General features: G+C 40.5%; 3 protein-coding genes across 3 annotated transcripts; 2 read left to right on the top strand and 1 right to left on the bottom strand.

Moving 5' to 3' along the window:
- The first annotated feature begins 17,873 nt into the window (after window positions 1-17,873).
- On the top strand, window positions 17,874-176,396 carry LOC117270389 (regulator of G-protein signaling 6-like). Its single transcript, XM_033647975.2, has 18 exons — window positions 17,874-18,008; window positions 31,710-32,043; window positions 130,879-130,975; window positions 134,169-134,219; window positions 136,425-136,531; window positions 140,630-140,681; window positions 144,863-144,927; window positions 145,168-145,244; window positions 148,426-148,507; window positions 149,787-149,861; window positions 150,236-150,337; window positions 150,831-150,892; window positions 156,697-156,810; window positions 158,410-158,535; window positions 166,230-166,416; window positions 172,071-172,160; window positions 172,893-172,946; window positions 175,158-176,396. Exons 2-18 carry the CDS (start codon window positions 31,834-31,836, stop codon window positions 175,206-175,208), a joined length of 1,602 nt encoding a protein of 533 aa, XP_033503866.1. The 5' UTR covers window positions 17,874-18,008; window positions 31,710-31,833; the 3' UTR covers window positions 175,209-176,396.
- An 11,023-nt stretch (window positions 176,397-187,419) lies between these two features.
- On the bottom strand, window positions 187,420-520,273 carry lama2 (laminin, alpha 2). The gene is made up of 74 exons (XM_078173904.1): window positions 520,092-520,273; window positions 452,531-452,701; window positions 449,354-449,466; window positions 428,764-428,815; window positions 426,415-426,605; window positions 417,249-417,428; window positions 414,396-414,485; window positions 404,739-404,856; window positions 401,179-401,357; window positions 400,985-401,084; window positions 400,473-400,530; window positions 395,204-395,306; window positions 394,865-395,005; window positions 389,994-390,155; window positions 365,840-365,944; window positions 360,786-360,997; window positions 359,972-360,083; window positions 358,949-359,062; window positions 353,176-353,303; window positions 347,267-347,353; window positions 333,672-333,883; window positions 322,941-323,047; window positions 320,085-320,357; window positions 319,263-319,443; window positions 315,704-315,840; window positions 310,100-310,231; window positions 309,406-309,510; window positions 303,144-303,287; window positions 294,234-294,410; window positions 293,782-293,967; window positions 293,395-293,513; window positions 292,992-293,109; window positions 289,309-289,461; window positions 281,537-281,661; window positions 280,412-280,498; window positions 279,876-279,931; window positions 274,219-274,361; window positions 272,575-272,673; window positions 269,431-269,542; window positions 264,019-264,181; window positions 256,613-256,691; window positions 256,390-256,521; window positions 251,566-251,682; window positions 251,116-251,279; window positions 248,952-249,090; window positions 247,641-247,743; window positions 247,286-247,402; window positions 245,331-245,513; window positions 243,483-243,637; window positions 242,619-242,762; window positions 238,550-238,683; window positions 234,780-234,939; window positions 234,567-234,691; window positions 234,236-234,398; window positions 232,762-232,906; window positions 232,036-232,174; window positions 231,611-231,622; window positions 230,718-230,838; window positions 227,235-227,390; window positions 224,026-224,079; window positions 212,580-212,731; window positions 212,271-212,447; window positions 208,684-208,873; window positions 205,017-205,103; window positions 198,329-198,441; window positions 196,714-196,807; window positions 194,477-194,572; window positions 193,966-194,046; window positions 193,383-193,460; window positions 193,136-193,214; window positions 192,830-192,961; window positions 191,392-191,522; window positions 190,952-191,171; window positions 187,420-190,396 (listed from the first exon to the last, which is right to left on the bottom strand). The coding sequence occupies exons 1-74, from the start codon at window positions 520,156-520,158 to the stop codon at window positions 190,236-190,238; spliced, it is 9,645 nt and encodes a 3,214-aa protein (XP_078030030.1). The 5' UTR covers window positions 520,159-520,273; the 3' UTR covers window positions 187,420-190,235.
- A 1,865-nt stretch (window positions 520,274-522,138) lies between these two features.
- Window positions 522,139-545,460, top strand: LOC117271278 (vesicular inhibitory amino acid transporter-like). The gene is made up of 9 exons (XM_078174137.1): window positions 522,139-522,143; window positions 522,898-523,077; window positions 523,250-523,904; window positions 537,762-537,898; window positions 539,819-539,939; window positions 540,092-540,294; window positions 541,846-542,083; window positions 542,382-542,544; window positions 545,180-545,460. Exons 1-9 carry the CDS (start codon window positions 522,139-522,141, stop codon window positions 545,458-545,460), a joined length of 1,983 nt encoding a protein of 660 aa, XP_078030263.1.
- The last annotated feature ends 31,256 nt before the right edge of the window (window positions 545,461-576,716 follow it).

Genomic DNA, 576,716 nt, shown 5'->3' with positions numbered 1-576,716 from the left:
GATACAGTAACATTTTTCACATGTCGGCAGCCCATCCCTGCAAATAGCTCATTCAGGATGATAGTAAACACTACACAGCGAGCCACAAGAGCAGTAGGTTTAACAGTGGGGTGTAACCATTAATGTGATACAGTGTAATCAACATTCACACATGGACTGGGGTTCATATGATCGACTCTACAATATGTGACGTCCGTCACAGTAACGTCCGTAGCGCTCGGAAATAATACAAAAAATAAGACCAGGATGACAATTGTTGCTAATATGTCATCTTTCTAAAAGTTAGCTTTGCTTAGAAAGTTTGGCTGACATTGCTTTCCAAATGCATGTTTTATGACAACTTTTCCTAAAAAGCGTTATGGACGTTCCATGAGTTGTCCCATAAACGGACATCATAACAGCACATTCCACCGGCCAATGGAAAGACACAAAGTACATAACTGATTTACATATTGATACAACAGCCCTTCCTGATAAAAAGTGAGGTTAGAAGACATCTGTAGGTGATTTTTTTTGCCATTCTGGCTATTCAGAAAGTCATACAATTTTGTTCACTGAAAAATACATTTTTACATTATTGTGTCTCCTCATTGTAGTGAGGAAAAACATGTATTTGCATAAATATTGTGATCAAATGTATTTTGTACTTCAAAATATAGACCTTGATGATACATTTTAAATGGGTTTTGTTATAAATATGGCTACTTTATTTTTTCATGGTGAGGTTGACATTTTATGGAATTGCCCAATAGCTGAAACCTGGTGCTTGCTGTTTGTTCTTTAAGTTATTCAGAGGACAAAAAGAGTAGGTTAAAAAGCCTAAAAAATAATTCAGTTGTTAATCCATTGTTAATATAAGTAAATGAAAATTGAAATCAAACTTTACAATAATTACAATAAACATAACTAAATGTTTTTGTACCTCAGCAATCAATCAGGGCTCAACTTTAACATTTAAAACTAGTTTCCCAGGCTGGCAACCCGGCATCAGCTTTTGATTGTCAAAACTACTAATATGATTGCCTTATTAGTCACCTTTCGGCTATTTTGAGTAATTAAGATAAAAATGTACACTTTGTATGCAAATGCAGCTCATTTTAAGAGACTATATTGATGCAGAATTAACAAGAGGACTTTGGACATATCACACCTTTTATCTTGTGTTTCTAGAGTTATGTGTTTTTGCAGACACGTAAGAAATTGTCTGCTTGCCTGCTTATGATGTAACAGAACCCAGAGCACACAGTTAAAATGGAGCAGCCCTACAGAAAGGTGCCACTGAACGTGGGGAAAAAAAAACATCCTAAATTTCCAGGATGCATGACATAACAAGGTATTTTTCACAACTTTAAAACAGCTTCACAGTTTACACAACTACCCACAGAAACCACCTTCAACCATTACTATGTGAACACAGCACTGTCAGCTGCTGGATGTTGGAGTATTTCTGTTTGGAAACCTCACAAACTGCATGAAATACAGTAGAAACAGCAGCAGCCTGGATAATCATACAAAGGTGGAAAGTCACAGGTTGAACTCCTTCAACTGACCTGAAATCATGTGTGGAAAAAACAGTAGGCTAAATACACTGCTGACACACAGCAGCTGACAGAAAGAGGAGGTCATATCATACAGAGAAATATTTTAGTAAATATTTTTTTATTGTGACCACAACAAAGGGATGCTAAACATTAATGACAGTGCTGAGCTTTCATGTTTCATCAGATGTCAAAACCACCATCAAGCACATCAGTTTTAGTTAGCATGGTGGTTTAAAAACATGAACACAAAGGGCAACAAGGGCGGATATGCACTGCTGCCATTACAAACTGAGTACAGCAATTAGCTGACAATTAGCCTGATCGGCCACCATCAGTAATCAATACACACCTGTAAACCAACTATTAATCAAACCAATAAATAACAGCAGTCAATTTCAGAAAACCATGTCATAATTAAGCAGTTACTACCCAGTGTTTCTGTAGTGGTGTCAAAACATTAAAAATATACAAATAGCGGTTTGAATTAAACTAATGGTCCCTGCGCTCTCCGGGGGAAATATCACGCCAAATTCCCTTTAAGATGTATGACATATTAACAATTCCTTACGTGTCCGCAATAACACATGAATGTAGAAACACAAAATAAAATGTGTTATGCAGCCAAAGTCCCCTTGTTGATTCGGCATTAATATAGTCTAGTAAAATGAGCTCCATTTGCGTGCAAACTGTACATTTTGGATTTTGTCGGCTCAACTCGCTAAACCAGCCTCCATTGGTTTGGTGCGCTATTTTAGTGGGAGAAGACCGTGGGGATGAGGCGAGTCTTTGTAAAATAAAGATTTATCACCAGTGCTGGCTGGTGGATCATATACACGCCGAATTAAACACGACATTATAACACTGTTAATACACAGCCTGTTATGTGTGTGTAAAGGGTTGTTTTTTTTTTTATCCGGCCGTTAATTAGTAATTACTCACTTTGCTGCTTTCCGTTTGGTGCTGGGAGAGAGCGAAAAACTTCTGATAATATTTAACATGTTTGATTTTATCCAGACGTCAAGATGAGAGTGACTTATAAAAAGTTGGACTGAGTTTCATGACCACAATAACATTATTCAGCGAGTCAGGTGGCGGAGCATAACGTTACAACTCTATAGCGAGCGGCTGCTTAATGTTACTGTAAACACATAACATTATTGTTGTGAACAAAAACAAATAAATAATCTAAAGACTCACAGAGGTTTTGTGTTTCAGCCTTTATTTACACTGCCTTGTCTGGACAGGGCTGTATGAAGATCAGTGTAATAGTATGTAAACTAGGTTGATTTAATATAAGGTTAGCTAAAACACTCACTGCAACACTAACGTTAGCTTAGTACAAATTAGCAAGTTGGCTGCCGTGATTGCCCAGTGTCTATAGTCTTTATTAAATACACAATACTTCGATATTGAACACGTCGGGTATTTTATTAACATGTCTTTACATGATAGATTATCTAGATAACTGTACTCACCAAGAAGCTTCTTTACTAGCTCCGTCTGTCATCAGCTAAAAATATTTGAAAAAGCCCGCCATCCGCGGTAGCGAGGTCAGGGAGGGAAAAGGTACAATAGAGGAGGGGGGGCGCCATTTTACATACAGCGCTCTGTTCAGTAGCAGGTACAGCGAGTCCTCACAAGATGGCGCCCCTGTCCTAAGCATTTAACATAGCGTGACGTCAACTGAGCACGTCCCAAACTCAGATGCATGGCCACAGTTCCTGCACATTAAAGATGGAGCATTGAATATTCCAGCAAAAACTAGGAAGAAAACTAAAGAAAAATCTGTTTCCTTTTTATGCCATGAGAAATATTGATATTTGACTTAGAAAATTTAAATAATTTATTTTGAAATTATTATTATTATTATTATTATTATTATTATTATTTTCATTAATATGATAAAATAATTCATATTTTTGTAGTGAATGTTTCATGAAATAAGGTACAATTATCACAGTAGAAGTCTTAAATAAAAAATTTAAAAAACTAAAATGATTGCAGTGGCATGACACTATTCTGTTGTTGTAGTTGATTGCCCTCAATATTTGATGTTATTTCTGCTCTGAGATTACTTTGTTCACGCCACTGTGTGGCTATTTGAGTTTTTGTGACCTTCCTGTCATCTTGAACCAACATGGCCACTCTACTCTTACCTCTCATGCTTCTGCACTCCAGATCTGCGGCTTTTTCACAGTATTCATAGGCCACACCCTGCCATTGTCCACTCTGCCACTGAGAAGAAAAGTGTGTACACTTGTGTAAACTCACCACAAAACAGAATTAAATGAATAAAATCGCCTTTTTCTCTCCTCTCACAATTATGTACAGTTTCCATGGCCTGCAATAACAGGGGGGGTCTTTTCAAGAGCTTGATAACGAGGCAATAATCTGATATCCTTCCCTTTGTCCTGTAATAGTTTTAACCTTCTGTGTCTGAATTTTTGCATTATTTTCTTGCCTTATTTTGGATTTTAAATTTCCATTCATTCTTTCTTCATCATCTTTAAGCCTGAACTGATCTGCTGATCAGCTGATGTGTGACAAGGCAAGCAGCTAGAACTGAGACTGTTATTTTCATAGATGTATTGTTTTAATTAGAATCTAGTATTGTCGACAATGCCATCCAGAGGAATTTCATGCCCACAAGTTATTAGGTCTAACCACTTCAAGACTCAAAGGGACACAAATGTTTGAAAGCACTCTGACAGAGATGTTATTCCAAAAATACATTTTATTACATGTTTATCTCTTTTCTTTAAAATAGCAGATAAGGTCATACTGTCTTTTTAAAACATGGTCATCCACACCCACCCAAAATCATTTAAACCGAAGAAACCAGAAGAAAATCATCACAAAACAAAATATATAAATTTTGCAAATTAACAAACCAAAAAGCAACCCAATAAAACCACTTAAATCAACTTCAGTAAAAAGACAAATACAAACACACACTGCTCATATTCCCATTGTCTTAAAAAGACAGTTTCAAGTGCGGACAGAACCACGAAACAAAACTAATCATTCTCCCCAAAAACTAATTGAAGAAACAAGAAAAGTAAAAACATTTCAGAGACAGCAGAGCGAATAGACGCAGAAGCAAAAAACATGGACACAGAGCTGCTGATGGCCATTTTTGTACCCTAAGTGCAACAGCTGTGTTGGGAAGAATGATATTTTCATTATCAATGTTACCACTATTGTTTAAATTAATGTATAACTACAATTACAGCTTTGCAGTTTAACGCCTCCATTAACTAGTTGCACTTACAGTTTACATAAATGTCTATTACAACATGGATGTTTCACACACATCTACCCTTGGCAGCACAGAGGATACAATCAGCTCAGTTTCAAGATGGACACCCAAGATCAGTGTCACCAATTCAGTATCTGACCAAATGTCTCATCCTCTGTTTCTGAGATATCATGTTTAGCACTGGCCAGTGGTGTTTTTTCATAACATTATGATGTCACTGTAAAGTTGACCTTTAACCTTTGGGTATAAAATGTAATCACCTCATCATTTATCCTAGTAGACATCTATGTGAAATTTTGTCAGAGATAGGGTATGAATTCTTGAGTTATGGCCAAAAACACGGGTTGTGAGGTCACAATGACCTCGGAATTTGACCTTCAACCACGAAATTGTAATCCGTTGATTCTTGAGTTGAAGTAGACGTTTGTACCAAATTTTAGGAAACTCCCACAGGGCCCTCTAGAGATACTAGCCATTTCTCTCATACTCAAGTTCAGCAGTTCTGACTTGTGGACTTGGCAAGTCCACGCGAGAGTCCGGGAGGACGGGAGGACAGTCATTTCTGCTTTTGGAACAGCAGCGAACTTGATGTCACCACCTCCGCTCGCCTTGGCTGAGTATTGTGTGTGTACTGTGTTGTATACATGCATTTAGAATAAAACAATATAAACACAGCCCAGCCCTGCGTCTTTTCATTGTCACTGTAAGAAATTAATGTGTATATGTTTTTAACATTTCAACATAACTGACACACAAAAACATATAAATAGCCAAAATATTTTCATAAAATTTCTTTTAAAACCTTTTCCCCGCAGCTGGCTTCTGATTATATTTAATCTATATCCAATTCCCGCACCTGGCCTCTGATTATTATCAAAGGTCAGGTGCAGGGGGAAAGTTTGTGGAGAGTTGGTGGTCATTGTGATCATGAGCATTGGCGAGATGGAAATCAAAAATCAGTAACGGACATGGATCGGAGAAGGCGTCTTGGTGCAGTTATTGCAGCAGGATTTCTGTACCTGCAGGCTGAGGAGGAGGCTGCCCAGCTGAGGAGGCAGATCCCAGAAAGACAGCGGAGAATGAGGCGGAGGATGAGGATGAGACGTGCTATGCTTGCATGTCTCTATTGTTTGATATGTTTGTCCAGTTGTGGACAGAGTACCCAGGAAAGGTAGTAATATCACAACAAAGAACAAAAACTCAGTCACAAGTAAAGGTGCTGCAAATCTGACTTGACTAATTAAAGTATATGGGTATTGTCAGCAAAATGTAGGCCTGCTTAAAATGAAAAGTTAAAAGAACTCATTGTGCAGAGTGACCCAATTTCAAGTGTTGTAATCATCATACATGAATGAGTATTAATTGATCAATTTACACGTAGGCTACATGTAAGCAGTGTTGTCATGGTAGAACTAATTTCACTAGTATACTAGTCTAATCTATAACTACGCACATCAACTAGTAAATATGAAACTTACAACATATAAAACAAACTATCTGAAAAGTAACTATAGCTATCAAATAAATGTAGTTTGAGTAGAATGTACAGTATTTCCCACAAAAAGGAAATACCCAAAGTACATACATCAAATTTGTACTTGAGTAAATATATTTAGTTACTGTCCATCATTGCATTTGTCTCATCATTATGCTTTCTGTCTACATTTTTATGGAGACTTGACAGTTTACTTGGTACACCTAGAAAAAAAACAAAAGCAGTTTAATATTGTATTAAGTCTAACATTTTATTGAAGTGTTGAGTTGTAGATTGTGGTGCTGTTGAACTGTACTGGATTATACTGACAGCAGTTTCTCATTTAGTCTGTCCTCACCAATATAAATGGATCAAACAGGTCAGATGTTAAGAGGAAAATTTTATTCAGCCACACTTCAGACATCAGGTATACAGTTCATATCAGATAATCAATATTTAAAATGCTGTTGAATAAATACTACAATAAATACAATTAATCTTTAAATACAATAAATAAATTACAATAAATTCTTAAATTAAAATCATTATTGAATGGTAAAAACAAATAAGCAAAAGAATACATACAAAGAACAATTAGATTAATAATGTTACAACATTTAATAATATAATAATATATCTTATATACTGAGACTGAATATTGCCCATTAGACATACCCCAAACGAATTACATTTCATATTTAACCACTACGGAGATATCAGTGACAAATTTCAAAAGGACTATCCGAGAGAGGCTGCTCTTGGTCGGGCAGCCTGAGCGCTCATACACACGTTCATTATCTATGAGCACTGAAACCGCTGTCATCTAGCAGGACCTTACATTCAAGTGGGCTCTATATTAATACATCAACCACGGGTCTGAAGTTTAAACTACGCATGAAAACACTACATTCCGTGACAAAACAACAGTAACGTATCGGTAATTATGGCTTAAAGTTGTGTGCCTTTCCCTCACTTGCCATTTTCCGATGATTCTTGCGAAATGCATGCTGGGATAACAGGCTGTCTGAAGTCCACACAAGTTTGCTCCGATGCATCCCCGGTGAAAGGGGTGTGGCAAGAACACATCCGGGCATTTGGACTGAACTTGGCTAGATGTGAACTTTGAACTGGAACAGTACTTGGGGTGTGACTAATGACGTGTCACAAGTCCACAAGAACACAAGTCCACACAAGAACGCATATTGAGAAACAGCTATTGTGTTCATGGGAATAAGATGAATGCAAAGTCACAGTCACCTTGACCTTTCACCATAAAAATCTAATCAGTTCATTGAGGAGTCCAAGTGAATGTTAGTGCCAAATTTGAAGAAATTACCTCAAGGTGTTGTTGAGATATCATGTTCATGAGAATGAGACTGATGCAAGGTCACAGTGACCTTGACCTTTGACCACAAAAATATAACCAGTTAATCATGGATTAACATTTTTGCCGAATTTGTCAACTTTTTCCTCTTAAAAAGTCCCAAGAAGGAGAATGTTTTAATGTGTGTGCCCCAATCACTGGGAATATCAAGAACACATCTGACCCAGAAACACTGAGAGGAGTGGGTTGAAAGCAACCACACAGATTCGACTAACCGTCATCAGTGTGCCAGAATAATTTGACAGATGCTTCAAATTCAGACAAAACTGAAGTTATTGTTCTTGGCCCCAAACAACTCAGAGACTCTTTATCTGATGACAGTTTCTCTAGATGGCATTGCTCTGGCCTCTAGCACTACCGTAAGAAACCTTCTCATTTAAAACAAACCTCACGGACTGCATTTTTTCATCTGCATAATATTGTGAAAATTAGGCCTATCCTGACCCAAAAAGATGCAGAAAAAATGGTCCACGCTTTTGTTACCTCAAGGCTGCATTACTGTAACTCTCTATTATCAGGTAGCTCTAGTAAATCCTTAAAAACTCTCCGGCTAATTCAGAATGCAGCAGCACGTGTACCAACAGGAACTAATTTCTCCTGTTTTAGCTTCTCTGCACTGGCTTCCTGTAAAATCCAGAACTGAATTTAAAATCCTACTGTTAACTTATAAAGCTCTAAATGGTCAGGCTCCGTCATATCTTAGAGAGCTCATAGTGCCATATCATCCCACCAGAACACTGCACTCTGAGAATGCAGGGTTACTCGTGGTCCCTCCTCTCCTGTGGAATCATCTTCCTGTTGCAGTCCGGGAGGCAGACACCATCTCCACATTTAAGACTAGACTTAAGACTTTCCTCTTTGATAAAGCTTATAGTTAGGGCTGGCTCAGGCTTGGCATGTACCAGCCCCTAGTTAGGCTGACTTAGGCCTAGTCTGCCGGGGGACCCCCTATAATACACCGGGCACCTTCTCTACTTCTCTCTCTCTCTCGTGTCCTGTTACTGCATCTTGCTAACTCTGCCATACTGCATGTCACTAACTCGGCTTCTTCTCTGGAGCCTTTGTGCTCCACTGTCTCTCAGATTAACTCATATCGCAGCGGTGTCTGGATGGTGTGACGTGTGTGGTTGTGCTGCTGCCGTGGTCCTGCCAGATGCCTCCTGCTGCTGCTGTTATCATTAGTCATACTTCTACTGTTATTATACACATATGATTATTGTCACATATGTATACTATCAGACATATATACTTTCAACATATTGTACCACAACAGCTAATAATTATAATTAGAATATCATTACTTTCATTAATGTTGTTGTAAGCTACTGTCATTACCGTCTGTCCTGCATCTCTCTCTGTCTCTCTCTCTGTCCCATTGTGACATACGGATTACTGTTAATTTATCATGTTGATCTGTTCTGTACGTCATCTATTGCACGTCTGTCCATCCTGGAAGAGGGATCCCTCCTCAGTTGCTTTTTCTGAGGTTTCTACCATTTTTTTCCCCCGTTAAAGGGTTTTTTTGGGGAGTTTTTCCTTATCTGCTGTGAGGGTCATAAGGACAGAGGGATGTCGTATGCTGTAAAGTCCTGTGAGGCAAACTGTGATTTGTGATATTGGGCTTTATAAATAAAACTGATTGGCTGATTGATTTAAAAGGTCTGCACATGGTGGCATTGTTATACATCTTTAGAGATTCCTGTTACCTGACATATTTCTGTCAGACTGAAAGTGTTCTGTCCATAAGAAGGTTGTCAGCTTTTATTCTAATGCGGTTTCATATCCATTTCATCTCTGCTGCCATATGACAGGAAAAAAAGAATGAAACATTTTTTGTTTACTGGCAGCATGTGGTCATCTCTCTTTCTTTTCCTCTTGTGTCATGTGTGAAACCTTGATGCTTTTATCCCACACTCTCCAGCAGCCCACACAACGCCTTCATGTCTCTGTGCGGCTCTCAGCTCTTATCAGGCACTCAAGAAGAGAGTCAGAGAAAGTAGAGGTGTTTTGTTCTTCAGAGGCAGAGCTTTGTTGTTCGCTGTCATTCCAGATGCAAACAGTCCCCTTCGTGCTGGCGATCTGTCGATTTACACAAAACCTGTCAGTCTGCGCCATTGTCTGTAATGGCTGTGTGTATTCAGCAGACTGTCCCTCTGACACAGACACATCTTTGGCATCTCTGCTATTTTTATTTTTGATCACAGATTCTTTTAATAAGCATTGTGAGAAGCTTGAATAAGTCCATTAACCAAGACTTTCTGTAGGTGCACGCCTGTTAACTTTTAATCTGATAAAATTGCCACAAAAATGTTTTAATTTGGTAGAAAAGTAAAGTTGAGGAGACAAGCACCCAAAACTCGTGTTAGCCACCTCTTCATTTGCTAAATAGAGATCACCTTTCTGACATGCAAACTCCATCTACCTACTCAGCCTACTCCTGCACTATATCCCTTAGATTTAGGTCATGAGCTTTCTTTTGCAGGGCCTCTGAACTAACAGTTCTGTTCCTTGCAGTGAAAGGAGCTAGTTGAGATGATTTGGGTGTATGATAACGATGCCCCCTGGATGCCTGTGGAGGCACATCCAAGTTGATGGATTTCCCTTGGGCAGACCCAGAACACACTTGAAGGATTATGCATTTCATCTGGCCTGGAAATGCCTTTGGATCCTGCAGCAGGAGCTAGAAGATGAAGCCAGAGAGAAGGGCATCTGGGCTACTTTACTTGCCCTGTTACGGTATTCACACCACCCAGACCCAGATAAGCTGCAAAAATGGATGAAGGAATGCTGAATATTAGTTTTTATCTTCATATAAATGTTCTCAGGCTCAGGTGGAATCAGGTCTGTGCGGATATGCTCTAGAGCTGAGCCACACAACTTAAGTCAGTTAAGTTAATGGGCCACATTCAAAAACAGTGCGTACATACAAATCTGAGCTGCAACTGTGCAAAGGCACATTTAACATATGAATCCAGGATTCATTCATATTTTCTTATCTGAATTTGTTCGTACTTTGCAAACAAAAAGGCCCAGCTGTCTTAAGCCCAGTATACACTGTGCAGTTTTGGGCTGTCCCAGGCAAAAGATGACCAACATGAAAGAAAGTGGCAATATCTTTCGTCGTAGCTATAAAATGGTGGTCCTACATCGTACAGTTAGAGATGGCCGTTCTAAAGGTTTTGCGATCAAAGACAGCCTGGGATAAAATTCACACAGTGTCATCTCACTATGTGGCTGCTGTTACAACCTCTGTCTACTAACTAACCAATAATAATGCAGCATGAAATGATGCACCAGCACTAAACCCAAACAAACAGATGGATAGCAGCTTGCCATGGAAGCAAACACGCTAAAAGCAATGCTCTTATCATGATCATGTAAAGAAGGACGAAGCGTGGAAGGAAATGGCAGTGGAATTGCAGCTGCCAGGTGAGAAACCTAGCAACTAGCAAACACACACACAAACACACCACAGTATATAGTGCCCACAAGACTTTAGGTTATTTAATGATGTGACCCTCTATGTTGTGCCTCACAGTTGGAGAAGTAAAACCCATGCAACATCATTGTGCACTCAGTATGGGAAGGTATGTCATCTGCGATTCAGCAGGCGCTGTCATCGTACAGTCTGCATACGTCAAACTTGATGTTATACCCAAGTTTATTAGATCAATGTCGCACGGTGTAGCTGCACTATAAGATTGCTAAAATTGCACAGTCTGTAGGAGACTGTGGAGAATTTAAAGAAACACTTTTTAACTAAATCAACACACTCCAGCCTTGACACATATCAACGTTTGGTCATGGACTTTCCACGTCCAGATACAACATGCAAGGTACACTGGGTGCTTTGTTTGTTGACGATCCAGGACGCCGTGTCAAGTTCTGCCTGTTACATGCATTGTCTTCTTTCAAAATACACTTCCGTTTTCACAGGAAATTTATATATTTATATACAGTCTCTCTCAAAATAAACAGACATTGGTACAACACCGCAAATTGACGTTTTGTGTCCTCCAACAACTAATGCATGTGGTTAGGTTTAGTAAAAAAAAAACAGGGTTTGACTTTATAATCATACAGGAAGCAAACACCGCTCTCCCACGTGAAAGTAGGTGGTTGGTTGACCCATCCACCACCACTCCCACCCACCCTAACCAGACTTTTGCCATCTTAACTTTTGTCCATGTCCCACCACGTTTCCCCCTAACCCCACCGAGCGACCAGCCACATATCATGCCAACGTGAAAGGACAGCTTTTTTCATCAATGTCTGACGCCGCACGTCACTGCCCAAGCATTGGATTTTGACGTCTTCAGAGTGAGACCGGGTTGACAATTCAGTTGTTGCTGGATTTTGTTAGGAACATGTCCCTACTGTCCTGCCAACTTCTACACCCTTGTGTTTTGCTTTCTTAATAATATATATAATATATATCCTAGTATATAATATTTTGTTATACCTCTTTAAACAGTCACAGTTTATGTGGCTCTTTGCCTCAACTGCTGCAAAGGATGCTAACAGACAGATCCACGTCACGCTAACATGAGTAAGCATGTGTGAACGCATGTCATGAGACGTAGCAATGAAAAAACACCGTGTGGGGCAACTTCCGGCAACTTCCACCAAACCCCCCCCCCCCCCCCCCACCCCCCCCCACACACACACACACACACACACACACACACACACACGCACGCACGCACACACGCGCAAACACACACACACAAATACACACATCCCAGTGGGACCTTCTCTTCCTGTTTACTGTTGCTGAATAATTCAGTTGGTCCAGAGTGGAGGCTATAGTTTTCCATCCACAAGTACACGTGTGTGTGTGTGTGTGTGTGTGTGTGTGTGTGTGCCAATCTGTCAGGCCAGAGTGGTCCATTAGTATCAATGTTGTTTTTGATGACAGTTAGCTGGTAAGTGCACGTATTGATTTGTGAGCATATTGACATCTATTTTTCCATTTGCACACTAAATGGCAGATGAAAGTGAGAATGCAAATAAAAAGAGAGAGGGACAACTGGCTTTTGAAGCATGCTGTCCCCTCACTCTCTGTCCCAGTAATTTTCTGTTGAATTAGGCCAGCAAATATTTTTAGTCTCCATCAGAGACAGAATCTGCTGCCTGAATTACTGTAAACACAGTGTGTTGACATGCTTAATGTGAGATGTGTTCACATCCACACACAGTGAGAGACTGTAACCCCCCCTGACTACAGTAAGCACCCAGTTTCCTCCCGCAGTCCATCATTGCATCAGATGCTTTGATGTACCTCAGTGCTCGGCCAAAAGTCCCCATCAGCTCAGAGTTTATCTGCCAGGTCCGTGGCTCCCTGGTTTAGAGCTGTTAGACCTGTTTCTGTTCAGGGTGAGGAATTAGCAGAGATTACACCAAGCGAGAAAAAAGGGGAAGGGGTAAATGTGGGGAAAGGTTTTAAGAGGAAAAAAATGTTGAGCAGTTTACCGGCATCGCAGGATGATGAGAGTCCAGAATGTTTACCCTTTACTGAATATTACAAAGCTTGTGAGTGCATTTGCCTCAATGATCTGTGCTTTTCTCTTTTAATTTGAGATACAAAACCACAAAAGTATGGAAGCTGAGGAGTGATAACAGGTTCATTTTGAAATTATCTCAAACAAACCACCTTTCTTTCTCTTGAGTTAATTGAATAATGAACTTGTTATCTTGAGAAAACCACTTTGCTCTCTTGAAATAATTAACTCACAAATGCATTCATGTTTCATCATACAACTCCTAAACAAGGTAGTAAATGAAAAATTGCTTTAAACTTTGTGCTAACAAAGTGTGTATGAGTTCACCACCTACCTTTGCGTGACTCAGTACTCCAGCATTCCTATCCATCTGTTGTGTGTTAGATGTTATTTAGTTTAATTAAGAAATACAACAACAAGATAATGAGAAGGATAAAAGCTTTACTTTCTAAAAAGTTTGGAGGTGACCCCATTAATTAGATAGATTAATAGGGATAGAGCCTTACAGATAGCAGCTAATTTGACATCCAGCCTAAGGAGCTGTTGACAATGCCATTAGTAGGAGTGAAAATGGTTGGTTGTTTAGACTGTTAAACTGCTCTTCAGCTACAATTAGTGGATGATACTAAAGTCTGCAAACAAATCCCAGTGAAATCACTGGATAATTGAGGTGGAGCCCACAGAGATGACAAAAATGTCTTCCTGCTCTAATTTGTGCTAAAAGTTACATGTGACAAAATGCAAAAATATAACTCCTAAATGTTCTCGCAGTTACCCTCCATTTCCATGTGAAGCCACCAGCGTGTGGTGTCATGTAATACATTTAAGAAGCTTTAAATGTGTTCATGGTTGCTTTTGATTCTTTCAACTAATATAGCTCAGCCTAAGTTAAATCAGGAAGACTTTCTTTATGCTATATCCATTCACAGTTCTCTCATTCCCACCAGTACCAAAAGAGAAACTGCAATTTGAATCCCATTTCTTGCATTTCCACATAATTAACTCCATAAAATGTGGGAAATAATTAAGTTGATTAAGCTGGTGTTTTTCTTGTTGTTTTGTTTGTTTTTGGGAAGTTGCATGGATGCTTCAAAATTTTTGCTAAATTTAGGCTCTTATGTCTATTTCGCAAGTCTTACTGGTCTTTTAGTGGTTGGCTTTGGACACTGGTGGCGTGTGGCTGTCAGTCTCCCACCAGGATGTGGAAATCAGCTCATGCTGACCTCTGCTAGTTAGCTGCTAGTTAGCCAGGTCGAGGTCTTCAAATAAAAACATCAGAAAACATTGAGGAAAAGACAGAGAAGATGGGCACCAGCTGAACTAGTGACCTGCTAGCCACTGTACCAGCGTTGGAAATAATCCGTACAACCTCCATGCCACAGTGGGGTATCAGCAACTGTAATATCTTTCGATTCACCGAAAGCTTGGCCAATTCTTGGACAGCACCATTCAACCAGGAGACTTTTTTTTCTAAAAGCTGATCAAACAGAGCAGAGGACTCAGGTGAGAGAAAGAGCAACACATTCTCACTCCGACCTCATCACATTTCGACTTTTTGTCATGGACCTTCCACATCCACAAACAACGTGCAAGGTACCCTGGGTGCATTGGTTGTTGACGTTCTGGGACAACGTATCAAGTTCTGCCTGTTACATGCATTGTCTTCCTCCAAGATACACTTCCATTTTCACAGGAAATTTAATGTTTACATACAGTCTCTTTCAAAATAAATGCATTATGTCAGTACAACACTGCGAATTGAACTTTTTTTTTCCTTCAACACCAAACCGACATGGTTAGATTTAAGAAAAAAGAACAGGATTTAGCTTTAGAATCTCATGGGACCGAAACACCGCTCTCTCAGGTGAAAGTCGGTGTTTGTTTGACCCATCCAGCACTGTTCCCTCCCGCCCTGGTCGGACTTAACTATCTTCCATGTCCCGCTGCCTTATCCCCTGACGCTACCGGGCACTGTTAAACTAACTCCAATGTTAAAGGATGCCTTTTTTCATTCAGTCACTGCCCAAGCAACAGATTTTGACAACTTCGGAGTGAGCCAACAATGTGAGAAGAAGCAAAAAAGGACTAAATCACAGCACACAAGTTAAAGGAGCTGATGGGATCCCATTTCACTGGAGTTGTATCTTGTATATTCCATGGGACAAATGATTGACTGACTGACTGACTGACTGATCTATTGATGCAAAATTCTGCTAGCAAAGCACTAAATATAGTAGGCTAAATATGCTACTCCTCTGTGTGTATTGGAGTATATCAGGGGCAGAAACTGACGGCTGGCCAAACAGTCGTGTATTAGGCATAATTTTGCAGTCAAAGAAATATCGACTCTGAATATTTGAAATAGTTTCAATACTCTTTTTCCACAGTATTGATATGTTGGCACCAGCTGGGCTTAATCATAGCAGAGTATGTATACATACCTTAAAGCATGTCTGGAGGGGCCCTTTCAAAATCATTATTATCTGTAATCCTGACAAAGGCCGCTTGTTACAAGGAAATACATTCAGTGACCCCTATAGTGTTTCCCCCAGGGCTGCTAAACAAATCAGACACCAGGATTTAAAAAAAATAAATGAACTATCTCAACTGCAATAGGAAGTAAAACATGATTTGATCTAATAATATAGTCACATAACTTTCTGTCAAATTAATCTTAGCAGTTGCATGTTACAAATCAATCTCTCTCTGATGCTGTTCGGCTCATCAGAGGCAGGCTATAGCCCAGCACCTGCTACTAGATCTGTATGCTCACCTTTTTCCTCTAATAACTTAAGAGCCAGATGTTCAGGAGGTTTTTTTTTTGGTACCAGGAGCCAAATTATTCGCAGAGGTCTCTTCTTCTTCAAAACAAAAGGCCCTGGTGGTTTAAAATGTTACAAACACAGAATAAAGCTGCTTCACACTAAAAATCTGTGTTTTTCTGATGCTGTTTTGCTTGTTGCGGAGGGGCTGCTAACTATGGTGGCTGACACGAAAATGTGACCAGCCCTATCTAGCGCCAGTGTTTGGTTTGTCTGTTCTGGGCTACTGTAGAAACAGCAGTGTCACAGCTCAAGTTTCTTAGGTTATGTTTTTTTATTTCATTCATTCATGTTGTTTCCTGTTTTACTTTGAAAGTCACATTTCTCGTTTCAGATCCCTTCACTTCCTGCCCCTGTGTGTGTTCCCGCCCTGATGAGCCTCACCTGTGTCCCATTATCCTTCCCCTCACCAGAGTATTTAGCGTGTGTCTTGTTTTCTCTCAGTGCCAGTTCGTCTTAGCTTCTTGTTTAGTATGCCAGCCTTTTCTTGTTTTTTTGGATTTAGCCTGTTGATTGACTCTTCCTCATCCCTATTGGATTTGTTTGCCTCCACTGATAGCCCTTCAGCGTACTGAACCTTTTGACCAGTAAAGACTGTGTTATTTTATAAGAACTGTCTCCAGAGTCATGCGTTTGAGCCCACTCTCACCTGATTTACCAGTTGTTAGAAGGGGTACAACATGTCAGACTCTGTTGATGAGGACTGCTCCTTACAAACAGCTCATTCAAAGGTAACAAAAACAGGACAATTCTTATTTTCAGGTGATTATACACTAAAGAAAACACATGCATTACATTATATTACATTTCTGCTAATATACCCCCCTTAGGAAGAATAGTTGCTGTAAACTAAACTAAACTGTGCATCATATATCCTCCTGAAACCTGAACTTTTGTTTGGTATCCATTTTTGATTTCTCCTAGCTTTTCGGGATCAGTGGGTCCTGATAAGTATAAAAAAAGCTAAACACTGTCAGCAGTAACAAAGTCCCAGTATCCTCAAACATGACGATAATAATGTCCCAATGCCTTCAAACGAGTAGCCTACTTTCTAATGAACAGTGTCTTAGCTTTTTACCATTGCTAAAATGAGTCAAATTGCATATCAATGCCATATCAAACTAGTTATTAAACATGAATAAACTGATTTCAACTATTAAATCTTATCAGGTTTTGTACCTTTTCCATTTTTATGTCAAGATCGACTACAGACTGACTTGGCAGAGGCTGCCATCTTGTTTTTACATGGATTAGTGTAATGTGGTTTTACTACCACTAGATGGCACAAAAAATGTCCACAAATGAGAACAACAGGTCTAAGTGATGCAAAATGAAGTACAAGGTCCGGTGATGTCCTCATATGAGGACACAGGGTCTCAGGAGGATATGTCTACGACCTGGTGCCCTTCCTGCAAATCCAAAAAGGAGGAAAATAGAGGATTTAATAGTGTGTGGACAGATTCATTTGCTTTCACCACCGACACTGCAAAGTTAAAGTACATAATAATTATAAATAGCCCACTGCAGAGTAACCACCTCGTACTAAATCATATTAAGAGCTCATTAAGACCTATTCATAATGTTGATGTGCTAATTTAGATTTATTAAGCTTTTACCTTTATTCAAATATATTTTGCGGCTCCAGACTGATTTTTTTTTTCTTTTTTTAGGCCAATAATGGCTCTTTTAATAGTAAAGGTTGCGGACCCCTGCCCTGATATGTTAATCTGGCCATTGTGAGACCGCATAATGTGACTGTGTGAGTGGAGTTTTGTCCTCACAATGATAGTAATGCAAGAATAAATACACACACACACACACACACACACACACACACACACACAAACCAGGAACAACTGCATATTAGTGGAAGAGAGAGCAGCAGCTGCTTCTGATCCCACAGCTTCTCTCACTCTGTCTCTCCATCTCTCCATCCCTCCCTCCCTCCTCCAGTGTGCAGCTCTGGTGGGTCGGTGAAGCCGCTTTTTGGCTTCGGAGCTCCAAGCGAGAGAGCAGCCAGCGCTGAGGTAAGGAAGCAGGGTGGAGGGGTGAAGAAGCTACAGATAAAGAGAGGTGGTGGATGAATGAATAAATGAAGAGTAGCTTTAAGAATATGTGCAAGAGAAGACTGGTTTGTGCTGGGCTGTGCGCTTTAACGCGTCCCATGATGTTCATACTGTCAGTGCTGCGATGTTAATGTAAGTGGAGTGAAGACCTGGTCGGATGTTGGTACAGTACTGCACACAGCGGAGATGGACGTGTGTGTGTGTGTGTGTGTGTGTGTGTGTGTGTGTGTGTGTGAGCGAGCGCGCGCGGTGGTGTGTGATGATGTTAATCCCGCCTGTGATTAAAAGGAGCGTGCACTTGGCTGCTTAGTTAAGTGACACTCGAAGGACACTAAATCCGAAATGAATTTTTGTGTGTGTCAGTGTGTGTTTGAGAGACACACTGAGGTGTGTACTGGTCAGTATCTCAGTGTTCACCATGTCTGTGCGTTTTGAGGTGTTTGGTGAAAAGGTGCATGTTGCTGTCTGCAGCTGGACCCGTGAAAAGCGACCACAAGTGTGTGTGTGTGTGTGTGTGTGTGTGTGTGTGTGTGTGTGTCTAAATTAGGCTGCAGCGCTGCTGGCTGTGTGTGTGCGTGTGTGTGTTTGGGAAGTGGAGGTTCTGTGAGGATACAGAGACCACAGACAGCTGTTGGAGACAGAGATATATTTGGTTTATGTTCTTATGTAGATGTGCATCACCACCATCCATCAAAACTAAACTCTGCAAACTTGTATCATGTTGTTTATTTGAGCCTCATGCTGCTGATCATTAGTTATGATTACTCTGTGGGGCTGATTATATTGGATAGTAACATGTTGTAATTAATGTATGGGCTGTCATGTCCTGTTCTGTCTGACTGGACTCAGACGTTATGGTCAAAAGTATGGGGACACCCCTGCTTAGTTGTGTGCTTTTAGTCTGCGTCTGTCTGTCATGGTTTGGGCTATAGTGCATTTAGTTCCTTTTAAGGCAGGTGTGTCCGAAGTCCAGCCCAGGGACCAATTATGGCCCTTGGACCAATTTATATGGCCTGTGGCTTGTCTTTAAAAAGTATACTGTATGTGGCCTGCCACACAATATTGGTTAGTCCAATGTAGTCTCACTCTGGTGTTGTTGAAATCCGGGGCTTGGGCAGTGACTTCTGGCGTCAGACACTGACGGAAAAAGCCATCCTTCCACATTGGCATGATACTCGGCTGGTTGCCCTTATTGCATAATGGCCCCACCATCAGGGGAAATGCATTTGGACAGCAGCAAAAGTTAAGGCAGCAGAGGTCTGAGTAGGGTGGGCAGGAGGGCTGGTGGATGGGTCCAACAACCACCGACTTTCAGCCCTGAGGCCAGTGTTTGCTTCCCATCAGATTTTTTCTTTCTTTTTTCCTAAACCTAACCACGTGAGTTTGATGTTGAAGTAAAAAAACGTCAATTTGACTGAATGAAAACGGGACATTTCCTTTGAAAAACAGAAGTAGGCTATTCCTTGCACATTCTATCTTGACGTGGAAAGTCCATGAGCAAACCTCGATATGTGATGAGGTTGGAGTGAGAATGTGATAACCCGTATGAGTGAGAAGCAGCAGCCCCCCAGTTGTTTTCATCACCCAGTCTCACTCCAAAATCATTGAAATCCCGTGCTTAGTCAGTGACTTCTGGTGTCAGATACTGACGAAAAAAGACGCCCTTTTACATTGGCATGATACGCAGCGATAATTTCAAGGCTGGTGTCTGCCTCCTGTAAGATTGTACAGCCAAACCCAAAACCATGTGTGTATGTGTCTGCAAAATGTAACCATGTGCGTTTGTTATTACAGACAAGACATTCAAAAACAATTTTGAAAGAGAGATTTTGAAAGAATACAATGCATTTAACAGGCATGGTGTCCCAGGACGTCAACAACCAACGCACCCAGGGTACCTTTCATGTTCTATTTGGACGTGAAAAGTCCATGAGCAAATGTTGATATGTGACGAGGTCGGAGTGAGAATGTGTTGGTTTTCACATGATCTATTCTGGCCACCTTTCAAAAAAGTCTGGATAGCAACTGTTTCGGAAAGGTTCTTTAATGCTTTCAACATGGCAACATACACACACATGCACAAAGCAAGATCCATAAAGATATAGTTTTCTCAGTTTCTCAGAACTTGCCTGGCCTGCACAGAGCCTTTACCTCAACCCCATCTCATACCTTTAAAACTGACTGGAACGCAGACTGCAAGCAGGGAGGGCTGAATGGGAACAAATCCCTGCAGCAAGGTCCCAAAACCTGGTGGTAAGAATGAAACTAGGCTGTCCAGAGCAAACCAGTGCTCATGGTTTTAAAGTGAGATGCTCATATGCGGGTGTAATATTCAGGTATCCACATACATCATTAGTACTGTACTCAATTCCTGTTTTATTTCTATAGCCCAATATCACAAATCCCAATTTGCCTCAGAGGGCTTTACAACATACAACACCCTCTGTCATTGGACCCTCACAGCGAATAAGGAACCTTTGACTTAATTGTCTAAATATGAGAATAAATGTGACACTAAAATGATTTGGCTTTACATCTACAAAAATCATCTAACATAGTTTGATTAATCACACAAAATGAACATTAATGTAGCACAGAGATTTTAGAGTCACATGTTATATTGTCAGGCAGCACAGTAGTGCAATGGTTAGCATTGCTGCCTCACAGAAAGTGGGTTGTGGGCTCAAACCGGCTGCCTGGTTAGGGCCCTTCTGAGTGGAAATTGCATGTTCTCCCCATGTCAGTGTGGGTTTACTCTGGCTTCCCCCCACAGCCTTGAGTCATGCAGGTTAGGTACATTGGTGACTTTAAATTGCCTGTGTGTGTCAATGGTTTTCCACCAGATGGGCTGACAGATAATGGATGGATGGACATCACAGTTTTATTTCCAGTTTTGCAACAGAACCTTTATCATTATGCTACCCTGGACATAAAAGATGGCTGCCTGCTTAATTCACTTGTTCTTTATTTTACACTCACCTCCCAGCGTAAAACATCCAGACAGCCTCATCTAGTCTTGCCTGGAGCATAGAGCGTAGAGGATGGGTGGGTGAGGAAAACTCGGGGTGTGTGTTGCGCTGCGGAGGGTAAATGATACTAGAGACTTAACAGTGAGACGTCTCGCTCTGCATCTACATCCTGCCATCACAGCATGAGATGAGAAGGAAGATGTGTAAACAGTTTCATTTATAATAATAATAATCTTCCTAAGAATAAATGTCATGTTTTTCTTTCAGTAGTCACTTGATTTCCTAAAATTGTGTATGAAACTGGATTGTTTCTGGAAGAAATCCTTTTTGTGCAGTGTAGTGAAGGTTCATTGCTTTCTCACTAGTTTACCTGGTGTGTCCATACCAACTGAAGACAAACTGAGGAATCTCTTATGAAGAGTGTTGCTGAATCTTTATTATTCTTTTGTAAAGCAGAAGAATAACACTGAATTGCACACTGATGAAGGCATCAGCTAAAATGTTTGTGTTAGCTACTCATTTACATTACAAAAGAATAAAGAGAGCAAATGTGATCATTTAGAGACATGTTTTGAGCTAACCAGATTACTTTTTATTATACATGTGTTTTTAACACATATTTAAAGGTCTAGTGTGCAGGATTTAGGGGCATCTATTGGCAGAAATGATATAAATTATTCATAACTGTGATCTCATTAGTTTATAATCACCTGAAAATAAGAATCTTTTCATTTTTGTTACCTTAACGTGGATTGATACTTGTGTGTCAGCTCTTTGCAGAGCCTACGCCGTAGACTACGCAGATGGCCTACGCCGCTATGAGCATTTATACCTGTGCGGTGGTGTGTCTGTGTCACTCTGCAATTACACCTCCAAAACACTAGTCAGTGGTGTTTCTGTGAAGTTTAGCTGATTCAAAACACACCCAAAACACACATTAAACATGGCTTAATAGTGATAATTTTGAACACAAGTACACAAATCAGCTTCACTACAACTCAGAACATTCACAGATAAAGCGCTTGTCTTCTGCTGGACACATTTTCCCCTCATATACAACATGCTAATGTTTTTAGCACAAGCCTATGGCATTTTACATTGTACAAGTTAGCCTAGCAGCTAGCAGAGATTTCCTCTACTCATATGATGCCAGGGAGAACAGCATCATTTAACAAAGGTAACGATACGAAATTCGGCTCCATTACAACTCACAAGGTTCACTGACAAAACAACTGTCTTATACTAAACACGTTTTCCAAACAAATACAACATGCTAACGTTATTAGCACAGGCTTATGGCATTTTACATTGTATAAATTAGCCTAGCAACTAGCAGAGATTTCCTCTACTCATATGAGGCCAGGATAAATCACTCACAAGACTTAAAATTTTGTCATCTGGTGCCACCAGGTTAGCATAAATCAGTTTATGGTCAACTGTTTTTGAGAAACTTTTATTGACTTTCCTCTTGAGTATGAGTATATAGTGGTGAAATGGAAATACCTAAAAATTACACTTCACTCATACTTAAGTAAGAGTAGATACTCTCATCAGAGCTTATGGGCATTACATTCTGAAAATGTAGGCCTACAGAATCTTTTGATTTTGTCATAAAATCAATACTGATTTCCTTAGTTGTTGAGAAGAGAGTCAGAGTTCATCTAGACAATCAGTTAAAACAGTTTTTGATTTAATTTTTCTCCTATATTATACCCCAGATTGGTGATGTTTTTCTCATGTGTCCTCTTTATTCCTGTCAGCCTGTTTACCAGCCAGTATCAGTAAACATCTGGGATTTTTATGCATCCTCACGTTCATCTATTTTTAGAAAGACAGATTAGCTATTACATCAGATGTGTTTGCATTTTTCTGTCAAGGTGACCACACCTGACAACTCAATTTCTTTAAAGCAGATAGGATGATTACAGCACCTCAGACAGAGAGGGTGAGAGGCCTTCTCTGAATCACTAAATCACTGTGTGATTTAGGCCGATCAGACGAGTGTATTCAACCTGAACATTTCATTTATATGCAAAATCGAGAGTCGGAGTCAAATTTTCGAGGTATTGATTCTAGGCCAGCCAGGCTCCATATGATCCCAGGAGCAGGAAGGATGGAGCAATGGGACTGTGAACTTGAACATTACTGGGCAACATATCAGGCATTTCTATTCATTCTGAGTTGGAATACCTGTTAAGCAGATGGTACGCCGATAATGAAGACAGCAGGCTGAAAGTCATTGATTCGAAAATGCATTCTACTCTTCTCCCATTAGGATTCTCAAACACATGCTGCATGTTCTTGTCTTCACACAGAGCGGCCCTCCGAGGCTCAAATGTGCACACTGTGTTTGCATGTTCTCTCACAAACTCTGATACGCACAAACAGCTGGCTGATGTGAGTATTGATCTAAAGAGAGCCAGTTGACATGGCTCTAAATGCCTGTGCCAATAGCAAAGACATATACACACACACACAATGTGCATCCACACAGAAACAAGCAATGTTTTACTTAGAGTTCACAGCCAGCCAGCATTAGAAGTTAGTTCTGAAAACTGGAGCACATTGTGTTTGCAGCCATCCATAAGTTAAATATTGATTTAGTCATGTGCAACAACTGTGAACTCAAATGATAACACAGTGTCATGACGAATGACTGTAATAATGTGCATGTGGGGGGGAAACATGCAGTTTAAAGGAATAGTTCTGTCTTTTTGAAAACCTTTGTCTCTCAGTGTTAGCTGGCAAACTTGTAACTTCCTCGAACCTCAGAAACTGTTTTTTTTTTCATCACTGTTTGTGTCCAGATTAAACAAATGACATTAAACATGTTAATCTGTGATCTTTAGATGTGCTGGTAGGCAGCCCTCTGAACTGTGGGCAGAGCCAGGCAGGGGCGATTGCTTTGAGACAACAAGGGGAGGGTGAACTTCCCCTAAAATTTCATAGAAGAAATGATCAAATATGCACTATTGAATTTATATTAGAATAAGAATTTACATTGCATTAAACGTGTGTTAGGATGCGTTTAACATCATATGATGTTCAAACGTCAGCTGTGTATCACCAGTTTTCAAATGTTACCTCCCTGTTATACATTCTCCCGTCAGCATGGTGGACGCAGAGCCTCCAAGCATTCCTATGAGACAGGGCTGAGCAGGTTTTTTTCATGCAGCAAAGTGAGACGGTCATTGGATAAATGCGACAAAATCGTCACTTTCAGTGAAGCTCAGCTTCCCTGGGACCTAATGGAGTGGTAGGCGGGACGCGGGAGAGGATGCTCGTGTATGCATGATGATTGGAGGAATTGTCTAAAAGGCTGAACCCCTTTGTGATTGACAGCGCCTCGCATTTCGAGCTCAGCCCCATACAGGTATTTGTAAGTGGAGTCTTTTGACAGAGTGCTGTCCAGAGTTCCTTATTTCCATAAGCCATATAGCTCATTTTCACCGTTTTTACAGTACAGTTCAGGTGTTTAAACCCATCTGAAAATCTCTGAGGTGTGTTTTGCTGTGGTTCTATGGCATGAGTGTGATTGAAAACAGCTTCCTCTTTAACTCCGTTCGGATGCCGGCGTCCGCGCTCCCTCCCTCCTCTGTTAAATGGGATCTCACAGGCGCACTACATCATCAAACCATGTGATGTTTGGTATCACTGGATTCAGGGAGCTCTTGGTTTCCTGAATCCGGCATCGTTTTTCTTTTATTCCTTATGGTTTTCGCACCAGAGCAGCTTAAATACACGAAGTCCAAAATCGCAATGAGTGGTGACAAGCCATGTCATGCCGTTTTTCGAGGGGAAAACTTAAAGGATTACTCGCGATCTCATGTCGAGCCGTCAATGGATATGTAGCTGGTTTATAAAAGGTGAAATCTCACTCCTACCACTATTTTTGGCTGAGATATACCGCCTAGAAAGTAGGATCACAACTTTCATGTTTCATATGGCTTTATTTGGTGATATTTTATGGTGTTTCTGTCATAAACAACATCAGCTATCATAATCACGTCTGATTTCAATAAGGTACAATGTTTGAAGCTGGCTGAGTGTTGTTTGATCACTGATAGTTCTGTTTTGAAGCGGAGTGAGCGTTCTGTCATTTGGAGCTCCGCTTGGATCTTTTCATGGAAAAAACACTGTAGAATGGTCATACTTTGAGCAATCTTCTTCAAATTTGACACAAATGTTCATTGATAGTGTGCCTACAGCCCCACAGTGTCATCAAATCTTCAACTTTTTACTGACTTCAGAGGCCCATTACTCTGTCTCTGTATCACCTAGAGTGTTTCTGACACTTTCACAAGAAACTTCAGAGAGTTTGTTTTCTGGCAAGACCTCATGCATGCATGTAGTCAGAGCGGTTCAGAGGCTACAGTCATTTTAATTTGGGTATGTCATTTTAGGCGTTTTCGCTACAAAATGGGGGTGGAGTGCAAGAGGTTAAGTTACTGCCTCGCTACAACATGACAAATTTTATGATGTAAACTTAAAGTGAGCTTCCCCTGTTCTGAAAGACCAGCAGCCGCCACTGGAGCCAGGCTATCTTATATGTTTTGTTGCCAAGAGTGTATTAATACCACTCTAATGTCTGTATGACACATATGAAGCAACAGCCAGCAGCCCATTAAAGGTGTGTGTAAGAATTATGGAGATTTAGTGGTGTCTAGCAGTCAGGATTGCAGATTGCAACCAGCTGAAACTTCTCCTGATTAAATTTCCTAAAGTGTTCATTAGGGTGACCATATTTTGATTTCCAAAAAAGAGGACACTTGGCCGGCCACGACATAGCCTACTTAAATGATACTCGCAGTTTACTCAAAGATGCCTTATAATTTTAATATATTTAAAATTTATATGTATGGATAGAAAATTCAGTTATATTACAAAATAATATCTCTCAAAGACAGAAATTCAGATAGGCCCCAACAGGGGACACATACACACACTAGATTGTGGTGATCCGAGTCCGACGGTACCCGACGGGTCGGGCTAGGTTTGGTCAAAAATGTAGCTATAAATTGTATTCGGGCTCGGGTTGGATTCGGTCAGCTTTCAGTGAAAATGTAGTGTAAAAATAAATAAAATCCTATTGTCTGTCCTGTTTATTGCTTGGGCACTGTTATTTACGTGACAACACCTAAACATAACACACACACACACACACACACACACACACACACACACACATTGGCTGTTTGTTTCTGCCTCTCCCCTCGCTGGAAGTCTCGGACCTCCAGCCGCCCCCTCCGCCTTGATTAAATGCTGAAAATAAAATAAAAGAGGGAGACAGGTTTTTCCTATTTTATCTTATTTTGTTTTATTTCTCCCTCTCCTCTCGCTGGAAACGTCAGACCTCCTGCCTCCCGCTCCCGTCTCAAACACGGAGGTCTCCCTCTATGCTGAGCACCCACGGCGCACGCCCGGCCTGTTAAATAGCCAGTAACTGTAACAACTGTGTGACACAAAGTCAGTGCTTTGGTCATTAAATAATGTCGGGCTCAGTTCGGGTTTGGACAGACATATGCGGCCTGTGCCGCACTCTAACACACACACACAAAAACACACGGAAAACCGGACATTATCATCAGTTTATAAAAAAAAAACCCGGACGCCGCAGACAAGACGTGAAAAGTGGACATGTCCAGGCAAACCAGGACGTTTGGTCAGCCTAGGAGATTTTTACCAGGAGCAGAATTATCCACAGAGGTCTTATCCTCTCCAAAACAAACCAACCTGGTGATTAAAACAGTTAAAAGCACTGAATAAAGCAGTTTCAATAATAATAAATCAGTTTTTCTCCAATGCTGTTTGGCATGTCAGAGTTGTACCATTAGTCTAGCTAGCCTACTGCTAATGTGTGTTCACCTTTTTATCTCTGATAAGTTAAGATCCAAACGATCACCAGGAGTTGAATTATCCACAGAGGTCTCCTTTGGTGATTTAATCAGCCAAAAACGTTGAATAAAGCAGTTTCACATTTAAAAAGTTGCATTTTTCTGATGCTGAGGGGCTTCCAACTATGATGGTTGATGCAAAAATGCAACTGGCCCTATAGAGCCAGTGTTTGGTTTGTCCAGCCTGGGCTACTGTAAAAACATGGTGATGCAACATGGCAGTCTCCATAAATAAGGCCCCCCTCCCTGTGTAGATCATTCATAGGTAACAAAAACACAATAATTCTTACTTTCAGGTGAATACATAATAATAAAAAAATACTTATTATATTGCATTCCATTTCCAAACCAAAGGTCTCACTCAATGTACACAGAAGGAGAGACACAATAGCTGTTTTTTTTTTGCAAATTGCAAAAGCAAAACAAACAAACCAAAAAATAAAAAATACAGAGTATGTGAAGGTTATACTTTCCTTGATGACTTTCCATATCATTTGTGCTGCACTGTCTGCCTTATGTATTTACTTTTTGTCTCCTGGTTGCTTTGTGTATCAATTTACACTTTTTTCATATTTTGGTATTTCTGGAACTTCCTGTATTTGGACTTCAGAACTACAAAGGTGAACTGCATTTCCCATGAGCACTTGCATGACAAAGCACAGGTGTGGTCTATTTGATGTTGTTAAATGTTCTGGGATTCCTTTTGTCAAACATTTGCCAGATTAAGGTCCAGGGAGTTTGCGGAGCCTTCTTCCCTCAACACTTAAATGTTTTGGCCTTCTGGCACCACAGCTTTTCATTGTGAGTGTGCTAATCTGTTTCTTCAACCTGTGAGGGTATGGAGGAGGATTTTAAGTTTTGATTATGGCTTTAACTTAACTTCCTTATCAGTTTTTTCTGAGATAAAACAGGTTGCCGAAAGACCTGAATGTTTAGTTGAAACAAGGTTTGCCACGCATCATCTAACAACATGCAGCCAAATCTGGTATGTCTCAGCTTAAAGACAAGAGACTTTCCAAGGGAGAAAAAAGGACTGGAGCACACTGATCAATTTACAGCTTGTAACAGTGCAAACAGACTAACATCACTGTTTCAACATCACTGTGTCCTCATCACAGTAAAAATGAATAAATAAAAATGACTCTGATGAGAAAGAGACAGTGGTGTTGAAACTTAATTTGCTTGCACTATCAGAGGCTGTTTATTGATCAGTGTGCTCCAGTCCTTCCATCTCCCTTAGAAAACTTGAATCGAGAGGTAGGGGGAAAAAAAATCGATGCAGCATAGTATCGTGATATTTTGTGTGGCTGTATCGTATTGTCACACAGTGCTAAGTATAGGGTATTTTTTATCATATGAATAGTTAATATTATAAATACAAATTAAACTTTAGGTAGCCTACTAGATAATATAATCAATTGCTTTTGCAGTCCACTAGATACATTTTGCCGGTGAAAAAATGGCTGAAGTGAGATGAACAGACTGAAAATTTTATCTTATTAGATAAAACAGATGTTCACAAAGTTTTCCTTTGGAGACATAATTTACAGTTGTAAAAAGGTAATAAATTGCAATATACATTATCACAATACCCAGCATATTTAAAATCGCAATAATATTGTATCATGATTGAAATATTGGGTGGCACGGTGGTGTGGTGGTTAGCACTGTCGCCTCACAGCCAGAGGGTTCCTGGTTCAATCCCGAGTGTGAGAGCCCGTCTGTGCGGAGTTTGCATGTTCTCCCCTTGTCAGCGTGGGTTTTCTCTGGGTACTCCAGCTTCCTCCCACAGTCGAAAGACATGCAGGTTAATTGGTGACTCTAAATTGTCCGTAGGTGTGAATGTGAGTGTGAATGGTTGTCTGTCTCTATGTGTCAGCCCTGTGATAGTCTGGTCTCTTGCCCAATGTCAGCTGGGATAGGCTCCAGCCCCGCCGCGACCCTCAAGAGGATAAGCGGTTAGAAAATGTATGGATGGACTGAAATATCGTGATAATGTAGTTTTGTGGATCACCCTCTTTTTTGTTTCCATTTGCCCCAAAGGAAGTTGACAGCATTGACAAATCATTTTAAAAGCAATACAATTGTAGCATATACGTTGAAAATATATATATTGTATAAATGGACATGTAATTGATTTTAGAGACAATGCAGTCAATTACTTTTTGATGCACCTGCAACTTAAAGAAGCCTTTGCAGTTCGTAAACAATAACAGAGCTGACACTGGATAAAACCTGTGTTTCCTTTGGTTTTCATTTAAAGTTGGCAGCATTTTTATTCTATTTTAGTCAAATAAGGAATTGCCTTAAATTTTTATACATTTTTTTCCCAATAGAACCTTACTCTGCACATTCATTGCGTTTTATTCAGCCAGTAAGGAAACCAGCTGGCTGGAGATGAATGTGCTTTGATGAGGAAGTGAAAGGCAGCTTCGTCTTCCATTTAGGATGGGCTGAATAGAGAGAGAACTGGTCCCAGTTATGGCTGGAGTGTAATACGCTGGGACAGTGACGCTAGTTAAGTCTGACAAGGAGAGAGATATGGAGGGATGCAGAGGGGCAGAGTCCAGAGTGAGGAGGAGAAACAGATCATCTTTGTCTCCTGTGTTTTCCCTTTTACTCTCCTCTTCCTGCTGCATACTGCCAGTTATTCTCTTTTCCTCTCTGTATACTCTCCTCCTTAGATGTTGCTGTCCTTCTGCTCACTTTGCCTCGGCTCATCTGTCCATAGGCGTCAATATTGTGACAGCCTTCAGACCAGCAGAAAAGAGCCGGCCTGAGTTATGGGATGCCAGCAGTGTGGGTTTGTGAATCATGGGTGTCATACATTATTTTACTGGGCTCTGTTCTGCCCTGACAAAACATAGCAAAATGTTTATTTAAATGGAGACAATGGTGCGTTAAACACCCTGTTGCATTACTTTAAGGTCCAGTGTATAAGATTTAGGGGGGATTTAATGGTATCTAGTGGTGAGGACTGCAGATTGCAGCCAGCTGAAACGTTCTCGAGTTAGAAATCCTTCAGTGTTTATTGTTCAGGAGGATTCTACCAGTAGCTGAGTTATCTGCAGAGGTCCCTTCCTCTCCAAAACAAACAGACCCAGTGATTTAAACCATGAAAAACACTGATTAAAGCAGGTTCATGTTGAAAAAAATCTGAGTTTACCAGCTCATTCTCACTCCAGCCGTTTGTTCATGGACTTTCCACGTTCACATACAACATGCAAGGTGCCCTGGCTGTGTTGGTTGTTGACCGTGTCGAGATCTGACTGTTACATGCATTGTCTCTTTCAAGATACACTTCCGTTTTCACAGGAAGTTTACCATTTATATACAGTCTCTTTCAAAATAAAAGCACTACGTTGATACAACGCTGAGGTTGGGTTTAGGAAAAAAGAACAGGCTTTGGCTTTATAATCTTACAAACACCGCTCTCCCAAGTGAAAGGTAGTGGTTGTTGGACCCATCCAACCTGACTGGACTTTCGCGGCCTTAAATTTCGTTCTTGTCCTGCTGTGTTTCCCACTGTGCCACCAGACACCATGACTGGCCATGTATCATGCCGATGTTAAAGGACAGCTTTTTCGTCAGCGTCTAACTCCCGAAGTCACTGCCCAAGTGCCGGATTTCAACTTCGGTGAGACCAGATTGGTTTTTCTGATGCTGCTTGTCACAGAGATGCTGCTATGGTGGCAGATGAAAAACCGCAAATGGCCCTTAGCGAGACAGTGTTTGGTTTGTCTGATCTGGGCTTCTGCTGAAACACGGAGGTGCAAAATGGCGATCTCTGCAGACAAGGACTCGCTCCCTATGTAGATATAAACAGCTCATTTTAAGGTAAACCCTCATTTTCAGGTGATAATACAGTAAAGAAAACAGATTTATTACATTATATTTCATTTTTGCCAGTCTATCCCCTTGATCCCACACACTGGACCTTTAATGTGCACTGCCTCTTAATATGGCAGGGGCTTCACTGGCATGGGAAGCATACTCGCCAAAGCAAAAGTGGAACAAAAACAAAAATTGTGTGTACAGTAAGTAGGGATTTGATAGACATTTACAGTATTTACATATGGACACGTTGCTACTGATTTGGTAACACCTCTGACACACCCACATAACAATTAAAAACATACGTTAAAGCCTTTGGCACAACAATTCAAGAAACATGTGGTTCAACCCCGAAAGTGTAGCAAAATGATGCACACTGTTTTCAGATTCCCAGGTGCTCCTATCAGTGGTTATTCAGTTATGTTATACTGGGCTGAGATGGATGTTTAGTCAGAAATATACATCTACAGTTTTGTTTCTGCAATTGTGAGCATTTGATTTGAGTAATTCATGCTTTCTTTTTGCATTTGTCTTAGTCTATACATATACATTCAGAAAACATCATTCATTGTAAAAAGTTAAGTAAAGAAATACATTCCTGGTTCTTTTCTGTAGAACAAGTGTTTACAAGTCGTGATACACTATCTTTAATGGTGAATAAGCCTGTAATGCTCCTCTAACAGCTTATGAATAATTGAGATGAGGAAAGAAGCCTCAGGGGTGAAAAAGAGCAAAACTTAAACATGATGTCTTCTGTTCTCCTGTAACTTCAATCTCATGTGACAGTGGAGCGGGAGGGATAGCAGAGGAGAGATAGCTGAGGAAACTAGGAGAATTTATGATGCCTTCATTTCATCCATCCTGTGCCTGCTGACAGAAGACAAGAAAGAAAGGCAGAGAGATGGGAGACTGGAGCCCAGTGGTGAGTTGTGCTGTCTAATTCATCTCTCTGTCTCTCCCTACAGCAGCTTCTAGACACTGAGGAGAGAGCAAAGGAGGGCATAAAGGAGGAGGAAGAGAAATACTGCCGCAGATAAAGAAGAGGATAACTCAATACTGGAGGAGAAGACTGAAAGGGAGACTGTAGTGATGGCTGAGGCGCAGCAGCAGCAGCAGCAGCAGCAGGAGGAGGAGGAGGAGGAGCAGCAGCCGAGCACTGTGGAGGCGACGGAGACTGACGAAGGGTCCGAGGAACCGAAGGAGAGCGTGCGGACGACCCCACGACCACTGCTGTCCATGAGGTCCATGAGCAGCGTGGACCCAGATGACGACTCCCCCAACATGATCGTCTACAGAAAGGTAGGAGAAAAAACTGATGAATTGGTTAAACATTTGTGACGTCGTGTTGCTGCTGGGAGTTCACAGAGCCTGGAATATTGTTGGCCTCAGTGATCTGGAGTTGTTCTTGGTCACTTTATTTTTCCACACAGAGACTGGGATTAGCTACAATGCCGTAATTATTTGAGTCCAAGGTTTAACTTTTAAAGAGGTAAACTTGTTGTTGGTGCTTCAGACTCAAGGGAGAGGCTTTAAATCCACAGTAACACACTCAGGCAATGCAAAGTCCTCTCAAAGTGCTGTTATGTAGAACAGTTTGTGTTCTCCAGTCTTTTTCGAGCCGTGGCACCCTTGCATAGTGATTTTCTGGTGTACTTTTCAGCTAAAATGTCTCCATGGATATCTGTAAGAATTGATTTTAACAAGCTGACAAGAAAACGAATAACAAATGTAAAACATACAACATATATGAGTAAAACATGCAAGTTTTTTGTTTCGGTGCAGATTTACAGATAAATATTAAACTTAAAGGGGACGTTCACCCTCAAATAATAAATACATATGTTTCCTTTTACCTGTAGTGCTTTTTATCAGCGAAGATCATTTTGGTGTGAGTTGCAGAGTGTTGGAGATATAGGCCATAGAGACGTCTGCCTTCTCTCCAATATAATGGTACTAGATGGCACTCAGCTTGTGGTGCTCAAAGTACCAAAAAATACATTTTGAAAAACTCAACAGCAATGACCTGGTTACTTAAGATAATCCACAGACCTTGAGCAGTTTCATGTAGGAACTATTTTCTTCTACTAAACTACACCCACCAACCGTTTGCACAGAAGGAATTATGTATCTAGTGTTACCTCACCTAGCACCACTGAGCTAGCTAATGTTACAGCTCAGCTAGGGAGGACACTATTAATGTTAACATCTCGTGCTGTCATGAGCATGAGCCTCTTGTCCATGTGTCAATGCACGCTTTCTTCTGTGCGGTGATACTGTTGGTGGTGATATGGTTTTCTTTTTTCTGGTGCTTTGAACACCACAAGCAGAGTGTCATCTAGTTCCATTATATTTGAGAGAAGTCAGACATCTCTATGGCCTATATCTTTAACACTCTGCAACTCACACCAAAACAATCTAGACTGATAAATAGCACTACAGGTAAGAGGAAAAATATGAGTTTTTGATTTTGGGGTGAACTACCCCTTTAAACCAAAACCAAAAAAAGAAGACATTACCAATGGTTTTATATTTTTCAGTTTAAACATGAAATTAGCTTACATTTTAAATTCAATGATGAAAAACATGCACATAGGACAAAATATATTCACTCAGTTTTTATTATTCACTTGAAATATTCAATGGGTATTTTTGGAAAGGGGGGTGGGGTTCCCAAGAGGTCACTACTCCCACTTTGGCTGGTTCCTACTCTATGGCGACACCACATTTTCCCTTTGAGTTGTTGGGTCAGATCTGCTGGATTGCCTTATGGCACAGAACAGGAAGTGAGCCACACTGTTGTTGTTCCAGAGCAGTTTCTAAACAAATGGTGAAAGTAGTGAAAGATGGATTTCAGAACAAAGCTAACAACATGTTGTTCTGATCAGTAAAGGCCAGCTTATTATATTTTTATACAGAGGGATTTAGGAAACACGCAGCAGAATCTCTTTGTGACCAGCAGTGGGATTTCTGAGCAATGTGGGCCACATTGTGAGATAAGGAACACTAGCAGTGGTCTCAGGTAGACAAAAGGTCTGCCTCATTAACTACCAGGACAGAAGAAACTGCACCACATCGCTGGCATGTTTTCACATCACAGTTAATTAGGCAATGATAAATTCGTGTTTAAAATGTTACACAGGAGCAAATATAGGAGCTGGGATTTGGTTTCTGTGTGGTAAGCATCCCTCCTGCTAAGGTGCTGTTTGTGACCCTGACCTTTGACCTCACAGTGAGCAGGGAAAGAGAATATACTGTTTCTCCTGTGGGAATCAATATAGACAGCGTTGTTTATCTGCAACTGAATGAAAGGTGAGAAATGAATCTGTTCCAGAGGCAACCTCCCTCCCTCTAAAATGATCCAGGCTTGTGAATAAAAACAGGGACATGTGAATATAGACATCATCCCCCCGCAGTGTTTTATCATGATAGATGAACTGTATGAGGGAGAGAGTCGGGGTCTGCCCTGTGAGTCACTGCTGCAAAAATACGCATTGTGCAGGGAAGATGAGACGGGACACAGACTGAAACATCATGACAGAATGTTAAGACACATTTAGGATAATCTGAAAATGTTTAACTGTTACAGTCCGCCGTATAGCCTGTCTGTAATTAAATAACTACATAGAGACTAATGATAATAATGCACATTTTGTGGCATGTTGAGGAAGTCAAAATCATCTTTTTTAGCAGCCTACTGTTTAGGATGCAACACAGCGACCGCATCCACAGCACTGTTAGTCAGCACAATAAAGATAGAGCTGCCTCAGGTAGAGCCTCCTGGTGGGATTTGTACTTCAGCAATACAAACCAAAATGTAAAGGGGACCTGTTATGCTAATGTTCAGGTTCATACTTACATATTTTTGTCTACCATAACATGTTTACATGCTTTAATGGTCAACATTTTTCCTCATACTGTCTGTGCTGGAACACAGTATTCACCCTCTGTCAGAAACACTCCATTTTAGTGTCTTAGTCTTTAAGCCCCCTTCCCGAAAAGGCCAATCTGCTCTGATTGGTCAGCGTTTCCAGGTCCTCCCCATCTACTCTCATTGCAGCTGGGGAATGACTGTAACAGAGTATGGCGGCACTTACAGTGAAAATCGACAAAAAAGTTTCTAAAACAAAATCTTTACCAGACATGTTGCAGCAAACCAGGGAGGAATTAACAACACTGGCAACTACTACTACTACTGACTACATTTTTGTTTGACGTTAGCATTTAACTACATGCTAACTACATGTGGGGTGACTGTAGCTCAGAGTTAGAGTGGGTCATCCACCAATCGGAAGATCGACAATTCAATCCCTGACTCATTCAGTCCGCATGTATCCTTGGCCAAGGTACTGAACCCCAAATTGCTCCTGATGGCTGTTTCATCCATGTGTGAGTGCGTGTGAATGGTTACTGAGTAGCAGGTGGTACCATGCATGGTAGCTTCGGTCACCATTGTGTGAATGTGTGAATGGGTGAATGCGACAGGTAGTGTAAAAGCGCTTTGAGTGGTCGGCAGAATAGAAAAGTCTTTTACAAGTGTACTATTCACCATGTCACAGAGTGCATGATGTAAACACTTGCAGTGGCGTACCTGGAGGAGATGACCATATAAAGGAATCCACCATGGACTGATGACAGCTTGTCTTGAAAAGTAGAAAAAAACAAAAACAAACAGGGATTACTTTGTCACACATTGACCTCATTATTTGAAACTTTGGCCATGTTTAAGATGGGCATCTGTCATAACACTGTATATGTGACAGAAAAATAAGGAAAAGTGCAGTAGGTCCCATTTAAGTCAAGGTCAGAGTTGAATTCAAATCACTGGACCAGAGTAACTGGGGTAGATATGCTCGTGACATATTTGTAAAAGCTAATGCAGTGTTGTAAAACTACAGGATGTGACATCATTTTCCCCAAATATGAGCTTTGTGTGTTTGTTTTGTAATGTGTTTGCTTTTGTTTGTCTATCTTTGTAAGAGTCATTTTTGTTTTATGACCTTGAGTTTGAAGACATATTTGGAAAGTGTGGACACTCAGACCATCCTCATCTCTTTTAAGGGTTGGTAAATAGGTGGTTCTAGGTGGGAATAAAATGGTTACTGATTTCATGATAAATGTGATAATTAATTACAGTTAATTATTACAGTTAATATTACAGTTTCAAATTTTAATTATCATTGAAACTGTGTTTGATTACCACTCTTTGAAATACTGTCCTCCATCATCCTCATCATCACTCTCCCAGACACAGGAGTGCAGGCGTGGCATGCAACATGGGTTGGTTGTACTATTCCCCTGTTTACAGAGTGGGCGTGCAGCAAACCCAGTAATGCAGCTGGTTCCTTGTCCTCATCTACAGGGACACAGAGACTTGAGCAGGCATTTCAAAGACAGGCTATCCTTAATGTTAAGGCACATTTGCTATGGTTTCATATACTTCCGAAAGGTATTGGCTATGTTATTACTTTAATGTTAATGCAAATAAAAAGTGCTGCTGATTTTATTTGTGGTTTTCAGTATAAAACTTGGTGAAATGATTCCAGTGTGTGTATCAGTACTCTTTGGACATTTTCAGTGCATTTTAACAGTATCTGGTAACCTTGGTAAAAATCCTTCATACTTTTAATTTGAAATTTTCAGACCTTTTCATTTCTTATTTGTGGGTTTTGGTTGGGTTTGGTTTGGTTGTGATTTGATAATGGTTTCATGCACAGCGGTGCAGTGGTTATTATTGTTGCCTCACAGCAAGAGGGTTCCTGGTTCGTATCCAGGGTAGGGGAGCCCCTCTGTGCAGAGTTTGCATGTTCTCCCTGCGTCAGCATGGGTTTTCTCCAGGTACTCCGGCTTCCTCCCACAGTCCAAAGACATGCAGGTTAATTGGTGACTAAATTCCCTGTAGGTGTGAATGTGAGCGTGAATGGTTGTCTGTCTCTATATGTCAGCCCTGTGATAGTCTGGTGACCTGTCCAGGGTGAACCCAGCTCCAGCTCCCCTGCTCCCCCCAGCTCCTGTTTATGATAAGGTTTAAGGTTGAAGTGAGGGTTGGTATTAGGCAACCTGGTGTATCGATGTCTGCATTATGACTCCATGTGTCTGACACACACATTCACCAACCTTTGTTGTTGACAGTTCATGCACCGGACAGAGAACTCATTTTAATGTGATGTCGAAGAATTAGAGAGAAATTAACAGACCGAAAGTGTGTTTTAATCCTTCTTTCAATGGACCACAGTTATCTATCTGCAGTAGCATTTCCACAGTGAACACAAAAAAAAGATGAAAAAGGAACAATTAAATATTGCTGGCACCAAATATATGCTGCTGGTGACATCACCGTAGACCAGTAGTATATCAGACTCTGAAAATTTGTATGTGGTGAAAGAGGCTGGAGGTGCAGCAGGAATTGCAGGACACCATCAACCACTGTCGCTTTTGATAAATGAGTTCCTGATGCAGGGTTGAGAGGGGGGGTTAGGGAGCAAGAAGAAGAGTGTGGAAGGGAAATTAGGTAGAGAGAGAGAAAGACACACGGGGGGGATTCTGAATCAGTACAGTAAGAGAGGAGCAGACGGATGTTGCGGCTGTGAGAGATCTCAACGTATCTGCAAACACATGGCTACTACACACAGGAAAAGGTTACTTCAGGTGAAACAGCAGCTGAAATGTGATGTAGTAACACTTGCAGATCTTACAGAGATATACAGTCACCTTAGACAAGAATATGTTCTGGGTCATGATTCATGATGTTGAATGTAGCCTGTTCTCTGTTCTGCTTCATGTAGGATTTCAGCATCAATAAATCACTGTCAGACTTCACAATTAAGACACATGGGACATGCCGGTATTATTTAGATTTGAGGAGCATTCTTTGGACATGAAGACAAAGCATTGAGAATATATGTCTCAGCTGGGCTTTTTACCACAGTTTGCAACACATGGCCAACTCAGTGTGTTGTATACAAACCAACTGGTCAACAGTTTGTAAGGCTGTGGGGTGTTGCAGTGTTGTACTGACGACGTGTGTTTATTTTGAAAGAGACTGTATGTAAATGTTAAATTTCCTGTGAAAACAGAAGTGTATTTTGAAAGAAGACAATGCATGTAACAGGCAGAACTTGACACGATGTCCCAGAACGTCAAAAACCAACGCACCCAGGGTATCTTGCATGTTGTATCTTTATGTGGAAAGTCCATGGCCAAGCGTCGATATGTGACGAGGTCGGAGTGAGAATGTGTTGTATTGTTGACATTGTTACTTAGGTTACAGCCCTCCGTCCGTCCGTCCATCCATCCATCCATCCATCCATCCATCCATCTGTCCCATTCTCTTGAATGCAATATCTCAAGCATGTCTTGAGGGAATCCTTAAAAATTGGCATTAATGTCACCTTGGACTCAGCGATGGAGTGATTAGATTTTGTGGTCAAAGGTTGAGGTCAGTGTGACCTTGTCTGTCTCATTCTTGTGAACCCGATATCTCAAAAACACCTTGAGGAAAAAGTGCATTTTGACTCTGAAATAAACCGATTAGAATTTAGTTGAGGGTCAAAGGTCACTGTGACCTCTGTTACTCAAGAATTTGACAAAACGCCTTACAAATGTCTAATAGGGTAAAGAGTCAACTTCATCGTGACATCGTAATGTTCTGCTAAAACACTTTTCTGGCCATAGTTCAACGTCATATCTCAGAAGAGAAGGCATTTGGTCAGAAATGGATGTAAACTGTAACTGCAACTTCACTGGTGCGCGGAGACAAACAAACACGGGACAGTAATTCTAGTTTTTTATTGGGTGATGATGTAATAAAATGTAATGACAAGTATTTGAATCTTCAATTGAAAATCTGAATCAAAGCTTTGAATATAAAAAACTAATTTACTACAGTGCTAGAAGAAAGAAAGAAAGAAAGAAAGAGATGTGAAGAGGTTTCAGATATTGGCATATTTTATTGCCCAAAGTATCTGCCCATTTTTTCTAGCCGGGGCATTGTGTGAGAGGCAGCATGCATTGTGGACATGTCGCAAGTTACCTAAATCACTATTTTTAAGCTCTTTTATTTGCAACCACTGCTTAAGCTGACAATTGTCCTGAAAGGAAATGGATAAATTGTTCCCCCAAAAATGGGGAGAAAAAGCAGGAGAGATGTTTAAACATGATAAACCTAGATGAGTGGGTGAACGTGACTGACATTAATCAGTTGGTCCAGTCAGGAAAAACTGCATTTCTAAAAAATAAAAAAATAACTCAAACACAATAACAAAACTTTTTAGGAAAATTAATTGCCTTCATAAAGTAACTTTAATTACATTTTTAAGCTGTTATTATTGCTCAGATTATTCTTAAATTAATGTAGGTACTGCTGCTGTTATGGTACACATCTGGAACTGATGTCTAATGGCTCTTATTCAGCAGCTGCCAAACATGCTGAAATGTCTATTTATCAGTGAAATCAATCACATAACTGTATTATGGATGACAGTATAAACTGTATCCCACTGCGATCCGGTGACTTATAACAGAGACAAATTTGAGTTTTCATTTTTTGCCTTCTACAAGACAAACAGCCTGTTCCAGTGCAATCAAGCTATAGCAACCCACTGGGAGCTGTCAGGAGAAGATGTCCACATCCAGCAGGATAACAACAACAATGCAGTACAGAAAACGGAAAATAAACACACAATGAGATCTGACAAGTGTCAGATGAGTTTTACTGAAGGCAAGTTTTTAAAATGTCACAGTAAAATGTTTTTGATCTTTGACTGGGAAAAGGAAAAATGTTTGGGACTTCCTGAGGTGTCACTGCCGTTTACTGTGAGCTAATGTCGGATATATTTGAAATTGCAGATGATGCTTTCAATAAGAGTGAAGAGTTGTGCACAATTGCAGCTGCAAAATTGCATTGCTGAGCTCCTTGAGTTTTTTTTCACTCTATGCACCTCATGTTTTGAGCGCCCTGAACACCTTGACCTCTAGTTTTGCAGACTGGGCGAGGCGGATAATAATTAAATAAATAAAATAAATTGAGTGTTGAAATAATTTGTTTTGGGTGATTTTTTTGTAGCCTATATTTAATGTGATTTAGTAAATTTACACCATAAATGTGTGAATGGATGTACAGGGAAATACTCTTTCTCTCTCGCAGTCTCACTCTGTTTCTCTTCTTTTGACTTTTCTAAGATGACAGATGCTGAATATATACTCCCTATCTGATGCTGTGGCTGTGTGTGGTTGGCTGAGAGGGATGTGAACTCATTAGTTTGCAACTGTGTTAATCAAATCAGGTTGGGTTTCCATTACGCGTGCCAAACGGTGCCAATCCCCTTTGATCTGGCATCAGATGTGACGGGACAGTCGATATAGAGATACATTTCTGTGCTGATTGCAGATAGTTGCATTGAATAGTGGATTTTTGGCTATTTATTGCATTGTTAATGTGCCTGATATTCTGGAAACCTGCCGTTGAGGTTTTGCGCACTGTCCGCCGGTCAGCCAAACTTCCTCTACAGCGCCTGCGCTCCACCTGCGCTGACAGTAGACCTGGTTTCAGCTGGCGAGCTTTTAGCGCACCTTTGGCGAAGCCTTTTGGCACGAAACTGTCACTGCGCCAAGCTGGATCTGTCCACACCTCCTCCTGCTGCGCCGCCACACCCATCTCAGCGCACCTCGATCTGCCAAACTACCAAACTGAGTGCGCCTCGGGTTGCGCTGCTCGAAACTAGCTCTGTGCAGGGTTCACCACCCTGCGCCACCCTGTGCTGTGCCAGGAAACTAGAGGCCCTTGAGTTTACCGCTCACCAACAGGCCAAATTTGACCGACAGCCACGTCTGCTGTTTTATTTATTTTTCTTAAAATTTAACTTGAATTCAAATTTCATCATTGTCTTGTGTGAAGGACTGGCAATTAAGAATTTCATTGTAGGGTGCAAACCGCTGCACTTTTTACTGTGCATATGACAATACATTTCTTAAATCTTGAATCTGGTACACTACAGTGAATCCTTAATAACACTTAGTGTCACTTTTTTCAAAGTGCTAAAGTATTAAAAACTCAGCTTCTCTGCATTCAAACAATATTTGGTCATCATCTGAGCCACTAATTCACAGCATTTGCTTTTACATGAAAGGTTGCTGTCTTATGAAATATGGATGTCCTGGACGGCGGTCTCATTAGTCTTTCTGGATGAGTCATCAATCATTCACAAGCATGAGGGCGGAGGAAAATACAAATCGTGATTCATAGTTTACAAACATTTGGGAGACAAAGTAGCGACCTCCACTTGAAAATACTGTTGTTTTAAAAGGTATCTATGCATATCTTAAAACTGATTCTTAAACCCTGGCTTTTGGCTGCTGCTGGGTCAGTTTGAGTGATAAGAGGGTTACTGATGTAAGATGGAGCTTGAGAGCTGATTCTGGGTCAGTGCTTGAAGAGTAATTAGGATGAGAGGTGATGCCTCTGGTCCACAGAGAGCCAGTCGTCTCCTTGAACAATGGTGTATGGCTCTATGTCTCTTTTTCACTTTCCTCCTCCTCCTTTTCATCATCTTCTTCACCCTTCCTTTTATTAACTTTAGTGGTTATGGCTGTCTGTTCTATGTAAATCTACACTATTATATCTTATTTTAACTATCTTATTTTTCATATTCTATTCTGTCTCACTTTATTCGAATCATTTCCATTCTATTCTGTGTATATCTATTCTATTTTTCTTCATTCTGTTCTGTCTAGTTTTATGTTTATTCTATCTGAGATAAGGGAACATTGTGTGTCTCATACATCAACACAGCCCATACATACAATATAGTGTGTTCATGTGTATCAGACCCTCCCCACTAGATTCTTCTTCTTTGTCACCATCCATTGCGCACACACACTCTCACACACACACACACACACACACACACTCTGAAGATAATGTTAAGGTGAGAGTCAATACTGTTGACAAGAGTGGAGGGTGTTGACTCACCTTTTCACCAGCATGTATTCATACCTGTCAGCCAGCATCTGCTCAGAAACTGTGTGTGCTTGTTTGTTTGTGTGTGTTAAAGAAAGGGAGTGGGAAAAATAGGATGCAGGGTATTTGTGTATGCTGACTGTGTGTGTTTCCTGTGTGTATCCCAGTGTATTGCACCTTTTTTCATTATCCTCTGGTCTCCCCAGTTCTACAGTAGCAGCTGTTGAACTGCAGCCCTGTTTACTCAACAAGCTGTTTATACAGATCCCTGTTCCCATATTCCTCTGAGCTGCCGGAACATGCCCTGAAAGAGAGCTCCGAGGTTGGAAAGCCACAGTGAGAGGGTTGTTGGATGCTGCCGACGCCGTATGAGTTCACTGCTGCACAAATCTGAACCTTCTCAGAAGCGTTGTTTTTGGGATTTGGTGCCACAATGAACAATATTTGTGCCAGTGTGCCATGACAGTATTTGAGTATCCATTCATCCATGTTCACCAGAGAGTCCAGTTTGTCTGTCTCTTCCAAAACAAGCCAAATGAGCTTTTTAAAACAAAGGATTTGTTTAAATATTTTCTGAACTGTCAACCCTACGGTAATGTTCAGGCACCCAGCTGGTTAATCCTGGTTAGATTATTAGAAAAGTTATGGTTACGGCATGGTTAGAGAAAGATTGTCTTCACGTTTAAAAGCAGCCATCTCAGAAGTTGAAGTCAGACACTGTACAAAAAAAATCATCCATCAAGTTTTGTCTAAGTACTTCACATGTTAAATACCCAGGTAGAGGTAGGCGTGGCTTTGTTGTCACCACAAAGTTGTCAGAGTACAAAAATAGGTTTGTTTTAATGTAAAGGTTTGAACAAAAGGCATGTTTTATTCATTCTGTGGGTGAGGGTAGTCTCAAAAGCTACGTTCAGATTGCAGGTAAATCAGGTTTGTTTCTCAAATTAGATCTTTCAGATATAATTTTTTGTCCGCAGATTGTCCACACTGTTTGCAGGTGAGCAGATCAGATTTCTGTGTCCAGACAGCGCCAACCTATCTGTATGAGTTATAACATGGAGGTATGAGACATTGAGGATAACAACAGTAAACAATCACAGAGGACATTCAGTGTCAGATTAATCATTATGGATTAAAGTTCAAAGCTGGATTACAATACTCCTGAAAGGGATACGATCACACCAGAGCCCTTGTTGGAACTGTTTGATGCTTAAAGTTATCTTCCGAGCAAAATTAAGTCAGTCTCTCTTATGCTGCATACCAGAGGTTTTTAACGTTAGTAACGTTACGCCGTCAACGACATCGTCAACCCCACAGTTAACCTCTGTAGTGTCCAGTGTGTCAGATTTTTCTCATCTGTCCTGTTCAGTGCTTGGTGATGAGACAGACTTGCACACAAAGCTCAGCTGGAAAACCTCCACTTAAAGACACTTTGAAATAGGGATGTCTGGATCCATTTTTTTTTGCCCCTGATCCCAATCTGAGTCCCATTTTGAATGATATTCATACCAAGGCACGATCCAATACTTCTTTTCTCCTAGATAATACAGCTGCACAGTGCACACTTCAAGCACAGTAAACTTATTTAAATCAAATGTACCTGCTTGAAAAGCTCTGCAATGCCTTAAGAAAAAAAAATCTCTGCATCCAAGCTGCTCCTTAATGTTTATTCATTATTTAATTTTTTTACAAAATAAGTAAATAGATATAACATTACAATCTCTCCCTTTAATCTTTATGGCCTTGTCGCTGTCTCGAGGGAATGTCTCTGTCCCTTTAAGACAGTAGCATATTCTCCAGTGTTTGTTGCTTGTTGTTGAATGGTATTTCATTCAGTGTTAATGTTCGTCATCTGTACATATTTTGAACAGATTAGGCTACTTTATAACAAGTCCCTTATGTGCTTTTTACTCTTGGGACTCTTGTTGCACTTGCAGTTGTGTGGTGAGCGCGGTTGTCGTCCCTTCTGCATCGCTATCTATCTCTATTTCTCCTCCGCCTGTGGGTAAACACCACGCACCATGAACACACGAGACTGACACACTGAGCTGAAATTAAATTAGTGCTCATAATTTTGGTAAAAAAAATAAACCCACGAGTTAACAGTCTCACACTGCATTTTAGCTGTTGGTTATGGCGTGTTGTGTTTTGCCGCAGTCTGGGCTCTTGCACACATGTGAGCTCAGCTGAGTGGAGGAGAAAAGGAGAGCGGTGAGTTGGAGACGGCTGCACTCCGTGTGGCTCTTTTGTGAATGAAAACACCTGTGTGACAGCTGGCATAAAATGAAGAATAGGCTCCTTTATATAACTCAGTATACCCAATCAAGATCAGTTAAGAATGTCTTGATTGGCCCAGATCCCGATCTTTAAGACCAGATTGGGACATCCCCTTTTTGAAACCTGATCTAAGCATCCAGACTCAGACGTATCTGTAGAAATCCAATCACATCTCAAACCACCTCCAAATATGGTTGTGATCCAGCTGCAAAAATTACATTTCATGTGTTTGTTTGCCGTCCAGACTTTATTAAATTAATCTGGATACAATCTAAATATGCCAAAAAAACTGATTTGGGCTGGCAGTCTAAACAATGGCAAGTTGCAGTCTCTCAACCAACCATCAGTCTGGTTCTTCCCATGTTTGACTATCCCCATCTGGAAAAAAGCCAGAGGCCAAAACATCTTCCGTGGTCTCAGTGATGTGTTCATTGGTTTGGGAGAGTGCACCACCTGCCTCCTTCCTAGTGCTGTAGGCGGCTGCTATGAAACCGTTGTGAGCATATTTCTGCTCCTGTTGGGTTAACCCTTGATTTCTGTGACAGTGTGACCTTTGCTCCAGTGCCACCCACATTTCTGACCCCATAATCACTAAAGCTTGAAGAGGAGCCGAATGCTGTTTGTTTCATCCCTCAGTTATATTTAGTGATGTGCAATGAACAGGCTCAGAAGCTACAGGAGAGAGTTCTTGTTATTAAAGTACACCATTACACATTTTCAGCACAGTTTGATATCAGGGATTCGTATTTATTTGTTAGTACAGTGAAATAAATCAGAATTTGACATAGTCGCCTAATAAAGAAATCTAATTAGTGTTATAATTTTAGTCTCAATCCTAATACTGAAAACCCTGGAGAAAATATTGATCATGTCAATCATTTCCCCATTAGGTCCACAACTAATGGTCTACATTTACTCTGTTTACAACAAGTAATGGATTGGATCAATGCAATCCATAAAAAAATCTATAAATTCTCATCCTCCAGTTTCATTTGTTGTCTTGAAATGTTATTTTCTCTTGCAGTGTGAAAATCCTGCAAAATATTTTTAGATAATCTAAACAAAAATGAGACTTTATGTCTAAATATAAAATTATTTAAAGGCTATTTATTGTACACAAATATCAGAGGCAGATCTAGGGCCTCATTGATTACTATTGCGTACAAAGTACAAAAAAGAGTTTAAAATGTGCCTACGCCAGTTTCAGGCTAACTGATGAAATTAACATTGATGAGTGTAGAAATCCAAGATAACATCAAACAGCATTAAATAAGAACAGTACAGTGCGTTTTCAATAATCTCCTCTAATACTGTGCAGATATCACCAAGTACCATTTTAGTTTTTAGATGCACTCACTGGCCACTATTGGGTACATCTGTTCAACTGCTTGTTAACACAAATAGCTAATCAGCCAATCACATGGCAGCAACTCAATGCATTTAGGCATGTAGACATGGTCAAGACGACGTGATGAAGCTCAAACTGAGCATCAGGATGAGGAAGAAAGGTGATTTAAGTGACTTTGAACGTGGCATGGTTGTTTGTGGCAGACGTATCAAAGCGAATCGTGACCAATATTTAAATTAAAATGCATTTGCAGAAATGCTTTTTCATTTTAAGAATGTGGCTGCATTATTTGACTCACAAATAAAATTAATAATCAATCAACCTATTTGCATTTGCATTTTCTTCTTCAAGACTGCTCCTTTTATGCCATAATCAAAAAAAAAACAAAGAGGACATTGCTATTTCATTTTTGTGGTCTGCCCTGCAAAATAGTGACCATAATTCGAAAATGAGTTGGCAATCTGAGCGGCGCAGGAGAGTGATGTCAGTAGCCGCTCTTGTTCAGCTCCGTGCTGACCGTGCTATACCCATCTAATACGGTAGGGGGCGGTGTGCACATTTGATATATGGATGCATCACAGATCATGGTGCTCCCTGAGATTGTGCTTTCTAAACATTGTAATTTCCCAAAACTGAATAAATACCACACATAGCAACACAAAACTGCTTTGCTAGCTCAATCATGTTGTAACTAAGATATCTGCTGGAAAAAATTTTTTTAATGGACTGATCATTGAGTTACGGACTTAATACGTCTGCTGACTTGACAGTCATTTAAGCTAGTAGCAGGTGCCGTGTCTCTCAGTGTTGCAGCCAATTTAGATTTGTGTATGTGTGTTTGTGTGAGAAAAAGCATTTCTGCAAATGCATTTTAATTTAAATATTGGTCACGATTCGCTTCGATACAGACAGGCTGGTCTTACAGAGGGTGGTCCAGGAAAGAGAAAACATCCAGTGAGCAGCAGTTCGCTGGGTGAAAATGCCTTGTTGATGCCAGAGGTCAGAGGAGAATGGCCAGACTGGTTCAAGATGATAGAAAGGCAACATTAACTCAGATAACCACTGGTTACAACCAAGGTCTGCAGAAGACCATCTCTGAACCAACAACACATCGAACCTTGAAGCAGATGGGCTACAGCAGCAGAAGACCACACCAGGTGCCACTCCTGTCAGCTAACAACAGGAAACTGAGGCTACAATTCACACAGGCTCACCAAAACTGGACAATAGACGATTGGAAAAACGTTGCCTGGTCTGATGAGTCTGGATTTCTGCTGCAACATTCAGATGGTAGGGTCAGAGTTTGGTGTAAACAACATGAAAGCATGGATCCATCCTGCACTGAAAAGCATGTGGATCTCTGCATCAGGAATATTCGTTTTCTTGGTTTTCCTCTTGGTTGTTGCCATAATTTACTGTTAAAAAAAACCCCACTGGCTCATGTCTGTGCATCCGCATTAATGAAGTGCTTTGCATTGACAATTTACTGTTGAATATGGACGTGTCAAGAGCGGGATATGAGGCTGGTCCACGTGCAGACAATTCCAAGTTGATTTGGGATTTATGAAAGAAAATTGCATACTAGCAGACGTACGCACGGTTTTATAAATCATAATATTTTTTGAGGTACGTACATTTCCTTATTTGTACCTACGCAAACATTTAGTATGGATTCTCCACACAGTTTTATAAATGACGCCCCAGATCTCTTGCGTCTTCTGGGCTGTTTAAGTTTGTCCGTCTACAAAAACAACCAAAGTTTATTTACTGAAACTTCAATGCTGCAGCAGGCCTTCAGCTGTTAACACCAAGATTCAAACTACAAAGTCTGTGAAAATTATTCTTTTCACGCCTCTCTTTGAAGAGCCGCAGAGCATCTGTAAGAACTTTTTTGTTGTTGGAGACACAGTTCTCACCATCTGGGCAGTGTGCCTTTGTTTGGCCGTTTTCATGTTGCAAATACCCGACCAAAGTCCAGAACACTTCAAAGTAGTCCTGAGGGGGAAGAAGGGAGTCTTTATGGATTAATATGCATTTTTTTCAGCTACATATTGTTTTTCATGTCAGCTGCTCGTTCTTTGAAGTCTACAGGGCGACTTTGAAGACCTTCAGAGGGTAAAAGCTTTTCTCTTGCAAACATGGCTGCAAGAATTTACACACATGTACAGAGAAAAAAGGGTTCCCCTTAGAGCAAAGGAATCTTCTGATGTGTTTCAACAGAACGCCAGAAAATAAGAATCACAATTCAAAGAAGAACCATTGCTGTGTAATTGTTTCGAGAACATTTCCTAAGTGGTCCATGCAGCAATAAAAACAATTCAGTGTGATTTAATGTCGCTATTTAGCCTTGATTTATTAATTGTTTTGTTTAGTGTTAACATGAAATGCAGGCTGCACAAGGTGATGACTTATTTTATGCCTCTGAGCTCCTGAGCCCCTTTACGAACCATAAAATTCCAGTCATGCCTAGTCACTGCGATCCGGCGCATATTTATTAGGCAATTTTACATGGCAAAGATATTCATTGGTGAGCAAGAACATGAATCATAGCTCGCTGAACCCCCTACACAGCTTCCTGCTGAACTCTGATGGCATCAGTATCCAAGCAGATACTGCGGATCAGGATTGTTAATTTGATCACGTAGGAACATCTTTATTCATTTTTTTAGCAGGAAACCGCTGAATAGATTTTCATTCTTGAGGCTCGCTGTAGTGCCTGCTGGAGATTTTTCCATTTCACTCGGTCAAAACATTTGTCTGGTGTGCTGTTGCTTTTTAGAAGAAATGATGTGGAGCAAAAGTAGGGTCATATATATTCACTTGCAAAATAACACTGAATGATACAAGGCAGCATCTGCTAAACTCTCATAATGTGAAAACTCTGATGTGTCTAATGTGTGTGTGCATCAGTGTTGTAGTAAAAAAAAAAAAAAAAATCAATGTTTCCTAGGTTTATAAGCTAGCATTGTGTGCATGTATAGACCGACACTTAAAGTTGCTTTTTGTGCTTTTGTATAAGTGAATGCAAGATGTTTTCATGTATGTGTCTGCCTGCCTGCGTGTGTGTGTGTGCTGCTTGTCACTTAGTGAATGACTAAGCACATCTAATCACAGCGCAGCCGCCTGCAGATATCTGAGGAGAGCTCATCAAAACAGAGCAGGTAGAGAGCAGCAGGCTAATCAAATCAAGGTGATGGGGAGACGCTAATTGGGGGCGTTTAAATTGCAAATTTTTATGACAGGATGATCACTTCTATCACACATTTATTATTTATTTTGCTGTTTTTCAGTGGGTCTTTGCTCTAGTTTGATGATGTGATCCTGAAATATGAACAGGGCTGGGCTCTGAGGCTAAAATTGTTATCATGATGAAAATTTTTGCGTGAGTTGATATCGATTATTATCACAACAAATGTCGAATCATCATTTTATTTAAAATGTAGTTATTATGCTCCCGAGTTAAAGTTGAAGAAGCTGTACAGTTTATTATTTACCGTCAGTGGAGCAAACATTTCATAAATCTGATTATATCTGTAGATTGTACATAATGTCAGTTAATTAAACAATAAATTGACAAATTTTAATTCTGGTAAGGAGCATGTCAGACTCTTTGTGCAGACAGTTTAAAACATTTTGTAAGCATTTCAGCTGACTGTAAACAAAATAGACAAAACTAAAATCCCAACGGTCAGTACTTTCTGTATAATTTTTACACCCACAGTATGTAATTTCTGCCGTTTCTCAAAACAGTAACAACAGATGGACTGTGATGACGTCCTGAAGTAATGTAGGGTCATTTGTTGCTGATGAAAGTCTATCAGACATGACTGAGGCAGACATCATGTTTACAAACGAGGAAATATATTTAAGTTTTATTCACGTTACCTTTAGTGGCATTATGTTATATCATTCTGATGACACTGCAGGTTAGTCCGTCATGTTAACTTGCTAACTTACCGTTAGCATAAGAAGAGCCAACTGCCTATTCAACAACTGTAGCTAACATCATGTGGTGAATTTAGCCATGCAGTAGTGCATGTTCTGTTATCTGTGGTCAAAACAGTCATGCTAAAAGTGATTTTATGAGCGTGTTGGATGTAGTTGTAATGCCAGCCATCCATTCATTTTCATAACCGCTTATCCTCTTGGAGGTGGCGGGGGGGGGGGGGGGGGGGGGGGGGGGCTGGAGCCTATCCCAGCTGACATTGGGTGAGAGGCAGGGTACACCCTGGACAGGTCACCAGACTATCACAGGGCTGACACATAGAGACAGACAACCATTCACACTCACATTCACACCTACGGACAATTTAGAGTCGCCAATTAACCTGCATGTCTTTGGACTGTGGGAGGAAGCTGGAGTACCCAGAGAAATCCCACACTGACACGGGACAAACATGCAAACTCCGCACGGAAAGGCTCCCTCCCGGGATCAAACCAGGAACCCTCTTGCTGTGAGGTGACAGTGCTAACCACCACACCACTGTGCCGTTATTGTTTGCATTGGTGGTTGGTCTCCTCCTCCTCCTCTTCTTCTACTACTACTACTTGTTCCCATTCTTCTAATTCTGAATAATAGTGGGTGGCAACTGGTGTTTAGGGTGCATTGCGGCCCCCCTTTACGGGCCTATGGGTGGTTGAATTATATCCCGGATTTATTGAACATTTATTTTATCTTTATTGAGAAGGATTATAGCGAGATAATTACTGTCATCGTTTTATCACCCAGTCAGGGTTGAATATGAACTTTTTTTTTGTCTCCCTGTCACTGTTGCTGGCGATTTCAAAAAAATAGATCACTCAATAGATAACCGTTAATTTCATTGTCTGGTGAATAAAGCAAATCAAGCAGCCACTTGCATATTTTACTAATATTTGGCTTACATTACACCCTGCCCTAAATATGAAGGCACAGTTTTTAGCATTGGTGACTGCTTTAGCTACTGATCGGGTTTTTGAGTGAACTTGTGTTGCTACAACAAGCAATCCCAAGCCAACGCTGTTTATATGTACATCTGAAAAATTCAAGGGAAGTGATTTTAACATTGAGCCAAGCCTCATTGCCACAATCTACATCAATACTTAAAGCAGTAATCGTTGGTTTCTTTGGCTACTTTGGGACAGCCAAGCAATCTGAAAACACAACACTGACATATTATCACTTTATAGGGATTTTCAACCCAATCACCAGAATACATTTTCAACACAGATTCTGAAAGAAAAACTATTCCATGAAACAGCGGGGAATAGTGTTATACACATGCAGGGACTCATATGCACTAACATGTATGCACAGCCAGATCGTCTGACAAAACAAAGAACAGAGAAGCTCAGATTACAACACACACAGAGGGAGCGTGACTTCATTTGCTGCTTAGGAAACCACTACTTCACTTTGTCTTTACATAGCAAATAGTTGTTTGCTGCTATACTAATGCTTTGAGTGTTGCTTACAGCTCCTGTAAACAGCTGTTTATTTAATTTTCTACGCTATATTCAGATGTGTTTTATTGCATTTCTCTTCCTTTTCACAATAAAAATTACCTTTGGGAGTTAAAACACAACAGAATGCTGTTTTAAATATTCACTACACCAAAGCACTAAGGCTGTGTACCTTAATTTCAAATATCTGCTTGTACTCTAGTGTATTCACATGCTGGTGAGAGACTCCAACATCTGTTATGTTGACTGCTGTCACATCAAACCTGGAAGAAATTACCAAGCAGAGAGTTTGTGAAAACTTCGTATTGAAGGTGGTTGTTGTTGTGTAATTCACCTATGCACTCATGCAACAAATTTGAATCTCTTTCAGTGGAGAAAATTAGAAGCAGTCTCATTTTGGTCTAATTAATCCTCAGGGATCTGATTCTTTTTAGTTCATTAAAAGTGATAGATCAGTTAAAGATGGGGGTCTGGCCAGTATTTACTGCAGAATCTGGTGCTGGCAGTGATAAGTGGCAGCAGTCTTTCCCTAGGAGGGAATATTCCCCGGGCCTCCAGAAATAATGACATCCTGAGTCCCCACTGAGTTCCTGTATCACTCAGTTCTAATCCAAACTAATCCTCCTCAGTGTACACTTACAGCTGCACTCATTCAATATGGTATTTATGGTTTGAATGACTAACTGGCACAATGAATGAATCTTTGATTTTTTTAACAGATCTAAGACACAGAATGAGTATTACTGTGTTTAATCCTTGCTAAAGTCAGGCTTAAACCAGTTGAAGTTGATCCTTCGTTGCTTCCCAGTGATTAAAAAGATTGATTCGAGAATAAGGCACAGTCCACAGGTTGGCTTATCTTCGATTTCCACTCAGTGGTTCGAGTGAAGCAAGCCACTGAAGACTGCTGTGTGTCAGTTTATAGCCAAATATCAAACCACCAGAACTCAAGAGGGAATATGAACAACTTTACAAGCAGATGCACTTGAATGAGTCTGATCTGAACCAGTTTCAGAGTTCCTTGTAAACCCATTCACTTGTTTACTTCAATCTGACAGCAAAGAGCCAGTTGGTTTCGCAGATCTATTGAGGCATCAGTGTATTTGTCATGCTCTGTTTCTGTCGGACAGCAGGTGTCAGAGGAACCCACCCGGACCTGCTCCTCTGTCAACACTTTGGATTTTCACCTGTTCGTATGAATGTAAAGTGACTGCAACCAATCTGTAGGTGCATTTGGGAATTTGCAAGCAGGCGTGAATATGCAGGGTGTGTGTGTGTGTGTTTGTGTGTGTGCAGTGGTTGGGCAGCACATCAGTGAATTCCCCTGGCTGTGTTTAAACTGACAGTGATACTATACGCTACGAGTGGATAAATATTCATGTGTTTGGCACAGGCACGACTTGAAATCAGTGGTGCCTGACTGCATTTAATAAAGCATTATATATACAGTACATGTACTTACTTGAGAAATAACATTTTACACTACTTTATACTTAAGGACAAAACACACCGGCGTCAAATGCCATGCGTCAAAACATACGCCCCTATTTTTTCTCTGTAAAACCGTACATTGGTGGCAGCTACACGTGCTTCAGCGATTCTGGACGCACCACCCTGCTACATTTTACACCACTCAGGGCAGTAGTCACCATATACATTGAGGGGAACACGTCCCCCCCAATGGTCAGGTATGCCCCAAATGACCCCCCCCCCCCCCCAATATATAACTGAATCTGAAAAACAACAACAAAAAACTTTTTTTTTTTCATTGCTATTCTACTGCAGCCTTGTAGCCCAGGTTCTGCTGTTTAATTTGATGTGCAACATCATTATATTCTTCGTGATCAGTGCATTGTTTCAAACTGTGTTTGCAAAGTCGTTCTCTGAGTCCCCCAGTTGGGGGACTTTTGGGTTTCCAACAATTTGGACAACCCAATAATAGAAGACGAGTGCTCATTCTTTGTCAAAATTCTTTGTCAAAATATGTTAAAATCACGTTTTTAACAGGGAATTATTCAAAATTTTCCCAGGGGAGAAATCCCCGAACGCCCAGGTAAAACATTGTTCCCACTTCAGGGCTAAAGCCCTGGATGTTTCAACTTCTCAATGCCCCTGGTTCCCCCCAATGTTGACTCCATGGCTATAGCCTTGACGCCACTGTCCTATCTCCAGCCTCGCCGCCCCTAGAATTAAATGCATTTTCCCCCCGCTTGGTCTCTGGTTGTAAAAACCAGCTCCTGTAGCAGCTCCTTTTCTCTGCTCCTGTGGCAGCTCGACTCCTTTCCTCACTGTGGATGCATAAAGAGAACTCTGTTGCTGTTGCTGTGTCTTCTGTGTGACAAAGACTGGATGAGGAGAGACTCGTTGTTGAGGTGGAGAAATATCCCAAGCAAAATGACCCACAATCCTGTCATTATAAAGACAGTGGCCAAAAAGATATTGCCTGGTGAGTCATAGCTCTGGAGATCGGCTCTTCAGGTGAAAGATGAAGTTTTGAAGTTTAATTAGGGCTGTCCACACATGATTTTAGGCTAACGCAGAGGTGGAAGAGGTACAGATCTGTCAATAAAAGTAGCGATTACTTTGGGTGTTCATCTGTTGACCAGCTGCAGTGCAACACGTCTGCTGTGTGCTAAAACACATTGTGCTGCGGCGGCACAATGGTGTTTTCAGCATTATACTCCACTACATTTCATTCCCCCACATTTATTTGAAAGTGGTAGTTCCAGCAACGAAAGTGTTGTAGGTTGGCTACCAGGCTACATTTCAATAATTTCTCACCACAACTTGATGTCATGGCCACAGACGAAAGGACGCTACTTGAACTAAAATAATTTAAGAATACCTTTTGTCATGACATCTCTTTGTTTTGAGCAAGATATTGTCAAAAGAGTTTGTAATTGTTAACAAGCTCTCAAGATAGCCAGGGGTGTAGCACCAGATTCTGGGCACTGTGCATAAGCAGTCTGTGGATCCCATGCCCTTCCTCTCTTAAGCACCTTTTGAACATTTTTCTTTGCTTTTTCTTTCCTTTCTTCCTTTTCTTTTTTGGAACCCTGATTTCCTGTTCTTGGGGAAAGACATGACCTGTCTGGCTGCATTTAAAGATGAAACTAGTGCAAGGATGAACTGACCCATTTTCTTCTGCCTGTGAGGGGTGGGAAAAGAAATATTTTGCATATTGTATATTTTTTAATGCAAAGTTCAGTCTTTCAACCAATTAATTCAGCCAGTTTTAATTTAGTTATGGCATAAATTACATAGAAAAAAACCCAAACTTCTTACTCCAGGCTTTTCATGGGCTCCCCTCCCATTGGGACCCTGGATAAACAGTCCCACTTTCCCTCCCACTCTGATGCCCCTGATGATAGCCTCAATGTAATGTTATCTGATCATGTCAAAGATCCTCACCAACGATACCACAAAAAATTGAAATAGTGACACCTTGCGTCAAACACTGCCTCACGCTGTTCAGGATTGACTGGCTCTCTGTAGTTGGTCTTCTGTTTCCTCATAGAGGGGGCAACCATCTGTAGAAATGCCTCAAACTGTCCAACCCTCATCCTAAAGTAACCCCTAAAGCACCCATGGTACATTTTTACTCAGGTGATGATAGTCCTCTACTCTGCTTCATCTGCTGTAATAATGGCTGTACCCAAAGTGTTCTCCTTTTTGAGTCACAAAAATATATTAGAAATTCATTGCTGCTTGAAGAGTCCATGACAACAATGAAGGTGACTGTGTGGCGGTGCAACCAATTAATTTTCATTGAAATGCGTGGAATATTTGTATCGGCCTTGGTGTAAAAAGTTGAACATGAAAAATGTTTTAGAAAAAAAAGCATTTTCATTCTGTTTCTTCATTTCAACCCTAGAGTAAAAAGGTTTTTGAGTGTTATGTAGTGTTGTATATTTCAGCACAAAGGAAACAATTGGAGAAAAGTCCAAAATTAATCTAAAGTTGTTCAGCAAAACTTTTCTTTTCTTCTCTGACACCCCATTAATCCTCTTACCAAGGGCGTAGGTTTTGTTTCAACATTGCTGGGGACACATGAAAGAGACATTTGGGGATCCTACGTCATAATTTTGAGCATCAAATGCTGAACCTTTTTGCATTCTGTTGAATTTTTTATGCAGCAATTAGTGCCTTTTCTGCTTTAATTTACAGTTTATGGTGTAAATGTCTTAAATTTTTGTCAAAATAAAAGCCCACTACTAATTAAACGTGTTTATCCCCCACCCCGAAATCCACAGCTATGCATCCCCAAACCCCTCAGATTCCTCTTCTGACCCTGAATGCAGAACTTTTCGTTTTAATGGAGTATTTTACACTGGTGTGCAACATTTAAGAGAAGTAATTCTTCAACTGCTGGTGAAAATACAAAGTCTGTGGTTTCATACGTAGGCCTGACACAATGTTCTCACAGTATGACAGCAAAAATTTGCATTGAAACGGCCAGAGGACGCTTCTGAAGTCACATCAAAGATATGTTGTTTCACAGAGAAATGTCGTGTTAATTTTCTATTTTGATGCTATATTTACACACAGCTTTAAACCTCACGTTTATTATTAACCCAAAGATATTAATAGTTGTGCAGCCAGGGATTAAACACAGGGATGTATAATTGGCGACAAAAACAATCTGTAGTCAAAGCATAAAAGTTATATAAATGAAAAATCATACAAATATTCTAAATGCTATATTATTCATGTTAGTTTAAAGGAGAGGGAGTGTGTTTTAGTGTGTATGATTGTGTAAACTGTATGAGAGATGTATTGATGATGCAGATGTTGACATCAAATAATGAGCAGGGGCAACAACACTGAATACGCAGGCAGTTTTGTTGTTTATCTGGGTTTTGTAGCACCACGACTCTTTGTTGCTCACACAGTGGTCTTGTTCCGGGAGCAAATTGTTTAATCCCTAATTAATCTCGCAGATAGTCATAGTATAATAGGGATTAACATTTTGTTTTGTTAGGGAAACAATGACACAGGCGTTTTCTGGGTTGTAATCAGACGTAGCGCAACCTCCTCTCGCTCGTCAAATTTTGGCAGAAATTAGAAAGGACTGCACATCAAAGGACCGCAGCTACATAAAGAGCATTTGAGCTGCAACACACACACACACACACACACACACACCCTACATTCAGACACAATTATGAAAAAGGGAGTGTGAGTAAGAGAAACAGCAGAGTTGTACAAAGTGGAAGTGAATATATTTAGAAAGGTGTTAATATTTGGACAGGAGGTCGAGCTCAGCAGTGAATAAATACACCTGCAGCCATTATTGTGCTAATGCACTGTCGAGCTGCTTCGGCCCAATGTGGTGACACCTGTTCTGTTTATTGGAAGCAGCCCACCAAGCAGACAGCGCTAAAAAATAATGAGGCAGCACAGTCCATTCAAAGCAAGTCTCTCTTATCATCCTCCAGCTGGGACGGGATGGTCCTGTCCACAGAGGTGCCAAAATATTAAATATGTTTCAAATAAATAATAGAGGCGTTATATACAGGATGTGGACATCAATAAATCATCTCCACATTCATTTTGAGGCATTGTTAGAAATATTGGGACCAAACAAACAGCGATAAAAGCTCCTCCTGTCTCTTTTACTGCTTCAACTTTTTATATTTATGCAGTAGGAAATTAGCTGGAGTTCTTTTCTAAGTTGTTAGATATCACAGAGGAAGTCACAATCAATCAATCCCCTTTTACAGCCTGGGTCAGTTGTTGGTGTTTAAAGGGAAAGTTCACCCCTAAATCACAAATACATATTTTTCGAAATTGTTTTGATGTGAGTTAACAAATGCTGGTGATATTGGCCGTAGAGATGTCTGCCTTCTGTTGAGTATAATGGAACTAGGTGGCACTTGGCTTGTGGCCAAAAAACGCTAACCCCCAAAACAAAGTTGACTAAACAGCACGACAGCAATGTGTCTTTCCAGAATCGTGACCGGTTACTCAAGATAATCCAAAGACCAGTAGATGCATGCTTCCTTCTGCATGATGATTCTGTCGGTGGGTGTAGCTTGGTAGAAAGAAAATAGATCCTACATGAAACTACTTTATCTTTTAATAAAAAACTTACATTTTATGCTCTTGATGTCAAATTTTTCCAGTGTTAAAAATTATAGTAAATAGTAACATATTTTTAAAGTTATAAATTCCAGTATCATGACAACACTACGATCTTGTGTCAGGAATTGTAATAGTTTATAGGAATTGTTGTAGGCTATTTTATTTTGGTAAATACGGCATTAATGACATCCTGTGTGGGAAAAATCGAATGATCATGTTGACTAGTCTTACGAGGCTTTCACATCAGGGACCCAGACCTGGATCTGAGATCTCTTGACCCCAAAGTCAAGTTTGTTTGATTCATGTTAACACTGTGTACCATACCCAGGCATGGTATACCAATATGTGCCCAAGTGCACTGGAAAAGATCAATCAATCAATCAGTTTTATGTATAAAGCCCAATATCACAAATCACAATTTGCCTCACAGGGCTTTACAGCATACGACATCCCTCTGTCCTTAAGACCCTCACAGCGGATAAGGAAAAACTCCCCAAAAAAAAACCCTTTAATGGGGAAAAAAAACGGTAGAAACCTCAGGAAGAGCAACTGAGGAGGGATCCCTCTTCCAGGACGGACAGACGTGCAATAGATGTCGTACAGAACAGATCAGCATAATAAATTAACAGTAATCCGCATGACACAATGAGACAGAGAGAGAGAGAGAGAGAGAGAGAGAGAGAGAGAGAGCGAGAGAGAGTTGCAGGACAGACGGTAATGACAGTAGCTTACAACAACATTAATGAAAGTAATGATTTTATAATAATATTATAATTATAATTCTGGTTATTGTGGTACAATATGTTGAAAGTATATATAAATGTCTGATAGTATACATGTGTGACAATAATCATATGTGTATAATAACAGTAGAAGTATGACTAATGATAACAGCAGCAGGCATTTGGCAGGACCACAGCAGCAGCACAACCACACACGTCACGCTGTCCAGGCACCGCTGTGATAGAAGTTAAGTGGAGCACAAAGGCTCCAGAGAAGAAGCCAACATGCTAACTCGGCCATACTGCATGTCAGAAGTGACATGCAGTATGGCCGAGTTAGCAAGATGTAGTAACAGGACACGAGAGAGAGAGAGAGAGAGCGAGAGAGAGAGAGAGAGAGAGAGAGAGAGAGAGAGAGAGGGTGCCCTGTGTATTATAGGAGGTCCCCTGGCAGATTAGGCCTGAGCTGGCCCTAACTATAAGCTTTATCAAAGAGGAAAGTCTTAAGTCTAGTCTTAAATGTGGAGATGGTGTCTGAAGATGATTCCACAGGAGAGGAGCCTGATAGCTGAAGGCTCTGGCTCCTGATCTACTTTTGGAGACTTTAGGGACCACGAGTAACCCTGCGTTCTCAGAGCGCAGTGTTCTGGTGGGATAATATGGCACTATGAGCTCACTAAGATATGACGGAGCTTGACCATTTAGAGCTTTATAAGTTAACAGTAGGATTTTAAATTCAATTCTGGATTTTACAGGGAGCCAGTGCAGAGAAGCTAAAACAGGAGAAATATGATCTCGTTTCTTAGTTCCTGTTAGTACACGTGCTGCTGCATTCTGAATTAGCTGGAGAGTTTTTAAGGACTTACTAGAGCTACCTGATAATAGAGAGTTACAGTAATCCAGCCTAGAGGTAACAAAAGCGTGGACCAATTTTTCTGCATCTTTTCGGGTCAGGATAGGCCTAATTTTCACAATATTACGCAGATGAAAAAATGCAGTTCATGAGGTTTGTTTTAAATGAGAATTAAAAGACAAATCTTGATCAAGTGTTACTCCGAGGTTTCTTACGGTAGTGCTAGAGGCCAGAGCAATGCCATCTAGAGAAACTATGTCATCAGATAAAGAGTCTCTGAGTTGTTTCGGGCCAAGAACAATAACTTCAGTTTTGTCTGAATTTAACATCAGGAAATTGGTGCTCATCCAGGTTTTTATGTCTTTAAGGCACTGTGTATCATCCGCATAACAATGGAAATTTACAGAGTGATTTCTAATGATGTAACCTAAAGGAAGCATATATAGAGTAAGGTAAATAAGATTTAAACCAGCTTAGTTTTAGGCCAATTAAGTGTTCCAGTCTCTGTAGCAGAATTTGATGGTCAATAGTGTCAAACGCTGCACTAAGATCTAATAAAACAAGTACGGAGACGAGTCCTTTGTCTGAAGCAATCAGAAGATCATTTGTAATTTTAACTAGTGCTGTCTCAGTGCTATGATGCACTCTAAATCCTGACTGAAATTCCTCAAATAAATTATTATCATGGAGAAAATCACACAGCTGGTCTGTGAAAAGATGACTTAGGTCCCAAGTGCTGTTCATGTGTACTCCAGTACGGTTTGTATCTGATGTGAAAACCAAATGTACCAAAACAGAGAAGTGGACTGCCATTTAATGCGACAAGGAGTTTTTAGCTGGTTATGAAACAGTCTCAATTTAATTCCGATGCCTCAATATCAAACAGCAGTGCAGCCCATTGCTGGCAGATCTGGCTTTGCTGCTGCCTTTGACTTGCAGTTGGAGCTCTGGCGGGAGGTTAAGAACTCCATGCCTTACAGCAGCAGCTCCTCCTCCTCTGGGCCGGAGCACAGCTTCTCATTGCTGATAATGGCACTCAGGGCAGCAGTGTTTGTCTGCGTTGTAATCCGGCACGGTACGGATCGACCATACCTAATACCTAAAATCAGGGGCGAAAATCCCATTTCATAGTTGGGGGGGGGACAATAAACAGTAAAATTTTAGAGAATATTTCCAGGGGGGGACAAGGAAAAAAAGTTGTAGCCTGTCTTTTATACAGCATCTTTTACAGCAATTTGACGCTATAATCTTCTCTCTATGTCTCCAACAGGCCGGCATAGGACCTTTCTTAGCACTGGCTGAGTCCACCTGCACATGTCCAGATTTAAAACAAAATGATTGAAATCAAATTAACATGTACACATCGACAACACTCAGGTGCGCCGTGCTGTCCAAGGTGCTGAGTGTGTCTGGAGCAGAGCAGGTCTCTGTCTCCCCGTGCGCAGTAGTGTGAATATTTATGCTATTAAGTAAAGGGAGAAAACATGTCTCTCATTGTTTAATAGCAGCAAAACAATAAGGCTTCATTCATCAAAGACCGAAACTCGATCTCTCTCTCTCTCCCTCTTTTTTCTCTGGCTCAGGTGTGTGGAATGGATCCTTCATCTCTGGCTGGCTGCAGGAGCAAACCGCTTTTTTTTTTCCTTTTTCTTTTTTTTTTTACCAGCAGTGAGATCATAACTTTAAAAAATGTTTGAAAGAAAAGTAACCAAAGAAATGTGTAATACTGAATATTTCGTTTGTTTACAAGGTATTTTGAATTTTGAAACCTGTTTTATTGACCTGTTCGTAATAAATTACTTTTTTGGACTTTAAACATTTATCTCAGCATTGCAAGTTATTGATAACGAGAGAGTCAAGACTCAAGCCAGCAGCAGCCACACGTAGAAAAGTGGATATACAGTGAATGTCTATACTTGTTAATGGTTTAACAACTAAACATTTCCTGCAATTAAACTGGTAAACTGGTTTATAAACAGTGTGCTGTGAGATCTGCCGCTGCGCACCTCACAACCGTGTGTAATAGTCGCGCGTAATGACCGCTCCTTGTCAGTTAAACTGCACGTCTCTCATGTTTGTCTCACTGACAGGTGGAGAGCCTACAGACAGGTACCCATTAGCTACGAGCTGCTCCACCACTGACTGCTCTTGTCCTGTCCTCTCCCTCTTCTTTCTCTCCTGTCCTCTCTGACTATCACTAAACTCTGAGCTTAATCATTAGCTTTTACCTTAGCAGCACTCGTAATTTTGAACAATGCAGGAGAAATCTTGCAGACAGTTTATATTATCAGCCTGGGCCTGGGGCTTGTTGTAACAGTAAATGGGATGTGTTGTAACTTGTGTAAGTTAAACTGTGTCTGTGTAAGTATACATCTTACCCCGCGATGCGCGATGTGGGCAGCCGGGTCCAGCCACACACTGCTGATGCTGCCAAGTACTAAGGCTGCTAGCCCCGCCCGTTGGAAAGAGTGTGGGATATACCACTACTAGGAATGGGAGGGGGGGGACTAAATCTTTTAAGATTTAAATATCACATTATTGCGCGATTATAATGAGCACCGCTTACATTGTGCTTTCAATAAATACTACTGCATTGTTCAAAAATTATTAATTGTGTCTCAAATTATTCTGGGGGGGCGGGGGCAGCTTTACTGGAGAGGGGGTTATGTCCCCCCTGGGATTTCCGCCCCTGCCTAAAATACCCTTAGCTGTTTCAATTAATATTCAATCAGTGACACATTAACATGTAAAATGGCACATACTGCGATACTTTGGGTTGATTATCTGTTTGCAAAACCTACAGAAAAGACAACTCTAACAAAGGCCAGTGCTTGTTGTCAACATACTGTTTTGAATAGTAAATTCCGTTTCTGTACGAGCAAGTTGTAACTTAGTTTTAGTTGATTATTTGCTTCTGTTTGACAAGGTTAGTTCACGCCAATGCAGGACTGAATTTAAAGGTTAGTGGACCACGGCAACATTGGTAGTCACTCAATTGGTAGTCAGAGAATGTCACATACAGCACGAAGCGGATGCAGTATGGATCTCTGCCTGTGTTTCGGGTGAAGTGGATGAGATGTAATGGGGCTTTACTCGAGTGTCTGAGGGAGCTCGGGGATCGGCAGGAACCGAGGTAGCAGAGGTTGCAACGCCAAGTGGCAGGTTATGACTAATGAATGTGAACCTTTGTCAGGCACGCTCCCCATGTATCCCCGGGTCCATTAGGGAACTTGGATGGATACACGGAAAACACACACACACACACACACACACACACGCACACACACACAGTAAGGGAAAAGGCAACCCACACTTAACTGATGGATGATACGGAAGTAGGACCACACATCGTTTTTCCATTAGTGTCTCCTCTCATTCTGCTCCGTCTCTTATTCTGCCCGAACCAATCAATCTTTAGCTGCACGCCTTTCTTCTCCTCACTTTTAACATTTGTTGTTGCTTTTCTGCTTTACCCAGCTTTGTGTCTTCTGTGTCTGACAAATGTGTTCATATACAGAAGGAAACACACACACATTTTCCAGTGCAGCCAATCTGCTTCATTCTCTCTCCTCATTAGTTAATTTCCTCTCATTGACATGACACTGACACACCTCTTACATTAATCAGGGCCAAAGGTGGCACAAATATCGATTACGAGAGAACAATATTGACCTATCAGGAGCAGGTCAGATTCCTGCAGTGTAACTCTTCATTTAGTATTGTTAGCCATTTACATGCAACCCAATTGCCAGAATAAAAGATTGCACTGTATGTTTTGGGAAACATGAACATGTTACATTCAGGGAACAAAATGAGCACCCTCACACAGAAAGTGCTTGGTACATTAGTCACTCACACAAAAAACACAACCGTAATCTCATGAACACGTGTCTTCAGGGGAAAGTCCCAGGGGGAAATGTCTGTGTTTTTGTGACCCTTCCACCACCCCAACTTGCTTCCTTACAAAACAGCTTGGGATTTACTCCCATCAGTGCATTTGTCACATGATCGAAGCCTTTAAAAATATGTGGGATATGTACAAAATTGGGTACCTTACTTTTAATAGGAAAAAACAAACGGTTTGTGAGAACAGCCTGACTTACCCTTCCTTTTTTCTCTTTTGGAAAAATCCAGAAAAACTGAGTTGTCTTTTCACCACCTGGACCTGTGCACTTTGCCATTTCTCCTTACTCTTCGTGCTGTGTCACTCACCTTAATGTCAGTTGTTTGTTGGTTTCGAACAGTGGTCTGCTGCTGTCTGCTGTCTAGGTGTCATGGCATGGCAAACCTCAGTTCATATAATTGTAAGTTGAACTACACGTCACTTTAGAAATGTTTATGTGGGAAACATACAAATGTGATACATTCATTGTTTGCACAAATGTACAATGCCAACATTTTATTCTGGCGACTGGGCTGTAGCGTGAGTGGTCACATCCAGAATTTTATCACATTCGTAAATCACTACAGCATTTATTTTTCAGCAGCATTATTTTTATAAAACACAGAACACTATCAAGATGGAATTTGCAGCAAACATGCTTGAATTCTTTACAGCACAAAAGCGAATTTCTTCATTGTGAGACTCAAGGGAGTCTTATTGTGAGCAAGGTAATAAGAGCGAGTAGCCACCTTTAGTTCGTGAAAGGAAACAAAGGGTTGTGTGTGAATTTTTGAAAACCATTCATCACAAGAAAACCACTAGTGTGAGATTGAGGTCATCAGTCATCTCAACCACAGTCTTATGTGTTGCATTTAAAAAGAGTACATTTCTCATATATAGATGAAACAATATTTGTTTACGTACTACTGGTTTGCTTTGCCAAATAGCCTATATTTTGAAGGAACAATAAAAAATGTATTGACATAAATTGCTGTGGGGTCTTATACTGCTCATTGACAGAATACAATAAAACACTGGAAAAACATTTGTGGGCTCACTGGCAATGTTTTCTCCAGTCCCAGATGTTTGACATTTTTAATAATTAAGAGAATCTGAAAGGAGGAGGTTGAGGTTTGCAGAGTTTGCATGTTCTCCCCGTGTCAGCGCGGGTTTTCTCCAGGTACTCCAGCTTCCTCCCACAGTCCAAAGACATGCAGGTTAACAGGCGACTCTAAATTGGCCGTAGGTGTGAATGTGAGTGTGAATGGTTGTCTGTCTCTATGTGTCAGCCCTGTGATAGTCTGGCGACCTGTCCAGGGTGTACCCTGCCTCTCGCCAAGTGTCAGCTGGGATAGGCTCTAGTCCCCCTACAACCCCCACAGTTCAGGGAAGTTTTCCACAGTCCATTTACATATGCTACCTACATTGTTCATGCAAAGCTGGTTGAAAATTGGTAAAGTACCCCTTTAAGGTACCTGTTCACAATGACCTTTTACAAATGAACCAACCAGAGTAAACATGAAGTTAACAGACTGATGGGTAGCTTGTTAATTGGACAGTTTTGGAGTTTGTCATCCTGCATCAGCAAGACCTGTGTGTGGAAATCAAAATTCATTGACTAACAGAAGTATATGCAGCACTGTGATGCTTCTGAAGTGTATATGTTCTCATGTGTCACAAAGAGCTCCGGAAGAAGCATCATATTATTATCTGCATATTATGATGAATAATAACTTAGGTCTTGTACAATAATGATTCAGGGCTAATTGCTGTGAGATCGCTGTTTGCACATTTTCTAATAGACTTGATGAACCTACAAAGTATATGGAGTCAGATACAAGTGTAACAGCTTTAACAGCTTTTTAATCAATGAATATACTCATGGTGATGTGAATACCTGTTACTGTGGTTCCCAAATGATTTGCATAATACATGGCCTTATATGGATCAATTACAAGATCACTTCCTGGACAGATTTCACAATCAGCAGATGGATTCATTAGTAGTGGAAGCCGACCTTTTCAATCGCTTTCGAATGGGTTGTTTGATCCGCTTCAGAGTTTGATTGACAGCTTTCACACCTGCCCAAAGCACCCTTACTATTGGTTACTTTAGTGTAATGTATTTAAGATGTTTTTAGTGGAAATAATTTTATTAATCATGATAGGCAATGGATGTTTTAGTTAGCTGGTAGCATAATGTCACCTGAGTCTTTGCCGTCTTTAGCCTACATCAAACTTTGTTGGCAAATACTTGATATTTGTGCAGTAAGGTGTGATTTGATGTCCTTCTTTTTGAAACGTTGAATAAACTAAACAATTAAAATGTTAATTATGCCTTTGTTGCCAAGGGTAGATTGTGTCGGGGTAACAAAGTATTTTGCAGATACATTCAGAGGGAACATTCTGGCCGATGGCAGTGAACAAGTTGAAGCTGGGTGATATTATGTTCCCCACAAAAAGTACTTGTTGTGTATGAACATAATTATTCAGAAGTCAGGTTTTCTCTGATTTAATTTTTCTCCCTAACCAACCATTTTTACTTCTACTGCACTTTCATCTCTCTTCCCCTCTCTGTAGACCATATGTGTCTCTTATTGTAAGATTTTGTCTCAGTGCTGGCAGAGAATAATACTTCAGTAAAGTGAGAAGTAGGCCAGACTGTGTCTCAGCTCCACTGGGAACGGAGCCAAGGGAAACTCAGCAGCTGAGTGCATGTGCAGTTATTGGGGTTAAAACAACTCTCTAGCCTCATCTCAAGTTTGACCGATCTAGATAAAGACATCCGATACCCCGGAGTGCAAGGAGTGGATGAGCTGTAGCCTGATTAGCTCAGAACTGGTGAATGACAGATTAGAGGGAATAGATCAAATGGTAATGGCATTATTCCACTTTTACAGACGCTTCCTGCTGAGGTAAAACAGAATATCCTCATAAAATAACAACCAGGGAGCTCTGCAAGTTATCCTTCCAATGGGAATCAGTTTAGAAATAAAGGCGCCCCCAGGGTGCATAAAAAGAGAGCAGAATCAAAGCAGGTGGCGGCTGAGGTTGGGGATGCTCCTGCCAACACAAGCAGCAAAACACTTTTCAGAAAAAGCGAGTAGAGAGTTCTGTAAAGTGGCCAAAACACTGCAGTTAGGTGTGCTGAGTGAAGTCGGCTTACCCTTGTGACTTGAGATGCAGTTACAGTACACTCAGATATTCCTTTCACTTCAGTTAACACGCATGTGCAGGATGTATCTACATCTGTCTTTGCTTTTATATCAGTGTTCACTTGTAGAAAAGTTTGACTGGCCTAGTCTGACCTAAATATACTTGTGCTGCTGAGGTCACATGTCCTCTCGACTAAGAAAAAAATCAGTGTTGAAGGAGGAAGTTTATAGGATATAAACCAACAGAGAAGCTGCATGGTTTGTGGTAAACCAGTCATAAAGTATTAAGAGTGTCTTAATGTTGGGAGACCTCACTTCCCTAGCAGAATATCAAAGTCTACTATGCACAGAACAAAGTAACTCCGGGTGTACAAGTGGTCATATGACTGCAAATTTAAAAGACATCTCATTATTTGGGTGCCACTAAAAACATTGCTAAAACCAAAAGACTTGGGGGGTTCAGCAATGTCTTTGTTGGGTGAGACAATCACTTGTTTTATACCATGTTGAGTGTCATAATGAAGGACTACCCACCGCCTAGTTAAATATCATCTCTGTCATGTAATTTTGATTCATGTTGCTGATGCTTTCAGATGGAAGATTGGGGTTGGTCCCTGGTACCTCCCTCCTGTTAGCCTCTGTCCATCACACCACACCTGAAATATGGCAAGCTACCACTCAAAGGTTCTAACGTGTAATCTATGTCCCCTTGCCAATTTGACTCCACGATCACACAGTGACCCTCTCTTTGTTTCCCGCATTAAGCAAAGTGAAGCCACCCCTCATTCAGCTGGTTCAGCTGTTATCAGGCCATTAAATGGCCATTATTATTGTGTAAAAGCATCATAAATATGGGTTAGAAGGGGCCCGCTACACTTACTATAAGGTCAGGAGGAGGCCATTATCAGGCCATGAAATGGCTGTTTACGTTTACTGTTAGACCGCGACCTTTCATTAAGGTAATAATTATGATGGAAGGAAATGAGGACGTCAGGTGACGTAGTATAAACAGCAAGAGGAAGTGGGAGGTGGCGGAGGGGTTGAACGATCACAACACTTTCACCCAGGGTAGCGGGGTGTTTGAGCCCTGTGTGAAACGAAAGGTCTGTGGGGTTTAAATCAACCAAAGACTGTTCTTTTACCTGACATACTGTGATGTCTTTTTTTAAACTTAACCACATAATTTTGTGCCTTAACTAATGAAAGTGAAAGTAAAACATTATGAAATGGTTTCACATTGTTGGAAATGCAAATGTCAATTTAATGGCCTGATAATGGCCTTTGAACCTAATAGTAGGTGTGGCAGACCCCTTCTAACCCATATACTAAAAACCACCAACAAGGGCCATTTAATAGACTGATGACATTCTAATTTGGTGCCTCGTTACACATTGCTCATATCTATGAGTTGTGAGCAGTTAGAGTAGGGATGTCAAACTCATTTTGGTTCATGGGCCACATACTGCCCAATTTGTTCTCAAGCAGGTCGGACCGCAGTGGCGTGAGGTAGTTACCACGGGCCCCAGTGCACGCCTGTGACTAATTATAATGCACACACACCACTGGAAACTGTTTATAAAAAAGCCAAATGAATTGCTACTTTTTCCTCGTGTTAGTTTCGCTCTTGTCTTTTCTTACTGGCGTTTTTATGTTAAAAAGGCATGACTGCTCGCTGGGCTTGTAGATATGCTCAGCTTGTCAGTCTTGACAGATTTTGTGCCTAAACTAGCTGCCATATCCTAACTCAATATCATTATAAGTATTCTTTGTTTATTCAGAGAACTGTATTGTGGAAAGGGTGGAAAGCCTCTGAGTCAGCAGTTTCCATGAAGTAGCTCCTTACTGTTGAACTCACTCCTGAAACCTGACACCTCTTAGCCTGTAGAAGTGTGTCAGTGTTGGGTGTGCAAAGTCGTCCAGTGGGCCAGATTAATAATGACAACAATAATGACATCGAGAATGGTCCATAACATACCACATAAAAACAGACAATCCTCTATGTACAGAAATATCATATAATGATTACAATATATATAAAAAAGACAAAAAAAAATATGCAAGTTTATAAAAAAAGGCATAATTCTCCCCTTGGCGGGTGGGTTCTGGTCCACAGGCCGTATGTTGGATGCTTCTGAGTTGAAGAAATTTGCCCCTGTCACATTTTATTTAAATGTTTGTTTCAGATATCAATTTATTATGCTATGATATAGAAGCAAGAGTTTTTATGTGAGATTTTTTTTTTTTTTTTTTTTTTAATTTCCAAACTTAAAAATAGATGTATCTTGTGGGTCTCATCACTTAGGTTGGCAACTATTGACTTAGACTGTTTGTTAGCAGATGCAATGTAACCAGCTTTCATTGAAACCCTAACCCTCAGGGAAGCAGTTTCTCTGTGAGGCAGGTTTAATTACAGACTTTACAGACTGTTGTGTAAACTCATCCACCACCACACTCAAATGAGCTCTCTAGTTGTATGTATGAGATACTAAAAAGATGTGGTCTGAGAGGAGCATGAATGATATCTGAAGTATCAACAAAGTTTAAGCTGAAGGCCAGTATTGTAAAGCCCTGTATATTTGAGCTCATGTGAGGCTTTGCAGGTTAAGCTTTTATACATGCTGTATCGTCTCTATTTGTTTCCCTCTCCAACACACACACACACAAGCTGCCACACTCCTTCCTCCACACACTCTGCTGGTTGATAAACACATTGGCAGGACTGACGCCAACCCTCTCTCGCTCAGCGACAGAAGGTTATAATACGTTTAATGGCTTTCATTTGACTTTGTTCCCGTCAGCTGAATTGTGATGCTGACCTTCTAGCAGGAGCTCAAGTTGTGGTGAAATTGTGTGCCGTACCTGAGGTTTTATGATGGAATGGCAGCTTTTAGGCGTGCATATAAAAGAGAAGGAGACACAAAGGAAGATAAAAAAAAAAACTTCACTTTATGCAGGGGAGTCTTAATTTAATAGAAAAATTTCAATCCTCCTCCTCCAGTCTACATTTCATTTAGTTGCATTCACACCTGACAATGTTCACATTAAAAAACACATTAAAATCTAATTTATTTTCTTGTCTGAGACACTTTATTAGATAAGCTGTCTGCCAGCTCCACGAACGTGATTATCTTAACAGTCCTTTTGTGATAACAATGTTCCAATCTGAGATGTCACATGTGGATGCGTGCTTCCACAGTTAAGTGTTATTCTATTATTCTGTTAGTGCAGTGAAGTGACAGTGCGGAAAATGAATTCTTTCAGGACGGGGACGCTATGTAATAAAACTTAATACAATTTAAAAAAACAGCCATGACAAAAAGCAGCAACTTCCCAGAACTATTATATTCTTTTATTATTAACAGCCAAGCTTAACGCATGTCAGTATGTTTTGTTTTGCAGACACTCTTTCTTCTACAAATCCATGATTGACTGGTTAGAATCTGGTATGGAGCACAACTGAATATAGTGCTTTAAAGAAACCCAACCCATGCAAGCACTTACTGTATATACATGTAGAATTTAGCGTATATTATATGATACCATATGTAGTATGTTTACTGGTGATATTATGTAAAAGAAGGATATCTTAGGGTGCTTTCACACCTGCCCTGTTTGGTTCAGTCAAACTCAATCAAACTCAAGTTCATTTGCCCCCCGAGTGCGGTTCGTTTGGGCAGGTGTGAACAAAGCAATCACACTCAGGTGCGCACCAAATCAACCGGACCGAGACCTTCTTGAAGAGGTGGTCTCGGTTTGGTTACAAATGAACTCTGGTGGGGCGTCAGTAGCGTAGTGGATAGTGCTGGCGCCCCATGTACAGAGGCATTGCCTTGCTGCAGCGGCCGCGGGTTTGAATCTGGCTCGCGGCCCTTTGCTGCATGTCAGTCCCCACTCTCTCTGTCTCCCCATTTCACCTTCTGTCCTGTCATTAAATGCAAAAAAGCCAACAAAAATAATCTTTAAAAAAAACAAACAAACAAACTCTGGTGCGGTTCATTTGTGGTGAGAACGTGTTCCGACCTCGATCTGAACCAACTGCAGTCACATGACACATTGTTTGGGTTAAACATGAGCATGTTACAGTCCTGGAGGATTATTAATGTGCACCTCCTCCTGTACTGCCTTAATATGCACATACAGCACATCCAATGCATCAAAACATTGTTTTCTAGTTGGAGCCGCGCCTCGTTTTCAAACTGTATGGTTTGACTAAAATGAACAATGACAGCAATATAGTCCACGATGAGCAGCGCTAAAATCAACCTGCGTAGTTGTCCCTCCATTGTGACATTAGAAAGTGTCACATTTATCTTGCAAGTGTACTCTTCTTCAACATTTTGTTTACTTCCTGGATTTTTCCCACATGGAAACTCTGACCAATCAAGAGCAGCTTTCTCACACAAGGCATTTGATCTGGTCCACTTGTAAATGCTGTCGTGAGAACACGAACCAACTCGAGGCAATTATGCAACTGTGTAACAAAATGAGTCCTAGATACAGACCAAAGCAAGACAACTCTAGGTCTGAAAGCACCCTTAACTGTGTATTTTATTCCATAGATTAAATATGAGGACTCTGTGGACCCATTGGTTTTTCACCATGTTGTAGTCAAATGTGTCTCTTTAGCCTCTTTCCCATGACACAAAACCCCATTAACACCCACTAACATCTTGCTTTTGGGAAAGGTTACAGTGGGCATTCACTTCTGGGGCAAATGACTCTGCAGTAGTCATGAGTGTTTATCGACTCCAACTTTGATTGGCAATGATGGAAATATGACACGTGGGTGGTTGAACTACTTTTAGCCCTTTTGCCGGTCCATTGAGAATACTGGCCACCAAAAACTGCCATCAGTCTTCATCCAAGTAGTGCTTAAACTTTACTACTAACTAAAATTTAGGCAGCACAGAGTTTGAGGGAGAGACTGAAGTAAGAGATTTAAAGAATAAGTAACCAGAGAAAATTTCCATTTTCACTGGCCTTCATGCTGCTCTCTATTGTTTGCTAACCTTTTTTTCTGGCCTGTCCATGACTTTCTAAACACATTTTATTGCAGTAACACAGAAATGGTATCACTGTACCAGAAATACAACTATTAGGAAGAATGTTTGTTCACATATTGAACCCATTAACCCAAACATCACTTACCAAATCCCACTCCACCCCATTCCCACCAGTCCAGAGTGCAACAGGGTATGGCTTACTTTCTCAGATACAGAGCCTAAACATGTGTTCATATACCCCAGTATTCAGATGTATCTGTCCAAAGTGATTTGTATTGGTTTTGGAAGGCACAGACAACTGACATTGTCCTGCTAATAGTGTCGTCAGATTGGGGAACGCTTCTGTGTGTCATTCTGTAGAGCGCATGGACAATGAAACGTATTTTGTCATTTATGTGGAGGACTTGCTGGTGTCTTAATATGTCGAGAACTGATTTGGATGAGCAGGCTGTCAGTTTGTTTTGGCCCCATTTGTTATTTATCTGCTTAGAAATGATCCACATAATAAAAAAGAGAGGGAACAGGGTTCATTCTTTCTCTCTTTCTTTTTTTTGTTTTTATTGCCTCAGATTTGCTTTGTTGATTCAAACACTGAAGCAAGAATGGAAATACTCCTCCTACTGCAAGACGTGTCTCTGAGGGGATGAATGCATAAAGACACCTGCACTTTCACACTACTGTATGGTATGCAGATTCTCTCTGGGTTTTTTTTAAGTAATTTATACACACCTGTACTCATGTACCTCAAATCTAGTTCAGTGCTCCTGGTTCCTGATATGAAACAAGACACCTACATTTCAGAATCTTTAGAAAAATGAAAATACTGGGATCAAAAACCTGTATCACAGCATCTAACTAACATTCAGTTAAGATGTGATTAAAATGTGGTCAAGAACTTAATATAATGAGCTCTGAAATATGATTTTAAAGCCTTTCCGTGATGCAAAATGGTTTGTAGTAGCTTGTCAAAGGTTACTTCATGAATAGCTCAAAGCAGTTTGTGGTGATAATGCCATTTATTTATTCAAACTGGCCAACTCAAGCCCTTTTTAAAAAAAACTGAATTCAAAGCAGACCTCTTAAAAAAATGCCTCCACAGACAGGTACTGAATGGAGGCATGTCATTTGATAGTTTTCCAATTTTACTCCAGCATATAAAACAGTGGAGGCTTATAAAGAGCTCCAGAGTGAGAGTAGGAACTCCCGAAATCTTCCTGTACACACCCTAAACTGTCTGAATAAGAACTGCTCAAACATGAAGATCTCAGTGCTGAGAAAACTGCACACAGTTTGACTTGAACAGTCAGTTACCTTTGCCGTTATACTGTATATTGTCACTCAACATTTTTATGTACTTTTAAAAATTTGGCCTTGAGATTATTTTGTTAACGGTCATGCAGACAGAACACCCGCCTTCTCCTCTCCTCTGCTCTCTCTCTTCCTGTCAGTGTAGCAGTATCTCTTCAAGCCACTGCACATCAGCTTCCTGCTTCACTCTGTGTCGTGACCACTGAAGTGAGTCAGCACAGCAGGGAGATAGAGGGGTTATACTGCATGTGTGGATTTTATTTATTTATCATATTTCTGAGGATGTCCTCACAATGACTTTGCAGCTGTTTGGACAGGTGGTACTTCAGGTAGAGGTGAAAAAGTTCGAAGATTTTAGACTAAATGTTTGGTGAGAGAGGGGATCCACTGGGATATTCAGTTTAAATTACAGTGATGGAAACTTGACTGATGATTAAGACTGAAGACAAGGGAAAGAAAATGTCGGGACAGAAGAAACTGAGGGAGAGAAAAAAAGAGGTAATGAATGAAAGACAGAAATAGGAGGCCAAAAGTGTGAACTTATTTGGCATAGTCAGCCAAATGGCAGTTAGAAAGCAGAAGTTTAACATCGGCATTATACACGGCTGGCCAGAGTTATAGTTTAATGGCGCTTGGCGGCGTCAGGAGGAAACGCGGTGGGACGAGAACAAAAGTTAAGGTGGTGAAAGTCCGAGTAGGGCAGGAGGATGGGGTGTTGGATGTGTCTGACAAAAACTGACTTTCACTTGGAAGAACGGTGTTCGCGTCGTGCAAGATTATAAAGCAAAACCCTGTTCTTTTTTTCTAAACCTGACAACGTGTTTTTGTTGCCTAAACCCAATCACGTGTGTTAGTTGTTGGAGCAAAAAAGACGTCAATTCGTATTCTGAAAGAAGACAATACATAACAAGCAGAACTTGACACGGCGTTCCAGAACGTCAACAACCAACGCACCCAGGGTACCTTTCACATTGAATCTGGACGTGGAAAGTCCATGACCAAATGATAGAGTGTAAATGTGTTGTAAAAACACCCATGTTCAGTTAAAAAGCACTGTCAGTGCTACAGATGCTGCTAGGAAACGCCCTGACATGTCGGTTAAAATCACCCAGGTTTGGTTCCACAAATGCTACTTGGAAACCCTGAGATGTGCCACTAAGAATGCCCAGGTTCTGTAACAAACACCCACATTTAGTGCCACAAATGGCACTGGCAAAGGCTGCAAGGTACCACTAAAAACACCCAGGTTTCAGAACCACAAATGTTACTGGGATACATTGTGATATATCCTCCTAAGACCCGAACTTGTGTTTGGTATGCATTTTCAGTTTTTCCTAGCCATTTGAGATTTGTAGGACCTGATAAGTGTAAAAAACTAAACATTGTCAACAATAATAAATAAATAAAGTCCCAATATCCTCAAACAAGACAACAATAAAGCCCTAATGTCCTCAAAGGAGACGATAATGAAGTCCCACTGTCCTTCAACGAGCTGATGAAAAATGTCTGCCAACGAGTACTTTCTAATTAACAGTGTCTTAGTTTGCTACTGTTGGTAAAATTGGTCAAATTTGTTGCCATATCAAACTACAAACATTATTAATCATAGATTTTCAAGTTTTAACCATGAAATGTGATCATGTTTTGGACCTTGTCCACGTTTGTGTCGGGATCAGCTGCAGACTGACTTGGCAGAGATGGCTGCCATCTTGTTTTCACATGGATTAGTGTATTGCGGTCTATTGTACCAGCACTACATGGCACAAAAAAGTGTCCACAAACGAGGACAACAGGTCTAAGTTAAGTAGAATGACGTATACTTTGGAGTAAACCCAAAATGTGATGGCCACATATGAGGACACAGGGTCTCAGGAGGATATCGGAAATGCTGTGAAGAGTCACGATTGTTTGTTGGTCTGGAACAGTGGTCCGCAACTTGGGCAGCCATCTTCCCTATGTGTCATGCCATCCACCATCCCCTCCACCTCCCAATGTCAAAATTAGCTCATAAACTATGTCACTTTAGTAACGCTGATGTGCTACATATGAAACATACAAATGTAATGTATCTATGGTTTGCAGAAACGGTCAATACCAACATTTTCTTCGTGCGACTGGGCTGATCAGCGATATCGTGTCATCATGCCAGAATAACAGAAGTGAAGAAGAGGCCTTGGAGAATAGCTTAGCAACAACAAAAACAAGTGTGGAGGATGATGAATCAAAGACTGGGATCCAGATAAATGTGTCAGGATAGGTAGACAGCAGCTATTTTCCCCACATGGCATTTCCCCTAATTCCAGAAAGAGAAGATGGAGGAGGTGTTTACACAATCCAGATAAGTATAGATTTTATAGATCTCTGCATCTTTGCCTCCTCTATCAATAGAGCCCATTAAGATGTAGACATCAAGCCATCCATCAAAGAAGAAGCTTCCTGCTCTATCAGGCTGATCTATTATGGCATGACGCTTGTTCAATTATATGAACCCATCTCTCTCTTTATGTATCTCTCTCCTTCTTTTTCCATTTCAATCTGCTTCCTCGTTTGTTTGTTTTTCTCTTCACAGATCCATCACTCTCGCGCTCTCTCTTTCCCCTACAAATCATATACACACACAGAGGAGTCTACAATTTCCTTAATTCACCTCCTGTGTAATCCTTTCTTTATCTTTTCTCCCTTTGGGCAAACTGCTGTTGCTTTGTAGTGAATCTGCTAATTTGCTGCTTCAGTTTAAAAACATCCTCCTAATCTTTGCATTGTTCCGGCCGCTGGAGACATATTGCTCCTTTTTTCATTCTTTGTGGAAGTTCCTGTTTTGAAACAAAGATTTGTAAAACAAATCATAAAAACCTTTTTGTGAAGCTGCTGGTGAAACTCTACTCTCTCTCCCAAAACAAACATTTCAGTATTGTTTTTTCACTGCTGAGCTTTTCCTTCTTAATTCTTCAGTGGCTCCATTGATTAAACACTTCGCTCTCATTCTTCTCCTCGAACACCCACGGCCACAACCATGAGGGATAATTCAGTGTGCAGCTGCCCTGCAATGACTGAATGAGGATTTATTTGCAGTGAAATAACACAGAGGCTTAGTTGGATTTAGGGGATGCCAAAATCCAGATCATCTTCCCTTTAAAGTTTGGACTCTGAGAGGCATTGATCCATGAGATTGGCCTGTGCTGGCCGGTGTTAATATTTCATAAGGTTGAAGGTGATGCAGGGATTCAGATGGTTAGATTGACAGACAAAGCTCACTGAGAGCGAGTGATCAATATCCATCAGGGACGAGCCGTAATCAGAAGTGTTGGGAGGAGAAGGCCTGGCAGCAACCAAGAGGCGGCTGAAAGACGTGCAGCAGTGAAGACCGGCTGTCGATCAGCAGGGTGTGAGCAGGGGAGGCACTTCTGTATCTCTGGCTCTTTACACATCACTAAGCAGCAACCTCTGGGGTTAAGAAATGAAGCCATAAGTGCCAAAAATTGCAGCTCTTTAAATGGCCACTTGAGGCTGACTCACTTTTGGAGTCAGCCTCATAGGCCCCCATATTTCAATGCCCAACTTACAGCATAAATAAATGTTTACAGCCTTGTATGAAAAAAGATTTTGGTCTCTATAGCTTATTTCCCTGTTTGTGACAACAGCACAGGGGTTGAATTTTATATGACTCACCGGTTTAAAGGAACAGCATGTGAGATATAGGGACATTTAGTGGCATCTAGTGGTGAGGATTACAGATTGCAATTAGCTGAAACTTTTCCTGGTTCCAATTCCTTCAGGGTTCAGTGTTCATTGACTTGTTTTAGCAGGAACCAGATTATCCACAGAGGTCTCGTCCTCTCCAAAACAAACAGACCAGGTGATTAAAACTGGTAAAAACACTGATTAAAGCAGTTTCATGTTACAAATCAGTGTTTCTCAGATGCTGTTCAGCATGTCGGGGACTGGCCACTAGCCCAGCACCTGCTTATGTGTGCTCACCTTTTTTTTCTGATAACTTAATATCCAGACTTTCAGGAGGTTTTTACTGGGAGCTGAATTATCCGCAGAGGTCTCTTTTTCTCCAAAACAAATGGACCCTGTGATTTAAACCTGTTAAAAATACTGAATAAAGGAGTTTAACTTAAAAAAAAAAAAAAAAAAAGCGTTTTTCCACCGCTGCGGCTAGAGCCAGTATTTGGTTTGTCCATTCTAGGCTACTGTAGAAACATGGCAGTGCCACATGGTGACCAGTGTTGGGCAAGTTACTCTCAAAATACTACTTACCTTCATTTGACCGTAATAAGTTACTTTATAATATTACTCTCCGTGTAGAGCATTAAGTTACATATTACACTACTGTTAGTAGTAGTGGTTACTTTCACCAAAGTGACCTGAGAAGAATGAATAGGCATTTTAAATGGATGTGAGTCATGTTGTTTCACAGCAGGTAATCAAAGCACAGAGGCTCCAGTTTGTTACAGGTCATTTCAAATCCAGTGCTGCGCTATGGTGACCCATTCATATGTTGACATACAGTGGTTACCACTTTGTATTAAAATCCCCTGCTTTTATTAATAATTACATGATTATATAGAACAATTAGATAGCCTAGACTTTCCTTAAAATAAATGAATAGCCTCAGACACAGGGAGAGTCAGGCAAAGGAGTAAAGTCTGATAATTACGAGATATGGATAAATATTTGTGGGCGTATGATATGAAACACAATAAACAAATATTGGGGTTAGCACAACAAACAGAATGGTGCGATCAAGTCATTATGACGATCGCAAATTAATACACTGGAGCTGGAAGACCCACCTGCCAGTTCCTGGTGGCCGGTTTGCTACAGCAACGTCTCATGCCGACAGTCAGATCCACCTCCCACAATTCCACGGCTCCACCCTCTCCAAATATGGTCACTTCTGGCTCCAAAAATCCAAGAGGGCAACGACCAAAATGCAAAACTTGTGGCTTCATAACAGGGACACCAAAACCAATGGGTGATTGTAACACAAGTACAAACCTCTATAAGCAGTCAGAAGAGTTTTGACAATTCAAGCCCTTACTTTAAAGTTTTACTTTGCTTTCATGTTCAGTTTCAGCTTCTCTTTTTGAATTTGTTGAAGACTCTTTTTTGATAGAGACTTTCGACAAACCTCAGTAGAGCTTGGTGTTGCAATTACAAAACTAATACCAATACAGTACTTCATTAATTTGTACTGGCTTGTTTTGTTCTGTACCTTAAAGCTATTGAGTACCAATAACCCGTCCTACACTTTGACGCAAGAGATGTTCTTTCAACTGAGAGAAGTTTGTTGATATTTGTTTGTCCAGTTGCTCATTATTAGTTGGCCCTCTCAGAAAAGATGTCTCTGTGCGGCTGACTCAGCCAAACATGTTGAGCCTCTGGGTTCGTTGGGAGTATTAAAGTGTTCGCTCAGCCAGAGTTGCACTTGTTAGTGTTTAGGCTTACTCCAATAGTTGCCAATGTGCTGTCACCAAAGCAAAAAACAACAAGTCTTTCTGTTAAGCAATGAATAATTTATAAGAATGAGGTCCTTGGAGTCTGACTCCTCCATGAAAAATAAAGTTGATAAACTGGAGAGGAGGGTCATCAGGATAGTAAAAGCTGCTGCTTGGAGCTTGTGGGACTCAGTTTTCTTTAGTTCACATGATGGTTTCTCTGCTTCAGGAAGCTTTAACTCACATTTTGGTGCTTTGGCTCGATAGTGAAGATGTGTTACTTTGTTTTCATGATGGGGGCAGTGTTCTCTGGTCACTGCAGGCTCTTAGTAATGAAACCAGATTCTCTTTGAATAATCTTTAATCAACACCAACAGGTCAAGACATTAAAACACCCAACTTGTCTCCCTCTGGGCTCACGTCAGGATTCTCAACTCTTATTGCTGCAGACTTTACTCTGTTACATTTACAACTGTCACCCGTAAAACAACAGCAGAGAGGAACTAAAGTTACTCTGAAGCAAGGGGACATGCATCAGCAAATGACTCTTTGTTGTTTCCAATATTTATGTGTCATATTTAAAAGGGATACTTTGCTGATTTTCAACCAGTGTTTTATGATAACAGTGTGGGTAGTATTTTTAATTGAACTGTTGTAAACTAACCCCCATCTTACCAGTGCCCAGATGTCCCTGCTCATTTTTCACCTCAAATACATAGGGTGTTGCTAAACAAGTCGTCCAGCAGGTTGTCGCTGTGGAGCTGTTGCTTTAACTACAGACTGTACTCCCTCATTTTTGTATGCCCATCACCATAGACACAAAGACTATAGAAGCATTTCTCTCTTAAACTCAGACTAAGCTGTGAAACTAGGCAGTAACTCTGTCATTGTATTGCCTTTATCTCCTTTACAATATCTTCAGAAACATACTTAAGTGGGATGCCCAGTAGTTCACCTGATAGAGCAGGCACCCCATGTGCAAAGGATGTGTCCCTGCCACAGTGTCCCTGGTTTGATTCCAACCTGTGGCCCCTTGCTGCATGTCATCCTCTCTCGTGTCCTCTTTTACACTTAAGATGTCCTATCAAATAAAGGCAAAATCCCTAAATAATCTTAAAAAAAAAGAAACTTACAAATATTTTACTGTACTGTTTGGCTGTAATATGAGAATCAGTGAACAGGAAGTTGACGCCACACTGTTTCCTGTATTGTTAAAACGCAGGCTGAAAACACATAGATCAAACAGTAAAACTAAGCAGTGTTGATAGAATATGAGATTCTGTTACTGCGTCGCCTATTTGTCACCTAAAATGTTTTCAGAAACATATGTTCACTTAATGTTTAACAGTAATTCAAAATCGTGTGTTACCAGCAGCCATATTATTTCCTGTGTCAAAACAACCAGGCTCTTACTAGGTTACCCATCAGCGGAACCATTTCTTGGTTGACTGTGGCGCAGTGCATTCTGGCAGTCGAAGGTTTTCTACCTCTTGAGCTAAAGCAAATGCCACAGCTCTTTTCCTCTGTTTCCACCGGTCATGTAGCACCAATTTCAAAAGTATTTCCGTCTTTCTACTGCATAGACAGTGCAGCTCTGAAAAGACTATCTTTCCAGTAGTGAAATACTTGTGCTTGTGCTGTAACGGAAAATGAAAAAAATGTCATGTGTCCAGTAAGTAAGGCTTACTGGACTTAAGATTGTAGTTTGCAAGGATCAGGTACCAGACAGCAAAAGAGCACTCAAAAGTTTCTCTTAAGCCCAGTTCAGACCTATGATTCATGATGAGATGGGACCGTTTTAGAAGGTTACAGAGAAAAGTTGTGGAGGTGTGAACGGGCCAGTCTGAACTTGACGGTGGTTGACTTGAAGGTGGTTGATGGTGTCACCTGCAACTCTGCTGGTCAAATCACCGGTGGCTGGTTTAAGAACGTAAACACGTCGCCTGTTTTAACAGCCAGTTAGCTTGTAGTGAAGCTGCCTTGTCAAGTCAAAATGACTGCAGACGACGTGTTCACTTACTGAGGCAGGTGATCTGACCCCACTGGGCCCTCTGTTTTCCGTCCGTTAAAAGGTGTTTCCTGTCACTTAAGCTGCTGTTTCCTGCTATTTAGATAACCAATTCTGGGAACAATTGCTTCTCCTCACCTATCCAGATTTGGTCAGAGTCATGTCAGGTCATCTACACTATAAAGTACAGAGAGTTGTTGCATAGAGATGATACACCGTTTCATCTAGTTGCATTTGTGTGAACTGGCAGGTGTTTAGAACGTTGCAGAATTGCGTATTGCAAGTTGCCTGTTTCACCTTGTCTCATCGCAAATCTTTGGTCTGAACTGGGCATTAAAGCAGTTATATCTTGCTTCTGTTACACTGCTTACTCCGAGGAAGTTCTCTACTAGAAGGAAAAAATTTAGCATGCTTTAACCCTCTCCAAAGATATGGCAGGCCTGTCCGGTGCTCTTAAAGTAGGGCAATCTTATATCAGGGGAGACTTCAGAGATGAGGTCCAAAGTATATTGGAGCACACAGACTAGAGGCAACAAACTTTATGAAAAAGACTAACATCAGATGTATTTTGACTTTAATGAAGGCGCATGTAGCGTCTTTTCAATAAAGCTTGTTGCCTCTAGTCTGTGTGCTCCAGCAGACTTTGGACCTGATCTCTGAGGTCTCTCCTGATAAAAGCTCTCTACTACACTATGCTCTAAGGTTTCCTAATACCCATCTTACTGTGAACAACAACAAACAACCTATAGCTTATTCTCGGCTCCCACTACCTTCTTATCCAGGATGGGTGGCCCTTATTACGTTCTAGTTCCCATCAATTTGCCTCCCATGACGAATTCATGCATCATGCATCTATTCTTTGAGCCATTAACGAAGAGAAAACATTCAGGCATGGTCGTGTGCTGCTCTTTAAAACCCTGCGAGGCATGACAGGATTCGTAGAAAGCGGACTGCCACAGTGATTTGTCTGGGGTATTAGCTTGGAGAGAATCAATGGTGAATAATGGGTGAATCCATCCAGCTTTTTATCGCAATTGACATGTACTCTTGACAAATGAAGTAATCCTATTAGATTGTTACACCTCGCAACATCTGCGTGTGGGTAAAGGTTGCATGCCTGTGTAGACGCATGCACAGTAGTTGAATGTGTGTGTGTGTGTGTGTGTGTGTGTGTGTGTGTGTGTGTGTGTGTGTGTGTGTACTTTGTTTCAAGGCCTTTTCCTGTGGCACTGATGGTAAATAGACCTGTCATTTCCTTTTAAGCACAGCCTGGATGTTTTGCTGTAATGAGACTGTCAATTTCCCTTTTGCCCACGAGAACTGCGCCCTCCCATCCTGCTCCGAGCCCCACGGGTCACCGCTAGAGAGAGATTGTGTAGACATCCTAATGAGAAGGTCTGTTTCATTGTTACTGATACCATTTGGGAACTGCAAGCTCACTCATTCCTCTGCCTCAGAGGAAGGCTGTTTTCAAGTCGAGCACAAATGCGGCTTGTCAGAGAGGCAGGCGACATGCCAGAGGGAGACGAATACAAAGCACAGGGCAGGTCAGAAAGTAGGAGACGAGACATTTTACTGTGCGGGAGATGGGAGCGTTTATTTGATAAACGATGCCATTTAGGTTAGGTGATGGTGACTACCTTGAAGGGAAATTTCAGTTTATTTCAACCTGTCTCCTATCGTCCAAAATTTGTTTCAAGTGACTAGTGCCGTTAGCCTAGATACAGCCGGGGCGCATAGTAGCATCCGACCTGTTAAAACGTAAGTGAACGGGCATCCCTTCAAGTGCAAAGTTAGTCCACTAAACAAGCTTTTTTTCCACAAAGACCGCCTCATATCGTTAGGATAAATGTCAGAGAACATATAGAAAACAACATGTAAACGTGTTGTCTTACCTTACAACATCTTACCGGTGTGGTGCCATATTTGTTTACCATCTAGCTCTGCTTTCCAAAGCATGGCCGAAATATCGCGAGAACAAGCAACGATCTCATACCATGCCTGAAATCTCACGAGCTCTAGATAAAGCCCAGCTGGATGCTACTCCAGGTGGAGGTGTCTCGTCCTCGGTCACATCCAGACCTTGAAAATAAGGCTGCAACCGGTCCCATTCCTTGCAATAGAAGCATTCCTCTTCTGTGGGCACTGGGGCACAGCATTCACAGGTACACCACCAATCTCCAGAGCTATGCAGCCTTGCAGCAGCCATTCCTCCTCTCTCGTCTTCTACCTGTTGTGCCTCTCTCTCTCTCCTCCTCCGTTCTTCAATTTCACAAAGCTCTTCGTCAGTGTATTCTGGCTCAAATAAATAAGGGCGGCCATCAAACTCTGCAAAATCAAATTCCTCCTCCACAAAGTCGAAGTCTGGCAAAAAGTCAGCCATTATTCTATAAATCTTTCATAAAATAAATGAATGAACTTTTCAGGCTACTGTCGGGTTCTGCCTTCCAGCTGTTGCTGCTTGTTTTGTGAGATTTCAGGCACGGTATGAGATCGCTGCTTGTTCTCGCGATATTTCGGCCATGCTTTGGAAAGCAGAGCTAAATGGTAAACAAACATGGCACCACACCGGTAAGACTTTTACATGTCATTTTCTATATGTTCTCTGACATTTATCCTAATGATATGAGGCGGTCTTTGTGGAGAAAAAGCTTGTTTGGTGGACTAACTTTGCACTTGAAGGTATGCCCGTTCACTTACGTTTTCACAGGTCTGACGCTACTATGCGCCCCGGCTGTATCTAGGCTAACGGCTAACATGCTAACTATTATTTTTATGTCACTAGTCACTTAGGGTTGCCACCTTGGATTTGTGAAAAAAAGGGACACTCGACCAAATGTTTGAGGCGGAGGGCTCGGCCATTATTACTAGTTCAGACTGACCAATGAACATGAAATTCGGACATAGGAGACCAGATTTGCCATCATTTCATGTTCTTCTATGTGCTTGTATTTTATATTAATTTTTATTTCAATGAAAAAAACAAATCCATGTTACTAAATTCTTACATTTTTACATGTATCTCACCATAGCAAGTTGGAAGTTGACATATTCTACCATATATGAAGAGGGGAGACTCTCTGGAATCTGGCAATATAAGAACCATGATGCTGGGACATTCTGTCACTTCACAGCTGTCCAAAACATGTGGTTTGTGCCAGGCAGACATGATTGACAGTATTTTTTCATTATTGCAAGAAATTCCATTGACTCATTCACAAGTCAAAAATGTGTTTTATCTGAAAGAAACATGCAATATTTACATCTAAGATCATAGAAAAATAGTCAACCAAGTGCAATGATGTCCTCCAAGATAATATTTGCCACTTTGATTGCAGTAAAAAAAAAAAAAAATTGGGCATTGGGGGGGGGGGGGGGGGGGGGGCACGTGTCCCCCTCAATGTATATGGTGACTACGGCCCTGTCAGCATGCATAATTAGGCTGCAGTTGTCTGGGTGCGCAAAGGTGAAGTGGCTGGTCTTGTCATACAAAGTTTGATGAAGTGTCAACTGGACAATATGGAGATATTTGCATCTTGAAAGCCGGACTACAAATGTGGATAGACAGGGAGAAACACGCGCAAGCCTAAGACGTGGTAAGATACGATATTCCTCACTATATGAAGTGACTGATAACAAGATATGTATAATGGGTTGTAAAGAAATTCGACAGGATTTTATTTGGTAGTCAATTAGTCTGGATTTATTGATGGGATGACAGTACAATGATGTGTGTGGTATCATAGGAAAGCTCTGCTCCTGCGCTTTCATGTCATATGCGTGGCATTTCTGTGCGAGCCTGCATTCGCGAGTAATCCATCCTAGAATAATGTGTGTGCAGAGCTGTATGAAAGCTTTGTTATACATCATTTAAGTGTAACTTCATCATTTTTTTCGCTGTGAAAACATTCGGAAAGCTACGATTCCGCTGTTTCACGTGATATGCGTGGTTTCTCGCTATGACGCACGGTCGCGGAGAAAAACCATAGAGAACAGGTGTGAATTTGGACGCACTATGCGTCATTCTGGATTGACTCCTTGGCCTGCTGCTGCTGCATTTTCTCCAAAAAACGGGACAAATTGTGTCCCGGGAGAGATTTTTTTTTCCCGGGACAGCTGATGAAAAAAGAGAACAATTCTGGGAAAAACGGGACGGGTGGCAACTCTATAGTCACTTGAAACAAATTTAGGACGACAGGAGACAGGTTGAAATAAACTGAAATTTCCCTTTAACGAGCAGAGAGATCTGAAGTAAATTACTTGCCCTTGTAGTTTAGAGAGGATTTCTCCTCATGTAATGAGCTGATGTGACATTAACAGTATTGGGTACTCAAGTTCAAACTCCCAGCAGCACCTAAAAACAATAGAAAAAGGAGAATTGCAAAATAGAAATCTGCATGATACAGTAGGTGTAGGTGACTCAGACTGTGCTGTGTGCAAATCGATTGTCCTTATTTATTCTTCCCACTAATTCATAAGTGCCACAGAACAAATGTTTTAGGTATCTGATAATACGCTACATAACGATCTGCGCTGTGCAGTCTGGTTCCCAGGTAGAGTCACATCCAATCTGCCTATTAGAGGTGGAAAATAGCAGAAAGAAAGCTATTCATAATCTTTGACATTACCCGATAATTTGCTTAAATTGCATCTGGTGGAAATGCACTTACATTCCGTCTTGTGGCTCAGAGAGCGCTCCAGAGAGCTGTTTAAATAATTGGAGCTCTTACTCCTACATAGATACGCTTTGCTATGTCTCCGGCTGCATACACACACATTGCTCTGAGTCACGGTAAACTCCCTCTTTGAATTACAGTATGAAAAATGAAAGGAGGAATGAGTGCAAATGCATGGGGGTATTCTAAAAACTGGGATATTTTACAGCTGTTTCACCATCAGTTTGTTTAAAATGAATCGCTGAGACTGGTTCTGACATGACATACAGTGCCCTCCAAAAGTATTGGAACAGTCAGTCCAATTCGTTTACTTTTGTTGTAGACTGAAAACATTTGGGTTTGACATCAAAAGATGAATATGAGACAAGAGATCAACATTTCAGCTTTTATTTCCAGGTATTTACATCTGGATCTGATACACAACTTAGAAGATAGCATTATTTGTAATGGAACACAAACTTTTTAGGTGAGCAAAAGTATTGGAACATATAAACTTAAAATAGATTAAAGTGAATGAGACTTAATATTTAGTTGCAAATCCTTTGCTTTCAATAACTGCATCAAGCCTGTGACCCACTGACATCACCAAACTTTTGCATTCTTCTTTTGTGATGCTTTTCCAGGCTTTCACCGCAGCCTCTTTCAGTTGTTGTTTGTTTTGGGGGGTTACTCCCTTCAGTCTCCTCTTCAGCAGGTAAAATGCATGCTCTATTGGGTTTAAGTCTGGAGACTGACTTGGCCAGTCTAAAACCTTCCACTTCTTGTCCCTGATGAACTCCTTTGTTGTTTTGGCAGTGTGTTTTGGGTCGTTATCTTGCTGCATGATGAAGGATCTCCCAATCAGTTTGGTTGCATCTTTCTTTAAATTAGCAGACAAAATGTTTCTGTAGACTTCTGAGTTCATTTTGCTGCTGCCATCATGTGTTACATCATCAATGAAGATGAAAGAGCCCGTCCCAGAAGAAGCCATGCAAGCCCAAGCCATGACCTTACCTCCACCGCGTTTCACAGATGAGCTTGTATGTTTGGGATCATGAGCAGATCCTTTCTTTCTCCAAACTTTCGCCTTACCATCACTTTGGAAAAAGTTAATCTTTTTCTCATCAGTCCATAAAACTTTTTCCCAGAATTTTTGAGGCTCATCTCTGTACCTTTTGGCAAATTCCAGCCTCCTATTCCTATTCTTCTTGCTAATGAGTGGTTTGCATCTTCTGGTGTAGCCTCTGTACTTTTGTTCATGAAGTCTTCTGCGAACAGTAGATTGTGATACCTTCACTCCTGCCCTCTGGAGGTTGTTGCTGATGTCACTAACAGTTGTTTTAGGGTCTTTCTTTACAGCTCTCACAATGTTTCTGTCATCAACTGCTGATGTTTTCCTTGGTGTACCTGTTCGACGTCTGTTGCTTAGTACACCAGTGGTTTCTTTCTTCTTCAGGACATTCCAAATGGTTGTACTGGCTATGGCCAATGTTTGTGCAATGGCTCTGATTGATTGTCCATCTTCTCTCAGATTCACAATTGCTTCTTTTTCACCCATAGACAGCTCTCTGGTTTTCATGTTGGTTCCACCTCTAAATGCAGTCTGCACAGGCAAAACCTATCGTACCCAATCTGAAACTGAGCTCAGACATCCAGTGCTATTTATTGTTTGAATAATCAATGTAATTGGGAGACACCTGGGCAACAAAACACACCTGTCAGTCACATGTTCCAATACTTTTGCTGTCATGAAAAATGGGTGGGTTCAAACAAAAGGTGCTATCTTCTAAGTTGTGTATCAGATCCAGATGTAAATACCTGGAAATAAAAGCTGAAACGTTGATCTCTTGTCCCATATTCATCTTTTGATGTCAAACCCAAATATTTTCAGTCTACAACAAAAATAAAGGAATTGGCCTCACTGTTCCAATACTTTTGGAGGGCACTGTAACTTGTCCTCATGACAGAAAATGGCTTAAATGCTTTTTTTGGGGGGTGCTGGAAAGCAGCAACTCAGAGGAATGGACGTTTACTGAGAGAAAATGATGTTGATGTTTACTTGCTGGGTGCTTTGCTGGAGGGTTTCACACCTTCACTTCCACCTAACCTCGCTTAAGTGCCATTGACCTGAAGCACTTAACCTCAAGCTGCTCCAGGGGCAACGCACTGCAGGCAACCCTGAGCTCTGACCTCTCTGAAGAAATTGCAATTGCGTAGGAGGCAGTACATGTTTCTGCCTCAGAGGGATATTTGAGAGACAAATCTCAATCATTTTGCCTGAATTGCCTGGTAAAGTATTTTTTAATAATGTATTTCTATGTTTATTAGATTTGGTGGAATTGCTGTGAAAAGGGGGCTCAATAAGAATCAATCTTCTTTTATTTCAGCATTCAATACCTAAGCTCTGCTAATGAGGTATTACCATATTAGCTCCCCAGATGATGAAATATCATCTCCAGTGCATTTCAAGGATCTCTCATCATATTTCCCCTCACAGCTGTCAAATAATTGCTAATTTCATTCCTGTGAGTCAGAGAGCATTTCATACACTGGGCTCAAATGTGGTTTTCCGTCATGTTGCATATCGATGAGCGTTTATTTTCTCCAAGTTAAATAGGGGTTGTGAGATTTGACAGATTCTTATTTAGTGGTATTTTGAATGAGTTAAGTAGTTGTGAATGTTTATTAAAGTGTTTATAAAACACTTTCCATCCTTCCTTCACTACAGGTTCTGTATTTGTAGGATTCAGTAGGGGTGGACAACACCACAGATTTTTTTTTTGGTCCAGTACTAAGTGATACCAAGGCTTTAATCAGCAATATTGATACAGAGGCTCCTCTGTGCACATACACACAAGGGCAGAATGCAAAGAGTACATGCATTAAGAAGGAGATGCATGTTTTTTTCCAGTATTGCTCCTATTGATGCTAGTATTAATATGCAAAACAGGATTTAGTATCATTCATTAATTTTCTGTAACCGCTTATCCTCTTGAGGGTTGTGGGGGGGCTGGAGCCTATCCCAGCTGACAGTGGGTGAGAGGCGGGGTACACCCTGGACAGGTCATCAGACTATCACAGGGCTGACACACAGAGACAGACAACCAGAGTCATCAGTTAACCTGCATGTCTTTGGACTGTGGGAGGAAGCCGGAGTACCTGGAGAAAACCCACGCTGACAAGGGAGAACATGCAAACTCAGAAACACAGAAGGGCTCCCCCATCCCGGGGTTTAAACCGGGAACCTTTTTGCTTTGAGGCAACAATGCTAATCACTGCTCCACCGTGCCACCTGAAGGATTTCATATCAGTCGTATTGATATTTGGGGTATTGGTCCACCCACTCTTAGAATTCAGATTCTACTAAAGGCAGATTCCATATAATTAAAGCTGGAGTAGGCAGAAATCCAAAACGGTAAAAAAGTAAAAATACACCCTCCTCCTGCAGCTCTCCCCTCTTTGTCCTAAGCCCCTCACAGCAGACATCCATGGTCATATGCACAAGTTTCATACAGTAACTCAGTGTTTCCCATACATTGATTTATTGGATCCTATTTTATTGTACATTCGCACGCAGCTCATTCACGCAGCCTCTTCTTGCTCTGCTCTCTCTCTGTTTATCATACTCTGTTTATTATACCCTACAGTCCCTCTGCCTCACTCTCTACTCCTGTGGTATGCTTCCCTGGGAGTAAAGCGAGCACTAGCTCAGGAGATGATTGGCGGCTGTAGCGGCTCAAATTTGGCCAGTGCAAACCCGTCAGGCAAAGTGTGTCACTGGCTGGCGGCCAGTGGCAGGGCTGGGTCTATCCTGTGTAACAGCAGCAACAGAAAGTTTGCTGATCCAATGGGGAGTCTGTGGGGTGGTCATCTCCAGAGCTGCTGCTCCCTTTTCTTCCAGAGAAGTAGTCTATAGCAGCAGGGAGACAGGCAGAGGACACACTGTGATTTGAGGTTCTAGTTAATTTAGCTACGCCCACAAAATGTGAACATGAAGCCGCAGCTATGAGTCTTAGGTTCTGGGTAACAGAAGGCTAAATTATTTGCAACATTTTCTCCATCTCTGAAACACTTTGGCGATATTGACACGTTTTACTTTGTTTGTTGTCAGACTCTCTTTAAGACTTTCTTTTTGATAAGTCTGTTTTTTTTGGGGGTTGCTTTGCAGTGTAGGCAGAGGTTGCCAATGCTGGAATGACAACTTTCTCTGCTGGATTCTCTGCCATTGAATCAGGCTTTCACCAAAGGGATGTGCACGCAAGTCTGTATTTGTAGAACAGCCAATAGGAACGTCCTCTCTCTAAAATGACCGGTGATTAGTCAAAGTCTCTTGTCATGGACTGGTTTTTCTAAAGCCTAAAAACAGAGCCAAGAGGAGGTGCTGAAGTCAAGTTTTGTGTCAGTCGGTTTGAATTACAATGTGCTCAAAGCTTATTATGGGAGTTTTGCCCAATGATGCTAAATTTCAACTGCCTACCACAGCTTCAATTCATTGACAACAAATTACAGTAAGTGGTGAAAAGACTGAGTACCAGACCAAGGAAATAATCTGCACATAACCCCCTGTAAAATCATGACTTGTTGTTTTTACGCTTTGGTTTCTGACGTATGCCCAAAAATTTTGAACTGTTCCTTTATATTGAGATTTCACATGCTGCATGTTTTTTTATTAGGTTTACTGTAGGTGTTATTAACTATCACAAAACATCTTTACTGTGCTGCTGCTGTCGTCACCTGAAAGCCACTACTTAGTATTTCAGTTGCACAAATGATTTTGTCATTGGTGCGTAAATGATATTCCAGTGTGAACTTCATAGCAGTCATACTAAAAACAGTAGGGGCCAATCGTCAAGAACAGAAATGTCATTTTGGAAACTCACAGCGAAGCGAGGCAGAGCAGGGACGGAGAGATGTTGCTTTGAGTCTTGAATATTATTAGCTCTTCATGTTCGCCCACTCTTAGTGATGTAGATGAAGACTGTGAAGTGTTTTTTTTAATTATTATTATTGTAGGTTAAAGGCACCGGGCAGGAAGCTAAAAATTGTAGCATTTCATTCAGTTTTCTATGACAGCATCAATCAGCCTACTGCAGCAATATCACTTTGGCAAGGTTATTGTGCAAAGCAAATATACAAAGCCATTGAGGTTAATGGTTATTGACAAGGCACACTGGGTTAATGAAAAACAATATATTCTGTTTATCTAACAATTTATCATTAATTTTATAGGGGCTTCACAGATGGCTTTACAGCCGTCAGTCCTTTCAAACCAAAGCAATTATGTCAGATTGTGGATGTGCTCGAATTGATGTGAAAAGTTGTCTGCGTGTCACTGGGCCATTAATGACAATCAGTCAAGACAATGAAGACCTCTGGCTGTGGTCAGCCCGGTGAGAAGCAGCAGAGGTCAGTCAAGGATGAAACAGGTGGCCATTCAGTGGAAGGCTTAATTAAAGTGGAAATAGAGACGCTTTTCTGTGCCCCATAATGACCATCATTTTAATAGCGGGGTGTTGATTGAGTTCGTGATCAATTAAAGCGACAAAAATTCCCCACAGCAAGTCACCTGCAGTGCCAGAGATTGTAAATCATCTGTGGAAGCTGAAAAATCTTGTTTGTTGGACAAAGGAGCAACTGACAAAACACTATTAACACTGCAATATTAATCATGGTAATATATTGTAACTTTTAAACGCATATTGAGAGTCTCAGAAACTTATAATACAATGAGAAACTTTAATTCACACAGGTCACTGATACAGGACCAAAACAAATACACACCCAAACTTCTTTTTGACCATATACATTAATTTTCATTAGTCTGACTGCACAGAGATAAACCTAATGTGCAGTGAGTTAGTGAGTCAGTCAATCATCTCATAAAAATGTGTGATCAGATCACACAGTATCTTTGCATTTTCATATGGTTTCTGTGTCTGATAAGGTCTCAGACAGTCTTGAATTCTTGCTGTGACTTGTGATTTGCTTTTAATGTGTATAGAAGCCGCTGGTTCAGTGGTGCAGTGGTTAGCATTGTCGCGTCTGTGTGGAGTTTGCATGTTTCTCCTCGTGTCAGGGTGGGTTTTCTCCGGTTACTCCGGCTTTCTCCCACAGTCCAGGCTAGGTTAATTTGGTGACCCTAAATTACCTGTAGGTGTGAATGTGAGCATGAATGGTTGTCTGTCCCTGCGATGGTCAGGCAGCCTGTCCAGGATGTACCCTGCCTCTCGCCCAATTTCAGCTGGGATGGGCTTCAGGCCCCCTGCGACCACCAACAGGATAAGTGGTTACAGAATGAAGGAATGTATAGAAGCCTGTTCAGGAGTGGCCTCAGGAACATGACAAACAGCTCAAGCTATCGATCTGGCCTCTAAATTCCCCAGATCTAACTCCAGTGTAGCGTCTGTGGGGCATGCCAGTACCCCAGCACCAAATCAAGTCCACAGTACAACCTCTGACTTGTTGAGACATGAACACAAGACCTTTGGTCTATATATGGAGACAAGGTTGATGCCTTCAGCTCCTTCTCAAGTACCTTTGGCCATTCTTGAGCAGTTTTTGCAATGTTGCATGGCACACTGTCATGCTTGGGGTCACTGCTATCGGGGAGTGTTGTAGCCAAGAGGAGGCACACTTCGTCTGCAGCCGTGGTTGCATGTTTGGTAACATGTCAAGTGGCATCCACACGAATACTGAAACCCAAGGTTTCCCAGCATAACATTATATTGTAACAAGATGATCAATGTTGTTCTCTTCAGACAGTGGTTTTAATGCTGTGGCTGTGTTGTATACAGGGGTGATTTATTTTGCATAATGCCTCTGGCCCCAGGGTTATAGTCAAATGGTCACAAGTTCACGGAAAAAAGAAAAGAAGTGTGGAAGAGTGCCATCCTAAGGTCAGCATCATATTATATGTTGTTGTCAGACTAGGTGAGAGTGAGCAACAAAGAGTCTTTTTTTGGGATGTTGTGGTGCATCCCAGGGGCTGTGTTGGCTGTCATCTGCTCCAAGCCCGTCTCACTCCGAAGTCGTCGAAAATCTGGCGCTTTGGCAGTGACTTCTGGTGTCAGACACCGACGAAAAAAGCCTTCCTCTAACGTCGGCATGATACGCTTCCGATCACTGTTATAGTTTATCGACGCCTAGCGGCATGAGGAGGAAATGCAGCAGGATATCAATGAAAGTTAAAGTGGAAAAGTCCGAGTAGGGTGGACAGGAGGGGTGGTGGGATTGGTCCAACAACCGACTTTCACCTGGGAGGCTGGTGCATAAGATCATAAAGCCAAACCCTGTTCATTTTTTTCCCAAACCTAACCATGTGCTGTTGTTGCCCTGTTGTGCCGACGTAGTGCGTTTATTTTGAAAGAGACTGTATGTAAACGGTAAATTTCCTGTGAAAATATAAGTGTATTTTGAAAGAAGACAATACGTGTAACTGGCAGAACTTCACAGGGTGTCCCAGAACGTCAACAATCAACACACCCAGGGTACCTTTCACGTCGTATCTTGGTGTGGAAAGTCCATGACCAAACATCAATATATGACAAGGTTGAAGTGAGAATGTGTTGTCCGTTTTGGCACACTACGCAAGATAAAACAAGCACTTGGACTGAATATCATGTAGTTGATCCTAGCATAAGAATTCTAGAAATTAACTAACTCTGTATGCAAACATTAAGCAGATATGAACAGAGGCTTCTTTTCAGTATCTGTTGACACAAGTACAATGTTATTATTTTGTGTGCCGTATTTTGTTGTTGATGGTGCTTCTATTTCTGCTTTGTGGCTTCACTTTAAAATCTAAAGTCAACCAACCACTGTCATCACAAACATATATCTGTCTATCTAATAAATCCCTTCACCTCCAGGCTAAGAAAAGTATCTCTCTGCCAGAGTGTCTAACTTCTTTTTAGAGAGGCAAATTATTGAGCCGTGGGTTGCGCAATTATCTGACAATAATAGAGCACCTTTTGTAAAAAAATAGCCAGTCACGCACTCTGCGTCGTCATTAATGGTTGAAGCCCAGACAATACAATGAAGCCTTTGACAGGCCATTTCAGCACATCTACAATCAGACATCATTGCCTGGCTCTAAAAAAAAAAAAAACCTGCCATGATTTAGCACACACTTCCCCTTTGGTGTGTTTTATCTCACTTTAGCCGCTGCTTGCTGTGATGGAGATGGAGTGGCCCCATCTTATTTCTTTTATTTTTCCTCACTGAGAAGCCAGCAGTAATTGGTATCTTGAGATTTTGACAAGGAAACAAAAAGGCAAAAATTCACCGTCTGCCATCACACTCACTTGCTCGCGAAGCAGCCGGGGATTGAAAGTGGTTCTGAAAAACTCAATTTGACTTCAATCTGCACGCACGCACATGGACTGTGAATTTTAACAGGCATAAATGACAGAAAAAAGGATGTGAGAAGAGGAGGTCACTCTTACTTGAACGTTGTTCACAGCAAAGTTTTAGATCCTTGAAACGATAGCAAGTAATTGGTTTGTATAATTGGAAACAGCTACATTGCTGTATGGTGATCATAATGGTGTTAAAATTAGTCTGACACATTAGTCTGAGTGACTGTCTATCTGCACATGCTAATTGGCACTCAGTGAATAAAATGCAGGGTGGCCCTGAGAGCTCAGCACAGTGCAAGATAAGATAACACATGCAAATAGAAACAACACAAACAAATTGAGAAAAGTCTTCACCAACTTGACGGCATACAAATACGTCAATATGATGACAGATAGCATTTAGAAAAAGTGCTGTAGGTAGAAAAGCTTTCAGCACAATGGAAACTGTTTCCAGGGGACATTAAAAAGTGATGCACACAGCTGGGACATGCTTGTTGTTTATGAAGTTACTGAAGTCAGCTATCTGTCGTTGTGATCACTGACTAATAAGCAAAAGGCTACGTTAGCAGCGTATACATGCAATAATATGTAAATAATGGTAAATAAGACAAACCCCATAATTTTAGGTTATTTTCTAACACCACTGAAAGATAACCAACTCCACTAACATCAGAATCATTATGAGGCAACTACTGGCGCTGTGTGCAGGCTCACAGGGAGTGCAGCGGGCTTTGAAGTCAATATTCATGGTGGCCAAACAGTGATACTGCAACTTAGAGGGTCGTCACATCATGCCCTGTGGCCCCATGAGACTTTTCTTATTGACTTACATGGCAAAAGAGATGTCTGTAAATCGGTGGATGCATTTTTGTGTCACAATCCCGCAAAATGACTCATTCTACTATCAGGATTTTATCCATTCATTCCTGATAACATTTTGGGAGTCTAGAAGAACCGCATGATTGAATAATTTTATCCCCATTCAAGTTAGCGGAGTGCTAAACCAGAAGTTAGCCATTCAGCTGGCGGAAGTCAGACGCTTGGCGGCACTCGGTTGTGCTCAACCACTGTAAGTCTCTAGTACACCTGCTTTTTGGCCGCACAGTGCGGAAGTAGTGCCTATAATCCCCAGATCGCCTCCAATGCTGTACCCACTTCTCCTAATACAGCCACAGCTGTGTGTCACACACCGTCATTTTGCGAAGTAGGACATGCTCCTGGATTAACATCCCACATCGAGTTCCTGGACCAAGATTGCAATCAACCAATCACAGCCCTCTGACATCATCAGTGTGCTGCTCCTGTACTTTCAAAATTTGTTTGTGCTTCTTCTGAGCTAAGCTAGTTCTCTAAATTGAAGTTAGTACAATGAAACAATATCCTCAGTAACACTTAACAAAAACCTTGTAGGCTACTGCAGGGTTAGCGAGTCAGCTTGCTAACTGGGTTGGCTATGCTAACAAGTAAGCTTTTACTAACAGAGAGTAAGTATAATACCATATTTTCAGCTATTAACACTGATAGCTCTGTTGTCACTGTTGCCATTTTTAGCATTGTTAGTGCTGTTAGCACCACTATTTGCATGGGTAGCACTGCTAGCCACCATTTTGGCTCAGCCATCTCCGTGTTTGTTTTTGTTGTCAGAGGTAAGGGCCACGTGCAGGCATTCCCAGTCTGAATACGGTATAGCACCTTTAACTTTCTCCTTAGCGTTCCCGTCTGTCAAATGCTTCCTGGCAGAACTTGAGATCAAATTACAGAGCATCTCATCATCCTGGCTGAGTGTTTAGAGAGCTGTAATGTGCAAACATAATTATCTTCCTGCCATTGGGTTGTGTATGCCTTCATGGTATGTATCTATAACTACTCTCCCTTCTGGCTCTATTGATGCATCAGTCCTCTAATGGCCACCATCACCCTTGTTTAATTGCTTCTGTAATGCTCACTGTAGAAATACCAACCCCCACCAAAAGCCACAGTGTGTGTGCGATCAGTAGAGACAGGGCCATTTTTCAAAAGGAGCTACTTCATCTGTGGGGTGGACAGCAGTCTAATTAACCCAGAGGACCAAACAACACCTTCAGACTTTATGGCCTTGTGATCTATCATGCTTTACTGGCTGTAACATTTGCCTACTAATCAGCGGTCTGGTAGAATAGTTCTAAGTACACCACAAACTTTTATCATTATGTTTTATGTTGACATAACTTGATCTTGTTACTGTTTTTACACCCAAAACTTTGGTCAAGAAAGAGTTTGCTTGTGGTCATAATGGCATGACATTTGAATACTCAACCAATTAATGTTTTTGCTAATCCCAAAGCATTTTCCTATTGATGCTAAGCAGAATAAAAATCTATATCTAAAGGGCAGATTGTTCTGTGCATATAATGCTACTCAGTGGTATGATGAGCTTTTAGCACCCATATGAAAAATTCAAAGATTTTGAAGATTGACTCACATGGACCCTTTGGATAAAGGTGGAAATAGCCCTGTCTTTTAGTTTGTTTGTTTTTTGTTTGTTTTTTCAACTTTGTTTAATTCAGGTAATAATATAAGCTCATAATGTTTATCCTACAATGCTGTTCTCTAAAGAAATCTAATATTATTGAGTAAATGCTCTTCTATTGGCCTAATATTCACCTCAAGGTATTGAAGATCACATTAAATTGGCGTTGTTGATCCTTGTTTTGCAATTAAAGCAGCCTATAGATTATTATTATAGTATGGATTCAAATGTAGCACTGGTCTGTGAAGTATACTCCCACAGCCCTTGTAAGGTGGGGACAGTGCTGGGCAGGTTACTCTAACAATGTCATATATTACTCATTACTAGTTACTCTTTTCAAAAGTAATAATATTACTTTACTCCCTGTTTACAGTAATTTTTTTTACAATACTCGATATATTACTTTTTTACCTCTTCAATTCAGTCTTCACTTGCTGTGACCAGTATTTTCCCAAAGATCTGGAAAGTCACAAAAATGGAAAGTCACTTGTGGAGCAAGATTTCATCCACAACACATCAAGCCACAAGCTTCATTACTTCTCTGTAGCTGCAGATGTCCATCATTAAAATCCACTTTTGGTTGTTTAGCCAGTGTAGGGCTGCAGCCGACCTCCCTGGCAGAGGAGGGCTTTTCTTTGGTGGGGTGTATTTCATGGATTGTCACATTGTTGTGCTGTTGGTAGTAGTAGGTACTGCAGACCAGAGGTTTAAGGATGTGTTTTTTGCAGTAGAAAGGGTTTTGGTGACCACCTGCAGCAACAGTGTTCCTGTCATCTTTCCTCCTAACAAAATCAAAGTAACGGGAATATTTCCAGCTGCTAAGGTAGTGTTTCCATCTTCCTAATTAGTTTGCTGCTTTGTGACGTATCTGCGCAGTGTGACAATTATGAAAATGAGTTCACTGATGTGACTGTTGTATTTTAAGTCAATAGTGATGTGATAACAAAAGTAATGTTGTAACAAGTTGTTTGGTTTTGGGGTAACTGTATGAAATCTTAATAGTAATTAGTTACACTACTCCTTGTTGGAAAAAGTGATATTATTACTTTATATTATTATTATTACTGAAAAGCGGTACTGCCCAACACTGTGCAGGGGCCCCCACCTGTTAACAACTGCTATTACATACTGTAGGATGATCATCATGATAGGATGCATTTTCAGAGCCAATACATAAAACAGTTATATTAAAAAATCTTTGCTGGTGCCAAGTTCTTCCCAAGTTATATACGGAAGAGCCAGTCAGGAAGATTTGGAGGTTGACAACGAGGTCCATGAGGACGAAACAGACCTACCTGATTGTAAAGACAGCGATCAACAGGACGAATAGGAAATATTACAGATGAGGCTGACACCCTGGTAGTGTTAGCACCAGATGAGAGAGAGGCATAGCAAATTTATTTATGTAGCACATTTCACACCTAAAGGCAACCCAAAGTGCTGAACAGTTCAGTCAAGTCCAAGTTTTTTGTAGCCCCGTTCCAAAGCATGGCTCAAAGGGCTATATGAATAGAGATTTCAATTGAATTTCAATTTCAGTTTGATCTATAAAGTCCAATATCACCAATCACAATTAGCCTCAGAGGGCTTTGAAGCATATTACATCCCTCAGTCCTTAGACCCTCACAGAGAATAAGGAAAAACTCCCCAAAAATAACCCTTTAATGGGGAAAAAAGACCACCGTGTGCCCTGCAGCTTCACTATCAGGTGACGGAGAGCCTGGCATCCCAACAGCTTCAGGGTCAGGTGAAAGAGGGACACCATCCTCCCTGCAACTTCAGCATCAGGCAAACAGTAACTCTGTGAACTCTCTAAAACAAACAAACAAAAGCAGGTTTCAAGAATTCTTTTCCTCAGCAGCTATTATGTTTTTCCCCCAATGGCATACAGATTGTTACGCATTCCATTAAAAAAAGTAGTGCATATAACTGCTGTAAACAGGGGAAAAGTCTCCCAGGAAACGCATAACCACAGACCCTGCTAGGTTTGGGCGAATCGCCAAATGTTTATAACATGTGGCTCCGCCCCTGGCAAAACCAAACTACCACCATGCAAATCCAAACAAACAAAAAAAGATATACACACACACACACGCTCACACACACACACACACACACACACACACACGCTCACACAGCCACCATCTGTGCTCAAATTGCTACATTAGAGGCCATTTTAACAAGCAGAGAAGTAATACAGCTACACGATTCCTGCTGGTTATTAAGCATGTGCAGCAGGGGTACATTTTGGGCCCTGTGCTGACCACCATGAATCACATTGTCCTCTCTATGCATAATTGATAAACACACCTTTGAAAGGCCCTGTGTGCTCAGCCAATTTACCCTGTATAAATCCACACATCGTGTTGAAGCAGCCAAAAGAAACTGACAGTGGTTTTGATCTATGATTCCTGCTCTGTTCATCGTAACCACTGTCTTCCATCTGAGTAAAAGACGTACTGCAAAGTGACAGGGTGCAAAGGATTGAGCGTGTTTTTGTTAGTCTAATTCAAGGAAAGACAAAGCTTCCAGTAAGGGTTGAGAGATAAGACTGAACCCAAAGCAAATATTGACTCCTCACATTTCAGTTCAGCAGCAGCCTTGACAGCAAATCTTTGAGTTTCTGTAACTCAAGTCAGTTTTTTAGCCTAACAGGCTTTCCTCTTCTCACATCCACTCAGCTCCAGCCATCGTATAAAACCAGCTGAGGGAATGAATCACTGAATACAAAGACACATCAAGAGACAAATTTGGCTTTTGTGTATCAGTGAATATGTTTTATCTGAAAAGAATTTACACAAGCTCGCCATGTTAGACATATTTAAATTTTCACCCTCTGTGACTACATTATGCTGAAACGTTGCTTTGGATTTCTGGCTGGTTGGCAGCAGAGACGAACGACTCTGACTCTTACATTTGATCCGCACAAGCTGGGCTGCCACACGCTACTTTCCATGCGAGGCATTTTAATGGCTTCAAACAAGCCGTACCAGCGGCACTCTCAGCGGAGTGTGATTTCATGTTGATGTCACTGCCCCGTACGCGCTTTATCGCCTCGTTAACAGGGCCAAAGGTTCCGTTTTCTGACATTAGCTGAATCACAATGGCCTTTAACAGTCCTGAGAAGTGACTAGGGGTCTCCCACTGCTCGACTTTATCACTTTGACACTTCTAAATATCATCACAGACTAATGGGCCCCCTGTGCAGTGGCCAAATGATAGTTGTGAAGCTGTTGTGTGCAGGCATATATCGGAATAATATGCCTTTCAGGATTGTTCATGTTGTCAGGGAGTCCTTTGAAACAACACTGAGATGTCTGAAACCTTTTGCAGCAGAACAGCATGTGTGTGCATGCATGCTTTCTCCTCATGCATGTGAGTCTTTGCACGCAAGAGTAAATTATTGATAGTCTGAGTGAAGTTACTCTCCATCTGCTGAGATGTGTTCAATATTGCGTCTAATCCCCCGATCCTGGGAACTGAGGTGAACATGATTTTTTTGCTGCTTTTTGGCAACATTACCAAGTCTCTCTTTTTATGATTCATCCTCTTTTCACCTCCACACTTCACTTCTGAGTCTTTTCCCCATTTTTGTTTTAAATCAAGCACATTTTCATTCATGCCTTTACTTTATTTTGACGCCGTCCTGCTGTCAGAAAGTGCTTTACACAGCAACAAATGGACAATGTGTGTGTATATCTGTGTCAGAGACACTGGAAGTGTGTGTGTGTGTGTGTGTGTGTGTTATCTCCCCCCTGGCTGCCCTAAGGAATAACTGTCCAGAGTGCTCCTTGTGCTTGGTAATGGCATGCTGCTATCTCCCTCCACGCTGCGCTGAAAAGAAATGACTTTCCAACACTGTGGCTTTCCTTGACTGCTCAAGCCAGATTCGGCAGCAATGAATGGAGCCTCATCTTCTGCTCTTGACATTCCAGCCAATCTCTGTTTTCATTAAAAGTAACTTTTTTTTATGGCATTTCTGCTTTATTTGATAGTCGCAGCAATAGAGACAGGAACAGATGGAGCAAAAGGTAGCGCACAGGTTAATTCACAACCCCTCAGCCGCACCGTGAATATGTAAATCACTGAATTTTATTTTTCAGCCCGTCTGCCATATCCTCCCTAAACTTACCGGCTCTTTTGGTAATGACTTTTCAAATTTGACGAGTGGTGTAGAGGCGGTTTTCCAGTGCAGTTTGAGCACAGTATAATGAGTACATTATCGCCTCACCACAGTTAATTCCAGCATAACTTGTTTATGAGTGGCCAGGGGCTTGACTGGCCCTCGGTGAAGCTGAGCTAAAGTGATACTGCAGTCTGAACTGCTGCTTCATTGGAGCCGGAGAGCTTTCAAAAAATGGCCTCTTGTCTGGTGCTTTTCAAGTCAAAATGAACCATCACGATGAGCTCTTTCTCTCCCTGATATACACTTCCTGTCTGGCTGTGTTGCGCATCCCTAAGCCCCACTCACTTGTTGGTTTGAGTGCTCTCTCTGCCGTGTGTTTTCTCCGTCATTCTTTGTCAGAGCGTGCACTTGTGTGCTCTCCTGCCCGAGGGCTCTCAAGAATGGCGAAAAAGCAGTGGCAGCTCGGGACCCTATAATCTACACGGTGGCAAAACCAATGGGCATATTCATCTTTTGGGTCTGACAGAGAAAAAGGATATGGCTCTGAGATGGGGCCAGGATGAATAGGCCTGTGCTGGACCCCGGGAGGATACAGAAGGCTGGAGGAGCGATGTCTGGCTGCTCCGCTATCTATCAGGCCAGCAGCTCCCGGGGGGCCATCACAGCAATCGATGGCTCTCCTCGATGCGGGGCTGAAATATGGGGGTTTCTCCACAGAGCTGGAGGAAACCTGTGCTGTTGTTGTTGTTGTTGCACTTTGAATACCAACAACAATAAATGGATTGCCTCTTGGTTCATTTGTCCCGTGCCTTCTCTCATCCCGGCCAGATAAAGCTGTCTACTCTCTGTTTGGTTAAAGGCACCTCTTTGTCACTATGCAGCAAATCACCAGAGCATTTCATAGTTCACACCTTGAAATGAAAAGCTGTAACTAAATGCATAATTAAACTGTTGAGTTATTCACTGGGACTGTTTTGAGGTGAGTGTTTAATGGCCTCAGTTTGATTATGGTTAGAAGTAAGACACCTACGCTCCTACAAATAGGCAGCACCAGACCATCTTGGTTTAAATGAATAGAGCTGCTGAGGCGGTAGATCCTGAGCTGACAGCAACATTGATAAATTGCTCCCCCTACTCTGATCTATGGCCCAGAGGAATCCCAGCCTTTGCACTGGGATGTCCTGTGACTTGGGGAGAACCTCCAGAGACACGAGCCCTGCGGGGGAACGATGCGTAAGGGCCATTTTAGGTAATGTAGATCGAAATATTGATGGAATAACCTAATGGGGCGACATTTATACCTTAAAGGGAAAGGTTAAAGAGTTATTGATCCATGATTTGGACATTTGCTTTGCATTCTGTTATATGTATTGGTTAGGGTCTCGCTCTCATACGAAGTGCTTTACATAATTTCAGGCAATTCAAGAGTCAGCATCGAAGTGAATCCTAAAATTAACTGGTAATTTGTCAGTAATTATTCAGAATAGATACAGGTAAAATAAACAGCATATTCTGTTTGGATATTCTGAATAAGGCCTTATTTAAAATGTAGCATTTCCCGAATAAGATGTGTTGGATATGCCAGTATTATTTGGGTTTAGGAGAATTCTTTAGATATGTATACCGTGCCATATCTGTTGGGGTTTTTGCCACAGTTATCCACACATGACCTCTTGCCTGTTTATGGTCAGCTGTGCGTGTTGCAAGGCTGTGGGGTCATGCCCAAAAGAAAAGCCCACATTTCTGGTCAGACTTAGAAACAAGCATATTTCTAAATATTATAAAAGACATCCTGTTAGAGGTGTTCCATGCATGTCCAACTGGTAGGAGTCCCCAGGGTAGACCCAGAACAGGATCAAGGGATTATATTATATATTATATTATATCTCATCTTGCCTGGGAACGCCTTGGGATCCCCCAGGAGGAGCTGGAAAGTGTAGCTGGGAAGAGGGACGTCTGGAGTGTTTTGCTCAGCCTGCTGCCCTCAAGACCCAGCCCTGCATAAATGGCTTCTTTGGTGGCAATTTTCTTTTTTCTGTAGACATCTTCTCATTTTTTACTTTGGTGTTTTTAAGCTGCTTGTTTTCTGCAACAGTTCCTGCAAATATATCACTTTACAATCCAATGAACTGTTTTCTAGAGAAGGGTATATCTTACTATATATATATATATATATATACATACACATATAAACTCTGTCTGTGTGTCTGTTCCACGTTTTTTCTCCTCACCGACTTGGTCAATCCATGTGAAATTTGGCACAGTGGTCGAGGGTCATGGGAGGATGCGAATGAAGCAATATTACATCAATTGGCCAAAGGGGGGCGCTATAGCAACCGATTGAAATTGCAAACTTTGAATAGGCACATCTCATGCCCTGTATGTCGTAGAGACATGAAACTTTGCACAGAGATGCCTCTCCTCATGAGGAACAAATTTGCCTCAAGAACCCATAACTTTCGGTTATATAGATTTTCCGCCATTTTGAATTGTTTGAAAAACACTTCAAATCGATCTCTTCCTAGGAAGTTTGAGTGATCTGCATGAAACTCGGTGAACATAATCTAGGGACCAATATCTAAAGTTCCCTCTTGGCAAAAGTTGGAAAACTTACTAAAACTGAGCTTTTTTCCCTATATTTGACAAGACAGTGAAGCATGGCAGAAAGGATGGGAGAGAGAGAGCGAGGAAGACAAAAGAACGAAAGCCAGATTCCAACCCCCACCGCTGCAACAAGAGCTGGCCACACCTTTCCCATGTGAACTACCAGTGTGGCCCACTTTTGAGTCAATACAACATATAAACACTTTAACTATCTGCCTTTCAACGTGCTACCTCAACTACTAATGTACGGTTTTAGCCCACTAACTATCCCACTATTGGCAATGGTACTTCTGTACTTTCAATAAAGCAATCATACTATCAAATTCACAAAAACTGAATACATTGCTCTTATTAATGGGTTCAGTTGACTATTTAATCTGCAATTTCCTATGACCTGTATCCCAAACACACACCATGTGAAACTGTACGTGGGCAACTGTGCACTCAATGGGTATGGACTAGTGTTATTCTGAATACATTCCTTTAAGATGTTAACGTCTGTAATGACAATATTAAATGTCTATTTTGGTTTGAGCAGTTTGAGCAGCACTTTATTGTACGGAGCAGCTTTCATGATAAACACAATATTGCACTTGGTCAGTAAATAAGCATCAATGCAGGGTGTTATAATCCACTTCCACACTTTGGTAGTTACTTTAGGACAGCACTCAATGTGGTGGACCGTCTACTTAAACACAGAAACATGGTGGAAGTGGTTAGGGAGAGGGGTGGGGGATGAAGGCCTTTAGTCTTGTTCAATGACCCTAATGTGACAACAGTTACCTTTTAACAAGCACTCCTAAAGGGCAAAACTGACGGAGATACCAGACAGATAAAAGCCTCTCTGTGGAATAACTGCAATATCCAATATTTTCTAGCTCTTTGGTTGAAGCTTTAATATGAATCCAGTTGTTTTAACATGTTTATGAATCAGTGCTATTTTCTTAAAAGCCTTTTTCAGCCTGTTTCAAGTCACTGACTCAGAGAAATTCCTGAAGGAGGTGACGCTGTATGTAAAAATTAAGCAAATTTTTCATCAAGATGAAAAAGGTTGTCAAACTAACCTCAAACTGCCAAACAGTCCGGACTATCAGTTTGATAGATGTGGAGAAATAAAGCTATGAGCATTTGAGATTTTCAGACCAAACATGGGAGGAAATCACTTACTCAGACCCTTAACATCTGTTTTATATGGTCATAGGCTTCAAACCAATAATCACACAGTCTGAAACCATGTGAATAAATATGTTCTCTGCAGTCACTGATCGTAATGACAGTACTTACATTTACTTGAGTACTGTGCGTAAGTACAGTTTTGAGGTCCTTGTACTTTACTTGACTATTTTCATTTCTGGCGACTTTATACTTCCACTCCACTGCATTTCTGAGTTATACTTTTATTTAATAACTTTTGTAAGAAGTCACTTTGCAGACTCAGATTATTGATACAAAATATAATCCAATGGAATGTATTGATCCCTGGGGGGGTATTTGCAAGCCTACCAGTAAGTACATGCATTTAAAATGAATCCCACCTGTTCCAGCTGCAACATTAAAGTGATGAACACATTAATGCATCAGTAGTAACAATCCAGTCTCAGTTCAAAATTGTCAAAAAATGCTGCTTGGTCATTGATTTCTGCGTCAGACGCCAACGAAAAACAGGCATCCTTTCAGGGCGGTGTGATACACCGTCGGGTGGTGTCAGTAATAACCCCACCAGACAACAACGTAATTTAAGGACCTGGAAAGTCCTTGGGACAGGCAGGAGGGGTGGTGGATGGGTCCAACAAAATTGGACTTTCACTCAGGAGGTCAGTGTTTGCCAAACCATGAGTTTTTTTCACACTTTAATTGACACAATGTCCTAGAATGTCAACAACAGGATATCTAGCACGCCATATGTGGACTTGAAAGTCCACTGATCAAGCAGTGATATGTGATGAGTTGGGAGTGAAAATGTGTTCGTGAAAAACATAGACCGAGAGACACAGATGGCAATATTTGATGTGACCCATAGAGGTCTGGGTCTCTCCTGAGCCCAGACACATGCTTTGACCTTCTCATCATTGCTAGGAAGTCGTCTCGTTCTGTACAACTGGAAGTCTAACCTGCTCCCTCTGTTTGGCCACTGGGTCCAGATACACCACTCAAGGATCAGTCAATGAATTCCATAAATTATGGTGACCATAATACTGTCTATACTTCAAGCATTATTCTGACATGGGGCACTTTTGACATGGAGTACTTTTACTTTTGGCCAATACTTTTATTTAAGTAAAAATTAGAATTCAGGACTTTTACTTGTTACAGAGAATTTTCACATCAATAAAACTATTTTTACTAAAGTAAAATATCTGAAAATATCTTCCTCCATCACTGACTATATAACTTTATTATAACAGTATATTATTTTACTTTATTGTAACTGCAGTTTATTTAATAATTTTGTTTATTAGTAGTCTACTGTACTTTAGAGGAGATTTCAAAATATCACAATATATTTTGCGTATCACGATAAAGCTTAAAAATGTTGCATATTATTTGTAAACCATATGGCCCAGCCCTCTCTGACATTAAAAGAGCGTTCATTAATATTTTTAAACTATTATTTCTCTCTTATGTGAGAAGTGTCCACCTTTTTTATTAAGTTTTGGCTATTCTTATATAATACAGAACAGCTTCAAAAGACTGAGTCAGTAAATTTAACAGTGATAAAGACCTAAATCTAAATGATGTGTGTGTCTGACCAATGCAAAAGCATAATAGGAGATCTTGAAAATCAGCTGATAAAAGACTAGTTTCAGATGCTGTATTATTATAATAATTATTATATAATTCCTCCGTGTGCAAATTTAAAACTGCAAATCATGAATCTGAGATTAAATTAAAAATATAAATCAATTACAGACACGTCTTGAGGGCATTCAGGCTATGTGCATTAAAGAATTACAGCTCAGAGATTGAATCTCTTCTCTGGTGACCCTAAACGCCTCACAGCTCTGCTTCATTAGAACAGAGCAGAGCTGAAAACTGGCACTCGCACAAATCAGAGTCTGTACACAAAGGACCAAAGGTATGCAGCGTATGTTTGAATAGACTTATCTTTTTCTCAAGATCCACAGCAGAGACATAATGTGAAAGATAAGGCTGAAGCTCCTCAGAAAACACTTCACTGCATCTGAGTATTATCGAACAGATGGTGTATAGACAGGTCGTTCACACCAGCTGTTTTGCTGCAGCGTCTTCAGTATATTTCCTTCTTGTGAGAGATGGCCAAGGAGCCATGAATATGTCTCTGAATAATACTTTAATCTTACAATCTTCACTGATTCTTGTACATATTTGTCAGTGTTTGAACAAATGCCTGAACAAGAGATACTGCATGGATAAAACATGAGAGGGGAGAAGAGAGATAAGTAGAGGGAAAGAGCCAGAGTGATTTTCCTTCACATCTATTGAAGTCCCAGACAGAACCGGGCCTTTGGCGTCTTTCTCACATCTCAGTCCTCCTTGTTGCACTAAGAATCGGCCTATGAACTGCTCCCAAGGGTGAGGGTAAGGGGACTTGGAGTCAAGGCCATCGACGCCCAACATATCCCCGTCTTTAATCCTGCAAATGAGCTCTGATCAGGCTCAGTCTGCATCACATCCCACAGAACAGAGCCTGGCTGTCCATCCCTGACTGCTCAGCCACCCACTAATCAATGGGAATGTGAAATGATTAGTTGTTGAACTTTCTGTGTGAGATGTTGTTGCCTTTTTCTTCCCAATTTAAGGGCTCTCTGCTCTATCTGCAGAAATAACTTAACAACCATTATGTGCACCCACACATCCTTTCTCTTACCTTAAGCTACTACTTATAAATTTCAGTCCAGTTGCCAGAAAAAAGTGTTGGAATTGTACGTCTCTGCAAACGATGGATACGTTACATTTGTACGTTACATACGCATCAACATTTCTAAAGTGATATAGTTCAGAATTGCCAGAAAAGCATGCTGGCTTGGATGCTGCAAAATGCGACCATATGCATTAGGACATCCTGTTTTGCATGCTGCATTTGGCATACAATGTACTGGGCAGAGGTGTGAACTCAAGTCACTTGTCTTGTATTCTAGTCAGACTGGAGTTACAAATGTAATGACTTTTGACTTCAAATCTGAAAAAAAAAACGTATCTACAATGAACTGTGACTTCGCATGGACTTTAGCCTTTTGACTTGAAAACACTTCCTCCAAGCCCAAAGGTTTAAAAGTAGGCTATGTTATTTAATGATTCAGTTGTGCAAATCACAAACTTGACAAATGCGTCCATTTCCTGAATCAACTAACATCACTTCTGTTCATTCACAGCAAGCTGACTCTTAATTCACCACATCCACTTTGTCAGAAACCAATCAGACAGCATACAGTCAAGTTTCAGGAGAGAACCATGACGAACTAATATCGCTCTACTTAGTGCCAGTCGGAAAAAAATTGATACCAAAGATAACTGCATTTGCAGTGGTCAAGAAAAAATTCAGAATGTTCATTCATTCATTCATTTTCCATAACCGCTTATCCTGTTAGCGGTTATGGAAAATGAATGAATGAAAATGAATGAATTGTCCGTAGGTGTGAATGGTTGGCTGACACATAGAAACAGACAACCATTCACACCTACAGACAATTTAGAATCAACCTAACCTGCATGTCTTTATGGACCTGCACTTGTATAGCGCCTTTCTCAAAGTGCTTTTTACACTACGATTCACATTCACCCATTCACACACACATTCATTCACTGGTGGCTGAGGCTACCATACAAGGTGCCACCTGCTAAGTTTTTAACACACTCACATGCTGATGGAATGGCCATCGGAAGCAATCTGGGGTTCAGTAGCTTGCTCAAGGATACTTCGACATGCTGGCTGGAGAAGCCGGGGATCACACCACTGATTAGTGGATGACCTGCTCTACCCTCTGAGTTCAAACCAGGAACCCTCTTGCTGTGAGGCTACAATGCTATGCCACTATTGTGCTGCCTGTTACACAGATTTTGCAGGTTGAAAATTACAGAGACACAACAGCTCCCAATAAACTTGTTTTAACAAATAAATACAAATGTTGAAAAGCAGTTGTGACTTTTGGAATTTTCATATTATTGCTGTGTTGTTAAAATAGCAATACATTGGTGACTTGTTTAGGACTCGAAACTCAAAATGTAGGACTTGAGACATACTTGCGACTTGCAAAACAATTATCAGAAACTGGGGAGGTATTAAGAGGAATATTGGATTCCGTAACGCTAGCTTTTTAGGGCATTAGCTAGCGTTAGCTTTGATAGCTAAACAAACTGGAGAAAACCACTCAAGTGTCGTCCTCCTTTCTAAGATTGGCACAGTAATCAACCACAAAGCTTCCTGTGAAATCATCCATCCACTGAGTGAGAGCATACAGGTCGGCCAGTCTGGTCCCGCTGGTCAGTGTTTACTTATTCAAGTAACACTTGCGGTCCCAGAGAGTGAGTGACCTTATTGGTCGAAGAAACTGAGCGTTAGGCCTATATTTCTACATGAATTAACGAACGGTTAAGTTTATCACGCATTCACTCCATTCTGCACTTGGAATGAGTATTTCTGAATCCACCGCTCACATCATCTTCCTACACTGTCTAAAACAAGCCAACAAAACTTGTTAGCTAGCGCTGGCTAATGTCAGTGGAGGATTGTTTTGCCTTCAGCTAAGTCCCGGCCACCTAAAAAAAAAAAAAAAGTTATACTATTTTCTAACAGTAAAAGGGTCTATAGTTTTGCATCTTGAGGCACAGTTGGAATGAGAGATACACAACTGGAGAGTCCTCCGTCAAAACGCACACATTTCCAATCCTTGAAGTGTTAGGTAAGATAAAAAGATTTTAATGAGGGCCGTTCCACAGACACCCACATACCCGTCCCTATTCACTCCGACGGTGCAGCAGGAGAGCAGTAAATTGTAAGCTAATGGATTTCTCTGACAAATTAAGAATGAAGTTGAAATGGGCACGGTCTCATCTACAGAATGAAAGGAAAAGCCAAGTGCCTTTTCCCTCGCTGCTTTTATTTGAATTATTTTTATTTAAAGCTCTTTCTCTTTTGATGCACTTTCACTATTTCACACACAGCTCAAACCCCTCAAAGGAAATTTTCAAAAGGCAATCGCCAGCGTTATTTACCTCAAGCATCTGCAGTTTAGGAAACACCAAGTACGTGATACTGGCGGTGTTGTTGTGTGTGTTACTGGGTTGCAATAATCAACAAGTAGTTTTGCTCTGGGAAAGAGGACAGATGACGAGGGACACGCTGAGCTCAGAGCTTCTCTAGTGGAGAAATGTGAATTTCCTCTGTAGTCAGGATCATTTTAATTTGCATCTGTGGGGACAAAATGATACAGAGAGCTTTAGAATACATTTTAATCTCTCTGGAATATCTGAGTGTTGTTCTCAGCGGTGGTGATGATGGTGAGGATAATGATAATAAAAATGGCCGTTTTTATCTCCTCAGTGTTTCATGAGGGAAACGCGGGATAAGTTGTTAGTTGATATCACAGTAATAACATTTGCTGCAGGCACGCTGGGCTCCCATGGGTGAACAGGAAGAATAAAAAATAATCAGCCTCCTCCTGTGATGATTACTCACTCTCTGCCAGGTATGGATGTGTCTGGCTTTGAGACGGGAGGTCAGCTCTGTTGGTGTCCCTCGCTGGGAGCAATGAAAACTTGTCTGGATTGATTATTGCCCAGGGAGTGTTTGGCCTCAGCTCACATCCTGCTGTCTGCGGCTGCTCGGCTCTCTGCCAGGCTGGAAACTCAATCACCAAGTTTTTATGAGAACTTTGACCTCTTAACATTTTCTGACAGAAATTCCCTGCTACCTCTTTGTCTTTACAGATAGAAAAGTTAGGCTAGGCTGGGTACATGGCGTCGGAAATGCTGATGACACTGGTGTATTGTACAGTAGTAGCTTCAGAAACTGTATCAATGCAAAAACTAAAACTCTGACAGTAAATTCATATCTGCCACTAGTAAAATGTAACTCAGTGCATTTCTTCTACCACTGTTAAAGTTGAGATACTTATATTTGAGTATGCTAATCCTATGCCACTTTCTTCTTCTACTCCATTGCATTTCAGAGGGAAATATTGTACTTTTTACTCCACTTTACTTGTTAGATAACTTTACCAATTAGGATTTTTGCACATGAATCCTATGAAAATATACAAGTGTAGATGAAAATGATTAGTTGATCGATTAGAAAATTGATTGGCAACTATTTTGATAATCTTCTGTTATTTTTTATTAAAAAATATTTCATGGTTCCAGCTTCAAAATTATTAGGATTTGCTGCTTTCAGTTGTAATTATTTATTTATTTTTTTAATATTTTGATTTATTAAATTTATTTTAAACATTTATACATGAGTACTTTTACTTGTAATACTTACATACTGTTAGGAAGAAGATGTACTTAATTAATCCCCAAGGGGAAATTCAATCTTCATATAAACACAGGCTATAAATACACACACATGCACTAACAGGACCTATGTATGCATTAAAGGGAGAGTGAGGGAGCTGCCATGGACAGGCGCCCCAAACAGCTGGGGGTTCAGTGCCTCGCTCAGGGGCACCTTGGCAGTGCCCAGGAGGCAAACTGGCACCTGTCCAGCTACCAGTCCGTGCTCCATATTTGGTCTGGTAGGGGGGACTTGAACCGGTGACCCTCTGGTTCCCAAGCTAAATCCCAATGAGCTACTGCTGCCCACATACTTTCACTTTAGTAACATTTTCAAAGCACTTTTATGAATACCTTTACAGTCTGGTGTAACTACAGTGAGAAATCAGAATATGTCCTCCATCACTGATTGCTGCATTAAGTACTATGCTCAAGAGAAAATTTTGTGCACTTGTACTTAGAATGTTTTTATTCCTTAGTACTTCATACTTTACACTTAGATAAATTTGATATCTTAAGTTATGCCTTACTTCACCGTTGAGAGCTTTGCACACAAAACTTATGAAATGCTTATAAAATGTGATGCTTTATTAAAAACTAACTATAACAAAGGCGCAGATGAGTGGAGCTGAAATAATTAGTTAAGTATCTTGCCAGAAAATTATTTGGCAGCTATTTTGGTAATTTTAATTTGTTTTTCTTGCAAGAATGCCAAACTTTTAAATGTGAGGATATGCTGCTTTTCCTCTTGATTATTGTAATTATTGAGATAATTTGTAATACTTACGAGATTTTGACTTTTGGTTGGAAAAAACAAGCATTGTGAAGGTGTCACTTTGGGCAATTGTGATGACATTTCTCACTATTTTATGAATTTTTGCAAACTAAAAAATCTGTTGATTAATTTAAGGTCTGATATATCAGATTCTGTGGCATGTAGCTGCGAGGTTACTGAACTGAAACTTCTCTTGTATGCCATGTGTGTAGGAGAATTACTGTGGCTGACACAAAGATGCAAAAACGAGAATGGCCCTGTCTAGAGCTAGTGTTTGGTTTGTCCATTATGGGCTACCGTAGAACAACATGGCGGACTCTGTGTGAGAGATCTGCTCTGTATGTAGCTCATTCATTACAGTATGGCTTACTGTATAGGGTAATGCAGCATAACTGCACTGCCTGCACTGTCCATATTTACGCCCCCTGATTACATTTACTTTTACTTAAGATAAGGCTCTAAATACTTCTGCTGCTGTCCTACAGTACAACATATTTTGCTCATATTCATCCAGAGAAAGTTTTGAGTGAGAAAGTAGCTTTCAGTGCTCACTGATCTTGTGTCTTAATTTCTCTTTACCTGTAGGATAGAGCTTTTATTGTAGTGTGGCAGTAAAAATTCACAGTGCCGTGGAGTTGTTTCATCAAGAACAACTAACAGTTGACAATTGATATGACAATAAAAATAGAGGTTTCACAGGAGAAACCACACGTGTAACACATTCAAGTAGACACACAGGTTAATTACATCACATTAAATCCAACATGAAAACAGAGTTTACAGTGTGCTCCGAAGAACTCTCCATGATAGAGAAACAAGTTGTTAAAAATGGGTTTGAACAAAGTAACCACAGAACATCACTTGTTCCATTCACACACACTCCAGCTGGTGATTGGCAATGTCCTTCAAGAGACGAGGGCAATCAACAGAGCATTAGCCAAATCCACAGTCTTACAGCAGCCCTCCACAACAGCGTCCACCTCCCACAACCAGATGAGAATTATTTTCAGCATAAAAGAAACAACCAAGAAAGGACTTCAAAAGCTCTCCTGAGGAGTGGCTAAAAATAAACCATGACACTTTGAATGAAGCAGCTGTTTGTCCTTCTGGGACTCAGACAACAGGGACAAATTTCCAGTGGCAATGAGTGTCCTTTCCACGCTCTGTCTCCAGAATTTTATTAGTACTCATATTACTTGACACCAGGCTTCATCAGGCCAAAACTTTCATTTGTCCAGTTGGTTGGTTTATGATCAAATACCTGCAGAACTAATGACACTCCCATCAGCCTCAGCTGTACTTTCTGTTGAGTGCAAACTGGCAAATGTTAACTCGCTAACAAGCTAAATACATATGGTGAATTAAGTATGGTTACCTTCCAAACAGCATGTTAGCATTGTCATTGTGAGCATGTTAGCATGCGGGTACTAGCATTTAGCTCAAAGCACCACTGTGCCTTTGTACAGCCTCACAGAGCTGGTAGCATGGCTGTAGACACTGGCACTGCAGTAGTGAAACACTGGTTAGGAACATTTCTTCTACATAGCAATTTTTTTCCGTTGAAAAGATGTTTAAAGAAAAAAGTTTTTTCGCAGACTATTTGTAGATGTTGATTAAATGTTCACATTTAGACTATATTTCTCTGGGATCTGCAGTAGTGAGACTTTTCCTCCTCTACAGCGTGCAAATAACAGTCTGTTGTCATTTTGGATCCTAACTAAGAAATCACATTCAAATTTGTCAGTTGAAAGCCAACATTGCAAATCCCATGGTCTAAATGTAACTGTTCAGTCAACATCTTCAAATAGTCTGTGGAAAACGTTCACTTTTGAACCTTTTCTGAACGTCTTTTCACCAGCACTGTTTAAAACGCCTTTTAAACCTCAGAATGCTCAAACTGAAATATTAAACTGTACAAGTGGTTCTAGCTTTAGGATGACAACAACAGCAGCATACAAGTTACATACTTAGTCATACCAACACATTCACAGCTTCAACTTAAAAGATAGAGAAGAGCCTGTGACACATGCTACAATACTTTTGTATTTATTAAGCAACAATTTCAATATAACATGGAAAATATTCTTTAAATACAATTACAATGAAATACAATGAAAAAGAAAGATACTTAATCAATCCAGCATCCCTCTGGTTTGTCTCTCTGGTTGTAGGAATAAAGCTGATGTGGTGGAAACCTGTAAATACAACAAGTATTAAGAAGTGATATATTTTCACTGAGGAAAGGGTGAAGGTCCATCAAGAGTTTGAGATAAATGTAATTTTTGTAAACGTTTTGATCCTCTTGTTTCCACATCACTTTGCTGTAACATTATTAACTCGCTTTATGTGAAGTATTTTTGAAGCAAAAATGCCTAAAAATTCAATGTTACAGGCTACTGCAATGGTCCATAAAGACAATCACATGAGCAAGCCAACATTACACTCACACACATGTGGTGAAAAGAGTCTGGCAGCATGTTTATGTTTACTTTTGGTCCTCACCGCAGCATGCTACAAGCTAGCTTAGCACAACAGCAGCCTGGGCTGCATCAGGAGCGGAATAAAATAAAACTAATAGTGCTAATTTCTGGTTTGCTTTATTGAAATATAGTAGCACATGTACTTACAAAGTATGTAGGTAGCATGAAGACTCATGTTTATTCCGTCAGCTCCTTCTCCTCAGTCTGCAGGCCCTGGTGGGCCATAAGACGTCCATACATCTGAGCTAGTTGAAGCTGAAACGGTAACATACTTGCGCAATAACGTCTTGCATCTGAGACGTTCAGACCAAATATTACCCTGTTGTCAACTGGAATTCAACGTTGAAATCCCTGTTAGTGCTGGGTATAGACATATAGAAGTCATGATTAATTTATCAGTGATACTATTTCATTCAGCCACTTGTGTTGAATGTGAACAGTGGTTGTGGATGAGTAGCCTACATCTTAAGTACACTCTGCCACTGAGGTATGACTTTAGATTATCTTTTCATTGGGTATTGGTTGTAGAAGAAGCAATATGATTTTTTTCAGATGCACAAAGTAGATGACTTTCATGTTATGGTCCAGGATCCTGACCGGCCTCATAAATTGCTCAGGGAAGGCTTCGGCTGTCAGGCGGAGATGCACCGGCAGTCAGCTGTGTCAAAGCCATCCTGTCGTCATTACACTTCCATTAACAGTCACATCACCCTGCTGCCAGACGCACTGGGCTAAAACCAGTTCGACTCATCATCACTGTCTCAAAGCCATCGTCTCTGACCTTCAGACAAAAACCCGTGTGCTGCAGGCAGACGGCTTCAGCGTCTCCACAGTCATTACACCCACTCTGGGTGATGGCAATTCATCGTGTGTGTGTGTGTGCTGTGTCTTAATGTGTGACTGATGCCCACGCACACACACACATACATTTAAGAACTACATTTAATAAATCTGATGAAATTAATTTGACCTTTGCCAGGTTGGCATGGTGATTCTGATCCTGAGTAAGGAAACATGTTCTTATCCAGCATGAGATATTAGGTTTAATATGGGATTACCCAAGTTCTCTTATTGCAGCAGTTTTATGGAACTGCGTGTTGGTGAACTGTACGTGCCCAGACTTTATTAAACAATTTCCATCACAGAGAAGATTCATTATCAGATTCTTAGTATCGCACACTTGAGCAGAAGGTCGGCATATCATAGTTACCCTCCTCATGTTACTGAGAACATGTGCAATAGATATATTTCCTTTTTATAGCAAAGAGCTCACTGAGGATATGTAGATCAGGGAAATATAATACAGTGTGAGAAAAGGAAGTCAAACATGGTAGCGCCACTGGTACAATTATTTCCGCTCCATTTTTGCATGGAACAAGGACGATGTATATTGTTCCACGATGTGGGGAGTTGCTTCTGGAAGAACTTTCTATATAGACGGTATGGACCAAACAATAACTTTGTAAGTGTGACTGAGCAGTTGTTGATTCAACTTGATATCAAAGGTTTATTAAAAATAGTTTCTCAACTCAATTTGTTTCATATTATAATAACTAATTATTCAACTTAAGTTCAGTTGCCTATCTTCTTTCAATGAGCTCTATCCGATATTCAGAGCACATCTGTTATTCAGAGGTTGTCTGCAAGCTATCAATATGGAGGCGGCTGAGCTGGCAGCTAGCAGCTTACAGCGCAAACAGGGCTTAGAACAGAAACAGTGCTGACAGAGCTTATGGTGCTAACCTTTGAGAGAACTGGAGGGCAGGCGCTATGCTTCCGTGACAATGCCCATCTAGATATCAGCGGTCATTGATGTTCAGTGCAGAGTGGTGACGATTAACTAGCTAGTGGGATATACACACATGCACGCACAGCCGGACCATCAATTATGGGATCAATAAAGGTGTATCTTATCTTACCTTATCTTACCTCAACAGCCCACAGAGAAGCTTGAATTACAACACTCAGAGAGGGAGTGTGACTTCATCCTTTGCTCAGGACGCCATTACCCCACGACATCTCTACATAGCAGATAGTAGTTTGCTGCTTTATTTATGCTCTGAATATTGTATAGAGCTCCTTAAAAGAATACTTCACCTCTAAAATCAACCTGATTTAGAAGTCGTCGAAATCCAGCACATGGGCAGTGACTGCGGCATCAGACACTGACCAAAAAAACTTTCCTTTAACGTCGGCATGACACACAGCCGGTTGCCGTTATAGTTTAACAGCGCTCAGCCACTTCAGGGGGAAACGCAGTGGGACAAGAAGGAAAGTTACAGTGGTGAAAATCCGTTTAGGGCTGGTGGAAGTGGTGGTGGATGTGTCCGACCTTCACCCGGGAGAGCGTTGTTCACTTCCCGAAAGATTATAAAGCCAAACCCTGTTCTTTTTTTCTAAACCCAACCAGAGACTGTATGTAAACTGTAAATTTCTTGTGAAAACGAAGTGTATTTTGACAGAAGACAATCCATGTAACAGGCAGAACTTGACACGGTGTCCCAGAATGTCAACAACCAACAAACAGGGTACCTGTCATGTCGTATGTGGATGTGAAAAGTCCATGACCAAACGTCAATATGTGACGAGGTTGGAGTGAGAATGTGTTGGCAAAATGGCGATATATATTTATCACTTCTTAACCGTATGTTTGTTTGAATTTGTGAAGAGTACTTTTTCTTGCATACCTCCACAGCAATCAGAGAATCAAAGAAAGGCAAACATTCTTCATTGATTAAAGTAGGCCTAATCATTGTCGGCATTTAACAAGAGCAAAACTATATCATCAAACATCCCTTTACAGACTCTCACACATGTATTTTTGCTAAAATGCTACAATATAAAACACTTCTAACTATGAGTAGTGTACCCTGAACATGCCAGTGAGCTCAGCGTGCCCAGGTATGCTACTCAGCTGTGCATCAGACTGTTTGACTGACATGTTTTGAATTGTAATGTGTTCACGAAAATGCATGTGTTTGGGAAGAACCAAGCATACAACTGGATTATACTGTAAAAATTGTTTGTTATGCTGTTGTTAAACATGGTCCCCGTTTACTTTAGTCCATGTAGACTGCTTGCCTTTTTTGGATTCTTCGTTCACTGTTGAGGCATGCGAGACAAACAGAGTTTTCTTCACCTATTTAAAGTAACACATGGTGACCTCCACATGTAATTCTGCTTTTGTGTGAGAGCTGATGTAGCTGGGTTTTTGTGTTGTCGTGTTGCTTGGACCCCAATCATCATACAATGTTTTTATTGTTCGACATCAGAAGAGTTTCTGGGGTAATTTCTATGCAAATACTTAACTTATACTACAAACTCACAGTAGGTGTAGTGTTGAAATCTAACAACCAGCAGATTGACTCTGTGGAGAGTTTCATTTCCGCCTCCTCAAAGATGCTTAAGTTAAAGGTTTTTTTATACTTGGACAACTCAGGCGGCATAAAGTTCAACCCTTGCATAATATCTGCTGATGCTTATAAAATGAGCTGCCTTCCATTTAAAGTAATCATAAAGAAGTCATACAGTGGTTATCGCAGAGTGCTATCTCCCAAGGCTAATAGGTCCAAATGACATAGAGAGAGAGAAATAAAAACAATATACAGTGTTATGTGAGACACAGGGCGGGCTTTAATGCCTGTGCTGCTCCCTGTAGTGCATCTCAGTGCATTCCCCATCAGAGCACTTTCACATTTCACAGCAGGACTGCTGGAATACATTGACAGGCACTCACTCCCCAGTGTTTGGCCAAGAAATTTCTCACCTCTAACTTCTGTGTGTATTTATTAGCTGTTGATAAATTGTTGCTGGGAATCTTTATGAAAAGACGATAATGAATTTTGGTGTAAAAATCCCTTAAACACCTGTGAAAGAGGGAGTGAAACCGCTTAAGGGGTCAAGTCCACAGAACTCTCATCAATAAACTGAGTGCAGGATTGTTTGTTTTTGTCACCACTACTTCTCCTTTTCATTATGATAGCCCTGCACAAAAATCTATGTCTTTGCCTGCTTTATAATTTTATATTTTAGTGCCTCACAGCAAGTGGAGTAATATAAAGTTGTTCACAAAGTTAACACCATGTTAATGCTTATTATTCTCTCTGAATGTAGTCCAGAGCTTCAGGGACTAAAATGTTCCACCACCAAGATCACCCTAGTTCACCAATTTACAACTGAAAAAGTGATTTTATGTAACACAAAGAGGCTTTGGGGGAATCTGGCTTTATCTTTTTAACTACTTTCGCAAAGTTTATTGGATGATATCACAGCTATAGTTATGGTATTTATTAGGGCTGCCCCGGACTAAGAGTTTTCCTCGTCTACCAATAATCGTCATTTAGGGCCATTAGTCAGCTAGTCGCCGCATCTTTACGATATTAATTTGATTATTAAATTATATATTTTGGGCGGGGCAACACAATGGTTTGAGTTGAAGGTGTGAGAAAGTATCAGTAACATTGTTAACACTGTGCTACATTACAGAGAAATACAAACCGTACTAATAAACCTTCATTAATATAGGCCTATAATTTATCTACAAGTGCACGTCACACACTGAGCGAGCCGCCTGTTAATGACGCCGTGGGCAAAGCAGTAATGATTGTGCTAAGTGGCTAATGGGCATGTAGCTACTTCCATGTTTCAGATGATACGTCATGTTTGTAGTCGACCAATGAAGATGAGTTTACGCATCACCTTGGGTTCGTCCTTCACCTTCTCAAAATGATCCCACACTTTGGATTTCCTGCCCGACATGTTATTAACTAGCCTGTGGAATAACCGCAGGTACCAGCCCTGGAAATTAACCTGACTCCTGTCTGACTGCTGAGCGTGGCCACTTCCTGTGTCTGTCCTTTCAAATTAAAATCCCACATGGTGCAGTCATATAGGTTTTGATTTATTTTGACAAGATGCAGCTCCTAATAGAGTTTCACGTTGTTGTTTTTTTTCTGCAGGCTAAGCGACCTGTGAAATCTTGCCAACTAATGACCTTTCTGGTCGACTTACGTTGGGTCGACTATTAGGGGGCAGTACTGATAAGATGTTTTATTCTACGACACAATATCAGTCAAGTATGTAGTCAGTACAATATATTCATTGGCTGGACTGTTATAGGAAGGTAATCATATTATAATACACTACCATATTAAAATATATTACACTGGAAATATAATAATGATAGCAGACTCACAATGTTCTTTTAATATACATTCATGATTCCTCCAAATACATTTCATAAAGTTCACGATGATCCTGTTACTGAAAATGTAATTTGGGAGAAACCCAGACACGGATTTATTCTCAGAGGATTCAGAGTATAAATAAAATTGCCATTCTACCATCCTTCACAGCAATATGAAGTGTGAGTACAGGATAGATGGATACAATAAAAATGCAAAAAAGAGAGTTATCCCCGGAATGACCCCTGGCAGTCTAATCTAAAACTCCTCGCCAGATTGTGATCCGCCCTACAGAGAGCCATGAGATATCTGCAGCGGTGCAGCAGCTGTGTGATTCAGGCACTGCAGGGGAGGAAAGGTGCCCTACTGAAAGGAGAGACTGGTCTTAAAAGGAGCCGTTTCCAGAGATGACACATACAGTATGCATATGCCCACGCACACAGTTAAGTGTATACATACCACCTTCCACACACCACTCGCCCCACTGTTGCCTCTAAACATACAGAACTACAGATACACAATGCTTCAAGGCAGTGCAGTGTAGCTGAAATGAAATATGACCATAGGAGCTGATGAAGACATTTAAGAATTAGCAGAACGGAACATCTCAGTAATATAGTAAAAAGAAGTTCTCGTCCACATGTTGCTTTGTATAATGACCTTACAGATCACCGCTGTCTACAAGGTTGCCTCCATTAAAAGGTGCATTATTACGACCTCCTACAAGGGTGTAGCACCAAATTTTGTTCCCTGTGTATGAGCAGTCTCTGTGGGCCCTTCTCTCTTGATCCATGTCTCTCTCATGCATCTTTTGAATTTTTTCCTCGTACAAATTCAGTTTGCTTTCTTTCTGTCTTTTTTTTTTTAAAACTCAATTTCCCATTCCTGGGAAAGACATGACCGTGTGCGCTGTAGCTGCATTTAGAGACAAAACTAAGTACAGTGGCAGGCCAAACCATTTTTTGCACCTGTGAGGGGTGACAGGGACCTCAGAGAGCTTCTGCTATTTTCTTTGGACAAAATTCAACCAGTTTATTCAGCTAATTTTAACTGAGTTATGGTACTGACTACTTAGAAATTTAGAAAAAAAGCAAACACACCAAACTCTCTATTCCAGGCTCTTCATGGCCCCCCTGTGTAATCAGTTCCACTTTTTTGGCCCCTGACCTCCTCCATTGATGCTCAGTGTCCACTGCAGTGGACAGTGGCACAGATGTGTTTTCAGACACAGAAAGATATGTACAAGAGAAATATTATTCAGATTTGGATAAAAGTATTCCTAACATCTTATTCAATTCAGTTTTTTTATTTCCCTGAGAAGAAAATGATTTAACAGCTATTCCTGAGGTACTTGCATAGATGTATGATATTATCTAGATACAAGACCCCAAGATGACGCCTGTTAGTTCCAATGTAGACTCACAAGTCAGCCTTTAGACGCTTTGCTTAACTAAAGACTGATGACTTTCTCCCTGATTTTGTGTTTAGATGGGCTGATATGATTTCAGAGTTGATTTCAAAAACTCCCTATGTTGCAGAACCAATAGTAAATCCGCAGGGCGGTCCTTCGGTGGCTCGCTGAGCTCTTGTGCTCGTAAACACAGTCCCACTAGAAACACGTGTAGCAGTACAAAATGGCTCAAGTCGCTGTAAGTGCTTCATTTCCACAATCTTGTGGACTGAGCACACGTTTGATAAAAAGTTAAATCTCTCGGCATCCATTTTCAAGCTCTCTGTTTGTTTGTTTCCTTGCTGATGAGAAAAGGGGGAGCGCACATTTCCGGGAGGGCGTGTCCTTTTCAAAAATGCAAGAGGCGTTGCTTTGTTGCTGGCCGTTTTCGCCGGTGTGTTAAACACACTTTAGAAAGGAGTGTCCCCAGACTGTCAGAAGGCGGAGATCTCTGATTGTCTGGTGGCGAGACTAGTTCCAATGAAGTTGGGTTACAGGTTTACCTCTGGGATATGTGACCCACTGAATATGTGCAGTAGTGTTTCTCCCGCTAGCCTCGCCCAGGAGTTCCCGCTCGGCTTATAGACTTAACATTGTGAGGACTTTGCAGATTTTTTACATTGCTTTTCTCAACTCGATGGAAGTTTTACAAATATAAAACCTCCATGGATCAAAAATTCATAACTGAAAGAGTCATAATTAACCTTGATTGCAGTTCGAGGTGTCCTGTCAACAGTTACAATGATGGTTTTTGGGCAGCAGGGGATTTTTTCCCGCTGCAATACTGCAAGTGACCACTGGGAAAAAATGGACTCAAGGCTGTGCGGCATTCCTGGCGGCCTGGGTTGGTGCTTTTCCTCCTCCCTCAGCCATTTAAGATTTATGATACAATATCTCAAACTGAAGAAGAGATACAAGGAAAACAGTAAAATAGAACTGGAGATGACACTTTAGAGAGTAACCACCTGGTAGCTGGGACATGGTACTACAACCCAAATGGTTCAAATTGACTTCCAAATATCAAAACTTTTGTTTGTCATAAAGTATACATGCAGCAGATCATTGAAAAAAGTCTACCAGAGAGACATTTGACCAAATATTTTTGGGATATTGGTGGTTTCATGCCATATGTTTGTTTTGGTTGGACAAATAGCTTTTGAGAGGGAGTATTGTTGCTGTTTTTATAGATTTAACATTCATGATACTGATTCTGAACTCAATGATTCATGTTTTCCTGTGTGTGTTAGAGCTGTTTCAGGCCATGTTAGCAGCAGGCTATGAAATCTCAATATGCTGAGGTTGTTTCCAAGACAGATTTGTTTGCCAGAGAGCTTCACACAAAATTTGCACTATTCCAGGATGAGAGTTGCCAAAGTGACATTCATATATTTTTTTAAGCTGCTGTCACATACAGTACAGCATCTTATACCATTATAGCATACATATAGTACAAAGTGCACAATTCACTATTTGAAGTACAGTAACTATAGTTCTTAGATTGCTTGACAACAAACATGTTGATTCTGTTGTGTATTGCCACTTTCATTACTGCATTCTCAAACATCTTAATTGAGCTGTTTGATATTTGGATAACTCTGCAGCAACATGATACTCAACCCCGTGTGCCAACAACGTTTCTGCCTTATCGCCACATTACTGGAGCCTCTACTCATGAAATGAGCTGCTTTCCATTTCAAGGGATTATAATTAAGTTATTTTTAGTGAGCTATCAAATGTTGGGAGAGTTTGTGGGGAAACTTTGTGATGATATAAAACACAGCATACTGGCCTTCTGGGACGTGTGGATAATGAGTCTCCTCAGACATATTGTGTCAGATTTTAAAACAGCTCTGAGATAAACAGGCTATATGAAGAATATGTGTATGACATTGACCTAAAATGCAGATTAAATTTCTTTGAGTCTATTTAAGTGCAGAAGTTGAGCCAAAATGTGGCTTCCTGTCACTGGATCTGTGATTTCATCTTTGGCTTACTTTTAACCACTTACAGTATTTCGAGGGCATCCAATGAGCTTGATGAACATTAAAGGGACAGTTCACCCTCAAATCAAATATACATATTTTTCCTCAAACATGTAGTGCTATTTATCAGTCCAGATAGTTTTGGTGTGAGTTGGAGATATCGGCCGTATAGATGACTGACTTCTCTTCAGCTAGATGGCACTTGGCTTTTGGTGCTTAAAGCACCAAAAAAAAAAGGACAAACAAACAAACAAAAAAACATCATTAATTTGCTCACAACAAGGTTTACCAAATTGATTTACCAGGTCATGGTTTCTGGAAAGAAGCTGTTGAGTTGTTCAAATATATTTTTGGCGCTTTGAGCACCACAAGCTAAGTGCCATCTAGTGTCATTATATTTTAGGAAGAATCAGTGGCCCTACATGTCGAACTATGATGCTCTTGTACCCCTCCAGCATCAGTTTTTGATGCTCAGGGACAGCATGTCAATTACCACTCCTTACGTGCGTCTTGTCTTTTCAAAATAAACCTTTGCTTTCACAGGATGTGCAGTTTCTCCTTATTCAATTCATACAGTCTCTTTTCAAAAATAAACTTAAAAAAAAAACTCTTAGGTTTAGGCAACAAGAGACTGTGGTAAGGTTTAGAAAGACGAACATCATAGTTTGGCCTATAGTAAGAAGTATGTTATTTACATAATGTAACTGGTGTCACTGGTGCAGTATGCTACACATACTAGCATACTATTTTGTTATTAAAATAACTAGATTGACTTTTGGTCTCTCAGGTGAAAATCCATCCACCTCCACTCTCACCCACCCCTTTCAGACTTTCAGTGTGTACTACAGCAGTTGCTTATCATGTCAGAAATTTCAGCCGCCCCATGAGTCTCATAACACCGCTAAAGGGTGCCTTTAGTGCCTTAGCCCTTATTGTCGCTCATAACACATCATTGATTGATAAGTAAAATTTCATGTTGCCTACCTAGAACGTCTGAGGTTATATATCACAGTAAAACCCCTCTAGAGCTGGCAGGGATTCAGTGTAATGAAAGTGTGCCACAGTCAATGGACTTGAATCTGGATCACAGGAGATCTGTTCAACTATATCAGAAAACAATTTAGAGATAATATGTATTTAAAAAACTGTAAATTGTATCAAGCGTAACACATCTGCATAAGCTTTACATTCCGGCGTTTTCCCAAAGCCTCAGCAGCAGTGTCGTGTGTACCTGCAGCACTCCTGGTGAAGTCAGAGTGCAGCCTGGCTTAACGTTGATTACAGTTCATTGCAAATACAACCCAGCCCACATATTCTGTGGTCTGATGAAACACTAAATATTATAAGCCCGTACTTATATCGTGGCCATCAGCGTGTTCTCTCACTCTTCCTCTCCCATCTCCTTTTCCTTTTGTTGTCACTTGACTTTCTGTCCGAGTGTTCCTTGTCAGCGCGGAAGTGCCACTTAAAGCACAGAGGAACATGTTGCAATCAGTGTGGTGTCTCAGCACTTGATTGTGAAGGATCTTGTGGAGGTAATATGCAGATGTGCTGAAGCAGCTCTGGAAGGAGCTAAATCAGCGAATGGTCTTGTGTGAGTAGTCTGATCACATACTTCCCCAGAAATCTAAACTAATCAGTTCTACTCTGCTCATGTGCAAGAATTATACACCCAATTTTGAACCATACAGCTGGTAAAAAATAGACTGCACTTACAGTATTAATGTTGTTTGGTTCATGATACATTTTGATACTTAAGAATCACCTGAAGCTTCAATGCATTGTGATGCAATTATCATTGACAGAACAGTAATAATAATATTCTGAAAGCTGTGCTCTCTAAGATGTGTAAACTGTCTCACACTCAAAGTTGTGCTTGTATAAACGGCTACAATATTCAGCCCTTGCATCGCCAACTTGAATGCCCGTCATTTGAGTGTTGTTCTCCAGCTGGCCGTCAGCCATCCTGTTATCACTCTGGCAGCATGTTAAACTGTCACTGTGTGGAAGGCTTGGAGCTGCATGGTTCAGAAGACATCATTTCCTTTTTCTCTCTCTCTCTCTCTCTCTCAAAGTATGTTAGCCAGGTATCTCTGCGCAGACATCCTCAGGGCCATGGCTGACATTTTCTCTCTCAGCAGGATGTATAGCTGCTTCATTATAGCCACAGTGATGGCCTCGTCGGCCTCTCTCACAGATGTCTCTCTGGGTAAAGAAGGTAATTGCAGCCGTTTAAGGGTCAGAAATTCAAAAGGGGGTTGTTTTTTATTTGAAATGAAGTGTACATTTGTTGACCTCCTCTGTGTTTGTGGTATGCATGCCAGGTTGTGGGTCCAGCTTACAGTTATTGTGGCCTCTTACCATGGGTCCACATGAACGTTAGCCCACTTTCATTCTAATAACCTCTTGTGTAACATGCTGTTCTTTGATTTGTCTGGTGTGACAGCACGAATCAGGGACTCATTTTGTTACAAAGTTGCATAATTGCCTAGAGTTGGTTCATGTTCTCACGGCAGCATTTACAAGCAGACCAGATAAAATGCCTTGCATGAAAAAACTGCTCTTGATTGGTCAGAAAAATCCAGGAAGTAAACAAAACGTAGAAGAAGAGTACACTTGCAAGATAAATGTGACACTTTCTAATGTCACAATGGAGGGACAACTACGCAGGTTGATTTTAGCGCTGCTCATCGTGGACTATATTGCTGTCATTGTTCATTTTAGTCAAATCATACAGTTTGAAAATGAGGCGCGGCTCCAACTAGAAAACAATGTTTTGATGCACTGGATGTGCTGAATGTGCATATTAAGGCAGTACAGGAGGAGGTGCACATTAATAATCCTCCAGGACTGTAACATGCTCATGTTTAACCCAAACAATGTGTCATGTGACTGCAGTTGGTTCAGATCGTGGTGGGAACACAAACGAACCGCACCAGAGTTCATTTGGAACCGGACAGAGACCACCTCTTCAAGAAGGTCTCGGTCTGGTTGTTTTGGTGCGCACCCGAGTGCGATTGCTGGGTTTACACCTGCCCAAACGCACTGCACCAAGGTTGGCAAACAAACTTGAGTACGATTGAACCGAACCAAACAGGGCGGGTATGAAAGCACCCTTAGTCATGAGGTATGGAAACCTAAACCCAGTGTCTGCACAATATCATTATGTTAACGCTTACACAACATTTAATTCTAATGTTGTTAGATGTTTAAAATAACCCTCAACTGGGTTTTCATTCTAACCAAAATTTACCACCTGTCAGACGCTTCACTCTCTATCAGATGCTTCTTTCAGTCTTGCATAGGAGTCCAGTTAAGATGATACCCACTCAAACAATAAACAGATTGCTGAGAGACAGAGACAACGGCATCAGCACCACTGGTGAGGCTGTCCTGTTGCCCAGCGGGATCATTAAACCACAATCAACAGCAGCATAGTCCTCATCACACCATAATCCAGCTGTCTGTTGAGCTGGTTGCCAGCCCACTAGCTGCTCCATGCTACACACATGGTGGTAACACTGTAATCAGGCGGCCCACAGCCCCACAGGGCGTTAAATAGAGTGGCTCGCAATAAGTCTGATGAAATCTGCTCCCACTGGGTTGCACTCAGAGCGACACAGAAACACAAACACTCAAACACGCTCATACAACCCAAAACAGGGGAACACATACAGTCAGATACCTTGTGAGGCTTTGAAGTGATGCTCCTTTAGTTGCTTTTGATTGTGTCTCAGTTCCTGCTAAGTGACTGTTACTGTGGTGATCCACTCCCCAGGGATGTGATGTATTTTTGCCTCAGATATTTTGGTCTTTAAGTATGAGTCTCTTGTATTTGTTCAACCATAGTGGCTATCACCGATGATGCTAACTGGTATGAGTAATAATCCAATATATGCTTACATAAATCTGTCTGTTTGTACTCACAAGTGTGACTAATCTAATGCAACTATGACTCAACTTGTTGTATCTGTGTAAAGGGAAACATCCTCTGATACACAGGAAGGGATGCATTTTTAAATCCAGGGTAGGCAGTTTAATTTTGGCTTCCTTGGACAAAAATCCCATAATAAACTTTGAGTTTATTGTAATACAAGTGGTCTGAAAGAAATCTAAACTTCTGCACCTCCTCTTGGGTCTTTTTTAGTTTTTAGAAAATCTAGGCTGTGACTAGAGACTAGAGAGATGTTGCTAATAGTTTAGCCTTTTGCTAACCGGAGCCAAAGGCTCATAGCTACAGGTTCAAGTTCACATTTAGGTAAGTTAGCGGCAGCGTCAAATCACAGTGTGTTCTCTGCCTCACTCCCCGTCGCTACAGACCACCTTGCTGAGAGGAGAGTGGGCAGCAGCCATGGAGGTGGCCACAGCAACTTGAATCCAGCCAGCGCAAACCCCAGTGCAAGGAGACCAGACAGTCCGACTCCCTGCCAGATTACCAAACTTTCTGTTGCTGCTGTTACACAGGTGACACCCAGCCCTTCCGCTGGCCACCAACCCACTGTGACACCTGTGGCTGTAGGGTTTATGTGGCCAACAGCTGCAGAATAAAGGTCAGTCTCCTGAGCTGCTGCTTGCTCTCCTCGTGGAAAAGCACTCCACAGTGGCAGGGGGCGAGGTGGAGGGACGGTGGGATGGCTAGCTAGTTCTTGTCTTCTTTTGGGTGTGATAAACAGAGGGTTGGGGTGAATGATCTTTACACAACTGTACAATAAATTGATCCGTGTATCAGAAACCCTGGGTCATTGTATGAAGCACGTAAATATACTCATAGTCATCTGGTGGGAGGGACTTAGGACAGCGAGCTGCAGGGACTTTTTCCAAATTCTGCCTAAATTCCTTTTCCAGATTTCTTTCAATCCCAGCTTCAATGATCCTACTTTCTACTAGATTATAAAATAGCAGCATTTTGTGATCAGCCATACAGGCGGCAATTTTGGTGTCTCTTTCTGAAAATCTGGGGTCGACAGCAGTTGTAAAGTGTAATAAACCTGTTGTGAATGCCCATTTTGATTGGTGGGGCAGGAGTGAATTGTTCATGACAGCGGAAGCCATTAAAGTCATTTGAGCAGCTGTTGCTACGGACCATCAAGGTCTTGTTAGAATGGTATTATTATATTGATTCTGATGTGTAGCCCAAAGTTGCCTGTGCCCTTGCTTGTGGCAGATGGCCAGGATCTGTTTCTCTCAACAAGAGAGAGGAACAGTGTGACAGCAGTCTGATGGCCAGAGAGGTAAAAGCTCAAGCCTTGTCAGTTTGAATCTTGGCTGGGAACATCCTGTCTTGGGAGGTGAATAAGATGTGCTCTTTGAGCTTTACTTTTCTTTAGTATTTGCTCTAATTGTGTCCCTGAGCAGTGCACTTAACTGGCAACAAGAGCACTTGGGCTAAAATGTTGACTCTGTATACACCATTACCCCAGACTTAAACATGTACAGTTATTCATTTTTTTGCAAGAAGACACTCATGATACTGGATCTTTAAGTAAAAAGCAGAGGAGGGAAACAACCAGGCTGTCCAAAACTGAACACAAACAGAAATGTATAGGTGTCGAGTTAATGAGGAGTTACACGCTCTAATTATTTCTTGGCCTGGCACAGTGAGTTGTTATGAAGTCTTGTTGTTACTGCAGAGACTCCAGGAAGTCCTTGGCCCTGCCAAAAATAGTTGTAAAACCACCAGTTGTTTCTTTTATATAGAGGTGCTGGTAGGCAATGTTTTTAAAAAGAGGCAGGCTGTTTCCCCCTGTTTACAGTCTTTGCACTAAACTTATTGTGTGCTGGCTCAGAATTCATGCCTAAAGAAGTGTCTCACTGCTTGAAAGATGGTCTTTTCATAAAACTAGGCTGTCTTTGCAGTAAAAAGACGCAAATACTTTCGAAATTGGTGCTACATGACCAAGGAAAACAGAGACAAGGTGAGAGTGACTGTCTGTGGCCACCACATGTAAAACCATTCCCTTTTTGTCTTGCTTTTGTCTCTCCATTGCATCTCTTGTCATTTTCATTTGCTACAAAGCAGGTGAAACTGGTTCAGAATCACTTGTGCTTCCTAAATGGACAGATTAAAGGGATAGTGCACCCAAAAATGAAAATTCAGCCATTATCTACTCACCCATATGCTGAGGGAGGCTCAGGTGAAGTTTTAGAGTCCTCACATCCCTTGCGGAGATCCCGGGGAGAGGGGGTAGCAACATAACTCCACCTAATGCAGGCTGACAGCGCCTCAGATTGAAACGTCCAAAAACACATAATTGAAACCACAAAATATCTCCATACTGCTCGTCCGTAGTGATCCAAGTGTCCTGAAGCCCCGACATAAAAAGTTGTGGGGCAAGCGCGCACACGTGAGCGCAGTGTACAGGGAGACAGTTAGAGCTGCAGGCTACAATAAGGCTAAAAACAGATTTCAAATGACAACTTTTTATGTCGGGGCTTCAGGACACTTGGATCACTATGGACGAGCAGTATGGAGATATTTTGTGGTTTCAATTATGTGTTTTTGGACGTTTCAATCTGAGGCGCTGTCAGCCTGCATTAGGTGGAGTTGTGCTGCTACCCACTCTCCCCTGGGATCTCCACAAGGGATGTGAGGACTCTAAAACTTCACCTGAGCCTCCCTCGGCATATGGGTGAGTAGATAATGGCTGAATTTTCATTTTTGGGTGCACTATCTCTTTAATATCCCTGAAGTTTAACTGACTTAGAGTTATACTGTGCTGATTAAGTGCTCCCTTAACTTTTTTGAACGTTGTTTGTAGATTTTTCACAGTGTTGAACTAGTGGCAAAAACACAAGATGTTAATGTTGAGCTGTATAACATCTCAAGGTCGATAGGAGATGGAGATGCAACAAGCACAACCCTGGAGCTTGTTTGCTCAGGGCTTTTGCTTAGTACTTAATCCCCTTCTTTGTCGATGCTTGTGTCCATTGTTGTAAGTGTTGATGGACTGTAAAATACCAAGGACAACAGTGTGTTGTATTTTCTAAATATATTAGACGGCTAACAATAAACCCAACCAAACAACCGATCGTGATATTTTCAAGAAACTACTGATGGTCATGCTGTGGGAGCTGGTGTGCAGAAAAAAACAGCATATTGAACCAGCTGTGTTGCACAAAATAAATACCAATATATGATGCTTTGCTCCTTTGTCCCTTTGTCCTTTTGTTCTTCTGAAGCAGCTGAATTTCTCTCCTGCAGCACAGTTACCACCGTCTCTAAACTCCCTCACCGTGCATTTCCTCCCTGAGGTGACCTGTAAATAATCACATGTTCTCAGTCAAATTATCGAGCTTCTAAAGACGGAGGAGATTGAACAATATGCTTTTCTGTATTCCAGGACATATGATGATAATACAGGCTAGTCATAGAAGGGAAAATTACACAAGCAAAGCAAAATGGTTTTGAGCGTAATTGTCACAATGTATGATCACAGAGATCTCGGAAGATCTGTACAGTTCAGGATGTGTCATATGTTCTGTCTATTTAAAGCACTGTACATTAAGTAGAATCTGTATGAGTCTGTTGTGGAAGTAATCATGTAAGCTTTGACCCAGCGTGGGTGCCTGTGAGAATTGCTCACTGAAAGCTGCTGCGCACATTTTAAAGATAAAGCTAAAAGGGTCAGAAAAATGTTCACAACATGCATGTGAATGTGTGTGTTCAGTACAGCACACTGTATGTACTAGAAACACAGGAAGTTGAAGTGTTTTGTCCTCAGAGCTAGAACTCTGTGCATGCCTGACTGTGAGTGTGCACACATCTTTTGTACTGTGTCTTTGTTTATGCTCTTCTCCACTGTGATTGCTTTAATGGTCCAGGTGTAAATAAACATATGTAGCCACCTCTCTCTTTCTCTCTCTCTCGTTCGCCTCAGGATTTGATTTAGAGTTTATATATAGCTGCTGAGTTGTGTGGTTGTTTTGCGTTAGCTGTCTCCAAAGCGACCAAACTTCTCACTTCCCACTCTCTGACGCCAACAAAAAAGCATCTGTGCAGAGAGAGGGGTGTCAATACTGCAATGAACACAACAGATCTGACTACTACAGTGTAAAGTGGGCAATGTGTTTCATTTAACATCTGTACAGTTATAATAATAGCCTGAAGGCACGTGCTGTACCTGCTGAACCCCATCTCCTGCTCAGATCACATGATTTCATGTGACTCAGTACTGAGATTTTCCTCAGCCTTCATGCTGTTGTAGCAGCTTTTGTAGATGTTATCACCATGTGTAACAATATGTTGTGATTTAAGTATAGTTACTGAATGTAAAGGTGTTATGAAATAGGATCATTATTTCCTCAATGAGTGCCTCTAAAACAAGATGCTGGGTCAGGACATTAGAGATCAGTATTGGGGGAAACCAATGAGAAGTTTGATTTGAGAGGACAGGCAGAAAAAGTGGACTCAAATTTGATTTAATTTGTTTTGTTTCCAAGTTTCACCAACTACAGCAGCATGATCTCACTGATAATTGTAATGTAACATCAGGATTCCATGGTTAAATCAATCAAATGCCCTGGTACACCAGAAACTCTCAGAGCTTTGTGTCTGTTTGTGCTTAAATGAAAGACTTCCTGTTTTTAACCCCCACCCAAACCAATGGCAAGAAAAAATGTTGACATGACACTTTTCTCCAAACCACAATGGATACATTGAAACTTTACATTTCAACAGTACTTAAGTTAATGTGTGGTTATGTTAGGAAAATCATGTTTCACCTTAATCAACTTTTGGGGGGGCTCAGTCTTGACTAGAAAAGCTGTAATGTCTCGGTACAAACACATATTGAGTTCAGGCAGGACACAATGTCAAACTCAGCTGATAGATCACATGATTCCTTTCTATGCAACCAATCAGTGAATCTCATTCAGGGCGCCCTATTTAAACTGCTCTGGTCTGCCTACTGTTGCTGCTTCCTCTGCAACCCGCCTCCACCCCAGCTCCTCCTTTTCATGCTGTTTCTAACTTATCAATGTCATTTCTGTTTGTCATTGATGCTGCTCTGTTATGTTCCTGGGGGTCTTTGCTGCTGCTCTCCCTGCCTTCGGCTTTCCATGTAGGTGCATGGAAGGGCAGGGAGGTGTGCTCTCTCTGCCTCAGGCTTTTCTTGTTTGCATGTGGAAGGGCAGAGAGGTGTGCTCTCTCTGCCTTGAGGCTTTCCACATAGGCGCATGGAATACCGCCAAATGTAGTATTTCTGACTGAACTGCTTTTTATGCCATTATCTCCACTGGAAAGAAACAGTGGTGGGTCTCTCCAAAACGCCCACATTTGGTGCCTAAAAAGCCCCTGAAAACAGCAATAATTTCAGATTTTGAGGCCAGTTTTGTTATTTGTTGTTCTTGAACAGTGGTCTGCAGCTTCCCAGGCATCTCGCCCAGGTGAAGAACAACCTAACGTACAATGCCAACATTTTCTTCTGGCAACTGAGTTGCTAATTTCCAACCCATTTGCCAGAATACATGTTGGCATTATATGTCCCTGCAAACCATGGATATGTCACATTTGTGTGTTATTATGTAACGCATATGCTGAAACTTGATTTTTTTTTTTTTTTTTTACAATTCAGCAACACTGTGGTTAATGTTGGTTATGTTAAAGCACAAAAAACACTTGGTTATGACTAGGAAAAGATCATGTTTTGGCTTAAAACACATGCCTCTGGTGCACAGTTGCGATCGCTACAGCTGCTGATGTCTTGCTTAAAAACAGTTCTAAAAAGTTCTTTAGAAATTAGGAAAAATGCAGGCTACAAATATGCACCATTTCAAGCAAAAAATTTAATATTCAAATGCAGACCTTGACAGAGGCAGATCCAGGAAATGAGACACATCGCACATCTAAAATGCAGAGTAGAAACTGGCAGATTAAAACTAATGCGGTGATGGTTTATTGATATGCTGAATATAGCATATTTAATGAGTCCTTGAAGTATGACTAGCCTCAAATGGATGGTATTAAAGTTTCAATCTTAACCACCCTGTTTTAATCGTATCTCCTTTTCCCTGTCTGTCTCTGTCTATCTTTCTGTCCTCTTTGCCTGCTTCCCTTCCTCTGCAGATTGAAGAGATTGTCACTAACATTCAGGATGAGACGGAGGGTGTGCCCATCAGAACTGTCAAAAGTTTCATGACCAAAATCCCCAGTGTTGTTACAGGTAAGAAGCAGAGGGAGGAAGAGATGTCAAAGACTATGTGGAAGATTATGTTACTAGAATGATGCATATGTTTATCTTTGTATGTCCACCTATGTGATTAAGGTTTGGTTTGTCCAGGAAACTTTGATGAAATTATTCGGAAACTATGGGCATGTAAAATGCAAACTGATTTCCTAGCAGCAACACCAGGACTGATGTCAATTACTTGCATTCAGTTGTGGGTTTTGCAACAAGCCTAATGGTGATGGCCGTGAATAGTGATGGCAGTAGTGTTGGAACATCCACAAGCTAGAGCTCCAGCAGCTGAGTCACACCCTTACATATCTATATATACAGGATCCATATTAATATGTGTTGTGGCTGCATTTCATTCTGCTCCTGTTGAGGCTGCTGCTCAGTTTCTTCAGCAGTGGCTTGCCGGAGTGTAACCGAGTAGCTGGAGGGAAAGTGGGAGGACAACATATGATTAAATGTTTGGAAAAGAAAGTGTGAGAGTGGAAACGGAATGAGTAATGCTGTCCTCCTACTGTCAAGGTGCCCTTAAGCAAGGCAATCAACCTCCGACTGCTTCAGTAGAGCTGCGACTGTAGGTGTCAAAGTGTGGAACTGCGCTGATGTGAGTCACCGGGGAAACATGCACACAAACATTTCCAATAGAAAAATAAACACATTATTAGCCAGTTGTACCTGTCAGGTGGGGATTAAAGTCAGCCACCTTGGCTGCCGGCTGTTGTTGCTTCGATTGATAATCTAAATAAATCTGGAGCCGCGGTGGGAGGTGTGACACACCCCCAAACAAATGATGAAAACAAAGAAAAGCTATTAACATTCTTCTTTTCTTCTCTCTCAGTCCTCGCACTTATGGAAAATACATTACTCCAATATGCCATAAGCAGAGCATATCAATAAACACAATTACTACAGCAGCGGCTGAGACGTTTGCAGCTGAGTGCCAAGGGGCTCGGAAACTAATGAATGATGAAGAATTAAACACCGCCTCCCTCAGGACTCAGAGAAAGCAGAGGGGAAGCACTGATGAGATCATTCCCTATCTCCACCGCAAAATAAGAAAGCTTTTTAGTATCTTTGCTTATCATAAAGAGACTTTTCTTGGTTGTTATATCTGTTTCAAGACAAGTACTTGAGATGAAGTAGTCAGAAAGTTTATTATTTCTTCATTCGAACTTTCGTTTTTTAATTATTCAATTTAACTAGCAGATATAATTCTTTTAGTTTAAAGCCAGCAAATTGTCCTTTATTTCACATCATTTTGAGTACAGTTAATTATGCACCTTCTTGCTGTTAACTTAATTTAATTCATCTTGTCTTATTCCCTTGAGACTCAATTTATATATTTACATATAGCCCCAAAATGTGGCTAAAAACAGAGGGGATGAAAGAAAACTCACTCAAGCATAATGCATCTGATATAATGATATTATTGTGTCAGAATCGCAGTCTGGCCCCTGGACGCAGACTGGCCAATCATAACGTAGCATCGGGCCGGCTCAGACCAGGGTCCAACAACAACACAGCTGTGCTCCATTGACTCTAATGCAGTTGTTTCAGATTTCCTTCATTTTCAGGCTGGTTTTGTGGATTTGGAGCTAAATGTTGTGCCTGGGGCACGTCGTGTATTAATGATACTCGTTACCTGGAGAGGTTGGAAAAAGATATACGTTTCTTCCCTGTTCCAAAACCAAAATCAAACCCTGAAAAGTGTAGGGTTAGCTAGCTAGCTACTGAAGATATAGCCTACTGAATGTATACACATGCTGCTTTTGCTTTTTAATGATTATAACAGTTAAGAAAAAGATATGGATAGGATATATCCTTCAAACACAGACTGTAGACCCCTCTGTCTGCTTCTCTTTGGAATCACTGTTTCATTTTTCCAAAAATATGATAATATTTCTTCAGGGGATGCAGTTAGTTACGATGTGAGCTCCATGCTTACTTGGACAGCTTTACAGACCAACGCAAAGGGATGGGGTTTAGCAAAAGGTCAATTATGATAATTTTATTCATGGAAAAAAAATCTGCTCGTACTCTTACTCGTCGTCCTCCGCCAGGTCCACGTCGTGGGGGCAGCAGCCTCAGCAAAGAAGCCCAGACAGTCCTCTCCCCAGCCACTTCCGTCAGCTCTTCCGAGGGAACCCCGAGGCGTTCCCAGGCTAGCTGGGCAATGTAATCCCTCCAGTGTGTCCTGGGGCGGCCCCGAGGTCTCCTCCCGGTTGGACATGCCCAAAACACCTCCCATGGGAGGTGTCCGGAAGGCATCCTTACCAGATGCCCGAACCACCTCAACTGGCTCCTCTAGATGTGGAGGAGCAGCAGCTCTACTCCAAGTCCCTCCCCGATGTCCGAGCTCCTCACCCTATCTCTAAGGCTGAGCCCAGCCACCCTGCGGAGGAAACTCATTTTGGCCTCTTGTACTTGCGATCTCATTCTTTCGGTCACTACCCAGAGCTCGTGACCATAGGTGAGGGCTGGAATGTAGATCGACCGGTAAATCTAGAGCTTCGCTTTCTGGCTAAGCTCCCTTTTCACCACAACGGACCAATTAAGCACCTGCATCACTGCTGACGCTGCCCCAATCTGCCTGTCAATCTCCTGCTCCATCCTACCCCCACTCGTGAACAAGATCCCGAGATACTTAAACTCCTCCACCTGAGGTATGACCTCCCCCCGACCTGGATTGGGCAATCCACCCTTTTCCGGCTGAGGATCATGGCCTCAGACTTGGAGGTGCTGATTCTCATCCCAGCCGCTTCACACTCGGCTGCAAAAAATCTGCTCATTTTCCTAAATTAACAAGATAATCTTGTAATTTCAAATTTTTCTGAATTATCAAGATTATTATCTCATTACTTTGAAAGCAAGTGTTGTGGAGTAAAGAGACTCAAAACAGGATGGACATTTGAGGGGTTACTCGCAAGAAAGCCAAAGAATTGGTACATCATGACAAATTACCGTTAAGTGTCTGACACACGCTTTCCAGTACACACATTAAAAGGTGTTTGTTTCAGACAAACACCTTTTTTTTGTCAAGCAACGATAATATGCTTCTGTGCTTTTCTACTGCCTTTCTCACTTTTTTCCCAGACTATTTCTGCTATGTAAATCGTACCTCATGTTTACCAGACGTATGACCGAACACTGTATATTTGTCTTTCTGTCTGCCCTGGCTCAGGTACTGATATTGTACAGTGGCTGATGAAGAATCTGTCAATGGAAGATCCAGGTAAGTTTTGAAAAATTTTACCAGACTGTACTGTGCTGAATATAATGACTGTGTTAAGGGCACCAGGCCTCCCATGACATCAGGAATCCTGCAGAACTACAGGGCACTATTTACTGAAAGTCATACAAATACGGTAACTATGATACACATAAACTTACTGGATGCAGCTTCTCCCAGTTGACATTATTACAGATATAAACGACCAGTAATGGGATGCCCGGGTAGCTCACCATGTAGAGTGCCTGCCACTGAGGCTGGGTCCTTGCCATGGCGGCCTGGGTTCAGCCCAAAGTAAGGATATGTTCAGAGACCTGGATACAGCCTTAAAGGCGGGACTCTGTTTGTTCCTGTGAAAGTTGCTCAGAAAGAAAGCTCTAGTTCCATGGTATGAAATTACTTGGATGATCTGCACTATTATTATGTATGCATGTATGTGTGTGTGTGTGCGTGTGTGTGGCTCTTTTGTCACTCTCACTCTCTGTTTAGACACAGGTAACAAATATATGGAATCATGGGATGCCTTTTTGTGTCATTTATCAGATAATGTCAGATAATTTAAAATATATTTAATATACACTTGATATCGATTAGACCAGATGCTAAAGCTATTGCTCGAGATTGCGAGCCAGCCTGGGCACTCAGTGCCCCACAGAAAACAGTGGAGACAGTGCTCCACAGAAAATTGGCACGCTTCATGGCGCTCCTGTGTGCAGTGTGAACCTGGCATTAGAGACTTCCGCTGTCCGAGCCAGCTTTTATCTCTGTCAGTGACAACAACATGACACCTCATGAGAGCTGCTTTCCTCCATACACACACAAAGCGCACATCACCGACCGAATGGATCAAATCCTGATATTGGAATGAGTCATTTTGCAGGGATTGTGACACTCAAAAATGTATCAACAGATTAACAAATGTCCCTTTCCCAATGTAAGTCCATGGGAAAAAAGTCTTTTTGGGCCCAATGGCACCATGTGATGGACCTGGGAGTTGCTTCACCACTGTTAAGCCACCACAAAAAATCACTTCAAAGCCCAGCTCACCTCCTGGCCTACAGCCCATTGCTGCAGGTCCTTCCCTCTCTCTCCCCTATAATATCTGCCTCTCACTATGACAGTGCCAAAACACAATCATCAACAACAAAAGCAGATAACCATTAAGATCAAAGTCTGAGGTGTCCTTTATGTAGCTGTGTTACTGTACAACAGGTGTTTTCAGTTCCAGTCCTCAAGCACCAGAGCCCTGCTTTTGTTCCTCCTGAGCAGGTAATAAGTGCCTGGTCTCAGGTGGGTACTGGACAGGTGTGGCTCATTAACTACCAGCGAGGAACAAAGAGCTGCCAAGCTTTGGCCTCCAAGACTGGAACTGAAACCCCCTTTTATATGTGTGAAATACAGGGGAACATACAGTATGGTAGCTTGACAACAGGAGCTTGTCACAGCAGTCCAGTCTGTGAAAGGTCAGACACAGTGTGTGGTGGACACTGCAGATCTGTCATAGGAAAAATCTTTAAGGTTTTACCTTTTCAGAAGCATAAATACTGACATGTTTGAAAGAGATAGAGGATATTTACAGTTACATTTCACCAAGAAAATAAAAGTTTTCCACAAGCTAGTACTGGTGAATACTGAGTAAAAACATGACAAGGAGCAGCAAATGAAGAAAACTAGAGTTTTAACAAAAGTCCCGGCTAGTTTTTGCTGTGGATTTGTTGTGTAGTTGACCCGACCTGAAGGCATGTGGTGGGAGAGCAGTGTTTACTGTCGGTGCAATAACCTACAGCCTGGACACTGAGTCAATCATTGAGTCATCCATGTCCAGCCAAAATACCACAGGGCTGAATCATATAGCTGAAATCCAATTTGAATTCAAAGGGACACGACATGCTGCTTATATATATGGTACACTGTGATAAAAAGTTTAGCTGCACCTACAGTATTGTGTGACCTTTAATGACACAAAATTGTATGTGTGTGGCTTTTCTCCAAATCCATAACTTGAAGATTATTTTTACATTTGGCAGCTTCCTCGTGGTATTATATTTATATCTTGTTCTAAAATGACACTTTCACAAAGGTCTATCATGATTTCATTGTCCCTACCACTGAGATTATTTCATTCAAGTAGATATTACATCACAGATAATACGTGAAGTGCTGAAGAGCCCGCAGTGATCAGTACTCCTTGTTCTCCTCCTGTCTCAGCTGAGGCCATGCACATCGGGAGTCTCATCGCAGCTCAGGGGTACTTCTTCCCTATATCAGACCACGTCCTCTCCCTCAAAGATGACGGCACTTTCTACCGCTTTCAGGTGAGCAGAGCGTCAAGTGATGATAAAGACACAGAGGAGGCTGAAGGAGAAGTGGAGAGGTCTCAATAGAGCATGTTCACGTTATATTTAGATAATTCAAGAGTGCAATGAAGTGAGTTCTAAGAAAATATGCTGTTAATGTCTTGGGTTCATGTTAAAGGTTTATGGCTACAGTGTCTGTTGAGTATCCTGAGATTACTAATTGACTCTTTGTTGAACATCTCTTGTGTCACCTGATACTGAGCTGAGTATCAGATGTTGCCAACAAGGCTAACACATTGATTTTAAAACAATGTTATAATTACCACTACATGTATGAGGCCAAAGAGAACTGAGAGGGTATCTTGTTCAGCATTTTGGCGATTCAGTGTATGTTTATAGGATAAAAGAAGACAAGACTTACTTTACAGCAGTGGTTTGTGAAAAACACACCTTATTTTGAAGTATAGTGAATTTCCAGCACAGAGCTTTTATTTTGAAGTGCCATTTCCTGCTGTAGAGTGAGTGAATTACAGATAGCTACTTGACAGAAGCAGCAAACTAGGTGGAGACATGGCTAAACACAAGTATGACACTGAATGTATTAAACTGTGTGACCTTGAACTAATGACTAAGGACAAATCTGGACCCCGTGGCTGGACCAGTTGGGAACCACTGCTTTACAGTTAATGCACAATATTAATATATTACAGATCCTCAATGTATGAAATCAACAAAAAGGACACTGTCATGGTTGTGACAGGAAGAACTACTGTGGCAACATTCCTAATTTAAGGAAATACTGACATACCTGTATAAGGGAAAAACATTGTTTTTGACAGTGACTTCATAATGTGCCGATATGTTCAACTTTACACAAGCGTCTTTGATAATAATGCCATCATAATAACACAGCCACATACAGGTATTGTCTGGGGTTTTAACGAGTCATGTGAGCTTCTTTTCCCCCTGTAGTAACAAGATAATCAGTGATTCCAGACCTTTCTCTACTGCTGACACAGCACTGTGGAGATGGGTCTGGCTATGCAAGACTAGGCTGCAACTAACACTTATTGTCATTGTTGATTAATCACGTAATTATTTTCTTGATTAATCAATTAGTTTGGTCTATGAAACGTCAGAAAATTGGGAAAAATGTCAATCAGTGTTTTCCAAGCCCTAGATGATGTCCTCAGATTTGTCCACGACCGAAAAATATTCAGTTTACTATCATAGTAAAAAAGAGAAGAAGAAAATATTCACACGTGAGACACTGGAATCAGATCATTTGGACTTTTTTTTTTTTTCTTAAAAAATTACCCAAACTGATAAATTGATTATCAAATTAGTTGGCAATTCATTTATCCTCCTGAGACCTGCACTTTTTTTGTGGTATGCATTTTTAATTTTTCCTCACTAGTTGGGATCAGTTGGGCCTGCAAAGTATAAAAAACTTAACATTGTCCACGATAATTAAGTCCCAATGTCCTCAAACGAGACGATAAGAAAGTCCAAGTGTCTTCAACCAAGTAGGCTACTGACTAATTAACAGAGTCTAAGCCTGTTACTGTTGCTATAGTCTCTATACTCTACATTCAGTGAATGTAGAGTCTGTAGGCAAACCCCGGAGATCTTGCCTCCGGAAGAAGAGCGGAAGAGCCCTGGTTTCCATTGTAGGCTGTTTTGTAGTCCGCGTGATATTGACCAATCACGTTTGAGCCGGCTGCAGTTGCTGCCAGTTGTTAAACGGTCCGTGCGGTGAACTAACAAGGCGGAACATAATTGGCGTCACTGCAAACTCTGAATCCATCGCAATGGTTCAGCATATTTACTTACATAAAAACGGAAGTCGGAAACGGAAATTCGCCTCCTCCGCCTAAATCAAACCAGAATGCCAAAAAATCGGGGGTATGCTGTTGCTACAATTGGTCAAATTTGTTGCCATATCAATCTACAAACATTATTCAACATAAAATTAAGCTACAAATTTCAAGCATAAAGTTTGATCAAGTTTTGGACTTTGTCCATTGTGTCAGGATCAGCTGCAGACTGACTTGGCAGAGATGGCGGCCATCTTGTTTTTACATGGATTGGTGTATTGTGCTCTTACTGCCACTAGATGGCACAAAAAGTGTCCATGAACGAGGACAACAGGTCTAAGTTAAGTAGAATGAAGTATAGGGTGAAGTAAACCCACACAAAAAAATCCACATTTTCAGGAGCCCCACTTAACTGGAATGCAACTTTAGGAAGTGTTTATTTTTGTAGATTTTTTTTTTTTTTTTTTTTTTATAAATCTGTTTATTGTACAGGTCAGCGAAAAGCAGAAAGAGCAGCAGCATGAGTAAATAAGAACAATACAAATGTTCAGATGCCAATCAGAAAATAAAGACAATGAAGATTGAAAATTGTCATTGAGCCTTTGTTAAAAGAGAAAATAAAATGAGATCAAAATAAAAGGGAAAAATGTACATTCTGTCTTTACTTCGAACCTTGTTTACATTCTGTCTTTTATGTTTTTTACCTTTTAACAACCCACCCCCCGCCCTCACTATGTCTGGGCCACAAATAATAGTAAAAAAGTGACTATTTTTGTAGATATTTAAAAAAAAAAAAACAGATCTTCTAATAATGGCTCTTAATCAAAATGGATTACAATCATTTTTTTCTCCAATAAATTCAAATTGCCCCATGCCTTTTGTAGCAGACCTAAGCTCAAACTAATCCAGTCTTCATCCTGCATTAGTGTGAGAGATAAGTCCAGTGAGGTTAATCTGATCGCGGGTGTGCTTACTTTTCATAAAGACCTTTATCAGCTGTTGAAGATTACTCGCTCTGTAATGGAATTACTACACACCAATCTTGATCCCGACGACAAAAGGCCCTGTCCACGATCTACAGCCTCCTCAGTACTATGCTGTGATCCTGTGTGACCCGATTAAAAATAAATGGTGATCTGTTAAAATATTCATCAAGCAAGCGAGGGAAGCAGGTCTGGGTTTGGGGCTGAGTAGGCGGCTACCAAAAGCCTGACAGAGAGACACAGTGTAGTAGAGTAGTGCACTGGAATTAGAGTCTCATCAAGGGACAGAAACGAGAGAGAAGCGTGCTGACATTTTACTCCTCCTTCACCATTCGCAGATAAGACGGTGGCATTAAAGTCACAGATTAATTATCCCAGACTGTTTTATCCAGAATTTCCTAATTAAAAATAGGAAACAATGTTTTCACATTCCTCAGTGGGGAACGGCGAGGCAGCACGTGGCGAGATTAGAATGATCTCTGTGTAGCATCTTCCTTCCTATTCACTGAGTCTTGTTGGAGGGCTCAGTCTCCACCCGAGCTGGAAGAGCAGTTTAATTAAACCAGACGGCAGTGCGCATTACCGTGCTGTGACCTTGGTTCTCCTCCTTCAAAGTGAAGTGGAAGAAAAGACAAGAAGAGGAGGAGGAGGAGGAGGAGGAGAAGGAGGAGGAGGAGGAGGAGGGCCGTTCGCCATTGTAGCAAAGCTTCATAAAGATAATCACCATTCATTAGCATTTCATTTTCTCGGCAAATTAAGTGCAAGGCAAAGAAAAACACGGAGCAGGAAAACCAAAACAATTAACACCATCTAAATCTCTCTTCGCTGAAACAACTGAAGATGGTTTTAAAACTGATTCAAAACCCTGCCAGCTATGTCAAATAACAATCCTATCAGCATCTGTGCTTCGCCTGCTGGCTTTATTATTCTGCTTTGCCGTTGTTTATTTTGCAGCTTTCATCGCTGCTCGTTTTTATTGTGTTGCTGCAGCACTCCCACGCCTCTGCAACATCCCAGGATGCCTCTTACTCTGTGAAAAGTTTTAGGAGTCAGCTGTTCTGAATTGGTTCAATACTGATAATAAAAAAAATATTGTGATTGCTCACATATTGGTGCAGGGCAATCATGTGCACAGCTGTGTCTCTGAGGCACAAACAACTTCCCCGTAAAGGTCAACGTCATCACTCCAGATTTTGTCGGAAAGTTTCGAAAGGACGCGTTTGTCTTCATAGTTTTGACTCTCCGTCCTTGAAATACTAACCACTGGTTGATCCACGTCTCTTGTCTGTCAACTTTTCCCTTTGTTCTCTCATCAGGCACCGTATTTCTGGCCGTCCAACTGCTGGGAGCCTGAGAACACAGACTATGGTAAGAGCCGTAATTTGTGACAACTTCTCCTTATAGTATGTTCTCTTGTGTATTTTAAGGAGCAATGCTTGGTCATCAAATTGGCCCTAGGTGTCCCTCCAGACCCCCTTGTATTATGTTCAACAGAGGCCACTGTATTGCTTTTTGACACCTAGTTTTAGATAAATGAAAAGACCACACACACCTGCCTTTACTTACTGGATTAAAGACGCTTTGTGCTATTTTAAGTTTGAGAAAATTCAGTACTCTTTAAGGGGCTCCAGAAAGACCTTTAATTAAGTATGGAACCCTTTTTTTAAAGGTCCAGTGTGAAGGATTTAGGAGCTATATTGACATAAATGGAATATAGCCTTGTTGCATAGCCATGTTTCTACAGTAGCCCAGAGTGGGCAAACACTGGCTCCAGATAGAGCCATACATGTTTCTGCGATTTCATGTTGGCCACCGTAGTTAGAAGCTCATCCGTAATGTGAAGTATTCAGTGTTTTTACCGGATTTTATCACCTGGGGCCTCATGTACTTGCGTGGATTTCCTACTGAAACATGGCGTACGCTTAAATCCGTCGTACGCACAAAAATATCCAGATGTATGAATCTGTGCGTACACATGAATCCAAGCTTTCCTTTGTACATCCCAATCAACGTGGAATTGAGCGCACATGTTGGAGTACCCAGCCCCCTCCCTGTCCACACCCCCAACCTGCAACTGAGATTCCCCTCTCTGCACGATCAGAAAACTAAAACAAAAGAATGAATAAGACAGGAAAAAAAGAAAATCTGAGATCCACAAGATCCACATTGATCGAATGAAAATGCTTCCTGTTGACAAAAACAAATTCATCCTGCGATGGCGCTTTTATAATGTGTGTGCAGTCGTTAGCTCCGCTAACATTAGGAAAACCTCACTGCAAATTGTGCTTTAATGTTGGCCCGTTCAGCTGCATATGGGAATTTGATATACCTGGCTGGCATGCGAATAATTCCGTCCCACACAGCTGGCATGACTCGGCTCAGGGTCTACTGGCACAGTCCCGATCGGTTGGCCAGCTCCCTCTGGAATGCCTGTGTTGCTAGGAGTCCCGGTGTGGTCAGCACCTGTATGGATACAGGCAGCGCATGGCTTCTCGCCGTATCGCCTTCTAAGGTCGGCTGCAACTCTGCACACAGTTCCAGGAGGATTGCCCTCGGGAACCAATGCGGCAAATACTGCTAAAACAGCCATTGTTGTTAACAGTATTTTTGGCACCACTTTGCGCATGCTTTTATATCCACTCATCTTATTGCAAACACGTGGGTGTGTTAATTGTTCATGTGTCTCTGATGTGCACATCACTCTGAGGACTAATTGTTTTCACATTTATTTATTATAACAGTTTCCCAGCATCACCTCTAAGTGTCGCCAAAGGATCAACAGCTGTAGAAACGTGTGTACGCCAGCCATGAAGTTGGCGTGAGGCACCGCACATTTCCACGGTCATTTCAGTCTTAATACATCTGAACTTTGCCGTGGAAAAGGACATACACCACGTTTTTGTGCGAACGCACCATTTGTACATGAAGCCCCAGGTCTGTTTGTTTTCGAGAGGAAGAGACCTCTGTGGATAATTCATCTCCACGTAAAAACCTCCTGATCAATAAACACTAAAGGAATTCTAACCAGGAGACGTTTTAGCTGGTTGCAATCTGCAGTTCTCCATTAGATACCACCAAATCTCCCTAAATCTTTGTCACTTCACCTTTAACCATATAAAAGAGAAAATCCAATAGTTATCCAGTAGTTAATGTAGTGTTTTTGTTATTTTTTCAAAATAATTACTACTATTTTCTGTTTTTTTTTGTTTGTTTGTTTTTGTGTGTAGGCCTACATTATATGTCACTAAATATATCATACAGTATTGTACCATACCAGTTGTCAGAAATTACAATCCATTATCTCAGGATAGTGTTTAGCACACAGTACCATTGCATTACTCAAAAAGACAATAATACAATATTTAAGGGAGTGCTAATCAAGATGTTGATCAGAATGTCTAAACTGTAATATTTTACAGGTGTTTTGATTTCTATCATTCTCCAGTTATGAGCAACTTTCCTGTCACGCTGGAAAATGTTTGTGCTTCACTCAGTCTTTAAATGGAATTCACAGCAAGTGTTAATGAGGCCGATGCAGAGGGTGTTCTACCTTTATCAAACCAGCAGAATATAATTAACCATACATAATTGTAAGATTTACTCTTCTGTGTTTAGACTGAATCTAGAGATACATTTTTCTACTTTACATGTACAGGTTTGATAGTGATTAATAGGTGACACAAACCAAAAGATATTTCATAGGGCTAGACCAATATGTTTACTTGCATATAACTATCTTATCTGTAAAAACAAGTCGATATCAACCAGTCATTTGGTTGGTATCTGATATGTGATATGTGATGATACGATACGATACGATACGATACAATGCGATGTGATGTGGTACGGTGCAATACGATATGATATGGGCATCTACTTGATCACAACCATAAAAACTGTGCTGCAAACTTAACATTCAGTTCCAGTATTAATTTAACTGCATCATTATATTTTTGTCTCTTTTCACTCAGAGGCTGAATACATAGCAGAATTAGTTTTTAATAAAGGTCTAGTGGTTCATCGTGCCGAAGAGCTTCTAACAATAAAATTAATTCTGGGTTTCAGTGAAGAGTTGTAGCGACCCATCTTGACCTGAATTCTGCTTCAGAGGTTTTTACTGGCAAAAATAAAGTCTGTTGAAACACGAAGATGATTTGAATATAGTGAAAACCACTCATAGTGATCATGTCTGTCTAGGTCAAACTGATTACAATAAGTGGATGATTATTATAACTGAATTTTATTGACTGTTTCAAAATACAGTACAGCTGTTTCACTTCAGGGGCGTTATGTAACCAGGCTCTATCAATCCATTTGACAAGGGTGGCTACAGCCACAGGTGCTTTCCCCATATGCATTAATTTCCTGTCTCCATCACTAACAGCTATAAGCTTCAAGGAGACGTTTTTCATTGGGAGGGAATGACTTTGACTAGGACATGAATGTTAGCAAATGAAGAGGAACCAACTTCTCAGAAACTGAGGAGAGAGAGTGAAGGAAAGAAGGGGCTTGCTGTATTATAGGAGTATAGTATACTCCTATACTATTATAGGAGTATTATAGGCAGACTAGGCCTAAGTCAGCCTAACTAGGGGCTGGTCCAGGGCAAGCCTGAGCCAGCCCTAACAATAAGCTTTATCAAAAAGGAAGTCTTAATTCTAGTCTTAAACGTGGAGACGGTGTCTGCCTCCCGGACCAAAACAGGAAGATGATTCCACAGAAGGAAAGCGTGATAGCTGAAGGCTCTGGCTCATGTCTCAGCATGTATTAAATGTTGACAGTGACAATGATAACAGATCTACAAGTATCCTGACTTGAAAAGCAATTCATAAGAAAACCTGACCTTACAGTGTAAACACACTTGTATCAGGTTATACTTGAATATAGATACTGAGACGTACTGTAGAAGGGCTGGGCAGTATATTGATATCAATATCATGTTATGAGACTTGATACCGTCTTAGATCTTGTATATCATTATATTGAAAGTGTTGTCTTTTCCTGATTATAAAGGCTGAATTACAGTAAAGTGATGTCATTTTCTGAGCTTACCAGACTGTTGTAGCTGTTCTATTGTGTGCTTTTACCCACTGAGCTTTTATAGTTACATTAATAATGAGTAATTATCATCATGTAAATCACCAATACAATATAGTCACAGTATTGATATTGAGGTATTTGGTCAAAAACATTGAGCTATATGATTCTTTTCCATATCACCCAGCCCTACACTTTCGCTTTAGTTGTACCCTCCGCTGTAAAGGGCCCAGTAAACAGGGTTAGTCAAACACTGCTCCACTTCCTGCCCTTCATCCTGTCACAGAGGCAGCCATGGCTGGAGTTTAGGGCTCAGCACCTCTGCACACACCAGCTCATAATCCTAAAGCAACAGATAGGTGGGCACGCAGCCTCCGAAACTGCTTGTACTCTCATACCATGTGAGGTGAGGAGAGGTGAGGCAGGTACATATGGGATGAGAGATGCATGCCTGAAGGAGAACATGTAAACTGATAAATCCCAGTCTTCGATTTTCTCTGTTCCTGCCGCAGCTATTTACCTGTGCAAGCGGACCATGCAGAACAAGACCAGGCTGGAGCTGGCTGATTATGAGGCGGTGAGTGATGGATTGTTCCTCTATAGACAGATCAATACGTAGCATTGATCTGCGTGTCAAGCTTGGGGCAGAATAACACAACATCATAAAGGTCAGATTTGTGTGTGTGTGATAGTATGGGATCTTAATTGCATCACAGACACTTTAAAACTGTGGGATGTCTTTGGATTTATTTGATAAAGCTTTAATATTACTTTTTGATTATAACATGTCCCAGTGTCTCTGTCTTCTCTCCAACAGGAGAACCTAGCCAGGCTGCAGAGAGCCTTTGCCAGGAAGTGGGAGTTTATCTACATGCAGGCTGAGGCCCAGGTCAAGTAAGTGTGCTTTGTTACCACAGCAACTCATGGAACCACAATACACACGGTAGTGTCACTTACACCTAAGGTAAAAGATAAACAATACAACATAACAATGTGTGACATGTCGTATTACAAGTCATGAGTGTTTCTGACTGACTCCATTAACCCTCACGTTATGGGATTTCTCAAAACATTACCTGTCGAGTGTTGTCGGGGCACCGCGGGTCAGCTGCTTTTTGTTTCTGAAGTTTCTCAGGTAGACGACATGATGGATAAATTTTTAAACCAGCAATGATGGACAGCATGCTGTTAGGACATATAGAGACTAGAAACTGGAGACAGAAGAGGGATGGAATACAAAAAGATGGATGTCTGCCCTTACCAAAGCCCTCTGTGATTAATTTATAGATATACACTGAATCCAAGGGCGAACTTTATAAAGTGAGAACAGTATTTTCAACACGATCCCAAGATCTTTACACACAGCACAAAACATTTGGGCCCCTGTTCTTCACACCATTGTGTGCACCTGCAACTTACAATTTAACCACTACACACTCACTATAACTCTGCAATATATTCGACAATGCTTTACACATGAAGAACAAACCTATAACTGCAGATATCTCACATCCGTAACACTCTGAGTTTGAGCTGCTCCCGTCTGGCCATCGATTCAGGGTCTCAGGAACCAGCCAGAGCAAACATATGAAGTCCTTTACTCCTCATTTGTTATTCTCATGTACCAATCCGGTCTCACTCGAGGTCATTGCAGCATCAGACACTGATGGAAAAAGACGCCGTCATAGTTCAATGGCCTTCAGCAGCATCGGGGGAAACGCGGTGGGATGAGAATTAAAGTTATGGCGGCAAAGCTCTCAGTAAGATTATAAAGCCAAACCCTGTTCTTTTTTCCTAAACCTAACCGCATGTGTTAGTTGTTGAAGGGAAAACAACGTCAACTTACGGTGTTATTTTGAAAGAGACTGTGTGTAAATGGTAAATTTCCTGTGAAAACCTAGGTGTATTTTGAAAGAAGACAATGCATATAACAGGCAGAACTTGACACCGTGTCCTAGAACTTCAACATCCAACACACCCAGGATAACTTGCACGTTATATCTGGTCATGGAAAGTCCATGACCAAACGTTGATAAGTGACGAGGTTTGAGTGAGAATGTGTTGCATGTACGTTTCTTAATTTTCTTCCCACATTTCATCTCTCCCGTCATGTATGCCAGCAAGCTGAAATCATGTTTGGATAGAGTTTTAATCTGATATGTTTCATAAACGTTGGGAAGAAATGTTTTTATGCCTCTATGCCAGTGATGGCTGTAGCCGGAGGCAATATGTTTTTGGATTGTATGTCTGACTGTCTCATCCTTGCGAGCGAGATATCTCAAGAATGCCTCAAGGGAATTTTTTCAGATTTGGCACAAATTTCCATTTGGACTCAAGGATGAACTGGTTAGAACTGATTAGATTTGATAGTCAGAGGTCTTATTTTTATGCATGTGATACCTCAAGAACAGCTTGAGGGAATTTCTTAAAATTTGACACAAACATCCACTTAGACTGAAGAATAAACTGATTCAAATTCTGTGGTTGAGGGTCAAAGGACAAGGTCACTGTGACCTCACAAAATATGTTTTTGGCCATAACTCAAGAATTCATAGACTACTGCAGACAAAGGTTCACACAAATGTCTAAGAGGATAAAATCATGACGTGATGACATTTTATATCCAAAAGGTCAACTTCACGGTGACATTATAAGTTTCTGCAGAAAACACTTTTTTACTCAACATTATAACTCAGGAATAGAAGGGGAGACATTTGATCCAATACTAAAATGATGACACCAATCTTGAGTGCCCACCTTGAAATTATGCTGATTGTAAAGATCCTCTGTGCTGCTGGGGGAAAGATGTGTGTGAGGCATCCATGTTTTCATAGACATGGATGTAAACTATAAGAGAAACTCGGGGGTGTACTGTGGGGTGGTAATTCTAGTTTTATTACAAGTACTTAAAAAAAGACATGGAAAAGTTTTTAAATTTTGTCCTTGAAAATGTGTAGGAACAACAAGGGGAGGTTGACAGTATGGTCTATTTAATCTAATCTTAGACATTATGCATGAAGCTCCTTTTGATGATTTCTTTCTTTCTTTCTTTCTTTCTTTCTTTCTTTCTTTCTTTCTTTCTGTGTGACCAACATTTCGAAAAAGCTGGTGGTCACAAAGAACTATGTTCTTTTGTCCAGAGAACATGATTTTGATATTGTTTTATCTATTTTTTAGCGGGCTTTTGGAGGTTCTCTTTATGAATAACTGTCATTATGAGCTTGATAAAGATGGAATATGTCACAAAGCAGTTTCACTAGATTGCATTAGATTGTGTAGGTGTACCTAATAAAGTGGCCAGGGAGTATTCAGATACTGTACTTTAGTTTGAAAAAAAAGTTACAAATAAAAGTCCTGCATTTATATTTCTTCCCAAGTACAAGTTAGCATCACTCAGAACTAAAAGTAATCTTTAAATGTTTTCTGCAAGAGATAAATCACTACATATCTTGGTTTATTATTATTGATGCTTATATTATAAGATCTTATGTTTCTATGTAAAATATTGATCTGAAAGTAACTAGCTGTGTATGATGTATATATAGCTATCTAATGAAGTATGAAGGACATGTAGTAGCAATTTTAGGTACTTTTAAGTACTTGAGTAAATTTAGTTATTTTCTACTATTGATTTAATTGTGGTAGCACATTTAACAGTTTCATCCATTCTATTAAAATCTGTGAAGCCTACCTTTCCAAGGCACTTGCGTATCACAACAGCACCAAATGATCAGCCTTGTCCAAATAAATGATGTCCTTGCTGTAGATTTGTCCACAGAGCAAACCACAGTGTCAGAGTGCAACCGCAGCTCCTGTAGTGACAAGAGTACACATCAGTGGCTGTGAACAGAGCACACACACACAGTGGAGATGGTGCACAGACGGGTGCTGGAACCATGCCAAACCTTTGAGCACAGGAGCTTCAATATTGTTAAAAACTGATGGACATATAGACTTTATAATCTTCTGAATCTATCTCTCTCCCCTTCTTATCTCTCCATCCTGGTTCAACTGCTACATCTAACGCTGATGCCAGGAGAGCTGTATTTCTCACACTGACTGATCTCATCTGCAGGATCGACAGGAAAAAGGATAAAACCGAGAGGAAGATCCTTGACAGCCAGGAGAGAGCCTTCTGGGACGTCCATAGACCTGTGGTAAGCCTCTGTCCCTGCGTGTGAGAGTGTAGCCACCGGCCTCGTCTTCCATTCAGTCCATCCATCTTCCATCTCTTTTCTATCTTTCCACAGCTTATGCTTTGGGTTAATTTAGAGTCCCACTCTCCTCAAAAATGTGTTTCTCTTATGTTTACGTCCCCTATAATGTCTGAACTTGACCGGTTTTGCTGGAGCGCACTGGAATGACGATAAGCACTTGAAGATCCATTCATTACCAAAGTGCATGTCATGCAAGAGAGCCAATTAACACAAGTGGAATGGTCAGAGTTGTTACGTTGACATTGCAGTGTGCCTTCAGTAACGATCAAGAAAAGGTTCCACCTTAAATTTGCCAATAGCTGTCAGCATTATCCTTTGAGGGGCACAGTTAATAAAGGGTGCTTTCAGACCTAGAGTTGTCTTGCTTTGGTCTGAATCAGCGACTAATTTTGTTCCAAAGTTGCATAATTGCCTAGAGTTGGTTCATGTTCTCACGGCAGCATTTACAAGTAGATCAGATCAAATGCCTTGCGTGAGAAAGCTGCTCTTGATTGGTCAGAATTTCCATGTGGGAAAAATCCAGGAAGTAACCAAAACGTTGAAGAAGAGTTCACTTGCAAGATAAATGTGACACTTTCTAATGTCACAATGGAGGGACAACTACGCAGGTTGATTTTAGCGCTGGTCATCGAGGACTATATTGCTGTCATTGTTCATTTTAGTCAAACCATACAGTTTGAAAACGAGGCGCGGCTCCAACTAGAAAACAATGTTTTGATGCATTGGATGTGCTGAATGTGCATATTAAGGCAGTACAGGAGGAGGTGCACATTAATAATCCTCCAGGACTGTAACATGCTCATGTTTAACCCAAACAATGTGTCATGTGACTGCAGTTGGTTCAGATCGAGGTCGGAACACGTTCTCACCACAAACGAACCGCACCAGAGTTCATTTGTAACCGGACCGAGACCACCTCTTCAAGAAGGTCTCGGTCTGGTTGTTTTGGTGCACACCTGAGTGTGATTGCTGGGTTCAATCCTGCCCAAACGCATTGCACTAAGGGGGCAAACAAACTTGAGTTCGATTGAACTGAACCAAACAGGGCAGGTGTGAAAGCACTCTACATTACTCTACTAGATTGTACAGATGTGTGACGTATCCATGTTTTCACAGACATGGATGTAAACTGTAAGAGAAACTTGACTGGTGCCGCAAGGCACAAAACCGCTGGGCAGTAATTCTAGTTTGTCTTGTTTTTTATGTGTTTTTTATCCAGCCTGGATGTGTCAACACGACAGAGATGGACATCAGGAAATGTAGACGCATGAAGAACCCTCACAGAGTTAAGAAGGTATACGCTCTGATTACAACAGTGTGACGCTAAGCCTTTTGTTATGACATTTGAAAGTCCTGAAGGTATAAATGTACACATAGAAAAACACTGTAAATTCATTAAAATACTGATGACTTTAATTTCAGTAGATATAAGGTTACAAATAACTAAATCATATCAGCACTGTTCCTTAATGAGTTTTACATTGATGTAAGCAATCATCTTTGAATTACTGAAATTCAACCCTTTAATTTTACAACACAGTGCACTGTCGCTTTCTTGTCAGCTGTTTCCATGCTTTATTTGCACTGTGAGGAAAACAACAAGTACAAATTGTTATCTCTCTATTACCTCTCCCACTTCTCCTCTCTCATCATGTTGGAATGGCCCAGTCAGTGTACGGCTTGGCGGAGGAGGGAACACAGTCTCAGAGTCCCATACATACTCCCTCGCATCACTGCAGGAAAGGCACCAAGGAGGATGTGGAGAAAGAGGTAAGAGTCTGTCCGTGCAGAACTTGCCAATATAATCAACTCGCTCAAACAAAGCGTCAATATTTGTGCTGCGCTGTATCATGTTTACTCCACCAGTGTTTGAGTTCATTTCCACAGAAGCATTGCAGAGGAGATTGACAGCCTCTCCACTGCATTTCACACTTTGTAGTATAGGGTCAGATTTAGCAGGAACTCTGCTTTATTGCTTTCTAGAACAATGGAAGATTGATTTTTACCACAAAACAAGAACACAACTGGTGCAGCTGGCCTATGGAAAAATAGTAGAAGCACTAACGTTGCTAGAGAGGCTGCCAATCAACTCAAACATGGTTTTGTTTGGTCCTTATGATAAAGCCAAGATGTCGTTTTCTGCATTTGGACAATCATACACTTTTTTTTTTTAAAGAATTCGAGGAAGTTATTTAACTGTCATGTTTGCTGTTCTCATACAAAACCAGCATGAACAACTGACTGCTGTCACCTCCCCTTTCAGATCTTATTCCTGAACACCCAGCTAGACCGTCACCGTATGAAGATGTCTAAGGTTGCTGAAAGGTACTGCACTAAAAATGCTGCACATCACGAAGAGCATGTCTAATATTTATCTCTTCAATCCACACATCGTGTTGGCTGAGAAAGACACACCAGCTTCTCATAAAGAGGCTGCCTGCCTGCTTTCACATCTGCTCTGCTCTCTCTGACCATCTCTAATCAGACAAACCAGTGCTCTGCTGACTTCCCTTTTATCAGATCTGTATCAGGGCAGGGGCAGATGGAGATGAACCTGCGGTGTTTTCAGTCTGACATTTGGAAGCAGAGTTAATACGAAAAGAGCCTTAATTCCACAGCATCTGTGCAGTGACTGTTTGTGTTGATGGATGAACTGGGTTACAGGTTTAGTAGGTTGTGGTTTCTCCCTGGATTTCCCTGCTTCCCCCCATTGGGTTGGCAATGTGGAATCGGGGTCCAAGAGAAAGACACTGGCCATGGAGCAAAGAAAAATAAAGGCTGCCTTTGTAACAGTATCAACAGTTGGTGGATCCAAATGCACCAGACTAAACTCAAGCGGGGTGAAACAAGGTAAAGTACATGGGAAGTCTGTCCAAAAATCAAGTAAAAAAAAAAACATCAAAGATAGGTCTGTTCACCACAAGGAGAAACGGCTGGGTTGCTTGACATGGAGGTACAAAGACAAACTGGCACAGAAGAGGGAACACACAAAAACACCAGGGAGGGCAGGATAATGAGGGATAGGTGAAACTAATCAGGGTGGAGGAGATGATCAAACATGGAGAAAAACACACAGACAGGAAGTAAAACAAGACGTGACTTGTGAGGAGAGTGACTACAAAATAAACCAGGAAACTACAAACAAAACCTAGAACCATGACAGCCTTAACTGACCTTACTTTGTAATGGGGTCCAGCAACCAGATCCACAAAGGCTGTTTGGGCTTATCAAGTAATTTCTTTCTGTAGTCCAAAAATTTTACTTTATCAGAAAAAGGTGAAAACGTGAAATATTACAGCCTGCTGTCTTTGGAAATCCATTCGTTCTAAAGAATAGAAATGAGAGTCTGTATTTCTATGTTGCTGCGCTAGGAAAATTGCAAGTGAAATACTTAAAAGTTCACTGTGTTGGATTTGGGGGGATATATTGACAGACAATAAATATCATAAGTTTGTTTTCTTTAGTGTATAATCACCTGAAAATAAGAATCATTGTGTTTTCATTACCTTAGAATGAGCCGTTTATATCGGCAGTGCCAGCCCGTGACAAAGGCAGTATAGGTGAATGCTAAGGGCACTGTCATCCATAGAGGGCGCCAAAATGGTACAAGAAAAAAAAATCCAAATGTTTATCTTTTACTATTTTTTACTAATACTATTACTAATATTATTTTGAAATATGACATAAGGTCACAACAACATAACAACATAGCAACATAGCAAAGCCTACTTACTAACAGAGAGGCCCTTTTTTTCTGGGTTCCTGCTGCCCCCCTGCCTCCCCCTCCAGCGGTCCTTACACTTTACCTGCTCTCTTGGGGAGATGGGCGAGTTATCGGACATCATGTGAACCCCGAAACACCAAAATGTTATCATGTCAAAGCAACAAAAACTCTCTGGTGCCCACTCAACTACCACTACACTACTGAGAGGAGTGGATGTGGAGATTAACACACCGCCTAGGGCACCAAAAATGTTAGGGCCGCCACTGTTGCACTGCCATGTTTCCACAGTAGCTCAGTGTAGACAAACCAAACACTGGCTCCAAGTAAGGCCATTCATGTTTTCGCATTGGCCCACTATAGTTAGTAGCCCCTCCATAGCGACAGCATTGGAAAAAGACTGATATTTTTAACGTGAAACTGTTGTATGCAGTGTTTTTACCTGTTTATATCACCATGGTTTCTGTTGGAGAGAACGAGACCTCTGTGAATAACCTCCTGAACAATGAACACTGAAGGAATTCTAACCAGGAGAAGTTTCAGCTGGTTGCAATCTGCAGTCCTGACCACTAGATGCCACTAAATCTCCCTAAATCGTAAACACTGTTCCTTTGAAGTACTTGAATCATTAGTCGATTTGCTTTAGAAAGACGTTTTACTGTACTGGCAGATTTTTCATTTGTTCAAATACAATTTCAAGATAAAGTAAAGACAACAATGGCCCTCATTCATCAACCTCTCTTAAGATAAAGTGTTTTCTTAAAACCCACTTACACAGTTTTCAAGAAGATTCTGACATTCATCAGTGTTTTCTTATCTGGGATCTGTTCTCAGGAATAAACTCTTCCGCACATTTTGAACTGACATGTTTGTGAAAATTAATGGTTATTGTGTTTTCTTCAAATCTACTGTTGTATAATGTCATATGTTTTATATTAGAATTAAATTTGTACCTATACGAATAGGATCAACTGGCCTGTGCTATCGACTTACGAGGACAATAGGATTCATCATGACAGGAACACAAACTTGAAGCCTCAAAGCAAACACTGTAAGCTTCACAAACATTAGATTTATTGCAGGGATTTTGTTTTGCACTGTGCAGGCATTCTTTGTATTTTGTCCACCTTCTCCATAGTGCAAGAGAGACATGAAGCGTTATTGATGTATATGTGTTTGTATATGTGTTATAGCACCTATTATAGTACCTGCCCCCCTCTATGTGGTAGACACTCTGCTGTGTTTATTTGCCTGACAGTCCCATCCTGTGCTCAGTCAGTCGGGACAGCCATTACCTCCCAGCAGAGCAGAAAAATGTGATTACTGCTCCGCTGCTCTGCCTCTCTGACCCTTTAACCTCCTGACTCCTCATACGGAGCCGAGTTTAATTGGTGCTCCACAGAGCGAAAAGTTTGAGGCGTTAACCCAAACAGTGCAGGAAACAACATGTCAAACAACATCAGTCATGTTGGGCGATAACATTCAAAACGATTACTTTCATAAAGTTATTTTTTATTCACCTCACATTAGGAATAATTTGTCAGATATGATCACGTTTTGGGTCAGTGAGCCTCTGATATCCCCGTAGGCTGGAATGTTCTCCATCAGTGATCCAGCTTCTCCTCAGGCTCAACAGTATGTACAATGAAGCTCATGTGTATATGTCAAGGTAAAAATATGAATCAGACACATTCAAGCTCAAGTACAGATTCATATAAACAACTTAGGATTGCAAAAATCTTGATTTAACAGTATCCTTCACTTCCCCAATAATTAAAAAACAAACAAACACTGTTTTCTTACAAACGTGGCTGACAGTAAGACAGGAGGAAATGCAAGGCACATTTAAGTCTATTAATCACATTGTTAAAGTACATAAACTGTGTATAAACTCTTTAAATTAAACACAAGATGTTATATTACTTATACATGTCAAAAAATCATGTTAAATATTTAGAGCTTTCCCCAGGATTTTTTTTTTTTTTTTTTTTCCCCAAATATCCATCTATTGGTATAAATGGTGAATCTGAATGTCACCAGAAAAATGAACTGGTAAATAGTGTTGTAATTTGATTCTCCAATGATACAATGAGCTTATAATGCATAGAATATTCATCTCAAGAGGTTTTTAACATATTGTTTTTTGGAGATACTTAAGATACATTGCTATGAATAAACATTTATGAAAAATAAATATTATAAATATAAATTGTTCAAAATAGAAAGCATCATTTCCACTAGTACATGATTTCTGCATTAAAGGAAATGACCACTTTAGAATGAAAATGCAGACAGTACTTACTGACCCTCATGCCGACAAGAAGTCCAGTGTAGTTTTTTAATCCACAAAACTCGTTCGGGGTATCAGAGGATAACAGCTAGCCGGAATAACAGCTACACTTGAAATGCACGGAACCCACATTTTGAAAATGTAATAAAACTCCGCTAATGCATTTCAAAAACGTCAGAACGGCTCGTTCTGACATAATTTACTCCACTTTTATAGCATCATTTGTCACAGTTGTCAGTTAGCCTGCCCTGCAGGAGCGAGTTACATAAATTACGTCTTTTCAAGTCAATTTTGCATGCCGCGGCTTCAGGGCACTTGGATTACGACGGACGAGTTTTATTACATTTTCAAAATGTGGGTTCCATGCACTTCAAATGTAGCTGTTATGCCGGCTAGCTGTTATCCTCCGATAACCCGAATGACTTTTGTGGATTAAAAAACTACACTGGAGTTCTTGTTGGCATGAGGGTCAGTAAGTACTGTCTGTATTTTCATTCTGTAGTGGCCATTTCCTTTAAGATTTTCCATCCATCTGAATAAACAGAAAAAGTAACATGTAATAAAGTACCATAATCCAAAAACTTTTTTGCTAATGATTCCTGAGTGCATTTAGAGTAGAAATCCACCATAACAGTATTTTTTCCTGTGTTTGGAACATAAATGTGTTGTGAACGGGTTAAGAGTACAGGCTGTATTGAGTTCAGCTCAGGCTGCCTCTGTCCATGGTCCTGATTCTCTTCTCGCCTTGAGTTGTTGCATGCTGTGTTCTGGATACATGTGAGAGGACTTAACAAACATTGTCTCTTCTGTTTGGTCTAATCATCACATGCATGCTCTGCTCTATACTGCCTGACATCCTCTATTTGACTGACTGATTTATTTAAGTTTCTTGGTGAGCTAGTTTGTTAGTTTCTATTGCTAACAGGATGACCTTGGGTGACATTTGATAGTTTACAGGCTCTACAGACCTGATTCATAGTCTTTGGGTGTCTCTATAGCTCCTCAGTAGTAACATAAAGCCCCGCTTACGATATCTTCCTAACAGCTAATAACTCTGACTCAGCTTTATTTACATAGCACCTTTCATACAAACATGCAGCTGAAGTGCTTTAATAAGAGGTCTGACCAAAGTATCAACATTTATGTTTTATTCAGAGTTCATATTCTTTAGTGCAATACCATGTAAATGAAAGTTCATCATTATTAGTAGTTACAATTTAGTTTAAATACAAAAATAACACTAAAAGAAGAAGGAAACTAAACTATAAGGCCTATTATAACAATCACCTTACCTTTAAAGCCTCGTTATGAGTTGAATTCCAAAGCTACAGTGATTACTTAAACTTGGTTAAAGAGGAGTAGACAAAATTAGGGACCTGACTCCAGCTCCCTACTGACACCAGCAGAAGAACGTACTAAAAGTAACTTAAATAGGCTCAAACATTATTTATATATATATATAGTATTCCCCTCTCCAAATGAAAATATAGGAGACAAAAAATTAAAAGAGGTATTTGTAAGAATGTCCACCTAGTCCAACTTAAGACAATATTTTGCTCTTCTTTTATACAACTTGAAGCTGTTTACCATGAACTGGCATTCTCAGGTGATTTATAATCTCATAAGGTTTTTGTTACAAAGCTTGAAAATCCTCAAATGTGTTATAACTGCAGTAAATTACTGTATGCACAGTTTGTTATGGAGGGATGTTATGTGGCCAAGAAGGTGTAGAAAAAAAACACACACTGAAAAAGATTCTTGAGTTATAGTTTATAGTGTGAGCTGTAAAACATTTTCAGAGTCCTTCTGCTGGTGTTGATTCACTTTCTGCTTGGCTGCATCTCCCAGTTGTTGTTTATCTTAGACTATCAAAGAGAGGTAGGAGGTTCACATCTGAGCTTGTGATCAGAACAGATGCTCCTGCTTAACGATTTGTTTTTTTTAATTCACTCATTAACTTCTGAAAGCTTTCAAGTCACAGTTATATCAGGTAAACAGAGGGAATATTGATCTCATTGAACAAATTGTCAGAATATTAAACTTTGTCCTTAAACTTTTGGCCAACGATTGAATCAGCCTCTCTTGTGCTCTGTCCCCTGTGTTGTGTCTGTGTGTCAGTCTGATAAGTTACACTGAGCAGTACATGGATTATGACCCGTTTGTGACGGCGCAGGAACCGCCCAACCCGTGGACCAGCGACGACCCCTCCCTCTGGGATCTGGAGGCCAGCAGGTACGAAACCAGAAAGTATAGCAGTGTCACTGTCACAGCCAGTGAACATTTCCTCTTCATTTCTTTTTCTTTTTTCAAGCCCTTGCTTGGACCTCACTCATCTTCAATCTCACACGCATGTAAAGTTTCGTTGCTGTATTTCACACAGTTGGAAAGTTATTGCCTCAACAAAGTCTGTCCACACGCTCTCTGTAAGTAGCTGTCTGTAAGTCACTCACTCTACAGCAGGAAACAGCCCTTCAAAATAAAAGCCCTGTGTCAATAATTCACTGTACTTGAAAATGTATGTGTTTTTTACAAACTTGACATGTTTCCAAGTCACTTGAGGTCTAATCAGAATGGACCTGCAACCCACTTTTGGACCCAACCCACCAGTTGGGAACCACTGAGTTAAAGTCAGGGTGTATTTCCGGAAAACAAAGTGAGCTCACCAGACTTCTGTGGCCTGTTCCTCATCTCTACTTGAGGCAAGCACCTCAAGGCTTCGTTAGCTGCCATGAATCTCCAACCACACTGTTCAATTGAGTTGCACTGTGGGTAATGTAGGTGGCAGGTTTTGGCAAGGAGGAAGAAAGTGTGGTATAAAAAAAGATGATATCTCTCCCTCTGCTTCATCAATTGTAATCCTTTTTCACAACAACAACAACACAGCTGTCCATCGTTCTTTTTGAATTACAGCAGATGTGAATGATGAAATTTGCCTGACGTGAGCAATGAATGAACAATGAAAAGGGAAAGGGAAAAAAGGGAAAAAAGGGAAACTAAATAAGACTTTTAGTGAATTCTTAAAAAGCCAGTGCAAAAAATCCTGCTTGTTTAATTCTAAGATTATCTTTTATACAAATCTGAAAAAAATAAAACGCTGTATAAATAGCATCTGGAGCTGAGGAACAATAAAAGGGATCAGTGCTGCAGAGTGAGGAGTAATTTGACAGCAGCTCTGAGTGGTATTTACAGGTAATTACTCTGAGTGATTGCCCATTTTTTGCAGTGAAGGAAACACGGAGGTCATTCTGCTTACTCCATCAATCCCAATCAAATAATCCAACTCTGTTTATGTGTTACAGTCACATATTGGACAATGTCAAATTATCGATCATCCTCTGAAATGTTCGCAGAGATATGGAGGTAATGAACTAAAGCATTGTCTCTCAGAGAGGGCGTTCGCAGCTCCAAAGAAGTTACACTCTGCTCTGCACTCCTGGCCTGCTCTGAATTATGCAGGAATTAATTAGAGAAGACGTATAATCATTGTGCCTAATGTAGTTTAATAATTTAGCTGAATTGATTAATTGCAGAATAGGAGAAAATGTATTCCCTGCAGAGATTAAAATTGATTGATGATGATGACAGATGGCATAATGCGCAGCTTTCCCGACACTAATCTCACATCAGCATCAGGCCTTTTAGATGACTGATTGCATTTTAGGTTTTAATGTCTTCTTATGGCTTCCTCTGTATTCATGTCAGCCCTCGCGATGCTGAGTATTTCTCCACCATTTCCCTGTAATTTAATCTCTCCTAATCTCTGTCTAATCTTGACCTCCCTGCTGAAGCGTCAGGTGGATGCTTCATACTGCCTCCTTCTGTGTCTCCCAGTAAGGAGCCCAGTCAACAGCGGGTGAAGAAGTGGGGTTTCTCTCTGGAGGAGGCCCTGAAGGACCCGGCGGGACAGGAGCTCTTCCTGAAGTTCCTGGAGTCAGAGTTCAGCTCAGAAAACCTGCGGTGAGCACAGGAGATGCTTCAATAATCATCTCCAACCGTCTTATGTCCTGGTGTTTTTTTGCCAGTGAATGAAAACTTTTACATTTGCTGTTGTAAACATGCTGCGCTCCAGGGAGAGAGAAAAATCATGTGGTGCATGCTGGTGGTCCATTTTACATTTCAGTTGTATTTCTAAGGAAAAGTTTCTTCTGCTTTGGACAAAATCATCCTGCTGACATGTGGTTCTGTGTAAATCTGAAGCTGTTCAGCAGCACCTTTTGTGCATCTTCTCTTGTGACATTGTGAGGAGAGTATAACAGTTAGTCAAAAGCTTTCACTGCTCTGAAAATAGCCAGAAAACACAGATTTCTCTTTGGTATGCCTTTTGTTCCAACCTACCATTTCAACCCACTTGCATGCTGTAAACACAGGAAGAAAAAAAATCACAAATGAAAGATTTTCCTCACAGAAACACAATATTCCAGAGTAGGAAAAGGATCCTGTCGGGCTGAATTGTCACGCAGACTATCTTTGCACTTGGAAATATAATTACCCTGTGAGTTGTGCTCAGTAAGATATATCCGTAACTGATTTCTTTTAAATGATATTCTCCCTAAGAACACATTTGCATGGTCGAAAAACAGTGGAAAAAAGCGGGTTATATGAAAAGATCAAATAAAACAAAACTGATGCATGTGGAGAAACTAGGTAGAAAAGACCAAGAGAGAATGTGAAGCTGATGTCACGCTGTGTTTAGTTTTTGGGACAGGGACACTATCCTGGGAGGAACACACTGTGTTTACTGTGCCTGCTACAGTGGTCAAGCGACGGTGTTTGGACAAACTAATCATGATAAACATTACAGATCCGTTTGAACTGGCAGCCCAAGGCTGGACTATAGACCACAATGCTCTGCCTCCACTCACAAAGATATTGTAAACTGGTTTGCACACACTTTGGTGACAGAGATAACAGTGCATGTACCTCATAAGATGGAGCCTTCCTCCTATGTGTGTGTGTGTGTGTGTGTGTGTGTGTGTGTGTGTGTGTGTGTGTAGAATGGAATCCAAATTAAATGACAATTAAATGTAGCTCAATATCAGATTACTTGTGGTGCAAAAAATAAAATTTAAGGTATTCGTTTGACATTTTGGCAGTACACACATACATTCCCAATACAACTCTCATATCTGAAAAGGAAATTTGTGTTTGGTAGATCATTTCTTTGTTGTAACGATGCCTTTTGGCAATATATCTTATACCGTTGGAAAGCCTGTTTATTTTCCTTTGAAATGGTGCCACATTTGTAAAGAACATGCATTTGTGGGATGAGCAGCAGAGCTGAGTATGTGGGTTGCACCCTTGAAAAATTTGCCAAATCTTCTCTGCCAATGCCAAACAGCTTTTTTTTAGCTGTTGACTCTTGTTTGGTGTTTTTTGGTGGATTGGATGATTGAAGTCTGAAGAAACAAGACATATCGGCATGAGTAGTGAGGACTTGTCTGGGATCTCCCTTGCTAAGCTAGCTATGGATTTTGATCGAAAAAAGTCTTGGAGGATGATAGAGAAGTTAACAGTGTGTGGACATACTTGTTTGCTTTTACTGCTAACCCTGCAAAGTTTAATTACCCAACAGTCATATATAGCCCACTGCAGAGTAGCCACCTTGTAGTAAAATGTTAATAAACGCTCATTTGCACTTATTGGTAATGTTGATGGGCAAATTTAGACTTTTTGTTACCTTCATTAGAAGGCTCAAATATGTTTTGCGGCTCCAGGCAGATTATTTGAGAGTTTTTTGGCCAAGAATGGCTCTTTTGATAGTAAAGGTTGCTGACCCTTTCTCAAAGGGCCCAGACACAGCAAACCAACATCAAAGGAATAGTGGCAATGAAGGCCAACTGTTGCATTGCCTAACATCACTTTTGTCTCTGCCAAAAAGTTGCACTTGGACATACTCAAAGTCTAAAACCAACGCCCACCTAGTACATATGTTCTGCGCCTGGATGAGAGGAAATAACTCTCTGTACCAACAGGTGGTGGTCGTCTGTATTCATCATTCAAAAAGGGGAGCCAGAAGACTGACAGGATGGATTCAAGATGCTAGTCAGCCAGTTAGCACATAAGCAACACAACCCAATGTTGAAAGAACACATGATACTGCTTTGCACTAGTCAGCAGCAACACACAAAATCACAAACCAATGCTGCAGAGGAGTAGCCTGGTGAGACCCTCCCAGCATTCTGTTTTGCTGTCTCAGTCAGTCTGGCCCTGCTGCAACCCCAAACACTTTCAGTGGGCGGAAGAACTCACCTTGACAGACAAACTCCTTTAGTCAATCAGCGTAACAAAACACCGGATAACTTCTTCATCACCAACGGAGCCAGTTGATAAATTAAGATTTTGCCAAATTCATTCTGAAGAACGATGAAAACACCTCTCCCTTGAGAAACTCCATGAGTGTATAATCTTGTACTTATCATTATTTCTGCTGTGTTTACTCTTCTTGGGAGCGACAGACGCCATCACTATTCTGCAAGCTGCAGCCTGCATTTTACATCATCAACTGCAACGCAATCCCTGACTCGCTGCTTACCTTGTCAGCTGCGATGTGGATCCCTGATTGGCTGATTGAATTTTAATTTCTGAAGAGTATTTAGGTTGGCAGTGAGCCCAGACTGATGCAGAGAGCTCACGTCATCAGGTTGGTCCCATCAGGCTAGCAAAAGAAGTCAAAAGTTAAAAATAATCTTACCTAATATAGCAAATTTGTTTCGATCTCACACCCTCTTGACCTTTGTAGTTTGTTTATTTTTCTCAATCACGTATCTCTTCTTATGGACTAAGCTGATCTGTGAGTGATTTCACCCACGGATGGGCTCCACTGGCTCGGACGCCAGAGCAGACAATGGCCGACTAGCGCCAGTGGTGCAGGACACATCGTAAAAACAAGGCTGACAGATGCTCACAGAGGCCCAACATTGACTGATGGTGATGATGTGTCAGTGCCCTAACAGAAAGATACAATACAGTCCCTGCCTGTGTTAGACCTTGTTTGAAATACAGTCTGATGCGCTGATCAATAACACGTACTCCATGACATCTGACATTTCCAGCTTGAATCAGCTGGTACAGTTGTCAAGACGCCATCCATGCACACTGACCTGGCACTCCTGATCTCTGATAAACATTAAAAGGAACAAGAGGAAACGACCTTTTGTTTTCTAATGATAACAGCTTGATTATTTCATTATCTCCAGATAACAAAGCTTTTTCTCTCATGATAACAAAATAATTACCTCTTGATCTTGTAGTTAATGAAGCACAAAGCACTGATCTGCTGATATTCCCACTAATATCCTTAAAGCTAGCTGCTGCTAGTGCCGTACATCTGGGTAGTCATTTTGAAAAACTGCATGGGGTTTGTTATGATAGTGACATTTGGACCTGTCGTCATCCTTCTGTTCATCCTTAGACCGTCCTCCTCCTTACGTTACAGTTAAAAATCAAACGCTGCTCCTCAGTATGAGATAACCCCCCCCAGACAACACAAACTCACACACACGCATACACATCCAGGCCCCCCAAGCACCAAAACCTAGCACACACGTAGCAAATCCCTCATGTAACATCAAAGAAGGGGGAAGCACCTTGCAGCTGGTAGAGATGACCAGTCTCTCTAAGTGTGTGTGCACTAATGTGAAAGTGTGTCTCACTGGGGTTGTTGATTTCACAGGATTGTCTCCTATTGATTCACAGTACAAATATTAAATTAATCCTTCATTTCCACACACAGATTCATGCACTCACATCGTGTTCAGGCCTTTATGCAGCAGAGCAGCAATAAGCGAGTGTGTCTGTGATGCGAATGTGTGAGATGAGGATGAGTGAGCGTCTTAAAAAGCCAGAGAGAAAGAAGGAGAGACATGTTAGGAATCACAGTCTGGGAGCGAACTGTGAGAGATAACGGGGAGGTTGCTGATACCTGTGAGCTACACAGGAGAGGAGAGGCGATAACACACATACACACACATGAGCAGGAGAGAGTCGGAGCACACACCCTTATCACCACTCACCTCTTGGCTATCCCACCAGCCTCCTCGCCTCTCTCCCTCCCCCTCTCTTATTCCTCTTCTCTGGACATTTAATTGCTTTTGCCTTTATGAAGGAGCTTTTGGAGGAGCGCTACTGAGGGGGAGGGTGACAGTGAGTGAGAAGGAGATAGAGAGGAGCAAACCCCAGAGTGTTTCTCTCTACAGTATATTATTATATCTCTGAAGCAGTCCACAGATCAATATAGATACAAAGTAATATTGGAGGCAGTCAGCATGCAGCTCTCTGCTGCCTCTGGTGTTTAACACAGTTCACGTCCTGCTTCCCTGCATATCTGTCTATTGTGGTGTTTAAAATACACAGACTCAGTGGTGTAGTTGAGGTATACCCACTGGACTTACCCATCCCTCTCAGATTCTGTTCATGAATGTAACATAGATAAAAAACAGTCCATAAGTCAAATCTACAAATAACTCATAATCTTTCAGCTTTGGACTCTTTTATGTTAATATTGGAGAGCAGATATTGGACAAGGTGTGACATAAAGCTATTCAAAAATATATTCATATTCTGTTTGTCTGAGACACATTGTTATTTAATATAAGATTGTACATCGACTCAACTGGTCCAGAGCTTGGTAGGCTATAGCAGTGATATTGATCCTACATGCGACAGGTGTGAACAGTCTTCAGCCACTTTATGTCACATGTTCTGGTCATGTCCGAAACTATTTCAATTCTGGGATTTAATATTTAAAACTTTTTCAGTAATGTTTGGACAGTTGGTCACCCCATCTATGTCCATGGCAGTATTTGGAGTAACTTCTCTATATGTTAACTTCAGTATAGCCCAAGCAGACATTGTTTCTTTCTGCTCAGTTCTGGCCAGAAGGCTCATCCTGTGTAAATAGAAGGCTTCTTTACCTCCAACATATGGGCACTGGATCATTATGTATCATTTATAACTGGAGAAAATCTGTTGTTTTAACTCAATCAAACTTAATTTATATAGCACTTTTCATACAAAAAGAATGCAACACAAAGTGTTTCACACAATAAAAACAATAACCCAGAGGCCAGATAAAAACTCAAACATTTTTAGAGCTGTCAAAAAAAAGTTAATAAATAAAAATGTATAAATACATTTAAAAATAAAATAAATAAAATAATAATAATAATAATAATAATAATAATAATAATAATAATAATAATAATAATGATCATGTGGCAAATACGGAATCTGAATTTTTTTAAATAAGAGTTTAGTTAAGTTAATTCATTTGTCATAATTTTTCCCTTTTTTTAATTTTTATTTATTCATTAATTCATTCATTTCTGTAGCCGCTTTTCCTGTTGAAAGTCGTGGGGGGCTGGAGCCTATCCCAGCTGACACTGGGTGAGAGGCAGGGTACACCCTGGACAGGTCGCCAGACTATCACAGGGCTGACACATAGAGACAGACAACCATTCACACTCACATTCACACCTATGGACAATTCCTGCATGTCTTTGGACTGTGGGAGAAAGCTGGAGTACCTGGAGAAAACCCAGACTGACATGGGGAGAGAAGGGCTCCCTCCTGGGTTCGAACCAGGACATTTTTTAAAATTCTTATTTATTTATTTGTTTATATATTTTCTTTCTTTCTTGTCTATCACATTTCCTTTGACTGGTCTGGCTTCCTCTGTCCATTCCTGGGTTGATGGGTGCGTGGGGTTCTGTGTTTGTTAATACTCTGTATATCTTTATTGAATTACCAATAAAAATACCTTGTTTGAAAAAAGCCACTGGACTGTTAGGAGGGTTTATCCACTTCCTCCTTGGTAACTCACCCATGTCCCTGACAGTACAGCCACCTCATCATCAACCACTACACCACTACACAGAATGACAACGATACCAAAGAATATAAAGTGCAGGAAGAGGCAGAAAACCCGGTGTATTGTCTGAATCTGTTGTATTATACTGGTATTTACCAGTGTTGTCAGTTTTCTAAAATTAAGGCCTTCAAATGTAAAAAGGGGCTATATTGGAGCTCCTTTTTTCACAGGTTTCACACTTCATGTCTTTGAAGAGTTAACTGTTTTTATACCGCCCGATAGAGTTTCAGGCTCTCAGAGCTCTCTCTGCCTACGCTGGAGGGGTAATGCATTCACTTGAGAAATAATATTTGCTCTGTTTGTCCTAATTAACAAGATTGTTATCTCAGAATTCTGAGTTTTCATGAAAAAAGCACTGCTCTTTGTTTTTGTGTTTTTACAATTTAATTACACGACAAAGAGCAAATACACACACACCACACAAACACAACACAGTACAGTACAAATCCAAAACACAAAGAAAGTTTGCCAGGGATTACAGACTAAAATACATCAATATAATATCCTCACTTAGGAAATTATATCACCGTTCCATCTTGAGAGGGTTTCTGCCTTCTGCTTAAAAGCTTTCCTATTCATTGTACTGGCTTATCTATAATATGCTAAACAGCTCTAAAACTACATTATATGCATCTTGTTTACATATTCTTTGATGACCATCTAAACCAGTGGTTCCCAACTGGTCCAGTGAGAGGGTCCAGATTTCTTCTTAGTTGTTAGTTTAAGGTCCACACAGTTTAATACATTCAGCGTCATACTTGCATATGGCCATGTTGTCGAGCTGGTTTGCTGTCTCTGTCAAGTAGCTGTCTGTTAGTCATTCACTCGACAGCAGGAAATGGCACTTCAAAATAAAAGCTCTGTGCCAGAAATTCACACATTCTTTTAAATCCCAGTCTTAATAAAATGTAACAGTTGAGTTGTATAAAAATCCATCCCACATGCAGTGTCTTGAACAGAGAAATTATCAATAGAGACCAAAACCATTTTTTGCACCAAGCTGTAAACGTGTACTTCTGCTGTAAAGATTGGAATTTTTTACATGGGAGTCTCTGGAGCTAGCCTCGAGTGGCCGTTCAAAGAACTGCACTTTTTGGCACTTGAGTGTTGGCTTCATTTCTCAGCCCTGGGATATGCTGCTTGGCAGCTGTCTGTTTGACAATTTCACATGTGCCAAGAAATTCACACTCGCTTTCTGGGAGCTCTTAAGGAAAGACTATTTTCAGCAGAAACAATTGAAATGACCCACCTTACTCTCAGATTTGTGGATAATTCTTCAGAAAAAAATGTCTTTTACTCAATCTGAAACTAAGAACCTTTTTCTGTTGTTTGAAAGAGCTTTTCCCTCACAGAAAAGTTACCACTGAGAAATCAATTCTACACATTGTTTTGTATGCAGATCAGGTTGTTTAGACATTCTTTAAAGATATACTATGCAGGATATTTTCCTGCAGAGACTTTCCCTGTATTTTCTTATTTCCTTGTTATTTTCTGTGTTTGGGATGCTCATGGGCGTGTAGCCCCACAGCACTAAGATGAGGTTGGGGCTTTATAAAAAGGTAGCAACCAGTTGCTAGACCATAAGCAGCACATATCCAAGAGACACAACTCCTGAAAAAATGTAAATTTAGTGAGAAACTAAGTAAATGTGAAACGAGTAAATCTGGGGTTGGCTTTTACTTTCACTTGGCTGGCGAGCATGTTAAAAACAGCAAATGACAATCCTGCACAGCATACCTTTGAGTCAAGTGATTATCTGAGGTGTATTTTATTTGTATTCCAGGTTCTGGTTGGCGGTGCAGGACCTGAAGAGGATGCCCCAGCAGGAAGTGGCACAGAGGGCGCAGGACATTTGGGCAGAGTTCCTGGCGGAGGGAGCGCCCAGCTCTATCAACCTGGACTCCCACAGCTATGAACGCACGAGCCAGAACCTGAAAGACCCTGGACGATACAGCTATGAGGACGCACAGGTGACTAAGGACAAGATACAGGGGGAAAGAATAGTTATGCAGAGTACAGTGAGTTCTGGTAAATTTATCCCATCCTTTCTAACAAGTTAATAAAATCAAAGCTAGATTTGGAGATCAGTCATCAAAGCAGTCACACATTCTCATTTCACAGGTCTCCTCTGTAGTGCAATAACAATAATATGGAAGTATTCCTCATTTTGCTGTGCACCCACAGGGACTCTGGTTTTAACATTTTAATGAAACACTTCACAGTAAAATCAAGGACAAAGTGACTAAAATCCCTTTAAGACCTCATTAACTTGCTCACCCACACGCGTAAATAATACCCTTAACTGCCATTTTTAAATTACATTTAAAAGAGAGAGCCAGAAAATAATCAATATACTTAATATGCAATGCAGAGTCCCTTTTTTTTCTTTTGGTGATGCAAAAGCCAAACCTCCATTTATTCCCACCTGTCAGCTGAAAGGTTAACCCGTCTGTCTGCACTGAAATTCAATAATACACTTGCTGCCTTTCAATGTACAGAGAGGACTGGCTAAAGATAGATAGAGTGCTTTGTTAACCTTGGACAGAGATTTTATTTATTTTGGTACAGCAGCAAAAAAATCCCAACAACTATACAATACTAATATATGATATACAACACTTATCAGCAATAACTCAAATAAGTGGGGTACGTTCTACTGTACACGTGTGGATATGGTGCAAGCATAAACAGTTGTAGTGCAGTTATGGATCAGATCATTTAAAGGTGTTGAAAGGTGCATGTGGCCAGGGGGAAAAGTGTTTCAATCCTAAGGCCTATATATATACAGTACAGGCCAAAAGTTTGGACACACCTTCTCATTCAATGCGTTTTCTTTATTTTCAACACATGTGGAGTTATGTACTTAACAAAAAAAGGTGAAATAACTGAAAACATGTTTTATATTCTAGTTTCTTCAAAATAGCCACCCTTTGCTCTGATTACTGCTTTGCACACTCTTGGCATTCTCTCCATGAGCTTCAAGAGGTAGTCACCTGAAATGGTTTCCACTTCACAGGTGTGCCTTATCAGGGTTAATTAGTGGAATTTCTTGCTTTATCAATGGGGTTGGGACCATCAGTTGTGTTGTGCAGAAGTCAGGTTAATACACAGCCGACAGCCCTATTGGACAACTGTTAAAATTCATATTATGGCAAGAACCAATCAGCTAACTAAAGAAAAACGAGTGGCCATCATTACTTTAAGAAATGAAGGTCAGTCAGTCCGGAAAATTGCAAAAACTTTAAATGTGTCCCCAAGTGGAGTCGCAAAAACCATCAAGCGCTACAACCAAACTGGCACACATGAGGACCGACCCAGGAAAGGAAGACCAAGAGTCACCTCTGCTTCTGAGGATAAGTTCATCCGAGTCACCAGCCTCAGAAATCGCAAGTTAACAGCAGCTCAGATCAGAGACCAGATGAATGCCACACAGAGTTCTAGCAGCAGACCCATCTCTAGAACAACTGTTAAGAGGAGACTGCGCCAATCAGGCCTTCATGGTCAAATAGCTGCTAGGAAACCACTGCTAAGGAGAGGCAACAAGCAGAAGAGATTTGTTTGGGCCAAGAAACACAAGGAATGGACATTAGACCAGTGGAAATCTGTGCTTTGGTCTGATGAGTCCAAATTTGAGATCTTTGGTTCCAACCGCCGTGTCTTTGTGAGACGCAGAAAAGGTGAACGGATGGATTCCACATGCCTGGTTCCCACTGTGAAGCATGGAGGAGGAGGTGTGATGGTGTGGGGGCGTTTTGCTGGTGACACTGTTGGGGATTTATTCAAAATTGAAGGCACACTGAACCAGCATGGCTACCACAGCATCCTGCAGCGACATGCCATCCCATCCGGTTTGCGTTTAGTTGGACCATCATTTATTTTTCAACAGGACAATGACCCCAAACACACCTCCAGGCTGTGTAAGGGCTATTTGACCAAGAAGGAGAGTGATGGAGTGCTGCGGCAGATGACCTGGCCTCCACAGTCACCGGACCTGAACCCAATCGAGATGGTTTGGGGTGAGCTGGACCGCAGAGTGAAGGCAAAGGGGCCAACAAGTGCTAAACACCTCTGGGAACTCCTTCAAGACTGTTGGAAAACCATTTCAGGTGACTACCTCTTGAAGCTCATGGAGAGAATGCCAAGAGTGTGCAAAGCAGTAATCAGAGCAAAGGGTGGCTATTTTGAAGAAACTAGAATATAAAACATGTTTTCAGTTATTTCACCTTTTTTTGTTAAGTACATAACTCCACATGTGTTCATTCATAGTTTTGATGCCTTCAGTGAGAATCTACAATGTAAATAGTCATGAAAATAAAGAAAACGCATTGAATGAGAAGGTGTTTTGGCCTGTACTGTGTGTATATATATATATATATATATATATATATATATATGTGAATTGTTTAAAGTCATCAACTGATAAAAACTGTTATACACACAGAAACCTTTCACACTGGTATTCACTGCATTTTGTCTTGCATTACAAGACAAAATGCAAAGACATATTTGTTCCCTTGCTTCTCTCCTTGGCTGTTGCCACTCAGCATATTTATTGCTATTATGCCTCCTGGATAAACTAACATTACTTTCTCTTTGTCATCAAAGACGTCAATAAGAACATCATTTCCATAGCCTATATTTCCACTTGTTTTCCTACTGGTAGGGCGATACCACCAAATTTGTTTTCAGTCTGATACAGAGTAATACAGGGCAAAAATCATCAATATTGATACTAATACGATACTTTTTATTATTAAAAGTGGCAATTTTTTAAGCCTATGTAGGGTAATTTACTTAAGTACCAGCTAATGATGATCAACTACTGTCTGAACCCATAACATTAACCAATACTGAATATTCATTTTGACTAAAATATTAATTTTACAAGGCTACTGGGATAAGATCAGGTAAGATTTTAAAAGAGTTGCAGCAGTGTCAAGCATAAATGGAAAGTAAAAGAGTAAAAAGAGTTTCGGGCTAAAGTGAACAGATACATTTTTAGCTTTCTTGTAAAAAATATTTAGCGAGCTAGCTGCCCTGATATCTGTGTGTTCATAGCTTTGGGCCGTAATTGACAAAGGTCTGACCGGCCTGATGTGCTCTCTCCTCTTGGTTCTGGTTAATATCAGTTAAAATTGGTTATAGTAGTCAAGTTGTCTTGAATTAAAGGCATGAATCAGTTTCTCTGCATCTTTTTATTATTTAGAAATGCTCGTACCTTGGCGATGTTTCTGAGATGGAAAAATTATGTTTTTGTCAGCTTGTTAATGTGGGACTTGAAGCTTGGATCTGAATCAAGGATCACACCAAGACATGTCACCTCGTATTTAATCCAGGGAGTTAAATTCCCCAGATTATTATGCAGCATTTCTCTTTTTGTTTTCAGGCCAACAAGCAGGATTTCAGTTTTGCCTTCATTTAACTTTCAGAAATGATTGCTCATTTATTGCTAGAAGACAGGTAGTAATGGAGTTTATGGCTTCAGCATGGACCAAGGCAGCTCCTTTGTGCATCTCCAAAGGCATTTGTTGTGCAAATGCCTTTGGTCCATTCAGTGGAATTTTTGACTCAGAGGGGACTGGCTGAACAGGGAGTTTGCAGCTGACAGAAGAAATCCTTGTCACAGTGGAGCTGGATCAGTCTCTCACTGAAAGCGCTCCTCTGTTTGACCAAGAGGTTGTTAAAAGGTATTTTTTCATGATGCAACAGTTTGTGCATTGTCTTCTTCTCCACCACCTCCTCTAATGGCCTCAGGGTAGTTCCCAGAACAGAGCTGACCTTCCTGATCACATTGTTCAGTTTGTTTTGGCTGCAGGCGCTGATGCCACTCACCCAACGTGATGTAGCAAACAAACAGATGGATAAAAGAACATTAAAGGACCTGAGTCTCCACAGGAAGTAGGGTTTGCTCTGCTAAAGGAGGGACTCTGCACACTTAATGCTCCCTGATCACACTAAGTTTATAGTTCAAAATGTAAAAAGAGATGGCACAGAAGTTGAATACAACAGAGAGAAGGAGGTTACATCCTTTCATCTCAGTTTACATCTTATCCTTTATAACATAATGACCAGATGACCATCATATTTACAAGGCATTCAACTGTCCTCACCTTCTATTATCACCATTAATATCTCCATCCAACAAACTCTCCATCTGATACCATGAAACAGCACTGAACAACTGGTCTTCAACAAAAGATAGCAGATCATCCATCCACTGAGTGAGAGCATACGGGTCGGCCAGTTTGGTCTCGTTGGTCAGTGTTTACTTACTCAAGTTACACTCACGGTCCCGGAGAGTGAGTGACCTGGCATGGTGCATTTGTAGATTAATTCTGATGCTCTACACTAAAATGAGAGCCCTGTTGGTCAAAGACAGAGTGTTGATATTGCGCACTCTGAGAGTACGGTGCTCTGGACGGTACATTCAGACAGCGCTCTGAATTTACGAGTGGTCCAGTTTGTGCCAAAGCGCACTCCGGCACTCGGAATGAGTATTACTGAACACACCTCTGGCATCATCTTCCTCCATTGTTGAAAACACGCCAACAGAACTTGCTAGCTAGCACTAGCTAAACTAAGCTAGCTACTCCAACTAAGCCCCGCCCACCAAAAAACATCATACTGTTACTACTATACATTCGCCTTTACATAGTCAGCAGCCTGTTAGCTTCGCTTAGCTTTAAGACTGGAAACAGGGGGAAACAGCTGGCCTGGCTCCATCTGAAGGTTACACATCCACCTACCAACACCTTTAAAGGTCATTAACCAACATGTAATCCCTGGTTTGTTTAATCTGTACAAAAACTCAAAATTCATATTTACTGCCGGTCTAGTTCTTGCCCAATATGTTGATGATCTAATACTATGGATGCAAAGTGAAAACACTGATATGTATTGTCATCCTGGCACGTCTGTGTCACCATTCCAGTCCAAGCACACCTTCTTCCTGTACATTCACACATTACTTTATATCTACCAGTCATTTTCTGTGGAATAGGTTGTCTCAGCTGCTCACATATACTGTAGCCTCCTATAGGCATACCCTCTCATTGAGGTCAGAGTATAGAAGGGAGTATACAGTAACAACAAAGCTCAGATCTTCCACCTCCTCTCACACTGCAGGGAACTACTCTATGTGCAGTTCAGAATGGGTATATCACCCTTTTAATGTATATCTCATCAGGTGATCAGTGTCAGTGCTGCCTCTTCAGAAGCTCTATCACATACTGTTGTCTGCCTCATTTGTCTTTCTTACACGCTTCACCAATATCAGCTAATGGGTTTATATTGTGGAGTGATTTCTGGAGAATACGCCTCGCTGGGAGATAGATAAGGTTGGTGGAGAGAAGTGCTGAGGGTTGGGTGGTGTCTGTCAAATGTGTTCTCCTGTTACACGCTTAAAAGGGAAGAGTTAAAAAAAAAAAAGATTTCTCCTGTCAGCAAGTTGGCAATTTGCTTCAACCATTTTTCTCCCTCAGTGACTGCCTCGTTTAGTTCAACCTGAATTTGCAAGTTTTGTACATCATTAGCACGGAGCCATTTATATACAAGTCCTGGCAAACATTTAGACCCATGTGTCACCTCTCTCCTTCTCTTTCTGCCTCTTACTCTCTGCCTCCAGGACCACATTTATAAGCTGATGAAAAGTGACAGCTATACACGCTTCCTGCGCTCCAACGTGTACCAGGACCTGCTGATGGCGAGGAAGAAAGTAAGTGTGTGTCTGTTTGTCATCATTGCACAGGTCAGTTCCTGTGTGCACATTATGTATAAACTAACTATGACTCACCAGCGATGGAAGAAGTACTTACGTGAAAGTGCCACGTAATACATATCCAACTCCCTCCCTTCATCCCTATACCTCCTCTTGGCCACTCAGGCCATTCAGCCAAGGTCTTTTATTCACACCCTGCTCCTTTTGCAAATCCAACAGTGATTGGTCATTTTTATTACATTTTGTATGACATAGTGTAGTTTTTATGTGCCATCTTTGTACATAGCGTTGCCAATGCATGAACTGAGGTTTCCTTACCAAGGTTGCTTTGTAAAGGGGCGTCATGAGATTTCCTAAAGTGTTGATTCACCCAAACTGAAAAGAGTAATTCTCACTTACCATACTTAGTGGTATCTAGCTGTGAGGCATGGAAGGTGATTAGAGTTAGAGGTGCTGAGAGAGTGCCACTGGATATGTTAACACACTAAACGCTGCACAGCATTCACACATTTCTGCATGAATTAAATTGCATTTACAAGTTCTAATAACTACTTAAGAATGTAAATTTATGATTGCAATCTGTGATTTTAGTGAACTGTTCCTTTAATGTGAACAAATGTGTTAAAGTGTGTGAGATGCATGCAGATATATTAGCTTTGAACACTGAAATGTTGAAGCTCTTCCCTTTTCCTTTTTTTTTTTTTTTTTGTTGTTGTTTTAATTCTGCAGCCTGAAACAGAGCAGGGGCGACGCACCTCCCTGGAGAAGTTCACTCGCAGTGTGGTGAGTGTCCCGCTGCCTCTGCTTTTAACTCTTTAACTGCATTTATTACAGCACAGCAAGAGTTTTGCCACACGCCACTGCTGCATCATATCCCAGCAAAAAATAAAAATAAAAAAATATTACAGGGACTCCATTTTCAGGAGCAAAACTAAATCAGTTATTACAACTACTGTATGAAAAATTGCCCCCCCCACCCCCCCCAAAACCATGAATTAAGAAGAAGAGATGCAAAATTAAACGTGTAAAAGGAGGTTTTAGGATATAAAAGCCATTCCTGTGCTCTTTGCTATTGGCGTTACTCATGTAGCCTCTTTGTGAGTCTTGTTTGCTGTCTATGTTTGTTTGGGTTTATGAAACAGTGATAGATATTATCTCTTTCAAACCAGCAGCTGGAGTCTTTGGTGTACACAGAACTGCAATCATAACAAACCAAATAATGCATCTCTCCATAGAGGCACTATGAGCATGACAGATTAAAGTTGTAATATCACTGGATTTAAAGGGACAGCTCACCCCCAAATCAAAAATAGATATTGTTCCTTTTACCTGTAGTGCTATTTATCAGTCTAGATTGTTTTGGTGTGAGCTGCAGAGTGTTGGAGATATCAGCTGTAGAGATGTCTGCCTTCTCTCCAATATAATGGAACTACGTAGATGGCACTTGGCTTGTGATGCTTAAATCCCCCAAAAAGTACGTTTGAAAAACTCAACAGCAATGTTTCTTTCCAGAAATCATGACCTGGTTACTGAAGATAATCCACAGACCTTGTTGTGAGCAGTTTCATGTAGGAACTATTTTCTTTGTATTAAACTACACCTGCCAACTGTAACAGTGTGTTCACACCGGGCGCGAGTAAAATATTCGCCTCACTCTACTCGCGCGAGTTTCACCGCTGGAGTATTTGTTTGTTTGTCATTCACGCGAGTAACAGTGTGTTCACACCACTAGAAAATCAGACAAGTATGCCGGCCGGAAAGCAAGCTACATCGGTTGTGCTAACTGGGGCTAATTCTAGTGCTAACTTTGTTGATAGAAACGTACAGCCGATAGCTGGAATCAATTTTCAGAACTTACCAGGCAGACCGACCTCCTCACTCACTTTCCTCCACGCCAGGTCTTTCTTGGTCCGAAGCTTATAATCTGGGGACGTAACGTCATAAAGCTCCGGGTGGCCACAAACAGCTATTATTAGCTTGTCCTCCATTTTCGGAACAACGCGGGGCAGTTGTTGACCATTGAGGTCCACATCCAGATGTGGCAGAGAAGTGTGTGAGGGCTACCTGCGTTCTCCATAACCCAGACACCTGCAATGAGGGCGAGCATCCCAGTCGTCGTCGGTGAAGTGGAGCCTGCATTGAATATTAGCACCAAAATAAATATCCATCTGTCTCCGGTGAGTTTTTGGCGTGTGAAAATCAATAAATGTTCACTGTATCCGGCAAGTCACATGTCGCCTCAATGAATGTTGTTTACTACAACAGCAGCAGCACGTCAGTGACGTCAGTGACGACAGGAAAATCTCAACGCTGATAGGCTGCCCCGACACAGCATCAAGCGAATATTTCGCTCGAGTTCAATATTTTGAACTTGGGCGAAGAGGCGAATGACGCGAATTTCGCGTGTTTGCTCCATTTGCGTCATTCGCGCCGCTGGCACAAATTTGCGTCTATTCGCGTCTTTACATTGACTTTGTGTGTAATCTTATCACGCGAAAAATTCCCCTCGCGCCCAGTGTGAACACACTGTAACACAGTGCAGAAAGAGGCGTGCATTGACTTATGAACAAGAGGCATCCTCTCTGGCTGAGCTGTAATGTTAGCTAGCTCAGTGGCTGGAGGTGAGCCAGCAGTTTTGAGTAGATGCACGCTTCCTTCTGCATAGTTACATGGTTGACAGGTGTAATTCTGTATTTTCTGATTATATTTGTTAATATATAGTTTTCTTTTTTGGGTGAACTGTCTCTTTAATCTAATCTACCTAGCTTGTAGTCCACAGTGCTATTTCCTAGTTGCGTCATTCATTTACTGACAATCATTTGTTGTCTGCTAACCATCCATCACTACTTTGAGCTTCCATACATATTTTGCTGCCTTACTTTTCTTTCACTTCTCCTCCCACTCTGCTCTTTTTGAGTCCTGTGGAAAGCTTTTACCTTGATGGCATTTTGATGGCTGTCACCCTCCCCTCCCCATCTCTCTTCTTCCTACCAGGGCAAGTCACTGACAGGCAAGCGGCTGACGGGCCTCATGCAGTCGTCCTGACAAGGCCCGGATGAAGAGTAGGAAGAACCATGCCCAGAAGAGCTGCTTACTCCCAGGGAGCAGGAGGATAAGGACTCTGGGGTGTTTGGGTGTGGCTGTGAGAGGCGGGTGAGGGCGTCAAACAAGCCCAGACCGCCGGACTGGACCGCCAACACATTTGAAACTCACCTCAGATCAGTTCAAGCGGACTGACAGCATGCAATAAGTCACCAGACCTGACACCAGGACAGTGCTGTCACAGTGTAGAGGATAAACAACGCTACTCTTCTTAGGAGGTTTCTACTCAAAATCCTGCCCCACGCCAGGCTTTGTTGTTTCTCTCTTGTTTTTCTCTACTATCTACACTCATGTTAATATGGTAGCTGAGGACGCTATCGCTTTACTTTCAGTGATATAAACATGGAATGCTTGAATGCAAACGAGACTTAGATTAATGCTGTAGCTAGCTGTTTTATCTCATGTCATTCACTAGGATGATATAAAGGGAAAGAAGGATGAGGAGTAAACATCTGCACTCTTGAGCTGAATTTGTGCTCAATCTTCACACTGATGGTGGTCAGACGTCCTGCTTTAATGGTGGCACAGGTGGATTAGTACACTGACTTTTTAGTTAATGAGCTTTTTGATCAATCTGCTGATGTGGGATGACACAAGATTAACGACCTCTGGGTGTACAGTCGTTGTTTAACTGGTTACACTGTGCATTTACATCCAAACTAATGCCTGTGTTTTTATGCTTATTAAAACTACAGATGGCAATTTCACCTGTACACACCTTAACCTGCTCTGGTACAATAAAGCAGGTAAAAAGGAAGGGTTTTTTTTTTTGGTTTTTGTCGTGTCACAGTACTGGCAAACTATTCTGTTCTCTATCTATTTGTCAGATTATCTCCCATGATCTTAGAAAACAATCACAGATTATCACTGCCACTGTCTGTTTCTAACAAGCACTTCTCCCCCAACCCTTGTAACAACCGCACTGAACAGACAGAGGTGTAATGTTGTCGTCACTAAAAGGTAAGGAGAGGTGTTCGACTTTATATGAGTGGGTTGATATAATATTAGGCTTTATTCTATCTTCTGAACATTCCACTTCAGGCAGCCACAAGATTTTAGTGGGCTGACCTCTAACCATTCTTCACCGTATGTAAAGAGGACCATGATAATAAAAGAGGAATGCACAATAAAGTGAGGGATTTTGCCTGTTATTTCATCATTGTGTCGATTTAATTCCTCTATAATCTGCAGAGAAATTCACCTGTACATCACATGAAATGAAGAAATGTCAGTTTCTAGACAAAGCCTGAGGTAATGGAGCTAAACATCAGCTTTTTAACTGTAAATGCAGTTCCATCTAACAAGTACATCTTTTCTTTTTGTGGTCACATGCCACCCTCTAGTGGGTCAAGAATGTCAGTGCTGGGAAATGTCTGTCTTAATTTTACAGGATTTATGCAGGAATCCTGAAATTAAAATTTAATATCTTCATTAGCGGTTTTAAAGACCTCATCATCACTATGAGTTCTAACTGGTTACATCAGTGACACACTTTTAATTACATTTACTACACACTGATTGTAAGATACCACAACTACACAGCCTGAGCTTGTGATAACTCATTGGATCACTGTATGAATGCAACATGACTCATATAGATGGGCTGCGAACAAAGCATAACAAATTGAATTCAGTGACTAACCCAATGCAAGGCGTCACTAGTAAAACTTATGTGAGCGTTGGGGGGGGGGGGGGGGGGGGGGGGGGGTATATATGTGATCGTATACAATATTAAAAAAAATTGTAGTGTAGCACTTTAAAAAAACAAAAGGAAACTATGTCATAAAATTGTCATACTTTAGCATGTCAAAATAATGTCATAGTATAGCATGTCATAAATTTCACAGTATAGCATGTCAAAAAAGTCATAGTAAATTGGACCATGAAATTGACATAGTATAGTATATCGTACAAAATCATGAAAATATGCCATGGTATAGCATGTCGTCCAAAATCATGAAAAAAGTCATAGTATAGCATGTCGTCCAAAATCATGATTAAATGTCATAGTATAGTATGTCGTCCAAAATCATGAAAAAATGTCATAGTATAGTATGTCGTCCAAAATCATGAAAAAAAGTCATAGTATGGTATGTCGTGCAAAATCATGAAAAATGTCACAGTATAGGACGTCACCCAAAATGAAGAAAAAATGTCATGATGTCCAAAATCATGAAAAAAGTGCACAGTATAGTATGTTGTCAAAAATCATGAAAAAATGTCATTGTACAGTATGTCACCCAAAATCATAAAAAAAAGTCATAGTATACTATGTTGTCCAAAATTATGAAAAAATGCCATAGTATAGTATGTTGTTTAAAATCAGGAAAAATGTCATAGTATGGTATGTTATCCAAAATCATGAAAAAATGTCATAGTATAGCATGTCGTCCAAAATCATGAAAAGAGTCATAGTATAGTACGTCACCCAAAATCATGAAAAACTGCCATGTTGTCCAAAATCATGAAAAAAAGTCATAGCATAGTATGTTGTCCAAAATCATGAAAAAAAGTCATAGCATAGTATGTCGTCCAAAATCATGAAAAAATGTCATAGTATAGTATGTTGTCCAAAATCATGAAAAAATGTCATAGTATAGCATGTCGTCCAAAATCATGAAAAAAAGTCATAGTATGGTATGTCGTGCAAAATCATGAAAAATGTCACAGTATAGTACACCACCCAAAATCAAGAAAAAATGTCATGTCGTCCAAAATCATGAAAAATATCATAGTATAGTATGTTGTCCAAAATCATGAAAAAATGTCATAGTATAGCATGTCGTCCAAAATCATGAAAAATGTCATAGTATAGTAAGTTGTCCAAAATCATGAAAAAAAGTCATAGCATAGTATGTTGTCCAAAATGATGAAAAAATGCCATAGTATAGCATGTCGTCCAAAATCATGAAAAAAGTCGTAGTATACTATGTTGTCGAAAATCATGAAAAATGTCACAGTATAATTCGTCACCCAAAATCATGAAAAAATGCCATGTTGTCCAAAATCATGAAAAAATGTCATAGTATAGTATGTCGTCCAAAATCATGAAAAAATGTCATAGTATAGTATGTTGTCCAAAATCATGAAAAAAAGTCATAGTATAGTATGTCATCCAAAATCATAAAAAAGAGTCATAGTATAGTATGTTGTCCAAAATCATAAAAAAGTCATAGTATAGTATGTCGTCCAAAATCATGAAAAAATGTCATAGTATAGTATGTTGTCCAAAATCATGAAAAAAAGTAATAGTATAGTATGTCGTCCAAAATCATAAAAAAGAGTCATAGTATAGCATGTCGTCCAAAATCATGAAAAAAGTCGTAGTATACTATGTTGTCGAAAATCATGAAAAACGTCACAGTATAATTCGTCACCCAAAATCATGAAAAAATGCCATGTTGTCCAAAATCATGAAAAAATGTCATAGTATAGTATGTCATCCAAAATCATAAAAAAGAGTCATAGTATAGTATGTTGTCCAAAATCATAAAAAAGTCATAGTATAGTATGTCATCCAAAATCATAAAAAAGAGTCATAGTATAGTATGTTGTCCAAAATCATAAAAAAGTCATAGTATAGTATGTCATCCAAAATCATAAAAAAGAGTCATAGTATAGTATGTTGTCCAAAATCATAAAAAAGTCATACTATAGTATGTCGTCCAAAATCATGAAAAAATGTCATAGTATAGTATGTTGTCCAAAATCATGAAAAAAAGTAATAGTATAGTATGTCGTCCAAAATCATGAAAAAAGTCGTAGTATACTATGTTGTCGAAAATCATGAAAAATGTCACAGTATAATTCGTCACCCAAAATCATGAAAAAATGCCATGTTGTCCAAAATCATGAAAAAATGTCATAGTATAGTATGTTGTCCAAAATCATGAAAAAAAGTCATAGTATAATATAGTATGTCATCCAAAATCATAAAAAAGAGTCATAGTATAGTATGTTGTCCAAAATCATAAAAAAGTCATAGTATAGTATGTCGTCCAAAATCATGAAAAAATGTCATAGTATAGTATGTTGTCCAAAATCATAAAAAAGAGTCATAGTATAGTATAGTATGTCATCCAAAATCATAAAAAAGAGTCATAGTATAGTATGTTGTCCAAAATCATGAAAAAAGTCATAGTATAGTATGTCATCCAAAATCATAAAAAAACGTCATAGTATAGTATGTCATCCAAAATCATAAAAAAGAGTCATAGTATAGTATGTCGTCCAAATCATGAAAAAAGTCATAGTATGGTATGTCGTGCAAAATCATGAAAAATGTCACAGTATCGGACGTCACCCAAAATTAAGAAAAAATGTCATGACGTCCAAAATCATGAAAAAGTGCACAGTATGTCGCCCAAAATCATGAAAAAAAGTCATAGCATAGTATGTTGTCCAAAATGATGAAAAAATGACGTAGTATAGCATGTTGTCCAAAATCATGAAAAAAGTCGTAGTATACTATGTCGTCGAAAATCATGAAAAATGTCACAGTATAATTCGTCACCCAAAATCATGAAAAAATGCCATGTCATCTAAAATCATGAAAGAATGTCATAGTATAGTGTGTTGTCCAAAATCATAAAAAAAAGTCATAGTATAGTATGTCGTCCAAAATCATGGAAAAATGTTATAGTATAGTATGTCGTCCAAAATCATGAGAAACGTCATAGTATAGTATGTCGTCCAAAATCATGAAAAAACGTCATAGTATAGTGTGTTGTCCAAAAACATGAAAAAAACGTCATAGTATTGTATGTCGTCTAAAATCATGAAAAAAAGTCATAGTATAGTATGTCGTTCAAAATCATGAAAAAAAGTCATAGTACAGTATGTCGTTCAAAATCATGAAAAAAAAGTCGTAGTATACTATGTCGTCGAAAATCATGAAAAATGTCACAGTATAATTCGTCACCCAAAATCATGAAAAAATGCCATGTCATCCAAAATCATGAAAGAATGTCATAGTATAGTGTGTTGTCCAAAATCATAAAAAAAAGTCATAGTATAGTATGTCGTCCAAAATCATGGAAAAAAAGTCATAGTATAGTATGTCGTCCAAAATCATGAGAAACGTCATAGTATAGTATGTCGTCCAAAATCATGAAAAAACGTCATAGTATAGTGTGTTGTCCAAAAACATGAAAAAAACGTCATAGTATTGTATGTCGTCTAAAATCATGAAAAAAAGTCATAGTACAGTATGTCGTTCAAAATCATGAAAAAAAAGTCATTGTATAGTATGTCGTCCAAAATCATGAAAAAAACGTCATAGTATAGTGTGTTGTCCAAAACCATGAAAAAAATGTCATAGTATAGTATGTCGTCCAAAATGATGAAAAAAAGTCATAGTATAGTATGTCGTCCAAAAACATGAAAAAAACGTCATAGTATAGTGTATTGTCCAAAACCATGAAAAAAACGTCATAGTATAGTATGTCGTCGAAAATCATGAAAAATGTCATAGTATAATTCGTCACCCAAAATCATGAAAAAATGCCATGTCGTCCAAAATCATAAAAAAAAGTCACAGTATAGTATGTTGTCCAAAAACATGAAAAAAAAGTCATAGTATAGTATGTCGTCCAAAATCATGGAAAAATGTTATAGTATAGTATGTCGTCCAAAATCATGGAAAAAAAGTCATAGTATAACATGTCGTCCAAAACCATGGAAAAAAAGTCATAGTATAGCATGTCGTCCAAAATCATGAAAAAACGTCATAGTATAGTATGTTGTATAAAAACATGAAAAAAAAGTAATAGTATTGTATGTCGTCCAAATGTCATGAAAAATGTCATAGTATAGTATGTCGTCCAAAATCATGAAAAAAAGTCATAGTATCGTATGTCGTCCAAAATCATGAAAAAAAAGTCATAGTATAGTATGTCGTTTAAAATCAGGGGAAAATGTCATAGTATAGTATGTCGTCCAAAATCATGGAAGAAAAGTCATAGTATAGCATGTCGTCCAAAACCATGGAAAAATGTCATAGTATAGTATGTCGTCCAAAATCATGAAAAAAAGTCATAGTATAGTATATCGTTCCAAATCATGAAAAAAGTCATAGTATAGTATGTCGTCCAAAATCATGAAAAAAACGTCATAGTATAGTGTGTTGTCAACAACCATGAAAAAAACGTCATAGTATAGTATGTCCTCCAAATGTCATGAAAAATGTCATAGTATAGTATGTCGTCCAAAATCATGAAAAAAACGTCATAGTATCGTATGTCGTCCAAAATCATGAAAAAAAAGTCATAGTATAGTATGTCGTTTAAAATCAGGGGAAAATGTCATAGTATAGTATGTCGTCCAAAATCATGGAAGAAAAGTCATAGTATAGCATGTCGTCCAAAACCATGGAAAAATGTCATAGTATAGTATATCGTTCCAAATCATGAAAAAAGTCATAGTATAGTATGTCGTCCAAAATCATGAAAAAAAGGTCATTGTATAGTATGTCGTCCAAAATCATGAAAAAAAGGTCATAGTATAGTGTGTTGTCCACAAACATGAAAAAAACGTCATAGTATAGTATGTCGTCCAAAATGATGAAAAAAAGTCATAGTATTGTATGTCGTCCAAAATCATGAAAAAAATGTCATAGTATAGTGTGTTGTCCACAACCATGAAAAAAACTTCATAGTGTAGTATGTCGTCCAAAATCATGAGAAAACGTCATAGTATAGTGTGTTGTCCAAAACCATGAAAAAAACGTCATAGTATAGTATGTCGTCCAAAACCATGGAAAAATGTCATAGTAGTATGTCGTCCAAAATCATGAAAAAAAGTCATAGTATAGCATGTTGTCCAAAATCATAGAAAAAAACGTCATAGTATAGTGTGTTGTCCACAACCATGAAAAAAACGTCATAGTATAGTATGTCGTCCAAAATCATGAAAAAAAGTCATAGTATAAGCATGTTGTCCAAAATCACAGAAAAAAACGTCATAGTATAGTGTGTTGTCCAAAAACATGAAAAAAATGTCATAGTATAGTATGTCGTCCAAAATCATGAGAAAACGTCATAGTATAGTGTGTTGTCCAAAATCATGAAAAAAAGGTCATTGTATAGTATGTCGTCCAAAATCATGAAAAAAACGTCATAGTATAGTGTGTTGTCCACAAACATGAAAAAAACGTCATAGTATAGTATGTCGTCCAAAATGATGAAAAAAAGTCATAGTATTGTATGTCATCCAAAATCATGAAAAAAATGTCATAGTATAGTGTGTTGTCCACAACCATGAAAAAAACTTTTTAGTGTAGTATGTCGTCCAAAACCATGGAAAAATGTCATAGTAGTATGTCGTCCAAAATCATGAGAAAACGTCATAGTATAGTGTGTTGTCCAATACCATGAAAAAAACGTCATAGTATAGCATGTCGTCCAAAATCATGAAAAAAACGTCATAGTATAGTATGTCGTCCAAAACCATGGAAAAATGTCATAGTAGTATGTCGTCCAAAATCATGAAAAAAAGTCATAGTATAGCATGTTGTCCAAAATCATAGAAAAAAACGTCATAGTATAGTGTGTTGTCCACAACCATGAAAAAAACGTCATAGTATAGTATGTCGTCCAAAATCATGAAAAAAAGTCATAGTATAAGCATGTTGTCCAAAATCACAGAAAAAAACGTCATAGTATAGTGTGTTGTCCAAAAACATGAAAAAAATGTCATAGTATAGTATGTCGTCCAAAATCATGAGAAAACGTCATAGTATAGTGTGTTGTCCAAAATCATGAAAAAAAGGTCATTGTATAGTATGTCGTCCAAAATCATGAAAAAAACGTCATAGTATAGTGTGTTGTCCACAAACATGAAAAAAACGTCATAGTATAGTATGTCGTCCAAAATGATGAAAAAAAGTCATAGTATTGTATGTCGTCCAAAATCATGAAAAAAATGTCATAGTATAGTGTGTTGTCCACAACCATGAAAAAAACTTTTTAGTGTAGTATGTCGTCCAAAACCATGGAAAAATGTCATAGTAGTATGTCGTCCAAAATCATGAAAAAATGTTGTCCAAAATCATGAAAAGAAGTCATAGTATAATATGTCTTCCAAAATCATGAAAAAAACGTCAAAATCATGAAAAAATGTCATAGTATAGTATATTGTTCAAAATCATGAAAAAAGTCATAGTAAAGCATGTCGTCCAAAATCATGAAAAAAACGTCATAGTATAGTGTGTTGTCCAAAACCATGAAAAAAACGTCATAGTATAGTATGTCGTCCAAAACCATGGAAAAATGTCATAGTAGTATGTCGTCCAAAATCATGAGAAAACGTCATAGTATAGTGTGTTGTCCAATACCATGAAAAAAACGTCATAGTATAGTATGTCGTCCAAAATCATGAAAAAAACGTCATAGTATAGTGTGTTGTCCAAAACCATGAAAAAAAGGTCATAGTATAGTATGTCGTCCAAAATCATAAAAAAAGTCATAGTATAGTATGTCGTTCAAAATCATGAAAAACGTCATAGTATAGTATGTCGTCCAAAATCATGAGAAAACGTCATAGTATAGTGTGTTTTCCACAACCATGGAAAAATGTCATAGTATAGTATGTCGTCCAAAATCATGAAAAAAAGTCATAGTACAGTATGTCATACAAAATTATGAAAAAAAGTCATAGTATAGTATGTCGTCCAAAATCATGAAAAAATGTCCAAAATCATGAAAAGAAGTCATAGTATAATATGTCTTCCAAAATCATGAAAAAAAGTCATAGTATAAGCATGTTGTCCAAAATCATAGAAAAAAACGTCATAGTATAGTGTGTTGTCCACAACCATGAAAAAAACGTCATAGTATAGTATGTCGTCCAAAATCATGAGGAAACGTCATAGTATAGTGTGTTGTCCAATACCATGAAAAAAACGTCATAGTATAGCATGTCGTCCAAAATCATGAAAAAAACGTCATAGTATAGTGTGTTGTCCAAAACCATGAAAAAAAGGTCATAGTATAGTATGTCGTCCAAAATCATAAAAAAAAGTCATAGTATAGTATGTCGTTCAAAATCATGAAAAACGTCATAGTATAGTATGTTGTCCAAAATCATGAGAAAACGTCATAGTATAGTGTGTTTTCCACAACCATGGAAAAATGTCATAGTATAGTATGTCGTCCAAAATCATGAAAAAAAGTCATAGTACAGTATGTCATACAAAATTATGAAAAAAAGTCATAGTATAGTATGTCGTCCAAAATCATGAAAAAATGTTGTCCAAAATCATGAAAAGAAGTCATAGTATAATATGTCTTCCAAAATCATGAAAAAAACGTCAAAATCATGAAAAAATGTCATAGTATAGTATATTGTTCAAAATCATGAAAAAAGTCATAGTAAAGCATGTCGTCCAAAATCATGAAAAAAACGTCATAGTATAGTGTGTTGTCCAAAACCATGAAAAAAACGTCATAGTATAGTATGTCATCCAAAATCATGAAAAAACGTCAGTATAATGTGTTGTCCAAAAACATGAAAAAAACGTCATAGTACAGTATGTCGTCCAAAACCATGAAAAAAAAGTCATAGTATAGTGTGTTGTCCAAAATCATAAAAAAAAGTTATAGTATAGTATGTCGTCCAAAATCGTGAAAAAATGTCATAGTATAGTATGTCGTCCAAAATCATGAAAAAAAACGTCATAGTATAGTATGTCGTCCAAAATCATGAAAAGAAGTCATAGTATAGTATGTCGTCCAAAATCATGAAAAAAACGTCATAGTACAGTGTTTTGTCCAAAATCATGAAAAAAACATCATAGTATAGTATGTCGTCCAAAACCATGAAAAAAATGTCATAGTATAGTATGTCGTCCAAAATCATGAAAAAAGTCATAGTATAGTATGTCGTCTGAAATCATGAAAAAAGTCATAGTATAGTGTGTTGTCCAATACCATGAAAAAAACGTCATAGTATAGCATGTCGTCCAAAATCATGAAAAAAACGTCATAGTATAGTGTGTTGTCCAAAACCATGAAAAAAAGGTCATAGTATAGTATGTCGTCCAAAATCATAAAAAAAAGTCATAGTATAGTATGTCGTTCAAAATCATGAAAAACGTCATAGTATAGTATGTTGTCCAAAATCATGAGAAAACGTCATAGTATAGTGTGTTTTCCACAACCATGGAAAAATGTCATAGTATAGTATGTCGTCCAAAATCATGAAAAAAAGTCATAGTACAGTATGTCATACAAAATTATGAAAAAAAGTCATAGTATAGTATGTCGTCCAAAATCATGAAAAAATGTTGTCCAAAATCATGAAAAGAAGTCATAGTATAATATGTCTTCCAAAATCATGAAAAAAACGTCAAAATCATGAAAAAATGTCATAGTATAGTATATTGTTCAAAATCATGAAAAAAGTCATAGTAAAGCATGTCGTCCAAAATCATGAAAAAAACGTCATAGTATAGTGTGTTGTCCAAAAACATGAAAAAAACGTCATAGTACAGTATGTCGTCCAAAACCATGAAAAAAAAGTCATAGTATAGTGTGTTGTCCAAAATCATAAAAAAAAAGTTATAGTATAGTATGTCGTCCAAAATCGTGAAAAAATGTCATAGTATAGTATGTCGTCCAAAATCGTGAAAAAACGTCATAGTATAGTATGTCGTCCAAAATCATGAAAAAAAACGTCATAGTATAGTATGTCGTCCAAAATCATGAAAAGAAGTCATAGTATAGTATGTCGTCCAAAATCATGAAAAAAACGTCATAGTACAGTGTTTTGTCCAAAATCATGAAAAAAACGTCATAGTATAGTGTGTTGTCCAAAACCATGAAAAAAACGTCATAGTATAGTATGTCATCCAAAATCATGAAAAAACGTCATAGTATAATGTGTTGTCCAAAAACATGAAAAAAACGTCATAGTACAGTATGTCGTCCAAAACCATGAAAAAAAAGTCATAGTATAGTGTGTTGTCCAAAATCATAAAAAAAAGTTATAGTATAGTATGTCGTCCAAAATCGTGAAAAAATGTCATAGTATAGTATGTCGTCCAAAATCATGAAAAAAAACGTCATAGTATAGTATGTCGTCCAAAATCATGAAAAAAAGTCATAGTATAGTATGTCGTCCAAAATCGTGAAAAAACGTCATAGTATAGTATGTCGTCCAAAATCATGAAAAAAAACGTCATAGTATAGTATGTCGTCCAAAATCATGAAAAGAAGTCATAGTATAGTATGTCGTCCAAAATCATGAAAAAAACGTCATAGTACAGTGTTTTGTCCAAAATCATGAAAAAAACATCATAGTATAGTATGTCGTCCAAAACCATGAAAAAAATGTCATAGTATAGTGTGTCGTCTGAAATCATGAAAAAAGTCATAGTATAGTGAGTTGTCCAAAATCATGAAAAAAGTCATAGTACAGCATGTCATTAAATTGTCATAGTTTAGCACGTTAAGGAAACGTCATCGTGTAGCATGTCAAATGTCATACTCTACTTACCTGTTGTTAGGGATGAGGGACGGATGGATGTCGGTTGTTGTAAAGCCCTCTGGGGTAAATTGTAATATGTGATATTGAGCTGTATAAATAAATTTAAAATGCATTGAAAAAATTAATGTTTTAGAAAACAGTGTTTTAGATTTTTAAAAAATACTTTAAGGCCTGTAATTGTCAATGAATTGATTTAACAACTTTTACTGCTCTTTAAGACCCCCTGTCTTTATTCTTGCCTCTTGGTTACTGTGACAAAGCATACAGAATAAATGTTATTTCAAATCAAGATGGCAAGCACATATAAATGCTTAATTTAACCAGAATAATTAGCAATTTAATATAGAAATCTTTAATTATATGGTCTAAAACTTGAATCACTGTAAGCTACTGGACACTGTGTTAATCAGCCTGAAGCAGCAGTGGACACTAATCGGATTATACTCAAGAGTATTTTCATTTGGTGGATGCAGGCAGTCTTATCAGCTGTGAAGTGCTGTACCACCACCTAGTGGAGATAAAGTAAACAGCAGCAGTAGATGTTTTTCCAGGTGTCTTCTGAATCATTTTCTTCTTTATTTATACTGAAAAATCAGACAAATATTTTATTTTAAAAATATTCTTCATTTGTATCAATGAATGAGTGCACAGTGTGTGTCCTGACACATGCTGCAGGTTCAGAGGAGACTTCTCTTTATTTCCAAGAATACAGTTCAACATTATCACATTCAGCAGTTTAAAAGAAGGACAGGACAATCTGAGTGATGCTTTCAAGAATATATTTCAGAAACAGCTGCTGAAGAATTTTCAGCCACACCATGCAGAACATACACCATCATTAGTGTCCTACAGAAACCTTGTACCTCCAGTTTGGTGTCACAACTGTATCAAAAGCAACACAAGCTCCAGCTTGAATGAAAATTTCCTGTACATCAAATCAATTGATGAAGTGTGGAATGTCAAAGGGATGTTGCACCCCCCAAAAAGTAAAAACTGCTCTCATCATCTGGTCAACATTGTGTCTATTAAAACATCAGTAAAGTCAGCATGTAGATAAAGCAAAGTTTGTACTGTATTTAGTACAACAATTTTACTACTTATATTCACGTTTGGGGTTAATCAAGACGACTCATTTAATTGCTTTGATAACGAGATAGTGGACATTTGAACCAAAGCTCTTGTGGCTTTATAACCATTTAATAAGAGTATCATTTTTAGATGTATTGAGATCACTGTCCACATCAGTTGCTTTACAGTGGGCTGAAAAGAAGTCCAACTTCATATGTTGTTTTGAGGATGAGAAGGTAATCACTAACAAATTATTCCTTAACAAAAAAAGCATACAAATGATTCAGACTTTGTCGACAAATTCTCAGGGAACAAGGTTTATGAAGGACAAATGTAGAAAACTCACGCTAACATATATATATTGTCATTTTTATTATTTTTCCGGAGAAGTTTGTGTAACAAGGGTAAAATAAACTAACTGGAGGACTGGACATACCCTGTTCTACCTCGTCAAGAGGAACTTTCCTGTTAAACTACGCTGACTTATTGTTCACATGATCACGCATATCCAAAAATAATGTTAGCTTGAATACTGTGAGCACCTGTGACCACAGCACAGGTCTGAATACTAGCTTCCATTGTGTAAACTTAGTGGACTAATCATGAAACACATTTTAAAATACTTTCAGTCCTCCATTAGTAGCCATATTTATTTTGACGTACACTGAACATAACGTGAAGGCCTCGTACCGACAATGTTAGAGGGAACTTTTATAGGTTAAGAAAATGTTTTTGACCGGATAACTTCACCTTATATATCCTGAAACAGGAAAGTTTACATGTGTCTTTCTCTGGATACTGTGTTTGCTGTTTAGTAAGTTACCACAGGTAAGTATATGCTACACACTGAGGTTATAGTCAGTGACCACACCTGACAGCAAAATTAATTTAAACAAAATGGATGAAAGTGTTATTTTATTTTGTGATTGAGGCAGAAAGAATCTGACCATTTGTTGTATAGACACTGTGTTTCACAAGGACTCACCTGTTCACAAACAGTTTTTCTTTGACTAATTTAGCAAGATGACAACATTGAGACCTGGTTGGCTCTTCATCAGCTACTTGGGGCATCAAGTTCACTCAAGTGTGTGTCATCTTTGAGCCTCAGATACAATATGGAAGCCTGTAAACCAACACTGTGTACATCACAAAAACCATATTCAAAGTGAAGATCTGAAACAAATTAATACTAAATTGCTGGAAAAGCAATCAAAAAAAATATATCACTCTGATCCGATACTTGTATTATTATAATCTCCTTTTCCTAGTTACAAGCCATTTGACGATATTACTCTGATACATTTTGTATTCTGAGTGAGTCGCTGTTGGAGATGTACACCAATTCTGTGGTTGAGGACACATCTGAGTTCACCTGATGTCTCAGAGGGGAGTACCATGAAGCAAGATGAGTTGGTCAGAGAGGTATGTTGAGCATGAAGAGTTTTTCATGCCGTGAAGGTGGCTCCTTTTTAACCTGGCTAGATCTCCATGGTAACTTAAGGTAAGGTAAGGTAAGGTAAGGTAAAACTTTAAGCTGTACAGCTAACCTGTGTCTGGGGCAGTTTAGAAAAAGCGTCTCTCACGCATTCTCCTTTGAAGATAGCATCACTCTTTTGTCAGCTGTTAATCTATGAAACCATTTCATACCTTTACTGTCTCAAATTGTGTTTCTATGTTTGATCCTGATTTGCTGAAGTCTGTTAAACATTGCTGGTATATTACTGATATACCATATATATAATACTGATAAAACACACCAATTAGAAGATTAATGAGTCTATATTTTTATCACAGATAATATTCAGTGAAATATTTTACTTTGATTTGGCCAAAAGCTAAAATTATTTCCACGTATCCTTTATAATGGGACAGTGTCAGTATATCTTGAGTACAACACTGGAATCAGCTGCATAAAGGTTAAAGTTTCAGAGCTGTAAAATGTGCTGCTGTCATGTTAGAAATCAAGTAGTAAAAGTAAATATAACTTGAGAATTCACAAGTTAAGTATTTTCTGCCAACACTCTTCTCATCTTAATCAACAGTATTACTTTTTACTGTTATAATTTTAAAATATTCTTCAAAGGGGAAAGTAGGCGGTGCACAATCGATCAAGAGTCATGAGACGCCCTGAGAATGTCTTGTTTTATGTTAAGGCTCAAAGAGGCTTTAGAGTGTGTTACACCAGCTAAAACAAAGTCTGGCCCTGTTAAACCTGCGTCATGGTACACCTCTCTAAGCTGGAAACAAGCGAGTCCTTGTGAAACACATATCTGCGTTTTGGCTCAACAACTGGACAAAAGCAGATGTGCATGTTTTACACACTGATGTATAAACACTGTGCCCAGTGCAGGTTCAGAGACCAGGATTTGGAGGAGGTACTGCATTACAGAAACAACAAAGTGGAAGCTCCGGTACTGATTAGGCAGCGACAGCGGGACAGGAGAGAGGCTGGACTCCTTTAATCTCTAGAGCCTTGTTGAAGTGCACGTCCATGGTCTTAGCAGCCTTGGTGATCTTCAGGTTCCTCATGCAACCTCCGAAGGAAGTGCTGGTAGAGAGAGCTGCCTGTCGGACTCCATCTGAAGGAGAAATAAAGGAATGACATCACACTGCTCAGTGCATTATTGCATGTGTGAAAATATACAAGTGAATTTAATGTGTTTTCTACAACAGGCTCCCCTGCATAGCAACATATCTATTTTATTTTAATTACATAACAGTTAACAGATGTTTTACTTTAAAGGGAGAGTTCACACCAAAATCAGAAACACATATTATAAGTCTTACATGTAGTGCTATTTATCAGTCTAGATTGTTTTAGTGTGAGTTGCTGAGAGTTGGAGATATCGGCCTTATTGATGTCTGCCTTCTCTCTAATATAATGGAACTAGATGGCACTCAGCTTGTGGTGCTCAAAGTACACACAAAGTACTACACCCTCCAACTGTATCACAGCACAGAAGGAATCGTGCATCTACTCATGGATGGGAGGCTCGTGTCATTGTGACAGCAGGCAAATTACATTAAAACAGTCTTGGTTGATTCATAGCACTACAGGTAAGACGTAAAAGGTACATTTTTGATTTGGGGATGAACTGTCCCTTTAAAGATCGTGTGTGAGAAGGCAGTCATACCAGGATATCCTCCGACATAGATGGGGTCGTTGGTGTCACATGTGTTGGAGCGTGGGTTAGGACTCTCTGCTTGGCTCAGCTTCTCATCGACCACCAGCTCCACCCTGTGGCGGAGTTTTCTAGCAATGACAGAGTGCCACTGGCCGTCGCAGAAGCCATCACCCTCAGGCATGTGCTCTGCTGTGATTCGTCCAGCTCCATTGTCAACATGGAAGAGCAGCTAGGGGGAGGGAAAGGGAAATGGGAAAAATGTGAATTGAAAATGCATGTATTAAAAACTAGTTTATTTTTTCAGTCATCAATCTATAGCTATCCATTAATGTATGTTCACATATATGTAAGTACCTGTATTACTCTGTGATACTGTACGCAATTTTTTAGCACACACTGTGCTATACAGTACCTAGTTAGTACCTATTCCTATAACTATTGTTATGTACCTTGCCCTCGACGATCTCTATTCCCAATCCATCGTTGGCTTGGTTACTGACGCCCAAAAGCACGCCGTTGGTTCTGCTGGTTCTGAACTCTAATGCTATGGACACATCCAGACCCACTCTGTAAGAGGCGACTGGAGAGACAAAGAGATCATTAATCACCTATAACAACAACAAGTGCTTTGTTCCTGAGCAAGATACAGCTACTCTAGGTTCATAAGTCACTACTGGGTGGTTGTTACATAGCTGCTAGTTCAGGGGTTCTTAATGTGCCAATTTAGGGAGCCATCATATGATTGAGACCGCACAGGTCAAGGCCACACATATAACAAAATATCTATTATCTTACTTTTATATTACTGTCGAGTTGCCCACAGAAGTTACTAACTTAAGCAAACACCACAAGCATGGATGACAAAATGTAATTCTTGCAGTTTGACACAGCAGCCGAGCAGTGTATTAAATGTAAGCTACTGAAAACATTGAGACATACTGCAGATTATTAAAATATAATGCATGGATTTCATGTAATGTTCAGGGGCCACACAAAGTGTTTCTGAGGGCCACCATTTTTTATCTATACTATCAGCTTTTTATGTTTTTGAACCTGCTTAATTATGACCTTTTTATGACATACTATACTATAGCTTTTCGACTTTATTTTCGATGACTTCTTTATAACACACTATACTATTTCTTTTTTAATTTCTATGACTTTATGGCATACTGTACAATTAAACTTTTATGACATACTATATTATGACCATTTTTTAAAAAACCTTTTTTATGACATACTGTACTATGACTTTTTCTTTTACTTTTTATGATGTTTTCTGTGATTACCTCTGCCAAAGAGGTTATGTTTTCGCCAGCGTTGGTCTGTTTGTCTGTTTTTCTGCAAAATAACTCAAAAAGTTCTGAATGGATTTTGATGAAATTTTCAGGAGAGGTTGATAATGGGACAAGGAACAGACGCTAAAATTTTAGTGATCGGTTGAAGCGTTGAAAGTGGATAAAATAATAAAATGGCGGGAAATCCGAGCTGCTTGGCGGAGGTCTGCGCTCTCTGGGTGCTCTAGTTTTTTTATGGCATACTCTTCTATCACTTTTTCAGACTTTTTCCATTACATACTATATTATGAATTTGTGTGGCAAACTATAACTTTAATGTTTTAACATACTTTATGACTTATATACTATGACTTTTTTGGACATTTTTTATGACATACTACACTATGGCTGTTTTACTGACTTTTTATGGCATACTATACTTTGTTTTATGACATACCCACCTCTAAGACATAGAGAAGGATGCTCCTAGATAAATCACAACCACATACAGTATCTCACCCCATGACAGACTGACAAGATTTCATACCTCATTTTTAGAACTGACCCACAATTTACATGATGTAAGTGACATGTCAGTGTCTTATCTCACCTGCTTTCAGGAAGCCAGTTCCGTCAAAATAGGTGCCTGTCTCAGTAGCAACAAAGCATCTTCCCACCATGTGACTGGAGGTGGGCGTGGCCATGTCCAATTTAAAATCTTCAATGACAGCCTCAGCACCACCTAGACAAAGACGAGGGGAAGGGTTACTCAACTGGAGACAAAATCCCAAAACCTATTCTAGCATTAAGAAATATTAAATATAAACAACAGGCATATGACAATTCTAATCTGGGTAGATACAGGTGTAAAACATGTGACACATGCACAATCCTTAACACAATACAATATTATTACCTGTAGCTCCTGCCTTCGTGCTCACAGGACCTCCCACCATCTTTAAGTCACGGATACATCCATTAATACTGTAGAGAATCTAGGAAGAGAAAAAGAGAGAATTTTTAGTTTAAGTCTAACAAACTCATTCAAAAACACCAATCAATCAACAATCCTGCAAATCATGTCGACTGATATTCACTTTCAGTATTTGTACGTGTGTGTGTGTGCGTGTGTGTGTGTGTGTGTGTGTGTGTGTTTCATTTACCGGTCCTATCCTCTTGGTGGTGTAGTTTGGTGGTAATCCACCAACATAAAGCAATCCCACCACGTCTAACAGGTCAGCCTGGTAAGAAGAGGAGAAATTATTAATGCAACAAAAGACAATCTGTTTAACACTGATCTGAGGTCGATGACTGGATCATTTGTCTTTATTTTTTCTGAAGGATATACTAAGCAGGATTTTCCTTAAAAACAATGACTGATACAAAGTAATCCCTCTTAATCATCACTAATGATAAACAAGGAGTGTATGGCAGTGTGTTTATCTGCAGAGACTCTGCCCTCTGCCTGGATTTTCTTAGTTTCTTTTTATTTTGCCTTGTTTGGGATGTTCCTGGGCATGAGGTGAATCACCATGGGGACACAGCTCGTTCCAAAATTAAAGTGAAGCTGGGGTTGACTTTCATTTTAGCTGGCAATACTGTTTGTAAACAGCAGCCGATAATTCCTGTATAGTATAACTTTAAGGGAAATATTTTCTTCTTACTAATCTGCCAAGTAACTCCTTGTATGTGCAGTTATGTAGTATATTTTTATATGAGAAAAGTAGTTAGAGTAGAAAAAATTACCTTCTTTGGACTAATCATCTGTTTACTATATCGCCCATCGACTGTAAGTAGACCTCTCTGTTTGCTACGACTCACACGGATCTGAGAGGAAAAGAAAGAATGAGAGGAGGGTTAGAAAGACATGGGGGAAGGAGGAGATGGACAGACACTGAGCTGGAATCATAGAGACAAATAGACATGTGCAGTCCTTCCACAGTATCAGCAGAGATCATATGTTGTCCTGGATGTAAGAAAAGATAAATGTTGCCATCAGGTGTTTGTCACTTGAAATTGAGATTTAGTGTTCATTAACAGTGCAACAAAGTGCCTAATTCTTCTAGAAAATTGGGACTTCCTGTGATAAATGAGTCTCCGGGATCTAATGTTCTGGATGGCAGAGAGCAAGGAAAGTGTGAAACACAGTATAAAATAAAGACAGAATCTAAATCACATATTATTGTGTAGCAAATGAATGAATAAATAAATTAATGAGTGAATAAGCATAAATGAAAGACTGAAAGAACTGTCCTACCTTGTGCCAGTTCCCATCATTGATAGAGAAGGGAACACAGCCGGATATGTTCCCATGACCGAGATCATAACCCAGACAGACCTGTCCGTCCTTGATCTACAGACAGAGACAGACCGAGGGTCATGATGGAAGGATGACAAGCTGACATGGTTAACAAGAGCCATAGACTGTATAAAAGAAGTGGACGTAGCCACTGTGACATCACTCATTGTTTTATGGACAACCATTTCAAAGCCTCAAGTTTGGCATTTTCACTTTCTTGGTCTTTTTGGTGCCCTAGGTGACAATATTTGAACTAAAGAGTGGAGTTGTTGAGGATACGCATCGCTACACCTCTATCCTGACTGAGAGGTCACTGTGATAGTCACTTGTCATTCACAAGGTAGCCATGCCCAAAAGCATACCCTGCTTTATCATGCATTTTACCCATAATTTACAAAATAAACACCATGCTGTATTGAAGGAGACATGAAACTAGTGACTGACATAAACTCATTAAGAAAATGTTTACTGAGGTCATTCCTCTGATGCCGGCAAACTCAACATACTCCTCCTACTTGACTGGACTCCTTCCTCGAAACCCCTCTCAACATCACCGGCACTGCTGGCACTCTCCTGGCTCAATTCCTATCTCTCCGACAGATATCAGGTCATCAGCATAAACCATTGCAAATCCCCCACTTCTCCCTTCTGCCAAGGTGTTCCCCAAGGTTCAGTTCTCGGCCCCCTCCTCTTCGTCCTGTACATTCTCCCCCTCAGTCAAATCATCCGTCATCATGGACTTCAGTTTCACTGCTTTGCCAATAACATTCAGCTCCACATCTCCACCAAAGCCATCACTCCTGCCACTCACTCTACCCTCACCAACTGCATCACCGAAATAAAATCCTGGCTGCAAACCAATTTCCTCAAACTTAACTGTGACAAATCAGATGTCATCATCATCAGTCCCAAATCTCTTATCAAATCCACCCATAACTTCTCTCTTCCCATCGATGGCTCCACTGTGTTCTCCTCACCCCTTGTCTGTAACTGTGGTGTCATTTTCTATCAAACCCTCTCCTTTGACCAACATATTAAACACATCAACAAAATAGCCCTCTTCCATCTCAAAAACATTGCCCGCCTCCGCCCATCCTTCCCCTTTTCAGACTAGACCACTGCGACAGTCTCCTCTATGGTTCATCATCCAAAACTCTCAAGAAACTTCAGCATATCCAGAACTCAGCTGCTCGCCTTCTCACACACTCCCGCATCGGTGACCCATCCTTCATAACCTCCACTGGCACCCCATCCTCCAGCATATCCACTTCAAACTCCTCATCATCACTTACAAAGCTCTCCACAACCTGGCTCCCCCCTACCTGTCTGAGGTCCTCCACCGGTACACTCCCTCCCGCACTCCTGTCCCCCTGCACCAGGACTAACCACCACACCAAGGGGGACAGGGCCTTTTGCACTGCTGCTCCCATCCTCTGGAACTCACTATCTGAGGACATCTGAGACTACCCCTCACTCTCCACCTTCAAGAAACCCCCCAAAACACACCTTTCCAAAACTGCCTACAACCTCTAAAATCAGTGTACTTTGCCCTTTCTGCATTATTTCCCTCTCTACCTCCCTATGGATTATTTCATCTTCTTTTTTTCCCTCCGATTGCTGTCCTGAAATGCGCTATATAAATCCAATATATTATCATTATTATGACTCAAGTGAGAAGCAGAGTAATTTTCTCTTAGACTTTGATACAACCAGACTTCTTTTTGCAGCCAGTGGAGTCGCCCCCTGCTGGCCGTTAGAAAGAATACAGGTTTAAGGCACTTCTGCATGAGCCTCAATCTACAAACTATGAGAGGCTATGTCTGCTTTTATACAGTCTATGATATTACCCTCTTTGATGACCTTGGTGAAATAGAAAAACAAATTTATCCTCTGTACAGTCTCAATACACAGATAGAAAACAGAAGAGAGAGATTATCCAAATCCAAACATTATGATTTATTTTTCTGTTTTTTCATTAAGTAGTCATAACTTGTACTTTGTGAGCAGCTGGGCCAGAGTTTGCAACTGTTTTATGGTACAAAAAGAAATGGGCATTGTTCTTCCTCCTCAGAGCTGAGACTTATTTCAGTGAGAAGAGGTGAGAGTCAGAGACTGTGTTTCAAGAGACAAAGAAGCACCTTGTGTTACAGGAAAAAACAACTATTGGAACAATAGGCAGAGCAGTAGGTGGATACCTGTATGGAAACAAAGTCTGCATGGTTAATTCTTGCCATGTAGAGGACGAGACCAGACTCCTCCCTTGTTCTCAGCTCAAACTCCAATATAAGCCTGAAACACACATGTAATAAGTAAATCAGTTTTAGATCATGTATATCTTTGTGATGCTTTGCATTGTTTATCAGGCTCCTGGGAAAGAACAATAATGGATTCTCACAGCATATCAACATAAATAACAATTTCCTGCAAAGGTAATAATGCAGTAAACAAAACTGTAATAAACTTATTCAAGCACGCAAGTTTAATTTCTCAACCAAATTTAATATAACAAATCAAATTATTTGTATTCAGTAAGGCGTAGTATGGGATATTACGGTAAACAGCAGGGAAGATAAATTGAAGTTTTAAGTGAGTTTTCATGTTTTCCAGCACTGACATTTTGATGTAGACGGCAGGATGACTCACTGCTTAGAGAACATGTCCAGCAAATGAATGTTACGAGTCTGATCCCCAAAATACCTAAAATCTGTAAGCAACATGTTTTTCCTTTTTTCAGCTCATCCCTTAACAAAACCATTAGATCAGATGACAGACCACATCACACCTGTACTGGCGTCCCTGGAATGGCTGCCGGTCAAGTACAGGTCTGAGTTTAAGGTCCTACTGTTTGTTTTTAGAGCCTTACATGGCCTGGCTCCCAAGTACATTTCTGAGGTCCTCTGCCCCCGTTCCAACCCAAGATCTCTCAGATCCTCAGACCAGTTGCCTCTGGCAGTCCCGTGATCGAGATTAAGGGGGAAGGGCGATCGTGCATTCGCAGTAGTTGCCCCAAAGCTTTGGAATAGGTTACCCTTTTCAATGAAGTGCTTCCCCTCTGTAGATATGTTTAAATCTAAGCTGAAGACCTAGGGTTTCTAAGGTCTTTGATTGTCTTTAAGGTGTCTGTTTTCTTTCATATTTTACTTTCAGATTTTGTTATTCTGTGCTTTATTTATTTCTTTTACTTGTTTTTTTGTGCATGTTTTTATGTTATTTCTCTTACGCTTTGCTGTTATCATGTTTTGTAATTTTACTTATTTTATTTTACTGTACATCCTGTTTTATGTTTTGTCCTATAAGACATTTGTGCAAAATTTTGACATAATTAGCATGATAATTCTTGAAACATGTTTTGTGAAGTCAAGTGACCTTTGGCCACCATTATCTAATCAGTTCATCAGAGTTCAAGCTCAGGTTCGTTCACTTTCACCACAAACACTGCAAAGTTAAAGAACCAAATAATTATAAAAAGCTCACTTCAGAGTGGCCATGTTGTGTTAAAACATAAATGAATGCTCATTTAGACCTGTTGGTTAATTTAGACTCAATATGCTGTGTTACCTTCATTATAGGGCTCAAGTGTGTGGGTTTTTGTTTTGTTTTTTTGCGGCTCTAGACATTTTATTTTTATTTTTGTTTTGGCCAAAAGTCACTCTTTTGACACTAAAGGTTGCAGACCCCTGATTTAGAGGAACACTGTCATCGCTACTTAGCATCAGTGTTTCTCAAAAAGCTCAGTCTGTTATCCGTGGTAGGCACTGCATAACTTGCAAAACAACACACTTATATTGACGATTTATTTTGAATACATACCTCTCTCTGACTTTGGTGTCATCAAAGGCAAAGCTCATGTGACTGTTCCTGGTCAGTCCAAACTGATAAGCCTTCTCGAGCGCTGTCGGGGCCACAGCTGATGCACATGAATCCTGGAGATTGGACATAACATGTCAATTACACTGACAGGGTTTCACCACACTGTTCCTATTGCCTCTTGTCAACAGACACCTTTACACCTGAGCAGAACACACGTCAATCACACTAATAGGGTTTCTGCTTCTGATCTGCAGGGACCTAAAGGGAGGGTCAGTCACTGGTCAGGTCATCAAACAGTTCTTTATATAAAACAGGTCAAAGAAAAGTTTACAGAAGAATAAATCCATGTAGATTTATAAGTGAGGCCCTGGATGCGCAATCACAAAACAGTGTATTTTTATAGTGCAAATTTACCATATGGGATATTTCAGATAGTCTCAGCAAGTTGCAGCATATGGCCTATTAAAATGTGTTTAATTGCAGTCATCTTTCATCACTGTTTTGTTTTCCTCATTATCATTTCAAATCAGTGACTGCCAAGGTGGATTTGGCTGACACTGTTCTCAAATCAGTGGACCCTCCCACAGTTTGATCAGCATAAATCCTGCACATATTCTCTCTCCATCTGAACCAGACATCACACACTACAGTCTGATTTCCATTTGATTTGTGCTTCACTTTGGCAGCAGGGTAAACAAAGTATTAGATGAGTATTACTGTGCCCTTTGTCATGTTACAGGCTGCAGTTCAACCAGTGGCCACAGGGTGTCAGTGTTGCAATACAAGTAAAGGCACCCAATTTATGACTTTTTTTTTTTACTCCCTTTCTACCACAGTTCTTTCTTCTCTCATCCACTTGCCTCTTCGTCATCCCTCCTCTCACTCTTATATCGTTTTCTCCTTGTCCAAGTCTTCCTCTCGTCCTATTCCATGTCTTCCTCCTGTCCTCCCATCTGCTACTACTTTATTTTGCTTTACACTCATACTCTCATATCCCCTTTCTTCTCTCTCTCACATTTTCCTTCCTGTCCTGTTCACTTCGCCTCTCATTATTTACTTCTCTTGCTACTACTCTGCTTTATTCTCCCAACAACTCCTCTTCCTTCATCCTCCTCTCCTCTGCATCCTTTCATTTCTTCCTCTTCCTCTCCCGTCAGCTCAACTTTCTTTTGCTCTTCTTTAAAATTATTTGTCCTCTCCCCCTCTTGTCTTCCATCTTTTTGTTTCCTACTCCCTTCCTTCCTTTTCTCTACTTCTACTCTTCTCCTCTTTGCTTTTATCACCACTCTGTTTGAAGGCTTGTCTGAACTGGTTTTTAATTCTTCATCTATCCAACTTTATCTGCTCTTCAGTTCTCCTGCATAGTGTTCCCTCTCCACTTCCCATCCTCTACTGTCCTGTCCTTGCCTCCTTTCCCATCTTTCCTACCCCTTCCCTTTCTTTCACTTTCCTCCCGCCACCCACCTCTAATGTCATATCCTGCTCCACTCAGTTTCTCTTACCTTTTTCTTCTGCTGTATTCTCTCTACTCCTCTTCCTCCACCTCTCCTGATCTTGTTGACTCCTATCCTGTTGTGTCCTCTACTCCCATTTGTTACTTGTTCTCCACAACCTGTCTCTAATCCCCTCCTCTCGTTCACTCCTTTTCTATACACCACTGTTGCCTTATTTTCTTTTTCTCCACATATCTTGCTCTTCTGGCTTTTTTCCACCTGGCCATATTCAGTGCTGTCATGCTTGAGATCTGTTTTGGTCTTGAGACAACATTTTGAGGGTCTCATCTCAGACATGACTACAATTTTACCTGGACTTGTCTCAGTCTCAGACAAAGAGGACTCAGGATTTTATTCAAGATTGGTCAAGACCACAACTGCATCACTAAACTGCCTGTGCAAAAGAGGAGTGTTCGTACAGCTTCGTAGCATTTGCATTTGTTTGTTTATAGAAAACAAAGGAAAAGTCCCAGACATAAAAATCACCTCTGCAGCGCCTTTTGATTAGTTTATCCACACGTTTCTCATGATACTATTATACATACACACACATAAATATATATGGCAGTAAAAAGAGTTTAATGAAGAGGATTATTTGGGTGTTTTTATGGTAATGTGGATTTTTCAGATCAATGGGCCAGTTCCACTTCTTATTGTCAGTGTATCTTGCAGTGTGGAACTCGCACTGGTCTGGTCTTGATTTTGACTTGGACTCAAAATCTGAAGTCTTGAGCCACTTTTACACTGCCCTTTCAAGGCGGGAATATTGGGTGGTCATGCTGCCTTGATGTTCGGTATGTAAGGTACGATCGTGGGGCTGGGGGACAGAGTCTTCTCCTCTTTAAGTCAGGAATGGAGATAGTAGCAGACCCAAAACTAGTTCTGTGTAAAAAGTAAAGCCAGAAAGACTTGACCATGGGTGGAACGAGTGTAATGTTTTGATTACATATTATGTTGGCAACTCACCCCAAGAGATTTTAAAGCAGCTGTTAGTAGTTGGCGGCTAACTCAAAGAAGAATAAAAGTGGCCGTAAATGTCCGCAAATTGGGAAAACAAAGAGATTCGGGAGCTCCTTACCCTCCAAACAGAGGACGACATCAGCCACCATATAACAGCGATGGCAAATGATTGTTATTTACATGTTAATGCCATTGTTTTTGTTGAGAAAGCACTGCTGACACGTATGTTACATGTCACACTAGAGGCCGATGCTGACGGACCTGTCATGCCTCTTTCGATTGCTGGATGCCATGACACAGTGTATAATCACACACTGAAGCAGACTGATGCTGCTGTCATTTGGGTTTATGTAAAAATGCAAAGGAGGCATAGAGAAGGGATTTTGTAGCCGCTTAAAGTGTGATCTCTGTTTAAAAAGGGCTTTGGTGTTGTCTCAGTTTTGATACATCCTGGTCTTGGTCATGACTTGCTCTCGGTTTTCGTGGCCTTGACTACAACACTGTCCCATCTAATCATCTCCTTCATCTTTTTCCTCCTGCCCCATCGCCTCATCTCAACTCTTTTCCTGTCTCCTTTCATATCTTTATGTCCATCGCCTCTACCTTCGCCTGCTTCTTCACCTGTCTATTTCTTCTGTTGCCTGCTCATGCCTACAATGGAAGGCATTCCTAGACCTTCACCTTTTTTATCTCCTCCTCTCCTCAACTTTCCTCACCTGTTCTGCACTCCTTCACCATCTCCACTCTCACTTCTTGCTCCACTGTTTGTCTCTACCTGTCCTCACCTCATTCTGTTTCCCTTCCTTCTATCTGTTCTTACTATCTCCCCTCCTCTCTTGAATACATCTCCTCTTAAGTAACAAATCTGCTTTGCCATACCTCCAGTGTCAGTGTGAGACAAAGTTGGAGCGAAAGGGAGAGCATCTTAGACGACCGAACATGTGTGTGTGTGTGTGTGTGTGTCTTAATCTCCTCTCCTCTCTTGTTCTCTTTCAAGTGAAGACATTCCCCACACCGTGACCTTGCTTTGTTACAGCTGACACTCACCTCTTATCGCGCTCTGTCCTCATATCCGCTCCTCCTCCTCAACCTCCCTCTTTTTTTTCCCTCTTTCTCATTCTCTCCCTATCTAACAAAAGGGAGATGTCACTTGCTCAGAAGCTCTTTCCTTCCCTCTCCTTTCATTCTTCTCCAGCTTCCTCTCCTCCGTCTTTCCATTAAGCCAACAAAAGGCGGGCGCCGCTCTGTTCAGAAAGACTCTCCCTCTCTCTCTCTCCTTCCTCCTCTTCCTCCATGGCTGCACCTTTTCTCTCCACTCACATCCCCTCTCTGTCTTCAGTCCCCTTTTATCCTCCTCTGCTTCCCTCCCTTTCTCTCATCCCCTCTGCATCTTTCCATTAAGCTAACAATAGGAAGACCGTCTTCCATTCAGAATGGTTGGAGGTCACACCAATAGAATCTGAAGTCATTTAGACAGGATTCTGTATAAGTGTGTGTGTGTGTGTGTGTGTGTGTGTGTGTGTGTGTGTGTGAAAGACGTTGCCATCACTTTTGAGAGATCAGAAGTCCTCACTCTGCTCATTGTAGTTTTCAGGGGAGCTTCTCTTTTGGCCTCTGGTAGTAATTAGCTTTAGCTACAAGTGTCTCACTGCTCAACTCATGACCAACTTAAAGTGCATCATTCCTTAAGCATATGTCAGTGGTCATTATATTGCTTAATAGAGTTCAAACTTAAGTCTTGAATTTAAACTAGAAAAGCTTTAGGCAACTTCAACTTCAACTGCAGATCCAATAGCTTTACAACTGCACTAAGAGCCTAAAGAGGCAGATATCTCTAAGCTCCATCTGCCAAAATAAGACTAAGTATGTTGCTATGTAAACTAATCACCTGAAAAGAAATAGCTATGTGAGTCAGCAACTGCATGGCCTGTTACAACACCTCACTACGAGAGTGTCAAGCGAAAAAGGCTCTCCCCTCTCTCAATAACTAATATCAAGGACTTGCTTAGGCAAAGCACTTAACCTCCAGCTGCTCAACAAGAGCTGGTCAGTGGCCACCAGTGGAAGACTGTGTTTGCACAAAGCAGCTCAGTGCAAATGTGAAGTGGGTCGATGAAGAAAGCTTTGCTCGCTTTGAGTTTCCGAGTGAAAATAGGTTAAAACAGAAAATAAATATGTGCGAAAATACACTTTGGGTGGAAGACAGTGAGCTCTGTGCGTGTGGCTACCATATTTTAAAATCCTAGATCAACTGCAAAAAGACATGAAGGAAGTAGAGAAAGCAAGTGAGCAAGTTTTCAGTTACAGTGGTTGATTGCTAATAACCATATACACAAGTGTGTGTGTTTCAAAGGGTAAGTCTGATGATATTCTGTGTTTTTCTTAGTGTAAACAAAACCTATTAAAATACTAAAACCAACACTGATCCAACTAAGTTTTGTTTATGTACCCAAAGCCTCATAAAGCCATGTCTCTGGCCCATGGCTCTCCACTGTTGATCAAAAACTATTTAAAGACAGTGCATCTGCCACAACACTGAGTGACAAGTGCCTTTATTACCATGAATGTGGGTTTTGCACTTAAGTCTTAAGTCAAACCAATGCACACCCTCCTGCTGCAGCAAATGTAGTGCATCAAAGCAGTTAACCCTTTTAAACCTGAGGAAATTGGCCTGATCCCTTTAAAGAACACACAAAAAAGGCAACAAGCAACTTCACAAGAAATAACCCAAAAATTAGCACAAAATTTGAAAAAATTACAGGAAAATTTCTTGAATAATAATAATGAAAAAAAATCAAAACAAAAAAAAGAAGTGCTGGAGAGATTTTTTTTTTCTAAAACATAATTGTAATTATTTTAAATGTATTTTCCTGGCCATTTTTTTCTTTTTGAAAAAAATAAATATATATATATATATATATATATATATATATATATATATATATATATAATTTTTATTTTTTTTTTCCAAAAAGAAAATAATGGCCAGGAATATATATATATATATATATATATATATATATATATGTGTGTGTGTGTGTGTATATATATATTTTTTTTACTGTTTTCTTGCAATTTACAGGAAATTTTTAGCCAAATCACTCGTTGGCTTTTGCACGAAAGAAATCAAACCAATTTGCTCACGTTTCAAAGGTTTAAATGCTTGTAAAAGGCATCTGAATGTAGCACAAGATAACTGCTGTCTATCCATGTTTCAAAGGGTTAAAATAGTCCCCAACAAATACACTATTTAACCCTGTTAGAGTAAAATTTGTTGAAAATCTACAGTATTTGGCTGTTCCTTTATTGATTTGTGTATATTTTGACATTTTCATGACCAATTTTTAAATATTTGCAACTTCAGAAGGGACCAATAGGCTTGTGCCTAAGTGCCAGTGGCTTAAATATAGACAGTGTGCTTGCAATGGGGCCTGTGGGGTGGAGCGGGCCCTCCAACAATGGGTTAGGCAGAGAATGGGCCCTTGTGAGTGTTTCAGAATGTCAGCCTGTATTAAAAAAAGAACTCACATTAAATCAAAATTAGAATTTTTATTTTCATACACTTTGAAAACTATTAAAAAATACTATTCAATTAAATAAATAGACTTGTACTGTATAAGTGTGTACTTCATCTACAACTAAATACTAGCATGAACTGGGCCTGTAGTAACTTCCTTATGCCACCACTCAGTGCCACAGGCAAGGAAGGAAGTTAGTAGAGCTGTTGGTTTTGTTAATAATCACAAAAATATAGAGTATCACCAGCCTTATCCTTCAAAGATCTCCTATGCAGATTTCCCTAAAAACAATATTTAGACTCAGAACTAATCCCTCTCAATTATCACTTATGAGTCATTAGAAGTGTGTGGCGGTTTATTTTTCTGCAGAGACTCTGCCCTCTGCCTGTACTTTACCACTTCCCTCTTATTTCCTGTGCTTGGGAAGTTTATGGGCCCCCACAAGGCTCAGGTGAGGTTGGAACTTTATAAAAAGAAAGCGACCAAGTGCCAGAATCTGAAAGCAGAAGGCATCCAAAAAAGCTCAAAATATGGCGAGGCTAAATGCCAAACGATAATGAATCTGTGGTCGGCTTTTAATATCACTTTTGCTGCAAGCCTATTAACAAAGAGTAACCAACAATCTTGCATAGTACACCTTTAAACAGTGTTAACTGTATGCGAGTGTGTTTGTGTGTGTGTGTGTGTGTGTGTGTGTGTGTGTGTGTGTATGTATACCACTTCAGCGCTGGGCTCCTGTTTAGCAGTGGGCGGGGCAGCAGCAGCAGTAGGTGTGGCGGCAGGTGCAGCAGGGGGCGTGGCCTCCTGCAGGTCAGCAGTCAGGGAGTGGGAAGGAAGGGGATTAGTGGCAGCCAAAGAGCCAGAATGATGTCAGTGTTTATGACAAGCACACAGCCATCCAATCAGCTACAGGAAAGCAAAGATGTTATAAACATGAAAGGCCAAAGAGGTTAATGAAGTAACAGAGAAACTTTGAGACTCCAGCTCCGATGAACTGAAGCATAATTACTGTAAGAACGTTGTACACTATTTAATAAATGTGGTTCTCTCACCTTGTCAGATTCAGACCATGTTAGATTTTGTTACCTCTACACCAAAATAGTAAAGGTCTGTTTCCAGTCACTACAGAAAGAACTGGCGCTGCGAATCTCTCCTATGTTATACACTGCTAATGCTGAATTTCAGTGTGAATGAGGGGCATTAGAGAGCCGTGATGTAAAAGGCTAATTAGAGGCAGTTGTCATGATGTCATCAACTACAACACCAAGTATATAAGAATTACACAGTGAAAAACAGGATTCAGGATTTCATTCTTTAAGAGGCTCACTGGAGCCTGTAAGGTGCCTCTTTTCGAGCCTCTTCAACCTCTAAATTGGTGCTCACATCTATCTCAAGAATCAGAGGTACAGAATATGCTGTGACAGAAAAGTGGGAGATAAAGAAGTCTCTTTATTCAAGCCCATGCTGAGACTGTTGTTGACTGTCAACTGTGATTCAACTTATGATTACTTTTTCGGTCTAACAATATTCTCTTGCTGTTGATGAAAAATGCATGTTGCAACCTCTGTGCAGAGCTCTGTCACATGGTGCAGCAGCACAACAACACAAAAAGTATTAATTAGGGTAAGGTGAAACATCAATTATACTCAGTGTATCATATATTGATACACGCAGGATGTATAAAATGACTTTATTGTGAAAATCGGGGAAAAATGATCACATCATTTTTTAAAGCCACTGGCATTGGGCTCATTGGAGGGGGTGAGAGGCAGGTGAGGCGTGCGTTTTTGTATCCTCAGGACTCTAGATTGTGGCTACTGCTACCATGATTTGCAAATATTATTAATATATGAACTGGAGAGCTGTTAATTTGTTTCCCGCTCATAGTGAAAAAATCCTCACATTTAAAGGTGCCACTGTAACGGTTTGTCTTTTAACGTGTTTAATGACAGTGTCACTGGCAGAGGTGTGTGTGTTTGTATCTGCAGGCCTACAGAATGTGCAGATTTAGTCGCATTTTGTGACCATGGAGCACCAGTGCAACTTGCAAATAGTATAAATATATGAACTGGAGAGCTGTTAGTTTGTTTCACAGTGAGTAAATCATCATCACACGTGTTTTTGTATCTGCAGGGATCCAGACTATGGCTCTTAAGTCACATTTTGCAACCCTGGAGCACCAGTGTGGCTTGCAAATAGTATTAATATATGAACTGGGGAGCTGTTCGTTTATTTCATATTGAATAAATCATCATATTTAACAGTGCACAGGTAACAGTTCAACTTCTAACAAGTTTAAGGATAGTGTGAGCAAGTGAGGCATGTTTTTGTATCAGCAGGGCTCCAGACTGCAACTATTTAGGTGCATTAAGTGACCATGGAGCACCAGTGTGACTTGCAGGTATTTCAAATATATGAACCTAAGAGCTGTTAGTTTGTTTCTTGCCCACAGTAAATAAGTTCTCTTGTTAAACAGCACCGTAGCAACAGTTTATCTTTTAACGAGTTTCATGATAGCGTCACTGGGTGAGGCGTGTTTTTTTTTTGTATTTGCAGGGCTCCAGACTGTGCCTATTTTGTGGCATTTTGCAACCATAAAGCACCAATGCCACTTACAAATAGTATTAATATATGAACTGGAGAGCTATTGGATTGGTTCACGCCCACAGTAAATAAATTGTCATGTTTAACAGCCCTGCAGCAACATTTCAGTATTGACAGCACTTTGGGCCCGAAACAAGCTGGCTGCTTTAGAATAAAGCACCGGTGATTCCACTATGAATCATTTCATTATAACACAACTTTATTTAACTTCATTATAACTACACTTTATTTATCAGAATAATATTTAGCTTTATTAAAATAGTGCTAATTATACTTAATTATAACCGTGCTCTATTTAACTTTATAATAACTGTACTTTAGCTCCTTTATGTAACAGCAGCTACTTTATTTGAATGATTGTAACTGTAGTTTATTAACTACTACTGGTTAAAAACAAGAATGAATTTGGTCTTTGCAAACAGAAAATGTACCTGTTTATCTGCATACAGAGCAGGGCAGTGAGACCCAAACATAAGTGATCACATGAGACGTGGATATGCTTTCTAATGTCAAGTATGAACAAACAGACTTGAAACTGTCCACTTGTAACTGGATCACCCAAGACACAGTTAATACCAGGAGTAAACAGGTTCAGTGGTTCTCTGTAAGCTGCAAACAGTGATGTTGGTGGAGGAAAGGTAATATCCTCTAAAGACTTTCATCGTTTTTAAAAATATCTCCCATTTTCCTCTGAAGTCTGGTGAAGCTTGTATAGATTATTTAGCTGTTCCAAGAGTCAACAAGATCAACATAAACAAAACACCCAACAAGACATGAATTATAACGATAATTACTCACTGAAATAAGATGAAAACTTACCTTCAGCCTTGGTTATAATATAGAGCTATGGCTTCTCTCACCCTGTAGTCTACTCTGTATCATAAAGCAGATGAACTTACAGCCCATAAAGCAACAGACCACAGGGTTATAGAGAAGCTGGGACAGCTCTTTGGCTCTGTGCTTCATGATCAATGTCCTTTTAGAGGTGTAGTTTACCAGGTAACTGGGTAACTGATAAACTATGACTGCTGTAAGGCTCATAATATATTAAATATATGAAATATATATTGCCTATCCTAACGCTAAGGGCATGATGTGAATGACTCACTACCTACCAGCCTCTTAGCATAGTAGCTAAGTGTTAGCTGAGAGTGCTTTGGCTCCCGTGGGCTCATAAAACATAAATGGCATGCACAGTTAGCGTAGCGTAGCGCCGTGACTCCGCACCGTATGACAGGCTGCCAGAGGTGGAGTTTAGTGGCTCAAGGCTAAAGGGACTATAAAGAAGAGTTAATGGACTGTACAACTGCTATGTGATGAAGCGCTAAGCTAACAGGGCGAGGCCATGGCTGCATTTCAACAGAGAGAAATAGGCGTGTATTTGTGTGAGTATGTGTGAATAACAGTCAGAAAAAAAAAAAAAAAAAAACAATAATATGGTGGAGAAGGATGTGCGCTTCAGTAACTGTGTGTGCATGCTGGTGTATGTGCTTCCTTTTACTGCAATGCATCTCCATATGTGTATCATATGTGCAATATGTGTGCTTTCTCTGTGTAGGTACATGTGCCAATAGCACCTAAACAAAAGTATTGGCCATCATATAACTGTAAATAAAAACCCTCTGGTTTAATAAGTATTCCTTACTTAACTACATATTTCATTTATTTTTAAAACCTGAAAACCTTCTGTTGAAAAATATAATGATGAACGTTATGCCCATTAGAGTTAAATAGTCCAAATGCGTGTGTGTGTTTTCCCACGTTAATTTGAGCCACTTACAGCAGGAAGACCTGGAGGTGGTGTAGTGGTGGCTGGGGTCAGTGGAGGAGTGAGTGGCTTCAAGTCCTCCTTTTCCTTCTCGGGCTCCTCTACATCTGGCAGAAGAGGTAGAGGCGGCTCAGGGGCGAGGTTGGGGCACTGTCCGATTTCAGCATTCTCAAAGGACACGGGCAGGGAGAAATCTGAGAGACTGAGAGATGGACGGACAGTTACATTTTCTTGACTGATTAACTGACACAGACAGGAGCAGACGCGTCAGAATGAGCTAAAATTACAGAGAGCTGTTTCTGTGTTTGGACTAATCGCTACAGGAAGAGGATTTTCGGCTTCCTTTAAGAGCACGAACTTCACTGAGGGGCTCTACTTGTGTCTACTTAACCTTGTTGCACACAGTAAAGTTGTTCATCACATGTACAGACAAAGGGATGCATGATATGTATCGGGCCAATAAATTGTCGGCCAATAATGGGACATTTTAATAACTATGCATTATCGCGATAATAAAAACTATAACTGATAAATAGCACAGACATTACAAAGCTAGACTGCTTTCGTAGACTTAACATGGGCAGCATCTACACATTCGACACAGTGGGTGGTGGTACATGTACCTTTAAACTTGGTTTTAGAGTCGCCCATAAACACAGAGAAGAAGAACATCAACAACTGAAGCATGCTGTCTAGAGTGGACGCCTTTCACAGTTCTAGAGGAAGACAACAGGATTGCACCAAGGATCTAATCTCCTGCCGAACAGCTTAGACACAGTGCTGAAGGACCGTCTCCAGAGTGTTAGCAGAAGCTAATTAGCAGCAGCAGCTTACATCCAACACCAAGCTTTTAGAAGGCTCGACCCTGTTGTTAAACTTATTCATAACCGCTAGCTATGTAATGCTACAGTTAGCAACCTCTCTGGCTGCGTGTGTGTGAGACACAGCCGCTTGTTTGTCTGAGTTCCATGTTAACGTGTGAGTTGAATCAACAGCGCATTGCTATTGTACTTGGTAGATGTAGGCTAGTGTATCATGGGATGGTGAGACAGCACCTGGGTATGTTTATAAAAATGGAATATTAAATCATCCATATTTTCTAACTACATCTTAGCCCTTTTTCCCCTCAGTTATACACAAACTACAGGCTATACACTTCTTTTCAATATACAAACATGTGAAATTATCGGTTATCGTATTGGCCGTGAGAAGCAGGTCATTATCAGTTATCTGTATCGGTTGAAAAAATCAAATGCATCCCTAAGACAAATCTTGAAAGGCCTAAACACACCAAACCAACATCAGAAAACTACTGGCGACAAAAGAACGACTGTTGAGATTCCTCACTTTGCTTGTGTCTCAGCCAAAAAGTTGCACTTGAACACACCACAAAGACTACAGCCGATGGCCAACTAGCACGTACGTTCTGCGCCTGCATGAGAGGAAATAAGTCTCGACACCAGCAGGCTGCCATAGTCTGTATTTATCATTAAAAAAGGGAAACCAGAAGTCAGGCACGACAGATTCAAGAGGCTATTGAGACAATTAGCACATCAACAACACAACCTGATGTTGAAAGAACAGAGGATCTACCATGCACTTGCCCACAACACAAACAATTACGCGCACACAGCAAAAACTAGGATGATGGTTGACTAACAACTGGCTGCTGGCTTTGTGTGTCATGGCCCCAACACTGAATCCTCAGACCGAACTGACTATCGTAATTAGTGGCTTTCAGCTGTGGCAATTCGTGCCATCCAGAGCATATCTGGATATCTTCGTGTTTCCTTACACTTTGTATTTAGTATTTTACACTGCGTCTACAATTTGTTTTGTGTGTCTTAACACATATTTGCTAGATCAAGAGTCAGGGCCACAGTGCACTCACTGACAAGGTTCCTATTACCATGGTGTGATTATGTATTAGCACTAGGAAAAGGAAGTATAGTAGGAGTTATTCAGGAATAGCACCCAAACAATATACGTAAGGTAGCTTCTATCATGATGGGTGCTTCAAGAACAGCCACAGAAAATACACACAAAAAACAATAAAGACTCACTGACGGGCAGACAGATGTATATCAAATAGAAATTACAGTGGCAGGGTGAGAGGGTTGAAATGAGGTGAGCGATAGACAAACAGACACAAACATAAACACACAAAGATGAGAGAGGAGTGTAATTTGAGTTATGAGTATGTTTATGATGTTGGACAGCTCTATTACTGCTGTTCAGGCAGAAAGAGGCGCTGGCTTTATCATCATCATCATCAACAGCATTATTGTGACCTCTTGCAATCACATTAACGACGCTTTAACCCAACAGTATATGAGGTCAAAATGAGGGCCTGTCGTCCACTGCCAGAAAACATTATTGGATAAACATTAGGACAGTGAGGGAAAGCTGCACAGTCTTAAGCATGAGCATTAATACAGTGCATTTAAGGTGAACAGTTCAAGTTTACAGAGGTAAAGTAAGTTGGTCAGTTTTGCCTGTGTCAGTGTTTCAACATGGTGGAAGGCAGGGCAGAGAAATATCCAAAATCAAAAGCTGACTCTGTTCTTTTGCTCGGTATTTATCTTGTCATGTCAAAACCATATTATTCTGTGGATGGATCAAAAGCAAAGAAATGGTTTCAGTTATTTTAAAGACATTTTCATCTGATCAGATCATAACATAGAACGTGATTGGTTCTGATGGAAAAACAAACTCATGGCAAAAAAGATCAGTCACTAGTTTTTGGTGTGATTCAGCTAAAAGAAGTTTGAAGACACGGAGGAAAGAAGTGGATGTTAATGGTTAATTGAAAAATAAAACTTACTTTGAAATGGCCACTGCAACAATACACACTCACAGTTTTTCAGGTCACCGTACTATGACGTACTGCTAAGTGTTAGGAGCTTTTACAAAAACCTCTCTACTCTGTTCAAACACTGATACTTCAAAAAGACCAAAGCATGATCATGCCCCCAGAACACACTCTACATTTCAATTTAATAAGAAGAATAAGACCAAGTGCACCACTCCAAATTACTCAGCTATATTTCAGATTCAAGAAAAAGCTCATTTTAGCTCTGGGTTTCAGTTCATAGACATCTGACTGAATATACAGGTCCAATCCCATGTCTTATTTTTACCCCTGCACCTAATTTTCGAACGTCCCTTTGCCCCTCAGAAAAAAGTTACAAGGGGTAGTGGTTGGAATCTTCCCCTACAATATGGGACAAGCTTTCAAGACCATAATACGTCATCAGAAGACATCAATGGTGTTTACATAGAAGTAGAATCGAATGGCAACAATGGTATTATCACGATGACATTTGCCATTTATCTGATGGAGATAGGAAAGCGTGGATGCTTGCGATTTGTGCACATCGTAAGTTTCACACTATCAACTGTTGTCATGAGTCCTCAAGAGCAAAGCACTTTTGTTTGGAGGGCCATGTAGCTCCAACACTTTGCTTTACCCCTCTATCCCAACAAGAAGGGATACCCTAGAGACACTCTAACCCTTGACGTGAACGCACAAAATGGAAGGGTAAGTGGTAGAGGCAAGGGGTGTAATGAGACTGAGCCATAGACGAGATGATACGTACACAGCGTTGACCATGAGATTCCATATACATCCCTGGAATGGGACGTTGGCTCTGTTGGACGTCTGCTCTACTTCTGCGGGAATACCACCAAGGAAGATGCGCTGCAGGCTCACTGGCTGGTCGTTGGGAAGCGCTGCCTCCCTTTTGGGTTCCTCATCCACCTGAACTGCGAAAGATCTGAGGAAATGCGCCCACAGAGACAGGCACACAGGAAGTGTTAAATTGATCATGCAGTGTAAAAGTCTTCAAGAGAAAACAGATTATGTTGCCCAGGTATGGACATAAACTGAATAGACACACAACACCAACCTGCCAGGAAGCCTCTCTATGCGCAGTGAGTGCTCTCTCCCATCATGCAGTATGCCATGCTCAGGTCGCCTGATGACACGACGTGGACTGTGGTGGCCGGTGAACACCAAGACCTCTAGAGAACCTTTGTTCAGCATGACTGAGAGGTAGGGCTGCAGGAGTAGGAGATAAACTTTATTAGCTGTGGAAATCTGAGCATCCGTACTGCTCTCAGGACACAGAGCCGGAGAGAGGAGATGAAATGAAGAAGCTCAGGTTGATTTACGAGAGAAGGGCTTTGAATTTCACAATACTTATACAGTGTATATACCATCTAAAAAGCCAATTCGTCCAAAAAATACTGACTGAAAAGGCTAGTGTGAGGGAGCTATTATACTGTATGTAGACTATTATATACTGAACAGTTTGATGTTGAGCAAAAGTTATTATAACCATCTGCACCGATGTAATGAAAGCCCCATGTCAGTGTGGGTGTGTTTATTTCTAATATAACCTTTATTTAACCAAGAAAACCTTCAAGAGATTAAAAAAAAAGCTATTTTCAAGAGTCTCCTGGCCAAGGTAGGCAGTAATAACAGTGTTACTTATCACAAACACGAAACTGATAACATAAAATATCTCACAAGGTCAGAAGTAAACAGAACTGCAATTATAAAATCATGAATAAAAATGGCAATAAGAATCAGAGTAAGGATCGCTTCCTGGGAATAACCTAAAGTGGAATTGTAAAAAAAAAACTATCTAAAAGCTGGGAGTGAATGCTCATTCTTGACGGTAGTAGTTTGGCAAAACAGAGAAAAATAATAATCATTTTCAAGAGCTTTCAGCTGTCTTCACTAATGTGGATTGAATGTCTAGAAAAAGCTTGGACATAAAAACATAAATAAATAAGATCAATTCAATTCTATGAAGTAATAAAACAATATGACTACAATACATTCAGATTTAAAACATGGGGCCATATTCACAAATATTCTGAGAACACTCTCAGAGAGCTCTTAACTTTGCCTAAAAATTTCTAACAAGGAGTCCTAGCTTAGGTGGTTCTCAGCGCAACTCTGAGCAAGTAAGGGACAGAAACTTCTTCTTTAGCGAGGAGGTGTGTTCAACCCCGCTGCCAGGTATGATGCATTTTTTAAAAGATATGATTGGTTGTCACAGAACCTGCAAAGTGTAGACATCCAGCTGAAATAAAATAACCTGTGTCGTAATATGAGACAGTGAAATCTCTATTTGTTTGTATGATCACTCTGCTGATGGAAGATTGAGACAGACCCAAGTCATACTGCTGCACTGTTGCATTTGTCCAGTTGCCAATTATCTTGTGTTGTTATCACTTTCATTTCTGGCGTTATACCAGTTTCGGGTTGGTTGGGAGATGTGAGCGCATCTCTGATGAGATCGACCATAAACATAATCCCTGCACCATCTAATCTGTGGTGTTTTATTTACTCAATGTCATCCAGGGTTTGAAGAATATTTCTCCCACCCCTTTGTATTTCCACCATTTTCTCCAGTGGTTTCCAACTAGTGGGTCGGGTTCCAGAAGTGGGTCATGGGTCCACTTCCACTGAGTGCAAGTGACTCGCAAACGTGTTCAATTTGTAAAAAACAGACTTCATTTAAGTACATTTAGTTTCCGGCACAAAGCTTTTATTTTGAAGTGTTGTTTCCTGCTGTAGAGTGAATGAACAACAAGTATGACACTAAATCTATACTGAACCAAACTCCTCCCAAAGTGGACCAACAGAAAAGGAACTCAGTTCTTTTTCAGTTCACATTGTCAGTTCTATTTCTGGTCAACTTCAGCTCTGATGGGGCCTCAGTCCTCTTTCCGTTCACACTACATATAATATACAGTACAGGCCAAAAGTTTGGACACACCTTCTCATTCAATGCGTTTTCTTTATTTTCATGACTATTTACATTGTAGATTCTCACTGAAGGCATCAAAACTATGAATGAACACATGTGGAGTTATGTACTTAACAAAAAAAGGTGAAATAACTGAAAACATGTTTTATATTCTAGTTTCTTCAAAATAGCCACCCTTTGCTCTGATTACTGCTTTGCACACTCTTGGCATTCTCTCCATGAGCTTCAAGAGGTAGTCACCTGAAATGGTTTTCCAACAGTCTTGAAGGAGTTCCCAAAGGTGTTTAGCACTTGTTGGCCCCTTTGCCTTCACTCTGCGGTCCAGCTCACCCCAAACCATCTCGATTGGGTTCAGGTCCGGTGACTGTGGAGGCCAGGTCATCTGCTGCAGCACTCCATCACTCTCCTTCTTGGTCAAATAGCCCTTACACAGCCTGGAGGTGTGTTTGGGGTCATTGTCCTGTTGAAAAATAAATGATGGTCCAACTAAACGCAAACCGGATGGGATGGCATGTCGCTGCAGGATGCTGTGGTAGCCATGCTGGTTCAGTGTGCCTTCAATTTTGAATAAATCCCCAACAGTGTCACCAGCAAAACGCCCCCACACCATCACACCTCCTCCTCCATGCTTCACAGTGGGAACCAGGCATGTGGAATCCATCCGTTCACCTTTTCTGCGTCTCACAAAGACACGGCGGTTGGAACCAAAGATCTCAAATTTGGACTCATCAGACCAAAGCACAGATTTCCACTGGTCTAATGTCCATTCCTTGTGTTTCTTGGCCCAAACAAATCTCTTCTGCTTGTTGCCTCTCCTTAGCAGTGGTTTCCTAGCAGCTATTTGACCATGAAGGCCTGATTGGCGCAGTCTCCTCTTAACAGTTGTGCTAGAGATGGGTCTGCTGCTAGAACTCTGTGTGGCATTCATCTGGTCTCTGATCTGAGCTGCTGTTAACTTGCGATTTCTGAGGCTGGTGACTCGGATGAACTTATCCTCAGAAGCAGAGGTGACTCTTGGTCTTCCTTTCCTGGGTCGGTCCTCATGTGTGCCAGTTTCATTGTAGCGCTTGATGGTTTTTGCGACTCCACTTGGGGACACATTTAAAGTTTTTGCAATTTTCCGGACTGACTGACCTTCATTTCTTAAAGTAATGATGGCCACTCGTTTTTCTTTAGTTAGCTGATTGGTTCTTGCCATAATATGAATTTTAACAGTTGTCCAATAGGGCTGTCGGCTGTGTATTAACCTGACTTCTGCACAACACAACTGATGGTCCCAACCCCATTGATAAAGCAAGAAATTCCACTAATTAACCCTGATAAGGCACACCTGTGAAGTGGAAACCATTTCAGGTGACTACCTCTTGAAGCTCATGGAGAGAATGCCAAGAGTATGCAAAGCAGTAATCAGAGCAAAGGGTGGCTATTTTGAAGAAACTAGAATATAAAACATGTTTTCAGTTATTTCACCTTTTTTTGTTAAGTACATAACTCCACATGTGTTCATTCATAGTTTTGATGCCTTCAGTGAGAATCTACAATGTAAATAGTCATGAAAATAAAGAAAATGCATTGAATGAGAAGGTGTGTCCAAACTTTTGGCCTGTACTGTATATTGACATAGTTTTGTTTTACTTGGAGGAAAACCTTAGCGTTTCTGTGCTGTAGACTGTTGCTGTTTGATGTATTCTACATTCCACATCTGGAGACGTGCAGTATCTTCTGTGGCCCAAACATCTCCCCGTTCTGCGTCCCTGCAAGTGTTACAGGCTGACGTGGTTTCATCTGTTTTTTCAAGCTTCCCAGTGCAACAGCATGTGATCTAGAGGGGTAATACAATGATGAAGAGCAAAGCGAACCAGGAGCGCTTTGTGTTGACTGCAGACTTGAAGCGAACCAAACTCAGAAAACATTCGCTTCAGAAGGGTCTGAGTTCTCTTGGAGTGTTCACATATGCGGAAAAAATGCTGAGTCACCGCTCTGAGTCCATTTAGACGGCTGGAAAGGACAAAGTGTGAAATGTAAATATATGTAACTGCATGGACCTTGAACTAATGACTAAGGGGAAATCTGGACCTCGTGGCTGGACCAGATGGAAACCACTGGTTTAAGACGCTTAAGGCCCTTAAAGTCCTCCTCCCTACTATTAACAGTTTTTTACCTTAGGAGCTCTCTTAAGGGCTAACATGCTTTGTGAATAACCTTTATCTTTTTTTTTTTTTTTAAGATATTTTTGGGCATTTTTAAGCCTTTAATTGATAGGACAGATGAGTGTGAAGGGGGAGAGCGAGAGAGAGAGAGGGAGTGACATGCAGCAAAGGGCCACAGGCTGGAGTCGAACCCGTGCCGCTGCGGCAACAGCCTTGTACATGGGGCGCCTGCTCTACCACTAAGCCACCGACGCCCCAAATAACCTTTATCTCAACCAGTATCTAGTCTTAACTGTAAGAGGAAATTCTTAGAAAACATCAGGATTCAAAGAACTTTCTTAGAATTTCATCACTAGGAGCAACTCTTTGTACTCAGAAGCTTTGTGAATATGGCTGCAGGTGTTCTTGAATAGAAAGTTGTCAGTGGTAGTTGCTCCCTGCATACATTTTTTGAAATAAGTATCTAAATAATCAAAGTTCAGCTGATTTTTTTACAATGTAATTCATCACATTATAAATAATATGTGGCCAATTCGGATTAAACTTGTCCACCTCCTGCATGTCACAATTCTCTACATGTTTGTTGGTAAGAGGAGAAGAGGAGAAAGGAAGGACGGGGGAAAAAACAGACAGATAAGAATTGAAGGGAAGAGAAAAGACAAACAGGAGGGAGGAGAAACTGGGGATTAAATAGCGGAGAAAAGTCAAAGGCGAAAGGGGAGATGAGTAGGGAGAGGTGCAGGGGTATATAGAGAGAAACTGTGGGGAAAATAAGAGAGGTAGGAGAGGAGTGGAGAGGAGAGCGGAGAGGAAAGGATAACAAGAGATGAGAGGAACAGAGAGGAGAGGATAATAGGGGGAAGAGATGAGAGGGCAGAGAGCAAAACAGCGAGCGAGATAGAGACAGGGGGAGAGAGAAAGAGAGAGACAGACAGAGAGGTGCTAGAGAGCAGTGGTGCAGGGTCAGGCTAATTTGAATTTTAATTCACTGTGTGCCAGAGGGCGAAGTGGGAGACAATTTACCACCTGAAAATGGAATTTCAATTTGAGGTCGGGGACAAATTGAACTGAGATGTAGCTACAACATGCCTCTCGCTGCGCCGCCTCGCACACACACACTCACACACGCTCACACAGATACAAAGGCACGCACACACACAGGTGCACAGACGCAGACACATGTCACACATACAGACAAAGGCAGACTATCACAGATGAACTCACACACACACATGAATTCAAACACTGCGGGAAATGTACACACATACAGACACGTAGACATACAATCAGGAAACCAAATATGGAACAGAGTGCAGAGCTAACACACGTGCAAAGACCGACATGTTCACACGAAAATCACATGTAAAAAACACACGTAAAAAACATCTCACGCAAAACCACCTTCAATATTTTAAATCTTTCAGCTTTTGAAGTTCATACAAGTATGATTATATTTTGGCTCTGGGTTTCATGCTCCAGTGTTGCCATACAACTGGAATCAGTGCAGAATACAGACAGGGCAAAGCTGGGTTTGTCTTGTTTGTTCAATATTAATGAATCAATCTAATCTAATGTCTTCATTTTAAAACTGTTTGGTATCATCAAACCTCAGAGCTAACACGATGTTTCTTGTACACTTTTGTTTTGGGATTGCATTTTTCAATTTAGCACAACAAACAGAGCCAGAGGATTTGTTCAGACTCAGCAGCCGTGTATAACATCATTCATAATAGGAAGTAGCATTTTAAATTTGCCAGTATACTTTTGAGGGAGGTTGGTTTGATGTACTGCACATTAACACTGATATCAGGTTTTGTTATTGTTGTTGTTTTTCTTGCAAGCCTCCATGGTGAACAAAGAATCAAAAAACGGAAAATTCTTGATGAATTGAAGTCATAGGGGGCTGCGTTTTACAACATAAAAAACATATCAAAACATCCATTTACAAACTCAAACACAACCTGTGCAGTGTAATCCCAGTCACACATATCCAGTCATATGCTCAGAACTTCCCAAACAGACAGCCCTTTCTGATGGGGAACTGAACCAAGAGTGAAACGTATCTATTCTCTAGACTCCCTTAATAGAAAACAATGCTTTAACCACGCTTAACACAGGAGCTGCTGGTCTACGACTGCCTTGGTCATTTTTTGTTTGTGTATTTGTGTGACTGTGGTGATTCCAAACTAATTCTTTAAAACAGCAGTCTGTAAACAGATGCTTTAATATATACTGCACAAAAAAAATTAAGGGAACGCTTAATTCACACATCAGATCTTGTTGAATTAATTATTCAAGTTGAAAGTCTTTCCTGATGTACACTGTATAATTTGTTGAAAACAAAATGACGTAACAACGATCAATGGACACCAAAACCATCAGGGGCGAATTCAAATTCTTCAATCTTCAATCACACCGAAAATCAAAGTAAAAAATTGAAATTACAGGCTGATCCAACTTGTGTGAATGTTATCACAGCAACTGATAATGTGACTCAGTAGTGTGTATGCACTCCTGACAACGTCTGGGCATGCTCCTGATGAGTCGGCAGATGGTGTCCTGAGGGATCTCCTCTCAGACCTAGATCAGGGCATCAGTGAGCTCCTGGACAGTCTGTGGCCGTACTTAGTGGTGTTGGATGCACCGATATAGAGGGCTGCATTGGGATTGGGTCCCGCCAGGTTCCGTGGGACCCAACCCAAATCTTGCGGGAGCGGGCGGTTTGAACTTTGCTGTGGGCGGGAACGGGCGGCTGAAAAAAACACTGCCGGCTCGGGATGTAGCCTATAGTGACAGGATGGAGTTAACAAATGAAAGAAAAAAAGAAGAAGCTCAAACAAGGTCTGAAGGCGCACTGAGTGCGCTCAAAGCTGGCGCGTTTAATCTTCAGTATCCCCGCATCCAGTGCGCCTTCAGAGCGGGCCTTTAGTGTCTGTGGACGTATCTTGGAAGAGAGACGCACGGGATTGGGACCACAGTCGGTCAGCAACATTCTCTTCCTCCACAGCAATATTATGGCCAAGTGATTAATTTGTTAAATTCATTCATTTCATTCGTTAACTTTGTTTATTTTATGTTATTTATTAGTGTTATTTGAGCCACTCACAGCCTACTCTCGTTGCTATTTGTTAATTACATAAAGAGGCGTGATGATGCCTGTGTTATTGAGCATAGGCTTTATCTTTATTTCATTAATGTTTCTTATTCAGGTCTCTCTTAGAAAAGAGACCTTAACCTCAATCACTGCGTGATTATATAAAGGTAGAAATATAAGTAAAATACAGAGGAGGAGAATAGAATATGAAACAGCCTTTATTTCATTAAAAACTAAATGAAAACAACGAGATAAGAGCGCTATTCCTGACCAGTGCGTCAAAAGACATGCAGGCCAGGGAAATGAAACAAACAACCCCATGAATCTCTTTATGAACAGCCTATAAAATGACGTGTTTTCTCCTGTGGGACGGGAGGATACACAAAATCAATGCATCTCTATTATTGTGCGGCAGTTTTGCGGGAGCGGGTGGGAGTGGACATACACATTGTGGGAGCGGGCGGGAGTGTAACACACACGTTGCGGTTGCGGGCGGTAATGGTCAGAAATTCAGCGGGAATGGGCAGGAGCGGGATGAAGAAAACAGTCCCGCGCAGGGCTCTAAACCGATACATAAAGTCCCATAGGTGATCAATTGGATTTAGGTCAGGGAAACTAGAGGGACAGTCATTGACATCAATGCCTTCATCACCCAGAAACCGCCTCCACGCTCTGGCCACATGAGGCCGGGCATTGTCCTGCACCAGGAGGAACCCAGGGCCCACTGACAGTCGCTATGACATAGAGGTCTGTTTGACCCTCCAAGGACATGTCTTCCCAGACCATCACTGACCCATTACCAAACCGGTGATGCTGGATGATGTTACAGGCAGCATAACTTCACCATGACTGCTCCAGACTCTTTCCTGCCCATCACATGTGCTCAGTGTGAACCCGCTCTCATCTGGGAGGAGAACCAGGCACCAATGGCGGACCTGTCGACTCTGGTATTCTCTGGTGAATGCCATTCGAGCGACACGGTGCTGGGCCGTGAGCACAGGTCCCGATAAAGGACGTCGAGCCTTTATGCCACCCTCATGGAGTCTGTTTCTGACAGTTCAGTCAGAAACATGCACACCAGTAACCTGTTGGAGGTCATTTCATAGGGCTCTGGCAGTGCACATGTAAAACCATTCCCTTTTTGGGGGTTGTCTTGCTTTTGTCTCTCCATTGCACCTGTTGCACCTTCCATTTGCACCACAGCAGGTGAAGCTGACTCACAATCAGTTGTGATTCCTAAATGGACAGACTGATATCCCTGAAGTTTAACGGACTGTGACCATTAAGTGTTCCCTTAATTTGTTTGTGCAGTGTAATTTTGCTGTCCTTAAACACAATCCCCTATGAATTTTCTCCGTTTTTGGCTTCTTCGTGCACTGGCAACATGAAAAAAAGAATCCTCCCAAATTCAACATAACACTGGCTGAGTAGCTGATATGCAAGTGGACATTTGGGGGGAGAGTGTTCCTTTAATCCCACAGTCAGCTTACCTGCAAAAAAAAAAAAAAAAAAGAATAATAGTAACTTGAAAAATTGCCAGTCTTTTATTTACAAACTTTTACAAGCATCTAAAGCTCCTCAATAAAATACTGTAGCTGAAGAGGCATTTTAACTACAAACAAAACAAATTCTTTGTATCTTGACATAAACAGAAAACCAGAGGTGCTTTTTTTCTGAGGGCATGGGGAGTCTCCAGTCTCCATTTTGTATGTTGTGATATTCCCCAGAAATCTATTGTTGATGTTGTTGTTGTGTGTGCAGTGCTCATATCCAACATCACAGCCGTTCATCTACTTCGCTGTTCATTCTTCTATCACACCAAACAGTCTGATGCTGAATACCTTGGGCTCTAGTTTCGCAGACCGGGCGCAGCGGAGGCGCAGTGCACCTGCGCTTCGCCAACTGGGTGTGGCCAGGCGGATTTTGTAAGTTTGGCACACCGTGCGCCTGGTGCAGCTACTCCTCTATCCCTCCTCCATCCCTCCTACCGGCGCAAGTTGGAAAGAAGGAGGAGAGAAGGCGTGGAGTGGGTTTTACACAGCCCATTCACATCACACCAATCAAATGAGCCCCTCTCCTCGCCCTTAAATGTGCCGCGCGAAGGCGTAATGAGAGTTTACTCAATTCGCCATGGCAGAAGAGAGCAGCAGCGTCAGACAACCAAACTTCTCCCAGGAGGAAACTGATGTTTTGGTCCGGGAGGTCCAAGCTCCCAGTGTCCGTATATACGGAACTGCGAGCAGACCTCCGTGGGCTGATGAGGCAAAGGTAGCCTGGGAGGAGGTCACCACAATTGTAAATCAATGTTGCGTTTCTCTCATGTGCGCGCTCTCTCTCTTTCTCTCTCGCAGTCTCACTCTGTTTCTTTTCTTTTGACTTTTCTAAGATGACAGATGCTGAATATATATTCCCTATCTGATGCTGTGGCTGTGTGTGGTTGGCTGAGAGGAATGTGAACTCATTAGTTTGCAGCTGTGTTAATCAAATCAGGTTGGGTTTCCATTACGCGTGTCAAACGTGCCAAACGGTGCCAATCCCCTTTGATCTGACATCAGATGTGACGGGACAGTCGATATAGAGATACATTTATGTGCTGATTGCAGATAGTTGCATTGAATAGTGGTTTTGTGGGTATTTATTGCATTGTTAATGTGCCTGATATTCTGGAAACCTGCCTGTGAGGTTTTGGTGACGTGTGCGCACTGTCCGCCGGTCAGCCAAACTTCGGCTTACACCGGCTGCGCTCCCCCTGCGCTGACAGTAGACCTGGTTTCAGATGGCGAGCTTTTAGCACACCTTTGGCGAAGCCTTTTGGCACGAAACTGTCACTGCGCCAAGCTGGATCTGTCAACACCTCCCCCTGCTGCGCCGCCACACCCATCTCAGCGCACCTCGGTCTGCTAAACTACCAAACTGAGCGAGCCTCCGGTTGCGCTGCTCGAAACTAGCTCTGCGCGGGGTTCGCCACCCTGCGCCACCCTGCGCTGCGCCGGGAAACTAGAGCCCCTTGTATTTTGTGAAAGGTCTAGGTGGACATGTATTTTTTTAACTTCTGTCCTCCCTTTTGACTTTGCCTTTCTCTCTCCATCTCGTGCTCTCTGTCTTCTCACTACACTCTCTTTCATCTCCCCTTATTCTGCTCCGAGCTTTTTCCTTTTCATCTCTCCTCTCTGTGACCATTCTCTCTTTCTGTCGACGATCAACTCTCCCCATCTTTTCATTTTTCTCCTTCCCTCTGTTATCCTCCCTACTTGTATCATTTCTCTTCTTCTCCAGCTCCGCTCTTTCCCCTCTCTCCTTCCTTTCACCTCTAAATCTCTCTCCTCCATCCCTCCATCCTTTGTCTCCTGTCCCCTTCTCTCTTTCCCGTCTCTCTCTGTCCCTCTCTAAAACATCCATTAGTCAGGGCCAAGTTGAGTTGATGGTGTTTTTAACCTCGCTTAACCTTTCTCCACACACACACACACACACACACACACACACACACACACACACACACGGCCTGCCTGCCAGCGTAGTTAGTAAAAATAGATTTATGCGCCCAACAACCAGTGATGATGGATAAGCTAGAGGTAACCCTCTGTCCTCTCACTCACACACACACATTCACGTACACACACACACACACACACACACATGTACACTTTCAATTTTACATTCATGTGAGCAACGCCCTCCTAATGAGATACGCACACACACATTATGCTAAAACATGCATGCTCGCACACAAACAACCACACGTGCTGAACACAGACACTAATACAGTGTGTACAGCTGCAAATATGAATACATGTGCACATACACGATAGTTACACAACACATACATGTCATTTCCAGCAGAGATAAAGGAGTGGATTTGTTTATTTATCAGTGATTAGGATGAAAGTGGGCAGTATCAGTACGGACTTCAAGCGCCTGTGTATGTTAGTGTGTGAGCATGTGTGTGTGTGTGTGTGTGTGTGTGTGTGTGTGTATGTGTGTGTGTTGGCAGTGAGTGAAAGCGTTTTTAGCCGTAAGACAATCTAATCAGCATGGCTGCCAACAAATTCAAATCTCATTAATATGCACTTATGGAAACTTCATTCACTTACAAGAGGAGTGCTTGTGTGCACGGAAGTGTGTGTGTGCTTGCGTGGTCAGCTAAAAGCTAAGATAGCTACTGTATGTATCTGTCAGTAGGCATTTGTGTGTGTTTTGGACAATCCAATTAGCCCAGATGCCAAAAAATGCAAATCTCATTAATATGCACTTATGAAACAGTCATTCACTTAAGGAAAGGTGCGCAGCCTTTTGGTTGAGTATGAGCGCGTCAGTGTGTTGAACTCACCTCTACAGACTGTCTGCGTCTCCTCTTGGTGCTGAGGGCATTTGAGTTTCGGGCCTGTGGTGGGAAGATTTTCAAAAAAATGTAGTTTAGTTAATTTGATTTAGAAAGAAGAAATGAAAACATGGTTGCACCAGATTTGGAGAAAGGCAAATTTCCATCTGTAGTCCTACACATAAGTAGGCGCAATAACTAAGAATAAAATTCAAGGTGCAACGCAGACTACAGTAAATCCATATGTCTGACATAATAAAAGCAGTATGTACACACTGCATTGTACAGAATAACTTTCTAAAAAAAGGAGTTGATACATTACTAGTTTTTTTTAAGGTTGATTAAGTTTGGGTTACCGAGTCTTTACAGGAGTCAAACTAACACAAACTGTTTCTTTTTGTGCTGAACGTCTGCTGATAACATTACACATTTAGTGAATACATAGAGCCAGTGCAGACTGAAGGAGTCATTATCTTTTACAGTGATTTATATATGTTTTATCTGATTCCCTACCACATAATTATAGTTTACAGTCATAGCATACGTTTTTTGCTGTTCCTTTACAATCTCTGCAAACAGAAAATAACACCTCTGTGAGCAAAAAGATGTCACTCCAACTGCGACTTCCAAACAGAGCTCTCAATTAAACCTCATGAAGGGAATGAAAATTGTTTTCAACAGATTTTATTGTTAAGTTATTTGTTTGTTAAGATCTTCCTGGAGCTGTCTTATCTCCCCGCAAGATTCCTTTTATTGTTTTGCAGCTGTGTAGCTCCCCTATTTACTCTGTGCATTGCATTGTGGGACAGCCGTGTACATCAACAGCACCCTCAAAAGTCAAGCTAATTTAGTGCTCTGTTCTTGAGTATATAGATTTGGTCAGTCTTTGTTTTACAGGTCAACAGTTTTTGAAGAATACCCAGGGTGTTAGTTTTGTACACTTCCAAACAATCAGTTTCAATTAATTCTACTGTAACCAGACTCAGAGAGTCTATTAGTCAGTGCAGATCAGCTGAACATATGAGGCATACTGTGATGGCCGTGCCCACAGCCACCAAAAGGTGGAATGATTCCCATTCTCACCCACACCATTACCACATGTTCAGTTACCTTTAATTTTCAGTCACTTAAAATACACACAACACCAGTTTTTCTAAGTTTAAAATCTATTAGCACTTTGACATCACACTGTTTTCTAGGTGAAGCACGCACATTAGTGATGTTACGCTCAAGCCAGTTTGCTCGACACAGTGTCGATCTTTTGAAGCGCAAGTGTTCCGAGGCAGTGTTTCAATCCCTGCTTCGGCACGGCAACAATCACGTGACTACCGGGAGCGAGGCCTCGTTATAGGCAGTCTTGAGGCTTTTCCAGGTCTTCCGCTTAGATGCAGTTCTGACACACAGCCAGCAGATGTCACTCTTCTGACTGTATGAAATGCTTTGAAGCAGTGTGTCATTCTTGAAGCAGGTGTGTCAAAGTGGTTCAATGCTTCATGAAGCTTCGATTTCACCATCACTAACGCACATTTAGTTAACATTATTTTGTCATTTTGCTATTTGCTTTTGTAAGTTATTAAATCGTTTTGTCTTTGAGTTACCTGAAGTCACTTCCTGGTTGGAGTTGGGCAAAAGATGGGCTGAGGGCGGAGCCTGGTTTTATGCAGAAGGCCATCCCACGGAACGAACTAAGAGTTGTGACATCATGGGGGGGATTATGGGTTCCTTTGAGTTCATCTTAAGTATTGCCTATGTAAGTTCTCCCCTTTGTGTTTAATTTGGTCTGATCAGTGAGTATATATGTTGCCCCACTGATTCATTGTGTTAGGTCTGTTTGAGTAGTTACTGCGTAGTTTTGTTTTGTTTTGTTTTGTTTTGTTTTGTTTTATTTTGCTTTGCTTTGCTTTGCCTTATTTGTCAGTAGAGTGATGTTTTGTTGACCTCCTTTAAGGGTTCTATCACTCAAATTCTGTTATCTTTAGTCATTCGCTTTGCAAAATGTATTTTTTAGGAAAATGAACCCACCTTTTCTGAACTTTAAACCTGTGTTTTTTTGTGCTTTGACAGCTTGGTCTACAACACACACAACTAAACACATTTAAAGAACTCAAGGCTACTTTGAGAGCACAGAGAGCACTTGGGTTCGGCCAAGGCCAAATGCCCTGTCTCACAATGTTAACAACAGCAAAAAAGAATTCGTGTAACTGTGAGTCAGATCCACTCCAAAATTGAATGGTTTATTCCTTGGCTCATGTTACACACTTCTGCCAAGTTTCATGATAATCAGGCCAGAAGTTTTTCCATAATTCTGCAAACGAACAAACTAACCGAACGGAAAACAGAACCTCCTCCTTGGCAGAAGTAATAAAGTATCCAATAAGAAATTAGGTAACCCTTTATTGGGAGAGTTTGCCTACAGACAACATTTCAACAGCATATTAGTCAAGATTCAACAATTTAACCATTTCACTTTGTCTGAAGATGTTAATTTATAGAGTGCATGTTTTTATAATAAATTAGTTGAACTTTGAAATTCATGCAACCTATGCTGCATTGGTTGTGAGAATAGTTCAACAGAATTATTCTGAGAATAGTGAACTGTCACATTAATCTATACATAATCTGTTAATCAGCTACAGCAGTGGTTCCCAACTGGTCCAGCCACGTCTGGATTTCTCCTTTGTCATTAGTTCAAGGTCCACACAGTTTAATACATTCAGCATCATACTTGCATTTGACCATGTTGTTGAGCTGGTTTGCTGTCTCTGTTAAGTAGCTGTCTGTTTGTCACTTCCTCTACGGCAGGAAACAGCACTTTAAAAGAAAAGTTCTGTGCCAGAAATTCACTCGACTTCAAAATAAAGTTTTTTTTTGTTTTTTTTTTAACAAACTTACAACATGTGCGTGAGTCTCTTGCGCTCCATTCAAAATGGACCCTCGACCCATTTTTGGGCCGTGACCCACCAGTTGGGAACCACTCATCTACAGAATAAAGTGAAACAGCTAAATTGTTGAATCTCCACTAATGAATTATTGTTGTTATTTGGTTATAAACTGAGCTTTTCCTTAAGGAAATTCCTACTTCCTGTAAAATTAGTAACAAATCACAAAGTTCTTTCTAAGAAACTTCCTAGAAATTATTAGGAACTTACAGACCTGTCAAATAAAGCACTGGATAAGGAAGTGAGTCACAGCTTAAATGTACAAAGATGAAATTGAACCTGCTGGCCGATTGGTGAAGCTCCGCCCACTGCCAACAATATCATCCCAGTGTCTGCCAGAGTGCTGAAGGACAGGCTGATCTCCGTGCCGACCGCCAGCGAAAGGCCACCCAGCTCCATGTATCCGGGCTTAGAGAAACTGACTGTGTACAGGTTCTGTGAGACAGACATGAAATAGCTGCAGTCAATGTACATTAGGGTGGGGGAAAAGAATCGATACAGCATAGTATCATAATATTTTGTGTGGCAATAATGTATCAATACAAGAAATCCAAGTATCGTTTCTTTTATTATATAGCTTATTGATATTGTGCCTAAAAATTTAACTGTGGTAGAATACTAGACTAACAAAGTCCACTAGAACCATTTTGCTGCAATAAAAATGGTGACATTAGATGAACAGACTGTTAGATACTATTAGATTTAACAAATGTTGACAGAGTTTTTCTTTGTGGACACAATTTGCAGTTGGAAAAAAAAAAATTATAATCACAATGTATAGCAATATATGTTGTCACAATACTCAGCACATCGCAAAAACACAATAATATTGATTCCCACCTGATCCCCTGATGTTATCGTATGTTAATATACCTCAATGACTGGATAAATTAGTCTTAAATATTACAAATCATAGTCAGATGGAAAAGTAAAAGAAAGATCTGAAAAGCAAAAGTAGTGAAAAAAATAGTTTGGTTGATGAAAAGTACATGATCAGACTAAATTCCTGCTGACGCTTAAGTCAAGGTTTTACTCTCAAAAAGAGACAACTTTCAGACGCATGCTGCTTTACAAAAACTATCAAATGTGTCCTCATCCACTTCTCATTACTTGGACTGCAAAGTGGAAATATTCACTCACATACACACTCACACAGAAACCCTCATCCTTGTAGCATAGCAGAGTGGCTGTGAAGGAAGAAAAAAAGATAAGGGGAACAGAAGGACTTTCCCTCTACATACATTCAACCCTGGGCCTTTATAATCCTCCATACAGTCTTTATATACTCTGCGCGCATGGCTGAATGTTTGTTCAAATGAAAAGCACCAGTGTATAGAAATCTCGGTGAATGCTTTCTATGGCTTTAAAATCTCTAAAGTAGATTCAATGCACAAGTATATGTGTTTGTGTAAGTTAACATGAATGACACAAACAGAAAAGGCGATTGAGGAAGTGTGTGTGTGTGTTCAGAGTGTATAGATTCATTGTAAATAGAATAGAAAATAAAAAAGCCATAAGAGAGTTTGAGCTGATAATTACATTTTCCAACCTTCACTCGCTCACACTTTCTCTGTTTTTCTATTTTATGTTTGACAGAAAGAAACCTTCACTTCCTGAATACAGTAAGGTATGTAAGACACAGAGTGAATAGAGTCAGAGGAAGAGGTCAATCAGGTTATAAATGTCATGACCAAAACTCATTTATACTGTACATTCGTTTTCCATGTACGCCTCACTCACCTTCTATCCACGGACAGTCTGACATGTTTAAACACATATACACATGTGATAAATCACTTATATGTTAGTATGTTACCCTGTAAGTGGACGATCTCCTATACAGAGAGGTTTTGGCATATCTATATTTTGCAAATACTGTACTGCAGATGGTTAATTTTACATATGTGCCATACTCTTCTAACTCTATTGAGAAGTATTTCGCTGATAAGATCATTCATCAAACTTGGCTGTCTATGCAGTATAAAGATGAAAAGGAGCTGTGGCCTTCCCATTTGCTCAAGAGGTAGAAAACCTACAACTGCCAAAATGCACTGTGCCGCACTGGACCAATAACACTCCCACTGGTGGGTGATGTAACGTGAGCTTGTCCGTTTTGACACAGGTAACAATGTGGTAGCCGACTGGTGACAAACAAACTTGAATTACAGTTAAAAGGTAAGCTAAAATGACATTTTATGTGAGAAATGGGCAACTCAGTACAGGAAACAGTGTGGCGCCCACTTCCTGTTCACAAATTTACATATTACAGCTAAACAGTGCACTAAAATATGTTTCTGAAGAGATTTTAGGTGAGAAATGGGCAACTCAGTACAGGAAACAGTATGGCACTCCTGCTGGTTTACGTTGTAATGGGAGCTTGTTGGTTTTGGACATAGATAACAATATGGTAGCCGGTTGGTAATAAATGATAAATGGACCTGTACTTGTATAGCGCCTTTCTAGTCATCTGTCCAAAGCGCTTTTTACACTTCCGAGTCACATTCATCCATTCACACACACATTCACACACTGGTGGCCTAGGCTACCATACAAGGTGCCACCTGCTCCTCAGTTTTAACACACTCACACACCAATAGAACAGCTATCAGGAGCAATTTAGGGTTCAGTATCTTGCTCAAGGATACTTTGACATGTAGAGTGGAGGAGCCCGGGCTCAGACTGCTAAACAATCTCGAATTACAGTTCAAGGGTAAGCTAAAATGTTTCTGAAAACATTTTGGGTGAGCAACAGGCAGTTACTTCCTGTTCCCAAATTTTCGTATTACAGCCAAACAGTGCACTAAAATATGTTTCTGGAGACATTTTAGGTGAGAAAGAGGCAATGCAGTGACAGAATCTTGGTTTATATGTGATCAGCAATGCCTACTTTTACTTTTTGATCGGAGTTTGAGAGAAGGGGAGAGGTAGGCGGGTCTCTCTCTTGATCGATTTCTATACTCTTTGTGTCTGTGGTGGCGGACATACCAAAATGCAATAAATAAAATGTTGCCTTTCATGACACAATAAATAACTAAATAATAAAATAATACTAATATAACAAAAAAATAAATATTCAGTGAATAAAATTCTATGTAAAAAGTAGATGTGTGTGGCTAGACGGACAGGAGCCACACTGAATAGGCTATTTGAAAGAGGTGAGTTTTGAGGCGGAATTTGAAAGTGGAGAGAGAGTTGATGCTACGAATGTCCGGTGGGAGGGAGCTCCAGAGGCAGGGGGCAGAGCGCCTGAAAGCTCTAGACCCCATAGTGGTCAGGCGGGCTGGCTGGACAGTGAGGTGGATGGAAAAGGAAGACCTGAGAGTGCAGGTGGGGGTGTGGATATGTTAGAGTTGGGAGAGGTACAAAGGAGCTAGGTTGTGGATGGCCTTGAAGGTGAGGAGTAGGATCTTGAAGTCAGTGCTGTATTTAACTGGAATTTGTAGTCTGAGCAACAGCTGTAGAGCCAGCTAAAATCATTTCAATCATCATTTCAGCTGAGAGACGAGCAGGAAGATGTGGGCGCCGGTGAGATTGAGGGAAGTTTAACATACTTCATTTACACATATTACCCACATTGCTATGATAAATTGCTGGTTAAAAATCGGCTTAGCACCCTTTAAAATATGAACTAGTGAGAAACATTAAAGAAATGTTACAGTGCATCTTCAGTATGTCTATAAATGCAAGTAGACAGTCACATCTCTGTAATATAATCTGACTGTTTTGAGAGTTTAAATACACTGTAGAGCCATAAAACCTTACCTCTACATTACATCCTTTAGTGACTCCTGTATAATCTGAACTGCTGAGGAGATTATAAGGAGTCCTGGAGACCTCAATCTCCCGAAGACAGCCAGCATACCGCTTCAGCGTGACCTCTGACCTATAAAGAAATGATGATAGTTTTAATAAAGAGCATATACAGCTGAAAACAATTCAAACTCCATGGAATTTCCTGTCTCTCAGCAGTGTAGTATAATTTCAAAAAAGCTGAATTACTGCAGCAGTGAAGCTATTGCATCATGTATCCAGAAGCAGAGTGACGGTTGGACGTCAAAAACAAGAAGAACCTGAATATGCCGTTTGTCCATATCTATATATTTGATTTGTTATATAATTAGTTTTTGCATCAATTTTTGCTCAGGTTACAGTATTATTCACAAGGGAAGGAAAATAACACATAATGTTGGGCTGTGATCACACTGAACATGCTATTAGCAGTTTGATGCACCTCTGTAATCGTTCTCAGTGATTTAGGGTTTTATTTTTGTAACTCAGCAAAAACTGTTGCTTGCAGTGCTACAAAGAACAAATCGGTAGAGACACTTAGCTCTGCGTCTGAAACACAATTTGAATCTGATTACGGCAATGATGCCCGTGATGCAGGGTCATAAATGTGAGGAATTCCACCTAAATGTTGCTGAACAGACAAACGTCAAATTCAGATTAATAAAGACAGAGAAAGTGATTTCCAGCCGCTGTGTGGAGGAGCAGGAGCCCTCAGGGGGATCAGCCAAGATACAAACAAACACACACACATTCATTGTGGGCTGTACAGCATCATCAGCATGGCTAGCCTCATGCAGAGGGCAATATATGATAAATATTTACTATATGTCTGATTATGAGATGTGTTTATTTATTTATTTATTTACCTGGCTGTCATGCTGTTAAGACAAAATGTGATATTAAAGCATTAGCACACTTCACACAACACAGTGTCAACTAATGACTCATGTACACTGGATTCTGGCACATGATTCAATGACAAGACTGGTAGGCGAAAAAAGTTGTAACTGACTGTGAAGAGGCTGATTGTTTTTGGTCAACAACTAAATCAGGGTGATAAAACAGTCTCAGCAGCTTAATTTTACAGCAATAAAGTGTCTACAGAAGTTTTTACATCATGAAATGTCATTAAATATAATAAGTAAGACTAATTTCCATTGTCTACAAAATTTTAAAGATCCTTCCTTCACTTTTAATGCAAAACACATCACTCTTTATTAAATACTGCTGATATATGATGGCCTTCTTTACAATAAATTCATGCTAAAATGTTAAAACTTTGAGTGTGCACCTGTAGTTTCCAATAGTTGGCAGCCCTCCAAAGTAGATCTTCTGGTTTTCCCTGAGGTTCAGACCAGTAGCTGAACCCTGAGACGTGGCTGCTATCTTCTCCTCGGCACCGCTGTCGATGTCCACTACGCTCACCGTGGCTTCGTAAACAGTTAAAGAGACATGAATATAAACAGGCAGGCAGAGATAATGTACTTTGAAAGTGAAATCTATTTTAAAAACATAATATTTGTGGATTTTAAATGCTACTTGAAATTGTCTATTGTGTATAGAAGTTATGAGAATGTTTATTCATGTGCATCAGTATTTCTTGAAGAGATATCCATCTTAATGGGACTACCTGTTTAGGCAAAGATAAATATGTAAAGTCCTATGTAATCTAGATTATTATAATGTAAACTGGTTTAGTACAATTTGGTTTTGTAGTTTATTTCAGATCAACAGTAAGATTTCTTTCACATGGATCCAGGCAGACAGTGGATTGCAAACCTGATTTCATTTTAGTGGATGAGAGTAGGACAGTAAAGTTAGGTGAGGCCAGCAGAGAATACCAGCTACCGTAACTGTAGATGGCACTAAAATATTTAACTTTTTGACATCCTCATGCGTGTTTTGATGTTTTGGTTTTCCCGTGCAGTCTAGAAGGTGATGTCCACCTGCCTGGATCCATGTGAATACAACATTAGCCTAATATTTTCCTGATGTAGACTCTTGTTGTTGTGCGTACCTTGTTTCTTGTTCCGTGACATGGTGAGAGACTTCCAGCGCCCATCATTGTGGCGGTTAGCTGATAGGGCACTGCCAACTCCTGAACCAAGGTCAAAGTTCACCTTCACCTTCCCCTCTGACAGCTCCAGGGACATAAAGTCTTTCTACAGAAACAACCAAGAAGACAGTGTTGTGAGGTACTGACAAGTAAAATCCAATAACAATCCAATAACAGTATTGTGCAGCGATATAGGTTAAAAGGTTGATTTACATGTTACATTCCTCCCTGTCAAACTCTATTAGGAGCTCCACCTTTTCAAAATAAATCAAACCATATATGACTGGACCATGTGGGAATTTAATTTGAAAGGACAGACACAGGAAAAGGCCACGCTCAGCAGTCAGACAGGAGTCAGGTTAATTTCCAGGGCTGGTACCTGTGGTTATTCCACAGGCTAGTTAATAACATGTCGGGCAGGAAATCCAAAGTGTGGGATCATTTTGAGAAGGTGAAGGATGAACCCAAGGTGATATGTAAACTCATCTTCACTGGTCGACTACAAACATGACGTATCATCTGAAACATGGAAGTAGCTACATGCCCATTAGCCACTTAGCACAATCATTACTGCTTTGCCAACAGCGTCATTAACAGGCGGCTCGCTCAGTGTGTGACGTGCACTTGTAGATAAAATATCGGCCTATATTAATGAAGGTTCATTAGTACAGTTTGTATTTCTCTGTAATGTAGCACAGTGTCAACAATGTTACTGATACTATTCTTTCTCACACCTTCAACTCAAACCATTGTGTTGCCCTGCCCAAAATATATCATTTAACAATTAAATCAATATCGTAAACACGCGGGCTACTAGTTGACTAATGGCCCTAAATGACAGCTATTGGTCGACTAGGAACATTTCTAGTCGGGGCAGTCTGATTAGAACTGAGGCAAAAAAACAGATTGTAGCCTGCACAGTCTTTGATTACAGACTTGCCTCAGTTTCACCCACCGCTTTACATGTGTGTTAAAAACCTTGAGTTCTGACATTTTTTAATTTTGAGATGATAGTGCATTCCACAGTTGTATACCTCTTACTGAAACACTCAAGAGAGAATTGTAACTCTTGCTCCACAAGTGCTCCATGCACAAACTGTCCATTTTCTAAATATCTCATCAGAGTGACAGAGACGCTAAACAATCCTGCCTGTTCTTTACTGCTCTGAAAATGTAGGCGAGCAACACCGTTCCGTGGACAATCAATGAGATTCAGATGCTCCTCTGCATCGTCGGTGAAGAGGAAAAAGAGCAAGAATGATAACAACCCTATTTTTATTTAAGGTCACTGTCTGTGGTGGAAACGCAAACCATATCCAGGTATTAGGTGCATGTCTGTAAGGGTTACGCACAGGTTCCATACCAAAAGTGTTTGGTGGAAACGTGGCTTTACATGGGTTAGAATCTTTAGGGTTTCACTTCGTTGCATACATACCATATCATCAGTTGCCAAATACATGAGCAGGGATTCAGAGGAAAACGTGCGGAACTTGAAGGTCACGGTGGACACATTGGGGTTCCACCTGGTGGGTCGTCCCACTGCGGCGTAGCCCTCGCCATCCAGCTGAACTATCCCTTCACCATCTGAACGCTGGGGGCTAAAAACACAGATAAGAAATAGGCCATTTTACTTTTTTTTAACTGTGAAAGAAGTTTAAAATGTCACAAAAATAAACTGAAAAGTAGTGAAGATGATGAAGTGGCCTTTTGGAATATTAAAAAGTATATAAGTAATGTGAAAACTTTGTGAATAAGTGTTTGCGTACCTGACAACACATCCCTTACAGTCTCCCTGTCTCTCTCTGTAGTTCCACAGTCCAATAGGTTTACCATCCAAGAAGGTCTCCCCCATGCAGCCTGTGAATGTCGTTGATCGTACTGCGTCTGCTTTCTGAAACATGGAAGAGGGAAAGAATGAGAAAAAGAAAGACAGGTTTCCTGATGTTGTTTCACACAGGCCCAAAGCGACAGACAGCTACCTTGACAGTGCCGAGTATTCCTCCCACAAACAGGTAGGCGTTCTGGTCGACGTCCAAGATGGTGTAAGTTGTGGGCGAGTTGGCACTGGCTGGGGTCGGCATCATACCAGCCATAGAGCCTTCCAGAGGATATACTGATATGGTGCCATTCAGCCCATTACTGGAGACAGAGAGAAGGAGAGAAGGAGAGGGAAAGTGTGAGGGTCTGATGTTATTTTGTTTGCCTTTCTGTTTTTCCTGGAAGACATTTGCAATGACTGAAGGCGCTGGAGCCACTTGGAATCAGTTTTTATGAACTCTTGGTGGTAAAGATGAATGATAGAAACACGGAGTGCAACCAGTTTGTAGCAGTGGAACCTCTGAGCTGTAAAGTGAAATTAATCTCCCACCTCGGAGTTTGTTTTCAAAGCAGGAACAGCATTTCTGCGTCGTGTAGGGGAACATTTTTATGACTTATAGTCCGTGTAATCCCATTGGAAAACACATTTGGGAAATCTCTCAGATGGTAATGCATGGCGCAGGTGGGACGTCTGCTTGGTGTGAATGGGTCTCGTATTGGATGGTCTGTATACAGCGTCGCTTTACCTCTCACTAGAAAACTAGATCTACTAGATTACACAGTATCTATGTAATGATGTGCCACATGCTGTCAGGGCTGCAAACTCTTGATTTCCCAAGCGAAACGACATGTTTTCCTCCACGGCATGAGTGAAATGATGTCCTGTGGTTGTTGTGTTGTGTGTGCTGACACTATTGGTTGTTGCTGGTTAGATTAAGTTGTAGTGGGAGTACTGTAAATAAAGTATTTTATACAGAACATCAGTACCACAACATGATGATACAGAAGCAAAGTATGACACATGTCTAATAAAATTTATGTTTTACATTTGAAATGTAGATTCTCTCTGTCAAGACAATATTGTAGTGTATCTTAGTTTTTAAGAAAGAGAGGGGAGTAACGATCCATCAGTCTGGATCGATGTATTGATTAAATGATGAACGACCCAGTGTCATCGATGCAAAGTGAAAACATCAATCCATATTGTCATCATTAGGGTACGCCTTCATTTTGAAAGTCTATGTCACAGTCAAACAGCAGCAGGCAGACGGCAAGCAGCCAAGAGAAAGATAATGAGGATAACATTATTTACTCGGGAGATAGGTACTGTATGAGAAATATTTGGGATTTTGGAGAAAATAAGGGTTTAACAGACAGAGCACATGCCACACATGAACAATGCCGTTATGAGATAAGACATAACGTATCTGTCTGGGCGGGCATCTCACTCCGCTAACTTCTCATGACAGCAACGTTAGCTAATCTGTTTCAACAATGTTCAGCTGAATAAATGTGCATGCTGGCTGAAATTCAAATGTGCTGTTAATCCATGTTTAATGACATTTTGCCTTCAGGGCTTTAAGCCAGATAGACCTGAAGTTTTAGGGAAAAGATGATGGTTTGGGTTGAAATGAAAAGGTTTCTACCAGAAAGCACTTTCTGGCAGAAAGCTCCTAAGGTTAACTAATCCCATGTGCTGTTTTATGTGTTAGTGGAGTCAGTTTAAAGTAAACGGTTACATTACATTATTTCTGTGTTGTTTTTATCTTTGCCAAAAGCAAAAAAAAGAAAGGGGTGGCAGCTTCTGCTGTAACCAGTTGTGTTAAATGGGCATATGAAATTGTCTCATATCAATCACAGGCCCCACAATCGCATCAAATCAAAATCGTATTGTAGATTTCATAGACAGCATCCAGATGAGATTTCATAAAATACCTTATTGTTGTCTAAAGAATCAATATAATATTGTATTGTGATGAAGCTGATGATTTACACCCTCACTACTTTGGGTAATAACACTGAAGATTATGATTTAAATAAATGCCTGTTAAGTTGCTATGTGTCATGAAATGAGGTGACACAATGGGGATTGAGCCTATGTCACACTGATGAAAGTACTGCAATATTTTATGTGTGCAGTATTATGTGTGCAGCTTGCGCACAAGACCAGCAAAAGCACGTGAACACACATGAACGCGGTGCCCACGTCTCACGGTCTCACGCAAGCGCGCACACGTGAACGCAGTGCACAGAGAGGCAGTTAGAGCTGCAGGCTACAATGAGGCTAAAAACAGAGTTCAAATGACGTTTTTCCAAACAACTTTTTATGTCAGGGCTTCAGGACACTTGGATCACTACGGACGAGAGAGAGTATGGAGATATTTTGTGGTTTCAGTTATGTGTTTTTGGACATTTGAATCTGGGGCGCCGTCAGCCTGCATTAGGTGGAGTTATGTTGCTACCTACTCTCCCCTTGGATCTCCGCAAGTGATGTGAGGACTCTAAAACTTCACCTGAGTCTCCATCGGCATATGGGTGAGTAGATAATGGCTGAATTTTCATTTTTGGTTGCAGTATTCCTTTAATGCTAATGCAAATCCAACATTACCTACTGCTGTTGCTTCAAATTAAAAGCATGTAACGAGTGAAACACAAGTTGACTTTTATTATGAAGTAGTCACAGGAAATGTTTTTCAGTGAGCCTTGCACTTACCGCTATCGTTCATTAAAAAATGTGTCTACAAAACAAGACAATGGTCATTTTCAGCATTTGTTGACAGTGGTTGAGTTTGAAATGAGGGATGCAATTAATTATCGGCCGGTAATAGGACACTAATTATTATGCATCATTCCAATAATTAAAATTATAACCAATAAATAGCTCAGATAATACAAGACACTACATTTTAGCCTTTCCTACCTTCAGGTGTACATAAACTACAGGTTATACACTCTTTTTTTGAAATACAAAAATGTGAAATTATCAGTTATTGTATCGGTTATCTGCCATGAGGAGCAGGTCATTATTGGTTATTGGTATCAGTTAAAAATGTCCATATTGGTGGATCACTATTTTAAATATTACACGATCAAATCAGCAATTAAACAAAAACCAGCAGCCTTTTGAAGAGCCGCGGGCGACAGGCTGCACAGCTCAAATGTATTAGTAATGTAACCACCACCTTTCACTGTGTCCTGCTGTGTGCAGCGTAAAATCAGATCACAGTTACTAACAGAATGATGGAAAAAGGACAATTATTGCCTGACTACTTTATTAAATAAAAAATAGTTTTGCTCCCCCCCAGAGTCTGTGACCTGTGGTATGAAACCACATTTGCTGTTACCACAGTAACTACAGGCCTCTCCAAAATAACCAGGACATTTTTTTTTTTGCGACTACAACTTAAAAAAGCTCACAATAATGATACAAACAAATAATAAATAATAAATATTTCAAGCGCAGAGTATTTGGGTTTTTGAATCACCATGTTTTGTTTAAATGTAAAATCTAACATACATATTGTCCATAAATACTGTACTGTGTGTCTGCATCTAACTAATAGGTTGCTGATGTTTATCATTGAGTGGACATGGAGATCCAGTAAGTGCTTCACATTTCCATGTCAGTGTATCTGTCCATTTGCTCTGCAATGGATCTCCTTTGTGATGCCACTCTCTAACATTGTAAGTTCAATTTGAGGATGCATGTATTGCATATGTATGTATGTCTGAATATAATGTAAGTGCACAAGCTGTGTGTCATTACTATGCTCCTCAAGGTTCCTTCTCTTCCAAGGTGAAACGTAAGATGTGACTATTCTTTGTACTGCAGCCAACATCCATGTTGGCATTGGAAGCCAGTTTGTTTGAGAAACACTGTAAACATGTCAGAGAAACAAAGCATGCGCGTTTGTGTGTGCAAATGTCTCACCGAGATGCCTCTATTCTGTGCCAGTTCCCATCATGGATGGTGTGATGAGGATATTCGACCCTCCCCACACCTGAACCCACGTCCCAAAGGAAATAGACCTTCCCCTTACGCATCTCCAAGGCCAGGAAATCAACCTGAAACACACAGAAGAAATGAATGTACCGTAGATAACCTGTTTTTGAAATGTGACACTGTGCTCTGTATTGCTTGAGATAAATCATCATGTCAACAAAAAACTGAAGAGAATAAATAAGGAGAGAAGGAAGAGTGAGATAAATGAAGATACACAGAGAAGGCCAACCTATTGATGTTATTTAGGTTTGATGTATTTTATCCAGGAGAAATAATTTAATTTTAAACCTTATACTTTAGTTAAACACGTAATCCTGTAAAGGGCCAGTGTATTTACAGTAGAGCCGCATCATGAAGTCAGTTAAGAAAATGAAATTAATTTGCAATTTTTTTGATAATCAAATCATCATTTTAATATTTTCTTTAAGCAAAAAAGCCAAACATTCACTGGTTGAATGCTTCTTAATGCCTGGTTCACACTACACGACATTTTTGTCACTATGTCAGATTATGGAACTATGGAGTCGTAAAATTGTGCCGTGACTTGGCCGACAGACTACACGCTGGTCCACGACCAATCATCGCTGGTTGTCTTTCACATTGTGTGTGATGTCATCAGGTTATTCTTGTCCTATTTTTATTATTATTACTATTATTTCAGTCACTGTGTCTGTTTATGTGACAGCTGAAATGTTGTTGTAGTAATGTAAAAAAGTGCCAGCAGATGGCAGGAACTATGTTTGAAGTGCTGGATGCAAACTATGCAAGTCACTGAATCCTCCACAACAAGTTCCTACAAGTGTTTCACAATAAAAGCCCATTTAGAAAATGAAGGGTTCTCTCAGCCGAGGTTATAAGGGGCTTTATATTTGAAACAGATACAGGAAGTGTTGAGTTTGAACACGATGCATTAACTATGACAGGGCAAACGGGGGCAGAAAAAAAGTTAAAAATATAAAAGTACAGAAAGAATAACAAATCATAGCCTGTTTATAATGTAGTCTGTTTCAAATGAAGCTGGGAGCCTCTGCAGTTGTGGTGAGTAAAAGCCCCGCCACTGCTTTTTAATTTTATCCCTTTATATCCTCCATTATATAGAAATAACACTCTTTGCTAGCTTGATGCTGCCAGCATTTTACCTCTTTACATCCCTAGAGTAAATACCAAAAAGGACACAGTGTTGTTACCATACAGTTGCCCACGGCAGCACATGTACGCCAGTGCATGTATTAAATGTGTACCGCATAAACGTTGCAAAGCAATAAAGTGGGGGGTCTCATGAGAGACAAATTAAATGTCCTTACTTAAGGTCCCAAAAGTGTAAAGCCAGGGGAGTTATCCTTGAAATGTGATGGGAATGATGACAATGGTGATGGAAAACCTTGGAGGACATGCCTCAACTAATCAAACACTGTATGATGGTGGTAATGTCAGCAATGTAACCAGAAATTGAGTTGAGAGGAGAAGCTGGTGAAAGTAGCTTTGTCAGCAGTGGATTTACCTTTTACCCTTAACTAAGGTTTTATTTAGTTGCCTCCAGGCCTTTCAGTCTGACGTTAATGTGTATTTTGAAAGACTGCATGGTTATCTGATCGCAGATAAAACAGGTCAAGCTCAGGTTTAAACTCGGGCAAGATACGCATACTGATCATCTGGACTCACAAAGCTCAACCAGATGTCGTCAGATAAACATCTGGCCATCAGCTGTGAATACAGTGTGTATCTAACTAAGCAGATAATAAACTTTCATTCACTTTGCTGTTCAGCAGAGTTTTGCTTGTTGGAAATTGCATTTGCTCCTAAAATGACAGAACACAGAAGTTATGCAACACGGTTGGTGGTGATGCAAAAAGATGATGATTAATAAGTACCCACATTCTCAATTTATTACTTATTATAGAGAACCTTATAGAGTATTTATCATGCAGGGAATAGTGAATGAGCGCACAGCGGTGCGGCTTCACACCCATTCCTGCTCTATTCTGAGGGTACAAAGGCTTAAGTTTTCTCCATCTGTCTCTATAAGTGGATTTTCACAGGATCTTGCTGTATTTTGATTAATGGCTGTATTACTTATGTATGAGCCAAAAAAATTAATAAGAATTTTGAGCATATGCTCTCATCTGGATGCTGTCTCTGGTGCACACACACATACACACACAGCATTATTATTCATATAGTATTATGCACAATTAGAGATTATTAGGGAGTCACATTTGAAGACACAAATGACACACATATACACACACACAGCTACACACACTTATCTTTCTAGTCTCTCCAGGGTAATGGCGATTATTCATTAGCACAGATCACAGGGCAGCATCGTTATTATTCAACTAGCATTACACACTATTAGTGAGATGGTAGAGGTGCGCGCTCGCTCACACACACACACACACACACACACACACACACAGAGCATTACTATTCATACAGAATTCTTCACTATTAGAGAATATTAGTGAGCGACACACACACAAACACACACGTGCATGCGAGTTCAAGACTTCACAGTCAGATGAAGCAAAGCAGTGATTTCTTGGGGGAAATCAGAATAAAGCAGATAGCAACATAAACTTGTTGTTAATTGCTTCTGCTCCTAAGGACACACACACATATTCATAAGCACGCACCCACACACATGCACACACAGGGATTATCAGTGATACCTTAAAACAGCAGGTTGCTATGTTTATAGGGGTGTTAGTGAGTAAGTGTCAAGAAGTATTAATTATTCTCATATTAGACAAATCACTCTGGGAGTGTGTGTAGTCCATGTGTGTGTGTCTGAGAAAGAGGAGTGCAAGTGTGCATGTATACTTCTGTGCGCGTGTGTGCGTGCCCTTAGAAAGCAGGCATTTTCAAGTATGATAAATGCTACACAATATATAGCCCCTCAACATTGTATTAAATATGATTAATGATTTAATATGAAACATTTAAAAAAATGTGAAAATGTCAACTGGATTTTCTGTTTGGTTCACAATAATACCAGAGCCATATACGGACAAAATTCAGCCATTTTTTTCTCAGGGAGCCACAAAGACATATTAGTTACCAAACACACGTAATGAGTGCTTATATACAACAATTCATTCGTTTTTTTTTTTCAAATACAACTCTGAATGATTCCTTTAGGTTGCTGCATACATGATGTATCACAGTTGAGGACCAACTCCTGGCAGTCCCCTGCCTTGTGAGAACATTTTTGAAATTTTGGCCAGATGAAATGAAAAAACAAACAAACAAACAAAAAACAACAACAACAAACAAACTAGAAAACTGCCTCATAGTTGTGCGCCTCCATTAACAAGTCAAATTGCAGTTCCAGTTTACATCCCTCTCTGTAGCCATGACAGTTGACAATGCTTCAAATATGGGTGAAGTGGGCGCCCAAGATTTGTGTCACCACTATTCAGTATCTGACCAAATCTCTCTCCTGTTCCTGATTAATGATGTTGAATAATGGCCAGAAAAGTGTTTTTATGATGTCACAGTGAAGGTGACCTTTGACCTTTTGGATATTAAATGTCATCATTTAGATATTTGTGTGAAATAGTGTCATTATTACTGTATGAATTCTTGAGTTTTGGCCAAAAACATATTTTGTGCGGTGACAGTGACCTTGACCGTTGACCAGCAAATTCTAATCAGTTCATCTCTGAGTCCAGGTGGACGTTTGTGCCAAATTTGAGGAAACTAATGGCAATCTTGAAATATCATGTTCAAGAGAATGGGACGGACTGACGGATGGACGGACAACCCAAAAACATAATGCATAAAAACGGTAGTCATATTGCTTCTCTGGCTGAAGCTAAGGTTATAATAGGCCTCTTGAAAAGATCTATGATTCAGTGACAATGAGCATACCATTGCAAAGACAAGATGTATCTATAACTGTAGTTTTGACAGTGATATATGTCTTTCTGGACAGTTTAGCGTATTTGATGTAATCTGTGCTTTATGCTCAGTAAGTAAGTTCAACACTACTTACATATTTGGCTGATCCCAGGTAGAAGAGCAGGTTATCAGGTGTGGTGGTTTTAACGTGGAGGATGATGGTGTTGTACCTCCCTTTCCTGATGTCGGGGCGGTAACTACGGAGACAGTCACCACCTGATGACACTGACACTTTGATCTGGAAAGAGGAAGAAAGAGCATAAATGTGCAGAACTTCCGTCTTGCTCTTTGAGTTTGGATTTATTTTATATGTAGTGAAACAAAACTATTTCAAAACCGGGTTAAAGGTCCAGTGTGTAGGATTTAGGAGGATATATATTGGCAGAAAGGAATATAATTTAATAAGTATGGCTTCTTTAATGTACAATAACCTGAAAAAAAGAGCTGTTGTGTTTTCGTTAGCTTAGAATGAGCTGTTTACATCTACAAAGGGAATAAGTCCTTGTCCACAGAGATCACCATGTTGCACTGCCATGTTTCTACCGTAGCCCGGAACAGACAAACCAAATAGAGACTCTTGACAGGCCAGTTACGTTTTTTTGTCGGCCACTGTAGTTAGGCTCTCCGCAATGAGTTTCGGAAAAACACTGCTTTATTAGTGTTTTTTTTTTTTTTTACCAGTTTAAATCACCTGGTAAGTTTGTTTTGGAGTGGAGAAGACCTCTGCAGATAATTCATCTGCCAATAAAAACCTCCTAAAAGTGTGAATCTTGAGTTACCAGGAAAAAAAAAATGAGCACAAATCAACAAGTACAAGGCTAGCAGCCAAACAGCATTAGACAAACACTGATTCGTAACTTGAAACTGCTTTATTCAGTGTTTTTCAATGCTGTAAACAGCTTAATAGAAATATTGTCTTTTTATGGAATAAGGCCAAAAAAATGTGTCAACAACTTACTGAGTTAGCTTGTTTCCTGGCTTGGTTGATCAGCTCCTTGATTTGCGAGATGTTACGCCTCAAATTGTCCTGCAGCTTTTTGATTGGCTGCAGCTTCTCCAACAGCCTGTCGGCTTCATCCTCCAAATCCTTCACTTTAGCTCCTGCAGCGTGGACTGAAGGCGGAGAGATAAAGTACAGTAGTGATAGAGAACAGTGCGGTAGTGGTTATCGTCAGCACTGTACAGTATATTATAGCGGAGAGAATGTGGAGAGCTAGCGTGTAAAGAGTGAGGAAAGGATGACAAATGATGGCAGCTGAGGAAATCACCGATATTACTCAAAGAAGGAGGAGAAAGAAGGAGAAAGAGCGGGAGAGATGGAGAAGCCAGTGAGAGCCGAGCAATTAGTGTAGCTCAGCATTCAAAGAGAACATTTTTACATTATTGACTATTATACATTGTACAGGCTTGAAACTGAAAATAAGAATAAAAAAGAAAGAGCAAGATAGAAATAAAAAGACAGAGCTCCATGCTTTGCAGAGCGCAGAGCTCTCATGCTCGAGCGGAGCAGAGCAGAGCGGAACAGAGGCATTATTAGAAGCAGCTACTGTTGACTGTATAGCTATTAAAGAGGCTCATAAAACTAATGGGTGGTGCTCCAATACTGTTGTTGAAATCAGATCATTTTCACATAGTTGCTATTGATTTCGCTCAAAACAGCACATAAACACAATGCTGCTGATGATACAGTGTTTAAGTGGTAATTGAAAATGTCCCAACAAATTATTTCAGGATGGAAAGCCGATAAATGCCTACAAGTCTGTACTCTCATCATTATTGGGTAATTACAACATGGTATTGGTGCACCACGTATAATAATACTTATACTTATAATTGAAATATACATACTGATGGCTGTGGGGGTTGAGAAAAAGAGAGACAGAGAGAAAAAAATATCAGGTTTTGGTTAAATTCATCATTTATGTGGCTTAATTGCTCCAAAAAGTAAAAAAAATGACAGACATCATTTTAGAAATCTTTAAACTGGCACTGAGTTTCGAGGTTCTCTTATCTCGGTTTCTGAAACTAGAAGCTTTAGGAGGTAAATCACAAAACTAAATGAATAAAGTATGAATAGAAAACAATTTTTTTTTGTCACACAAAAGCAGCTCAGTAGCAGAAACATTTTTTTCAGAGAGCACTCATAGTTCTAAGTAATCAGTTAATCAAAAAGAAATCTTTATCAATACTAAACAAGCTCACAAATGTTTCCAGGAACATCCAAAACACAATATTTTCCTGCTAATTTTACTACTACAGAATGGTGCAAGGATGATGTTTTGTAGGCAAACCTGAAAGTTAGCGTCACCCTAGTTCCCTCGACAAATGCTATTTTGTCTGGATTTTATGACAAATTAAGCTCTGTGGCAAACAAACACTCATCATACTAGGTAAGTAATTTTCAAAAATTAAGTATTAATGAAATTACTAGAAAAAAAAGCTGACATTAGATTAAAATGAACCACACTGCGGTAGCATGAGTTTAACGTCTTCAACACAAAGAGGCTGTTTGGTGTAATGACATTCTGTACCTCCATTTAGCTTCTTGTCAGCAACAGCCTTTTTTAAGACATGTAAAAGATTCCAAATTCATGACATTTTTTATTTTGTAGGACAAAACATGAAAACATCCTTTTCGTTGTGTTAACCACAGACCTTATATCAGGCATCTAACAAAAACCCATTCAAAAAAATACACTGACTTCCAGACAAGGGAATTGGAAGTCAAAAGTGCTGACTCATTTCTGTGTTTTCGGACATAATCCTGCACGACTCTATTACTAGACTATGTTACTGTGAACCTTACTGTTTTTCTCTGGGTCCTGGATCATCTGATTGGCTACATTAACAGTGTCCTCCAAGTCACTGTAGTTCCTCTGAAGGCCGTACAGTTGCAGGTTCAACTCCCCAAGGCGCTCCAGGACGTCTATGGCCGTGGCGTTAGCATCTGCTGCTACAGCCTTAGTGGCTGCTAGCTTAGCTGCTGTGTCTGTGAATGCAGAATGTAAAAAAAAGATAAATAAAAGCTACACAAATTACATACATTACTCAGTTTTATAGCATACGTAATATGATATGATTTATAAATACTTCTCTCTGAACTTTAAATATTGCCCCATTGTACATCAAAAACTGACGAGCTGCTTATATTTGGAATTTTTGAAAATGAAATGTTTTTAGTAAGAGAACCCCACAAATGCAAAACTTTGAGGGGAAAGTTTCACTACCTTTTTAAAGACGCAGTTTCATTGCCATTAGTTGAAACAGATTTTGTATAAAAGCCTCTTAATACAAAATGGTGAAGTGCATTAATTGTGTGTATATTAGCTGCCAAAACAGTATACTATACAGACAAGTACATATTTTATATGTTTAAGTTTATGATATTAGCACATGCTGTGGGTCTAACTGTATCTTCAGTTTTGGTTTGTTGTAATCTATGCACATCAGACTATTTTGCCTAACACAATAAACAAAACTATATTGCTGACTACTAAAACACTGCCCACACTGGGACCTTGTAGTACTGAATGTGCACAGAGGTCAATAATGGCGTGTTCCATTTGCACTGGGGAGTCAGAATTCTGAGTTTCCTTTAGTTTCCTCCTTAAGTCAGATTTCTGACTCGGAATGTAGGGGAACCACGACCTCAAAATCCAAGATGCTGCTCCACGGATCAACAGCAGGCCCCCAGGAAGTGCGGCCCTAAAAAGACTTTTCCTCATTGACTTAAATGGCGAAAGAGATGCCCCTGCAAAATGACTGGTTCACCATCAGCATTTAATCCATTTGGTCAGATGACATTTGGAAAGTCTAAAAGAGCTGCAAGATAAAACCAGATGTTAGCTGTTCAGCCAGCAGAAGTAAGACACTCTGCTGTGGTGGCTCTCTCGTGTGCCTGCTCTATGGGCCGCACAGCACAGAAATAGTGCCAATAATCCCTTGGTCACTGGGGTAATTTTATACGCGGCAGTTGAACCATTTTGGCTTATGCGCCACTTGACGACATTCGGAGAAATGAACGAGGCCCCATGTTCTTCACTGTATTTGAGTTCTCTTCATATATCCACGATCAACTGTAGTCAAAGCTGTAGTAATATACTGTTTATTAGCACTTACAATATACTGTATAATGTGCTGTTACAAGTGAGACTGCTAACAATGGCTAACCTGGCTAGAGCTGGTGATGCTGCGACTGCTAATGGTATTCTAACTTGTTAAACTAAAACATAGTCAAATCACAGTCATTCCAAGCTCTGACTTCTGAGGTTGTTTCTGATTGAAACTGTGAACCCATCACACCAATAGATAATAATTGCAGAACATCAGCCCTGATGAAAGATCTGATTTTGCCACCAGGTTGAGTAGATCTCGTCAGAAAATCAGACTGATAGCTGTTCAGTCTCGAGCATTCTGACCACAACGTGTTTACTCACTCACAGGGATTTAAATTGGAATTAAATATGTTGTGTTAACCTCTGGGTTCATTCCATTTACAATTTGTAGTAGCTGTATTTAACACTTCTCTGCGTGTTGATCCAAATGCAACCATGTGCATCACTGTGGTTCAACAACCCCGCTATCACTGCAGTGCATTTCTGTGTGTCTGTGTATCTGAGAGTACTGACATGTGTCAAGTTGAGTTTACCAGAGCAACTGACCTCTATCGGCACAGTGATATTGATCCACTCTCTCTTTATCTCACTCCCACGCACACACACACACACTCATATACACACTGTGTGTTTTGTGCAGCCATACCGTTGGGGATAGCGTTGAGCGTTGCCATGGTTCCGTTGACAGCTTTCAGCAGGTCTTTGGTTTTGTCTCTCGCTGCTTTAACTCTGCCCTTCAGCCCGGCCACGCCATCGGCATTTTCTACACAAACACACACACGATGATAGTTTGATTTGAAGCCAAGGCTGCCTACTAATAAAAATACTTCCCTCGCCTCCCTAATGGGAAGAGTGACTGACAGGTAGTCTAGAGAGGCGAAATGAAGAGCGACATTGATAGCGGTAAGAATGTTTTAAATTAATAAAACTTTAGAGACTACAGCTTCTTGTACAAGAATAAGTTGCTGCTCATACTGTCTATAGCATACACTCATGGTTACCTTTGACATCATTCTGAAGTTGTTTAGCTTGGTTTAGCAGTCTGTTGCTCTTCTGAAGGGCACCTTCAGCTGCTTCCTTTACTGGGGCCTCTGGATCTAAAGCCTAGACACACACGCACACACACACACACACACACACACACACGCATACAAAGAGAGCAACAGCGCAAAATCCGTGACTTTGCATGCCTACACAAAAAATGCTTCCAGAATAATTTAGATCCCACACATGAATTTAAAAAATATGTTTCGTCATACATAAAAAGGTGCAATAATCTGCATGCTACCTTTCTGTAAGATCAAAGCACCACTACTTTGCATTGCTAAATGGTATTCTAGGAAATGCATTCAGCCGAATTAACTTCTCACATTCATTCTCCTCCTTCAACCCTTTCTTTCTTTATGTCTCTGCCTCCTTTCACTGTCATTTTATCCCTTTCTCCTTTTGCCCTTTACCTCGTTCTTGCCAAAGGAAAAGAAACATAGAGGTGAAAAATGCAAACGAGAAATGGAGTCGAAAAAGAAAAGGCAGGAAAAAAAAAGAGCACAAATAAATGAACTGGCACACAGGACAAGAAAAAGGAACAGAGAGCAAAAGAAACTATTATAGAATAAAGGGGGGAAAGAAAATCAAACGGGAGCAATGTAACCAAGACAAAAGCAAACAAATGGGAAATGAACAAAAAGGTGTTTGAAACAAGAACAGGGGAAAAGAGAGAGAGGGAATGCAGGAAAAAAATGAATAAATTAAGAAATAAAAGAAGTGAAGAGAGAGAGGAAAAATGGAGATTTCAGGTGTGTGTGGTCACGATAATGAAAGAAGGAGAGGGGAGAAAAAAAGATGGAAGAAGAGGGACAGAGAAGTGCTTTGATCTCTCAGCCATGACTAATGGAGAGCCTGAGCTTACATTACTGTTACTGCATGCGAGACACACAAACACACACACACACACACACACACACACCATCTCTTGTGCTGCGGATACACTTTCATAGTGTGGATAGCTAGAATGCTTGTACTCAGTATTTACAGTATGTGTGCAGTACCTGAACAGAAGTATAAATAAACATGTACAGTTCAGCTTTTCGTTGTTCACAATCGTGCAATAAATAAAGTATTGGAAAACATGGAAAGTGAGACTAATCAGACACAGGATGTTTTCCTCATAATGAATTGATAACATAATAAAAGTAATGGGATATTTCGTTAAACCCTGAAGGAAGCAGTTGGACTAAATAAGAAATTGCTGCTTTGAATTTAGTCAATGGTCGTGCGTGTGTCTTTGTGTGTTGGTGTACGTGTCCACTTACCAGCGCCAGCGCCTCACTTGCCCTCTGTTTGGCTGCCTTCGCCTCTTTCTCCGCTGCATCCACATTTGCTTTAATGTTGCTATAGGCCTTGAAGGCAGCTGTTGCGTTGAAGGAGAGGTTTTTTGCTTCGGCTAAAATACTGTGAGGACAAAAGAGAGAAACAGATCTCACTTTGATATTTCTCTTTTGATATGTTGTACACACATTTTCTTAAAGGGGACCTATTGTGCTCATTTTTAGGTTCATACTTGTATTTTGGGTTTCAACTAGAACATGTTTACATGCTTTAATGTTAAATAAACACTTAATACTCCTCATACTGTCTGTGCTGAAACACCTGTATTCACGCTCTGACTGAAATGCTATGCTTGGTGTCTGTCTCTTTAAGGCCCCCTCTTGAAAAAGCCCTTTATTGTGATAGTGAGAATGAAAGGGGGAAGAGAGAGGGGAGACTGCAGCAAAAGGCCATAGGTCAGACTGGAACCCAGGCTGCTGCAATAAGGACTCAGCCTTAATGGTATGGGCACTACCCAGTGGACTACTTGGGTGCCCCATTAGAGCATCCACAACTGCAACAAAGGTTCTGAACCAAAATCTTCACAACTGGACATGTTCTAGCAGGAAAATGATCCAAAACCAGGAAGAAATGATAACATCAGCGACCAAGAAAACATGATGTTAGTATGAGAGTACATGTGGCAGTGTACTTGCAGCCAGGGAATGAAGGTAATAGCGGGAATTGCAGTAAAGGTTTCTAAACCAAAATCTTAACACATGTTCCAGCTAAAATGTGATCCAAAATCGGGGAGAAATTAACAACGAAGGCAACCAAGATTACATGTCAACCACAAACACAGTGCGGTGGTTTTTAGGGTGGCAATATCAATTATTCTATTCGTGTAATTCTTGTATTTAAAATAGGGCTGTCAGTGTTAACGTGCTAATCGCAATGTGATTAATGGTCCAACATTACGCGTTCATTTTATTTATTTCTGCCACCACCTGTCTTTCAGAGGCTATAGATGTCTGAGTATTAAAGCTAAAGTGATTATACTAGTATCGTAGTAGAAGACCAGAGGAATCTAGTGGTACTAACCATGTTATGATAGCTGAACTAGGACAAAATAATACTCCAAATTGCCTTAATTTTGCCGAGGGATAAACAGCATGGCCATTTTCACAGAGGTCCCTTGACCTCTCATCTAGAGATCTGAATCTCATCTGAATCAAAATGGTATCTGTGGGTGCCCATGAGTCTCCCCTTTACAGACATGTCCACTTTATGTTAGTCTCATGCAGCTTTGGGCACAAACTATATACTTTTTTGCATCCAGTGTTTATTACATATTTATGACTTGTAAAACTTGACACAGTGCTGAGCTGCATCTCAAATTAATCTTCAGATTTCCAGCTTTCAGGTGACAAATACCACTTCTATGTGGCATATAATGCTGACCTGCTATCACCCCCAAAAGATCCCCTGTACCCCACAGAAAAGACAAAAATAGGTCTACAGTATATGGGTCTCAGAGGGTTGTTTGCATGCTGCTATTTTGTCTCTTGGACCACACTGTTGTAACAGTGCAGCACTGATCTGAAATAAATAAATAATTAAATAAAGAGAGGGGGAAGATCAAGATCAAGATCAAGATCATAAGATAAATTTCTTTGCATTCATGTAATTACCAATCTTGATTTTTCAACTGTTTTGAAATGTAAAATAATGGAATTTAAAACCTGCAATTAAAGAAAAAGTGAATTTTAAAAACTAATCCTTTGACAGCCCTAATTTAAAATGTCATTATTTTTGTGTCATAGATCAATCAATTAGTATTTGGCCATCGCACATTTCAGGAGCTTGAAATAATACAAGTGTTTTTGATCAATGGTCCAAATTACCAGAAGAAATTTAATCAAGCACACTCACATTAAAGAGGCAAAAACAAACCTGAAAAAACAAGTCTTTTCAGTTGAGAAACTAACCAGCTAATGTTTGACAGTATTATTTGATAAATAACAAATACAATGAATTGATTATCACAATTATTATAGACTAATTGATGGTAAATCCACAATTCGTTTGATTAATCATCTCCTAGTTCCAGCCCTATCTAAAGTAGATTTACCTGGTGTTAACATATATAAATGTGCAGTGATGTGTTACCTGTCCAAAATGGCAGCAGATTCGTTCAGCTGCTTGGCGTGTTCCTCTGCATCATGTACGTGACTATCCAGGCCGCCGTCACTTAAACCATCAGTGAGGTGAGTCACTCTGTCATCCAGCTGGTCATGAAGAGGACCCAGCTCTCGTCCCATCCCCTCCAAGTCCTACAGACAGAAAACAGAGGCTCTGCTCGCTTTGCTTGACGGACGCATTCAAATCACTCTCTGTTTGCATCCTTTCTAATTGTTTAGGTAGTAATTCTGTATTTAATGGCAATGAAATTATTTAAATCAAAGAAAGATTACAGCAAACAGACAAAGACAAAACACAGAGAGATATTCTTCAACTCATACGAACTCCACTCTCCCAATGCGAGAAGACACAAATCTCGGACAGACTAATCAACAGCAGACTGCATTCACAGGTTTTCTGCTAGCTTGACTATTTCACCTCTATCTCCTTGTTGATGTTATCAGAAAGCTGGTTTGCTTCATCCAGTAGACGTTCTCCTTCTCCAAGGACCTCCTGTGCTTCCTGTTTCAGCCCGCTCACAGCGGAGCGCTTCCTCTGTAAAAAAACAAACAAAAAAAAAAACCCACAATCGATTGCTGAAAAAGATTCTGATTTACCAATGTATGGACATCAGGGCTGCAAGTAACTGCTATTTTCATTCCTGATTATTTTGCTGATGCTCATCTTGGTTCCTCACATTAAATTTCTAGGGGTCATAGCAAATGAAAAACTATGTTGGAAATATCATTTTGAACTTGTCTGTAAAAAGAACATGAAGTTAATTGGTATCTTAAGTATAGTTCATTCACTGGTTGATCATCCCTATATATATATAACATTTTACTACAGCTTATTTTACCCTCGTATTATGTATTGTAATACTGCTTGGGCTGCCACATGTCCCACTTATCTCAATACGATCTTTCTAACTCAAAAGAATTTAGAGAATGATTACCTTTGCTAAAAAATGTGAATTATCTGCTTCTCTCTTTAGAAAATATCAACTTTTATCAGTTTTTAATGTGAACATATACCAGACTTGTGTATTCATGTGTAAATACGTACATCTCACTCTTGACTTGCTGAGCGCTTTTCAGAACTTTTTTAGGTGTTCCTCAGACATTCCCTCATATTCCACAAGACTCTATGGACTTTTATCTTCCATATTGTCTGACATTAATCAATGTTCATGTTGAAATACAGAGGACCATCTCTTCGGAACAGCCTTCCTCCATCTCTACATCACATTATCAATGTTCGAAAAACATCTGAAAAGGACTCTTTTCGCCAGGTGTCCACTGGATCCGTCGCGTGCACGATTCGGCTGCGGCGCGGACTCTGTCCTGTGCCGGGCGACAATGTCCACTGGACGCGCCGCGCACGCAAGCGGCTGGAATTGGCGGATCGCATTATCATAATGTCACGTGATAATCTGCGGAAACCCTGGAGATATAAAGACATCAACAAACAAAGAAAAGATTTCTCTGCCTGCCGGACATTGACCAATGTAGGCCATTTCGTGATCCAGAGTTTTGATGGGTGTTTTATTTTGAAAATTGACCGGATACTCTTGTCTTTTCTGCGCCTGACTTCCTGTTTGACTCATTTGGTCTGTGCAAACTGACGCACTGTCGCACGGCGTCCGTCAAAAATAGACCCGGTGCATACTTTTAGCCGGGCGGAGCAGCAAGCTGCTTCTAGGCCTCGGCTAAGACGCGCCGCGGCACTTCTAGTGGAACAGCTTACATTTGACTTGAATGGCAGCGATTAGCTCCAGCACCCGCGCCTCGGCCGGATCGCGCATGCGACTGATCCAGTGGACATCCAGCTTTATTAAATTTACTTTAAATTTACTTTTTTAATTTACTTTCTAAAATTAAATTCATAAATTCAATTTTTGGTCTATAAAATATCAGGTAAAAGAAAAAAAACCCATTGAAATGTCCGACAGCTCCAAGTGATGTCATCAAATTGCTTGTTTTGTTTGACCAACGTTCCAAAACCTCAAGATCGTTAATTTGTTTTGACAAAGAAATGAAGAAGATCAAAATGCTTGAGAAGATGGAAAATGTCAAACGATTATTAAAAGAGCTGCCAATTATTTTACTGTTGATTTCATAATCGATTAATTATTTCAGCTCTGATGAGCAAACATCCTTGGTAAATGCTTTGTAACAACACAAGAACATTTCTGAGATGATGTGTTGGATTGTATATTTAACCTACAAGTCTCATGGACAAAGATTCTCTTCTACTGGAACTATATGTCGATATGGTCAGAACAGTCCTTGAGTATTTTCAGTCAATAAGTATAAATAAAAACATATATATATATATATATATATATATATATATATATATTTATAATCTGTAATGCACAGATACCTGGATGCACACCAGCAGTATAGGAGAGCCTGTGTTTGAGTCTGTGAGGCTTTTACAGTATTTTTTGGTCGGTTTGTTTATGTCAAATCTAAATTGAATCTGTGGTTCCCATAATATTGACAGACAGCGCAATCACTCAGAAAGATTATTATTTTCTGTACTGATTAGCTCTAAAAACCTCCTTATGGTAAAAAAGATTTCCAGTTATTGAAAATCACAAAAGCAGTTAGAGGACACATGGGACACACAATTAGTGATTTGATGAAATAAGTATGAACTCTGTACAACCCCAGTGTGTATAGAGTGCATATTCCACTTTCTTCACTGAATAAAGCTTTTCTGTAGAGAAGAAAAGACTGCAGGGTCAGGGAGGCACAAAGACAGATGTAAAGACAGAGAAAGATGGAGAGTACACTGTATGTGTGTGTGATCGCTGCAGAACGTTTCCTCCAGGACATGTATAATAATCATCTCTATAAATGCTTGTTGTTTTGCTCTATTAGAAATCTGTGCTGCCTGTGAGCTTTCCTTGATGATGAATCATATGCAAAAGGGTTGAAAGGAAAATAAGAACACGTAGCGAGATGAATAGATGCTTAGCTGCTCCAATCTTTACGATTCTTTAGGAGTTATAGGCTTTAATTTTTTATAAGTTTGAGACAACCCGAAAAGTTTAGATACTATTATTCAACTAAAATGGAAGAAGTCTGTCTGTGTGTTTGTCCTTCACTTTCTCAACAACCCTTCATCCAATTAACTTCACACCTGGTGGCGGTATTGCTGAGCACCCAAGGACGTGCAGTGTTGAGGGCGACCTCTTGAGATCTATGGGACATATTTATTAGTAGTGCGTTACTACTACCAGCAGTGCAAACTGTGCAGTGTATTAAGAAAGGAACCCTATTAACTGTTGCAATGCCAAACAGCATGCTGAGTACACCTTGCTCGCCATCGCTCACTATATTATTCCCTGGAAAGCGGACAAGATCAAGCAGCAGCAAAGGGATTAGGATTAGGATTTTCTATAAAACAGGGTGTTTGTGGTCAAAACTCAAAGCTAATCAGCTCATTGATCAGGTGACAACCAGAAGTTTCCCATAAAGCCCTGGGTCTTACGGTAGATGGAGAGCAGCTGCAGCCCCTGGTGCAACCAACAACTGTTGCTGCCTTGATCTTGTGAGGTTATCATTGGCCATGTGTGCATGACATCAGAGCAAGTCGGGATCATGTAGGACACAGATCTAACTGGCCTGCATTGTCAGCTATTACTGGTGATTGATTCTGCGCCGGACTGGCTCATCTCGTACAAGCCTATAAAGGCCCCGTTTTTCACCAAACACTTTCGGTATGGTACCTTTGGAACCAAAAGTAAACCTTCAGACATGGTACCTAGACCCTAGCCTTTCCACTGCAAACAGTACTCTTAAATGTGGACAGGGTCGTTGTCGCTCACTGCTCTGGCCAGCACTCACTGTACTCTGCACCTCGTTTATCGTCCACAGAACCAGGCTGCATGCCGACATTTTCAGAACAAATTAAAACAGGCTGCAGTGAGAGTCTCTCTCCATGGGATATTTAAAAATAGTGAGTTTGTGCATCTAGCCCTTCTAAGGCATGCTCTGGGTTTTAGTGTTGCCCACAGCATATGTGCTGATTGATTCACGTCGTCACCTCATACATTTAGTGACATTACAATTTAACGTTCCAAATTAAAAATCCCGGCAGTCGGCCTCAATACCAGTCAAAAGTCAGCCCTGAGCAGAGTGACTGTCCACTACAGACCAATCAACGGACTGCAGCGTTCACAGCCCCACCTTTTAGTACCAGATCTGTGTGCTAGGTATCCCAACAGAGGGGGGACCAAAAAATGGGGATGGTACGGAACGGTTCCATTGGTACCATCCACAACTTTTCACATTGGAAACAGAAAAAAAGTGTACTGAACTGAACTGAACCGCACTGCTCGGTGGAAACGGGGCTTTAATTGCTACTCCGCCTTACGGCATGCTGGGTACAGCTCCATCTATGTCACTCCCTACAGTACATTCATCAATAGATAAAGAAAGAGAGACCAGAGGTGTTAAATTGTAGCGAACTCAAAACATCTCAAGTATGAGCTTTTGGAGTAAATGCCTGAAATAGCCTGGTCCCAAATAGCTAGGTAATAGCAATGACTAGTGATTCAAAAAAGGCTGGGTATAAAGGGTTAAGAGGAAGTTTATTCATCTGATCGACTTCATACTTGTCGGTTGTATTGCTGAGAACCTGAGGAAGTGGAGTGTCAAGTGAGAAGCTGTTTAGATGAGCGGTTCTTAAGAAAGCTGCAAGCAGCACTACCACAGGCCGAGCAATCAGCCCATTATGACAGGCAGGTTTTGAATGGGCACTACACTAGCGTGTAAAATCACACATACAATGGGCTCAGTACCCCCCACAACAGTAATCCATCACTTCACTGTTGTCACTCATTTGAAACTAAGGTGATACAAGTCAGCCAACTCACATGGATTCTATTAACACAACAATGTAGAGTACAGACACAACCTTTTGTTCACAACCTGATAATTATTTAGTTTCATCTCAAAAACTGGTGATAGGGTCATGTGTAGAACCCACCAGTGCTGACTGTCAGTGTTCCTGTCATTCTTTTATCTATCTATCCTTTGCTTGTCATAGTAAAAAAAAACACGACAGAATTTAATTAGTGTGCTTGAATAGTGGTTCATTGTTCTCGTGATTTTAAATGAGTGATCGTGAGTACAGAAATGATTCAGCATTCAAGCTTTCTGACTGAGTTTGTGCATGTTAAACTTGTGTGTGGGAGTGTGTGTGTGTGTGTGTGTGTGTGGCTGTGTATGAGTTTGTGTGAATGTGCACCTCCAGGGCTGTGAGGTTAGCCTGGTTTTGTTCAGCCAGTGAGCCAGCCTGCCTCGTCTTTCCCTGGGCGGAGTGGAGGAGATCCTGGGCCTCCTGGAGCTTCCCTGCATGGTCTGAGAGCTTCTCTTTTATCTGTGGGAGCAGACGGGGGGGAGCATTAAGTTAACATCATTAATTTAAGGACATCGAAGACAAAAGAGTAAAGATTAGAAGTTATAATTACCTCTGCTTTCAGGTCCTCTGTGGCCTGATGGGGGTCACCAAATAATCTCTTCACCTTCTGATACAACTCCTCTGCAAGCCTGGAAGAGGAAGCAATATTTACATTTTTATTTTGGTCATTTAACACAGTTGTATTCATGCTTTACAAAAGAGTAACCGTGGAATAAGTTGGATACGTGAATGCAACAATTCAGAGGAGAGGAGAGTTATTGTGATGCATGACAGAGCTTCTGCTTGTGTGAAGACAATAATCACTCCATATGACTGAATGTTGAAATACCAGAATGAAATTGCCGATTTTCCTCTATTGATGCTTCAGGCAAAGTTGGATTAAATTGTGGCTGCGTAAAACATTTCAAATATTGTCACATTAATGTGTGGGTGTGTTTGCATGTGACTGGGCGGACGGGTGAAGGAATATGTGCGAATGTGCACTGCAGTATGGCATGCTGTATCAATAAGACCAACAGGTAAAACCAGCGGAGACCTGTGCCGCATCAGGTTGTGTGTCTGAGGAAGAAATTCTGAGGCGTATCTTTGCATTGTGTCCTTCAATTTCATGCAACAGATACTTAGACCTGACAATATGGTAAATGGTAAATGGACTTGCACGTGTGTAGCTCTTTTCTAGTTGCTTTCACATTCACTCATTCACACACGGATTCATACACTGGTGTCAGAGGCTACCCCACAAGCTGCCACCCCCTACTCAGGTTTTTAAACATTTATATATGAGCACACACTGATGCCATCGGTAGCAATGTGGGGTTCAGTATTTTGCCCAAGGATACTTTGACATGTGCACTGGAAGAGTCAGGAATGAAACCGCTAACCTTCCTGTTAGTGGATGACCTGCTGGATCTCCTGAGCCACAGCCAGCCCATATAACTTATATCAAACCATGGTCTGGGTGAATACTCGATTCTGATTGGCTGCAGGGTGTCCGTTAAAAACTAATGGACACCGGGGTGTTGGTGGCTTAGTGGATAGAGCAGGCGCCCTATGTACAGGGCTGTTGCCGCAGCGGCCCAGGTTCGACTCCAGCCTGTGGCCCTTTGCTGCATGTCGTTCTCTCTCTCTCCCCCATTCATGCTTAGCTGTCCTGTCAATTAAAAGCAAAAATGCCCAAAAAATATCTTTAAAAAAATATACAAACTAATGGACACCTACTAAGTAGTACCGGTGAAACTGTCTGTTTCTGTTAACAGAAAGGAGTTAACAATTAATCTGTTAACAATTAATTTCCAGCACTGAGAGTCTTCCTTCAGTGCCTCGTCCTCTGGACACCAAAGGAAGGAGACTGTCACACACCCTGCAGGTACTACATTGCCCCTCTGAACCTAAGCAATCATTTCACATCCCGTCCAATATTCAGCTTGCAACTTCAGGCTGTGGCCAACAGTATCATTACACATGGCAGATTGTTTGTTCCAGAAAATCTTGAAAATCATACTGTCAATTTATATTTACTGTTTGTCAACTGTATGCAATGCTATTGACTTTGAATCTTGCTAGCGTATCCTCCTGAGACCCTGTGTCCTCATATGAGGACATTACATTTTGGGTTTACTTGACCTTATACTTCATTCTACTTAACATAGACCTGTTGTCCTCGTTCGTGGACACATTTTTGTCTCACCTAGTGGCAGTAAGAGCACAATACACTAATCCAGGTAAAAACAAGATGGCAGCCATCTCTGCCAAGTCAGTCTGCAGCTGATCCCGACACAAAAGTGGACAAGGAGCAAAACCTGATCAGATTTTATGGGTGAAACTTGTTTATTTATGATTAATAATGTTGTAGTTTGATACGGCAACAAATTTGACCAACTTTAGCAACAGTAATAAGATAAGACACTGTTAAGTAGGAAGTACTTTTTGGAGACCTTGGGACTTTATTATCGTTAATGATGTTTAGTCTTTTAAAACTAATCGGGTCCTATTGATCCCACAAAGCTTGGAGAAATTAAAAATGCAAACCAAACAAAAGTTCAGGTCTCAGGAGGATAACATTAGCTTTCTGGCTACTAGCTGGGCTAATGGGTTCCATGAGCTGGGCGGACTAGAATATCTCCCGTCGCTGGGTCATATCTAAGGTTTGTCCTGTTTACTGGAGTAGTGAATAAGGTTTCCTCTGCATGAGAAGCTCATGGGGTGGCAATGATTGTTCCAGGTTTTAGGTAAACCTGCAGGTGTTACCAAGGAAACAGAGATTTGGTCTGTGAAAAACGTATGTGATTTTGACTGCAAAAAGCACAACAATATGAATGAATATGCTTACTTTTTATTTCTTTGGTGAGTGACTTTGAAGTGTCCATTATCACTTTTTAATGGCATTCACAGAGGAAATCGTCCCAAGTGCCTCCACGTTGGCCGTTAAAAAGTGGTAATGGACATCTTGTTGGGCATTATCCCTTAGTTATATACCTTTTCGGAGAGTACAGACATGACGAAAACAAACTTCTAACAGTCTTCAGGTTTCATTAAAAGGGCATTCATCAATTATTTACAGCTTTGTTAGTGCAGTCAGCCAACTTTTTTTTTATTTACTGTGTAGATTTGGCGATCAAACATTCACAACTGCCATGTATGACTGGCCAGCAATGTTGAGGTGAGAATGTTGGCATGGTTTGAGCCAATTCCTTTCATCCATCCATTTTCATCCACTTATCTGAGGCCGGATCGCAGGGGGCAGTAAGCTAAGCAGAGCACCCCAAACATCCCTCTCCCCAGCAACACTTTCCAGCTCCTTCTGGGGGACCCCAAGGCGTTCCCAGGCCAGATGAGATATGTAATCCCTCCAGCGTGTTCTGTGTCTGCCCCGGGGCCTCCTACCAGTGGGACGTGCCTGAAATACCTTCAGCGGGTGGCTCCCAGGAGGCATCCTGATCAGATGCCCGAACTACCTCAACTGACCCTGTTTGACATGAACGAGCAGCGGCTCTACTCCGAGCTCCCTCCGGATGTTCGAGCTTTCTTTTTTCATTCTTCACACAACTGTTTTATGTCACTATGGCTTCAAAAATGCGTGCTGTTATCCTGGAGTAACACAATTATTACGTCTCGCCCCTGTCTATGACAATAGGCCTTTCGCAGCACCTTCAGACATGGTCAGATGACATGACACATAAGCTAGTTCTTTGCTTGCATAACCAGGTCCTAAAGTACACTGTCATAGTAAAAAAAAAAAAAAAACGTATGGCAGATATATGTATGTAAGTATGCCATGTGACTGTAGCTTCAGACTTAAGTTGACTGTTCTAACTATCTTGCAGGCTTCTCTTCAACTGATCCACCCATCAAGCTTTGCAATACAGCCTTTAGTTTACTCCAGGTTTTCTAATTATACTTTGCTTTGACATGCATTTTTACAAAGCTTTCTCATTTTGGAAGTATTTAAAACAGTTTAATAACCATATGTTTACCATAGCATCCCTTAATGAGCCTTATTTTTTACCTTCAGCATTAATTAAGACAACAACGTACCAGTGTCCTCCAGCTGACATCACTCAGAGGACAATTTCACACAGTTTTGGGGATACATGCAAGGTAATTTTTGGGTTTGATGAATCTTTAATGAACCCTCTGGGGAACAGCGCGAAGAAAACAGTATAAAACTAAGTAAAAACAAAAGGGAGGGGTGTTTAACTATTATTCAAGCCACTATTACATTACAATATAAATTAATACAGCATATGAATGAGTTTTTGCAGTCTGAACGCATACTGAATATAGATCAAATATGGAAAAAATAAAAGTCATATATCTGTGCTAGCTTTTGTTTATGTTGTTGAAGTATCCTTTCAACATTTGTTGATGCTTGTGTTTTTCTCAGCTGCTCTGGTTGAAATCTCCTCTCAGGGTTCAGTCAAATAATCAACCGCAGACTGACAGACAAGTCATTCAGTGGCAGTGGCAATTTCTCTTTGTCTCCCTACTCTATCCCACAACAACTCTCCGTCCATCTGTCAGTTGTTCTCCTGTCTCTCTGTGGCTTTCCTTCTCACTACACCTTCTCTGTATGTCTCTCTCTGTTTCTACCCCCACGGCGATACAGTACTTTTAATTAACTCATCGACCTCGTCAACATTTACTGCTGAAAGAGAGACAGACAGAGAGGGAGAAGAGAGGGATCAAGAGAGTAGATTACTAATTCCACCAAGTGCCTTGAGAAGGAGAAAGTGAGAGCGAAAACAGTGAGAGACACTTTGTTAGAACATCAGCAGAAAGTCATGGCTCTAGGATATTTAGTAATCGAGTATCTGCTCAGCGGAAGGTGTTTACTCCTGATGTCTCCTGTGTCAACCGAAAGAAGGAAAGAAATCAAAGAATGAAAAAGAAATGAAAGGACCAGTGCTTCTGCATGAACTAACCTCTTTACTGTACTATAAATCATATATAATCTACATTACAGCTAACCATTTTGCAAACAATGGTGTGTGTTTTTTCTATCACTAAAGGCATCCATTGAGTTCCACTCATTTCTATAAGATATGAAAAATGAATTTGACTCTACCTAAAAGAGTCTTGAAATTACTATCACAGTTATAATCAAGTATGCATTCAGTGTTGTTGGATAAACCGATTCATCAGCCAAACATCAGTACTAGCTAATATTCACCTTGTTGACTCCCATTTGCCTGTTGACAAGTAAAATGAAATTCACCGACAGCAGTAGTCGATGTTTTCCTGTTGTGTCACATCAATTTTGCACAGGCCAAGCTTGAGACTAACAGCATCTCGTCGCCCCAGCGGTAACACAAAAAGTGTTTAGAATGAACAGAGGATGCCTCACTATCGACACATCAGGGGACTCACCATTTTTCCCCTGATAATGCCATGGATGTATTATGAGACCTGGATACAGCCTTGGAGGTGGGTCACCATTCATTCCTGGGGGCAGCAGGCCGAGCAAAGAACCCATAATGTCCCTCTCCCCAGCAATGCTCTCCAGCTCCTCCTAGGTGACCCCAAGGCGTTCCCAGGACAGATGAGATATGTAATCCCTCCAGTGTGTTCTGGGTCTGCCCCGGGGCCTCATACCAGTGGGACGTGCCCAGAACACCTCTAACAGGAGGCGCCCAGAAGGCATCCTGATCAGATGCCTGAACCACCTCAGCTGGTTCCTTTCGATGCAAAGGAGCAGCGACTCTACTCTGAACTCTCTCTGGATGTCTGTGCTCCTCACCCTATCTCTAAGGCTGAGTCCAGCCACCCCACAGAGGAAACTGGCTGCCTGTATCCGCGATCTCATTCTTTCAGTCACTACCCAGAGCTCATGACCATAAGTGAGGGCTGGGACATAAAGCTCCGCCGTCCAGCTCAGCCCTCTCTTCATCACTGCAGAAGCAGCACCAAAGCGACGATCCATCTCATGCTCAATTCTACCCTCACTTGTGACCAAGTCCCCGAGAGACTTGTACTCCTTCGCCTGAAGCAGTAACTCTCTCTCAACCCAGAAGGGACAGTCCAGCTATTTCTGGCAGAGAACCATGGCCTCAGATTTGGAGGTGCTGACTCTCATCCTGACCGCTTCACACTCAGCTGCAAATCGCCCCAGTGCATGATGGAGGTCATGGTGTGATGAAGTCAACAGAACCACATCATCTGCAAAAGGCAGAGACACTCCTCCCCATAGTAACAGTTGCTAGCGTACTGGGGTTTGCCAAACATCACCCCAGGCTGTGTTCTCCTAGGCTCGTTGTCACAGTGAAACGCAGAGCTTTCTAGCTGGCAAACACGGATAAATCAGTGATTTATATTATTTTAACATGGTTAACAAGTGTGCTTGGGGTGTCTGCAACAGTGACTCGAGATATCCAGACAAATTCTCCGAGCAGTTTTTATTCAACTCCCAAAACCTAAGGGAAATCATGAGAAATGTCTCCTTTGGATTTGACTCTACGGACGACCACAACGGCAGTTCAACACATCGACTATCAATAAGCATACTTACATATGCTCTAAGGTAAGAGAAGCAATGTGGTTTTCATATTTTATAATAGGTGATGTGATCCAACAATGTTACGCTAGCTACAGACTGTTGTTAGCTCACTATGCTAACCTGCTGGGCAGGCCTCAGACAGGCCCGGCTCGTATTAAAGGATCAACTCAATTTGAATTACGAGAAGGTTAAATCTCCCGGTATTTTCCATTGTTTCCTATGGGAATGAACCCCCGCAAGACTAGTTTTGTCGAACCCAGCAATAGTAACCAAGGTGGACGGGACCATGCGCGGGTCTTGACAAAGGGTGAGTTCTGATGTTTTTTTTTTTTGTTTTTTTTTTACAATAAAGATTCCTCTGTTTCCTTGGCACATGAGGGGGAAGAAATAACAACAAAAACAAAACAGAATTAAAAACAAAAAAAAATCGTTATTAAATGAGAATTCACAATCCCTCATTAGATTCACAATATGAGGTAACACAGTGCATACTTTCTAAATAATTCTGCACTTGAACAGCTTTAAAGGCAACTTTACCGTGACTGACAAAAACCCCAAGTATGATGTTTCCTTGGATATATTACACAGCTCAAGTTTCATAAGCCTGCTGTCTAATTATAGGATGTAAATAAATTAACAGAAATCACTGGTTGCATGGAATGCTAGGAAAAGTGCACCCTAATATCTAAAAATGTTCAACATTAAAAATGCTCTTTGTATTTATTTACATAGGTGACATACTGCCATTTTCATGAGTTTAACATTTTGCTAGTGTAAAATTTCTAAAGTATGCAGGTAAGATTTTTTACATATTGATTTATTAGGGTGAATTTAATGCATATTCCACCTCTCTCCTCTCGTCTCTCTCTTTCTCATTGTGCAAGTTCAGCAAAAGAAAATGTCTAGTGGGGAAAAACCCTGCAGAACAACAAGCAAGAAGATGGAAAAGTGGGATTGAATCCCAGCAGGGCCAAAGGCAATCCAAGACACACAAGGTGAATGCATTAGCATACAAGTGTGAGTAAAACAAAACATGAAACAGAAAAAACAAAACAACAGGCAGGTGAAAACAAGTGTGATTTCCATGCAAATGGAAGAATGGAGGTTTTGGTCATATTCACCAACAAGACTTAAAAAGGAAACAGAAACAACTCTGAAGACAAAAAACTCAGAAGCTCTAAAAAGCACAAAACATTAACACCAAAGAAAGTGCTCAAAAGCAAAGATGCTCAGTTACTGCCTGTCTCCAAACACTATTCTTGGCACATTTTCACTCCATTTGTCAAGAAATTTACACCTTTTGTCTGCTCAAAAATGTGTGTGTGCACTCTGAGACAAAGACTGGTATGTTCGCAAAGTTTTCTTAAAATCTGTCTTTCTCTTGTGTGTGGGAGAAAGATACATGACCTGTGTGTGTGTGTGTGTGTGTGTGTTTATATGTATGCGTTCGTGTGTGTCCATACTCCATCTCCTCCTCGGCGATGCTCTTCTTCCCTCCCAGCTGTCGTTTTCTCATCTCGGCTAGCATGGCCTGGATCTCCTCTTTCATCTCCTTCAGGCTTTTGTCTGGAGTTCCATCTCTCCGCGAGAGAGTCTGGTTCAAGTCGGCGGCCTTTGACTGGAGGTCTGGACACACAGACACACAGAAAGACTGCTATGAGGGGGCAGAGGAACCTCAAAATGAGCTGGCAGATACACAGCCCTGACATATTATCACCTTATAGAGCTGTTATGGTTTACTTTATCGCCAAACATTCCAAAAGTCCAATATTCACTTTCTGTTTTGTTTTTATTTTTTACTCCTTTTTGACTCCTGAGAAAAAGCTTCTGAGTCTGCAGCTGCTGGAGGATCAACTTTCTATCTGAGCTAGTTGCTAACTTTGTCTGTCTGCTGTTTGGTGCTGTGCAAGTGGTGTACAGTGGGTTTTTAATTAAGGTATCGATTAAAAACTGAGATAATTCGAACCAGGAGGAAGACTTCAGTTGGGAGAGATGTTTCTGAGTTCTGCGAGGAAGACAGTTAATGGAGTTTCCTCCTTCGCCCAATGAAAATTTGTTGCAAGTTATTGTCTGCATGTTTAATGTCTGGGGCTGTACTTGACTGTCAGTCTAATCAGATCCGGCCATTAAATACAAATATTCAATGATTCTTTTTTTTTTCCATATAAAGTTTAAAAGTTTGAACGGGGGTCTGCAGGACATTCAGTGTAAGAGCAACATTAATGTAATAATAAACAAGCTAATGGCGCTAACAATGGATCAGAAATGTGCAACAACATTTTTTGCTGTCACTAGATATCAAACAAAAGCCAGGGACTGTGTCAAATTAAGTGGCAGCAAGAAAGGCTCGACCCTGTGTAACCACATAAAAAGTCCATGTTACAATTTACCCCACGTTAGGTCATGCCCCTCACTCCCCTACCTTAAGGGTACTGAGTACAGATACCCAGCTCTAATTTTTGGAGGGTTTTGGCAGGAGTTGGGCTCGACAAACATGGCTGAGGAGAGTGGTGAGAGTGAAGCATAAAGGAAAAACAAAGACTAAAACGATGAGCTTAAAGAGGTTTAACATGTTTGAATAACAGAGGCAAAAACTTGGACTCAAAGTAAATTGATTAAAACAACAATCTAACCTAAAATAAGTTGGGTTTTTTTCTAAGAAATCATCTCCACACATAGAAATGAACAGTGTGTGGAGATATGTTAATAGTAAACACAGACAGAGCTCAGTCCTGATGGACATTCTGTCTGTGGGCGCTGCTGTCATGTCTCAGCTTTATGACTCAAACAGAAAGACAGACAAATCACACCGTTTGATCTTCACTCATTTAAACACAGACACACACTGAGTGTCAGACACACACACACACACACACACACACACAGAGAATGTTTTAACACCATTCAAAGCCAGTGATTTTGGCAGGCTTCATGTTTGCCCTGCTTTTATCAAATTAAAGGCAGTGAAATCTCAAACCAATCAATGATGAAACTGCACTAAAACACTCCAAGGCTCATTTGAATAAAACTGCTGGAACTTAATGAGGAGTGTGCGTGAGTTTGTGTGTGTGAGCGTGTGTGTTTGGGCAAGAGCAAAACAGAGGAGGGTAAAGAGGTGTGTTGTGCGATTCCATGTGTACGCAGCAAGCTGTTTGTGTGTGTGTGTGCTGCAGTGATGGCGTGTTCCTCTCTCATCTGAAATGTAAACGTGATATGATTAAAGCAAGTTGAAACTTGAAAGAGTGTGTGTGAGTGTCTGTAGGTGTGTGTGTCTGTGTGGGCCTGCGTGTGTGTGTGTGTGTGTGTGTGTGTGTGTGTGTGTGTGTGGTTGTGGCAATGCAGCATTTCCTATCATTTGAAATGTAAACATGATGTGATTAGAGCCAAGACCAAACTAAAGCCATCATGCTAATGAACAGCTGTACTGCATGTGTGTGTGTGTGTGTGCGCCGCATTTGTGTGTGTGTGTGTGTGTGTGTGTGTGTGTGTTTGTGTGTCACAGCCATATAATTACATAGTGGGATTTAAAAGCCAATTAAACACTTAAAACGTGGATGGAATCATATTATGGTATCTGGTAAACATGGGCACACACACACACACACACACACACGCAGACTCAGAGGAAAGTGTGTACAGTATTTTCTTGCCTCGTTATGTGTGTGTCTGTGTATGGATGTGTGTGTGTGCACAGTTGTACGAGTGTGTGCACATCTGCATCAGTGTTTGTGTATGTGGTGTGTTTGTGATAGCCAATAATTAAGTCTCTAATTGCTACTCTCAATCATACAGTGAGCCATAGCACACTCTCTTTTACACACACACACACACACACACACCCATAATCACACTGTGATTAGGCAGAGGGCCAGAGAGCTAGGAGCAACAACAAGGAGAGGACAGTTTCATCACAGCCAGTCAAAAAGCGTCGGTTTGGTAACTTTCATTTCATCCCAGAAGCCATAAAAATTTCATAACAGTAATCAAAATGACTAATTATTTAAACTGCACAGTTTACATGGAGGACATTTGTTCTGGTTTAATAACAGTGCAGGGTGGGGGAGTTACTTAAAAGTGTATTTATACCTGCTAAATCCTACTCGGACTTGACTACAGCTGTCCGGGGTTAAGAGATTTAAAATTGGAAACAGACTAGACTTCTCATACATGTTAATGTTACAGTCCTGACAGTCTGAACGGACCACATATGGAAAGACTGAGTAAAAAAAGAGGACAACACACCTCACAACAGGTGCTGTAGACTACAGCCGCTTCCCCACTTTAGCACTCCCCTAACTTGAACGGGGATAAAATGATTTAATTGTTTAAAAGTCTTGGGACGTTCAAAAAATGTATCTACTAATTTACAGATATCTATTTCACAGTATAAGTCTATGGAAAAAAGCCTGGGACCAATGGCATCACATGATAGCTCAGAATTTGTAATTCCAAGTTTATCTACTACAAAAATTGGCTTCAAAGCCCAGCCCTGCCACTTCCTGGGGGCCTGGGCTTTGGACGCGCTAATTTTAGCCCCGTTAAATAACGTCTGTTGCTGTCCAAGATCTGTAACATCAGAAATGTGGACTTTCACACAGTAAAGTCTAACTCCTATGTACAAAAAGAAATTAAACTATGGTTAAAATGAATTTGATCTGATGATTGTGGCAATTAAGACCTCACAAATTCAAATTTAATACTTCTAAGGCCTGATATTTATAAACACTGAATTTGAGACATTTTAAGTATGTTTAAGGACCTGCAGCCACACTGGATGTGGAAAAGAGGGACTAACTTGGGTTGTACAAAAGAAAGATGTGTGTCTTTTTTTTAATGTGGTGAGCCTTGGCAGCAACCAAAGAAGAGCTCAACAAACCCCAGCACAAACGGTCAGAGTGACCTGCAAGGTGGCACTCCTGGCCGGGGATGGTGAAAAGACGGCTTGAACAGAAGGTCTGCACAACTCTTGTCCACTGACAAAATTAGTTCGCACATGGAGGGACACCGATGGCCTGGAATGACTGCACAAAGCACTGAAACCCCCTCTAGACTTCATAGATACCCTTTTCCAGTGGAGCGTACGTGAGGGCTGTGACTGTGATGTCGCAGGAGAAAAAAACACATCACAAGCTGGTCACACGGCTATTGATGCAGGGGCTGAGGGAGGAGATGCTGCAGCTGCACTGGCAAAAAGATACCCGAGCTAAAATGAACAACTATCTGCCAGTTACACATGCAGAGAGAGAGCAAGACAAGTCCTTTGTAAGAAGCCACCTGAGTGAACCATCTGGACTGTAACACTACCTGTGAGATAATGTTTTACATCAGTGGGGACACAGCACACAGCTGTAGGGCTGCAATGAACCCTGGAGCTGTGGGAAAACAATGTTTGTAATGTTTGTGGTTTGTGACTAAACAAAACCCCAAAAGCATAAAGAACTTCAATGCATGCTGAAATGTGCAAACACCATTTAACTCTTGCAGTCTCTCTGTTACTTGCTAACTAGCTGCTAACAAAATAAATCAATCTGATCCTCTGCACCCTGTTATCTTGGTGGGTGACTCTTTATCACCATGGTCAGTGATGCTGCAGCCTGCTGGATTCGTATTTATTGTTCAGGCAACACTTTGCACCAGCAGCTGGCACCAAGCGCCAGCAGCTGGCCGCCGGCCCACAAGCCATTGTGTCTGAGCTAAGTTTTCCATTAGAGAGCTAACAAGGGGGCAGAAAGATGTTTTGGTCGTTACACTTTGAAGATGCCTAATAGAATTTAGAAAAGAAAAGGCTGTAATGCAATCAAGGTCTCTGCTTTTTGTCTATTTTGGGTGGTAACACTAACATCAGTCTTGACATTAAAGAGACCTTTTTTATCCTTGGATTTCTCTCAGGGCTGTGTATTGGCAAGAATGTGGTGATACCATTTGTATCACGATACAGGGGTTATGATTCAGTATATTGGGATATATTGTGATTCTGTAAGCAAGCCGATATATTGCAATTTAAAAAAAAAAATCAAAAAAAAAAAAAAAAATCACATGATTCCTTTCCATGCAACCAATTGGCAAATGTCATTCAGGGCGCCCTATTTAAACTGCTCTGGTCTGCCTACTGTTGCTGCTTCCACTGCAAGCCGCTTTGCAACCCGCCTCCACCCCAGCTCTCTCTGTCTCAGGCTTTCCTCGCAGGCCCGTGCAAGAGGCTTTCTGCATAGACCTAGGAAAGTCAGAGAGGCCCCAGAACAGAGCCATACCGTCAAATGTAATAAAGTGTTCCTGACTGAACTGTAGTTCCTGGGCAGAGACATTACACAATAAAACACCATACAAAAAACTGGCAAGACAATAGATAACAACTATCCTGAAACAAACAACAGAAGAATAATACTAGATTCCCACCAGGGAGCATACCATCAGCACTTGCAACACCACTGAGAACATCATTATGACTGTTTCATAGGCCTGTGTTCTCTGCATTTAGGCTAGTGATATGTTGTTATGTGGGAGTGAAAGAGTCAAATGGCTTAAGATAGATTACACTGAAGCATCTAGCAGTCAGGGGATCCACTCTCACTCTCTCTGGTGATGCTACATCTGCATTTAACTGCTGCTTTTTAATATATTCTGTCTGTGTAATTATTCATTTCATTTATCTTATTTTTTCATCTTTTCATATCCTTATCTATATCCCACTGTCCTCTAATGCAATAAGCTAAATTTCCCACATGGCTCCCTTACATTTATTATAATGTAATATAATGCAATGTCCTCTAATAACAGACGAAACTGGTGAGACAGTAGACAGATAAATCCAGAAATCCCAGTTGGCAGGATATGGAGGCAGTTAATGGAGGAGAGGTGGTGTTCGTCTCTGCTACCTTGAGCTCCCAGCAGCGTGTCCCTGATGAACTGCTCCAGGTCCTCGGCTCGTTTATGAATCCTGTCAGCATCATCCTCAACCTGCTCTCCGTCAGCAGACACCTTCGTAGCCTACACACACACACACAAACACACACACACAAGTTATACAATAATAATAAACAAGTGTTAAATAAGTGAACATACTGACTTCTGTGTAACGGAGGAAAGGAAAAGACGGAGATCTTACAGTAGATGTAAAGGAATGACAGAAGATGATGGCAATATGTACACACACACACACACACACACACACACGCACGTACACACAATCAATATCCAGTCCAGTCTGTCACGCTCTGCTTTCCTTGTCTACATGTGCACTCACATGCCACCACACACACACAGATGGATGAATTATTGACATTAAAAGAAAACACAAAGTCACACATTAACCCACACTCACTCACACACACACACACACACACACAGAGGACCAGGAAGGCGAGAGATGGATGAATCCTTGACAGACATGAAAACACCAGACACACACACACACACAGAAAGAAAGAGCAGGTAATTATTGTTGTGATTTGACAAGACCATGCTATATCATTTTCGCTGGTGTGTGTGTGTGTGTGTGTGTGTGTGTGTGAGTGAGTGGGTGTGTGCGGTTGGGGTGTGGGTGATAGCATCGCTGTCAACAAATGTCAAGGCCCCTGTCCCTAAAAGGGTGTAGCTTGACAGCGTGAATGTGAGTGTTATTTTTCCTCACTTGGAGGTAGACCCCCTCCGCTCACGTTTTTCTATTTTGGTTCACTCCTCTTAGAGATGCAACTGTGACTCTGAAGATGGTGAACAAAAACAAAACATTTATATAGATTTCTGTATTCTGTACAAGGGTGAAGACATAGAAATGCTTTTGGGTGAACATGTTTGATGGAAAAACATTAAAAAAATTATTTGAAAAGCAGGCATTGATTCCTGAATTGGTCTACTGAGACACGGGCCAAGAGACCTAGGGACCCCTAATAGCCTCTGTCAGAGGTGACGTAACATTTGTGGTTGAAAATTCATAAGTTTGAGTCAATACTGGGGAAGACCTAATCAGGATTTATAATCCAATCTTGAGCTACATCAAAATCATTTCTTATTTTGTTATTCTACTAATATCTATTCAGGGACCCTGAAAGGTACAGCTTCACTTTGTTGGTGCCAATTTTATTAAAAACATGTTTTGAAATATGCAGCAATTAAGTACGATATAAATTTGTTTGTATAGCGCATGAATAAGAGGGCAAACAAGTAAACTTTACAGAGCACAAACTTTATCCCAATCCTGAAGCCATGTCCTGAAGATGATCCCCATGCCACAACCCAGCTTTAAGACTTTTATGATATCAGTTTTGTGTCTACATGTTGCATGTTCCTGAATGCATTTTTGTGTTATCAAACTACCACAATGCAAACCTGGGCTCCAGAGGTAATGCAGAAGGAACAGAGGGGTTAATCCAGGTATGGCGCCCAGGGTTCCATCGTGTCAAAATCTGTTGATTGCTAAAGTGATTAACTAAGGGAGCTTTCAGACCCAGAGTCATCTTGCTTTGGTCTGAATCAGGGACTTATTTTGTCACAAAGTTGCATAACTGCCTAGAGTTGGTTCATGTTCTCACGGCAACATTTACAAGCGGACCAGATCAAATGCCTTGCACGAGAAAGCTGCTCTTGATTGGTCAGAATTTCCATGTGGGAAAAATCCAGGAAGTAAACAAAACGTTGAAGAAGAGTACACTTGCAAGATAAATGTGACACTTTCTAATGTCACAATGGAGGGACAACTACGCAGGTTGATTTTAGCGCTGCTCATCGTGGACTATATTGCTGTCATTGTTCATTTTAGTCAAACCATACAGTTTGAAAACGAGGCGCGGCTCCAACTAGAAAACAATGTTTTGATGCATTGGATGTGCTGAATGTGCATATTAAGGCAGTACAGGAGGAGGTGCACATTAATAATCCTCCAGGACTGTAACATGCTCATGTTTAACCCAAACAATGTGTCATGTGACTGCAGCTGGTTCAGATCAAGAGTTTGTTTGTAACCAGACCGAGACCACCTCTTCATGAAGGTCTCTCTGTTTTGGTGCACGCCTGAGGGCAACTGCCACACCTGCCAAAACGAACCGCACCGAAACAAACTTGAATTCAACTGAACCGAACCAAACAGGGCAGGTGTGAAAGCACCCTAAGGTTTCTGTTTTACAATGTGTTACTGATCCCCTGTAGAAATCTGTCTCTATGTGTTAAAGCCATTTTTGTGTTGATTGCAAATTATATTCCCACAGTTTTTTAAAACTTATTTAGGTGGATGTAAATGTTTTCTTTTGACTCAGATGATGAGCTGTTGTGACAGAAGGAAGGGGTGGGAGTCTTGTTTTTTTCTTCAAAAAACATGTAGGAAACATAAAGAATAGGGCATCGGTACAGTCTTAGAGCTCACGCTAGACTTGAAAAGGTTTTGTAAATTTTATTCAAAGTGAGAACGAAACTACCAAATGGAGGCAACACAATCAGCGACTGCACTGTTGTGAACTGGCTTGAAAGAGTTAAAAAACCAGGCCATGACACTATGTGTTACATTAAAGCCCATCTTGGACTAATATCCTGGTACACTGCACGTATTTTCTACACTGTGAACTTTTGTACATCTCCTGCTCAAAAGATTTGCAATATAGTTTCCTTCCTTTCTTGTATGCACCAAACACAAAGTTGAACTCCTTGTAAGTGAAAACCTGCTTGGCAATGAACCTTAACCTAAATCTGAAAGTCTCTGACACTTGATCAACATGTTAGAGAGGTGGTTAAATAGGTTTTGGTTCTGCTTTTACATCAATCAGCATGCTGCATCTGGCTACTGGGTAGACTGTTTTTTGTGTTGTCTCTATTGTAATGCGCAGCTTGTTGCAGAAGTGACAGGATTTGTGTCTTTTCTGTTCTTTGTACATAAGTTTTGCCCTTATGATCTCCCTCCCTTCCACGGTCTTTAGTTGCTCCATCTCGTTATTTTAGAGCCAGACAGAGAAGGACGGATAAAGCGAGAGAGGGGAAGACAGACAATGACAGAGACTTAAGTCGAGTCAGAAGAAAAACAAAAGTGTCTGTACCCTGCTGTGTAGTTGGTCCATCTCAACGACCAGTGATCCCAGGTTGGAGTCGGCCAGTTGCAGTAATCTCTCCGGAGCTTTCTGTGGTGACAGCATGTGCTGCAGGTGAGAAACAGAGAGATGAAGGAATTACATAGAGGAATGTCTGACACATTGTGGCCCAGGGCTAGGCTTTTGAACTGCCTGGCTCTGTGCTGTAGAGCCAAAGAGAAGAGGATGAGCCAGGGAGGGCAGCAGGTAGGTAAGGAAGAAAGAAATAATTAAACAGAAGACATATCCAACATATAAAACTCAATATATTTGAAATACGTCACAGTAAACATGATAATAACGGTAATGCAACCACGGTTATTACCTTCTCATTGCAATCCATTTGTAACATAGTAAGTGTTAATCAATTTTAACAGCATTGTGTTGTGACAGATGATGATTTGTTTAGAAGGAGGAGAAAAGTCCTGACATTTTAAAAACACTTGAAAACAAGCTCACAACGAGATGCTAATAACAGTGTTTGTCTGAATAGTGCAGGTTGAGTGAGCTGAATGAAGAGTGTGCCATCTCACTGTATCATCAAGTAGGGATGGATGATATGGCCAAAATCTTAATGCTAAATTTGTGTCACAGTAATACTATATTTCACCATACATTAATTGTTGTGTCAGTTAAACTCAGAAATAGACTTAAATAACCATACTGTGATTCATCGCATTTGATTATTGTCTTCTTCCATACAAAGGAACCAAAATTCCCGACTAGTGGTTGTATGCCTCTGTGCACTAGTCAAGTTTCTCTTACAGTTTACATCCACGTCTGTGAAAACATGGAGGCTTCACACACAGAAGATCTATACAATCAACACAGTCTCGAGGTGGACACCCAACATGCGTGTCACCAATCCAGTATCTGACCAAATGTCTCCCCTTCTGTTCCTGAGATATGACGTCAGATCATGGCTAGAGAAGTGTTTTATGCAGAGCAATATGATGTCACAGTGAAGCTGACCTTTGAGCTTTTAGATATCTATTGACATCATTTCATCATTATACGCTATTGGACATTTTTGTGAGGTTTGTCATAATTAGCGTAAGAATTATGAGTGATAGCCAAAAACATGTTTCGTGAGGTCACAGTGACCTTGACCTTTGATCATCAAATTCTAATCAGTTTATTTCCAAGTCCAAGTGGCAATTTGTGCCAAATTTGAAGAAATTCCCTTAAGGTTTTCTGTACCAATCGTGTTCACACTGACCTTGACCTTTGACCACCAAATTACAATCAGTTCAATGTTAAGTCCAAGGGAATGTTTGTTCCAAATTTGAAGAAATTCCCCAAAGGTTTTCCGAAGACATTGCTCTCATGAGAATAAGACGGATGCAAGGTCTCATTGACCTTGACCTTTGACCACCTACATCTAATCAGTTCATTGTTAAGCTCAAGTGAATGTTTGTGCCAAATATGAAGAAATTCTCTCAAGATCTTCTTGAGGTATCCTGTTCACAAGAATGAGACCGACAACCCAAAAACACAATGACAGGGCTGTCTTCCATTTCCACGGTAGAGGCACTGTAACACAAACTCTGGAGTGTAGTTACTCTTTTAAAAATGATTAAAACATCTTTTCAGTCAGGCAGAGAAAGATCATACCTTGAGTTCCTCTGTCATGTTCTCGAAGCGGTACAACACCTTGTAAGGTGGCGGAAGGGGCGTGGTCAGAGTCACCTCAGTGATGATGCGATACAGGCGGTCCATATCACTGATCAACAGACCCGAGCACTCATCATCACAGGCTGGAGGAAGAAATATAAAAACACAGTTAGACACAGCTAGAGTGTAATGAGGCCAACTAAATCTATTAGAAAGGGTTACAGACGGTTGGCGTGAGTATGTGTGTGTGTGTGTGTGTGTGTGTGTTGACACTTCCGCAGTTTGACTTGGCAGATAGAAATGAGAGGAAGAAAATGAGAGGAGAAGAAAGAAAGGAAGTCAGAAGTGTGTATTTTTACTTCTGAATGTGTGTTTCTGTGTCTTATTTGTGAGTCTGTAAACACATCAGTGTGTGATCGTAGTGACTGCTTGTGTTTTGTGTTTAAGTGACTCTGGCATCAAAAAGACAGGGCTGCCGATGCATGAAATTCAGCACAGAGAGGCAAAAAGCACCTATTATGAGCACACACTGCAGGCTAAAAACACAGGAGCCAATGCACAAACACACCAGGGAATTCACTCAGACACACGCATTCGCATTTTTCTTTATCGTGTGTGTGTGAATTTCTCTTCCTTTCCATAGCCCGAGGCTGATTTATTGCAGAAATTAAAATTTCTGACAAGGGAAATCAAAGATGAATTAAGTAAAATAAAAACTGTTTTTACTCTATCAATCTCTGACAAAAGCAGAACACTCAAATACACTAAAGCATTCATGCAGTCAGGTGCACACACACATACACACACACACAGACACACACACACACACACACAAACGCAGGTACAGTAAATGTACAGCACATTGAGTGAGGAGTAAACAGCTGTACATCAAATCCAAGCCATTCACGAATCCCTGTGACAAAGGATCGTAATCACTAACTTCCACACAGCGTGAAAACATCCTGTGCTACAAGGTGTGATTACACACAAAAGCCTCACTTCCATCACTGTCTGCTCTCTGTGCTGCTGGGTGGATGCCTGCCTCTACAATGTTGGCAAGACAGGCCAGAGATTCTCAAATTAGCTTCTTTCTGTCTCCTCTTCTAAGGAGTTTACACAAGATGGAGTGCATTTGGCTACCTTGAAGTTTGCTTGAAGAATTACTGAGTCTTTGTTGGGAAGATTCAGCGGTACACTCACCAAGTTTATTCTACTGTGTCAAAATTCGTCCATGTGAAAATTTGATAGTGAAACACATTACTGTCAAAACCAAGTACATTACAAAAATGTCATTTTAATGTCACCATAAACCATCTAGTGGCTTTTAGATGCTTAAGTTCTCAGTGTGCCACATGTCATAATATACTGTGTAATATACAAGAAAACCAATTCTAAAAGCTGGGGTTCAATATTATAGGATGACTGGTCAATAAAATGGCTTCACTTACAAGGTAAACTATGGCTCAACAGTCTGCTTGGTAGAAATTAAGTGACTTTAAAGAAACACTCCACCCTCTGGTGACCTTTAGTGTACCAACTACCCACACCGTGTTGCCTTGTAGTTGTGAAGAAAACTCTTTTTTCTAGAGTGCCTCCACAGCGAACGAAGAATCAAAAAGCAGAGGAAATACTTGATGACCTTAAGTCATGTGCGACCATGTTTAACAAGAGCAAAACTATATCAAAACATACGTTTATAAACTCTCACACAACTTGTGCAATATAATCCAAGTCGCCCCTTTTTTTCTAAGGAATTAAACGTAAAGTGAAACTTATCTACGTTCTCTTCAAAGCCAGACTCCATTGACAAAAACAGTAATTTTACCTCGCTGAACATGGGAGCTGCTGGTCTACCGCTGCCTCAGTCAGTTAGTTTGTTTTTGTTTTTGGGTGATTTTGCTGAATCTAAACTAACCCCATTAAACACCAAAGTCACACAAGTAACACAAACAAACTAACTGATTAAAGCTGTGGTGGACCAGCAGCCCCGCCTCTGTTCAGCAAGGTAAAATTACTGTTTTTGTCAATGGAGTCTGGCTTTGAAGAGAGTTCACTTACCTGTCGGAAAGGGCTGTCTGTTTGGGAAGTACTGAGTATACGAATGAATAAATGAGACTTGGATTATACTGTGAGAGTTTGTAAATGGATGTTGTGATAAAGTTTTGCTGTTGTTGAACATGGTCGGCTGTGACTTCAACTCATTAAGAATTTTCTCTGTTTTTGGATTCTTCGTTCACAGTAGGCATGTGAGAAAAACAAGCTTTCTTCATGAGTTCAAGGTAACACAGGGTGAGTAACTGATAAACACATGGTCACTTGAGGAGTGATGTATTCCTTTAAAATGGATTTGCAGTTTGGATAGCTCAAATGAATATACCACTCTGTTATCTTTAATCTGATTGCAGGAAGTGACACTATCTATTGTTTCATGATAAGAAGCAGAGAGGAAAACACAAGAATGATCGCATAACTGTAAGACTTGGCTTAAAATATCACCTCAATCGTTGAAAGCTACACTAGCTGCTGGAGTGGTGGCCACAGAACTCTAATCAAATACAAAGTCATTAGACTCATAGTGAGAGCTGTAACAGATTGAGCTGCAGTGCCGCTCATGGCACTGTAATGTATATTTTTCTGTTCAATGATGCACATCATCAGAGTTTTACTTCACAGTATGAACAATGTATAGAATATTATGATTTATTATATAGCTAGAAGACCAAAGTAAACCCCAGTGAGTGTTGAGGATTATTTTATGCTCAGTTTAGTGTATGCATGCTTCACACTGGAAATTCAAACACGCATGCACAAATGACAAGTGCAATACTACACACCTGTGACTGTGTTTCTTAGACCAGGGGTGTCAAACTCATTTTAGTTCAGCCCAATTTGATCTCAGATGGGTCAGACCGATAAAACCATCGAACAGCAAGTGACAACAGCTCCAATATTTTCCCTTTTTTGTAATAAGAATTGCATTCTGTGGATGTCTCAGTTATTTCACATTCAGTCAGTCTACTTCTCACTGTCATTACATGTACATTTAATCATATATTTCTTGATACAGATTCTTTTGAACTGAAGCTTGACAACATTTTGCACAATGTTCAATATCTTTAAACACAGTCACAGTAAGTATTCATTGTTATATCAGAGAACTGTATTCTGGTGGAAAAGCCCCTGAAGCAGAATTTTACATGAAGTATGCATTGTTTAACTTGCTCCTGAACCCTGGCACCTCTTAGTGTAGTCATCTGGTGGGCTGGATTGGACTCTTGGCCCATGGGCTGTATGTCTGACACCCCTACCTTAGACAGTGACTTACGGTTTAATCTTGCATCTAGAAAATGATCTTACATATTAAATCACAGTGTCACAACATTATTTTTCTTGCCTTAGTGCCTGGCATAATTCAGACATATCACATTCCAGCTCTATTTAAACATAGTTCCAGCTAACTGACGCATATGAAGGAACAGATGGAACACAGGGACAAAATTAAGAAACAAAAGTGATGGTTACATAGAGAGCCACAGAAAACAAATTTGCTTATATGTTACATTATGTTGAAGGTTATTCACAGAAGACTACTAATTTCATGATTTTTCTAGGCCTGGAAAATGTGATCATGGGATTCCATGACTTTTCTAGGTTTTCCGAGAATGTGGGAACCCTGTATTTAGCGTCTAATTTTGACAGTGGGAGGTTAAATCTGCCTTTAAGTTGTGTATAGAAATTCCATTTTACTGAAGATAAATATTGAGTAATATCTTGGGGGGCTGGAGCCTTTCCCAGCTGACATTGGCCGTGAGGCAGGGTACACCCTGGACAGGTCACCAGACTATCACAGGGCTGACACATAGAGACAGACAACCATTCACACTCACATTCACACCTAGGGACAATTTAGAGTCACCAATTAACCTGCATGTGTTTGGACTGTGGGAGGAAGCTAGAGTACCCAGAAAAAACCCAGGCTGACACGGGGAGAACATGTACACTCCACATGGAGGGGCTCCCACATCCTGGGGTTTGAAACCCGCACCCTGGATTCGAACTGGGAACCCTTTTGCTAACCACTGCACAACCGTGCTGCCAGACTAACAATGTACGTAAGTTAAATTATATTTATAATGTGTTTAAGAAGCACAGCATGGCAGATGCTGTGTCCAGAACTGGTGATTTTACTGATCAGATTTTTGATCTACTACTATTTAAACCTAGCTTTTGTATCTCATTGTGCTCCAGAAATTAAATTATAATAAACTAAATATATAAAAATCCCTGTACACATTGTGTACAATGGCTTATTGCGATAATGTTTCTTTCTGTTTGAAAGCAGATGTGTCTCGCTATTTCCTGAGGTCATAATACTCACTGTGTGTTTCACCCTGAAAGAAATAATTACAATTTGATCATAAACTCTCCTGCTGATGAAGGCAACATACAATAATGCAACCCATGACATCACGTGTTGAAAATTTAGCTGCATATCAATGCAAATGATGTAACGCAACAGATGTGGCTGAGATATCAGCATTTCCCTCATTCAACACTGCCGACTCCCAGAGTGTTCGCTTGCGTCTGATAGGATGGGAGAAAGGGCTGAGCAGAGGCAGACTGTAGAGCGCAATCACTCTTCAACAAGTGAACAGCGTTCTGATCGCTCCACTCCGTGTAAACCATCAGGACTTGTGATTATAGTCTGGACGTGGAGGCGACCGGTTTGGTGTCAGGGTGCACTGCAGCACTCACACTGCCAATTTATGAACACACGCTTTGTGTCTGAACACATAAAGACCTGAGCAAGCAATTTCCTCTCTGACCTGACAGCAGCAATTTCACATCAGCCTCTATCTCACAACCTTTCCTGCTATATTCTCGTACCTCTAGACATGCTAATGGCACCGAATTGGCCCTGCCATTATGGTCATATTAAGTTTAAATTAGCTCCAAATTACATTGAAATTATTTTCTAAATGACTTGAATCTGACTTCTGCCACAATCCCCTGTCTCCCATGGCAACCGGAGAAAAGGGCTTTGACTTCTCATTTGCATTTCATTGCCAAAATAATGCAAAAACCACAACATCAGGTGACACTGCCGTGTGGTGGGCCACTGGAGGAAACACAATAGAGGGAAATAGAAGAGAGAGAATGTCTGTACGTTTCAAGAAGCTAAAGTCACTTTCAAAACTACCAAATGTGCTTTTTTGCTAACGTGGTAAAGTTAAGTTCTGAGGTCCTTTTGTGTCAGCTTCTGTTGTTGGAGACTAATCAAAGAGGCCTTTATAATCGGCTCCAATTAATTTTCTATTTCAATTATTGGCACTAAAACTCATGTTCTCATAATTCAGACCAAATGTCCAATAAAACCTGCACCTGTTGGCTGTTTATTTCATAACTATAATTTAAGCTCTTACTATTTCAACCTGCACACACCCTGAATGAAGAGAAGGCAAAAAGGGGAAAGAAAACACCAATGATAGATTAAATAAAAAGTTGTGTGTTAGTCTTACAGATGATCCCAGCTGGTCCACACACATGCCTGTCCATGCACTGGTCACACGACCTCCCTGATGCCCCGACCCTGCAACGGCATTGGCCCGTGACAGGGTCACATGGTCCAGGCAGCGCCCCCCACAAGGAACACTTACACTCCTCGCAGCGGCCGCCCGGCATCCGCGGGTTACCATGGTAACCAGTAGAACACCTGGATGGGGGGATCATGGAAAGAAGGAAAGAATCAGCTACTGTTTTTGTTTGTAGTTAGAAGTTTCCGTGACTAGATATTATATACACCGGATATTACCTCGGCCCCATCACCAATTTTTTTTTCTAGGATGGCAAAGGCATGACCCGCCCTACTCTCCTTCTGATTGGCTAGAACTCCTTGCCGTTGTTGGTTGGACTGGTTGGGTTTAGGTATAAGGAGTGAGATAAGTTAGGGTAAGAATATCAGGAAAAGCCAATAAAAGGCAGAGTAGGGAAGAGGTCATGCCTGTGCCATGCTTGGAAAAAAACCTTGTGTCCCCACCAGATGTACTGTCCCAATGTCCTGGGTACTTGATTCATTCCATGTCCCGTATTAAAATCTCATGACCCCTAAGCTAATCTTGTTTTCAATAATTATAGGAAGATTATGATTTTCTGTGTGTGTGTGTGTGTGTGTGTGTGTGTGTGTGTAGCTCACCTCTCACAGTATTTGCCCTCATATCCCTCAGGACAGGCGGTACATCGGTAGTCATCGTATCCCTCTGTTACACAGGTTGGACTGAAACTGACACCAAAAAAAGACTTGAAAATACTTTCAGTGAATATATAATACTTATTTTGATATGTTTACAGTCTGATGATGAGAAATAACACATATACATAATCATTAGGCTTGGGCTATATCACAGTATACCAGGGTATTTAGAAATCATAACAGTATGATTTTTTTGTACTGTTGAAAATACAGACATTCCTCTTCATATTAAACTCATTTGGAGAGGCTGTATTATGGATGTAATGTATGTAGTTCACATTACGCGACACCAGAGGTCAGTCTGGTGGAACAGGCAGCTGAGCTGACAGATATGGGGACTGGGAGTGTTGGGGATAACCTTACAGGACTGTAAACAACTGGCTAGAGACAACAGCAGAGAGAGACTGCAAGGGAAACAAAGCATATTTTCACATCTAACTGTGAATTAAGGGCTTGTTTTGAACAAACAACAGTTGGTCATTGTTGGAAAATTGGACTAACTAACTAAACAAGACTAAACAAGATGGTTTGGTGAATTTTATTTTGTTTCTGTCATGTTTGAATAAACTGTGTTTAACGATGACTTAGGGCAATTCAGATAGTCTTAGAGAGAATTTTAAATTCAGAAGGTGTATGGTTGTGTTTCTCTTCTCTCTAAAACAGGTATAACAATATTACATTTCTTGACATTTTGTGAGATTGTATTGTTTATTTATTAGAAAGAAAAAGCTGAGAGAACACCAGAAGCACCGTCCACCAATACCCTCATATACCATACAACCCCATGAAATTTCCAGAACGTATGTCTCAGAAAATCAAGCAAATGGACTTGTGGTTGAAACGTAGCAGCAATACAGCTGTCAACATAGAAAAGAGGGGAAAAAGCAAAAATACTTGTGTTTTAATGGGATTTACCATTTACCATTTTATTGTACCTTTGTGTATCTTTCTAAAATGTTTTGTACTGGTCAAAGGGTACTTGGCTGAAAAATATTTCAAGGGTATATAATTGAAAAATGTTTGGGAAACACTGTTACAGAGAATGACAGACAAACACAGAAAGTTTACTTGTTCTCTGGGTTACTGAGCGGACAGGCGCAGGGTTTGCAGTCGTCATGGAAACCTCGGACCACACCGTAGAATCCCGGAGCGCAGCGCTCACACCGATCACCCTCTGTGTTGTCTTGACAGTTCTACACACACAAACACACACACACACGCAGGCATGAAATTAATGTTATATATGTGGAGATGCCGCATCGACTTGTTTTCATTCTGTAACCCAACCTGACTCTCGCCCTGGTGTGTAGGTGGTACATTTCCCATCATCCTCCAGCCAGCGTGAGTTCTCGGTGTGTGTGGTTAGTTTTAAAAGAAGAATTTGAGCGTGTGAGCAAAGACAGCTGTAACACAATTACAGAGAACTCTTTCTGCTTATCCAGAAAGCTTTCATCTTTTAAAAAAAAAGGCACACTAATTTTCAAATTAAATTAACAGCAGTTAAGCTACACTTTTATCTGTGTGTTGTATTTGAATATCACCACTGGCGCAGTGAAAATGAGACGCCAGATTTGTTTGAGTGAGAGAGAAAAAAAGAGAGGTTGGAGGAAATTAGTATCACTCTTAAGCTGTGTACAATCCCTTGTATGTGTCTACTCGTCTCAAGTCGACAATGAGTAATTGAAAAGACGACAGACGGGGTCACCCATCATCCCCTCCTTGATTACTGACAAAGTGGCATTGGGGAGGCTTGTTTTTTGGCAAGTGAGATAATTATCCTGGCACCAGTGGTTGATTTATACCGAGACTAGATGACGAGTATGAAAAAGAGAAATAATGGCGTACTGATATTATTACCCGCTGTCAGCTCACTTCACAATTTTGGATAATAGTAGCACTTTTGATAACTGGTGTGCTTTGCTGTAAGGTGGTAAACTCCAAATGTTTGACAACACGTTGACAGAAAGGTCATTTCAGTTTAAATCTCTTCTAAATCAGGAGCTGCCTGTCCTCTTAGATTTGTTTTTCTACCGAGACAAAGACATGAAAACAAACATCAGATGACTTTTATTTTCCTGGGAAAAAAGTTGATTGAGCAGTCGCCGCCGTCTTTACATGCATACAGATTCACACATCCAGACTGTCACTGGGAAGTACCCAGTGTGATCGCAGCTGCTTCTGCGGTGCTGAGCATCTCTACTGGAGCAGCGGGGAAGTCATTACTCATTTCTTTTCACCACCCACAGTTTCTGAGCCATTCTCGGGGCCTTCGCACACACACGTGCGCGCACACACACACATAAAAATACCTAGCATGGACAATTTCTGATAGGAAATGTAGCCGTCCACACACAGTAATAAATGGTTTTTGAGCCCAGTCCCACTCCTGTATGATGAGGTGCTGTGAGACCGTGCACAGCAGCGGCTGGCTAGCTGTTAGCTGACAGGTGCGATCTCACACGTCAAAGAGTTTAATAAGCTTCCTTCCTCAAGAGCGGGCCATCTGAAATACTCATTTACTTGTGTACTACTCACTCACCTGTTGTTATGAGGGGAGCCACGAGGGTACAATGACACGCACAATCATAAATATATCCAAAATATTTTCATATCCAGAGTTGTTTGTGTTTATTTTCAGCTCTTTACTTATTATACGGACTAACACACACACACACACATACACACACAACACAATACCTATTCATATTTGTATTCTGACAGATACTATGCCAAAAAACAGTGTGTTTATATAAATATGCAGTGCATTTCCACAATGTACACGCTCCATACACAAAAACACACACCAACGCCCACAGATGCAACACACACCCACACACAGTCTGTGCACTCAATCATACAAACACACCCAATGTAAACGCACACAAATTCATTACATACTGTACACAAACACGCGGCCCCCTCCCCTTCATCTCCCCAGGGTTTGGTCTTATGTGTTTCGCCTTGTTTGTTGAAAACACTAACTTCAATCAGTGCAACAGGAAGTTGCCTTCTAACGAGGCAAGTCATTTCCATTAACTTCCTGTGTTCCTCGTTACCACTAATTACCACAGAAACAAACTCGTTTAGCATTTTCAATTTAGCCCGCTCGGTTAGAAAAATGCTAATGACGCCGTTATGGAGAGCGAGATGGAAACGGGCGAGGGAAAAATGTCTGGGAGGCAGAGAGAGACAGAAATCAAACAGAGGAGAAGACGGAGGGGAGAGGTAGAGAAAAAAGGAAGAGAAACAAATTGGCAAAACTAGAGAAATTAAGGAGAGGTGGGTAAGAAAGAGGGAGGTGTAGGGGAAAATTGGGGCAAAGAAAAATGAGAGAACAGACAGAGGACAAAGAGAATGGCGGGGTGATGAAAGGAGAAAAAGGATGAGTAAATACATAATTGAGGATGAGAGGGGAAAGAATTTAGAAGATGAGAAGGGGCAGATTAAAAGAAACAAGAAAATTAGAATGAGAAACAATATAAAGAAGGAGAGCTGATAAAACAGAGGAGGAAACAAAAGGAACAAAACAATAAAAATAATGAGAAAGCAGAGAACGTTAGAGAGGAAACATATTGGAGCACAACTCTTCTGGTGTGCAGCGACATACTGAGTGACTTTAAATCCTACTACAGCCAACATTTGTCTGTCACAACTGTGTTGGTGCCAAATTAGGTCTATCATACAGTCGATCTCATGGAACATGAAAGGACTTGCGGTTTATATACATACCTTCAAACATATTCCTTTAAAAGGTACAGTGTTTAGAATTAAGGGGAATATATTAGCAGAAATGGTATATAATATTTACATGTATATTTTTTAGCTGCTAAATAAATTTTAGTTTAGCTAAAGTATAGCTTATAATCACCTAAAAATAAGAACCACTGTGTTTTAGTTACCTTAGACTGAGCCGTTTATATCTACATATGGAGCAGGACTCCTTGACAGACTCCACCATGTTGTTCAACAGTAGCCCAGAATGGACAATCCAAACGCTGGCTCTAGATAGGGCCATTTGTGTTTTCGCATTGGTCATCATAATTCTACTACACCCTTGACACAGAGGAGAAGTTTCAGATCTGCAAACTCTCTGCCAGATGCCACCAAATCCTAAACACTAGACCTTTAACCCTTTGAAACCTGGAGAGACATCACTTTTCTTGTGCTGCTTTCAGACACCTTTCACAAGTATTTAAACCTTTAAACCCTGAGCAAATTGGTGCAATTTCTTTCAAAAACAAGGGGAAAAAGACAATGAGCAACTTGGTAAGATATGTCCCACAAATTGCAAAAAAATAAGAGATTTAGAAATCCATTAAAAAAAAAAAACAACAAGAAAAAAAGCTAGGGATAATTATATGTAAAATTATGGTACGGAATTATTAGCACTTTTTCCAGGTAATTTCATTCTGTGTTTGTTTTTAACTTTCTTCTTTTTTTCTGACTTATGTTTTTGAAATCATGTTTCTAATTAAGCCAATTTGCTCAGGTTCCAAAGGATTAAGAATAAGATTTAATTCAAGGTGTTTCCATCATGCTGCACATAGTGCTTCACAATACGAGCAAAACAGCAACAGCCTGGCCAGTCACATCATTGCCGAGTCACCACTGAAGTGCTGCACAAGCTTTTGTTGACGTAGTTATGTTGTTATGGGTGTGTGTGTATCTGCTACTTGCAACAAAGCACACTGATTGAACATTATCTGAAGTTTGAATATGGTCAAAATATATCTATACTTTATATCAATGTCTGTGCCCCATTAAATATCACATTTTGCCGCCTCATTGCATCCCTCTGTGTCCCACAGTAAACGGAAAGCTAGCATTCCGTCAGCTACCTAAGCTAACTAACAGTACCACAGATATTAACAAAATCCCATGGTTAGTTGTGGTCCCTTCCCTGCGTCACTGACTGGACCGCTGAAAAAAGATGGAGGCCAGCTCAACTTTGATTTTTCACACCTGTCATGCAGTACAAGTGTAACGCATCAGTTTGGAGCTATATGTCATCGGCTTCCACTGAAAATGACTTGTAGCCAGGTCATCAGAAGTGGGCTGGATTTTGAAGCCAATTTCACACGGCCATTGTCGAAGAGGCGTCTGTAAATCAGTGGATACGTGTTTTGAGTGTCACAACCCCCACAAAGTGACTTGTTTCACTATCAGGACAGGATCCATTCTGTCCAATAACATTTGGAAATCTAAACGAGCCACATGATTAAATAATTTTATCCCCCATTCATGTTAGCGGATGGCTGAATCGGAAGGTAGCTAGCTCAGCCTGGAAAAGTTAGCCACTGGTCTGGTGAAGTCTCTAGCGCGCTTGCTCATATATGGGCCCAATGATGCATAACATCGGGGAAATTTTACACCCTGGAATTCAAAATATTTTGGCCTCATGCGCCACCAATTAACTTTCATAGGAAAGAACAACGCCCGCCTCCAACACTGTATCCAGTTCGCTTTTTACCACAATGCTTGTAGCCTGTTGGTGAAGGTTCTCAGTCATCCAGGTCATGGTAATCTTAAGTGCTATATCATAGGCAACTGGACTTGTTCGAGTTTCTTGAAGACGTTTCACCTCTCATCCAAGAGGCTTCTTCAGTTCTTATGGACTGGTGTGGAGTCACAGGCTTTAAACTCTGTGTGGGTGTGGATGCTTACAAAGTCATTGTGGTCACCTGGCCATCATGTGTGTTGTTAGGGTTAGATGGGTCCAGGTGTGAATAGATGTCAAGTCCTCTGCGGAGGGATAAGTGGTGTCGTAGGCCACCTGTTGTAGCAGGTTGCTGTGTGGCTCGTCCTGTGAACTCAGCATTAGATTAAATATTTTATGACTGAACTACTTTTTGGATATCAAAGGAATAAAATCTTCCATTAAGCTGGGGACGGTAACATGATGGTTACATTCCTAATTAAATTAATCAGAGTGAAAATGACGGAAAACCATTTTACATAATTGCTTTTAGCTGTCCTGTTTATGTGCTCTTCAGTCAGTAATCAGAGAGTCACACTCTGTCACGACCAAACACCATCCAGCACTTCACCTCGAGAAAGCCTCTCACTAAAAACTGAGCTCCACTGGACGCTTGGTGGTACTATGGCTTGACAGCCAGAAGAGTAGTAATAGTGCTGCAATTATTTAATGAAAGAATGCGAGCCACCTGCACTACCTGCCATGTTTCATGTCTTCCAGAAAAATACTGAACATTATGTGCAAAAGAAAGTATCTATTTTCTGAAAAGGCTCCGTGAGAACGCAGCTGCCAGCATCTTTCACAGTTTGTTTACTAGTGTTTACACCTATTTATCTTACTGGTTATTCAGTGCAGCAGTGCTCTGGTCACACCAAGACACATAATTAAATCAGCTGTCCAAAATGAGTCTCAGCTGATGGATTTTTCTAACAGTATGAACATATTTCACTGTGGTCATACAATCATGGCTAAAACAGTGACAGTCTGCCAGGGTTTTACAGATTTTACAGATTAAATCTGACGATGACATGTTCACAGCATGTGACCAACTGCTCCCTGAAACCAAAGTTCTCACATGGGGACTTGTGAAATGTAGACAGCAGACAAATCGGATTTGTTACTCAAATCAGATCTATGAGACTGACTGTCCAGATTTATGTGTCCAGACATCTCCAACCTATCTGCATTGGTTGCTGTGGTAACAACATAGGCATTAGTAACTAGGTAGCTATAATGGTGACACAGCCTACTCAAGTGGAAGCATGACAAATGGACTTTCTAGTCTTTCCTGTATTGAAGCCTCCCCACTAAGTGCAGCCAGATAATTTATTTTAGCGTCTGTCTACGCATTGTTGCTCTCCATACTGTCCTCCATAGTGCTCTGCTTGTGGCAGCATGACTTTTATTCAGCATTTCCATCACTCTGGATTTGATATCGTCTTTGTCGTGTCGCGAGTGAAGCAAAAGATAAAAAGACACTTGAAATCCAATTTGAGCAGCCAGAGCGGCCGGACTAAGACAATCTGGATGGGCCAAATACAGATTTGGGATGGAAGTCTGATCAAGGCCTAACAGCTAACCACTGGATGGTGCATATTACTAGTTGGATTTACGAAAGACATGCAAGCAGAGTATCTTGCAAACACAAAATGAACCCGAAAGAGGAGCATACCAAGGCTTTGGTATTTTGCTTCCTTACACTAAATCTTAGTTTCTCAAAGTGCAGCCCATGAGCCTAGAGCGACTGTCAGAAACATTTTTTGTGGTTGCTGAACATGACATGAATTATATCTGGATCATCTGTGGTCCCTTCAATACTTTCCCTTCCAATAGCTCACGTTTAATACACTACTTAGCTACTGTACCCCCTAACAAACATCTGTCAGGTTAGGTATTAGGGGTGGGTGATATGGTCCTAAAATAGTATCACAATGTCTCAGGGTATTTTACGATAACAATATTCTTGACATATGACAGATTAGTGAAATTTTTTCTTTATCAATTTAAGAACATAGAATTGCAACAAAATAAGCGATATAGTTTTACAGTATGCCTTCAAATATTTAGTAAAAACTAAAATGATCTCTCATTTCTTTAGTTTGTGAGCAACAACAGTAACTCAGAGTGAGATTCAGATTCTGTATACAATATTAATAGTTCAACAAAATAAAATCTATTACAAATTACACATTTAAACAGCTCCCAAATACAAAACATGTCCCCTGGGATTTATATATATAAATCAACAGGTGATGTCCTTCTTTTAGCTAAATCCTAAATGATTGAGTTACCATAGTTTTATGACCAAATCACTTGACGACACTGACTCCTGTGTGAACACAGCATAGAGGAGAGGGAGCGACGCTGTGCTGCTGCCAGAGGAGCCGCTGAATGAGTTCCCTCTGAGTGGTAACTTGCTGAAAGAGTCTGAGAAGTCCGGGGCTGTTCATAAAACATTCAGGACGCCACAGTTTATTCCACACTACTGAAACTGCACCTCTTTTTGGAACCACTAGGGAGTCACTAGTAATTTAGCTTTTGTTGTTGACATCAATTTGTCAACAAGCCAAAATATCCCAAGTATCATGATATGAAGTTTTCATATGATGTTAAAAAATATAACAGTATTATCGTGAACATGGTGATATGGCACACCCCCTATTAGGTATGACAACTCGTACAATGCCACTTGGCAACAGTGGCACCCTGTGAGTGTCATGGGAATTGCATTCTGACATCAATGCTAGGCTGCTAGCTAAAATTAGCAATTTCTGTGGGCAACTCTGGAAGTGAGCTGTTTTATTTGTCCACTTCCCCTCTGCAGCCCTCAGTCATACACTGGCTCCCTCAGTTAGAACTCAGTCATCAAAACTTTGACAACTAGATAAAAAAAATGAAGACCTCACACTGAAAACTGCAGGAGCTTATTTCTGAACAGTTAGAAAATCAACAGTTTCATATGGTCGCAGCTGGAATGTGCTGCTCAGTAATGGTGCTCACCTGAAACTAACTGCTGAATACATTTCGTGTTAAACTGTTCGGGTCAGACTTCTTTGCCTTAATGTGTTGTAATTGTATACGCTTGTGATGAGATCATCTTCTCCCCTCACTGGAAAAGTAAGGATGTAGCTTTGGGTCAGATCCAGAGGAGAGGAAATTACACAAAATATGAATAAGCACGGGGTCGTTAATTATTGCAGGGCTAATTACAGTACCTGACATTCCCCCCCAACACACACTTCATTCACTCTCTCACCTCGCTCTCTTCTCCAGGAGATACCTGGCATATGGCTGTAAGACGGTCTCCAGTGGCGGAACACACACACACACACACACACACACACACACACACACACACACTTACCTGGCATATGGATGTCTCAGGGTCACAGGTGGAAGAGTGCCCACTGCATTGGCATTGAACACAGCTGCCCATGCCGACAGCGGTGGGCACTCTGGACGCTGGAGCAGATGCCTGGGAACCGGCGCGAAGACGGTAGAAGCCTGCAGCACACTCCTGCACAGAGAGACAGACAGACAGGCAGACAAACAGACAGGCAGACAGAGACAGAAAGATAATGAGAGTACTGATTTATTTATTTTTATTTCATTTTTTGAAAGAACACAGAAACACAGAAATACAAGACACAATTTTGATCGTATGTGTTCCCACAGTAATTACGCACCATGCCTGATATTTGAACACACACACACACACACACACTAGACAACTATACACATGGACCCATATAATTATCCCTAATTGTTATTTCTCAAGGCAACTGTTGACCACTCTCTCTTTCACACACATACACACAATTAAGAGTTACTCCCTTCAGTAACTTTTGATCGCACACATGCACACACCCACTCAGCGCAGCACACACACACACACACACACACACACACACACACACACACACACACACACACACGCAAACATGCAAGGTACCTCTCTCTCCCTCTCTCTCCCCTGTTCAGTAATAATTAATGGAGTCCATTTAAAGAGCCATCTGTTCCCTCTGCTAGCACTAAACGCCCGTTTAAAAATACTTTATTAACAACGACGGCAGCTACAAATAGAATGGCCATCTGTCAGCCAAGACCTCTATGACCTGAACATTTCAAGTTTAGCTACCGCTTGCTATTTGGCTTCCATTTGGCAGTTTTTCAACAGTATCTGTAGCTTCTAAATTATGTACACGGCTAAATTTTTTTCCCCGGCAATATACATGTCTGCTCCTCTGCACTCCAAGTAGCAAACGCCAAAGTGAAACAGAGGTTGAAAAATATAGTTAAAAGTTTGCTGGCAACTCATGTGTTCCTTTGAGATTAACACAATAATACCTAAATGACTCTCAGGCGCCACCATCCAGCGGAATTGCCCAGAACTGTTGCCTCCGTGTATCATAAGCTGCCTCTCCAAAATCCTCATTAAAGTAAAGATTGAGTCACTGCTATATGCTTTCTGTGGCTTAAGAGAAGGAGCTGGACGCAGCTGAAAGTCAATTGCTTTGACAAAATCACAACTGAGTGGAGGAGACGCTCAGTGAAGCTTAATCCTAGCTAAGCAAAGCAAAAAAAAAAAAAAATTAAAAAAAAAACAAAAAACACGAGAGTCTGAAAGGCGTCGCAGAGGCTTAAAACTCTGAACTAAATGTAAATTGGAAACTTGTGAGATACTATTGAGAGCCGAGTGTGACCTCCATGTTTACACTGTGAAGGGAGCAGACAAAAAGCATTCATTCCTCCGAGTGCTGAGAGAGAGAGAGAGAGAGAGAAAGAGGGGGCGCTGTAATTAATGTTTGTAGTGTTAGATAGTTTTGAACTTGTGTCAATATGAACCCTTTTTCTTTTCGTCTTCTGCAATATTCTCACTACTCAGTTCCTCTGTATTTTCTTATTGTAATGTCTTTGATATATTATATGTTCCACCCTTTATGTATTGTGCTTTTTGCTGCAACACTTTAATCTCATATATTTATTACAAATGCTGTAGGTGAGTTACAGAAACATCTCAGATCCATTTTCACATTGATATTTACTTTGCATGTCTCCAAGGTGGTGGGACAAAAGGGCTCAGATGAAAAACATTCAATAAAATATTCAGATCTAGGCAATAGAATGGTGATATGGGTGTGAGGTCAGAGTAGATAATTACAGTGAGTCAGGAAAAGTGTTTCATCAAAACAGCATTGTCTAAACATTGCTGGGGAGGGGGGTCGGGGCGGTCTGCCAGAACATTTTTGAGCATCACACACTTTTTTGTCCCGCATACTAGTGAATTTTTATGCACCAATTTATGATAGAAATGTCTTTCTGTAAAGAAAAACACAAAACTCAGGCGGCAGGTGGCAATTTAAGATATAAGAACGTAATGTAATGTAATGTAATGGAGTAAAGGTCTCAGGCAGTCGGTTTTGCTTTCAAATATTTATTCTCCTCCGGCACATGTGAGGCATAATATGCTCTACAGTCTTTTTTTGTTTGGGGATGTAACCTCTTTAAAGATGCAATTGGTAACTTTTTTGAAATAACTGACGTGAGACAGATAATCTGTGAAAAAAAATCATGTCCTTCCTCCTCTCCTACTGCCTCTAATGGCATCCGCTAGAATCAGACCACAACAGTCAGCATCAACCAGAGCTGAGGAGTCTTTAATGCAGTCGTCAGTCATTGCCAATTGTCAACTGCTCCACAAACTGCAGTCAAACTGTCAAACAAGGCGGCGCTGATCCAATATGAATCAAGATTCTGTTATTACATTGCCTGTTTTGCACCTCAAATGTTTTCAGAAACGTATTTTAGTGTACTGTTTAGCTGTAAAATGAGACAATTGGACCAGCTGGTGGGTGGTGCTTGGCACTACTGTTTAACTGTATCCAACATGGTGGCCAGATCAAAAACCTTCTCATTTCACAGCTAAACAGTACACTAAATTATGTTTCTGAAAACATTTAAGGGGAAAAAAAGGCAATGCATTAACAGAATTGTGCGTTAGAGACTCTTCTGCTGCAGTAATGCCATTAGAAATGCTACAAGGCAATAGAGTAGGTGCAGGAGTATATTTTTTTTCACAGATTATCTGTCTCATTTAGTGCTGTGTGAATAAAGTGACAGTTTCAGCAAATATGAAAAAAGTAACTTTGTTGAAAAGTTACCAACGGTAGCTTTCACTATCTGCATGTGGGACTTATTCACATCAATGAAACATTAATTCATTTTAATTAATTTTTCAACCCCTGGACTTTAATAGCTCGTAAGTGTTTTCATGTTCACAGAGAGAAAGACAATGAAAAACTTGGACAAAAGAAACTGTGTGAACTGTGTCCTGCAGGATTTACAGTTGTTTTAGAATATTGTGCACATAAACCTCTCTCAAAGTGTTTTTATTTGTGAGTTAACGTTTCTTGGTGGATGCTATTTTTCAGAACGTTTTTCAACAAATTATGCTTTAAAAAAGTGATGGGGACAAAACTGGCCATTTCAAAAAGTCATGGGGACATGTCCCCAGCGCCCCTAGTGTAAATGACACCAATGTATGACTCCCAGTTTTCACTACTACACTAAATGATGATTTTATCATAGGGAAACTTTTAGCTTATCAAAGATTTTGTTTTTGGTGTGTATGTTGCAATCAGAAATTGCAGTGCAGAAAAGCTATGGGTTGGGTTTTGTTTTTTCAGAGACAGTGTTTTCATTACATTGTTTATCCACTAGAGAGCACTGATAGGTTATTTTCGCAATTTTAAAATATTTGGCTCAGTACTACCTACTGTATATTTCTTTCAGTTCTCCTTTTTAGCAACATTTGCACTCGTACAGCACTGACAGTTCTTCAAAAGAAAATAACTGAGGGAAATTTAAAGCACAGTTACTTGAAAATGCTATGGAACCACATTAAGGTATGCTGACTACTACAACTTATTCTGTGTCAGAATTCTTACAGGAAGACCTTTTAGAAAAGTGGACATATTGTAGTTAAAATCTCTTCACGTATGTGCAAGTCATGCATGTGTGCATGCATATGTTAAATTGAGCACCTACCTCACAGGAAAGTCCAGAGTATCCGATTGGACAATCACACTTTTCTATCTGATGTGCTTTCTCACTCTCTCTGGTTGGTCTGCCTTCCTCGGCCACTGTTAGACTGATTTCCGAAATACTGGGAGAGAGAAAAGTCAATCAATTAAATGCATTAATACAACACAGTCATACGATTGCAAAGGTTTTCTTTTATGTTTGTAATAGCACTCATGTGTCTGGATACATCATATATCCATACAACAACAAATTCATTACGCACTGAGATACAAATACAAAGAGAGGTTTTCCCCACAGGTTATCCTTTAATCAGTGGTCCAATTTCCTGTTTAATAGTGGACCACACTGTGTGGAGGTGCATGCCACTGTGTGTGTGTGTGTGTGTGTGTGTGTGTGTGTGTTTTACCGGCTGTGTCTCATCAAGTTGCCATGTGATGCCTTAATTAGGATGTAGTCCACATAGAACAAAATATCCATGAAGTCCTCTCGAGTCATGGACCTGCCATCTGCGTACTTCCACTCATGCTGTGTACACACACACACACACACACACACACACACATTAAACACATTGACAAATCAATTTCACCACTGTCGTCTATTACCAGTGTAACAGACCCTGTTTGTATTGATCCAAAGAGCTCGCCAAAAATAAGTGCAATCAATATTCTGCTTAGGTCTATTATTTTTGTAGTTGGTGTTTAATAGAACACGTTCTCCCTGAAACTCATAACTCAAATATTACTTCTATTATTTTTCCAATATTTCACTTTCATCCACAGCCTCAATCCACCTCTGTCATGTCGATCTCATGGCGGGTGAGCTGACCAATCTGGAGTCCAGGTATGTGGCGTGTCATCACAATGTTGCGGTTTGGACCACCCTTAATGATGACCTGAGGCTCGTAGGAGGAAGGACCAGTTTCATCTCTGGCCTCGTAGTACACGGCGTACTTCAACTTCCCACCATATGCTGTGATCTGAGGAAAGATGAGAGCTGATTGAAGACATCACTGAGACTGTGATGATTTTATAGTTTTCCCCGTTCCGACAAAGCCTTTATCTGCCGATACCAACATTAGTGTACATCTCTATGATTGTCAGAGAACTAACTTTCTGTAGAAAACAACTGAACACTGTATTTTCTTGTTTTCTAAAAGTGAAGTGGCACAGTACAAAATCATATATGTTACAATATAACAAACAAAGAAAGTAAAATAAAAATGAACCCAATGAGCTTTCCTACCATAGAGCCTCTGAACTGCTCCGGCAGTCTCCAGTAGTAGGGTTCAGAGAGAGTTGAGGTGACCAGCTCTGTGTGAGCGAGGATCTCAGGGTGCTGGAAGCTCACTCCTCTCCTCGTCTCCATAGTGTTGGATTTATCCACCAGGGGGAGCACCGTCTGCTCAGGCTTCAGCGTTAACTAAGACACACAATGATGATGAGAATATTAATGCGATGCTAAGTTGATCTTTGTTGAACTGAATACTTCTTGTTGAAGAGAATATCTTGATTACCTGGAACGTGTTCATACTGTGTATCATGCTGGGCCTACATACTGTATATACTATTATCAGCAGAGACTTTGCCTCTGCCAGCATTTTCTTATTTTCTTTTAATTTTGTGTACCCAGAACATTCCTAGGTACAGTGTGCAGGTGAGGTCGGGACTTTACAAAAATGTGGCGCCCAGTTGCCACACCATAAACACCACATAACCAAGAGGAAGCTATGAAAATACTGACCCAGTGCCAAAAAAGAGCAAATACAGCAAGGTGAAATGCAAATCTGGGGTTCACTTTCACTTTCACTGACAATACTGTTTACAGTAACCGATTATCCGATTATCGTGCATGATATACCTTCAAATGGCAACTAATGTTCCGTCCTTAGTGAAAGAAAACGTAAACAAGATCTTGTTAAATTAGCATTGCAGGGTTTGGTATTTCGTAATTAACTCAGATATTGTAAATTTGGGTGTGGTATGCTTTTTAAGAAACAGTCTTCTCTCATTATGTAGTATATGACACAAACTGAGCCAGTTACAGCAACTGCATATGCACTCACTGGCCACTTTATTAGGTACACCTGTTCAACTGCTCATTAACGCAAAGAGCTAATCAGCAAATCCCATGCCAGCAACTCAATTCATTTATGCATGTAGACATGGTCAAGACGACCTGCTGAAGTTCAAACTGAGCATCAGAATGGGGAACAAAGGTGATGTAAGTGATTTTGAACATGGAATGGTTGTTGGTGCCAGACAAGTTGGTCTGAGTATCTGTAGGGTTTACAGAGGATGGTCCAAAAAAGAGAAAACATCCAGTGAGCAGCAGTTCTCTGAGTGAAAATGCCTTGTTGATGCCAGAGGTCAGAGGAGAATGGCCAGACTGGTTCAAGATGATAGAAAGGCAACAGTAACTCAAATAACCACTCGTTACAACCAAGGTCTGCAGAAGACCATCTCTGAACCAACAACACGTGGAACCTTGAAGCAGATGGGCTACAGCAGCAGAAGACCACACCAGGTGCCACTCCTGTCAGCTAACACCAGGAAACTGAGGCTACACTTCACACAGGCTCACCAAAACTGGACAATAGAAGATTGGAAAAACGTTGCCTGGTCTGATGAGTCTGGATTTCTGCTGCAACATTCAGATGGTAGGGTCAGAATTTGGCGTCAACAACATGAAAGCATGGATCCATCCTGCCTTGTATCAACGGTTCAGGCTGGTGGTGGTGGTGTAATGGTGTAGGGGATTCTTGGCACACTTTGGGCCCCTTAGTACCAACTGAGCATGGTTTAAACACCACAGCCTACCTGAGTATTGTTGCTGACCGTGTCCATCCCTTTATGACCACAGTGTACCCATCTTCTGATGGCTACTTCCAGCAGGATAACGCACCATGTCACAAAGCTCAAATCATCTCAAACTGGTTTCTTGAACATGACAATGAGTTCACTGTACTCCAATGGCCTCCACAGTCACCAGATCTCAATCCAATAGAGCACCTTTGGGATGTGGTGGAACGGGTGATTCACATCATGGATGTGCAGCTGACAAATCTGCAGCAACTGTGTGATGCTATCATGTCAATATGGACCAAAATCTCTGAGGAATGTTTCCAGCACCTTGTTGAATCTATGCCACAAAGAATTAAGGCAGTTCTAAAGGCGAAGGGGGTCCAACCTGGTGCAAGCAAGGTGTACCTAATAAAGTGGCCGGTGAGTGAGCAAGTGGCACAATCCTAAATAAACCCACATAAATTACATTGCATTCTAAAACACAGACCTGTAAATCATGAGTTCGGTAGTCATGTGTGTACTTTCAGTGTCTTCCTTTTCTCTTTGAGTCGCACAATCTCCTCATTTCCTCACCTCCTAATGACGATGACTCAAACAATGCTCACCATTCTTTTGGCAGACTTCGATTTCAAATGCTTTTTGTCTGAGACTCCGATCTTGTTACAGAAAATTTCAGTATCTTTGGTTTCTTTCCTTGTTTCATCTGTGGGCACAGAAGATTGTGGAACATCTTCACTAATGAGGATGGATCTATTCAGCTCTAAAAATTGGCCAAACAAAGGCAACTTCTAATGCGAACATCTGACAAGAACAGGACCAGATGCATTCTTGTCCACAAAACACTGTCAGACAGCATGTTTTGCAATAACAAACATTCTGTGGGAACCTTCCTGTATAAGAGCCGAATGAATATGAACAGGTATACCTATAGGAATTCTAGTGAAGTCTGCTATTTTATAGACAACGATCTTTACTCTTCAGCTGAATCTGATGGCATTTAGTAGCAATCCTGCTGCTGGAGTCACAGTACGTCTTGCGTAACAAAACACCTTCACTCCTTCGGCCTCAGTCGAGTCACACCTGAACAGTTTAATGTGTGATTATGCATCTTATGTACCCCGGCAAAAGTGTGACATTTGAGATATTAACGGCATGAAAAACAAAAACAGCTTTTTTTGATATTTTGCACTGTTTTCAGTGCAGCAGAAGTGGCTCTCCTGCCATAAATGTTTTACTGATTGTCTTCTTTCAGTAAGAATAAGACCCAGTATTTTCTAATAGAGGTATTGTGAATAAGAAAATCATCAAGTCTGTAATTTTTCCTGCTGATTGTGTTGTGACTTTGCAAATAATTTTTCCATTCTGAATATAACTTGAAACTGGTGTTGTCAGTCTGTCAGTAATAACTCAAATATGACTGACATGCCAGAGAGAAAGACACAGTCTGGAGAAAATGTAGCTTTCTTTCTTTCTCATTCTCTCAGACTCCCACTTTATATGTTGATATTTCAATATTACTTGAATAATATCAGGGTTTATTATTGACTGTGGGTTGTGGTTGAGTGGACTAATTTAAAATAGATTCATCTGCTGGAGCTTGGATCTCTGCCTCTCTCTGTCGCTGTAGTCCTCCAGTGCTGACATGTTGATGCTGTGTGGGTAATATGTGACACATAATAGAAGAGTGCTTTTGGAAAGAACTATGAAGTTACTGTCCTGCAGTTTGGACACGCTATCAATACTGGCTGCATTCGCACATGGGATATTGTTAATTTCTGTCTCAGTGTTACTTCAAATGAATTCAAAAAAATTAAATTGAGAGTGTGTCATCTCAAATCTAAATTTGAGATGTTCAGTAGAAATACTTGGACATTAATCCAAACCAAAGGAAATTATTTAGGGAGGATATAACTTTTCACCTTCCTGCCTGGTAAGGTCACCTAACCTGTACATCTAAGAATAAACTCTCTAGGACTGTGTAGTTGGCAGCCCACAAAAGTCCTTGACCTAACTCTTTACAGGAAGCAATTTTGCAAATCCTTGGATAGCGAAGGAATTACCCACCCTACTCTCCCTATGACTGGTTAGAACTCATTGCCTTCAGTGGTTCCCAACTGGTGGGTTGCGGTCTAAAAGTGGGTGGCGGGTCCATTCTTTATGGGCGGCAATTGAGTTTTTAAAGTGCAGTGACTTTCCCGTACAGAGCTTTAATTTTGAAGTGCAGTTTCCTGCTGCAGAGTGAGCGATTAATGGACAACTACTTGACAGAGACAGCAAACTAGCTTGACAACATGGTCAAACGCAAGTATGACGCTGAACATATTAAGCTTGAACTAATGACTAAGGAGAACTCTGGACCATAGGGCTGGGCCAGTTGGGAACCACTGGTTTAGGCAAGAGGGGTGGGATTGGTTAGGGTTAGGATAAGAATGTCAGCCAATCAGAGGCAGAGTAAAGCAGGCCATTTCTTCGCTATACTAGGATGTGAAGATTTGCTTACAGGAAGGACAAGAAAGAAAGCAAGGAATGTCATAGCAAATAGCTCCCATCCTGTTTTCATTCAGATTGAGCTCTTGAGCTCTGTGAGGAGCTACAGAGTCCCTCTGGCAATTAAAAATGTATCTAGGAAGTCCTTAATTGTAAGTGCCATCAATACTCCTACTACTTGTTTATTCAAACCAGTATGAATATTACTTGTTTTAAAAGATAATATATCAATTGTGAATCATTTGATCGAGCTCTGACAGACAGCACATCAGAGAGAGAGTGAGTTACAGCACTCAAGGATTACAGCACCAGGCACACTGACACAACACCACTTTATCCAGTTAAAACAATACTCAGAACTTGGATGTATTTTTCATGACAAACCTTTTTGATTCTTTTGATCAGTGGACCCTTACGGACTAAAGGAATATGAATAACTTACCGGATAATTGAGGAATGGACACATAAATTGAGGTCCGAAGACCTTCAATGAAAAAAAAAAATTACCTGCTTGGCAATCAGACCAGGACTCTAATTGAGACAGGCCTTTATTAGTCAAGATGTGTAGCCACACCAAGCTAGGGACTGGGCATTTAATTGGGACTAGGCTTTTAACTGAAGTTTTACTTTATAGTTCAGGGTTTGTACACATTTCCTAATGTGTGCACAGCATGCCATCACTAATAACAATGAATTCAGCTGATAATTGATTCCTGATCTATTTCAACTATTTACAAAATCCTTAGACAGATAATACAAAACATAGTTGGCCTCATCTCTCTCTGTTAAAGTCACGGCTTTCTGTTATTTAGGTAAGTGTCTGTTACTTAAATGTTTGTCAGACATGAGTGGTGCTTAATGGAAACGACCAAATTGCAACTGCGTGCACATCACATGGTGGATATCTGGGGACTGATACAAATTCAAGAGTTCATATACTTGTGTTTTAACAGTTATTGATTTTCAGGTATAAGTAGCCATTTTGCCTGCTCAGGTCTTTGTTCTTAACGTTTCCTTTATTTCCTCAGCTCAGCAGCTCTAATAATGTTGTTAGAGAGTGCTGCAATTTGTGCAGGGCAAAACCCCACTGTTCTTTAAGAGGAGCATCCTCTTGAAGGTATTTTCCTTTTTCTTCTCTTATCATTTCTTTCATCTTATCTCAGTTCTTTAAAGATTTTTACTTTATTTTATTAGTGCAGATCTTTGCAGCAGTATTTAACCACCAGTCGTCCAATCACACGCACAGTTCTCCCGTCAGAGATAAATATCACAAAAATGGCTCTGTGTGTGTGTGTGTGTGTGTGTGTGTGTGTGTGTGTGTGTGTATGGCAGGATATGTGTGTGTGTGTGTCTCTTCCCTTAGCTCTGTGTAATCCCCTGTAGTGTGAGTTTTTGTGTGTGTTTGTGTATGTAAAAGGCATGTGTACTGTGTTTGTATAGTGTATGTGTATGGTGTCTAGATATGGTGAGAGTGTGTATGTGTGTGTGTGTCCCACTCCACTCAGTGTAATCTCACGATTCAGTGGTTCAGAGAAAATCTCCCTCTTTCCAATAAACTCTCCATTTTTTCTGTCTTTCTCTCTCCGTCCGGTTCTCTCTCTCTCTCTCTCTCTCTCTCTGTCAACAATAAATGAAGTGAATGTTTGTCGTTCAAATGAAGCCTCTCGCCACACTCCATCAGAAAACTCCACGGTTACCACGGAAACAGCAGTTTATCGCCGATGGCAACCGTTTCTGAGATGAAGGGCCTTTATTAAAAACAGGCTGCCACTCAACAATCGATTGCTAACTTGCCGGCTGACTGTGTGATGGTGTGTGCAACGCTGGCGTACCTCTGTTTCTGACTTACAGCTGCTGTCTGTGATGCTCGGCCTCAGGTTTGTAATATAATGTATGGAAGCAAGCCAACACTGAGCTGGGCTAGGATGGAAGATGAAGCCTAATGACGTCAACGGTCACCCGAATTACCCTCAAGTTTTCATATATCCAGGAGAATATCTCAATATCTACCAGATGAATTTGCCCACACTTTTGTATAGACATTTATGGTTCCCAACAATGTGGTGTTTTTACTTTAGCACCACCATGAGACTGACATTTCTAATTTTAAGTGAAATGCCTCAACAGCTATTGGATAGCTTACTGACAATTTGTACAGACATTCACATCCACCTCTGGATAACCTGTAATAATTTTTTTGATGCCCAGAATATTTCATCTAATTGACTGATTGATATAATTTGATAAATTAAAAGACAGGACAAATGTGCATACTGTGCTAAAATTCATCAGGATATCACAATAAAGTCTAGGTAGGCAGGAATAGGGACTGACATCCATATGCTACTAAAAAAGTTTATCTCAGGTACGTCGGTACAATGGACAAGCAAGAAAGGACGTGGACAGACACAAAAAAGGTTTAAAGGCTCCCCCAGATGTGTAGAGGAATGTGCCTTAGATTTGTGTTTTAGATTGGCTTGTTTCAGATAAGATAGACCAATCAGGCAATGAGAGTCTTGAATACACTGAAAACACCATTTAGTTGGAATTTTAATTTGCCATCGGCCGCAGCTTTACTTTGTGTTTAGTGCAAATTAGCAAATAATGAAAGTAAAAAATTAAAGCCATCAAGAGAGCAGGACCAGCAAAGCTCATCAAATGGGCTGGTGGAATGTCAACTACCAGGATTCTCCATATTCTCCTTTGAGCCTCTTTTTTTAACAAGTTGGCAAAGTGGCACCATTAAAACTATCCCCAATTATCTATTAGCAGTTCCTGTTTGCAAAGTCCCCACTGATGTAAAGACAATGAGACTTACTGAATCCTCTTTTTTCGCTTATTTCTAAGAAAATCTGTGGACTTTTATTCCCTATAGACATCTGAGACATAATATCTTTGGAAAGTTTAAGTAACACTGAGTGACATCAATGTTTTTGCTGCCAGTGTTTGAGTCCTGTGGCATGTTCACACTGGACACAGAGGCGCTACGATATGTCAACTGTCAAGCAAGCAGTCGCCTGGCTGTTCACACCAGAAGCGTATATCTGTGCGTCAGTCAGCAAGTGATTCTGCTCCTCTGACTTTTACTAATCACAAGCATAGCTGTGTGTGTGTGTGTGTGTGTGCGTGCGTGCGTGCGTGTGTGTCTCTCTTTACTTATCTTTTGCTCTCTGTTTAGACAGAGAATATGTGGAATACGTGAGCATGGAAAACATATTCCATAATTCATAAGGATCAGATCATTTATGTAATATATCCTTTATATATACATTCATAACAGAATATCTGTGTGTTTTCTTTGCAGATTCATTCGCACCTCACAAGCTGGCAGCAGAGCTTGGCATTGCAACTCATACAGTGTCAACAGCCGAATCGGTTAACATGGCCGCCGAACATAACTGAGCAGCTCTTTATGGAAAATCAACTTGCTTCACTTCGCTCCCATGTCTTGTTTAAAACCAAAGCAAAAGCAGAAACGTGGTCCAAGTATGCAAACACAGAAGCTTCAAGATTCACCTGAAAATCATAACAACAAAAGTGCAAGATGCGGTATGACTTTTGACCCCAGGGTGCACCATAGCATGAAACAACAAGAGACCCCTTCTGTTTGGTTTCACTTCTGTTCAGAACAACGACTGACCAGTTTGACGAAGCTCTCGCTGACAATGTCTGTATACATCTTCATTTTTTTTTTTTTTTGACACCACGACACATTGTCACACACATCCCGCTGTCTCGTTTCCTCTCTCTCTTCCTTCTTGTCCACAGTTTGTCCACAGACGCTGTATTTGTTTACTACTGTAGTTATGGAAACACTCTGATTAGCTGCATATCGCCAGCTTGAGGACTGATGCTTGTTACAACCGCAAGAGCGTAGGAGCATGTGTAAGGTATGTTCAGCTGGTTTGGGTGTATGGAACCAGCTGGGCCAGGCATTGTCATTTGCGTTCACATACTTGCGTGTACAATGTTTTTGCCTCAAGAAAAAGTACAACGTTAACTCAAATACACCTCACGTTTCTCCCTCTGCACCTCCCCTTCTAACTCTCCCACAGCGCCCCGAGGAGGCCACTGAGAACACTACATAGAATGGTATGTAGTTATTACAATTTCCTATTTGAATAATTACACCAAATTTCTTTCCAGTGTTAAATTGTGATTATGCAAGAGACAATCTAAAACACAGCACACCTATCTCATCTCTGTAAGCATCAGCACACCCTCTCTTTCTTGTTAATATTTGTAACCTGGCTGCAAAAAACTACCGGGCATCACTGATCTTCTACTGGCCGGAAATCAAGTGGGATCTATTAACTTTAAATATTTGAGCAAGCTTCCAATTATCCATAGATAATGATTAATGAAGAACATGAAGCTTACAACATTGGCATAATGCAGAGTCAGTTGTAGGCAGCCAGCTGTCAAATGTGTTGTCTCAGCAAGGAAGCTGGCACACACAGTGTGTACGGCGAGGACAGCTTACAGGCAACTGCTGGTCAGATCCACGGATAACACATTAGAGGCGAGAGAGCTGCAGACCAGAAACTACTCTATAAACTTATTATACACTGAATATAATCAGCAGAGTTTGGGACAAGATGGGGCAATATTTCATCCATCACTTCAGTTAATTAACACATTTAATGGAACATCTTTATTTAGGGAGTCTAAATGAAGTTTCCCCAATAGTTGTTTTGCGGCACTGACTCACTCTCAGTCCAAAGTCTCAACACAACACTTAGCTGTTGCTCTAAAATTCAAGTGCGAACTGTTTAAAATATAAATGTGGCCAAAGACTAAGGTGTTGTTTAGGCTCACTCAAAGCCAAAAACTTAAACACAGGAAAGAAATGATGTCTACTCACCCACATCCTGATGAGCCCCTGTGCCTCTGTGCAGGAGTGTGTCAGTCCGTAACAGTAACAGTTGCTGCAGCCAAGCGGGTTTCGTTCCGACAACCCAAACGTGTCTGGCTTACAGCGGTCGCAGTTGTGTCCCTCCACATTTGCCTTAAATAACAAACACAGGCAAACACACACAGGTGAGCAACATGTTAACATTAATTCAGTAACACATTCTGTTTCAGTGGACAGCATGAGGTGGAGAACAGAAGTCATGTGACAACACTGAAAGCAGCTAATTCCACTCAACTGATAAGTGACTCTAAAATTATTAGTAGCTTCAACATTCGGTCATGCAGACAAATTATATTCATCATTCCTCGAACGTGCACTGACTTTGGTTAAAGTGCTTTTAAAGTTTTGCACATTCATCTTGGGTGGAATACAGAGTCACCTTAAACTAGATAATTTCATATGCACGGGAGATTATAAAAACAGGATTAAGGACTATTTCACCACTGAATGCACACATCCTGGTACTGAACACTGCTGCTTCATTATTCAGTGTGATTTGGTGTTTGTTTTTAGTCTGTTGTTTGCCCTTTTATATGAATATTTTTGTGCTTCTGTTTGGGCCAGGAGTCCTTGTAAAAGAGACTGTGAATCTCAATGGGAATATTCCTAAAAGGTTCAAATACAGGCTAATAACTAGAATTACAGCTTTGCAGTTGTATGCCTCTGCAAACCACGCACTCAAGATTAGTGCTACCAATTCAGTATCTGACCAAATGACCTTTGACCTTTTGGATATAAAATGTTAGTGCTTCATCATTTGATCCTATTAAACATTTCAGTGAAATTTGTCATAATTATTGGATGAATTCTTTACTTGAGGCCAATGTTTTGAGACATCACAGTAACCTTTGACCACCAAATTCTAATCAATTCATTCTTGAGTCCAAGTGTGAGTTATCACGTTCACAAGAATGGGACGAACTGACAACCTGAAAACAATAATGCCTTTGCCCATGGCTATCATTACTGCAGAGGCTTAAAGCCCAGTTCAGAAGACGAGTTGAAACAGGCAACTACTTGTAATGCGTCATTCTGCAACATTCCAAACACCTGCTAGTTCACACCAATGCAACTAGATGAGATGGTGTATCATCTCTATGCAACAACTCTCTGTACTTCTGTTCTGATTTCCAGCTTTTCAGGCTTGTTTTGTGGCTGAATATAATTTGCAGCTTCTTAAAATATGAATGAGGAGATGAGACAGCCAGTTTACACCGCTGCAACTTTTCTCTGCAACATTCTCAAACATATTCATCTAAACTAAAATTAATCTGAAAACAATATAATGCAATGACTTGGGCCAGTTATGAGAAACAAAAAGGGACTTTGGAAAGCCTCATATCCTTCTTTTTTACAAACCTTTATACAATTATTAACAACGTTAATACTTTGCTGATACAACAGGAACACTTCTATCCTATCAGTGAGCTCCTACAGCTGTGCTTTTTAGGATTTAATACCTTGCATCAGGACGTTTCAGCAAATACAGAGTACAAGCCAAGTCCTCTAGCTGAAAAAGTGTCTCTCTAATAGGGCTGCAACTAACGATTATTTTCATTGTCGACTAATCTGTCAATTATTTCTTTGATTAGTCGACTAATCATTTTATGGAAAAATGTGTTAAAATGTTGAAAAATGTCGGTCTGTCTCTCCCAAACCCCAAAATGATGTCATCTAATGTCTTGTTTCGTACTCACGCCAAAGGGTTTTAGTTCACCATCATGGGAGAGTGTGTAAAGCTGCCAATATTTGAACATAAGAAGCTGCAATAAGAGTATTTTGGGGTACTTTTATAGTACTTTTCTCTGAAACATGAACCAAACCGATTAGTCAACCACTAAAATAGTCACCAATTTTTTATAATAGTTGATTAGTCATCGATCAGTCGACTAATCGTTGCTGCCCTACTCTCTAACCTTTAGAAAACCATTTAAACATCATTGGGATTCTGTCTATATTATAATAATTGGTTCCTACTTAAACTTGTACCATGTCACATATTTCAGCTATTAAAATATACCCATCCAATGCTACACAGAAAATGCATTTTTCCCTTGTATGCATTGGGGCAGAAAAATATCTCACTGCACTGCATTGTTTACATTTGGAGTAAATAAGGTGAGAGCTGACTGGTCTAAAACGGGATTGTGGACAGGTCTGTATATTAAGTCTTCTCTCTGCTTAGAAAAGGCTCACAGTGCTGTCAACAAAACGTCATCCAATTAATGTTGAGCTCTGTCAAAAAGTCCTGCAGGTTAGTGGGGAAGGACCGAGAACAGAGGGTCGAGGTATAGTGAGGGAACCTAAAACCTCAACTTTAGTGCTCCACATTATTAGCATCTATTACATCAGAGGGAGGTCAATATGCTTTTACTTATATGCTAATTACTCAATAACCAAATTGTTCTATCAATCAACATTTCAATACAAGACCTAAACATTAAGGCCAAATTTTGATTGCTGGCATCTTGAATGTGGCGTCTTTTATTTCAGAGAAAGCTGATGTTACTAAAGGATATGCATCACACTCTTCCATAGACGGCAACGTTAAGACAGACAGATAGACAGGTAACCACCTTAACAAGTCACAGACGGGAGAAATAACTGATGAACAGAGAGACAGGTGACAGATCGAACGGGTGTTTGAGTGACAGACCGTCAACCTCCTACCTGTTCTGAGTGAAGATGATACCCAGTGATCTGAAGCCTCATTACAGGCCATGAATCAGGTGTGTAAGCATGAGTGTGTGTGTGTGTGTGTGTGTGCATGCAAAATTTTGTTTTAGCATTTGTCGCTGTCTATGTGGGATAATGTGATCAGCGAGTGACAGCAGAGATGAAAAGTGTCTGCAGTCTGGGGGTGCCATGTATTCAATAAGTGTATGTATTCATGTGTGTGTGTGTGTGTGTGTGTGAGGGAGAGAGCTGTGACAGAGAGGTATTGATGAGAGGCGTGTGTGTGAGATATATGATCAAGTTGTCACAGTGAGGATGAGAGGTGTGAAATATATGCTTTATATGTGTGTATATACGTAGGTGAGTATGTGTGTTTATGTGTGTGGGTCTATCTTTTTTTTTACTTTGCAAATTAAATAGGGATTTATTGTGTGTGTCAGTGTGTGTGTGCATCACGACTGTCACGAACGAGTTAGAAGAGAGGAGGTGACATCCCATCCACACACTTTCTTATTTAATTTCATTTCATTATAGAGGGAAAAATGCACATGTATGAACGTGTGCATCTATATATCTAGCTAACTGTGCCGGCAGCATTTGGAGGAAGTCACACAGAGATGCCCGTCTCCCTCAGTTCTGTGACATTTACTGAAATGACTACACACTTGCACACATGCACACATGTATTATAAAACACACATGCACTGACTTGACATATACAGATAAAGAGACCTGTGCAGGTTTTAAATCTGCGTTGACATTTGAAACCAAACATCATCTCCTGGTAGGATTCAAAACCATCAAAAGCATTTTTTCCTTACTTTGTCACACATTCATTCACTCTGACTTTAGGATGATTTTCTTTAAGTAAAAGTTGCTGAGCAGAATGTCAGTGGTCACTGGATGCGTGAAGTAAGAATAAGCTTTACAGACTGCACACATTGCACTGAACCCATTAGCAAATAATGTGGACCGTTCAGATGGTAATGTGACCATTTAAAGCAGCTGTTAAAGGGAAACTTCAGTATTTTTTAATCTGGTCCCTATTTTCTAATGTCTCTGTGTTTAAGTGGCTAATAGGCACAATGATTTTTGAAACTGGTCCAGTATTGAGAGAGACCGCTTCAGCTACAGCAGAAAAACATCCTGCAAAGTAATCCCTACAGGAAACTGTGTACCATCAAATTATCATTTTAAGTGTCTGACAACATTATAACCCTTTTTGAACAGGAATTGTGTAAACAGTGACGTGGGAGGGAAGCCGCGGCTACTCAGGAGGCGATTCTCTCGTAAATCGACCCGTTCTTCACCGTCCCCGTCATCTGACGGTTAATGGCCTCTTCGTTTGCGAGGGCAAGGAGGGCGCACAATTCCTTGTCTCCCCAGTTGCTCATCTTTACAGTGTCTGTCAGGTTTGCGTTTCCCTCTTGCTACTAGCTGCTCGCTAATTCCTGCTATCAGCTGTTTCCTGTTTATCCACTGCCAGTGGCTCGCACGTGCGACGTCATCAACAGCTCCTCCCGCAGGTCTTCAACAGCCCCTCCCATTGCAGAAGGCCGCCTTGGTCTTTTTAAACTAAAAGGGTTCCGCCAATATGACTACCCTACGAGGCTGAAAATTGGGCACCTGGGATCAACTCGCCATTCCAGCTCTGTGTGTCTAAATGCTCGCAGCTTGCCAGCAAAATGGCCCAACATTCGCGGAAAATCTGGCAGTGTAAAAGGGGCTAGTGAAAAGGACCCTGCAGAGAAATTAAATGTTTTTCTTTAACTTTCACTAGTTCTGGTCAGACAGATGTCATCAGCCATTACCTAGGCTACTTTTCCAACTTTTATTTTGGCAGCAGAAACAGTCTGGCATTACTTTTGAGTGTTTTATGTGACATATTCAGAGTAGTTTCATTATCATCCAACTTAATAGCAAAAAAAACCTCAACCTACATTGATTTTATATATACTTATACCTACCTTACACATATGGCCTTGTAAATCACTTGTACTTGTAAATCATTTCTGGTGTTTCTATTATCTGTTTCAAGCTTACAGGCTATTGTTTGTATTTCACACTAATGGAATTTAGTGTCCCATATACAAAACATTCCCACAGATATATACTGTTAGGGTTTCATTCCATACCATATTAAGCAGCCGACTTCATTCATGGTTCTGAGATGATGCTCGTAATTAACGAGTCGTCTCTTTCACACAAACATGCTTGTGGCTGGATAGGAAAACCCAAAGCTGGCTGAGCAAGTTGATAACCAGCTTCATGATACCGGTTATCCAGACAGCCAATGTCTGGGTTAGTCAAGCCAGATAACGAAAAACATATCATGGGTAAGATGAACTGGCTTAGAAGTCAAGGCCTTATAGATCAAGTGAAAGGTAAAGAAAATCATTTCAGCCATTGCAGCCTGTTCGACCACTGTGGCTGTCTCAATACTGGACCAATTTAAGCCTTTGAAACCTGGAGCGACATCACTTTTCTTGTGCAGCTTTCAGATGCCTTCTGCAAGTATTTAAACCTTTGACCCTTGAGCAAATAGGTGCGATTTTTTTTTTTAGAAATATGGGGGAACAAGGCAATGAGCAACTTGGTAAGAATATCCTACAACTACAATAAAATAATTATAGAATAATAGATTCAGAAAATTACTTTAAAAAAAATAGGGAAAAAGAAAAAAGCTATGGAAACTATATGTATAAATATTATTTTTGAATTATTTTACAAAACATTATAATTTTTTTAGCACGCTTTCCAGGTCATTTCCTTGTTTTTTTTTTGTTTTTTTTTTTTACTTTTTTTTAAACTAATTTTCTTGATTTAAATTTTCTCATTCTTGCTAATTTTTGGATCATTGCCTTCTTCCCATGTTTTTAAAAGAAGCCAATTTGCTCAAGTTTCAATGGGTTAAAAAACAGATGTCTCCATTAGTCACTTTGAGACACAAAAAATGGGAAAACAGGGTTCAGGTTGAAAAATACAAGAGTTTCCTTTTAAGTACTGTGTGATGCTACAACAGCATGATCTGATTTTGGTGTAAAGTTTTGCAGAAGTTCAAAATGTTTCCTGCACAGCTGCCTTCTTTTTCAAGTTGGAAACAAAGACAAGTGACAGTTTTTTCAGTCATGTGTAAAAGTGTCTCATGTCGAAGGAGAGACCTGTCATTAATCGTTTGACCTACTTGAACTGACATTGGATTTAAGAAAATTCTGACAGTCTTTCCAGGCAACAAATTAAAATTGCGGGTTGGCACGGAGAGACTAACACAGACCTGTTCACTTCAGGATTTCTTTATCCATCTATCAAGGTTATTCTCTGTTTGAAACAAAGATGAACTCGAAACATTACACTTGTTCTATTAATGAGGCATCCAAGCTGATTATTACTGGTGCTGCTTGTTCGACTTTTTCTTCCTTGTGAAAGCTTAAATAACCACTATGCAATGCGTTGACAGAGAAGTGAAAAACACGAAGGCTTGAATTCTTCTTTAACATCATGTGAGTAGATCACATAGTGAGTGTGTATGCCGTACCTTGCAGCTGCACTTTCCCGTTCGATCTGCGCAGGCACACACTTCTCTCTCCAAGTCACAGGTCTGGCTGTCCGATCCTGAGACGTTACACTCGCACTGGGTGCACTGTGGGAAATGCGGATGAAGACAATGCCAAGCTGCTGTTATCAACAATATAACAGGCTGAGAGAGGAGCTACCAGAGTGTGTCCTGGCTTTATGCTTCACCAAACCATTAAACTTCACTCCAAAATGAAAATGTTGCCATTATCTTCTCACTGCCATGCTGGTCCAAACATCAGTGAAGTTCAGACAAACAGCAAACACAGAGCTGTCCTGTAATTTTACTTTTTGACTGAAGCTACTGAGCACCAGAAAGTTTTAAAAAAGACCACGAAATTCCTCTGAACACTGACAGGATCACTAAGTTCTTTTTATTCTCCTACTGTGCTATTCATGAAAATATTCAGTTCCTCTACCTTGAATTCAGCTATGCATTTATTATGCTCATAAAATCCATTATAATGTCATTGTCATGTCTACAAAAATCTCCCTCCCCATCTTTGTATAATGACACAAACTCTCAACCCCCAATGACTAAACCCTATCAGAGATTTTTTCCCACGCCTCCTCTCATATCTCAATAAAATGAAAAAACCCCCCTTTGTGATGATAACAGTAATATTTGCAGTGTTGATATCATTTGGATCGTTCACCTGAGGAAAGTCTCTGTATCCCAGTTGACATTCGTTGCACTTCTCTCCTCTGAAGGAGTCGCGGCACATGCAGCAGCCTGTGTTAACGTTACACTGCTGGGTCACTGAGCCGATCACGCTGCAACCGCACGGCTACAAGCACAGACACAGAAATGAAGACAGAGATTATTTCTGTTGCTGTTATTAGTCTTTGTGTCTTAGAAGAAGCTTTGTTCAGACATTAGAACATCAAACAGAAAGTTTTTTTCATCAAGTATAATGCAAATATTTGTTCTGTTGCACACAGTCAACATTTCCAAGGCACGCAACAGAATACTGTCAAATCAGTGTGGAATTTTATTTGACTTCTTTGAGGTGCAAGATGAGTAATGTTAATGTTCAAAGAGTGTCTAAAGATTGAACATGTGGAGTTTTGTGTACAGTATGCATAACTGGAGTGAACTCACTTTAAAAACTCAACCTGTTAACACTAAAGTTCAGGAGCATCATAACGTTCTTACTGAAAAGCTGACCAACACTGGGTGTCATTACAATTGACCCTTCGCTAAGTCCCAGCCCTGGACACAGACTGGCCAAAAAAAGTGTAGGGTTAGCCAGCTAGCTACTGAAGATATAGCCTACTGAATGTATACACATGCTGCTTTTGCTTTTTAATGATTGTAACACTGAAACAAAGGCTGACCCTGCTGTACAGGAACCAGTGAAGGGAAGCAGGGAAACTTTGCTGATATTGAACCAGCTCTGTGTCATCACAGTGTGTGCAGATGAACGGTGTTTGACTTCCCCTGGAGATCCCTGCCCATCCAGCGGCGGAGGTCTGGGTGCTGGCAGCAGCAAAGGGGTGAAGCCAAACACCGTTCATCTGCACACACTGTGATGCCACACAGCTGGTTCAATATCAGCAAAGTTTCTCTTTATATTCATTGTCTTGTGTGTCGATCAGCAGTGATGTGGTGGTTCACTTTTACACTGTGATCTGTAGCCTATAGTTCGGCTTTAGCTTCTAACTATCTTTGTCTTTTTAACCTGTTGTTGCTGCTGAGTCAGTTTGACATCCTGGATATATCCTTCAAACACAGACTGTAGACCCCTCTGTCTGCTTCTCTCTGGAATCACTGTTTTGTTCTTCTAAAATATGATATTGATGAAAACACCATAAAAACAGACAACTTTCATATGTGCTGCAAGAAAAGCTGCACAATCATAAGCTCAACAGTTGTAAATGTGTCATATCCTGATGAAGACTTGTATAGTCGAAACGCGTTGATATCCCCATTTTATTAAAGGCTTTTTACACTACCCCAGAGTGCCTCAGACTCTTAGTTTGGACTACCTTTTGTTACATTTTGATATCTCTGTTTACGAATAGGACAGTCCTTCTTCTTTTTCATACATCAGTTGTAAATGTGTGTCTGGTTAAATGAAAACAACTGCGGTAGTCAGTGTTAATTAACTTTTTCCAGAGTTTATATGAGAGGGTTAAGCCGGCAAAGAGTTAACAATGACTGGTGATTTTAAACTCTTTAACCCTTTGAAACCTGGAGTAACATCATATTTCTTGTGCTGCTTTCAGGCGCTTTTCGCTAGTATTAAAACCTTTCAACCTTCAGCGATTTCTTTCAAAAACATGATTTAGAAAATTATTCTTTTTCAAAAACTAGAGAAAAAAGGAAAAGCTAGAGAAAAATTATATTTTTAATTTTTATTATTATTACATTTTAGAATTATGTTATAGAATTATTATAAATCTAAGCACTCTTTTCAGGTCATTTTTCATGTTTGTTTTTAAGTTTTGCTTTCTTTCTTTTATTTTTCATTTATTTTTTACAAATTTTCTGGTTCTTAATTTTCTCTTTTTACTAATTTCTTGCTAATTTTTGGGGTCATTATTTCTTTTGTTGCTCAAATGGTTAACAGAGGCAATAGTCTTTCACTGTCAATATGATTAAGTGTTGATTTTGACATTTTGTGGCTATGGCTTTTTGTCAAGTGTTAAACATTAACCTCTTTGTAACCTTAAATGACTTAAATGTTTCATACTTCAAGAAGTACTTCACCCCCCAAATGAACACCCCTCAAATCTGTGAAGAATCCAGAGTGAACAAAGAATCCAAAAAAGGAGACAATTCTTGATGAACTGAAGTCATAGGGGATAACAACAGCAAAAATATCAAAACGTCCATCTACAAACACTCACACAACTTGTGCAGTATAATCCAAGTCTCGTTTATCCAATCAGCCAGCCCCTTTTGACGGGAAACTGAACTGAAAGTAAAATTTATGTATGCTATGGTGAATCCGAACTAACCCTTTAAAACACCAAAGTCACACAATAACACAAACAAACTGATCAAGGCCAGGGTAGACCAGCAGTCTTCCTGTGTTCAGCAAGGTTAACTCACTGTTTTTGTGAATGAAGGTTGGCTTTGAAAAGAGAATAGATAAGAATCACTTTTAGTTCAGTTTTAAATACGAATACCTTTGGTGAAAACGCATGTGTTTGAGAAGGACTGAAAATAAGCCTGGATAAATGAAACTTGGATTATACTGCATGAGATGTGTGAGAGTTCGTAAACAGATGTTTTGATATAGCTTTGCTGTTGTTAAAGGTGTACCCCTCTTACTGGAAATCATCAAGAATTTTCTCAGCTTTTGGATTCTTCCTTTCCCGTAAAGGCATGCATGATGATTTTGTGGGTGAAGTATCCCTTTAAGAATATGCTGTGTGTACGTATTTTGCTCAGTTCTGGCTTGTTATTTCTTTTGCTGTACTTCACTGACTGTTCTGTTCCTATGTTTTTACTTTGTTCTGTTGTCTTTGGTACCTTTTTATGTTTGTTTTGAACCACTAAGATGCGTTTCATCCCTCTTTGTTGTCCCGATGTACCCTTTCTGGATCAATCGGCTGTTAAACTGAGACTTACAGTACTTTCATGTTCAAGCCTCTAATTGCTAATAGTCTATTGCTACCTCTAATAGTTTACTGTTATTGCTACCTCGCGGCCCTTTGGTGAGATGGTTTCAGAGCAGAACAATTACTTTACAAACACTTTGAACAAAGTCGTGTTGCAAAACACAGAAGTAGAGGAAATGGGAGCGATAAGAGTCACAGAAAGAAAGGTGATAAAGAGGAGGGAATACAGAGAGAAGACTGTGTAAACAAGCGCTGTGATAATAAGAGAACAGTATGGGAGGAGAGAGAGCGGAGAGCACACAGGAAGGAGCGGAACATAAGAGAGGGAATGAAGATGAAATGGAGCTAAGACGGAGAGAAAACTGAACAGCAAAGATGATAGTGAAGAAAACAACTAAATGGTAACCAGCTGGAATACAAAAAGGCAAACTAGATAAAGACTCATGCATGTTTAAACTTGACCAAGTGTTTTTCTTTTATTATATTACCTTTACTGTGCTCTTATTGAGTTCAATTTATGTGAGAATTTATTCCGTGTCTATGTTGATTAATACACAGAGCAGTGGTTCCTAATCTCTTCCTTAAAGAACACTTTTTCTACCATTGATTGAACTGACACACCCAGATCAAGTGACATGTTTTATGGATGTTTCATATTATATTTAATGCATAGCTCTAAGAGTACAGAGTAACTGATAAAATGTACATTACCACAAATAGTGAACACAATAACTGTAGGAAATGTGTGTAAAATGATCAATGTGGATGAATTCTGAGCAGATTATCTCCTGTGAATATATCACATCAAAGATGATTCATTCATTCATTTTCCGTAACCGCTTAAACTGTCAGGGGTTGTTGGGGGCCTGGAGGGGTGGGGTACACCCTGGACAGGTCACCAGACTATCACAGGGCTGACACATAGACACAGACAACCATTCACACTCACATTCACACCTACGGACAATTTAGAGTCACCAATTAACCTGCATGTCTTTGGACTGTGGGAGGAAGCTGGAGTACCCAGAGAAAACCCACGCTGACAAGGTGTGTGAAGTCCTGTCTAAAATTCTGTGCAGTTTCTGACTACTCAGAGTTGTAACTGGATTTCACTCAAATGTTAATGCGACTTTTTCCTCTTCTTCCTTCTTTTATGTTGAAGGTGCAGTTATTCAGTTTAGCAGTTCACTTCGGATAATTTCAGTTCAGCTATTTATCAATTTAGGTGAACAACCGGCTGCCTCTCTGCTTTTGTCGATGTCTCCAGTTGCACAGGTCCAGTGTAAGTTTCAAACCAGGCCACCACCAGCCTCTCACTGTAGTGGCGTCTGCACCGGCAGTGTTTCTTGTCTCTTCCCCTCTAAGGCTGTGTGCCGCTCTTAAAGGTTTGGGTTGCACACGGGGCGATGGAAGTGGACTCTCATGCTTATTTATCTTGCTTTATCTCATATAATATCATTCAACACAGTTTGAACACAGTTTGATGTGACCAGGGGAGAACATGCAAACTCCACACAGAGTTCCCCCACCACCCAAGAGTTCGAACCAGGAACCCTCTTGCTGTGAGGCGACAATGCTAACCACTGCACCAACATGCCAAAGATGAGTTTTTGACAAATTCAGTGTTTTGGTCTCCCTGATTCTTGGTCATTGTTCTATTAGCTCTTTGTTGTTTTAATTAAGTGTTCTAATGCAAGATGAGGATGTTTAGCAGCGGGTGAAGACTCTGTGAGTACAGCTTGTGTTCAGGTCTTCACCGTGCTCTTATCCTGTGAGATTTGTTTAGGTTTATATCTTGAATCATAATCTTAATTTTATAAATAACAACTTACAATTTAAAAAAGTTTCCTTACTCCACTTAAAAAACTAAGAAAATTTTGCGACCCCCGGTGAATGAAGGTTTGGCGTCTGGACTTCCAGGTTGGGAACCAGTGATACAGAGCATTTTTCTAGTAGCAATATCCTCCTGAGACCCTGTGTCCTCATATGAGGACATCGCATTTTGGGTTTACTTGACCTTATACTTCATTCTACTTAACTTAGACCTGTTGTCCTCGTTCGTGGACACTTTTTTGTGCCATCTAGTGGTAGTAAGAGCACAATATACTAAATCCATGTAAAAACAAGATGGCAGCCATCTCTGCCAAGTCAGTCTGCAGCTGATCCCGACACAAAAGTGGACAAGGTACAAAACCTGATCACATTTTATGGTTGAAACTTGTTTCTTTATGATTAATAATGTTTGTAGTTTGATATGGCAACACATTTGACCAAATTTAGCAACAATAAGAAGCTAAGACACTGTTAATTAGGAAGTACTCGTTTGACGACATTGGGACTTTATTATCGTGTCAATGTTTAGTTTTTTATACTTATCACGTCCTACTAATGGAAACCAAAAAAATGTTTGGGTCTCAGGAGGTTATATTAGAATTGAAAGAACTCAGAATTTTTTCATGACTGACAATGTTCAAAAAATGGAAAGTGAAATGACTCATAAGAGATACAGTTAGCTTTAGTTTTTCACTGACATATAGACAAGTTAATTCATCTTTATCTAATAGAGTATATGCCTAATTTTTATGCTGTCCCTCTAGTGTGTTTGCTGAGCCCATTCATGTTTTACTACATGTACTCTAAGATACACAAATGTTAGCAACTGCTCTTTGCAAATACAGTTTCCAGCCTACCTTGCATCCAGTCACAATATCATGGCCCCAGTGGTTGGGAGCACAGTGGTCGCACCTCTCACCAATGGTGTTTGGAGGACAGATACACTGCCCTGTGTTGGCGTCACAGTTATTCCCCACATGGCTGCACTGGCAGGCTGCAGGAGAGGAGACAAGGTACGTTTTAAATGGCTTTGAATAAACTGAAGACAAATCAAAGTGACTATATTTAAGTGACACAGCTTTGCTTTCTCAGCATGACACGCTGGCTAACAGGCTCCAAATTGAAACAAAAGCAACGTGTCTGGGATTGAACACACTGAGCCACGTTTTGTTGGAAACTCAAACCTTAGGGGAAATGTTTTGGTGGCAGTGTGTTTCTAGTTGTACTGTTAATTTGTGAAGAAGAGAAAACACTGCCTTTATCTAACTGTTATTTGTCACTTTCCAAAAAACCAAAAGAGAAATTGTGAACTGTTTATGAGATTGATACTGAGGGGGAATGTTATGCGCATACCAAATTATACGGACAAGCGATCATTAAATAAAACAGCTTCAGTTATAGGAATTTGAAAGGGTAATTTATTGAGTTACTGCATAAAGACTGAGCTGTTTATAGTAACACCCATAATCCCCCAGTGTCATTCATTTCAATTTATTTCACTACCAATTAACTGTCTCAATCATCACCATTTCCGAGAAAACACAATAGCCGATGCCAGAGGACTCTCGCTTTGTACGCTGGCTGAATAGAAATGTTAACGCTCATGAAATGTGAGGTCATCTTCACAGGAGAGCTGCATTGTTTTGTTAATGGTTAATCAAAGTTATGCTTCTTAAGCTAGTTGTGGACACTCTATAACTTCATTTTTTGGACACAGCCTGCATCATGTTTGTATTCTGACTTGCCTGCGGTACATTAAACACCAGCCAGCATATTGTGTCTGTAACCTGACAGCTGCACTGTGGCACTGATGTTAAGATGAATCAAAGCAAATAATTCCCAGTCCTATCTTGTCTTTCTGATGCATGATCAGGCTCTCTGGCTAACTTACGACTGTTCTTCTTGGCTGTCAATAGCGGTTGGCATCAATAATAAATTGCATAAGGAGATATGTGGGAAAAGCTATTCATAGTCTTACTTGGGGGTGCGCGGATGCTTAATCCTCATTTTGGGCAGCACCAAGTTTCCTGCACCTGCTGTCTGCGTTGCCAAGTTTTTAGGGCATACGATTTAATAATTTGAACATATTCCGGTCTAATAATAGACATCTGAAAATGACTCAAGTATTCTCAGATGACTCGACACACCCTGGGGGAACGATAATGAAAATCCTCAGCTCTAGCAACAAACAGTTGATAACAGTTAATTGCTTTCAGATGTAAACTTTTTGATCAGTTTACCAATGACACGTGTGATTGATAATAATGACTAGTACTCTGATAATATACCCACATTTGACTTGTAGAATATGGTATGGTACCTACAGTATCTAGTAACCAGAGTCTAGAGTCTAGTAACTGACTCTTTGCTAAGTCCCGCCCCTAGACACAGACTGGCCAATCATACCGTAGCATCAGGACAGCTCCGACCAGGGTCCAACAACAACAATAACACAGCTGTGCTCCATTGACTCTGATGCAATCTTTTCAGATTTCCTTCATTTTCAGGCTGGTGTTGTGGATTTGGAGCTAAATGTTGTGCCTGGGGCACGTCGTGTATTAATGATACTCGTTACCTGGAGAGGTTGGAAAAAGATATACGTTTCTTCCCTGTTCCAAAAGCAAAATCAGACCCTGAAAAGTGTAGGGTTAGCTAGCTAGCTACTGAAGATATAGCCTACTGAATGTATACACATGCTGCTTTTGCTTTTTAATGATTATAACAGTGAAACAAAGACCGACCCTGCTGTACAGGAATGGCGATCAGCAGTGATGTGGTGGTTCACTTTTACACTGTGATCTGTAGCCTATAGTTCAGCTTTAGCTTCTAACTATCTTTGTCTTTATAACCTGTTGTTGCTGCTGAGTCAGTGTGTCACACAGTAACACATGATTCTTTCCTTTACCACTGGCAGAACTTGCTGATATTAAATAAATAAAACAACATTAACAACGTGTAAATATTCTACTTTTAGAGTAGAGGCTCTAACTGTTTTACACAGAAACTTCACACCATTTACAAAACGAATTCCATCCTCTACATCCAATACCAGCACGCTGCAACTTTGACCCTCTGGTATGTTGTACAATTTAGGCAAACCTTGACCTTTAATTTGAGGTGTGAGTAAGGATGTGCTTGGTGTTAACTCCCTGCTGATTTAACTTTGAATCACCGCTCCTGCACAAAGCTATTTCGGTAAAACAGCAGAAATTGAATTGGCTGGAATGTTTGCAGTTGGACATAAAGCACTGATCCTAACAAGATGGGAATTACGGAACTAAAGTGGGAACATAGTGTCAATAAATAGAAATCTAAAACAAAAACACAGGTATCTCACGTCCTGTGTTTTCTACCTAACATTTATTGATTAACCTTATGATTCATAACATGTATTTCCCTATAAAACTGAACACATTTGATAATTATCAGCTGTTTTTCTTGTCCACCAGTTTTCTTGTCCATCTGTGTGTTCAACCTTCAAAGATATTCATATCAGTCAGCAGCTAGTTTCTCCGGCAACATTTCATCTTTCTTCAGCACTTGAATTTGACCGTTCTTTATTGCTTCCTTCTGTCTTTCATTTGTTCTTTCCATCATCTAAATATATATATATATACATATATATATATATATATATATATATATATATATATATATATATATATATATATATATATATGTGCATGTATGGGTGGATGCTTTGTTTGATGTGGCTATAGCCTTTGCCAACACATGTTTAATAACCCCGGGGAAAATTATTGCACAACTATTTATAAAACACAGCGTAATGTCAGAAATACATGATCGATGGCAATAAAATTATGAGGTCTTCATTATTTCTGCGAGCCTGGCTTTAATAAGATAGAAGTTCGTGGTTTCTGCAGGAAACTGATGATATTTCAAATTACAAGTTATTTGCTGTACGGTATAGATGCAAACTTTGTTATGTCCATGAGAAGCTGAAACAGGAGGAAATGCCTACACCGACAAAGCACTGTACGTCTGAAGACAAAGCAGCGCTCATTTAACTAAAGCCAGCGGCTCACATTTATATAATTTTGTCCTATTTTGCTGTGATGTTTTGTGTGAGAGGTTTTTAGCTGTGGTCTGCTTGTGAGCGAAAAAAGGTTTGCAATAATTATAAAACTGCCAGCATGATATGAAGGAATACAATTACACAATAGCTATTTTTTAATGGAATAGCTCTGCTGACAATGTGTGTAAACTTTAGATTAAAAAGACAGAAAAGTGGAGCAGCAGTTTTGTGATTGCTGACTTTCATTACAAATTACAGTATAAACACAGGTTTGATTTTGTCAGGAGTTCCAGTGGATTGAGCTATTCTTTTGTTCTGCGGGTGATTGCCAACTTTTTCAACAAACACTCTGGTCTCTCTCCTCCACCTTCTGTGCTTACGTGTGCAGCCGCCCTCCTGGAAGTTAAAGAATCCTCGTGCACACCGGTCGCATTTGGGTCCGGTGACGCCCGGCTGGCACCGACACTGACCGGTTTCGTCACAGTCAAACGACTTGGAACCAAACGAGTTGCAGTGACACGGGACACACGCTCCGCCTGTGCTGATGCCGTGAGTCTGAGGCTGGAGGAACACAGACAAAGACAAAGGGAACAGGTAGTTGAGAAAAAGTAGTGGAATCAGGGTGAGACAAGTTGCAGACACACTCTAGCAAATCAGAGACATGGAGGTTATAACAGCACACACTGCAAAACTTGTCTCTGAAGAGTGAGGAGGTAAAAATGAAGGAATGTTTTTCTTTATATCTGTTGAGATTTTCAGTCTTCTCAGGATAATATTCCGGGAAGGAGAGAGGACATGAAAGATGACTTGACCTGAATTCTTATTCATTTTAATTTGACCCTAATTTTACCCCTTAAGCTACAATGTGCCAGCCTACATGATTTCAACAAATCTTTTGAATGTTACCAGATAAAAAAAATGAATGAGTCGTCAGCTACCTCAGAAAAAAATCATAAAAATAATGACATTTACAGCACCAACAACAAACATCTTAAGTTACTTAAAGAGGTTTTTGATGACACCTCATTGGCACATTGATATTAAAACATGTTAAAGATTGCTCATTATGTGTATGTTTCCCTTCATGCTGCACTCGTGACCTTGCATTACTTCGTACACTAGATGTGTTCCTCATCTAACATGTCTACACAGCAAGAAAACACACCCATGCTGCTTAAAACACACCATGCAGTGTGTGTTACCCCTGTCCTAGGCCTGTACGCGCCCCTGGGACAACCCCCTGTGCGGGAGGACCCCCCCCATCTCTGCTGCACGGCCTCTATGGGAACACGCTCCACTGGCCTGCGGGTCTCCCGCCTCTCGTAACCTTGGCGACGCAGGTCACAGCGTCGGCCCACAAAGCCGGGGCGACAGATGCAGCGGCCCTCGATGTCACAGCGCTGAGACATAGAGCCGTGGGGGCTGCAGCGACAGGGAATACAGTCCTGACGCTCAGCATCCCACCAACAGTTGGGCTGGACCAATCACAGCACAGAGCGGTGGAGGGGGACCAATGAGAATGAGTGAGCAGGACAGATGAAAACAACAAATGGAAAGTACAAGAACTGAAAGTGAAAGCAGAAAACCAAAAGAAGAGCATCTTGTCTTTTGTGAGAATGAAATAAAAACATTATGAATCATCATCATTGTCACAATCACAATTTTTGTTGTGCAAATAACAAAAGAATACACCAGAATAACAAAAGAATACACCAGAATAGATGAAGCACTTGACGACAGATTAACTTTTACAAAACCAAAAACATTAATTCACATTTTAAAGGGGACCTATTCTGCTAATTTTCAGGCTCATACTTGTATTATGAGTTTCTACTTAAATTTATTTACACACTTAAATGTTCAAAAAAACACTTTATTTTCCTCATACTGTCTGTGCTGGAAACCCTGTATTCGCACTCTGTCTGACACACTCAGTTTTAGTGCCTGTCTCTTTAAGACAACCTCTGAAAAAAGCCAAGTCTCCTCTAAGTGGCCAGCAATTCCAGGTCTGCCATATATTTTGTCTCTGTACCGTCACTCTACCGTCACCGTCACAGCCAGGGGAATGACTGTAATGGAAAAAAGGGGCATTTTCTACCATAAAAACATCGGCGAGCAAGATTACATGTTTTCCTGTTGTAAGCATGTAGCTGCATGCAGCAGTGTAGGCTACGTAATGTGAACACTTGTCAGGAGAAATCTGTCACAAGCTGATGTCAGTTTGTCTTGAAAGTAAAAAGTTGGAGGGAGAGTATTCAGAATGATATGAAGTCTGAGGTTTTTGCCCACACTTTACTTCATTATTTGAATCGTTTGATATGAACATCTGACATTGTAACACACTACATATATATATATATATATATATATATATATATATATACATACATACATACATAGGTCTAAATCCATTGTAGTTTGGAACAATTAAAAATCTTTGTGGGTGGAAGTAAATCGGTCGACTAATCGGTTTGAGTCATTTTTCATAGAAAAGTGCTATAAAAGTACCCCAAAATACTTTTATTGCAGCTTCTTACGTTCAGATATTGGCAGCTTTACACACTCTAAAAGGGAAAAACGCCAGCACTCTCAAATGTCCTTTTAGTAAGTTTAATCAACCAGCTTGGATGGCAGTACCAGTACACAACAGACGTTTCGACAGAAAGTCTTCTTCAGTGTGTGAAGAAGACTTTCTGTCGAAACATCTGCGTTTTTCCCTTTTTCACTGTTTTTGGCTGTGCACTTTACGAGTGTATTTATTTTGAGAGTGCTTGCTTGTTCCTACATGATTTTGAGCTTTACACACTCTCCCATGATGGTGAATCAAAACCCTTTGGCGTGAGTACGAAACAAGACATTAGATGACATAATTTTGGGGTTTGGGAGAGACAGAACAACATTTTTCCACATTTTAACACATTTTTCAATAAAATGATTAGTCGACTAATCAAAGAAATAATCGACAGATTAGTCGACAATGAAAATAATTGTTAGTTGCAGCCCTAGTAAAAAGTCGCTTTCCATCTGTTGGCCTTTCAAGTGAATCTAGTGTTTGAACATATGTTTATTTATGTAGGCTTTTAATATTATTGCACAGAACACCAACAGAGAGGCCGAGAGAGGGAGGAGCCACAGACACTTTGTCCTTGTTATATATGTCTTGTATATCAAACGTCTGTGTTGTCGCTGCATTTTTTAAACACATCTGTCATCTGCATCCAGGTGCTGTCTCCATGTCACAAAATAGACTACAACTACCAAGAAGAACAGCGACATGCTATGATTCACCTCACACATAAACTAGCAGCACAGCACTGTACTCCACGTGTGCTGCTGTAATTTCATTCATCTCACAGACTGATTCAGCGTAGCATGTGCAACATATAGACCGATGTCACACTGCAGACTAATTAACAGACAGATTAAACAGAGGAGCAGCTCTGTGTCTCTCTGAGTGTTGATGGAGAACTTGTGAGTGAGTGTATGGGGCGGAGCTGTGACGAGAGTGTGAGAGACGAGAAATGAAATCTGGTATGTGTTATGTAACGCAACTTGACCCTATTTCGATATAAACGGTATTGTCTAAATTTATATCTTGCCTGAAAATATATTGTACACAGTCGTTATATATATGACAGAAAATAAGGAACAGCATAATAGGTCCCCTTTAAACAATAATAACCGATTTGAGTGGAATATTAATCTAATGCTGCACGTGTGACGTTACTAATCATGAGGCAACCAGGCCTGACAGCTGACATAGCAAAAACTGAGGTGCAGGAAAATGTAAAAATATACATAACAAACTGATATCTGCAGGATACTGATGAGTAAGAAGGACTTTAAGGGTCTCTAAATTCCCTTAACTCCTTATACTAACTCATTTATAGCACAACAGTAATTATTAGTAGTGAATTACAATTTGACGGAACATAAATCAGCATAGAGTAGAAAAAGTACAAAAATAAGGCAAAATACAAATAAAAAGGCTGCACAGGAATGGCGCCAACGCATTTACAATATCTGTAAAGATTATTGGCATCTGTCACTATACTCACCATGCACTCATCACACTGTCGTCCAACCACGTTCTTCTTGCACTCACACCCTCCGGTCTCCTTGTCGCAGATCTCAGATACAGAGCCATTCGTATGGCACTGACAAGCTGCAGGAGAGGAGACAGCATATTTAACATCAATTGTAATTTTTCTAATGGCACCATTTCTACATGATTACATAAAGTAACACATATTGGTTTAACAATAGCACAAGTTGGTGAGTGTGTTTACTTCACACTACAGTCGGCTGGATGAGCTCTGATCCTGCTTAAGGTCTTCTTCAGGATTAGCTGTCGATATGCATTTTAATATCCCTCTGACTGCACTTTGGAGAAAATCTCCTCCTCCTCAAATAGATTCTTCAGTCTAGTGGGCTGATTTAGTTTTGCCAGATTATATTTTGAATATTAAAGACACATCAAGTTTGACAACAGGCTAACTGACAACACAAAGACACGTTCACATTTTCAATAAATTTTCCAAATCATACACATATATTCATTGCTATAGTCTTTTTTACATGTACAAATTGAAGGAACTGACAGGATTACATTCACTTGAACTGTATTTTATATGACTTTATGTCATAAATAAATTGACTGAATTGCCCTGTTTGCTCTGAAGAAAAAGTGATGTTGAGGGTGAACAGAAAGCAGAGCTAGTAAGTTCTCCTTCCAGACAAAGCTTCAATCACCAAATCCGAGTGAACCTCTTCACCACCTTCAATCCAACCAAACACCGACAACAATTAAGGACATGAAAGATGACACGACTGAATCCTCTATTTTAATTTGTCTTTAATTCAGAAGCCAGCTAAAAACCACATCAGGGCTCTGAGAGCTGTCTGGCAGTGTGAAAATGCCTCCTCGCTGCTACTGAAGGAAAATAAAACACTGAACTCAGACATTCATCAACTGCCCCTGAAGCTACAATGTGCCAGCCAAGACCATTTCAACAAATCTTCTGAAATGTTGCCAGATAACAAAAAAAAAATTTGAATTAGGTACAGTTGGGCTGAAATGAAAGGAAAATAAACTAGCTCTGTGAATGCCGAATATAGCTACCTCAGAAGAAAAAATCCTGAACACCATGATTTGCCTAAATTATCATGACATTCAGCAACAACAAACATCCAGACATCATCAAGATATTTAGGTCTTAAATGTTCTCTGATGAGTAAATCCACAGTTTTCAATAAGAAAGAAACGTTTCACATTTCATAACAGTTTATCCCCTCCACAGCTCAAAGATGAAGATGCAACAGAATACAACTGACTGTGCTAAAACAAAGCAGGTGCTCCTGATACAAACCCCTTTAATTCGTCTAAAAGGACAAGGTACACAAGACTAACCAGTCGTCTTCAACGTCAAAACAAAGCAGAATTTTTGGAGGGGGTGGGGGGGTGGGGGGAGGGGGGGGCATTCATTTATTTTCTGTAACCGTTTATCCTTTTGGGGGTAATGGGGGTGTTAGAGCCTATCCCAGCAGACATTGGGTGAGAGGCGGGGTACACCCTGGACAGGTCACCAGACTATCACAGGGCTGATACAATAGTCCTTTTTGAACAGGAATTGTGCAAATTTGCAGGAAAGCCCAATCAGTCTTCTTTCAGCACTGGCAGTATAAAAACAAAATCGGGGAGTGCAGCAAACTTTTGTTTAATACAGAATGCGCCTTTGTTGGGGCAATGGGGGGCGTGAGCAAGTAACAAAATGTGTAGCTCAGCATATGACATAAACAGTGACTTGGGAGGGAAGTCCTTCGGCGATTTTCTCGTAAGTCAGCCCGTTCTTCACCGTTCCTGTCATCTGACGGTTAATGGCCTCTTCGTTTGCGAGGACAAGGAGGGTGCACAATTCTTTGTCTCCCCAGTTGCTCATCTTTACAGTGTCTGTCAGGTTTGTGTTTCCCTCTTGCTACTAGCTGCTCGCTAATTCCTGCTTATCCACCACCAGTGGGTCGCGTCGTGCGGCGTCATCAACAGCTCCTCCCACAAGTCTCCAACAGCCCCTCCCGTGGCAGAAGGCCGCCTCGGCCTTTTTTAAACTAAAAGGGTTCCGCCAATATGACTACCCTACGAGGCGTAAAATTGGGCACCTCGGATCAACTCGCCAATCCGGCTCTGTGTGTCATTCGCGGAAAATCTGGCAGTGTAAAAGGGGCTATAGAGACAGACAACCATTCACACTCACATTCACACCTATGGACAATTTAGAGTCACCAGTTAACCTGCATGTCTTTGGACTGAGGGAGGAAGCCGGAGTACCTGGAGAAAACCCACGCTGACACGGGGAGAACATGCAAACTCCCACACCCTGTGCTTAAACTAGAAACCCTCTTGATGTAGGGGGAGTTCAGTCCCTTTCATAATGACAGTACATTGACCTAAATATTATAAATCATCAGAAGATTCTCATCTCTGCCTTGAACCTTATTTCTCTGGCGTTGAGTTCATGGCCTTTGTCATGTGCATGCAGTTTTTATGCTTTCTGAATGGGTTACTTACAGGAATATCAAAACCTATTCCCACAAACGATCTTTCAAGTCTAGTAGTGAGGTGTTTGAGAGGATGCACCTTCCCTGTATCTGACTGTGGTGCTAAACCAAAGTTCATTTCACTCTAATGTTGAAGGTAAAAAGGTAGCACACAGACAGGTCTTCAGAACAAAGTTGACTGATCTCGACTGACCTTTTTTTTTTTTTTTTTTTTTGGCCAAGTAAAGCAAAACATGCTAACGTTTCAGCCTGCTGGGCCTCATCAGAGCTCATTCCAATCCTCTCTCTCTCTCTGTCTCTGTCTGAGATACTTCAACTTTATTTAACTTGTTTAAATCCTACGGGAATGGAAAAAAAGACACACCCACACACGCCAATCAGTCCCTTAGATATACAATTAAAAGCCTGAACATCACAGCTCCCATCTGGTGGATGGGCTGTCAGAAGCACACACAACACACGCACACAAAAACACACACACTTTTCTCAAGAAACGAGATACACACATCACATCACATAGACACACATGCGTACTAGTGGTCGCTTCTTTTACCTCCTGCCATTTCCTACTGTTAGATGTAACAGAGACAGAAGGACCGACCTGAGTGTGGGATGGGAAGTGAGAGAGAGAGGGGTACAACAGATGTCCACACACACACACACACACACACACACATACAGAAATATGCAGAAAACACACATACCATACACAACATACATTGATTTACATAGATACGCAGAGAGGCATGCATGCCCTCCCACACACACACACACACACACACCTACTCAACCACACACGCCTGACTACACATACAAGCAAACATGGACATTTACATCCGTCCCTGTTTCACACACACTCTCTCACACGCAGTCTCTCACCCCCCTAGCTTCACCCTTCGGGGACCATCTGGACTCCGTTCTGTCAGTCGCTACAATGCGAGCCTTGTTGTGGGATAAAATGTTGCTTTTTGTTGTGTATTTCTTTTTCCTCGGCGTCGGCCTTGATGGTGAAGATAACAATCTTCCTGCAACTTGAAATACATTATGTTCTGTTACCAAGCAATCTGCAATCTGTCGTATAAACAAACGTCAGGAGAGGCTAATGTGTATCTATTCTATATCATTAGCACTACAGTGGTGCATTGGTGAGAAGTCCAAGTGCCATACAGTCCATTAGGCAGTCATACAGTGCACACCAACAGCTAATTGAGTCCACAGTCGAGGTAAACAAGTGCACATAGAAGTAGGATATTTCTGTAAAGAGCACGCTGATGAGATGTGGTGTCCAGAGGCCTTAAGGCTTAACGACAAAGAGATGGAACGTTATATAGTAAATGCATTAAAACGTCAGCTTGATATATAATCTTTTGGCCCATTGCAACACAAATTAGCTTTGTGTAATGTTATTAGTAATGTTCCTGGGTTTTTGGGTTTGGAAAGACCTACTTGCAATACCTTTAAAGGGTGACGTCAGTATTTTTTTTTCAAACTTATTTTATTATGTTTTTGTGTCAAAGAGAATAATGAGGCAAACATTAGTTTTTTAGAAGTTGGTCCAGCATTGAGCGAGACGGGAGACGCGAAAAAGACGGCATAGGCCACGTCAACGAGCGCCCACTAGTGCTTGTTTTTGCCACTGACAGGCTCAGATTGTTATTGCACTTGTCAGACAACATAATAGAAAGAATCCCTACAGAGACAGACCTCTTTCCTGAAAGTAGGATCCTTTTCATAAAATAAGAAAATGCCCCGAAATCACTATTGTGAAATCCACCAGACTCCATTTAAATAAAGAAAAAATTGATCCTCATATTTTATTTATTTATGAAAAGGGTCAGTTTACATTAATCAACTTTTGAACATATGTCAATGCACCCGAATTAGCTGAAAGGCTAGTTTTCATCGGCAGTCCCTTTGCCAGCTGTAAAAATGCATCCTAGACAAATTAAAAACAACAACAAAATACAGCGTGTAAAACAGGTCAAAACATATTGCAGTAAAGCAAAAAACACATCACATATAATACTATAATTATTAAAAGTAGACTGAAACCAAATAATACTCAACAAATAAGAACATTTTGGTTCGTTTTTCTCACAATGATCAACTCTCATTTGTTTGAAATGAACCCTTAATTCACCCAGACAGACGAGAAAATACGCTGGTTCTACAAACGCTAAAATTAATGTTTATCTCAATGGAGTCTGGTGGGTTTGGCTACAGCAAATTCAGGGCTGCCTCTGGTTAAATAAAAAATGTCTTAGTATTCTACAAAAAGGTCTGTCTCTGTCTGGATCATTTTCATAATGTTGTCAGACAGTAATAATCTGAGCCTGTCAGTGGCAAAAACAAACACTTTTAGTAGACATTTATTGACGAGGCATTGGTACCAGTGGTTACATTGCAGCCTGTTTCCAGGCTGCCAACTTTCATTCATCACTTGGACACAAAAACATGGAAAAATAGGGTTCAGGTTACAAATGACCAAAGTTACCCTTTCAGTATTGCTCTTACTAGAGCCTAATGCACATCACATCTGCATATGAGGGATCTAAAGCGTGACAAGCCTCCATGACTGGTTATAGTTGCTAAATCAGATCATGTGAAATTTTGTGTTGTGTAAAAAGTGTCATCTGCCCCCATGTAGGACATGTAGAGAGGTTGTCAACTTGATTTACATACATTAAAATACTAAGAAATTTACATTACAAAAATGTAGCTTTTTCTTAATCAAATTTGTTTGTGTCCATTCACACTGAGCTTTCTCTTACTGTCAGCAATTACAAGAAAAGTGGAAATGTGTGTGCAAAATACATCTACTGTATAAACAAAATAAAAGATGAGTAATTTGAAGGGGTTTACTGTGCCAGATCAGAAAATTCATGGTTCGATTCAATACTGGACAGTGGTGTCATGATTCAGTATATTTTTGATACAGCAAAAAAGTATAAACGTCAGAGTAATTTCCTTTATTTTTGAAAATTTTAAATGTATGAAAACTGACATAATTTGGGCTTTTGTGTTTTGTACAAAGCAGGAATTACAGCTTGGCTGAAATGGACTTGTAAAAGTCTGGTTAAAGCAAAATCAGTGATTTCTCTCTAAACACATTATACTTGTTAGAAAATACTTGAGAACAAGTGAAAAACAGGGAACTGCTTAAGTACTGAACTGTAGAGTTAGACTGTTGAACTGTTTTTTTTTATTATTTCTTTGTCCAAGATTTTTTGGATGGGCCTAAAGGTCTGCTCAAGGACACACTGGAGTCTTCCTTAACATAACCCCTTACATACTATTTCAATACTACGTTACTATTGGCATTACAGCGCGAGTATCAGTGTATTTTCTTTCACCCACTCAGTCTAATAAGTATGTGAATGAACATCTCTGTGAAATGCCACAGTCATACAAACACAAGCTAAACAGCCATCACTAACGTACTTTTTAGTCTCTGTGGCAGAAAAGCGACCTAGCCCACCAGCAGCAACTGCTCACTGCTGAGGATGTGTGCTTTGTGATAATGTTAGCTGCTGTTAGCTGCTGAACGAGAAGCTACGGCCATGCAATGGCTGTTGCTTCTTGGTTCGGTGGGTTTGTGCTGTGCAACCGTAGACTTTGTGTGCTACTTAGTTAGCTGCTACCAAGAATCTGTCACTGTGCAGCAACTTGTGCTTTGGCTCAGTGCTTTCTTCAGTTTGTAATGCACACCAAACTGAAAGCCTCGTACCAAACGGTTCAATACGAATACATGTATTGTTACACCCCCAAGTAATTTGTCCTGTAAATAACAGTTAAACAAACTGATACTGACTTATTAAAGGCTGCCTCAATTTGGGCTTTGGCACGAGTTATTGTTGGTTCACACTCAGCTTTTCCAGGCTTTTAATTGTACTTTACTACTTTTTGGGGGCCTATCATTCCAATAAAGAGTCGGTGCCTCAGCACAGAGGACTGTACCACACACTCCATTAAGAGTGATAAAACTGGAATAGTGAGGTTTCCCAACGATCCCCTAAGAGGTTATTGATCTACCCTATGAAGTATCTATGAAACATTCATTAAGTCTCAGACGCACAGGAAGCATAATTACATTATTGAATTACTACATATCCACTTTGTTCCAGCGATCGGACAAATGTGTGACAGTGCAGTTCACACATCTTCACAACAACTTGCAAATGACTTTCTCCAATGTGAGAAATGGTCAGAAGGGATCTTTTTCCTGAATTTATTCCTCAAACAAATTGCTTTGTGGTCAAGTTTGCTTGCAAAATCAAACCTCTCTCCATTCTCTGACTGAATTACACCCGACCACTATTAGAGGGAGACACAAAATGGCTGCGGCAACAATGTCCGCAGACGGGAACTCTGACATCAAAGGAAAAAGTAAAGGATTTTTACAGTCTAATAGTGCACAAATGGACTTGGCCTGAACTCTCCTGCTCCACTCAATAAAATTCATTAAGACCAGGAGCAATAGGCAGAGCGAGGCAGGCGGAGAGGGAGAGGGATAGACTGACAGAAGCAGAGAGAGGGAGAGTTGTTGTGTTTTAATAATTCCTGGTGGTCATTCGTACAGGATCGATAACAACCCTCCAACTCCGAGACACGAGCAGCCGATCAGCACTGTAGGAGAGCAATAGATCAGGCTGATTAATCAATAACCATTTAGCTGGGTGGAGAGGGGAAACAACTACAGAACAATGGACTATCAAATTCACATTAATACCCCCCGTCAGCCTGTCTCCCTGCCTCTGGGTCTGTCTGACGCTTTTATATGTCTATTTATTGGCAGTGCCTGTCTGTCTCTCAGTGAGGTGTCTATCTGTTAACGTGTCTCTCTGCCTGTCTCGCTGCCAGTGCCTCTGTTTTCGTCAGCAGCGCAGGTTTTAATGAAGATCTTCACAAACAAACGCCATCTGTACGTCTGTATTCGCTGCCATCTCTCCTTTCCTCTCTTGTTCAGTCTCTCCACACTCTTTTTTTTTTTTTTTTTACAGGTATAGTTTTTTTTTTTTTTAATTCTCACTCTTAAACACAGCTGGCAGTCAGTGGGCCGCTCCGACATCACACCTCCTACTACCACAGCTGCTTGCCGATGCAGAGTCACACGCGCGCACACACACACACACCCCACACACTCCAGATGGTGTATCTACTCAGTGTTTTAGTAAAAGGATTAAAGGTATCATTTAGTTAAAATTGAGTTTCATAGGGGAAGCACTACTGTTCAGTGTAACGCCCCTGCTGAGACACTGAAGCTGCAGTATTGGCTTTTTTGTAATGATTTTTCTGAAAAGTAGATGATGTTTTTCCTCTTAACATCCCCATGTCTAGTAATTTTTTTTTTTTTAACAGCATTTTTAAAATCATTTTGATGGCAAACTCTTCATAGGAAATCTGAAGACAATTTGTTCAGTCGATATGTTGTTTTTAAACAGACTCAAATCTTATGCAGTGGCTACATTGAAGACGTAATGGATGCGGACTGTTCACTGAGTGGCTGCTGCAACACTATGCTTCCATTATAAACAATGAAACTGGCTACACCAGGTGTAAGAGCAGGGCATTAGTGGTGTGTATGCACCACAGAGATCTGCAGTATAAACATAAAGTTAGGCCAGTCTTTTATTTATATTTCTACGCAGCCTTTTTAAACAGAAATGGGTCACAAATCGTCGATAGGACCTTCAGGTTTCCTGTATACTTTGGAGAATAATTAGGCTAAATAATAGCTAGACATTTTCAGTTCACTGAACATGAGATGATTGCATAAATATCTGTTGAATATGAAGCCTGCTAGCTAAAAAATGACAGTTAGCATACAGACAGGAAGCAGGGAGAGCTTGGCTCATCCATCTTATCTTACTATATAATGACGAAAACTCTTTCTGTCTGTGTGTCTGTTCCACGTTTTTCTCCTGACTGACTTGGTCAATCCATGTGAAATTTGGCACAGTGGTCGAGGGTCATGGGAGGATGCGAATGAAGCAATATTACATCAATTGGCCAAAGGGGGGCGCTATAGCAACCGATTGAAATTGCAAACTTTGAATGGGCACATCTCATGCCCCGTATGTCGTAGAGACATGAAACTTTGCACAGAGATGCCTCTCCTCATGAGGAACACATCTGCCTCAAGAACCCATAACTTTCGGTTATATAGTAGTGTTGTCACAATACCAAAATCTTTGTTTCGGTACCAATACCAATATGAATTTCGATACTTTTCGATACTCTTCAGTACTTTTCCTAAGGAAAAGTCCTTTTGGATACAAACCTTTAGAACAATAAATAGTAGGGGTGTAACAGTACCAAAAAAAATCATGGTTCGGTAAGTACCTCGGTACGGACGTCACGGTTTGGTAACTCAAATGTTCCACCAAGTTTGTGTTGTCTCGTGTTGTCTCCCGTTGCGAGGCAGACTTTCTCTTGCCTTTTTTCACGTGCGCCAGCTGCAAATGTTGATACAGGTGTTGTCATACACACCACTTGCGCAATCTGTGCTCCAATAGGAACAAGAAAGGCGTTTGTGTGCATAATTGAGTAAAATAAATTAACTAAATTAATGAACTGAATCAGTTTCAAAGTACCGGTATTTTCCGAATGCAGTATAGTACCGTTTGGAATACACTAGTACCGCGGTACTATTTTAGTACCGGTATATCGTGCAACACTATTATATAGATTTTCTGCCATTTTGAATTTTTTGAAAAACACTTAAAATCGATCTCTTCCTAGGAAGTTTGACCGATCTGCATGAAACTCGGTGAACATAATCTAGGGACCAATATCTAAAGTTCTTATCTAGGCCTAACCGCCATATCTCTGTTTTACTAAACTTGGTAGATATGTAGAACAGGACGCCTCAAGGTGACTGGAGACATTTAACTCTAATTTGCAACTGGGTGGCGCTATAACAACAGAAAAATGCTTAAAAATGGCTAAAATTCGAACAATCGCTGTGGCTCCCCCTGTGGCCCAATGTTTTGTTTTTTTTTTCCCCTAATTTTTGGTGTGACTAAGTCATGGTATGGTATGCTGTACATAATCACGGAAACTGTCAGTGTGTCATTGTGTCAGTGCGCCCCACTTTTAAGTCAATACAACATATAAACACTTTAACTATCTGCCTTTCAACGTGCTACCTCAACTACTAATGTACAGTTTTAGCCCACTAACTATCCCACTATTGGCAATGGTACTACTGTACTTTCAATAAAGCAATCATACTATCAAATTCACAAAAAACTGAATACATTGCTCTTATTAATGGGTTCAGTTGACTATTTAATCTGCAATTTCCTATGACCTGTATCCTAAACACACAACATGTGAAACTATACGTGGGCAACTGTGCACTCAATGGGTATGGACTAGTAGGTATAACTGAATAAATAACCCAGCTATAAAAAACTTCTAAAGCTCAATAAACATGCTAAATATAAGTGTTAAAGCTACAATTTGTGATTTTTATAGAGGGAGTCATGTACTGAACTAGTGCAATATGGTGCCAAAATGTTATCAGGATACTATCTTTTTTTAAATTAAATTACTAATAACACCAACAACAAGTTGTTGTCTGTTAATTTAAAATGATCTTTGACAGGTAAGTTAGCCATTCTGGATATCGGCTACCTTGCATCAAACAGGGCCTCCACTCAGGAGACTTGATCACCCTGTCTGCATTTAGCTGGTGGTTGCTGACAGTCCCACATTAAACAAGGTGAAGAAACAATCGCAAAACAAAAGCTCACTGTCTTGTTTTGCCTGTGACTCATACAACCCTGCGCCAAATGTGTGCTGCATGCGTAGCCACTAAAAACATACATTACACGCCACACCAGCTCCGTCAACAGTGCACATCCTTCTTAAGTACAGCAGATGTATTACAAATGGAGGCTTTAAAGTTGACGTCTGAATTGTTTACTAATCCAACTGTAAATAAAATTATTACAGTGGTACCAAAACCTCATTTAGTAAGAAATCAGTATATTGGAGCATACAATACGGTAATATCACTCAGGACTCTAAAGCGATTGTAACTTTTGCTGAACAGCTGTCACTGTGGCACTGTGCTTTACTTGCTTTATTAGTTATGAGTTCAACTTTTAATTTTTTTCTTAACTTTAAACAATGACAACAGCGAATCACCGCTACTGATAGATTTACATGTATGTGTTTTGTTTTTGTTTTTTTCCTTCTGTATGCTTGTTGTTAGTCAGTGTACTTACCCTGGCAGTTTTTAGCTGTGACGGCATCTCCGTAGTAACCATCAGCGCAAATTTCACACGACGCGCCGCCATAACCTTGGCGACAGCGCAGACACTGGCCTGTGATTGGATCACAGCTGCCAGGTATGGATAGGTCGAGGTTGCTATGGCAATCACAGGGCTGGCAGGATCCCCCTGGCACTCTGGGCTGGCCGTAATATCCGTTGGCACACCTAGGAGGCGGCAGAGAGACACAGAAACGTGTGATGATGCTGTTTCATATTGGAAGTACTGTAAACAAGATGTGCTGCCCAGGAAAAGAGTTCAGCAGTTAATAAAAAAAGGATATGTTGGGATATTTCAGAGGGTCTAGTATTTATTTGGCATCATATATTGCGTCGGCACATCAACACAGAAAGCAAAGCTAACATGCCACATAAAGGTCTGTGCAGAGTTTTTTCGGGATTTTTCAAATTGCTGACTTTGGTGACGCCCGAGGCATCAAAAAGGCACTAATCTACCCCGCTGAGGATGACTGGGTTGAAACTGACTGCACAAACTTTCCTCCGAGTGTCTCCTTTTTTCTACAAACAAAAACGTATGTCATCAGTATAATCTGAAAGACACTATAATTATGACGATTCCTCACATAGGGGCTTTAAAATACCTCAACAATTGATCACCAACCCACCTGGTGTGCTTTCAAGCTGTTGCAACGAGATGTCATCCTGTTATTCTCCTTCTCAGAATACAATTTTAGTTCGGGATAATACTACATCAGGTCTTATTGAAAGAGCGGGTAGTGCAATAATGTCTCTAGAAAATTTGCTCTGCTTTCATGTCGCAAATAATACTTGAAAATGCAGCTTTCCTCAGCTTTCAGGTCTGCGAGGAAATATGCAGTGGCTCACCTTGTCTTCTTTTTTGTGTCTAACAACTACAGAATAAACAACTCTCAGATTTCGGCATAAGAACATTATGAAAATATTGTTTACCTCAGCCTCCAGCTTGTGTGACAAGAACACACTGATCTCCAAATACAAGATCAGTAATTACAGCAGGTCTCATCCCACAAGGGCTGGCAACCGATATCCAATCACAAAATAAACAATCACTAAAGCTCATCTAGTGGAGTCCATGGGAATCATCAGTATTGTTACGGGTGTGTCTTTGACCAGTGAGACTGCTCAGCTGAAGGCTGCTGTGTAATTCATATTAAACACGCACTCGCATCACACACACACACACACACACGCACACACACACACACACACATTAACTCATAGATGTACACACAAAAGAGCTGCAGGGCAACGGAGCCAAACCAAACATCAACAGATATCAAATGAAAGTTTATAAAAAAAATAAGCTTTACCAGAGATTTAAAAAAATGTAGATTTAATGCCTTCAGGCAGTAAGTTTGAAAACAGATTATGTGCAGCAGACTGTCCAGGTTTTAGTCATGAAAATATTCATATAACTGAACTACTGTTATAAATCTGAAGCAAGGAATATCTAAATGCTACCCAAGCTAATAATAATAATAATAATACAAAGTCAATGTGATGTATTGATATACATGTCTTTCAGAGGTTTTCCTTTTCTGTTCATAAAAATGACAATTTAACCTCCTGAGACCTGAACTTTGTTTGGTATGCATTTTTAATTTCTCCTAGCTGTTTGGGATCAGTAGGACCTGATAAGAATAAAAACGAAACACTGTCAACAATAATTAAGTCCCAATGTCCTTCAACTAGTTGATGATAAATTCCCAACGTCTTCAAATGAGTACTTTCTAATGAACAGTGTCTTAGCTTGTTACTGTTGCTAAATTTGGTCAAATGTGTTGCCATATCAAACTACAAGCATTATTAATCATGAATAAACAAGTTTCAACCATAAAATCTGATCAGGTTTTGCTCCTTGTCCATTTTTGTGTCGGGATCAGCTGCAGACTGACTTGGCAGAGATGGCTGCCATCTTGTTTTTACATGAATTAGTGTATTGTGCCCTTACTACCTCTAGATGGCATAAAAAAGTGTCCACAAACGAGGACAACAGGTCTAAGTTAAGTAGAATGAAGTATAAGGTCCAGTAAACCCAAAATGTGATGTCCTCATATGAGGACACAGGGCCTCAGGAGAATATAGAGTGTGTAAGTAAGACTGACGACATGACAGCGCCCCACAAAGTGAAGTCAAAACAGCCCAATTACTCTCTAGAGGCTGGCTACTGTATAGGTCATGAACCCCGCTCCCTCCATGTTAGCACATGGGACATTGGCCAAACTGAAAGATCAAAGTGCATGTCAAATTAATTTTTCTCAAAGATGGTTTCTGTTTCATGAACTAGTTTTTCAAAATAAGCTCTGTGGTAAACAAACATGTATGATACTTGCAAGTTTTGTTCAGCAAGATTATCTCCACAAATGAACACTACTTCTATGATATATGAAGCCTAAATGCAATCGCCAGAATTATAATGCTAATGTTAGGCTATAAACAAACTACTGTACAGTAGTGTGCACCATCATAACGTCGCCACCAAAACAAGCTTAAAAAGCCATGTTCAGCTTGATGAAGTTCTGTAGCCTCATTTAGCCACTTGTTAGCAACCGCATTTTTTAAAACACATTAAGCTTCAAAATTCACGACTGGGGTATTTACTGACGGGTTTTATATCGTGGAACAAAACCTGAAAGTCTCTTAAGCTTGTGTTAACCACAGACCTTATTTCAGGCATCTAACCAAAAACCTACTCATGAAACCCACTGACTTTGTGTTGAGGGAACCGTGAGTGCTAAATTGCTAACTCATTTTCGGGTTTTAGGACTCATTCCTTCCCGATCGCTGTTGCGTAGACTCTGGCTCCAAAAGTGCAAGATGGCAGTGCCCGTATCCAGGATATTTTGGCTTCATTTATTTTGTACTGCTGGAAGAAATATACACACATCGGCCATCTTTATATACAGTTTATGGTTCATGCATTTTATCTGTACAAATGTATGATTTTTATCTTTGTTGTGTCAGTGGAAAGCAAACGTTCCAACTGAACATAACAGAGATACTGACAAATAAAAAATTAAAAACTCCTTTGATTCTTTTATGCAGTCAAGTTCTTTGAGTTGGGTGGAAAACTAAGCGAAAGAAAATGCAAAAACAGAAACCTCCTCACCCATGAAAACAAAAATTAAAAATGATTGTTAGCACCTTTGAGCAAGGACAAGGACACACACATGTATGAACTGTCAGGTGATTTCAAGATTTTCATTTTTGCTTTTCAGCCTCTTTTGTTTGATTAATAATGCGAGGAAGTTCGAGATGCTGCGAAATATATTAACCTGAGAATGCTGCGGCGAGTCAGGAGCCACGGAAACCAAATAAAACAGGTCTAAGCTGAAATAAAGCTCCACGGACTATAAAGAGAATTGAGATGAAAGAGACAAGAGAGTGAAGAGAGGAGGGAGGCTGGTGGAGAAAGAATAGAGGAGAGGAGGGAGGAAGAGAAGGGGGGAAAGGTCTTCACATAGAAAAGAGAATTGAATTTAGAGAGGAGGGAAAAGAAAGGACAGAGAGAGGGAAAGAGTCAAGAGCAGCCAGCCATTATTACCACTGACCCTCCTTGGTACTCAGTAGAACTGGTTTATTAGCTTGTGTGTGTGTGTGTGTGTGTGTGTGTGTGTGGTGCTACAAGTACATCCCTCTAGTCAAGTGGAGGATCTTACTGCCAGCAATCGAAATTCTTGATAGGAGAGTGTGTGTTTGTACTTATTTACAGGATTAATTCACACTTTCAGGTTTTTAAATTCTATGATAACGCATACTGTCATCGCGCGCGCGCGTGTGTGTGTGTGTGTGTGTGTAGTAACTTGGGCTTGAAGAGGAAGTGAAGGTATTTTTAGCCAAGAGTCCAGCATGTTTGAAGGAGATATATTTGGGGGGGTCAGACACCTGGTCAAAGCCTTCAGAGTGTCCAGGAAGCGTACGGCGAGCACAACTAGTGGAGGGTTACGGAGGGAATGAGAGGGGCCGGGATCCTAAAAGTGGTGTTCTTTTATTTTTAGCGTTATAAATGAGGAGTCGGCGTCAGGGGAAGACAGGCTCTGCTCCTCCCTCAGACATTTTTTTCCCCACAACTTTCAAAGCATTTTGAGATCAACTTGTTCTCTCTGAGTGCTACTGTATGTTATTTCCTGAAATTGGGGCAGGTTGTTTTTAGGAAGTAAAATGGGACTTTCATATAAATAGACATCTTGAAGTTATTTTGTAATTTACTTTTAAATGTATATCTGTTACGGCGGGGGATTAAGATCAAATTAGGTCTTGTTTTTGTTTCAGTATGACTTAGTTCTAATAGTCAACCTTGCAGTCACTTGAGGCTGCCGAAGCACAAAGTTCCATCATGCAGTTTTAAATCACCTCAATACATTTAAAGAACAAATGTGACGTGCTGCACTCAGTCAGTGAGTGGAGCCATGGAAGTATCACTACACTTCTCATAAAGCAGCCATTTCAGCACCTCTCTCTCTCTCTCTCTCTCTCTCTCTCTCTCTCTCTCTCTCTTATACAATTACCACCCACTTTATTAGGTACACCTTGCTAGTACCAGGTGGGACCCCTTTTGCCTTCAGAACTGCCTTAATTCTTGGAGTCATAGATTTAACAAGGTGATGGAAACATTCCTCAGAGATTTTGGTCCGTATCAACATGATAGCATCACACAGCTGCTGCAGATTTGTCGGCTGCGCATCCATGATGTGAATCTCCCGTTCCACCACATCCCAAAGGTGCTCTATTGGATAGAGGGCCTGTTTAGGCTAGTGGTGTCCCAAAACAGAATTGAGGTAGTGGAAGTGGTTTCCAACACTTGAAACCTCCCTAGACAACCCAAACAACAGATGGTTGGACTAGCATAAACTCATCAGCAACTCAGTTGAACACAGCATCAAAATATTTAAACGAATCGACTTACCCGAACAAAATCGATCAGAACGAGAAGACGCCATAGGCGCCTCCTGTTTTCAGCATTTCTTCTCCATTGATTCATCAGACAGAGAAGAATAAACATAGCACATGCCACAACACAAACGCTGGAGCTGGCATTTTCAAACCTTAATGATAACCGGTATCTTGAGTTGCTACTACGCGCAACGTGTGCCTGCATGTCGGCCACGCCGATTTGCATGAAGTGATGTCTCATTTCTTAGGGAAAGATCTCTACCTTAATATTTCTCACTTCCCTCATCAAGGGTTATCTCACAAACGAGGGCACTCAATACCAAGTGGAAGATTTAAGGGGTAGAAATGGGATTGGGCCCGAGATCTGGTGACTGTGGAGGCCACTGGAGTACAGTGAACTCATTGTCATGTTCAAGAAACCAGTTTGAGATGATCTGAACTTTGTGACATGGTGCGTTATCCTGCTGGAAGTAGCCATCAGAACATGGGTACACTGTGGTCATAAAGGGATGGACACGGTCAGCAACAATACTCAGGTAGGCTGTGGTGTTTAAACCATGCTCAGTTGGTACTCAGGGGCCCAAAGTGTGCCAAGAAAATATCCCCCACACCATTACACCACCACCAGCAGCCTGAACTGTTGATACAAAGCAGGATGGATCCATGCTTTCATGTTGTTTACACCGAATTCTGACCCCACCATCTGAATGTCGCAGCGGAAATCCAAAGTCATCAGATCAAGCAAGCTTGTGGTGCTCAATGTGCCAAAAGTCCATATGAAAAACTCTTTCCAGAAATCATGACCTAATTGCTCAAGATAATCCACAGACCTTGTTGTGAGCAGTTTCATGTAGGAACTATTTTTTTATACTGAGCTACACCTGCCTGTATCACCAGGCAGAACGAAATGTGCATCTACTGCTAGCTCAACGCACCTCGCACTATTGCGAGCATGAGTCTCTCATCTAGCAATAGATGCATGCTTCCATTAGTGCAGTGGTAGGTTTGGTGGGCGTAGTTTGATAGAAAGAAAATAGTTCCTACATGTATGCTCACAACAAGATCTGTGGATTATCTTCAGAAACAGGGTCATGACTTCTGGAAAGAGACATTACTGTTGAGGTTTTCAAATATATTTTTTTGGCGCTGTGAGCTCCCATTATACTGAAGAGCAGGCAGACGTCTCTACGTCTGATATCTCCAACACTCCTTGAACTTTCCCTTCAGGGCTCCAGGAGATTTCTTATATTAATGTAGAATTATTATTAATATTATTCTTTAGATTTCTAATTGTATGCACCATCTTTAAAATGCTTAAATCAAATTCCAAAAATGTTCATTATGAAACATTTAATTAATCCCTGTACACCCTTTCTTTGTTTCTGTCTCTTTGCATCATACTGTACATGTTTAAAAGAGACACAGACAGACAGGAGGGGTCACAGTAAATGTGGCCTTCAGATTTTCAGTCTTTTATTTTCCCCTTGCCAGATGAATAGTATCAATTTTCTCATGCAAAAGCACTGAGATACATTTCTAAAACTTTCAAAAGTACTTCCAATTTCATGATTTCAACACTCAATTTTGTCACTTTAATCAAATGAGCCAAAGGTGTTTTGTAAACTAGGTGCTTTTTTAAAAAGAATGTCCTTCCTTTGTTTGAGTAACATTCTTTGTACTTTAGCCATTCATTCATTCATTTTCTGTAACCCCTTATCCCGTGAGGGGTCAAGGCAGGGCTGGAGTCTATCCCAGCTAACATTGGACACACTATCACAGGACTGACACTTAAGGACAGACAATTAAGGGTCTGTCCCAATACTCACACTTCCCCTCACAACTGGCCCTAGCCCTTGTTTTTGCGTGTTCCTGTGAAGGGCTAGGGTGTCCCAAACTTTAGAGAAGTGCTTCTCAGCCCTTAAAATCCCCACTTAATTTGAAGGGCCGTGCGATGCACACCCATCTCAACTGAGGGGAAGATTGAATTTCCCAGGATGCATTGCGAAACTATCCAGCCAGGTGAGTTTTCCAAGAAGATAGCAGGAGAAGAAGACGGCGAAGGCGTCTTCTATTTGCTGCGTTTCTTCTCTGTTGATCTGTTAAACGAAGAAGGATGAAGATAGCCAACGAAATAGGCAATACAACCACCGGAGCCGGCATTTTTGGAAATGAGTGCAAGAAGCCTACGTCGACGATACGTGCGACGTAGGTGAACACGTCTGTTACGCTAATTTGCATGATGTAGCGTCCCAAGAAAGGGAACAAGTTCGGTTTTGTGGCGTCAGACACAGAATAAACAGCACCCCGCTTCAAAGTGTGTTTGAAGGCTGTTGCTACCCAAGGTAGCAGTACTACCAATTTACTGCAGCACCTCAAACAGAGGCATGCAGCCGAGTGGGACAGGTGTTGCTCCCTATGAAAATATCCCTATTCAAGTGCTTGAATTTGTTAATTACGTGACAACACCTGGGGGGGTTGCAGTCACAATGTATCTTGCAAGAGATATGGTGCCCATATTTACCGTGGAAAAGCCAGGGTTTATTCACATGCTGGAAGTTTTGGAGCCCAGGTACGTGCTACCAGGCCGCAAATATTTTTCTGAAAATTGATTTTAAGTAGAGGGGGAAAATCAATTTAAATTGTGAATCTGATTTGTTGTGAAAAATTCGGAGATTTTTTTTAGGCCATATCGCCCAGCCCTACCTACCCCTCAACACTACCCCTTCGTCGTTTAGGGGAATCTATCTGGCGAGCGCACTTGAAACCAAGGGGTAAGGTTAAGGGAAGAGGATTGGGATTGGCCCTTAGAGTCACCAATTAACCTGCATGTCTTTGGACTGTATGAGGAAGCTGGAGTACCCAGAGAAAACCCACGCTGACACGAGGAGAACATGTAAACTCCGCACAGAAGGGCTCCCCCACCCTGGGTTTGAACCAGGAACCCTCTTGCTGTGAGGTGACAATGCCGACCACTGCACCACCATGCCACCAAGAGTAGAACTATGCACCTCAGCGCTCATGTGACAAACCATTTCACTGAACTATGGTCTACTCTTTGTGATCATTAAAATTCAAATGGCATACTGCACTCCGAAGTTGGCATAATCATGGCCATCACCACTGCTTCCTGCTCCCTTCTTGATATAAAATAATGTCCAGCACACAGTATTTACAGCTACATGGTGCAGAGCCACTAAAACTGTAAATGATATGTAAAACCTGAGATACCTTTGACCACCAATAACAGCAAACCCTGGATAGCACTAAAGAGCAGCTTACAGCTCAAAGTGTTTTAGTGGACTTATTTGTAAGGCAGTTGCATTAAACAGCTTTCAGCTAAATTCTAAATGGCCGTTTATGGACGGGAAATTGAAAAGCAGAATCACTTAGCAGCCAGAGGATAGTCTATTAGCATAGGGGGAATAGAGTAGCTTATTTCGTTAAAGCCCATAATACAGACAAATTGGCACATTACAATTAATTACCACTAACAACAACAAAAGCACTGTAGATAATGAAGTGTAATGGCAGGTAGTGCATTGCAGGTATCAATTAGACTAATAGAACAAGAAGGAACCAAGTGCTGATTACCTCTCTAATACTGCCATTAGTAATAAAATATTATTATACATTATGGCAGCTCCTATGTGCTCTGAGTCGACCCAGCATCCAACAGGCTCTCTTTCTTTCTGGTTTTTGTTTACCAGCTGTCCTCTCCCACTGACTGGAGGCACCATATGGCATCAGAGCAGCACACACGCACGACCACAGGAGCGTACCTACACAGATGCATCCTATATATTCAAAGACATATACATATTTACATGCACACACTCACACACACAGACATACATACACATTTGGCACTCAATCTCTTCAAAGCAAACACTACGATCTCAATTTAGAAAAAGCTGCTCTGACGACGCCCTCTGATCATTATTGGAGCTTTATCCCATTTAGCACATCCTCACTAACACAGACACAGGAAGATTTCAGAAGGAGAGTCAGAGCAGTCAATTTGTACTGGTTAGACCTTTTGTCCACACTGGACCAGATGCATGAATGAATGACAATGAGTCGGTTTGTTATTTCCAGTGGCAAATTAGGTTTATAAAAAGACCAAAAGGCAGACGGAGAGATTCTGCTGTGGACAGCACGGCGAGGTATGTAGACTATGCATGGCAGCTAGCTGAGGTCCCTGTGGGCCATGTGTCCACCAGCAGCTCTCATTTAACTGGCTAAAGCAAAGGCCTGGATAAAATGCGACCTATCTGAAGCACAATATTTTATCCTTGAGATTAAAATTGCTCTCATAGTTATCAGTGTAGATACAACAGAATAGAAAGTTCTGACCAGCTCATTAAAGCATTTTCATTTGCTATTCTTGCTATGAAAAACAGACACCTTCCACAGGGGCTGAGGCACAATCTACAGAAATTTCCACATCAGTAACAGAAAATTTAAGGAGTTTTGTCACAACACTATAATTTCTAACTTTGATACAACACCAATATTCGGCACCATTTTTGATACCACGGGGAATAGCTGGTATTGAGGCAAGGTTATAACATGATAATGTCTTTTGGCTCATTTGTAATCAGCCATTCAGAGCCAATCGAGGACTTTCACCTACGCCCAGGTGGGTCCTGCCTACAATAGTGAACTCTTTACTGGTTGTATTTGAGACCTTTCTGACAAACTGAACTATTTTTACTGGGTGAAAAAAATGCACTAGACTAGTCAACTATTTTTTGGGAGCAGTCAGTGACTACCAAAGTGCAGCAGTCATGAATGCTCTACTCTCTAATAAGGCACCCTTTGTACAGTACTTAATATTGCAATTAAAGGCTTTACTAAAGGTGTATAGGTTTGTTGTAAGTCACAAATGAGAACAACTTGAGCAACAATGAGTTGCTGCGTAAAAAAAAAATCTATTTGACTGGCTGGACTACTTCAGTCCGTCCAGAAAATCATCATCTTGCGATCGCAATATTTAACGCAAATTCAAATGACCGGAAGTCGTCGCGCATACGACGTCATTTGAAACGTCATCAGACGCTTCATCAAATTGCGCTAATGGTATTGCAGTATGGAGAAACGCTCTGTATTGGCATACATTTTTAAGAAATTTTAAATGCATACAATATGTGTTGAATTTATTAAAATGTTATGTTTACAGAAGATCTAGCTTACATGTTGTTTTACAGTCACGTTGTCTGGTTTGAGAGCTACAATATTCAGTCAGGATTTTTTGCAACATTATTGGAGTCCATGTTTTGAAACTAATTAAGTAAAACCAAAGAAGATAACTATAAAAAACATTTACAGCTTTTTTTGTAACAGTATGATTATTATAGCAAGTGATTACATGGCTTATTTTTTTGGAGGTAGTAGTTTAAAAAAAAAAATCACCTTTTTTTTCCCTCCTTTTGTCAGTAGCTGCAATGTGCCGCAAAAAAACACATAAAAATGCCACAATTTTTAATCACATTTTTTGACAAAATTGGCCGCAAACTCAAGGGTTTTTTGCCGCGAGATCCTGGAGAGACTGCTACTTGGCCACGTACTAAGACCACAATCCATTTATCAACAACTAGGGGTGTAAATCACCAGTTCCATCACGATACGATATTATATCGAGCCTTTGGAAAACGATACAATATATGCCGATATTATGAAGTCTGCCATGACACGATTGCGATTCAATGTGATTCAGGGGCCTGTGATCGATATGAGATGATATTATAACACAATCAGTTACAAAAGAAGCTGCCATCCCTTTCTTTTTTGCTTTTGGCCATTAAAGATAAAAACAACACATAAATAAGTAACTAACTGCTTAAGTGCAGTAAAGATCAATTTATACTGACTTCACTTACACATAAAACAGCACATATCAAAATCCAGCTAAGTAATAACAGACAAGGTTCACAGACAAAACAGCTTTTTTGCTTGTCACACATTATTAGCTTCAGCATGTTTACATTGCAAAAATTAGCCTAGCAGCTAGCGGACTTTCTCCTCTACTTATAGCTTAACAAATTACCTGTGACGTTATATTTTTTCTTACTCACTGTTGGTTTAAGTCACTGCCTCTCCCGACAGAGAAGCTTGGTTGAATATCAGCCTGCATGCACGTTTTTTTCAGCCTGACATTGTTGAAACAGAGCAGCTAATGTTGCTGTAGTGAGAACACATACATTGTGTTTAATCTCCTAACAGCACTGTTTACATACAGCATGTGCTCTGTCTGTTGACCCCATTTTTCTCCCATTTCCAACATATTTCCACACTGATTTATGTTGATTTATTACCAAATCATCCTCATCGTCTTTTTCTTGGCTGCTTGCCATCTGCCTGCTGCTGTTTGACAGTGACACAGACTTTTAAAATTACAGCGTATCCTGAAGACAACGATATAGGCCGGTATTTTCACTTTGCATTGATGATACTGGATCGCTGATCATTGATATACTCAATATACATCGATACACTGATGCAGATCGTTGGATCGTAACACCCCTATCAAGAACTTGCTAACATTTATAACTTCAGACTTCATGGCTTACTACATTATTATTACCAACATTTATAACTGCATTATTACCAAACAGAAACCATAAACACCTGCCAAAGGGATGTTTCAGAACCTAGCAACAAAAACATTTTAATAATGATTTATATTTCAGCAATAAAGCATACGTTAATGATTTATCAATCGTTGATAAAACCATGAATTACAATTTATCCATTTTATACAGGATGACTTCCTGCAAAGCAGTACATATTCTGTCTTTGGCATACAAGTATACAATAAGTATACAATATGTGAAATTCTGTTTTTGTGTCCTGTTGCAATCTTTCTGACAAACACTGAACACATATACGTAAGTCTGCAGAAACACACATAACATGACAAAACATCTCTCTTTGGAATGGAAAAGATACTGTGCAAGGTCACTTACTCATCGATGCATTAAATCACAAATAAAACATTTCAAGCAATTTGACCTCCCTGCACACCTCAGCTCACACATGCTTATTTCAATAATACACTGTCAACAACATTCAGTTGACATTCAATGTTCAGTCAACCAACACTGCCATCCAACAACACTGAGCACAAGGACTTGTCTGAAGTTGCACAAGGCGAACTTTTCAGAGCTAAAAGCTTTCACTTGATCGCAACATTTTGTGCAGTAATTACTTTTCAATATGAAGAAAAAGAAAACTAAATATACTGAGTACTAACTCATAAATTCAGCTGTGGGCGGTTTCAGTTCAATATAAAACAGTGCAAATGTATTTCATTGAGACAGTGTGGTGGAAAAAAAAAAAAAAAAGCCCATATTTACTCAGTCTGCATCACCACATGACAGTATAGCCTGAAGTTTTAACAAGACTAGCATCCAGAGAGACTTCTCATTAGTCCTGGGCTGGTAAAGAAGCCCACAGCTAATGGAACAAAAATGTCACTCAGCTACTAAGTGTGCTGTGGACAGACAGGTAGATGGACAATGAGACATAGAGCACTCATAAAAACGCTTAATGAGGAGCAGTGTCTGGTTTCATCGGGGAATGGCTGACTATAGACCTCATTTATTTTCCAAATAGTCAGTTTTAGGAATGACAACAGCAATGGCTTTAAAGGGGCAGTTCACCCCAAAATAAAAAAAATCGCATTTTTTTCCTCTAACCTGTAGAGCTATATAGATTTGGTGCAAGTTGCTGGATATTGGCCGTAGAGATGTCTGCATTCTCTCCAATATAATGGAACTAGATGGCACTCGGCTCGTGGTGCTCAAAGTGCCAGAAAAATACGAAAAAAATTTGAAAAACTCAACAGCAATGTCTCTTTCCAGAAATCATGACCCAGTTACTCAAGATAATCCACAGACCTTCTTGTGAGCAGTTTCATGAAGGAGCTATTATCTCTCTACCGAACTACACCCGCCAACCGTATCAAAGCACAGATGGAAGTGTCCATCTACTGCTAGCTAGTTAGCACCACTGAGCTAGCTAATGTTACAGCTCAGCTAAAGAGGACGCCATTAATGTTTAAATCTTGTGCTGTCGTGAGCATGAGCCTCTCGTCCATGAGTAGATGCACGCTTCCTTCTGTGATGTGATACAGTTGGTGGGTGTAGTTCGGTTGAAAGAAAATAATGGAAAGAAACGTAGCCAAGAGAAGGCAAACATCTCTACAGTTGATGTCTCCAACACTCGGCAACTCAGACCAGAACGATTTTAGACTGATAAACAGCACTACAGGTACAGGTAAAAGTAAAAATACGTATTTTTGATTTTGGGGAGAACTGTCCCTTTAAATTTAAATCAGCGCTTATATCCACATTTGAAGTTGTGGACTTAGTTCTGTTCTGATGCTGCAATTAGGTCATCAAATAAACTTCAAACTTAATGGGCCAAAGTCTTATTTATACAATGGTAAACTGTCAAAACAGATTTGAACTCACAAGATTTACGGATGTGCATTTCTAGGTTTTGATACAACATGATGACAGCTCTGTTCAGCAACAATGAACTTGGATACACTTCCATATCAAACTTGTAGCCAGTAAATTCAACCGTTTAAGCACAGTTCTGTTTTGATCTGTGAGTAACTTTTAACGTTGAGTGTGTGTTTAGTGTGTGTCTTACCTGTCACATCGTGGTCCAGTGTATCCAGGCTGGCACTGGTCACACAACAGGTCCCCTTGTTCACTCAGGTGGCAGGTGGGGCTGAAACTATCGTAGTTGCCAAGAGTATGTTGTTGTTGTTTTTGTTGAAGTTGTTGATGGATTCGGTAGCGTTGTCCCAGCGTGGGGAGAGGGAGGAGGAAGAGGAGGAAGAGGAGAGGACAGAGGCGAGTTAAGGCCATTGTATGTCTCCTCAAATACACTCACGCACACACACCTGTGTCCCTACTTTCACCTTCCAGTCTTCACATTCACACTCTGTAAGACACATACACTTAATTTCCTCCCTCTCACCCACACATCTGTACTTCCACACACCCCTGAATTTTGAAAACACTCTTCCTCTCCTCTACAAACTGTAACCTAAATGAACTGAGAGAGAGAGAGAGAGAGACGGAGTGAAACGACGCTCTGTCACCCTCCCACTTCCATAAACTATAGATAGTTCTGCTGGCTCGGGTTCCAGGCCCCAGACTGACTCACTGGCTGACTGACTGGCTCGCGAACTGCAAGCTGGCTCGCTGAGTTACAAATAAACTTGTTAGGCCAGAGCATGTGAACAACAAAAAAACTGTCAAATAATACCAACAGTCGTATGTTGGCTGGATTTGTACGTATAATTGGGGTTATTTAAAACCAACTATAATCAGCAGGGACACTGGTAAACTTGGTGCTGTTGTTGTGCTCTTTCTCAATGTTTTTTAGGGGGAGGGAAATTACTATAAAACTTCAATTAATAGCCCAGGCTATTATTTGCTTGAATCACTGAAATCAACAGGCCTATATTTGGGACAGGCCTTTAATTCCATCACACAAAACTGTTGCTCAGCAAAGATTCATTCATTCGATCTGGTTTTGACAGACAGTGCAAAACAGAAAGAGAGTTACAGCACTCGAGGATTAAGGCACCTAGCATAACGACACAACACCACTTTATCCTGTCAAAACAATGCTCACAACTTGGATTAATTTTTATGAAAAACCCTTTTGATTCTTTTGATCCGTGGACCCTTACGGACTAAAGGAATATGAATAACCAACAAGGTAGTTGAGGAATGAACACATAATTTGAGGTAGCAAACAACCCAGTTTTATACATCCAAATAACTTCTATAAGAAAAAAAATGAACTGCTTGGCAATCAGACCAGGCCTCTAGTTGAGACAGGCCTTTATTTGTCAAAATGTGTAGCCACACCAGGCTAGTAAAAGGGACTGGGCGTTTAATTGAAGTTTTAGAGTATGTGACTGAAGATAATGTGTAGAGTAAAAGTTGTCCCAAAACAATTATTCATGCATTCATTTACTTTGATGTGATGAGAAAACATTTTAGCTGCAAAAAAAAAAAAAATGTCTGTACTACACTATACCAAGAGGCAACCTCCAGGACTGAAAAATTAAGCCAATGTAAAGGTGCCAAAAACTGCAGTTCCTCAAATGGCCCCTTGAGGCTGGCTTTAACTGCCCAACTTTGCAGTATAAACATGTTTACAGCCTGGTACAAAAAACAGGTTTGATTTCTGTCGCTAATTTCAACATTTATGACAACTATAAGGGGGTTAATTTTTACATATTTCACTCATTTACATTTTATTTAGGCTTAAAGTTACTAATTTGGCGTTACTACATAATAAAGGGCGTGGCTGCTTTGAGAGACAGACTGTCTGTAAGGTGTAACCTAGGGCTGTCAGAAAGATCCACCCCTAACTCTTCCACAGCTCCACCCTCGCATCAAAATATGGTCATTCCAGGTCATTTGTGGCTCCTAAATCTAAGATGGCTACAGCAAAAATGCCAAAACGGAGTCCACAAACCGATGGGTGATGTCATGGTGGCTACTTCTATTGAGTTTATACAGTCTATGCACTACATGTTATCTATCTGGGTGCTCAGAGGTAGAGCAGGTTTTCCACCAAATGGAGGATCCCTGGCTCCTCCAGCCCAAGTTGAAGTATCCTTGGGCAAGACACTGAACCCCAGATTGCTCCAGATGGCTGTTCCATCAGTGTGTGATTGCGTGTGAATGGTGACTTTGTAGCAGGTTGCACCATGTATGGTAGCCTCGGCTACCAGTGTGTAAATGTGAATGTGACATCTAGTGTTAAAGTACTCTGAATGGTCGAAAGACTAGGTGCTATATAAGTGCAGTCAATCAACATTTTACCATATATACGACACATACAGAACATTGTTAACTCATATTACAGATTACATCCTGTTCCTGTAGGAGAGGGTGATGAAAGGGTGGATGAAATCTACTATCATTGTACGTGCAGCAATAACTTTACTGATGAAGTAACCTGACCACAATAAAAATCCAAATATCACCAATTTCCGATTTCACCATTAATCACATTATGGTTAAAACGCCCTACAAGTGCTATTGAGAAAACAGGTAACTGAGCTGAGCTTAACGTATGACTACATTGAAGAAAGAGGAAATTTGAGGTACTACAGCTCATCAAAAAGTTGATGTATAAGTTAAATCATTGTTCCGGCAACACAATCACAAACTACAAAATTGTAAGTGTATATAAAAGCTTCATTGACTGAGACACAACCAGAAAACACTTGGAGGTTGCCTCTGCCGAGACAGCATTATCATCCAAATGAGTTGGTCTAATAATAGAACACATTTACATGTGATCCAGATCTACATCAAAAGACAAATAATAATAGACAATAATGCAGATGTTAAACATAAATCCTCAGAGTGTTGGGGCTTTTTATGTGGGTTAATTGTGCGAATTTTAAGAGACTCAGAGTCAAACCACAAAATGACTGTTGTGCTACTGTGGCACCATTTATATCTGCTTCTCCTCCGCATTCTCTAAAAGCATCTTCGAAAAGTAATCACGTGTGACCAATGGACTGTTGTTCGTATACCTCTGGAGAAGATGTCAGCGTGTGTTTATCTGTGATTTTGTCTGATGGGTTTGCTAAGAATCTCATGGATGAAGAATGCTGAAGTTGAACAACCATGATTTTGGATTGTGAAGCAGGCACAGCATGATATAGCATTTTAAATAACTCCATGACTTGTGGTAAGTTTGAGTTTCTACTGCGTTAAGTTTTCTAGCCTCGGTTGTGTTGATTCTGCCAATGGCGATGACATTTCCACCCACAGGGATGATGTTTCTCCACTTATATGGATGCTTTTACCTGAGGTGATGATATTTCAATTCATGTCTTTACAATTATATTCCTACCCATTCAGGAATTTGGCTACCTGTTGGGAATATGAAAAAGATAAATTAAAAAATCTAGAATTTTTTTTGGTCACCCAAGTATGTTGTGTCGCCGTTCCAGGTAAGACTGGGAAAATAGCTGGTGACACTAGCTTTTAAAAAATAAAAATAAAGAGGAGGTAAATGATTAGGGCTTTAATGAGTAGATGATTAACCAAGGATCTCTTACATATGTAGAAGACAAATAAAAAAGACTAAAAACCCCCTTGGCAGCGAGGTAATTAAGCCTGGGTGTAAATAAAGAGGACGAGCACACCAGGACGAAACTGATGTCCACCAGTCCGCTGTAAATCATCACCCTGCTTCTTCCTGTGCTCGGGTTAATATCACTTTATCAGATGTTCATAAGAGCTCAAACGTTACCGCTAACTGAACAGTCGAACTGTCTGGGCCAGCTATTTGAGTGATTGGCTTCAGTGAACATAACGGACTGGATGGCTATTTTGAGGGTCTGAAAGGCTCGGCACCTTCAAGCTATTATTACTGCAGGGGTTTATGGGGAGGTAGGGAAGGGGAGAGGTGAGAGACAGAGAGAGTTGTAGCTTTCTTTAGCTCCGAGAGTTTTCAACATGACGTGTCGAGACTGCATGAGGATTCTCAGCTGCTGCTGCCTGTGTGTGTGTGTGTGTGTGTGTGTATATGTGTGTGTGTGTATGTGTGTGTGTGTGTGTGTGTGTGTGTGTGTGTGTGTGTGCCCATGCCGTTGACATCTGTGCCCCAAACACACAGCATCTCTCTCTGGTCATTTGGAGAAACTGCAGATGTAACCAATGATCATAATATGGTTCCTACTTGGTGACAAATCTTCAACAGTTGGTTTTAGTCGAACATCCCATTGCTATAGCAACCCCTACTGGCACAGTTCCATATCAGTTACATAAAAGAGGCGTTTACATGGACAAGAATACCCTGTTTATGATCAGGTGTTTGGAGTATCCCATTTATGTGTCTGAGCATGTAAACACCTTATCCTGTTTACAATAATCCCACATATGCTACCTGGAGTACTCCAAAAATAACAGACACTGCACATTAGCAGAGGCAGCTTCAGCCAAGTGACGAAACAGAAACAGAAACAATGGCAACAGAAAGAGAGTTTTGTCTTTCGGGGTCATATCTTCATCCACTGCTCCCCTGCAAGGTTAATATAGTTAACTAAAACTAAACTAAAAACTAATACTAGGTGTGAAAAAACACTTTAGTTAGTCAGTCTTCATCAATTTGGTCAATGCAACGAGCATGAGGAGGCATTGGTGTATATGTTTACTGAAACTGGGAAGACGACTGTGAGTCAACTGCCCCCCTGGGGCGTGACAAATCATTTCATTCACGATATTACCAGTATATTCTTACCAACGGCAACAACAAGCATGGCTGAAAGCAAAATTATTGCTGACTCTACAGTGGTTCTAAAAAGAGGAGCAGCTTCAGTAGTGTGGAATAAACTGTGGCGTCCTGAATGTTTAAACAGCTCCGGACTTCTCAGACTCTTTTAGTGAGTTACTGCTCAGAGGGAACTCATTCAGCGGCTCCTCTGGCAGCAGCACAGCGTCTCTCCCTCTCCTCCCTCACTGTGCGTACATGGGAGCCTGTGTCGTCAAGTGATTTTGTCATAAACCTTTGGTAATGTAAACCTACGTGACGCTCGCACATATATGTGAATGTGCGATAGTTCTGGTATCATAACAGCCTGTCACAGGTTACAGCGTGATGATTAGAGGAGAAATGGCAGAGCATAAAGGTCCAGGTGGAAAAAACAACTCCGTCATTTAGGAATTTGCTGATAAAGAAGGAAATCACCTGTTGATTTATATATATATAGATCCTAGGATACATGATTTGTATTTGGGAGCTGTTTAAATGTGTAATTTGTGGTAGATTTTATTTTGTTGAACTATTAATATTGTGTACAGAATCTGAATCTCACTTTGACTTACTGCTGTTGTTTACACACTAAAGAAATGAGAGACAGGTGCTTGCACAAATAGACCACAGTAATCAGAAGCTGGATCACTAGTTTTATTCATGTATATGAGGAATATGAATAATCTGATTTCTCTTTGCTCATTTTAACGTCATTTCCTGAATGTGATCATAACCAGGTAAGAGGGGAAAAAAAGGATTTTTGGGGTGAACTGTCCCTTTAAGTACATTTTTAGCAGAGACAGTGTGAGTTGTTTTCTGTACAAGAGGAGTGGTATGGTAAAAGATTTTAAATACCTAAATGACTCGTGGGAGGTTTAACTTTGCTATTGTTTTAAGTTTCCCAGCCACAGTCATGTTGATTCTGCCCACTGTGACGACGTTTCTACCAGCAGGGATGATGTTTCTCCACTTATATTAATGCGTCTACCTGCAGTGATGATAATTCCATTCGTGTCATTAAAATTATATTCCTCGCCACAGTGATGAGGCCTCTGTTTATGGCAATATCCTTTAAAGACAAAAAATAAGTAGTCCAAGCGTCAGGAGAGGAAACGAAAGGAGAATGGAACATTATAAAGCGACGGGTCAGACAGAGAGAATAGGGGCCACAGTGCTGAGAGGTCAGCAGTGATAGATTGAAGCATTTGATTAAATCTTGTCGTTATGACACCATTAACCCCAGTGTCTCCACAACCTACTTGTTACTGGGAAGATTGAGCGGGCAGGCGCAGGGCTGACAGTCCGCGGGTGACCCACGGGTGGCGTTGCCATAGTAACCAGGTAGGCAGGTATCACAGTGGGGGCCTATGGTGTGGTGGGAGCAGTCCTGGGGAAAACAGATAAACTATTATTGGCAAACAAACATCTGATTAGGTAACCTGAGTGTCATGAGAAGATCTGATGCAGTTTGCGCAACAATGAAAATCTCAACAACTCATCATGTTAATATTGTCTTCAATCACATTTTAGCTGAGAAAATAATGAGACAACTTAATGTGTTTGTCGTCTTTTCAAATAATATTTTCTTTGGGCAATGTAGGGATGTTTGCTTTTTTATTACAACACAAATTATTTTAAAAAGACTGAAAAACACGAAAACAAATGTCTTGGAAATAAAATAAGTAAAAAAGTAAGTTAGTAAATAGATCTTTATCTACAACCTCAAGAAACTTGGGCTGTAAACAAAAACAGAATGATTTGCAAATCCTTTTGTAATAAAGTGGAATGACAAAGGAAAAATTGATGTACATGCTAACTAAAGTTTATTAAATACTGCGAAAAGCCTTTGTTTGAAATGCCTGCTTCAAGATGCTTGCTGTGAAGAGACTAATCTCTCAGTGTTTAGATGGGGTTTTGGCCCATTTTCCCACACAGACAGTCTTTAAATCTTGAAGAACTTGGGGCCCTAATTGTGAATCTTGAGAAAGAAATTTCACTTTCAAAACTTCAACAATCAGTATCCTCAGTTAGCAAATGCTTACTGTGTGTTGTTAAAGGAAAGGGTAATGTAACACAGTGGTTAAGATGGGCCAGTCCCAACTTTTCTGAAACGTGTTGCGAATTCAAAATGAGGTTCATACATTGTACACAGCACCCCAACTTGTTTGGAATCGGGGTTGTATATAGCATTTTCAAACCTAGGTTACAAAGTGATTTACAAAAGGAAAAAGGTTAAAAGAACAAAGATAAGTGCAACAAAAACATGACAACAGGAGAAAATAATAGAGTAGTTTTTTGATGAATGATGAATTTCTGTTTTTTTTTTGTTTGTTTGTTTTTTCTGCATCGCAAGAACTCGGAAGCTAAATCCACGTGTTGTACATAGTACAAGATAACCTTGCTCACCTTGTCTTGTCTGCTTTATGTCAATTATGTTTTCTATTTTCAAGTGAAGCACTCCATGCTTACATTGCCCTTATTGTAAAGCACTGTGCTGCATTTCTTGTATGAAAGGTGCTATATAAATAAAGTTTATTATTATTACCATTATTATTATTATTATTGCATCATCTCTAGTGTACATCTAATTACTACATCTAATTTTATAATTAAAAAAATGATGAAGCTAATCAGCCCTGATTAGATTATCTGATCTGTCATCTACCCCACAACTCAAACTGCACAAACTGCTGCTTTGGAAAAAAAGAACTCATAAAAAGTTCTGTGCTGCGTTCACAGACCCACAAAACCTCCACCACTATCCCAGTTGTCAGCTACCACCACACATAGATTCAAATTCTGTGGAAAACACTGCAAAATACACAATAGACAAAGTTAAAGATTAATTTGACTGATGGTGTTTTGTTTTTGTTTTTTCAATTTTCAATAGATATCATTATATTATCTTTATTGTGAACTCTTTTGGCCACAATAATCAAGCAGTAAAATTCTGATATCACACCAGCCCTAGCACCAAGCATAGGATTCTAGGAAGGACCATCTAAGAAAAACATCCACAAAAACTCATTCATACCCACTGCCAAAAACATCTTAAATAAACAATGAACAATGGACAAAAATAACCTTGATGCACTATGTCACTTTACACATATCCACACCTTTTATCTTGTCTATTTTTACAGTTTTAATTTTATACTTGTTTTTAAGATCTATACACACTGTGTGTGCTTTCAGAATCTGTGTTGTGCAATTGTTTCCAATCAGTGTATTGTCTTGTTTTGTATGTGGAGCCACGTCGAAGAAGATTTTCTGTTACGAGAGACAATAATGTTTTCTGAATCTGAATCTGAATCTGAAAAAGAAAAGAGAAAACAAAAGAGCTGACAATACACCTGCTCTGTTTTAGAGTAATTAGTGTCACACCTTGCTTCTAGAGGTTAAAGGCTAGAAAGGTAAAAGCAAACAGGCTCGAGGGTTACGGCACTGCAATAAGGAGAGCAGACACAAGGTGACACGTTCTTTTTAACAACAAAACTGTTGTTATTGAAAAAAGCTGTCACATCAAATCACTGTCAGGCAGAAAGCAGGAGGAGGAACAATCTCCAGGAGGTCTGCATTAATGATATGGTTCAAGATTAGCATCACATTTTGTTACCATAGTAACCAAGCACACAGGGTACATCCTCGACCAAACACTTAGTACAATAATGTCTCTCAGAACCTTTAAAAAATGTGAGTATTGGTGAGTATTGATTTTGATTGGCTGATAACTGGTTTTCATGTCGATACATTCAGCTCACAGACGACTCATTCAGACTGCTGTGCTTTACAGCACTGCCTCCAACAGCAACACCACAAAATGTAAATTATTCCTTAATAACTAATTCCAGAGCTGCCTCAAAAACAAAGTTAATTAAAAACACTATTTTTCAGCGTGACATTTCAGTGATCTGATGCAGAATAAAAATAGTAATTTAGTATTTAACATTTCACTTTAAGATCATTTTACCACTTTCAGTAAAATTAAAATTGTGTTCCTCCACTGGGGAAATCAGGTTGTGTGATCTTTTTCCTGTCTGGGCTGACACGTCCCTGTTTTGATAAGTCCAGCCACAACAACAGTTGCAATACCGTGCTGCTACTGTGTGTGTGTGTGTGTGTGTGTGTGTGTGTGTATGTATGTCAGTTATGTTCCAAATCATTTTCTTCTCAGATCAAATATCTCTTCACTGCTGAAACACACCCTGCCAGAAACACAGTCCTCGGGGAAGAAGTGTGTGTCCATCTGTCTGTCTGCCTGTCACTGTGTATGAACATGTATACAGGGAGTGTGCGCCCATATGTGTGAGTGTGTTTGTGTGTGTGTGTGTGTGTGTGTGTGAGAGAGAGAGAGAGAGAGAGAGAGAGAGAGAGAGAGATTGAGCCTGCTCATCTGTCTGTCTTTGTCTCAGAGTGTGTGTTCTCCCTCTGACATATCCCAGCATCCTCCAGCATCTATAATGAAACATAACATGATAATACAAAACCCTGTGAGTGTATGTGAGTGTGTATCAGTGTGTGTGTGTGTGTGTGTGTGTGTGTGTGTGTGTGTGTGTGTGTTTAGCTTGATGCTAACTGACAGCTTAAGCCTGAGGCCATGCGTAGACCGAGGAGTGACGATGTGCATGTGCAGCTGCACATGAGCAGGTTGGCATGTATATGTGTGTGTGTGTGTGTGTGTGTGTGTGTGTGTGACTGACCCCAGTACACTAAAATGTGTGCGCTGTGTATATGAATTATCTGTGCAGGAATTTCATTGTATAGTAATTTCACACTGAAGCCAGGCACACGTGTTTTAGCCTGCAGTTCCCCTGATGACCACTAGATGGTGATTCCAAAGAGGTTATAACCCCAAGAATCTGTCAGATTAATGACATGTTCTAAAACCGCAGAATAGTTCTGTGTTCTTATAATGATGACGCCCATGGTCCTTGTAAGTTGTGTGCAAAGTGTGTGCTACTTGTAATTAGCATATGCCCCGCAAATCCCCATAAACGGGCATGAGACTGTAGTAACTTCAGTAGTTCTGAAGTGGAGGTGCTTCAGGAAGTGAACAGTAAACAAGCTGTCATATTTAGCAGCGTCAGTAACGAGATGCATAGGATGCTAAAAATACACATTAATCAACCACCCGACTTGCAAACTTTTCTGTTACAGTAGCACAGTCGTCAGGACTGAGGACAGAGACGAGTGCTACACCACCCTCCAAGGTGTGTGTGAGAATGTTCAGAGAGACACAGAGAGAGGGGGAGAGAAGGTGGAAAGTGGACTATTTCACCCAATGTTTCTGTAAGTTATTAATGAAGCTCAGTGAAAGTTCAATCAAGAAGACCTTCTCTGTGCTCACCCTTTCACATTTCTCTCCCTCCCACTCTCACTACTCCCTCTTATCAGCTGACTATGGGTGTTCACTCCTCTTGTTATCCAATCACACTTTGCCAAGATCTCTCAGCCAATCAGGATGCCCCTGCAAAATTTTAAATCTGCTCCCTCTTCTGCTGCTGTCAGCCATCATTTTAGGCAGAATCATCGCACCCTCCTCCACCCCGTTAACCTCCAGCCATCGTATCCAGAGTCTTTCCTCTACTCATCCAGATCATCGGCACTTCTCCATCTTCCTCTCATCTCATCTTCACCACCTCTACCACCACCAGCGTCTGGGGGGGGTCCCTATCCAACTATGGAGTCATCACCCTCCTTGAATCAAACCATCTCTACGGGGTCTAATCGCCAAAGAATTTCAACATTCTTATTCATACGTTCACATGTTAATAAATATTCTTTTACCATTAAAAATGAGTCTCTGCTGATTGAAATAACTTACTCAGAACAGTGCTTTGCCACTTTTTTGTCCTGCCCACCTGAACTGCCAGTGATATTTTCTAGTGTGATCAATCACTAATTACTAGGTGGCATTGTTCCCATTAACACAACTGATGTAAATCAAAGTGTTGAGTGTAGAGTTTTTTAAAGACCATAATGCTTTTGTTAAATGATGAAAAGTACTATTAAAAAAATCTTACAAATTCTACAAATATTATTCCTATAATAATAACCCTGTAATATTATTATAACTGTAGAACTGAAGAAAATGCAATAACCAATTATTCTGCACAAACATATGTGTGTACTTGAGAACAAATCCCGAATAAGAAAATATTGGTGAATGTCAAAATCTTTGTGAAAACTAAGTGGTTTAGTAAGTGGATTTTAAGAAGAAATTTCTCCTTAGGAACGGTTAATGAATGAGGCCCACTGTATTAAAGAGGTGCCCTCTAACTGAATACAACATCAATGTGTAATTTTTCTCCACATGAGGTCATGGTTTTAGTGATTCACTAATTCTGCTTGATTTGTGCTTTTGTGGCATCAAATGATACCAAATACATTATCATATCCACACCTGTTAGCACTCATTTTGTCACACTTGCATACCAGGCTATGAGTCATCTCACACTCAGCACTAGATGTTTTCTATAGTTTATGGGGTGAACTCTCAACTATAAACTGAGCAGTACATCTGAGTAATCCTAGGATCTGCACCAATTGATTTCACCTCTCCTAATGATTCATCTCAAGAAAAAAAAATCAATGCTGTGAACATGGGCGAGTTAACTGTCTAAAGCATAAATAAAAATGTCAGCTCATTTACTCACGACAGACAGGTCACTTGCTATTATACCTTAATGATGATGAATGGGGTGACAGCTGTGTGAGTAAAAAGAGAAATGACAGCGAATGATGTGTCGAGCACGATCACAATACAGGCAATAGTCTGCCTGAAATTATAAAGCTGTACCTTGACATATTCTGGATATTTTTCAAAATGTATTTTTTTCCCCATTTTGGCATTATCTTTTGACATTCTGTAAATATCAAAAGCAATACAGTCTTTTTTATGAAAGCTTTTACATTTGCTACTCTGAACACTGGCTCCTCTTTCCCTGGAGAAAAAGACACTTTTAAATCAGACAGCGTATCAAACCAAATGATCAGACAGAAGTGTCTTCATCAGCTTATTGATCATCTTACCAGGCAGTGTCCTGTGACATCGTGGCATTGTGCAGCGTGGCCGTTGCAACTACAAGCTTCACACACACCATTGTAGAGAATCCCGTTGACCCTACGGAAACCTGGAATACACATCTGAAACACACACACTCATCTGTCAAAATCTCATTTATATCAGACATTGCTCAAAGTGTACGATGGGTTTTAATTTCCATAAACTAATTTTCTTCCAGCGAGCAATTCCTTCTCTTTCTTTATCTCACCACGAGATAAAAATGAATTTCCAAAGATTAAAGGTCCAGTGTGTAGGATTTAGTGGTATCTAGCGGTGGGTTTGCACAACGGAAATTTCTGCCGTATGCCAAGAATGTAGGAGAATTACGGTGACCAATGTGAAAACAACAATGTCCGTATCTAGAGCCAGTGTTGTCCTTTCTGGACTATTGTTCAAACAACATGGCCGACTCTGGGGAAGAGGATCCGCTCTGTATGTGGATATAAACGGCTCCTATGAAGGCAATTAACACACACCAATTCTTAGTTTCAGGTGATTATAAACTTAAAGTTATAAATATTAAATTCCATTTCTGCCAATAGATGCCCCTAAATCCTACACACTGGCCCTTTAGAATATTCTTGATATAGACATATATATAATATATACTACACTTATTATAGTTTGTGTTATATCTGATACCACTGCATTATTAGTGGTATTTTTATTAATAATGCTTTGCAACAACGACTGAACATACGCCAATACTTTTTCAGCACTTACAGACGCCACTGTTGTTGAGCTTGATTTGAAAAGATTATTAATAAATCTATTTTATCCAGTCTGTAAACAAAAGTCTGCTTACTTTGTATACTAACATTTTACGGTCAAAATATCTTTGTGAAATTTTTATGTGGTTTTATAGTATTCTTACTTACATACCTTTCTCCAAGACTGTTTTCTATTGATGGCTGTCGAGTAGTTTTAACATTGCAGCAGGTTTGTGTGTGTGTGTGTGTGTGTGTGTGTGTGTGTGTGAGTTTGTTTACCTCACAGGAAGTCCCAGCATATCCAGGAGGACAAGAGCAGCTTTCCACAGCTGATGCTCTCCTCTCTCCTCTGGCAGAGGGATTAGCTACCTGCATTGAGAATGAGTGGAGTCTACATGCACACACACACACACACACACACACACACACACACACACACATATATTACACATAAACATGAGGCACACTGGTAGTCTGATTATTTTTACAGTTCAACATATGCCTTCACTTACATCTACAGGGCTATTTGGCTGATTGGGCTTTTAGAACTTTTATGACCTGAGTTTATTCTCTCAGGCAGAATTTACTCCCAGACAGCCATAGTTTTCATTAATTAAACTGCCACCGTGATGTTTAGGTAACCTATAGAAGGTTAAAGTAGGGTTATTCACAGACAGGCTATTAAAAAGAGCTGCCTGAGAGAGTCAGCTCTGATCGACTACCACTATTTCATGTTTAAAGCTGCTGTGAGTTTACATCTGTTGCTACTAATCAATACTTAATATGTTAAGTTTTGGAGCAAAGGGTAATGGCTGTATAAAACAACAAAACCACTATGAACATTTAGTTAATCTTGTGCAGGGTTAGGCAACCTGTGGCTCCGTAGCCATATGCAGGCCCTTAGCCCCTCTCCTTAAGCTCCCTGTGGCTTTGACAAAAAATAATATAGAAATGAATAACTTATCCTCAAATGTTTTAATCGATTATCAAATAAGATGGTGATATTTTTGATAGTTAACAACTAATCCATTGATCAATTAATCGCTGCAGGGGTAGAAATGCATGAAATATGTGTTTGTGTGTATTTGTCTACCTGTACACAGCGCTGGGCTCTGTGCTGTAAGAGGCCCGCACCATAATGCTGGTTACATTGGCCAACACAGACAGGAAATCCCTCCGACTAATGGGCTGTGCGCTCTCTGGAACCAGGAAGTTCTCTGGAAGGAGAGCAACGTGATTGGTGCTGGGCGAGGATGGGTACACCGGCTGGCCATACCTTCTGTCGATGATCTTAATTCCACCTCCCTGGCAGAGAAAGAAGAAAACATTTTTAATCTGTGTTGTTTTTTTGGTCTCCTTCTTTGCTTTTTACTTTTAATTCCATAAATGTAGACAGGGGATATTCTCCAAAACGTTAATACAGTATGTCACCTCTTTCAGAAAGGCCTCTGATATTCAACTGATCCGAGAAAAAAAGGGAGTAAGAGTGAATGATGTGTCATTAGGTAATGAGCTGCAGTTTCTATTGACATTCTGAATGGACGGAATGCAAAGTGAATTGAGCCTGGGCCTGGTATCTGACTATCTCTTGTTGAGAACAGATCAATGGCATGTAGCAGCTAACACAGAGTGACAACTACTGATGGAGGGAGGGAGAGGGAGAGGGAGAGGGAGAGGGAGAGAGAGCTTACCATGCCAATAAACCATTAAATAAAAACTAATTGAAAGAGAGGAGATGGAGGGAGGGATAAAGAGACGGAAAGCAGCAGCAGGGCCGAGAGATGCAAAGATAAAGACGGAGAGAAAGAGAGAGACAAAGAAAAGAAGCAGACTGACGTGAAAAAAGACAAAGTCACCTCAGAGAAAATTGTTTTCATTAAGTCTGTGAAAGAGAGGCTTTTACTGTCTTTCTTTTATTTTCTCTCACCTCTATTTATCACACCTTAAAAAATCAATTAGAGGATAAGGATTGTACTTTCCTATATTTTTCTTATTGGGGAGAAACCCCATGAAAAGACTAACACCAACAACAACGTGTTAGTCTGTCTCTCAATGTTTCACATCTTTCCCTGTGGCTTCAAGCCCCATCATCCCCTCAAATGTTAGTTTTTAGTAAACACTACTAACAGAAGTGAAAAGTAGATTTGTAGGGGGCTATTTTCAGCTGTAGATTATTACTCATTTGTTTAGAATCACCTAGATACAGCACACCAGGCCTCTGCAACAATGGCAATACTTGTTTGAGGACTTTGTTGGGGTAAAAAAAAAAAATGTACACACGAAGCACTGACAAAAACGTGACGGCATAATGAGAATTTTATTTGTTTTCATTTCTTTTAACCTGTGTCAAGATGGTTCTAGAAAAAGCATCTGGTTCTACTGGCAGAAGAACCCAAAATATATTTCAGTCAGGAACACTTTAGTCAAAGAAAACTTTATTTGCAGTGTTATATTTGGCAGTATGGCTCTGTTCTGGGGCCCCTCTGCCCTTCCTCAGACCTACACAGAAAGCCTCCTTCATGCACCTACATGGAAAGCCTAAGGTGGAGAGAGCACACCTCTCTGCCCTTCCATGTGCACACAAGGAAAGCCTGAGGCGGAGAGAGAGTAAACCCCCCCCCCCTGCCCTTCCATGCGCCTACATGGAAAGCCAAAGACAGGAAGAGCAGCAGCAAAGACCCCCCATGAACAGAACAGAGCAGCATCAATGACAAACAGAAATGACATTGATAAGTCAGACACAGCATGAAAAGGAGGAGCTGGGGTGGAGGCGGGTTGCAAAACACTAGGCCCGTCAAACAGTGTGCACTAGGGCCCATCGTAATTTCCTTACGCCACTGGGTAGAATTATGGCAGCCCATCTTTAAAATATGTTTCTGGTTTTTTGGCTATGCATCTGGTTTTATCAAAGGTTGTTAAATTTGTATGACTGAATTTGTGCCCATTCAAAGGTAGTGAAAAAATGTCCCTAAAATAGTTCAGTTATCTTTTTATAGATTACTTTATTTACCTGGCACAAGAAAGGGGGAAATTAACCAAAACAAAGCAAACACCAGAACAAAAAACATCTGTGAGGGTGCTGGCTATCTATGACGAAAACTGTGTGTGGGTGTGTGGGTGTGTCTGTGTGTCCGTTCCACGTTTTTTCTCCTCACTGACTTGGTCAATCCATGTGAAATTTGGCACAGTGGTAGAGGGTCATGGGAGGATGCGAATGAAGCAATATTACATCAATTGGCCAAAGGGGGGCGCTATAGCAACCGACTGAAATTGCAAACTTTGAATGGTCATATCTCATGCCCCGTATGTCGTAGAGACATGAAACTTTGCACAGAGATGCCTCTCCTCATGAGGAACAAGTTTGCCTCCGGAACCCACAACTTTCGGTTATATAGATTTTCCGCCATTATGAATTTTTTGAAAAACACTTAAAATCGATCTCTTCCTAGGAAGTTTGACCGATCTGCATGAAACTCGGTGAACATAATCTAGGGACCAATATCTAAAGTTCCCTCTTGGCAAAAGTTGGAAAACTTACTAAAACTGAGCTTCTATAAGGCAATGAATATTGCGGAGGGCGTGGCTCATCACATAAAGGTGTATAACATCTCAAGGGTTTCACCGATCACCACGCAACTTTGTAGGCATATGACCACACATAATCTGAGGGGAACCCTCCATTATTGACCCCATCAAACAAAATGGGGGCACTAGAGAACTAATTTCTTATCTAGGCCTAACAGCCATATCGATTTTTACTAAACTTGGTAGATATGTAGAACAGGACGCCTCATGGTGACTGAAGAAATTTAACTCTAATTGGCAACTGGGTGGCGCTATAACAACAGAAAAATGCTTAAAAATGGCTAAAATGCGACCGATCGCTGTGGCTCCCCCTGTGGCCGAATGTTTGTTTTTTTTTTCCTAATTTTTGGTATGACTAAGTCATGGTATGGTATGCTGTACATAATCACGGAAACTGTCAGTGTGTCATTGTGTCAGTCAGTCATTCTGTCTGTCCCACGTTTTTCTACTCACTGATGTGGTCAATCTATGTGAAACTGCACATAGGCATTGAGGATTGGCATAGGTAGAAGGTGACAAAGCTATCAATGGGTATGGACTAGTTAGTCAAATTTTAAACATTAGTGTCGGCCTAGAATTTTACAATCAATGTATCCGTAGTTTAAAGATTTTTAACATCAGAAATGTGGAGTTTCAAGCAGAGGGGATGGACTTAGTTTGACAAACAGAAATTTAAAGATTGATAAATTAAATTAGATAAAGTGTTTGTGCAAATTACACATCACAAAGTCAAGAGTATTTCATTACTTTCAAGACCTAATATTTATGAAACTGAATTTAAGAAATCCTAAGATCATTTAACAACCTACAGACTTCCTGTTGTATTAGTGACTATTCAAATTCAATTTGGAGGTAAATCAATCATTTAGTTTTCATCTGTTATTTCAAGCAAAACAAAACAAAAAAACTGAAGATGCAGTACATTGGTTGTTATTGTTGCTGCCATGAAAGGCTCGGTATTTACATTTTTTTTAACTGCGCTGATGGAGGGCTGATAAAGTGAGAAAAAGACATGGAAGTCAACAAAGCCATACAGACAAACAAAGACAGAGAGATTATTGTCTATTCAGATCCCACATACTTACAAACAAGGCACGAGCGTCTTTCTGCGCTTCACAAAACCATGCAGCAAACAATATTACAACTTGATGCAGATATGCAGAGTAAACAGTGGGGGGGGCAGAAACTAAATGAGACAAAGGCTGAAAGAGAGACAGTGAAGAGGGAGAAAGCTGGTTGACAGTGTGTAGGTGGTTCATTATCGTCATCATTTGGAGAGGCTTTTTGTTGACAACAAGACCAACACTTGTCCTCCTCTCCTCCCAGTCTGTCGATCTGACTGACACGTCTTTAAATAACACAAGCTCATTGGTCTGTGACTATCCATCTATCAGCTTCCTGTCTGTCCTTTACTGTTTCCACTTCTTTCTCTTTACTCCCATGTTTCCTTCTACCCTGTTTCTTCCCTTCCTTACTGTCCTTTCTTCCTCCTTACTTAATTCTTTCCATTTCTTTGTTCCCACTTTCCTTCTGTCTTCCCTCTGTCTCTGAGTTTCTCACTTTCTTCGTCTTTCCTTTCCTCCACTAAATGAAAATACATAAAAATTTGAAGTCGTAACACAAATATTTTTTTGCATTCGCTTCCAAATTTAATCTAAAATTCCATCTCTACAGGAAACTTTTTATTTATCTTTTAATTCTTCGCAGTCAGTGCCTGAGAAGTAGATGTTATTGCAGCTTATTAAAGACATGGCTTTTTTTTTCTCTCCCAACTATTCTAATTAAAACTTCCGCTTCTTTAACTCATCATTGGGAGAAAGTTCTGTAGTTGAAATAACGGGATCGTTACTGCAGCTCTGGCACACTGTGAATATGCACACATACACGCACACACACCAACCTGCCTATGTGCCTGTTTGTATTATTTGTGTACTGTGCACACACACACACACACAAATACACAATGTTGTTTAGTGATGTAGGAGATATAAACAGTTAACTAATAGTGTTGCTGCTTTGCTTATTGCTGCCATACATCATATCACAACCTGCTCATTATAAAGACATACAGAGAGGGAAGGGAGAGACTCTCCATCTGCATTTTTTATTGCTAAGTTCAGCATTTCTCTGCCAGCTGTGGCTGTTCGTGTGTGTGTGTGTGTGTGTGTGTGTGTGCTTATAACAGCTTTTATTTACTACTTCATTTAGTGGTCTTCACTGTTGCAAAAGTCAATGACTTGTGGGAAAAGATAAATAATGCTGCAGACACAAATACATAAACACATACAGATTCATGCTCATGTGGGTCTCCTCTGGTAGTGAACGTTTCCTCCCAAAACAAAATCCATGTGTGTATTAAGTGGAAGGAACACTGCTAGTCAATGCACTTGACCAAGGAGCCATCCAGAGTGCTGGAGCTTATTTTACTGCTCCCAAAGAATTTTTCATAACTTCAAAAATCAGAACCTCACACCATATACAGTCGTACAAATAAATAAAGGCAGATGTATTGTTAAACAGCTCTTTATAAGACTTTATCTTTGTGTGTGTTTGAGAACTTACCTCTATGATTAGGTCCGGTTGTGAAGTGACTCTAATGGCCCTTTGTTCTTGTTGGTCCGTAGTATATGACACAGTGTAGGCCACACTCCCTCCATAGGCTGAAAGCTGAAGAAAGACAGAAACAGATTAGAGAGGACGCACATGAGCGTACACAGGTAACGCTATCTAATCTCTCAAGACAGATTCTGCAATCTACATTGTAGAATCTGTTGGCAGCCCTGTGTGAAAGACGACTAGAGCTGCGCTTTAGCCAATCACAATGGAGGGGGCGCGGCCGAGACATGCAGGTGTCCCCAGGAAATGTGTACCTACAGAAACCGCAAGCTCCGCATCCATAGCGACCACTCCAGTAATGCCGTCTCGTCAACGTGAAAAAAAATATTTTTTCCAGCAGATGTCTGAGTTACAACATGATTGAGCTAACTGGAGTAGTTTCATGTCGTATCCGGCAACGGGAGGCTTTTAACAGATGACGTCCTGATGTTAGCTTTGCTAACTGTCCCTGTCAGCTGCAGCCACTGATGCTTTCTAGACATTGTGATTTCCCATAACTGAATAAATACCACACATAGCAACACAAAACTGCTTTGCTAGCTCAATTATGTTGTAACTAAGATATTCGCTGGAAAAAATATTTTATTCACGGACCGTTTATTAAGTTATTACCTTATTTTTATACAGTCTATGGTTATAGACAACGCTAACGGCTAACGTTAACAGCTAACGGTTAGCCCAGCTAATCTAGGATAACCATATTAATTACGTGCACACAGAAATAGTAACGTTTGTTCAGTCATTGTGTTTATAGACTTAACAAACATCAGATTAGTCTACACGGTGATATAGTGATGTGAAAAATGTGATATATAGCTAAACTCTTTTTTTTTTTTTTTTTTTTTTTTTTTTTTACCGATGGATTTCCAGATTGAACGCTATCTGACTGATCTATAGGTGGCCACCTGTGCATACTCCAAACGCTTTGGCCCATTTCAAGAACCTTACAAAAGGTGTTTCTACAGAGAGCATACAGGTGTGGAAATCTACGGCAGCCCTGGTGATTCTGATGCAGTGGTTTTCAAACCTTTTACTAAGGTACACCAAAGGCCAAGCCAAAATCTCAAGGCACACCTGTATCTATATCTGTGCATAAAAGCTTCTATAACGTGTTATCACTCTCATCACAACATAAGACAATGAAAATGAGAAAAAATAAGACAGGTAGCTTTCATGATACTGTCTACTGACAGTGGTAGGTTGTTTTTTGCTGGTGCATTGTTGTAATTTTCTCCGTACAATAAAGAATCCATTGTCTCACTCACAGCTCTTCCTTTTAAATGTTATCATCCCTCACACTGGCTGCCAATCAGGGTTTTAGATGTGTCACACACTATAATTCCTATGCATGAATGGTGACAAATAGATTCCTAATGAAGATTTTTTAAATTAAATTCAATTGCATTTTTTAGCTAAAGTTTGCCTCTTTTTTAGAAAATGGGTGCACACAACATACTGATACAGTCAATTAAACATTCATTCATAACTTTCTGTATAGGCCCAGTTGAATATTGCAGTGATAATGTGTGGTTATGACAAAATCCCACGGCACACCTGGATTGGCATCACGACACCAGTGTGCCATGGCACACCATTTGAGAACCACTGCTCTGGTTAATCAATGGTGACTAAGTCTGATCTAAATGGTTGTTGTAATACCCATTTCAGCCAGCTGAAGTGCACCACTACCACATGTTTTAAATATGACTTTCAGCATTCATGTTTTCTACCAGGTCAGTTTGCAGGCACTCTAAACACAAGGTACATACACCATATTGTGTGTTAGCAAGTTATGTAACATAACTGTCATGTCTTTCTTTTTCTAGAAATGTATGAACTTCAGCCTCTTGTGGCCGACATGAGTAAAAAAAAAATCTTAAAAAAAAGATAGTGGCAGGGTGTCCGATGGTTTGGTGGGTGGGGTGGGCGCCCCATGTGTGGGGCGGTGTCATTGCCACAGGGGTCGTGGGTTCAATTCCAACACATTGGTCTTTGCTGCATGTAAACCCCTCTCTCTCCCCCTGTCAACGCTTCATATCTGTCTTGTCATTAAAGGCAAAAAGCCCCAAAAATAATAATACTAATACTAATAGAAATAAAAAGAAATTTAAAAAATGATAGCGGCAAAACTCTTTTCCCATCTATTTCACAGATGAAATATTGACTCAGAGAGATTATCCTGGCAAAACCTCTTTTTGTTTCACCTGCTTTTAAGTCTACACATGCGAGAGAGAACAATTTAAATCAGAATAAGAGAGCAGATTTTTTTTTTACAAGCATCTCATGCCTTCTGCAAAAACCCAATCATGTCAAATTATGGCTACAAAAAGTCCTTGAATCCCACTATAGAATTAACATCTTAAAGTGTAGAATATATTGATGCAAAAACTGTGAGACCAATTTTTGAAGCTGTAAATGTCTGTTTCAAGTTTTATGTATGTATGTATGTTCTGTATGACATATACCGGCGAAACTACATTATGTAGATAGAAATGTGTCAAACACAACATAAATAAACAAATAATTCCCATGTGTACACAGTTCATTTCATGTGTATGTAAATCTTTTATGGCAGCAGCACTGCTGTAACAACTACTTGAACATCAACAGCTACTGCTTCAACTAATGATAGTGATTTCCTAAAACATATATCTTAAAATGTTTCAATAGTAAGGAGAACAAGAATTTGCTACAATCTTTGTTGTCTTGTGTGTTACGGTGCAGCGTTTCTGTCAAGTCCACAGGATGAGCTTTAGCTGGAGAAACGCTGCGTCAGCATGATCCTGAAATTTATTATTCTGCTCCGACCTGAACAGTAATGGGTGGGAGAGCAAGATAATAATGCCACCATAAAAACAGAGAGAGGGGGACACTAAGGGGGAGAGGGACGGAGAAATAGAGCCCGAGAATGAAAGACACAGAGAGAGAGAGTGAGAGAGGGAGAGAGGGAGAGGGGGAGTAAGAGGTGGACTTAATGCCTCTATAAACCTCTTCCATTCTACATCATTACTCTCAGTTCTTAAACCGGGAGGAGGAATCACCCATTTCACAGCTGACTGAAAATACACACTCACATACACACAAGCAGGCATGGAGGTGTACTTGGGTGGACGTTTTATTGACTAACACTTATTTGCCATCTAACCCCATTTGCTGATTTGGACTCCAGAAGACAGTAAAATCATAGTTTAAACCCACACTACACAGCCTACACACATCAGACACTTGTGCTGCTCGACCTCCTGCGCCATTAGCTCATCTGCACTCCACTATAGACTCTGCATCCACACTTGAGTCTCTCAGCTAGGGGTGTAACAGTACACAAAAGTCACGGTTCGGCTCCTACCGTGGTTTAGGAGTCACGGTTCAGAGTGTTAGTTCCACCCTGGCTTTATTTAAACATTCCGAGCACCAAGACATTTATCATCCAGGTGATCGACACATCTGGGTGATGTGAGCATGCTGGATATGTTTCCACTCACACACCCTGCAACAGTGAAGCAATGCGGACACACAGTCCTTGTCGTGTTCTTGAAGTCAACCTATGGCCTGTTGTTGCTATGAGACTACAGCATGAGGGAAAGATAACTTCTGTTACAGTTTGTAGCAATGGAGCTCAGAAAAGCAGCAAATTAGGATGGTTTTCTTCGTGACATCAACACGCCAACATGTCCGAGAGCTGCTGCGTGACTGGTTGTATGACTAACAAGACCAGACAAATTCAAGTCTCAAGTTTTATATCACACCAGCAGAGGAATCATGAAGGAAAGTGTCTGGCAGTCATCAAGAGGGCTCATGAAAACACCAGTGGTCTTGTCAACAAAAACCCTGAAAACCCTGGCCCACAAGTAAACTTTAATAACTTAATGCTTCATCAACACACTCTAATCACAGCGTAGGAGAGCACATTGCTATCATCAGATGAGTGACAGCTTTGTTCAACTCAACTTCTGTAACCACTGTAACATAAAAGCATGGTGGAATTAGCAAATAAGCTAGCTAACTACCCAGCCACAGGTATAAAAGCAGTTTTGCAGATTTGTTCTTGGCTGCTCTCTCATAACTCATCATTGTACAACATATGAAACTCTTAATTTTCTTCCTCATCCATTATAAGAAGACAACAACATTGGCTGCAGCTTATTTTTGTTATCAAAATGTAGACATTGTAATCACGCTCACTATTTAAACCACTTTATGATACCTTTCTCCTCTCATTATCACTTGAGAGGAGAATAATTTATTATTTCCATTGAGGAGCCACTTGAAAAAGAGTTGGTAAGGGTTACTCCTGATAAAGAATTTGACAGATCACAGTTGTGAAGCTTCTAAGAAAACTCTTAAAATGATCTCATTTTCATTAGGCAGTTCATTAGTGGTAGAAAGCAATCATTTCAAACCCTGAATTGTGACACTAAAATAAAGCAACCAGCAACACCCTGTCAGAGGCTGCATGTGTCTGAGCTATGAGCAATTTAACCAGAGAGCGGCTTCCATTACCAGCTGAAACCTTGTGAACATTTTTATAGAGGTAAACTTACACTGGATTTCACCAGAATGAACCTGAGACAAGAATAAGTTACAAAAATCACATTCTAAGGCAGTAGTGTTTTGTTTTAGCCTGGAAATCCAGACTCAAATCTAGAAAGATTTTGAGTCTGGCCCTCACCGATACACCCTTCCTACCCAAGGGCCGGCACTAACTGAGGCATTTCAAGTGCCGCCATACGCAATTGGATAGCACGATAGCCAATCAGAGCAAAAAACAAGGTGACATATTCATTGCACTAAGCCCCATTTGTTTGCCGATCAGTGGGGCTAACTGATATATTATGCTTTTGCCATATCCCGTCAGCAAACCAGCAAAAATGTCCTTCCTGGAAGCCGAGGGCTTCTAGGGCAGTCTTCTGTTCCTCTCTCAAGGAAAAAAATAAGTGTAGTTGGCTGAGCGTTTCTTCCAAAGCTAAACTGAATGGACGCGGTCTTTCGGCAGCTGCCATCTTGGCTGTTTACTTTTCGACTCCTACGGCGCAACGCTGTCGTCATCATGTTACACCCGCCCACAGCCCACCTCTGTCAGATAGACTGATCTGATTGGTCCGATAGGCAATTCAGCGGGCTCTGCTCGTCGGGGCCAGATCCCCGTGCAGTGCAAATTGGGCATCTGGATTTCCAGGTTAGTTTTGTTCTTCTTTCCGACTCGAAAACATGTCATGACCCCTGAGGTTTGTCTGGTGACCACATTCAGGGAGTCCTGGCCCTCATGTTAGGAACTGGCAGTTTAGATCTGTAAGTGCGTAAGAGGTCTTGCATACAAAAGCTTATTTGTATGTTTGATCCTCATTTTTTACAGTTGTGTTCAGTAAGCGGTCAGCGGGATATGAATTGAGAAGCAGAAGCAAAAGCTTCTCCTCCGTATTCTCACGGACACTTTTCACTGATGGAACTTGTACTTCTTTGTGAATGATTCTCTATCCACCATGCACACCTGAGTTTAGCAATTTACTTCCTTTGAAATTATTGACATTTCTCAGAAAAACTCATTTCTCTGACGCTATCCACTCAACCTGGACAATAATCAAAGCTTTTGTCATGGCAACCTGATGTCCCATCCCTACCTAGAGGGAGAAGGATATAAAAGAAATACAACACAGGGAAGAGACAAGGCCGACAGAATAGCACAGCAGGAGAGGGGAAATTGTGGGAGAAGAGAGGGGAATTATGGGGAGTAGAAATGGTGGAACAATAAACACTCAGCCACACAGCTACAATAGACATCAGTCGGATCCCTCTGGGAGCTCCATAAGCCTGTTATTAACTCTATCAGTGGCCAGAATGAGAAGACCAAGACATAATCCTCCCTGTTAAAACCCTAATCAAGAACACGACACAATCTTCATTAAAGTGAACATTTTGTCATGGTCATGAGTATATCAGACGTATACAACTCATTCAGCTTAATATGCGAGTAAAAGAAAGCAATTTGATATCCCATATCACAGCAGTAATAATTACAGAAAAAAGACAGAATGTTGAACTAAAGTTGTTGAGATGGACATTTTGTGTATTACAGGTTTTGTTGCAGTCCATCAGAAGTAAGCAAGGATAGGATCATGTATTTGGTCTTGTGTGTCTGTCCCCAGCTAATCTTGCAAACTACTGGACCAATCAGCCTCATATTTTGTGTGCATATCAATGACTGTATGTTTAAGAATCTCTTGTGATTGAGGTAATTTATAATTGTTAAAAACCTAATTTACTAACTGTCTTATACCGTCACTGGCTGCTGACTCCTCACTCCTCTCAACCAGCTGGTAGGGACCACAAGCTTTCCAGAAATCAGCTCAGCTAAAATCAACAAGCCTTACCCAATCTGTTGCAGGCCACATTTTGACCTTCATCATGACTAAAAAATTGACAACCATAGAAGAAGTTTGGTCTCATTTTGAACCAGAGCATCTGCAGATTAATTTAATAACTGTTATGTTATGATCCACTAAAGTTGGGCATGATACAAGATTAATTCTTCCCTTCTTTCGGTATCTTCACTGCCATCTTGACCATAAGGGAGCTCGGACGATTCTACCGGTCGCAGGTGCAACACATTCCGACTGCAACCTGGTTTTGTTCTGTACTTGGAGTGTATCAGAAGCATGCGTTTTGCCTGCCTGATTTTGTAGACTTATACATTTTGTTGATTTTTATTCCTTGATATTTGTGCTTTTATCGTAAGTAAGCAAGCAGGCTATGTAATTTCTAAATAATTTCTTTTTTTTGGCCTATTTTCATTGTGTTTATAGTTATTTCCTACTTGTGCTGTAGCAAGATTAGACTAGGTTTACTAAAAAACATTCATCCTCCTAATAAAATTGTATCATGTATAGTGCCTGTTAGCAGGAGGACTCGATCTGCTCTGTAAAATGCGGTACAGCTCCATCATAATTAGCCTCAACAAGGCACTTATGTTCTTTGGATGCTTCTGAAACATGTTGTGGTGCATCTGCTGAAACAGTCGAGAGTGGCCGCGAGCAGCCCAGATGGGCCCCTGGCGGAGATCTGCACTATGCTAAGTGCACTTTCCTAGCTGTATGCACTAATACAAACGTCTGTCCTCAAAATCACTGAAAATTCTCGGACTAAAATGCTGATGAACACTGCAGTGACATACATGCTAGGATCCTCTTGGTTACTCTTAATCACTTGAAATGAACAGGAAGTGGACACACAGAGAGAGGAGAAGAAACTAGAGACTGGAAAAGAAATGTAAAGGAGAGACCAGGCAGGAACAAAAGATGAGACAAAGTGCAGCAGGAGAGACACACAGAACAAGGATAAAGTGAGAGGGGAGGAAAGGAGAGAGGAGAGGAAACGAGGGGAGATAGACTCATGAGATTGAATTTGCTGCCCATGCTAAGGAGTGGGTTTGGCGAGAAGAGGTGTGAAAATGAGTCACTATCGACCTCAGTCCTCCTCCAGGGTTCCCACCAGAGCCCTGATGTAATATGACTTCTCCAAAACTTTAAATAACCAAGTCAGAGCATTTTAATGACCTACAAGTGTTAGCCCGTCCTAATTTTAATACTGTTGTTATTCTAAAAAGGTCACACTTCTGCTCTAGTTTGAAGTTGTGCAGGGAAGATAATTACATAAAAAATGTGTTGGAAAATATATATTCTGGCATGTTCTTGTCAAAATACACTTTTATTTAATTCCCCAGTGTTTCCTCACATACACAGAGAATAAGCTGTTTTTGGTAGATACTTTTTTAAACATATGTTAAATCAGCTGTTGTAAAGTTGGTGAAGACAATTCGAAACTTATAAACCAAGCATTCCCTCAGTCTCTCTGCCAATCACAAGTACTTTACCTCACATAAATCACTGTATAGGAAGCTGAAATAAATGACCAGCCTCACAGGGTCTAAACTGACAAAATGTTTACTGACACCTTGGAAATCTCAGTAACAGTCTTTTCAATCCTGAGCTCTCCAACATCCCTTAACACAGTGGCACTTACAACAGTAAACACTAACGTCACCACTGTCAATATAGAAGTATTTAACAGAACAGTCTCATCTTGAGGTCCACTGAGTGACTGCTCTGGAAAACATCGAGTTGATCATCGAGTCTGCCCAGATATCATGGAATCAGAGATTTTACTCCTTGGTACTTTAAGGACTTCTTGTCCATGTATGGGAATTGATACCAAGTCTGCTAATCAGTCCCATTCTTTATCACTTCCCTTATTGATTCCCAATCAATTTTCTTTGATCGATTCTTTCTTTGATTCTTCGCAAACTGGTCAAGTTGCAGTTTCAGTTTAAATCTATGTCTGTCCAGACTGTGTAGCAATGACAGCTGACAATGTTTCAAATATGGATGTTGTTGCAAAAAAAATGACAAATTCTAAAACATGGATGCTTCACGCACACCTTTAACCCTATACAAACACCACAGGTTTAAGGTGAACACCAAAGTTTAAAGTCACCAATGCAGTATCTGACCAAATGTCTCCCCTGAGTCATTGTGCTGAACAACAGCCAGAAAAGTGTCTTTGCACAACATTATGATGTCACACTGAAACTGACCTTTGACCTTTTGGATATATAATGTCATCACTTTATCTTATCCTTAGACATTTGTGTGAAATTTTGTCATTATTAGCGAATGAATTCTTGAGTTATGGCTAAAACATGGATTGTGAGGTCACAGTGACCTTCGACTTTTGCCCACTAGAATCTAATCAGTTAATCCTTGAGTCAAAGTGGACGTTTGTGCCAAATTTGAGGAAAGGCCTTCTTGAGATATCGCATTCACAACAATAAGATGGACTAGATCAGAGTGACCTTGACCTACAACCACCAAAATCGGTTCATAAGTGAGTCCAAGTGGACGTTTGTGCCAAATTCCATCAAGGCATTCTTGAGGTATTACGTTCACAGGGATTGGACGGACAGACAAACGGGCAACTCAAAAACATAATGCATCCGTCCACGCATTTCACCGGCGCAGAGGCCTACACAGGTTTTCAGCTTCAATGTGACCATGTCACTCGTTCAGCCTTTCTGCTGAGCTGATTGGTGAGTTGACCTGGACTGATCTAAAATGGTTGAAGTTAGAGAATATTTATAGAGCATTCACTTTCATTTAGGTTTTCTAAGCTCTAAGCCCTACTGTGTGGCGCATTACAACACAGGATATTTACCCTTGGAAACAAACATGCTGCTTGATTGGAAAGCAGTGGCACTGTTGCGTAGAGTGTCAAACACATTGCTTTCCTGGAATTTGAGCCCATGTTGCTTAGAAAGATGTTTCGTCAATGCAAAACTGTCAGAAAAACAGGCCGGCATCAATAAAAGGAACTGATAAACTCAGAGGTATATGATTTTGGTTGGAACTGGTTCTCAACAGGAACTGTCCATGGTAGCTTAAAAGTTGAGACTCAAAATTCATTATTGTGGCATTATTTATGGATTTGAATTCCTTAACTTGCTTAAAAAAGAAAAAATCAGAAATTCCAATCTACTAACGACAATTGAGTGGTGATTGAAAGATCCTGAATATCTATTAAACAGACCTTGAGCTAGGATTGTCCAGCAGTTTCCAAGGCTAAGAATGAACACTGAAACTCAATTGAATTCGTCTCTCTCCCTTTATGTATTTGTCCATCTACACATAAAATTGAGGGTAAGTTAACACAAAAATCAAATCACAACAGTATCCCCTCAGCTTTCATCATAATTTGTTGTCGTTTTACATGACAAAGAACAAGTTTTTTGTGGATTGACGTATCCTCATCACTTTGATTATTTGATTTTATACAACAAAAATAAACAGAAACATTAGACATTGTTTGTATTTCCTCATCTCATACAGTGAGGAGAAACTGTAGAAGCAAAGTACCACAACTAGAATAAAACAAATTACTGATTATAGGGAGTAATGACATTACTTACATTGGGAGCTATTAGTATGCAACTTTCTTTTGTGCCTACCACATGCTAGTTTCTACAAGAGAAATGTGTTTGCCAATCTGCATTCGCACGCCTGTTTGCTGTCAATTCTTGGGAGTACAAAAGCAAGCGACGCTCTCTTCAGGAGATTGGGCAGAGAGAGAGGGGGGGACAAAGGAAATCATCCTTCAGGAAATGAAAACCAGATTGTCACAAAAGCTTCAGAAAACAAACTCCTCGAAAATGACACACACAAACACACATGCAGGCATACACAAGAACACACACAAATACCCAACGAAACAAAGACATATACACACACAGAAACTTAGAAATATAAACACACACACACACACACACACCTGGGTCGCCTCTCTGATGCCTGTGGTTGTATGCAATTGGAATCGGGAGTTTTCACTCTCTGTTTATCTACCGGTTACACACACAGATGCACACACAGACAGAGTGTTGTTGTTTCCAGCAGTGGGGTCAGATTGGCTCCAGATGGACCAATAGACAGTGGAATGCTGAGTAACATAAAACCAAACTGACCTTGTGAGTGTGTGTGTGTATGTTGGAAAAGAGAAAAGAAAGTCCTTGTCGAAAAGTAACAAAGCCAAAAGTCCAGTCTGTCAGTAAAACACTGGGGTATGTCCAAGCACCACCTTGTTTGGTTTCATGTCTTCAAGGACAGCCTCATTTTTAGTTGTTTGTGCTGCATCAGGCTTGCGGGTGGGAGAGGGGTGCAGAGCCAATATTGTGCATTCAGACTTTCTCCTGGTGTAAAGGGACACCAGCCAGTTTGGTTGCTATCGGGCCATTAAATGGCCGTTATCAACCGTTACAAGCATCATAGATGTGGTTCAGAATGGGGTTGCAACAACTACTGTTAGGCCTCTCCTGACTGTGATAAATATGACGGGAACAAAGGAGGACATCAAGTAATTAAAGTTAGTATGAACAGTGAGAAAGTCTGTGACAGGAGGGAGAGGTGGTGGAGGGGTTAAACAAATATAGGACTGTCACCCAGGAGAGTGATTTATGCCCCTGTAAACAGCAATCCATCCATAACATAAAATTGTAATGTAAAGTCTACACAAATGCCCCAGATTGTCAAATGACATTAAAAAAAAATTGTGTTCACTTGACATACAAACTCATCCCTTGTGAGCTTGACATATTTTTTATGTTAAGACAGCAATTTTTGAGTTTCAAGTTAATTTAAATAAAATGTATAAAGTTGATTTTGCCTAATTAGTTTAAAGCCAATAAACAACACTATCATTGTCCACTTAACATATTGTGGTGTGTTGTTGCTAAATGGGTGGAGTTTCCCTGCACGCTGTGAGACAGTGTGTTTAAGGCCAGAAGGCAAAGAAAACTGTGTTTAATTGTGTTTTAAATCACTCACATTACCGTGGTTCTAATGGGTTACAAGTTAATGTTGTGGTAAAAGACATTCTGCGCCAGGAGTTAAGTTGTATACACAGTTAATGACCTCCCGCCTGTGTGGGTAGGGTAGAGTTTCTAACATGAAGTTGTGCTGAGGTGAGATAAAGAGCATTTCCTGTTTCAGAATTCAACTCTTTACCTTTAAAGTTATGTTAAAATGATATAAAATTCCTGTCAGACAAGGGTCACGTGACATTTATTTTGCATCTGGTGTACTTACAAGTTTTATGTTACTGTATTGTACTAAACCAAAAGTTTTGAGTGCAAGCTGTTTCCAAAAAAATGTTAAGTTGAGTGAGTGAGTGAACTGGGGTTTACAGTGTAGTTTCTGTGCCTAAACCTAACAACAACCACCATTTCACAATGTTGGACATGTAAACAGCCATTTAATGGACTGAGAACACCCTCAGAACCTAACAGTAGGTGTGTCACGCCACTTCATACCAATATCTATATATGAGGCTACAAACCACAAGTAATGGCCATTTAATGGGCTGATACCATCCGAATCGGGTGCAAACATTCTGTCTGTGGGGTTGCTTGCTACCCGTGGCCCCCAGGATCTTAAGTGGAAATTAGTTGTAAGCATAATTGGCCAGCCAACTGTCACTTTTCCTGGAGTGGGAGAAAGTTTTGGCAGCTGTGCGATGGTCCTGCTAGCACGATGGAAAGGTACTTGCTTTGGACTCTGTGCCTCAGCAACAACCCAGGGCCAAGAGGTCCACCTCAGTTGTTTGTAGTGTGTTTGGTTGGGGTCAGTCAGGGGGTATGAACCCTGAGTGGGTGTTGGCAGATAGGAATGAGGCAGATCGGTTGTCAACTGGTCGTTTAAGGTGCTCCGCATGGGGTTTGCCCTCAGATGAAGGTTTGGGGTTACAGGCAGTCACTTGATGAGGAATTTTCACTTTACAGCCTTAAGGAGATGGGAGTGGAAGGGGGTCGAGGGCTGATAATGTTCTTGATTAGGCCCATAAACATTTGTGTATACATGCGAACAGTGAGCATGTAGGTGTATGGTCACATTCATACAGTTATGCACATGCATTCATTTTCCCTCATGTACTTAGGGTGAGGTTTGGGTCAGGATGATTTGATTAAGATTAGGTAGAACAGCAGGCTAAGGTTACAGTCTGCATTTTTATGTACATATGATCCAGATAACAGACGTTTCATTCCAGTACATTTTACTTTTTTTACTTTATTTTTTAACAAAGTGCTGCAGGAGAGTGAGCACAGAAACTTTTATGTATCTGTGCCACTTGAAAAACTGAAGGAGGAAGCAACATTGTTGAATTCTGAGGTGGTTGTGTGCAGGACTATGACATGATAATTATCACTGGTGGTGGCAGAAGAGAGAAGGTTAGATGCACTGAAACTCCGTATGCACATCTCACCCAGGACGATGACTAAGAGCAGCTCGCTCATTTGTTTCCAGCCTCTTAGAGACGATCAATTATTGTTCTGCACTCCCACGGCTCGCTGACTCTTGAAAGTCAACTCCAGCAGCTTGCTGTGTATCAGACTTGAAGTAACAAACAATGGTAAAATGACACCTTATATTCAACACAGACCCACCAAGTGCAGACTCTGGGATCAGTCTTTTTTTTTTTTTAATATGTTTTTGGGCATTTTTGCCTTTAATGGATAGGACAGCTAAGTGTGAAAGGGGGAGAGAGAGGGGGATGACATGCAGCAAAGGGCCACAGGCTGGACTTGAACCCGGGCCGCTGCGGCAACAGCCTTGTATATGGGGTGCCTGCTCTACCACTAAGCCACCGACACCCCCCTCTGGGATCAGTCTTACACATGAACTTACACATGAACTTACACATAAACTAGGGACATCAACAGTTAATCATTAATCAGTTAACAACCAAGAATATTTTTTACGCATGTCGGTCTTTTCCTTATTTTTGCAACTCTTCAGCTTACTCTGTTGCGCAACACCTGCGTCGAGTGAGAGCTAGCCCCTAATTTGGCAATTACCACAGGCAATGCTGGTCCTGACAGACATTTACACTCTGCGTTGACGTAGAGCCTACGCCATAACCTACGTCGTAGCCTGACATGTACCCCCCTAGAAATGTAACTACACATTGCGGCGACGCAGACCTCCTGTCTAATTTTGTAAGCTGACACCATTTCCCTCAGTGGAAACAAAGCTTTTATTTACTTTCATTTCATAGATAAGAAACACTAAATTGTGCAGATAATAAATCCTGCACTAAAATAGCATTTTAAGGCTTGTGTGTTATTTATCCTTCAGGGATTTATACTTCAGGGTTTATCCTGGCTTCACATGAGAAGAGGGAAAAGTTTACTAGCCGCTAGGCTAATTTATACAATGTAAAATGCCATAGGCTTGTGCTAATAATGTTAGCATGTTGTATTTGTTTGGAAAACGTGTTTAGTATAAGACAGTTGTTTTATCGGTGAATCTTGTGAGTTGTAATGGTGCGGAATTTTGTAATGTTGCCTTTGCTAAATGTTGCTGTTGTCCCTAGTTTCATAGAGAAGAGGAAATCTCTGCTAGCTGCTAGGCTAATTCATACAATGTAAAATGCAAAAATGCTAAAAACATCAGCATGTTGTATTTGTGTGTGTGGGGGGGGGGGGCATTTTGTGAAACTGTCAATATTAAGCCATGTTTAATGTGTGTTTTGAATCAACTAAACTTTACAGCACTTCACTGAAACCCCGCCGCAGACCAGTGTTTTAGGTGTATAACTGCAGAGTGACACAGACACACCACCGCACAAGTATTAAATGCTCACAATGGCATAGGCGACATGCGTAGGCTGGGGTATAGGGTCTGCCGCACAAGTGTAAATCACGCTTAAGAAGCCCCCTGTATTTCACAACATTTTGTCTGTTTTTTTTTTTTTTCTTAAAAATTAACAGGTTAGTAACCACTTCATGTGTGTCAGGCTACCGAAAGCAAAATGAACTGAAACTGACATTCCCACTGTTAACACAACACCATCAGCCTCTATAAGCCTCCACAATTTAAACAGTTTGGATTTGACAGGAAATTAGATTGGTTGCTTTACAAAGCAAACAAAGCTTTATGGCACAAAACTGGGTTATTCTACACTTTTCTATGAAGCGATTACTTCACACATTTTGACAGTAATAAAGAGCTGTGAGTAGCTTTCATGCTATTTCATGCTCTCTAAAAAACCAGCAGAAAGCAATGTTTACTTGACATATAGTCTTAATTTCAAAACACATGCACTATGTGGTATATTGTGTTTGACATTAATTGTGTTGTTGTAATGAAAACATCAGTGGATCAGGATTGCAATGATCATTTATGCTGTATAACTGGAAATGAAAACCAGGTGTAATGATGTTCTTCTCTTTTTTTCTTTCCTGAGCCACCGGGATTGCTATGTGGAGCTTTGCACACACTTTCCAGGAACACAAATGTGTGTGACACCAAATTATTTGGTTGATGAAAACTGGAACAAATCCACTGTGATTGATGTAAAGGCACTTTTCAGCCATGTAAGTGAAAAAAAAGAAGAGGGAGAGAAGAAAGTGAGAAAATGGGAGGGGAAATCCATCTCATGCAATCAAGAGCAGATTAGGAGTGGCACTATACACAAACTCCTCTACACACACATTTCTCTCTCTCATAAGTCACAGCTCAGCTGCTTGGTAAAAGCTGATGTACCTCTTGTGTATTTGGTACAGAAAGGGAGAATTTCTTTCCACAGAAATATTTTACAGAAACACTTTTAAGACAGGTTTCATTCATCACATCTCTGAGGTGTCAACCTCTATAACCACAGTGAAACTGGAGCACTTTCCTGCCTTAGGTTTGCACCTGTAGCAGGGTTTTCTCTTAAAGAATTATTATTTTGTATTACTTCTTTTTCACAGGACAATATAGAAGACAAGGCAGGCAAGAAAAATGGTTCAAGAAAGTTGTAGAAGGCAGAGACAGAGTTGGAGATAGGAGTTAGGATGAAATGTAACACGAGCTTAGCTGTGTGTGTTTGTGTGTGTCTGTCAAGTTTCAACATAGTCTGTGCTTTCTTTCATCAGCTGTCGGCAAAGGATGTGTCTCCTCTTTCCATGTTCATCCATCATCTCCTGTATCTCCCTGCCTCAACCCCCCAGTACTCTCTCTCTCCATCTCTGTCACTCTTTTTCTCCAAATGATGAGCACTTCTTGTTTTTGAGCCTTTTATCTGACTGTGAATCTGTAAGTAAATCTAGGTACAAGATGGATACAAGGAGGTTAGGATGTGACTGCTTTTGAAGGCTGACAAAGTCGCTGATAGCTGATTTTTCCTTTGGATATTCAACAACTTAACTTCTGACCAGATTACTGCTCGAAAATTCCGCAAGTTAATATACACAGCAGTTTTTCTCAGAATCCTCTCGTCACAGTGACTCTAAAACAACATTTGGACCATTACACACTAATAATCGCCATTAATGAAACTTAAAATAATAATCTGGCTCTAATGTTGCGTCGGTACAATTAAAGACCTTCAATGATAAGTTAGACTAAGGAAACTCCATCTGCTAATGAAGATCATGTGATTCGCTGGCAGAAGCTCCAGAACATCTGCTAACCCAATTTAAAGCTTAAATTACATGGACAACTGCTGTTTCCAAGTTCACAAATGAACTCTGAAATTCTACCTTTTCAGGCAACATGGACAAGAAGTTCTTGAAGTGCTCAGAAAAAATGATACATCTACATTTTCTACGACATTGATCAAATCGATCCAAAGCTCTGAGTCACAAAAAATTATATCAACCAAATTCCCCTAAACTTAGCTAAAAGATGTTAAAAGGCAGAAGTGCGCAGGGGTGATAAAACTCAGTAGGTTCATCACAAGCAACCTCTTTCACATACACATACATACAAGTTGTGTATTTCACTGACTACATTTACATTATTTCAAAAAAGACAATATTCCGACTTTGCACTTTACGTGGCTAATGAAAATTAATATATCACTGATACTAATATTTACATGTCCAGGCCATTCGCGGCTGTGTTTGACAGGGGTCGATACCCTAACCTGTCGTTTACCACCTCAAAATATGGAAACGTAGAACAGCTGGAGCCAGTTGTGCCAGTTCAAACATGATTTTTTCACCATAGGCGGACTTGTTCAACTGTGTGAACACAGTGATCCTCTTTATTTTGTTACACTACTTTGCTAAATAGGTCAACGTTGTGATACACCAGAAAAAGTGTTGGTATCCGAGTCTTTTATATTGTTTAAAATCAGATATGTTTCTCCTTTCAACCAGAAATGTGGGCTTTTGTTTTGGCCGTACATTTCTACCCCAACATGAAAACTATAGGTTAGCTGGTTTGTGTACAGTGTATCCATGAACACGGACATTATACAGTATAAACAGGCAAGAGGTGGTGAGTCCAGACTGCAGTAAAAACTTTAGGTTACTTGTATAACCCCTGTTCACAGAATAGCATGGGTGAGATGTTTCACTATCCCATAATGACACATCAAAATGAATGCTATGAATGAGAACCCCAATTGAGATGCATATTCCAAGCGTGCTGCCCAAATAATACAAGCATATCCTACATGTCTTAAGGCCCTAACACAACACTCCAAGCCAACGGTTGGCTGTCAAGTCAAAGTTGGGCTGTTGGTGAGCGTTTGCCACCCTCGTCAGCGCAGTGTGTTCCGCACTATTGGCTCTCGTCGGCGTTTGTTGGCCTTTTTTCTGCTGATTCAGCCTATTGAATCAGTGTTGCCACACCGGAGGCTGCTGGTGAATGACATCACTCTGATTGGCAGTTCAGCTCAGCGCACAAGCAGAGTAACAGAAGAGAGGAATGTAAACAAAGAGATAAAGTTGAAAAGGTGTGAGATCGTAACAAACTTTTGCAGAAATGCTTCGTGAAGGTTTGTCTCACTGTTCACTGACACGCAGTAAATATGCTTTGTTCTTTCAACATTGGACCGTGTCGTTAATGTGCTAACTAGCTAACTAGCATCAAGATGGTCTTCCTGTTTCCCTTTTTGAATGACGACTAAAGACGACTGCCATCTGCTGGCGTGGAGGGGTATGTCTCTTAAGCAGGCATAGATTACACACGCTCGATGGTGCGTTCATGTGCAACTTTTTGGCCGAGACACAGCGACGAGAGGCAACGCAGCATGAGGCTCTCGTCGCTGCTAGTTCTCCAACGTCGACTAGGTGTGTCAGGGCCTTTAATCAGAAAATGCTATATTAGGAATTAGGATCCAAATTGAATATGCTGTTTACATTACTCATCAAATACAGAATACTGTCATATCTGGAATAATAGTGGAATATTACTGTGCATGTTAACATAAAAGTATCCATTAGAGCTGCCTAAAATATGACAGCTTGAGGCCTGTTAAAGTGATGCTTCCTCTGCTTGATATTCCCAAAAGTTAACAGTCCTGTAAAGTAGAAGTTTCAACCAAAACATTATTTTATTTTAAACATGCAGACCACCTTATTACAATAATACTAGACTCTCGTAGTTGTGACATTGTGGGTTCATATTTGGCTTTTGATGCTGATCCCTTCATATCTGCACTTCACTGCCACATAAACCAGAAATATTATTCTAAACACTGCACGCTTTAACGATAGTAATGCCCATGTGAGTGAGCAGTCCCCGGACCTACACAGGCGATAAAATGCCCAATGAGCATCAGTGGAACATGCTTCTGGACCAATGAGCATCCACAGAGCGCACTAATGGGCCAATGAGCATCTTTTGGCATTAATGATACAGGAGGTCATGCACAAGAATTAAGAACGTAATCACACACACAGTTATACTCTTATACATCCACTGCTAGCTTGTCATTACGCATACAGCCTGTCACTTCCAATGATACACACTAACATGACAGACCCCACTGTGTGTGTGTGTGTGTGTGTGTGTGTGTGTGTGCCTGTGTGTGTGTCTAAAAGAGTCGCATAGTCAAGTCACATAGCATCTATCTCTGTAACACGATCAGAGATTGAAGCAAAGAATCGCTTTTTCATACAGTACTCGCACACTGCTTCTAGCCATCACACACATACGCACGCACACACACACTCACACATAGTAGTAATTTGTTTGTTTCCCATGTTTGGAGGCATTCGGTTCTGCTCCGATGTCCCTAATGCCTCCAAAACACATCATTATCTGACTTATATAGGCCTGGGAGTGTGTGTGACTCTGTGTGTGCGGATGTGTGTTTGAATGAGAATATGTGTTTCTGTTTGTGTGTGTGCATGTGTGTGAATGTGTGCTTGTGCCCGTGTGTGTGTGTGTGTGTGTGTGTGTGTGTGAGCGCTAAGAGAAAAACAGTTGATTATCGAGTTCAACAGGCGAAACACTGTTTACCCTGAGAGACACAAAGCGAGCGCGAGAGATACAGAAAGAGAGAGGCAAGAAAGCTTGGGGGAAGTAGAAGGAGATGATTTAGGAACAGGGAGGTGAAAAATGGGAGTCCTGGAGAGATGGAGTGAGAGTCAGAGAAGCAGACCAATGAAAAGAAGCAGGGATGGAGGGATGGTTAGAGGGAGGGAGGGAGGGAGGGAGGGATAGAGGATCAGACAAAGAAGTGAGATGACAAGCTAGGCCTGCAGGGTGCAAAGTAATGAAATTCTGTGGTATATTCCTCTAAGCCATGACACCCAGACAAACATCACAGTCAGACTGTTGTTGTAGTAAGGCAACAACTCGACTTCAGAAACATGGACTGCAGCTATTTGCCAGCTGGAGTGATAAAGTCTAATCGCGACCGCAGAAACCCACAGCGCAAATTCAAACAGTCGACATTAGCAGGCGCAGATACAGAGGAGCAGAGGCTGGGAGGGAGGTGAACATCCCAGCAGGGTACTTTCTCACTAGATTTACATCCAGGGAATATACTTTTAGATCACAAACTGGATCTATTTATATATTCAAGCCCATCCTAATGATGTAGCCTCATGTCAGCTTCTTCATATTTGCCTGTCACCGCGGTCATTAGGCTGTGAAATGGTGGAAACTTTTAATGTTGTGATGGGAACAGTCGGTTGGAAGTAACACTGATAAAAAATATCCTGCTTGATCTACTTAAAGAAATTAAGAAAAAAGTATTTGCATCACATCATTAGACTAGTATTTGCAGCGATATGTGAAGGTGTGAAGATAACCCTTCACTAAGCCCCACCCCTTTATGATGGTCCGTCAAGCTGTCTAAGCATGGAGTCCACACCATATCTGACTGCACTCCCTGAAGAAATATTATCATGTTTTTGGAAAAATGAAACAGTGATTCCAGAGAGAAGCAGACAGAGGGGTCTACAGTCTGTGTTTGAAGGATATATCCAGGATGTCAAACTGACTCAGCAGCAACAACAGGTTAAAAAGACAAAGATAGTTAGAAGCTAAAGCCGAACTATAGGCTACAGATCACAGTGTAAAAGTGAACCACCACATCACTGCTGATCGCCACACAAGACAATGAATATAAAGGGAAACTTTGCTGATATTGAACCAGCTGTGTGGCATCACAGTGTGTGTAGATGAACGGTGTTACACTCAAAACTTCCGCCAGATGAGTAGGGATCTACACAGGTAGTTAAACACCATTCATCACACACTGTGATGACACAGAGCTGGTTGAATATCAGCAAAGTTTCCCTGCTTCCCTTCACTGGTTCCTGTACAGCAGGGTCGGGTTTTTTCCACTGTTATAATCATTAAAAAGGAAAAGCAGCATGTGTATACATTCAGTAGGCTATATCTTCAGTAGCTAGCTAGCTAACCCTACACTTTCCAGGGTTTGATTTTGGTTTTGGAACAGGAAAGAAATGTATATCTTTTTCCAACCTCTCCAGGTAACGAGTATCATTAATACATCATCATAATATCATTAGACGTGTCCCAGACACAACATTTAGCTCCAAATCCACAAAACCTGCCTGAAAATGAAGGAAATCTGAAGGAAATCTGGGGCGCATTGATTGATTACAAACTTCTCCTTGTAAGAATTCCTTTGGGGTTCATATATTCAGGAGGTTTTCACCAGGAGCTAATTTTCCTAAAAAATAAAAATAAAACACAATGTAAAGACTGTGCTGTATGGTGGTGTATTTATCTGCAGAGAATCTGCCCTGTATTTTCTTATTTTCCTCTTCTTTTGCTGTGTTGTGAACACTCCTAGGCACAGCAGGCAGGTGAGGCTGGGACTTAATAAAAAGGTAGTGACCAGGTGCCAGACCATAAAGCCAAAAAAACAGAAAGCTACAAAAAAATAGAGGCAGCGCTGAAAAATAGTATTGCTTTATTCAGTCGAAATTTGATGTCTGAAATTGTATCATAGAGTAAACTATTGGGGAGTAAGGACTTTTCTTGGAGTGGTACCTTATAAATATGTATTTTTTCATACTAGGTGCTGTATATTCAAATCAATTCAAAAGCTCGCTATAGGATGACAGTGATGTCTATCTATAGGGAACAGCAACAACAGAAACATCTGACCCATCTAATAAAATCCAGTGCAAAGCCTCTGAAAACATTTTACATTTGAAAAGATTATTGTTGTTGAGACTGTGTTAGAGAGGTCTCACTCAACTCTATGGTTATCTCTGAGGCAGCGTTTTGTGTACTGTTAGGCACTGTGTCATATTACTTATTATGTTATTTTGTTCATCCTACATTCAAAGGATGTTTTTTTATCCAGTGCACTGACAGCCACTCAAACTTAAACTGAATTCCATGCATGTGTTTTTTTTAACTGAGAAGGAATACTGTAAAATACCCTTGTTATCACTTCACCAAGCACAGACATAATCACAGCTGTAATTATCTAAGAATTAAGATCAGTGAGCACAAAAGCATTGTATGCAGAAATGATAGAATGTCCCATAGCAGCGCATTACAATGATGCTCACTATGACATCTCATTACGCTTCTGTGCTACTGAAGAGGTCACCCTACCACCTAGAAGTGGTGACCATGACACCCCTCCTACAGTCTGGTTGCCCCCCTGCCATCAGGTGGAAGGTTTTGCAGCATCCAGATGAAGTTTGCAAGGTTCTGCAATAGTTTCTTTCCTCAAGCTGTTTGACTCCTGAACCCCCCATCCCCCCTTCCCACTCTACAAAAACCCTGCACTGCTACACTTCATATCGGACATTGTCACCTCCGTCCCTCTAATGCAAAGTTAGACAATACAGTACAGCTAATAAGGCATTCCATTCCATGACTACTCTGCACTGAGTCTGGCAATCAGAACCACTTATTTATACTGTGTATAATGTTCACTGGGATGCAATATTTATTGACATGTTAGCACCTTTTTATTTTTATTATTATCCATTAGTTGCCAGTGTTCCGATGTTATACTTCTATTTATATTCATATTCATTTAACTGGTTGTTCATTCCGCTATACACTTTAAATACCAGATGCCTCTTAGTCCAGGGCTCTGCTCTATCTTTATGTATAATACTGTAGATTGTCACACAAATTGATGTGTGGTGCACATGCGTAATGTGACTAACTGCAAACTCACAGCCACTCCTGCTTAAGATGGCTTCTCTTTGTTACAAAACTGTTTGCCCTATGAAGGTCTAGTTATCGAAAATCACTATTTTTGCAAGTTGCAGTAGTTTTTCTATTAGTTGTGCTCTGCTCGTCCCTCTCCATGCACCTGTTTGGAAATAGATGTGCGAAGTATTCCTTTGTACTAAAAAGAAATAAAACTGTAAAATACCCTTGTCATTACTTCACCCAGTACAGACATAATTATAGGTGTAATTAATTGAGAGTTAAATATAATTTGCAGTGTCTCCTCATATTCCCCAGTTGTCAGCGTGGGTCTCAACAGTGCAGAAAAATCTACACATGAAAAAAACTGTCAAAGTAAAATTAGACCTGTAAAAATAAAATCCATCCTTGATTACTGAGCCTTGAACTCATACAATCAGTAACAGTAATACATGGGGGCTCTCAAGTGCGGTACAGTACTTTTAAGCACTGAAAGTGAAGTGGAGACAGACAGACGGCTTGCTCAGAGCTAAAAGATTCAGTAAATGGGAAAGCGTTATTGTCGCTAAGTAAATGTTCAACCAAGGCCATTAAACTCATTTTAGTACATGGGCCACATGCAACCCAATTTGGTCTTACATGGGCCAGACCAGTTAAACCATTGCCATAATAACACCTGCCCTGTTTGGTTCAGTTCAGTTGCACTCAAGTTTGTGTGCCCCCAAAGTGCGGTTCGTTTGGGTAGGTGTGAACACAGCAATCGCACATCACTCATATGTCTGAGTTTTTCCACATTCAGTCAGTCTACTGCTCACTGTCTTTACATGTGTATTTTTCCATACTCCTGCGTAGGTAGCGCCGCACTAGGGCTGCACGGTATATGCGGTAGATGGTAGAAATGATATAAATTTGGCCCACGGTAGAGATTTGCGCTCTACCGTCCTATTGTCGATGACGTCATCGCACCTGCCTCAGTGTGAAAATGGCTGCGAGCACAGAGACAGCGGAGCAAGAGGAGCTGGTTCACGTCCGTGATTTAGCGTAGCACGTGTAACATGTGTTGCTGGAGAACTTGTGAGTGAGTGAGTTAATGTCTTATGAACAGACTGTTTTAGCAACTTACCGCTCAGAGGGAACTCATTCAGTGTCTCCTCTGGCAGCAGCATAGCGTCTCTCCCTCTCCTCTCTCGGCGTGCGCACAAGGGAGTTGGTTTTCGGCAAGAGAGTTTGTCATAAACCTTTGGTAATGTAAACCTATGTGACACTAGGGGCTCCACAAAAAACTCCATATGTGAATGTGTGATAGCTGTGGTATCATAACAGCCTGTCACAGGTTACAGCGTGATGATTAGAGGAGAAATGGCAGAGCATAAAGGTCCAGGTGGAAAAAACACAACTCAGTCATTTCGGATTTTGCTAAAAGAAGGAAATTACCTTTTGATATAGATCCCAGGGGACATTTTGCACCATAGAGTACTGGGTTTTAATTTTGAGTTTTGAGATCTGCATTCTGCACAATAAATGCTCTAAAAAATACATTATATCTTTGCTTTTGTTGCTGTTTTTTTTTTATCAATTTAGCTTTGCTAAGGGACTACAAAACCCATTCAGAAACACTTCTATTATAACTTTTACACTTAAATTTATACCGCGATATATACCGTTACCTTGAAGGGATTCGATTTATACCGTGATATAAATTTTAGGTCATACCGCCCAGCCCTATGCCACACCAAACTAAAGTAGAGGTTGTTGAGGAGGCAGGTTGAGCTATCCCCTGCCTTACAAACCATTTACAAATCTTGAGTTTAGGCAGTGCCTTGGCAATAGGATTTCACCTATACTGTTTTAAAATAGAGGTCTGAGACAGACTCTTTTGTGCTGAAGCTGCTGATTGACAATATTTTGTACCACGCTCAATATGTAGTTAAACTTGACCCCGATAAGTATTCATTGTTTTTTCAGAGAACTGTAATCTGGTCAGGATGGAAAAGCCTCTGAGGCAGCATTTTACATCAATTTGGCTCCTCACTGTTGCTCCTGAAACCTGGCACCTCTGAGCAGGCAGGCTGGTTTTGGCCAGTCGGCTGTATGTTTGACATCATTGATCATTTCAATTTGATTTTGACAGCACAGTATATGAAAAGAAGGCGTAAACATATACGAGTGTGTGTGTGTCTGCATCTAACCTTGTTTCCCAAGTATAGTCCGGGTGCGTTCCAGTAGTAGGCAGAGCCAAGATCATTCACAACATCTGAGTGTCGGACGCTGAGATATGGAGATGTCTGCCTGTGAACGGACCACACTCCACCTGTAACTCCGAGCAGGTGCCAGCCTGTCAGAGTTGTCTCCTGCAAAACAAGGTTCGGGTAGAAGAGGGAGGAAAAAGTTAAGGATTCAGGCAACTTTCAGCTCCATTAACTGAGAAAACAACAGTTCTTGTTCTTCTATTGACATGAAAACAGCCTTAGACCGAAGTTCACTGTCTCATTTCAAAGTACACAAAGAAATCATATGTGCAGGTGTTTAAGATTGAACACCCAGAAACACTTGAGTGTAATATCGGAAAATTACCTACAGCTCTGGTCATTCTGTTTGGGCAAAACTGGGCTCTTTTCCCCGTTTCAGCAAAGAGTAGTGTGCCCTTCACTTTCACTGCAAATACAGTGATCAAGAGAGCTATTCATACGAATGTTTGAAAGGATTCCAGTATGATTTTTTGAAGTATATTCAGAGAGTTTCAAACAGAACTGACCTTCACACTGAAATAAAGATTCAAGTTGTGCTCACTGTTAGCAGATCAGTCACATCCGACAGCAAACATATTAAAGTCAGTCACCCGTTATGTTCAGTGTTAACACCTTAATCATCTGACCAGCTTTACTTATAATGCCCGGCTGGTGGTCATGCTTTGTGCTGCCTGCTATATAACTACAGTCTGGCTGTTTCAGTACATCGACTATCCAGGTTCCTCCTGTTCTATGGACCAACTGGACATCTCTTAGCTTTTGCTGTCCAGGCTACATACTGATATTATGATGTGAGACCAGATTTTATCTTAGATTTTGGATATTGTAATATCATAAGTGTTGTCTTTTCCTGATTTTAAATGCTGAACAGTAAAGTGATGTAATTAGTCAGAATATCCACATTACTGATGATTATTCATCAAAAATCTGTCTTGATTTCAAGGGTTTTGGACAAGAATATTGTGATATTTGATTTCCTCTATATTGCCCTGTCCTAACCCAATATCAGCGTCAATCCTAAGACCAATGGTCCACTGATGGTAAAAACACCCCTGAAATATCCTTTAACATCCTGAAGCCTTAATAGCGCAGAGAGGCGCACTGCACTGCTTTTTTTAAATGCCACCACTACAAAAAAAAGCCTGCTGCACCTTTTTATTGTTGCCAATCGCCCCATCACGTCCTCATGTGATGTGTCCTCATCACTAACCTTCCCCTGTAATCGATCTACCGTTTTTTGTTTTTTTTTGTGGTTTTGTTTTCTACAGTAATCAGTATCTAGCTCCTAGAATGCTGAGGCAGAGGGTACTTGCTGTAGCTCTGGTTGAGGGTGAGAGACTGTCAGTAAATAGTTTGTTGGGCACAGGGAAACAGAGATCTGTGTGGGTACGTGAGACCCTAAAAAAGAGGGTGGATCATGGGGAGTACCACCAGCTGGTCCAGGAGCTTCTCCTCCATGATGGCTGTTTCCAGGCATAATATTTTAGGATTACTCAGGGGCAGTTTGACACCCTGCTGTCTATCGTCTGGCCGTATAGCTCTGGGTATCCAGCAACCGCTACCACCAGTTTCTCCTCCATTGTTTACCAACTGTAATCTTGTTGTCGTGAAGGCCCGCCTCTCAAGTCATCTGATTGGACAATGGAAAAAAAGATGACAAAAAAAGATGACTTGGGGCGAGGAGTTCAGAGCACTCTGGCAAAAACGCCAAGTGCCTAGAGCGCAGTCACGCCAAAAACCATGAGCAAAAAGCTTCATTCTCATTAAAAACAATTACAAAAACCGCCTCCAGATGCTAAAACACTTTCTGCGTGATCTGGGCCTTAACTGTCATCTAAGATAATATAGCCATAAACTGAACAACAAATCGACACTTATTTAAAGGGGGGCGCCACATAAATTAAGACTTCAAGAGTATAATGTACATGGCCTAGTAAATTTAAATAAATATTTGTGAACATGTGCTACTCTCTACTTGTGATGTCATTGGGTATAAAGTCAGGAGCTAGAACCATAGGAGTAACATATATAAATTTTGACAATGGGCGTTGTTCCCCTATTAGTTCTCAATCCAACTGGTTTCGACTCTTATGGTTAATTCAGAATTAAATTTTATAAAACTAACTCTTTCATTACATTTGCTGAAACTGTCACTATATCCTGACAGTAGTACATGAGACAGATCATCTGTGAAAAAGATCAAATTCCTTTCCTCCTTGTATTGTTTCTAATGGCATTACCACACGTGAACAGGGACAGCCAATCAGAGCCGGGGAGTCTCTAACGCAGCTGTCAGTCCTGTCAGTCAAGCTCGGGAACTGCAATCAAACTGAGAAAGTTTGTGACCCATGCGCCATGTTAAAAACATTTGAGCCAAACCTCAGTACCACTCACTGGGCGGACCAACTTCCAAACTTTCCAAGTTTGACCACAGTTCACAAGCAATGACTGACAGGATTGACAGCTGCATTAGAGACTCTTTGGCTCCGATTGGTTGTCTTAGTTGCTGGTTGAATATCAGCAAAGTTTCCCTACTTCCCTTCACTTACATTCAGTAGGCTATATCTTCAGTAGCTAGCTAGCTAACCCTACACTTTTCAGGGTTTGATTTTGGTTTTGGAACAGGGAAGAAATGTATATCTTTTTCCAACCTCTTCAGGTAACAAGTATCATTAATATACGATGTGCCCCAGGCACAACATTTAGCTCCAAATCCACAAAACCTGCCTGAAAATGAAGGAAATCTGAAACAACTGTATTAGAGTCATTGGAGCACAGCTGTGTTGTTGTCGGACCCTGGTCTGAGCCAGCCCAATGCGACGTTATGATTGGCCGGTCTGCGTCTGGGGGTGGGACTTAGCAAAGGGTCAACTGGAATGAGACTGAGACATGATTAAAGATTCTTTACACATATATCACATTTCAGCCAGGTAGTCTAACAAGTGACACCTAAAAAGAGTTTTTTTTTTAACTCAACTCCTGCAGGATTGTGTGTGCATGTGTGTGTGTGTGTGTGTGTGTGTGTGTGTGTGTGTGTAAGAGACAGAAAGAGAGACAGCCAGACACACATCTGTCGTTGCAATTAACCTGACCTTGGCTTCCCCTTTTGAACACACACACACACACACACACACACACACACACACACACACACTATCGGTGTCTAAATCAGAGCTGTCATCCTGTCAGCATCTCCTCTCCCCTCCTCTCCCACCCCGCCTGTCAGTCAAAAACTGTTTTCCTCTTTTCACCTCTCTCCTTCTCCCTCCTCTTGTCTTGTCTCCACCCTTCGTCTCTCCAGTCTTGCCCTCTCTTCTTCTCCTCTCCCCTCATTTTCACTCTTCTCCTTTTCACTCACCTCCACTCTGCCCCATCCACATCCACTCTCTTAAATGCGCATTTGGTAAAAACTTGTCATTGAATACCCTGCTGCTACTCACACGCAACAAGTGACTCTTTTTTTATTAAATTCCAGATGCATTCTTGCTATTCAGAAAACTCTGAGCCAGGTTAGTTTATTATTTTTTCACCTTGTGTCATGTGTGTTCAGCACCTGAAGGGTATTTATCAAACTGGAGCATTAGTGTGGAAGAGCAGCTTTCCTGTCATCTGAGACATTTCTTTTGGGTAATCAGTGGGGTGATTCTGTTCCCTTTATGCAAATGTATGCAGGAGAAAATCATGAAAATGACAGAAGCAGATAAAAAACTAAGTGCAATTAAATGCATTCTGCTAGGTTAACTCAGTTTGCCGCAATTTCAATTTTGTCCACCACTGAAATGTAGGTACATACTCTACTAAAGGAAATTGTGAGTTAAGAAAGAGAAAGTTTACTGACTTTAGAAGATCGAGCCATAAGAGGTGGATATTGTGATGAGATTGCTTTGTCAACTTATGTTTCCATGGACCAGTATAAACTTTAAACGCAAAATTTAAGCCAACATGGGTAAGAAGTCATAAAGTGGAAATCTGAACATCTACAATTCCATCTACAAAATTCATGTGTCTAGGTTCACCAACGCTGGACTCCACACAAAAGACTGAAACAGTCTTAACTTCGCCCTCGGATGCAGGCGGCTCTAGTAACCGCAACAACTCTGTTGAAATAAATGTTTCTGCTCTGAGATGTTGGTTTAAAATGCTTTCAGGGCCGTAAGGGTAAGCACATCACATAAAGTGTGCACTGTAATATGTGTCATGTACATATACTGAAGCAGGCACGGCGCCAGGATTTCAATTTTGAATGGGCCAAAGTCATTTACAGTAATTACAGGAGTTAATACTGTTTGCCTTCCTTTGACAGTCTCCAGCTGGTTGTCTTGTTTAAACAGAAATGACAGGTATCATGCTGTGGAAGGCGACTGGTGCGTCTGGTAGATTGTGACACTTTTAAAATCTTTTTCTAAAAGATTTTCAGTGCTGAGGTGGCTTTATTACACCAGCGACAATTTGTATGTGTTACAAACAGCACACGCTGCTCTAATTGTGCAGAAATGAAACACAGTGTCCTACCTGTCATGTTCTGCTGTGGATTGTCTAACTTTAGACCGATACATTTATCCATTTAGAACACTGACATTTTAATTCTATTAAAGGAAATACTACTATTTTGTTTGGATGATCTGGCTGGATTATTATTTGTTTAAAGAGCAGTGCCTGTACTTTTTAAGGTTTATATATCATTCTGTATCTCTCTATTTTCCCAAGTCTTTTAAAATCTTTGGGTTTGGGTTAGGGTTACATTCTATGGTAAGACCCAGATAAAGAGGCATCCCAATTGGCTGACAGAGAAGAATCATGTGTGTGCCTACATTCTGATAGGTCCATGTGGAGGCTGAGCACTGACTGGAAACGCCCATGCAGGAGCACTTTTCGCAGCCGCGTCGGTTTTCTCTTTGGAGGTTGAAGAATCCCAGCTTACAGCGGTCGCAGTTTTCTCCCTCCACATTTTCCTGCAGGAGAGAAAGACAGAAGGAGAGACAGAGAGAGAACAAAGACGCAGCAAAGTTTATGGGCTGCCCTCACGCTGACGTTATGAGCACAAAGCATGTTATTGCAGTGTTAATGTGGTGAAGATAATGATGACGGGGCTAGAAAGGTTAGCGCAGAGTACTTATTTGTGCACATTAAAAGTGTGTGAGTGAGTGTACCTTGCACACACAGGGTGTTATACACGGGTCATCGTTGCTGCTTCCTTCCACAGTGCAGTTACAGCGCTGGCAGGTTGGGTAGCCCATATAACCAACGGCACACCTGCAGACAAATGAATTTAATAACAATAATGAAGACGAAGATGACAAGTGTTAAAGAGGCCTTCCCTTCACTACAAGGTCAAAGGTTCAGTTCTCTGAACAAACGCTTCGTCCATCTCGGTCATACTGTCTCTGAGCCAGACACTGATCCTTTAGTTTGAAGCAAACAGCTGACCTCGCACCTCAGGCGACATGCATGTATGTGCAGTCTTAGGAAACACATTAGTGTAAAAGAAACTCCTTTATTAAAGCTTATTGGACAAAAGTCCCATAATAAACTTTAAGCATAATGTAATTCAAGAGGACGGACAGAAAACTCGACTTCTGCACCTCCTCTTGGCTCTGCTTCCAGGCTTTAGAAAATCTAAGGGGGGATTTATACTTGTGCAGTGGTGTGTCTGTGTCACTCTGCAGTTACACCTCCAAAACACTGGTCGGCTACGGAGGTTTCTGTGAAGTGCTGTAAAGTTTAGTTGATTCAAAACACCCATTAAATATGGCTTAGTAGAGACAATTTCAAACACAAGTACACAAATCGGCTTCATTACAACTCGCAGCATTCACAGACAAAGCTCTTGCCATTTGCTGAACACATTTTCCCCACAAATACAACATACTAAGGTTTTCAGCACAAGCCTATGGCATTTTACATTGCACAGATTAGCCTTGTGTCTAGTAGACTTTTTCCTCTACTCATATGAAGCCAGGGACAGCAGCAACATTTAACAAAGGTAACGTTACAAAATTTGGCTCCATTACAACTCCCAAGGTTCACTGACAAAATACCTGTCTTATACTAAACACATTTTCCAAACAAATATAACATGCTAACATTATTAGCACAAGCCTATGGTATTTTACATTGTATAAATTAGCCTAGCGATGAGCTGAGATTTCCTCTACTCATATGAAGCCAGGATAAATCACACACAAGACTTAAAATGCTATTTTTGTGGAGGCTTTATTGTCTTGACAATTTATTGTTTTGGTTTTTTTAATCTGTGAAATAAAAGTAAATAAAAGCTTTGTTTCCACTGAGGGAAATGATTTCAGCTTACAAAAATAGACAGGAGGTCTGCGTCACCGTGACGTATAGTTACATTTCTGGGGAGGTGCATGTCAGGCTACGGCGTAGGCTCTACGTCAACGCAGAGCCTACGCTGTAGGTACGGCAATTTGACGCAGAAGTATAAATCCCGCATAACACTTGACAGGAGACTTAAGCCAATCACAGGTCATTTCAGAGAGAGGGCATTCCTACTGGCTGTTTTACAAATACAGATGTGCATGCTAGGGATAGACCGATATGGATTTTTTAGGGCCGATGCCGATACCGTTTTTTTTCCATCACCCTTAGCCAATGACCGATTATGGACTGCCGATTTTCTTGAGCCGATATTTGGGTCCGATACTGCTTTTGCTCCCTCAATTTACATAAAAAAAAAATGACACAATGATAACAAATATTACAGGTCTCAAGTTTAAAATAAGAAACATTTATTGAACAGTAAAAAATACTAAAACAAGATGGAAAGTTGAGGTAGAACAGGTAGAATATTATTATTATTATTATACATTCAAATAAAAAAAAGAGTTCAGTGCTCTTAAATCTTCCAGTAATGTCTTTATAAAATAAACAAATATTTAAGCTGAAGCATAAATAAAACAACAACTACTGTACACAGTAGGATTCAACAGCTTTGTTCAACTTAACCACATACTTTCAAATGAAAAAAACTGCCAGGGAAAAATAAATCCGCGAACCCACGCGTGTATCGGCCGATGCCGACACAAGTAAAAAACTCAGATATCGGCCCGATACATCAGCCGGCCGATGTATCGGTCTATCCTTAGTGCATGCACATCCCTTTGGTGAAAGCCTGATTCAATGGCGAAGAAACCTGCAGATAAAGTTGCTATTACAGCATTGGCAACTTACTGCTTACACTGCAAAGCAACCCCAAAAAAAAGAAAGATGGACTTATCAAAAAGAAAGTCTAAAAGAGAGTCTGATAATAAACAAGAAACATGTCATTATCAGCGATGTACAGTACAGGCCAAAAGTTTGGACACACCTTCTCATTCAATGCGTTTTCTTTATTTTCATGACTATTTACATTGTAGATTCTCACTGAAGGCATCAAAACTATGAATGAACACATGTGGAGTTATGTACTTAACAAAAAAAGGTGAAATAACTGAAAACATGTTTTATATTCTAGTTTCTTCAAAATAGCCACCCTTTGCTCTGATTACTGCTTTGCACACTCTTGGCATTCTCTCCATGAGCTTCAAGAGGTAGTCACCTGAAATGGTTTTCCAACAGTCTTGAAGGAGTTCCCAGAGGTGTTTAGCACTTGTTGGCCCCTTTGCCTTCACTCTGCGGTCCAGCTCACCCCAAACCATCTCGATTGGGTTCAGGTCCGGTGACTGTGGAGGCCAGGTCATCTGCCGCAGCACTCCATCACTCTCCTTCTTGGTCAAATAGCCCTTACACAGCCTGGAGGTGTGTTTGGGGTCATTGTCCTGTTGAAAAATAAATGATGGTCCAACTAAACGCAAACCGGATGGGATGGCATGTCGCTGCAGGATGCTGTGGTAGCCATGCTGGTTCAGTGTGCCTTCAATTTTGAATAAATCCCCAACAGTGTCACCAGCAAAACACCCCCACACCATCACACCTCCTCCTCCATGCTTCACAGTGGGAACCAGGCATGTGGAATCCATCCGTTCACCTTTTCTACGTCTCACAAAGACACGGCGGTTGGAACCAAAGATCTCAAATTTGGACTCATCAGACCAAAGCACAGATTTCCACTGGTCTAATGTCCATTCCTTGTGTTTCTTGGCCCAAACAAATCTCTTCTGCTTGTTGCCTCTCCTTAGCAGTGGTTTCCTAGCAGCTATTTGACCATCAAGGCCTGATTGGCGCAGTCTCCTCTTAACAGTTGTTCTAGAGATGGGTCTGCTGCTAGAACTCTGTGTGGCATTCATCTGGTCTCTGATCTGAGCTGCTGTTAACTTGAGATTTCTGAGGCTGGTGACTCGGATGAACTTATCCTCAGAAGCAGAGGTGACTCTTGGTCTTCCTTTCCTGGGTCGGTCCTCATGTGTGCCAGTTTCATTGTAGCGCTTGATGGTTTTTGCGACTCCACTTGGGGACACATTTAAAGTTTTTGCAATTTTCCGGACTGACTGACCTTCATTTCTTAAAGTAATGATGGCCACTCGTTTTTCTTTAGTTAGCTGATTGGTTCTTGCCATAATATGAATTTTAACAGTTGTCCAATAGGGCTGTCGGCTGTGTATTAACCTGACTTCTGCACAACACAACTGATGGTCCCAACCCCATTGATAAAGCAAGAAATTCCACTAATTAACCCTGATAAGGCACACCTGTGAAGTGGAAACCATTTCAGGTGACTACCTCTTGAAGCTCATGGAGAGAATGCCAAGAGTGTGCAAAGCAGTAATCAGAGCAAAGGGTGGCTATTTTGAAGAAACTAGAATATAAAACATGTTTTCAGTTATTTCACCTTTTTTTGTTAAGTACATAACTCCACAGGTGTTCATTCATAGTTTTGATGCCTTCAGTGAGAATCTACAATGTAAATAGTCATGAAAATAAAGAAACCGCATTGAATGAGAAGGTATGTCCAAACTTTTGGCCTGTACTGTATTTCAAAGATGGAAAGAAAGTTTTGCTAAAAGTTATCCAGCTGAGATAAAGGCTGACAACTGCTGCCTCAAGTTCACATTTACAAAGCTAACGTTAGCTAGAGCCTCGAATCACAGCGAGCCCTCCCCCTATCTCCCCACTGCTCCAGACCACCCTGCCAAGACAAGAGGTGACAGCAGTTTCAGACAGAGACCCCCAGTCAGCAGTCACAACCTGAATCCAACCAGTGCGAACCCTGGTGCCAGGGGTACAGACAGCCCAACCCCCCACAGGATCTGCAAACTTTCTGTTGCTGATGTCACACAGGTTAGATCTGGCACTGGCACCCAGAGCTAGAGGGGTTTGCGCCGGCCAAATTTGAGCTGCTACAGCCACCGGCCAAAGGTCTGCCTCCCATGCTGCTGCCCGCTATTTTCCAAGGTAAGCAATCCACAGCGGTGGGAAGCGAGGTAGAGGGACCGTGAGGTCATTAGCTAGCTAATTCTTGTCTAATCTGTGGTCTCATTTAAAACAGGGAGAAAGCAGGGCAAGAAAGGGGTGAACAAATGAGGTCTGTGCATCTGTACAATGAAACAGTATTAAATAATATATCAATGTATGGGAAACAATGGGTTATTGTATGAAGCACACTCATATGCCCGTGGTAGTCTGGTGAGAAGGGCTCAGGACAGGGGAGGGGAGAGCTGCATGAAGAGGGTGTAATTTCCAAGTCTGCCATTTGGTTTTGCTTTTTGCCCATTTCCAGATTGCTGCCTATCCCATCTTTAAGAGGTAGAGTGAGCTGAAGCAAAGTCTATTAAAGGTCATTTTAAGAAGTGATTTAAAAGACAATGTCTATGCTGCTGGCCCAATCTGAGGGCAGGTCATTAAAAAAGTTTGGGGGAAAAGTTGTATCAGCTTTTAGATTAGATTAGATTAGATTAGATTACATTAAACCTGAATTAGACCCACAGGGAAGTTGCAGTGAGGGAAAAGATAATACAAACAAGCCATTACAGCAATAAAAGATGATGACAATACAATTTAAGATCAAGCACCTTGTTGACAGATTTACAGGTTGAGACAGAAAGCTCTTCTTGTTGTTGTTTGTATATCTTTTGATTCCCTGGTTGTGATTTAACCTCAAGTTTGGAAAAACAAGACTCCACTTGATGATATCAGGCTGCGTTCAGCGTCCATTAGAGATAAAAGTGTATGAAATATGTTATTAAAGAAATAATTCAAGTTGGAGTCAAGAAAAACAAATCAGAATAGCAAATGAAACAGTATGTCTGGCATTTATACCATGTCCATTTACTCACTGACTTCTTTACAGCGTGTAACTGAGTGTGTGTGTGATAAATACCATCAAAGAGCTTAATGGAAACTTTCTGGTCATTTCCGAGCACTAATTGGAACAGACAACAGCTGAAAGGTTCTGCTCACCTGTCACAATGTGTCTGTCTCTTTTTCTATGTGTGTTTACGCACACGTATGCGTGTCTCTCACCTGTCACATCGGAGACCCCCAAAACCCTCCTTACACCGGCACGACCCCGCTGGCTGATCTGTCAATCAAACACACACACACACAGACACACATTTTTTAAAGGAAAAACAGCGCATGGGAAACAGAATGGGTATCTCTTTGAAGTGGCTGCACTTAAAATAGCTCCTCTTTCTAGACATAAAAACAGTAGAAGTACAAAGAGGAGTAAAATTATCTCTAATATAAATAGATGTTCTGTTCTGTCAGAGACAGTTTTCAATAACAGAGGCTTCTGTGCACGCAGCTGAACTTGTCTAACCCCAACCCCATAGGAAATCAAGCAGGACTGAATCGATGAAATGTTGGAGTTATTGAAGTACCACTTTAAAAATTGATTAAAATGTCTAACGTGTTTGTTTTCACTGAAAACTTCTCTATGTGTGTGTACCATTTCAAACATGGACGATATCCAGAGAGAGCAAGAGTGATACATATGAGGACAGACAGAAAGATTAAAGAGTGTATTTGCATACTGGGCGTAGCCTGGCTTGGATCTGCGACACATGACTGGCTGATTGACCCATGTGAGTCACATGAGCAGGGGACGCAGGGGTTCTCCTCCTCCGCGCTCACCTGGCATCGTGAAGAAAACAATCACTTTCACACATTCAATTAATCATAATAAAGAATGTCAAATGAGGCTCAGGTGCGTGCATATGTGACGTACCCCTGTGGGTCTGTAGAATCCATCAACGCATGACTGACAGTTGATTCCAGCTGTGTTGTCACGGCAGCCAATGCAGACTCCGCCCCCTCTGTTTTGACCTTGGATGTTCAGGCTGAGTGACAGGTCTGCTACTGTCTGATTAAAATAGCACTCCTCTGCCTTACCATGGCAATTACACTCTGAAAACACAAACACACAAAAATTTGGTGCTGTTGCATTGTGTTTGATGGGATTGTTGAGTCCTGCCCCCACCTTCTCCAACGATACTGAGCATGAAGCAAAGACGATCGCCTTTTTAATCCATTTACTTTCTGCTACATAGGAGTTTAGAGAAACATCAAACCTTGTTTTGAAGACAGTACCCTAAGGTTCACACACTGACCATGAGCAGTGTGTTATCTCCATGGTCCAGAAAGGAAAAAAGTGGGTCTTAGCCTGTATTTGCCATTTCCCACAGTGTAGTAGTGAGAGGGGAGCCTAGCATTAGCCCTGTTTCCTACTGACTGTGCTTAACATTTAAAATTCAGAAACAAAAGCAAAGAGTTGTTCTGCAGTGTGACTGTGGATATTATTTAAAAGGTTTTACAGAACAGGGATCTAATCCAGGATGTCTCGGTTTGAATAGAAGATCAATTCAAGGTGCTATGTGTAATGCCTGGCCACATGCTCCAAACTAATCAGGGGCAGCATTTAACTCCAAGTCACGACAGCAGGGCAAAAGCACGCAGAATTCAACCAAACTACTTGCTATGCTCAGTTTTAGCAAGACCATAGTAGCAAGAAAAGAGCCACATCGAAACTTTATATTGACTCCATTTGGAAGGTTTTCTGTGTTCTTATTAGTTGTACTCTCTGTGCTTGGCATGTCTCTTCGTTTCTCAACAGATTTTGGGTTTGGGACCTTGCATTATCTGACCCTGGAAATGTTTGAGACAATGAGTTAAGATCACAGAATTCAACGAGCAACAAACGTTAAGCCTGTAAACTAGCTTAGCCTGGCTATCTACTTTAGCATGGCTATCCTGGCTCGGCTAGCCAGCCGCTGACCTAGCCACATCAGATTTGTATATTTCTACCCCTGGATTGTCTGTCAATTATGGAAGACATAACAAGATCTTTGAACTTTACACCGATCAGCCACAATATTAAAACCACTGACAGGTGAAATGAATAAAATTGATTGTCTCATTACAGGACAATGTTCTTGGATCCTGGCATTCATGTGGGTGCCACCTGACATGTTCCACCCACCCAAAAACCCTTGTGGACCAAATAACCCACTCATGGTAACGGCACTCCCCCATGTCAGTGGCTTCCCCAGCAGGACAATGCACCATGCCACACCAGAAAAAACTGCCAAGGGATGGCCTGAAGAAAGTGTTAAAGAGCTCAAGACACCAACCTGGCTTCCAAATGTCCCACATCCTAAATTTATCAAGCATCTGTGGGACGTGCTGAAACTCCATTACAACCCATAGGACTCAAAGAATCCACCACCAACGCCCTGGTGCTAGACACCGCAGGACATCCCCAGAGGAACTGTGTTCATGCCTCACCAGGTCAGAGCCGAGTCTGATCCAAGGAGGCCCCAGTATGGATCGGGGGTACTTTTGGGTACCAGCACGTCCCATGAATGCTCAATCAGTTTGGGATCTGGTGAATATGGAGGGGAGGTCGATGCCTTTTCATGTTCCTTTGGCCAATCCTGAATTGTTTTTACAGTGTGACATGGTACATTGTCCTGCTGGATGGGCCACTGCCATTGGGGAATGCCGTTGTCTTGAGGGGGTGTATTTGGTCCACATCGGTGTTTGAGTGGGTGGTGCATGCCAAGTGGTTTCCACATGAATGCCAGGACCCAAGGTTTTTCCAGCAGAACACTGAATTGTAACTAGATGATCAATGTTATTCACTTCACCTGCCAGTGATGGTAAGTGTATGTCAGGAGAAATACACCAGTATTGTGGATTTCGGATCTGGGATTGACTAAACTGAGACATATTCTTCGTCGCACCTGGTTTATGAGCTCAGACCTTGACCAAACGTAGCCGGTGAGCCTGCTGGCTAGATTGGCCTGACTGGCTTGGTTTGGTTGCCCCAGCTAACGGCTGTGTTTACCTTGGTAGCAACTGTAATCTTTGTACTTTGCAGACACTGTTTGGTTGGCCATGTACACCTTGTACTGAGCAAGCAAGAGGGGACCAAAGAATGCTTTTCCAATTACGGACAACCAAACTGAGGACATAAAAAGATGGCTGAACTACATTTCAGGAGCTATCACAGGAATTTCAAAATAACAAAAAGTAATACTGGACTTGACTTCTTTGTCCTCTAATGTTTGATTGAGGATAGACTGGGCGCTACATGGTAATAATAACCCACTATTGAGGTACAATTGGTATTAAAAGACAGGACAGGTTGGGGCTAGCTGGTTAGCATGCTAATTTCAATGGATACTGTATATCTGCAACACAACACACACATCTTTGACATAACATCAAACTGTTACCTCTTCACATTCTGTTCAGAGTGTTAGTTCATTATCAAATTCTGGCCATATCTTACACTGTGCACCTTTAATGTGAAGGCCTATAAAATGCCAAAACAAAGCATTTTATAAGGTTTTTGATAGTATGAGAAAGGATTTTACTTCCCTGGAAAGTTATAGTATGATGACTGTGTTCACGGTGCTATGTGGAGCAATAACAGTGGTGGATATCTGTGCAAAAGCCTCTTTTATCTCCAGAACATTTCAGGCCCCGTCTCCAGGTCTGATCTCAGACTTGGAACTGCTGACCTGTAAAGCTGTGTGGTGCTGCTGGGCTTCCTCCTGTGCTGCATTAGGCTGCTTTTTGGACTCTATGGTTCCCCCAAGAGGTTCCCCAAGTGGTCCATCCCTTGCATTAGATTACGTTTTACAACCATTCTGAGCCAGGCTGCATAATGCTGCTGCAAGCACAGGTTGTTCAGTGCTGAGACCCTGTGGGGCTGAATGGGCTGAATCTGTCTTTACTATTGCGCCAGTCAGGACCTGTAACGTCTTGTCACCTAAGTCTTTTTGTGTCAGTGTCAAGGTAGAAGAAGCAGTGATCAAAGAGCCTGTTAGAAGGCGTAGTCTGTGTGAAATAAAATGAAGATTACATGTTGTAACCCTAGTTTTATGATGACAGGTGGGAGCCCTCACCTCATCGCTCTGCTGCTACATAGATGATGAAGGTTAATGGATGCAAAGGTGACTTTTGATGGCTTTATACAGTCTTATATCAAAGATTGGTCTGGACTGGCCAGCAAAAATATTAATTTCCTTGAGCTCCTCCACAGTTCAATGCTATATGTGTTCATATAAACTGTAGGTGTGCTGTAGTAATATTACAGACATGTGGTGAGTGGGTGCATATGCTGCATTAAAATAAATGTGCAGTGGGTACCTAAAGTTCCATAAGATCTCTGAAAGGACATTTTCCAAGTAGTGAAAGTTTTCAGAAGTGATTGCTGGTTTCTGGGTAAGCAGGAATTGTGGGTAGCTGTGTGTAATTTAAGTGTCATTGTGTTTTTCTTACTCTCGCAGACGTGTCGAGTGAGGAAGGTTCCTGCCATCCAGGGCTGCTGGTGGTAACCAGGGCAACAACGATCACAGCTCTCCCCGCATGTGTTGTGTTCACATTCACAGCTAAACTTCTACACACACACAGAGACACAGATTCACACACAAACACACGAAGAAACAGTTTCACAGATTTGTCAATTAAACAGACATGAGCAACTGTTTCAGTAAATGGACTGTCTGCTACCGTAGGCGGAAGCTCATCTCAACGAGATGGCTTAACATGGTAACAATCTGAGTCACCGTCAAATTTGAATTCCAGTGTAGCCACCGTCTGTCAAGTGTCTGGTGAGGGAAAAACATCTAAATTTCAAAATGTCTTGGTCTTGGCTTGACATTGATTCATTCTTATTCTGCGGTTTCAACCACATGCCAGTTCCCTGGATTAGGGGACAAAGTGCAGGTCACAAACCAGCTGTCTTTAACTTTGCAGAATACTCTCTGACATAATTAAAGTACCACAGTTCTCTATTTGTAAAAGTAACCAGGGATGGTTTACATTAGCCGGTGTATGCCGCCTTTTTGCTGGTATCACAAGTAGTTGTCCAGCAGATGAAAATATCAGTGGCCAAAATGTTTGGTGGGAAATATGCCAAATAAAAAAATACATTTTTAGCGTATTAAATAGCTTAATATTGTGTGATCTACTGTATAAGATATGTTGCAAAGAAAAGTTAAATACAAACTTATTCTATGCAGACCAGATTTGGGGATATTAATTACCAACGGATCTGTTTATCCATCGAAACCATACAGAGTGCACCCTGCCTCTACAGAGCATACGCCACATCCTCAGCGGTCAGGGTCTTCCTCTTAGTGTTCTTGATGTAGTTAGGTGACGGCATCATGGATCACATTCTCCAGGAAGACTTTAAAACACACAGCAGGTCTCCTCATAGATCAGACTAAAGATATGCCTGACCCCACAGCGAGCCAGACGGTGGATAGCTGGCTAAGTGATTTCCAGTGGCGCTTGCTGCACTCAATCTTTTTCCTCCTTTGCCTCTTTGACTAAACCTGTGATTAGTCACTTGGTTCAACAGGCTTCTTCTTCATTTAGCTTATTTTCAAGTTGTTTAATCTGAAGTTTGGAGTCTATTTAAAATATATGTCTAGTAGTTTCTGTATAAAGCTGGAATTCGGTAATTGGCCATCAAAAAAAAAAGTCTAGCGTAGACCCTGTCATAAGGTTTAAATGTTTTTTCACTTGTTTTGTCTTTCTGGTTGAGAGTTTGTGGTCTTTTGCCTGAGTAACCACACCTACCAGAGATGTCAGGGTGGCGCTGACCACTCCATGAGTATACTTATCACTGCAGCAAGGTGAGAATTTTAAAGTGGACCTATTATGCTCTTCTTCAAGCTCATACTTCTATTCTGAGTTTCTACTAGAACATGTTTACACGCTTTAATGGTCAAACACAATTTATTTTTCTCTTACTATCTGTGCTGGAACACCTGTGTTTATCCTCTGTCTGAGACTCTGCATTCTAGCGTTTGTCTCTTTAAGTCCACCTCCTGAAAAAGCCCAGTCCGCTCTGATTGGTCAGTGTTTTCAGGTCCTCTGCATCTTGGTGTTTCTGTACTGTCATTGTAGCATGGGGAAATGACTGGAGCACTTTCTACCCTGTATAGATCACTAATAATAGCTTTTAAGCACAACTGACATGTTCAAGCAGGAGTATGATCTGAAATATGGGAGAAATTAACAACACAGGCAACCAAGATTACATGTTTCCCTGACATTAGCATGTAGCTTCAGGTTCTGAACCAAAATCTTTACAACCAAACATGTTCCAGCAGAATTATGATCCAAAATCAGGAAGAAATTCACATCAGCAACCGAGATAACATGATATTAGTACCAGAGCACATGTAGCAGTGTACTTGCAGCCAGGGAATGACAGTAATGGCGTAACTATAGTGGCAATTTCTACCATAAAAAATATCACCAATAAGAGATTCTAAACCAAAATCTTTTTTTTTTTTTTTTTTTTCAATTGATTTTAATTTTCAGAATGCAAAAGGAAACAGAAAAACAAAACAGGACAACAGAAAGAAAGACAAACATACAAACAAACAAACAAACAAACAAACAAGCATGAGAGCACCTGAATCACAAATCATAGCAAAATGGCAGCATCAACAATATACATCACAGGACAAGCATAGCACAAAAGAAAAATTTACTCCATTCCTGTGTTAGGTCACAAGTTTTTAAGGAAAAGGGGGTTGATGAAAAGATACATTCTTAAATTAAAATTACAAAATCAATTGGAATTCATTCTGAGAGTTAATCCACCCCTCTGTAGTAAGTCTGAGATTTCATATGGCAGATGCTCTAAAATTGGTTGCCAGATTTAAAAAAAAAAAAGTATTGTTGATCTGATCTATCTGATGGGAGCTGGACATTACCTGACAGATAACTTAATAAGGAGTGGGGGTGGCAACACCAGGAGTCAATATGGGATTTTTTGGTTTCTAAAAAGTTGTGTATCCAATTATAAATTGTTTGGGCATGGCAAGCCCAGTTATAATAAAGAAGACTTGGTAGGGCTATCCCCCCTCTGTTTATAGGAAGTTGCAGTGTTTTAATTTTCACTCTGGTTTTCCTCCCTTGCCATAAATATCTGGAAATTGACTTTTCTATGTCCTGAATTGCGGTTTTTAATATAGAGAGGGAGCATTTGCATTGGATAAAGAAGCCTCGGTAGTATATTCATCTTTATCAGGCTCGCTCTGCCCAACCAAGATAAGGGTAAATCCATCCATCCGATTTAGATCTATTTTTATTCCTACAATAATATTTGTAAAATTTTGTTTGTAAAGATGGTCGAGATTTGCAGTTATTCTAATTCCAAGGTAGCTAAATCCAGATGATGACCACTTAAAAGGGAAATCAGAAGGCTGGTTAAGATTCCCTAAGGGACAGCTTCGGATTTCTCAAAATTAATTTTGTAGCCTGAGATTTTAGAAAATTCATTTATAATAGAGAGGATTATAGGGATTGAGGATTCAGGATTTCTAACAAAAAGCAGAATGTCGTCTGCGTAAAGCGCAATTCTGTGGTCCACTCCCGCCAATTCAACTCCATTAACTTCTTTATGCCTCCTAATCATTTCTGCTAATGGCTCAAGAGTTAGAGCAAAAAGGAGGGGTGACAAAGGGCACCCTTGGCGCATCCCTCTCTGGAGATAGAATGGGTCTGAGCTACGTCCATTTACAAGTACCTTGGCCATCGGTGTTTTATATAGAATTTTCACCCAATTGATAAAAGTATCCCCCAACTTAAACCTTTTCATTACATCAAATAAATACTCCCATTCAACCCTGTCGAATGCCTTTTCTGCATCTAACGATATGGCAAGAATATTGGTTCTAGTGGTTTGTGAGTACTGGATAACATTCAATAATCGCCACATATTTGTATGGGAGTGCCTATTAGTAATAAATCCTGTTTGGTCATGGTTAATCAAGTTTGGAAGGAATCTCTCCAGCCTGGTGGCAAGTATCTTGGTCAATATTTTACAGTCTACTCCCAGTAGACTGATAGGTCTATAGGAGGAACAGCTCTCAGGAGGTTTGTTCTTTTTCAATATTAGAAATATGTGAGCCATACTGAGGGTGGGAGGAAGACATCCATTAGTGAATGACTCAGAAAACATATTGGTTAAGGGCCCCACTATATAATCTGTAAACTGTTTATAAAATTCTGAACTGAACCCATCTGGTCCTGGTGCTTTCCCCCCTTGTAGGTTTCCAATAGCCTCCCGTACTTCCTGTTCAGATTGGTGAGCATAAAGTTGTCCTTGCATCTTCAGGCAGAGTTGGCAATGCTATTTTGTCGAAAAAACTGTTACTCAATGTAGAGCTGTATTTGCATTCAGATGTGTATAACTTTCCATAAAAATCCTTCATGATTTGGATAATATGTTTTGTTTCAGAGTGTCTCACACCATTTTTGTCTACAAGTGAAGGTATAATATTTTGTTCCTTTCGGCCCTTGACTAAGCGAGCCAATAGCTTTCCTGGTTTGTTGCCATGCTCAAAGAACTTATGTTTTGCCTGGAAAATTGCCTTTTCTGCTTTTTCAGTAAGAAGCTGGTCAAGGGAGGAGCGAGCAGTTTCAAGTTTCTGTCGATTTTTCTTAGTAGATGAGGATTTAAATTCAGTTTCTAGCTTGTTTATTATATCTTCCAATTCAAGCTGTGTCTTAATTTTTTTTTTCCTCTTAGCAGAAGTATATGAAATAATAGTCCCCCTCATAAAAGCCTTGGCAGTTTCCCATAATATAGATAGATACATCAGATGTATCAGCAGATACATCTGGAGTACTGTTTGCAGATAGAAAAATGTCCCACTGTTCTTTAAAATATTTAATAAAGGAAGAGTCACTGAGCAAAATGGGGTTTAGACGCCAATGTCTAGACAAGGGGTCATGATATGGAGGGTCTAATTCTATGCTAACTGAGGAGTGATCAGAAAAGACACATGGATTAATCCTGCATAAGTTAGTATGATCTAAAATAGTTCTTGATACAAATAAGTAATCGATTCTTGAGTAGCAGTTGTGTGGACATGAATAGAATGTAAAATCTCTTTCTTTGAGACTTGTTATTCTCCATGCATCCAGTAATCCTAATTCAGAACACAGTTCTCTTGTTGCCTTTAACATTTTTGTTGGTGCTAATTGTTTGGGAGGATTATAATCCATTGCCATATCAAGGCCACAATTGAAATCTCCCCCCAAGATTGTATAATTGGTGGTTATGGATGAAACATCAGCCAGAAGTCTAGAGTAGAATATTCTGTCATACACATTCGGTGCATAAACAGACCCTATTAACACGTAGTCCCCAAAAAGGAAACCTGCTACTAGAATATATCTTCCATTTGTATCTGATAATATTTTATCAATGGTAAAATTGAGCTTTTTATTAATTAATATTAGTACTCCCCTGCTCTTAGAATTATACGAAGAATAAAATACCTGTCCAACCCATTCCCTCTTAAGTTTTAAATGTTCAGTGTCAGTGAGATGTGTCTCTTGTAACATAGTTATTCCAGTATTGATTTTCTTTAACTCTGATAATATCTTGTGTCTTTTAACTACACTGTTGATTCCCTTAATGTTGAGCGTAGTGATCTTAGTAACACTCATCCTATTCCGTTTTCAACACATTTGGCTTCGCCATCTGAATTTGCAGTAAAGTTATGCCTGAATTTACCAATGAGAAAGGTGCTGTTAGACAAAAAAAAGAGAAAGAAAAAAAAATAATAAAAGAAATAAAAATTCCATCATCACATGAATCAAAATAATTACCTAAAAAACGACTTCCATACAGTGAAATATCATGATCTGTGTTGTAAGTAAATATCCAGCTTGCCATTGGGTTACACTGTGGAAGCATAAGCTGCTGTTGCCTCTAAGTTTTCTCCCCAAAACTCACCCCTACACAGCTCTCCCTCCCACCTGCAATTTGATTCAAAAAATATTTATAAAAAAAACAAAGATATCCAGCTGCTAGTACATGGCAGATTTAATATTAGTCAGTCTACAACCTACTTCCAGGGCTAATCCAAATAAAATAAAATATACCGATTGTTAACAACTGTTACAGGTCAACACAATCCACTAACAGACAAGTGGCCACATGCATACAAAGAAAAACCAAACAATATATATGTATATGTATATACACATAAACACACAGGCCCACACGCATACATACACACATACACATGCGCACATACACACATGCATATACATACACATACGTATACATATGGTAGCGTTGTGGTAGTCTATATATTGCGATCTTTAGTAAAAAATAAATGAATTGTTTGCGTGGTGGTAGGAGCTGAGCTGAAACGCGTCTACCCAGCAGCCATCGCGGCACACAGATCCAAAATCTTAACAATGGGATATGTTCCGGCTAAAATGTGATCAGAAACTGGGGAGAAATTAACAACAAAGGCAACCAAAATGACACGTTTCTGCAGTGCAGGCAGAAACTTGCAGTAGTGTTCCTGGAGCTGATGACCATGTAAAGAATCCTATCACGAGCTGACGTCAGCTTGTTTCTAAAGTTGAATCTGTTGGAAACAGCATTTATAACAATCTGAAGCCTGAAGTTTTTGCTCACAAATTGTTTTTACATACATTAACCTCATTATTTGAACATTTGGCCACATTTAATATGAACAACTGACAATGTAATTTTATAAATATGACAGAAAATAAGAAAAAAATCATAGGAGGTCCCTTTAAACTATGTCAGCTGGCGTAAGGCTACTTTGAAATGTTCAAAATACAAAACAAAACAAAAATTTGGGTTGGTATTAATGTGATAACTACATTGAGATTTCACGCTAAGATGGCTTTTTACTGTGTGATAATACATTTTCAGTGTCATAAACTAAAAGGTTGTTACTGTGGTTGAGGGTGTGTAAATTGTTTCCTTTGTGTCACACCATGTGGCATCAAATCATTCACACGAATGTGAAAATGGAGGTCTGCAAACAGGTAATTACCAACATGCATGACCTATTGAAAGCCTATCAAACAACAATGTATTCACAGGAGAGCCAACTGCAATAAAAGAACTCGGTTCACTTTCCAGATTGTCAGCCGGTAGCAAATGGGTTCACCATTACGCTCCCAGGAGAGAAATAAATTCAAAACTAAACACAGTCAAAGCAGAATGTAGCAGGAAATTTGCCAACTTCGAGGTTCAGTAATTCAATTTAGGACTTTCTGTAAATTGGTTGATGTGAAGAGGGTGCCAGATTTAACTGAGAGGAAAGCGGTACAATAGCGTAGCGAGAGCCAAGTTTGGATTTGTTGGCACAAGTGAGTTTGCCCCTTTTATCTGAGACACAGCGCTACAGCTCTGGCTTCGGGCTGCCTTTGTACTGAGCATGCATCTGAACAAATGTTCTGTAGACGATCATCAACAAATCATCTCGCAGGTCTCCACCTTTTCTGCTTTCTGAACGCCTGCCCAGGACTTAACTGCATGGATGGATGAACTTGTATCAAAGTAGTGGAGCTTAATGTCTTTTGGGAACAGAGGGCTTGAGAAAATCTCTTCAAAATTCACATTTAGGGCCTGATAGATTATATATGACTAATTATGTAGTACCCAAGCAGAAACACGTTTAAAAATACACTATTTTTATTCAGCTGGACCGAATACTATATCCACCCACTGATGACTTTTATCTGAACCCTTAAAAGAATACTCTAACGATTTGGGAGTTATGCCCTTTCTCTATCATTTTCATATTGAGACAACATGATCAATATCTTTTTTGTGTCTGTACGTCCAGTGGCTGGGTCTCAGCGTTTAGCATTGCGCTTATAGGGGGTCAGTACGTCCTGCGCTGTGATCCACGGAGGGATACACCGGTGAGCAGGCACAGGCACAGACGTAGCCTGTAAACAAAACTCAGTTGTTTATTTAGCCTAGCGATATCTCTCCGGACTATAGTACCTGCAGAGCCATAGCTGTTTGAGCCAGAGTATACAGATGAGGAACTCCAGGTGTTGGATGCTTAGTTTGCTTTTACCAAGTGACCTAGCATACCTGTCCCAGAGCCAGCTGCAGCTGTTGCTCACTGGTGTATCCCTCCACGCAGGACGTAAACACACTATAGTTCTGTGTATCAAACTTCTTCTAAAACGACTAAAAAGGACTCGTTTTTTGAATTAATGTTTAAACATGCTTGTTTTAAATGCACATGCAGAAATTCCAGCTTCAGGGTTTCTGTAACGTATATTTGTTCACTTAGGGTAGGGTACTGACCCCCTATAAGCGCAATGCTAACTGCTGAGACCCAGCCACTGGACGTACAGACACAAAAAATATCAATCATGTTGTCTCAATATGAAAATGACAGAGAAAGGGCATAACTCCCAAATCATCGGAGTATTCCTTTAAACACACGTGTTTGCAAACAGTTCTATTTAGAAGTTTTTGGGTTTTTTTTCATTTTAACCACTTTCCACGCAGCTGCTAATTTTAGCATGTCTCTATGGCATGAATCTAAAGTTGTTGAGACTTGAATTGCTGGAGATTGACTAGAAAATTGTCGTGAATTCATGTTTTTCTGTGATCACACAATAACAGCAAACATGTTAAGTCAATAGCATTCAAAAGGGACATAAGAATGACACAAAATTAAATTGAAGCAATGTTCAACGAGATGCATGACAAGCGAGTTTGAAATTTCTTACTGTACTAAAAAATATGCAATTTAAAGGTCCAGTGTGCAGGATTTAGGGGATGTATTAGCAGAAGTTAAATATAATAAGTACATTTTCTTTAGTGTATAATCACTTGAAAATAAGAATTGTTGTGTTTTTGCTACCTTGGAATGAGCTGTTTATGTCTACAAAGGCAGTCCACATTTCTACAGTAACCCTAAACGGACAAATATAACACTAGCTCAAGGGAGAACCATTTACATTTTCGTGTTTTCAGGTCAGCCACCATTGTTAGCAGCCCCTCCGCAACAAGCAGGGCTTAAGAAACACTGTTTTGTTTTTCACATGAAACTGCTTTATTCTGTGTTTTCATTGGTTTAAATTACAGGGTTTGTTTGCTTTGGACAAGAAGAGACCTCTGCGGATAATTTGCCTCCCAGTAAAAACTTCCTAAAAGTCTGCATCTTAAGTTATCAGAGAAAGACGGTAAGTGCACATTAGCAGGTGCTGTGCTAGAGGCCTGCCTCTGATGAGCCAAACAGCTTAGACAAAAACCTGTTTTGTAACATGAAACTGCTTTACTCAGTGTTTTTACCAGTTTTAATCATCTGATCCGGTTATTTTCGAGAGGAAGTGACCTCTGTGGATAATTCAGCCCATGGTATGAACCTCCTGTACAAATGAATACTAAAGGAACTCTAACCAGGATAAGTATGGCTGGTTGCAATCTGCAATCACCGCTAGATGCCACTGAATCACCTTAAGTCTTACACACTGGACCTTAATTTACTTTAATTATTTGGGAAAATACAGATTTTTATTAGAACAAATACATCATTGGTTTGCTTTCTTCGGTCAATTTCGAACACCTCTGTAATATGTCCTTTACAGAAGAGAAGAAGAGAGAAGAGAAAAGAAGAAACTGGAGCTCTTTACACAACAGTGACATCACTTATTGTCAATGACATCATCACCAAGGGACCAGACACCAGTGTCACATCTGAGCTAGTCTTCGTGGTTCAGCCTCAGGACACGTAAAGGACACAAGACTGTGTGTGTGTGTGTGTGTGTGTGTGTGTGTGTGTGTGTGTGTTGGGGTGTGTTTGTGTGCCTGTCTGCAGGGGACACAGGTGACACAGTGAAGCGTCGTCTCTCGTGACACTTCAAACAGTGGAGTGTTTGATACCAGACACCTGATCTTTCTCTCTCGCTCACCACACTCTAACACTTTCTCTCTCTCACACACACACACACACACACACACACACACACAGTTTGATACGAGGCGGTAGATACAATGCAGGTGCCCAAGGGTGCTCTTTGCTCCTGCTCAACAGTACATTGGCGCTCCAATACCTCGGTGGTTTTGTTAAGTGGACTGGGAGAAACAGAGAGTTAAGTATTTACCTTTGTAACTTGGTTGAGTGGACAAGCTTTGGCATGGCCGTAACAGATACACATCCCTCCGACTGAGATGTCCTTAATGGAATAATAGTACTGAAAAATAACAGACAGGAAGTGAGAATATGTGATAATACAACAGTGTTAATGAGCACATTAGCAGTTAAACAGGCAGAATTAGAACTAGACTGCTCTCTTTTATCTCAGTGGTGACACTTTAAAAAGGACATCCTGACCTAACAGATGATGTCATGATGTCATGATGGTGTGCCAAACTTCACACCTGGGGATGTGTTGAACAGCAGTACCAGTAAATGATAAATGGCTGCATTTATGTAGCACTTTTAACCAAATTGTTCTACAATTTGCCGTTTATTCACCAACTCACACACACAGATGGCAGTGAGCCACAATGCAAGGATGCAAGGTGTTGGCCTGGTGATGAGCATCAGGAGCAATTTGGGGTTCAGTTTCCAAGGACACTTTGGCTACATTCAGACAGAGGCTGGGTATCATTTAGAAAACTACAATACCATTACCCTTGAAGTGATACGGTACCAATAGAGTCCTTTATTTGATACCCATAATGTGAATGGAGTGGCGTGTAGTTTAGCCATTGTTTTGGAGACATCTTGGCACGCTGACTGCCAACTCCGTCAAACAAACCATGTTCGACTTCACCACAACACAGACTGTATGGGTGGTAGATGCTGCTGCATGAGTGTGAGCTCCGAGGAGAGTTGGAAGAGTTCGCCTGGCTGCATTCACACAATGACAGCGCTAACTGTAACATTAGCTGTGGAAATGCTAACGGTTATGAATGGGTTTAGTGACAGAGTCAAGCCGTTTCTATGTCTATGTTGTACATTATCACTGCTGCTGCATCAGCTCACACTCATCGGGAGGACTGTTCACTGGGATGAGAACTGTTCCACAGACAGCAGCAACAGAAAGTTTGCTGATCAGGTGGGGAGTCTGAACGGTCTGGGATCAGACCCCCCGTGCAAAAAGGATCAAATGCAGGATGTGTTTGAGTGGAGACGTCTTAATACTGCTTGGTACTGGGTTATTTCGGTCGACACTTTCAAAGGTATTGAGTACTAACACCCAGCCCTATTCAGTCTGCAGGCGAATCAGATTTGTTTCACAAATCATATCTTTATTTAGTTATTTGCAAGTGAACAAATCTGATTTGTGTGTCAAGACATCACCAGCCAATTTGCATTGGTTCCTGTGGTAATGACGCTAGGGTCAGTAACTACGTAGTGAAACTGGTGATGCAGCCTTCCAATGCGGAAGAGTGACAAAAAGAGGTCTATCATTTCGCCCTCCAAAAAATAGCCCTTTCAAGTCAGTGCATAAGTCTTTCGTCGCACCCGCCACGCTGTCTTTCATAGCGCTCTGCTAGTAGCAGCATAGATTCTGCTCAGCGCTTTCATTACTCTGGATTTGAGGTTGTTGTGTGTCGCATTCAAAGACAGTTTGAAATACGATTTGAGTGACCAGACCTTCTGGACTGAGACGCAACTGTAGAGAGCGCATTTCATACCACCTCCAAATGTGATTTGGATCCAATTAGCATGTTATGTGTTTTTGTTTTTGTTTTGTTTTTTACTGTCCAGTAGTCTTGTCACGATACCAAAATCTTTGTTTCGGTACCAATACCAATATGAATTTCGATACTTTTCGATACTCTTTGGTACTTTTCCTAAAGAAAAGTCTTTTTGGATACAAACCTTTAGAACAATAAATGGTAGGGGTGTAACGATACCAAAAAAATCATGGTTCGGTATGTACCTCGGTACGGACATCATGGTTTGGTTGCTCAAATGTCCCACCAAGTTTGTGTTGTCTCGTGTTGTCTCCCTTTGCGAGGCAGACTTTCTCTTGTCTTTTTTCACATGTGCCAGCTGTGAATGTTGATACAGGTGTTGTCATACACACCACTTGTGCAATCTGTGCTCCAATAGGAACAAGAAAGGCCTTTGTGTGCATAAATGAGTAAAATAAATTAACTAAATTAATGAATTGAATCAGTTTCAAAGTACCGGTATTTTCCAAATGCAGTGTAGTACCGTTTGGAATACTCTAGTACTGCGGTACTATTTTAGTACCGATATACCGTGCAACACTACTGTCCAGACTTTCTAAAATCAACCTGGATATCCCAAAAAATGGATTTGAGAGTCTAAACAAGACCTCAAACATGTGGAACTCAGGTTCGACCCCTTCAGAACTACAGCTGCCCACAATCTTCACAATTGCCGACTTCCCCACCTTTTTGGAGCTCTGCTTCTTGACTCACACATCAAACAGTCATAATTACAACATCTCACTCGCAGATGTTGGTGCCTTGATTTCAGCTGATTTAGTTTCATTTTCAACAAACAAAAGAACCTGGGAGTCTGAAGTGAGGTCAAAGACTACTGATGCCCCGTTCCACACACATTTCCTACATGCTTGCTCAAGTAAAATCTGTTCAACCCTTTCTGTCATCATCATCATCATCATCATCATGTAATTAAATTAGTTATTAAATGATAAGTGAAAAATTAATCAAATAAAAATGCAACTTACAAAAAAATGTCTCAATATAATATAAACAATATACACTAGTCAAGATAAATGACACAAGTTTTCATAAAAGTTATTCACATTAAACTAATCCCATGGTTACAATAAAGTTTCTGCTATTTCCATGTTTTAGCTGTTAAAACAGAATCAACATTATGAAGCATATATTACCTCTGAATAAAATAAATATAACATAATTTAGTCACTCTTTACCTATGTGTTCCTGGCAGATATCTCTAATTTCCAAAAGAACAGAAGCGAACATAAGAGTGTGCTGAGCCTCACCCGTCTCGTCACAATAGGATCAATATCTTTCGGGTCACGGAGTGTCAGAGTCATGAGGTCGGCGTTCAGCGTTCTGATTCGCTGGAACACCAGCCTGATGTAGCGGGCGGAGGTGAAGTTCAGCAGCGTCGGGGAGGGGTCATCCGCACTGGGCCGGCCATTGATCAGAGATGTGTGGATCTATACACAGACAGACAGGTAAGTGGTGACACGGCGCAGCAGAGTTAACGTGAGAGACTGTGCTGAGGCATTAAAGGTGCTTTTAGTTGCTCGCAGTGGCAGATGGCGGAGGGAGTGAGAAGCGTCTTCAGTGAAGCCAAACAGACAAAAAACATAAACAGATCGGAAGGAGGAGGAGGAGGAGTAGCAACAAGTTTGTTGTAACAGGAAGTGTTGTTTACTATCTTAAATTTCAAAAAGACTTGCATAAGCTAAAAAGTCAAGACTTTGAAATGGAGGCTCCAAATCTCTTGAACTGTGGTGTTAGTTGTTTTCAGTCACTAAGTCACATTTAATTAGATAATAATATAAGTGAAATTTAAAAGGATGTTTAATGTAACACCTTTAATTAAAGAAGTACAGCTTCCATAATGGGTGAGGAAAGAGAATAATGTGTGTGTTGTACTGTGGTGCCAAGAGAAAAATTAAGCATACAGATTTCAGATGTTATTCTAAAGGACGTAATACAGTGGTGCCACCAACCACTTGAACAGGGTCCCTACAGCTTTATGACATTTTAAGATGTTTTAATGCCACTCAGAATAAAATTTAAGACCAATTTTATACTGCCCATTACAGAGGACAAAAAAATGACCAACATCAATTATGTTGGGAGGAGGCAAACTTTTGCCCACGTTTATTGTTGCATAAAAAATGACTTCTTCATCGAGTGGCGGACAAAAGGGTAGAACAAAACTTGCAAATATTTTGCTTTGCTTTCTGTCGTGGCAAGTTTGACAAACCTTTTGCATAAAAACATGGAGCCTCAAAGCCATAAAATCTTGGTTAAATAGACAGTTGTCCTTGAATTTGCACTTCCCAGTGTCATCCAAGCTATAGTAACAGCTAGCTAGCAGACAGTGGATCAACTGCTCTGGGCATCGCGGCTGAGATCAAAATTTAAGTGTTGTTGGTTCAACTGTCCTGATCTGTGTGACGTTAATGCGAGAGGCATTTGGTCAATTATTTAAGAAATAAAGATCTTTCCAGTTATTTTGAGATTTTACAATGCAACGTTAGGAAAAAATGATTAATAAAATCCTACTTCCAATGTCTTTGCATTTTTAAGACCTTTAAAAGATTGATTTAAGACATTTTGATACCAATTAAGGCCTTATTATAAGATTAAAGAATTCAATGCCTTTCAAGACTTTCCAAGGATCTGCAGGAACCCTGGTAAAGAGCAGTAAGGTGGCTGGAAATGGAAACTTTTAAGGGAATCTTGAAAAGAAGCAGTACTAGTACAGGCAGTGTGCAAAAAATGTGGTGTTTCGTTGAAATAAAAAATGAAAGAGATTTTCTTTTTTATAGGCACACACACAACCCATTAGTGGACCAATTTTCATAAAAAAAGTAATTTCCCCCTTTCCTATACAATGTGTCAGCGCTCAATCAATCACTGTTTGGACTAACTGCAGACACCTGCCACAATTGCCACCTTGTTGTGTAACACAAGAGCACTGCCACTTTTAAATACAGCAGGGTTTATATACATCACTGCAGACAAGGTACAGCACATGGATGTATTATACAACCAGGTTGCACATCGTTTCACACCGTTTTGAGGACACATAATGTTCAGCCTGGAAACTGTAGCAAAGCAGTGCACCCCATCTTCAGATTCAATGTGATCCTATTTTCACTTTGCTGATTGAGCAGGTGAGACAAAGAAAGAGACATACATTAACTCAGTGGGTCTGAACTCTTTTAACAGATCCTAATCTTGTTTAACATAAATAAAACCACACAACCTTAAAAAGTTTGATAATGGACATCAATGCCAGGGCCCTGAGAGCTCAACGGACCACAAATTATAAAAATACATCCAAATAGACACAACACATGCGCAGCATTTAGAGAACAAAAACTTCACAGCACCCAAAAACACTGACTTGTCGACATGTGCGCAGCATTTCGAAAAAGTGCTGCAAGAAGCTCACAACACAACGGAAACTGTTTTCAGGGGAGACTAAAAACTGATGCACACAGCTACGACAGGCTTGTTGTTGCCACGGCTTGTGGTTTATGAAGTTACTAAAGTTGGTTATCAGTCATTGTGATTGCATGATTTTAAGAAAATAATGACAAGCAAAAGGCTAAAGCTAGGTTAGCAGCAGACATCTGCAACAAGATTAAAATTAAAGATTAAAAAGACCAAAAAACTAGGTTATTTTCTAAAATGGATAATGACAACAATGCAGCAGCATCCGCTGTGTCTCCCAGCCATGTGCATCACTTTTTAGTGGGAACAGTGGGAACAGTGTTGTGAGCATAGACTGTACAGTGACATCACGTATTGGCTTGTGGATCCTCAAATTCGGCATTTGGCTGTTGCAATCTTGGATTTTAAGAGCCAGAGGTGACCAAATTTGGACAAAAGGGTGGCTGCGTGGAGGAGCAAGCGGTGGATCTGATTCATAGACTGTAGCACACTGTGTCAAAGTGGCCATGCCCTTTTTAACGTGTAACTTTAAACAGTTGAGCCCCAACCCTCACCTATGGTTATGAGCTCTAGGTAGTGACCAAAAGAATGAGTTCGCGGAAACAAGTGGCTGAAATGAGCTTCCTCTGTGGGGTGGCTGGGCTCAGCCTTAAAGACAGGGTAAGGAGTTCGGACATCTGGAGGGAGCTCGGAGTAGAGCCGCTGCTCCTTTGTGTCAAAAGGAGCCGGCTGAGATGGTTCGGGCATCTGACCAGGATGCCTTCTGGAAGTGTTCTGGGCACGTCCCACTTGTAGGAGGCCCCGGGGCAGACCCAGAACATGCTGGAGGGATTACATATCTCGTCTGGCCTGGGAACACCTCGAGCCCCCCCCCCCCCGTACAGTTGCCATGAATGTGGAAATTAGCAATGGAGACCAAAACCATTTTTGTACCATTTTTGCTGTGAGTGTGGGCCAGCCTCAAGTGGCTATTCAAGGAACTGCAGTTTTTGGCACTTGCACGATGGCGTCATTTTCAGAGCCAGAGCTTGCCGCTTTGTTGTGAGCTTCTTGCAGCGTTTTCTCTAAATGTTGCTGATGTTTCTAAATTTGCTTGTGTTGTCTATAAGCACGTGTTTTCTTAATTTGCAGTGCGTTGACCTCTTAAAGCCACCATACATCATGGTGTCCTGACAAACGAAAATAACTGATGAGGCCCAGTCCAAGATTACTGTAATACAAAATGAGGCCTCTGTCCGCAGAGTGTGTTGCTTCTCTGCATCAGGACACCTTATACAGTAACATGTTGCTGTTACTGGAAGACACTTTCATTTTGAAACTGACATTTTGTATTGTAACTTCCCTGCTTTACCACTAAATCGGTGTAGAGAAAAATAAATACGAATTTATATTCTGCATCACCGATAATCAACACACAGCCACATAACAAGGAGTGTGAGGTCCTGTCTGCCTGCATGTCTGTCCATCTGTCTGTCTCACAAATGTGGCCAAAAGCAACATTTGGGATCTGTGAAAAAGTCTTACAGAGTGGGCTGTCCATGTGTGCGTGTGTGTGCGTGTGTGTGTGTGTGTGTCAAGGGGAACACTTGATGGGTGCAAGCTGCACACTTGGAAGTAACGAAGGAGACGGTTGTGTATGTGTGCGTGTGTGATGAGTGGTGGGGTGACATTGTGAATGTGTGTGCGATGCTGTGACACATCGCCTACGACTCATTATGGTTTCACTGTGATCAGACGGCTGGGGAGCTGTCAACCACACACACACACACACACACACACACACACGCACACAAACACGCACAGTTCATGCACACATTCAGACACCTCCGTCGTTACTTGCAGCTCTTGACATCTCCCAGCTCGCACCCCCTCGAGCGCTCCCCCGCAGGACACAGACACACAACACACAAGGAGACACACCGAACACACATCTATGCAAGCATGTGCAAGCACGCACACCGGCACCCATGTAAACGCGTATACATATTCAGACAGGCATCGACAATTAATGGCCTGTGTGGGAGATGTAGATGTGCGATTAATTTGTTTTCGCTGCAAGTGTGTTTGTGTGTGAGTGTGTGTATGTTTCTCTTTCTCTTCATTAATGACAGTAATAGCAGGCTTGCCCCTCTGTTCTTACTGGGTGCAATCACACACACAGCTGATCAAAGCGACATAACAGTAAACAGTGGTGCGAACACGTGTGTGTCAGTGTGTGCTTGCTATCAGTGATTAAAATTATATTAATAGTTCTGCATATTTGAACAGAAATAGAGCCACTTTTTGGGAAACAAGCTTCTATCTAGTTTTAAACCCAACATGTAAAGTTTTTCCTTTCTTTTCTATATTTTATGATTTTTTGTCATGATTTCATACAGTTTGACCTGGTGCTGCAAGTTGAGCTCTGAATTCATTTTCACAGGTTATGGTTATTACACATGTTCACTACTGTAGCAACAACTCTGCTCCTGAGATTCCCCTCCAGACCTGTCGCTCTCAGCACCTCCAGATATTCCCTGACTCTGACCATCACCTGCCTGCACACTTAATCCAGGGCTACAGCTATTGAAAATTTTAGGAATCAAGTATTCTACCAATAGTAAATATACAAAAGAGAAAATAAGACAGGTCACTTAAATGAACAACTGATTGGTAACATTTTTACTGCTTACATTCTTACTGCAACAATAATTAGGCAACTGCTGCTTACACCACCTGATATTTTGATTTTTGGGATGTTTTATGGATCACTGTGTGGGGAGTACTGTAGGCGGGTGGGTGTGCATGTTTTTGTGTCTGTGACTGTCATAATAATAATAATAATAACATGCATGAAGCTCGGCTTTTCATAATTTGACTGCAGCATATTATTTTCTGTGGTCATGTCCTTATAAGGGTACTTTGAGTGTATGAGTATGTGTGAATGAACTGTGGTGAACTTCCCAACGTACCAGTGCCTAGATATCCTGATAACTCTGATTTATGTCATCCAGCAAAGTTTCACTGGCTCTCACACTGTTGCTCGAACTACAGGCTGTACTTCCACATTTTCTTATTGCCCACCACCCAGGCTGCCACCATGAACACAAAGAGTATAGTAGCAGATCAAGAGACAGACCCTCCCATCTCTCTCAAACTCGGAACGAAATCCAATCAAGTGGTAAAATGAGCCAGTGCTGATTGATTATTTATCAAGATTATGTTGCCTATTTCTACATTGTTTTTAGAAACATATTTTAGTGCACTGTTTAGCTGTAATAGCGAGAGTTTCTGAACAGGAAGTGGGTGCCATACTGTTTCCTGCACGGTGAAAACGGTGGCCCAAAAAACTGAGATCAAACAGTTAAACTAAGCAGCACTGGTCAAATATAAACCAAGATACTTTACTGAATGGCTATTTCTCCAAAACATGTTTCGCCTTACTGTACGAGATCGAGATTGTTTCTTGCCAGCCAGCTGCCATAGTTTCAAATGGACGTGTTCGCATTATCTCACCCACTAGCAGGGGGCGTTTATTGGTCTGGAGCGACGCAGTGCATTCTAGTAGTTGCTGGTTTTCTCCCTCTTGAGCAAGAGCGTACTGTATCTCTGTTTTCTCTTGTTCTGTAGCACCAATTTCAAAAGTGCTTGCTACTTTCTACTGCAAAGACAGCCTAGTTTTATTAAAAGGCCATCTTTCCAGCGGTTAAGTACTTCTTTACGTTAGCTTAGTTTTGCTCAAGAAAATAAACACAGTAAGTAAAAGTCTGCAATCAATTTGGAAATGTTTGTCAAGCAGCTTTCTGTCCCCGCAGTTTATGTATATGAATGGTGTCTGGCTTCCTTCTGCGCTGCCCTGAGCTCCTCGCTCATCCGCCAACAGGGGTCCCCAGGTTTAGCCTCGTCCAGTTTGCCTGCCAAAAAGCAGGGAGCTCCAGGTGCTGGCTTCAGAGAGAGGCTATTGTTAACGCAAACATTAATGTTACCTTGTGCTGGGTCTGCTCTTCGGGCAGGAAGTTGAGATGCAAAAGTATTTTCGTTGCGTTATTGTGGTAAGCTAGTTTAGTTTTGACAACAGACGCACTGTACAAAGTTTTATTTTATTTCAGCTTTGGACACCCCTTGATTTTTGCACTCTCTTCCATCATTTTGCATTCCCTGCTATCAAATCACGTCTTCTGTTTCGAGAATGGATGTGTGATGTTCAGGTGTCTTCTTCACATCAGGTGTCCACAGCGTAACCATAGACTGTAGCTATATAAAGATGAGCGTAACGCATTGTGTCACAGTTATAATCATTCATGCAAAACACAGTACACTGTATATAGTAATGTTGACTAAAGGAAGCTTTGATTCAGATAATTTGCATCCATGATTTTCAGTTATTGAGTTACTTCAATCTCTCACGGAATCGCTTACTCCCTGTTTACAATGGTTTCCTGCCCATGTTTTTTTTTTTTTTTTTTTTCTTTATGAATTTGTCTGTCTCCCTAACTGCTTATCTGTTACTAAAGACAAAGAAAACTGCCTTTTACCTTACCTTCTCTGCATCCAGCTACACTTAAATTACACTATTTTTAGAATTAGATTCCAGTGGTGGCTGTAGTACTGTTGCCGACTAGTGTGAACCAAAACCTTTCAATAATTCCAGCGTTTTTAAGTCCAAAAGTCAAAATTCATAGGAAAAAAAAAGATAGATGTAATCATTTCCAAACTTTAAAACATGTTTCTATCTAATGAAACATTCTGCTTCAATCCATATTTGCTGGCGTTTAGCCTTTCAGAAACAACATTTTCACTGTGGTCAAGAAACTGCTTGCTCTCCCGCTTGCCACACACAAAGGGGAGGCACACACCTGTATTAAAGAGGCGGTGCAGCAGCAATCTAACAGCACCATAAATTACATTTATATAACCGCAGTAACAAAAAAAAAATGACTTCCTGCTGACAGTGCTGGAAAGACTAACTCATTTAATCTGATGAATCACCTCCTGAACAGATGCTTTGAGCGTACAGCCCCACTTTGCAGGTGAAATTTTTAGTAACCCAAGTCGACCCAGCAATTCTATCACAATCAGAACACAGCTACACACAACCAAACTCAATTCAACCGTCCGCACCTCTCGTCCTGCATTCACCAAAGCCTTTCGAACCCAGTGCAATTTAAGCTGACCAAGTACAACCCAACTCACTGTACCCTGCTCACCCAATCAAAATCCCCCCCCATCAAACTTGATTCAACCATTTAATCTCAGCCTGAGTCAATCTAACCCACTAGAACCCTTCAAATCCACCCAAAACTAAGACAAACTCAACTCTACAATGCTACAAGTGTTACCTCTCCATTCTCCAGAGGGTGAATCTTTGAATAAAGAGCGTTCTAGAAAAGGGGGAAAGGACATGACGTCAATGACAGAGTTTGTATTTTGCATTGGAGCCAGACTTTGGTGCCACTTCTAACAAAGTTAATGGGGCGGGCATGACGAATGACACTATGACCCATCATATCTCTGTTAGTTCACCTTTGACGGAAAAATCCTTCCATAAAATTAAAAAAACGCACATCACGTGATGCTGAAACAGATCATGGCTCTGTCCAACAGCTATATAACTCATCAGGGTTAGGTCCAACCTGTTATTACTGACCAGACTGCAATTATAACCAGGTCAGAAGGTAACTAGCTGGCTAGCATTAGCCCTTCTGAGTAGTTTTAAATATCATATTAAAATGTAACAGTTTGACTGTTGGTTAGTTATTTATAATCAAAGACATTTAACGTCACTGCAGCCAACTCACTGGTCACTATTCGTCTATTCTTTCAGGTAGGTAAATGATCCCATATGTAGTCTTACATGTTATTGGTGGTGTAGTTAGTCTGTCTACAAATAACTGTGCTTTGTTAAGACTGCGCGTGTAAATGACAGCACTACTGTAACCTTAGACTGTCATTTATGCTAATGTAGCTCCCCAGCGATTTAAGCTTTAATTGTTCTAATTTTGACAATATAACTTGTGACAGCACAATGTTTAAGGTCCTGAGATGTATGACTGATTGGTAGTTGTAATTAGTTTTCTTCAAAATTGCCGAACTGTAATTTAATGGCTTATCGTTATCTGAAAAAATTAAGCCACACAGTGTCCATCTCTCAACTTTGGTGGGGAAAATGAGCTCAAAATACACAAGCTATCTACAGAAATATTCATCAACCAATATATAAAACATTAGCTAGTAAACAAAGCAACAAAACGAGAAGATGGCAATCCTATAGATTCCAGTGGTGGCTGTAGTACTGTTGCCGACTAGTGTGAACCAAACCCTTTCAATAACTCCAGCGTTTTTAAGTCCAAAAGTCAAAATTCATAGGAAAAAAAAGATAGATGTAATCATTTCCAAACTTTAAAACATGTTTCTATCTAATGAAACATTCTGCTTCAATCCATATTTGCTGGCGTTTAGCCTTTCAGAAACAACATTTTCACTGTGGTCAAGAAACTGCTTGCTCTCCCGCTTGCCACACACAAAGGGGAGGCACACACCTGTATTAAAGAGGCGGTGCAGCAGCAATCTAACAGCACCATAAATTACATTTATATAACCGCAGTAACAAAAAAAAAAATGACTTCCTGCTGACAGTACTGGAAAGACTAACTCATTTAATCTGATGAATCACCTCCTGAACAGATGCTTTGAGCATACAGCCCCACTTTGCAGGTGAAATTTTTAGTAACCCAAGTCAACCCAGCAATTCTGTCACAATCAGAACACAGCTACACACAACCAAACTCAATTCAACCATCCGCACCCCTCATCCTGCATTCACCAAACCCTTTCGAACCCAGTGCAATTTAAGCTGACCAAGCACAACCCAACTCACTGTACCCTGCTCACCCAATCAAAATCCCCCCCCCCCATCAAACTTGACTCAACCATTTAATCTCAGCCTGAGTCAATCTAACCCACTAGAACCCTTCAAATCCACCCAAAACTAAGACAAACTCAACTCTACAATGCTACAAGTGTTACCTCTCCGTTCTCCAGAGGGTGAATCTTTGAATAAAAAGATGTGCAGATAACTTCATCATCTCTGGTGTAGGATGGAGGTCCAGTCCGTGGGTTGATGTTGAACCTTGTCAGGCACTCTGTTTCTGTGATGGCGTAGTACTGCCACGGGTCAAAGGTTACACCGTCTATTGAACGCTCTAAGATCCAGTTACCTGTGGAAAAAAATTATGAGTGAAGAAAATAATGATGAAATGCTTTGAACATGTGATGAGGAGGGAAGAAAAGATCAATAAAAAAATAATGATGGACATTCCAAGACTGTGTTTAGGTCACCCTACTTAAAATACATAGAAAATTGACAGAACGTTCAATTGCACATGCTGTATTTCTTGATAGCTTAGACCAAAACTGTGATATTCCTCCCCCTGAATTGATCGAAAGTGAAGTGAAGGGAGTCCAGTCAATGGAAAAACCAAATCAGCAAATTAGATGGCACTAAACAGAATACATATAAACTGCTAACAACACTATGTAAGTATCAAGATACGCCATTCTTTTAATTTAAAAATTAGCTGATGCTTAAAATCTGACCATCTTTATATATTTTACCTCAAAGCTGGGCTAGACAGTTTAATTTGGCTTCATTGGGCCAAGATCCCATAATACATTTTGAGCATATTGTAAGGGAACTGTGAGAAAAACAGACTTCTGCACCTTCCTTTGGCTCTGCTCTCAGGCTTTAGTAAATCTAGCCTTTGGAGACTTTGATCAATCACTGGTCATTTCAGAAAGAGGGCATTACTACAGGCTGTTCTACTCAAGCAGATGCACCTGCATGTACCTTTAGTGAAAGCCTAATTTAATGCTGGAGAACTCTGCAGATACAGTTGCTAGTCGCTTCAAATTCACCTTTATGAAGCTAACGTTAGCTAGAGCCTTGTATCACAGCATATCCTTCATCTCACTCCCTGCTGCTACAGACCGCCTCACCTGGACAAGAGCAGGCAGCAGCTCTGGAGACATCCACCTGGTCAGCTGCCAGAGCAACACAGTTCCAGCCAGCACAAACCCCAGCCCAGGGGGACTGGACAGCCACAACTCTGCCGTATCAGCAAACTTTTTGTTGCTGCCATTACACAGGTTAGACCCAGCACTGCAGCTGTCCGCCAGCCTGCTGTTACATCTGGCGCTAAGAGGTTTGTGCTGGCTGAATTCAAGGCGCTACAGCTATCGACCAAGGTTCTTTCTCCAGAGCTGCTGCCTGCGCTCCTCACAGGAAAGCAGTCCACAGCAGCAGGGTGCAAGGTGGAGGGACTGTGAGGTGGCTTGCTAGCTAATTCTTCATTTGTGGTCTCAACAGAGAGACAGAAGTGTGAGTGAATGTGTTGTGTGCAGCTCTACAATGAAACAAGACTACTGTACGACTTACTGTACGAAGCACTTGTATATGCCACGTGCATACAGGTTGCCTGGTGGGAGGGGCTTAGGACAGAGAAAGGGGAGCTATATTCTGCCTATCTTCTTTTTCATTTTTTTTGTAGACTCTTCCAGATTTCTGCCTACCCCAGCTGTAATGTTAATAGTTAAATAGCTGTTGGACTAACTGTTTTTTTCCCTTTACTCTTGTGGACTACACCAATCAGCCAAAACATTAAAACCACTAACAGATGTGGTAAATAACACTGACCATCTCGTTACAATGCAATGTTCTGCTGGGAAATCCTTGGTCCTGGCATTCATGTGGGTGCCACTTGAAGCACTTCAGTCATCCAAACACCGTTGTGGACCAAGTCCCTCCCTCATCGCAATTACACTCCTCGATGGCAATAGCCCCCCTCCCCAGCAGAACATGAACCATGCCTCACCACAAAAACTACTCAAGAGTGCAAGGCATCAGCTTGGCCTCGAAAGTCCCCAGATCCCAGTCTGATCAACCATCCGTGGGACATGCCAGTACCCCACCTCACAACCGACAGGTCTCAAAGGATCCACTGCCAATGCCCCAGTGCCAGTAAAATAGTAACTTAGAGCAATGCACAGTAACATTTAAAGACAATAACTTTTCAGGATTGTTGATGTTTTGGATGCTGGGTTTTAAACTCAACCAACCATTGCACATAATGAACATTAACGATTACAGTAAAATTGCATTTTATTGAATGGAATCTTGAGCTTTCAAATTATTCTCAGCAGGAGGATCATGTGCTCAAATGACTGTAATTACTATACTTAACCGTTCATAAGACAATGACTGAAAATAAGTCTAGAGCTGGCACTTTAATTACACAGTCATTGTTTCATTTTATAATCAAACCAGTAATGTTAACACCTAAAACTGTGTAAATGCAAATTATGAAGCAGAATGCTTACCTGGGCGAGGTGAGTTGGCTGCCTTTATGATCACATAGGCAATCTGGAAAACCTGGAAAACACAGAGAGGGTAGAGAGGATGATAATATAATATACATAAAGGTACTGGCAGAAACAATTCTGATATCAGTTATATCAGTTAATCTCATTTTATTGGACCTGCTGTAATCTGCCATTATACTGTTGGTACTCTAATACAGCCAGGAGCGAAAAAGGCAGTACACTCCCCTTAAATTCACTTCAGCAACACTTTCAATGTAAAATAACATTTTTGGATCCACGTTCATATTAGTGTATTTCTTTCATGACAACTTACACCAGAACAAATACACGCACCTTGAATGAAATTGTTTTAAACTCACTTTGCTATCTTCTGTCACAGATATTAGAGTTGTTGTCTGAGATCACTCCCTTGTTTACTCACTCACAGCTCTTTAAATTAAAGACCCTCTGTTGTTTTCTCTATATTAAGCAGTCATCTGAGATTTAAGACACTTACAAATCATCATCATTTAAGGGCATCACTGATAGTTGTAATGTAGCACAACTGTTTCATCCATAAAATGTGGCAAATTGCATTATGGGATTCTTAGTGGAAAGCTTCCACTACTTTTTTTTGTTCCACGGCGGGGACTTTTAAGGGTACTGTAAATATGGTAAATATAAGGCACTATAAACCATTTCATCTGTTCTCTTGCTAAAGCAACAGCTATGGATCCCGTTTACTTCCTGTCAGCTACCAAGGAAACTAGAAAAGGGGGAAAGGACATAACATCAATGACAGAGTTTGTATTTTGCATTGGAGCCAGACTTTGGTGCCACTTCTAACAAAGTTAATGGGGCGGGCATGACGAATGACACTATGACCCGTCATATCTCTGTTAGTTCACCTTTGACGGAAAAATCCTTCCATAAAATTAAAAAAACGCACATCACGTGATGCTGAAACAGATCATGGCTCTGTCCAACAGCTATATAACTCATCAGGGTTAGGTCCAACCTGTTATTACTGACCAGACTGCAATTATAATCAGGTCAGAAGGTAACTAGCTGGCTAGCATTAGCCCTTCTGAGTAGTTTTAAATATCATATCAAAATGTAACAGTTTGACTGTTGGTTAGTTATTTATAATCAAAGACATTTAACGTCACTGCAGCCAACTCACTGGTCACTATTCGTCCATTCTTTCAGGTAGGTAAATGATCCCATATGTAGTCTTACATGTTATTGGTGGTGTAGTTAGTCTGTCTATGTTGTTGTGTTCAAATAACTGTGCTTTGTTAAGACTGCACGCATAAATGACAGCACTACTGTAACCTTAGACTGTCATTTATGCTAATGTAGCTCCCCAGCGATTTAAGCTTTAATTGTTCTAATTTTGACAATATAACTTGTGACAGCACAATGTTTAAGGTCCTGAGATGTATGACTGATTGGTAGTTGTAATTAGTTTTCTTCAAAATTGCCGAACTGTAATTTAATGGCTTATCGTTATCTGAAAAAATTAAGCCACACAGTGTCCATCTCTCAACTTTGGTGGGGAAAATGAGCTCAAAATACACAAGCTATCTACAGAAATATTCATCAACCAACATAAAAAACATTAGCTAGTAAACAAAGCAACAAAACGAGAAGATGGCGATCCTATTTTTCTTCTGTAGTGACAGACAGAGGCATCATCTTTTGGTGACCAATAACAAGTAAAAGGAGCAACCATGGACTCACCTCCTCATTCTAACCTTCCTATGTAATCAATTTACCGTTTATCTATTTATTTTAGTTATCAGTATCTAGCTCCTGAAATGTTGAGGCAGAGGGTACTTGCTGTAGCTCTGGTTGAGGGTGAGAGGCTGTCAGTAAATAGTTTGTTGGGCACAGGGAAACAGAGATCTGTGTGGGTACATGAGACCCTATAAAAGAGGGTGGGACATGGGGAGTACCACCAGCTGGTCCAGGAGCTTCGCCTCGATGATGGCTGTTCCAGGCATATTTTAGGATGACTCGGGGGCAGTTTGTCAACCTGCTTTCTATTATCGAGCCATATAGCTCAGGGTATCCAGGAGCCACTACCACCATAGTTAACCAACTATAAACTTGACCACCACTCAAATTATCCGATTGGACAATGAAAAATAAGGATGACATGAGGCATTTTTCCACTTTGGGTTGAAGGTTCTCCGGCAAAGACGCCAGGCGCTTAGAACACAGAAACACAAGGCGCATTGCCTTGCCATGTTCATTCTCATTAACAACAATGACAAAAAGGCACCTCCTGCTGCTTAAACTCTTTCTGTGTGATTAGGGCTTAATTGGGCATTATACGAACAAGCGAGCAAGCGAACATTATATTGTCTCAGTGTTTCTTAATAAAGATGTCCTAACCTGCTCCATATGTCAGCAAACAGGTGTCGCTTGTTTATAAACCCCTTCCCCTATTTTTGCACACCTCTAATTAATTCAAGAGCAACGGCGAGCCTAGACTCCCTCAGGATTCAATAAGCTTGCTGTATCTCATTGTATCATCATTTCTGTCTGGACCATACCAGAGTCCACACTCAACCTGAAGCCAAATATTATTTGTAAAAATTTGTTTGAGCCTCGGCTTGGCCCAGCCCAGCCTGGCGCGGCCCGGCCCACCAGATCCTAGGCTCCGGTCAGGTATCCACACTCTAATGTGCACGCCAGTAGAAGGGGGACGAAGTAAGTTAACAATGACATTGGTGAATATGGGGGCTGCATATGGTGCGTTTATTGCCCAATTTTTACTTTAAATTTTCACTTTATATTTATATATAATATTCACAATAAATACTGAAATTACTAGCTTGTTTTCCAATAAAATACGATGATCTTTGTTTAGACTGTCTTTCCTTCAGCTTGATCACCAACTAGACAGACAGACAGACACAAACACTGGATGTAGGTCAAATGCTGACTCCCTGTCTGCCTCCACCACCCCGTCTTTCACCCCATCTTTTCTCTCTCTCTGAGCATTTCTCTCTTTCTTCTCGTGATGTGGGAAGCAGTGTCACATTGCGGCAATTAGAATAGGGAGAAAGCTACCAAGTGTGTGTGTGTGTGTGTGTGTGTGTGTGTGTGTGAGTGTGTGTTTGTGAGAAAGTGTATTTCAGGGTAACCTTATAGCAGTCATTCAAACCCCCTACAAAGAGTCAATGTTACCTGTATTCCCACCGAGGATGGGGTTGTGTGTGTGTGTGTGTGTGTGTGTGTGTGTGTGTGTGTGTGTGTAAGAGAGCTCTCAGCAGTAGCTTGTAATATGGTGACAGCTTTGGGACAGCTAGGCAGCTCCAGCAGCTAAACATAGATGAACACAGCTAACTAATGCAGTGTGTGTGTGTGTGTGTGTGTGTGTAGGGTTGCAGTGTCATATTCTATGTTTTGATCAGAGTTGGATCAGACAGGGGATTTTTTTGCCTCTAAAGCTCAACACAGCACCAACAAATAAACACACCAATAACTGTCCTGCAAGAAATTACACAGCTAGTAAATAAATGTTTATCTCACATCCGTGACATTTAACGTTAGGTGGGTGAGTTTACGGTGAGTTCATGTCATGAACACATCATATTATCAGCCTTCAGACTTTATTTTAATTGGCTAGATTCTCTTTTCAAACTGAGTTTTTATTTATCTTTAATTCTTTATTTTCCACTGCAGCCTGGTTTGGCAATTTTGATCTTAAAATATAATCTCAAACTCTTAGAGTGTCTACAAGTTTCGTCAGGTTACATTTCAGACCTTGTTAATGCAACTAAGAACGGAGCAAATGAAATGTTATCTTACTGGATGAAGACAGCATACTCCATTAAATAGATGAAAAAGCAGGATCTCTAACGCTGAATTTGCTCGGTAATAAAGTATTATGACTACACAGTTAAGATATTTTAAGTCCAGTCATATTCCTTAGAGGACAGATTGAAATTTAAGTCCAGCTGCTCTTCTCTTTTTGAAGTCAAAACTGTGATTTTAGAATTTAATTCAGTTTTAAAAAATCATCTTTGAAGAGTCTCCTTTAGCCTTCGAGGCTCACAGTTGGAGTGTTAATATAAGGCAAGGCAGTTTTATTTATAGAGCACATTTCATTACAAAGAAACCAAATGCGCATTGCATAAAAAATAGGGCATAAAAAGACATTAAGTATTTGCCATGTCATGGCATAACAATGAAAATAGAAACATACTTCATACCCATAATACCTCAACATTACACAGTGTATGTGTCTGACTGACAGCTGAGCTTGAAGGGAAAAGACACCACATCAATAAACTTAGGTCTACAGGTCAAAGACACACAGGTTTTGTGGTACTGAAGAATAAAGAATACTTCTCTGTTTGCACAATGTAGTGTGACATATATCCGTTTTATGAATTCCATGTCTGTTAACTTCCTGTAATTTCTACAGTAACGTTACCTTTGCCTCCGACCTTAGTGATCGCAGTGCTGACAGCTGATTGCCAACGATCAGCTGTTGCTACCGATTAAAGCAGCACTGAATGACCGTCTCCATGAGCTGCTCTCGTCCCACCACCCTGTGTGTGGTTAGCACAGGCTAACACAGCAACAGCAGCTGACATTCAACAACAGGCTGTTAAATGATCCCAACAATCTCACACCACGACAATGAAACGACTCGACTCTACCCTTAAACCCGTTAAAAACCACTGGGTAACGTTAGCCATGTGATGCTAACAGTTAGCCCCGTCACTGTATGTGTCTGAGTCTTTCCCAGCCCCATAGAGCTCGCAGTCCCGCAACAGCATGAGAGACAGAGAGGACAAGTAGGGGCTGAAGGAACAGATATGCTGCTCTAAGTGAGATTTTACTTGTTTTAAATAGTCAAATTTGCGGTAAAGTTGGGGTGAGGTGATTTGACATAATTGCAAGGTCATGCAGAATGCAAACCCAACATCTCAACATCCTGGAGGCACTGTAAGATGTACAAAGCTAAGTGAAAAATGAAGTAACTAACTTAAAAATGAAACATAAATGACCACTTTGCAGTTTATGCCTCCACAAAGTCGAAGTTACTGTTTACAATCATGTCTGTAAAAACATGGATGTTTCAGCACAGTTTCAAGGTGAGCACCAAAGATTAGTGTCACCAATTCAGTATCTGACCAAATGTTTCCCCTTCTGTTTCTGAGACATGACACTGAATAATGGCCAGAAAAGTGTTTTTGCCGAACATTATGTCACAGTTAAGCTGAGCTTTGACCTTTTGGATATATCAAGTCATCATTTCATCATCTTATCCTATTAGACATTTGCGTGAAATTTTGTCATAATTAGTGTATGACTTCTTGAGTTATGGCCAAAAACATGTTTTGTGAGGTCACAGTCATCTTGACCTTTGATCTTCAACCACCAAATTCCAATCAGCTCATTCTTGAGTCCAAGGGACGTTTGTGCCAAATTTAAAATAATTCTCTCAAGAAGTTCTTGCAACATTGCATTCATGAGAATGAGATGGACGCAAGGTCACAGTGACATTGACCTTCAAGCACCAAAATCCAATCAGTTCATCCTTGACTTAAAACGGACGTTTTAGCCAAATTTGGAGATATCCCCTGACGGTGTTTTTGAGATATTACGTTCACAAGAATCATATGGAAAGACATACAGACAATCCAAAAACATAACACCTCTGGCCACTGTTGTCACGGAAGTATAATAACACTGATCACTAAGGTCTGCGGCGAAGGTGACGTTACTGTAGAGCTGACAGGAAGTAAACAGATGTGTAGTTCAGATGCATGTCACACTACATTGTGCAAGTAGAGTATTATTAACTCATGACAGAATAGTGACATCACTACTTACGCCAATAGCTGTACACAAAGAAGTTCTCTGTCTTCATAGAAAGAAAACAGCATACTGTACCAACATGCCAGCTGATTCGTGCACAGATGTCATGGAACACAAAAAAGAATCAAATATTAATTTCTCTCTTTGATTTACTTCAAAAGGAGAGCACAAAGCAGATCGGCATGCTCCAACTTAAACACTTTAAAGTCCAACCAAACTTTTTTCTAAAGCGTGAAACAATCAGTGACTCATTTAGCCCCAGATGAAGTCTATTATCTGTACTTTGTTTTTGCACTGATGAATAATTCTGTGAGTCTAAAATAAACTACTGACTGAGTCTGGTCATCTCTGTATCACACAGATAGAAGAGTTGAGACTGCAGAGGAGTGGAGGCCAATTATTCACAAGTCATAACAGTGACAAAACTGTGTTGATCTTCAGATATGACAGGTGTCTCCTATTTACATCTCACAGGTGAATTAAATCCTTAGAACGGCACAAATTAATATTCATTTCCACGTAGTTCTCAACCATTTTACTGGAGCAATCTCACATATTTGTCAGAAAATAGTCCTGCCATGCCAGGGACTGGCTTTTTGCACATATCTGAGCAGATCAGCCAAATGAGCACTTAAAATGTTTATTTTAATGCTCAATCAATCCATTTAAGCCCTGTGTCCAGTATGGTTGGGTTGCCCACAACCAAATGGACTGTGAAGAATCCATTTTGTCTCAGCGTGATTTGGACACGCAGTGACAGCGGTTTTACTGAACAGCTGGTGTTTACAGGCCATTCACATGGAAGTGTGTTAAAATTTCTCTGGCCTGATAAACTGGCATCAAACCCCGATTCCAGTTCGAGCTCCAGCTAATTATGACAGAATCTGAACACAAAAGCACAAAAGATGGATCAAAAACAAGGCGCAAAACATTCAGAATGAGACACAAAAGATTTACAGACAATGACAGGAAAAAAATCTTTTCTGTTTCGGGATTGAGACGTAAACAAACATACAGACACACAGGTGGATACGCCGTCAGAGCAGCAGACGTGGTATGCAGACTCGTTAAAATTTACTGTCACTTCAAGAGAAAATGTGTTAACATCTCACTGGACTAATAAAGTAGCTTTTGGCCCAGTTCTAAATAGTGTGAATCATCCAGCATCCCTGACTGCCAAGTTGAGTGCAGGCAAACAAGCGGGAGATATTCACTGGAGCCACACAGCCATCTCATCGCACCATCGTTCTGCTTTTCAACCGAGCTGCCACTAAAAACAATTTGGGGAGATGCTGCGGTGTTTTGAATGGCAGTCTCTTGACAGCTCTGCAGCAAACACAATAGAATATAGTTCAATATCAAGCCAAATTGCAGGAAAAATAATATGAAATATATATATATATATATATATATATATATATATATATATATATATATATATATATATATACATATAAAAACAGACAAATTATTGCTTTTCACATTGGCTTAAACAGCGGAGAGGCTGCAGTGGAGTGCAGCAAATACCAACGACAGCCTCTGAATAAAACTGGTGTGTAACGGCCAATTGAAATCTATTCTCTTTTAGTCTGCCTCTCTGTCTGAACTGCCAAAAACACGGTTACACACACACAAATGCAACAAATGCACACACAAACAAGCTCGCTCACAAACTTGGTCGTAATTTAGCCTTAAGCTTTTTAAATAGGCTTTAGTCTGCACAAAACACCAGATGCTGCAATCTCTCCCACATTCTTGCTTTGGCCTGGGCTACTGTCAAACGCACACCAACAAAGTTTCATTGGGCAAAGCAGATGTTTCATTTACCTTCTCTCTGTTATGAATAAAGATATTCTTCCTGGAGTTAAAAGCTCTGACCACATATTGTTCTCATGTTCCACATTATTATGTAGAGTAAAGAAAAGCCAGGTCTTATCCAAGTTCAAGGTGTGTTACCCATGGCAACTTACAATAGGAACATTACACAAATGTCTCATGTAAGATGCATAAGCCATTTTCATCCAATCATAATGTTATAAAGTTATAGCTATGATAGGTGAAGGTTTGTAATGACTGAGTTCAAGTACCTGTGGACTCCAGGCTCAAGCATCTGCCTTACTAAGGTGTCCTTGAGCTGGAAATTGACTGCAGACGGTGGTTTATTAGACTGTGATGATTTTAAGTTGCAGTATTCACTGATCTGGGTATTTAGATAAGTGTAAATAAACAGTACAGTGCTGTCATTGGTCTGTGTATTGATCCTTCTGTGTTCAGGTCAAACATTGAAACTAGGCGGTGCTGATCAAATAAAAATCAAGATTCTGTAACTGTTTTGTCTATTTCTTGCCTAAAATGTTTGCAGAAACATATTTCAGTGCACAGTTTGGCTGTAATACGAGGATTTGTGAACAGGAAGTGGGCACCATACTGTTTCCTGTATTAGTAAAAATGGAGGCTGGAAAAAACAGAGATTTAACAATAAAACTAGACAGTGCTGATCTGTGTTGCCTTTTTTTTTAGGGCTGCCCACAGCTAAGAATTTTCCTAGTTGACCCATAGTTGTCATTTACGGCCATTAGTTGACTCGTCCCCTGCATGTTTATGATATTAATTTAATTATTAAACTATGTATTTTGAAAAGGGCAACACAACGGTTTGAGTTCAAGGTCTGAGAAAGTAGTCAACGAATGATAGGCAAATGTTTGCCTGCAGAGTTTACATATCACCTTGGGTTCATCCTTCACCTTCTCAAAATGATCCCACACTTTGGATTTCCTGCCCAACATGTTATTAACTAGCCTGTGTAATAACCACAGGTACCAGCCCTGGAAATTAGGGGCCGTACATAAGCTGCGTCTTTAAACACCTGGAAAACCTGAGGTCTGTCACTGGATGCTACTCTTGTGCCTTTTTTGTGCCAGCTTTAAAGAGCGCCACGGCAGGTTGCATCTGAGGTTGCTAAGCAACTTTAAAAGCATCATATATCTATCTTCTTCCAGGTGCTGTTTATAAGTGTGTAGGCCTATCGCCCATGGGACAGATCTCTGGGTAGCCCTGCACTAACATGAGCAACTTTTCTGTATTTATCAGACTGAATATTTCCAGAAGAAGGGAAAGATTGGTTTGTAACCTGACTCCTGTCTGACTGCTGAGCGTGGTCTCTACCTGTGTCTGTCCTTTCAAATTAAATTCCCACATGGTCCAGTCATATAGGTTTTGATTTATTTTGACAAACGCGGCTCCTAATAGAGTTTGGTGTTTGTTTGTTTCTTTTTTGTTTCATTTTGACTAAGCAACCAATAAAATCTTGCTGGTCAACTAATGTTTGGTCTACTATTAGGGGTCTGGTGTGGCACAGTGCATTATGGTAGTTGTAGGTTTTCTGCCTTTAGAGCAAAAGCAAATGCCAAAGCTCTTTTTCTCTGTTTTCTCTGGTCATATAGCACCAATTTCAAAAGTATACATCTTTCTACTGCATAGACAGCCTAGTTTGATGGAAAGACCATCTTTCCAGCAGTGAAATACTTCTTACAATGAAGGAAAGATGCAAGGAAAGACAGGGCAGTGCTGACAAAAAAAGGATGATAAAAAACAGCTGTGTTTTTCAATGCTGAAGCCATCTGAATGAGACAAAAAGTCTGATAACATTTTTAGACAAGCAACACCAGAAGCACCTTGTTGCCTCAAAGCTCAAAGTATTACCTTATCTGTAACCTCGAGAGTAACATTGATCAAGAAGAGTGATTACAATGCATGTCTGGCTCATAAGCAATGCAAGTAAGCTTATTTCTAAGTTTGAGAGTCTGAGTATACCCCGTTGTTCCATAGGATATGATGCTCTGAGCCAAGATTAAGACAAGAGCAGAATAACACAATAATGTAAAAAGTCACATTCAACTTAACAGCAACGAAGGCAGGAGAAAGGAGATTTACCCTGTAGGAGCAACAAAGTATGATATAAGTCTCACAAATATCATATAACAGAAAACAGCTGTTAAACAGGACATCTCAACTCCATTCATTACTTTTCCCTCTATGTCTTTTCTTGTGGTTTCTCCAAAGAGTCCGGGCCTAATTTATAAAACAGTGCACAGGATCCAAACTAAAAGTGTATGTGTGCACAACAGCCAGACATGCCGTGCGCCAAAAAATAATCAGATTTATAAAACCATGCCCACGCACACCTGCAGGCGATGTTCCCTTTCTAAATCCCCGTCCACCTGGAATTGTCCATGGTTCAGCCTCATATCCTGCCCTCTATACTCCCACATCCAACCATAAATGGTCAATCCAAAGCTCCTCGTGAATGCTGATGTATGACAATGAATCGTTCCGGTGAATTATAGCAACAATCCGAGTATAACATGTTTACAGCAATCAGACTGATGGCTTCACACCTTGTCACACTGATTGCGACAGTCAGTGGTATGCCCATCCTTGGGTATCATTTGAAAATGGAAGTATGACAGGTGAACAATTTATTTATTGAAGTTTTGTTATGGTGAACTTGGCCTGCATTATAATTCATAATGAGGATATGGAGTGAAATGATTTGTGTGAGAGCTGTCACTGGCTTTATTTCTAGACTTTGCTAATTTACACAATCCATATGCGCAGGTGGTGGAGATGTGCCGGAGGAGGTGACTGGAGAAGGCAGAGTGTGTGGCAGCCATCACGCTATCTCCAGTAACTCTAAACTGAAAGTGTGCTTGGCGATATATGCAGTGTATTAGACAATACTGAAACTACTGACACGCTGTTCTAAAATTCTTAAATGCTATTTGATGTTATATTGGATTTCTACAACCAATGACGATCATTTCATTCGTCGTTTGTTTTTAGAGATCCCAACTTAAGCTTGGGAAGTGGTGTAAGCCTCCTTCAGGCCCCATTTTGTGCGTACACAACAGTTATAAAGGAGAACCCTGGTGAAAGCAATCTGTTAACACTCAATATCATCATTTTTCAGTGCCCTGTGTTGTTGTATGTTTTCAAAGTGTCCCGCTTCTCTGCTCTTGACACTATCCCCGTCATTGACGAGATATTTCTGCAATCCGTGTTTTACTGTTTTGAGATAAGGGGCGCTGTTGCATATCTTGTAAAACAGAACAGCACTGCTGTGTCCAAAAACAAATGAAGTAGAAGATGTTTCGGTCTTAGACACCAATAATTTCTGTTTTGATCAACATTCTGAGTCTGATTTGGACGAAGAAGAAAACAATTTTGGTGGGACGAAACATGATCTCCATGGCGGTGACAGTAACACACGGACCAGACGACCACAGAGGAGAGGAAGGCAACAGAACACTGAACTATCACTCCAATCCACTCCAATTATTTATATAGCACATTTTACAAATCACAGGGATTACCAATGTGCTGTACAGAACAAAATAAGCTAGTTAGTTAATAGCTAAAACACAGAAACACAGAAACAAAGAAACACAAACGTCTAGTCAACAGCCAGAAAAGACTGGGCAAAAGACCACAAAACTCTCAGTTTGAATGAAAAGCCAAGGTGTAAAGGTGGGTTTTTAGATGAGATTTAAAAGATTCGAGGGTGGGGGCCAATCTAACATGGGATGGAGGTGCATACCACAATTTAGGTGCTGCAACTGAAAAAGCACATTCACCTCTGGTTTTCAATTTTGTCATAGGCACCTCAAGTTGCAGCTGGTCAGAGGAGCGCAGTGACCTTAGGGGAGTCTTAACATGAATAATGTCACAAAGGTACTGAGGTGCCAGACCATGAATCGATTTGAAAGCGAACAATAAGATTTTGAAATCAATTCTGAGGCAAACAGGAGCCAGTGGAGAGAGGCCAGAATCAGAGTGATATGGTCATACTTGTGGGTTCCGCAAGTATGAACGTGGCAACGTGTTCCGCTATACCTCAAAAAGAATATTATCTTTGTTTTTATTCCTTTCATCTATAAAATTCAAACTGACATAAGGAAATGAGAAAAAAGAAAAAATGTAAATGTGAAATTGGTTTTGTACTTAAAAATATACTTATAAAAATGCACAAATTGAAGTGCTGATAAAAGAGAAATGGAAAAAGATAGAATAAAATGTTTTTTGTGTTTAAAAGCAGATGGTCTCTTCTTTAGATTAATGTATGTACTGTTTACATATTCATAGAAACAATTATTCTGTGGGCCTTGAGAGACTAGTGAATATGATCAAAAATGCTGGCAATGGCTGGCAACTTAAAAATAACACTCTAGTGGGTAAAGTCTTAAGAAGCTTTCTCTAAACATAAATGCACTTTTTTAGTCCCTTTCTGGCTTCATGGACTACTTTTGATCACTGATTCAAGTTTTTTAGCTTAAACAGTTTAAGCACACAGTGCACCTAAAAAAAAAAAAATCATTTAAAACTGCATGTGTGTGTAACAAGTACTTGGTGAACTCAAGGTAGTAACTGTGCATGTGGCATGTGCATTTATGCTAGTCTTAGTGTGTATTTGTGTGTGCCTGTATGTGTGTACGTTGAGGTATTTAAGGGCTGTGGAAAATGACAGCACTTTGACTGACAGCCACTTTCAGGCCCCCGATCACTCTGCCAAGTTCTCCTCCCACCCCCCAGAGAGCGGAGCCTGTGCATGATTTGACCACGTCGTACAAACTGTCCATCAATCAAACTGGCCACTGCATTTCAACAATAACTGCAATTTAACCGACTCCTGTCTGAAGCTGGCGAAAGATTGTTGCCATGGCGAGGCAAATTTAACCCTTTGTGGTAACACACTCCCAATATATTTAATTTCTTAATCTACATGCATACTAATGCCTCAGCCTAGGGCTACGTGAGACTCAACAAAATGGAGATGCATGGCCGGAAAACTTTTAGTTTGATGTGCATTAATGGAAGTATAACAGCAATAATGACAAAAATAAAAAGAGTGATGATTTGAAATTTAAAGAAACTGTGTAAAACTGTAAATTCAACCTTAAAAAGACCCAAAATTTAGGATCTAAACTCTCATGAAGTCAGAGATACTTTTCAACCCTCAACAGGTCTCCGCAGAGGACTTTTACTTTGATTGTCAAGTAAGAAGCAAAATTACAATTCAAGACTTCATCTAAAAATGATAAATAACATATACATACTTAAACTCTCTCTCTCTCTCTCACACACACACACACACACACACAAACACACACACACAGCCCACACACACAGACGCTCAGCTCCCACTCTTTCTCATTATTTAGTCTTTCCATCCAGAGAGGTTCGACAATAACAAGAGAGGAAATGAGGGTGGTGATGTCACAGGCGATAACCACACACACACACACACACACACACACATGCACACACACACACACACACATAAGCCCACTGTCATTTTCTGAGTGAGATGAGTGAGGTTGCAGGGGAAATTCAGCGCACTGGAGGGTAAATAGGTTTCCGTTGGACTGATCGACACTCACACATATGTATACACACGAGACACCGGCAGAAGAATGCCCATGTTCGCACAAACACAGACACGCACAGCAGCCATTAATGGCCGTCAGCATACAGTCGATGACTGCAAATCAGGCGAGGGGTCAGTCTACTGTTACTTAAATCAATATAAAATTGACTGAAGTAATAAACTGAGAGTTACGTGATGAAACAAAGATCATTTTCAGTCTTCTGTGATGAAGTTAATTGCAAAGGTTGTCTCCTGTCCAAACACTCAAAAATATTTTAAGTATTCCAACTATTTTTTTTTTCCATTATTTATTTATTTTGACATGATAATAATTAACTGTGTGGAAAAAACAAAGCCCAGTGTGTTCACGTTGTGCCACTCTGCACCATCCACACAACCCTTCCTCACTTCATGAATGGGTTACCTTGTATTTTAAAGTTCATAAAATACACCTAAATTCACAAATATTTTCAAAGACATTCCTCTTATCTGATGTCACATGAAAAAAGTCCAGGTAAATTAATTTGTTTCTTAAAACATTAATTCCTGCAATTTCTGAAAACGTGAAAGAAACTGTGAACTCAAGTGTACAGAACTTGTGGAGTTAGACGGTGAAACTATTTTTTAATTTCTGTGCCAGTATTTTTGGGTGGGCCTGAAATCATGGCATGAGATTGCACTGGACCCATCCTTATCATAACCCCCCCTACAATGTAAGCCCCGTTTCCACTACTTTCGGTACGGTACCTTTGGAACTGAAAGTAAACCTTCAGACATGGTACCTAGACCCTAGTGTTTCCACTGCAAACAGTACTCTTAAATGTGGGCGGGGTTATTGTCACTCACTGCTCCGTCCAGCACTCACTGTATTTCCTCATTATCGCTGGCAAAGATGGAAGTCTGCACCTCGTTTATCATCCACAGAACGGGGTTACACACCAACATTTTCAGAACAAAATAAAACAAGGTTGCAGTGAGAGGAAGATCGTGATGGGATATTTAAAAACAGAGGGTTTGTGCATTTAGTCCCTCTCAGGCAAGCTCAGGGGTTTAGTGTTGCTAGAGCCCACAGGAACAGCGCTCGACATTGCTTTTTTTTTTTTTCCCTCAGAGTGAGGATGAGGATATATGCCGTTCACATAACCTAATCGAAATGAATATAGAAACGCTTGAAGATCCACTCATTACTGAAAGTGTATGTCATAAAAAAACTAAAGTAATGGTCAAAGTTGTCACAGAGAAATTTAAGGTGTGCTGATGGATTCAAGTCATCAACTCATGCATTAATTATTACAAGTTTAATGTTCCGCCCTAAAAGTCGGCGGCAGTCGACCCAGTGAATCAAGTTTTTTTTTCTCCGGCTGCTGTGAGAGGCAGCAAAACATCCTTTCATTTTATAGTTACAGTTTACTAATAAAACTTTCCACAGTATGAACAGTGGTTACATGAGCCTCAAAACCAGCCACAGCTCAGCCCTGAGCAGAGTGACCATCCTCTATTGACCAATCAACAGACTGCAGTGTTCACAGCCCCACCTTTTAGTACCAGATCTGTGTGCTAGGTACCCCAACAGAGGGAGGACCAAAAATGGGGACGGTATGGAACAGTTCCATTGGTACCATCCACAACTTTTCACAGTGGAAACAAGAAAAAAACGCACTGAAATGAACTGAACCGTATTGCTCCGTGGAATCAGGGCTATAGCCGCTACTACCGACGTCCTACACCAACCACAAGAAGCACCACCAAGACTTGCAAAAAGAGCATAATTTAGCACAAATTTAGAAGAGCTGACAGAGAGCCAACTGGAAAAGTCCGCGCCTACGTCACACTCATTATGAGAGCCAATCCTCAAAACACAAACTGACCCTCAAGGTGCCACACACAAAGAGAAGGGAAGAGAAGGTGGAAGTTGAATTATCATGTGCAATGTTTCTGTAAGTTATTAATAACTTAATCATAAATGTCCTTTGTCACTTTGTCATTAACTGCCTTATCCCGTTGCTGTGATACGTCGATGACACTGCCGTATTGGACAGGAAAGACTGGCTTTCAGCTGACACGTCACCAGTGATTTCAGAGCAGAGAACACTGCTTATTTTTTCACAACGTTGAGAGCTAATTTTATATCCTTCTTTATTTTCTTCAGGACATTTTTCTTTTGCGTGACAAATCCAGAAACCGTATTTATTTTTGCTTCACCAAGATTTTTATGATTACTCCTTTATAGTAAGATGGAAAGCTTTTCCACTGAAATAATGACACATAATACAATGCTGCAAACACGTCAAACATGACCGTTATTTGAAGATGACTGTTAGAGCTCCGACGGCCCGGTAGGTGGTCATTGAGAAAAAGTACACCAGTATTAAAAAGCTTTTAAAGAACCTGCTCATGACAAATGGAACAGAGGAGGATTTTTTTTCATACTCACACTCATTATCCAGCTGTCAGCATTTATAATGATATCTTTTTCATTCAATTTTCTGCACATCTCTATGTTAGTCTGACTGCGGATGTGAGCGAGAATAGTATGTGTGGTGTGTGTGTACATGTCAGTCTCAAGCTCCACACACTAATATCAAGGTCAGAAGTGAGTGAGTGAGAAAGTGTGTAACCAGGCAGATGCATTCATTGGCCGTAGCACTCCGGTGACAGGTGTGAAAACGTATGTGTGTGTGTGTGTGTGTGTGTGTGTGTGTGTGTGTGTGTGCGTGTGTGTGCCTGTTTGTGAGACTGTTTGGAGTGTATATATATTCTGCAGCCACACCACTGCGGTGAAAGGTGTGATTGATGGGCCTGAAGTCATTAACATGTCAAGATGGCTGCTCCTCAACTTCCTGTCCGGAGATATAATTATATTCTACGCATGTGATGGTTGGAATAAATAAATAAATAAAGCCTCACGTCAGTTGTGCCTCTTACTATTTTTCTGTTCTCTCTTTCTGCCTCTAAATTAAATTCCACACCATATGAATAATAGGAGACTCACCTGAAATATGCAATATTCACTCATTACATTAGTATTCGGACCTCAAAGACAGATTCCAAAGCTTTGTTTTTGCCTAATAATAATGTTTGGTCTTGTTTTGTTTACTCTAACATCATAAAGAAATATTCCATTCTGTGCCTTGTAAGAATATTTAAGATGTGACCTAAGAAGCATCGGTGCACTCAGCACTCAGCATGTTTTATGTTGAGAGGCTCTTGCCTGGGTGGAAGAGAAGAGTTCGGCCTTGTCGATGCTCCCGAGTAACACAAACTTGGTCTAACTCTCGTCTGGTAAAGTGATGATACAAGGATATAAATCATGTGGAGCTGATAGTGTACATAGCTGAAATGATTGTTCTATAAGTGCACTAAGTCGACCTGTGGTGTAGGTCTCTACGTAGACACACCGTAGCCTGAGGCACACCTTCCCAGAAATGTAACTACATGTCACAGCAACACACACCTTATGTTTATTTTTGTAAATGAAACATTTCCTTCAGTGGAAACAAAGCTTTTGTTTAATTCAATTTCACAGCTAAGAAAATACATTTATATAAATTCTGAAGAAGTTAAAGCCTCCACAAAAATTCATTCCAAGTCTGGTGTGTGATTTTCCTGGCTTCATATGAGTAGAGAAAAAGTCCACTAGCTGCTAGGCTAATATATGCAATGGGAAAATGTCATAGGCTTACGCTAATAACATTAGCATGTGGTATAACGTGTCTAGTACAAGACAGTTGTTTTGTCAGTGAACCTCATGAGTTATAATGGAGCCAAATTTTGTAACGTTACCTCTGTTAAATGTTACTGTTGTTGAAAATCTCCTCCTTTGACAGACTATGTTACAAGTTAATAGATAGGCAAGATATCTACATGAAAATACAGGGCCATTATACTACTGTAACCTGATGCACTTATGAGTTGCACCCTTTCTTATAATCTGAGGTGTTAATCAGTGTATATAATATGATACACAATTTGATATTAAAAATTGTACCATGTAGATTATGTATCCTGTGTGTATATATTTTTGTATGTACACACGCATCCACATATTTATGTATCTAATGCTCTGTCTCAGTTGTTTTCCCTCTGTCCTGTCTTGTTGTAGTTTGCTGTGGTTTTTCAACCTGTGGTGTATTTTATTGTTTGTATGTTGTTGTTTTTTATTGTTGTTGTTTGTTTGTTTTGCTTGTTATTGGTTTGTTTGAAAAATCAATAAAAAAGAAAATTATATATATATTTTTTTTTTACTGTTGTTCCTTTAAATTAAAAAAGGGGGGAACATCCTCTAGCCACTAGGCTAACTGATGCAGTGTAAAATGTCATAGGCTTATGCTTATAATGTTAGCATGTTTTATTTGAGTGGAAAATGTGTCTAGGAAAAGACTAGCGTTTTGTCTGTGAACCTTGTGAGTTATAATGGAGCTGTATTTTGTACTTTTGTTGAATATTGTTGATATAAGCCATGTTTTATGTGTTTAGTGGAATCACTTTGTCAGCTCTCCACAATGTAGACAGATAGTGAGAGACAGTTTCGATGTTTTAGGTAATATGTATTAATATGAGCAGCGACAACGGTGGTGTGGTGGTTAGCACTGTCGCCTCACAGCAATAGGGTTCCTGGTTCGATCCCAGGTGAGGGAGCCCTTCTGTGCGGAGTCTGCATGTTCTCCCAATGTCAGCGTGAGTATTCTCTGGGTACCCCAGCTTCCTCCCACAGTCCGAAGACATGCATAGTTAATTGGTGACTCTAAATTGTCCGTAGGTGTGAATGGTTGTTTGTCTCTATGTGTCAGCCCTGTGATAGTCTGGTGACCTGTCCAGGGTGTACCCTGCCTCTCGCCCAATGTCAGCTGGGATAGGCTCCAGCCCCCCCACCCCCCCCCCACCCCGCGACCATCAAGAGGATAAGTGGTTAGAAAATGGATGGATGAATTAATATGTTCATTTTGTAACAAGGACAGCCTATAAAATGGTGTTAGGCTATAAAAATGGACTGTATTATAGCACTCTTATCTAATTATATACTCTTTTACACTCTTATCTCAAAGTTTTTTATGACATATAATTCACACTGTGACTTTGTGACCTGTATATTGTTCTGTTTCTTATTTTTATTTTCTCTGTATGTCTCTTCCATTGTCCCTCGTCGCTGTTCCATCGTCATTTTTCCCCAGATCCATTTTCTATCTCTCTACTTTTTTGATAAATTTAAAGCATCTCTGCAGTGCATTGTGAACAGACTGAAAAGACGGGAGAGTGACAAAGATCTTGACCCAGATTCAATCTCACATCGCTCTAACAGCAGTATCAGTATGAGCTTTAGTCCACTGAGGCCACAAAAATGTACTCTAAATTGGCAAAACCGCCGAAATGTGAATGGCATATTCTGCTTGAGCATATTCATTAAAATGAGACGTGCAAGTGGTTATTGCTAATTTGTGTTACTTCAGGCTTTTGTTTTCATTGTTTCATTTTTGTCTGGAATATTGGGCTTTTTATTATTAATTTCAAATTAATTTGTTTTAGCCTTAAAAGCTATTTTTCATAAGCTTTTCTTAATGAACCAAGGGCTTCTCATAGACTAAAGTCTCTCACCCTCATTAGTTTTATTCTCCAGACATCTATATAATTATACTCTGGCGGTGTAATCTGTTTAATCACACGTCTAAACTAAACTAGATGTCCTAAATCATCCCATGCCAGTACACAGCCCCTCAATCACCCAGATTCCTGCCAAGCCGTCCAAATCAAAAATGGAAACCCAATTATTTAAAGAGTGACAAGCATGCTTTGAAATGATTGATAGCAAAGTTGGTTTAACTAATTCCAGCACTGCTTAGATAATAGTGGGTAGCTTAATTTCTTTGAGATGACAAACCAAAGGCGCATCCTCTAAATGATTTACTAACTGCTCTGATTGCTTATACAATGAAATTGACAACACACAGCCTGGTGAGTCCATGTTATCTAAGAAGACAGTGGTTATGGGGGCAACATCCTGGCAGAAAAGCAACATGGTAGCATTAAGTGTTATGGCTCATTCATACTCCCTTTACAAATGTTATAACCACCACTGCCCACATACTTCCATGCTTCCTTTATGTTGGCATAGTGTATCCAATAGATGGCTCTAGAGCGCAGAGACAAGAGTTTCTGACAACAACCAGGTTGAGGTTGTGATAATGTAGACTATCTTTGGAGCCAGCGTTGTACACGACAATTGTCTGTGAGACAATTAAATCATCACGATATGTCGACAGGGAATTATTTTCACTATATTACAAATTTGTTCCATTCCACCATTTTCAAAATGTCTATATGTGTGTGTGCTACGGTTGTGTTTCGCTTGAACTGTGCTACACTGCCCCCACAATTTCAGGCGGTGCTGCTCCATTTTGTCCGTATCTGTAAGCTCTCAGAATGCACACAGACAGAAGGATCTGTCCATGCTCATATACCCAGCAGGAACTTCCAGGGCTGTAAAATGAAGTGAACTTGGAAGTTCCAAAAATTGCAGTTCTTTGAGTAACCATTTGAGGCTGGCTCCAGAGGCCAGTATACCCCATAGACCCCCATGTTAAAATGCCCAACTTTACAGCAGAAATAAACATGTTTACAGCCTGGTGCAAAAACAGTTTTGGTCTATTTAGCTTATTTCCCTCTTCAAGGCAACTGTGCGAGTGGTGAAATTTTATATCCTTCCACCATTATTAAGAGTGGGCTGAATATGTCATCATATGTCCTCAAAAGCTTGTTTTGTCAACACTTCAAAATGTCCATATGAAGTAAAATAAATGTGTTTTTTTTGTTTATAAATGTGTTGCTGTGAGCATCTTCAGGTTCTGTGTCACCACAAAAGTCCTTACATATTCAGCCTGTGTCAAAGTTTTGGGGAGTTTCTTGTCTCCTTAGCTTGGGCTGAGTCTACAACCTTTCGATGCAGTCCAAGCAACCCAATATATGTTTTCCTGATAGCGCTTTAGCAACTTCATGCTTTTGATGCCGTTAAAGAAATCTTAACAAACAGAAAAGGTTTGCAGCTTGACTCATCGCAGACAATAGAGGCTGTGGTCAGGTTTGATTCATGGCGGTTACACTGGATTCCAGTAATGACGAGTCACTATTAAAATCCAACATAAATCCAAGCCGACCACAGCTGGCATTCTGTGTGAAGAAGGAGCCAACTTTCAATACTACAGGGAGTGAAGGGCTGAAACTCACAAGAATTAGTTTAAGGTTGGAGTAAGCCTCAGGGGAATACATGTGGAAATCAATACAATATCCTCACAAGGATAGTATTACAGGTTTGTGTGTGTGTGTGTGTGTGTGTGTGTGTGTGTCTACCTGTTTTAAGTCCAGAGTGATCGTCACATAGTGGTACTCCATTCCATTCTTGATAGAGGGACTTTGCCACCAACGGTTGGTCCCGTCTATGGCATATTCAATGGGATGTCGCTCTGTACACACACACACACATACACACAAAAGAGAGGGAAATATTAGTTTTTTAATTCATTTTTATTCTATTTTTAAATATCTGAAAATCATGTTAGTTGTGAGTCCAGCATTGTCCGAGGGGAAAATGCTCCTCTTCACTCTTTTTTTTTTTTAAATAAAATCTGCCATTTCAGCCATTGAAGGCCAAATATCAAAAGCATATTTTTCTACCTTTTAAAAGAAAAAATAATAGATTTCCTTTCCATTGCAGATTATTTTATTTCACTCCTGAATGAAAAAAAAATAAAGGAGTCACCCTATTTGCAGAATCTCGTCCTGGCCGCTGTTACTATTCCTCACAATAGCTTTAATGGAACAGGAGGAAAATACATTATTAGCGTATTATGTAGCAAAGGTCACTCTGCAGAACTTTTATGTATGCTGCGTGTAGGGGATTGTTTGGGTGTTTACGTGTGTGCGCGAGAGTATTTTTAAGGGAGGACGTGTGGTTTCAGGTTGACTTGCGGCTGTCAATCACCAGGCTACTTATGTGTGACATTTCTGTTTAAAAAACATGGCAACTATCCCTCGCAAAATGAAGGAGCTATATATCCTGTGGTAAAAGTCCTTTCTCTCCTCTCTTCTAACAGTATCCTCCCTCTCACCTCATTTTTTAGTCATAATTCAACATTTTGGGAAATAGTCTTTGCTTTTGAGGGTTTGATTAAAGCACATATACATTCTATAAATTTGAGCCAGGGCCAGGAGACCGTTAGCTTAGCATAGCATGATGACTGAAAACAGATACTACTGTTAGTATACAACATATGCATGTGTGCGTATGTATGCATTTGTAATTTTTTTGTGTGTGTTATAATGTTTGATCCGTGTAAGGTGAAAATATCACTTTCACAAGAATGAGACAGACTAGGTCACAGTGACCTTGACCTTTGAGCTGTGATCTCCAAAATATAATCAGTTTATCACTGAGTCCAAGTGGATGTTTGTGCCAAATTTAAAGAAATTCCCTAAAGCTGTTCTTGCAATATCGCATTCACCGGAATGGGATGGACGAACGGACAACTAACGATTAACCAATTAGCGGCATGGGTGGAACTTACATCATTGTCAAGCCAAGCGAACAATAGCATGCGAGATGAGACAGATAAGACACTGTTAGCAAAGGCTGTTCTAAATTGACACGTCCTCTCAGTATCATTGTAGTTTGTTTTACTTTGCTCTGTTCTGCTCTTAAAGCTCAAACAAAATAGGACTGTTAGCATGACCACACACTGGTGACCACTCCATTTAAGGATGTTGGTGCTCCACCTAACATGTAACGGTGAAGGGTGGGGAAGCTGTTTAAATGGAGTGTAATCCGTCAGCTAGTGGCAGCAACCGTAACGTAACGTAATTGTCAGCTGACAAAACAAACATCAATTTCGACCTCAAGACAAATAACTGCCTGCCTATACAGCAGTGTTCACTATATGATATATGTAAGCCTGAATAACATCCATCAGTCCCCTGTTTTATCAATCTCCCTTGACTTGCTTGTGTTTGTACAGCCATGTAGTCATGGTAAACACTGAGATTTGCTGAAATTTAGTGGTGGATCCAGCGTATCTGCTGGCTATGACAACTGTCAAAGACTTCGCCTACTACTACTACTCAACGCACCACAGGCATACGCTGGTGTCATCATGGTGTGGACCCTGTGAATTTACGATGACGTTAGGTTCAGGTGGACAGGTGGGTCTCTAGCTATTGGTTGGGGAAAATCGCATCCCCCTCCCCCGCGGAAAAAAATCAGTCAGAGAGGACGCAATGTCAGACTGATGATGGAAACAGAGTGTAATGAGTTGACAATTTTGTCTGCTATCAGGCAACTGCTGGGCTATTTCTTGGCCTGGTCGCCTGGTAACCTCATGGTGACAACTAGTCATGGTGCCCAACAAGACATATTCCACCAAACTTCTATAATAGCAACGATTACACAAACAAGATGTGAACTATTAAGTTTTGGAGGTCCCGGTGAGACATCTGGAGGGAGCTCGGAGTAGAGCTGCTCCTTCATGTCGAAAGGGGTCAGTTGAGGTGGTTCAGGCATCTGATCAGGAGGCTCCCTAGGGGCCTCCTGTTAGAAATGTTTCGGGCACGTCCCATTGGTAGAAGGCCCTGGGGCAGACCCAGAACATGCTGGAGGGATTACATATCTCATCTGGTCTGGGAACACCTTGGGGTCCCCTAGGAGGAGCTGGAAAGTGTTGCTGGGGAGAGGGAGGTCTGGGGTGCTTTGCTTGGCCTGCTGCCCCCCCGACCTGACCCCGGATAAGCGGATGGATGGATGGATGGATGGATGGATAGATGGATGGAGGTCCTGGTGGGCAGATTCTTTCACCTTTTGATGCTAAGCTAAGCTAACTGTCGTCAGTGTCCAGCTTCTTATTAGAAGGGCAGATATGACAGCAGTATCCATCTACTCATCTAACTCTAAGCAGGAAAGCAAAGCACATTTCCAAAATGTCTCAGGTGTTGGTGTTAATACAGATAGAAGTTTTTAAAATGAGCATTTTGGTCTCAGTTCATCTGTCTTAAATATTTTCACATCACTCCTCTCCAGCTTTCCTTGTCGTCCTTTCTCATCCCCTTTTTGCACCAGTATATCCTATCGTCTTTTCCTCCCATCCTGGCTGACTAACTGCCTGACTGGTAAGCTAACTAAGCAAAGCTCACCAAGCAAGCAACAAAAGCTAATTTGACTCACCAGCTGACAGACGGCTTCACTGACTAAGTGATTGGCTGGTTATATGACTGTCTGAGCGGTTAACTGAATCATTGATTGACTAAATAGCTGACTGTCTAGTTGGCTGTTTGAATTATGATCGCAGGCTAATTTTGCATTGTCATCTTGTCATGTTGCGATTGATTCCTCAGTTCATTCAGTAATTATCGTTTCAGACAAAATGATTGGTTAACATCTGGCCAATCTGGCACTAATTAACTAATCTAGCATGATTAATTATTGTAATCACCATGCCTTTAAGTCGTGTGTGTGTGTGTGTGTGTGTGAGTCGTTCTTACCAAATGATTTTATACTCCTTTGGTTGCAGATTCGACACTGAGGGTTTCTGACAGGCTGGCCTGGTACATGCTCCACCAGCTTACAGAACATCTCTGGACCCATCGCACCACAGGTAGCATTAGCGGATATATCTGCCATGGACGCCAAGTTCAACACAGCTGGGAACAGTCCTGGAAAGAGAACACACAGCCATAAATGATAAAACAGCTTTATGTATCAGTACTGACGTCTGGTAAACGTATTTTTGCAGCAGAATATTAAAAAACGAATATTTTAGAAAACACACTTGTTTATATTTGACACACACAGATGAGGTTGATATTAATCTTCTCATTTGGCTGTAAGTTTGAAAGCAAGCAATGATTTTTCCAAAAAAATGCAAGACAATTCCATTAAGTACAGTAAATATCACAAAGATCTATGTATGAAGTTGATGAGCGAGCACACAGAAAACTGCAAATTCTGCTTACTTGTGTAGTGAGATTAGGACTACCACAAACATAGTATTGCAAAAACATGCTACTGACAAGCAACCGCCACCTCTATGTTTTTCAGGGCTCCCACACATTTTCAAAGACCATTATAATTTTTTTTTATCCCACTTTAGCGTGCATACATGAATGGACAGAAGGATATTGGGAAGAAGATGAGGTAACATACGGGATGGTAAACAAAAACATTGTGACGCATGTTAGAGCTACATTACGTCGTAAGCCCAAAAAAACATTACATGACTTTTTCAAATACTTTCAATGATGTTTTCTGATTCCATGATGTTTTCAGGCCTGGAAAATGTGATGTGAAATAGCATGACTTTCCCAGGTTTTCCATGAAGAGGAAGAAGATGTACTTTATTAATCCCTGAGGGAAAATTCTATTTTTTTACTCTGTTGTCACAAAACACACAGGCCAAAATACACACACGCACAAAGAGGTCCTATGTATGTATTAAATGAAGAGATGTCAAAACGATGGGGCTGCCAAAGGACATGCCCCGAGCAGTTCGGGGTTTGGTGCATTGCTAAAGGTCAAGGGCTCTCAAGGACACCTCAGCAGTGCCTGGAAGGCGAACAAGCACCTCTCCAGCTAGCAGTCCACACTCCATATTGGGTCCGGATGGGGACTTGGAATGGCGACCCTCCGGTTCCCAACCCAGGTCCCTATGGGCTGAGCTACTGCGGTCCAACTGTGGGAACCCTGCTGTTTTTATGGGAGCGCCACATGATTACACTGCTACAAATGCTAGCAGCATGACGAGGTGATGAACATCTATTTTGCTGTGAGTGCTGCATGTTTGGCGTTACTTTCAGGTTGCTGAGAGCTGAAAAATACTCAACTTTGGGTAAAACGCTGCAGCTGCTCATTGCTGTCACTTTTTAACCCAGCCGTCCAATCACAGTGGAAGAGGGATGGGACAAACAAAGACAATTGTCACATCGCTGAACAACAATAGAGGAGAAATTAATAATGAACCCAGACAGACTAGCATTTCTGTCCTCTCCCTCTATGCTCTTCAGCCTTCTCTGCACCCAGAGCAAGTACTCTACCTTATGGTGACAGTTTTACTTCTACGGATATCCTGTATCATAGCAACCAATAACAACCAAAGCGTCTCCACTGAAAATACGCTGTGCCCCCATTGCACCTTATTGCCCTTCCGTGTTCTGCATTTAACAAGGAGCAAGTATTTAATTTGTTTAAAACTGTCATCTTTACTATTAAAAAAAGCAACAATATATACCTTAGCTGAACGTTAGATTTTATTTACAAAGCAATAAAATCAGGATAAAAGTACTTTGCAAAAACTTCAATAGATGAACCAGACAGCTGTATTTATTGATATTGAGTGACTTCAGATAGATAGAGGCGCAGCTGGCTTTTTCTTCAAAGCTAAAAAACAGTTAAATAGCTAAAATGCAGTAAAGTACAGCAGGGGTTATTAGGAACACCCAGCACACCCTGTGCTGTACACACAGGGGTTTTGGATTTCAAATCATTAAAATGATGTCAGTTTCCCTGTGAAGTCTTGTTCGGAGCGAGCCAGCTAGCGCTTGTATGGCTGTTGTTCTGAGGTTATGAGTAATTAGTGTGGAACATGAGGGGGAGGGAAGGTGTTTCATTCTATCCAAATTAATCTGGGTGTATTTTCAGTGCAGTCTAATGCAGTTAACATCATTTAGCCCTCACAGATAGCGAGAGCCCGTATTCACTTCATCTTTGGGTAACAGAAGCATACAGGGAGCAGTTTTTGGCCAGCTTTCAACTGTGCAGACTTTGGGCAGTGCACCGCTACTATATCAAAGGACTATTCATTTGCATTATGTTGCTCAAGCAATTTTTTTTTCTCATTTCCTGTCCATGGATATTTTTCACCACTGGAACAGAATGTAAACTTGGAGAGAACATACATTATGGAAAAGTACAAAGATTTTTTTCTTGGACATTTTTGGAGCCCATCAATAATGTTATACAACATGACTCTGTTTTCCTCCCTAGTGCTCTTACAGATGGTCGTTCTATTAAACAAAAAACCTCAGAGAAGACAAGAACACATCTCAGATTGTATTAAACTCATGGAGCTATACGACTACCACTGAGGGGAGTTTGCTCCAGCCGTGATGAGCTCGCCTGGGTAGTAAATACAGAGTAAACCTCTTCTCCTACAGTACCATTCTGGGTGGAAAGAAAATAACATGCATGCTGTAATCCCTGCAACATTTTATCAGCTGCACAAGTTTTTACTGGTGAGCCACAGTGCCTGGATTTCTTATTTGGGCTGAAAATGACAATTATTTTCATTTTTTGCCACTTATTTTCTCAATCGATTACCATGAAATGTCAGAAAATAGTGAACAATCACAATTTTCCAAAGCCTAAGTTACTGAAATAGCTTGTTTTTTTTTCCAACCAAAAGACCAAACCCAAATATGTTAAATTTATATCATAAAAGACAAGTAAATACTGTTATTTGAGAAAAATAAAGCACTGAACCTTTGACATCTATGCTTAGAGGAGCAGTGTGTAAGATTTAGGGAGATCTAGGGTGCTTTCACACCTGCCCTGTTTGGTTCAGTTCAGTTGAACCCAAGTTTGTTTGCCCCCTATGTACGGTTCGTTTGGGCAGGGGTGAACACAGCACACTCATGTGCGCACCAAAATAACCGGAGTTACAGTTACAGCCAGTTACAGCGAGTTACAGCCGAACTCTGGTGCGGTTCGTTTGTGGTGAGAACGTGTTCCGACCTCGATCTGAACCAACTGCAGTCACATGACACATTGTTTGGGTTAAACATGAGCATGTTACAGTCCTGGAGGATTATTAATGTGCACCTCCTCCTGTACTGCCTTAATATGCACATTCAGCACATCCAATGCATCAAAACATTGTTTTCTAGTTGGAGCCGCGCCTCGTTTTCAAACTGTATGGTTTGACTAAAATGAACAATGACAGCAATATAGTCCACGATGAGCAGCGCTAAAATCAACCTGCGTAGTTGTCCCTCCATTGTGACATTAGAAAGTGTCACATTTATCTTGCAAGTGTACTCTTCTTCAACGTTTTGTGGATTTTTCCCACATGGAAATTCTGACCAATCAAGAGCAGCTTTCTCGCACAAGGCATTTGATCTGGTCCGCTTGTAAATGCTGCCGTGAGAACATGAACCAACTCTAGGCAATTATGCAACTGTGTAACAAAATGAGTCCTAGATACAGACCAAAGCAAGATGTCTCTGGGTCTGAAAGCACCCTTAGTGGAGTCCAGCAGTGAGAATTGTAGATTTCAACTGGCTGAAACTTCTCCCGATTAAAATTTCTTTAGTGTCATTAAGGAGGTTTTTACCAGTAGCTAAAATATCCGCAGAGGTCTCTCCAAAACAAATAAACCTGGTGATTAACACCGGTAAAAACACCAAACAAAGCAGCTTCATCTTAGGAATCAGTGTTTCTCCTACACTGTTTGGAATGTCAGAGTCAGGCCATGCCTTGCACATGCTAATGTGGGCGTACCTTTTTTCTCTGATAAGTCAAGATTCCAGATGTTTAGGTTTTTATCGGGAGCCAGATAATTCACAAAGGTCTCTTCGTGTCCATAACAAACGGATGGGGTCTCATTTATAAAACAACGTGTAGGATCCATACTAAAAAAAAACATACGTATGGACAAAGGCAAAAAATATTCAACAATTTCTACAATCAGGCTGCCACCTCACCATTTTTAAAGATTATTTTTGTGGGTTTTTTGCCTTTAATGGACAGGACAGTGTGTGAAATGGGGAGACAGAGAGAGAGTGGGGACTGACATGCAGCAAAGGGTCGCAAGCCAGACTCGAGCCCGAGCCCACGACCGCTGCGGCGAGGCAATGCCTCTGTACATGGGGCGCCAGCACTATCCACAAGGCCCCACCACCACCTCACCATTTACGTCACCAAAGTCCCGTCTCCAAAATGTTCGTAAGCATGGGTCAAAGTTTCTACCATCAAGTCTGTTTTTATAGATCACAACTTTTTGCATGGGAAGTGGCATACGCCTCTTTCAGACCTTGTTTTGCACATATGCAATGTTTATGATTGAGGTCCCAGGTGATTAAAACTGGTAAAATACTGAATAAAGCAGTTTCACACTAAGAAAAAAACCTTAAAACTGTACCTTTAAAATGTGATGAAAATGATTCACAATCAAAATATAGCATAATAATTAAACCTTTTCTTCTAATTTCCAAATGAATTTATGACATGTCTTCATTTGAAAGCCCCTCAATATTATGTGCATATGTTATCAAATGTGCTACTGCTAACAGCCAGAAAGCCAAGTAGCTTGTGTTATTCAAAGAAGAAATGAAGTGATAACCTCTTGAGCCAGGGAGCTCCAAACAAACTCATCATTATTTACGTCTACATGTCATCCTCCAAGAGACTGCTCTGTGTTGTTCCCATAGTGAGAGAACATTAGTCTCAGAGTGAATGACAAGCTTGTTGGACTTAGAGTACTGGAATGCTCAACGTACTGTGCACATGGTTCACATTTCCTGTCTGGCAAACACACACAGGCAAACACATGCACGTACGATGTAACGTCAGGTCAGCAGCTTTATAGTTAAACAACATGTGCACTGATGTACAAACATAAACACAGAGACGCATAAATGTACAGCAACTGTACACAGAGGAGACAGACGGGGGGGAAGATCAGATAAAAGGAGAGGAAAAAGTGTAAGAAAAATACAGAGGAGAGGCACTCGTGAAAGTGTGGATGGTGTGTGTGTGTGTGTATCCAGATGAGTCCAGCTGTTTGGCCAGATGTCAACACTGATGAACTGTGAAGAACATCTGAGACACCCAAAGACTCTCTCACACATGTGTACACATTCTCACAGAAGTGCTCACAACATATCATATACACACTGAGTCAAAACGCATACCTTCCAGACCTCTCAGAAATGATATCTGAGAATCTACACCACTGAGGAAGACCAGATTTTCATAACAGGAAAAGTTCTCATTGTGTAATGACAAATTGAGAGTGGATAAGCTCATGCCATATCCAGGATGTGTTTCTGTATGTTTGTGTTGGAGTCAAGGATCACTTAGAGGAATATTGCACCCACAAAGAGATCGTTTGTATATAAGTCACTCTGATACGCTGAATTTGTGAAGAGCACTTTGTTTTGTTGTTGCCTTAAATGATGGGACAGCTGTGGATAGACAGGAAAGTTGGGAGGGTGACATGCAGCAAAGGGCCGTGGAGAAAATTCTTGATGATTTGGAGTAAATGGGGTCCGCATTTAGAAGCCAAACTATATCAACATCTGTTTACTAAAACTCTCAAACAACTCATTCAGTATAATCCAAGTCTCATTTACCCAGTCTTATGCTCAGTACTTCCCAAAAATGCATTTTCACAAAACCTCACTATTTAAAACACTTCTGTATCTAGGAAAGTGTGTGCATTAGAACTGTACTCATGCATCCATTGAGCAAAGTTCAAACACACACTCCTGCCCAGGTGTGCTACTCGTCTGTGAGTGAGACTGTTCATGCGAAAGTATTATAAATATTAAGGTTTTAGCGAAAATGCATGTTTGGGAATGACTGAGCATAACGACTAGATAAATGAGCCTTGGATTATACTGCATGAGTTGTGTGAGAGTTTTTTAATGAATGTTGTGATAGAGTTTTGCTTTTATTAAATGTTCTGTATGCAGCTTTCAGAGCATTATTATGGCAGGAAGTCATTATTTGATATGTAAAAATATAGGGAAGTAATGGAGTCCTGAGAAGAGAGTAGGGTTTTCCACACATTCATATATTTTGTGGCGACCCGCACCACCCCCCTCGTGGCAACAGTACTCCCCAATGGCAGTGGCCCCCTAGCAGGACAATGCACCATGCTCACTCAAAGTGTCAATCTGGCCTCCAAATTCCCCAGATCCCAATCTGAATGAGCATCTGTGGCACGTGCCATTAACCCACCTCACAACTCACTGGACTAAATGGATCTGCCGCCAACGCACTGGTGCCGGACACCGCAGGACACTCCCAGAGATCCTGTGTCCATGCCTCGACTGGTCAGAGCCAAGTCCAATCCAAGGAGGCCCCACCTTGGATAAGGGTTACATCACAATAATCCTTGAGCAGGTTGGGACCTGGGAAATTTAGAAGCCAGGTCGACACCTTGAGCTTTTTGTCACGCTCCACAGGCCATTTCTAAAGCTTTTATGGTGTGGCATGCTGCTTTTTTCTGCTGCTCGGTCTGCAACAGCGTTAGAGTGGGTGGAACATGTCAGATGGTATCCACATGAATGCCAGAACCAAAGGTTTCCCAGCAGAACAAGGCATTCACTTAACCTGTCAGTGGTTTTAATGTTTTGGCTGATCGGTGTATATACCGTGTGGTTATATTGCTCCACACTCTTAAATCGCAGTGTACTCTGGGCACAGACAGAGCAGCAGAACATGAGGTGCAGTGAAAGTGAGATTTAACTGTTCATTGTGCGGAGTCTAAAAGTTCGCATTCACTCGCCTCTGCTGCAGCTGCTCCTCTAATCCATCAATCTGATCCGATCAGCTCTGATCAGATCATCTGATAAATTATCCATCCCACAACTCAAAACAACTCAAAAAAACTCAGATATTAGGACGACATTGTCGTGGAAGCGGAGGCCCACCTTCAGGTTTCCCTTAGGTTATCAATGTTAAAGCAGCTGTGCGGAACTTTACATTTTTGCTGATTATAGTGCCCCCCTTTGGTCGAAGCGGTGTGACACCCACAGGCTGGTATCGTAAAATCACAACTGCAACCGGCAATTACCACATGCATTTGTTTTGGAGAGCGAGAAGAAAATCATAAATGTTCTGGTGTAGCTCTGAATTTCTTATAAACTGAAAACAACTGCCTGCTGTATATTTGTGTTCATGGTCACATTCACAGATAATTTTGTGGGGATTGTTGTAACTGTGCGTACACACCGGGCGCGAGTGAAGTGAATTACTCGCACGTAACGCGAGTATGGATGCTGGACCATTTTGTTAATTTGCGTTATCGCGTCAGTCACGTGAGTAGCGAGCCCGCCCATTTTCACTAGATAACAACATCTGGCCCGCCATTCTCTCCTCAACCATGGCTGAGATAACCACCATCGTTGCTTTGTACCTGCTCTCGAAGTCCCAGATGTGTCGGAGGGCCAAACGCCGTCGTTTTTGGGTTCACCCTATCCTGCACAAGCGCATCCAGCTCGGTGAGTTTCACCATCTCCTCCAGGAACGCCGTCTGGATGATAGCCGCTTTCAGCGGTACTTCAGACTGACTGGGGCCCAATTTGAGGACCTGTTGGCGAGGGTTGGTGCCAGGATCTCCCGGCAGGACACCAACTACAGGCACTCCATTTCGGCTGCGGAGCGCCTGTCCATCTGTCTCCGGTGAGTAGCAGTTTATTGTTGTGTCAACAACTGGACATCAGGGCGTCAAGACGTCACTGACGCCAGTGACGTCAGGAGAATCCCAACATTGATTGGCTTTCGCGGCACAGCGTCACGCGAATTCACCTCAAAAGTTCAATATTTTCAACTCGAGCGATGAGGCGATGGACGCGAATTTCGCGGCTATCGCGCCACGCCTACGCGTCCATCGCGCCGCGCTAGATGCGTCCATCGCGCCGCCCAGCTCCTTCTTCTTCTGTGGTTTAATGGCTGCAGGCCGCTGTGGGCATGCAGACTTATTTCCGCCTCCGGGTGCCATATTCTGGTTTGCTGACTTCTGCTGTGTCCGACCCAACCGAGGCTACGCTAAATAGCCATACAGAGAAAGGCTTTTTTGTCGCTGTTGGGTTCAAATAAATATGCGGATCTTCAAGGGGGGTTGATACGAACTAGGGACAGTTTTATGAATGGTAAAAAGTTCCGCACAGCTGCTTTAACTCTGTCAGCACTATCAGCACACTGTTGTTAGTACTGATTACTGAGTTAGGGGGCATACACATGCCATGTCTTTAATCGCCTGAAAAACGCGAGGTTTGGCGCTGGGTGCTACTCTTGTGCCTTTTTTGAGCCAGCCAAGAGTGCAGCGACAGGTTGCGTCTGAGGATGCTAAGCAACCTTAACAAGCACCTTATCAAAGCCTATTTACCTGAATCCTAAGTGCAGAGCTTCCAGGCACCGTAGGTAAGTGTGTAGGCCTATCGTCCATGGGACAGCCCTGCACTAAAATGACCAACTTTTCTATATTGACCACGGCCTGATATTTATGGAAGAAGGGAAAGATATCTGTTGGCTGTGATTGGTTGTTCCTCGTCACATGACAAACTGTGTGCGCTGCTGTCTTCCAAAAGTTGAACTCAGTTTATCTCAGGGTGCAGCCGTTGCAGCCTGATAAACAGGCACTCAGGAACGCGTGCTCCCCGTGACAGCATCGTCCTGCCGCACGTCTACATTGAAAACAATGAATTTGAGGGTGCAAAAAACACGGCATGAGTACAGAGCCTTAGATCCATTAACTGCAAGCTCAGCAGCCTCCATGTTGAAAACCATGTGCAGACTATCTCGCCCCAGATTCTCAGTCATCGATATGCTCTGAATGCCACATACAGCTCCTTTAAATGAGGCCCCCTTTGACTTCAATTCATCAAGAATGTTTTGGATTCTTTGTTTACAATGTGAACAGACGCGAAAAAAACCCAAAGTTTTCCTTATGATTTCAACGCAACACGGGATGAGTGATTGATATGCAAATGATCACTTGTGTATAAGGTATTTCTTCACTGCACCTTCACATATCTGTAGACAACAGTAAGCAAGGGTAATAGTCCACATACGCAATAATCACAATGCTTAATTTCCAACTCTATCTTAAAATAAAATAGTCTTTCTGACACAAGTCTTTCTGTCCCTGAGCTTTAACATTATAATGATAATAAAGCTCCTTTTATTCACATTGTATCGATGTCTTTTCAGCTCCGTCTTGTCATTGTGGCACAATTTTTGAATGCCTCAAGATTTTAAGTCTGATATTAGGTCCATGTGTCAAAGACTGCAGTGCAGGTTGAAGCCTCTTCACTGCTCTCTTTTGTTCATTCTATTCCCAAATTGAACAGTGATAGCGGGCAAAAAGATAAAGCTCGAACAGAGGGTAACAGCTTGCAGGTGCCAAATATACTAATGCCTCATGGATCTATCCTCCAATGCACCTCTTACAAGAGCAAACAAAAAGTGTGCACCATCTTGTTGTCATGTTGCCAACACAGGAAATCCTGTAACCAGACTTCAGAATAAAAAATATCTTAGTTAAGGCCTTAATGCAAGATCAAAAACAGTTTGATGAACATATTTTTCATGGTCCTTCTTCTCCACACCGTTTCTAACTACTGCCTCCTGCGTCTGCCAGGAAATCAAGCCAACATCCTGCTTATTCCTGGGTTTTGATCCACAACCTGGAAGAGTCTCCAACCAAAACAAGTGTATGTGGGAGACTGTGCAATCTTTAATGGTGTCATTTTACCTTCATTTGAGACGGCTAATACCTTAAGCTTCATATCAGGTCTGTGTGTCAGATTTAAGGGATTCAAAGAGGAACCACGTTTTGGTTTGCACCTGTTTCATCTCTTTTTATATAGCTGGGAATTTGTGGCGTGAGGTTAAACTCTTGCATGGTGACTTAACGTGATTTCCAAACACGTATTTAAAGTTTAACAACTAACAGCAAATTTAAAAAAAACATCTTTGGAAAGTCCTGCTTTCACAAAATAATGCAGGAAGCAGCAACAAAGAATAAGAGAGACAATTTCAACAAAATTTTCTTTTAGATTTTCGTGGGTTCCCAGTGTCTGTGTTGGGTGTCATAGCAACTTTTACTAAACATCAAAATCCTCTGTCGGGAGAATCTGATCATGTGTACGACTCCGACTTTGGCTACTGATAACACTTCTTCTCTCTTGCCTTTTATGTTGAACAAAGAGGTGAGATAGCAACAGAGAAATGGAGAGGGACGACTAAAGGCAGGGTTCAGATTTCAGATTCAGTGAATGACAAGGACACAATGACTGTCTGCCTTCGGCTCTATGGCTGCCACACACACACATCCGTGCACACTCATGCACACACACACACACACACACACACACATCTACTCAGGTTCATCACCTTCCATTCTTTTCTCTCTGCTCTGATAACCATAGTAACCTGTCTGTCTGTCTGTCTGTCTGTCTGTCTGTGTGTCTGTCTGTTGGCCTCTCTATCCTCCATCTACGCTCTGTTAACCAGATGTCTCAGAGGATTTACTGCCATACAGGCTCGAAATTATAATACTGTCAAAATGTATAAGTACACGCAGTGAAAGCCGGGCAATGTCAGTGCCAAAGAAGCTGTTTCAAAAGCCCAGCACTGATTACAAGGCAACATCCCAGAGGCGTGTACTATGAAGCGAGATGAGTGGGTTAGCAAGGGGTGTTGAGCCTAAAGCCAGTGTTTTCAGTTTTGAGAAGGTAACCTAGCAAGATTGCGATAGAAACTTAGAAAGCAGACCTCCATGTTCAGAGTTACAGATTAAAAATCTGTAACTCTTAAAAAGCCCCTTTCACAAAACAACTCAAGTGGAAATAGTGTCACATGGTCAATTTATAGCCCAGCGCAGACCAAAGATTTGCAACGAGACAAGGTGAAACAGGCAACTACTTGCAATGCACCTTTCTGTAATGCGATGGTGTATCATCTCTATGCAACAACTCTCTGTACCTCCATTCTGATTTCCAGCCTTTCAGGCTGATTTTGTGGCTGAATATAATTTGAGGGGGGCATAAGTACATACAGTGAGTAGCAGCAGCAACCCACCATCCGACACTGGCACCCGGCGAGGATGGAAACCCAGGGCTCGGTGGGTACAGAGTACCTGCCACATCAAGTGACCACACTGTCTGCGGTCATTTTGACTCAACCAGCGGATTTCACTACAAGGCTGGCTGTAGAAACAGGTGACTTGTTTACATTCTAAATCCAGCCACCAGCGATCTGACCAGCTGAGCTGCAGGTGACACCATCAGGTGGCTTGAGTCGAGCTCAGACGGCCAGTTCACACCGCTGCAACTTTTCTCTGCAACGCTCTAAAATGGTTTCGTCTGGTCACAAATCTTTGATCTGAACTGGGCTTATGAGCTATACAGATTCTCAGCTGAGGAACTTGTTGAGCTATAACTTTAAAATAGTAATGTCACCTAATGAAGCTGTACAGCAATTACAGTTCACTGTATTCATTACATTATTTTTTTTGTTCTGTTTTTTTTTTGTTGTTGTTGTTTTTGCAACCTACATCAGCAATGCATAAAATCTGAAATATGTTTGTAGTGTTCTCTGGCCATTTGCCCACGCTGACTTAAAAAAGAAGCCTTCTATAAAACCGCAGGTAGTATACATTATTGGTCACTATATTGCTAATCAGTATGATGTTTTACTTGCATTTGAAATTAAGTATTATTCCTTCAAACCATAACATTTGGATTATCTTTATATGCTTGGTCCTGATTCACTGAAGTATGTGTCATTTGGCTAAAAATGAAAATAATTTCTGTGTAGCCTTCATTATGGGACTGCGTCTGACCTAACTGCCATTCTGTAGTAACATTTAAATCTGCTGCATCAAGTTCAAAGTTGAAGAGCTGTTGAATGTGCAGCTGTTACGTTACAAATAAATGAAAGGCACTGAGAGCACATGGAGTGGTAAAATACATGTATTAACGCAACACACTTAGTCATTTTCTGCATGTGATTCATCCATTTTGTGCAGCAGTAGAATGAAATGATCTAATGCCCCGTTTTATAGTAACGCCCACAGGGGCTGAGGAAGAAAGCCTGGGTCAACAAGCAAGGTAATACCTACTGCTCTACTACCTTTTATTTAAAAACAGAAATGCTTTTCAACTGTGGTTATTATACTCTAAAAGTGAACTCAGGATGCCCTGCACTTCCATACCTGTGTAGTGTTTACAGTACAAGTGACAATACTGAAGCACGCTACTCATCAATGTGGTGGGAAGGACAAGAGGACATCAATACGGGAGTTAAATCTACACTTAAGGAGGAAATGTCCAGGTATGAGTGTATTTCCGCCAGATCCAGGATGACAGCAAATTCTTTTTATTGTATAAAGGCTTCTTATTACATTATGAATAAAACCTTATTTGCTTTTTCTGTCATGGTAGACGATGACTCTGCACTGCTTGCCCTGCTGAGTGTGTGTGTGTGCATGTGTGTGTGATGGATGTGTTATTGTTGAGTTTTGAGGCTAGATGTATGCTTGATGGAATAAGAAGAAGGTTGAAAAAGACAGGATCATCTCTCTCTCCCTCTCTCCCTCCATCCTAAGTAGTTTGGGGGGGCGAGAGAGATATGGATGCAGAGAAAGATAGAAAGATTGATGGAGATGGATGGAGGGATTCCCAGAGAAAGATAGAGTGTTGTTTAAAAGGGTCAGGGCCAGGAGGGGAATGAGGGATGAGACTGTGATAATCCTGCATACTCTCTCACACACACACACACACACACACACACACACACACACACACACACACACATATATAACCACAAGCACACACAGAACCTTTACATATAGATATCTACATATAGAAGTGTGTGTGAATAAAAGCACGGATGCAACAATAGTGAGACCCAACCCCATGCAAATACACATGCAAACATATACATCCACAAATATGTTACAATTAATCTACCATGCAGACACACACGTGAACAAATGTACACTACAAATCCACAGCCTGCACTCGGATGAATTTTCGAACCAGACTTGCACCAAGACACAATATAAACACTAATCAGTCCTGGACTCATCCTCAGCTTTGTGAGGATTTCTCCCAGAAAACTAATCTGCTTTGTTAGCTCAGATGTGCTCTAAACACCTGAAATATGATTTCTCTTCTACCTCCAAGTTTCACAAACAAGGCAATCCAGGAAATGGGATTTTAACAGTTTAACAAGGACAAAAGAATTCAACGCATGTCCCAAGTTGTGATGAAAATACAGTCAAAATTTCTTCATACAGGTGTAACAGAAAACAATTGTGTCTACTCCAAGACTCTTGGATCATGACTTAATTATGTTGTTATCCGGTGATATCAAACTGCCAATGACAATGAAAGAATGGGTGCATTGTCCTCTTGTGTTTCACATGCACACTAATATTCTACTATTACTCCAAATATGACGATATTCCAAATTAGCAATGGGTCATGTATACAGCGTATTCCAGTTGCATATTCCAAATTAAGCCTTTTTCTGAATTAAGCATTTTCCGATTTAAGCCCAGTTCAGACCAAAGATTCACGACGAGACAAGTTGAAACAGGCAGCTACTTCCAATGCACCTTTCTGTAATGTTCTAAAGACCTGCCAGTTCACACCAACGCAACTAGATGAGATGGTGTATCATCTCTATGCAACAATTCTGCGAACTGATTTTGAGCTTTTCAGGCTGATTACATGGCTGAATATAATTTGTAGCTTCTTAAAATATGAATGAGGATAGTGACAGTGAGATACTGGCTACAGCTGCATTTGTAGTAGCGATAACAGGGCGAAAAACATAAAACAAGCATCAGGCGGGCTGTATTCATAATAAATGCACAACAATAATATAAGAAAGTAAGGGGCGCCTATTAGTTAGTCAGTGAGAGTCTGTGTGGGGTGGGCCAAGCACACACAGCGAGCAGCAGCAACCCACCGTCCGACACCGCCACACGTGAGGACGGAAACAGAGGGCTTGGCTGGGAAGGAAAACGCCGCATGGGGTAGGGATGGGTCACGATTTTCGAATAGTCGTTTTATTTTGAAAAATCGATTTTTTAATGTGACTATTACTATTCACCGTCTTATTTCCCCCCTTTATTTGACATGCAATTCAGCTTCTAACCGCATGAGGGCAGTATAGGATTGCTACAGCGGTGTGAGATGGGCTACCAGCTAGTTTGATGCTCTTCTACAAACAGGAGAAACATGCAGAGACTACTACAGTCATCAAAAAGTTCCGTGTGGAACAACTTCGACAAAATAAACGAAAATGAGGTGCAGTGCAAACTCTGTGAGGCAAAGCTTGCGTATCACAAGTCTACAACAAGTACGCACAGTCATTTGAGAGCAAGGCATGCAGGAGGCGGCGAGGGACCGTACCGGCTGGGCTCCACCGCGACACGTCTGCAGCACGAGTCCCGTAGCAGCTCGCCCCCCTGTTAATCAATTACAGCAGCTCCACCGGCAACAGGAGCAGCGCGACAACCCCCGTCTGTCGCACGACAACTCTCTATTTTACGCAGCTCTTCTATTTTTGTCGCGCTACGCTCCCCTACACAACCCTCCAGCAGATAAAAACAATATGAAATAGTGTGCTAAACGTGCACAATGTGTTTTTAAATGAATAAACCATCATCGATTATTCAAAAAATCGTCGAATAGTTGCCATGATTTTCGAATAGTGTTTTTGCTTGTGCTGCCCATCCCTAGCATGGGGTCATTTTGACTTGACCAACGGACTTTACTACAAGCCAATTGGCTGTTGAAACAGATGACATGCTTTATGTTCTAAAACCAACCGCGATTCGACCAGCTCAGTTGCAGGTGACACCATCAGGCGGCTTGAGTCGAGCTCAGACAGCCAGTTCACGCTACTGTAACTTTTCTCTGCAACGTTCTACAACGGTTTTCTATCACCATGAATCTTTGGTCTGAACTGGGCTTAAGACATGAGAGATATGCCCGGATTATTTGCGCTTTAAGAGCATTATTTGAACATGTATACAGCACAGTCAGAACATGCATTTCAGGTGGAGTTTTACCGTTTGCAACACATGGACTATTATTGCAGACTCTGGGTGTAGAATCAACAAGCCATTTTCAAGAGAGATTTTCAAGGTACGGTTACTGTCTCAGAAAATACCACGGTTTCATTGTATACGGTATTAAAAAATTCAAAAATAGAAAGTTATTTTGGGGATGAACAAACATTTTTATGATTAAAATTCAATAACCTTGTGTAAAAAGTTTCCCTTTTGAAAATAAACAAAGGTGAGATTCTTCCTCAATTTGCATTTTTTTAAGTAATGTGCATGGTATAATAACCCTCAGTTTTGATACCACAGCACACCTTGAAAGAGGTAAACCACTGCAATCCTGTTAGAGATGCATTCCCACTTGCTCAACCTAACAGTGTAGCATGATCATTTAACTGTATCAGCTGTGTGACAAAGGTGTGTCCTATACAAGAGATCAGTACCTGAGTCTCAAAATGTTTGTTGATCTTGAAGAAGGCCCAAAGGCTGAAACATCATCAAAATAAAAGAATATGGAGCCAGAGTGTGCGACACTTGAGTCAATCAAGTCTACTGCCAGTGATCAGCATCTCATTATAATTCTTGGTGTGCGTTACTTTTATATTTTGAAAAGAGATGCATTCCTAAACAAAACACCCAAGTCTCTAGTCGCAGGGACAAACACGCCTACTTCTAAACATTAAAGACCTGGATATCAACAGGTTTTTGAATATGCACAGATATCACAAGGTATTAGTGGAATATTCATCTTCATCAGCCATGTAAACAGCTTAGTAGGAATATTGTCTTTTTGGTAATAAGAGCAAAATCGGAATATTTTGTGCATGTAAACGTAGTGGCAGTGGCTCCTTTCTCATCAGACAACAGTGATGGGATAAAGTTATGAATCACGCTCACACACAAATAAAGTCCTACTATCAAGAAATTAATAATATGATCTCGGGTTAATATAAGTGAAAGACTATGACCCCTCACACCTAAGCACAGATATGGAGGCTGATGGCGATTCAAATTTCATTAACTTATCACTTTTGCTTTCATGTAGTCTTAATATCAGAGCATAATTATATTATTATCTTGATATAACAAACTATGTTTTCTTGTAACAATAAGATAAAGCATAAAAAATGTTTTCTCGAGGCAATGACTTAATTTGGTGACTGATCGTGGTGGCGATGGTAGCCCAAGTCATTACTCAGCTACCATAAAAATAAAAATAATCGCGTGGCTCAAGATAACAAAACAATTATCTCAAGATATTGAGATTAACAGAGATAACACAGAGAGAGAGAGCTTAAGTACAGAAAGTAATTCTCCTGACAGAGAGCTTGATCAGTAAATATGACATAACCACCCTAAAATTATTCAGAACAGTATTTAATTAAATCATGATCTCAAGAAAATGATGTTTTGTTATTGCGTGGCAGAGATAATCAAACACCTAAAGCAGCTCTCAGCATCCAGGTGTAGCTTTTATCATTGCACCAAAAATATAGACATTATATTAGGCTCTATACAGGCGCCTCATCTGGAACATTATGTGTCACCTCTTTCTCTGATTATATATATATTTTCATAAATTACATGAGTTGATGTTGCTATTTGAATTTAATCTAATTCCTACATGGTACAAACTGTCAAAACTGACAAAAGTTTCTCAGCAACTGAAGTTTAAGTAAAAGTACATTTCTTGAATTGAACGAAATGAAAGGGAAATTAACCCAGGCACGACTAGCGTCATTATACAATAATCACAAATGAACTTTTTAAATATAGCATGTGATCATCTTCGTCTAAACCACATCATACGCAGAGACTCTGTCCTGGCTGCTGCTCGTCGTAACACTTAATGACAACTTAACTTCGGCAAAGCTCACCTTGAACAAAAAAAGGTTTAATATTAGCACACTCTCTTACGGCTGTCAGTGTTCTGTGGTTGCTGCATGTGGTTTCTATGGTGACGTAGTTTATGCTGACATGTTGTATGAATTGATGACTTTTCTAATAGATGGTGAATTACATTGCCTGGACAGTGAGTGGCTCTCCGTTTCTGTCACTGTGTCCATGCCCATACAAACGTCCACAGTAAAATAGTTTGCCAGAACATTATCTTTGTAACTGAAGCAAAACTGTTGTTTGGTTGGTGGAAATCTTAATATTTGCTATATCTTAGTCTGAATGAGTTTACAGATGGAGTTTTAATCATTGAAATTGAGTCTGAATTAAGTCAAAAACAGATTTTTATTTAGAAATAAGTAGCTAAAATGACAGAAATTATTTAAATTAAACTGATTTAAATTGGCTAAATTAAGAGTCTACAGTTGTGCAAGCAGCTCTGTAGATACTGGTTTTGACCCTCAGTTCGTAGCTATTTTAAAACATGCTTACAGCCTTGGTATTCACACGAATGTTGTCATGATCAGCTTGCTATGATTCTTTGCCATGTGTTTCATAACTGGACTGGAATTTTCATTATCAACACATATACATAAAAAAATCAGTCTCTTGGTTTGCCTTTGACTCACTTTCTCTGTGTCTCACTTTCCCTGCTGTTTTTCTCAATATCATCCCACAACACCTGTGCTATAAATAAATATGTACTTTCAGTACTCTTGCTGTTCCGTGTCTGGTGCGATAAGAGTAAGAAAATGTAGATTAATCTATACTTTTATTTCCCTGCCTGTATCACTGGCTTTACATCTGCTGGCTGCTCTTCTGAGGACCTCCAGGGGTTTTCAGGGAAAGCTGAAATAAAAACTAAGTCAACATCCTGCTCTCACAAGGACTTCCTGCCCCGGGAGTCTGTGTGTGTGTCTGTGTGTGTGTCTGTGTGTGTGTCCCCATCAGCAGTGAAACTCCAAAGGAAAATATCAGCAGACAGTCAGTCACCATGCCTTGAAAGACAGCAATGAATGGCTTATTGTACAAGAAAATAGAGGCAGAAAGTGCTTGTAAAGGAAAAGACTGTGGGTTGATCAGAAGGGTCAGGACATGGCCCCATCTTTCTTCCCTCATCTCTCTCTTTCAATTACATTTTATTTCATGGTCTCACACTCGCATGACAAGATCTCCCTTTCTCTCCCATTACTGCCCCATTCCACATGTCACTTAGCTGATCTTTTTAGACTGAGGTAACGATAATCCAGTGGAAACAAGACCTGGCATACTGAGGACGGCAAAGACGTGTTATTATACCACAATGCATGTTATATTAACTGCAAGTCTGTAGTAGATCTGATTTGATCTGATTTGCTGCATCATGATAATTACTTTTAATGTCACAACTCACATACTACTAATTACTTTAGCGTTTGGGCCACAAACTTTTGCTTATAAATGCACTTTCAGGAAATTAGAGACCTAAATGTTGTCCTTTACCAGATGGCAACACACTTGTCATAGGAAAGAAGAGAGAGAGACAAGTGTGTTTGTGTGTTTGGTGTGCCTGTGTAGTTGATCTTTGCGTGTGCTGTCCTCTTCCAGACGGTCATAAACTCAGACTAAACAGGAAAACCACAAAGTTATAGACAGTTAATCCCCCACTTACTCACACTCATACACACACACAATGTCAATGAACTGACCACGTCTGCTGGAGGCTATGGTGATCACCCTACTCCAGACTGGAGAGTGTCTAAGTCTAAACTGTCTCCCAGGAGGCCCCGTGGTTTTCTACGCACTCAAATTAATTTTGCAGACAGTAATGTGGGCTAAAATACAACATATATCCTTCTATAGTGCAGAGACGTGGGACGGCTTTGGCAAATAAATATTGCCTTTACATTTTCTGAATAGTTCAGTCAAACCCTACTTGCTACTACTACCCCACTGCTTTACATCTTAGCTATTTAGTTAACATAGATAACATTGGCAGAGCTGACATTAAAATTCAAAGTAGCATTCGAAACAGTGGGTCCTTAATTTTAGAGAACACAAAAGCAGGCTTCTCACTTTTGGCCAGCAACATCAACTTTGTCATCTAAACAACTGTTGTTGGCAGATTTTATGGATGTAGCTAGTCCGATAATTAACTCTAATTCTGTGAGTTGGTTGGAAACTCGGCTGAAATAATGACATTTGCAGGGGATTAATTTGAGAACCCTGGAAACAACTGTGAAATGCTGGAAATGGTTTTGGATAAAATACAACAAAAAATTAAAAGACGGTGATTAGAAATCAAAACTAGGATTACTGCTTCATGGTTGTATGTTTCTGCAAACCAGTCAAGTTGCACTTAGAGTTTACATTCATGTCTGTGAAAACATGGATGCTCAACATCCTGATTCATGGTGTTTAAATAATGTCGGGAACATTGTTTTTGCATAACATTATGATGTCACAATGAAGCTTACCTTTCCAAGGTGTCTTTGGGTATCAGATATGTAAATTTAATGCTTTTGAAGACCTTCTTAAAACAATTCTCTAACAAAATTAACTCTGATTTTTGGACAAATCATCTTTTTCTTAGTCAAGCATTGCAGGTAAGTATGTATATGTAGTCCAGTGCAGAGGTATGTTTAATATTCAGGATATATATCTGGTTATTGAGGTGAGTTAGGTAATCTACATTTTGCAAATTGGTAAGTGCAAGTTTAAAGTAAAAAGACATCAGTGGTAGGTTGTTACACAAGAAATGTGGACTTTGACCAAAAGAGCTTGACTCGTTTTGACAAAAATAAAGTAAACGGCGGATAAATGAAATTAGATAAAATGTTTGTGGCAATTAACCACACAAATTAAAATTCAAGACTATTTAATGACTTTTAAACAACCTGCAGACACCAAGCCTTTCACCTTTTGGATATAAAATGTCATCACTTCATCACTGATCCTTTTAGACATTTGTGTGAAAGCCCGTCATTATTAGTATATGAATTCTTAAGTTATGGCCAAAAACATGTTTTGTGGGGTCACAGTGACCTTGACCTTCGACCACTAAATTCCAATTAGTTCATTCTTAAGCCCATTTGTGCCAAATTTGAGGAGACTCACTCAAGGACTTCTTGAGAAAATGCATTCATAAGAATGAGAGAGATGCAAGATCAAAGTGACCTTGACCTTGACCAAATTCTCATCACTTAATTGTTGAGCTCAGCATTTGTGCCAACTTTGAAAAAATTCCCTCAGTGGTCTTCAAATACCACTTTCACAAGAATGAGACGGACAAGGTCGCAGTGACCTCGACCTGTGACCACCAAAATCTAATCAGTTTATTGCTAAGTCCGAGCGGATGTTTTTGCTGAGGAAATTTCCTCAAGGCATTCTTGAGATATCTCATTTATAAGAATGTAATGGACAGACAGACGGACCAATGTACAGATAGATAGATAAACATATTGCCTCAAGCCACAGAGTTTTTTACAGAGGTACGAAGGCTGAATTCACAGAAGTACAAACTAACTTTCGAATCAGTTACACTGTCTGTTATACCAGAAGCAAACTATCACGAAAGACAGAACAGTGAGCCCCCAGTACCACACAGTGATTAACCTTCCCTTGCACTTTTGATCTAGCACTTTTGGTTTTGGAAAGGGGGGGAAAAAAACTGGACACCATTCTCCAAACTCTTGATCAGCACTGGATATGGAGTTCTGCTCAGGCACATTGAGAAAACACTCACTCGCACGAGGCTTGAAAGGCCTGCAGTGTTCAGTTACTGCTGCTGAGCTCTGACTGCACAATCACTGTGTCAGAGAGGGGTTTAGCGAAGGGTCAACCGCAATTTCGCACAATTTTATTTCAGCTTCCCCTTTGTGCATCTCCCATTTATTGACATGGCGACAAAACGTAATTATGTAAATGGAAGTTTAAACTCTAACTTTCAGATCTATTAACCACGAAACATGAGCAAACGCCATCATGATACTGGCGTGTGTGGACATCAGAAATCAGTGAATTAAAACCCTCACTGCATAAAAACTTGGACTTATTGCAAAAAAAAAAATTAAATAAATAAAAAAATAAAAATAAAAAAAAAAAAGGGCAGGAAGACAGGGGCACAGGGAGGGAATGTTTATGCGCAATAACTCCTGGATAAGTGGTTGAAGTGATTTAGCTGAGCTCAGACCAGCCAGCAGTAAATCCATCCTGCAATGGACCAACTGCTCTCTTTCTCTCACACACACACACACATAAACACACACCCAGTCTATACCTGATGAGGCAGCGATGAGGACTTTGTTAAATCATCCACAAGCACCTCAGAGACACAGCTGTGTGTGTGTGTGTGTGTATGGCTGTGTATGATTTAAGCAGGAACTCATCGGTGCTAGCCTTGGTTACTTACAGTCCAGCCTGCAGCCAAGGCCACTACACACACACACACACACACACACACACACACACACAAACGCATACTGTCTGGGGGATATGAGGGATATGTTGGTGTTGGTAATGAAAACATGCCAGTGAGTAGATTTACAGGAGAGAGCAACTTGACCTCTGGCCCCGCAGAGATTTATCACTGTTAGAGGATCTAATCTTCTCATAGCTACAATCACTACATTCTGCTCACAGCCCCGCAACAATATAAAGTAGAGTAGAATAGGATAGAATAGAATAGAACAGAATAGAATAGAGTAGAGTAGGAGAGGACATTTATCTTTAGCTCAGCAATTGTTCCTCCTCACACTGCTGCCCGCTCTTGCTTTCAGTCCAAAGCATTCCCTGGAGATAAAGTCAGGGTTCAGTGACTGCTCGAGCTTTATGTATGTGGCCTTTATGTTCGAGTGGAGCCAATGACACAGTTTGACCTCACAGAAGCCAGCGCATGTGAGCACGACACCTAGAAATACTGTACCCAGCAGTGGTCAGTCACAGCAGAGGTATTTACAGAAATGAGTGTATAACAGTGGCAGTTCGCTTTAATGAAAATGATTTAAGGACAGTTCAGATTTTTTGGCACTGGAAAAAATGGCACTTCCAGATGGGTAATGGGTAATAGAGAGTCTGTTAAAAGAATATAGTGCCTGTTGGATATTTTCTCTCCAATCTGCTGCAAACTGGCCAAAGAAATGTGGTCACGCTACTGTAACTGGACGTGCGACTCACTAATGAAAACGGACAAAATGACATTGGCTCCATTTTATATATACGTATTATGAATAGTTAGGTTTATCACAACTGTCACTGCTAGTATCAGCCTGGCGCATTTGTCATTAAAGTCCAGCACTCGCATTGTGTAAGTACTTTCGCATAACTGTGCACCCATGGGCATTTAGGTCTCAAAATGAGGTATGGTCAGGCGCATTGTCGGAGCATTGCTGCTTTGAGGCAGCAGAATCAGCAAAAACCTGGTCTACAATCAGAATGGCGGGGCATTTTTCTGCTTTTTAAAAGGGCGCCATATTTAGATAATAAGATGCACACACATAGGCGGTTCACTGTTTCCTCTGTTGAGTTTATATCTACAGTTGTTAGTTTTGCTGCTTCAATGTCCCAGCAGTGACATTGCTGCTCTTACTGCATTACTCTCAACAGAAAACCACTCACTTCTCCAATCTGCAGAGTACACCATGTAAATAGCAATGGATCAGGTACAGGAACACCTGGCTTTTAAAATGAATGGGAGATAACACTCTGACTGGCTGAATTCATGTTATGCCCAAAATAACATTTACAATTAATTAAGGGACTAAATACAACCTTTGCCCCTGGCACCTTACTTTATACCCACATTATGCACCCGGTTAACTAATAACAGTGGAGCTGGACACATCTACACTATCAGATCTTTTAAAACGGGCCGCAAATACATACATGAAACTTCGATCCAGGGCTCCAGACTGCGACCAGATTGTATATTTTACAACTACTCGCTCATGTGCGACCTGCGAATTTGCAGGCTTTTTATTTATCTATATTTTTTTTTTTTTTTTCATGTTGTTAAAATTGAGGCAGCGACTTCGCCAGTTTAGGCCAATGTGTGTGAGAGGAGGGAAGTCTGGGAGTGAATAATTACTTAAGTGCACTCATCAGTAGGCTCGTTCGAGATGAACTGCGCCTCGCTGGAAAGCGGACGAGAGCAGGCGGCTGCAGCAGGTGGCAATGACAAAAAGCTGCCATCAAGTCAGAGGCTGAATCCAAATGTCCACCCTCTGGACCTGCAGACTGAGCCCTCGTGGAATTCAGTTGTACGTGTAGTGTGACGTTTTTACTGTCATCACGTAAAGTCTGCTAGGGCAGAGACTGCAAGCGGCTGTCCTCGAGATCGTTTTACACGTTGCCGTGGAAACATCAAACTATATGAAATTGGGTATTTACTTACATTCGAAGACCTTCTTGTATTGTTTTTTGTACAATTTTTAGCCTATTTCACTGCACATAATAAAATGCATTTTCAGTCCCTCTATAACCTAGACATATTTCCAATTGTTTTAATTATGATAGATTGATTTATTAAGAAGCTTTACAGGAATTCTCTAATTTATGTTCATGGTTCAACCTCCATCTTTCCAGAATTCACATCTAAAACAGCATCATATCAGTTTGCTGCCGAGCAGACCTACGTAGGTTAGACTATAAGCGTAATATTTTCAGAGGGGAAAAAAGACTAAAATCAGTTAGAGGCTACAGTGCTCCTACTAAAATAAGTTAGTCTGGAGCCCTGTGATCACAATTAAACTTATTGATCACCACGTAATAAAAGCCAAAGGAAAAGCCACTTTAAATCCTCATTCTAATATGGATGTTTTACAGTCTAATCAAATGTATAACATGCCATGTAATGCCCATTACTTTCCCTTAATGCACGTTTGACAATCATGATTAACTCCTTTTTGCTTATTAGAGTTTGGAATGGGAGCATTTCAATTTATCTGTAATCTAACACAGTCTCCAATAGTAAACTATAATCTCCATGTAATGTCTGGATACATTAGGTAAGTAATGAGATACACAGATTTGCTTTGAAAATCCATAAAATATGAAATTAGGTTTGATGGCGTTGTGTGATACGCTGTGCAGAATTACACCTCTCTGATCTCACTATAAATTAGCTACTGAAATTTATTATGACATGAGTTGTGAGATGATGGATTGGATTAAACCTGACATGCAATTTAACTCTATAGATACATAGAAAGACTACAAAAATATATCTCTTATGTTGAAAACTAATGCGAATGTGTTGAGAGGACAAGATGGAGGAGAGAAACAGGGTGGAGACAGTATGACTGTGCGATGACTAGAGGCCTTGCTATGTGCGTAGGCCCTGTGTGTATTCATATGTATTACATGTATTGATGTGGATGTACGTTGGGACTGTGCAGGTCCGCCTATCTTGAATGTGTTCTGTATTTGTCAGGTCAGGAAATAACATCATTCTCTAGATGCGGCCGGTGGGGTCACAAGGGATTGTGGGTAATTGGAAATCCAGATGGACGCTCATGAGCTTCCAGGAAGAAACGGTTACCAAGGAGATTGAAACCGAACACACGGGCTACAGTGTTAATATCTCTCATCTCCGTCTGTGCACCTCTCTCATTCTCTTGCTTTTCCTGTTTCTGTCTCATTTTCCTCATCGTCCCTCATCTCACGGCCTCTCTCCTCCCCTCCCCTCCCTTCTTCTCTCCATTCAGTTGACTTATGAATGACACGGGAAGAGACAGGAAACAGTGTACTATTGGCGAAAGACTTGAGTGGGCGGGTCCGTGGGGACCAATCAACAAGGCATGTACAAAAAGAACAGCCAGTTATCATGAGTAATATTCACCGTACGAGCACACACAATTAAGTCAGTTGTCTTCTCTGGGGATCGACTTCTCCAAACTACAGGGGAGCTCGCCATCACAGAGACTGATGGAAACGAGACTTGCTACCATTAGTCTCTCTGTTCGTTGGCAGGGCTGGTAAGATCTTAAGATTTGTTCTAACAGTTTTACAGTCTGTTGACAGCAGACACAGCCAACAATTTGAAAGTCGACATGGATAACATCATTACAGGCCAACAAAAATACAAAACAGGTGTTTAGACCTGGTTTGCTCACAGGATTCGTACATAAATCTGACAGAAAATAGAATTTAGAAGAAGAATATTTTAAGCTTGTGAGAAACAGATATTTTTCCAGGTATGATTTCCACTCATTTGTTATGCTGCTTGTAAAACTATACTTCTGAGGGCAGGACTAGACATTCAAACATCAAATCATCATTTCATCATCATCCTCATTTGAATATGTAACTGCAAAATGCATTCTTTTTTTTAACAAATCAAAAGGTGTTTTGGTCCGTTCAATCCAAACTTTGATTGAACAGGACACTGGAACAAGCTCTCTGCCGCTGCACAGGTCTTGGTCACATAACTTTATTACAATAACATGAAAACATATTATTTCCCAAAAGCAGATTACCAGCTCTTTTCCCTCACCAAGGGAGGTAAGAAGTCAGGGTCAGCAACATTATAGTTATGGAAAAGGATAAAACAGGAAGGCTGATGTTCTCTCATTTGCTTTGAATTACCATTTCAAAATCGTAAAGCGACAGTTAACCTCAAAATAAAAAAAGTACACATTTTCCGTCCTGTCTGTAGTGCTTTTTATTAATCTAGATTGAGTGCTGGAGATATCAGCTGTAGAGATGTCTGCCTTTTCTCCAATATAATGGAACTAAATGGTGCTTGGCTTGTGGCGTTCAAACCGCCAAAAAATACATTTGAAAAACTCAACAGAAATGTCTCTTTCCAGAAATAATGACCCGATTACTCAAGATAATCCACAGATGTGAAGCGTTCGTTAGCAGTTTATTTTCTATTTTCAACCACTTTTCAACAACTATCTTCTTTTCTACCAAACTACACATGCCAACCATATCACCGCACAGGGGGAAGCGTACTCATCGACAAGAAGGCATCTGTTTGTGACAGTGCAAGATGTAAACATTAATGGCATACTCTTCGGTTGAGGTGTAATGTTAGCTAGCTGAGTGGTGCTAGGTGAGCTAGCAGTAGAGGTACGCTTGCTTCTGTGCTGTGATACAGTTGGTGGGTGTAGTTTGACAGAAAAAAAATAGTTCCTACATGAAATTGCTCACAACAAGTTCTGTTGATTATCTTGAGTAAAACCACCGTTTTTTCACTGGAAATCGACTGAGCATTCAGCTCTTTTACAGCAATGCCCTGAGTTCTCATTCAATGGGCAAGAAGGACACAAGTATATGATAGTAATTCCAGGTAAATTGCTAAAAAAAAAAAGTCAATAAAAACAAAAACATAGCAGCAATGTCAATCAGGAATTTTAAACAGCAATTAAAATAAAAAAGTTAAATAATGAGAATAGAGTCTGCCATAAAGGACAGATACATAACAACAACAAAAAAACAGTAAAATGTAGAAAATCATGTCCGGAGATATCAACTATATTGATGCCTGACATCTCTCCAGCGTAATGGAACTAGATGGCACTTGGCTCGTGGTGCTGAAAGCGCCAAAAAAATACGTTTGAAAAACTCACCAGCGATGTCTCTTTCCAGGAATCATGACCTGGTTACTCAAGATAATCCACAGACCTTGTTGTGAGCAGTTTCATGTAGGAACTATTTTCTGTCTACCATCTACACCCGCCAACCATATGGCTGCACAGAAGGAAGCGTGCATCTACTGCTGGCTCACTCTTTTCCATGAGTAGATGTGCACTTCCTTCTGCACAGTGATTCGGTTGGCAGGTGTAGTTCGGTAGAAAAAAATAGTTCCTCCATGAAACTGCTCACAACAAGGTCTGTGGATTATCTTGGGTAACCAGGTCATGTTTCCTGGAAAGAGACACTGCTGTTGATTTTTTCACCACGAGCCAAGTGCCATCTATTTCCATTATATTGGAGAGATGGCAGACATCAATGCCGCTGATATCTCCAACAATCGGCAACTCGCACAAAAACAATCTAGATTAGTATATAGCTCTACAGGCAACAGGGAAAATATGCATTTTTGATTTCGGTTTAGCTTTCCCATTAAAGTGTTGAAATGCAAACGAGATAACATCAGCCTTCCTGTTTGATCTTTTTCCATAACTACACTGACCCTGACTTCTGACCTGCCTTCGGTGAGGGAAAAGAGCTGGTAATCTGCTTTTGGGAATTAATATGTTTTCATGTAGACGATTATACTGAAAAGAAGGAAGACATCTCTACAGCCAGTATTTCCAACACTTGGCAACTCACACCAAAACAATCTAGGCTGATAAAATAGCACTACAGGTAAGGAGAAAAACATGTATTTTGGGGTGAACTGTCCTTTTAACATGGCATCACAGGAAAAACACAGTAAGACCGAATTACTGAATGTAGCACTTAATAAAAGCAATTAAAATAATATTAAGTACTTATGAAAAAATTAAAATGTCTGCACACTGATTGAGAGGCAGCTGTCCCCACTTTTGGGGACCATTACACAATGTCTTCCAAATAGGATAGAGCTCAGCACGGCAGGTATAAAAAGAGCGTCTTTACAAAGCAGCAGCTACCTCGTAACCACTTATAACACACTGTATCTCCAGAACATGTAACTGTCTATATACCTCTTGCTTGAGTTGAATCTACTGCATTTAATTTTTCATATATACTTCCTATTCTTCCTATATCTCTGAAATCACACACTGAACACCATAACCACATGTCACACAAAAGTGGATAAAAAGGGAATAAAAATCTGAATGAAATGATTGAAATAAGCTCACCTGGGGTAAGGAGGTTCCCACACACACAGCATTAAGTGATGGCTATGGGTTTTGACAGTGCTGAACTACAGGTTGCTGACTCATCACTTCTGACCAGCGCTGATGACTACACATCTACTATTAGCTGGCCCCAGGCTACTGCTAACTGCTCTGGCACAGGAAATGTTCAGGTTAGATTGAGCGTAGCTGAAATGTGTGTTTGACAATATAGAATCCATTACAGTGCGTGTGAGAGCTTAGTAGATGGTGTGTGTGTGTGCGCGTGTGTGTGTGTGTGTGTGTGTGTGTGTCTACCGTGCTTTGTGAAAGTATTCTACCTTTTATGCTTAATGATATTAAGAATCAATTTTTTTTAGCATTCAGCCTCTTCATAAGGACACAATGTGTGTGTTTCAGTGAGTGTGTTCACATGAAGGATTAGTAAGTGAGAGGGACACCGAAGAACAGAAGATAAAACTATGTGAAAGTGATGATGAGAACTAGTTGCAAAGAGAGGCAACACAGCATTGCACTGACGACGCTTCAGGTGTTTGTTCTCACTGAAGTTCAGACGTATGGTTCACAAAACTATCCGTTACACCAATGCTCAGTCTGCACCTGTACATTTCTGTGTGTGTGTTTGTGTAAGTGTGTGTGAAAGAGATTGAGAGAGCCGTGTGTGTTGGAGTATATAGCATTCATTACAGTGGCGCTACAGACAAACTGCTCCCTGGATAGACATTGATTTTCACCCAATGGATCTCACTGTTAGCAAACCTAATAGCTTGGTGGGTAATGGGTACATGTTATGAATGAGCCCCTATGGGCAGGAGAGGGGAGGAGAGGAAAGGAGGGGAGAGGAAAGGATGTAAGTAGGTGGAGAAATGAGAGAAGAAAGTCAAAAAATGGAGAGCGTGTGAATAAACGAAGGAGGGATGAGGATAAAAAAGGAGAGAGGAAGACGTGACAGAGGAGAAACCAAAAGGAACACAAAGCAAAGACAAGATGATGTGAGTGGATCTGAAAAAAGAAATAAAGCTGCATGAATTAGTCAATTAATCAATAAAAAAAAAAGAAAATAAATTGGCAATTATTCTAATAATCAAACGTCTCTTTTTAATTTCTTTTCAGTCTCTTCTCATACGTGACAGGAAACTGAATACTTTTCGGTTTTGGACTGTTGGTCACACAAAACAACACATAAATTACAACGTCTCTTAAAGGTTGATGAAAAAAATGTAATCAGTAATGAAAATAATTGTTACAGCCCTAAAAAGCAAACAGGGGCGAATAAAACACAAAGTGGGGGGAGAGATGACGGTAATAAAAAAGAGGAAAATGCAGGGAAGTACTTGAAAAGGGAGGAGAGGACGTAGGAGAGTGAAAGACAGGAGAGAACAAGGAGAAGAGAGGAGAGGAAGACAAACAGAGGAGGAGAGAAAGGGAATAGATCACATGTGAGTTGAAAGGGGAGCTGCTATTTACCATTACTGCTAATAGGTTTCAAAAGGAAGCAAGTCGTTAGCTAAATGGATAGGCCCTAAATGACACATTACCATGTTAAAGGCTGATTCCGCTCATTATTGGTGCTCTGATTCCTCCATGCATCACCGGCGAGAGCTGCGAGCTGGCCACTAGTACACAGACCTGCTACCTCAGCAAATACACACACCCCCACACACACATACGCACACACTGTGACACACTGGCAGAGAAAGATGAGGGAGAATGGCCATGAGGAAAACGCTCCTGGCCAGTGCTCTGCTCTGTTCTGAGTCAGTATGTAAATCACATCAGAAAACACAGAAAAGCAGGTTTTCCCATCAGAGCACAGGTTTGTGTTCTGAGAGAGCACAAAGCAGCTTGAGTTTTTAGTTTTGGATCGTTTTCATGATTCTCATGGACAGAAAATATGAACAGGGGACTGAATAGGTGTCCAACAGTGTTATAATAAAGCATCAAGTACCAACAGGAAAACATGACAGAACAGAACACATAAGAACGAAGCGCTCCAAAGTTCTCCTACGGTATTGCTTTCAGCTGAAGAACAGCTGTTGCGTCTATGACACACACCATAGGTATCTGTTGTGGAACAGATGGAATTTCTACATTAGACACACTGTATTTTAGAGGGAAAAATCACACACCAACAGAGAGGCCAAAAAGTAAACTGTTATTAAAGTGCAAATAGAAGTTTTTTGCTGAAACTTATCATTATGGAGTAAATTATGTAACGTTATTGCAATAGAATAATGACACCGTCAACATTTAGACTGGTCCCCTATAAACCTCACTTTCACAACACAATTCTGTCCACCACCAGGTATGATTGCCTGGGAAAAATGAAAGCTTGATTTACAGCACGAAGGAAGTGCGTCAACCATTGAAAACAGGTAGAGGATAGCACTTGCGCTTTACCTGGTAGCTATCCCCAAGAGTATTAATGTAAGTTATTTGCAGTTACTATCTCCAGTAGCAGAAAAGGCGGCCTGTGGAACAACTAAAGTAACTGGTAAAACTCTACCTAGTAAAAGAAGAAGAGCCATGCAGCTAGGCTCTGGGAAAAACGGAAAGCAACCTGGTTGTATTTGCAACAGCAACGCCAACAGTAACACGACTCTGCAATTCTAGTGGGGGAGCAATTGTCTGTGGTGGAATTTAGGGGTGTGCCATATCATCTTGTTCATGATAATACCGGTATATCTTTTAACATCACATGAAAAATTCATATTGTGATATTTGCAATATTTGGACTTGCTGACATATCAACATCATACCGTTACCCACAGCAACAACAACCATTGCTGAAAGTGAAATTATTACTAACTCTGCAGTAGTTCCAAAAAAAAGAGCAGCTTCAGTAGTGTGGAATAAACTGTTGCGTCGTTATTCGTCCTGAATGTTTTATGAACAGCCACGGACTTCTTTTAAATAGAAACAAAGAAAAAAAAAGTCATATCGTTAAGAATATCACTATCGCAAAAATACCCACCCCTAGTGCAAGTAATTCGTCAACCACAGACAACTGTTAGAGATGGCTGCAACTAAGACCTGAGAACCTGTCGGCCCAGATCTGGCAACGGTACGCATGCTTTAACAAGACACACCAAACGGACATCAACGAACTTGTGGCAACGAAGGTCAACTGCTGTGTCGCCTCAAGTCACCAGTGTCTAGGCAATAAAGTTGCACTTGAACATACTACAAACACTACAGCCAACAGCCAACTAGCATGTATGTTCTATATCTACCATACCAGCAAGCGGTGGTAGTCTGTATTCATCATTCAATAAGGGAGAATGGAAAACTGACAGGACAGATTCAAAATGCTAGTTAGCCAGTTAGCATATTAACAACACAACCTGATGCTGAGAGAACACAAACAATTATCAACTTTCTCTGCTGAAGCGTTCAATGCCCAAAGTTTGGCTCTTGGCTTTAGCCATTTGCCTGACACACCAACGGCCTGACACTGACCATGTCTGACACTGATCAGCTATCAACCTGGTGTACAGGTCCCTTAGGCTGTTCCTAAGTACATGACTCTGTAAGATGCTCATTAGAGTGTCACTTCTTGAAAAATGTATTTCAGTGGCAAACTTTGCAACACACAGCTTATTTAAAGTGTGAATGAACTTTGGAGAATGATTAAGGGACCCCATCAAACTAAATTGTGATTAAGTGTTGCAATAATTTTTCTACCCCTTTCCCCTTATTAACCTACTTGCATTTCATTTCATACCTTTCTATATTTCCCAGGATGCATTTGCCTTGAGCGTAGACTTGTTTTATTAAGCTGTTGGTTATGCAGCAGCCTGCCAATAATTTTATGTAGGCCACCTGGAAATGAGCTCCACCACGGTTCCACAATAACTTCAGAGGTTTGTTGAATGTGATTTCCAGTCTGACTCTGTGTTGAACACAGGCTTATGATATTTAAACGTGTAATATAAAATAGTCCTCACAAACTGACACTTCTGTTGTTAATTTTAAACACATTAATGTAACTGATATAAAGTAAATGGCCAAAATGAAAACCAAAATTAAAAAAACAGAGAGATCTATAATGGAGTGTAATTATGAGTGGTACACTACCATAGGTGTTAAAGATTTAAAGGCAGTGTGACAACGGGACAATTTTAAGACAATTAAAATAATGAGTTGCTAAAATGTAAGCTATTTAGACTCACTATCAGTGACCCACAGACTAAATGTGAAACTGTTAAGCTTATCCTAGACCTTCTCTAAAGCATTTCAGCCATATCCCGAATCAAACCCTGCTACCTTTTCAGCCAAGAAAACTTTAGTCAGACTTAAACTCTAAGATCCAAAGGCCCTGACACCAAAACCTCGCCTTCAAAGGTAACAGACACAGTAGAAATATGTTTATGTTTTGCTATTATTGTCCACTGTAGCTGCTAAAATATCTGGACATGACCTTACATCACCAACATCCAGCCTGTCATCCACAAAATACACAACCAGAAAACAAAGTGGACCCACAGACCCACGAATACATGTGCATTGCAACATGGGCGGATCTACCGGGGTGGCATAGGGTGGCAAATGCCACCCTAAAAGAAAGCCATGCCACCCCTGCTGCCACCCCAGTTGGCTGCAACAAATTCAAAGAAAAGTTATGGCCAATTTGACATTTACGAGCGCGAATCTCCAATTTCCGACTGCAGTGAATGCAGCACGTGATAACGCCACAGCGGCAAGAGACTGCTTTGTTTGGAAAACTGAGTGGAGCCAGAGGGGTAGCCTATTCCAGAAAGCGGGTTTAGTGAAAACTCTGAGTATGTTAACCCTGAAATGAGGGAAACTCTGGGTTTTCAGTTCCAGATTGAGAGGTAAATCAAACTCTGAGTCAATCACCATGGCAACTGAGTCTGTGAACTTAACCTGCTCGCTGGTTAGGTTTTTCTCTGTCTCCTCCCTCTTACACACTGTTTCATTTCCTCATTCATTCAGTCCGTGTCAAAGCTTGTATCGAAGCGCATTCATTAGCGGAGATTTACCGTCTGTCACAGTCTAAACCCTGCTGGATATTAGTTTGTTACTCAGGACTGTCTTAAGTTACTGAATTTATGCACATCAATCATTTCTTTGGACATCAGTTTTTGTCTTTACATTCAAATATTACACAGCGAGAATTCACCCTCAGCTCAGAATCAAACCTCTGTTCTTTTATTTATTATTTTTTATAACACTGTGCACAAGGATCAGACTGTCATTCTGTTAGAGCAGCTCCCAAATGTTTATTGCACATAATGTGTAGGTCTAATTATTTAAATTTTAAAAATCAGTATGAAGCTTTAGACACGTAGTATCAATGACTAATGATCTCTATCACTGATGTCATTGGTCGCACTGATGGAACATAATTCCTACAGCCTAATATTGGGGATTATATCTTAATATTTCTGAGTGAGCAATGGCGCAGCATTTCAGAGTCTTTAAATTTACTACATTTCTAGCTGAAATAAAGTCACTGAATGCTGTTGAGTCAAGATACAAATAGATGACCAACATTTTAAAATCTACTGTATTTTAACCTCAACGTCTTTTCAAGTGCAAATCACCAAACATATTATTACTGGGTCAGACTGTGAGTTTACAGTCATGTCTTTATGTCTTTGATCTATAGCCTAGCCTATAAGTTTTAAATCTTCCTATTTTTCAGTTGCTGCCTCCTGTGTTTTTCCCCATCAGATTAAATCTGAACAAATATATTATTATATATTATTAATATAATGTAATGTATCGACAGCCTGATACACAGTCAGATTCCACCACTTTATCTTCATTAAGGAAATGTAAGTCTGATAAATGATGAATAAACGGACAACACTGAATAAAACTTTTTTATTAACTTTATGGTTAACTTATTTACACTTTCCTCGCTCTGACTCAGGCTCTTCTTTTAAAGATAAACGTGCACCGTCTGCTACACATGCATTAATATCTCTACATCCACTGGATTAAAATGGAGGCGCTGTCTTTTATTTACCTGTTGCCATGGTGAATTGTGGAGTCGGAGCTCCATTGATGATGGCTTTTTATTGTCGGCTTAACTCAGAGTGAACATACTCAGAGTTGACTGTGTGGTGGCAAAACTACTATTTAATGAACAGTTTAAAGAAAAAGTCTTCACAAGTCGGCTGTCTTTCTTGAGTTTTAATAAGCATTCATGAATGGAGACACTCACATGTACAACCGCATGAACAGTCAGTCAGTAAGAGTGCCTAGCAAGTCTTCTCGCCCTGCTATCTTTATAGTTCCCATAACACATACACATCAACAGTCAAAATATGTGGCGCCTTGACATTCCTAAAACACAACATCTCTTCAGACTAACAAGGATACTTGGTGTCCTCCCTGGCTCGTGACCTTGGTGTCTCTCACTGCTGTCACAGTAGGGGTTAAATGAGCAACACACATCATTAGGCTAGAAGTTCAGTTTCATCAAAACAAGTAACCTTATACAACACATTATAGATTAAATATGTTTAAATACCCCAATTTTCCATCACAACTGAACTAACTTAAATCAGCTGTTCTGGAACCGGTAACTCAGATTTGCAACCTATACCTGAGGCGATCCTTTCCCTTTAAACTTATTGCAACGCGAGCTAGGCCATACGTCATGGAGTGAGAGAATCTGCTGTGTGGAGGTATTTCACACTATTTCAACTGCTGTTGCACAATTGTTTATTTTTGTTAAAAATAAATAGTTCATCATTGCACTAATCTGTTTCACCTTGTTTCACTTTATCTTCAGAAAGAACTGTGTAGTCATCAATGCCTGATGCCTCTAGTCTTTTCTGTTCTACATGTAAAGGTATATAGCTTTTTAGGTCAACTATGGTATCGGATCGGTATTGGGTATTGGCCGATACTCAAAGCCACAGCAGTGGGATTGGTACCGAAACTGAAAAAGCTGGATCGGTGCATCTCGAGTTTTAATTCAAGTTCACAAGGCTTGGTTTGAAAATTAGATCTGAATAATACATGAAATAAAAGTAAAATATATACATTTATGTACATGTCACGAGGGGTCTCTCAATCAAAACAATAACAAAAGACGGAGCAATGCTGTCATTGCAGTCAGGTTTTCCCGATGTTTATTGTTTATGAGGTTTTTACTGAGTCGATTTATCCACACAGGTCTTCTCCTACCCAAAACAAATGGAACTGGGGATTTTAACCAGAAAAATAAAACACTGAATAAAGCAGTTTCACATTAAAAATCGATGTTTTTCTGGCTCATCGTAGAGGGGCTGCTAGTCCAGCTCCTGCTAATGAGTGCTCACCTTTACTTCCCTGGTAACTTAAGATCCAGATGTTCATGATGTCTTTTGAGGGAGCTGAATTATCAGCACAGGTCTCCTCCTCTCCAAAACAAACACACCTGGTGTTTTAGGTAGTAGAAACACTGAATATAGCAGTTCTATATTAAAAAAAACTGTGTTCCTTCTATGCTGTTTGGCATGGTATGGGCAGGAGTGTTAATGTTAGCTCAGCTTTTTTCTCCGATAATTTAAGATTCAGACATTCGATGACTGAAATACTGCATCTAGTTAAAATACAGTAAAAAGACATTTAGACATTTTAATGCGGATAATTACATATTATATCTTTAGGTAACCATAACCCAAACCTGCACAGGGATATTTTACAGGCTAGAAAAAGCACAACTAAATTTAGCTTGTCATACAAAACAACAGAGTTTTTTTCTTTATGTAAAAATGTAAAAAAGCAGATCAGAGCCAAACCCCTACATCTCAAACCAACAGAAGTCTTTGTTAACAGGGTCCAAGCAAGCAGAGGACAACGAGCTGGTTGAGTTGCTAGAACAGAGCAGTGGGCTCCGCTAGGAATAAATATGCTGACAGACCACCCACCTCCCACCCAGTGCCAGAACAAGCCTTGGGCTTGGCTGGATGCTTAGGTCTGCTTTCCTCTGCGGGGCCAAACAAGGTCAGCAGAAGACACATAATGTATGAGTCTCACAGATATTAGGAACTGGAATATATGAGGTGTGATGGACAGGAATCTTTTCTTTTTACAAATATGTTGTTTTGACAGAAAGGGGCATTTTCTCTTCTCTGGGGATACACTAATACTCTGATCATCTGAATCTCTTCCGACAGAAAGAGAGAGGTCAAAGGTCAGATTCAATGACAGAGCATTGCTGTGTCCAACATCAGTCGCTCTTTCACGCATGTTTCATACATAATAAATTATCATACTTTAGACACTAATGAATCATTATCTTTTAGCATCACTGACAGGTGCAGTGTCACATAAGCAGGACCGTAGCTAGCACTGAGGACAACAAGGTCATGTCCTCTAATTCTGAAATTTGGTGCTTTAACGACCTAAGGGAGTTTACATGCTTCTAATAAATATTTTGACATCTATTAGACACAACATTTACAACTTAGTTTTAGGCAAAAGCTTTAATCAAAATGAAGCGAAAGACCATCCTGGGACAGAACTACAGAACTCCTACTCCAGCCGTGATACAGCAATTTGGAATTTAAAGTGAATGTCTGCAAGGGGCATAAAATGGAGGGGCCAAAAGGTTCCTTCTCTACTTCCTACCCCTTACTTCAGGCATCCTTGCTCAGACCACGCCCATCTTGGAACCTTCCTATAAAGTTTTGTGACTCAGGGGCGTAAAGTGGGGGGCCAATGGCCCTTACCTAGTTTCTATTCCACTTCTTCCACTCCCCCTAGCTTGGACCATGCCCATATTCTTACTTGATCTTGAGTTTGATCTCGACTATGCACTCATAAAGTTTCATGACTCTATCTTGCATGGTTACGACATCATCGCATTCACAAAATCTGTCCACAGACAGACATAAACACCTAGCAAAACACTCCAAAGAATTTCCGCTTCTGTAGTATTTCCTTTTATACCGTTATGCTGCCTCATCATTCTGTATAAAAGGTAGGATCATGGAATAGGGGGACAGAGTTGTCTCCCCTTTATGGGGCAGCGGAGGCAGTAACAGCGCCAAAACAATGTCTATAGATGGCATGGGCATGTCATTTTGATTACCTTTTATGCGTGCAACCCAAGAGATTTAAAAAGAAACTGTTAGCAGTTAGCAGCTAACTCAAAGAAGAAGAACAATAGCCAAAAATGTCCACAAATTGGGAAAACAATGCAGTCAGGGAGCTTATTATCCTTGGAGCAGAGCAAAAGATTCAACCGCCATTTAACAGGAACGACAAATGACTGTTACTGTCATGTAATGTCATTATTATGGTTTAGAAAATGCTGCCAAAGCACACTGTATATGTCACAATTGAGGCCAACATTGTTGTGTTACCGATTCCGCAATGCCAGCATGCTATCTAAAATCACACACTGGAGCAGCATGATGCCACCATTGTTTGGTTCTGTGAAAAAATGCAAAGGCGGTCTAAAGAACGGATTTCGTAGCGGCTCGTAAGCCCAATATGTGTAAAAGGGCTACAGATTCATGAGGTAAAAACAATACCAGCTGTTGCAATGTTACTGCAGATGGTAATAAAGGGATTAAGCATCAGAATCACATTCCTGGCAGTGTTAAGAAAGTTCTAAATTCAAATTGTTAAAATAAGTGTTAACTGAACAGTTAAATGTAAACATTTAAAAAATAGGCATTAATCAGAACATGTAGGAGATTTCTTTTTACTTGTTTTACTGGAGTATTTCTAAACTCCTCTGAAGGGACCTGAGAAAAAAAAATGTCTGTCAAAAACGAAGTACTACATCATTTTTAGCAGAAAGTTTTCTGCATGCAATAGATGCAACAGTTTTTGTTTCACACTTAAATGTCATAAAGAGACATACTAGACATCAAATAAGGAGTGAAATCAGACAGATATAACGGAGCTCTCAGTGTCTTTCTCATGGACTCTTCTCTGAAATAAATGCTTTCAAATTTGAAGGTCGGTGTTTAGGTTTAAGCATGGCAATAAAAGCCGTAATTTCTTCAGCCAATCAGATACTACAGAGATATGTAGCCAGTGCAGTGAATCAACCGAAGGTACCAAGAAAAAGGAAACACATAATCCCTGCACTGAGATGCTGGCAGCCTATGGGACACTCAGCAACAAGATGAATCATTCGTCCAAGCTTCATCAAATTGAGCTTATCTCAGTTTTGGCATTTCAGTGTTTGTTTTTTTAGCCTCAATACATTGCTCCATAAATAAGGCCAACCATTGTGACGTTATTTAAGCACAAAACACACAACTACCCAGCTCTGCCAACCTCATTGTGCCCTGAACAGGAAATGACATTGTGGAATAATTCCCTCCATACCAGCCTTGTCCAATCACAGACCGGCGCCCAAAATTCCCGGGTGTCACTGTTCTATTATTGCAGGGCTGCAAAGGCTCTGTGGCCCCCATCCATGCGCACACATACACACACCACTTTTCACATATTTCATCTTGTGTCAGATGTGAACATTTGCTCTGCATTAGGCTCTCTGTGGGTTTGCCTTGGACCAGAATAATGGAAATACAAAAAATATAATGGAAATGTGAAATTACATACAGAATATGTCCCTTTCTCTCTCTCTCTCTCTGCACACACACACACACACACACACACACACGCACACACACACACACACAATATTGATGAGAAAAGCAACTGGAATAATGGAAAAGCAAAAATGTATACACAACACATACCTCTTTCTTCCTCTTTCTGCCTGCCTGTGTTTTCACTCTCTTTGTCACACACCTACACACACGCACAGAGGTGTGTATAAATGTTAAATCCATAGCTAACCAGGCCAGTCTAATAGACTCTTATTCCTCTGATGCTTTATCAGCTCAATCACACAAACATTCAGCCCCAAAATAATGGCCTTTCTGTTTGCTGCCTCTTTCAGTGTGTGCGTGTGTATGTGTGTGTGTGTGTGTGTGTGTGTGTGTGTGTGTGTGCTTCTATCCAGAAGCTGTGAGGCAAAGAGTGTGTGTGCACCGCATACAGATCTGTCAGTAAAGCCAGAGACGGCAGTTGTTGGGTGAGGAAGTCCTAGACTTTCATTCATTCATTTATCCACCTGTCAGTCAAGCCAGCTGTACGTATTTGATTTTAATTAAAAGTTACAGATGTGCAAAAACTACAAAGTGCCCGACACTGAACCAACACACCATTTAGCAGTTAAAGTCTAGTCAGCTGAATTTAGGGTGTCCAATGAGGACCTGTAGCATTTGCAGGAAAACTACTTTTATGTTAACATCTGTGGTCATTCGAGTGGTGTTTCTGTGACTGCAGCCCACAGAGGTCACTTGTCAAACAGTGTATCTTGAGTTTTATGTTGATAGTATCTGCTCAGTGTTGACACTGCAGCCTCTATTCTCCTCTGTACGCCCAAGACTTTGGTGCAAACTGTCCAAACTCTGTGGCTCAAATGCAACTGTTCAACCGCAACTATAAACAGTCCTGGAACGGTCATAACACCAGGACACACTGCCCACGTAAGCAGTGCATGACGGCTACCTCACTAAACTGTTACAGCTTGTACACTTGCAGTGTTCACACAGGCAGTGTCGCTGCTGCGGTCCTGCTGCAGATCTGCTGTATTGCCACAATTAAAAGCTGGTACTCCATTAATTTATGGGGCCATGAAAGCCACTGCATTGTCAACAACACAATCATGCAAATATTTCACACTAGAATGCCTTGAATTAACAAACGGAGGGATTTTTTCAACAGCAACATTGTCAGAGGGCCTTTATTTTGAAATGGAAACAGGAAAGGTTGAGTTAATTGATTTTTTTGATTTTCATGTCTGTGACAGATACAGGTATTGGAACTGTAGTAATACAGTGAATATGATTATCAAAAGACCAATTTCCCAATCTACTTTTGCTGAAACTGCATACGCCACATGGGGGGGGGGAAAATAAGCAGGACTCTATTCTCTAGATGTTCTGCAGCCACCCTGCAACTGAGCAGCACAGCTTACATGGGCATTGTGGCTGCTCTAACCTGTTAACACAGGAGCTGAAAAGAAAAAAAACAGTTTCCATGACACGCATGTGCTGCTCACATAGGCAATGTGGCCCGGGCATTATGCTTCATTTCAACTGCCTGGTTCGGTTCGACTTGATTAAAATTACTTTTGGTACGAGGTCCTTTTCTCTATTTCGCTCTCCACTGAGGATAGTACCCCTCGGGGCAGTCAGGACTTTCACCTAATCACCATTGCACAGCCACCAAAAGCTGCCATGACATCATCTTGGTGAATCCTTTCATCAGCAACCAAACAGAGAAACATTTGCACTTCGTCAGTTGTATGCTGCAGTGTGCGGAGTTTTCACTGTGGTTTTGTGGGCTGCCATTCTTAAAAATCTGAGTTGAGTGAATAAAAAATTGCAGCCGCTACTGACAGCAGCTTGGATATTTAAAAATGGTAAGTTTATGCACAATGACTCCTGCCGCACAAGTAATGATTATAGTGGTGATTCTTTCTGACAAATCAGTGGTCTTAAGTGTTTTAAATCCACCTTCTAGTATTGGCTCAGCTCACTTGGAAACTAGACATGGGTGGAATCAAATAAAGTACCAGGCACTATCCACAATTTTAGCTAATTAAAAACAGTAAAAGAGCAAGTCAACTTGAGTGGAGTCTTGTCATACTGTGCAGTTTAAATGCAGCTACAGGCACTGACATGGACCACACACCAGACTGACAGGTCAAAGTTCATGAATGTGAGAGGTTAGAGGTTGCCTTAATACTGAAGGTCATGCACAAAATCGTCACAGCTGGACACACACAAAGGAAACAACACATACAACAACAAACATCCAAAGGCGCTCCCCAACAATGTCTGTCTATGTTTCTCGCACACACATTCTGAAAACCGTATTGAGACCATGTGTCGAACAAGGATGTCGTGGGCGAGGTAATTGGTAATTTCTAGCAGCCACTAAAACCAGCCGGTATCAATCTATACATGACTTCAGAGAAACAGCAGTCTAACAAGAAGCCTCAGCTCAGACACTCTGACCACAGAGGCCCACAGCAGACTTACCAACAAAAGTGTGGAAATCAGCTTTTGAAACATGATCCACAAAGCATTCAGTCGGTGGTGGGAGCCTGGTACAGTGGCTTTACTGTCAAGGTTGAGGGGGCCCTTTAAGTTATTCTGTAAGGTTTAGGTTTTTCACTTATTTCAATAAAACTGCACTCAATGGCATGTAAAAAAAAAATCATGTTTTTTGCTGTGTTCTCAGGTCTTTTCTATCAAGATCAGGCTTAATAAAGCTTAAAGGTTAGCAGCTTTGAATATGACTGAGGTTTTTGAAAATCTGCTTTGGGAGTAAGGGCTCCACTGTAAAGCCACCACAAAGACAAAGAATCAAATATTGTGTTAAGATAAATGGCTCACCATTTTTACACGCGTAAGCCATGTGTATTGCATCGAATGGACTGCAGGAGAAGTCACAGATGTCAGTACTGTGTTGTCTTGAAAGTGTTAAATACTTTGAAGATTTTTTTTTTTGGTTGTACATCTAAATGGACTGGATAACAGACGAAATTTTATGATTGCTTCTCCAGTTTGTTGTTCCCTGCCTACAAGCTACACTTTTGAATTTCGCTAATTAATGCTACATTATCCTTTGTATTGCTACATTAGTGTTTGTTTGCTTGTCCTCCAAAACTTTACTGAGACTCTTCATTAACCCACTGAAAAATTGAAATGGTAACAACTAGCGAAGTTGAGATTTTTATGTGACATTTGTGAGCTCATTTTGAAGTTAAGACTGCAAAGTAAAGCAAGGTGGTGCTAACAACACTCTATTTAACCTGCTACACTCAAACTGATGCGTTTTTGCATCAGAAATATAAAGACAGATAAACCAACAGGTCCTCCAAATTAAACAACCAAACAAGCAGTTTGCAATTGCTCTCAACACACACACGCATTTTCCATCTTGGTAGAGTTTAGAGAAAGATCATGCTTTGGGTTGAAATAACTTTTCTTTAAATTAATGGCCCATGGCTCTAATGGTTGAAATGATGTTATAGAGAGATTGTGGTCGCAGTTACCTGTGTCAAGGTCTGACTTTGTGGCTCGATAACAATAAAGGGTGGGGGAAAATAATCGATACAGCATAGTATTGCAACATTTTGCATAGCAATATTATATCAGCGGTACGTTGGTGAAGTGGTTTGCATTGTCATCTCACAGAAAGAGGGATCCTGGTTTGAACCCAGGGTGGGGGAGCCCTTCTATGCAGAGTTTGCATGTTTTCCCTGTGTTAGTCTGGGTTTTCTCCGGGTACTCCGGCTTCCTCCCACAGTCCAAAGACAAGCACGTCGGATAACTAGTGACTCTAAATTGTCCGTAGGTGAGAATGTGAGCGTGAATGGTTGTCTGTCTCTATGTGTCAGCCCTGTAATAGTCTGACGTGTTCAGGGTGTACCCCGCCTCTCGCCCAATGTCAGCTGGGATAGGCTCCAGCCCCCCGACGACTCCCAACAGAATAAGCTGTTACTGAAAATGAATGAATGAAAATCACATCAATATCCTTTTTTAATTACATAGATTATTAATATTTCCAAAACAAATCAAACTTTTGGCATCCAACTAGAATAATAAATTCAATTACTGTTTTAGTCCACTAGATACATTTTGCTGCAATAAAAATGATTGAAGTGTGATAAACAGACTAAAAACTTTATCTTTTTATATAAAACAGCTGCTCACAAAATTTTTCTTTGGGGGCATAACTTGCAGTTAATTAACATGTCTTGAGTATCATGATAACATCGAATCATGAGGCCTCTGGTGATTTCCACGCTTAATAACAACTGCTTCTTTCTTTGCTCTTGATGGACAAGAATCCTAATTCCTACAGCTGCAAGAGACGCTTCAATGTAAACAACTGTGATAATTGGACATTTTCTGAAGTACTGAGTCATTTTTCTTGGAAGGACCGTCTTGGATAAACGTCCACACATCTGTTAGCAGCTAATGCAGTGTGACTTTCATGCATCACAGTGTAATCGGAGAAGGTATTGTTCGGCACATATGACAGTCTTCAGTTACAGGAGCACACAGAAGCACAAAGACACAAATCCAAGTTTTTTTTGGTGAGAACAGACCAGACCAGCATCACGTCATCACCAAGGCCGCATCCTCTTTTTCTTGGAAAGAAACATGCTGTCACACTGGGAGAGAAACAGCCACTGAAAAGATGTTGTGTGGTGGGTTAATCCAGGCTTTCACACTGAGATTTGAGGTCAGATGCGGTTAATGATGCTGTGGGCTAATGGGCATGTAGCTACTTCCATGTTTCAGATGATATGTCATGTGTGTAGTCAACCTTTGTAGTCAACCAATGAAGATAACTTTACATATCACCTTGGGTTCGTCCTTCACCTTCTCAAAATGATCCCACACTTTGGATTTCCTGCCCGACATGTTATTAACTAGCCTGTGGAATAACCGCAGGTACCAGCCCTGGAAATTAACCTGACTCCTGTCTGACTGCTGAGCGTGGCCACTTCCTGTGTCTGTCCTTTCAAATTAAATTCCCACATGGTCCAGTCATATAGGGTTGTTTCTCTGTTTGTTTCTGCGACTAAGCGATCAATGACATCTTGCCAACTAAAGACCTTTCTTGTTGAATAACGTTTGGCGGTCATTTAGGGGGCAGCCCTACTGTATGACCTACAATAGTTAAAGTTATAGATCTGATCATCTCTGATTCAAAAAACCCACCTGCTTCTGAAGTTGCAGCTAAACGACCTACATAAAACACAAGACCATAAAGAGAGAAAACAGCCCTGGACCAAAATCAACAAACTGAGAGAACTAGTTCTCAAAGTTTAACTCAGGGAGAAAAAACATACACAACCCAAACCCAACAAACTAAAAATTCCAAAAACAGAGCTGGAGGGCATCTGTCTTGCTTTATGGCTGTCTTTGAACTGCCTGTGTCAGACAGATTCCTCCTGTAAAAGACAGCCTGCTCTCAGTGTGTTCACTGTGGATAAACAGAGGTTTTGAACTGAAGTGATTTGAGCTGGAACAGAACAATAAGACCTCCAGAAACCAACGGTGAAGGAGCAGCAAGACAAACAAACTGAGGCCAGACACGGAGCTCAGCTATGGCCGCAGAGGTTGTCAGCAGTACTCCTACATAGGATGAAAGATAGATAGCGGAGAGGAGGAGATGGAGGAGGAGGAAGTGAGGGGGGTTATGTATGAGGGGGCACAGAGGAGAGGGGGAAGGATGTGAGCTAGAGAAAGAGCAAAGTGCTGAATGTTTCTGATAGGCAGACATGTACAAGAAGTCCATCATCAGCCAAAACTACAACATTTTCCCAATGTATTATTGATCGCTATAAAATATTAGAGATTTATATTTAACATTTAGGTTCGGACAGTGCCACAGATATTTCTACTTTTGTTTGCTGCTTTGATATTTAACAGTTGTGCAGGAGGTCTTATCACCGTCTACTCAGGAGAGGGACGGAGAGGTGAAGGGACAAAAAGAAAGGAAGAGAGAGAATACAAAATAAGAGAGGATTAAATGAGAGAAAAAGAGGAAGAGACGGACAGTCAGGAGGCCAAGGGATGAAAGGAGAGAAGGGAAGAAAGAGCAGAGAGAGGACAGGAAAGAAAGAAGTAGGCGAGAGGGGACGGAGGACTATGACTAGCGGAGGAGGGGAAAGTGCCAGCGAGTGTGTGTGTGTGTGTGTGTGTGTGTGTGTGTGTAGGGGGCCTCATTATTGACACCATGTGTTACCACAGGAAGCTGCTCGGGAAAATATAAGCACCCAGAAAGATCAGAGAGCGAGACAGAGATGAGAGAGTGACACGGAGAAAGAAAGATGAAGAAACGGAGGTCATCCCAAAGTCTTTGCAGCTGCAGACATGTATGTTTGTGAGTGTGTGTGTGTGTGTGTGTGTAAGGGTCAGTAGCCTCTGTTTTAGCAGCTGTATATCTGTATGTCAGGCGTGCAGTGTTCGAGCCACAAGGTCACAGTGTCAAAGCCCATAGCGAACATGTACTCAGATCTATCTATCTGCGCATCTATCATAGACATGCATGCATAAAAAATTCAAATGGGCATGGACTGTTTTACTTGATGGGATTTTCACAGTAGCAGAAAAGTTGTTAAAGTTGAGCTTCTTCAAAAAGTCTCGGTAATTAGGTGGGAGAAAATAGACTTTCTAGTTAGAGGGTTTATACAGTGTGAAAAATCTGATTTGTCTGCTATTATCAAGAAAATGTTGTTTGTTGAGCTGAAATAATTAATTAGTCAATCGACAAAAAAATAATTGGCAACTACTTTGTTTATCAATTAATTTGGACTGTTTGTTGGACAAAACAGGACATCTAAAAACTTGGGATGGGCATTTTAATCATCTTCTATTAGCCAACAATGGCAAAACGTGCAATTTGAAATTCATTCGTTGAACAACCAAGGTTTAATAAGCCTATTAAAGCATACATAGCATAAGCTAACAGCAGCAGCAGCTAACATCCAACACAGAGCTATTTTAACAGTCCAAACAAACTCCAAACCAGTACCGGACCGGCTCAACCCTGTTGTTAAACCTGTTAATAAGTTAAGTAACGTTAACCGTGTGAAGCTAACAGTTAGCCTTCTGACTGTGTGTGTGCTGCCCATAGAGTTATAATCATACATTGATACTGGATACCAAGATGGCGCCTATAAATTTCAGTGGAGTTGCTCGCCTGGCACATACGCCAACAAAGTTTCTAGTTTCCAGGTTTATTTCCACAGTAGACGGCCCACTAAATAGGCGCAGTAGTGTTTGTACCACTGGCTCCGCCCATGAGTTCCTGCTCGGCTCATAGACTTTATATTGTAATGAGTTGGCAGATCTGAACCCATCTGTCTTGACTGGAAAGCACTTCGGTTCAACTCCTATGCTGAAAATGCTTCCTGGGCCTCAGGGTATTTTTTCACTGCAATATAAAAACATAAAAGTCATGTTCACATTTGGGAGGTTGGGCAGTAATTACTCTGTACCATGAACAAATACTGAGTCCAAACTGAGTACTCGAGTACTCATTCCCATCCTACTGAAAATGTCATGTTTTTTCACTTTAGTCTGACATTTTTAGGACCACAGAATCAATGAATTAATCGAGACAATAGTCAGCAATTCAATTGAAAAATAAACAAAAAATAATTAGTTGCACCATTAGGCGTTTCATTAGGAAAAAGGCAAATTTGAAAGAAAATTGAATGTACTTTTTTTAGCTTTTTGTCAACAATGCAAGTTTTTTCAGTGTTTGATTTAATGACTCTCAAGGAGTAACCTAAATTTTGCTCTTTACTATTCAAGTTAGCTACCTTGTAGGCTAAAAGTAAAGTGCTACACAGCTGCAGCAGCAGCCGATGTGTGAGAAAATCTAAACAGGTTAGAGGAGTGACACCATCAAACTGCACTGGACTGGTGCTTCAGAGTGAAGATGGGTTATTTTAGCTGGTATTTCTGCTCATGAAATGCCCCACTGAAATTTACAGGTTGGAGTACATGGGACATGACTTCACAAGATTTTTATTTTGAAGCCTCTCAACGTGGAGCACAGACGCTATTAAACAAATTTACTCGAATTCATTTCTATTATTTCAACATATATTGCAAACACATGGGGATAAATCTGAGCAGAGTGTGGCCTAAACTAAGCTGGGATTTAAACTCCAACCTGAAAAGTTTGTCATCCAACCTATTGTACATTTTCTATGTTCCTTCTTACAAATCCATATCACAGTTATTTTTTAGACACAGTAAACAGCCTGGGTGCAGTTGCTTGTGCAAACACACACACATGCACACCCTTGTATGAACTCACATGCACACACGCTTACCAATTCATCAACTCTGTGCACTGTTTCTTTCTGTGTCTAAGCCCACAGTAGAATGGAGCTGGGCAGAGCAGCTATTGTGTCCCTGGTAGAATTAACTATTGATTTTCTCCTCAGCATTATCAATGCTGTTCTGACAACAAAACAGCTAGGAAGCACTCACACACATGGGCGTACACACACACACGCATGCACAGACCTAGATTTTGTTCAGTGTGAGATGCGCTTTGTAGGAGGCAGCACGGCCCCACGGGGAAAAGCACAAGTCAAATATTAACACGCTATTGTAAGAGGCACACACTGACAAACACGCAAACAATGATGCATGCAAATAAACACACATGCAACAAACTGAGCCAAATTATTCGAGTCTTGTTATCACACATGTATTAGGATAAACACTGTCCCATGAAACATTAGACGGCGTTTATGCATCACGTTTATGCGCTGCGCTGCTCATGTAATCAAGACATAACCTTTGCGAACATCCGTAGGCCTGCATTATTCTCAAATTAATTGGGATACATTGGTTTAATTACCATGAACAAATGCCATCATGGTCATGTCAGTTATCTTGTTCCACTCACTATTTGTGTTGTTAAAATTGAGATCATAAACCCCTTTTCTTTCTGCAGTAGACAGAAGGCTGCTACTTGTCCCACTCCTCAATGTGTGTTTGTTTCCCCTTCTTGCTGGAATGGAAAAACATGTAAACCGTTTTTTCATCCACTTTTCTCTCCTTCCACAATGTGACATTGCAAGAAACTCTGAAAGCTCCAGTGTCATTTCTGCTCAGAAGAACAGCATCCTCTTTCTTTTTTTGGTTTTGTGCCGTCAGGCAATCTAGCAGATATCTCACTAAAACTAAACAAACGCATGGAAAATGTACTATGAGGGCTTTTGGAGCTGCCAATCATTCTGAAAACGAACTTTTTTTGTTCACAGTACTTGTAGCAATGTCTCAAAAGACATGTACCTATGATTTATTTACGTTTTACATTAGGGGTGATTCAACGATCCACAATCCAGTATCATCAAGGCAAAATGAAAACATCAATCCATATCGTCACCTTTAAGATACACCTATATTTTGAAATTGTGAGGATATTTTCTCCTCTCTCGGGAATAAGTCGGCAGTGTGGAAATATTTTTTAATTCGGAGAAAAGATGGGTCAAAAGACAAATCCCATGCCACATGTAGACAATGCCTTTATGAGATTAAGTACTCAAGAAACTAGACAAACCTGGCCAGGTATCTCACTCCATTTTTGCGGCAATACTACCCATCTGTTTCAACAATGTTAGGCTAAAAAACCAAGCACGCAGGCTGAAATTCAACCGTGCTGAGATGCAGTGACTTGTGAGTAAGAAAAAAGTATAAATAAATAATACATGTCATTTGTTAAGGCATGAGTAGACGATACCCCGCTAGGATCATTTATACAATGTAAAAGTTTTTTCCTGTGAACCTTGACATTTATTGTTGAGCCAAATTTATACTTCTGTTAAATTATCTTGTTGTCAAGTCATGTTTTATGGCTGTTAGCAGAGTCAATTTAAAGTAAACCTTACTGCCCTTAACCTGTTACAATTAGGGTACTTTCACACCTGCCCTGTTTGGTTCGGTTCAAGCAAACTCATGTTCGTTTGCCTCCTAAGTGTTTTTCGTTTGGGCAGGTGTGATGAACACAGCAATCGCACTCAAGTGCGCACCAAAATAACCGGACCGAGACCTTCTTGAAGAGGTGGTCTCAGTCCGGATACAATCAAACCCTGTGTGGTTTGTTTGTGGTGAGAACGTGTTCCGACCTCGATCTGAACCAACTGCAGTCACATGACACCAGACGTTGCGCTAGACTTTTTCCTCGCCAGTTATTTTGACCAACAGGCTCATAAAAATCCGGTCATAATCTATTTTTACCGGTCATTTTAATTTTAGTTTTTAAATGATAATAAAGATATTCAAAGACATTTAGTTTTCATTCGTTCGTTTTTTAATAAATCCAACAAGCAAGTTATAAAGTGTGCATTAACAAGGACATGAACGAAAAGATGAACAGACATCCACACACCCGTGCCATTAGGCTTCGCCCTGGACACACCGGATGGCACTAACGCGTCACTAACATGTCCGGTGTGTCCAGGGCGTTATGTAGTTAGGCCTGTAGGCTCGGTGACACAAAAATTAAAATTGTAATGAAGTGATTAGGGTATTGAAAAATGTATTCGGTTATGCACTGTTGTGTTATTTTAAATTAAAAACATGGTATTTTCTCCTTACGTTCCTCAGTGCGTGCTGTTGTTATTTTATTTTGAAAATTGGCCGGATTCTCTCCGACTTCCTGTTTGGTACGATCCGCTCGATCCAGCTTGACAGAAGCGCTCACGGCATCCGTGAAAAATAGACCAGACGCCAACTGAAGCGCTGCCTCTACTCCGCGGGCGCTCCGCTCTGCTCAGCGGCCTGTGTGGACAGTCAGATAGGTTAACATGGGCGCTGACTGAAAACTGCCTCCGCTGCTGGGCGCCGTGCTTCGGTTCCCTGTCCGGTGTGTCCAGGACGTTATGTCAACAATGCTACATGAAGCAGATGAATGACTTTTTCTTTGCAGTGTGAAAACAGCAGCCACTTAGACCACTGACTGTGCACTCCGCCGCCAAGTGGGCAGGGGTGGTAATTGCAACCAGTCAAAATGACCGACGGCCTTCAGATTTTCTGGTCATTGTTGTAAAAAAAATGGTCAATGACTATCCGGTTAACGCGACCCCTGCATGACACATAGTTTGGTATGATATATACCATACATATGTATATGTATGGTATATGTTATAGTTAAATATGAGCATGTTACAGTCCTGGAGGATTATTAATGTGCGCCTCCTCCTGTACTGCCTTAATATGCACATTCAGCACATCCAATGCATCAAAACATTGTTTTCTAGTTAGACTTTGTGATATAAGCAAATATCATATCATTGTCCAGAGAATCGATATAATATTGGATCATGATGAAGCTAGTGATTTACTCCCCTAGTGATTTACTCCCCTATTAGTATATTCCTAACTTCAATTCCAAAAGTTATATTGTTAGTGCATACTTTACTTCTTGATTTCAGCAGGTATCACTTAGCTGCAAGCCAGCGTCCTGACCTACTTCTGCCCCACACTGTGACAAGTGTCAAGAAAAAAAAAAAAAAAAAAAAACAACCCCGACTAAGATTTAAAATGTCAAAGTCAGTGCCACCGAATCCCTCTCTCTTTTTTTCTTCTCCAGCTTCATGTCTTCCTTATTGACAGGAAGGATACAGCACTGCTCCAATTTAGCACCTGGCTAATTTTAGCTCCCTGAGGATTCCTCAGACGCACATACACACACACATATACACACACACACCTGTTCGTGTTCATGTGATCTGTGTCTTTGGCACAATGTCATTGATTAATTCTTAGCTGCCTTGAAGCCAATGACAACTCCACAAACACGGTCCGACAGTGAGCTACAGACATATACAAACATACACATACAAGTGCTGTAATGAGACTAATCTCATTTATCAAATCTGCTAAAATAAGATTACTCTTAAAGCAGACACACACGTACATTAAGTGCCAGTGATGGATGAGCGTTAATGTTACCTTTCCAATCAAAGGTGTGTCACAGCAAAAACACCATTATAGTCAACTTTTCTTCTCATAATTATACACTGTCAGCTTAATTAGATTTAGACATGAAACTTGTCCTTGCACTTACAAGGCGCAACCATCAGGCAGATCACACTGATTTGGCAACATGTTTGTCCAAAGTGACATTTTTCCCCACATACACATCTGGAGCAACTTGGAGTTCGGCATCTTTTTATTTTGATAGGCTGTATAAAATTGGGAGTATAAAAAATCAGAAAATGATATTACAGCAGGCAGGTGACAGGTGGCACTGAGGACCAAGCTATTAACTCTTTAATTACTGGGCAACCCTTTATAGCACCTGAGTGACAGATCACGCAACAAGCAGTTATTAAACAATTAGTCAATTAAATGATTTGCTGATTGACAATAGTTATGGTAATATATTACATTTTGACATCATTGATCAAGTATTAAGCTACATACATTTACTCACGTACTGCACTTAAGTACACTTCTGAGATACTTGTACTTTACCTGAGTATTTCCATTTCATGCTGCATACATACATTTAGTCCATTACCCTAATAAAACAAGAGTAGTTACTAGGGATGCACCGATTTGTTGGTTGAACCTCAGTATCGGCCAATATTTGCCTTATTGATTGTGATCTGCCTTTTGGCAAATAAGACGTTCACTGATGGCAGTGGCCAATGTTTATCTGTTGTGTCACATCAGTTTTGCGCAGGCTAAACAGCAGGGCTCAAGACTAACGTCCACAAACTTAAATTAATGACCAGGTACAAGGCAAGGCAAGGCTAGGCAAGTTTATTTGTATAGTACAATTCAACACAAGGTAATTCAAAGTGCTTTACAGAGACATTAAAAGCAACAAGACACAATTTAAAACAATAAAAACAGTCAATTAAAAAGGGAAATAGAAATTGAGAATGATAGGGGTAATAAAATACAGTAACATAAAATAAAAACAGGCTCAATACATTCCATCTAAGAGCACTGCATACACAGTCATTATCATTAGAACATTTGTATAGCTGCCTAAGCTATACCAAGGGTATAGCTTAGGCAGGGTATAGCTTAGGCAGCTGACTCAGACTTCCCAGTCACCCCCCGCAGGGATGCCGACAGCCCAAACTCTTAATTCCTTAGGCTCTGAAACCTCTCCTATTGGAGATTTCAGCCCGGACTCAGTCCTCAGCCCTGAAATCTCTGACATTTGCAGCCGATTTAACAATAAACCCAAATAGAACAGTCAGGATAAGAAAATAAGTAGAATAATAAAAGGCATAAATCAGCAGTGTGTAGTTAAAAAGTACGGGCAGTAGAATACAGCAGGTAAGTATTTAATCTAAGAGTACGCTTCAGTAAACAATAGTGTTTTTAGTCCTGATTTAAAGGAGCTGACAGTTTGAGCAGACCTCAGATCTACAGGAAGTTTGTTCCACAGGTGAGGAGCATAATAACTGAATACTGCCTCACCTTGCTTGGTTCTTGTTCTTGGAACACACAACAAACCAGTTCCAGATGACCTAAGGGGTCTGGATGCTTCGTAGGGAACCAGTAGATCAAGCATGTATTTTGGTCCAAGACCATTCAGGGCTTTGTAGACCAGCAGTAAGATTTTAAAATCTATTCTTTGACTCACAGGAAGCCAGTGTAGCGATTTAATGACCGGTGTAATATGGTCCAGTTTCCTGGTGTTTGTAAGGACTCTGGCGGCAGCGTTCTGAATCAGCTGCAGCTGTATGATTGATTTTTTGTTAAGGCCTGTAAATATGCCATTGCAATAATCCAACCTACTAAAAATGAATGCATGAATAAGTTTTTCCATGTCTTGTTTAGACAGAAACCCCTTAATTCTAGCTATGTTTTTCAGGTGGTAATAAGCAGATTTAGTAATAAACTTTAAATGGCTGTTGAAGTTCAGGTCTGAGTCAATAATAACACCAAGATTTCTGGCTTGATTTGTAGCTGTCAATGACATAGAGCCAAGGTGGGCGCTGATCTTTGCCCTTTCATTTCTAGGGCCAAAAATTAATACCTCTGTCTTTTCTGGATTTAGCTGGAGAAAATTCTGGCACATCCAGTCATTGATTTGATGAATACAGTTACTCAATGAGAGTAAGGGACTGTAGTCATGTGATGACACTGAGATATAGAGTTGTGTGTCGTCGGCATACGTATGATAGGAGATGTTGTGATGTTCCATAATCTGGGCTAGGGGTAGCGTACAGATGTTGAATAGAAGTGGTCTGAGAATGGACCCTTGAGGAACCCCACATGTGATCGTAGTTCGCTCAGATTCATGGTTACCAACTGACGCAAAAAAGTCCCTATCTTGTTAGTAAGATTTGAACCACTGTAGATCAACTGTGTCAAATGCAGCACTGAGATCTAGTAATACCAGGACAGAGGATTTGCATGCATCATTATTCTGATGAATATCATTTAAGACTTTGATAAGTACAGTCTCAGTGCTGTGGTGTGGCCGAAATCCAGACTGAAATGTGTTAAAAAGATTGTATTGCATCATAAAAGTATGGGTTTGCTGGAAGACAACCCTTTCAATGATTTTCCCCAAAAATGGCAGATTTGATATTGGCCTATAGTTACTAATTGTTGTGGCGTCCAGATTTGATTTTTTTAGGAGAGGTTTTATTACTGCAGTTTTCAAGGCCTGGGGAAACTGGCCTGCTTTAAGAGAAGTATTTATTATCTGCAGTACATCTGGAGCTATGCAGTTAAAAATGGTTTTGAAAAAGTCTGAAGGCAGAATATCAAGGCAGCATGTTGTGGGCTTTAATTTTGAAACCGTTTCTGTTAGAGTTGTGTGATCCACTAGGCTAAAATGTCCTAGATTAACCGGAGGACAGGAAGACACAAGTGTTATCATTCCTGAGCTGGAGCTGCACACTGCCTGTCTTATCTGTAATATTTTGTTTGTGAAGAAGGCTGCAAAGTCATTACATGACTTGTTGGACAGTAGTTCAGGAGGGAGTGATGCCGTGGGGCTGCTCAGTCTGTCCACTACAGAAAAAAGTGTGCGGGCATTATTACTGTTTCTATTGATAATCTCTGAAAAATATGATTGCCTTGCATTCTTCAGTTCCTGGATATAGTTGTGAAGACTCTCTTTATAAATGTCATAACATACTGGAGTTTTTTTTCGCCACCTGCGTTCAGCTTGTCTACATACTCTTCTGTATTCTTTAACCAGTGTGGCGTTTCTCCAGGGTGCCTTTTTCCTACCTGACAGAACTTTGGTCTTAATTGGGGCGACAGAATCAATAACAGTCATAACATTGGAACTAAAACTGCTTACAAGGTCATCAACTAGAGCTGAGGGCAGGGTTGTTGATGGTGTAAAACCCTGGCTGAATAATGCAGAGGTGTTATTTATATAACACTTTCTGATCACCTCTGCTTCACTTTTCATAGGATTAGCAAGGGTGGTCATTTTGAACGAAACACAGTAATGGTCAGATAAAGCGACATCGTTCACCACAACCTCAGAGATATTAAGACCTTTGGAAATAATTAGATCTAATATGTGTCCTCTGTTATGTGTTGGTTCTGTGACATGCTGAGAAAGCCCAAAGTTATCCAGAATATTTAACAGTTCCTTAGCACACCCATCTCTAAGATTATCAACATGAATATTAAAATCTCCCACTAAAACAACACAGTCAAAATCCATGCACACAATAGACAGCAATTTGGCAAACGCATCAAAAAACCTTGCATCATATTTGGGGGGTCTGTAGATGGTCACTAAAATTGCTCGACTGGGGGATTTTAACTGAGTGGCAACATATTCAAAGTCAAACTGACCATAAAACATTTGCTTACACTGGAAACTGTCCTTGAACAGAGTGGCAACTCCGCCTCCTCTCTTATGTATTCTTGCTTCACTAAAGAAACTAAAATTTGGAGGGGTTGTCACAATCAAAACTGCTGCACTATTTTCCTGACCTAGCCAAGTTTCAGTTAAAAACATAAAATCAAGTTTGTGCTTGTTAATAAAATCATTGATTAAGAAGGATTTGCCAGCCAGAGACCTGATATTTAGAAGTGCTAGTTGTGAAACATTATCTGGCATAAGTTTAGAGACAGACTGTGATTGACATGAGATACATATCAGATTTGATGGGTTGACCGTCCTTGATTTTCTGCAGTTGTTTTTATTTTCGCCATGCCGCCGGCTGAGTGAAATTGCCGGCATAAGGGGGAAAGCGGCATGGTGACTGTCCTATCTCTTCTTTTCTTGACATTCTTGCTGGGACAGAGACAATCTCTGCAGGTTTCTTGTAATGTGGAGGACAGAGTCACAGACCATGACGTCATCATCATGGGAGGCGGTTGTTGTTTTGGGAGCAGTAACTGTCTGTCTGTCTGCTCCCTGTGTGCTGACCTTCCTGCTTATCAGTGCATATATGTTCTGATAAGATGACTCGATGGTGTGACGTATGTTGCAGCCAAGATGTCTGGAGCCATGGTTGTTGGGGTGAATCCCGTCTGGCATGAAGCGGCTTTTTATGTTCCAAAAAATATTAAAATTGTCAATAAATCCAACCTGTTGCTCAAGGCAGGCTGATGAGAGCCAGGTGCTTAAGCCAAGGAGTCTGCTGAAGGACTCGCAACCTCTGCCGAGTGTTGGGATAGGTCCAGAGGAGACAGAAGAAGAATACGATGACTGTTTGGCAAATGGGCTCTGTGATCTCACTGTTGTGTGACGAGATGGCTAGCAGCACACGGAGTCCCATCGTCTTGGAGACTGAGAAAACGAGTTTGGGATGAACAGAGATCTTCTTTAGGACGCTGCACAATGTAAGGATGCAATAACGCAATTATAATGTTACACTGTGAACAACCAATCTGCGTTGAAATCAACAGGAGTGCAAATTAGCCTTACATTATGAAATTAAACTGTAGCTGTAACTGTAAAAATTAGTATTGGGCGAATGTAAATGATATTGTTCTCATGATGTGTTCAATGAAATCTTGTCAAATGTAGTTTTTGGTGAGAAACTTGTATAAATACAGTTTGCTGAAGGAGAAATTTGTTGATGTTTTCTCAGCAATATAAAATAGATATTAGAAAGGGAATTATGATATATATACATATATATATACACACACATATACATATATACATATATATATATATATATATATATATATATATATACACATACATATACAGTACAGGCCAAAAGTTTGGACACACCTTCTCATTCAATGCGTTTTCTTTATTTTCATGACTATTTACATTGTAGATTCTCACTGAAGGCATCAAAACTATGAATAAACACATGTGAGGTAATGTACTTAACAAAAAAAGGTGAAATAACTGAAAACATGTTTTATATTCTAGTTTCTTCAAAATTTGCTCTGATTACTGCTTTGCACACTCTTGGCATTCTCTCGATGAGCTTCAAGAGGTAGTCACCTGAAATGGTTTTCCAACAGTCTTGAAGGAGTTCCCAGAGGTGTCTCTGCCGCAGCACTCCATCACTCTCCTTCTTGGTCAAATAGCCCTTACACAGCCTGGAGGTGTGTTTGGGGTCATTGTCCTGTTGAAAAATAAATGATCGTCCAACTAAACGCAATGGCATGTCGCTGCAGGATGCTGTGGTAGCCATGCTGGTTCAGTGTGCCTTCAATTTTGAATAAATCCCCAACAGTGTCACCAGCAAAACACCCCCACACCATCACACCTCCTCCTCCATGCTTCACAGTGGGAACCAGGCATGTGGAATCCATCCGTTCACCTTTTCTGCGTCTCACAAAGACACGGCGGTTGGAACCAAAGATCTCAAATTTGGACTCATCAGACCAAAGCACAGATTTCCACTGGTCTAATGTCCATTCCTTGTGTTTCTTGGCCCAAACAAATCTCTTCTGCTTGTTGCCTCTCCTTAGCAGTGGTTTCCTAGCAGCTATTTGACCATCAAGGCCTGATTCGCGCAGTCTCCTCTTAACAGTTGTTCTAGAGATGGGTCTGCTGCTAGAACTCTGTGTGGCATTCATCTGGTCTCTGATCTGAGCTGCTGTTAACTTGCCATTTCTGAGGCTGGTGACTCGGATGAACTTATCCTCAGAAGCAGAGGTGACTCTTGGTCTTCCTTTCCTGGGTCGGTCCTCATGTGTGCCAGTTTCGTTGTAGCGCTTGTTGGTTTTTGCGACTCCACTTGGGGACACATTTAAAGTTTTTGCAATTTTCCGGACTGACTGACCTTCATTTCTTAAAGTAATGATGGCCACTCGTTTTTCTTCAGTTAGCTGATTGGTTCTTGCCATAATATGAATTTTAACAGTTGTCCAATAGGGCTGTCGGCTGTGTATTAACCTGACTTCTGCACAACACAACTGATGGTCCCAACCCCATTGATAAAGCAAGAAATTCCACTAATTAACCCTGATAAGGCACACCTGTGAAGTGGAAACCATTTCAGGTGACTACCTCTTGAAGCTCATCGAGAGAATGCCAAGAGTGTGCAAAGCAGTAATCAGAGCAAAGGGTGGCTATTTTGAAGAAACTAGAATATAAAACATGTTTTCAGTTATTTCACCTTTTTTTAAGTACATAACTCCACATGTGTTCATTCATAGTTTTGATGCCTTCAGTGAGAATCTACAATGTAAATAGTCATGAAAATAAAGAAAACGCATTGAATGAGAAGGTGTGTCCAAACTTTTGGCCTGTACTGTATATATATATATGTGAGTAAGTTCAAATTGTGCTCTAGCGAGAACTCTGGATTTCCAGGGTAGTCATATCATCCAACCCTGACTCGAGCGGCAAAGTATCCAGTAACTACTAGGGATGCACCGATTTTAAAAGTCTGGGCTGACACTGATACTTATACTGATGTTCAAAATGACAATTTGGCTGATAGCCGATACTGATACCAATGTTTGTATGCTGTATATTTTGTTTTTGTTGTTATTTACTCCCCCTTTTGTGCCAGTGAAACAAAAAAATCTACACTATAAAAACATAACTGAACTGTTTTAAAGTCATTCAGTCCATGAGCAGAAATTCAATCCTACAAATTTATGAAACAATATTTGATATAAAATTTCACATGAAAAACTTGAACGTTTTTGCTGTTTTGCCGACCGGATACGGCAAGAGTCTAATCTACCAGTTAGCTCCACTGGTAGCGCTCACAATACGTCACCCCGTGTATTGCTGTGATTGGTCATAGTGTTATCCAATTGCGTGCAGTGATATTTTCAAATGCATGCTTGGTGCCGCCCCTCGAGTTGAGCCATTTGCATTACTCATAGCCAGACCCTAAATCTTTCTAGATTTGGGTCTGGATTTCCAGGCTACGATATGACGGTATACAGTAGGGATTTGGCAAAACCATTTCTATCACAGTAGCTATATTCAGGGCAGGCTTTGTAGCAAATCAGGGCTGGATTCTCACATGATTTCATGATTTTCACGTGATCTTGGGAATCAACCTGGCTAGCAAGGTATCATGATTTGGGCAGACATGGAGGACTATAGAATGAAGCTGTAAATAAAGAAACTTGTGGCACTTTTATTTATTGTTATCAGGGACGTTAAAGTTTCAGGTATGATATAATAATTTAAGTTTCACTGTTTTGAATCTTTTGTTTTTAACTTAAATACTGTCTTATGTGAGGAAGTTGTGTTTTTTGTTTGTATGGAAGTTCCAAACAGGAGAAGAAAATTGTCAAATGGGATAAGCATGATATGGTTAGTTTATATAATCCCCTAATAAGTCTACAGAACAATTACTGTATCTTGATATCTGTTACAGTGATTTAAAATGACATATACATCAACAGAAGATTTTAGCCATTTGGCCACCTCTAGTTCAAGTTATCATATACAAAAGCTGTGATGAATATAAATACAATGCACTGCTACAGGTTAATAAGTTGAGATCAGCTTTACCAGCGCAACATGAACTGCTTTACTAAATATAATCCAGTTTTATTACACAAACAATAGAGTCTACAAGGAATGAGTCCTAAAACCGGAAATGAGATAGCATTTTACCTCTCCAGGTTTCCTCATCTCAAAGTTAATGGGTTTTTCTTTTAAAAGTTTGTGGTTAGATGCCTAGAATAAGGTCTATGGTGAACATAAGCTTAAGAGACTTTCACATTTTGTTCTCCAACATTAAATACATCAGTAAATACCCTACTCCTGAACTTTAAAGCTTCTATGTATTTTTGAAAAGGCAGGTGTCTCATAAATGTTGGCCACAGAGCTTATTTTTGGCAATAATCCAAAATCCAATGGAAAAATCCCAAAGGCGTTTTGATGAGGGAACCAGTGCGATGCAAACATCTGCATCAGCCTTCAGAAAAACATTATCCATGGAGCACTCTATACAACACTGATAAGAGCCATTTTTCTGCATAACAAGTAAATTTACTTTGATACTCTAAGTACATTTTACCGCTGCGACATTGTGGATACAGGACCTTTGCTTGTAATGGAGTATTTCTTAACTCTGGTCCTCTGGTACTCTGATCTGAATACTTCACTTCTTGTGAATGTTACTCTGGGAGTGTGTAATGTTTGTCTGTATTTATTCCAACCCCACTCTAAAATGCAGCACTCATGTATCCATAATCTGCATTCATCTGCATGTTTTAACAAGCTACATATAATTTTTCCATATAACCTGTTATTATAGCTCAAAGCCATCCAGACTAAACTCGTGTGCATCCTTCTAATCTCCCTGATTTCTATTCACCCTTGCCACCTTGCCTCCTTCGTTCCCTTCCCTCTTATTTTCTAGGACACATTGATTATATTCACTGAATTCGGGTCCCAGGCTGAGAAAGCCTGAGCGCTTTCCCTCTGGTGTATTCCATCAAATCCATTCAGCTAAGCTCGGCTGCTTTCACATTAACACAGCAGACTGAGATCAACATATTTTAGAAACATTATGACACTGGGATGAATTCACCTAATAAAAATGTTGATTTCTCAGATGGGCAGAAAAACCTACTCTGGATTCACGTCACACTCGCCGCGATACCTCTGGTGACTTCACATCACATCACATTCAGCCTGGCTTGGTTAAACCCGCATTACCATAAACTTATAAACACATCTGTAGTTGCTCAGAGGAGACCTTTTATCTACAAATTAACTATATTTTACGTTTGCAGCATTGATCCTCCCAATGAGAAAATATTTCATAGGATCAAGCTGCACCTTTGATTATGCCAAAGTCCAATAAACATCAACAGGGAAATCAATTGGTTTTCTAACCCTTCCTGATGTGTTTGCTTTTTTTGAAGATGCAGTATGAGGTTTCTGCAGGACAGCGATATTATGAATAAGTCGCAGGGATTTGCTAAATAAAAAATGTTGATTTCTCAGTTGGTTTACAATCCTTGTCTGGATTCATTCCACACTGCTGTCTCTAGTGACTTTACTTCATATCCATTCATGCAAATCAGGCTGGTAACATTCACATTAATACACACATAACTCCGACAAGTCAACTTTTCTGGCAACTTCTCCCAACTTTTAAAATTTTCCCCGGTGACAGCCACACATTCTTGACATTTCACTATCTTTTATATGTAGTCGTTTGGCTTGGCTCTAGAGTCTCATGAATCATACTGACTCATCTGTTAGGAAGTCCAAAACGTACAATACAAGAAGAATCACATTGTTGTAAATAGCAAAATAGTTCATAGTGTCTAAGCTGGGGCAGTTTTGTTTGTTTTCTGCTGATTACACTGGACTTTTCTGGCCTTTTGATGATGCAGTGGCATTAGTCTTTGACTTGACATTCACTGACCAATACTGGCATCAAACCAACATGAAAACACAGTTTAGGGTAGAGCAATTAAACGATATAACAGACATTAAACAATACAATTTTTTTGGATAGAGATAACAAATTTTCAATAAATTCCTTATATAATCAAACTACCCATACCTTCAACATGCTCACTGAGTTATTTTTTAATAACAGCGCAGTGCTACTCCACGATTAAATTCACCATATAACATAACCTACTAGGGATGCACCGAAATGAAAATTTGTGGCCGAAGCCGAAGCCGAATATTATTAAATGCTTGGCCGAATACCGAGTACCGAATACCGAATATCATTGTTTAGTTTTTCATAAGTTTTTGCAGATGAACCCCCTCGAAATTAGTGTTGTCATGGTACCAAAATTGGGACCCACTGTGCAATACCAATGAAAATATCATGGTTCTGAGTAGTATGACGATACCACAGCGAAAATGAGGCAGATGTGCCTTTTGTCATTTATGAAAAGAAAAATCACTTTTCTATAATACATCAATGATATTTCAGTGGAATAAGTTACTTATTGACTTATTCATACTTCAAAAACAGCATCAATGAGTGATGAACATGGGGGTGATCAAAATAAAATAAATAAATAAAATAAAAATCAACCAGCCACCCTCCTCCCCTTCATAAGTAATGAACAGTCCCTAAAGTGCGGTGATGTTTGTGGGCCGTTACTGACACAAAGAGAGAAATGTGAAAGGCTCGTTTCTCCTCTGACACGTCACATACCTGTGTTCGGCTGGCTCGGCTGTTCAGGTACTTCTGGGCAGTCATGACACCAAGAAGAGGATATTATTGGAGCTGACTTCTCCGTCGCCCGGTAAACCGATGGCCGCCGTAATTGACAGGAATGCATTACTGTCTGTGTCTGTAACCCCCGTTCAACCCACAACCGGTGGGATTCGCCTTTCGTTTCTGCTGGTGGTTGAAATCTGTAGGCTGCTCGCACAGCGTGCTGAATGATTTAAGCCTATTTTGCTCGCTCAAAACTATTTTTAGTCGCAAATGCGAGTGCAGTGAGGGACGTATAGCCACACTGCCGACATTTTATTCCGCCCGTTTGATCGCGTTATCAAAACACGCCGCTATTATTCGGCCTTGCTTTTAACTTATTCCACCAAATACCGAATGTGTGTTTTTTGCAATATTCGGCCCAATATATTCGGTTACCGAATATTCGGTGCATCCCTATAACCTACAGCAGCTGTATAATCAACTCATCTGATGACATAACATGACTAAAGTGAATAAAACTTTCTTTCATCTCCTCGTCCAAAAACATGATTTCTGTCTTAGTCACATAAGATAGACTTTCATCAGAAACCAATAACCCTACATTACTTCAAGACGCCATCACAGTCCATCTCTTGTTACTCTTTTGATTGAGAAACAGACAAAATTACATACTGTGGGTGTAAAACTTGTACAGAAAGTACTGACCACAATTGAGATTTTAGTTTTATTTATTCTGTTTACACTGTCTGCTAGAACACTTACAAAATGTTTTGAACCGTCTGCCCAAAGAGTCTGACATGCTCCTGACCAGAAATAAGATTTCTTTGTCTATTTATTGTTTTATTTATTCACATTACGTTTCTCATTACTGTTTTGAATTTACGTCAAATTTGTAAAATATTCTACTGTTTGCCAAATTTCTATTCTGAAAATAAAGAATTGTTTAAACCACATTAATCCATCTACTATCTTCATCTTCTGGTTTGTAGAACAGCTCATTGTAAGGTGACGAAAACACACAGATTTTTAGTGTCAGAGGATGACACACTAATGAAAACGTAGTAATGAATATTATATTCAATTTCTTTCCGTTATCGATCAATCAGTCCATAAAGTGTCCAAAAATAGTGGGAAAATGTCCATAAAAAGTTTCTAGAGGTTGCAAAAAAAATCTTTTATAGGAATTTAATGCTCAACAAAACTAGGTCAACACTCACAACTACCATCACATTTAGATTCAAATATTGCTCAAACATGACGGTGCATAAAAACACATGAGATCACATTTTTTTCCAAATGAGCCCTACCTACTCAAACCAGTGAGGAGCGCAGACCAAACAAGAATAACAAAAATCTCTCATTAAAACTAACCAAAAACTGGAGAAAATGTTGTGTTCGTGTAGCATTCTGCTGCTCAAAGTAACAGGATGCGGTAAATAGGGATGTCAGTTTCAGTTAATTTTGCTTTTGATTGCTCAACACCCATTAACCGGTCCCTAACCAGTTAATAAAAATGAAAAAGGCCTTTTCTTTTAGTCCACCGTTCCACTGAATCGATGAGCTTTAGTACCGCATTTCAAAGTGCTATCCATTTAGAGGTACAGATGTCAACAGTTCACCATTAATTGGTTAACCTCTGAGAATATTTCTGACCAGTTACACATACGAATCTGTAGGTTAATTTTGCTACTCTTCAGTTCACTGCACTGCACACCAAGCGGGTCTGGTAGGAGGTAGCTAGCTAGCAGCGCCACTCATTTGGCAATTACCAATTGTAATGCCGTCCCAACCCAACAGTGTTGCTGTGAAAACATTGTGCCCACCTTTCCGGTCTCCTCTAAGCTCGCCCCAGCGAATAACCGGCTTAGTTTTGAGCCATAAAACCCCTTTAGCATATTTTACTGTTCTCTTAGCACAGTTAGCAGTGGCAACATGGCAAGTGGTGCTAGCATAGTAAACATTACCAGAAGTGTTTTGCAGCTCATAATGAAGCCATTTGTTCATTGGGCGACCTAGGGGAGACTGGAAGGTGGGCACAATATTTCTGCATCAGGGTGGCATTACCAGCTGTAATCCTTGAATGGGAGGCGCTGCTAGCTAGCTAGCTTAGGTTAGCTCCCAACCAAACTAGGTGGTGCCTTTTATTCTATTTTCTGCTGGCTTTGATGACAGATTAACATTACATTAAGATGCGTAAACATAGAGGCTATTGCCCATCCTCCGGTTTCCACTAGTTAGCTAACATTAGCTTTGGCACTGCACAGCACACCAGCCAGGTTTAAGTGGGAGCTAACTAGCGGTGCCGCTCATTCGGCAATTATCGCTAGCTGCTGTGGAAATGTGGTGGCTATCCTCAAGTCAACAGGGGCTGGAGATAGGCACAGTGTTTCTACAACAACCCTGTTGGGTTAGGACACTGTTATAACTGGTCGTCACTGATTGAGCGGTGCCGCTAGCTAACGTTAGTGCCCACTAGACCAAGTTGGCGCGCAGTGCAGTAAACTGAGGAGTTGTGAATTAACCTATAGACAACATGTGTAACCTGTCAAAAATATTCTTGGCGGTTAACCAATTAACAGACAACTGTTGACATTCCTAGCCGTGAAACAATAATTTCAGTATCAAAAATTGTTGTCAGTAAATCTTCTGTTGATCTACTAACCCCTTCAATTCTGTGACAAAGTCTAATAACACGTTTGCAGTGTATATGGTGTTGAGCAATCTTTCTGCCAAGCTCCTCTGCAATTTTGTTTGAATCTTTGTCATGTTGCCAAAAAAGTAAGTGCCTTTTCATCATCCACAAATGTGTCTTCAGCTCCTCAACCCAGCATAAGTTTTGATACCAAGGAAACAGTTTCAAAAGCTTCCACTTCCGTTCAGCTATCCACTGATCTGTGTATCCTTCCCATCCCTCACTAACTCCAACTTGCTGCTTCAACCTCATCCTCTCTCTCATGCCCTCTCAACCTTCTGTCTACCTGCTTCACCCATTCTTTCTCCACCACTGATGTCTCCTCCAATGCCTAATAACTCTTGAATGCACCCTCCTTCCTCTCTCCTCTCTATTTCAGCCCTCCTCCTCCTCCTCTTCTCTTTCTGATTATCTCCTGGTGTCTCTCGGAGCTCTGTCGCTGATAGAGAGCATGCCTGGCTGACACGCCTGGTAATGAGGCTCCTAATGCAGATGGCCTCTACCGCCCTCTTCTACTCACTTTCTCTCACTCTCACTCTCAAACACACACACACACACACACGGTATGCAGACACACACACATCCTGATGGCAGCCCCCCACCTCTCCGCTGCAGGAGGTCCAAAGCACTCCTGGGTTAAACAGTAGCCGGAGATGTTTTGAAGAAGATAAATAGAAAAAAGCATGACGAGCAATAAATTTGTCTCATCTTTCCTGTGACGGCCACCGAAGCTGAACCCTCATTCGGCTCTACACACACACATGCAAACAAACCCTACACACACACACATCATATATTCAAACAGCTTATAAATCACCTTTACATATTGGAAGTAATTGTTTTTATCTTCTAAAAATATCCAATTTACAGCATTATTGTAATAAATAAGACAATGGCTAATAAAATTAACTATTCTGCATTAATATTTTGACTCTTGACTCTGCACAATGTTATTTGGTCCCAGCTGTCAATCCCCATCTCCGCTTAGAGCATTGTTGCTCATTTCTCATTGTTGACTGTGTCACAGGCCCACAACACACACCCAGCTCATAATTAATATTTCACATCCTCATAAATGCATCAAGTGAAAGAGCAGCGGCTCATGTCAAGCGCATTTTATGACTTGATTTGATCTTGAAAGGGTTGGTTCACCCAAATGAAAGAACATCAAATACTGTCTCACTTAACTGAGGATATCTGTGTGGCTGGATCCCACTAGAGATATGTTCTTAAAAAGTGTTTTCATAATTTGGCTGAACAACCCTCAAGTCATGTTGTGATTGAATGTTAGTTTTTTAGAGGAACACACAGAGGCCATCCAGCCGGTCAATTAACTCGTAGAAAAACGTCAGTTCGTGATTGTATCCAGAGAACTATCTGTCAGGAAGTCCCCCTTACCATTGTATTATTTCTGTTGGGGGACCCATCCACCCTAAAAGACACAATTCGTTCTATCTACCCCAAATGGATCCAGACCACTATCATGTTCAACAACAATGGAAATCAGCTCACACACCATCAATAGCAGACAGGCATAATCTGCTTGCAAAGGTGGCGGCATATGGACGGATATCCTTATGGTAAGGTAAGGTAAGGTAAGGTAAACTTTAATGTCCCTGAGGGGAACAGTACCCAGTATGGCACACTGTCAGGGGTAAATCATGGACAGTAGTGGTCACTGCTGGTTAAGATAAGCAATAGCAGATAAAGGACGATCTATAACGCTTAGTGCTACATTTAGGGAGGCAAAATCTCCACCCTGATGGAAGCATCTGAAACTCAACAAGGAGGGGATGTTGAGAGTCTGAGCTTTAGAGATGACCCTCTCTTCATACAGATGTTGGAGCTTATTACCCTTCTCTCTGTTGGGCAGGATAGTATGGTATTGTTTGAAACTGGAAAGATTTCTTCACTACATTAATGTCCCTAAAGACAATTCAATGGCTTAGCTCCTCTCCATGTATACGCATGTATACACCCTTGCTTTTGCGCACTTGGTCCCACTTACAACACAGCCTCTTTTCTACTCTTATCTTACTTGTACTTTTCCTTGTTACATATATATAGTCATTTAATCCTTGTTTTGTATTTGTTTGTATTCCTTTGTCTTTCTAAAATTGCATTCCTTTGTCTTTCTAAAATTCAATAAAATGCCAATCATAAAAACTTGCAGAACACAGATTGAAACACTACAATCTTCACACTGAAAATGAAACATCAATGACAATCTGAACTTCACTCTGAAAGTAAACATGGGCAAACTGCCTGAAATCTTAAAGTAATATAGCACACTGTCAATGGTTAGTATCAGTGGTCCTCAAATGGTGTGCCATGAGATTTTGTGATAACCACACATTATTATTGCAATATGTGGTGCACACCCATTTCCTATTAAAGAGGCAAACTCTGGCTAAGAAATGTAATTAAATTTAATTTAATTTTAAAAAATCTTCTTGGGTAACCTATTTGTCACTATTCACGTGTAGGAATTTTAAGTGTATGACACATCAAAAGCCCTGAGGGATGATAGCATTTAAAAAGTGAAAGCCATGAGTGCAACAATCGATCGCTTTATTGCGCTGAGAAAATTACAACAAAGCATCAGCGAAGACGATCTACCACCAAAAGAAAAGAGAAAACAAATTTTTTTTACTGAACAGTAACACGAAAGCTACCTGTCTTATTGTCTTATGTCATGATAAGAGTGATAACAGACATTATAGAAGCTAACGAGACTAACTACACTTCTTTTTCAAGCTGAATAAATTTGTCTCATCTTTCCAGTGATGGCCACCAAGGCTAAACCCTTGCTCTACAGACACACTTGCAAACAAACCCTACACACACACAAATGTTAAAACACCTTACCAATCACCTTCACATATAAGTAATTGTTTTCATCTTCTAAAAATATGCAATTCACAGCTATTTTGCATTAATTTTCTGCTTTTTTTTGCATTTTCAAGCTGAATCTTCTGCATTTAACAAAGCAACAGAGCCATATGGTATGGCAGCATACACATCACCGTGTAGTCTATATTGTGAGTGACAAATCCACTGAACTATGTAAAAAGTAGAAAAACAAGCCTCCCTGGGGGGTAGGCATATCTGCCAGACTAAATGACATACAGCACCCACTGGGTAATGATGAACTGTGTTGGCTAAGCAGTAACTACAAAAGGGCAAACCAAATGACATCTATTGGTGTTGTATTCGTACAGTTCAGCTATGTCAAGGTCTGTCTTGTTGACTTGATTTATGAGTCTAAAAATACCAACTAATCCAACTAAGACGTGTGTTTCCCTGACTCCTGATGATTCATGATGTTTCTCAGTGTTTTCTAGTCACATAAACGTCACAACAGTAACTTTGGAGCATCTGTCTCCTGCTCATGTGTGCTCTCTACTGTGTGTGTTTTAATTGGGCTAAACACGGTGTGTCACTGAAGGGTTTTCCACATGATGTGCCCTCTTCTGTCAACGATAAATAAAAGTAAAGAAACCCCCAGCAAAGTGGATGGGCTTCACCTGTGACTCTGACAGAGACAGTGATTAATGAGGAGGCTTTTCTAGCTTACCACACTTATGTGAGGACGTTTAAAGCCTCTCTCGTGGTCAGACATGACACTTTTCATTTAAGCTAGCTCGTCAAAGGTGTAGCTAGCCGCTGGCTAATTAGCTTATTAAGGGATATGAGTGAGTGACACCGAGCTCATTTGAGTGCTCGCTCCGCGGTAAATGACTCTCGCGGAGCCGAGTATTGGTGTATCGACCGGTAGCCTTATCTATCAGGTCTCTGGAGGACTCACCTCTCTGCTGGGCATGGCAGCATTGCCATAGCAACGCGGTGAGAAGCACGAGCCGGAGCCGCGTCATTGTCGTCCTGTGTGGAAGTTTGATATCGTACCGCGCGCGCTGTGCAGTCCGCGCAGTCCGTTGTGCTCTCGCGGAGCTCTGTGTTGCGTTTAATGACAGAGGAAAAGTTTCACAGAAGTTGACCCGAACTCTCCCTCTGTCTCCCCCCCCCCCCCCTCCTCTGTTCCTCTACTCCTCCTCTTCCTCTCTCCGCCTGTCCCAGGGATAGATAGATAGATAGATAGATAGATAGATAGATGTAAAATATGTAAAATATGATTACTCTTTACTTATATTTGTTCATTTATCTCTTTTTATTTATTTTTTGTTTTTGTTTTATATTTATTTATTTATTTATTTATGTTGTTGTTGTGTTTTCTTAATTTTTCATTTATTTTGTTTTATTCTTATTTATCTATTTGTTTGTTGAATGTAACATGTAAAATATGATTACTTTTTATTTTTACTTGTATTAATTTATTCTTTAACTTATTTTTATTTAATAATCTATTTATTTTGTTTATGGGGTATGTATTTTGTTTTATTTTTATTTATTGAATGAAACATGTAAAATATTGTTACTTTTTTACTTATATTTATTTTTTATTAACTTATTTTTATTTATTCATATATTTATTGTGTCTATGGGGGGTATTTATTTTGTTTTATTTTTATTCATTTATTGAATGTAAAATATAATTACTTTTTATTTTTACCTGTATTTATTTATTTATTAACTTATCTTTATTCATTTATTAACTTATTCTTATGAACAGTCTTTGTTCATGCCGATAAAACTATTTGCATTTCCTCCTCCACTGTGAAAAGTTCTCCTCAGTTAGAGATTTACATCTTGCAGAAATAAAAAAAAAGTATACTTCTTGACATTAACCCCGCAACAAAAACTGGCAGGTCTCTCGAGTGAAGGGACAACAACTATGTAAATATGTATCTGCCTGCCACAGCCTGAGGGACCAATAACTTATATGTAATCATCTGTAAAAAAAAAAAAAAAAAAGCAATGTATGATATCAAACCTGTACGCAACACCTGTATATTAAGTACAGTATATGTATATAATCTATGTAGGCTGTGTATGTACATGTAAAATATCATTACTTTTTATTGTTTATTTGCAATATCTTTAATGTTCGACAACATGAAATACAACATTTTACACGTATATAATAAACAACAGAAGTCCACATACAATTGTTGCATTTTCACAAAACCAAAAAGAAAAATAAAATAACCAAACTAACTCAAAACAAGAATGTTCATTCTGTTTTAACAATTAATGTTCACTTCTTATGTGTACATGGAAATCACTTAAGCAGACCGGACAAGACAAACAGGACAAACAAAACAATGCTAAGAGTACAGCTACAGATTTAACAACAACAAAAAAAGAATAAATATTACAACTGGAAAGAAAGAAGAAGATGTAGTATGAGGTCACTCCCCAAGGACCTCTACCCACGTACTTTTTATTTTTACTTTTAGTTATTTATGTCTGTACTTAGTTTTAACAATTATTTTTTTTATGAAATGCTTTGGCAAGAACATGTCTTTGGTCACGCTAATAAAGCTATTCGAATTGAATAGATAAATAGAAAAAAACTATGAACATGTTGAACTGTTTGAGCAGTGAGGCAGGTGCTGATACAATGAACACATAAAAGGCATTACAGTACATTTGTGGGTTGCACAACTATGGCAGTTTTGGAAATACAATCTTCGGCTTCAACAGAGCAAATCAACTGTTGCAATAGCACAGCTTTGGCAACCACAAACAAAGAGCAAAGAAGAGGAAAGACCTACATGCAGCACAGAGTATTTTAGAAGTGAAGAGTTGGGACAAAAGTTTTGGTCCAGTTGTGTCCAGTGTGTCACACAACTGTTCTGTGGCTCCTCCTGCTGCCCTGCACAACTCACCACAGTCTGGGGCAAAACTCAAGTATAGGCAGGTATGAATGTCCATAAAAGCTCAGCCAGACGTACATGAGGTATGAAATAAGTGAAAACATTGTAAATATTTTATCCTTTTATGCAGAGAATGTTTGTTTCTAAACTTAGATTATGGCTTAAAGCTCACAAAAAGTTTCTAACGTGAAATATTAAAGTAGTTGAAGTTGATTTTTATTGGAGTCATGCAAAATTCATTTCCAGACACTGAAGAAAACTTAAATATTGTTTGTGTAAAAATGTTGATGATGACACTCTCTTTAATTTGTAATTTACATCATGTGCAGTTTAGGTGAGGAGAAAGCTGCATTAGACATAAAAGCATATCTCCTGTCACTGGTGTCAAACTGAAGTGACTGTGCCCAAAGCTCATTAGTGGCTTTTTTGATGTTCAGAGGGAATGCCACTACAGTAGGTTAAGGTTTTCAGTAGAGTAGTTTATTAAATATCAGCATGACTGTAGGTACATTTAATTCTGAGACAAATAAAAGTACATTAAACTAAGTTTTGCCCTCCAGTTTACTCCTGTGTGTACGTATCTGCTGTGAAGGCCAGTGTGTGTTTACTCCTTCACTGTTGAAAACACTGGTATATTATAATGTTACAGCTCACCAACTTGCCATGCCAATCACTTCATACACCTGTGCTTGTGTGTAGTCATGCAAGTGTACTCGCGCAAGTGTGTGTGCAGTTTTTGTGTTGTGTTTTTTTTTTTTTTTTACAGGCAGACATTGTGAGTGTGGATCTGTGTGTGTTTGGGGGAGAATTTTTGTTTGAGTATGTTTGTGTGTCCAGCGTCAGTCGAGCTCCCCCCAGACCCTTAGATCTCCAGGGGGCAGAGCGGCTGACTCTGCAGACAACGAGGCTGAAGATGGGCTCTCTTCGCTGGGCTCGGAGCTCTGGGCAGCCCTGGGGTGCTGCTGGGTCTCTGTGGGGTTGGGCGGTGTCGAGGATAAACCTGGACTGGACGACAAGGTGAGTCATACACAAATCCACAGATTGAAATACTTCATGTTAAAATTCATAGTAATAAATACATGAATGTAAGTAGGTGCGTTATCATCAACAAAGTCGCTTCATGTTCATTTATACAAACGTGCACAGAAGCCATGAACTCAAATTTTAACAAAGTGTTTTTGATTATCAGGTTATTTCAGGGGGATGAAGAGATGCTGATTCTGACCCACAGTGACGAGCTGAACAGAACCTATGGTGAGGACATCAGATTGCCTTTTGACAATATCACAAACACAACTAACACAAGCTCTGATGACACCAGAGGAAATAGGACCTCATTCAGAAGACACAGTCTGTCTCTGACTGAGCAAGTTAATCCCAGTATCCCAGCATCCACCAGCACCTTACTGCAGGAGAGTCCAGCTTTCAAAGAAACCAGAGCCACTGCCATCTCCACCGGACCCAGAACCATCACTATAACTTCAGCCGTTTCCTCCGTAGACTCCCTTTGCTTCAAAAACACAAGAAACTATGGCAAAGGAAGACGAGCCTCTGAGACCCAAGCTGACAAGATGGGAAGCAACAGTAAGGAGAACCAGAACCAGGGTCACAAGAGAGGATCCTACAGGCTGTTTAGAGGGAACATGCACAAACAGAGACTTTCTGAGGATGGAGAGGAGACCATGGAGGGGACGTCTCAGTTCTGTACCAGCCTTGACGACGAGAGAGCAAGGATGAGTTTGACTAATCATGTTCAGAGCCCCGATACCGACACAACAGGTGTGAGTCATTCTCCCACCATCACTGCCTGGGAGGCTGGCTGGAATGTCACAAATGCTATACAGGTACGCTGAGTTCTTCAGTATGTGCATGGTCAGAAATCATTTCCATACATATAAACGTGTAAAAAATTACATTGGAATATATATTTGGTGACTTTCATATTACTTTAAGCTGCATCAAATAAATACTTATACTTACATATAAATTAGGCTACTCACCCCACGTAAAGCTGAATTTGTGAAGGAAACTGTTTTCCACATGTATATGTCTAGTGAACTAAGAATCCAAAAACACAAAAAAATTTGATGAATTAAACAAAACATCCATCTACAAACTCCCAAACAGACAGCCCACTCTGACAGGAAACTGAACAGAAAATGAAACTTTTTTATGCAGAGAGTTTATTTAATCTGTTCCCTAACCCACGCTACATAATCTCGCAATTATATGAGACACTACAAAATATGTGCCTTCCCAAAATGGACAAGATAAAAGAAGAGTGGGAAAGAGAGATTGGAGCCTTGATACTTCCCAATGTGTGGGAGCAGAGTTTGGAGTACATCCATGAATGTTCCATTAACGCCCGACACTGCTTAATACAATTTAAAATCCTGCACAGACTTCATTATTCCAAGACAAAGTTGCATAAAATATTTCCTGAAGTCTCTCCTTTGTGTGAGAAATGTGAGTCTATGGAGGCTACCTTATCACATAGTTTCGTTCTTTGCCCCAAACTTCAAAACCTTTGGTATGAAATATTTCAATTTTTTTCTGTGATTTTGGGGGTCCAATTAGAACCAGATCCTATCTTAATAATTCTGGGAACATCAGATGAGTTACGGAGGCTAAATGTTGCACAGCAGCGTCTTCTGGCGTATGGTTTTATAACGGCAAAAAAACTGATCTTACTTTACTGGAAAAAGAAAGAGGTGCCCTCCTTCAAGCACTGGTTGACTGACTTGACAGACACCTTACATTTGGAAAGAATTAGATTTATTCTGAAAGATAAACTGAAGGACTTTCATAAAATTTGGCGACCTTTGGCCTCTCATCTTGAAAGAGAATCTAACTGAGACTCTAGTTTAAATGCACTCCTAGGGAGGGTTGGGTGGGTGGGGGCCTGGGGGGGGGTATGCTCTATTGTTGTTTATTTTTGTTGTTGTTGGTTTTTGCTTGGATGATGGTTTTGTTTGCTTATAATTTGCTACTTGTCTCACTTGTCTTTTTTTCAGGGATTGTGTTTGTGGAATTATTATTATTATATTATTTTTATTTTATTTTTTTCTGTTTCTGTAAAAAAAAACAAAAAAACAGAGGAAACGTAGCTACCGAGTGTCAATTTCACTGTTTATTGACTGGTTTCCCAATAAACATATTTGAAAGAAGAAACTTTTTTATGCTCTCTTCAGAGCCAGACTCCATTGACAAAAAGAGTAATTTTACGTCACAGAACACAGGAGCTGCTGATCTACTACTGCCTTAATCAGCCAGTTTGTTTGTGTTATTGTGTGACTTTGGTGTTGTAAATGATAGTATGTTTGAATTTATCAAAGTCCCACAATTAAACAAACAACCTACTTATTGAGGTAGCATCAGTCTAGCACCTCCCATGTTCAGAGAGCTAAAATTACTAATTTTGTCAATGGAGTCTGGTTTTACAGAGGGCATAGATTAAGTTTTAATTTTTGTTCAGTTCCCCGTCATAAAGGGCTGTTGGTTTGGGAACTACTGAACACACGACGGGATAAATGAGACTTGGACAATAAAGCAGGAGTTGTGTAAGGGTCGTTTCATAGTCGACGCAAAGGCACGCAGACGCAAACGCATTGGTACACATTGAGACGCATTGGCCGCAACGATGCATGCTTGCATCTCAAAATGTGGTGTCCATTCTTTTGATATGTGACGCAGTGACACGTGTAATACCATGCGTTGCCAGCGGGAGTGATAATGCAAGTGACATACAGTACAGGCCAAAAGTTTGGACACACCTTCTCATTCAATGCGTTTTCTTTATTTTCATGACTATTTACATTGTAGATTCTCACTGAAGGCATCAAAACTATGAATGAACACATGTGGAGTTATGTACTTAACAAAAAAAGGTGAAATAACTGAAAACATGTTTTATATTCTAGTTTCTTCAAAATAGCCACCCTTTGCTCTGATTACTGCTTTGCACACTCTTGGCATTCTCTCCATGAGCTTCAAGAGGTAGTCACCTGAAATGGTTTTCCAACAGTCTTGAAGGAGTTCCCAGAGGTGTTTAGCACTTGTTGGCCCCTTTGCCTTCACTCTGCGGTCCAGCTCACCCCAAACCATCTCGATTGGGTTCAGGTCCGGTGACTGTGGAGGCCAGGTCATCTGCCGCAGCACTCCATCACTCTCCTTCTTGGTCAAATAGCCCTTACACAGCCTGGAGGTGTGTTTGGGGTCATTGTCCTGTTGAAAAATAAATGATGGTCCAACTAAACACAAACCGGATGGGATGGCATGTCGCTGCAGGATGCTGTGGTAGCCATGCTGGTTCAGTGTGCCTTCAATTTTGAATAAATCCCCAACAGTGTCACCAGCAAAACACCCCCACACCATCACACCTCCTCCTCCATGCTTCACAGTGGGAACCAGGCATGTGGAATCCATCCGTTCACCTTTTCTGCGTCTCACAAAGACACGGCGATTGGAACCAAAGATCTCAAATTTGGACTCATCAGACCAAAGCACAGATTTCCACTGGTCTAATGTCCATTCCTTGTGTTTCTTGGCCCAAACAAATCTCTTCTGCTTGTTGCCTCTCCTTAGCAGTGGTTTCCTAGCAGCTATTTGACCATGAAGGCCTGATTGGCGCAGTCTCCTCTTAACAGTTGTTCTAGAGATGGGTCTGCTGTGTGGCATTCATCTGGTCTCTGATCTGAGCTGCTGTTAACTTGCGATTTCTGAGGCTGGTGACTCGGATGAACTTATCCTCAGAAGCAGAGGTGACTCTTGGTCTTCCTTTCCTGGGTCGGTCCTCATGTGTGCCAGTTTGGTTGTAGCGCTTGATGGTTTTTGCGACTCCACTTGGGGACACATTTAAAGTTTTTGCAATTTTCCGGACTGACTGACCTTCATTTCTTAAAGTAATGATGGCCACTCGTTTTTCTTTAGTTAGCTGATTGGTTCTTGCCATAATATGAATTTTAACAGTTGTCCAATAGGGCTGTCGGCTGTGTATTAACCTGACTTCTGCACAACACAACTGATGGTCCCAACCCCATTGATAAAGCAAGAAATTCCACTAATTAACCCTGATAAGGCACACCTGTGAAGTGGAAACCATTTCAGGTGACTACCTCTTGAAGCTCATGGAGAGAATGCCAAGAGTGTGCAAAGCAGTAATCAGAGCAAAGGGTGGCTATTTTGAAGAAACTAGAATATAAAACATGTTTTCAGTTATTTCACCTTTTTTTGTTAAGTACATAACTCCACATGTGTTCATTCATAGTTTTGATGCCTTCAGCGAGAATCTACAATGTAAATAGTCATGAAAATAAAGAAAACGCATTGAATGAGAAGGTGTGTCCAAACTTTTGGCCTGTACTGTATTTGAAATTTACCACTTGTTGTTATTCACAGAAGAAGCAGGTATGAAATATGGCGGGCAAGGAGGAAAACTTTTGCGAACTTGTACAGGCACACCCCCACTCTAATAAAATAGCAGTACTAGCTAGCTACAGCAGTACTAGCTAGCCGGAATGTACCGGTGACTCTGCTACCCCCTATTGCGCGAGCGATGTACTGCATTTCAAGTGTCACCCGTGTCGCTTGTGTTTAGTGTGTTGACTATGAAAGGAAGTGTGTTGCGCTCGCTGCTTGCTCGCATTGAATGTGTTGACTATGAAACGGCCCTAAGAGTGTGTTAACGAATGTTTCGATATAGTTTTGCTGTTGTTAAATGCAGTCACCTGTGACTTAAGTTCATCATGAATTTTCTCAGTCATTCACTCATTAACTGAAGGCATGCAAGAAAAACGTTTTCCTCAAGAATTCAACATAAAACTGTCTGACTCACTGATATACAAACTGTCTTTAGGAAGCGTAAATATTCCTTTAAAGCAGTGGTTCCCAACTTGTGTGTCGCAGTACAAAAGTGGGTCCCAGCTCCATTCTGAATGGACCACAAGTGACTCACAAATGTGTCAATTTTGTAAAAAACTCTTTGTTCCCTTTTCCTGTGTCTTTGGCAAGACACATGCATAACCCCAAACTGCTCCCAATATGTATACTAAAAACGTAAGTCACCTAAGATATAAGACTCTTTCAGATGGATTTAATATAACACCAGTATGAAGAATGACATGAAACTAAATCAATAACAGTGACCCAGTGATGTTCTGATGTTCTAACATAGCTCACGTTAATCGCAGCTGCAAACTTGGAAATATTCATTTTGTTGGTTCACTTTCAGCGTGTCACTCCTCCTCTTAGTCCAAAACTTTATGTCTCTCCCTCTCCTGCAAAATGCAAATGTCAAATATAAATGCCAAATGTTTTTTGGAGCTAAGCCGGCGCACAGTACATTCAGAAAGCATTAAACATGCAGACTATTTAATCTGTCCCCATTGTGTTTTGATATTACTAAACAATGCTCTGTGGTCTTGCAGGCTGTTTGTCAGGCGCTCTCCAGTCTTCTTAATCAAATAAAGCGTGAATGAAATCGTTTTTAAAAAGAAAAAAAGAGAAAAGCTCCTGGTCACAGCGTGTCCTCGTGGCCGTAATGCTAATAGCTTATTATGCTGTAAATGCTGAGCAGTATTCAGCCGCTGCACTCATGTAAATGTGTTCTTTCACTGAATAACTGTAGTGTAATTGAACAGCGTCACTGGGTCCGTAAAGGACATTATGACATTAAGGCATCAATATGGTATACACATGCACACACACATGCAAACAAATGAAGACACACTCCTTCAGCAGTCGAGGTGAATTGCTGCACATACACAGATTTTAATTAAGCATTCGCAGCACTGTTGCCAGTACATAAATACATATACCAACAGATGATATTTAGTAGATAAACAAGTACTTCATGTGCTTGGTTTATTGATGCTAGTCTATCTATCTGAGAGCCAGGGTTTTTTCCCCCTGTTTTAATTAGAGACCAAATATCTGTGCCAGAAGAGGCACAAAAACAAAGACTGTGATATATTCTGTATCACTGACTTAAATTGCCTGTTTGAATCTATGATTTGTTGCTTCTGTAACCTTAATGTTTCCAGCTATATTTGGATTAATTTATCCTTAAAAATGCTGTGATTAAATACTTCCTTTTTTACTGTACGACATGTTTTTTAACTCTGCTGCAACAACTATCATCGTCTTTCTGGAGTGGTTGGGCTGGTTAATGATTTATAGGTTATTCATTACCTGCAGCACACTGTAATCAGAAAGCTTAACCAAATGGATTGCTCAGTAATCCCTTTGGTTGAGGTCACAGATAGGTTAAGTTGAGGTGAGCGCACTGGATGACTAACGTAGCAGAAAGTCTTCTTTATTAAAGGTGATGATTCACTGGATGCTTGAGAATCTCAGACGGTGATGGATGACCACAAAGCAGCGCTGAAAGAATCTATCTGATGTATAAACATCAGCAGAGCAGTAATGTCAGACCCATTTGTTAAGGAGCTAACAGATGTCTCAGTAATGGAAAAAAAGAACATCAGTTTTATCTTCTATCAAGGCTAAAAAGAAAATATGTATTTTCCCATGGCTGTTTATTGATGCCAATATAACTATGTCTGTCTGCCAGCTTAATAAAGTTTTTATTAGAGAGCAAATTTGCTGCCAAAAATGCAAAAACTCGCTCCAGCTCTCAAGGCTCCCGACTTGGGAATATTATGAAACTCAGTTTTAATTCCAACCTGACTGTTAATGAGGCAGCCCCCTCTTTGTGTGTCTCCGTCACAGATTAGAGACGCGCACCTTTTGTTTCCGACACTGAGGAAAACCTGATATCAATTTAACTGCCTGTGATTGTCTGCTTCTGAGCGACACTTTAGCTTAAACTGGGTTGGAAATTCAAGATCCAAGCTCTAAAAGGGTTTTTCAAATCCAATCATGAGCCGTAGGGAAATGAAGAATGTCCCCATTTTGTTTTGGAAAGATTGCTGTCAAAACTTATTTGGTTCATCTTGCTGCCAAGTACATCCCAAGACCCTGCAGGAAAAGTGAGGCTGAATAAATGTGGCTGGTTCGTGCAGTAAAGAAGTATGTTTTTGAAGTTATAGTGTCATCTACCTCCAGTTATTTGACAGTTAATCTCAGTTATCTTTATCATTATTACCATCTCTGCTATTAGATATTTCTATTATCTTCAAAGAAATATTTCATGATAATTTCCCAGAGGCAAGGACGTCTTCAGATTTTTTTTTTATGATGAAGTGCTGACCTGACCTTTATTTAATGTTGTGGAGTTTGAAAGATATGGGCATTTAGAAAGCAATTTTAATAAGAGATGCTATCTAGTTGCATTATGGAAAATGTAGGATCCACTTTTGTTAAGCCTGACTCATGCTACAGACTATAAGTGGGATATCTCAACTTTGTTGCTTTAATTTTGACCATACTTTTTTAAATCTGTCCTTCGTGACTCATGCAACTTTACAGAAGTGCTTTACTAACTTGCTGGAGTATCTCTTCAATTAATCATTCACCTGATGCAATGTCAGAAAATTGTTTTAACAAAATCACTTAACCACTTTCCATGGCCCAAGGTGACAGCTTTACATTGACCTTTCGCTAAGTCCTGCCCCCCTTAGTTACTGCTGTCAAGCCTGTCAAGCTTTCGCAAGCAGCACAGCGTTTTTAAGGATATCAGTGAGAGATAGCCTACTCCAAAGACAATAACAGCTGATTCCTGGAATGATAGTTTTGAAATGTCAGAGGGAAGTAGACAGACAGGAGCACAATATGCATTTGAGAGCTACATTCGCATTATTGTAAATGAAGAGAAAATTAAAATTTAGGGAAAAGCTCAACATTCCAGACACCCCACATCATGACAGTTTACATGAAAGACAAACATACAGGAAAAAAAAATGTTCCTGCGCAACAGGATAAGTAGGACCACCGATGAGTAGGGGTAAAAGCTTCCTGGGGCAAAAGCTATGGCAGCCAGAAATAATCATGTTTATCCCATAGGCAATAATAATCCCATTTTATTTTGAACCAAAATATTCACCATTATGTAATAAAAAAGATTAAAAAAATAAATAAATAAATTTTTAAGCTAACATTTAATTGTGACTCCGTACGGCTTTAATTATCTGATATGTTTTAGCTCATTGCTAGCAAAACTAAAATATCCAGCTTTTCCATTTATTTACAGTGCATTAGTCAAAAATGGTACAATTACCTAATGTAAGCATAAACATAATTAACTTATATATTCAACCTGTTTGCTAACATGCTAAGCTAGCTAGTGTTAGTTAGCGTCTTACCTAAAATACCAAATAAGGTTTTTGTTGATATTTAATGGATATTTAATCCACTAGAGGAGGTCTTTCACACAGCTTAATCCATATCCTCCTGAGATCACATTTTGGGTTTACTGGACCTTATACCTCATTCTACTTAGGCTTGTTGTCCTCATTTGTGGACTCTTTTTGTGCCATCTAGTGGTAGTAAGAGCACAATACACTAATCCATGTAGCAACAGCCATCTTTGCTAAGTCAGTCTGCAGCTGACACAAAAGTGGACAAGGTCCAAAACCTGATCACATTTTATGGTTGAAACTTGTTTATTATTTTTAATCTTTGTAGTTTGATATGGCAACAAATTTGACCAATTTTAGCAACAGTAACAAGATAAGACGCTGTTAATTAGGGAGTACTCGTCTGAAGACACTGAGACTTTATCATCGTCTTGTTTGAGGACATTGTGACTTAATTATTGTTGACAGTGTTTAGTTGGCGGAGGCTGGAGCCATCCCAGCCGATGTGAGACGAGAGGCAATTCATCAATTAACCTGCATGTCTTTGGACTGTGGGAGGAAGCTGGAGTACCCAGAGAAAACCCAACTGACACAGGGAGAACATGCAAACCCTAGGGTTCAAACCCCCACCCCCGATTCAAACCAGGAACCCTCTTGCTGTGAGGCAATAATGCCAACCACTACACCACCATGCCACCATATATTTGCACGCATTTTTGGCTGAAAAAAAAATTATTGATTCATCAGTTATTAGAATAGTTATAAATAGATTTCCTGCAGTTGACCCAACCAATCAATCGACTAACTGTATTAGCTCTATTATCAGCTCTATTGTCAACCTCACTATGAGCTATGGCACCTTTCCCGATTATGATCAATGACAAAGGAAGTAAAAGTAGCTAACGCCTTCTCAAAACAAACTCTAAAATCATGTGAAAATTACATTTGCACACTGTGATAGGATTACGAGACATTTTCTTTTCAGTGTTTTTTCATTTGAACAAATAAAACTAAACTTAAATCTAAATAAAACTTTAAATGTCAGACCTGTCTGTTTGTGGTTACGTCTGCTCCGTCTTATCCCTGCATGGTGGGAGAGACATTTCTCTATCACTTTCTGTGCGTGGGGCATGTGCTCGCATAAAAATACCTTGCATAACCTCAAGAGTGGCAGTTAAAATCTTGCACCTGGGAAGTCCAGTGAGGAGAGGTGAATGTGCAATAATCTTTATTTTCTTCAGCATGTGTCGCTGAGATAACCCCCGCTGCTCCATGGCTGATAGCAAATATGGAAGTGTGTGGTATGAAAAAGGTCGACATTCCCTGAATAAACAGATTTTAAAGGTGTATTGGGTGTCAGATAATGGCATGATGAAGCCGAGTCATCTTCCTCAGAGCCAATCAGGGATTCCTTTTCTCCCCTTTTACACCCGTTTGTGATTGGGAGCTGCTTCAGGTTGTGCTTGGAGTAACCAATGAGGAATTTGCTGGCAAAAACACAGAGAGAAGGAGACGTGGAGGGAGAGGGAGAGAGGGGGGGAGATGAAATCAGATACTTGAGCGTCAAACTGCTTTCATCACCAGCAGCTCCATTTGAACATCAAAGCTCTATCAGCATATGCCTGACAGACACCAGTTACAAAATAGTAACTTGAAAGAGAGAAAATGTGTGCTTGTCTGTTTATGCATCCTCAGTGTGTGTGCGCGTGTGTGTGTGTTACTGTGTAACTCTCTCGGTGAGTCTGTGTATCTCTATGTTCCAACATTCAAAACACAGCAGCTCCATCAAAGTAGCTTGTTGTCTCCTCTGATCTCCCTTCGTCGTCCTCCTCTTCCTCCTCCAACCTCCTGCTCTCTACGAGGTTGCACCTCTCCTTCCTCCCGCTCTCTATTCTGCTTCCTTCTCCTTTTCTCCGCTACCCTCTTCTCTTCTCGCCCTTCTTCCTCTTCCAGCTCCAGTCCCTCTCCTCCTTTCTCCTCTCTCTGGCAGTCACTTCCCTCAGTGATGGGCCAAACCTCGGCTCGCCTCTTCCTTCTGCTCCTGCTGGTCTCCTGCATCCTCGAACTCTCCAGGCATCATGCCAAAACTCTCCTCTCGCCTCCTCATCTTCCAACCATGAACGGTCCTTTACTCTCTTCTTTTTTTCCTGAACAGTCTTTCTTATTTTTTCCACTCCTCTTTTCTTTTTCACTTTTCACTATCATTGATTATTTCTTATGGAAACATGCAGTCTGTCATAGCGACTGACTTAGAGGTCCAATGTACACTATATTCTTTTTACCTTGTTTACAGCAACTACCAAAACTCAGTTTTAAAACAGTCATATTTTTGTTGAGTTTGTCATTTGTACATTTAGGGCTGGGTAATATATTAATATTATATCAATGTTGTGATATAATACTGATATTTGATATTATTCTTTCTTGCATACTAGCCTTTAAGCACCTATAACACATGTAAATCAATCCAGTGATGAGTGATCCAGTGCAATCAAAAGAAGTGTAAGGATGAGTCATCAGCATTTTTGCCTTTATTTTAGTAGTAATAGGAAAGGCTGGACAGAAGAGCTACAAAGGTTCTCAGCCAGAACTGAACCCACAAACAATTGGAATCTGATAATACTTTCTTTAAGAGGCTGCAGTGCACTCATTTCTTAATCTAGCGCAAAGGTAGTGGTGTCTTGTGAAACTAGACAGCCTAGGGCATTCATTGGTACCAACCATGGCAGTACAGCCACTTGGGAAGGGGCTAAATAAAGCTCCAAATTTAGGCTAAATTTTTGGTGCGGAAACAACTGATATGGCCATTTCCAAAGTGGTCCCTTTAACTCTCGCCTCAAGGTATCTGAATGAAAATGGGTTCTCTGGGTTTACGTGAGGCTCCCCTGAACATGTTGAGGCTTGTTCCCAGTAAATGTTTTGCTCCTTACAATCAATGTACTCATTCAAATTAAAGCTGTATATTTGTGTTTTTAAGGAAAAAGGGCAACCAGGGCAACTGTGACCTCCAGCATGCACTGGGGCAGTTTGCAGCCGAGTGTGAAGTGGTTGGGATGAGAGTCAGCACTTCCAAGTCTGAGGCCATGGATTGCCCCCTCTGGGTTTAGAGAGAGTGAGGGAGTTCAAGTATCTCAGGGTCTTGTTCACATGTGAAGGTAGAATGGAGCGTGAGATGGGTCATCGGTTTGGTGTGGCTTCTAGGGAGCTGAGCAGGAAGGCAAAGCTTTCGATTTACTGGTCCACATACGTCCCAACCCTCACCTATGGTCGTGAGCTGTGGGTAGTGAGTGAAAGAATGAGATTACGGATACAAGCAGCCAAAATTAGTTTCCTCCGTTGGGTGGCTGGGCTCAGCCTCAGAGATAGGGTAAGGAGCTTGGACATCTGGAGGGAGCTCGGAGTAGAGCCACTGCTCCTTTGCATTGAAAGAGGTCAGTTGAGGTGGTTTGGGCATCTGATCAGGATGCCTCCTGGGCGCCTCCTGTTGGAGGTGTTCCGGGCACGTCCCACTGATAGGAGGCCCCGGGGCAGACCCAGAACACACTGGAGGGATTACATATCTCATCTGGCCTGGGATCGCCTTGGGGTTCCCCAGGAGGAGCTGGAAAGCGTTGCTGGGGAGAGGGATGTCTGAGGTGCTTTGATTGGTCTGCTCCCCTCACGACCTGGCCCCGGATAAGTGGATGAAAATGGATGGATGGATGGATGGATGGATGGATGGCAACCAGCCTATCTGAAGAACAAAGGATTAAAAAAAGGATTGTTGTGGAACTCAAAATGTTAACAAGACCAGTATTAGACTATACAGATAATTCATATCAACTGTAAAATAAGAAATCAAAGGATATCAATATATAATCCTTGAACTCCCCACATAAATAGTTTTAAACAAGTCAATATACTTAAACAGCATAGAGGAATTCCCAAAATGTAGTCATGGCTTTTGTTTACCACCCTAGAATTTTTAGTGGCTCTATCTGGCCAACTCTATAAAAAAATTCTAGGGGTGCCACATGGTACCAGGGCGTCCCATGAGAGAGTTTTTGAGTCAACTTTCCCTATGAGGTCTTGGTCAATCAATCAATCAATTTTATTTATAAAGCCCAATATCACAAATCACAATTTGCCTCACAGGGCTTTACAGCATACGACATCCCTCTGTCCTTATGACCCTCGCAGCGGATAAGGAAAAACTCCCCAAAAAAAACCCTTTAACAGGGGAAAAAAAACGGTAGAAACCTCAGGAAGAGCAACTGAGGAGGGATCCCTCTTCCAGGACGGACAGACGTGCAATAGATGTCGTACAGAACAGATCAGCATAATAAATTAACAGTAATCCGCATGACACAATGAGACAGAGAGAGAGACAGAGAGAGAGAGAGACAGAGAGAGAGATGCAGGTAATAACAGTAGCTTACAACAACATTATTGAAAGTAATAATATTATAGTTATAGTTCTGGCTACTGTGGTACAATATGTTGAAAGTATGTATTAATATCTGGCAGTATACATGTGTGACAATAGTCATATGTGTATAATAACAGTAGAAGTATGACTAATGACTAATGATGGCAGCAGCAGCAGGAGGCATCTGGCAGGACCACGGCAGCAGCACAACCACACACGTCACGCTGTCCAGGCACCGCTGCGATATGAGTTAATCTGAGAGACAGTGGAGCACAAAGGCTCCGGAGAAGAAGCCGAGTTAGTGACATCCAGAATGGCCGAGTTAGCAAGATGCAGTAATAGAATACGAGAGAGAGAGAGAGAGAGAGAGAGAGAAGGAGAGAAGGTGCCCGGTGTATTATGGGGGGGGGTCCTCCGGCAGACTAGGCCTAAGTCAGCCTAACTAGGGGCTGGTACAGGGCAAGCCTGAGCCAGCCCTAACTATAAGCTTTATCAAAGAGGAAAGTCTTAAGTCTAGTCTTAAATGTGGAGACGGTGTCTGCCTCCCGGACCGTAACAGGAAGATGATTCCACAGGAGAGGAGCCTGATAGCTGAAGGCTCTAGCTCCTGATCTACTTTTGGAGACTTTAGTTAAGTTAACAGTAGGATTTTAAATTCAATTCTGGATTTTACAGGGAGCCAGTGCAGAGAAGCTAAAACAGGAGAAATATGATCTCGTTTCTTAGTTCCTGTTAGTACACGTGCTCCTGCATTCTGAATTAGCTGTAGAGTTTTTAAGGACTTACTAGAGCTACCTGATAATAGAGAGTTACAGTAATCCAGCCTAGAGGTAACAAAAGCGTGGACCAATTTTTCTGCATCTTTTCGGGTCAGGATAGGCCTAATTTTCGCAATATTACGCAGATGAAAAAATGCAGTCCGTGAGGTTTGTTTTAAATGAGAATTAAAAGACAAATCTTGATCAAATATTACTCCGAGGTTTCTTACGGTAGTGCTAGAGGCCAGAGCAATGCCATCTAGAGAAACTATGTCATCAGATAAAGAGTCTCTGAGTTGTTTGGGGCCAAGAACAATAACTTCAGTTTTGTCTGAATTTAACATCAGGAAATTGGTGCTCATCCAAGTTTTTATGTCTTTAAGGCAGTTATGGAGTTTAGTTAATTGATTACTTTCTTCTGGCTTCATCGATAAATACAACTGAGTATCATCCGCATAACAATGGAAATTTATAGAGTGATTTCTAATGATGTTACCTAAAGGAAGCATATATAGAGTAAATAGGATTGGTCCGAGCACAGAACCTTGCGGAACTCCAAAACAAACTTTGGTACATAAGGATGATTCATTATGAACGTCAACAAACTGAAAACGATCAGATAAATAAGATTTAAACCAGCTTAGTGCAGAACCTTTTAGGCCAATTAAGTGATCCAGTCTCAGCAGTAGAATTTGATGGTCAATTGTGTCAAACGTAGAGGTTTAATTACAGCTACCTTAAAAGACTGTGGTACATAGCCTGTTAATAAGGATATATTGATCATATCTAATATATGAGTGTTAACTAAAAGAAAGACCTCCTTAAGTAGCCTAGTTGGGATGGGGTCTAAGAGACACGTTGATGATTTAGATGAAGAAATCACTGCAGTCAATTCTTGAAGAGAAATTGGGGAGAAGCAATCTAAATATATATTAGGTCTTACAGCTGTGTTTGAGGTTAGATAGGTACTATCTGAGGACAGGAGGTCATGAATTTTGCCTCTAATAGTTAGAATTTTGTCATTAAAAAGCTCATAAAATCATTACTGCTAAGGGCTAAAGGAATACAAGGCTCAATAGAGCTTTGACTCTCAGTCAGCCTGGCTACAATGCTGAAAAGAAACCTGGGGTTGTTCTTGTTTTCTTCTATTAATGCTGAGTAATAGTTTGCTCTGGCATTGCGGGGGCCCCTCTTATAAGTTTTGGTCTCTTCTCATTTCTTATCTTTCTCACAAACATACCCATCTCTGCTCTTTCTTTCCATGTCTCTTTTCTCCCTCAGGGTATCTTTGTGTTGGGTTTACCCTTTGCTCTGGTCCAGTCAGGTTATCTGGGTCTTCTTCTGATGGTTCTGTCAGCTTGGGTCTGCAACCACACAGGGAGGATACTGGTGGCCTGTCTGTATGAAGAGGAGCAAAGGTAGAGTTTCTGGTCTATTCATCTGGTGTCACTTAGCCAACCGCAGTATCACATAATAACCAGGTTACATCACTTACAATTACATAAAAGCACTTTATTACTACAGTTGGGGTTCTTTTTTACTGATAACAAAGATGTTGAGTCATTGCTGCAGCACTGTGCTTCCCAAAAAGCACTTGTCACTCTGCTCAGTCCTGGGATGTTGTTATTTTTTCTTGAAGTCATTGTTGGCTAAGTTTGAGTTTCTGCAGATGGTGCTCACCTCTCTGTATTTTCAGCAATGGCGACAATCACTTCTGGCAACAGAGTTGTACTCATATTTATCCCTTCTCCTCTATTCAGACGACTCGGGGGAATTTATCTGGTATCTGGTATAACCACAGAGTGGAGAGTTTTTAGAGTCCAGATACACAAACATATTATTCTGTTCATTCAGCAGTGGTGAGTCTCAGAAATACACTTCTGCCACAGCTGAAAGAAATGTGAATGTGTTCTGTAAAATCGTGGTGTTTGAATTGATCCTTGCCTCATTAGTTTGTGAGGTTCAGTCAAGTCCTGATCCAGATTAGTTCAACTGGGCTGACTGAGTCTGGTTTTAAAGTTCCCCTCTAGACATGTTTTAAAGTATGTAGAAATACTCTGCAATGACATTTAACATAAAGAGATAACATAGGTGGATTTTGAGACAATAAACCTCTTGCTACAGACATAAAGCCCCACCAACTCACCTATGTAATAGAAAGACACAGACTATGTGGTTTTACCTTTTTTTGTTGTTTTGCATCCCTTTCCAATGTCTTTGTGGTCATTTTGAGTCTTTTCACGGTCGGTATATGTAACAGTACAGGCCCAGACACACCAAACCATTGCCTTACATTGGCATGTCTTGCCCAAAACAGTTGCACATGAACACACCACAAAGACTAAAGCCAATGGTCCAACCAGCGTATATGTTCTGTGCCTTTGTGAGAGGAAATAACTCGCCACACCAGCAGATGGCAGTCGTCTATAATCCTCACTCAAAAAAGGAAACCGGAAGAACGTCTTGACGCAATTAGCACATTAATAACACAGTCCAATGTTGAAAGAACCGAGCATATTTGCATTATGCCAATGAACAATAACACAAACCATCAGGGGACGCTTCTGCTAAAGAGCTCAATGGCTAAAGAAAAATAATCTTACCTTATGTAATAAGTTTATTTTGATCTAATTTTCTGTTTACTTTAGCTGTTTGTTTACTTTCCTCACTTCAGTTTCTCTTCTCGTGCACTGAGCTGAACTGCCAATCAGAGTGATTTCATTCACTGACGAGCTCCACTGTGCCGACATCGATTCAAAATGTTGTATCAGCTAAATAAAGCCTGACAGGGGGCCGATGAGGGGCAACGGTAGAGGATACATCGCACCAACGAGGGCAACAGGCGCTCAACAAAGGCCCGATATTGACCAATGGCCGGCAGTTGACTTGGTGTGTCAGGGCCTCAACATGGGGGCACTGACACTTCGGGCGGGAAGCATATGTGTATATATTCAGAAAATAAAAACATGAAAGTTAAAAAAAAAGACATTTCTACATTAAATTGCTGCATTAAAATTCACCAGAGTGCAGGAAATTAGAGTATCCCCAAACCTTCTGTTTCATATGTGCCCCCCCAAGCTGTGAGGGTCCAAGGTTGTAAAGACCTCAGAGACAAATTGTGTTTTGATATATCGGGCTACATAAATAAAATTGAATTGAACTGATTGAAATCACTGGAATGTGAGCTTCAGCACAGCTAATGAAAACATTACATTTGGGAGGGGAAATTTTTCTTTTTGAATAACCTGCTGTAGCTTTGAAAACAGTGACAATAATCAAAAGTGTGAAATTGTATCAGACACAATTCATCCCAGTAAGAAGGTGTTTGTATCTTCCAGTGGTGGCACAATGTCAAAAGTCAGAGTCCGACACAGCTACCAGGACATAGTGGAGGCCTGCTGCAAAGGACTGCGGCCACACTGGCCTGGACTCGGGGGGTGGATGGTTAATGTAGCTCAGGTAACACATACTTAAACACCAGCACACACATGACTCTGCAAATCGGTCTGCACATATATTAGGTGGCAATAACTGTCCTTTGTTTCCCAAAATACACAGTAAATGCATAAAGTAAACGTCTGTCGTTACACCCTGTTTCTTTGCTATTCCAGGTCATCGAACTGTTGATGACCTGCACCCTGTATCTCGTCGTCTCCACCAGTCTGTTGTCTGACAGTCTCACAGGGGTGGCTGTTCCCAGATCAGTGTGTTCTCTGGTGTCTCTGATGTTCCTGCTGCCCTGCCTGCTGCTGACTGATCTCAGGCCAGTCTCCACTCTAAGCCTGCTGTGCTCCCTGGCTCACATCCTGATCAGGTGATTGAGCAGAAGTAGCGTCAGGTTTGTTCTGACAGAGCAGTAAATGTGTGCAAGCTGTCAGCTGATCAGTGTCAGGATCAGCTGACATACGCACCAATCGTACTGAGTCAACACAACAAGGTGGCAGGCGTCATAATCTGCTCTCATTCTCACTCCTGTGATCATTTTGCAGCTGCTGCTGGTTGTGCTGTCTGCTCCCACCTGCCACACACTGCTGTTATACTGGTTGTTTGATTTATGTCTCATGCCAGGTTTCTTGGAAAATGGAGCCAGGTCTTGAAGTTGTCCAGCTCATGGATCCCTCTGATCTCTCAGAACTTTTCTTTGGCTGTAAAGTCATGTGCAAATACAGATTACGTATCAGTTTATTCCCTGACAATTCAAGAGAAACATGTTTTATCTGGACCTTTATGTATTTTTGCTGAATCTCTTGCTGGATTTATTGGGAATCACCCTCACAAGCAGAGGCTGAATAATTCAATAAAAGCAACTATGTGTATAATGGTTAATGATAAAAACACAACATTTAACTAGTTTTGTAAAAAAAATACAGCTGAGTGCAGTTATTCTTTATTTGTTTCAAGTTATTTTGTATTTTTCTTTCAATTTATGATTTTATAATAGCACAATAATAATTATTTGATGAGAGATGAAGGATTATGTTCCTTTTTTATTCAGAAAAACATAACATTGCTGTCCTCTGATCATATTTCTCCAAAATCCCAGCCTGTCATGAGCTAAGAATAACAGGCTTATTTTTCAGCTAACCTAATTTGTTTCTTTCAGCTGCAGAAGTATGACCATTTTCTAAAAGCATACAGGAGCAATTAACCAAAGTACATGTTGGTAGAAATGGAATATAATATAATAAGTATGTTTTCTTTAGAGTATAATCACCTGAAAATAAGAATTGTCATGTTCTCATCACCTTAAAATGAGCCTGCGAGGAGTAGGTCGTCATCTACGGATGTGGACACATCATGTTTCACCACCATGTTTCTAGTAGTCCAGAACGGACAAACCAGACGCTGGCTCCAGATAGAGCCATTTGTGTTATCGCAGTGGCCATAGTAGTAAGAAGCCCATGTACAACGTGGGCATCGGAAAAATACTGTTGTGTTTTTTTAAAAATGTGAAACTGCTTTACTCAGTGTTTTGACCAGTTCAAGTCTTTAGGGGTCTCATTTATAAACATTGCCCCCGAACCACGGATTTGAACCCTCCACCCTGGGTTCAAACTGGGACCCCTCTTGGTGTGAGGCAACACTGCTAACCACTGCACCACCATGCTGCCCTTGTATTTGTGTTTTATTTTCTATAATTTATATATTTCCTCCTTGGTTTCCCTCATCTGTCTTTATGCAGGCCTTCTGCTTTCATTGCCCTGTGTACCTGAGCGTAAACAGCTTGTATTGGACCATCCTGTACAAATAAATGTTGAATGAATGAATAAATGAAAGGATTATCAATACATTCATTTTAAATGCTTTATTCATGGAGCATTATCCTTCCTCATTTTCTCTCCTTTTGTCTCTGACCCCGTATAAGCCTGTTGGTCATGCTATACTGTCTGAGTCGAGCCAGCAGCTGGACCTGGTCCACTCTCTCCCTGTCTGCCGACCCGGAGAACTTCCTCGTCTCTGTGGGCGTCATCATCTTCTCCTACACCTCGCAGATCTTCCTCCCTCCTCTAGAGGGCAGTATGGAGGACAGAGGGCAGTTTAATGCCATGCTGGGGTGGACTCATGGTGCTGCCTGCATCATGAAAACTCTGTTTTCTTTACTGGTTAGTGACGTTGTGTGACTCAGCAAATATTCCTTGGAGCTTGTCTGAGTTTGTGATGCCTCTGATGGAGCTGAAAGAAATATAGAAGTTAGGCTTGTGCTGTCAGAGCTAAATAAACAAAGTCAGTTTTATTATTTGTTGATGGCCAGATATCTAAAAAATGTTCAGACAGAAATAAAATGTACATATGGTTCGACATCTGGCAGACAACAGCAGGTCTAATCAAAGGATGGAAGCAGGGACAGACAAATGGGGTGATTGATTGACTGATTGCATTGATTGTTTCCTCCTTCATTAGGCCGTGTTGACGTGGGGCACAGAGACCAGTGAGGTCATCACAGACAACCTGCCCTCTGACCTTCGACCTCTTGTCAACCTGTGTCTGCTGGCTAAAGCCCTGCTGTCCTACCCTCTGCCGTTCTACTCTGCTGCTGAGATACTACAAACCTGCCTGCTTGGAGGTGAGCACTAATGACAGGTCTATTTTATAGTCAAACCACTGACCTTGCTCAAAGTCTTGTCCCCATACAGGAAGTACAAGTTCCTTCAGGTTATCTATCAAAGATCTAACTTGCAATGGTTGAGATTATGACTGTAGATATACATTTTATAAGTTGCAATGACAAATGGCAGACCTGAGTTTGGAGGTTTCCTGGATGGTTGATGAAAACAGCATTGAAAATAATGAATCAATGCCATTTGTACTCTCTCATCGTGCCCAGTCCGCCTTGAGCACAACATGTAATTGCTGCAGAGGTCAACAGTGGTAAACTGTGGTTAAACTGGGAAGCTTCCAGGTGGGAATCCCTGCAGGCTTTTCAGTGTGAAGAGAGGTCGTGCTGGAACAGAGCATATGGTCCCAGCTGAATTCCTATTAAAGGTTTGTTTAGTCCACAGATCACCACTTAAGCTGCTCTCAAACCACAGTGCAGTAACTTGCCGCCTCCAGTTATGTCAGTGAGGGGAAGGCGGCAGAGGGGAAGTGGTTTCCAACAACACCGTGTTGATCTTCTGGCGGCTGCCACCTGGGTTTGGCAGATCAACAAGCAGGCATCACGATAGCAGAAAGAAGACAAGATGGAGGAGCTGATAATGTTGGTGTCTGAATACCCAGAGTTATGACACTACCAACTGATAAGAACAACCAGAGTAAAAACAGAGCCTGGGATAACATTTTCACCAAACTTCAGATCACTGGTGAATTGTCCAAATTGTAGAAATCTTTGGTAATTTCAGCAATTTCCAATTCCTCGCTACTGGATGCAGCTACAAGCTAGATGGCACCTCTGCCAGTGCTCACTAAAGCACCTGCCTGTTATCACAGCCGATTGTAGGAGGCGCAGAAGACGCTTTTAAAAATGTTTTGTTTCTTGCAGGTTGGTGGTTGTCAGGTCGATTACTGTGCGGCAGTGTGAAAGCACCTCTATGTCATATGATGGCATCCACCCTCGAGCTACCATAACTACCAAAATGAATGGTTAGAGTTGACCAATGAATTAAAACTGTTAAGAAAATAAATGTTTTGATGAACTAAGCATTGTGAAAATATTCAGCCCAGATATTCAAATACTGAACATTCAACAAGTCCCATTAGTCCCCTTGTCTGAGTCTCCCTGGCACCTGTCTGGGCCCACTACTTATCACTGTGCAGTTTTAAATTTAACTACAGTAGTGTGTATTATAGTGTAATGCATTGATTGATGACTATTATATTATTATCATATCACTTAAATTTAATACTTCATTAATATATTACAATTGAAATTATATTGCTGTCACTCAAGATATATTTCCGGTCACTTTAACATCAATACAGTACAGCATTTATCTCCCTCTCTGCCACACCTCCCTTTAGAATCAGTAACCACATACACAAAGCTGCCTCACACACAAACATCAAAACATGAACACACACACATTACCAACACATACTAGCCCTGGGCTCTTATGATATCACTGTATATATCATCATAACTGCTTTATGTTATTGTCTATCTGTCTATCAATTGTGTTTGCCCCAGTTAAAGGGGCCTTTTGCTAAATTCAGAGCCTAAGGGTTGTCTGGACATGTTCCCCAACATCAAGCTAGCAAAGCCAGTAGCTAGCAGCTAATGATGCTAACTCCATAAACAGTGCAAAACAATGGCATCAGTGCTGATAGTACTAATAGTGTTAACTGGAGGGGAACTGGAGGGTGGGCGCTACGCTTCTGTGACAATGATATTCAGATATCAGCAGTACACCCTGTATGATGGCAATGCAAGAGATAGTGATGAGCTAGCCAGTAGGATGCACACATGCACCAGCATGTACCCGCGGCTGTACCAGTTTATCACAACAAACCACAGTGTAGCTCAGATTACAACACACAGAGATAGACATGATTTCATTCTCTGCTCTCTGCCATTTGCTTCAGTATTAATGCTCTGACTGTCCCATACAGAACTCGATTAATAAATGATCTTGAGAAATAATAAATAAAATCTAGCTAAAAAAAAATAGATAAAACATATTAAATGATATCTTACAAATAATATAAAAAAATACAACCTATAACTCAGTAAACAAGCCAGTTATTTCTGTTTGAGATCTGACTGATCAGGGAAACGCTGCTTATGTGTTGACTGTTAACACATTTGCCATCATGGCTGAACTTTTTGTCGATGTTGACTGTCAACAGTTATGAAGTCATCACATTATGATGTAATGATGTAATGTGGTTTAATGGTGAATATTTTTGCTAGGCAAGTGCAAAATGAACACAAAGATGACCTAGTTCATACAGCCAAAAGCTTCCCTGTCCTGTCCATCTTGATTTAAAACACAATTCTTACAGTAAATGATGTCACATAATTTGTACTCGTACTGCCTCATTAAATGATGTCATACTGCAGATAAGGAAAAATATGATTTTAAAGTTGGAGGCTGATGACACCTCCACAGAGAAGCAATGGGAAAACAATGAGTCAGAACAGAGTAAGCAAAAAACAAAAGTTGCTTGCTGGTTCAACACCATCTGTCACTGTGCACTCTTTCAACTCCTCTGCTTCAATCTCTCTACAGATGTGTCATCGTACTCCAAGCACGGAGGTCGAGGTGTGTCTCGCCCAGCCCTGTTGGTCCGTGCCACCTTGCTGATGACATCATACCTACTGGCCCTGCTAGTCCCCAGGTTCTCCCTGTTGATGGGTTTGACGGGCAGCGTGACCGGGGCAGCCATGACACTCATACTGCCGTGCCTGTTTCACCTCAGACTGCAGTGGGGCTGCCTCGCTGTGAGGGACCGGCTGATAGATGTGTGCATACTGAGTCTGGGGGTCATCTGTAGTGTGTCTGGTGTGATTTGTTCAGTGAAGAGACTGGTGGGAGGACTGTAGGAGGAAGGAGTGATAGATGGATGGATGGATGGATGGATGGAAAGTCAGATGTCTGGACAAGTCAAGTAGGTGATTTTAAAGAAAAGAACTGTTGCAAGCTCTCCTTTATAATATTTTTTGTATTAGAAACTGTATCAATGCATGATTACTCTAGTCCTTAAAGATAGTAACTCAAAATAGCTTTTTGACATATTTATTGAAACTGTCACAATATTCTAAACGAGATGAAAATGAGACAGAATCAGATGGCAACACAGTCAGTAACAACCGATCAAAGCTCAAAACTCTGTAACACAGCTGTCAATCATGTCAATTACTCTTTGAACTGCGGTCAAACTGTCAAATTAGGCAGCACTGATCAAATTTGAATCAAGATTCTATAACTTCATGGCCTGTGTCTTGCCTCAGATGTTTTCAGAAACGTATTTTAGTGTACTGTTTAGCTGTAAAATGAGAACGCTGGTGCAGCTGGTGGGCGGTGCTAGCTACTCTCATTTTACTGTATCCAACATGGTGGCCGGGTCACAAGTTTTCTCATTTTACAGCTAAACAGTACACTAAAATATGTTTCTTAAACTATTTGAGGCGAGACATAAAAAAGTTTGTACAGGAGTATGATTTTTCTCAGAGATGATCTGTCTCATTTAGTGCTGTGTGAATATCGTGACAGTTAATCAAATATGAAAAACATTGTTTTTTATAAAAGTCACTAATGACAGCTTTTAATTTGTCAAATGACTAAGTGTAATAACAAGGAGTTGCTCAGAGTGACAAATCTTTTGAGAGTTATCTCCAACTCTGCAGTTCTCCTCAACCCAGTGTCATTCCAAAGTCATCAAATACTGGCACTTGAGCAGTGACTTTCGGCGTCAGACACCAATGAAAAAAGCTGTCCTTTCACACTGGTGTAATATGTGGCCAGTCGCCGTTATTGTTGGTCCACATCAGGGGGAACAACAACATAAGTGAAGGGGGCCAAAACACGTGCTTTAGTTGTCTAAACCTAGCCATGTGTGTGTTGGCTTAATGTAACCACATGTGTTTGTTGCTGAAGGAAAAAAAAATCGCAGTGTTGTTCTAATGTAGCATGTTTATTTTGAAAGAGACTATTTGCAAACTGTTCCTTTTCTTGTGAAAACTGAAGTGTATTTTGAAAACATACAATGCATGTAACAAGCTGAAGTTGACACGGCGTCCCAGAATATCAACAAACAGTGGAAACGTCAACGTGGAAAGTCCATGACCAAACGTCAATATGTGATGAGTTTGTAGTGAGAATGTGTTGATCTGTTAAGCTCTACTGAGCATTTTAGTCTCTTTCAGCTCATAGTTTTGGGTTTCCGATCTACAGCTTCACTGTGTTGGTTCATTCTTGCCGCTCTCATCAGTGTTGTTTTCAGCTGCAGCGAGCAGGCAGCAACCATTGGCACTTTTGGCCATGTCCAGTCAAACCATGCCTTGATTTGCGTTTCCATTATCAGTTTAAACTTGCCAAGTTGTGCCGAGTTGTACCCAAGTTGGACTATCTTTAGAGTCAGATCAAAGCGCATCCGACTGCCTCTTAGCAGGTTGCGGTGTTGTCCAGTGTGCTTCTTGATCATTCATGGACCATTCGGCGTCAACTTCAGGTTCCTTCTCCTCTTCTAGATCTATTACGTCATTTCGTCTCAGTTTCTCAAGCAAGAAGCATAGATGCCATCACAATCAGGCGTTGAACAGTGCAAAAGTAAACAGTGCTAAAGATAACACTTCTTTTAAACGTCATTGACTCAAGACAAGCACGACATCAGTTAAATACACACCCTCAGACGAGTCATGTTGTAAGAGATGGACAAACCCTGTTGTCCCAGTCTGATGCTAAGTAAGTAAAACTAAGTAAAACTAAGTCGAGCCAAGCCAGCATATGTGTATGGAAAATAGCTATACTTGCCAAGCAGACAGAAAGGGCGGAACCTCCCAGTGGCCTACAAATCAGTTATTGCAGGCTTAACCATCCTCACACTTACAAATTCTAAAACAGTCGAAAAGGCCTGTTCACTTGAGATAGAGTTCAAATTCTTAAGTGTTGCTTCAATATGTAGATACATTTATCTTGTAAGTAATATGGTCTTAAATACTGGATTTTGTTATACTTTGACTGTAGTTCCACTAGTAACTGCCATCGAATCAACAATAAGATTTACTCAAAAACAAAAATTTAATTGATAAATTAGTACATTTTAAATGACAAACTGTGAGTCTGGTCAGGTGGAAAATGCTCAACATTAACAAAGCCAGACAAAAGTGGAATAGAGTGGTTATACCTCTAGGTTATATTAGATATTATCTGCATATAGTGAGAAAGTTTAATAATATAGTACTGAGTAAGTCGGTGTATATTCTGTGGCAATACAAGGACAGTGAAATCCTCTTGCTGAAATATTACACATAAATATTACAAAGGGTGCAAAGTAGAGTGAGTGATGGGACTTGATCAGCATACAAAATAACAATCTGCACGTCAGACACATGTTTCTTGAAGCTTCCTATAGATTCACCTCTCATCGCTGGAGATGTTTGTGGCATTCCATTAACCACACCATCAAAATGTTAAAAAAAAATCTCATTCCCAACGTTGTCTTGTTTTTAAGAAGTAAAAGCAAGTAATTCATATTTTTATGATTGCATTGGACAGCAGAAGAGGATTGTCACAAACTTGGTAATAGAATGTCAACAACGTCCCAGGTTTTGTTCAAGTAAAGAGTGGCATTTTGTTACATATGCTGTAATTCAAAACTGAACTATAAAAAGTGCAAATTTTGTTCCAGACTATGGTGTTGCTGTAAGAAGACAAGATAATTACGGCCAATAGTGGAACAGACTGGACTACAATACAATTAACTCTATTTCTGAAGCTTTAATGTCCAGATGAACATTTTTGCTGTGCGGTATTATTGTAAAAATGTAGGCTGTGATATAAATGTGTGCACTTTATCTTTGTTTTGGAAATGGTCCAATTAGCCTTCAGGGGAAATGAACAATAAAAACTACAACTTATCTTCTTCTCCTCTGGGCTGGAGAAGATTGAGTGATGTTTGTCTTATCTCTTCTCTGACTTTGTAATTGTTAAAATACATAGGAAGGGAATGAGTGTGTGTGTGTGTGTGTGTGTGTGTGTGTGTGTGTGTGTGTTTGTGTGTGTGTGTGTGTCCTGGCAGGTGGGAGTAGTTCTGGCTCTGGTTCGGCTTTTGTTTATGCGCCTCCAACGCACTGTGGAAGCGGGTTGATACAAAGTGTGAAAGAAGAGGAAAGAAAAGCAAAAGAGAGAAACAGAACTACAGAGGAGACTAAAATGGTTTCATTTTTCATTCTGTTAAAAATATCCACTGAAAATGTGAAAAGTGAGGGGAAAGAAAAATGAGCAGGAAAAAGATAAGACTGAGAAAGGGCGAAAACGGGAACTGAATCACAGCTGAATTTAAGAAGGTCAACAGAGGGAAAAAGTTGGAGAGGAGAAATTAAAGTTTTCAGTTTATCCTTTGGGTGTTTGATGTGACTATAGATGGCTGCTGTATATCTACCCGCCACTAGTGAGACACTTAAACACACACACCTCGCAAAATGTAGTCACACTAAAACATTTCATGGAATTATATTTTCCTAAGCAGGAAATTGTCTCTGAAAGCATTTGCATTGTTAATCTCCGTAGTGCAGTTAAGATTTATTTGATCAAGTGCAAAGGGGAACGAAAGGCAGAATGGCAAAGAGAGAGGGGGAGATATTAAAAGTAGCAGCTCTTTTTGCAATGAGCTGAACAGCGTAGTAGAAACACTGATGTGTAACTCAAAACCTGTTTTGGAGAGGAAGAGACCTCTACGCATAATTGACGCTTCGCTAAGCCCCACCCCTTTGCGATGGTCCGTCAAGTTGTTGGAGCTATCATGGTGCCCACACTGTAACTAACTGCACTCCCTGAAGAAATATTATCATATTTTTGGAAAAATGAAACAGTGATTCCAGAGAGAAGCAGACAGAGGGGTCTACAGTCTGTGTTTGAAGGATATATCCAGGATGTCAAACTGACTCAGCAGCAACAACAGGTTAAAAAGACAAAGATAGTTAGAAGCTAAAGCCGAACTATAGGCTACAGATCACAGTGTAAAAGTGAACCACCACATCACTGCTGATCGCCACACAAGACAATGAATATAAAGAGAAACTTTGCTGATATTGAACCAGCTGTGTGGCATCGCAGTGTGTGCAGATGAACGGTGTTTGGCTCCTCCGCCGCCGGATGAGCAGGGATCTCCGGGGGAGTCAAACAACATTGATCTGCACACACTGCAATGACACAGAGCTGGTTGAATATCAGCAAAGTCCCTGCTTCCCTTCACTGGTTCCTGTACAGCAGGGTTGGTCTTTGTTTCACTGTTATAATCATTAAAAAGCAAAAGCAGCATGTGTATACATTCAGTAGGCTATATCTTCAGTAGCTAGCTAGCTAACCCTACACTTTTCAGGGTTTGATTTTGGTTTTGGAACAGGGAAGAAACGTATATCTTTTTCCAACCTCTCCAGGTAACGAGTATCATTAATACACGACGTGCCCCAGGCACAACATTTAGCTCCAAATCCACAAAACCTGCCTGAAAATGAAGGAAATCTGAAACGACTACATTAGAGTCAATGGAGCACAGATGTGTTGTTGCTGTTGGACCCTGGTCTGAGCCGGCCCGATGCTACGTTATGATTGGCCAGTCTGTGTCCAGGGGCGGGACTTAGGGAAAGGTCAGTTCAGCTCCTGGTAAAAATCTCCTGAACAATGAACACTAAAGGATCCTAACCAGGAGTTCACACTTGGCACATGGGAGAAATTTAAGCTGGTTGCAATTTGCAATCCTCATTGTTAAATGCCATTGAATCCTATTAATCCTACACACTGCTCTGTTAATATAAAGCACTTGTACTTTTACAGCTTTTTGAGGGGGGGTTGTCTGGGTTAGGCTCAGACACTGTCTGCCTTCTCATGTTATAACCTTTCACACACACACACACACACACACACACACACACTGTACCGTATATTTAAGCCAACACACCTGTCACCTCCTTACAAATATCATTATAAGTTATCGAGTTAAGGGTGAAACACCGTCTGGAAGTTCACTTCAAACCCAGGATGCTTGGTTAAAAAAAATAAACCTTTGTTAGATGTCTGTGTGTAGCCAGGTTATATATCACCTTTGATTTATCCTGACACAAATGTGCCCATCACAAACTGGTGGTAAAGGAGGATTGTCCTCTTATGAATCATGGTGAGAACGCCCTCGGCTGCTAAACAGACTAAGATCAGTTTTCACCCGGCTGTGGAGCCATAACAGAGGGAAGATGTGTATCACATTACGTATTTAATCTGTCTTTTGGAGCAATTCTGAAACAAGTACAGACTGGTAGGATTTTCAGGAAGTATCTGACTGTAATATGTAATGTGATCACATCCTTTACTGAGGAATAATAAATCCAACTCTGCTGAAGTGATTACTTGTAATTTGATAATGCTCTTAGGCCATATTTAGTTAAACTAAACATGTTGGTTTCTTGTCTTTTCCAGAAACCTCAGCGTGAAGCAACCTCACACTGTGCAGCATCAGGGCAGAGCTGCTCACACCAGATCATTCAGAGTCTAGACGACACTTGTCAGCATGAGTCTCTTCAGTGTGAAACAGTGAAACTACCAGCAACTGTGGCAGTCGTGACCTGCTGGTCAAATCTCACCCAAATCACATTCTAACAATGTCACAGTTTTAGGGTCAGTCTGGCCTCGAACTGTTGCATGACTGGATTTCTGGAGTAGCACGCTATTCCCACCCGGGGACAGTATTTACAGCATGTACACACTTCCTGTTGTAACACACAAACAAACAGGACAGTGCATCTACAGAATGGAGGCAGAAATGAACATGTATGCTGCCCGTTGAGTTCATCAGCCTTCATGCTGCTAATGTCATCCTGACATGCTGAGGTACCACATACTGAGGATATTTGCTCCTTAGACAAAACATCGACGTATTCTGAGCTTGCACAGCAGTCGGAGATGAAGGTGGATCCTGGACTTGTACCTGGCTGCTAGCCTCTGTCATTGTAACGTTAATGCTAGCAGCAGCAACATTAGCAGACTCGAGGCTCATACTGCTGCTCTCTGCTTATTCTATGGTGCTGAGGCTTGTTCGCTTTCTTATTTCAAAACCCTGAAAAATGTTCAGTTGTTTTAACACAATCTTGCTAGCATAACAACTGAGTGCCAGAAATGTTTATCGTACACTGACCTCTGGCCCGTGACATGTGCACCAATCATCAGCATCCAAATATGGTAGTGATGTGGGAGCTGAGCTGGAAGGTGAGGCTTTCAATTTACTGGTCCATCTATGTCCCAACCCTCTCGTCTGGTCATGAGCTCTGGGTAGTGACCGAAAGAATGAGATTGCGGATACGAGCAGCCAAAATGAGTTTCCTCGATGTGGTGGCTGGGCTCAGCCCTAGAGATAGGGTAAAGAGCTCAGACATCCAGAGGCAGCTCAAAGTAGAGCTGCTCCTCCTTCGCATCGAAAGGGGTCAGTTGAGGTGGTTCGGACATCTGATCAGGATGCCTCCTGGGCGCCTCCCGTTGGAGGTGTTCTGGGCACGTCCCACTGGTAGGAGGCCCCGGGGCAGACCCAGAACACGCTGGAGGGATTACATATCTCATCTGGCCTGGGAACACCTTGGGGTCCCCCAGGAGGTGCTGGAAAGCGTTGCTGTGGAGAAAGACATCTGCGGTGCTCTGCTCGGCCCTAGATAAGCAGATGAAAATGGATGGATGGATGAAGTCTATCGTTCTGGTTATCATTGCAAAACATGCCAATATGAGTGGCCACTGGGTGCCCCTTTTCCCAAATTTTTGTCAGGGGAGCCGAAACACTTACCCCTCTTGAGGGTACACCCCTCATATCAAGACATCCATTTACAAACTCTCACACAACACATGCAGTTAAATTAGTAAGTCTCATTTATCCAGTCCTATGTTCAGTACTTTCCAAACACATGCATTTTCACTAAAACCTTACTTACTACTTATGCATAAACACTCTCATGTAGCCCATCTAGGCAGGCAAAATGCATGTGTTTGGGAAGTACTGAGGATACGACTGGATAAATGAGACTTGGATTATACTGCACGAATAGTGTGAGTTTGTTAACAGATGTTTTGATAGAGTCCTGCTGTTCTTAAACGAGGTTGCCTTTTACTTCTATTGATCAAGACTTTTAATTTTGGGATTCTTTGTTCACCATGGAGGAAAGCAGGAAAACAAAGTTTTCTTTAAAACAACAAACAACACAAAAGACAAAAAAGCCCACACCTGCGGTAAATTTTAGAATGAATGGAACCCTGAAACCAGTTGATCTGTGCGATGACCAGTGACCATTAAACACAATACAGTGGGAATACTAATAGTGCATGAGACTAATGTCTTACTGAATGAATAAAAGGAAAGGTGTACTCCAACTTCTACAATAACTTTCTATTGCAGTAACTAAAAAAACACCAATATCCATGCCCAGAAGTAGTTTGTTTTGCATTCATCTTTTAATCATTACTGTACTGAAAACACCATTGTATTACAAGCAAAAAACAGCCCTTTGCCTGGAAGCCACACAAAAAAGAGCCAATGTTCCCTCTGTGCTGATAGCTTAGTGACCTCTGGGTTTATTGATTTATCATAAAGCAGACCTAATATCTTGTTATCCGCCACTGCTACAGTTGTCCCCAAAATTGCATTCAATATACCTGGAGCTGTACCTTTTGATAAATGATACTATTTATATGCTGGGCTTTTGCCATACCTTTTGGGTAAGTGAATTAAAGTAATAGCACTTAACTGGTACACCTTTCTGGTGTTTGCATTTTCAGAGAGCGAGATCACTTTGCAGGGAGGTCCTCTTTGAAAAATTATCTCTCAGTGTCCACTGCTGTGCAATATGCCCTTACACTTTACCACCTATTCTCTGAAATCACCCAATACTCATGCAGGTACAGTATTTTTAGACCTTATTGGCTCTGATTTACCCAGAACGTGGGTTGGGTTGTGCCATGTCATCTGGGGTCAGGTTGGAAGGTTGTGTCAGTTGATCCCACTGGAGCCAATTATGCACAAGATGTATGCACCCACCACACTGTGAGCTGCCCTGGACAAAAGTATCCACTGTGTGACATATGGCCGTCACGATGGCTGTCCTTCAACTGGATGACCCATGAAACCCCTGTGACGACAAGCATAAGGTTCGGTCACACCAGCATTTAAAAGAAGCATTCCACATTTTGAAAATGATGCTTATTTGTTTCTTGCCGAGAGTTAGACGAGAAGATTGATACCACTCTCATGTCTGTCTGGTAAATGTGAAGCTACCGCCAAACAGCTAGCCTGGCTGTGGCCCAAGGAAACAAAATCTGCCTTCCAGCACCTCTAAAGCTGACTAATTAGCACATTCATTTTTTAAATCCGTGCAAAAACGGCAATGCACCGTTTTATGAGGGGTTATGGAATGGACAGTTTCTTGGGCACAACTAGTAACATCCTGGCCAGTAGGGAATGGTGAATTTTAACACACAAAATTGTGCTGGTGACCGAAAGAAAGCCATCATGATAGTGCTGGCCTTTGAGAGGATGGTGCTGCAGGGATGATGTTTTTTTGTAGGTTCCCACAGAAGGTAGTGTGGCCCTGGATTCCTTGTCAAAAAGCTAATGGTATCTTTTCATTGGATTTTGGATTTTTGCAGAAAATGAACTCTGAGTCAAACATAAATTTAAGATAATTGAACATTTTATTCAGCAAGAATCTTTAGAAATGGACACCACTTTTCTGATCACTGAAATGTAAATGCAACTGAAAGAAATAAACTGTTAACGTTAGGCTGTAAACAAACTTTGCTATGGTTGCATGACTTCATTGTCTACAAGAAAGCCATGTTCGGCATGATGGCATTTTCTAGTTACATAATAGCAACCATCTTTTTTAAGACACCTAAAAACTTACCTTTCTTTTAGAACACAGAAATCTCCTTAGCTTGTTGTAACCACAAACCTTATTTCAGTTATCTAATCAAAAACCCATTTGAAAAACATTTGACTTTGAGACAAGGTAATCAGAAGTGCTAAATGCTAACTGCTTTCCACGTTTTAGGACTCATTCCTGTACCACTCTAGGAGGAGCATGGTGTCACTCGGAAGTTGTCAAAATCTGGCACTTGGGCAGTGACTTGGGGCGTCAGAAACTGGGACATACAGGGACAAGGATGAAAGTTCAGGCAGCAAAAGTCCTAATGGGGCAGGCTGGAGTGGTGATGGATGGGTCCAACAAACACCGACCTTCACCCGAGAGAGCCACTTTGTTTTGTTGCCTAAACCCAACCATGTGTGTTTGTTGTTGAAGGACAAAATTTCTGTGAAAACGGAAGTGTATCTTGAAAGAGGAGAACTTGACACAGTGTCCCAAAACGTCAACAACCAACACACCCAGGGTACCTTGCACATCGTACGTGGAAAGTCAACGACCGAAACGTCAATATGTGACGAGGTCGGAGTGAGAATGTGTTGCTAGGAGAGCCAAAGCATCCAAAATGGAGGGAGCTAGTGTAGTTTGTTAGCTTGTTTATTCTATTTAGCCCTCCTTTTTCCGAATCTAACTTTTTAACTTGGAGTCGGTTATGAGACAGGAGTCGCCGGTATGGTAAACTTTTGAAAAAAGAGAGAGAAAGAGAGAGAGAGAGAGAGAGAGAGAGAGAAACGAATATGTGAACTAATAGTTCGGTTTCCGACCAAGCTAACAGCAAGCTAACTCACAAGTAGCAAGCTGTTAGCATACATGTTAGCTCAGAAAGGTCTCTTCCCCCTTTTCAAAAGCTCTTTATTGAATTAAATTATGTATAAACCTTAGAACAAAATGTCAGGGGGTAGTATATGTCACAGTTAGAGAAAATACAAAAACTTGGGGAGCTACTGTGACTGTAAGCTAGCAGCTTGCTAGTGTGTTAGCAGCTAGCTCACCAGCTACAGTAGCTCATCAGCTAGCCCTGTGAGTTGTCACTATGCCCACAAGCTGCTGGGACCAAATATAAAAAATATAACAAAACTATATCTAGGCTAAATCTAAACCTCTGATCTCCCTACACAACTCAAAAAAACTCAGACTAGCTTCAAATCTTTGAGTCATATTGAAACAGCTTTTATCAATTTTCATTATGTTCCCCATCTGCGCTGCACCTTTATCAGCACAGGGCTTTTTACCGCCAGAGGCTCGAAGCGCTTTCCAAGACAACTTCACCTGCCTGACAATGCAAATCAAGCACCGCTGCTGGAAGTGAAAGCAACAAAGGAGGAGAGGGGGTGAGAAAGAAAGGGTCTTGAGGTGAAGATGGATAAAAAAACAGAAAGAGACAGACAAAGAGATCATGAGGTGAAGATGGAGACAAAGATTGATGCAGAGAAAGAGAGAGGAGAGGTAGCGTAGTAAAGTGAATTAGCTCCAGTGGATAAGGAGCTCCGTGCTGACTGCCAACTTTACTAATCCTTCTCACATCTGGCTGGCGAAGACAGTGTGTGTATATGTATGTGTGTGAATGTATATGTGGGAGTGCCTTTGTAGTGCAGCGCACATGTGTGTATGGTTGAATTTGTGTGTGTGAAAGTCTGCATATCAACTCAGCTCGGCTCATATGATCATGCATGTGCCACCATACATTCTGTGTGGGTGTGTATGTGAATGTATGCATGTGTGTGTGTGTGTGTGTGTGTGTGCGCGTGCCTCCCACAGCACAAAGCTGCTTTCAGAGTGATAAAATTGTCACAGTGAAACCAAACCAGCCGCCCCTGTGGCGCTTTATTGGCTTAGTTTGGTGAATTGTTTCTGTGGAATAATAACCTCATATCTCCTTTTTGTCTCTGTTGGGCAAAAAGGTTGAATCTAAAAAGAAAAAGCTTTTTTTTTTTTTTTTTTTAAAGCTCTGCCAATGTCTTTTTGAGTAAATACGGAGGATTTTGGCACAGTGAGGCATATAACTTTTGTGTTAGAGTTAAAAACTAAGTGATAAAAATTTGAAAAGTTTAAAAAGTTTCACAGTAACTACACAGCATGTTAGGTAAAGTTTAACTAAACCCAAGTATCAAAGAGTTTCTGTAATGTGGTGTTTACACTGAGCAACACAGCAACAGGCTACAATTCATTTTTAGTTTAAGTGGGTGTTATGAAGCCACAAACTTTCACCCCACACTTATCGCCGTGGACGGGTATGACCTGCTACAAATCAAAGTTCAGCGTCAACTAATCATCTTTGTTTGTCTAGCTGTGGTACTGTTTTAGTTAGCTTAGTTAGCTGAAGCTACGCTAGCTCTATGTGCATTGTGGTGCATACAGGGATACGACGAGGTGGCAAAATGTGACGCTAAAATGGAGCTCAGACATTGATTAAACACATTGATTTTTTTCTGCCAAAAAGAATCCTTGGATGTTGTCCAGTCAAGGTGATTTGTGGCAAGTAGCAGACACACACAAACCTGTGACGATGTAACTATGTTAACAAGCATTTGAGCAACACTTTAAGGGCAACTCTGAGATAATGTAGCCGGTGATGCTGTTGTGTTGTTGCCCGTAGTGTGGATACTGTGGACCATAGACTGTATATAAAGATCGATGATGTGTCTCCACTTCCTCCCACTGTACAAATTGACACATTACATTACATTACAAATTTTCCTGATACAGGTGCTGCCAAATTGCGCTTGTGACATCATTAAGAGCCAGAGTCTGCACGGTAGTAGTTCAAGGTTGGAGCTGCAGTATTGACTTCCCGTTCATACACCTGCCCAACTCAATTGCGAGTCAATCACACGTCAGTCATGACATCAAACCCCATTTTTATAACATCAAATAACAAATTAAGACCAAACTTAGAAAAATGAACATTTGATCATACATTAACATGATAAGAACTGTCTGAAGTGCAACAATTTAGATGCAATCTTTTGAAAAAATTATAAATAAAATTGTTAAAAAAGTTTTTTGATTTCTTAGTTTTGTCCATATTCCTACCACTAACATTTAGGGGCGGAGTTTATAAGATATTCTGCAGCCAGCCACCAGGGGGCAATGAGATGTTTTGGCTTTACTTGTACGTAGGCATTTTTTGCCCCCTAGGATGCGAAAGGCATATGTCCTGTCCTACTCTACCTTACTCTGCCTCTGATTGACTTACCCTGACATTCTTACCCTAGCCCTAACCAATCTCATTCCTCAAACCTTAACCTAACCAATCCAAACAACAAAGGCAATGAGTGCTAGCCAGTCAGAGGGAGAGCAGTACAGGTCACGCCTTTGCCACCCTAGGAAAAAAAAATTGCTTTTGGGGAGCTGTCATGTTATCCATCTTTAAATACAGTCTATGGGAGTCACAGTTGGATTTTCAAAAAGAGGCTTTTATCTGAAAGAAACAATAGAACAATTCATAAAATATGCGACAAATTTCTGGGCCCAAAAAGGGATCAACCAAACTGAACTAAACTCAGGCTATGCTAACATAACATGAACAGAATAGAGCAGCACCCTGAGCATAGGTAACATAGAAATTACAACAACTCAAGGCACACTTAACTGAAGACAAACTAAAGTGCAATGTTAATTAGAGCAAAAGGACAACATATGTATATAACATATATAACATAACTGTTAAGTGTAAAGTACAGGAAACTAAAGTGTGTGCAGGATGGTCACCAAGCAGTTGTAGTCATGTCAGTGCTTCATGGGGTTTACAAAAGAAATCATTTGTCAGTATGTGTGAAATAGTTTCAAATCTCAGTAATACGCAGTGGCAGAAATCTAACATACTGTAAAGCAAAGAAAATGGCAGTAACAGATCACATACAGTATAAGGCTATGTAATAATACTAGGTTTGTCCTGTCTTCAATCCAAGCGGCTGTGCCTATTCAAGAGCTGGAAAACCATTCAGAATAGCAAAAGTTGCTCTGTCGGAGAGAGAAAAAGTTTTTTGTTGATTCTCTCAATAGTCAGGAGCTCTGCATTGTGGGCTCAGACAGGCTTCAGATGGTGCAAGTCCATGTAATGTTATGTCAGCTGGCGTACCTTGAAATTGGAGCAAATGCAAGGAGGTCACGACGGGGCTAATGTGGTCATCTTTTTCAGTCCAGGTTCACAGTCTAGCTGCTGCAGTTTGGATGAGCTGCAGCTGAATACAGCTACATTTTGGTGAAAGCAGGAATAAGAGTGTTGCAAGTCACATAGATCTGACAGGAGGAATGAATTCTGTTTGTGAATGTAGGTTATTTCAAAATAGCAGGAATACTTTACTTAGGTACAGTGGTGGAATGTGAAAGTACATCAACTCAATTACTGTATTTAAGTACAAATTTAAAATATGTTTTCTTTATTGGTTCGGCCTTGGCAAGGTGCTGAACACATCAATAAGTCTAGACTGGTAGAAAGAGATTTCCACACACTTACATCTATGTGGTGTTTCACTTTATTGTTGAGCTTTCGGTCTATCAGACCTTCATCAGAGCACACATGAGGCAACAATGGACAGGCTGGTAAAAGGAACCAATCTCAGTCTAATCACTGGCTGTATGCAATACACCTGTGTGCAACTCTGGTGGTAGGAGGGAGCTCCACCCTCTGGGAGTTGTAGTTTTTTTCAAATACTGGCTGGCAAAGTGAAAGGCATATAAATGGAAGCCATATTTGTCTTGTCATACAATACCACAATATAATGCAAGGGTGGAACACAGTGAAAACAGACAGCATTTAAAATCACAGAGCACCTTATTACATTATCAAAATTACAATCACAATTACAGTTTCTAATTGGATTAAATGGATTACATTTTTCTGCATTTTTCTGATTGTACTTACATACTTTTACCAAGGGAAAGCATCTAAAAACTTCCTTCAACATTGCTTGGGTAACCAGCCCATTCTCATTCCCAGGGCATCAAATATCCGTGCTATGTCACGCCCATCGGCATGTGGTATTGGCACTGAAGGCAGTCTTCAGCGTCTTTATGGGACGCAACAGGCCGTCAACTAACTCCAATGTAAAGCCATCCATGGCAATACTTGACGTTGAGAGCAACTGATAAGTATAAAGAGCAGAGGTGGATGGGTTAAACAAAACTTGACTTTTAGCCAGGAGACTACAGTTCGTGTCTGGTTTGAAACAAAAAGTGATTGAGCACATTTACATGCACACTAATAAACCGATCATTATCTGATTTCTGGAGTTACCTGACTATTCAAGTGGTCATGTAAACAGCATAATCCGATAGGCTTTATCAGATAAAAGCCATTATCTGATTATGAGAAATCAGATAAACACATCTAGCTTTTTCCCCAATAGTCAGATTATTCGGTGCATGTATACCCTTTAATCTGGTTTCTTTCGGGTTTTGCTATTTTATACTCCCACTCCACTACATTTTAGAGGGAAATATTGTACTTTCTACTCCCCTACATTAATCTGACAGCTTTTGTTTCCTTTCTGATAAAGATTTTACATAAAATAATATATTTTTATATTCTCAGTGTTTAAATTGTCACTTTTATTTTATCTTACTTACATGTTATGCACTTTGTATGACAATACACTTGTATATTGCACTTTACAGTACTTTTACTCTGAATCTACCCAAAGTATGTAAAATTGGCTCCACATTGATAAACTACACATTAGAATGCTCTCACATGTATTTGTTAATGATAAAAACAAACAGTACTGTAAGAATATAAGCTGTCAGCATGATGAGTGCTTTATTTTGCAAATATATGACTTGCGTACTTTTCGAGGTTTTTCAAGGATATGAGTACCTACTGTAACAGGAAGTTTGAGTTTTATGTCATGTACTTGGGGAGAAATCCAACTGAAGGCCTGAATCATGTAAACCAGGTTTTTCTGATTATCAGATTATTGAAGTGCACGTAAACGCGTCAAATTGGATTATTACCATTACCTGATTATTCCCAGTTATTTGATTATTGTGCGCATGTAACCGTGCTCAGTGTTTTAACACAGTGGTTCCCACCTGATGGGGTGCGACTTAAAAGTGGGTCGTGGATCCAAACTGAATGGACCACAAGTGACTTACAATCGTGTGAGAGTGAGTAAATAATGGACAGCTACTAAACACAGACACCAAACTAGCTTGACGACGTGGCCAAATGCAAGTATGACCCTGAATGTATTAAACTGTGTGGACCTTGGACTAATCACTCAGGACAAATCTGGACCCCATGGCTGGACCATTTGGGAACCTCTGGTTTAGCATAACATCAGGCGATTTACATACAGTCATTGCGCACTGACGTCACTCGTGGTCATGTTATGTACTTATTTTAACACAAACCATGATTTGTCTCTAAACCTAGCCATGTACTTTTGTTGACTAAACATAACCACAACTGTTTTGCTAAAGGGCTATTTGACAAGGACTATCTGGGTATCATAATATTGGAATACAGTAAAATATTTGATAATAATATAAAATATAAAACTGTATACTTCTTGTAAGTCTTTGACCTAATTTAAAATGTGTACCAGTACTTATATTTCACTCTATATCTTATAGTTCTGCATGAACCTTTATTGTGCTGTTAGTGAAAGTTATTATATGTCTTCATTCCATGCTTTTACAGCTTTTTGTGGTTTTAAAATCACTTTATATACTTAATTTATCTTAATCCCTGATAATAAGTATAGGCAGTCATTACTTTACTCATGACTATTAAGTTTATTCCTATTTTATGGCAAGTATTTCACATAATTGTTGAAAACCTGCTGGTTGGAGGGAATATATTAAACTATAGGGATCTAGTAGAGCATGCTAGGTGAGCCTCTGAGCACCCAACTTGGCCTGCACATTATAATAAAACCACTTTGGTAAGCTGGCGCTGTCATAAATATTAACGAGTTATGGGCAGTCCTACAAGTCTATCAGTGCTGTACTCGCTCATTCATCAGGCCAACTCATCTGCAAATCCATCCCTGGCAAGACTCTGCTTTATCTGAGCTCACCAGTCCACATCTCCACCAGCTCCAGCAATTTCCCCCCTCTTCCTCTCCTCCTCCCCCGAAGCTCACACCTCCTTTGGCTGTAAACCACTCCACTGTGCGGCTGCCAGTGACTGCAATGAGTTCCAAAATCCCTAAAATTGATCTTTTCATCCCAGCCATATCCTTTAAAAATAGGCTAGTCAAAACACTTTCTGGTTCCCGCACCTGCTGCCTTTCTTGCATTTCCAAACCACGCAGGCCTTCTCTTTCTCTGCGTGTGCTTTGATAGTCACCTGCTTCTGCTACTGTACGCTCTACTGTATGTGAGGCCATCAGGAGCCAAGCTGCCTCTTTGTGACTTGATCTCCGCCCTGCCCCCAGCTCCACTGTCACTGCAAATAAGAATTTATGCTCAGCTGCCTTACAAGGTTAAACAAACATAAATAATGAAATAATAGTGTTGCATCACTGGCGGTGGCAACGTAATGAGAGCATTATGATAATTAAACATCCTAATAAGCCTGGGTCATATTTAATCTCTCTGAGCTTGAGGTCAGCAGATGTGGAGGATGCCTCATCATAGAGACGCCACTAATAGAATGAACACAACTGTTTCCTGTAAATATTTGGGTTGTGATTACACGTCTGAATCACTTTAACCTTCATTCTCTCTCCATGAGGCCCGGTTATGGATCTGTCCTGTTGCTCAACATTTAATTTTACTTCATACAGTTCTAGTTTGCATCGCCTGGGCCGCTCTCCCCTGAAAGTCATTAATCAAGATTTTAATTTCCTGGATTGTCTGTTCTCGCCTTCAGATTTTGGCAGTTGGATACAAATCGCATTGTCAAACTGGTAATAATGTGTTCCTTCATACATCTTTCAGTGGCTGGAGCAGGATCAGTATATCAGTCAGATATATCAGTTGGCTGTTGAATGCTAACTCCTTTGTTAACTTGGTGTTTGAAAGAATGGATTATTAATAAAGATTTGAAATTGACAGATTTGTGAGAAAAGGTCTGGGAATGAGTCACTCCTCAGGAGAAGACACTTCTAGGTAAAACCTGTGTGGTAACTGAAGGGGGAAGGATGTTCGCAGGCACGCTTTGTATGTATACCTGCAAAACGTAATGCACCACAGTTCAAACATATCACATGCAATTATGGGTCAGTAATTAATGTATAACCCATGTAATCATGAAGGCTACGATCCTGTGACCAGTGCACTGACAGAGTAAAGAAGGAAGCAGGTACAGGTGGTGGATGGGTCAAACAAACACAGGACTTTCTCCCAGGAAATCAGAGTTAGGCACCATTTGAAACCATTTGACCTACTCCAGAGAAGGTCCATCTCTGGTGCAGCTCGGCATGACCTGGTGCGTCTAAACTGATAATGGAAACACAAAGCAGCGCGGCATGGCTTAACTCACTGTGGCTAAAAGTGACAGAGGAAAAGGACCACAGGTGAACTTTGAAACATCTTATGTCATCACCATGTTTAGTTTCCTAAACCTAAACCATAACTTCACTTGCCTAACCCTAACCTACGTAACTTTTTGTTAAGTGCGTAACTTTACATTAAATATGTAATGTGATAATGCCATTTGTGGGACGCTAATTTGTTAGATATCTTACGAATCGTTGTATGGTGATACATGGGGAGTAATCTACAGTATACAGGACGTAAATTATTACATGTGCTGTTAAAGTTGTTTTACATAGCAGTGCTTGGATGCCATACACCCCCCTCACAATACAGCACAAGAGTACAGCATGTTCAGTTTAAGCAGGTAGTTGTTTATATATTATAATTAACAGGAAATAAGATTTGCTTATTAACTATTACATGAAAGTAAAAGGAGGTTTCTTTCAATCAAAATGTTAGCTGCTATGTGTTGAGTTTCTAGGATTAAAATGTCAATAATCTTACTTATTCGCGGCAAACATGCACTTAACTCGGCAAAGCAGAATTTGGGGAGCAATGAAAAAGAAACTTCCCCTAAAACTTGTACAGTGTACAGTGGAAGCAATGTTGATGCTGAGCAGCATCAGTGGTAGCAGCAGTGTTTGTGAACTGAGTCATTAACACCTTAAAGCAGCTATAATCAAAATTGTTATGACGGTAAAGAATCAAGTAACAATGTGCACTTGAAAAAGGGTCCTTTGTTGTGGTGATTAATATACAGAATTATGAATCATCACCTGAATCTGCAGCTCTTTTTGACTTTAAGAAGTTTTATAGCGAGTTTCGACTTATTGTCTAGCTGTCCAGCGTGCTGTCTTTATTCACTCTCACAGCTCCAAAAACCCACTGAACACAACCAGCCCACCACCAAAGACCACCATAGTCAGGCATTTAGCAACTTAAGAGCCAGGTATTTCCCTCAAGAGATGGTGAAGACCAAAAACAGAGCTAAAAGAGAGTGAATATTGAACTTACATTCAATAGATGGACAGAAACACAGCTCCAAATTAGATTAGATTGAATTACATTAGTCTTTATTGTCTCCCTTCGGAGAAATTTGTCTTAGACATTCGGAGAACACAAGTGACATGGCCACACACATGCACAATTAACTATAGTTAACATACAGTATCACACACACCCCAAGAGTCCTGCCCGATGCCCTGGAGCCAAGGGTTGTGCAGATGCCCCATCTAAAGTACCGCACAAAAGTCCTATACAAAATTATTGCACAGCTGCCCACCCCCCCCCCGCCCACACACACACACACACACACACACACACTTATTTCTCCTACTGTTAAGTAGTTGGGCTGATAGTGGGAATAACGAATATAATACCTGTTCAGCTCACAGTTTGGTAACCTATACCTTCTGCCTGAAGGCATCAGCTCATACTCCTCATGAAAGATGAGGTTTCGGTCAGTAGTGATTTTTAAATGAATGATGAAAGGCGTTCTGGGAAATCCTTACCACTGGGGAGTTTCCCCATTAACTACATACCTTCAAAGGCTTTTTTCCTGTATGCATTTGCACCGCCAATAGGAACACTGAAGTGATGTAAGCTGGCCAAACCTGTTCTCATTCCCAAGGGCATCAAATACAGCAGCTTGGTCAGTGGCCATCGGTGTCTGATTCTGTGACACAAGGCATCTTACACCGTTAGTATGAGACATATCCAGCTTACGTGACTGAACTCAACAGACCTATATTTTGGACAGGCATTCATATGTGACAGGCCTTTCAATCCTCCTAAAATATTACTTGTATGTAAATTAGGCTCCAAATAACATATCAGTTATGAATTATGAATTCATTTCATTTTATTCATTTTATCCTGTTAAAACAAAACTCACAACTTGGATTGATTTTTTTAATGATAACCCTTCTATTTCTTTTGATCATTGGATCCTAACAGTCAAAAGAAATATGAATAACTTAGCGGATAATTGCGGAATGGACACATTGTGGCTTTATGACAGCTTCGGAAGTAGGGAGACACCATTTGTTCTTTTGTCATGGCAGTAAATGATGTGAACGATTGATTTGAGGAGAATCTGACTGAGCTAATGATGTGTAGCTTTCCATACTGACCAAAGTTTGAACATCTTTATTTGTACTTGCGGTTTAAACAGCTAAATAATATTAGCGCAAGTGGGTACTCAACAACCCAGTTTTATACATCCAGAGAACTTGTATGAAATTGAACTGCTTGGCAACCAGACCAGGCCTCTAATTGAAACAGGCCTTTATTTGTCAAAATGTGTAACTACACAAGTCCAGTAAAAGGGTCTGGGTGTTTAAATGGGACTAGGCTTTGAGAATGCATAAGTTTACTTTGAATAGACACTACATAATGACCGGAAATTGACACGTCGTCCATGAGCATCCAAAACTGACGCAAGAGGTCCTCATTACTGATCAAGCTGTCAAGTTGGGAGTGAGAATGTGTTGCTGACCAGTGACTGGTGCAGCAGCTTTTGCTTTGTCAAGGCAAAATCGTGTTGTATTTTCCCCATTGCAGCTATGCTCAACACATTCTCACTCCGTCATGTTGACGTTTTGGTCATGGACTTTCCACGTCCACATACAACATGCAAGGTACCCTGGGTGTGTCAGTTGGTTGTTGACGTTCTAGGACCTTGTGTCAAGTTCTGCCTGGACAGACTGTTACGTGTCATTTTCACAGGAAGTTTACCCAACTTACAACACTGCGAATTGACTTGTTTATTCCTTCAACAATAAACACACACGGTTAGGTTTAGGAAAAAAGAACAGGGTTTGGCTTTAACATCTTAGGGGAAGTAAACACAGTTCTTTCCGGTGAAAGTCGGCGTTTGTTGGACCAATCCACCACCCCTCCTGCCTGCCCTACTTGGACTTTCACCGCCTTAACTGTCATCCTTGTCCTGCCGCGTTTCCCCCTGACGCCACTGGGCGTCGTTAAACTATAACAGCAACAGGCCGCGTATTATGCCAATGTTAAAAGACATCGGTTTCTGACAACGCAAGTCACTGCCCAAGTGCAGGATTTCAACAACTTTGGAGTGAGACCGTGCTCACTCAGTAAAGCCTGGACGTCACTGTTGGTCCATTTGTCCATGTTTTCCTCACCTTTGTTTTGCATTACAAGCTGTTGTTTGTGTAATGGAAGTTGCCAGTGCTGCACTGGTGCATTCTTCTGCTGGGAGAGCACCTGCTCTGTGGAACACACACAACAAAAAGGGGGTTCTTGAAACTATGTACAAAAACGTCTATAGTATAGCTATAGCTGCTGCATGTGTAAATAAGCAACTGTTTACAGTCAACTTAAAATGTGACGATATGTCAGTGTTTTGTTTTCAACTTGTTTCTGCTGCAAAACTGGTGGCATAATAGACTGTCCTGCTGCCAAAGATGCATTAAATATGTTGCAGTGAGTAGAGTGGATTGAGAGTGAATCCCTAAAAGATAGATTAATAAAGAAGCCACTCATAATGTATTAATTAGTAGTAAGTATTGAGGAGAATAATAATGATTATTTTTTCAAACACAATCATGAAGCCTCAGAACCTGGCCTCCTTGACCCCAAACTTCCCATCAGTGTATGCTCTTGTCTCAGTATTGCTTCACTGAGCTTTTCAGCCCACACAATACACTGATTAAAAATGACCCATTCTGAACGAGGGCAACATACTTGAAACCTACTTAAGATACGCTTTGGTACTCATTAGTGATGGCTGGCTGGTGAAGGCATACATTCATGTTTCCCTGTCTGGTTTCATCAACATGTGAAAACAGTTGTGTACAATGTACGGCCTCATTTTAACCTGATGGTTCCTAATGGCAGGCTGCTCTCATATATATTACAGTACTAACAGGTAAATTTGGGAAACCCAGTCTAGTTTGTCCAGTTCTATGCTGTGGCAGCTGTGGTGTGGACAGACAGATGATGATTAAAATTAATATCATCAAACCCAGATTGCACACACAATGACCCACATCTGACACACACACATACTGTATAGTACATGTACGTGTTAATACACAACGCACATGCTGCTCTCATAGGTAGCCCATTCTGGTGTGTGTGTGTCAGACTGTGTGAATGTGTTGTGTATTATGAGGTCAGTCATTAGTGATATTGGTTCTCAGCAGATGTCGGTCTGTTCTGTTTTAACAGCAGGATACAGGATGATCTGTGTGTGTGTGTGTGTGTGTGTGTGTGTGTGTGTGTGAACATCAGTCTCGAATCCTCCCCAGACATTTTTAAAAAATCGTATCATATACACTTTCCATACAATTTTTGCTTGATTGTTGCTGCACTCTACTATGATGTCGCTTTAACATCACATTCAAGTATTCACATACTTAAGTGTTGATTCTGCTTTTGAAGTCGACCTTTAAATTTTAACAATATCCTCAAACTTAAAGGTCCAGTGTGTGATAATGTTCAGAACTGTTTTTTCATTAAAATAAGAACCATTGTGTTTTCGTTACCTTACATTAAGCCGTTAATATCAAACCAGTCCACCATGTTGTTCTTCAGTAGCCCACAACGAAGTCAAACACTGACATTAGATAGGGACATTTGCATTTTCACATTAACGTGTCGGCCATCTTTGTTCTCCTACGTCCAGACAGATTTTAAACGGCCTGTAGCTTGCTGTTCAAAGTATACTATATGTGGCCCACCTCACAATATTGATTAATCAAGCATGATCACTTGGCATTTTTTCCGTTCACCTCACAATGGCAGGACTATCACACAGTTTGTAGACAGGCACCGTAGCTTTCAGGATTCCTTTTTTAAAGGAAGATGAAACAGTTGCGTCCGTCTCATTTGTATGTGAATTTTTAAAATAACCCATATGATGTGAGGAGCACCCGGTCCCTAAGTATTTTCACATAATCTAATCTGGCCCCCATTCAAAAAAAAGTTTTGAGAGGTTTTAGTTTTGCATTTTGTTACTAGGTTGCTACTTATGTATCCTTTTGTGCTGCCTATGTATTGAAGCATGATGTTTATTCTTCTATACAGTTAGATTGAATGTTTTTCTAGATTCCTGTATTTTTTATATTTTCAGATGTGTATTCCTACTTTATATATTGCTTGTCATTGCTATTCAGTCCTGCACAGCGAGCAGCAGTAGTGACCCACCATATGACACCGACACGCCGTGAGGATGGAAACAGAGGGTGATGGTGATGAGCTATACGTTCTAAAACCAGCCGCTGGTGATTTGACCAGCTGAGTTGCAGGTGACACCATCAGCCGGCTTGAGCTGAGCTGAGACCGGCCAGTTCACACCGCTGCAACTTTTCTCTGCAATGTTCTAAAATGGCTCCGTCTCATTGTGAATCCTTGGCCTGAACTATGCTGTTGTTTTACAACCTCAACACTAGATGCCACTAACATGTAAGTTATAGTACTGCATTGAATTGACGTCGACTGACACGTCGATTTAGAGTCTACGTTGTAACCTACGCCTTAGCCTAACGTGCACCTCCCCTGAATTGTAACTATGCGAAGCTTGTATTTACTTATATTTCACAGATAAGAAACAATAAATTGTGAAGACAGTAAAGCCTCCATAAAATAGCATTTTAAGTCTTGTGTGTGATTTATCCTTCAGGGATTTATACTTCGGGATTTATCCAGGTTTCATATGAGAAGAGGGAGAGATTGCCGGCTTCTAGGCTAATCAATACAATGTAAAATGCCATAGGCTTGTGCTAATAACGTTAGCATGTTGTATTTGTGGGGAAAATTAACACAAATGTTTGTCTGTGAATGCTGGGAGTTGTAGTGAAACTGATTTGTGTACTTGTTTTCAGATTGTCTCTATTAAGCCATGTTTAATGTGTGTTTTGGGTGTGTTTTGAATCAACTAAACTTAACAGCACTTAACAGAGTCCTCCACCGCTGACTAGTGTTTTGGAGGTGTAACTGCAGAGTGACACAGATACATCACCGCACAAGTAAAAATGCTCAGCATAGGTGAGGTGCGTAGGGTCTACGCACAAACATAAATCCCCTTTTAGTTGTACACACTAGACATTTAACGTAGAAACACGGGGCTCTAGTGAATGATGTAACAGCCATATATGTTAAAATCATTTCAATTTAGTTTCTGAGAAATCATGGGTTAGTTGGTCTGTCATTTTGCCATGATGATGTTTCTTGCCAAAATGGACCTTGCAAATCACAGTTAACTTATCCTCCAAAGTTTTTTATATAGGCTACACAAGCTCAGACCTTCGACTTTCAATCAAAGAACTTTGTTAATCTTTTGTGCTGATGATTCACACAGGAGAGTTTCATAGAGAATGAAGCTGTAGAAATGCGTCAGGTGTAGATCCTTTCATTGTCTACTGAAAAAAGAAAAATGAATGGGACTTCCAGAATCAGGGACACCTGAAATAGCAGACTTATCTTTTTTTTTTTTTTTTAAATCTCCCACAAAAACAAATGAAAAGCATAGCCTAACAAGTGAGCAATCTCACTTCAAGGTCCATTTGGCGGCTTCTGTGGTACTTTCCATCATATCACATGATCTTCATCGACAGATAAAGGTTGTCAGTTGTCATGAAATTAAATACATTTTTTCTGGTATAGTTGTTGTTCTGCTTTACTTCTCTCACAAAGTCTTGTTTTTATTTAAATGCCAGTTGTCATTTAGTTTTTATTAGATTCAGCTGGAGATTATTAGTTGTGCTCAGGATGGAAATTTATACGTCCAGCCCATATGAAGAAAATGTGGAATATAGAGGAAGCATTAACAGTATATATCCCCACTGAATTACCTCCACATCAATTAATATAAATTATTAGTGCTCTCAGCTTCCTGGTTGAAATGAGCCAAATGTGAACTGTTCATGGGGGTTATAACCATTACAGTGGCTGTGGGGGTTGGAGTGGACCTTGGTATTTTTGCTGCTGGGTAAAAAGAAAAGTGTTTCTTAAAAACCTAATTCAGGATTAAAGATGAACAGTTCCATATTTAGATAAAAAATTTTTTTACTGTGTTTCCAAAAATTCACAGGGGGATGTGAAAGAGTTTCTTGGGTCCAACGTTCTCACAGGGGTCACTGGATTTAATCATCACACAAAAGACCATGTAACTTTTCAATTGAAATTTTATTTTGTGAAAATGAAAAGTCACAATGGGACTATAGAGTCCACATCTGAGGGCTTGAGTGGAAATAGCTCCACATATTGCAGTTCCTGCTGGAGATAAGGCTAATGTGGTCCTTCTTGGGGGAAGTAAAGGCTCTATGGTAATTTCCTGTAGAAACAGCAGCTTCCACGGGCTGTAGCAGTTAGTGAGATAGATGGTCCAGGAGAGAGGTGGGAAAACTACAACTCAGCATTTTTTACTTTATCTATTAGAGCGGTAATAGTGCATGATCAAGTGCGGGACACATTCACTCACACTCTCACTAACTCTCTCTATGTCTTCCTCCCTCTTCCTCCCCCCCTCTCTCTCTCTGTCCATTATGTTGAGTAATGAGTGCAGAGTTTCCAGTCCATCCAATACTCACTGTCCCTCTTAAAGGGACACGCCAAGCTCCAGGTGATTGTCCTGCTGCTCTGTTTGATGTCAAGTGAAGAGGACACCAAAATCTGTCTACAGGGTGCAACATTGTAGATTTATTCTGTACTATAATTACTACACACAAAGAAATGCTGGGTTGTTTTTTCAACCCAACCGCTAGGTTGAGCCTGTTGGTTAATTTAATTGGGTTATTTTCATTGAATTGGGTATTCTGAGAACCCAGTTCGCTAGGTTATTTCTGTTGGGAATGGAGTTATTAGCTGTTGGGTTGTAATTTCTATAATGTTGTATTGGTTTATTTTGGACAACCCAACACCTTGGATTGACGTTCGGGCATGCGCAACCAAGCACCACCCACGAACTCGACCCCGACAGTTGGTTATGTTCTGACCACTCATCTCATCTGATGAGACTCAATTCAGTACAAAGCAAGGTTTGTTACATGCCCACTATTGTTTTACCATATAGTTGACTTTATATTATTATATAAATCTTCATATAGTTGTTAAGATGTAAGTTTGTGAAGCACTGTTGAGTACTAGCTTCAGGAATCGATTGGTACGTTAGCAAGCTAACTGTTAGCTAACGTTAGTAGCATAAACTTCATTTCCTCAAATGTAGCAAGCTAACACGTTAGCTGGCTAGCTATGTAGCAACCAAACTATGTTGCTGTTACTCTAAATGAAAAGAGAAATGCATTATGTATTATAGCTAAGAGGACAACGTTAGTTATCTCGTCAATTTGGCTTTTTATGTAATATCACTTAAGTGAGAGAGTGTTATAAAAATAAAAAATCTTATGAATTAATCTGAGCGCGGTGGTGAATCGGTGTTTTTTAGCTAGCCCGCTGCATGCTAGCAGGCTTCAGCTAGCTAGCCAACGTTAGTCCACTGTATACTAGCCAGTTTGAGCTAGCTGGGGGGCGAATTCGACGACAGTGTTTTAAGTCACATACAGTTAAACTGCTGACCAAGGGGCATATTTTAAACTTTGGTAACGTTAATATTTGCTCACGTCCGACGTTATAAACTGTGGTAACGTTAAAGTTAGGCCCAACCGTTATGTTAAAACAGTGAAAAGACGTTTGGACTACTGAATCTTATTTCATTTTATGGTATGTTTGTTCTTAATGGACTCTCTGTGTTGATGTTTCAGTTTGATAAAAACAATCCATGGACGAATTTGTGACCTCAAAATTATTTGAGTGGCAGCTTCCGGGGCTGATGGAAAGGTTTAGAGGTAAGCTAATTTATAAGTCATCTCCATGCCTCAATTTTATGGGTACTGTCTTATGGTAGCCACTGTCATCATCATTATGTGCCTGCTATATGCTCTGTACATAGGAAATGAATGGGGCTAGTTAGTCACTGTAGTTTGGTACCAATGCCTCAGTTTTTAACATTGAGTGATCCATCTTGTGATTCAAATACCTTTTGCTGTATTTCAACTGTAGTAGTTAAGTAGTTTACTGTAGTTTACTGTCCGCTACAGGGGTGGGCATCTTAGATGATGGAGAGGGCCACTATATTTCCACATTCACTCTAGAGAGTGAATTAACCCTCTATGGTACGCATTATGATCCCAGTTGGTAAAAAAATGTTTTGGGTGTTTTTTTGTCTTATAAATAGACAAGAAGTAAATAATCAAGAGACATTTTCAAAAAATATTATTTTTTAGTAGTTTTTAGGGTTTGTTGCCATACGGTGTTGGGAATAGAATGATTTTATGTGTTTTACTATAAGTTGTGTTTCACTATATAAGTTTTAGATGTGTGAACAATGAGAATACTGAGATGATTTCAGCTGATCTGAATGTGTTTGCTTTGCAGAAGTGGAGAAGTACAGGAGAGGAAGAGACATGAAGTCTGAGGAGCACATACCGCAATGCTTAGATAATTAGTTTCATATATGGTAAAAAGAATAGAAAGTGATATACAGATAGTAAGGTACAGCACGTGTAGGGAGTTGTGTTGTTCTCTTGTCTTTCAAAACAGGAACCACGCCCCCACCGCCAGCGGGAAGGAGTCAGATTAACAGGAGGCAGGGGCGTGGTGTGGTGAAGGAGGAAGTGGAACTGCCAATGAGAAGAGGACAACGCCTTGCGTGCACAATGACACTCTGTTACGCTCAAATATACTGGGTCAGGGAAAGGACAGGAGGTCAGACTTCGTGAACTGACACACCTTTGTTGTTCGTCAGGGACGTGAAGTTGAGACCCAGAGCTCTGTAATTTTATTCCTTTACTGCTTAATAAACTACATTAACTGAGACCGAATATCTTCTCCTATTGCTTCATTAAAGAACACGCAGGACTGAGCTCACACATAGCACATTGGAGAGTAGGATGAGACTCTTAGTCCAACAACGGCAACACTGTACGATAGTGGAAAGTAATGAAAACAAGAGAATTTTATTTAAAATTGTAATAACGTTTATTTAAAAACTCATGTTATAGTCTCAACAATTCCCAGTAGCCTGAACAGTTAAGAATGCATCTCATTTGAAAGTAAAAACCATTTAAAAAGACATTTTTCATCGTTTAATTCGATTTTTTGGGTTAGGGTTGCCAGCTGCTCGTTTTCTTCATCACTGAATCCTAATTCATCTTCACTACCATCTACTGGGAGGGCTAGTTTTGCTTTCTTCTGTGAGGAACCATAAAACATTGTTGCATTCATTCTGTAAATGGAAGAAAGATGTGTCATCATATGCAATGCGGAAAGGACTCACAAAGTGCATTATTATAGTAGACTATAGAAGATCAGTGTACACCAATGCAATTGCTATTAACTTTACTACAACTAACAGTCAAATGTGTATCTGTCAAATTGATGGACCTGAAAAAATAACTAAATGATTCTACGTGGTTGTGGAGCCTGTGTCCATAAAGTTTACAATATGCTTTTGAACAATGTAGGCCTATAACTAAATACAAAATGTTATCAACATGCCAGGCTAGCAATTCATAATGGTACGGTGTTGCCATATGGCAACATACACATTTGAACATTTTCTATTATTTAATGATCAAGTACAGTGCAATAAACTACAGAATAATGAACTTAACTCACCTATTATTGAGTATATATTTTTTTCCCAGTTGAAAAATGTCATTAAAACACTTTTTTATATGATTTTTGAGGAGTCAAATGGCGAGGCTCCTCCCTGTGAAGTTGTCTGCAGAAAAGGGCTTCAAAATTGCCTCCAGAAAGTCATGTGACAAATTTAAACACTGCTATTGGTTTACTTAGAACCCTACCTCTCTTTTAATGCATTGCATCATAACTGGGGATGTATTGTCTGTGTGTAGAAGGCTTAAATTGGGTTTGCTGCCAAATGGCAACATCGTACCATAGAGGGTTCATTATTCAGGAATAAATTCATCCTGTAGTATTAGACAAGGAATATTCAAGACCACATCCTTTCAGGAAGTAGTGCAGCTGAACACCAGCCATGCACAGAGCCTTGTGCCTTGCAAGTCGTGAATAACGAGGAACACGCAAGCTCTGAAGAGATTGTGGTCTATATGAATGGTCACTTTAGTAATATTTTGTGTTCTGTCTTTCAGATGAGGCTATTGACGAAGAAAGCTTTGGGTACCTGGATCTTCACACCATCACCACCTTAATCCCCAGAATAGGCGAGAGGCTAAAATTCATTAAGAAATATAATGAATTTGTAAGTAATGCAGTTGCATACACAGTCACCATGTTCTAAATTAAAATTCCGACGGACAGACTGACAGACAGACGTTACCCTTGACTGCTTGCCCTTTTAGTTCAGAGTTCAGACGAGTCATGGGATACGTTTGCTTTAGATGTAAAACTCGAATTCCTGGGGATGTGAAAAGTCTTTTTATCCATTTACGTGCGGTACATCATGTTAATCATGCTGCAAACTACTTCCAGTGTTGTGAAATTGGTTGCGGTAGAACATTTAACTACATGCGATCTTTCCGAAGACACTTACAGCAGCATGAAAATGTTGAGGAGGTGCTTGGTGTACCCGCTCAAGATCCAGTCCAGCCTGAGTTCCTTAATGCTGAAGGCCAGCCAGCAGAGGAAGTTGAGGAGTGGGATGAGATTGAGCCAGAGGGCATTACTGATCGGGTAGCTACTTTGTTAGCTCATTTGAGGTCTGTGTCTTCACAAACATGGTCCGGCATTCATTTTTTTGTTGAGTAGACCTCTAGTTTAATCTCTGACATTGTGGGTAGACTGCAACCAAGGACCAGTCGTTTCAGTCGTTTGGGACATGATCAAAGCCCAGAGGTAGAGCAACTAATGGTGGAGTTCCCAGACTGTGCTGAGCCCTTCCGAGATCTAGACACTGAGTATAAACAGATGCAGTATTTTGTCAAATTTGGAGGCTTCATTGAACCAGTTGAGGAAACTTTTCCTAGGGAGGGTTCCTACGTCCAGAAAAGGGACTCTGCCACCGGCACTGTGAAACAAGTCGCAGTTCCTGACACTTTTCAACGTGTTCCACTTACACACCTTCTTGGACAGGTCCTTGAAATGCCTGGCATCTTACAGGCAATGCTGGATTGGCAGCAAAGAGATAGTGGAGTCCTTCAGGATGTCTTTGATGGGGAGTTTTGCAAAACACACCCAGTCTTCCTGAAAGAGACTTCCATTCCACTTCTTTTTTACAATGATGACTGTGAAACAGTCAACCCTCTAGGATCAAAGACTGGAACACACAAGCTAGGCTTCATTTACTTTCAGATCAAGAGCCTGCCACCAGATCTGCTCTCCAGTTTACGGTCGCACTTCCTGTGTGCAGTATACAAATCAGATGATGCAAAAACATATGGTCTTGATGTTGTCATGCGCCCCATTGTTGCAGAGCTGCAGTTTCTAGAGAAAGAAGGCATCCCCGTTGACACCTCTACTTTTCAAGGCGTTGTTAAGTTCTCTCTTGTCCAAGTAGTCGGGGACAACTTGGGCTTGAATGCCATCCTCGGTTATTCTGAAAGTTTCACTGCTAACCATATGTGCCGGTGGTGCAGAGTGCATAAACATGTCTCGGCGCAGCAGACATTGGAAGATCCAGCACAACTGCGTAATATACACACCCATCAGGCAGATATGGAACTCGCAAGCCTTTCAGACACAGGGTTGAAGAGAGACAGCGAGCTAAACAACCTCTCTTTTTATCATGTCACTGACAATGTGGCACCAGACATAATGCATGACATTTTAGAAGGAGTAGGGCCCTATGAGGTCAAGCTCATCTTGAATACTCTGATTGAGCAAAAACATGTCACACTTGACCAAATCAACTACAGACTCACAAGCTTTGATTACGGCTTTTGTGACAAGGCTGCATTAGAGTTTAAGCTTTAAAGCTTGTTCAACTCTTAAGCTCAGTTTAAAGCTGTAAAGAATTGCCCTGCACAGGTTGGGCACACTGTGTGTCCACCAGCCACACTCCCAAGACCTGATTTGCCAGCTGCCACAGTTGAAAACGCAAACCCAGAGATGATGGCACCTGCAAACCCAGAGATGATGGCACCTGCGAACCCAGAGATGACTGCACCTGCAAACCCAGAGATGACTGCATTTCCAAACCCAAACCCAGAGATGACTGCTGATGTCTGTTCTGCAGACAGTTCCAGTATTTGTAAGTCATTTCTTAAAAGCTAGGTTGATTAGTTTCATTATGTCTTCTTTTCTTAAGACTTGTGTGTTGTTTTCTTTTGTTCTGACATATTAAAATGTTAGAAGCAGTTTTTTACCTTGACAGTTTCAACTGTGTCTCCAGTCTTCCTAATAAAGAGTTACCCTTCAGAATGAGCCGTAGACAAGTCTCAAGTCACAAGTCTCAAATTTATGACTTCTTGTTATTTCACTTGGAATTGAAAATCGTCTTTGACTTAACCAGGCTGTTCTCACAAACCGTATGTTTTACCTAAAAAAAAAAAAAAAAAATTAATGCACCTGAATTTGTACATATCCCATGTATTCTATAACAATCTTCTATGACATAAGGTTATAGAAGATGGGTTTAGGCAAAAAACATTAGGTAACATAATGTAACTGTAGGTTAAGGATGTAACATCATTCGTGGGAGCTAATTTGTGGGACATCATATGAACTGTTGTGCGTGCATTTTTCGTACAATATCATACAAACCAGTCTATGAGAATACTTTAACTTAACACAGATGACATTATCACATA

The sequence above is a fragment of the Epinephelus lanceolatus genome, chromosome 13 (assembly GCF_041903045.1).
Source record: "Epinephelus lanceolatus isolate andai-2023 chromosome 13, ASM4190304v1, whole genome shotgun sequence".
In the NCBI taxonomy this organism is placed as follows: Eukaryota; Metazoa; Chordata; class Actinopteri; order Perciformes; family Serranidae; genus Epinephelus; species Epinephelus lanceolatus.
The sequence above is the reverse complement of the archived record's forward strand: the minus strand, read 5'-3'. Positions and strand labels throughout refer to the sequence as shown.

Excerpts from the sequence above, each read along its gene's own strand:
- LOC117270389 (XM_033647975.2), top strand. The coding sequence starts at position 31,834 with ATGGCTGAGGCGCAGCAGCAGCAGCAGCAGCAGCAGGAGGAGGAGGAG. Across the intron at positions 144,928-145,167 it reads AGCTGGCTGATTATGAGGCG|GAGAACCTAGCCAGGCTGCA; the intron begins GTGAGTGATGGA and ends TCTCTCCAACAG. Across the intron at positions 172,161-172,892 it reads TGCTGATGGCGAGGAAGAAA|CCTGAAACAGAGCAGGGGCG; the intron begins GTAAGTGTGTGT and ends TTAATTCTGCAG.
- lama2 (XM_078173904.1), bottom strand. The coding sequence starts at position 520,158 with ATGACGCGGCTCCGGCTCGTGCTTCTCACCGCGTTGCTATGGCAATGC. Across the intron at positions 417,429-426,414 it reads ACCCTCTGGAGAACGGAGAG|ATCCACACATCTCTGATCAA; the intron begins GTAACACTTGTA and ends GTCTGTGTATAG. Across the intron at positions 238,684-242,618 it reads ACCTGGGATCAGCCAAATAT|GTTGATTTCCTGGCCTTGGA; the intron begins GTAAGTAGTGTT and ends TGTGTGTTTCAG.
- LOC117271278 (XM_078174137.1), top strand. Across the intron at positions 537,899-539,818 it reads CTGTATGAAGAGGAGCAAAG|TGGTGGCACAATGTCAAAAG; the intron begins GTAGAGTTTCTG and ends TGTATCTTCCAG. Across the intron at positions 542,545-545,179 it reads ACAAACCTGCCTGCTTGGAG|GTGTGTCTCGCCCAGCCCTG; the intron begins GTGAGCACTAAT and ends ACGGAGGTCGAG.